Source organism: Callithrix jacchus, chromosome 10 (assembly GCF_049354715.1).
Source record: "Callithrix jacchus isolate 240 chromosome 10, calJac240_pri, whole genome shotgun sequence".
Classification (NCBI taxonomy): Eukaryota; Metazoa; Chordata; class Mammalia; order Primates; family Cebidae; genus Callithrix; species Callithrix jacchus.
The window spans coordinates 92856041-93385899 of NC_133511.1; the positions used below are offsets into that span (position 1 = coordinate 92856041).

The 529859-nt window shown below is 39.8% G+C and overlaps 2 protein-coding genes, 1 long non-coding RNA gene and 3 pseudogenes across 16 annotated transcripts; 4 read left to right on the forward strand and 2 right to left on the reverse strand.

The window, feature by feature from the left end:
* The first annotated feature begins 1042 nt into the window (after positions 1-1042).
* On the forward strand, positions 1043-1319 carry LOC108591034 (large ribosomal subunit protein eL43 pseudogene; annotated as a pseudogene).
* A 10368-nt stretch (positions 1320-11687) lies between these two features.
* On the reverse strand, positions 11688-23683 carry LIN7C (lin-7 cell polarity scaffold C). The gene is made up of 5 exons (XM_002746678.6): positions 23632-23683; positions 18494-18612; positions 18179-18250; positions 16480-16689; positions 11688-15982 (listed from the first exon to the last, which is right to left on the reverse strand). Exons 1-5 carry the CDS (start codon positions 23666-23668, stop codon positions 15827-15829), a joined length of 594 nt encoding a protein of 197 aa, XP_002746724.1. The 5' UTR covers positions 23669-23683; the 3' UTR covers positions 11688-15826.
* Positions 23684-23728: 45 nt separating this feature from the next.
* LOC103796261 (uncharacterized) lies at positions 23729-199641 on the forward strand. 6 transcript variants are annotated; one of them, XR_013523364.1, is made up of 6 exons: positions 23729-23814; positions 54213-54294; positions 80482-80566; positions 128808-128909; positions 168746-168896; positions 169915-171695. It is a non-coding gene; the product is annotated as an uncharacterized LOC103796261 (long non-coding RNA). The 6 variants fall into 6 exon arrangements; XR_004730584.3 differs by lacking the exon at positions 128808-128909; XR_013523362.1 differs by lacking the exons at positions 80482-80566; positions 128808-128909.
* BDNF (brain derived neurotrophic factor) lies at positions 191242-257463 on the reverse strand. Of its 9 annotated transcripts, none has more exons than XM_035262277.2 (2): positions 256838-257463; positions 191242-194957 (listed from the first exon to the last, which is right to left on the reverse strand). In XM_035262277.2, exons 1-2 carry the CDS (start codon positions 256838-256840, stop codon positions 194190-194192), a joined length of 771 nt encoding a protein of 256 aa, XP_035118168.1. In that variant the 5' UTR covers positions 256841-257463; the 3' UTR covers positions 191242-194189. The 9 variants fall into 9 exon arrangements, with proteins under 9 accessions (XP_035118168.1, XP_035118171.1, XP_035118170.1 ...); XM_035262280.2 differs by lacking the exon at positions 256838-257463 and adding an exon at positions 256046-256159; XM_035262279.3 differs by lacking the exon at positions 256838-257463 and adding an exon at positions 255833-255972.
* A 90343-nt stretch (positions 257464-347806) lies between these two features.
* Positions 347807-348557, forward strand: LOC100409772 (chromobox protein homolog 3 pseudogene; annotated as a pseudogene).
* Positions 348558-380705: 32148 nt separating this feature from the next.
* On the forward strand, positions 380706-382748 carry LOC103796274 (large ribosomal subunit protein uL23 pseudogene; annotated as a pseudogene).
* The last annotated feature ends 147111 nt before the right edge of the window (positions 382749-529859 follow it).

Consider the following 529859-nt stretch of genomic DNA (forward strand, 5'->3'; position numbering starts at 1 on the left):
CTGCATGTAAATCACATCGGGAAGATTTGCAATACAGAAATTCCAAGAGTCCATCTCCATTGATTCTATTACAGTAGGTCTCTGTGGGTCCCTGACTTCCCAGTGTTTAAAAAGTTCCTCATTCTGACATAGGCATTAACCCTCAACCAAAATGTATGACTTTTCACCACAAGATAATGCATGTGTGGGTCCTTTGAGAAGCAGACATCAATATGGGATTGCTCATGCAAGAGATGTATTAGGGGAAATGATTGTGAGGGAAAATGGAGAAGGAGCTAAGGGCGTCTCAAGAACCATCAGACTGAGATGTAGGTCTGGCACCAGGTGAGGAGGTGAAGGAAGGAAGAGTCTTAGATTGCAGTGCAGTTCTATAACATTTCAGCAAGGCCACAAAAAGTATCTGTCAGAGTCCACATCTCCCAGGAACAGGCCTGCCTTAGTATCTCAGCCATGCTCAGTCATTGGCTGAGACCCAGCCCATAGGAAGTGTGTCTTGGGACAAACAGGGTGAAGGATTTACCTTAGGACTGTTAGTCAGTTAGTCTCCCCGCAATCAGAGCTCTGAAAGGTGCCTTTCACAGCAGCCCCAGCATATAAGGTATGACATGGAGCTCTCCTCCAAGCAGTTTGCAATTCAACTTTCAGAATTTAGAAATGCAGGGTTAGAAAAGACTAACACTAGTTTGGTTACCTTCCTAAGGTTTAAGAAGGCTGAATAGCATCCCTGCTATTCTTGGACACCTCAGAGTTGGCATATTCATACCTCCACGGGGAGTAGTCCATCTTTGGGCAGTTCTGGCTGTTAGACAGTTCTATTATGTTGTGACAAACTGTTTCTTCTTAATGCTTTAAACATTAGAAATAAGGCTGGGCATGGTGGCTCACGCCTGTAATCCCAGCACTTTGGGAAGCTGAGGCAGGAGGATTGCTTGGGCTCAGGAATTCAAGACCAGCTGGGCAACAGCGATACCTCCTCTCTACTTAAAACAAAAACAAAAACAGAAAACATAGCTCTCTGGGCTGGGACCTAGTTCGCAGTGACATGGCCAAACGCACCAAGAAAGTCAGAATCATCGGTAAATATGGTACCTGCTATGGGGCCTTCCTCTGAAAGATGGTGAAGAAAATTGAAATCAGCCAGCACACCAAGTACATTTGCTCTTTCTGTGGCAAAACCAAGATGAAGAGATGAGCTGTGAGTTTCTGGCACTGTGGTTCCTTCAGGAAAACAGTGGCTGGTGATGCCTGGATCTACATACCATTTCCGCTGTCACGGTAAGGTCGTCATCAGAAGACTGAAGGAACTGAAAGCCCAGTAGGCACTCCTCTACTCTTTGAGACATCACTGGCCTATAATAATGGGTTAATTTGTGCCCATTTATTATAGGCCTTGGCTTGTTAACTTTATTAGACATTCTGATGCTTGCATTGTGTTAATACTATTGTATTGGAAAAGCATGCTGAGATGGATTATTTTAATTCAGTTTCTTTTTTTAGTAGTCAAATGATAAAATATGGCATAAGAATATGAGCCTTCCAGGTTAGGTATATCTACTAGCTTTATATAAATCTGTACCTGCCAGTTTGACTTTGAGATACATTGGAGCGAACTGCAAACTTTAGTTTTAAAATTTCAGTTAATATTTTTTAAAAAAATGTTTTTAGTCTGGGCACGGTGACTCAGGCCTGTAATCCCAGCACTCTCAGGGGCTGAGGCAGGTGGATTACTTGAGGCCAGGAGTTCAAGACCAGGCCAGGCGGTCAACATAGCAAAATCTTGTTGCTACTAAAAACACAAAAAATAGCCAGGTGTGGTGATACATGCCTGTAATCCCAGCTCAGGGGAGGTTCAGGCCCCAGGATCTCTTGAACCCAGGAGGCAGAGGTTGCAGTGAGCCGAGATCATGCCACTGCATTCCAGCCTGGGTGACCGAGGGAGACTCATATTTCCAAAAAAATGTTTCTAAAGGTATAGGATATACTAAAGAATATATGTATGCTGACTCTTCCATTATACTCCTGGTGTTTTGTTTGACCCACACTGTATCAGCATTTTCAGGAAACAATTATAATTTCCCATTAAATGTCTCTCTCTCTCTCTCTCTCTCTCTCTCTCTCTCTCTCTCTCTATATATATATATATATATATATATATATATATATATATATATATAAAATGATAATTAGCCAGGTGTGGTGGCCTGCACCTATAGTCCCTGTTACTCGGGAGGCTGAGGTGGCAGGATCATTTAAGCTCAGGAGGCTGAGGTTGCAGTGAGCCATGATCACACCATTGCACTCCAGTCTGTGTGACAAAAAAAGACACTGTTTCAAAATAAATCCTCAAAAATAGAAGAAAGTTTGGGGATATGTGCTAAATCCCCTCATTTAATAGTGTGAAATCAGACCCACAGAGGATAACTAAATTACCCAAGGCAACAAAGTACCTAGTTACAGACAGAACTGGAGCTAATATCTAGGTCAATTGCTCTTTCTATTCTGTACTTGGCTTTTTATTCTAAATTTTCATGGAAAAGAACATTTTTGACAAGTTTATTGTCACACAAAACAAGTTAATCACAATGATTTACATGGTCTCCAGTTTATTTAAAAGAAGTTGTTATATCTCCTCTGTAATTACTGTTCTCAAACATCCTACTAAGTGTGAAGACACCTAAGAGACACAAAGATAATTTTCATTTCATCTAAAGTTGTTCATATTTAGTAGAAAGACCAAAAAAGCAGTATTAAAAACACCACCACACCGCCTCCCCAAACCTTTACACTAAATGGTTGATGACTATTCATGTAGTTTGGTATTTTACATAAGTTTGTTTTCTTTAGGGTTTATTTGGGAAGAGTTGTTTCTCCACATTTAAAAAGCTTTGAATTTTATAAAATACATTTCAATTTTAATTTTGAATGAAAAAGAAAAGATGGGGTACATTTTATTTTATTTTATTATTTATTTTTTTTATTTTTATTTTTTGGAGTACATTTTAAAGCTTAGGTCTGATTTTCAGTTAGCAAGAACTGCTTGAAAAATTCTAAAATAGAAACAACAGCACTTTGGCGCCACCTTGTGGTCAAATGTGAAAAGGTGGGAGGAAAAAGGTTATGTATATAAGTGTAACCAATCTGTGAGGAGTTACATGTATTTACAGAAGGCAGTGGGGGGAAACTGTGTGTGTGTGTGTGTGTGTGTGTGTGTGTGTGTGTGTGTGTGTGTGTGTGTGTGTGTGTATTAAGTCCTTCCCTCCTTAGCTTTATTTGCGACTGTCTTACTCTGTTGCCTAGGCTGGAGTGCAATGGCACGATCTCGGCTCACTGCAACCTCCACCACCCGGGTTCAAGCGATTCTCTTGCCTCAGCATCCCGAGTAGCTGGAATTACAGGCATGCTTCACCACGCCCAGCTATTTTTTTTGTATTTTCAGTAGTGATGCATTTTCGCCATCTTGGGCAGGCTGGTCTTGAACTCCTAACCTCAGGTGATCCACTCGCCTTAGCCTCCCAATGTGCTGGAATTACAGATCTTAGCTACCATCCCCGGCCCCTCCTTAGCTTTAAAAGAAAACTATTCTGGCCGGGTGCGGTGGCTCATGCCTGTAATCCCAGCACTTTGGGATTAATAACTTTAATACCCAGAAAGCATGGTATTCCTGCAGCCAGGCAAACACATGAACATATCAATAATTATGTGAGTAGAATGGTTGGGAACAAACTTAAAATACATATTTTTAAATCACCTTTAGGAGTGAGTGAGCACTCCTAACTTGGTAACAATCACTTTTGGTAACAATCACTTTCACCCTTGGTACATCACTCCATGGGAATGGAGTGGCATCTGACTGGTAATCGGGGAGGCAGCAACAGGTCCTTATCCTGGTCACGCCTAAGGAGGGAACAAGGTCTTCCCCTGCAGAGTTAGTCCTGACCATGCCCATTCCATGCCTGAAAATTGGCCAGGCCAAGGCCCCCAGCCACAGGATTCTCTGAGAAGCTTCTCTGGCCAGTTTTCAGAATGTCCATTTTCTTCTCAGGCCTCAGATACATGCCCCTGCCCCGCCTTGAGCAGAGTGTCAGCTCTGGGAGAGCAAGAGCTTCATTTTGCTCTCTGTAGAAGTCTCAGTCCCTAACTGTGGCTAGCAAATAGTGGACATCCAACAAACATTTGTGATCAGTATAAATTAATAAATAATAAAGCTCACATTCTGGCCCTCATCTACCACTCATTTAATTCCTACTGTACCTAGAACCCAAGTAGAGAAGAGAGATACTCTTTATTGGTCCCTGTCAAAAGCCCCAATTTCCCAGATAGTCGCAAGAGTGGCTTCTTCAGTTCACACCATTCAGGTCTCTCTTTAAATGTCTTTTCAGATGTTCTTTCCTGTCCTAAAAATAACAGCACTGTCTTCTTTCGAATTGTTTCTTCTGTGAATAAATATCGTTTAGTAAGTGGTAGGTGCTGTTCTTAGCTCTAAATATGTAACAGAAAACTAAACAGGGTCCTGCCTGCCCTCAAGTTTATAATCTTGAGGAGAGAGTACATAAAATTGACCAATACATAGCAGCAGAGGGCAAAGGAGGTTCTAGGGAGACAGAACCGCAAGTATGAAGCCCTGCTGGAGACACCTGGAGACAGAGAGGGGAAAAGCGTATGAGTGAAGGCTGGGGAGGGAAGCGGAAGCTGAATAGTGCAGGGCTTGGTGGGTCATGGTGAGAGGCTTGGGTTTCTATTCTTTTTATTTTTTTTGAGACAGAGTCTCACTCTTTTGCCAGGCGCCAGGCTGGAGTGCAGTGGTGTGATCTCAGCTCATAGCAACCTCCGCCTCCCGGCTTCAAGCCATTCTCCGGCCTCAGCCTCCCAATTAGCTGGGACTACAGGCACGTACCACCACACCCAGCTAATTTTTGTATTTTAGTAGAGACAGGGTTTCACTATTTTGGCCAGGATGGTTTTAATCTCTTGACCTCGTGATCCGCCCCCCAGGCCTCCCAAAATGCTGGGATTACAGGTGTGAGCCACCACACCCAGCCTTGGGTTTTTATTCTAACCAGGCTGGGCAGCCAATGGATGTGTTAAGGATAACTGGTAGAAAGGGCCCATCAGCACACAGCAGGTGCTTTCAAGATAATATGAGTATTCGTCGGGTGCAGTAGCTCAGCCTGTAATCCCAGCACTTTGGGAGGCTGAGGCAGACATATCACCTGAGGTCAGGAGTTCAAGATCAGCTTGGCCAGCATGGCGAAACTCTGTCTCTACTAAAAATACAAAAATTAGCTGGTCTTGGTGGGGAGTGCCTATAATCCCAGCAACTTGTGAGACTGAGGCAGGGAGAATTGCTTGAACCTGGGAGGTGGAGATTGCACTGAGCCAAGATTGCACCATTGTACCCCAGCCTGGGTAACAGAGCAAAGCTTTGTCTCAGAATTAAAAAGGAAAGAGAGAGAGAATATGAGTGTTTAGTAATTGCAAGCATGATGGGAAGTGCAGTTGGTGCTGTATGTAGGTTCTGACAAAAGCCACAAGCTGCTTAAACATGCTGAGCCCACTCCAGACATAGCCCAGTATGAGGAGAAGGGACTGTGAGATTTAGCTGGGACCTTGACAAGTGACTGAATGTCCATGAGTCTTATGCTTTTTATTGCTCTCTAGCCTTCCTAGCCTGCTGGACTTCATAATACTTGTCACTACCTAAAATTGCATTATTTGTTATCTTGTTCTTCTGTTTCTCCCACTAGAACATGTGCTCCTTATTAGCAGGATTTTGTCTTATAGACTGCTATATAAGTACACTGTCTAGCACACGATAGATGCTCAATAAATAAATGTTGAGTGAATGAACAAATGAATTAATGTTATGGTATATACCCAGTAAAACAAGACTCAAAATCAAGCTCATTTTATTGAAATGAATAAAACCATAGCTGATCACTTTCTTCTTCCAATGTTTCCCATTGTCATTTGTTCAGTTACTTCCTTCCACCATCATTAAACAGTTAATTAAATGCTATTTCATTAGTTTTAAATAAAACATTTATGTAGTAATGGGGTCTGTGTTGCCCAGGCTGGTCTCTAAATCCTGGCCTCAAGCAAGCCTCCCTCCTCAGCCTCTGGAACCACTGGGATTACAGGCGTGAGCCACTACACCCAGCCTTTTTTTTGCTATGAAAATAATTCACTTAAATTGCTATTTTCTGTAGCATTCATCTCTTAAAAATTTTTAATTGCTACAACCTTATTTATAATTTTGTGATACAAAGTAATAATAAGTAGAAAATAATAGGTGGTATTTTCAATGTGTGAATGCTATTTAATAAAATAATACCTATATTCTGAGGAAGAGATGCCAACTTAAAAATGTCCACCTAAATATTAACATACTAGTTAGAGTTATACTACTTTGTTGTTGTTGTTTATACAGGGCTCTAGCTAAAAAACAAAACAGAACAAACAAAAACCGCAACAAATCAAACAAGGAACCTAAAAAAATAAAATGAACGCGAGACAAAATCTAACTAAAAATGCGATGTGGTATTGGGGGGGAAATTATGGTTTTTGGCAACAAACTTGGGATTAGAATCTGGTCCATGAGTTACTATGAGTGTGTGATTATGAATAAACTATTTGGTGTTCCTGATTCTGTGAAGCAGAATTAACACTCATCTTATTGAGCAGTTATAAGGATTAGATGCAGTGCTTAGTAGATGCTTTATGAAACGCAGCCATGCATGATTATCAGTATTTCTGATATTTCAACAGATACCCCCTTTGTGCATAAACTAGTTTATATGTCATCACATAATACAAAATAATTCACATCAAACCAATTGCACTAGGTCCCTAGACCTTTTTGGCACTAGGGACTGGTTTTGTGGAAGATAATTTTTTCCCCAGGGCGGTGGGAAGAGGTGATGGTTTACAGGGAGATGGGGATGGTTTCAGGATGAAACTGTTCCACCTCAGATCATCAGGCATTAGATTCTCATAAGGAGCAGGCAACCTAGATCTCTCACATACACAGTTGACAATAAAGTTCATGCTCGTATGGGAATCGAACGCTGTCAGCGCTGATGTGACGGAGGCAGAGTCAGGCGGTAATGCTTGCTCTCCCGCCACTCACCTTCTGCTGTGTAGTCTGGTCCCTAACAGATTTACCAGATCCTATCAGGTCTGCAGCATGGAGTTGGGGTCTCCTGCTCTAGGACAAAGGTTTTCAGACTGTGCTCAGACGAACTCCTGGTTGCAGCGTGGTAAGTCGGGTGAAGGGGACAGGGTTCTTGAACCAGCGTAGTTATATATATTAGGCTTTGGTTGAAATGAGGACTTTTCTAAGGAATAAAGAAATGAAACCAGATCGGAAACTACCAACATCCCTTATTATACAATCAAGAAAATTAGGACTTAAGGATCATATGTTAAGTGGAAGGATTAGAATGGAAGTTCAGTGTTTCTTCCATTACACTATGTCATTGCTGTTGTTTTTTGAGACAGGGTCATGTTCTGTCACCCAGGCTGGAGTGCAGCAGCACCATCAGGGCTGACTGCAGCCTTGAACTCCCAGGCTCAACTGATTCTTCTCCTCGGCCTCCCCAGTAGCTGGGACTACAGGTGAGCACCACCATGGCTGGCTCCATTTTGTAGAAACAGGGTTTCACCATGTTGCCCAGGCTGCTCTTGAACTTCTGGGCTCAAACAGTCTGCCTGCCTTGGCCTCCCAAAGGGTGGGATTACAGGTGTGAGTCACTGCATCCAGCCCTGTTATTTATTTAAAATTACACAACAGACATTTTAAAAATAAGGTCTTGGTTAGAAGTGCACAATTCTTCATTTAATTCTGGTGATTGCAACAACGGAAGAAAGAAAATCTTTGTTCTATTTTTAAAAATCAGGTGTTACTGTACAAATTTTAGCTACTGTTAATATTAGTTGAAACAGTTTTACATGAAAGATGAAAGTAACCTTCATCGTTGTCCTCCACAAATGATACTTGGCATTTTGATGGAGTGAGGTCATAAAAGATTGACAAGGGTATTGCCCCTTTAGTATTTTGATCCTTTACAGGACATCTAACACCAAGATCAGCTGATAAATTCTGTGCCTACCTTCTACATACATTGTTTTCATATAGTTTCTATATAAGTTTTTGATTTACCTGTGGAATTATGGAAAACCAGTCAACCCAACAAGCTATAACAAGTCATCATTCCATGTTTTAGGCAGTGTGTTAAGTAATTGGGGTATAGTTGTGTCCTTCTTCCTGTCATGTAACTTAAATTCTAATGGAAAAGACACAATTAAGCATGTTAATATAAACAAGGTGTTGGCTGGGCGTGGTGGCTCACACCTGTAATTTCAGCACTTTGGGAGGCCAAGGTGGGTTTATCACCTGAGGTCGGGAATATGAGACCAGCTTGGCCAACATGGTGAAACCCCGTCTCTACTGAAAATACAAAATTAGCTGAGCATGGTGGCACATGCCTGTAATCTCAGCTACTTGAGAGGATGAGGCAGGAAAATCGCTTGAACCGAGGAGGTGGAGGTTGCAGTGAGCTGTGATTATGCCATTGCACTCCAGCCTGGGCAACAAGGGCAAAACTCCATCTCAAAAAACAAGCAAATAAAAACAAAAACAAGGTGTTGCTATATTAGAGGAGGAGGAATCAACCTTTAGACGGTGATCTTAACAAGCAAGGCAACTTCAGCTGACACCTGAATGAGGGGCAGCCAGTTAGCGGAAGAACCAGAGGGAAGCCTTTCCAGTAAGGGAATAGGCTGTGGAGCAGAACAAGTAGGGCAGCAGACTGAAATGACGCCTGAGAGGAAGTAGGGCATGGATTACGCAGAACCTTTGAGGTCATGGCAAGGTATTTAGATTTTACCCTAAGTACAACGCAGAGTTTTAAAAAAGGGAGCAACACGATCAGTTCTGGTTGAATTAGTGCTTGGTACCAGGCCCTTGGATCATAAGGAGCCTGTACAAACCTTTAAAGGCTGAAATGCCCCAGGTCAAAGACAAATCCTCATCTCACCCCAGCTGCAGTAGGGACTGCTGCAGAAACTTCTCTCAGTGCTGAAGGAGACAATGCCCGACAATGCCAACTCCCAGCAAGTCCTGCAGTTGCGAAAGACGCAGCCATGCGATAACTGACAACCGAAAGTGAAGAAACAGCTAGGTGCTTAGGTACTTATGAGTCCAGGGGGCCATCATGGAGGCACAAGCTCAGTTACACACAGTGGCACAGGTGTCCAAGGATGAATTACAACCACAGAAGACAAAGAAACCAGCATTCTCCTCATCCCCAAGGGCTAGGAATGGCATCTTTTCTTAGTCACAGCCACTCCTAATGGAACATTTTTATCACACATTGGACAATCCACATTTCATTTTGCTTCTGTACCCATTTTTGGTAGTGATGCCACCGAAAGATGGATTCTCTTATGTATTAGGTTTCTAGGGCTGGCGTAACAAAGTACCACAAACTGGGGGGCTAAAGTGAAAATTATTGCTTCACAGTTCTGGAGGCTGTTAAGTCTGATATCAAGGTGTCAGGAGACTTGGTTCCTTCTGCGTGTGAGGGAGAATTTGATTCATGCCTTTCTTTTTGCTTCTGGTAGTTTGTTGGCAATCTTCAATATTTGATTTGTAGAAGCATCACCCCAGTCTTTGCCTTCTACTACCCATGGTGTTCTCCGTGTGTGTGTGTGTGTGTGTGTGTGTGTGTGTGTGTGTGTGTGTGTTCAAATCTCTCCCAGCTTTTTAAAAACTATGGACACCAGACATACTGAATTAGGGCCCACCCTATGACCTCATTTTAATTGGATTACCTCTGTAAAGATCTTATCTCCAAATGAGGTCACATTCTGAGGTACTGGGGGTTAGGACTCCAACCTATCTTTTTTAGGGGAACACAGTTCAACCCATAACACTGTAAAACATAAAGGTTAGATAGCATTTAAAGTCTGGGCTCAAAATTACATCAAATAAGAGATACCAGTAATAACTTTCCTACTTCATGGTTTGATTGCATTTCTTTGCCAAATAAAAAACACAATATTAGTTTTGGGTTTGTAATATCCTCTGTTAAAATGAATTACTTTCAGTAACTGTCATATACAAGAAACTTACCTGATGCAATGGCTAAAATTTGTATACCTATTGGTTAAAATGAGAACTTGTCCACACTTCCTCACTCAGAGACAACTTTAAAAACACCAATTTTTTTTTTTTTTTGAGAGAGGGTCTCATTCTATTGTCCAGGCTGGAGTGCAGTTGTGCAACCTCCGCTCAGTGCAACCTCTACCTCCTGGGCTCAAGCAATTCTCATGCCTCAGCTTCCCAAGTAGCTGGGACTACAGGAACACCCCACTAAACCCCGATAATTTTTGTATTATTATTTACTGACTGATCCAGAGTCTCACTGTCACCCAGGCTGGAGTGCAGTGGTGCAATCTTGGCTCACTGCAACCTCTGGCTCCCGGGTTCAAGTGCCTCAGCCTCCTGAGTAGCTGGGATTACACACACAGGCCATTATGCATGGCTAATTTTTTCTATTTTTAGTAGAGATGAGGTTTCACCATGTTGGCCAGGCTGGTCTGGAACTTCTGATTTCAAGTGATCCACCCACCTCGGCCTCCCAAAGTGCTGGGATTACAGGTGTGAGCCACTGCACCTGGTTTAAAAACACCAAATTTGGATGTTTGGCGATTTTAAATATACATATTTTGGTATCCAAAATATACCTCTGTAATTGATGAGAATTAAGAGAGGTCTAAGATATACCTTGCTGTTGATGTGAATAATTTGTGCCTTTAAAATTTAAAATCCAAAAAATAACATTGAAAAATGGGTTCTGTATAAATTTACCTTTGCTATGTAAAGTACATCTTAAAGTTTTCATCAGGGACATTATCCGCCACTAGTAAACAATTGTACAAAATATGAATCACCAATTCATTATGTTAAAATCAAAATAATTAACAATAGTGAATATAACAAAGCCCAAATCTAAAAATTTAGAGAATGGATACTCTGGTCTAGTCAAGTTTTGAAATAACTGAGTCCCAACACTAAATGCTTTTGCTGTTCCTTGGCTGCTTGGCACATTGTCATGCTTGTTTGAAGTTAATGATGGTGATGCCTTGTGCTTTCCAGCATTCCACTGTCTCCAGACCTAGATCATCTTCTCTCAGTGTTTGTAATTTAACAGATCCTTATTTGGACTTATTTTCCAATGATTTTCATTTGAATGTGGCTTCAACCCTCAAAGCTCCAATTTAAAAATTCTGAGACTCTTTAATCAAAATAGAAATTTGATAATTTCTTATGAATCCTATTCTTCTAAAGTTTTCAAACATAAAGCTTATGTTTTCTAAACATCTAAAGTAAAAACTTGCTAACTTTAATTATTTGACCGGAATTATTTCCTGTAGCTCATAAGGTCCGGAAGCTATTTTACCATGCCAGGCACCTTTTTAAGGGCCTTACAGAAAATGGTATGACACTTACAGAATTCTTATTACCAATGACAGATGAGGGAACTAAGGCACAAAGAAATTAAGCAACTTGCATAAGGTAACACACAGTAATGGTGGAACCAGGATTCAAACCAGAGTCGTTGGGCTTCAGAATCTGTGCTCTCAATCACGTCATACTGCCACTCTCGAAATAACACAAGAAAATGTTTTCTTTAGTTAAATTTTATGAAAGACAAAGCAAGATATAGAAATTCAAAGTTTCATTTCAGCAGCCACCATGAATTACGCTTTTACCTTATGTAAAAGTTATTTTATACATAGCTTTCACAAACATTATCTATTGTGTAGTTACATCAACTTTTTTCAAATCCAAAGAATAAGGACATAACTCATACAAATTTATTTTAAATAAGACTTAAAATCAGAATTAAATTGATAAATGAAGTCATCTATTGAAAAAGTGTTATTTTACATCCATTCTGGGTATTACCACAAAATTTAAAAGTAGAAGCATAGCATTTGCCAGTATTTTTAAAAACCAAGTCAATACAAATTAGTCTGAAAGTTCTTGAAAATTAGTAATTGATTTTCCCCACTACTTAACCATAACTGGAATAACCTTTGAAGAAACACTACTAGCAAACTTTAGACAACAATTATAAAACCAGATTGTTGGCAGAAGACACAACAAAATGTTAGAAAATTCATAAACATACATTTATTCAGGAAATACAATTACTAGAATCCTTGATATTTCAAAGATCATTCTACATTATAAAATATTCACAAACATGTAGTCTTTTAAGTCTACACCAAGTCATGCTGATATTCTTTTCTGATAAGCCATAACCATTTCTTCTATTAAATGCTATAATATCCATTTTAATTGTAAACAAAGTACTTGAGCCAAACTACTTAAGTACTTGAGCAAAAGAACTTAAAAAAATCTTAGGAGGATAATGATATTTTTGAAAAACATATTTGAGGCTGGGTGTGGTGGCTTATGCCTGTTATCCCAGCTCCTTGGGAAGCTGAAGTGGATGGATCACAAGATCAGGAGATTGAGACCATCCTGGCTAACACGATGAAACCCCGTTCTCTACTAAAAATACAAAAAATTAGCCAGCTGTGGTGGCACATGCCTGTAGTCCCAGCTATTCAGTAGGCTGAGACAGGAGAATCGCTTGAACCAGGGAAGCGGAGGTTGCAGTGAGCTGAAGTCGCACCACCACAGTCCAGCCTGGGTGACAGAGCGAGACTCCATCTCAAAAAATAAAATAAAACAAAACAAAATAAAATGAAATCATCAAATCCTAAAGAACTAGGCTGCTATAATCTAATATTATACTAACAAATGAAGTGTCCACATTAAGACAGCACATAATTATTAACGACAATATTTCTCATCTGCAATTTTTAAACATGCTTTCTCAAGTAACAATCACGTATTCTTGTAACTTTTAAAGGCAAAGGGGGCAGAATGATGACAGACATTAAAAGCTCACTTTTAAACTACTGGTAGACTTTTAAAAAAAGAAAAGAAAAAGATAAGACTAATTACTTCCCAAAGAAAGAAATTACTCTGCCAGGTGCAGTGGCTCACGCCTATAATCCTAGTGCTTTGAGAACCGAGGAGTTTCAGGCTTCAGTGAGCGATGATCATGCCACTGTGTTCTAGCCTGGGAGACAAGGCAAGACCCTGTCTCTTAAAAAAACAAACAAACAAATAAAAACAACTAAGAAATATAATCATTCAGTAGCTGCAAATTGAACTGTTCTATTCTGATACGTCCAAAACAGTGTCCAGTGTAATCAGATCATTGTATAATGAGTTCTCAACCCTAGGTGCCCTTTAAAACCACTTGGAAAGCTTAAAAAAAGGTGATTTTCATTTAGTTGTTATGGGATAGGACCCAGGTATCAATTTTTTAAAGCTCTACCAGGCTTTCTAATATGTAGGTAAGATTGAGAATCACTAAGCCAACACATTTTGACATATCAAGAAAATAAATGGAAATAGGGGTGATAATTTATATTTGTAATTTACAAATCAAACATCTATATCATACACTTACTGTGTACCTAGTTTTATTCATGAATCATCCACTTCTAAGATAAAAATTCCTTTCATTTCCTCACTGCACTTAACCTCCACTGTTTATCTTTGCCAATGAATGCCAGTATTTTTCTATGGTCAAGATTTAAAATTCTGGGATACATTATGAAAACTGCATTAATGAAAACAAACTACCGCTACTCATACTCAACAGTGGCAAGCTAAACGACTGTATTTGGTTCCTCTGAGCTACCCTTATTTTAAGAATTATAAATAGGTGTCAACCCACACAAAGAACAGATTGTGGATTACCGTAGGAAAAAAATAGCTTACTCAACTTACTAAAAGTTTCAACACCAAAAAAGATTTAACTTGGCTGAAAGTTCTGAAACAGCTGAGACACCAAACCAGGAAGCTATAATTTATAATGAAATGTTGACACATCCTTAAAAGCTACTGCAGCTGTAGCTATACTAAAATAAGATTTCTTCAGGATTTACTTACCCTGAAATGCAAGAATACAAGCATAACAATAATATTACTGTTTTTATATGCACCAATACCTCTCTTAATATATAAAGCTCTACAACAAATACCTCTAATAATTTTACAATTAAATTAAGTCCATACTTCTATACTACTTTGGTCTCAACATTTTAAAAACATCAATTAATTTTGAAAATATACAATTCAACAACATGATCCTATCAATAACAAGCACATTTTGTAGTGGATTAAAGACACATTCAACCATGCAATCCAGTGTTCAATACCTAAATGATGAATAACAATGCTGACTGACTTTTATTTTGAAAAATCATTGAAAACTGGAATAATTATCTGAGACTCACAGTGATCACAAACATGCAGATAAAAGCATACATTTCTATTCTTCCTGAAGGAATGTTACAAAATGCCCACTTTTTTAATACAGGGTTAATAACGATACTAAATTACTTATATTTTTCTATCCATTATCTTTTAACATTTGTCACTTAAGTTTTTTTTAAAGTACAAATATTCCTGTAAGTTGTGACAGAAAATGAACCTCAACTTTCAGTCTTTAAGACCTCAGCTACAGTCACACACTAATAGCTGCCTCTTAGTAAAATGGTGACATCCAGTGGACCAATGAAATAAGATCTCTCTCAAATTTCCATATTTGAATAACAAAAGTCGCATCTAAATCCAACAATTTTAGGATGAGTTCCTATTTTGATGGAATCTACAGATTCTCATGAATACATCACATCATAATTTCTATGTATCTTAAATATATTCTCTCTCCTTCCTATTTAAAATCAATTATTTAAACTGAGCTAGTAAGAATGTATACTCTTGAAGCTAGTGAGGTTAAAGGTATTACTTTTTTTTCTTCAGCTACTTCCCATCACAAAATAATTGGTTTGTCTCTAGGAATGGAAGAACCAAAATATAGGGGAAATACTGTGTATTAAAATAAAAATGAAAGGCATTTAAAAAAAAATTGCAAGAGATGAAATCTGAACCTGTTTTGCATTTATAATTTGATATATTGTTGACTATAAATAGGGATGTAATCAGTAATGCTATTAATTACATCCTTTTGTCCCAATGCTCAAATATTAAGAATATATATTTTAGCAATGATTGTTTCAATGTTTAAAAACTTACTTTTAAAAATCAGTACAAATGAATATCCATTATATATTATGTTTAAGTAAATGTAAAAAACTTGCACTGTGCTGACTCATGATTTACCATTGGTTATATATATTGTGTGTGTTCAAAGTACAAAATGCAGCAATGATGTTAACACTGACAGTGTAATGAACTGCTGTAGGTGAGACTGTTAGGTTTAATTTCCTGGAAAACTGTAAAGAAATGTTACAGGTTGCAAAAAAAGAATTGGAGAACTTTACTTTTAAATCAGCAGCCAAATGAAGAAAACTTTTCTTTTCTAAAAAAAGATTAAGAATGTAAAAGTACATTTTAATATTAAAAAAGCATTTTAAAAAATCTATAACAACTTTATGACAAAATCTGCATTTGAAAAAGGCCTGTAAAAACAGTAGGACAGAATTGCCCTCATCACCTTTTACTTTTTCTTGTCAGAAAAAAGAGTATGCATCTCTGGAACCATAAATGATGTTAAAATAGGCATTTAGAAAATGGCAAGGAGAATTTCATGATAAATTTGTTTTTTTTTTTTTTTTTTTTTTACAATCATTGGCATTGCAGCCATCAGTAAGTCACAAGGAAAACATCTCTAGCTAAAATGCAAAATGAAATATCAAGTTTTGAAATGTATTAGGTCTGCTGCCTGCGTTTTGCTGATCTCATTTTTTCAAAGCGCGACTCCATTTCTTCTAAGACTTTGGGTGTATATCGCACCACTAATTTAACTTTCCCTTGCGCAGCTTTCAGCAGTTCTACAGCTTTTTCATGATGCTCTCCTTCAACACTCTACGGAAAAAAAAAATACACTAATATCTAGGTTTTGAAATTAAAATGCAAAAATGTTTAAAATATATATAAGAAAGTTTTAATGTTATATTATTCCAACACTATAAAACTAAGAAATAATCCTGCTTTACCATTTTAAAATATACGAAATCCTCTCTTACATCATATTCTGGCTTTAAGTTCCAAATAATTAGTATATCAACCTATATGCCTTATTATTTTAGTAGATCAAGCAATTGCTATTTTATAAAAGTAAAATGAGAGTAGGCTTCTAATTTAATGTTGCCTTTAATGAAGAGCTTATGTCATTAAAAATTACACTAAGCACTGCTAATTCACACTGCAAAATACACTTACAGTGCTTTGAAAAAAAAAAAAAAGATCACATTCCTCAAGGCATTCCTAAACCACAAGTTTCTTAGGTTTCTCCTATAACTCAAATACGCCCCCAGGTGGTCATAAAAGATCACTACAAATAGAAATAAATTCATCCTTACCACTCCATTAACAGAGAGGAGTTGATCTCCTCGTTTGAGGCCCCCATGTCTATCAGCAATTCCACCTGGAATTATTCGAGATATATAGATTGGAGAGTTTTGTTCTTTGCCTCCCATAATATTGAATCCAAGGCCCTCTTCTGTTTTTGGTAGCTCTACAACTCGAGGATGAGAATGTCCTTCACTAGCAGCAAATGCAGCAACAGTAGCCTGAAAGGAAGTTTTGCATATTAAAAATATGACTTTTATTTACTTTGGTCCTTTTACTTTTGAGCACATATTTTTTATGTTTGAACGCTCACAAATTCACTGGTGATTCTGAGAATGTAAGCTAAACAGAAGGCACTTTAGAGATGACAAATAAGTAATTAATTCTGAGTTACACAGGAAATATTGCGATTTTTCAGGTCACTCCTAGCCATGCAGTGCCTAGTCTTTTGCGGAGTCCCATATGCACAGGGCTTGGCAGCAGGCTTGCTGGGCAGATGGACATTATACATGGTAAGGAGGAAAACCCCTCCCCCGACATGCCAGCAACCCTGAGTTTTGGTCTGGATCGCCCAACTCCTTCGGGAGCCTTTGTGCAGGACACAACCTACCCATATAATCAACATGGAGTTGTCCTTATATGTAATCATTTTGGCTTCTATATTATTTGTACTACATACTAAACTAAGATGTCAAGAAATAACTCAATATTGTGAAAAAGAGGGGTACATATAGCCAATCTGAATGTTTTGTTGCTTTTGTTAACTAGTCACAACTAAAAATCCCCACAGAGCCATATCTTCTTTAAGGCTCAAATTTAGACTAATCCAAATTAATTATAAAGTTGAGATGAAGGGTAATTATCTCATTTTTTGGTGATGGATCACAAAAATAGAGAAAAGGAAAGAAACCAAGATTTACTGAATACATGTTATCTTCAAAGCCCTGAAAAAGGTCTCATTTTTCAGATAATGGAACTAAGGCTCAGAAATTCAGCAGGCTGTGAAAGTCATACAACTCAGTGATTAAAACCATGTTTCTCTGGTCTTTCCTACACTGACAAACTACATCCAAAAGTTTTAAGTATTTGTATTCAACCAAGGATCCAGTATTTCCTTTTGTGAGCCAGTAACTATCCATAAAGAATTACCTGCTAATGATTAAGTTACCAACTGCTGATATTACCCTGTTCAAACCAACTGTCATGAATACTGAGGTCAATATCTGAATTATTTGAGGAAAACAATGACACACAAATGCACATAATGTAAAGAAGAAAGCAAAAATCAACCCGGGGAAGTACCCCAGCTCTATCATATGCTTTTTGTGTGGTTTGGGGCAAATAACCTAATCTTCATGCTTCCTCATCAATAAGATGAGGACAGTAATTCATGTCTTAGAATTTTGATTAGATTCTGATAATTAATATTATATAGTATTGTATATAATATATACATACAACACAATTATGTATTACATGATACATATTGTGTGCAAGTATATTTCTAATGCATTATCTAAACTACATAAAATAGTTTATGTAATACCAATAAAAACAAATGTCTTATTTCTTAGTACTTAAGAAATCTGGTGTAGCTTTAAAGATACATGTTACTCTTCAAAATAAGTTTATTATGAATTTAATAATTGCATATTTTAAACTTCTAATTTATGAAGAATTCTTACTTTTGGTAAAAAAAAAATAATTTACCTTTGCGGTAGCATTTGCTCTCACTTCGGGACTGCTACTGATGTCCACAGTCTCATAGACATGTTCATATACCTGTAAAACCCAAAGTTATCATATCTCAGAATACACCACGCTTAAGTTCTCTGTCAAGTTAATGAATGAGTTAAAATTTTAGGCAAAATTATTCATCTTTATGTTTTTTCTATCAGAAAGTCAAAAAATGAGAGACTGGTTTTATGTTTTCTAAAGTTTTTAAGAAATTTTGAACCCAAATTTAGAGTATGATCTCACCTAATTAACTCAAATTTTTAGTAAATTTTAATGATGTTTGCTCACCTCTCTCACAGCATTGCAGAACTCACTTTGAAGGACTCTTTGTAAAGCCTGAAGTTTCTGTGGTGGTACTTCTCCACTCCTTTGTAGTTTTTCCAATAATTCAATTGCTCTACAAATATCTAGATTTAAACACACGCACAGATAATTTCCTCTAAGGGTTTTCTCAATGCTTATGTAACAGTGTAGCAGTTAGGATTCATTCCTCAAGGGTGAATAATATATAATAGTGGGGAAAAAAAGCATTGAATTTGCACGTGTTTGGTGGGGAGGAGATTATGTGTGTGTACGCACATGGAGGATGAGAATGTAAAATGTAAGAACACTAAATTTTACAGGAGACAAGAAAAACTACTGAAGTTCCAGAAGCATAAAATTTAGAAAATACGACCTTGGGGAAACAAAGGCAAATTGAATACAAAATATCAAATGTCATCGGAAAGGACGTGACTCAAATGTGACAGATAGATGAACACTGTACTGCTTCCGAAAAGCTGGCAATATTGTCAGAAACTAGTCAATAGAAATTTACCTAATTATCATTATTAGTAACCAAAGCAATGTACAGTACAAGGCACTATAAGCTAGCAAAATCACTCTTCGTTCCTCAAAGGAAACATGATACATAGGTAGATAACCGTTCAAGAGCAGATGCAGTTAGTGGCAGGGACACATTGAAAACAACCATAAAAATGCATAAAACTAGCAGTACAAATGAAATAAATTTGTTTTCAACTTTAAATTAACATTGTTAATTCAAACAAGCTAAAAAACTATGTTTACGAAAAAGAAAAATAAAAACAATGAGCTTTGTCAATCTGGTGTCAACACTACCTGTGTGACCTTGGGGAAGTTATATGACCTCCTTATGTCTCAGTTTCTTTCACTGTAAAATGGAAATAACAGTACCTTCCATATAAGGGTAATGAGAAAGAGTTATGAGCTCAGTTAACAACTGAACCACATAGCAAGCAAAAATATTATGTTACACTGGTACCAATTAATCTTAAGAAATACTGGTCAGGCATGTTGGCTCATGCCTATAATACCAGCACTTTGGGAGGCCAAGGTGAGCAGATCATCTGAGATCAGTTCAAGACTAGGCTGGCCAACATGGTGAAACCCCATCTCTACTTAAAAAAAAAAAATAAATTAGCCGGACGTGGTGGCGGGCAGCTGTATTGGCAGCTACTTGGGAGGCCAAGGCAGGAGAATTGCTTGACCCGGGAGGCAAAGGTTGCAGTGAGCTGAGATTGTGCTACTGTACTACAGTCTGGTTGACAAGAGTGAAACTCTGTATCTCAAAAAAACAAACAAAAAACTAAGATTGCATACATTTATACAAATATAAGAAGCATGTAAGGGAATTCTCATTAAGAAGCGAGGATAAGTGTTTTATTAATTGAGACATTTTAGAAGATTCAGTAGGTCAGCTATAACACTGTTAACTATCCCTACTTTGATTTTTTCCCCCCCAAAAACTGTTTTTGTAACCCAGGTGCTACAGTACCCAGTATTCTATTATTGCTTTGCTTCCTTTTGACTTAAATGGAAGAAGTTCCTGATTTCATGTTATATTCAAGAATAGGAATTTTTTTTTCTTTTTTTAAAAAGAGCGAGTTTCGCTATGTTGCCCAGGCTGAAGTGCAGTGGGTATTCACAGATGTGATCCCACTACTGATCAGCATGGGAGTTTTGACCTGCTCTGTTTCCAACCTGGGCCGGTTTACCACTCCTTAGGAATCTTGGTGGTCACCTGCTCCAGGGAGTTCACCATATTGATGCCAAACTTAGTTCACTACAGCCCAGAACTCCTGGACTCAAGCAATCCTCCAGCCTCAGTCTCCTAGGTAGCTGGGGATACGAGCATGCGCCACTGCGCCTGGCTGAGAAGTTTTCTTTATATAGTATGACCTTCTTTGTGTTTGCAGACAAAAAAACTATGAATAAATGTAGTAAAGATACTTATTTATTTGAGACGAGGTCTTCATCTGTTGCCGAAGGTGGGGTGCAGTGGTACAATCTTGGCTTACTGCAACCTCCACCTCCAGGGTTCAAATGATTCTCGTGCCTCAGTCTCCTGAGTAGCTGAGATTACAGGCACCCGCCACCACGCCCGGTTACTTTTTGTATTTTTAGTAGAGACAGGGTTTCACCATGTTGGTCAGGCTAGTCTTGAACTCCTGACCTCAAGTGATCTGCTCACCTCAGGCTCCCCAAGTGCAGATTGTAGGTGTGAACCACTATGACTGGCCAGAAAACAGATTTTTAAATTTGAGATAAAGAAAGCTTAAACTTAAAAAATTAATCGAATGCAATGGAAACAAATAGACCTTCACCATTCTGATTTCCCATCACCAGAATGACTGATAAATAAAGACTGTTGGTTCATCAATCATTTTTATTTATAAAGTTATAATATGTTAAGCCATATAAAAATTTCCAATTAACAAAAAAACGGAAAAACGTAAAATGCTTTTGACTAAATCTAAACTGTACCTAATACGTGCTCAAATTTGTGTTTCATTAAAATAATATTTTGATGATTTAGAAGGGATTCTAAATCATCATATGTGATCAGGTACTGAACTGTAACTGTACTATAGGATTTTCTACTGTAGAACTGTTGGGAGTGTTTGCTAATAGAGTCTGTTAGAATTCTAAGAAAGAATCAGAGCTGATGTAATCTTTTTCCCCTGCTAAATGGCAACTACTAGTACAGCTGTCTCGATAACCGTGGAGGGTTTGTTAGGACCTTCTTCGGATATCACAGATATCAAAGTCTGCAGATGCTCAAGTCTCTGATATAAAATGTAGTATTTGCATATAACCTATGCATATTCCTGCTCCATACTTTAAATCATCTCTAGATTACTTACAATATCTGATGCTATGTTAATAGTTATATCACATTATTTTTGTCGTTGTTGTCATTTTGAGATGGAGTCTTGCTTTGTTGCCCAGGCTGGAGTGCAGTGGCAAGATATTTACTTACTGCAACCTCAGCCTCCCAAGAAGCTGAGACTACAGGTGACTGCTACCATACCTGGCTAGTTTTTGTATTTTTAGTTGATAAGGGGTTTCACCATCTTGACCAGGCTGGTCTTGAACACCTGACCTCGTGATCCATTGACCTCATGATCCACCTACCTCAGCCTCCCAAAGAGCTGGGATTATAGGTGTGAGCCACCGCTCCAGGCCATACCATATTACCACATTGTTTAGGTAATAAGGACAAGATAAAAATGTACACATTCTATAGACAGGATTTTTTTCTCTAAGTATTTTCAAACTGTAGTTGGTTGAATTCATGTACGTGGAACCCATGGATATGGAGGGTTGACTGTTATTCATCCCTCTAAGGGGCTGAGACTTTACTGAAGAATGGAAAAGGAAAACAAGCCTGTAACAGCACAAAGCAAAGCCATGACTATCAAAACTAATTGCCACAGGAGTTACACATTTTGTGCTGCATTTAACAACACAGAAAACCGGCTGGGTGCGGTGGCTCATGCCTGTAGTCCTAGCACTTTGGGAGGCCAAGGCAGGTGGATAGCCTGAGCTCAGGAGTTCGAGACCAGCCTGGGCAACATGGTGAAACCCCGTCTCTACTAAAATACAAAAAATAGCCAAGCGTGGCAGAGTGTGCCTGTAGTCCCAGCTACTCGGGAGGCTGAGGCCGAATTGCTTGAACCCGGGAGGTGAAGGCAGTAGCGAGTGAGATTGCGCCACTGCATTCCAGTCTCTTCGACAGGGCGACACTCTGCCTCTGGGAGTAAGACCACCAATATGTTAGAATCTTACAACTAGCTTTTCAAAGAAAAACTCCTACTTCTGTTAACACCAAACAGATTTGCTCCCATCTAGGAAACACAATGCCATTGTGCTCAAGAGAAAGATGTCAGTCTTAGGCCTAACTCGGCAAGTGTTCCCAGAGTAGCTAGTCCTGTCTAAAATGACGTTTTAATAGGCTTAAGGGAAAGAATCTCATTTACTAGGAGGCTTCCAAATGGTGAACACTATAAAGAACAAATCAGCGATACTAAGTGCACCTTTGTTTGTGGGGAGGCATTAGGAAAGAGGTTTTTCTAAGTACAGTAATTCTAAAAATGTGTTTTCTTAGGGAACAATAGTAATACTCAGACTGTAACTGCAAATGTTAATATGTGCAATATAATTTTAGTCTCTATTCTACACTTTCTTTTTTTTACCACCAGAACTCAAAATATTTACTCATGCTTCTTAACTCCTATCAATGACTTCTAATGATGGTGTATGAAAAGCATGCTTAAAATTGTTTGAAATAAAGGATTTAGGGACAGAGTGGAAGGCTGGAAATCCGTAACAGGACTGGAAACGCTGGAATGCTGGAAATCTGGTAGGCGCATAGCCAGCTATTTTCAGTCTTCTCTATCTCTAATTACTCAGCAGAGGAGGTTTTATTTTCCTTGACAGTCTGCTCTAGGGAAGAATCAACCAACCAGTTTTGCAACTGTGGGTTTGTAAGAAATTGAAAACCTTACACCTGCAAGTGTTTTAGCATCTACCACTATTCTGCTTACTTATGTAACCTTTTTCCCAAGACCAAGTCAGTAGGATTGTTTTTAAAGCAACCTCTCCATTTCTGGGAGGGGCACAAAAGCTAGCAAATACCCCAACCCAAATACAAGTGGGGTTGTGGGAAAAGTAATGAAGAAGTTTGCGTGTAAACAAGGGGGAAGGGAGGTTCTGTTGAATTGGACCGTGTGTCCGTCTTCGTGTTGTACAGGCAATGAACGTAGTCTGTACGAACTGGGTGTGTGACGTTTGCTTTTCGGGTAAACGGGTCTCCGAATGCTGCTTATGCTGTACCCACCAAGGGAGCGCGTGTGCGGCGTGTGTCTGCGAAGCTAGCAGGTTATATTTAGTTGTGCTGTGCCCCGGGACAGCCCGTGTTAACAGAAGAGGGCTTTGAGTATCAGCTGAAAGACCGTAAGCGTCCTTCCTACAGCCAGGCACAGAGACATCGGCGGCCTCTAGCGCCAGCGCAAGGGACAGCCTGGCTCCGGATCTCAAAGCCTGGGTCACCCCTCCACCCCTCCAGCGACCTAGGACTCCTTCAACCCTTCCGCCCACCTCCGCCGAGCTTCGGCTGCACTCACCCCTCTCCAGCCGCACGGGTTCCCCTAGCGCCGCCATCTTCTCCCTTAGCCTACAGACCCACAGGAAATGACGACAGAAAGGCTGCGGTGGAGAGGCGGGGCCCGCCGGAAGCCGGAGAAGTGAGCGCCTGTCAGTATCGCGAGATCGGGAGGTTGGCCGGTGGTTTCGTAGCCGCCATCAGGGTAAGGGTACTTGGACTTGGCGGCTTTTGAGTTTGGCTTGGCTCTGCACCTTCCGCGGCCTCCTAGGGTTGGAAAGAGCTGCTTTCCTGACTCTGTTCTCTCCCTTGGGTTTCCCTTATCCTAACCGCTTCGGATCCTTGGCTCCACGCAGAGGAGTCAAGTAGTCGATTCTAGTCCCACCTTGATCATTAGCTCTTTGACCCGGGACTGTTCATTTACCCTCTCTCGGCCTCAGTTTTCGCATCTGTACAACGAGAGGTCCTATCACTTAGGTGCTTTCAATTTTTAAACTCTGAGATTCGGTGGCAATTAAGTGTGTAATGACATGTTGTCAGTTCTCAATTTGTGACAGCGTTGCTTTAAATTTAAAAACCCACCTCTTGAATCTTCCCTCCAAATCTGTTTAAGGGTGAAAAGTACAAAGAGCATGAAACATATCTGGGTGAGGGAGAAAACAAGGTGCTTTGGGTGTACCACAAAGTAACAATTTTATAAGCAGGTGATTCTTATAAAATCTTAAGTAAATGAAATATTTTGAAGCAAATAGTAAATTCTCAGTGCATTACAGATTCTTTGAGCCAATTCTGAAAATTTCATGAACCAAGAAAAGTTTTTGTATTTGCATTTGACTAACATTTACCCAAGCCCTTAGTCTGTGCTGATACTGTGGTAGATGTGTTTACATCCAACATTTCAACACTTCATGATAGGACTGTTTTAATAACTAGTTGCCCCTGGTCCACCCTTTCCATTCACCTTTAGTATTTTTCTTTTCCAAATCCATCATGAATGCCACTACTATGCTCCTTTTTCTCCCCTGGAATTCTGATTTCATCATCACAAGTTCGTTCAGAAACTTTCAATAGTTTCTCTCCTGTTACCTATTTCTAAAGCCTTGCATACTCTGACCCTAACTCATCCAACTAACCTTTCTCATTACCTCTAGGTGCAACCACCACTTCAGTCCAGGTGGTATATTTTCAGTCATGTTTGTTCCTCGTTCTAAGTCTTTATGTTTGTTTTAGAGACATTGTTTCTCTCCGTTGCCCAGACTGGAGTGCAGTGTTGCGATCATTGCTCACTAAACTTGGGCTCAAGACAGCCTCCTATCTCAGCCTTGCCCCTAGTGGGGACTACAGGCAAGCACCACCATGCCTGGCTAATTTTAAAATTTTTAGTAGAGATGGGGGTCTTGATGTGTTGCCCAGGCTGGTCTTGAACTCCTGAGCTCAAGCAGTCCTCCTGCTTAGGCCTCCCAAAGTGCTGGGATTACAGGTGTGGGCCACTGCACCGGGCCCCAAATCTTCATTTATGTTGTTCTTGTGTGGAATGCCCTTATTCATCCCCTCTTATTCTCCAACCTTTGTGCTCACTCAGTTGAACCCATTTCATGGGTCCCTGCTGAAAACATGCCACTTCTACCAAGCCTTCTCTTCATATTGTTCCTCTTTTTTGTCCTCAGATGGCCTAAATACCCTGCAGTAACAGTCAGGTGCTTATTTCTTACTCATTGTCATATCTTCTGTTGTAAATGTGTTTAAGAAATGTTTATTAAACATCTAATATCTACCAGGTGCCTTGATAGGAATACCAGGTGGAGCAAGACAAATGCAAACATTGCCCTTATGTCTTCGAATATTTTTTCTTTCCATTCTCTTGCTCAGCTCCTTTGGTGACTGCTGGAGTCATGTGGATGGACATAGTATACATGTATATTGAGTTATCTGGCATTGTCTCACAGCTCAGTCATGATCTGTTCATTTGTTTTTTTTTTCCTCAAGATTTTCTTTGTGTTTCCTTTTGGATAATTGCTATGTTTTCATGTTCATTAATATTTTTTCAATATCTAATATTGAAATCCTGTCTAGTTTATTCTTCATATAAGACATTGTAGTTGTTGCCTCTGCCAGTTGGATTTAGGTGTGCATGTGGGTTTTACATCTTTTTTTTTTGAGACAGAGTCACTCTGTCACCCAGGCTGGAGTGCAGTGGCATGATCTCAGCTCACTGCAACCTCTACCTCCTGAGTTTAAGCAATTCCCTGCCTCAGCCTCCCAAGTAGCTGGGATTACAGGCATCTGCCACCACACCCAGATAATTTTTCTATTTTTAGTAGAGATGAGGTTTCACCATCTTGGCCAGGCTGATCTTGAACTCCTGACCTCGTGATCCACCCACCTTGGTCTCCTGAAGTGCTGAGATTACTGGCATGAACCACCGTGTCAGGCTGGGTTTTACATATTTTATGTCTTAACATGCTCAATCTTTTCTGTAGCTTCTTAAATATATAGAATACAGTTATAATGTTAGTATCGATTGATTTTTCTCTTCATTATGGCTCATAATTTCCTGTTTCTTGCATGCCTGGATTTTTTTTTTTTAAAACAAAATACTAGACATTGTAAAATTTACTTACTTGAAAAACAATTTTATTCTTTTGGGGTTTGATTTTTTTTTTTTAGGTGGAACCAATTCAGTCTTTTATGTAGGGCTAATTGAATCCCCACTACTAAGGCAATACCCTTCAAAGTTCCTTACCCCATGTGAATTCTGTGGTTTTTCTACTTTGGTGGGAACAAGAACTATTCTTATGAACTCAGATTGTGATTTTTTTTTCTTTGCTCTTTTCCTTTCCCTGTCTGGTAGTTTATTTCTTCTTTTTCTTTTCTTTCTTTCTTTCTTTTTTTTTTGAGATGGAATCTCGCTCTGTCACTGAGGCTGGAATGCAGTGACGCAGTCTCAGCTTGCTGCAGCCTCTGCCTCCTGGGTTCAAGTGGTTCTTGTGCCTCAGCCAGCCAAGTATCTGGGATTACAGCGTCTGTCACCACACCCTGCTAATTTTTGTATTTTTAGTAGAAACGGGGGTTCACCATGTTGGCCAGACTGGCCTCAAACTCCTAACCTCAAGTGATTTGCCCACCTTGGTTTCCCAAAGTGTTGGGATTACAGGTATGAGCCACTGCACCCAGCCTGGTAATTTCTTAACACGTGTAATCATCATAAAATTTCAGAATCCCAGGAATAAATAGAAGACCCTGGATGTTTCCAGAGAGGATAAAAAGTCAAATTCTAAGGATTGGAAATCAGATCAAGATTGTACTTCTCCTCAGCAGCACTGGAAGCTAAGACACAGAGAGCAATTAAATTTATAGAAAAAATTATTTGCAAACTATAAGTCTATACCCACCTGTATTAGGTTTCTAGGGCTGCCATAACAAGCTACAACAAACTGGGTGACTTAAAGCAATATTTACTGTCTCACACTTCTGGAGGCTAGAAGTCAGAAATCAACATGTCACATACTCTCTGAAAGTGTAGAGGATTCCTTCCTTCTCTCTTCCTAGCTTTCTGGTAGTGTGCTGGCAGTCCTTGGTGTTCCTTGGGCTGCAGCTGCATTACTTCAATCTCTCTTGTCGTTATCACATGGCGTCTTCCCCTGTGTATCTGTCGTCAGCTGGTTGTCATCTTATAAGAGCTCCCTACTCCAATATGTCCTTATCCTAAATAAATGATATCATCAATGATCCCATTTTCACTTAAGGTCACATTTTCAGTTTCTGGGAGTTAGAACTTTTATTTATTTTATTGAGGGGAAGAGATACAGTTTACCCTGTAACACCAACCAGAGTATCAATCAGGTATGAAGGAATAATAAAAAATATTTTACACATGTAAGTTCTAAAAAATGTTAATCTTCTATACATACTTTCTCAAGAGCTACTAGAAAATGTGCTCCATCAATAGTAGGAAGTTAGCCAAGCCGAGTACAGTAGCTCACACCTGTAGTTCCAACTACTCAGGAGGCTGAGGTGGGAGAATCACTTAAGCCCAGGAGTTTGAGGCTGCAGTGAGCTATGATTGTGCCACTGCACTCCAGTGTGGGTGACAGAATGAGACCCCATCTTAAAAAAAAAGTTAGCTGGCCAGGCACAGTGGCTAATGCCTGTAATCCCAGCACTTTGGGAGGCTGAGGCAGGTGGATCACTTGAGGTCAGGAGTGTGAAACCAGTCTGGCCAACATCATGAAACCCCATCTCTACTAAAAATACAAAAATTAACCAACAGTGGTGGTGGGTGCCTGTAGTCCTAGCCCCTTGGGAGGCTGAGGCAGGAGAATCACTCAAACCCGGGAAGTGCATCGAGCTGAAATTGTGCCACTGCACTCCAGCCTGGGCGACAGAGCAAAATCTGTCTCAAAGAAAAAAAAAAAGTTAGCCAAAAAAGGTATATGTAATCCAAGAAAAAGAGGATCCAATATAGAAGAGATTAAGGTGATTTCAGAATGATTGGTATACTAGGATTCCTCACAGAAACGGAACCAATAGAGTAGATATGTAGAAAGGATTTTTTATGAGGAATTGGCTCAGGAGACTACAGAGGCCAAGAAGTACCATAATTTGCTGTCTTCAAGTGGGGGACCCAGGAAAGATGGCGTTAGTTCCAGTCCAAGCCTGAAAAACCAAGTCCTGAGAACCAGAGGAGCCTCTGGTTTAAGTAGTAGTCTGAGTCCAAAGACCTGAGAACCGGGATCACTGGAGTCCAGGAGCAGGAGAAGGATGTCCGAGCTCAAGTAGAAAGGGCAAATATGCCCCTTCTCTGTCTTTTTGTTCTATTCAGGCCCTCAGTGGATTGGATAGTGTCTGTTCACATTAGTGAGAGTAATCTTTACTCAGTTTACTGATTAGAATGCTAATCCATTCTAGAAACTTCCTGACACACTCAGAAATAATGTTTTACCAGCTATCTGAGCATACCTTAGCCCAGTCAAATTGACACATAAAATTAATACACCACAACTGTGACGGGAAGCCTAGGGTAGCAGACGTGCAGCTGTCAAAGAGAGCAATCCATTCACATTGGAGCAGGACAGAAGTGGAGGTGAGGTGTTGCCAAGAAAAAAAAGAAATGTGCAATTCAGCAATGTGGGTGAGCATATTCATATCACATTTATGCATTTTAATGGATAGTTTGGGAATACATTGTTAACAGGCTCATGGAAAACTAAGCAAATGGGGGGAAATAAAGCAATTATTAACTAAAAAACCTTAAACAGCTATGTAGTAAAGGAAATACGATGAGTATAAGGTGGATCAGCCACATACAATATATTTAGCAACTTTTAATTTTTTGAGTATAAACCTGTAATGCTGTTTGCATTTTTAAAAACAATTAATAAAAATGAAAATTAATAAATAGCAATTATGTTTTCAATTTGAAACTTTGCTTTTGGGAAGGGGAATAAGAAAACTTAATTATAAGCACAATTTGAATGCTTAAAAAGCACAGACTTGTTAGGTTTAAAGATTAGACAATTTTCATGTAATGGATTTGTAAATCTGCTGTATTTGATATTTGAATTTCATGGAGCTGTAGTCTAGGATTTTCTATTTTTGATCAGATACTCACCCCTGGTTCAATCAGCTCTATCTGGTAGAGTGGAAATAATGGTTTACCCAGGTCTCTGATAGGTCCGGGGGCAGAATATCTTTCCTCAGAAAGGGATAGAGTAGAGCAGGCAATGCATTTGGCCTGTCTAATATAGTACATTACAAATACATTTGGGAAAAATGTTTCAAATTCATTAGGAGCAGCAGCCTGACGTTATGGGAAGAGCACAGGACTAAGTGTCAGAAGCTCTGGTTACTAATCATAGCTGAGACACATTGTGATAGTATGATCTTGAGAATATCACATTCTCACTCTAGATGTGTTTCCTTATCTGGCATGACCACTGAATAAGGTCTGTTTGAGCTAGGTGCAGTGACATCCACCTGTAGTCCCAGTTCTCAGGAGGCTGAGGCAGGAGGATGGAGGCCAGGAGTTTGAGGCTGTATGCTTGTGCCTGTAAATAGCCACTGTACTCTAGCCTGAGCAACATAGCAACACCCCAAACTCTTTAAAAAAAACTGTCAGCACATAAAAATTACCTGACTATGTAAATAAACTAATTAATATTAATATGTATTTATTTAAATCCAGATTCCCTTGAATTTCATGGACTTAACAAATGAGAATCCTTAGGAGAAGGCTCTGGGAATCTATATTTTAAAAAGTCCCTAGTGATTCTGACACTGCTAGCCTGACACAGAGACCTGTGTTCAGGATTTAAAAGATTATTTCTAGGGCCTTTTTTTTTTTGGCTAAAATTCGGTTTCTTTATAAAACTGCAGAGACAAATTACTGAGAAAATGATTTTCACTATAAAAGAACATAGAGCTCTTGCATAAATGGTAGCATTTCTAGCTTATTTTAAAATTTATTTTATATTAATTATTTTAGGCATAGGTAAGGAAGAAAAAAGTTTTGGAAGCTACTTCTAAGAGGGAAAAATATGGCTCAACTAACAACCCATTTGTACTTAACATTCAAAATAAAATAATCAACTGTTCTGTAAGGAGGGAACCCCAAAATGTTCCTCCTTAATTGAAAATTGAAGAGTATTAGAGTTTCAAAAGATCTAGAGAGTCCAACTCCTTCATTTTAAAGAAGAGAAGATGGATTGCTGTCCTGCATCTCAAAGGAGGCCATTTAGAGTATGGACCAAGGGAAGCTGGTTTTCCTTTTATGCCTCTGCCGGGTTATTAAATCACCAGGCCTCCTAATCAAGAATTGCTCTTCAATGGCGGAAGAACTCCTCTTCACCTGTTGCTTCCTCATATTACTTCCTGCCTCAGAGATGTAGAGGAACTTTAAAATTAGAATAGGATGTTTGGGTCTAGACAAATCCCAGTGAAAGCTAACTTATGCAAACTTAGTCTGTATAACAAATGAAAATCCTAAGTTGGCTGCCAAGGTATGAAAGCTTTCTTAACCCAAGACATTGCAAGTACAACGCACTAAGTGAAAAAAAAGAGTGGGTGGGGAATAGTGGGGGTAGAAGGCTGTCTAAAGGGAAGCTAGGAAAATGGAAAGTAATATGGAGAAGCAATATGCTCCAAGTGGAGTGTTTTACTATTTCATAGCCTGTTGAACTATACGCAAATAGGCCCTACTACATAAAACAGCTATTTGAAACAGTTATGTCTTGCAGGGTAGAACATTACTCTCAAGTAAAGGCTTCTAACAGTACAATTAAAGTCTCAGTCTTCTTTTTTCTTTTTTATAAACAATTTCTCTGATGTACTCTTCAGCAAAGTAAAATTTTGAATAAATAGATTCTTTTATTTGAGGTGATACTGTCAAATGTTAAAGAGCCTGCATTTTAAAATGATTTAAACAATATGTGAAAACATTTGGCCTAATTAACTAAACATAACAGTATGGGAAAATCTCTTCAGGAGCACCTTTGAAGGGAAATTTTATCACAGATTTCAGATCAGAACATAGAAACCCATCTGGGAGTTCCAGAGATCTAACATAAACCCTACTTTTCCTTGTAGGATGAGTTGCAGATTCTATTAAAGTGTAAGGATTGACTTTTTTAATGTCACTTGTTTCATCATCACTTTATAGTACATGTAAAGGCACAGATTGATGTATTTTTCTGGCATCTTCCTGACGCACCCTTGCCCTATATAAATCGGTTTGCCAGGATCTTGTCGCTTAAATTAGACATTGCAAACTCTTGGTCCTGCCAACACAGGCGATTGTGCCAATGTTCTCAGCATCTATTGGCACATGAGCTGTTGCCTTTTCTTTTGCTTTCTGCGTGTACCTGGAGCCATCATCCTTCCTTCACAAGGCAACAGTCTGGCTTAGTTGTCCCTGAGAAAGACTTCAGGATTGGTTGGACTCATTCTGGCTCTCTCCAGGGCGTGCATCCTGCACAATGTATTTTCAGCCACACAATGTATTGTTCAGGATTTGTCGTGCACATACTTGCAGATTGGCAGAACCAACTGCCAGAGATGAGAACCTTTTAAGTTGTTGTCAAACGTCATAAAATGTGTTCCATGATTAATTTTGTGGGCACAGATTGGTTTTTGCACAGAGTCCAAAATTTAGGATATGTCACAGTGACTAAATGGCACCGGCATGCTGAATGAATTTGGAATTTGTTTTGTCAAGTGTGGGAGCAGGCACACAGATGGGCTTTGATCCAGTGGTGCTGCTTGGAATTCTCATTATAGCAATGATGTCACTTGTCACGTGGAGTAAGTGATAATGCTGCCAAATTGTGGAAAAAGCAAGGCAAATAGGAAAGTACACAGGCCAAAAGAAAGGACTTAGGTAGCACAGTAAGCTTTCACTATCGGATGACTTCTCCCTAATAGACATAAACATTGTTTTAGGACTGCCAAAAATATGCATAGTAAAAATACAGGCAGAAAGGAAAACTTCCAATTCAAAGGGCCCTTTTTTAAGGGCCTGTAATCCAGGAAGTCTTCACTTTTTAGAGAAAATCAAGTAAAAAAAAATCAAGATTTTTATATTAGGCTATGAAAGATTTTTGAACTGTAAACAGGTATCTTTCTGCAATATCTAACCAAACCAAAGCCAAAGCATTTTGCTTTATAATAAAAGCTTTGTCTACTAAGAAAATCAGCAATCATGCTGGGAAATGGAAAAATAAAAATAAAAACCTTATAGTGGCAAAGAAGTACAGTATATTCTCACCAAGTGTGCACATCAGAATTCTCTGTAGGGCTTTCAAATATATTCATGATGCAGCTAAAGCAGTGCTTAGAGGGAAATTTATAGCTATAAGTGCTTTTATTAAAAAAAGAAAAATATCAAATTGACAGACAACCTAAACTTCTATCTTAAGACACTCAACAAAGAACAAACTAAACTCAAACTAAGTAGCAGAAAGGAAACAACAAAAGTTAGGGCAGAACTAGGATAAAATAAAAACAATACAGAATAGGAAAAAAAATGGAATATAATTAAAAACAAAATTTGGTTCCTTGAAAGGATCAACAAAATTGACAATGCTTTCGCTAGTCTGCCCAGGAAAAAAAGAGGAATTACTAAATCAGGAATGAAACGGGGGACATTACTACCAACCTTACAAGAATAAGATAGAATATAAGGAAATACTATGAAAATCTCTCTCTCTTGCCACACATGCAGTATATAGTATATATAACTGTATATGTATATCATCTAACATCTAATTTGTTGAAAAATATAATTTACATTTTTCATATAATTCATGCCAGAGGGCCACCATGTAAATTTTGACTAAAAAACTCTCGAGTATGGCACGAACATTTGTATTTTCTGAAAATATAAAAGTTTTTGTGATATTGACAAATGTATTTTTTGTTGAGAACCATTGATCTACCACATAGTAAGCATAGAAATTGTTGAATTACAATTAAATATGCATCAATTAAAATTAGGTATAGCTGCATATAAACACAAAAATCCAGGCTGGGCATGTTGGCTCTTGCCTATAATCCCAGTACTTTGGCGTGATCTCAGCTCACTGCAACCTCTGCCTCCTGGGTTCAAGCAATTGTTCTGCCTCAGCCTCCTCAGTAGCTGGCATTACAGGCACCTGTCACGTCGCCCAGCTATTTTTTTGTATTTTTAGTACAAACTGGGTTTCACCATGTTGGCCAGGCTGGTCTCAAACTCCTGATCTCAAGTGATCCACCCACCTTGGCCTCCCAGAGTGCTGAGATTACAAGTGTGAGCCACTGTACCCAGCTATTTCCAGCACTTTGGGAGGCTGAGGCAGGAGTATCACTTGAGGCCAGGAGCTGGAGACCAGCCTGGGTGACATAGCAAGACCCTGTCTCTATAAAAGTAAAAGGTTAAAAAAGTAGCTAGTCATAAAAGTGTATGCTTGTAATCCTAGCTACTTGGGAGGAAGATCGCTTAGGCCCAGAAGTTCAAGGTTGTAGTGAGCTATACTTGTAACACTACACTCCAGCATGGGTGACAGAGCAAGACCCTGTTTTGGGGTGGGGGGGGGTGGGGAGGAAGACTCTGTTTTGAAAAAAAAAAAAAAAAAAAAACAACAAAAAGCAAAACCTCACAAAAGTCCAAAATAACAGTGCATTTAAAGTGAGTAAAAGAAATCCAAAGATAGGTAACTTAGTACAAGTATGACAGTCCCATAGGATCCCAGCTTTTTTCATTTTGCATCACCTTCCTAGGACATGGCTTCCATAGTCAAGTTCACCCATAATCTGAGATGGCTGCAGGAGTTTCAGTCGTTACATGTGAGTTGCATGCCAGAAAAAAGAATAAGAAATTGGAGAAGGATAAAAATCACCCTTCCCAATTGAATAAGCATCTTTAATGCACCCTTTTCAGATGTCCAACATAGTATTTTGACCGATATCTTCTTAGCCAGGCTCAGTTATATGTCTTCATCTTACTGCAAAAGAACTAGGAAATAAAATCTTTTGTTTTGAATGACAAAGAGCCCAGCTACAAAATCTCAACTCTGTCCCCAAGGAAGAAAGTCAAATAAATATGGGGATAAGCCTCCAGCAAACTTTGCCATACTACACTGCAACTTCTGGAAATTAACTCTAAACTTAGTTCCTGAAGCATTCCAGGTCAATAGATTTATTTCCCTTCATTGGAAAGTTTTCAACTTGTTAACTCAAAAATATTTACTAGCAGGTGCTACAGGAGAGAGGAGAGATGTCATATGTGTTCATATCCTTGAGAAACTTTTAGGCAATTTCAGCAAATGGAACCTACACCAATGAGACAATTGGAATGTTATCTACCTGTATGTACTGAAATGCTGTGTTTTATGGTTTGGGCCGCTACTTTATATTTTAAACCTAAAAACCCATTGTCTGCAAACTGACTCAAACTAAATGGAAATGAGCCACATTACTGTTTTAACCTAAACTGAATCTGAAAGCTAATATTTACTCAACTACAAACCATTCAGTAGTGTGAAGATTAACAAACAAGCGGACAACCCTCTCCAGATCTGTGTTTCTCTTTTTCTCTTTATTTTCTTTTCTTTTTTCGGAGTCTCTGTTGCCCAGGCTGGAGTACAGTGGTGCGATCTCGGCTTACTGCAAACTCCGCCTCCCAGGTTCAAGTGATTCTCCTGCCTCGGCCTCCCCAGTAGCTAGGATTATAGGCACCTGCCACCATACTCGGCTTTTTTTTTTTTTTTTTTTTTTTTTTGGTATTTTTAGTAGAGATGGGGTTTCACTGTGTTGGCCACGCTGGTCTCAAACTCCTAACCTAAAGTGATCTGCCTGCCTCGGCCCCGCAAAGTGCTGGGATTACAGGCATGAACAGGCATGAACCACCATGCCCTGTTCTTAGTGCTTCTTATAACTTCCCAGATATGAACAAAACTTTGCAAAAGAGCACTTCAATAATTTTTAGCTTCTCGATCTGGCCATCAAATGGCTAGTCAGAAGACAAACACATCAAGATAACAGGTTTGTCAACTCAAATTATGACCTACTATATCACTGTGCTGAGGCCTAGAGGTACCAGGACTTCACCCTCCTCTCAAACAGCTCATGAACCCAGTGGAAGGGGTCAGACATATATAAGCAACCAACAGAAACAAAAGAGATGGCATTAAATATTATTCTGCTCTTGTCGTTGCTTTAGTTTACTGCTTATTGCTGCTCTTGTTGTTGCTTTAGTTGTAGGGGTTTTAACAGAGTTGCAAAGTGTTGTGGAGTAATGAGTGGGGAGAAATGATTTTTCACTGGAAGTAATCAGAAAACACATTAGAGAGCAGTGGTTCTCAACCGGGGGCATTTTTCAAGCCCGTAGGACATTTGGTAATATTTGGAGATATTTTTAATGGTTACGATGATGGGTAGTGGGGTGAGGGTAAGGGGTTGGTACTGGTATCTAGTGAATAGAGGTCAGAGATGCTGCTAAGCATTTTTCTTTTTTTTTTTTTCCTCTTTCGAATTTATTTTATTTTATTTTTTTTTTTAATTTTTTATTGGATTATAGGTTTTGGGGTACATGAGCAGAGCATGCAAGACAGTTGCGTAGGTACACACATGACAGTGTGCTTTGCTTTTCTTCTCCCCTTCACCCACATTTGGAATTTCTCCCCAGGCTATCCCTCCCCACCTCCCCCTCCCACTGGCCCTCCCCCTTTCCCCCCCAATAGACCCCAGTGTTTAGTACTCCCCTTTCTGTGACCATGTGTTCTCATTTTTCATCACCCACCTATGAGTGAGAATATGCGGTGTTTCATTTTCTGTTCTTGTGTCAGTTTGCTGAGGATGATGTTTTCCAGATTCATCCATGTCCCTACAAACGACACGAACTCATCATTTCTGATTGCTGCATAATATTCCATGGTGTATATGTGCCACATTTTTCCAATCCAGTCTATTATCAATGGGCATTTGGGTTGATTCCAGGTCTTTGCTATTGTAAACAGTGCTGCAATGAACATTCGTGTACATGTGTCCTTATAGTAGAACGATTTATAGTCTTTTGGATATATACCCAGTAATGGGATTGCTGGGTCAAATGGAATTTCTATTTCTAAGGCCTTGAGGAATCGCCACACTGTCTTCCACAATGGTTGAACTAATTTACACTCCCACCAACAGTGTAAAAGTGTTCCTTTTTCTCCACATCCTCTCCAGCATCTGTTGTCTCCAGATTTTTTAATGATCGCCATTCTAACTGGCGTGAGATGGTATCTCAATGTGGTTTTGATTTGCATCTCTCTGATGACCAGTGACGATGAGCATTTTTTCATATGATTGTTGGCCTCATATATGTCTTCTTTCGTAAAGTATCTGTTCATATCCTTTGCCCACTTTTGAATGGGCTTGTTTGTTTTTTTCCTGTAAATCTGCTTGAGTTGTTTGTAAATTCTGAATATCAGCCCTTTGTCAGATGGGTAGACTGTGAAAATTTTTTCCCATTCTGTTGGTTGCTGATCCACTCTAGTGACTGTATCTTTTGCCTTGCAGAAGCTGTGGAGTTTCATTAGGTCCCATTTGTCTATTTTGGCTTTTGTTGCCAATGCTCTTGGTGTTTTGTTCATGAAGTCCTTGCCTACTCCTATGTCCTGGATAGTTTTGCCTAGATTTCCTTCTAGGGTTTTTATGGTGCCAGGTCTTATGTTTAAGTCTTTAATCCATCTGGAGTTAATTTTAGTGTAAGGTGTCAGGAAGGGGTCCAGTTTCTGCTTTCTGCACATGGCTAGCCAGTTTTCCCAACACCATTTGTTAAACATGGAATCCTTGCCCCATTGCTTGTTTTTGTCAGGTTTATCAAAGATTGTATAGTTGTATGTATGTTGTGTTGCCTCCGGTGCCTCTGTTTTGTTCCATTGGTCTATATGTCTGTTTTGGTACCAGTACCATGCTGTTTTGATTACTGTAGCCTTGTAGTATAGTTTGAAATCCGGTAGTGTGATGCCCCCCGCTGTGTTCTTTTTGCTTAGAATTGACTTGGCTATGCGGGCTCTCTTTTGGTTCCATATGAAGTTCATGGTGGTTTTTTCCAGTTCTGTGAAGAAAGTCAATGGTAGCTTGATGGGGATAGCGTTGATTCTGTAAATTACTTTGGGCAGTATAGCCATTTTCACGATATTAATTCTTCCTAACCATGAACATGGAATGTTTCTCCATCTGTTTGTGTCCTCTCTGATTTCGTTGAGCAGTGGTTTGTAGTTCTCCTTGAAGAGGTCCCTTACGTTCCTTGTGAGTTGTATTCCAAGGTATTTTATTCTTTTTGTAGCAATTGCGAATGGCAGTTCGCTCTTGATTTGGCTTTCTTTAAGTCTGTTATTGGTGTAGACGAATGCTTGTGATTTTTGCACATTGATTTTATATCCTGAGACTTTGCTGAAGTTGTTTATCAGTTTCAGGAGTTTTTGGGCTGAGGCGATGGGGTCTTCTAGGTATACTATCATGTCGTCTGCAAATAGAGACAATTTGGCTTCCACCTTTCCTATTTGAATACCCTTTATTTCTTTTTCTTGCCTGATTGCTCTGGCTAGAACTTCCAGTACTATATTGAATAGGAGTGGTGAGAGAGGGCATCCTTGTCTAGTACCAGATTTCAAAGGGAATGCTTCCAGTTTTTGCCCATTCAGTATGATATTGGCTGTTGGTTTGTCATAAATAGCTTTTATTACTTTGAGATAAGTTCCATCGATACCGAGTTTATTGAGGGTTTTTAGCATAAAGGGCTGTTGAATTTTGTCAAATGCCTTCTCTGCGTCAATTGAGATAATCATGTGGTTTTTGTTTTTGGTTCTGTTTATGTGGTGAATTACGTTGATAGACTTGCGTATGTTGAATCAGCCTTGCATCCCTGGGATGAATCCTACTTGATCATGATGGATAAGTTTTTTGATTTGCTGTTGCAATCGGCTTGCCAATATTTTATTGAAGATTTTTGCATCTATGTTCATCATGGATATTGGCCTGAAGTTTTCTTTTCTCGTTGGGTCTCTGCCAGGTTTTGGTATCAGGATGATGTTGGTCTCATAAAATGATTTGGGAAGGATTCCCTCTTTTTGGATTGTTTGAAATAGTTTTAGAAGGAATGGTACCAGCTCCTCCTTGTGTGTCTGGTAGAATTCGGCTGTGAACCCATCTGGACCTGGGCTTTTTTTGTGAGGTAGGCTCTTAATTGCTGCCTCAACTTCAGACCTTGTTATTGGTCTATTCATAGTTTCAGCTTCCTCCTGGTTTAGGCTTGGGAGGACACAGGAGTCCAGGAATTTATCCATTTCTTCCAGGTTTACTAGTTTATGTGCATAGAGTTGTTTGTAGTATTCTCTGATGATGGTTTGAATTTCTGTGGAATCTGTGGTGATTTCCCCTTTATCATTTTTTATTGCATCTATTTGGTTGTTCTCTCTTTTCTTTTTAATCAATCTGGCTAGTGGTCTGTCTATTTTGTTGATCTTTTCAAAAAACCAGCTCTTGGATTTATTGATTTTTTGAAGGGTTTTTCGTGTCTCAATCTCCTTCAGCTCAGCTCTGATCTTAGTAATTTCTTGTCTTCTGCTGGGTTTTGAGTTTTTTTGATCTTGCTCCTCTAGCTCTTTCAATTTTGACGATAGGGTGTCAATTTTGGATCTCTCCATTCTCTTCATATGGGCACTTATTGCTATATACTTTCCTCTAGAGACTGCTTTAAATGTGTCCCAGAGGTTCTGGCACGTTGTGTCTTCATTCTCATTGGTTTCGAAGAACTTCTTTATTTCTGCCTTCATTTCGTTGTTTACCCAGTCAACATTCAAGAGCCAGTTGTTCAGTTTCCATGAAGCTGTGCGGTTCTGGGTCGGTTTCTGAATTCTGAGTTCTAACTTGATTGCACTATGGTCTGAGAGGCTGTTTGTTATGATTTCAGTTGTTTTGCATTTGTTGAGCAGTGCTTTACTTCCAATTATGTGGTCAATTTTAGAGTAGGTGTGATGTGGTGCTGAGAAGAATGTGTATTCTGTGGATTTGGGGTGGAGAGTTCTGTAAATGTCCACCAGGTTTGCTTGCTCCAGGTCTGATTTCAAGCCCTGGGTATCCTTGTTGATTTTCTGTCTGGTTGATCTGTCTAGTATTGACAGTGGAGTGTTAAAGTCTCCCACTATTATTGTGTGGGAGTCTAAGTCCTTCTGTAAGTCATTAAGAACTTGCCTTATGTATCTGGGTGCTCCTGTGTTGGGTCCATATATGTTTAGGATCGTTAGCTCTTCTTGTTGTATCGATCCTTTTACCATTATGTAATGGCCTTCTTTGTCTCTTTTGATCTTTGTTGCTTTAAAGTCTATTTTATCAGAGATGAGAATTGCAACTCCTGCTTTTTTTTGCTTTCCATTAGCTTGGTAAATCTTCCTCCATCCCTTTATTTTGAGCCTTTGTGTATCCTTGCATGTGAGATGGGTTTCCTGGATACAGCACACTGATGGGTTTTGGCTTTTTATCCAATTTGCCAGTCTGTGTCTTTTGATTGGTGCATTTAGTCCATTTACATTTAGGGTTAATATTGTTATGTGTGAATTTGATACTGCCATTTTGATTCTAAGTGGCTGTTTTGCCTGTTAGTTGTTGTAAATTCTTCATTATGTTGAAGCTCTTTAGCATTCAGTGTGATTTTGGAATGGCTGGTACTGATTGATCCTTTCTATGTGTAGTGCCTCTTTTAGGAGCTCTTGTAAAGCAGGCCTGGTGGTGACAAAATCTCTGAGTACTTGCTTGTTCGCAAAGGATTTTATTCTTCCTTCACTTCTGAAGCTCAGTTTGGCTGGATATGAAATTCTGGGTTGAAAGTTCTTTTCTTTAAGAATGTTGAATATTGGCCCCCACTCTCTTCTGGCTTGTAGTGTTTCTGCCGAGAGATCTGCTGTGAGTCTGATGGGCTTCCCTTTGTGGGTGACCCGACCTTTCTCTCTGGCTGCCCTTAGTATTCTCTCCTTTATTTCAACCCTGTTGAATCTGACGATTATGTGCCTTGGGGTTGCTCTTCTTGCGGAATATCTTTGTGGTGTTCTCTGTATTTCCTGCAATTGAGTGTTGGCTTGTCTTGCTAGGTGGGGGAAATTTTCCTGGATGATGTCCTGAAGAGTACTTTCCAGCTGGGATTCATTCTCTTCGTCCCCTTCTGGTACACCTATCAAACGTAGGTTAGGTCTTTTCACATAGTCCCACATTTCTTGGAGACTTTGTTCATTCCTTTTTGCGCTTTTTTCTCTGATCTTGGTTTCTCGTTTTATTTCATTGAGTTGGTCTTCGACTTCAGATATTCTTTCTTCTGCTTGGTCAATTCGGCTATTGAAACTTGCGTTTGCTTCGCGAAGTTGTCGTATTGTGTTTTTCAGCTCCTTTAATTCATTCATATTCCTCACTAAGGTATCCATTCTTGTTATCATTTCCTCGAATCTTTTTTCAAATCTTTTTTCAAGGTTCTTAGTTTCTTTGCATTGATTTAATACATGATCTTTTAGCTCACAAAAGTTTCTCATTATCCATCTTCTGAAGTCTAATTCCGTCATTTCGTCACAGTCATTCTCCGTCCAGCTTTGTTCCCTTGCTGGTGAGGAGTTTTGGTCCTTTCTAGGAGGCGATGTGTTCTGGTTTCGGGTGTTTTCCTCCTTTTTGCGCTGGTTTCTTCCCATCTTTGTGGATTTGTCCGCTGGTCGTCTGCGTAGTTGCTGACTTTTCGTTTGGGTCTCTGAGTGGACACCCAGAATGTTGATGATGAAGTATTTCTGTTGCTTGGTTTTCCTTCTACCAGTCTAGCCCCTTCGCTGTACGACTGTTGAGGTCCGCTCCAGACCCTGCTTGTCTGGGGTGCACCTCTAGTAGCCGTGGCACAGCGAGGGATGCTACCAGTTTCTTTTTCTGCTCTCTTTGTCCCAGGATGATGCCTGCCTAATGACAGTCTTTTGGATATAGAGGGGTCAGGGAGCTGCTTGAGGAGACAGTTTGTACTTTATAGGGGTTTAATTGCTGAGCTGTGCACTCTGTTGTTCATTCAGGGCTGTTAGGCTGCTATGTTTGATTCTGCTGCAACACAGCTCATTAAACAACCCTTTTTTTTTTCTCAAATGCTCTGTGTTGAGGGGTTTGGGCTTTATTTTTGGATGTCCGATCAGGTGTCCTGCCCAGCTCAAAGGCAGACTAGCCACTGTTTGGCTGCCGAGGCTCCGCCCTGCTGTTGTGTGATTCGCGCTGTTCCTGCCGGCTCTGCTGTGGTCTCCGCGACGCCCTGCGGCGGAGTCTCTTCGTTGTAGCGTGTTGCCTCAGCAACGGCAGGCTGCGTCAGCAGTGGGCGTGTATCTCAGTAGGGACGGGTTGCCTCGGCACCGGCTGGCTGCCTCAGCAGTGGGCGTGTATATCAGTTGGGGCAGGTTGCCTCCGTAGTGGTGGACGCCCCTCCCCCACAGAGCGTCTCGGACCGTCTGCCCGGGATAGTTTGAAATCGCGGTTTTGTTCGTCCCACTGGGGATCCCAAGCGATCTGTCCCTGCAATCCCCTGGGCTGGGTTACTGTGCAAGTCTCGTTCAGTCTCAAGTCCAGCCCTCTCAAGTCTCAGGTTGCCGGTTCAACAAGGCACCCGGACAAGCGCGCCCTGTGGGGATTGCTGGGTAGGGCCGGCCGCCACCGCCCCGGCTGCTGGCTTCGCCAGGCAGACCTACTGCCTGGCGTCCCGTGTCTTTTTATACTTGGGAGTTTCCCCGTTCTGTGGGCAACAAAGATCAGTCTGGAAATGCAGCACTGACTCACCGTTTGCGAATTCAACGCGGGCTCCAATCCTGGGTTGTTCTCACAGCGCCATCTTGAGTCCCCTCTCGCATTTTTCAATGCATAAGACAACTCCCTACAACAAAGAATTACCCAGCATAAAATATAGTACCTAGGTTGAGAAACCCTGCTTGAATAAGACGGATACATTGCACAAGGAGGATTAGAATTTTCATAAGTGGATAAATGGGGACAAGAATCACAGAGACATTACTATATGAGCAACGCCCTATGGGGAAAAATATAGGTGTTGTTCAGGAAATAGGAGGGAGGACTTCAGTGGGGTATAAGGTACACAACTGAGGCTGGGGAAGCTGTAAAAGGAAAGGGGCGTTAGCATTTAGGTTGATGCAGAGAGTACAAGCTGCTCGAGTTTGGATTTTATTCTTTTGGCCAGAGAGAGCCACAGAAGGATTTTAAAAATGGAAGCAATAGGATTAAAAGTGTGTTTTAGAAATAAAATCAGAGGGAAAAGCTTTGATTCTCATAGCAGATTGTAAGAAAATTCCTTTGAGGGAGTCACCTTTATTTTGGGTGTTGTCTGTTGATTATTAGCCTCTAGTTGTTGGAAAATAGCAAAACTACAGAAAAGGGAGAAATTCTGTGTATTTGGGCCTGCTTGGGATGGGCAGTGAGGAGGTGAGGAGGGGGCACGGGAATGAGAGAGTGGTGCAATGCTGATGTTTATGCTGTGAGATACTTCCTCATGGCTTCCAGAACTTTGATAATCTTTACAAAAATCACAACATGCTTGTTGTGCTTAGATTTCTTGGGCAAAATGACTATATTTGGGTTCATTATGAAGATTGGGATAGGAGGTTGGTGACAATGGTGCAATGGTGGTATAGAAGTAATAATTGGGATGCTTCTGTAATGGGCAGTTTCTTCTCCTTCTTCCTTTTAGATCCTGTAGTCCTGCCCCACAGAACTGCTCACTCTTCTCCAATATGCCAGTCTGTGTCATGCTTACATGTTCTTCTCTCTGCTTGGCACATTGTCCTTCTCTGTCTAGTAAACTTCTGCTCATCCTTGAAGACTGACTTCAAATGTTCCATTCTTTGCTCTGCGCTGTATACGAAATATCAATATTGTGTTGTGTTTGCTAAAGTGTTTATTTTCCCCAACCAGAGAGTGAGCCCCTTCAGGGATAAGATTGACGTAGTAATCATCTCTGACTCTCCAGCAGGTAGCAAAGCGTGTTACCCAAGTGATTATTCGCTGAATGAACCGTGGGTAATAAGGTCAGTGAGTGGCAGAAAGATTGTGGCTCTGGGCCCACATAGCCTTTGCTTGGCTGCTGTTAGAACTATATATTTTTTTCTCCTTATTAATTTTATATTTTAAACTTCATCCCCTAGCTTTAACATTTCCTTCTGATAGATGATATTCTATCAGGAAGAGGAAAAAAAAAAAAAGGGCAAAGTACAACTTTAAGCCTTGAGTAAATGGGCTAAAATCATGTTTCAATGTGCTTTTTAGAATACTTCCATGTAATTAATTTAACATTGACCTGCTTATTAAGAATCCATTATTAAGAAAACAATTGTAAAAATTATTAAGAGCATTTCCACAGATCTTAGCTACTGACTGACTCATCTTGCTAGTTCTTAATAAACTTGACCTGAAAATCTCTCACTCACAGTATCAGGTAAAATTTTATTTTTTTAACCATTAGCAAACATTTACCCTTGGGTTGATTTTTATGTGTTTTTATTGTTGTTGTTAATGTGAAGAAAGTCCTGTACAGGAACAGCTGCACATATGGGACAATGCCCAGGCATGGTTTAAAGACCCCTTTTCAAAACATCTTCCCCACACTGGTATTATGCAATGCCTCTGCCTCAACAATTAATAAGTATTTCCTTTTGAGTTAAACCATGACGTATATAGCCACACTAGCTTATTTTGAGATAGGGCAAGACTCTTCTGGCATCAGAAATACATATTTGGAACGTGGATATTTTGTCTTTTCTGTTTGTTATTTCATCTTATATTTTCCTTCAGAATTTAGTAAAATCCTTTATGAAAGTATAAGCTGGCTCAGGTTAGGGGTTTTCAACTCTGCTAGGGGGCAGGGTTTAATGGGGGAGACACATCCACCCTAGGTCTGAGGAAGTGATGAAGACGATGCCACATTTTCAAAGGGCCCCAGAGCCCTGGCATGACCCTCATCTCTCCTCCCACAGCACTCACAGCCTCTCAACCTCAATCTGCTAAGAGACAATCCAGGGCAATCTCACCACTTCCTTTATCCCATATTCCACACTATAAATTTATTCCTAATAGTCTAGATCTAATCCTATCTGTTTATTTGTTATTCTGGCCCACTGCCCATTTCCTACTTCCACCCCTTTTTCTGTGCCCTGTGGTCCATCATTGGCAAAAGCCCTCGTGTTCTCAGCCTCTTCTCTTAGTGTCTCCTATACATTATTGTTTTCAAAGAAACCTGGACCTCTGAGTCCAGCTTTCTTGTAGCCTGTTTGAGTGGTGCTTGTTTTCTGTTCCATACCCCTTTGAGCTAATAGGATAGAGTATGACTCTGGTGAGATCAAAATCATGTAGCCTGTATTTGGAATGTGAATTTGAATAGAATTCTGGACTTAGAGGTGGAGAGATGTCTCTCTGGTTTTTATTGCTCCTATCTGACCAAGTTCTCTTCTCCCTTGGGGTGGAAGTTAGACATTATCACCAGCTACCCTTTCTTATTTCAGTCATCTGCTGACTGGGTTACTGTCTCACGTTCCCTGAAGACGTAAGCTCCCAGCTCATCCTCACTTGTTTGTGACAACAATGTCGGTCACAATTTCTAGTGATTTAATCTCCGTGTAGATGACCATTTCTATGCTTTCTGGCATCTGAGTTCCCTGACCTCTTCTCCTATAATGATTTCATTCTCTTCCAACCTCAGCCACTCACTCCCATGGAATGGGCCATTCATACATAGCCTTCCCTCAACTTTGTCCTTATCAGTAACTGTTCCTCTTCCATAATCTCAGTCTCCCATCCAAGAACTAACCAGATCCAACCCTGCATGGCTTCTGAGATCAGACAAGGTTGGGTATGTTCAGGGTGGTATAGCCATAGATAAAATATCAATCTCAAGTATTCTACCCTAGGCCCACCACCTCCTATCTTTCCAGCTCACTGTCTCTCACATCTTGACTTAAAAATCCTTTAACCTAACAGTGAATTTGTCCTACCATCTTTTCCCTGTCTTTTACATCTCATGTATCCTTAGCTCCTTATCCATCCTAGATCTTATAGTCTGTCATAATCATCACTCACTTCATGCACCCTGAACTCCCAGGAGCCTCTTTCATGTCTTTTCCCTTTGGAAAACCACCAGTCCTAGTTATTTGCCGCACTTTTCCTACTCTGCACCTGTTTTCTGGTTGCTGAACTTGGCTGGAGGAAAGTACCCAATCTACTGCATTGTCTCACTTTAAACTCATGAGCCCTAAATTCAAGTGGGCCCAGCAATTCTAATTCATTCAAAGACTTTGTGAACTCTTGCTTCACAAGCATGATCTCACACCCTCTGCTCTCTCCTCAAACTTTTGGCACTTCCTTCTTCATTCTCAGCTGATGACCTTGATTCCCTTTACAAAGGCGAAAATGGAAACAATCAGAAGAGAACTTCCACATGTGGTTCCCATCACTTCTTCCCAGCCTGCTTGCATCTTTGCCTGTGTCCCCTCATCTATTCTGCCATCCTGAGGAACTGTCCATGAGTCTATCCACGGCATAACACTCCTTTTATATACTAGGTCCCAGGACCACATATCTACTTAAGGAGATCACCCTAGCAATTTTACTGAAGCCATTTTGGAGAGGATTTCTTTCTTTTCTTTTCTTTTCTTTTTTTTTTTGAGACAGAGTCTCATTCTGTTACCGAGGCTGGAGTGCAGTGGCACAATCTCAGCTCACTCCAACCTTCACCTCCTGGGTTCAAGAGATTCTCCTGCCTCAGCCTCCCAAGTAGCTGGGATTACAGGCGTGCACCACTATGCCTAGCTAACTTTTGTATTTTTAGTAGAGACGGGGTTTCATCATGTTGGCCAGCCTGGTCTTGAACCTCTGACCTCAAATGAAATAGATTGGGCCTGGCTCAGCCTCCCAAAGTGCTAGGATTACAGGCATAAGCCATGGTGCCCAGCCAAGGCTCTCTCTTTCTTCTTCCTGATCAATTTACATCCATCAGTGTATAAACATGCTTATGATTATTTCTGTATTAAAATACTTTTCCTGATCTCAGGCTTCCCTGCAACTACCATTGCATTTTTCTAATCTTCTTTAAAACAAAACTTTTTCAAAGTATTGTCCATACTTGTAGTATCCATTTCTGCTCTCTTACTCTCTTCAATCACTCTAAGTAGACTTTTATCTACACCATTTCACCAATACAGCCCTTGTCAATGCCTCCAGTGACTTCCAGGTTGTCAAAGCGAATTGTCAGTTCTCAGTCCTTATCTCACTTGAAACAATTGATCACTGCCTCTTTGATACATTTTCTTCATTTGATTTCTGGGATATCATCCTCTCAAGTCTGAGCACTTAACATGTGGCCAGCTCAAATAGAGATGTCTGAGTCTTCTCTCAAAATCTGCACTGATCTTATTGGATACTTTCTCAATCTTTTTAATGGTTTCTCTTACTTGGCTCCTTAATTTTGAAGGACCCTCAGAATTTTATCCTTAAACCTGTTCTTTGTCTACACTCACTAGATGACTTCATTTTGTCTAATAACTATATACTATCCAATAACTACATGCTATCAGTGCTGTCCCATAGAAATATAATGTAAGCCACATTATAGATAGGTGAGTCATAGATATAATTTTGAATTTTCTCATAGCCACATTAAAAAATGAAAAGGGAACAGGTTAGATTAGTTTAATAACATATTTTATTCAGCCTGATGTCTTAGAAAATTAACATTTTAACATATGATCAATGTGAAATGAATAATGTTTTTCATTCCTTTTAAAATATTATTTGAATTTCAGTGTGCATTTAGCACTTACAGCACATCTCAATTTGAACTAGCAACGTTTTAAGTGCTCAGTAGCTGCATGTGGCTAGTGGCTGTATTGGACAGCACAGATCTCTATACTGGGCACTGGCTTTTACTGAGTAATGTAGCCAATGGAAAGGTTTTTTTATATATAAAGTTTTAAATTAAAAAACATATGTACAGATGGGGTCTCACTATGTTGACCAGGCTGGCCTCAAATTCCTGGCCTCAATTGATCCTCCCATCTCAGCCTCCCAAAGTGCTGGAATTACAGGAATGAGCCACTGCACCCAACCCAAATGGAAAGTGTTGAGGAGGGAAATGACATGACTACTCATTTTTTAAAAAACTGAAATGGAGTTTCACTCTTGTTGCCCAGGCTACAGTGCAGTGGCGTGATCTCGGTTCACTGCAACCTCTGCTTCCTGGGTTCAAGCGATTCTCCTGCCTCAACCTCCCAAGTAGCTGGGATTACAGGCATGTGCCACCAAGACAGGCTAATTTTTTTTTTAATTAAATACGGGATTTCACCATGTTGGTCAGGCTGGTTTCGAACTCCTGATCTCAAGTGAGTCGCCTGCCTCGGCCTCCCAAAGTGCTGGGATTACAGGTGTGAGCTATCACGTCCAGCCAGACTACCCATTTTTGAAAGGCCGCCCTGACCACTCTGTTGAAAATAAACAATGTGGGAGTATGGGGACAGCAAAGAGACTAGCTAGAAGGTTAGTACGGTCAAAGATGAAGGAGACAGCGGGGTAGACGGGGAGAAGCAGTGGTATGTTGAAGGTAGATCATGTTGAATAATAGGATTTCCAAATGGATTGTACAAAGAGAAAGGAGTCCAGGGTGGCTCCTGGATTTTTTATCTGAACCACTAGAGGAATGGAAAGAATACAGCTGACTCTAGGTGAGATGGGGAGGACTGAGATGGAGAAGTTCTGGAGAAGGCAGAGATTGGTAGTTCAAATTTTGGATTTGTTAAGTTTGAGTTTTCTATTAAACAGACAGAAAAAAACCACAAACAGAAAAAAAATGATGATCACTTCAGATAGCAACATGTCATAAAGAAAAGAAAATAGCCCTAGAGTGACTGAGGAGGAGTTTCTTAGACAAGCTTGTTAGTGAAAGCATCTCTGAAGAAGGGGCATTTGAACTGAGTCCTGAATGATGAAATGAGGCCAGCCAAACAAAAATCTGGAAGAAAATCATTTTAGTCACAGGGTGCTACAAAGATAAAACTTGGTGGCAGGAATGTCTGAGAGACAGAAAAGCGGCCAGTGTTTCTGAAGTGGGTAAGATGGAGAGGCAGGCAGGGGCCAGTCATACAGTGCCTTGTCAGTCATGGTGAAGGATTGGATGCTATTTTATGCACCAAAGGAAGCCTTTGGGAGGTTTTAAGCTAGATGTAGCATGATCTGATTTATGTTTTATTAAGAAAACTCTGGCTCCTCGATGGCGCATGGATTTATATTATATTAATTATTATTGCTATTATTATTACAGGAGACAAAAGTAGAAGCAGGGAGAGCAATTAGAAGCTTTTACACTAACTGTCAAATACATTATGGTTCTTTCCACTACACAGCTCTTCATTTCCTGCCTCTAAGTCTTTTCTTGATTTCAAGGGATTTCTGGAGGGAGAGAATGTGTATTATATTTATTATATTTCTTTTATTTTTATTTTTTTAGAGATGGGGTTTCACTATGTTGGCCAGGATGATCTCAATCTCCTGACCTCATGATCTGCCCGCCTCAGCCTCCCAAAGTGCTGGGATTACAGGCGTGAGCCACTCCACCCAGCCTGAGAGTGTGTGTTCTTAATATCTGTGCCCTCTGACATGCCCAGCACTATGTCCCACCCACAGCAGGAGGCTCAGTACTTATTTTTGAGTGAATTATAAAGCTCCTCTCAACAAGGCTGAGGAGAACGGTTTTTTAAAATATATATGTGTATTTCTTGTATATAGCATATTGTCTGTCTCATAGTTAAGACTCAGTGAATGTCTGTTGGAATGGGGCAAGACCTCACTTAAGATAACCAGTTTACTGAGAGAGATCCATGGATAGGCAGAGGCAGCAAAGACGGTTTGGGCTTTGCTAGCGTGGAGGGTAGGAAAAGGCAGGGAAGGTGGAGCATGTTGAGAGAAGAGAGGTGGGTAAAGTCACCCACTGTGAGCAGGCCAAGGGTAGGTTTGGCCTACATTTTAATTTAAGGCGGCCTGGTTTCATTGATGGTGATATGATCCCTATGTGTGGAAATAGCTGAAATGGTTTGATCACCATGGGACCATAATCTGTTACCCAAAGCCTTCATTAAGTAGATAATTCTGTTCAGCCTCACACATAGCCAGGCCTACAGGAGTTTGCCATCCAGCACTGATACCGCTGCTGCAAGTCCCAGCAAACACAGGATGGCAGGCCGAATTCAAGCTTTCTGGCACTCGTTCTCTTCTGGCTGGGACAGATGTCCTCAGGCCCAATCTTGCGCTGGCAGAGAGTTAAGTGCTGGGCTGGGTCTGTGCTTTGCGGTGTGTGCTAGGCTTGCATTTGATTCTGTCCAAAAGAGGTCTGTGGGCCAGAGGGATGACACTTGGCACCAAGAAAGTAACCCAGGTGTCTGGCCCTTATTCAGTCCCAAAGCCTTATTCTTTTCCCTCAAGTCTCTGCAATCATTTGGAATCCATGACTCATCATCCAGAGGGTTCAGTGCCTTTAGATTAGGGATCTACACCCATAGCTGATGATCCACTGGACTACCACACTTGGCGTCTAAACAGAGCCAACAGGGCTGGTTACAAATTCTCTGTTAATTACTGTGTGTAATTACACTAGACCCAAGGTTGGCGGGAGACACCCTACTCTGTTGTTATTTTATATATGAATTGTGTAAAATTTTTTAAAAGCACATCATTTTAACTTTCTAATTAGGATATGGGGACTTGGGGGTGGCAACTGTTGTTATTTAATCATGCTTTTCTGGGGAGGGAAGGAGAGGAAAAAATTTTCCTTTTTCTATCAACAATTGCTCTCATTTCTGCATTAAGAGGGTGGAAACTTGGTTCCTCCCTCATCCCCTTTGGCTCAGATTCATAAAGGTTGTTGATTTTGACTTTGGGTTTTCCTGCTCTGTTTTTCCCCTCCTTTCATGCTACCTAACACAATACATAAGTCTTCCTAGCCAGCACTCCCTAAGGGTGGGGTAAGAAACACAGCCCATTAAAAAAATTTTTTTTAAGCTTTGGGTAATCTTCTTTTTATATTCACCCAAATAAACCAGGTTGGTGGCATATTCTCCTTTGTTTTTGCATCTGAGATAAAGTTTAAATGGTGCCAGAATGAATCACATTGCTTGTGTTCTTGTACCCAGCTGCAAAACATGCCAGGCTCAAGCCCAGGAACACAAGTAAGATTGCATGCAGGCAGAAAGCGCCATCACTGTCTTATCTCCTCCTGCTCTGCTAAAAACACTGCATTTATTTATTTATTTTGTTTTATTTTTTCGAGATGGAGTGCTCCGTTGCCCAGGCTGGAGTGCAGTGGCATGATCTCAGCTCACTCCAACCTCTGCCTCTCGCGTTCAAGCAATTCTCCTTCCTCAGCCTCCTGAGTAGCTGGGGCTATAGGCGCTCACCACCACAGGTGCCCATCTTTAGTAGAGATGGGGTTTCACTGTATTGGCCAGGCTGGTCTTGAACTCCTGACCTCAAGTGATCCACCTGCCTTGGCCTCCCAAAGTGCTGGGATTACAGGTGTGAGCCACCACTCCTGGCCGAAAAATTGCATTTATTATATACTGCCCATTCTCGTGGAGAGCTCTTCACATTCCAATATCATTGTTGCCCATCCTTTCCTTCCCTTTGAGAGAGACTCAGCATTTCCCCTTTCCCATCCTATTCTCATTCCTACTTCCTAGCTTTACTATCTACTGTGTAACTTGCTGAGCTTGAGTTTCCTCTTGAGTAAAGTGGAGATAATAAGAAACACCTGCTTTGCCAATGTCACACAGCTATTGAGGATCAAATGAGTTAATGGGTAGGAACATGCTTTATTTCTACAAATGTAGGCTATCATCAGTATTATTTACCTACTGTTCTTCGTTAGCTAGCTACGTAGTCTAGCTTACCTCACCGCGTTTCGAATGTAGAAGGCTAGCTGTTTCTGGTAAGTTTCAAAGCCCCAAGAAAATGATTGGAAATGAATCAATATAAGAACATTTTCTTGTTGGGTAGTTCATCCAATTATTATGTATGTTGTTTGTCTTCTTTTCATTTGGATATAGGTTTCCTTCAGCTGCCAGTACTGTGAAATAAAAGACAATATTATAAATCCTTTGGAGATTAAGCATTTCCATCCTAATAGCTGCTGCTCAAAATTTGATTTCCCCTTGATTTTCAATAAAAGGAGGATAATAGAATGTTATTAATTCTAATTATAAAGCAACAGGAATTCTAGGCATTACTTTCAAATAGCTGCTTTCATGTCAGAATAATAAGTGTTGAGAGGAAGAGCTCTGAGTCCTTTACTTATATTCTTTAATTATTTTTATACCTCTAAGGAAGATGGACAAATTGAGGCACAGAGACTCCACGGAATTGTTGTCTGAGTTGTGACAGCGTCTCATCTTCTTTTTCATTTACACATTTGGCATATTTTTTGCAGGCTTTGTAAAAAAAAAAACTTAGTCTATGTTTACAATTTTTGCACTGTTTTCATTTTATTTTTGGTTGGTGTTCACCCTGTGTTTCTGAGGGTTTGAAGCTGTCTACAAAAAGCTGCTGTCTTTGTCTCCAAAGAATATATAAACCACTTTTGTAGAATCAGAATGTGTTAGGCGAAGCCCATGTTTACATAGGAAAAAAGCAAAATGAATTCAATATTAATTAATTTCATGCTGGGTCTCATGCTAGGCTCTTTACACGTCTCATTTTACATAATCCTCATGGCAACTATATATTATATAATATTTACAAAATTTTTCACAAACTGAAGTGAGCAAGTTGCATTATTGGAGTTTAAACATACCTGTGCTATATCCCTATGAAAAATCTAATTTACTATATGTTCTGGTCTATGGCATTTACATTTTTGAAACATTCTATCTTAGCAAAATTGTAGTTACTTCCCCTTACCTTGACAGATTCCACTGTTTTAGATTTAAAAAAGAAAGTATCCCCTTCACATGCAAGTATATTAAGATTTAGTTGTATTTAAAAAGTTACACATAAATCTGCAAAAATGCTAAAATATAATTTATTCATAATTCTTATTCAAATGGAAAGATAAAATATTAGTGCTACTGTGTACATGATTTTATGCTGATTTAACAACTGCCTTAATTACAATTTACATTAAATACCTCAAATTGCATTCTGTGGGGTTTTTGCTGTTGTTTGCTTTTTTTTTTTTTTTTTTGAACAGTGAAAGTGAAACTTTTAATGACAGTTTTGCAAGACTGGTGTTTGGCATGCAGGCACACCCAGTACAGTTTTAACAAGCAATTTATCCCCCTTTTAAATTCTCTTGAGCTGGAGTCTTGCTCTGTAGCCCAGGCTGGAGTGCAGTGGTATGATCTCAGCTCTCTGCAATCTCTGCCTCCTGGGTTCAAGTGATTCTCTTGCCTCAGCCTCCTGAGTAACTGGGACTGCAGGTGTGGGCCACCATGCCCGGCAAAAAAAAATTTTTTAAAGTAGATACGGGGTTTCACCATATTGGCCAGGTTGGTCTTGAACACATGACCTCAATTGACTCCCAGAGTGTTGGGATTACAGGCATGAGCCACCAAGCCCGGCCAGCATTCTGTGGTTTTAAAAGACAATACAAATAGTACTTACACTTGTCCTGTATTTTTAAAGGATTCTTGGGGGGGAAAAAGAGTTTCTGGTGGCTGGGGAACTACAACCATGTACAATGAGAAAAGTGTACTGAGTAAACATAGAGACCACCTTCTGGTCTGCAGCTTTAATCACCAAAGCTCTGTCAGTGCACATAAATACCTCTTTGCTGCTGGGAAGGTTGTATTGCCTTTGCCCAAGGAGAGCCCCAGATGGGATTTGAAGCCTTCTATACTTAGGGTTACCCTTTTCAGCCAAATCTAAACCACTTAAAAATAAAATGCCACTTTGAGCACAGTGTGATCACCCCCTTAAGGGAACTTGCAAATAATATCAACCCTAAGAAACTAAAGGCAGAAAAGCAAATGAAACCTTTTCACTTGTCTTTTCAAAGGGGGAGAAAACTATCAGTCTTTGGACAAATTCTTTACAAATGACATTATATATTTTATATTCCATAAAAACTCTACAAGGAAGGTATAATTTCCCCAATCGTGTAGATGAGAAGTAGCTATGTATTGTGTTTAAAGTCATGTGGGAGCCCAGATTCAAACCTAAATTGGTCTGGCTTTTTCCATTACATCAATAATTCCTCCTTGGAGGAATAATTACCTGGATTTTCTTCATTGAAAAGTTATCAAATACAATAGAACAAGTATTTTTTTTTAAAAAATATGAAAACAAAACATTTCTAGTCAGTTGTTGGATTTCTTTAAAGAAGTTCTGGGTTAATACCAGGTAGGCCTTTTACTAATGTATTTTATTTCCTTCTGTCTGCCACCAGCTGGAGCTACTGTATAAAAGCCAGTCATTTTGAGTTCAAAGTGAACTGTAGAATAGAAAGGTAGAATACATTTGCCCCTAAACAATTTGAGAATAAATTGTGAGGAATCGAAGACTGAGAAATGTCATGTCATAGATGATTAAGTAATAGCTATTTATCACTTATTAGTTATGTGATTTGGTCAAGTTATTTTGACTGTGACTCCAAGTTTAGTTAGTTATGAAATGGTTATAACTACCAATCTTGTGGGGATCACTGTATGGAAAGTTAAATGTTAAGAAATTAATATGTAGCCTAACACATAGTATTAATAACACATGTGGCCATTAATATCATTGGCAGTTATTCATTTTGCCATCAGTATCACAGCCCCAGGGATGCTCAATTTATTGGTAACTACAATTTATATTATTATTCATTATTGTGTGCCTGGCATATGGCAAGTGCCACTTGACTTCCCATTTCTCAGTATGTGATTTTTGGGTGGATGTCCTAGCCCATGAGGAGATGGCTTCAGTGTGGTGGACCATGGGATGGCACCCACACCTGGAGGCATTCTGCTTGGATGTCACAGGAAAGGAACCTGTGAGAGGCATTTTTGAGGTTGATCAGGTCATTTTGGGTAAGAGCAGTGTTTCTCAATATGTGTTCTGCAGGATTCTTGTCTCACATGGACCAAAGAAGAAAGAGAAATATACCACATATATCCCTTTTCCACTTTAGGGAGCCACAATGCATGTAAGTATATTTAAGGCTCTGAAAAATACTGTGAGAATCAACCCTTCTTCTGTTTATGCCTAATCATAAGTGATTCCTCCATTTTCCCCATGAAATTAAAGAAAGATAATATTTAATATATAAATTTAGATGAACATGGGTATTCATGATTTCATATTATAGAAAATCATGTTCAGAAATATTGCTTTTAACTCAAATTTTATGAGAAAGACATCAGTGTTTTCCTCCTTATTAGCAGCACCTTTGGAGTCACATAATTTTCTGGAGCGCTAATTGGCTCACTTAATTTGAGACACAGCAGTTTTTAAATGTGTATGATTTGCCACAGTAGATTTTATTTCTAGTTCTAAGTATCCATTTGTATAATACCTGAATTAAAAATTATCCTAGTATATTTTTATAATTATATTTAATGATCTTTAAAAGGTGTTTTAAAAAAAGCAAGTAAAATTGTGAGAAATAATTGTGAATTTTGGTTAAATTTACTTGCCTTCTATTTACTGCTTTTTGTCAGGTAACCTCTACTAATTTGACACCAAAACTAGCATTTATTTGGTTAATATGTTCACCCTAAATAATACATTGTCGATAAAGCAACTATAAGAGAGCCCAGTAATACAAGAGCTTGTATAAGAACTGGAATATATGACAATTCTTTCTTTTTGAGGGATCACTTGAGGAAGAACTTTGTCTCATACCTATATTTACGTAACTTAGTGTTGTTGGTATGTAAATGTGTATGTATGTGTTGAAATACCTGTTTACATGCTAGAAACACCCTCTTGGCAATGGAGGCAATAGTGAGTAACTGTTTCCATCAGGATTTTTCTTGAGAGTGGTCTGCTAGCAAGTGCTGTGTGGGACAGAAACTTTAGCCAAAAATCTGTATTTATAATCGTATCAATTTCTTATATTTTCTTGGTCATTTTTACTTGCTTTTCCCTCAGAATTTAGTCAAGTCTTTAAAAAAATTATAGCAGAGTCACTCCCATCCCTGAGACAGTTGGCCAGGAGCTTTACCGAAGGATAGATACTCCATTGAGGCTAGAATGGAGGTAGATTGGCGATTAGACTGCAGAAGAACCCTCAGGGGAAGGTAAGGGCCTGGGGATAAAAACATGGCTCTTCTTATTCTGTCATCCTTCTCTCCTTCTAATCTCAGCACTGATGAACCATTAGAATCTCCATGGAAGGTTTTAAAAAACACATGATGTCACCTGAGAACATTTAAGTCAGAATGTCTGGGGGTGACCCCAAGGATTAGTGTCTCTCAAAGTCTTCTTCAGACTTGAAAGGGTTAAACCTCCTAGCTGATCATCAGTTCTTTGTGTCTTCCTCCTAAAAATTTGAACAGTAGTGACCTATTAGAAATCAGGAGTTAGATCTAAACTGAGAAAGCATCTGTGCAATGTGCTCTATTTCTTTGCGTAGCTTCTCCCCACTCCCAAGTCACTCCTAATATTTCCATTATAGATTTAGACACAGAAAACCCGGGTGAAGAAGCTGCATGCTCCCGATGGGATGGGATGATATTGGTAATGGGAAGTCTCATTTCTGAATTGAATTTGAGTGCTGGGAAAGCATATTGGCTAATGTTTCAGTCCTTTGGTTGAATTTGTGTCTTTGACAACAAATGCCTGTGGTTGAGTTTATACAATTCTCATCTCTTTCCATTTCCCCTCACTTGGGCAAGCTTCCTCTGTGTATTTTTTCCTCTGATGAGAAACAGCCTCTGCAGCTATTTTTCTTCTCGGCCAGTAGACTACCTTCTTGTGAGTTATAAAGAGGATAAAATGTGAATCACAAGCCAAGACTAGAACCCTTCTCAAATGGGCATTGTCTATTGAGGAGGCAGTCAATTTTAGAGATAAAAATCAGGAACACCAGTCCAATAATAATAATACCTTACAAGTGTATACCTCACACGTTGAAATACCTTTTAAAACACTCACATTGTCCCTTTTCTCTTGAACATTCCAAAGAGATTGACAGGACAAATATCAATAGTCTCATTTTAAGATTAGGAAACACAGATGTTGTGAAGATAAATCGGTTCCCCATGATAACATGGGCAGGGACAGAGGTCAGACTAATAACTGGTTCTTCAGTAATTACCCACCTTGAGCAGCTCTTAAGGTTATAGAGTAGACCAGTGGTTCCCAAACTTGGCTGCCTACTAGAATGGCATGGGAGGATTATAAAATAACACAATTATGCCAACTTGCCTCTGGGGCAGTAATTCAATAAACTTGGGATGAAGCTCAGGGAATCTGTAATTTAAAATAATTTCTCCATAGTTGTTCTCAATTCTGATTGAACATTAGAATTACCTGGCAGGGAGGGGCTTTAGAAAATCCCAATGGAGAATCACTTGAGCCCAAGAGGCTGAGGCTGCAGTGAACTGTGATTGTGCTGCAGCACTTCAGCCTGGGTGACAGAGTGAGAGTCTGTCTCAAAAACACAAACAAAAAGCCATTTCCCAGACTGTATTCTAGAGAAGTTAAATTAGAATCTCTAGTGCTGGGATCAAGGCATCAGGGGGTTTGTAAGTATCTCCATGTGATTCCACTGTGCAACTAAGGTTGAGAAACATTGCTATCGACTAGAATTTTACAAACTGTTTTTCAGAATTTCAGCACAGCAAGTAGGAAAAGACAGGTGTAGAATGGTTACTTGTCTGGAGTAAGAAGACCAGGATTAAAGTCCCGGCTCTGCCACTTGGGAATGTCACTTCATCTTTCTGAGCCTCAGTTTTTTATTTCATGAAATGAGGAAAATGAGCAGTGTGTACCTCTCAGGGAGGCCATGAGGGTTAGATGGGAAAATGCAGGTGATATAACCAAGCACCATACAGCCACCAGCTCTTCCTGCTGTTTCTCAAAGAACTGTGTTAAAGATCGCGTGCACGTGTGTTTGTGTGTGTGTGTGTGTGTGTGTGTATGTTTCCCCCAGATGTTCCCTTTTTGTTCAAAGTTTCTAACCTCAACCTTATACAGAGTTAAACTTCTGGGACATGAAACAGAGCTCCAAAAGTTTCCACTAATGAAATAAGGTTTGGAAATTAAAGGAATGTCCTCAAGGCTTCTTTTTGCTGTTGCTATTGGCATGTTCAGCCCTCTGAACCTCGGAGTTATGAATCTGCCAGTTTGCTAAATGTATACTCAGAAGGGCAATTTTGTTTTCAGAATAGAAGAACACTTTAGCCATTACTATTCACCCTCCCCAACGCTCCTTTCTAGCTCTTTGAGCTCCCCTGAATGTGCCCCCAAGCACCTTTTGCTTATTCCCATTCAGCAAATTAAGGAAGGTTCTAGTATGTGTCTCTTATTCAGCACATGCTGAGTTCAGTGGAACTCAGGCCTGCTGGAGAACAAATAAACCCATACTATAAACACCCACTCTCTTGCCTGACAATTTGTACTGGTTAGAACAGAATCTTCTAATATTAGGAATGGTGGTGTGAGGATCATTTCATAACCACAAACACTGCAAAAGCGATCATGAAATTGTGGATGACTCATTGTCAAAGGAACACTTGAATCATTTTAAGCAACCCCCCCAGGTTGATCAAATGAGGAAACTTTCTGCACCAAACTCACACCATGCCATTAGTCTTCTCTGTAATTGATTGTTATTGCCAGATTTGTCTTGACCACATCAGACCTATTTTTAAACCTCTCACAATTAATTGCCTTCTCACTAAGTAAAATATTGTTTTTGTGAGCACCTTTCTTTTATTTCTTATGCATCTACTTGTTTCTTTCTTAAACTAGACAGTGCATTGAGGGCAGAGATTACTTCTTGTTTATCCTAAATAAAGTAGTACCTGATACACAGTAAGCTCTAGTACATACACATTAAATGTACCATAAATTGTACATTCTTTCCCAATGAAAGGGGTTGTTTCTAACAAGCTAAGGAAACTAAGATTTACTTTGTATACCACTTTTTCTAGGGTTCCATGAACAAATAAATTTTGCCATGATATGTATACATATATATTTTACAGAAGAAAAAGAGAGGGAAGGGCAAGAGTGGGGATGAGGGGAAGGGAGGAGAGGAACAAAAGGCAGGATGAGAGAGAGAGAGAGATAATACTAAGTGCTTGATACTATTTTAGGTTGTTGGGATACAAAAATGAACAAAACTATCCAAAATACTTGCTCTCAGAATTTCCACTTGTGTGTGCGTGTGTGGGTGTGCACCCATGGAATGAGGAAACAGACAACAAAAATGTAAATAAGTACAATATAACGGTGTTATAAGGTGATCAGTGCTATAGAGAAAAGTCACTTAGGGTAAGGGAATAGAGAGTGATAGTTGGAATGGGCCATTGATTTTAAAATGGAGTGGAGAGGGAAGGCCTTGCTGTGAAGATGAAACATCAGCAAAGACTTAAGGAGGTGAGATTGAGAGTCTTGAAGCAATTTGGGTGAATATTCCAGGTGAGAAGAATAGTAAGTGTAAAGTTTCTAGGTAAGAGAGAAGTTCAGGGGTTCCCAGGATGGCATGCAGGCAGTGGGCCTGGAGTGGAGCAGTGTGGATTAGAGTGTAGGAGGAGAGATTGGAGTGGCTGGGCAGCTGAGTGGCAATGTTGGGATAGCTTTGGAGGGACCTGTGAAGTCATTGTAAAGATCAGCTTTTATTCTGACTGAGATGGGAAGCCATTGAAGAATTTGATTTAAGGTTGAAAGGGTCATTTAAAAATGGTGGGTGGGAAGGTAAAGAGGGAAACAAGAAAACCAGTTAGAAAATTATGGTAATAAGACAGGTGTCTCAGACCACAGTGATAGAAGAGGAAGTAATAGATGTAAAAGAATCTGAATAGATGTTGAAGATAGAACTAATGGAATTAACTCTCAGATTGATCACGAGTCATGGGAAAGAGTGAAAAATTAAGCCAAGTTGTTTAATCTGAATAGCTCAGTGGATGGATGGAGTTGCTAGTAATTGAGAAAGAGATTCCTAAAGAAGAGGTTTTGAAGTAAAGGGGAAGGTGATCTATCTGTCCATCTCCTTCTCTTTCTCTAGCTATTATCTGTCTATGTAATCTATCTTATCTATCTGCATACCTACCTGTGTATCCATCTATATATCTAATCAGCTGTTTATATATGAGGTATTAAAACTTAAGATTTTAGATATCTGGCTGAAGATCTCATGGCTTACATGGGTGATATTGGGTTTGAGGTGAAATATTACCATATAGACTTCAAAATCCCTATTTTCCCTATCATACTAGACCTTTTTCACATGTTGTTGCTTTTAATCTTTACAACAGATTTTATACATATTTTAAAATTAAAAAACCTAAAGTTTAGAGAATTTATGTAACTGGCTTAAGTCATGCAGCTAATAAGTGAGAGAGCAGAGATTCAAACTTGGTTTCTGACTTCAAAACTCATATTCTTGTTTTTTTCACTTTTAGGGTCAGGGATACATGTGCAGGTTTGTTATATAGGTAAATTTCATGTCACCAGGGGTTTAGTATGCAGATTATTTTGTCATCAAGCATAGCACCAAACAGGTAGTTTTTTATTCTTACCTTCTTCCCACTTTGTATCCTCAGGTAGGCCCCAGTGTCTGCCGTTCCTGTTTTTGTGTCTATATGTACTCAGTGTTTAGCTCTCACTTATAAGTGAGAACATGCTGTATTGGTTTTCTGTTCTGTGTTCATTTGCTTAGGATAAAGGCCTCCAGCTCCATCCGTATTACTATAAAAGACACGATACTGTTCTTTTTATGGATGAATAATATTCCATGGTATATATGTACCATATTTTCTTTATCCATTCTACTATTGCTGGGCATTTAGGTTGATTCTATGTTCTTGTTATTGTGAATAGGGCTGCAATGAACATAGGCATGCATGTGTCTTTATGGTAGAACATTTACATTCCTTTAGGTATAGAATTAATAATGGGATTTGCTGGGTCAAGTGGTGATTTTGTTCGAAGTTCTTTGAGAAATTGCCAAACTGCTTTCCATATGGCTTAACAAATTTACATTCTGCCAGCAGTGTTTAAACATTCCCTTTTCTTTACAACCTCTCCAGCATCTGTTATTTTTTGACTTTTTAATCATAGGCATTGTGACTAGGTAAGGTGGTATCTCACTGTGGTTTTGAATTCAATTTCTCTAATGATTAGCGATGTTGAGCATTTTTTCACATGCTTGTTGACTGCACTTATGTCTTCTTTTGAAAAGTGTCTATTCATGTACTTTGCCCACTCTGTGGGCCTTTTGTTTGTGGGGTTACTTGTTTTTTGCTTGTAAATTTGTTTTAGTCCCTTATAGATTCTGGATTTTAGACTGTTTTCAGATGCATAGTTTGCAAATATTTTTTCCCATTCTGCAGGTTGTCTGTTCACTCTGTTGATAGTTTCTTTTGCTGTGCAGAAGCTTTTTAGTTTAATTCGGTTCCATTTGTCAATTTTTGCTTTCATTGATATTGCTTTTGCATATTCATCATGAAATCTTTGCCTGCTCCTAGTCCAGAATGGTATTGCCTAGGTTGTCTTCCAGGGTTTTTATAGTTTTGGGTTTTACATTTTAGTCTTTGATTCATCTTGAGTTGATTTTTGTGTATGGTGTAAGGAAGGGGTCTAATTTCAGTCTTCTGCATGTGGTTAGCCAGTTATCACAGCACCACTTAGTGAATAGGGAGTCCTTTCCTCATTACTTGTTTTTGTTGATTTTGTCAAAGATCAGATAGTTGTAGGTGTGGGGCATAATTTATGGGCTCTCTATTCCATCCATTTGTCTGTATGTTTGTTTTTGTTCCAATACCATGCTATTTTGGTTACTGCAGGCTTGTAATATAATTTGAACTTAGGTAGTATGATGCCTCTGGTTTCGTTCTATTTGCTTAGGATTGCTTTGGTTATTTGGGCTCCTTGTTTGGTTCCATGTGAATTTTAGAATAGTTTTTTCTTATTCTATGAAGAATGTCATTGATAGTTTATAGGAATAGCATTGAATCTGTAAATTGCTTTGGGCAGTATGACCACTTTAATGATGTTGATTCTTCTTATCCGTAAGCATGGAATGTTTTTCCATTTGTTTGTGTAATCTCTCATTTCTTTCTTTTTTTATTATACTTTAAGTTCTAATGGTGCATGTGCAGAATGTGCAGGTTTGTTACATAGGTATACACATGCCATGGTGGTTTGCAGCACCCATCAACCCGTCATCTAGATAGGTATTTCTCCTAATGTTATCCCTCCCCTAACAACCGCTCACTAAGAGATCCCAGTGTGTGATGTTCCCCTCCCTGTGTCCATGTATTCTCACTGTTCAATTCCCACTTATGAGTGAGAACATATGGTGTTTGGTTTTCTGTTCTTGTGTTAGTTTGCTGAGGATGATGGTTTCCAGCTTCATCCATGTCCCTGCAAAAGACACAAACTCATCCTTTCTTAGGGCTACATGGTATTCTATGGTGTATATGTGCCACCTTTTCTTTATCCAGTCTATCATTGAGGGGCATTTGGGTTGGTTCCAAGTCTTTGCTATTGTGAACAGTGCTGTAATAAACATATGTTTGCTTGTTTCTTTATAGTAGAATGATTTATAATCCTTTGGGTATGTACCCAGTAATGGGATTGCTGGGACACATGGTATTTCTAGTTTTAGATACTTGAGGAATAGCTGCACTGTCTTCCACAATGGTTGAACTAATTTACATTCCTTCCAACAGTGTAAAAGCATTCCTGTTTGTCCACATCCTTTCCAGCATCTGTTGTTTCCTGACTTTTTAATAATAGCTGTTCTAACTGGGGTGATATAGTATCTCATTGTGGTTTTGATTTGCATTTCTCTAATGACCAGTGATGATGAGCTTTTTTTCATGTGTTTGTTGGCTACATAACTGTCATCTTTTCAGAAGTGTCTGTTCATATCCTTTACCCACTTATGGTGGGGTTGTTTTCTTCTTGTAAATTTGTTTCAGTTCTTTTTAGATTCTAGATATTAGCCCTTTGTCAGATGGATAGATTGCAAACAATTTCTCCCATTCTTTAGGTTCCCTGTTCACTCTGATGATGTTTCTTTTGCTGTGCAGAAGCCCTTTTAATTAGATCCCATTTGTCTTCTTTGTCTTTTGTTGCCATTGCTTTTGGCATTTTAGTCACAAAGTCTTCTCCCATGACTATGTCCTGAATGGTATTGCCTAGGTTTTTTCTAGAGTTTTTATGGCTTTAGGTCTTACGTTTAAGACTTTAATCCATCTTGAGTTACTTTTTGTATAAGGTGTAAGGAAGGGATCCAGTTTCAGCTTTCTGCATATCGCTAGGCAGTTTTCCCAATGCCATTTATTGAATAGGGAATCCTTTCCTCATTGCTTGTTTTTGTCAGATTTGTTAAAGATCAGATGGTTGTGGATGTGTGGTGTTATTTCTGAGGCTTCTGTTCTGTTCCATTGGCTATATATCTGTTTTGGTACCAGTACCATGCTGTTTTGGTTACTGTAGCATTGTAGTATAGTTTGAAGTCAGGTAGTGTGATACCTCCAGCTTTGTTCTGTTTGCTTATGATTGTCTTGGCTATGTGGGCTCTTTCTTGGTTTCATATGAAATTTAAAGTGATTTTTTTCCACTTCTGTGAAGAAAGTCAGTGGTAGCTTGATGTGGATTGCATTGAATCTATACATTCTTTGGGCATTATGGCCATTTTCATGATATCGATTCTTCCTATCTGTGAGCATGGAATGTTTTTCCATCTGTTTGTGTCCTCTCTTATTTCCTTGAGTAGTGGTTTGCAGTTCTCCTTGAAGAGGTCCTTCACATCCCTTGTGTATTCCTAGGCATTTTATTCTCTTTGTAGCAATTGTGAATGGGAATTCATTCATGATTTGGCTCTCTGTTAGTCTGTTATTGGTGTATAGGAATGCTTATGACTTTTTCACATTGATTTTGTATCCTTAGATTTTGCTTAAGTTGCTTATCAGCTTAAGGAGATTCTGGGTTGACATGATGGGGTTTTCTAAATATAGAGTCATGTCATTTGCAAACAGAGACAATTTGACTTCCTCTTTTCCTAACTGAATACCCTTTATTTCTTTGTTTTGCCTGATTGCCCTGGCCAGAACTTCCAATACTATGTTGAATAAGAGTGGGGAATCTCTCATTTCTTTGAGCAGTGTTTTGTAGTTCTCCTTGTATAGATCTTTCACCTTCCTGGCTATCTGTATTCCTAGGTGTTTATTCTTTTTGTGCCTGTTGTGAATAGGACTGCGTTCTTCATTTGGCTCTCAGTTTAGATGTGTTTGATGTAGCTGAATGCTACTGATTTTTTTACATTTATTTTGTATCCTGAAACCTTGCCAAAGTTGTTTATCAGATTTTGGAGCTTTTGGGCAGAGACTAAGGTTTTCTAGGTAAGGAATCATATTGTCTGCAAATAGGAATAGTTTGATTTCCTCTTTTTCTATTTGGATACCATTTATTCATTTATATATTTAAAGATGGAGTTTTACTCTTGTTGCCCAGGCTGGAGTTCAATGGCGTGATCTCGGCTCACTGCAACCCCCGCCTCCCAGTGTCAAGCGATTCTCTTGCCTCAGCCTACCAAGTAGCTGAGATTACAAGCATAAACCACCAGGCCCCGTTTATTTTGTATTTTTACTATAGATCGGGTTTCACAATGTTGATCAGGCTGGTCTCGAGCTCCTGACCTCAGATGATCCATCCACCTCGGCTTTTCGAAGTGTTGGGATTACAGGTGTGAGCCACCACGCCTTACCTGGATGCCTTTTATTTCTTTCTGTTGCCTGATTGTTCTGATTAGGACTTTTGGCACTATGTTGAATAGGAGTGGTGAGAGAGGGCATCTTTCTCTTGTTCAAATTTTCATGGGGTATGCTTCCAGCTTTTGCCTGTTCAGTATGATGTTGGCTTTCATAGATAACTCTTCTTATTTTGAAGTATGTTTCTCCAATGCCTAATTTGTTGAGGCATTTTAACATGAAGAGATGCTGAATTTTATTGAAAGCCTTTTCTATATTTATTGAGATGATCATGTGGTTTCTGTTTTTAGTTCGATTTATATGGTGGATTGCAGTTACCAATTTGCGTTATGTTGAACCAATCTTGATTGTGGTGGATTAGCCTTTTGGTGTGTTGCTGGGCTTGCTTTGCCAGTATTTTGTTGATGAATTTTGCATCTATGTGTATTAAGGATATTGGCCTGAAGTTTTCTTTTTCAGTTGTGTCTCTGCCAGGTTTTGGTATTGGGATGATACTGACCTCACTTAGAGAACCCCTCTTCCTCATTTTTTGGGAATAGTTTCACTAGGAATGGTACCAGCTCTTCTTTATACATCTAGTAGAATTTGGCTGTAAATCTATCTTGTCCTGGGCTTTTTCTGGTTGGTAAGATTTCTTTCTATGAAACCGTCCTCCATATTATTTATACCTTGCAAGAAGATGGTAAATATTAAATGTATGTAACATACCCAGCATATACAACATCTGGTGTATAGTATATTTAAATTAAATGATAGCTATTACAGATAGATGTGGATCTCATTTGTGTGTATTGTGCTTCTACCTCAGGGAACTATAAATTCATTAAAATATGGGGCTTAATTATTTTGTAGCCTCAAGTACATCAGAAATATTTATTATTTATTGAGCATATTCAACAACTATATTTCCATAATGACTAAAAATAATTAAAAAAAATAAAGATGATAGCAACCACAGAAAACATTTATTAAGTGAGTCACACTGGGTACAAATGGGTTTATTGTAAAAAGTGTACCATCAACACACCTACAATGTTTATCAGTATTTCATAGTAGAAGAGACATAAAAGTAGGAGTAGGTAGGACTAAAGAATGCTAGTATACACAGGGCCATCAGATGCCTTTTCATAGAAGAGGTCTAGAGCCTTGCAGAAAAGCTTCCCACCCTGTGTAGAGGATGTGTTGCCTGTTCATTGCTTTCTGAAAACTCTTGCCTATTATCACTCTGTGATTAATTTTGCCACTATGCTGTCAAGAGCTTTCACATTTGGGATCATTTTGTTTCCCTCTCTCAAATAAGTTGATGGACTCATTATGTCACAAATATCTTATCTTGCATGTAAATGTAAATCTGATACACCCTTAACTCCCAGGTCTAAGTATTTTTTCTACCACACAAAGTTTTTTGCAAAAATTAAAAAGAAATTGATAGCATTAAATATTTACCTGAGAAAAGAAGAAAGTCCTCAAATCAATAGCCTAATCCTTCACTTTCAACAGCTGGGAAAATAAAGCTAAAATAAACCCAAACAAGCAGAAGGAAAAATATAACAAAGACAAGAGCAGAGAGCAATGAAATTTAAAAAAAAAAAAGAAAAATAGAAATAAAAACAAAAGCTGATTTTTTGACATTAATTACATTGATAAGCCTTTAGCAAAACTGGTCAAAAAGAGATAAGCCATGAATTACCAATATCAATAATGAAAGAGGGGTATCACTACAGATTCCATAAACAATAAATAGATAATGAAAGAATACTGAGAACAACTCTATAGACATAGATTTGAAAACCTAGATGAAATCAAATTAAAATTAAATTAAAGAAACTGAAATTGCAGTTAAAAATTTCCAAGAAAGCAACCTTCTAGCACTGATGGTTGCACTGGCAAATTCTACCAATTATTTGAGGAAAACTAATACCAATTACCTATAATCTCTTCCAGAAATAAGAAGAGATGAGAACACTCTCAACTCAATTTATAAAGCCAGCATGACCCTGATACAAAAGACAGCATGATAAAAATTTTTTTAATACAACCAAATATATCTCATGAACATAAATGCAAACATCTTCAGTAAAATATTAACAAATGGAATCCTTAAACATATAAAAACAATAATACACCATGACCAAGTAGAGGTTATAGTGGGAATGTAAGACTGGTTCAAGACTGGAAAATTTGTCATTATAGTTCACCATATTAACAGTCTAAAGAAGAAAAATCACATGATCAATTGTTGCCAAAAAGGTATTTGACAAAATTCAACGTTCATTCATTATAGAGACTCTGTGCAAACTAGAAATAGAAACTTTCTCAACCTGATAAAAGGCACATACAAAAGCTAATGTTATACTTAATATTGAGAGATCGTATGCTTTTCCTCTCAATTTAGGAACAAGGCAAGGATATGGATATAATTTGGCTCTGGGTCTCCACCTAAATCTCACTTTGAATTGTAGTTTCCATAATACCCATGTGTCATGGGAGGGATCCAGTAGGAAGTAATTTAATCATGGAGGTGGTCACCTTCATGCTGTTCTTGTGATAGTGAGTGAGTTCTCATGAGATGTGATGGTTTTATAAGGGTATTTTCCCCCTTTTGCTCAGCACTTCTCCTTCCTGCCATCATGTGAAGAAGGATGTATTTGCTTACCTTTCTGCCATGACTGTAAGTTTCCTGAGGCCTCTGCAGCCCTGTGGACTGTGAGTCAATTAAACCTCTTTCCTTTATAAATTATCCAGTCTTGGGTATGTCTTTATTAGCAGCATGAGAATGGACTAACACAGATATCTACTCCTATCATTCATCATTTTACTGGGTGCTCTATCCAGTTAATAAGATTAGGAAATGAGATAAAAGACATGTAGATTTTCAGATGACATGAATGTTTATGCCAAAAATTTCAAGGAATTCATAAATAAATTCCAAGTACTAAAAAGTGAGTTTAATGAGATTACAGGGTACAAGGTTCAACACATAAGACTCAAATGTATTTCTCTATACTAACAATGAATAATTGGCAACTAAGCATTTTTAAAAAATTTACATTAGCTCCAAAAAATGAAGCACATAAGTGTAACAAAGCATGAACAGGGTCAGTATGCTGAAAATTACAAAAACTTAGTGAAATAAAGCAAAGAAGATCTAAATAAATAGAGAGATACACTATTTTATGGATTGAAAGAATTAACATAGGAAAGATGTAACTGGCCAGGCGCAGTGGCTCATGCCTGTAATCCCAACACTTTGGGAGGCAAAGGCGGGTGGATCACCTGAGGTGGGGAGTTTGAGACCAGCCTGAGCAACATGGAGAAAATCCCATCTCTACCAAAAATACAAAATTAGCTGGGCCTGGTGGCACATACCTGTAATCCCAGCTACTCAGGAAGCCGAGGCAGGAGAATCACTTGAACCCCAGGGGGTGACGGTTGCAGTGAGCTGAGATGGTGCCATTGCACTCCAGCCTGGGCAACAAGAGCATAACTCTGTCAAAAAAAAAAAAAGAAAGAAAGAAAAAAGATGCAAATCTATCCAAATTGATCTATAGATTTAATGCAATTCCAAGCAAACCTCAAGAGTATTTTTACAGATTGAGATAAACTGATTCTAAAATGTATATGGAAAGTCAAGGGAACTATAATAACCAAAACAATGTTGAAACAGAGTAGTAAATTTGGAGAAATCACAGTATCAGATTTTAAGATTTAATATAAAGCTGCAGCAATCAATTCAATGTGATACAGACAAAAGGATAGATGCATAGATCAATGGAACAGGGTAGAGAAGCCAGAAATAGACCCACACAAATATATTCTAGTGATTTTTCACAAAGTTGCAAAATCAATTTCATAAAGAATGATAGCCATTCAACAAATGGTATTGGAGCAGCCGGACAAACATATGCAAAAAATAAAAAAAGGAACCTTCATCTTAATTTGAAATCTTACATGAGAATTAACTAAAAGATTTACATGTAAGGTACAAAATTATAATCATTTAAAGGAAAATATCTAGGAGAAAAACTGTGGCCTGAAGTGAGAAAAAGAGTAATTAGACATAATACCAAGAGCACAATCATGAAAGGAAAGATTTATGAATTGGATTTCAACAAAATTAAAAACTTTTGCTCTATCATAGATACTGTATAAGCATGAAAACACATGCTACAGACTGGGATAAAATATTTGCAAATCACATATCCAATAAAGAACTTGTATCTGAAACTCAAAAAACTCTCATAACTCAACCATAAGAAAAGAAACTAGCCACATTAAAGAAAATACTGTGTTCATCAACTAGAAGTCTCAACATAGTAAAGATTCAGTTTTCCACAAATTGATTCATAGATTCAACTCAGTTCAAATCAAAATCCCAACAGGACTTTTTGTAGGTATATAATAGCTGATTCTAGAATTTATATGAAAAGACTGCATAGCATAGGGACAATGGTTAAAAATACTGTATTGTATACTTGCAATCTGCTAAGAAGATAGATCTTAAATCTCCTCACTACACACACACACATACACACAAACACACACACAAATAGTACATATACAGGTAATAAATGTGTTAATTATGGTGAATGTGGTAATTATTTCACAGTGTATACATGTATCAAAACATGAAGTTGTATACCTTAAATATATGCTATTTTTAATGTCAATATTTAAATAAAACTGCTAAGTAGAAAATAAAAATACTTTGTGAAAGACAAAGGAACTAAAAATATCAAAATTTTGGCAAAAGGAATGCAAATAAACAAATTAAGAAATGTTCATTTGCTATTCAGAAATGCAAGTTAAAACCACCATGAGATACCATGGCACATCTATTAGAGTAGCTTAAAAAAATACTGACAAGCGGTGGTAGGGATGTGGAGCAACTGGAACTCGCATACATTGCTGGTAGCAAAATGAAAAAACAGCCACTCTGGATATCAGTTTGGCAGTCTCTTGTAAAATTAAACAGACACTTTCCATATGACACAGCAATCCCATTTCTAGGTATTTGCCTTAAATAACTGAAAAAGATGTTCACACAAAAATGTGTACATGAATGTTTATAGCAGCTCTGTTAATAATCACCCTAAATGGAAATACCTAAATGTTCTTCAACAAGTAAATATATAAACAAACTCAGTTGCATTTATTCAATGGAATACTACTTAGCAATAAAAGGAACAAACTATTGGTGCGCAAAACAACTTGGATAAATCTGAAAGGCATTGTAGTAGTTGAAAGAAGCCAGTTGCATACTGTATAATTAATTCCACTCATATGCCATTCTCTAAAAGACAGAATCTGTAGTGACAGAGAAAAGATCAGTCATTTCCAGGGATTAAGAATAGAAAGAGGACATGACTATAAAAGGGATAACAAGAGAATTGTCTTTGGTGATATTGAACTCTCTGTATCATTATTGTGGAGGTAGTTACAGAAACCTATATATGTGTTAAACTCAAAAATTGGACACACAAAAAGTCAGTTACATTGCATGGTAATCTAACAATAAAATCAAATGTTTACTTGAATAATTTTTGGTGCTAAAGAACTTGAGTTGTATCTTAAAATCAGACTTTCAAAAATTTGGTTGCATTTGTTCCCTTGGTTTTCTGTATTCATCTATCACCTGCAGAGACAGAGAGAAAGAGGGAGAAAGAATGTTAATTAGTTTATATACTTATATACACTAATGAAGTTGGAAAAACTTTTGGGTGAAATATAATGATATTGTGGGATGATGTATGCATTAAGGTATATGTGGAATATTTTTGGTAGAGATATTTGTTACAGATGTATCTAAAATTCAGGACAGAGGTAAGGATGGGGAATTCTATTTAGAAAATGTAGATGAAAGAGAATACATAGGGTGAGACAAAAACTGAGAATGAACTCAAGGGTACTAATATTTGAGGGAAAATGAGAAAAGGAACTCATAAAGGAAACTGAAATGAGTGTAGGAGGAGAAACAGGGCATTGAAGAAAGGAAAAAGGCCATGGAGGCTATATTCATTCTCAAGCTGCTATAAAGAACTGCCCGAGACTGGGTAAATTATAAAGGAAAAAGGTTTAATTGACTCACAGTTACACAGAGCTGGGGAAGCCTTAGGAAATTTACAGTCATGGTGGAAGGAAAGCAACACATTCTTTGTCACATGGCGGAATGAGAGCCAAGCAAAGAGGGAATCCCCTTATAAAACCATCAGCTCTCCTGAGAACTTGCTTTCAGAAGAATACCATGGGGAAACTGTCCTCATGATTCAAGAACCTCCCACTGGGCCCCTCCCACCACATGTAGGGATTATAGGAACTGTAATTCAAGATCAGATTTGGATGGGAACATAGCCAAACCATATCAGAGGCCAAGAAAGTTGAGAAAGAATAGTTAACACCCTCCGATGGCATGGAGAAGTTGAATAAGATAAGGTTTGAAAAGTCCTCTGTGTGTTTGTCCAATAGAACAGCAGTCCTAACCTTTTTGGCACCATGAACCAGTTTTGTGGAAGATAATTTTTCCATGGAGGTGAAGGTGAGGGGATGGGATGGTTTTGGGATGAAACTGTTCCACCTCAGATCATCAGGCATTATTTATATTCTCAGGGGGAGTAGATAACCTAGATCTCTCATATGCGCAGTTCACAGTAGAGTTCACACTCCTATGAGAATTTAATGCCCGGCTGGTTTGACAGGAGGCAGAGCTCAAGCAGTAATGCTCGCTGGCCCACTGCTCACCTCATACTGTGCATCTCAATTATTAACAAGCCACGGACCAGTACCTGTCAGTAGCCCAGAGGCTGAGGAACCTCTGCTCTAGAAGGTCATTGGTAATGTTGCAAATGCACTTTTAGGGTTGATGTGGGGGCAAAAACCATAGGGACATAGCTTTAGGAATACATGAGAGGTAAGGAAGTACCCTCATAAAGCTTTGGCTTATCTGTATTTGGATTCTTGAAAGAAGGCTTTGATGGGAAGATTACTCTTATGTCAAATCATTAGGCTAAGCTAAGTAAGAATTTTAGTGAAATTTTGCATTTCTGGCAAAACTTAAAGTCAAGGAGTAGCAGCCTGTACTTAAGCTGTAGACATCATCTTTCTTTTTGGTAGTATTAGTGAGTCAGTTCAACACTGGCTGAGCACCTACAGTGTTGCAGATGATGAAAGGCATACAAACATGTACAAGAACTAATAACTGAATTTATTTAATCTAACCACCTCATTTTTTATTTGAGATGGAGTCTCGCACTATCACCCAGGCTGTAGTGCAGTAGTGTGATCTCAGCTCACTGCAATCCTGCCTCAGCCTCCCGAGTAGCTGGGACTACAGGTGTGCACCACCGCGCCCAGCTAATTTTTTTTTATATATTTAGTAGAGACAGGGTTTCACCATGTTGGCCAGCATGGTCTCGATCTCCTGACCTTGTGATCTGTCCACCTCGGCCTCCCAAAGTGCTGGGATTACAGGTATGAGCCACTGTGCCTGCCCCTCCTTCTTTTAAAGATGAAGAAACTGAGACTCAGGAAGGAAATAACTTAGCCAAGGGCATGCTTAATTTGTGTCCCTCCTCTCTCATTGCCATATTTTGCTAGTTTCCCAATTTTTCCCTTTACATAAGCTACTCTCCACCATAAATATAGTACACATACAGAAGATACTCATAACTTCATGGCTAGTCCTTTTCTAAATGTATTCATGTAGTTTGTTGAATCAGATTTTTTTTTTTTTTTTTTGAGACAGAGTCTCGCTCTGTTACCCAGGCTGAGTGCAGTGGTGAGATCTCACCTCACTGACACCTCCACTTCCTGGGTTCAAGTGATTCTCGTGCCTCAGCCTCCTGAGTAGCTGGGATTACAGCTGCATACCACCACACTCCGCTAGTTTTTGTATCTTTAGTAGAGATGGCATTTTATCATTTGGCCAGGCTGGTCTTGAAACCCTGACCTCAAGTGATCCACCCACCTCAGCCTCCCAAAGTGTTGGGATTATGGGCATGAGCCACCTTGCCTGGCCTTGAATCAGATATTTATTAGAAAGTGAAAATAGCTACCTAGGCAGTAGCCAGCAACAAATTTAGTGCATGGAGGGTATGATTCCAAATGGTTGCATAAACCTAGTATAAACAGGACGAAGAGGTATTAGGAAACAGATTGCCTTTTGAAAACAGAACAAGACCTCTGGCAGGAAAATATTGGGAGCAGATATGTGCATATGAACAAGTATTTGACTCTCCCCTTATCTGGGGATTATTCTTTTAGAATTCTCTGCTAAAACTCTAAAGGATTCTTGGTTTGCTCTAACGAGATAGGCTGTTGCTTTACCATAATTCCAGTTGATGTTTTGAGAGAACATGGAGTAGGACAATATGGCTGGAGTTTGCCTCCAAGATAAATTGGAGAGGAAGAGTAAATGGCCTTCAAAGCAAGACTAAGTTTGGAAGCACAGAGAATAAGCATATGCATGCTTAGGTTCAGTGGGTAGACATCTGCTTGAGTTCATTCAGTTACTTGTGGGGTATGTAACCTTATAAAAAGTATCTTGACCTCTTTAAGACTCAGTTTCCCCCTCAGTAAAATGGGTTCCCTGTGAGTACTAAAGATATATGATGTACCTAGTGCAGTGCCAGACTTATGAAACAAAATACTTAATATTAGATTATTTTACTTTTATGATTAATTAGAAGTGTGGTTCTATTCTGTAGGAAATGGCAAAGACACTGCAAGCCAACATTTTCAGACAGAAATAGTTCCTGTCTTTTGTAAATTGATCTTTATGCGGCTTCAGCTGGCATGACTAGGCCCCTCGATGGGAATTGCAGAGATATTTAAAGTTGAATGCAAAGGCCTGAGCTCAAATGGGATAAAGATGAGGCACTATTGAAGATATAAATGGATAGGCACACTACACCAGGGGGTTTGGGGGATGGGAGTGGAGGCATTATTTGTCAATGTACACACCTGGCTGTGTCTGTGTGAGGAGAGGAGATGGCAGTTACTGCTGCAAAAGGGACCTGAAAACAGAGAGCATGAGCAAACTGCTGATCAGGTTTCTTTAGGAGGATGAGGGGATTATCATGTTCTGAGAGATTACTGAAGCTTAGAAAGAGGAAGTAGTAGAATCACATCTTCCTGCCCCTAAGAATTTATGCTGTTAGATACCATGTTTCCAGTGCTTCTTATTTTATCCATTCCTTTAAACATTTATTTTAAAACAAAGACGAAAACATAGGTGAAAAAATGTATGATTTGTTTGTTTGTTGTAGATTTACTCTTGGATTCCAAAGTAAAGAGGCAATGGCATAGGGAGTTCTGTTTATGTTCCTTTCATCAATCACTGCTGTAACTTAGATATTTAGTATACTTGTGCCTATACACAGATACATATGGGCAAAAGATACTCTATAAAATCCATTTATGAGGACTCACAGTTGTACCTCTCAGAAAAATTTCTGCTCCAGTCATTAAAAAACGTTTTTTACAGGATTGTAATTCAGTTACCTCTTTCCTGGAAGTAAAATTCTGGGATAGACCAGGAAACTCACTAATAAGCCCCAGGGGTCTTCAACCTCGGCAGCATGCAAAATCAGATGTAAACTTAAAAAAAAAAAGTCTGTGCCTGGCTTGTGTCCCACTCCAGAGCATTTAAGTTAAACTCTCTAGAAGTAATTATCTTCAATTACTTTATAAAAATTTAAGATTAAAAAAAAAACAGTCTGGGTGTGGTGGTTCACTCCTGTAATCCCAGCACTTTGGGAGGCCAAGGTGGACAGATCACGTGAGGTCAGGAGTTTGAGACCAGCCTGGTCAACATGGTGAAACACCATCTCTACTAAAAAATCAGCTAGGTGTGGTGGTGCGTGCCTGTAATCCCAGCTACTTTGGAGACTGAGGCATGAGAATCACTTGAACCTGGACAGAGGTTGCAGTGAGCTAAGATCGCACCATTGCACTCCAGCCTGGGTGGCAGAGTGAGACTCCATCTCAAAAAAAAAAAAAAAAAAGAAAAAAAAATATATATGTGAAAAACCAAGTTGGCACAACATTTTTAGCTCTTATAACGAAATTCTTGATTTAATGAATATACTGTGAATAACTTTGGGAGTATTAAAACTTTGTAAACTCTGACTCAGCATATCTATCCTGAGAAATAGAGCAGAAGGAAATGGTATGGATGCATGCAAAAATGTATCAATCTTGAGTCTTTACAACAATTCTTTTAACAATAAAAATCAGAAGCATTATAAATGTGCAATAAGAGGAGATTTTTCTTTCAACTATGGTATCATTTAGTGGACTACTTTCCAGCCATTAAAAGTAATGTAAGAACAGATTTAATGCATATAACATGCATGTAATTCATAAAGAGAAAAGAAGGATATTATTCAATTATGGTGAGATATACTTCTTTGAAAAAAAATCCATTTGGATACAAAAGAAACCAAAGGAATATATTCCAAAATAGTAATGTTTATTATAAAGAAATAGCATGATAAATGTGATGATTTTTATACTCTTCCTTTGGCCTCATATTATTTTTCAGATTATCTACACTAAGCATGAATTATTTTTATAAAGAGAACAATGCTATTAAATTAAAAGCAGTTATAGAACTGTAAAGATTTATATTAAAATATTACTTTCTGGAGTTGCCCACCTCATATGTTTAAAGTAACTGACACCATTTTGTATATGCTACCTGTGTAAATACATTCCATAAGTTAAAAAGCCTTATAAAAACACTCTTCATTTTTGTATGAAAGTAACAATAGGTAAGTCCTTGTTCAATGTATGACTTTGATTTAGGAAGTGGAGTCTGGAACAACTGGCTTAATTTGACAAAGATAGAGGAAGATGGAATTTTATGCTCTGTGATTGGTTTTTGCAGTTGCTCTCAACTAATAGGCCGCTTTCTTCCTTAATGTTTTATAATGAGGAACAGCTGCTATGAGCTGCACAGGAGGTTTTTTTTCTCCTCTCAACCCTCCATCTCCTGAAGTTAAATCAATTGCTGTAATTAAAGAACTGGTGAAATAGACAAGGGGGTGGGCTGGCAAATTTGTATGTTTCTTCTGCTTTAAAATGTTTAAGTATCATGTGGAGGAAATGGATTGTTGTGACATGGTGGAATAACATTTATGTTTTCCTAAAAAAAAAGGCTTCCAACATTTGTCATTAGACCCAGAGAAAACAATAATGATAATTAATTAGGCATTCAATGTAAACCATAAAAATGAGCAGACTCTCTTCTCCTTCAAGTTGATTGGAGTTCAGATCAGCCGAGAAGCTACAGATGAGTTCAAGACTACACTGAAGATGTTAAAGAGTGGATGAGGTGTGGTTGATCCTCGTAACTTCATGGACTAAAAGGAGGAAAAAAAAAAAAAAAGAGAAAATAGTCTCATTCCTTGAGTATATTTCCTAGTTGTTTTGTGTATGTCTTGATGGGTTTGTTCCTGAACGGAACAGAACCAGAATGGCCCCCATGACACCTTTCTCCAAGGGAAAGTTGCACCTAGAAGGAGCTGGGCCTCTGGTGACAGCTGGAGGAGTCACTCTGAAGCCTCTCCTCCCACATTCACTGTCATCTCTAATAATGGAAATTAGCTGAAGTATGGAAAGGGAAAAATTGATGGCTGAAGATGAGCGTTGGTGATTGTATTAGTCAGGGCTCTCCAGAGAATCAGAACCAGTTGGTCCACATGATTATGGAAGCCCAGGAGATCCATGATGGTCTCTTTGCAAACTGAAGAACCAGAAAAGCCAGTGGTACAATTTGGTCCATGTCGAAAGGTCTGAGAACCAGGGTCAGGTGGCTGATGCTAGTCCTGGAGTCTGAAGACCTGAGAACCAGGAGCTCTGATGTCAAAGGGCAGGAGAAAATGGATAGCCCAGCTAAAGAAGAGGGCAAATTCATCCTTTCTCCACCTTTTAGTTCTTTTTGGGCCCTCAACAGATTGGGGACCCTAATGAGGGTGATTATTCTTACCCTGTGAGGTAAGAATTAGTGAAGGTGATTATTCCTACCCTATCATTTCAAATGCTAATCTCTTCTAGAAACACCCTCACAGACACACCCGGAAATAATGTTTTACCAACTATCTTGGCATCCTTTAATCCCGTCAAGTTGACACATAAAATTAATCATCACAAGTTCACTCACCCCTTATCAACCTGGCACTTATGTATATCTCTTTAAACCATACTTAATCTCCAAATAAATACAATATCAAGGTCAAAATCCCACGTAACATCATACATGGGACCAAAAACGCACTGATCCCTTAACCCAAAGAGGAGATAAGATCCTTGAGTAATGTTTACTCTTCTCCTGGAATCCTTAACTTAAATACTATGATGTAAAATAGGGCCAGGTGTGGTGCCTCACATCTGTAATCCCAGCACTTTGGGAGACTGAGGTGGGCAGATCACAAGGTCAGGAGTTCGAGCCCATCCTGGCCAACATGGTGAAACTGAGTCTCTACTAAAAATATAAAAATTAGCTGGGTGTGGGGCACGTACCTGTAATCCCACCTACTTGGGAGGCTGAGACAAGAGAATCGCTTGAATCAGGGAGGCGGAGGTTGCAGTGAGCCTAGATCATGCCACTGTACTCCAGTCTGATGAAAGAGTGAGACTCTGTCTAAAAAAAAAAATACTATGATGTAAAATTAATAATGCTTAAATATGGATGTAAAGTCAATACAGCTTATGTTACTATGATAAGGGAATGGGAAAGAATGCAAAGATACTTGCTTTACACACACAAATGTATTTATAACAGAAGGAGAATATATGCCGGACAATCACAATTCTCATTTCTGTAACTGGTAACATAGTTGTAGCTGGTATTTATAAGGACCTTCTTCTACTACCCATTCTGTATTCCCATTGCTTTCAGCAAGCACCTCAGCTGGTTGTGGTTCTTTACCACAGGATAAAGGTGACCCAGACCTTTATTTTTGAAGGGTCTGGGACATTCATAGTTTTGCCTGGACTTGGTTGTTGTAGTTTCCTATTGACCTTAATCAGAGGACACAACAATACTAAGAAACTCCCTAAGAAATTTATATTCCGCACATAATCTTCTTTACCTCAATTGTGTAGTAGTAGTTCAGTTTCCCCTTAGTAGATTGGAACAACCACCCAGCTAACACTTTAACTCCCTTCTTTGCTTGTTGACATAGAGGCATTAGGAGCCCAACATGGTGGGTGGCAAGTCTTAACTTCCAGTTTAATGGAATCATTGCTGTATCTCCTGGTGGAAGCATTCCTCCCTCTAGGTTTATGACCTCTAGGCCAATAGAGCATAAAATCATGGAAACAAGCAAAAAATTTGTCAGTGTGTCTCTAGGGGTAATAGTAAATGTTGCCACAACCGTTTTTCACCCCTTGATTCCTGGACCTATGATCCTGGCTATGGGAGAAACAGCACCATATATTGGTTGCTGATTCAAAGTATATATAACCTCATGGAGAACCTTGCCCAATCGCTGCACCTAGCTGGAGCTATAACTGAGTCTCAAAAGGCCATTCCACCATTCTATCAAGATAGCTGCTTCAGGATGGTAGGGAATAAGGTAAGACCAGTGAATTCCATGAGTATGGGCCCATTGCTGCAATTTTTTGCTGTGATTAGAAGTAATGCCATGCACAATACCATGATGGTGGATAAAGCATTTTGTAAGTACATGGACAGTAGTTTTGTGTTCAGGGAAGGAAAATACATGTGCAGAGTTTGCATGCAGGGAAGGAAAGTCCATGTACACTGTTGTCTATTCCAGTAAGGACAAAATGCTGCTCCTTCCATGACAGAAGTAATTTAGTGTAATGAATCTGCCACGCGGTAGCTGTCTAATCACCCTGGAGAATGGTGCCATGCTGGAGGCTCTGTGTTGGTCCCTGCTGCTGACACATGAGTCACTCAGCACTGGCTATAACAAGGGTGAGCCTAGGTGAGTGGAAGTCCATGTTGCTAAGTTCATTCATGACCTCCATCCCTGGCACCATGGCCACGTTGTTCATGAGCCCACTGTGTGATGACAGGGTTGGCTAGCGAAAGAGGCTGATTAGTATCCACAGAACAGGTCATCCTAGTCACTTGACTATTAAAATACTTTTTGGCCAAAGTCACCTTTTGGTGAGCATTCTTGTGGGATACAAATATCTGCATATGTTTTGCTCAAAGGGATCTATCCACATATCTCTTCCCTAAATTTCTTGTCGCCTATTTTCTAAGTATGTTCTTCCAAGTTCCTGAACGTCCAGCCAAACCGTTGGCTATAGTTCTTGAATCAGTATATAATCACATGTCTGGACACTTTTTGTTTTAAGGAAAGTGCACAACCAGGTGCAATGCCTGAAGTTCTGCCCACTAGGAGAATATTCCTTCAACACTGCCTTTCAGAGATGTCCCAGAGAGATGTTCTAGTGCTACAGCAGTCCACTCTTGGGTAGTGCCTGTATGTCACACAGAACCATCTGTAAACCAGAGCCAAGTCTTCACTTCCTCTGTCAACTGACTGTAGGGAAATCTTCATGGAGCCATGGGTGCAGCTGGAAGAGAGAAGACAATAGCAGGGATGAGAACCATGGATCACTTTATATAACTTCCTTGTGCCTTCAGGGTTTGCTTGGGCTCAGTTATATATATACCACTTCCATTTGATGATAGACTATTGCTGTGCATACCCAGTGTTATGATTTGATGGGTCAGCTAAAACTCAGTTCATGATGGACAGTTCAGATTGTATAGTAACTTGGTGATCCGTGGTTAAGCATTTAGTTTCTACTAAGGCCCAGTAGCAGGCCGAGAGCTGTCTCTCAAAAGAAGAATCATTACCTGCAGATGATGGCATAGCTTTGCTCTAAAATTCTGAAGCCTTAAACTGCAATTCATCTGTGGGAGCTTACAAAAAGATATAAACAGCATCCCTATCTGCCGTTGACACCTCAAGTACCATAGAATCTACTGGATCATATGGCCTAAGGGGAAGAGCAGCTTACATAGCCTCCTGGATCTGTTGTAGAACATTTTCCTGTTCTGGGACCCACTCAAAGCTAGTAACTTTTTGGTCAGAGGTAAATGGGCCAGAATAACATGCTTAAATAAGAAATTCATTGCCTCCAAAATCCACATAGGCCTCTAGCCTTTTTTTTCCCTTTGGTTAGAGGCCAGGTGCAACAATGTAGCCTCCTCCTTAGAAGAGCTATCTCAACATGCCCACACCATAGACCCCAAGAAATTTAACTGAGATACATAGATTGCACCTGAATTTTAGTTGGATTTATTTCCCAACCTCTAACACATAAATGATTACCAATCATATCTAGAGTAGTTGCTACTTTTTGCTCACTAGGTCCAATTAGCATAATGTCATCAATGTAATGAACCCGTATGATGTCTTGTGGAAGGGGAAGGTGATCAAGATCCCTGTGTACTTGACATTGTCTAAATTGTGACATAGAACTGGAGAGTTAATATAACCCTGAGGTAGGAAAATGAAGGTGTATTGCTGGCCTTGCCAGCTGAAAGAAAACTGTTTCTGGTGGGCCTTGTTGACAGAAATGGAGAAGAGGGCATCTGCCAGATAAGCTATTTACCAGGTACCAGGGGATGTGTTTCTTTGCTCAAGCAATGAAATTAAATCTGGCACAGCAGCTGGAACTATAGTCACCACTTGGTTAAGCTTACAATAATCCACTATCATTCTTCCAGCTCCATCTGTCTTCTGCATAGACCAAATAGGAGTGTTGAATGGGGATGTGATGAGAGTCACTACCTCTGCATCTTTCAAGTCCTTAATGGTAGCACTAATCTCTGCATTCCCTCCATGAATGTAGTAATGCTTTTTATTTACTATTTTTTGAGATGGAGGCAATTCTAGAACTGCTTCCCCTTGGTCTTCTTCATCATAATAGACCCAAGTCCACAAGTTAAGGAACCAATGTGAGGATTCTATCAGTGGCTAAGTATGTCATTCCAATTATGTTTTCTGGAACTGGGAAATAACTACAGGATGAGTTCTGAGACCTATTATGAGATGAACGAGCTGAAACTTCCATTGACTACCTGACCTCTATAAGCTCCTACTCTGAATGAGGGGCTACAGTGACGTTTTGGGTTTCCTGGAATCAGTGTCAGTTCAGATCCAGTGTTCAGTAGTCACCCAAAAGTCTGATTATATCTTTTCCACTGGTGCGTGGTTACCCTGCTAAAAGTCTATAGGTCCTTTTAGAGAAGGCTGGGAGAAAGATTCACAGTATAAATTTTCATTTGAGGGCTTCTGGGTCTATAAACTGGCTCAAGTCTGAAAACTGATTGAGGGGCTCTGACTCTCTGATTTTATGATTAAAGTTAAACTTTGTTTCATGTGACCTGGAAATTTTCTGTTTATACAGATCAAGTAAAAATTTAATAGGCTTCCTATCTATTTCACTTCTAGGAACACCGTGATTAACTAGCCCACGCCACAGATCTGTGTGAGTCAGAATATTCTAATTGCTGCTTTGACTCTGCCACCCAACACGGTAACTACGCCCACCTTGCCTTTGGCAGTGGAATGCTGCCACTTGGCCTCGCCACTCTGGATCCAATTACTCCCATTGCATTTAGGTTTTCCAATTAAGTGGCTATGGTTCCTACTCTAAGATCTAGCCTACAAAGAGTAATCACAGAGTTTAAGAATACTGGGGCTTCCTTTAGTAATTTATTTCTTAAAGTATTCTAAAAGTGTGTCTTCTAGATCTCAGTGTTTGGGAATAGGTCATAAATTATAAATCCACTGTTTCTAATCTCCCTAAGCCTGTGAATCCCTTTCTCTACATTAAACGTAGGGAGAGCTGTCATTTCCAGTTTGCTCACAATGGGCCATCTTTTGATTGTGTTTTAGACAATCAACCAAATAAACTGTTAGAGCCTTAACTCCCAAGCTGTAAAATTAAATGCAGAATCTCTGCTTAGTGGGCCCATATCAATTAATTCAACCTGATCCAACTTTATGTTCCTTCCTTCATTATCCCACACCCTTAATATCAATTCCCACACATATTCCCTAGATTTCTGCTTCTATAAATTAGAAAGGTTAGGTAGTTCTTTTGGAATATAGCATGCCTCCTCATGGGCCACACTGTACTTCCCCTTTAAGGGCCTGCTGGGACTTGAGTCTAGTTATTTGTCTAGAAGGAAAGAGGGGTGTTGGAGGCAGGTCTTGTGGAGAATCAGCAGCATCTTGCATGGCAACTGCCTCAGAGAAGGCAATTCCTCAGGTGATGCAGGGCTAATCCCCAGATGGAGGTAAAAGACTCAGACCACTGTGAATAAGGAGATGACTCCCACTTGAGGTGGGGCTGCTGTTGACATTGGGAGTAGGGGGTCATTTCTGCTGGTATTGGGGATGCCACTTTTGCTGGGGTTAGGGAGACCAATTTCTCTTGGGGGTGGGAGCTAAGCTCTACTGAGGGCGGGGAGACTTCTTTCACTGGCAAATAAGATACTCACAATTAAGGGATTCAGTGTACCCAGCTTCCTTAAGAGTCTTCCCACATACCCCTATCCCAACTCGAAAGATCCCATTCTTTCACAGTGTCCTCACTTTACCAGTATATACCTTGTGAGGCTGAGAGTTTAACTTGTGCTGTAATTCAGCCAATTACAGGATGAGATCCTACATTTGATTTTCAGCAATTTCAGCCCTGCACTAGAGATAATGCTGTCTCTCAAAGCACACCTATAAATTTATGTAGCACTTAAGGTGGGAATTTGAATCCCTTAGGTCATTTTTTTTGTAAACTATTTTTTCCAGTGATTCAGTGTCATATTCCTTAGTTTTCCAAAAGTGTTCAAAACTAACATGTACAGCGTTACTAAGCTCCTTGCAACTTATAAGTGGTTGATGAGGAATATCCAATGCAGATATTTTGTGTATATCTACAAACAGTTTGTGCCACAGACTATTTTGTGTCTCTTTACTACTGGAAAGGGAGTCATTATCATCTTTAAATTGTGTCAGATTAGAAAGCCAATTTCAGAAACCCTAGAATAAATTAAAAAAAAAAACCCCTCACTTGAAAACCTGTTTCTCTAGAACCAATCTCAGTACCAAAATCTGTATTAGCCAGTGTTCTCCAGAGAAACAGAACCAATATATAATACGTGTGTGTGTGTGTGTGTGTGTGTGTGTGTGCAGTCATCCCTTTGCTATCTGTGAGGTTTCAGGATGCCCTAGTGAATACAAAAATCTGAGGATGCTCAAGTCCTTTATATGAAATTATGTAGAATTTGCATATAACCCACACAATCCTCCCATATACTTTAAATCATCTCTAGATTACTGAGAATACCTAATACAATGCAAATGTTATGTAAATCACTGTTATACTCTATTGCTTATGGAATAATGATGTGACAAAAGTCTGTATATGTTCAGTACAGATGCAACCATCCATATTTTCCTGAATATTTTTGGTTTGCAATTGGTTGAATCTACAGATTTGGAACCCACAGATACAGAGGGCTACCTGGAGAACCAATAAAAACCAGTGGTATAATTCAGTTTAAGTCCAGGGCCTTGAGAACAAAAGAACTGATGCTGTAACTCCCAGTCTAAGTCCAAAAGCTTGAGAACTAGGATGGGTGGTGGGGATGGTGGCTCATGTTAGTCAGTCCTAGAGTCTGAAGGCCTGAGAACAGGGAGCTTCAATATCTGTCCAAGGGCAGGAGAAGATGGGTAGCCCAACTAAAGAGGAGATAATTTTTCTTGATTCTTTTTGTTTTATATGGTCTCTCAATGGAATGGAAATGCCCACCCACATAGATGAGAGTGGTCTTCTTTACATAGTCTACCAATTCTGATGCTAATCTCTTCCGGAAATACCCTCAGAGATACACCCATAAATAATGTGTTGCCAGCTATCTGGGCATCTCTTACCCCAGTTAAGTTGACACATAAAGTTAAGAGGCCATCTACTGTTCCCATGCCATTTTTCAGATGATGAAGCTTGCCACAGTTTATCCAAGAATACACAGAGCGGGAAAGGTAGGATTTAAAGTTTGCCCAACTAATGTTCTCCCAGTGATTTCCCTCTGGGTGCTATCTCTTGTAATGGAACCGGGGAGAACTATAGGGAGGAAGACAATTTCTGCCTTCCCAGACTCACAGGCTGATGGAAGAAGATCCCATAAAGCATTTACTGTAAAAAGGAGGAATTGGCAGAGGAAAGTGCTGGAGAAAAGAAGACAGAAGAACAGAGAGATTGCTAAGCTCAGGTGTAAGGTGACCAGGTCTGCCTGGGATAGTGGTAGCTTGGATGGAGAGGAAAGAAAAAATGTGAGGAAAACATATAGGGAGATTTGACCACGTTTGTATAGAGACTACCTTCCTTGGCTCATCCTTAAATGAGATGAAAATCCTGTAGCACCATTTCTAGCATTTGTCAAGTACTCAAGAAACATGAGCTTTAGTGACCATAGACTGGACATATAGGCTACTAATGAGAAAATTCCTGTACTTGAAGAAGCCTTACTTGCTAGGCCAATTTTATATTTTTGCTGGACTGCCATAGGGTTAGAATTAAAGGCACATTAAAATATATGTTAAAAGGCCAGGAGTGGTGGCTTATGCCTGTAGTCCCAGCACTTTAGGAGGCTGAGACAGGTGGAACACTTGAGGAGTTTGAGACCAGCCTGGGCAAGATGGAAAAACCCTGACTCTACAAAAAAATACAAAAATTAGCCTCTCATAGTGGTGCATGCCTATAGTCCCAGCTTCTTGGAGGTGAGACAGTTGCTCGAGCCTGGAAGTCGAGGCTGCAGTGAGCTATGATCACGCCACAGCACTCCAGCCTGGGCAACAAAGTGAGACCCTGTCTCAGAAAAATGTATTAAAGATATATTATAATGTGAATGTGTCCTTAGTATACATTAAGTCTTTATGTTTGTAAAGACATGCCATGTTCTTTCCCTTTCTCTCTCAGCATATGCACACACACTTAACTCTCAGTGTGTGCGTATGTGTGTATACATAGGTATACACATGGTGCATTAGCTTTATCTAGAAATAGATATATATACATTAAGCTACTGTAAAGTTTATGCACACTTAAAGGCACATTCATTCTACATAGGTATATTTCTCTATAATGTACTGTATATCTATTTGTATATTAATACATTATTCTGTCATCCATCATAAATTTCTAGCCTCCTATAGGAGTTGAACTTTGTATTTTGTGACCAATGCAAGGACAGAGATTTTGCATCCTTAAATTATATTCAGCATATACTCTGTGAATAAAAATGCCATAACTTAAAATATTGCCATTGGTATTTGCATAATGCCTTTCATTACTGTTGAACAAAAACTAATCTATGTATTCATTCTGTGGAGAAAAGTTGTAGAAATGTAATACATGAGATATTTTCTTCCTTAGTCCTTAAAATGATAGTGTAAAAAAAAATGGAATTCTTTTGCCTGGAGATGAGACTACCCAAAGGTATAATATTTCCAGAATGGATATTAAGAAGCTGTAGGAAGTTGCTGTATCTCTTTTTCAGCGAGGCCACAAGAGAAAATGATTGTAGCAGGAAGTTGTGGTTTAGGCTTTAAAATGCCTTTGCTGTGAGGTAACATAGAAGGAATGGGCCATTAAAGAAGTTTGTATATCCTTTCTTTTTTTGATGTTTCAACAAAATAACCAGTTCTTTGAGGTTAAGTCAGTCTATTCTACAGCCTATTTTAAGAAGAAATGGTGCCTTCCTACCCCCAGTGGTGTGAATCTAGGGAACTAGTTTAATATCACCACAACCCTGATACACATTTCTTTCCCCCACAACATGTGCTAATTGGACCAGGGATGGGAATTGTAATGAAGGGAAACAATTAGAAAACTGGTCAGAGATACCATGAAGCCTGGCATTAAAGAATAAACTGGACCTATCCTACTTACTTTTTCAATAAATTACTCTAAAGGAAATGCATTTTAACGATGGGAGCTGAAGTTGAAAGGAAGCTATGAAATACAGGGGAGTTGTCTCCAGCCATTTGCTTAAAAAAGTAGCGTGCAAACACACGCACACACACAAAATAGAATGACATAAGACCTATTTGATAACAGGGTGACTGTAGTTAATTGTACATTTATAAATAAGAATATAACTGTATAATGTAACTGTTTATAAATAACTAAAAGAGCATACTGATTTGTTTGTAAAACAAAGGATAAATAGTTGAGGGGATGGTTACTCCATTTTCCATGATGTAATTATGCATCACATGCCTGTATCGAAGATATCTCATATGTCCCATAAATACATACATTATATACCCCGTAAACCGAATATGGACCCACAAAGATTAAAAATAAAAAATGAGAAAAAGTAGCAGGTAATATGATCAAGCAGAGGAAATTATGACTAGAAAGTGGAGACTGGATAGATGCAGGAGAGAGAAAATCAACAAGAGTGCTCGTGTGACCAATGAGAGAGCTGCTTTAATTCACGTCTTCCCAGACCTCATACCATGCACCCCACACCCCTTTTCCTTAAAGAACTTGAGGGCCGGGCGCGGTGGCTCAAGCCTGTAATCCCAGCACCTTGGGAGGCCGAGGTGGGTGAATCACGAGGTCAACAGATCGAGACCATCCTGGTCAACATGGTGAAACCCCGTCTCTACTAAAAATACAAAAAATTAGCTGGGCACGGTGGCGCATGTCTGTAATCCCAGCTACTCAGGAGGCTGAGGCAGGAGAATTGCCTGAACCCAGGAGGCGGAGGTTGCGGTGAGCCAAGATTGCGCCATTGCACTGCAGCTTGGGTAACAAGAGTGAAACTCCGTCTCAAAAAAAAAAAAAGAACTGAGACTCGGTATCACTTAGATGATTTAGGCTGCAAGGAATTAAAAACCTCATCTGAAAGCGGTGTAAACTAGGCACATTTATTATCTCACATAACATGAAGCGTGGAGCCCAGCACGGTTTTAGGCTGTCTTAGTGATGTCATCAGGGATACAGTTCTGTTCTATCTTTCCTATGTGCTGTACTCAACATTTTGGCTGTCTTTGGTACACTCTTGTGAAATTGAGTTGCCTCTCAGTTTTCTCCACGGATGGCTTACATTTAGCTCATACAACTTTCTTGGGTGTGCAAGTCAGTTGCTGCTTGTCTGTATGCTTCCTACTGTGTAAAATTTTGTTGGTCTTCTCTCCCCTCTTATTTTCCTCATTTTTACAAATTCATGCCTTAAAGGAAATAAATTATTTTAGTGGGGTTTTGAGAGGAACCAGTGGTAAATACACATATTTAATCATTGAATCTGCTAACTTTATTGTGAAGTCCCTTGGGTTTCTCTTTTAGGTTGAAAGACATTTATTCCAGAAGTTTTCTCACTAGACTTACCCTCCCATATCATTGGCCAAGATGAGCTATATGCTATATGCAAAAGACAGAGCTATAACCCTTTTACTGGCAAGGGGAATAAAGTCGCTTTGACTGGCCTGGACAAATTGCCGTTCACTCTTGGCAATGAGAAAGAGGAACTTCCCTTGAGCACACAGCTGTATGGAGGATGAACAACTGGAGAGTGATATTCAAAATATTGAACAATGGATAGAGCATGAACACCAACCAGCCAAAATGGGCATGCTACACAAACAGCAAGGAAAACCCTGTAAATACCGAAATGCAGTCTGATTCTACCAACAAGGAAGAAGATGGAAAAAGATTTGTACAAGCCACCAATGGTGGCTGCAAAAGTCGTGGTTTCTAGCACCTAAATAGCAACTGCAGAAAACAAAGTACACAAATGTTTCAGAGGAAGGACCAAATCACCTCTTAAGGACCATTCCAGACTGTAAATTTTTACTCAGAACAGAATTGTTCCATTTAATGAATATTTTCTGAATATCACTGCGGGGAGCCAGAGTACATATAAATTACAGGGTTGTGGGCACTTTCCAATTCTGGCAAAAGCTTTATATAAAAGGTTCCTCTAATCCCTTAAGAGTGAACTTTAGGAGAAAGGTTCTACCTCAATGGTGTTTGCATAATTGGCTTTATCTTACTTGCCAGCTGTTGATTGATGAAGCTGGCTGGAGGGCTGGATTGAACGGAACTCTGTGGAATCAGCTGGAAAGAGCACTGTATTCATTTAGCTGTGTGTGTGTGTGTGTGTGTGTTGGAACAGGGAATGGCAGCACTTGGGCCATGTATGGGCTGAGGCTCCATGGAGTCAACTAAACTGGAGGCTTTCAAATTACAAACTGTACCTAAGACAAGGAGATAACCTTTCTTGGTGGGTGACATTCTTAGTCTAGGAAGAGGAGCATTGTTGTGGAAGAGTTCTCAGGGATTTGGATAACATCAGAGTCAGAAGGGAAAGGAAGTTTTGTTGAGTTTCATATTTGAGAAGAAAGCTAGAAGGCAGAAGTCCAAGGGTGTGTCAGTTATTTTGTAAAATAAAACATGAAGAAGAGAACTATAAACTATTTTCAAAGCTCAAACTGGGATTAATGACACCAAGTGTGCTAGTTTTGTTTCCTGGTGGTAATTAGCAGTCAGATAACGTGTGCTTTGGGTCATCAAATATGATCGTGGCAGGGATAGCAGCTAGTCTTGAGCAACATGATTTTAAGGGATTGAGTGAGTGATGACAATTACTGCAAGATAGGAAAGCAAGGTCAATTTCTGATGCCTACAGTGAAGAGGAAAACAGAATGTGAAGAAGAGGCTGAGAGGAAGCTCTAGGCTGAGCAACAGAAAGGCCTTTGTGGAGATTTCCAAATATAGTGCCTTATACTAAAAGCCCTTCCCATTATCTTGTATACTTCTCTTACTTCTCTTTGGATTGGGTACCGTTGATATTTTTAGCTCTGTTTTTCTGACAAGTTAATTTTCAGAGAAGGTAAACTAACTCAAAGGTACACAGCTAGATGGAAGCTGATCTAGGACTAGAAAAAAGTTCTTTTAACTTACAGATCAGGGCTTTTCCTACTATCCCACAAGGCCACTGAGATCAAAAACAAAACTGATGTGCAGGATATCTAGAAGTATATTAGGCACAGGTGGGGGTGTATGGGTGGGGAAGATAGTATTCCAAGTAGAGGAAGTAGCACTTGCAAGACCCTGAGGAATGAGAGAATGGTGGTTCCTAAGAACCCAAAGCAGACCAGTAGGGCAAAAGCAGGAAAAGCAACATGGACATTGGTGGGAGATGAGGCTAAACATGTAGCAGGGGCCAGATTCTGAAGGCTTTGAGGGCTAGCATTTTGCTTCTCTAGCTAGAGCTTTTCACACTCACCAGCATCTTCCTTCCTAAATAGGATCTACATGCATTTCTTTGGACCTTTACTGACACAAAATGGTACCAGCCTTTGAGCCCCTCAGGTGAGGTGGGGAGAGGAGGACATAAAATTACCATAAGTACATAAACCTGGTTGCATACCAGTCTTGGTATGAATAAATAACATGTTCTGCATTTTCATCTGCTACTATTTTCCAAATGAATATCAATGTTATGATGACTAAAACTCAAATGCATTTCAATGTACTCTTGAATTCCTTGGAGCTTTTAGCCATTATGCATGTAATCCCTCTGCCTCTTGCCTCATCAGTCTGTGACAACAAATAACATTGCAGCTCATTTTGCCCTATAAGTTGTGGCTTGAAAGTTGCCCCACTCAAAGTATCATCCCGCTATTTCCGGGTATTTCTATGGGAATGGAATAGATCCCTTGAGCTCTTCCTACCTGAGTTTATCCTCCTCTTTTCCTCTTTTCTGAGTTCCATACCATTGTCCATGATCTGTTCTTGTGTTTCACTGATCTTCTGTGCCCATCTTTGTTCATTCCCACCTCCATGAACCATCACTACGTTTCTTCATTCCCCCCACTTCTGCACCCTTTGTTACCTTTGTACATTTCCATTGGTCATGTCAGCACTGTTACTGTTGGGCCCGAAGGCTGAGAGAGGTTGCTTTCTACATGGAGCGGATCTCTGATACAACCTCCTGAAGTTTGAGGGTGACTCTGTCACTTTCCTGAGATTGGCCTCTTCTCCAGCCATTATCTCTGTGCTTCTACATCCACAGCTGCAGCTGATATAAGAGAACCAGCACATATGCTTGTGGAAAGCAAAGACTGCTCTTAACTACACTCTTGTAGCCTCCCCAGTTGCACAAGGGCTGCTTACTCCCAACAGTGGAACTTCTCTGAGGGCCTTGCTACCTAGGATTTCAGTACAAATGGCCCAACAGAAATAGAGGAAATCCTTTGTTCCTCTAGTCCTAGAGTCACCAAACTAACTCAGGGGCCAAATCCACTTGTTTTTATAAATAAAATTTCACTGAAACCCAGGTACACCTATTTATATATTGTTTATGACTGCTTTTATACTACACTGGCAGCGTTGAGGTTATGACAGAGATGGTATGGCCTGCAAGGTAAGAAATATTTACTATCTGGACTTTTACAAAAAAGATTGTCAGTTCTTTATCTAGTCCATAAAGATCACTCAAGGAATTGTTTTAAAAAGAAAGATGGATGATATCATCAGATTTATACTTCTCAAAGGTCACTCCAGCTGCAGTGACAAGAGTGAACTCAGGGTGTGAAAATAAAACTGGAGACAGACCAGATAAGAGGCTGTTCTAGCGATTCAGCAAAGAGGGGATGGTGGCCTGAACCAAAGGAAGAACAGTGAAAACGAAGAGAGCTGACGGATTTGGGAACTATTGAGGAGGTAGAAGTGATAAAACACAATAGTGGATCAGGTGCTTCATGCCCCTTCTCTGACACTCAGCCCCTGAGTTCTAGGTACTACGGTTCTGATCATGGATTTGCTTTTTTATTTCTGGGTTCTTGCTATTCCTGTCTGGGTCTTCTAACCCCACCAGAGCACTAGAGTTCTATTTTCTTACTTTTGCCTGATTGCTAGGGCTCTGCTGCTGCCTGACTGTCCTCTGTGAGGCAATTAGAGGACTTCAGTATTCAGAGCCATGTCCCTTGTCTTTGTCCACCAATAGAAGATGCTGCTAACTTGGACTTGCATTGCCTTCTGATATTATAGGCAGGAACCTCTATGAGACTCTATGATTTCTCTGTCAGGCTGAACTTTCTGCTAGTAGTTGCGTATTTCAGGAAATGAATATAGCTCTAAATCCAACTTCTCAGTTTGCTTGGTTCTTTTACAGTACTTGAGATGTGCTGGGCCGGTTCCAAGGTACTACAAAGGTAAAGAAGTGAGTGGGTATACTGAGGCTTCATTATATTAACATGCTCATTCTTTTATTTTTTTCACTTAACTGATAATTTTTGATGGAATGAGAAAGGATAACTCCTTTTTAGTCTTTCCTCTAGGATTCTGTCTCTGTTTATTCTATATCCTTATATGCTGATAACATCCTAATTTACAGTTTCTGTCCTAGAATCTAGCATATATCCAACTTCCCACTGAATTCTTCTACCTGGATGTTACTAAAACACTTAAAGTTAAATCTGTCTAAAACCTGAAACCTTTATCTTACTGCCCCCTTTCCTTTTCTTCCTCCCGTATCCTTTGTGCTAATAAATGGCCTCACCAATCAATCCTGTCATACAAGCAAAAGATATGGAAGTCATCCTGGAGTTAAAATTCTTCTTATTTCCTTACTCTACAGTCTATCAGGATTCTGCCTCTTAAATACATTTTAAAAATCCTTATATCTTCTACATTCTTTCTGCCTTAGTCTTTTTATGTCTCATAATGACTAGTCATTTCCTGGCTTGTCTCTCTGCCTCTCGTCTTGTTCTGATCTAATCCTTCAAGGACAGAAACCAAATGACCATCATTTTAGTATCCTCAGAACAGAGGATGAGATGGGAACACAGAAGGTCCTTGTTGAATATGCACCAATTTAAATGGGAAAATCAGTATCACACGTGTCTTTTCCTTTTGATACTTCTTCTGATCTAAGATCTCTTGTCAGTATCTTCCTTCTGGTTCCTAGAAAATTCCTCCTATGCTATGGAAGCCCTCAAATGAGGTTTCTACCAAGACTTTGAGGAGATTTGAAGCTTTTTTTAAAATAAAAAGTTTAGCTTTTTCACAGGCACTGTTATGGCTCACTGGGGAGGTGGGAAGTCCTTCTGCTGGGGTGAGAATACAAGTCAGGCTCCTAAATTTTCATAACGGAATGTCAGCCTTGCCACCTGACAGTCTAAAACATATGCCCAAAGCATATGGATCTCTTTTCAATCAACACAATGTCTTCACTTCCTCTAAAGAGCTCAATCTTGGACTGACTGATATTCAGCCCTATCCAAGAAGCTCAGCTAAAAAGAGTGATATTTGAGAGATATTTGGAGCTAATCATTCAGTCTCTAAGTTTGGACTACAAGTTAAAAATTTGTTTGGACTACAGCTCTAATTCCATTAGAAATGTCATCACTGAATAACATTTAAGTAATGTGCTTTCTGATTTTGTACAAGATTGATAAGGAGATGCTTACTTCTGAAGAACCACCCCCAAAGTATTATCTTACTCAATGTGTCTTTGAGAAAATAAAAATGTTTCTAAAGAAGTAGCATACTTCTTGTATTGAGTAATGAGAACTATTATAGTGCTGTTTAAGACAAACTTTCAACATCTGAGCTACCCCCTTCTTCTCTGGGTAATAGTAACTATAGATAAAATAACAAAAGAGAAAATTTAAAAGACATTAACAGTTTAAGGAACAAAATAAATATAACTTTGACCGGAAAAGAACAGAAACACAAAGCAGTAGAGCTGGAGATGAGTGTCTGCTGGGCTGTAGCACTGTAGACGCAGGCAGAGGTGATTAGGAGTTCAGCACTCACAGGGTGACAGGATCTAAAGGTGCCACACAGGTGGGAACCAGACATTGGATCATTGTTTGAAATCAGGGTTGGAGGTGGAGTATTACTCCATAAAAGGAAGCTTAAAAAAACACACAAAAAATGCTGTCTAATACTACCAGAATATCAAGAAAGGAAGTAAAGATGAAGCTACAGTTTTGTAGCCAGAGCTTCTGTGAAGCTGCCTTCTGGCTCAGTAACGAGTGATAATGTCACAATTATCCCAATGAGACAGGAACATCGATATAACAATATAAGATTTATTTCTAATTTGAGATCTTAACAGGGTTGGCTGAAGACCATTGAAAACCTACCAGAAAGGGAGGAAAGAGATGGAGGAAGAAAAGCCTAAATAATTAACAAAGCTTCCTCCTACCCAAGACAAACCTGAAAATCTAAATTCCATAATTGATGAAGAAAAAATGCTAAAAATAGCCACAAAGATAAATTATTGACATCACTTCTTTCTCAGATGAAAATAATTATACAATCTGAAAAATTCTTTATAATAAGACATTTATAATCTTTCACCAATAAGATAAAAAAGAAAAACGTTCATAATGAAGACTAAGAGAATATAGAACAAAACCATGCAAAAGGGATGATGACAGGAAGATATAAAAATAGATTATTAAAAATTTGAGAAATAACAAGGCATAAACTTGCAAAAAGGCAAAAGCAAAGAGAGAATTTAAATCAAAAAGAAGACCTGAGACATTGTGGAAAAGCAGTTCAGGAAAGGGAAGGAGGATAGAGGAGGTGAAAGTTAGGTATAGCAGAAGCTCCAGAAGAAGAGAGAAGAGTGTGAAGTAGCAACAGTTGAACAGACATTGGCTATGCATTTTTCAGTGTTGAAGACACAAGTCCTCAGATGAAAAATGTAATCCAGGTTCTAAGAAGGATCGATGAATACAAATGCACACTTAGATGCATCTTAATAGACTTGAAGATAAGAACATGTTATCAAGTTTTAGTTATGCAAGAAGAATAAGTTCTAGAGATCAGCTGTACAACACTGTGCCTATAGTTAACAGTACTGTAGTTTGCACCTAAACATTTGTTGGGAGACTAGATCTCATGCTATGTTCTTACTGCAATAAAACAAAACAAAACAAACAAAAAACTATTTGAAGGAAAAATCAGATTCTTAAAGGAATGATCACAAGGCAGACAGTTGCCTTCCAATCAGCAACTATCCAATGGAGCAATACCTACACTGGGAAAAGCCACTGTCAACCTAGAATCCAATGCTTGGCAAAACCACCTATGAGTAAAAGGTTACATCAGGACAGGTACCTAAGCATAACAAGGCTTTCCTGGGAAGGAGACATCAGTTCTCACAACATTATTTCCTTGGATGCTTACAGAGTTAAGATAAATATGGAAGGTAGGACACAGTGGCTTATTCCTGTAATCCCAGCAGTTGGGGTGGCCGATGCGGGTGGATCACCTGAGGTCAGGACTTTCAGTCCAGCCTGGCCAACATGACAAAACGCTGTATCTACTAAAAATATAAAAAATAGCTGGATGTGGTGGTGGGCACCTGTAATCCCAGCTACTCAGTAGGCCGAGTCAGGAGAATCCCTTGAATCTGGGAGGCAGAGGTTGCAGTGAGCCAGCATTGCACCATTGTACTTCAGCCAGGGCAACAAGAGTGAAACTCCACCTCAGAAAAAAAAAAAAAAAAGATAAATATGGAGTACTGCATGCTAAGAGCTAACTGTCTGTCTTTTTTACTGTGAAATTCCTAACTAGAGAGAGTATATCTGGACGGAGATTATTCTACGTGGGCATATAAAATTTTGGGCCTATATGACAGGAACAATATATAAGAGAGGTGGGAAACTAAAGCAGTGGCTTCTCTGTGCTAAGTAAAATTATATATATGTCGAAGTCATCCCCATTCTCTGTATACATCCAGTGTAGGTAAGGGGAGATACAAGAACCTGTGAACACATACAGCTTTCGGACTTCCAAGTAGTAATAAGGCTATTTTGCTTGACTTCTATGCTTCTATAAATCTGAATAATTTAATGATAGATTGAGTCTATTGTGTTATATGAGTTTGATTGCCAATCTTAACTTGGGATCACTGCTAGTAAAATAAAACATTTTTTACATACAAAACTTAGGGGATTTTCCCACTCACAAACTATATGAATATATAGTTTGAATGAACTATAAAGGATGTACTTTAGCAAGAAGAAAATTGAACTCAAGTAGGAAGACTGAGATACAAGAAACAAAACCAAGTAGAGAAACTTAAAAATTAAGTGGATAACTACCGGGTATCTATCCAAAGGAAAAGAAGTCATTGTATGAAAAAGATACTTGCACACATTTCATAGCAGCACAATTTGCATCGCAAAAATGTAAAATCAACCCAAATGCCCATTGTTTTACATATATATGATGGAATATATATATATGATAGAATATATATATGATGGAATATATATATATGATAGAATATATATATGATGGAATCTGTATATGATGGAATACATATATATATGATAGGATACTACTCAGCTATAAAAAGGAATGAATTAATGGCATTTGAAGCAACCTGGATGGGATTGGAGGCTTATTCTTTTTTTTTTTTTAATGTATTGGTTATACTTAAACCAATACATGTGCAGAACATGTGCAGGTTTGTTATATAGGTATACACGTGCCATGGTAGTTTGCTGCATCCATCACCCCATCATTTACATTAGGTATTTCTCCAAATGCTATCCCTCCCCAATTCCCCCACCCTCTGCTATCCCTCCCCTAGTGCCCCACTCCCTGACAGGCCCTGGTGTGTGATGTTCCCCTCCCTATGTCCATGTGCTCTTATTGTTCAACACCAATGTGAGAACATGTGGTGTTCTTGTGTCAGTTTGCTGAGAATGATGGTTTCCAGCTTCATCCATGTTCCTGCAAAGGACATGAACTCATCCTTTTTTATGGCTGTGTAGTATTCCATGGTGTATATGTGCCACATTTTCTTTTTTTAGTCTATCTTTGATGGGCATTTGGGTTGGTTCCAAGTCTTTGCTATTGTAAACAGTGCCACAGTAAACATATGTGTGCATGTGCCTTTGTAACAGAATGATTTATAATCCTTTGGCTAGATACCCAGTAATGGGATTGCTGGTTCAAATGATATTTCTATTTCTAGACCCTTGGAGAATCACCACTCTGTCTTCCACAGTGGATGAACTAATTTACACTCCCACCAACAGTGTAAAAGTGTTCCTATTTCTCCATATCCTCTCCAGCATCAGTTGTCTTCAGATTTTTTAATGATTGCCATTCTAACTGGTGTGAGATGGTATCTCAATGTGGTTTTAATTTGCATTTCTCTAATGACCAGTGATGATGACCTTTTTTTCATGTTTGCTGGGTGCATAAATGTCTTCTTTTGAAAAGTGTCCAAATCCCTCATCCACTTTTTGAAGGGGTTCTTTTTTTTTTCTTTTGTAAATTTGTTTAAGTTCTTTGTAGATTCTGGTTATTAGCCCTTTGTCACATGGGTAGATTACAAACATTTTTTCGCATTCTGTTGGTTGCCAGTTCACTCTAATGATAGTTTCTTTTGCTGTTCAGAAGCTCTTTAGATTAATTCGATCCCATTTGTCTATTTTGGCTTTTGTTGCCATTGCTTTTGGTGTTGTACTGATGAAGCCCTTGCCTAGCCTATGTCCTGTATGATATTGCCTAGGTTTTGTTCTAGGGTTTTTATGGTGTTAGGTCTTATGCTTAAATCTTTAATCCATCTGGGGTTAATTTTTGTATAAGGAAGGGATCCAGTTTTAGCTTTCTGCATATGGCTAGGCAGTTTTCCCAGTACCATTTATTAAATAGGGAATCCTGGGCTGGGCGCGGTGGCTCAAGCCTGTAATCCCAGCACTTTGGGAGGCCGAGGCGGGTGGATCACGAGGTCAAGAGATCGAGACCATCCTGGTCAACATGGTGAAACCCCGTCTCTACTAAAAATTACAAAAAATTAGCTGGGCATGGTGGCGCGTGCCTGTAATCCCAGCTACTCAGGAGGCTGAGGCAGGAGAATTGCCTGAACCCAGGGGGCGGAGGTTGCGGTGAGCCGAGATTGCGCCATTGCACTCCAGCCTGGGTAACAAGAGCGAAACTCCGTCTCAAAAAAAAAATAAATAAATAAAATAAAATAAATAGGGAATCCTTTCCCCATTGCTTGTTTTTGTCAGGTTTGTCAAAGATCAGATGGTTGTAGGTGTGTGGCGTTACTTCTGAGGCCTCTTTTCTGTTCTATTGGTCTATATTTCTGTTTTGGTACCAGTACGATGCTGTTTTGATTATTGTAGACTTGTAGTGTACTTTGAAGTCAGGTAGCGTGATGCCTCCAGATTTGTTCTTTTTGCTTAGGATTGTCTTGGTTATGCGGGCTCTTTTCTGGTTCCATATGAAATTTAAGGCGTTTTTTTTCTAATTCTGTGAAGAAAGTCAATGGTAGCTTGATGGGGATTGCACTGCATCTATAAATTTCTTTTGGCAGTATGGCTATTTTCACAATATTGGTTCTTCCTAACCATGAGCATGGAATGTTTTTCCATCTGTTTGTATCCTCTCTTATTTCCTTGAGCAGTGGTTTGTAGTTCTCCCCGAAGAGGTCCTTCATCTTTCTTGTTGGTTGTATTCCTAGGTATTTTATTCTCTTTGTAGCAGTTGTGAACGGGAATTCATTCATGATTTGGCTCTCTGTTAGTCTGTTATTGGTGTATAGGAATGCTAGTGATTTTTGCACATTGATTTTGTATCCTGAGATTTTGCTTAAGTTGCTTATTGGCTTAAGGAGATTTTGGGCTGAGATGATGGGGTCTTCTAAATATACAATCATGTCATCTGCATATAGAGAATATTTGACTTCCTCTTTTTCTAATTGAATACTCTGTTTCTTTTTCTTGCCCAGTTGCCCTGGCCAGAATTTCCAATACTATGTTGAAAAGGAGTGGCAAGAGAGGGTATCCTTGTTTTGTGCCAGTTTTCTAAGGGAATAAGGGAATGCTTCCAGTTTTAACTGATTTCAGCATGATATTGGCTATAGGTTTGTCATAAATAGCTCTTATTATTTTGAGATACATTCAATCAATACCTAATTTATTGAGAGTTTTTAGCATAAAGGGATGTTGAATTTTGTTGAAGGCCTTCTCTGCTTCTGTTGAGATAATCATGTGGTTTTTGTTTTTGGTTCAGTTTATGTGATGGATTATATTTATGGATTTGTGTATGTTGAATTAGCCTTGCCTCCCAGGGATGAAGCCAACTTGATCCTGATGGATAAACTTCTTGATGGGCTGTTGGATTCAGTTTGTAGGATTTTCGCATCTATGTTTATTACAGATATTGGCCTGAAATTTTCTTTTTTAGTTGTGTCTCTTCCAGGTTTTGGTATCAGGATGATGTTAGTCTCATAAAATGAGTTGGGGGAATTCCCTTTTTTTGTATTGTTTGGAATAGTTTCAGGAGGAATAGTACTAACTCCTCTTTGTACTTCTGGTAGAATTTGGCTGTGAACCCATCTGGTCCTGGACTTTATTTGGTTGGTAGGCTATTAATTGCTGCCTCAATTTCAGACTTTGTTATTGGTCTACTCAGGGATTTAACTTCTTCCTGGTTTAGTCTTGGGAGGGTGTAAATGTCCAGGAATTTATCAATTTCTTCTATATTTACTAGTTTATTTGCATAGAGGAGTTTGTAGTGATCTCTGATTGTAGTTTGTATTTCTGTGGGATCAGTGGTGATGTCCCCTTCATTTTTTTATTACATCTATTTGATTCTTCTCTCTTTTCTTTTTTATTAGTCTGGCTAGAGTGGTCCATTTTGTTGATCATTTCAAAAAACCAGCTCCTGGATTTATTCATTTTCTTTTTGAAGGCCTTTTTCTTTCTGTCTCCTTCAGTTCTGCTCTGATCTTAGTTATTTCTTGTCTTTTGCTAGCTTTTGAATTTGTTTGATCTTGCTCCTGTAGTTCTTTTAATCGTGGCATTAGGGTGTCAATTTTAGATCTTTCCTCACTTCTCTTGTAGGCATTTATTGCTATAAATTTCCATCTAGACACTGCTTTAAAAGTGTTCCAGAGGTTCTGGTACGTTATGTCTTCATTCTCATTGGTTTAAAGGAACATCTTTATTTCTGCTTTCATTTCATTATTTATCTAGTAGTCGTTCAGGAGCAGGTTGTTCAGTTTCCATGTAATTGTGGTTTTGAGTGAGTTTCTTAATCCTGAGATCTAATTTGATTGCACTGTGGTCTGAGAGACTGTTTGCTATGATTTTTTTTTTTTTTTTTGCATTTGCTGAGGAGTGTTTTACTTCCAATTATGTGGTAAATTTTAGAGTAAGTGTGATGTGGTGCTGAGAGGAATGTATATTCTGTGGATTGGGAGTGGAGAGTTGTGTAGATGTCTACTAGGTCCACTTGGTCCAGATCTGAGTTCACATCCTGGATATCCTTATTAATTTTCTGTCTTGCTGATCTGTCTAGTATTGACAGTGGGGTGTTAAAGTCTCCCACATTATTGTGTGTGAATCTAAGTCTCTTTGTAGGTCATTAAGAACTTGCTTTATGTATCTGGGTGCTCCTGTATTGGGTGCATATATATTTAGGATAGTTAGCTCTTCTTGTTGCATTGATCCCTTTACCATTATGTAGTGCCCTTCTTTGTCTCTTTTGATCTTTGTTGGTTTGAAGTCTGTTTTTATCAGAGACTAGGATTGCAATCGCTGCTTTTTTTTTCTTCTCTTGCTTTTCTTGGTAAATCGTCCTCCATCCCTTTATTTTGAATCTTTGTGTGTCTTTCCCTGTGAGATGGGTCTCCTGAATACAGCACACCGATGCGTCTTAGGAATGGGAAAGCAGCATTGTATGTTCTCACTCATAAGTGGGAGCTAAGTTTATGAGGATGCAAAGGCATAAGATTGATACAGTAAAATTTGGAGACTCGGGGGAAGGGTGTGACAGGCGTGAGATATAAAAGACTACAAATTGGGCTCAGTATATATTGCTGGGGTGATGGGTGCACCAAAATCTCACAAATTACCACTAAATTAGTTACTCATGTAACCAAACACCACATGTTCCCCAATAACCTATGGAAATAAAAAAGTTTTTAAAAGTTGAATGGTAACTAAAAAAAATGTGGATAATATTTTTTCAATTAAAAATGTGAAACAAATTGCTAAACCACAATAATAGAAGGTAAGGTGAGTCTTCACTGGATACTTAAGGTGTTAATATCTTTGTTCTGTTTGAGAGGAAAATAGAAATACTGATGCTGAATGACTTTATAAACGGCTCCTTAAAAAAAAAGGATATAGTCTTAAAATTATAAAGTATATATTTTAAAACTTATTTTAATACATATTTTATAATTTTAAAACTTAAGAATAACTATTAAAATGAGAGTAATATTTTTCATAGCTTCTGAATTCATAGGGCAAAAAGAAGTACAGGAAATTTTATCAGTACACTAGGAGGTAGAAATGGAGGAAAAAAAGAAGAACAAGAAGGGAGGAGAGTGAAATAACCAATGAGTTTTCCTTTTTCCCATGGCTGGCAGGAAGACCAGATAAGAATTATTTTCCATGTATTTCACCCTGTATTCCTAATATGGTTATTTTCACTTTTTATAAGATAATTTCTCATTTCTTTTGACTTCATTTTAGATATCTATGTATTCAAATAAATTTTGTTCTTGTATTAGACTCATACAATTGTAGACCTGGAAAAGTCCTTAGAGATCCCCTAGTACAGAAATAAAATCAAAGCAGGTATGCTACCATAATCTTATCTTATGCTCAAGGCAGACATTGCTAATTAAACACAATGTTCCTTCTCACTAAGCCTAATCATGGTCATACAGTATTTCTCAATAAAGCTTTCCTACTTTATTTTGTTGGCCCAAGAGATGAAACCTGTTTACTAATCCAGATCTAGTCCAATTATATTTGACAAATGAAGAGACTGAGACATGGGACAACAAGGTAATTTGCCCAAGGTCACACAAAAACTGAAGCAAGAACTCACTCTATCAAATCCAGGATACCCTCCTCTATATCACATTGGGTCAATATATCCTATGGCCTCTCCCAATCAAAGTAACTTCTAGAAACCCTAAGAATGTTGCTTTTAGATTTCAGTTGTTTTCTTTTAACCAGTTGTAGGTTCCAATTCTGTACAAGATGAAGTCAAGACATATCATTTTACTGCTCCCACTAATCACACACACACACAGACACAAACCCCTGGACAAAATGTGTAAAGATGAAAAATAGAGAACAGAATGTAGATGGCTAGGGGGCTTGGGACTTGAGGAATTGCCTGGAGGTAAGTTCTCTGGACTTTTCTCTTGCCTCTTATTTGTCCTGTCACTGGAGAAGCCTACAACTTGAAAACAGGCACAGCAAAAAAAAAAAAGAAAAAAAAAGAAAATCCCGGGCTCTTTATCCAAAGAACTGTGCAAAGTATAACCCAGTAAGTCAGATCCTTTAACCTTACCTGCTTTCTCTCAAGATGAGTACCACAAGCAAGACATGCCCTCTCCTCCCCCTCAGTAGGCACTGTAGGGAATACAGTCTGTGGGCAGAACCCTCTCTTCAGTCTGCTTGCAATAAGGAGGGGGAGCTCTTCCGCTTTGAAGGCTATGGGTGGAATTCTGACTTTCAATCTGCATTGATTGCACTGCTCTGGTTGCCGTAACAAAAGACTGCAGAGTGAGTGGCTTAACAGAAATGTATTTTCTCACAGTTCTGGAGGCTGGAAGTCCAAGATCAAAGTACTGGCAGGGTTGGTTTCTGGTGCTGCCTTCCTTTTCAGCTTCCAGTCAGCTGCCTTCACTCTGTCTTTCCTCTGTTCATGTGAGAGGGCAGAGGAAAGAGAGACGTCTGATATCCCTTGCTCTTCTTATAAGGACACCAGTGTTACCGAATTAGGGTCCCACCCTTATGACCTCATTTAACCTTAATTACCTACCCAAGACCTTATCTTCAGATTGAATCACATTGGAGGTTAGGACTTCAAGATATGAATTTTGGGGGATACAATTCAGTCCATAACAACCCCTGAACCTCTGTATTGCAGTAATGCCCTGCCCTCCCTGGTGGAACCTGTGTGTGAAACCCTGACTTCTGTCTCTGCCCTGCATTAATAAGGAAACAAAACTGGTAAATTAAACTTCATCAAAATTACAGTATACTGCTCTGCAAATACCTGCTACAAAGATGAAAAAACAAGCTGCAGACTGAGAGAAAATACTTGCAAATTACATATCTAATAAAGGACTTATATGCAGAATATATAAAGAACTCTCTGAATTCAGTAGTAAGAAAACAAACAATTGGATTAGAGTATGGTCAAAAAACTTGAACATAGCCTTGTCTAAAGATGATATACCCGTGGCAAATCAGTATACCAAAAAATAGTCAATATCACTATCCTCTAGGACAATACAAATTAAAGCTATATATGCTATAATTACACACCTATTAGAATAACCAAAATAAAAAATACTGATAGTACCAAGTGCTGAGGAGGAATGTTAAATGGCATAGCCAATTTGGAAAATAGTTTGGCAGTTTCCTATAAATATAAAACACACCATAGGACCCAGCAATCTCTTTCATCGGTGTTCATTTTGGAGAAATGAAAAGTCACGTTCATCTTGGAGAAATGAAAAGTTATGTTCACACAGAAACCTGTACAAAATGTTTATAGCAGCTTTATACTGTTTTGGTCTAATCTGGAAACAACCCAAATATCATACAACAGATGAATAGAAAAACGAACTTTGGCCATCTATACTATAGAATTCTGCTCAACAATAAAATGAAATTAACTACTGGTACATGTAACAATTTGGATGGATCTTAAAAGAATTATGCAGAGTGAAAGAGGCCAGTCTCAAAAGGTTACATATTATATGATTCCATTTATATAATATTGATGTGGCAAAATCATAATGCTGCATAGATCTATGATTGCTAGAAGTTATGATTGGGAATAGGATATGATCATTAAGGTATAACTCAAGGAAGTTTCTTGGTGGTGATAAAACAGTTCTGTATCTTGAATGGTGATGGTTACACCAATCATAGAATTATGTATATACACACATACCCCCAAAAGAAGTCCACACACAATCTGGTGAAATCCAAATAACATATTGTGCTATTGCATTACAATTATTATTATTGTATGTACCAATGTTAGTTTCTTTTGACAGCATTCTATAGTTATGCAAGATATTATCATTAGGAAAAACTGGGTAAGGGGTACATGAAAATTCTCTGTACTATCTATGGAATTTCTCGTGAGTTTAAAACTATTTCAAAATTAGAGATCAGTTGTAACATTTTTTAAAATGTTCTAGTTTCAAGCCTGTCTGACTTCAAAGCAGTGTGATTAACCACTATACCACATGGTAAGGATCCATTAGAAAAATGCCTATATTAGCAGGCACAAGTAAAGGACACTGCCAGCTAGTCAAAATTACTTTTTGTCTCCTAAACCCGAAAACAAAAAAGCACAAAACAAGAAATTGCTAACTGAGATAACTGTAACATTTGAGGTGGGATGGTTTTAACAGAGTTTTTTTTTTTTTTTTTTTACCATTTTAACTCTTTTAGGTTAAATCCCACTTTGTTGTCCAGTAATCTCAAAATGCGTTATGAATTCTCTTTACTAGATTTTCACATCAGTATTTCAAATCACCTTATTCTACATGTTTTTCCCTTGGGTGTTCTTTTTGTTAATATTTTTACTTCAAAAAGCTCTTTTCTACACTTTAGTCAGTTAATTGAAAGTAAAGCTTAAAGGAAACCAACATGTTTAAAATAAACTTTTTAGAGTTGGAGACTACATGCTTTTTGTTATTTTTCTTGCTCTGATCTCTCATTAGTGTTATCACATTCCTGAAATAGCTAAAATGGTTAAAAGCGTGAAAAGCACAAGTATTGAAAGACCTTAGGAGACTGCATTTTGAAGCTCTCAAAAATGTGAACCAGAAAATACATAAAACAACTCTATTTGTTGAGGTTAGGGTCATGGGAAATATATCTGTTTGCATTTGTGAAGTATACTGTCATAGAAAACTACGGCACATGAAGCAATGGAGCAAAAAGCACAGCAGCAATATGTGGTTACATCATCTGCTAAGCATGTATATCACAAATTACTTGAAAGCAGTCATCATGATATTCTGGGTCCCACCAAAATGTTATGATTAAACATCCACAACAAAGTCTGTGCCCAGAAGCCTTTGTTCTGAGCAGGGTTTATTTGAAGAAAATGGAATGTGATTGTAATAAGAAGCCTGGGCTGGCTCTGTCTCTCCAACTCATTAGGCTGCCGTAATGTGCAAGAGGCGGTAGGGTGAAGGGAGATGGGCTGGGGAGAAGCTCATAGTTCCACACAACACCCTGGGGCTTGACAAGGGAAGAGGAATGACAGGTGCAGAGGAGATATATGAAGTTCTCCATTGGATAGCTCCTGCAGAGTTGGAGTATTAGCCTTCAGGGCAGAACTCTCAGGAGGTGCATTCTATCATAGTCAAAAATTCCAGTGATACATTGTTCATGAGAAAAATCAGACAGGGCAATTACAGGAAAGAGCAGGAAGCCACCTCCATCTTCCAATCAGATTTTCAATATTTAACCATCACTTCCTAAGTACAGTTGGGCTCTCTGAATTATGCAGCATCCACAAGGCTGTCGGAGAAGATTTGTTCCTAATAATGGATTTTTGCATCACAAATGGATAGAGCTCTTCATCTTTATATTCATGTCTCTTCTCTGTGGTTACTTCTGCCTAATTTGCATTTTGACTTTGCCTATATTATAAGAAATGTGAAAAATATGAAGAATCCTCTTTTATTATCATGGCCTATGAGTGCCCAAACTGCTTGACCCTATATGAATTAAATATACATTTTTGGGATATTTTGTTCTCCCCTGTATGCAGGGCTTCAAATGGGTACAAATAATATACAGCTAAATCTAAATGTGCTCTTTCCACCAGAAGAATAAAAACAGGCACTAGCCTGCTAGAAGCTGAAGATGAGAAAGTGAAAATAGGTGTAGCTGAGATAAATTAAATTAAAAATGGGAGCCTTGGGCGTTTTTCATAACAGCCCTGGAGTTAGTGGTTGGCTGGGAATGGGGACCGTCCTATGGGTGGCTTTGAAGTTATATGGAAGTCATTCAAATTTAGCACATTATTCTCAGGCTGTGGGGGTAAGGGTGATGCTCATTTCTCGTAGAAAGAGAATGTTCACTTACTGAAAGTCTGGCTGGACTTTGTCCTTTTCCAGGCACCATTTAACGATTAGGATTTCTAGATCATACTTGGCATTAAGGATGTCATAACAAACTCCACTTTCTAAGGTTTCTGATCCTTAAATATAATCAAGGGAAGTAATGGTTTATTTTCATCTGCATGTATTCTTATGGCTTTATTGAGACTACGCCAGGGAAATGCAAGAGCATTCATTTAATGGGAAGTGTCATATCTTCCTCCAACCCACCTTCCCTTCCATCCTTTCTTAATTCCTTCCCTCAGCAGAGGTTTTCAAGTGCTTGCCATGTGCCAGATAGGCATTGTGCTAGGCTCTGGGGAAATCACAGCTAACAACATGTAGCCTGTGTTCCAGGAATTATTTTACATTCCAGTATGGAATACGGAAAAGCAAACAGGCAATTGCAACCCGGTGTAATAAGTAGAATACATCTTCTGATGATAATGATAATAATAATAGGAGTATAGGTCTTAGGTCGTTCTTTCATCTATCCCTTGAGCCAGGTACTAATTTTATTCATGTTTTACTGGAAAAGGCTTGGTCAGTTTTGCAAGTTCATAAACTTAGCAAGTGTAAAGCTGAAATTTGAATCCTGGCCTGTGGAATCTGAATCCTGTTTGTGCAGTCCTAGAACTCGAGCACTTAACTTTGACACTAATTGGTTGCTATGGGAAAACATGGTGGTGGGAATGTACATCTAGCATAGTTTTGGAAGCCCCAGAGGGTGATTACAGAAGTCTTCTTAGAGGAAGCTATAACTAATCCGAGAATTGAAGACAGAATAATAGTGGAAGGAATAAGGTATAAAGAATAAGAAATATTTAGATTGGAAACCTGGCCATTCCTACTTCTTAGCTTGGGTAAAATGTTTAACTTCTCAGCCTCAATTGCTTTATCTATTAAGAAAACATGAGGTGAATACTATACCTATTCCAGAGTTGTTAGAATGAAATGAGATAGTATAGCATATGTGAAAGTTCTAGCATAACGCTTGCATTAGGAAGACACCCAGTAAATGTTTATTTTCTACACTTTTCCAAGCAATAATAGCATTCTGCATTTTACTATGCGTGCCATGGAATGTGTGATCTGCCTTAACCCAAAAGCCATGGGATAATTCAGATAGTTTAAAATGAGAGTTTAGATTATTTATTCTAATTTATATTTGTACTAACCCTAATATTGGCTTGGTTATTTTGGGTATTTCATTTATCTACTTGCCAAACAACTCATTCAACTATGACTGGGTACATTTTAAAATAAACATTCCTGGAGGAAAATGATGTTTGGCTATTTCTCAGAAATAACAGAGCTTGAAAGGAGCATTTATCGAAACAACTAAGAAAAATCTCTGGTTGCTGGATTAAAGGAAGAAGACGTGAATCTAAAACAGTCTATTGCTAATTGTTTCTCAAGTTTATGGCCATTTGTAGCATTTAAAAATAATTATGTACATTATAATAGAATCGCTTTCAGATGTAAGAAACCCCTCTTCTCCACACCATTTAATTAAACATTAGGTACTGTTGAAACAAAAGGATGCAATTGGTTTAGGCTAAATTGTTGTGCCACTGTTACTGCAAGTTGAATACTCACAAGCAAGATTCATAATCTTTCTCATTAAACCTCTTTTCCTCTTATGTGTCATATCTCAGTTAATATTATCACCATCCTCTAAATTACTCAGGCTAAAAACTTTCACTTATTTTTGTCTTCTCTTTGTATCAAACCAGCTGTTAAATGTGGTAGGCAGAATTCTAAGATGGTCTCCAAGATTCATGCAACCTGGTATAGCGTATTCTATGTAATTCCTTCCCTTTAAGTGTAGGTGAGACCTATGGATGTCACTCTAGTGCCTTTATATGGCAAAAGCAAAGGGATTTCACAGATGTAATTAAGGTCCCTAGTCACCTGATTTTGACTTAATCAAAGTGGATTATCCTGGGTGGCCTGACCTAGTCAGACAAGCCCTTTAAAAGAGAGCTTTAGCCTTTCCTGAGCCCAGATATTTGGAGTGGCAGATGTTCTCTTGCTGGTTCTGAAGAAATAAACTGTAATGCTATCAGAAGAAAGAGCATTGAGCAAAAGTATGAGAGTGACCTTTAGGAGCTAAGAGGTGTTTCTGGCCAGGAAGTACCAATAAAAATGGGGAGGACACACACACACACACAGAGAATTTTGCAACCACCCCATTAAGCTTGGAAGCAGATTCTTCCCTAGTCAAAGCTTCAGATAGGAGTGTAACCCAACTGACACCTTTATTGCAGCCTTGTGAGACCTGAGCAGAGACCTAGCTAAGCCACACCTGGACTCCACCCACCGACTGTGGCATAGCAAATGTATGTTGATCCAAGTGACTACACTTGCATTAATTTGTTATGCAGCAGAGAAAACCAACACATTAAGTTCTCTTCATTCTTCCCTGCCAGTGTCTTTAGCCACTTTCTCTATTACTATGGCCCTCATTCATGTCTTCATGTCTGTCACCTGAACTAATAACTTTCTAACTAGTCTTGTCATTTAAAATTTTTTACTTCTCCAGGAAATCAGCTGCCTGTGTCCACTATAGTCTGTCTTATAGAAATGTTGTTTTGATTATATCTCCCACTTTAAAAACTCTCATTGCTCCCAACTTTATCCACAGTGGAGTATAACTTTGTCATTTTGGCTGTGAAGGTTTTTGATTTAGAGAGCTATGGATTTGAACTTAAATTCTAACACTTAACTAGCTTTTTGAAAATGGGCAGTGAATAAACATCTTTAGGCCTCAGTTCGTTAAGCAGAGATTATAATTTTCTCTTCCTCATAGGGATATTGTGAGAATTAAATGAGAGAATGCATGTAAAGTTTGTCACATAGAATGTGCCCAATAAATCATAGCTATTATAGTGGGTATAATATAATTAAATTCAAACTCTAATTCTGGTACTCAAAGTTACAAATGATCCTCAAAAGCTTTTTCAGCCACATCTCCTACATCTTCATGCAAATCTTATGGATCAGCCATGGCAGTCTATCCATAAACTTGAAGTCGTTGGTTATATATTATGCAATACTTTTTTTGTCTGTTTATTTTCTTCCCTCAAATTACAGTCTCTCCCAACCTGCCACTATACACTTATGAAAATTTTGTTAATCTTTTGAGGCTTCCCCTCTAACTAGGGCTAGCTTTCGGCTAGCACCTGTAACTGTTCCTTTACTGAGTACATAGAACCCAAGTCTGTTCTGCTTTATTGGAGGCCCATTCTGATTTGTGGTGCCATATAACTTGTTTTGTTTTTGTATCATCCCTGCCTACAACCATTCCTTTTCTTTGATCTTTTAGCTCAAATTTATCCTTGTGCTCCTGCAACAGTTTTCTTGCACCTATGTTTAGTATGTCACACTGTGTTTTGAACTCCAACCTGCTCACATAGTTGTGTACCTCCCCATATAAAAAAGGATCATTTTTATATTCCAAGTTCACTTGGCATATAATAAGTACTCAAATCCTTGTTGGATGATTAAGAATTAGTTTCGCTGACCTCCTTGTCAATCCTAAGAATGATGGAGCAAATTTTTGTAATGGACGATGACTACTAATGGTTGACTGACTTGAGAAACATCTTATTTGGCTTAAATAATTAAATATTCTACGTAAGAATGCATCAAAGTAAACTATGTGTGCTTTATAAAGCGCAATAAAATCCATGAAGAATCTAGATGGCCAATTTATTTAAATAAACATATCTGTATCTTTATATATGCTTCTTTGTCAGAATAATTTCAGATCTTCATTGTTCCAACACATCTTTTTATTCCCAACAATTGCATTTATGATCTGCAAAAAGTCATGAGGTATGACCTAGTCTAGAGATCTGGAGACTTGAATCCATGTAAAGTAGTAACTGTGTCTTCCCTTTCTCTCTTTTAACATACTCATGTTGATACATACACTCTGCCAGGTTTCTTCTTCCATGTCCAGTTGAGGACCATTCTTGCTAGAAAATGTAGACCTCAAATAGAAATTGTGCAGCCTCACCTTCTTTTTATCTGGTAATTTTGCATAGAAGTTGCCAAGAAGTGCTTGAATGCTGAGGAAATCATTTTGTCTTGAGAAATATAACCTTCTTTTTCCTTTTCTTTCCAAGCCCTCTCCCTCCTTCCTTCTCTCTCTTTCCCTTTCTTCCTTCCATCCTTTTTCTTTCTTTCTCTCTCCTTTCTTTCTTCTCTCTTTTTTCTCTCCCTTTGTCTCTCTCTCTTTCTCTTTTTCCTTCTTTCCTTGTGAGACAGGGTCTCACTCTGTCACCCAGGCTGGGGTGCAGTGGTGTGATCTCAGCTCACTGCAGCCTTGACCTCCTGGGCTCAAGCAATCTTTCCACCTTAGCCTCCCTAGTCGCTGGGACTACAGACGCGCACCACCAAGTCCAGCTAATGTTTATGTTATTTATAGAGACAGAGTTTTGCCATGTTACCTAGGCTCGTCTTGAACTCCTGGACACCAGCAATACACCTGCCTCAGCCTCCCAAAGTGCTGGGATTACAGGTGTAAGCCATTTTGCCTGGCCAACCTCATTTCTTTCTGAGCACTAGCTTTTAAAAACTCTATTCTTAAAAGATAATAGCAATGATAGCCTTGGGTGTTATTAGTTGTATCCTCCTTTATTTCACCTTCTATTTATTTTAAATCTGAGCTATCCAGACAAGTTTCTTTCATGAATTTCTTCTTTCGAGAATGTTAGAGTCCATAAAATATGTGTGTATATGTCTTTAAAAATGCTTACTTTTTGTTAAACTTGGTGCTAGGTATTTTATGTGCATTTTCTTAGTTAATTCTCCCCAAAAACTATGTGGTATATACTATTACTTTCCTCATTTTTCCAAGCGAAAGCAATAAGCTTCGTGAGGTTAAGTGATTTTCCCAAGCAGTTAGGGCTTTTTTTTTTTTTTTTTTTTTTGCTGTTCTTGCTTTACAAAGGAGAACTCTGAGATTTAAAGAGGTTAAATATCTTGCTCAATGTCACACAACTAGTAAGGCTTGCACCTAGGATTCTAACCTATATGTTTCTTGAGCCTGTACTCGAGCTTTTACCCTCTGTGCTATAACTCCTTCCTTTCCTTTGAAGCTCTTGACATCTGCTTTCTTAACATCTTCAGTACATGCCAGCCTCTGCCCTATATTTTCTTTCTTATTACAAATTCCAAGGTGACATGGTAACCATTCAGTTCTTCCTTGTAAGACAGAAGTTGGTCCAAAAATAGCAGTCTCTTTGCTGTATCTGCTATCATTTCAGGGATGATATTGTCAGTAAGGTAAGTAAAACAGTTTTTAACTACTTTACTTTGAGCTGCAAAGGCTTCTGGTAAATGTTGTGAGAGTTTCCCATAAACATATAGCTTACCTCTACGCCAGTTTTGTCATGGAAGCAGTCTATTATATTTAGTACATTAAAGTTCCCAAGACTCTGCAGGAAATCAGATCCACACATATTGAATAGTAGACTTAGACATTGTACTGGAGGGCTCTGTTTCCAGAAGAATTAAGAATCTTTAATTATACCACAACTTTTAGAGAAGACAAAAGGTGGTGGGACACAGTGGTTCACACCTGTAATCCAAGCACTTTGGGAGGCTGAAATGGGAGGATTGCTTAAGCCCAGGAGTTTGAGACCAGCCTGCACAACATAGTAAGACCCTATCTCTACAAAAATTAAAGCAACTGGGAATGGAGGTGCATTCTTGTAGTCTCAGCTACTCGGGAGGCTGAGGGGAGGATCGCTTGAGCCTGGGAGGTTGAGGATGCAGCAAGCTGTGATTGTACCACTGTACTCCATCCTAGATGACAGAGTGAAGGAAAAGATAAAAGTTGATGAAGTTCTACTTTTTAATACTTTTAAAAAATATTAGTTTGTTCCTTTATAACTAAGCATCAGTTTGGCACCTTGACTCCCATTGATGGCAAAGGCTCTGCTATTTTTGTTTGTTTTCTGACAGGATTTCACTCTGTCTTCTATGTTGGAGTACGGTGGTATGATCACAGCTCACTGCAGGCTTGACCTCCTGGGTTCAAGTGGTCCTCCCACCTCAGCTTCCAGAGTAACTGGGACTACCGTCATGTGCCACCACCACAGGCTAACTTTTTATTTTTTGGAGAAATAGGGTCTCACTATGTTGTCCAGGCTGGGATGTGCTATTTTTGACACTACTAATTACCTCAATCTTGGTTTTAATTGTAACACATTTAGAAAAATATATTCTTTATTAGTAATATTAATATGTTCACCCTTTTATTTCTTACTCATATTTTAGAAAATCACCACAGAGATATAATAGATACTAATAATTGCATAAACACTGTATTAAGGGCAACGGTGGCTACATTGTTAAAATTGCTCTGTTTTGGCCAACCAACAGCCAATTTCACCCAATGATAGCCTGGAACATTTTTCAAAAGTTCATGAATGGCTTAATACCGAGGAGGTGGGTTCATAGGTGCAGCAAACCACCATGGCACAAGTTTACCTATGTAACAAACCTACACATCCTGCACAGGTATCCCAGTACTTAAATTAAATTTTTTAAAAACTTCATGGATGAATGTCCAAATTCAAGTGTTCAAGTAAATTTAGGAGTATAAATATGACATTATGAAAACTCAGGGATGCCAGTAGGTTTTAGAAAGGATTGATTATCTAGAATTTTTATTTGATTGAATAGGCTGTAGCATTCCTCTGTAATGATTAACTTGTTTCTCTCTCACTTTGTCTTAACCCAAATAGTCTTCATAATGCTCCTAGTGCCAAGTTTAAGAATTCCCACTAACATCATATCTTATGTATCACTGCACTTTCCCCCTTCCTTTTATATTTAATTCATTCCTTTCCAGAAGAAATTCTCTTTAGTTGTCATATTCATCACAGGAATTAAGTCAAATATTAATAATAAATTATTGTTATTTTCTTTTTTTTCTGTTTCTTTCTTTTTTTTTTTTTTTTTCTTTGAGACAGAGTCTTGCTCTGTCACCAGGCTGGAGTGCAGTGGCGCAATCTTGGCTCGCTGCAACTTCCGCCTCCTGGGTTCAAGTGATTCTTCCGCCTCAGCCTCCCGAGTAGCTGGGACCACAGGCACGTGCCATTACGCCTGGCTAATTTTTGTGTTTTTAGTAGACGAGGTTTCACCATGGCCAGGATGGTCTCAATCTTTTGACCCGCCCACCTCGGCCTCCCAAAATGCTGGGATTACAGGCGTGAGCCACCACGCCCAGCCTTATTGTTACTTTCTTATATTAAAATATCAATTTCACTTTTGTTATCTGTGTTAGTTAAGGGTCTTTATTTGCAACAAACATAAATCCACTGTAATTAACTTAAGTAAATGAATAATTTATTGGAAGGGAATAGGGATAGCTCATTAAATCCTAGGATAAGAAATGAAGCTGAGACTTTCGAGGATCTGAACCCAGCACATGGAAAGCCGAGAACTTGACGTGTTGCTCTCTGCCTTTGAGGGGTCATTGATTACTTAGTGATTAAGTCCATGCCTTCTTTAGGAGCCATAACTAATGAACCATTCTCAGAATGAATAGATCAAGAATGCCATGAGGTGTTTTTCCATTACCATTACCATTACCATTATCATTATTTATTGCTGTCGTAGTTCATTTTTCACGTTTTTCACAAACGCCCATAATTTGCCAGGTAAGCATGCTGCCATGTACATAATAGATGCTGAGCAAACATTTGTTGAAAGAATAAGTATTATAACTCACTTTTAGAGTGCTGTCACATTCCTTCTTGGATATGAAGACCTGACAGTGACATCTGTCCCTCCATTGACTGATTATGCACATCAGTATTGCCCTGGGCAGGATTGATGTGACTGATCTGACACTTTATCTTTGTATTCCCTGCAGACTTTAATTTTCCACCTAACATATGAAAATCTTGAAAGATCAAATAACACTAGTCCAGGATAATTATCTTCAAAAACCATTTGATTAGTTTTCTTTGAAAGTCAGTCTTACTGGCCGGGCGCGGTGGCTCAAGCCTGTAATCCCAGCACTTAGGGAGACCGAGGCGGGTGGATCACGAGGTCAACAGATCAAGACCATCCTGGTCAACATGGTGAAACCCCGTCTCTACTAAAAATACAAAAAATTAGCTGGGCATGGTGGCGTGTGCCTGTAATCCCAGCTACTCAGGAGGCTGAGGCAGGAGAATTGCTTGAACCCAGGAGGCGGGGGTTGCGGTGAGCCGAGATCGCACCATTGCACTCCAGCCTGCATAACAAGAGCGAAACTCCATGTCAAAAAAGAAAGGCTTACTGACTTGAAAAATCGTTGTTTTTTTTTTTTAAAAAAATAATTGAACAGTTTGAATTAATTAAAAGTCTGAATTAAGAAAATCTTTGCCAGAATAGACTTCATTTAAATTTTTTTTGTAGAAATTACAAAAGTGCCAGGAATGTAACGCTTTAAGAGACATCCTTATGGTGAGATTAGGTCAATAAAAAGCTAGAGAAAACAGCCAGAAGTTTCTTGGCACAATTGTTCTATACCAGACCCTCTCTGGCTCCTGTCTGGGCTTTTCCCTCTCTTTGTTGTTCACATTGGTCGCTGGGACCCTGGTCTTTGGATCCGCTTTCCTCCCACTTCTTAGCAAGCCCTTTCTGATTCCCACCCAAACTCTTCTGGTCCCATTACCAGCAATTCCAACTGGCTTTCTAGTATCTGTCTTTAAATATCTCTTGACATCCCTTTGTGAAAACTTAATTGTTCACTCTACTACATGATTTAGCTCCACCTCCCACACTACAGACTGAGACTGTTTACCAATTAGGAACTGCTGGTAAAGATTCCATTCCCTCTTGTGAGGATACGTAGTTTTTGTTGTTGTTGTGTTCGAGATGGAGTCTCACTCTTTTGCCGAGGCTGGAGTACAATGGCACAGTCTCTGCTCACTGCAACCTCTGCATCCCGGGTTCAAGTGATTCTCCTGCCTCAGCTTCCCAAGTAGCTGGAACTGCAGGCACATACCACAACACCTGGCTAATTTTTCTATTTTTAGTAGAGGTGGGGTTTTGCCATGTTGGCTGAGCTGGTCTTGAACTCTCAATCTCAGGTGATCCGCTCGACTCTGCCTCCCAAAATGCAGGGATTACAGATGTGAGCCACTACGCCCGGCCTCATTGTTAATCGTTAAGGTATTTCCAAGCATGGGTCTTTGTATCTGCTCAATTGAAGAAATACAACCCGTTTATTACTGTTAGCATCAACAATAGAGTTCCCATATAATTTCTTACCTACATCAGAAAATGTGTGAGAGTGAAAGGAAACACTATTAATAATTACTCTGGAGTAAAAGGTGCACGTCAGGGATTGCCCTGGGCAAACTGGGACTATTGTCACCCTAATCATCACTGATTTTCTGGTTTCTCAGGAAAATATTTTGTTTCTGTATTGAGATTCATTTGTTTTTTCTTCATGTGTTGAAATCTTTTTGAGTTTGCTAATTTCTGGAAATAAGCAATTCGGAAAGTAGATTAGAGATCAGTCTTATTGAAATGCTCTTTAAAAGCAAACAAACATTATGCCAAGGATTTTAGACTTTCAAAACTAAGGAACATTTGACATTTTACAAATACTTGACATGACACTTCTCTTTTAAAAGTAAGGAATTGATTACCTTGTCAAAAGGAGTTACCTACTTTTTTCTTTATTCACAAATAATTACTAGTTTGTATATATGAGGATGACATTAAGTCTTAAGGTTTTTTTTTTTTAGAAGCCCCTGTGACATAGACCAGTATGGACCATAAAGTTCTGTAATAGAAATATGCATCCAAAATTGACTAAGTAGTTTTGCCTCTTTTATGTAGCAATGTCTAAATTTTTAAGTTTTGGATAATTCTTTTTATATACATTATATACATATATATTTATAGAATATCTGAATTGATAATTACCTCACAAACTATCTAATTCAGTGATTTTCCCCCTTGGCTGCATATCTGAATATTTGGAGAGCTTTAAAAAAATACTGCCTTTCCTATCTCCAGAAATTCTAATTTAACTGGTCTGGGATGGAATCCAGGAATAGACATTTAAAAAAAAATGCCTCAGGTGATTCTCATGAGCAGCCAGGACTGAGGAGTCTCTGATTTAATTCAACCCTAGTGTTTCACATCTGAGAAAACTGAGGCCCCTCTTGCTTAGCTGTCGCTGTGGGTTAACAGTCTAAATATCCCTGTGAATCTCTAGATGTTTTTAAAAGGGCTCTGCAAATGTGACATCACCTTCTTTATTTAGAACTGATCATAATTTTTATGGCTTCCAACAGATGTCTTGGTTTCTCGAATTATCCTTTCACGTCATGGGGCTTCTAAGGCACTTGCTGCCAAAGGAGCCGGAAGGTATGCCTCTTTTTCTGTTCTCCAGGTAGTACAGCATATTTTAGCTTTTTATTTCTTGCCAGTATTCTGCTTCAGTATATCTTTTGTCCACTAAAGTTTATCTTCTAACACTTTAGATTATGTGGATTACATGCCTGAAGATGTCACACTTCAAAAATATTTCTCTTTTTACTTTATACTTGAATGATAGTTTAGCTCAGGGGTCAGCAAATTATGTCCCAAAGGCCAAATCCAGAAAGCTGCCTGTTTTTATAAAGTTTTATTAGAATACAACCATGCCCATTGATTTATATGTTGTCCACAGCTGCTTTCAGGCACAACAGCAGAACTGAATAGCTGTGACAGAGATTGTACAAGCCACAAAGCTGAAAATATTTACCATCTGGTCCTTTACTTTAAAAGTTTTCTGACTGGTTAGCTAGTTAAACTCCCTGGACTACAACTTGTAGGCATCGCACTTCTATCTTCCAAAGTTAAATAAAGCTGTGGAGATGTCAGAAGTCAACTCGATTCCCACCTACACTTCCATTACTCACATTAACGACTTGGCCTTTTTGCATGATTATAGGGATTTTTTTTTCCTTCCTCTCTGAAATCTCATAACTTTTAGGCTATCTCTTAGTGCCAGTTATTCTTCGTCAATTTTTCTTATCACACTGTACATTTGATTCTTTTTTTGTTATTTTTGAATGTTTTGAACACCTGTAATGCAAGGATGCCAGTTATCCACATTTTCATTTAACTTTGATGGGCTTGTATAGTGCTACATTTTTTCATATGTGTATCTATTGCTTACTTTTTTAGCCCTGTATTCTGTATATCTTATAGTATTTTCAGTAATGTCTATTCATTCTTTCCCTGGCTCTTGTATCTTTTCTTTAAGATTGTTAAAAATTCTTAAAATATATGACAATATGCTTGATCACAATTTTGTCTGCCTGGTGACAACATTTAAAAAAAACAAAAACAAATGTTGCTTCTTTATCTGCCATTTGTTTTTTTCTGTTTCCTTCCTCCTTTTTTCTTGTGATATCTATACATAGTCTGTATACTGCTTTCTTTTTAATCACGACATCTTTGAATGAGATGAGTTCTTTCTGTCTATTTGCAGGAGATAGGACAGGGTTATGTTCTGAACTATAAAGAATTTTCTATGGTTTATGGTTGTGGCATAAACAACTAATTGCATCCTCCAGCACTCATTTCTCCCTTCTTCTAAAATAACAGAAAACAGGTTCTATTCATTGTCAGTGTGCCCAGCTCTAGCCCTAAAATGTCTCAATTTTTCTTGCAGGGGGTTATAGCCATATGACTAATCTTTGTCCAAGAATATATAAAGCAAAATTGTTGAGTTGGCTTTTGGGTAACCACCTTAAATGTGGGAGGGGAATGGAGCTTTCTTCCTCATCTCTGCAGCCTAGAATATGGATTTAATGACCAGACTACCAGAAGCCATTTAAAGTCATAAGGTGTGCTTGAAGATGAAAGCCATGTACAGAGAGCAGCAGAGCACTTCCTGATGATACCATGAAGCCACTATGCAAATCTTATTCCTGAAATTGTTAAAACAAAAAGTAGTATTTTGAGATATAACTTTTATATACAGTTCACCCCTTGAAAGTGTACAATCCAATGGTTTTTAGTTTGTTCACAGAGTTGTGCAACCATAATCACAATCAATTTTAGAACATTTGAAATTCTTTTAAATGAGAGAAAAATAATGATGTTAAAGTTTTTTTTTTGTTACATAGCTGAACTTCATCTTAACTGATATGGTAATAAAGCTTTTTATAACACAGAGTTGTGTGAGTGTGAGTATGTGGGTGTGCAAGAGAATCGCTTTGCCTTTATTTTTTCACTGCTTACCTAAAGTGCCAGCTTGGAGTTCAGGATCTTCCTCTATCTGCCTCATCTCCCCAATAACTTGCTTCCTGTTGAAATGTCATGTCTGTGTGATTCTGGTTTCAGTCCCAGTTTCCCTATTTCTCTAAGGTGCCAAACAAGCCCCAAAGAAGTTTCTCCTCTAAGCCTGCATATTCCAACACCATTGTTCAGACAAGAATTGGTGGTTGCTGTCCCACTTCTTTTTTTTATTGCATTTTAGGTTTTGGGGTACATGTGAAGAACATGCAAGATTGTTGCATAGGTACACACATGGCAGTGTGATTTGCTGCCTTCCTCCCCATCACCTACATCTGGCATTTCTCCCCATGCTATCTCTCCACAACTCCCCACCCCCTGCTGTCCCTTCCCTATTTCCCCCCTACAGAGCCTAGTGTGTGATGCTTCCCTCCCTGTGTCCGTATGTTCTCATTGTTCAACCCCCACCTATGAGTGAGAACATGCAGTGTTTGATTTTCTGTTCTTGTGTCAGTTTGTTGAGAATGATGGTTTCCAGGTTCATCCATGTCCCTACAAAGGACATGAACTCATCTTTTTTGATGGTTGCATAATATTCCATGGTGTATATGTGCCACATTTTCCCAGTCCAGTCTATCATCGATGGGCATTTGGGTTGGTTCCAGGTCTTTGCTATTGTAAACTGTGCTGCAATGAACATTTGTGTGCATGTTTACTTATAGTAGAATGATTTATAATCCTTTGGATATATACCCAGTAATGAGATTGCTGGGTCAAATGGAATTCTATTTCTAGGTCCTTGAGGAATTGCCACACTGTCTTCCACAATGGTTGAACTAATTTACACTCCCACCAGCAGTGTAAAAGTGTTCCTATTTCTCCACATCCTCTCCAGCATCTGTTGTCTCCAGATTTTTTAGTGATGGCCATTCTAACTGGCATGAGATGGTATCTAAATGTAGTTTTGATTTGCATTTTTCTAATGACCAGTGATGATGAGCATTTTTTCATATGTTTGTTGGCCTCATGTATGTCTTCTTTTGTAAAGTGTGTTCATATCCTTTGCCCACTTTTGAATGGGCTTGTTTGTTTTTTTTCTTGTAAATCTGTTTTGTTCTTTGTAGATTCTGGATAACAGCCCTTTGTCAGATGGGTAAACTGCAAAAATTTTTTCCCATTCTACTGGTTGCCGATTCACTCTAATGACTGTTTCTTTTGCCATGCAGAAGCTGTGGAGTTCCATTAGGTCCCATTTGTCTATTTTGGCTTTTGTTGCCAATGCTTTTCGTGTTTTGATCATGAAGTCCTTGCCTACGCCTATGTCCTGAACGGTTTTGCCTAGATTTTCCTCTAGGGGTTTTATAGTGTTAGGTCTTATGTTTAAATCTTTAATCCATCCGGAGTTAATTTTAGTGTAAGGTATCAGGAAGAGGTCCAGTTTCTGCTTTCTGCACATGGCTAGCCAATTTTCCTAACACTATTTATTAAACAGGGAATCCTTTCCCCATTGCTTGTTTTTGTCAGGTTTGTCAAAGATCGGAAGGTTGTAGATTTGTTGTGTTGCCTCTGAGGCCTCTGTTCTGTTCCATTGGTCTATATCTCTGTTTTGGTACCAGTACCATGCTGTTTTGATTACTGTAGCCTTGGAGTATAGTTTGAAGTCCAGAAGTGTGATGCCTCCTGCTTTGTTCTTTTTGCTTAGAATTGACTTGGCTATGTGGGCTCTCTTTTGGTTCCCTATGAAGTTTAAGGTGGTTTTCTCCAGTTCTATGAAGAAGGTCATTGGTAGCTTGATGGGGATAGTGTTGAATCTATAAATTACTTTGGGCAGTATGGCCATTTTCACAATATTGATTCTTCCTAACCATGAGCATGGACTGTTTCTCCATCTGTTTGTGTCCTCTCTTATTTTGCTGAGCAGTGGTTTGTAGTTCTCCTTGAAGAGGTCCTTTATGTTCTTTGTCAGTTGTATTCCTAGGTATTTTATTCTCTTTGTAGCAATTGTGAATGGCAGTTCATTCTTGATTTGGCTCTCTTTAAGTCTGTTATTGGTGTATAGGAATACTTGTGATTTTTGCACATTGATTTTGTATCCTCAGATTTTGCTTAAGTTGCTTATCAGTTTCAGGAGATTTTGGGCTGAGATGATGGGGTCTTCTAGATATACAGTCATGTCATTTGCAAATAGAGAAAATGTGACTTCCTCCTTTCCTGTCTGAATACCCTTCATTTCTTTTTCTTGCCTGATTGCTCTGGCTAGAACTTCCAGTACTATATTGAATAGGTGTGGTGAGAGAGGGGATCCTGGTCTAGTGCCAGATTTCAAAGGGAATGCTTCCAGTTTTTGCCCATTCAGTTTGATATTGGCTGTTGGTTTGTCATAAATAGCTTTTATTATTTTGAGATACGTTCTGTCAATTGAGGGTTTTTAGCATAAAGGGCTGTCGAATTTTGTCAAAGGCCTTTTCTGCATCAATTGAGATAATCATGTGGTTTTTGTTTTTGGTTCTGTTTATGTGGTGAATTACGTTTATAGACTTGCGTATGTTGAACCAGCCTTACATCCCTAGGATGAATCCTACTTGATCATGGTGGATAAGCTTTTTGATATGCTGTTGCAATTGGCTTGCCAATATTTTATTGAATATTTTTGCATCTATTTTTATCATGGATATTGGCCTGAAGTTTTCTTTTCTTGCTGAGTCTCTGCCGGGTTTAGGTATCAGGATGATGTTGGTCTCATAAAATGATTTGGGACGGATTCCCTCTTTTTGGATTGTTTGTAATAGTTTCAGAAGGAATGGTCCCAGCTCCTCTTTGTATGTCTGGTAGAATTCGGCTGTGAACCCATCTGGACCTGGGCTTTTTTTGTGTGGTAGGCTCTTAATTGCTGCCTCAACTTCAGACCTTGTTATTGGTGTTTTCAGGGTTTCAATTTCCTGATTTAGGCTTGGGAGGAAGCAAGTGTCTAGGAATTTATCCATTTCTTCCAGGTTTACTAGTTTATGTGCATAGAGTTATTTGTAATATTCTCTGATGATGGTTTGAATTTCTGTGGAATCTGTGGTGATATCCCCTTTATTATTTTTTATTGCATCTATTTGATTATCCTCTCTTTCTTTTTTATTAATCTGGCTAGTGATCTGTGTATTTTGTTGATCTTTTTGAAAAACCAGATCCTGGATTTATTGATTTTTTGAAGGTTTTTTTGTGTCTTTATCTCCTTTAGTTCAGTTCTGATCTTATTCTTGTCTTCTGCTAGGTTTTGAGTTTTTTTGATCTTGCTCCTCTAGATCTTTCAATTTTGATGATAGGGTGTTGATTTTAGATCTCTCCTTGCTTCTTATGTGGGCATTTATTGCTATATATTTTCCTCTAGAGACTGCTTTAAATGTGTCCCAGAGATTCTGGTATGTTGTGTCTTCATTCTCGTAGGTTTCAAAGAACATCTTTATTTCTGCCTTCATTTCATTGTTTATCCAGTTGACATTCAAGAGCCAGTTGTTCAGTTTCCATGAAGCTGTGCGGTTCTGAGTTAGTTTCTGAATTCTCAGTTCTAACTTGATTGCTAACTTTTGTTCTGTTTTCCTTCTGGTTGCTGCAGAGCGACTTTGGAGAAGAGAGAAGAGACAGATGTTTTTACTCCACCATTTTAAAACCAGAAGATTCCCTGCTTAATTTAAAAATAACGTTTTTTTTAATTTAGCAAAGGATGTATGTCCACCAATCAGTGGTAACTACTATTAACATTTTGGAGAAAATTTTTTCAAATTTTCTCTCCCTCAATGTCTTTCTCTATATTAACCTATTTAATTTCTGGGAAACATAATATGGAATATCATTAAATAGTTTACAACATTATTTTTAATTGATCTTTGGCATTTCGGTGTCCAAATATACCATAAGTTATTACCAACTCCCTTCTCCCCCACCCCCAGTATGGAATACAGGCAACGGGGTTGAAGAGCATTACTTCAACTCTAGTGGTGAGGTTAAAATAATTCCTGAGCTTGGCCAGGCATGGTGGCTCACGCCTGTAATCCCAGCGGATCATGAAGTCAAGAAATTGAGACCATCCTGGCCAACATAGTGAAACCCCATCCCTACTAAAATATAAAAATTAGCTGGGTGTGGTGGCGTACATCTGTAGTCCCAGCTACTTGGGAGTCTGAGGCAGGAGAATTGCTTGAACTTGGGTAGGCGGAGGTTGCAGTGAGCCGAGATCGTGCCATTGTACTCCAGCCTGGGTAACGAGAGGGAAACTCCATCTCAAAAAAAAAAAAAAAGTAAAATAAAATAATAATAACAACACTAATAATAATAATATTTCCTGAGCTCTAGGGCTCTTATATGAATGGCCCAATAGGCCACAGACTTTCAAGGACTGGAATATCTGCTCTTCTGTGGCTTCCCAATATCATAAGACCCAAAGGCCCTGTCTACTTCCCATTGAAGTCTTTTAAAAATACTTTTAGAATTTTAAACCAACTTTAGACTTATGAAATAGTTGCAAAAGTAGTACAGAATTCCTTATAGTCCTTACCTCATGTTCCTTAAAGTTAACATCTTACATAAGTATAATAAAATGATCAGGAACAGGATATTAACATTGGTAAAATATTGGCAGCTAAACAACATACCTTATTTGAATTTTATCAGTGTTTCCATTAATGCCTGTTTTTTTTCGTAGTAGGATGCTAACAATGATCCCAGATTGCATTTATTTGTTTTTTTCTCCTTAGTTTCTTTCAGTCTATAATAGTTCCTCAGTGTTTCCTTGTTGTTGTTGTTTTTGTGATATTCACACTTTTAATAAGTACCGGTCAGTTAATTTGTAGAATGTCATTTAATTTTGAATGTTTTCTCATGATTAGATTGAGGCCGTGTGTTTTTGGCAAGAGCACTACAAAAATTCTCCTGTATCTTTCTCATGGTGTCATTATCCAGCAGTAATGATATTAATATGTCTTAATGCTGGTGATGTTTATCTTGATTAGTTGATTAAGTTGGTGTTTGATCAGTTAGGAAAAAAAATGTTTTTTAGCCACATGGTAGCCTATTAAGACACTATCTTCCATACTTACTTAGGTTAATTCTTTTTCTTACCCATCCATTTCAGTGTGGTAATGTTATTCATTTGTAGTACAATTAGGTTCATTTGTTAGTGTTTCTACTCATTTCTGGGTTCTCCTTTCCTTGCATCCTGGTTGATTTTAAGTTTTTGTCTATTTTGAGGATATGTGAAGGGTTTATGAAATGTTACTGTACTTCTAAGAGTCAGAGCTATACAAAAATATGTACTTGGGGAAGTGTGACTCCCTCCTCATCCCTGAAACTCTTTCCATTCTCACCTCTTTTCTCCTCTTTTTCACTTGCTTCCTTAGGTAACCACACTATTTAGCTTCTATTTATCCTTCTTTTTTGATCTTTTGAACAAAAGAGTAGACACCTTTGTATTTCCTATCTTCTTATGTCCTACAGATATTCCTTCGAGCCTTGCTTTTTTCACTTAACAGTGTGTCCTGGAAATCATGTCATGCCTGTTCACAGAGATCTTCCTCATTCTTTTTTGCCACTACATAGTATTCCAAGGTATGATGTACCATAGTGTATTTAACCACTTTACCATATATGGGCATTTGGGTCACTTCCAGTATTATACAACTACAAACAAAGCTGCAATGAATAACTTTGTATATATGTATTGATATGTTGCTGAAAGTATACCTTCGAGGTAGATTCCTGGAAAATGATAACAGAGAATGGTGGCATGTCCCTGTAGTTTCATGTCCCTAAAAGTGGGATTGCTGGGTTGAAAGGTAAAAATGTATGTAGCTTTGTTAGATATTGCCAAAATTATTTCCAGAAGGGTTGTACCATTTATATAATTGGTACATATAACCCACAAAAATGACTTTTTCCTCACACCATCACCAACAGAATATGTTGTCAAGTTTTTAAACTTTTGCTAGTCTGGTGAGAAATGATATTTGTGTTGTTTTAATTTGTATTTCTCTAATTATGAAAGAATTTGAGCATTTTCCCATATATCCAAAGGCCATTTTTAATGTCCAGGTTTTGTGATTTGCCCATTCATGTCTTTTCCCATTTACATATATATTTTTTTTTAATTTTAATTTTTATTTTTTGAGACGGAGTTTCTCTATTGCCCAGGCTGGAACGTACTGGTGTGATCATGGCTCATGGCAGCCTCCAACTCCTGGGTTCAAGTGATCCTTTTGCCTTAGCTTCTTGAGTGGCTGAAACTACAGGGACATGCCACCATTCTCTATTATCATTTTTTTTTGGTAGAGATGGGGGGGGTCCCACTATTTTGCCCAGTCTGGTCTTGAATTCCTGGGCTCAAGCAATCCTCCTTCCTTGGCCTCCCAAAGTGCTGGGATTACAGGCATGACCCACTACACCTGGCTTCCTACTTTTTTTAATTGAGTTTTCTGTCTTTTGTACCTCAGTTATTAAGAGTTGTTCATGTGTTAAAACTATTAGTCCTTTGTCTATGGTATATGTTGTAAAACTTTTCTCTCAGTTTTATCAGTTGCTTTTTGACCCTCTTTGTGGTGCTTTTGTTATGTAAAATATTTTTTATTTTCAAGTAGCAAAATTTATCAATTTTGTTTTTTATTGCCTCTGATTTTTTAAAAATTTTTTATTGCTTTTTATTGTCTTGGGATTTTGAGTCATCCTTAGAAATCTTATCCCTACCCTGAGATTAGAAATGAGTTTACACATAGTTTCTTGTGGAACTCTTACAGTTTTATTTTTAAATATTTAGATCCTTAATTTATTTGAAGTTTATTAATATGGATGATGTGAGAGATGGATCGAATTTTATCTTTCTTCAAATGGCTACCCAGGATCATTTGTTTAAGTGTCCATCTTTACCCTAGTGATTTGAGATGTCTTCTTTTTTGTATACAAAGTTCTCATATTTTTGAATTTAGCTCAGGACTTTCTATTAGATTTCACTACTTTATTTTTCTATTCATGTACCAATACCAAGACATTTTAATTATGAAAGCTTTATACTCATTTTAATACCTAGTAAGGCTAGTTCTTGTAGTTTTTTATTTTTCAGTGTTTCTTAGATATTTTTACATTTATTTCTCCATATAAATTTTGATATACTTGTCGAACTTTACAACGTAATTCATTGGTATTTATATGAGGATTATACTAAATTTATAAATTTAACATAGAAAACTGACATCTAAAAATTAATATCAACTTTTATTTTAGATTCAGGAGTACATGTGCAGCTTGGTACATGAGTATATTACATGATGTGGAGGTTTAAGATTGGAATGATCCCATTACTCAGATAGTGAGCAGGGTACCTAACAGTTAGCTTTTCATTCCTTGTCCCACTCGTTCCCCAGCCCCTCTAGTAGTCTCCAGTGTCTATGCTTGTTATCTTTATGTCTATGCATATCCAGTATTTCGCTTCCACTTATAAGTGAGAATGTGGTATTTTGTTTTCTGTTCCTGCATTAATTGTCTTGAAATAATGGCCTCTAGTGTATCCATGTGGCTGCAAAGGACAAGATTTCATTCCTTTTATGACTGTGTAGTATTCCATGGTATATATGTACTATATTTTTTTATCTAATTCAGTGTGGATGGGCACCTAGATTGATTCCATGTCTTTGCTATTGCGAATAGTGTTGCAATGAACACACAAGTTCATGTGTCTTTTTGGTAGAACGATTTATTTTCTTTCAGATACATACCTAGTAATGACATTGCTGAGTTGATGGGTGGTTCCGTTTTACGTTTTTTGAAAAATCTCAGCTAGGCAGAGTGTCTGACATCTATAATTTCAGCACTTTGGGAGGCTGAAGTGGGCGGATTACTTGAGGTCAGGAGTTCCAGACCAGCCTGGCCAACATGGCAAAACCCCCTCTCTACTAAAAATACACAAAATACCTGGGTGTGGTGGCACATGCCTGTAATCCCAGCTACTCAGGAGGCTGAGGCAGGAGAATCACTTGAACCTGGGAGGTTGTAATGAGCCAAGACCACGCTACTGCACTCCACGCTGAGGGAAAGAGTAAGATTCCATATTAAAATCTCCAAACTGCTTTCCACAGTGGCTGAACTAATTTACATTCTCATCAACAGTGTGTAAGCATTCCCTTTTCTCCATAGCCCTGCCAGTGTCTTTTGTTTTTTACTTTTTAATGATAGCCATTTTGACTGGTATGACATGGTATCCCATTGTGGTTTTTATTTGCATAAATGTGATGATTACTGATGTAGAGAATTTTCCTGTGTATTTGTTGGCCACTTGTATGTCTTTTTTTTTTTTTTTTTTTGAGAAGTATCCATGTCTTTGGCCAACTTTTTAATGATTTTTTTTTTTTTTTTTTTTGCTTATTGAGTTTTTAGTTTCCTTATAGATTCTGAATATTAGACATTTGTTGGATACATAGTTTGTGGATATTTTCTCCCATTATATAGGTTGTCCGTTTACTCTGTTGATAGTTTCTTTTGCTGTGCCGAAGCTCTTTAGTTTAATTAGGTCACACATTAATTTTTGTTTTTGTTACAATTGCTTTTGAAGACTAGGTTATAAATTCTTTGCACAGTGCTGATGTCCAGAATGGTGTTTTCTAGGTTTTCTTCTAGGATTCTTAGAGTTTGAGGTCTTACATTTAAATCTTTAATTCATCTTGAGTTAATTTTTATAAATGGTAAAAGGTAGCAGTCTGGTTTCATTCTTCTGCATATGGCTACCTAGCTATAGCAGCACATTTTATTGAATAGGAAGTCCTTTCTCTATTGCTTATTTTTGTTGATTTTGTTGAAGATCAGATGGCTGTAGGTGTGCAGCTTTATTTCTGGGTTCTCTATTCTGTTCCATCGGTCTATGTGTCTGTTTTTGTACCAGTGCAATGCTGCTTTATAGTATTATAGTGTATTTATCAGCCTTATAGTATAGTTTCAAGTCAGGATATATGATGCCTCTGGCTTTGTTCTTTTTTGCTCAGGATTGCTTTGATTATTTGGGCTCTTTCATAATTCTACATGAATTTAGAATAGTTTTTTTCTAATTCTATGAAAAATTACATTGGTAGTGTGATAGGAATAAGTGTTGAATCTGAAGATTGCTTTGAGCTGTATGGCCATTTTATCAATATTCTTCCAATCCATGAAGTTAGAATGTTTTTCCATTTGTTTGTGTAATCTGTGATTTCTTTCAGCAGTGAGGAAACTGGCAACTTTATACTGTCAGCTTACCTAAACCAAGAATAGAATATTTCTCTTTTTTCCTTTCTTTTAGTTTTTTTTTTTTCTAGTTTATCTGGAGTAATTTAAAATTTTTTGTGTGGAATCTTTTGGTTCATCTAGAACTAGGAAAAGACTGTCCTAGACCATAAGTGGTCAAGAAAGAAAATACACTAGAAAATGAATCAAGGATCTGGTAAATCTACTTACATTGTCTCACAGATCTTCACAACCACTCTGCAAAGTAGGCATTTTACAAACAGGTATAATGAGCCTTAAGTATTAAATAAATAGAAAGTGGTCAATAGTGAAAGGAGAATATAAATTCATTTGTCTGGGTGTCTCCGCTCCACATATTATTTGCAAGAGCATGCCAGGTAATGGAACATCTAGGGAAGGAAGCTTTGATAATAAAATTTAAAATCTTCAGAATGAGGCTACAATGATGGTTAGCTTAGATCCAGTATTAGAACTCAGTGCTTGAGCCTGGTATTTAGTTCCACTTTTAGAGGGACATGGCTAAACTTGAATAGCAAAAAGATCTCACCCTCTTATTAACACTAACTGATTGACCAGAGCTAGAGAGCTGTGCTGAAATTGATTAAAAGACTTCATCTGGGCATAGTAGCCAAAGTACATAGGGATCAATAGGCAATATTTTCCATGAGTATCAAATCAATATGCAATGTTTGGTTTCCATTTCCCTTGGACTATACAACAAGTCCAAAGGTAAGTGACAAAGATAGGATGGGAACTTATAAGCATACCATGGAATGGAAGCTTTGAAATCCAGGGTTGGGATGGGGGAAAGTTCTGCTAATTGTTTTTTAACATTTGAAAATAAAGTTATGTCAACTTTTTGTGTGTGATTCCTGTGGTTAGAACAATGATGTCGTGTAGAATGCCAACTCAAATTCCATAGAAGAACTTTTTAGTAATCAAAGTTGTACTGCATGTTCTCACTTATAGGTGGGAGTTGAACAATGAGAGCACATGGACACAGGGAGAGGAACATCACACGCCAGGACCTTTGAGGGGTGGGGGTGGAGGGAGAGAGAACATTAGGAGAAATACCTTATGTAGATGACGGGTTGATGGGTGCAGCAAACCACCATGGCAAATGTATACCTGTGTAACAAACCTGTATGTTCTGCACATGTACTCCAGAACTTAAAGTCTAATAAAAATAATCAGAGTTGTCTAAGTATGAAAGAAAATGGCCTGGAGGCAATCATACACTTGCTGACTTTTCAGTGGGACATACACATTGAGAGTTCAAGCTTTGGGATTGTAAGATCATGGGTTACTTGTGTTGAATTTATTACAAAGGTCAAATCACTCCATTATATATACTCTGAACCCTCTAGAGCATGATGTAGGAATTATTTTACATTTATTTGTATGATCCTATGCTTAAAATACATCTTTCCCAGCACATGAGTATTCCAATGATGGCAGTTACTGCTTTGCTCATAGTACCTCACACAAGAAATGCTCAATAAGTGTTTGCTGAATAAATGAATGAATGAATGTAGGTTTGTCACTGTCAGTTGTTCCCTCCTGGGAGCTACTATCAATCTTCTGCTTGAGTCACCAATACCACTTGCTCTGAGGTACCGAATTACGTTAACCAATAGGGGCCCCAAGTGACACAGACATCACAGAATGGTGACACTCATGCTTTGTGTCCCTGATGCCAGTTTCACTCACGAATCCAGAAAGGGGTGAGGTGGGGAGGGGGGATGTTTAGAAGATAAGGGAGGGAGGGGTGGTAACCTCTTGACAGTTGTTCTTTCAGACTTTGCCCTTCCCTTTTATAAACCTCATCATACTTCTTCTTAGTTGTTGAATATTGTCTTTTCTACTAGATCCTCCTTATTCAATTTCTAGTTTTCCTGTTATGCAGTATGCCCATGAAGTTAGGGGCTTTGTTTTCCTTAATTATTTCTGTAACCCGAGCAACTGGAACAGTACCTGGTATATAGTAAGTACTCAATAAATGTTTGCGAGATGAATAAATAAATGAAGTGTGGCCTATAATCTGTGTGCCCAATACAGTAGTGTATGAGATATTAGAACATGCAATACACAGTCTCTGTGTTCAAGTAGCCTGTAGCCTAGGTAGATACTTAGGAATATGCAAACAAAACTCCAGTACATAAAGAAAAAGGCACTGACACAGAAATTAAGTTTAAATATTTGTCCCCTGTGATTTGGCAGTGAATAGGATTTCAGCGGCCGGTAAAAATTACCCTGCTCCTTTATGGTGAGTTGTCATAAACTATATGTGCTCCTACCTTTTCTTGTATCATCTAGTAGCAAAAAAACACAAGGCTGAAACTTACAAGTCCAGCATGTACTCTCTTTAGTTTCCCTCAACTGTGACAGGTGAGTGGGGAGCAATAATTCAGAAGGATCTTTCTAGAGATAATCTTGTAAAATTCTTAGAAAATCTAAATTGCAAAGTGAATTTACAAGGCGGTAGTTGTGCAAGCGTCTTCTGCCCAAGATGCTTCAAAAGTACTGAGTCATTATCAAGGCCAGAAAAATAGACCTTATCTCATGTAACCACACATTGAACTACACATGAACTTAAAATAAGTGAAGGGAAATTAAAATGTTTATTTTTTGGATATTACATAAAACAAGTCCCTGAGAAGCCAGAGAATGATATCTCGGTTAAAGGAATATTTGATGTTAGTTGAACTGTAAATTTTTAGGAATTTAATGTTGATTATAGTTATGTACAAAGAGGACATGAGGAATGTCATGGGCTGCCATCAGCCAGGAGAGACTGTTGTACTTGGAACCATAAGAAATATGTGTAAGTGGTCAGGGTGCTGAAGGAATAGGACTGAAATGGGCTGTCAAGAATGCATGAATGATTAATATGTAAGTGCAGTGATATGGATTGGAATACATTGCAAATTTGATTGAGTGGGAAAAGCGGGAGGAGAGACTTAGTGCCTCTAAATGTATGTGGGATTGTTTTAATATCATGCATTAATAGACACTAGCCAGATCCATTAAGAGGTTGTCACCAAGACTAATCAATTTTACTTACCTTATATTTTTTGTATTCACTCTTCCTTTTCATTTCCTCTGCCTTTCCTCTAGTTTGGATCACACATTTCATGTCTTGACTATTTCAATAGTTTTCTAATTAATCACCATGACTAGTATTCCCCAAATCAAGTTGACAGCATCTAAAACCACCAGGTCAGTATTTCTAAACATTACTATCTTAATCCTTTATTGTCATTCTCCCAACCCCTGCCCCCACCCAGTATTACTCAAAATAGTGGGTTTCAAACTATGTCCTAGGACCATATATAGTATGGTCCAGAAATAGAGATTATGTTTGTTTTTACTCAACTTAGCATGCTGTGGAGGCAGAAGAAGTGTTCAATGACTATATGTTGAATGAATGAATGAGATTGCTCATTGATTGCTGGGAAATGGAATTAGATAAAGATAAGAAATTGGATTCTGAGGCTCTCACTTCCTCTCAAATCAGCAGCTTCATTATTGTATGCTTATTATGTAGGTCTGCTTATTATGTATTTGAGTAAGTTTTGTCTGAAAAAGAATCTTGTTCCAATATTTGTTTGAAAACCAATTAACTAAAAATATTTTAACTCATACACCTGTCATACAAAATCCTAAATTAATCTTTCAAAGGAACCTGCCAGTACTTCCCAAAATACAGAGACTGTGTGTGTTTCTGTGTGTGTGTGTGTGTGTGTCTGTTTGGCCCAGCAGTCCTCTCCAAAACCCCATGGGTGTGTGCGGCTGCCATATTTGTTACTGTATGATCCCATTCCTGAGAAACAGGTTTTGAACCAAACCTGGCAAATTGTAATGTCTTGACATCCAGGTTTGAGTTTGTTTTTGGGTAGGTACCTGACCCCAGCTGGGCTCTTTATTATCCTTTCCTGGGATTTAAAACAGTTTTTTATCAGAAAGCAAACAATAACAATCTGATATTTCTGTGGCTAACATTTTTTCCCCTGTGGCTAATAGTACGAGAAACTCTTCATGATCAGACTTCCCAATGTTTGGAGAAGCAATCTGGAGTGGAAGAATCAGAGCAAAGATCCAGAAATAATGAGATATGACAGACAGAGAGAGCATCCTGCTCTCATTTGAATTCATTTCTTAGGCTGTCAAAGGTTGGGTTCTACTGAAACAGTCCCTGAGATAGAATTCAGGGTGTAGGATATTTATTAGGGGACAACACTTATGGAAAGGAGGAGGAGAAAGCAAGATTGAGTAGAGGCAGAAACTAAATTCAATGCAAGTCTGACAAGGCCAACTCAACAGAGAATTCTTGAGGATAAATGGCCCATTGAAATTGTTCTGCATGGGCTGAGATGTCCTGGCCTTTATTCTTCCACAGTGATTAGTAATTGGATATGGGCTACCCAGGAAAGGGCAAGTTCTTGGACGAGGCAACTCTCGGCAGCTGAGGAAAACTGAAGTAGATGACAGCTGAAGGCTGTCAGCTGACCACATGGCCAGCATCTGGGAAAACACATTGTTCTGTGAAAGGGGATCTGAGCAGCACATCTCCATGTCCACCATGTTGGCCCACGTTTACCCTGCCTTCAACATATTTGATCTTCAACTTATTCTTTTAATGATGTGAGATACTCCAATATGCTTCCAATACATTTCTGGGTTTTTTGTTTGTTTTTGGCTTTCTGCTTTTAAAAGTTATTATACTTAAGTTCTGGGATACATGTGCAGAACATATAGGTTTGTTAACATAGGTATACACGTGCCATGATGGTTTGCTGCATCCATCAACCAATCAACTACATTAGGTATTTCTTCTAATGCTATTCCTCCCCAGCACCCCCATCCCCTGACAGGCCTCAGTGTGTGATGTTCCCCTCCCTGTGTCCATGTGCTCTCATCGTTCAATTCCCACTTATGAGTGAGAATATGAGATGTTTGATTTTCTGTTCTTGTGTCAGTTTGCTGAGAATGATGTTTTCCAGCTTCATCCATGTCCCTGCAAAGGACATAAACTCATCCTTTTTTATGGCTACATAGTATTCCATGGTGTAGATGTGCCACATTTTCTTTATCCAGTCTATCATCGATGGGCATTTGGGTTGGTTCCAAGTCTTTGCTATTGTGAATGGTGCTGCAATAAACATACATGTGCATGTGTCTTTATAGTAGAATGATTTATAATCCTTTGGGTATATACCCAGTAATGGGATTGCTGGGACAAATGGTATTTCTGGTTATAGATCCTTGAGGAATCACCACACTGTCTTCCACAATGGTTGAACTAATTTACACTCCCATCAACAGTGTAAAAGCATTCCTATTTCTCTGCATCCTCTCCAGCATCCGTTGTTTCTCCTGACTTTTTAATGATCACCATTCTAACTGGAGTGAGATGGTATCTCAAGGTAGTTTTGATTTGCATTTCTCTAATGACCAATGATGATGAAGTTTTTTCATGTTTGTTGGCTGCATAGATATCTTCATTTGAGAAGTGTCTGTTCATATTCTTTGCCCACTTTTTTGATGGGATTTTTTTTCTTGTAAATTTGTTTAAGTTCTTTGTAGATTCTGGATATTAGCCCTTTGTCAGATGGATAGAATGCAAAATTTTTTCCCATTCTGTAGGTTGCCTATTCACTCTGATGATAGTTTCATTTGCTATGCAGAAGCTCTTAAGTTTAGATTCCATTTGTTAATTTTGGCTTTTATTGCCATTGCTTTTGGTGTTTTAGTCATGAAGTCTTTGCCCATCCCTATGTCCTGAATGGTATACATTTCCATTTAAAAAAAAAAGTTAGGTTTTTGTCACTTGCTATTAACATCCTGACTAATATCCTTCAGCCAGATTGCCCTCCAAAATACTCTTTTATCCTTTAGGCCTTGAAATATCTGTGTGTTTTTTCTCTACTGCTAAGGTCTGCTTGTTGGTGTCTTCTTCAAATTCATATGTTAGAACTGGAAAACAAATGTGATAGTAATAAGAGGCGGAGCCTTTGGAAAGTTAATAAATCATGCAGGTTCCACCCTCATGGATGAGATTAGTACCCTTATAAAACAGCCTTTAATGGACTCCCTTGTTCCTTCTGCCACATGAGGACACAGGTAGAAGGCATAGTGCTGACACAGACACTGAATCTGCTGCACCATGATCTTGGACTTCCCAGGCTCCAGAACTGTAAGAAATAAATTTCTGTTGTTTATACATTGCCCAGTCTAAGGTGTTTTGTTATAGGATCCTGAATGGACTGACATCTACACAGTCATTCATGCAACAAATACTTCCAGTGTACCCATCATGGATCAGACAAGAATCTAAACCCTCCCTTTCCTAAAGCTTCAGCCCACTGCCTTTCTTTGCAGATGGCCACTCATGACATCTGCCTACCTTTGAATGACAGTAGCACTCACATTCCTCATCATCTCTACCATTCGTCCAGCACTACTTTGTCTCCCACTGGACCACTGGCCTCTGCCAGAACTGTTTTTTTGTGACATTGTTCTATGAAGTAATGGGCCTCAAATGAGGGATGGGGTGAGAAAAAATTCCATGGGACTTTGTCCCAACATCTAAGGATGTTGTTGACTTCATTGCAGTGTTCTTTCTATAAGACCCTCAGGAGATATTTCTTTTTTATCTCAATATCAATAGCACCCTCTTAGCAAATGTATAACATATTATGTCAGATGCCAGTAACTGTTGCCTCTAGGTCATTGAGACTGAGGCTATGTTTGTTTAAGTGGGATGATATGGTTTGACTGTGTCTCCACCCAAATCTCACCTTGAATTGTAATAATCCCCATGTGTCAAGGGTGGAGCCAGGTGGGGATAGTTAAATCATGGGGGTGCTTCCCCCCATACTGTTCTCAGCATAGTGAATAAGTCTCAGGAGGTCTGATGGTTTTATAGAGGGTCATTCCCTTGCACAAGCTCTTTTGCCTGCTGCCATGTAAGATGTCCCTTTGCTCTTTGACTTTGTCTTCCACCATGATTGTCAGGCCTCCCCAGCCATGTGGGACTGTAAGTCCATGAAGCCTCTTTCCTTTGTATGTCTTTACTAGCAGCATGAGAACAGACTAATACATGGGATTTCTTAAAACTTTAATCTGAATGCATTAGGATTGGGCATAGAGTCTTAGTTGCCTCAAACATACCCTGTTGTAAACACTACTTCTCAGTTCACATATGTATGCACACGCTGGCCCCCTTGAAGTTATTTGCTTTTATTATTCTTCCCCTATGATTTGCATCAAAAATTTAAGAATAATATGTTTAATTTAACCCACCACATTCAAATATTATTGTTTCAACTTGCAATTAATGCAGAAAAAAGTATTAATTAGATATTTTTTATTTCTTTGTACTAAACCTTTGGAGTCCAGTGTGTGTTTTATTGTTGTAAAATATACATAACATATAATGGACCTTTTAACCATTTTTAGGTATACAGTTTAGTGACTTTAAGTACAGTCACATTGTTGTGCAACCATCACCACTATCTACCTGCAGAACTTTTTTATATGTCCAAGAGAAAACTCCAAACCATTAAACAGTAACTCCTCATACTCCTCTCTCCCAAGCCCATGGCAGCCACCATTCCAGTTTCTGTCTATTAATTTAACTATGCTAAATACCTCTTTTAAGATAAATTGTACATTATTTTCCCTTTTGTGTCTAGCTTATTTTACTCAGGATAATGTCCTCAATACTTATGTAGCATGTGTCAGAACCTTCTTCACCTAGTGTTCACCTAGCCAAGAATTGGCACCGAGGGACCTGCATACTGGATTGGGTGCCTTTCATGACATAGAAGTCCTTTCATGACATAGGAGTATGTATTTCTGTTTTCATACTGCTATAAAGATACTACTCAATGATGGGTAATTTATAAGGAAAGTTTTAATTGACTCACAGCTCTGCATGGCTGGGGAGCCCTCAGGAACCTACAATCATGCTGGGAGGGGAAGCAGGCACCTCCTTCACAAGGTGGCAGGAGAGAAAAGAACAAAGGAGGGACTTTCAAACACTTGTAAAACCATCAGATCTCATGAGAACTCACTCACTATCATGATGACAGCATGGAGGAAAACACTTCCATGATCCAATCACCTCCCTCCCTCAACTCGTGGGGATTACAGTCCCATTACAATTCATGATGAGATTTGGGAGGGGACATAGCCAAACCATATAAAAGTGGTTTATGTTAGTTCCAAATGAAACTCTTGATGGGGGCTGGGTGAGGAGTGGAGGAGGGCAGCAGCTCTGGCAAAGACATTTGGGCAGCCAAAAACCAAAACCACCAAGAGGGCTTTGAATGACACCTAAAGACAGGAAGACAGGCCAAAGAAGAACCAAATGTGCCAAGACATTGTTGACTTGCATTCACTCCTACCTTCCCTGGGATCTCTCCCACCCTGGAGACTTGGACATCAGAATTCACTGAGTTCTGGGCTAGCAGTTAGGAAAACTTGTATCTGAGGTTAGCAACCTTTTTTTTTTTTTTTTTTTTTTACTGGTTTTGTCACCTCGAGAAGATCATTGAAATTCTTAGAACCTCAGTCTTCTCATCTGTAAAATTGGATTAATAATGCCACACTCAGTCTTCCCAGTTCATAGGGTTGTGTCAAGGATCAAATAGGATAATGCATATGAAGTCTAGAAAGGAGAAAGGGCTTTAAAGCACAGATACCAAGTAACATAACCTCTCTGTGTTTCTACTTTATTTTCCTATTTTCTTTGCAGTCGTTCAGAAATTATTTGTAATTGTTTATGTACTGCTAAATTGTTTGCATATTTTAAGGTGCCTCGTCTCTTTGAAATATGTGTGGAATAAATAAAAAAATACACACAATTAACATTTACTTGATATACTTTTGTCTTAGGGAAACATGTTGGGGGAATTATGTATAGAATATATTATCAAGAGAATATGTTATAGAGAGAATGTGTTATAGAGAAACTATATGATATTGGTCTAGGCCTTGGCACAGGCATTTTAAAGGTGCTACTTTCTCTACTAAATGAGAAACTCCTTTACCTTGAAACGTGTATTTCAAACCCAGTTCCATGAAAAGGACAACTCACCAGGAGGCGCTGCAGAGTTCCTGTTAACAGGATGCACGTTCTTTCCAATTCAGCACTAGGAAAGTCATTCACTTTGCCAGCGAGGCGAGGCCTGTGAGATAGGGTAAAGCCCAGTATGTGGTTTCCTTTAATTTTCTTAATTTAAAATTGCCATTTGTAGAGTCTTCCACAAGCCACCATTTGTATCCTGTTCTTGACAACAACAATGAAAGGTAGGGTAGGCCTGCTCTGGTTATGCACATGGTGAGATGGCATGCTGGGAGACAGTGTTGTACAGTGAGAAATGCAAGCTGAAGCCAAACAGACCTGGGTTGAATGCAAGGTCCGCTAGGCATCTGGGTCCACACTCCCTCTCTGGCCTTGGCCTAAGTCACTTAAACTCTCTGAGCCCAGTTTCCTCATCTATTAAGTGGGGAAAATAATAGCAGCTACAGAACAGGGTTGTAATAATAATGAATGTATAAAGTTGTATAGCCCTAAGCTTAAAACTTGGCTCGTGTTATTGTTGTTAATAAACTATTCTCTACCCACTCCCTTTCATTTGAGTAAATCTGCAGTCCAACCTTTACTCAAAAGAAAATATTTTGCAGTTTGGGAAAAGGGGGATTTTAAAATATCCTTTCTCTATGATACCTAGAGTCTGTTTTATGGACCTAGAAACTAAATATTCTTACCAACTTGGCAGGTAAATGAAACCACAATTATGTCACAGCAAACTGAAAAGGTGAATGCAACTTCTTGCATCTGACTTTAAAAAGCTGTCAGGTCTAAGCCACCTAGTTTTTATTCTAATCAAGATTCAGGCCCAGCTTGCGAATCATGAGTCATGTGCAGGCTCTGAACCCAACAGTTGGTAAGCTGAGCTTCAACAAAGAACTTAATTAAGGAGAACCACCCTCTTCCTGCCCCCGACTTATTACCACCCTCAACCCCCACCCACAAACCACAAAGGTATATGCACCTTGCACTAGGTTTTTGACATTATGCACAGTGTAACATTTATCACTTCACTTAACACTGCTGGATGAAAGCAGTCTTCTTTCAATTTACAAAACCCACTTTACAGGAAATGTACGAGAAAGGCCAGAGTACAGTTTAATGAATGCTATCAAATACATCTACCCAAAATGTCACCAATTTTGCTGTGCCACAGTTCCTGGAATTGCATCAGAGATTTAAAGTTTTGGATGCACCAGTATTGTATCCCAAAAGAATTTGAAAAAAGTGCAAATATTAGATACTGTTCACAATGTATCGTCATGCTTATTTGCATGTGTGTCTGGTTTGCTTTATTCCAAGGCCCTCCATGAACTTTGCCCCATCTGCCTCTCCCATCTCTTTCCACCCCTCTCCATCCCTGTCTGCTTCAGCCAACCTGGCCTTCCTGTTCACTGAACCAGCAAAGCTAATCTTGCCTCAGGATATTTGCACTTACTGTTACTTCTGCTTAGAACATACTTTGCTTGGCTTGCCCCTTCTACCATACAGGTCTCAGCCAAAATACCATCTCCTTAGAGAAGCATTTTCTTATCACTCCTCTGAAGCAGCAGCTCTCAGCTTTTCTCTGTAACACACTCTCCCCTGCCCCGGCTTTTTTTTTTTTGCCTTCACTGTACAGTCTCTCCTTGGTATCTGTAAGAGATTTGTCCCAGGATCCCTGGAGGATACTAAAACCCCAGGATGCTCAAGTTCCTTATGTCAAATAGCATAGTATTTGCATATAACATACACACATCTTCTGTATACTTTACATCATCTCTAGATTACTTGTGATACCTAATACAATGCCTACACATGATGTCATTTGCTTGAATTCAACGTAGTACTTGGCATGTGGCAAATTCAAGTTTTGCTTTTTGGCACTTTGTGGAACTTTTTTGTCCCGAATATTTTTGATCCACAGGCGGTTGAATCCATGAATGTGAAATGCATGGATGTGGAGGGACAACTGTATTTACAACTGTGTCTCAGTAATTTTAGTTAACAGAGGTGACAACATGGAGAGGTCAATGCCATTGGAAGAAGACTTATTACTTTACATTTCCTAAGAGAAGGGGATATACCATGCTACACAGGGCTACAGAGAAAACACCAGGTTTTGGTAGGAGGCAGAAGCATGAAAGGGGAGAGTCTAGGCTACCGTCTTTATCAGGGATTCCATGGGAAAGTTAAGACAGGGCAGAAGAAACACTTTAGGATTGGCTAGTTTTAATAATTTCAGTGGGCTTTGGGCTATAGAGATGGTCTCTAATCGCCTCGTACGTGGTTCTTGGATAATTTAGGGCAGGGAAAATATTAGCTTGGTGTGTGAAAGTTAGATAAAGGGGGTAGTTGGTGATATAGACTCTAGATTGGTTGGTTGGCATATGAAAGGTACAATCCTGAGCTCTTAACTGTCTCTAAGAATTGGCTAGTGTTGCAGGGAAAGTCTCTTTCCAGACAACAAGATTTTTCAGATGTCAAAATGTCATAATATATAGAAAATAATCTCATTTACTTTTTGTCTATCTACTCTATCAGAAGGTAAGCCCATGAAGGTAGCGACCGTGTCCTTAATATACACAACCATATTGCCAGCACAGAGTAGGTGTTCAACAATATTCGTTGCATGAAGCTCATAAGGAAATATGAGCTTCTAGAGTCTGGGACTGTGTGGTCTGCACAGTTGTATCTCCTTGTTGCAACCCCATCTTTATACTTTCCTTAGCACGCTGCAGAATACATAGTAACTATCATTTAAAAAGGGTTGTTGAATTGATTTGAACTGAGAAGGGTAATATACCATTTTAATTTGTGTAGTTTAAAATAGTTTTAGCAAATTTATTCATTTGTCACAGATAAAGTGGATGGCACAAAAAAATCATACATTTTGGTAAGAAGAAATAAGATCAAACAGATTCAAAACATATGCTCCTTTTAATTAGGGATTAGCAATCGCATATTCAAACATCAAGGACAACACAGCATGGGTTATGATGACCCGATCTCTGCATAAAAGTGATATTTAAATTCACCTCTCAAAACAGGAGCACAGCCGGACAGGGTGGTATATGCCTGTAGTCCAAGCTTCTTGAGATGCTGAAGTGAGAGGATTGCTTGAGCCCAGGAGTTTGAGTCTTGCCTGGGCAACACAGCAAGACTCTGCCTCTAAAATGATAAAAATAAATAAGTAAATAGGAACATAATACACCAAGATGTTAAAAGCATTAATCTGTAGACAGCAAGATAAGTATCTTTGTAGTTTTCCACATTTTCCTTATTTTTTACAATGAATGTGCATGTCTTTTAAAATAGAAAAAAAAATCATTCAAAAGAAATTAGCATTTTGGTTACATTTTTTTGGCTTCCACATTAGAGTATGCCAGCAGATTAATAGAACTAACAAAGGAGCCTAAATTCTGCAGCATTTTTTCTAGCTCCTTTTTTATTTATTTATGCCTCAGAAGCAATGTGAATTCTTAAATTATCCTTCATTAAATCTAATCAGTTTTGACTGACTCCAACAAACAAGAGCATAGCACGTTAGCTACCATGTCATGCCAGAACAGAAAATAACCTGGTAGATTCTCTGTGTCCCTTTACCAATGTCAGCCCTGCCAATGTTCCTTACTGACGTTCCCAAAACTGACATTCCCCTTTCATTGATGTCACTGAATCAGGAAGCTGAGAAGCTGTTGCAAAATGACTGTTTCTATTGCAAAGGTTTAAAACTTTAGAGATTGAAAGGTTAAAGTTAAAAATATGTATTTTAATTTGAACAACAGATGGCCTTGGAGTGACTACAAGGCTGAATTAACTCTCGAGTCTCTATGGCTGTTTGTGGAAAGAAAAAATAAAAAAGACAACCAAAACCCTTAAAAAGCCCACACTGGAACACACAGCTCAAGTGCTGGTGACATCAGCAGAATCTCTCTGTTGAATTAGAGTCCCGAATTTGGCTTCAGAGCCATCTGTTAGCCTCCAGATGAATAATCTTCTATGAAATTATACTGCATAGTTTCACTAATGAACATTTCCAATTGTCAGGGCCTCGGCCTCATAGCTGTCCCACCTCTTGGAGCCTCCATGGCTCCCTGAGCCCCTGTCACACACAGAGGGATCCTACTTGCTAAGTTCACAATGGATCTGTCCTTTGAAAAGATATGTCCTAGCTTAGATCGAGTTCTGTGGAAACAGACTTTGAGTTGGAGAGCTGCCTGCAGAAGGTTTATTAGAAAGTGCTCTTGGGAAATACAGCTATAAGGAAATGGGGAAGGCTGCATTGTGCTGTCATTGGAAAAAGGCTTCTTCCTGAGAAAACACTTACTAAATGATTGTTGTATTATTATTATTGTTATGCACTGAATGTTTGTGTTGCCTCAAAATTAATATGTTGAAACCTAACCCCGTAGGTGATGGTGTTAGGAGGTGGAGCTGTGGGGAACTGGTTAGGTCATGAGCATAGAGGCTTCATGATGAATTAGTGCTCTTATAAGGTGCTAATAACTCTGGTCACCCCTTTGCCATGGGAGAACACAGCAAGGTGGCACCATTGATGAGCCAGAAGACAGGCCCTCACCAGGTACCAACAAATCTGCCTTGATCTTGGACCACCCATCCTCCAGAGCTGTGTGAAATGAATTTCTGTTGCTTATAAGCTACCCAGCTTATGATACTTTGTTATGAGAACCAAATGGACTAAGACATTATTAATCCCAAAGTGAATGGATCCTTTTGCTCAACACTAGGCACCAGTCAGGGAGCTTTGGGGCCATTTGTATGGGTGATGAGGAAGGATAAAGGGCTGAGTAGAACACAAGTCAGATGTGCAGTGCTGGAATTAACAGAAAGGCAATGCCATCCTGGCATGCCTATGCACGTGTATGGAATAGCAAAATGTAGGGAAAAGCCAGCTACCCTACCCAGCAGAGATGAAGTCCCAGAGTCTACTGGCTTGGGCATCTTGCTGCTCTAACCGGAAAGCTCCCCGCCTGGGCTGCTGCCAGAGTGGGTATAAGCAGTCGCTTTCAGGCAGAACATTATCTAGATTGGATTACATGCCTGTAAACTGATCAGTGCATCTTCATATGCTGTCAAGCATCTGAGTTCAAACAATTGGACTATTTTAATAAGATTAGCAACTTGGCCCCTTCCTACAGTTTTCTCTCTGCAGGATTCCATTCAGAATCCTCTGGAGAAGTGTGTCTTAGGGAAGTAGGAGGATTTCAGGATGCCCTGCATCTGCCTTCTGAGGCAATACAGCTAAAAAAAGGCCTCCATGTCCACTAGAACCACCTGTACACCCCAAAATGTGCCAGAGAAATGTGCCCAAAGTCAAGGGAGTAGTGTTGTGGACAGGAGGTTTAATAGGATGAATATATATTCTTGGGTGGTAAACCTTGCAATGGGTGTGCTTATAATTCACCCATGGATTGAGAGCCAATCTCTGCCTGCATAGGCTAAAGTATAAAAATGTCCAGATGGCCAATAATGAGGCAGAGTTTCATAATTGTATAATGATTAAGGGTTTGAAATAAAGGTTATAGAATTATACAGATCTGCTTTTCAAATTTCAATTCCTCCACTTACTAATTTTGAAAACTTGATGAAATGATTTAACATCTCTAAATCTTACCTCCTTTTTAAAATTGGATAATAATCCTACTTGTGGCAAATGGACCTAAGTCAATTTGCTCATTCACAAATACTAGATCCTTCAGGGATTATGATTGGGTTCTTTTTGGTAGCTGGCAGGTAGATGGTAGATGCTGTAATCATTGCAGGTAGAAGGTTATCAGTTTCCTCCTCAAAATTTCTCTACCAAATGCTACTTTGCCATGAAAGCAAGACTCAGGCCAGATTGTCAAATTCTGCCATATAGGTAGACCCCAAAACAGTCTTTTAACCCATCCTGTAAATATGACAAAATCCCAGCTCTCTTCAATTCTCTATTGTTTAATAGGACAATGTTTAGAGGTAGAATTCAGCTTAAATTTCTAGTAGGTTCTAGGTAACACCATCCTGTCTTCAGAATCCTAAATCTAGGGGTTCTTTTTAGAAGTAATTGTGCTATTTCAATAAAGGGGGGGTGTCTGTATGATATTTATAGACAGTGCAGTGCCTGGAACACTGTTTATTTCACCACCAAAAAATTATTTCTAACATTTTTATGCTAATGAATAAACCTTTGGTATGGACCAGAAATCATGATAGCTAAAGAACGAAAGTAGTTCTGTAGGAACTGTTTCTGAAATACTGTATTCTAATAGGGTCTAGCAAAAGCTAGTCATTTTTGGAGACTGCTTTCCTAATTAGAGTTCTTTGATTATTAATTGACCACCCTTCAGGTCGTTTTAATTAAGGCAATTAACTAAGGTAATTAACTACTCTAAGATGTAGATTAAAATACATACACACTCTCACACATGAACTACTGTCTATGCTGACATATTTTAAAGTTAAAGAGCACATAGACTGTCTCATAGAATTAAATGAGATCGATATAATGCTACACAGAAATTTAAATATGCTGTATGTATAGCAACTCTAATGACAGTATTTTAGATAAGATGGCCTGAACATAATAGCATTATAACCGAATGAATGTCCCTACCTGAAGAATACAGGTAAAGAGACTCATACTGACCTGAAGAAAGGGCTCTATGGTAGTCGTTGGAAGGCTCCCTTCTAAGCTCATCATAGTCTCCATGTAGAGCTTGCCATTTCTTTATGTATTTTTTTTAAGAACAGCTCTTAATTTTAATTATCAAATCTATCAACCTTTCTTTTTTTGGTTTGCACATTTTATACCTTGTTTAAGAAAGTCTCTTCTAGATCAAGGTTAAAAAGATATACTTCCTTTTTATTTTTTGCTAAAGTTTTGAAAAGTTTGTTTTTCTCAGAGGTCATCAAACCATCAGGAATTGATATTTTGCATATGGTATAAGGTAGGAAAATACAATTTTATTTTTCCTCATATGATTAGTCATTATTTAAATATAATTTTATTTAGTCCAATAACTACATTTTATCATTTCCATCTAAATCTTGACTAGAGGCCTTTTTTGGGAAGTGGGAAGGGCAGATTGTACAAGTCATGTTAATTTTATTCTCCCAACTATTGTGAATGGGAGCCTAAGGTTAGGGATTTGGTGAGAGGAGAGATCCTTCCTCCCATACTCCATCTTTTCCAGCTCCAGCTGTCTCAAGTCTGAGCCAGGCCATGACTTTCTTCTCATTGCAAGTTCATTAATTATCTTGTGAGGATGTCAACCTTTGGGTTGTGGGAAACTTTTTTCTAGAATTTCTGCTTTACCTTCTCATTCTGCTTCATTTCCTCACATCTCATGTCTGCCCCAATGAAACCAAGGCTTTTGCTGCCAGGAGTGAGGAATTTAATACTAGATTATTTCTCCTTATTGTTGATTCTGGCCTCAAGGGCTTTGAAAATTCTCTTTAATCTCCTTAAAGCTCATTCATGCATTAAACAAAATTTTTTTTTTTTTTTTTGAGACGGAGTTTTGCTCTTGTTACCTAGGCTGGAGTGCAATGGCGCGATCTCGGCTCACTGCAACCTCCGCCTCCTGGGTTCAGGCAATTCTCCTGCCTCAGCCTCCTGAGTAGCTGGGATTGCAGGCACGCGCCACTGTGCCCAGCTAATTGTTTTTTGTATTTTTAGTAGAGACGGGGTTTCACCATGTCGACCTCATGATCCACCTGCCTTGGCATCCCAAAGTGCTGGGATTACAGGCGTGAGCCACCGCGCCTGGCCATTAAACAAATTTTTACATTTTAATTCAAACTTGTAGATGTTCTAAACCATGAGGAAGTCTCCAAAAACCTAGGCTTTCATGTTGCTGAAGTAGAAGTGTATGGTTTGTTTTGTTGTTGTTATTGGGGGGCTTGGTTTATTTTTTTGGTCAGTGCCTTTGGAAACAAATGTTTTTTACATTCACATCTTTGATCCATACAGACTTAATTTTGACATAGTAAGATGTATGGTAGGGATCCTGCTTTAGTTTTTCATGGTCATCCAGTAAACACAAAACAACACTATTTATTGAATAATTTACAGAATGGAAGTTATGGATTGTAAGTACTCAATATGTGATTAGAAAAAAGAACACTAATACAAAGTATAAAATCTTCGAAAGCAAGCCCGACCCCTGTTATTACTGTCTCACCAGTCTTCACTGGATGTGGTCAGCTTCTTGAATCACCAGGACTATCCATGCTAGCTATACTGCCATCTCTCTTTAGCTCAAAATATTTACAGAAATACATATACTGTTGGGAATATAATAGAGGATATATTATGAACTTTTTCATGTTCACTGTTTGTTACTATACATAGTAGATGAGTTTCAGAAAAGTTGTATTAAATTAAAATTATGTTTTTAGTTCCCCTGGCAAGTTTTCTCCTTAAAGGGATTTTACTCTGAATTATTTTTGAAAATCATCTTAAAGGGTAAATACTGACTCCCTAATTTTTCTATGATGCAAATAAGAGTTTTTATTTACTAAGTTTCTCAATGTAAGACATACTTGCATAATGCAGTTTCTTTTCTAATACAGGAGAAAAAAATTAGTAGGCTAAATTTTAAAAGCAAATCAATGTGTATTTTAAAAAATGCAATTGTTGGAATACAGACTTAAAGACATTTCCTAAGGATCATTTACATGAATCCAATTTGCTTGCCTCTATATGAGAGGCAACATTTTGGGTGATTTTTTTCCAAAATCTAATTTTTAGCTTTGTAGGGTAGGTGCCAAATGGTATTTTAAAAACACACATTTAAAAAAGGAAGAACGTGCAGTTTTGCCTGGAGTACAGATGGAGCCTGTGTCAATTGAAGGCATTTTGCCTAAGGACACAGAGAAAATCACTTTTTCATAAAGACCATAAACTCCACTCATGTTTCTGTTCATTTTAATTTGTGGAAAGTGGAAAGAAATCAAATAGGGGACATACAGGTTCATTTGTTAAAATAATCTCATCACTCAAATTTTATATTAATTGTGCTATAAAAATTATTTGACCCCCAAATTAGTAACATAATTTTTATATGAAAAAATATGGTCATTTATGGTTATTTCTTGTTACTTCTCTTATTGTTTTTTTCTATCATGTACCGTGTATTGTGTAGATAGGGCCCAATTCTATTGTATCTCCATACCTCATGCATATCTTCTATGTCTCCTCACTTTGGTCCCCATGCAGCATATCTTATATTAATAATTTTTAAAATGATGATGGCCACTCTCATTCCCTGTGCCAGGAATTGGCTCAGGACTGTATAGGTAATTTTTCATTTAAGCTGCAAAACAGAAATGAGGAACCACAGAGTATTTGAGTGGTTCAGAATGCACTTTGGCTTTTAAAACCCCTTCCCTTTACCACTCTGCAGATATTCTTTATAAAGACATAAATGTGAAACTGCTAGTAAGAAGATAAGTCTTCATTGATTGGCATGAAAATATGTCTGTTGTAAATTATTATGTAAAAAACTCAGATTTTAATACAGGGTAAGCATCAGAATCCCATTCTTTTAAAAATAAATGTGCATATGTACAAAAATGGCTGGAAGGATAGATTCCTAAATGTTAACAGCAATTCCCAGTGGTGAAAATATTCTTCTTTAAATTTCTGGATTTCATTTTTCAGGGAACGTTTTTCAGTCATGGTTCTTCATTGCAAGCAACAACTCTGGTGGGTTGGAGGAGGGCGAGGGGAAAACAGCAGCACATGGCTAGACATGAGATCTTTGGTTTTAATACCATGTGCTGCTATATCACTTATAGATGATAATCTTTTTCATTTTATTTCTTCCTTCTACTTTTGATTATAAAGCCAATTTTCATATTATCAAATAGATGGGACAAAGTTAATCCTGCCTGGCAAGAATTTCTCATCAGTTTTCTATTTTTAAAGACTAACTCATTTTCATCTGTTCTCTCTGTGTCATTAATATTGTAGTGGTGTCAAGCTACAGAAAACTCTGCCCAAAGTGACCTGTATAAAAAAAGGAAATGTATTGAGTTATCACTGGAGTGCAGAGGTTGAGTCAGAGGCTCTCGGTGTCATCAGAGTACTAAAACAATCTCTCTGTGATTCCTTTCGCTCGACTCTACCCCTTTTGATAGGCTCATTTGCATTCTGCTTCCTCATCCTTGTATAAAAAGGCTGCAGCTATTGCAGGCTCCACATCCTTAACCTTCCTCTCTTCAGAGGGAGAAAGACCATCGCCCCTGATAACTGCTGGGAAAATACAAGGAAATTTCTTTCCCAGAGAAACCTCAGCAAATATCTCTTTCTTATTTTCCCAAGTGGGGTCACCTGAAGCAATTTCTAAATATCTAATTAACTATTAAATACCAAATTCATTACTCAGTGCTAATTATCATGAAGCTGAAGTGGGTGGGTAGGTCTCCAAAGGGAAATTTAGCTGCTGTTAGTAGGGGAAGAGGAAAATGAAGGCTGGGAAGCCACTCATTCTCACTGGCTTTTATATTCACCCCCCAGTACCCCTTCCCTCCCAACAGTCACTCTTAACTTTGCTTTACTTCATTGTTGCAACAGTTTTATTCCACCTACCTACTGAATTATTTTCCTCATAAAGGTTTTATGATCACTTTAAGAATCAAACGTAACTTGCTATTGGCCACAGCATCAAACCCAAACTCTCATATCCATTTAAATATTTCTCTCCCCGACCATTCACCACCATGTGATATATTATCCTAAATACAGTTCTCAGTTTGCCGCTTCTCTACTGAAAGTTGTCTGAGTCCTGGCTGCATAACAGGTGAAGTCCATTCACCCTATCCTGTCATTTAAAAATTTCAACAATCTGGCCTCATCCACAATTTAACTTTTTCTCTTGTACTTCCCCTTACTATTTCTAGAAAACACCATATTCTTTCTTACCTCCACAACTTTGAAAACACTGTCTCTTTCCATCTGGAAATCTTTCTTTTCATAGATCTGGATAACTAAGTAACATTCTATACCATATACTTCTGCATACTTATGTCTTTTTCTGTGAACTATAACTGTTCATAAAAACACAAACTAGCAATATTTATATCAAGGCATGTTTCATTCATTAGTTTATTCACTGATCATGGTCGATAAGGTTCTGCATGAGCAGATGTCCACCTGCCTCCCAGTCTTGTGTCACCTTCCCATTTTTCTTGCTTGCTATGCCCTACAACACAACAAATGCTTAATGCTGTTTCCTGTTTTAGAAATTCCATACACATATCCTCCACCTGAAATGCTCTTTCTCCACCTCTTCACCTAGATAAACACTACTGCTTTTTTAGATATCTCCTTGAATGTGTTTTCTTTAGAAAAACCTCTGACTCTCAAAGCTTTGGTCCTCCTGTTATGTGCTTTTATGGGGCCCTTTACATTTCCTTTATAATATTTATTTCAGTTGTAATTAATTATCCATCCTGTTATCTCTTGAATGCTTATTTCTCCTAACATACTCTAAGTGCTTAGCACAATGATTAGTACTGGTGGATGCTCCATTCTTTTTGAATAAATAATGGTGGATAATTTTTCTCCCCAGCAGTGCTTTTTTTCATTGATCTTTACTGGCTAACAGGTGCTGCATAATCTAACATTAGTTTTGTTTTTGGGCAAAGCATTAAATTCAAATCATTAGATTTAGAAGTCTTCCTGGAAATAGATGTGAACTATCAACTCTAGAGCTTTGGAACTTGACTTTACTTCCAGCCCTTCTGCTGTCTTCTCCTCCCGTCCTTGATCTCACTTGCCTAACAAGTGAGTCATTCACATAACATTTAAGAAGAAACTCTCGTTTGCTTCTGTGTCCTGTTCAATGTCTTCTTTTCCTTAAGGACAAAACACAGTATAAAAGATAATAAATATTACATGAACATGTCTTCAGCATGCCTGGCCTTTTCCAATCAGTATTCCAAACATATACTGCACATAATGCATTCTGTTCCTTTCAAATGAGATCTAATTAAATGCTATTTTATACCAGATATTAACAATCCAATTAGCTATTCAAGTAGACTCTAAAATACTTTCTGTTTGGCCATTCTTTTTGAATATTTCAAGATTTTTTGAGTCAAAATTTTATACTATTTAAACTGAGGCTTCAGAGTTTCAGAATGAGTTTTAGAGAAACTAATTCCAGTTATATTCTTATTGATCCTATGATATCTTTTTATGAGAGATGTAGGACAAATACTGCTCTTCTGACTTCAAAAAATGAAGAAATGGGAACTATTTCAACAGTCCACTTTTCTTTGGAGCAATGAAAATGTTCTAAATCTTGCTGTTCAATATGGTAATACTAGCCAAATGTGACTATTGAGCACTTGACATATGATTAGTACACTGAGAACCTGAATTTTAAATTAAATTTAATTAATTTAAGGTTACATAGTCACATGTGGCTAATGATTAGTGTATATCATAGCACCCCTTTATATGTGCAAAGTGATAAATAAATGGGCTTCTGGACATGTAAAAGAAGACAGAGTCAAGAAGTGACTGTTAGCCAGGCACAGCGGCTCATGCCTGTAATCCCAGCACATTGGGAGGCTGCTTGAGTCCAGGAATTTGAGACCAGCCTGGACAACATAGTGAGACTCCATCACTATAAGAAAAAAAAAGAGTGTTGGTTAATTCTGATCATCTCCTCACTTCGCAGTTAGGTGAGGGGACAACTCACAAGCAGACACTTGTTTCTAAAAGGATGTACTAACTATGTGAGGCATTCTATGCCCTTAAGACTGCACATCACCTCATTGGAAAAACTGAAAGACTTCTACAAAAATAATTTGCTAAGCTTGTTTAAACAGATATGCTGGGTTTCTTCTCTCTCATGAGACTGAGATGTAGAAATATTTAAAGGGTTCCAAATCATACCATTAATATGAGCACGTCTTATGGCTGAGTGTTTGTGGAAATATTGCATATCCACCCAATTCATCACCTGTGAAGTCACATCTTTGTTTAATTTTCAAAGATGAAATGATTCATAGTCATTTCATTCATGGGAATTGGTGCCAGTTTATTTCTGGGAGTTCAATTGCCAGCTTCTGGAATTGAGACACAAATATCTTAATATAAACAGGCTATATGCAGGAGCTTTCAATCTTGTTTCCTCTTGGAAAAGTACTAGTAATTTCATATTTGGTTTAATAAATCTGTTTCCGGAAGAATGTTTGCTGACGTCAGTTTTTATCCCTCATGGATTTGATATGGAAAAATAGCCTGGCCATGTTCAAAGTAATAGATTAGTACTGGTAGTGTCTTTCGGCCTGTGGGAGCCCTCATTCCTCTGCAGTCACGGTTTAGGAGTGGTTCTGTAACCTAGTACAAGAGAAATGCTTTTGTGAAAGGCAGATTTGGAGGTATGTTGGGCAGAGAAGCTGGAAACTGATCTCCTTGAAACATTGGTTTCATCATGTCTGTGTTTAAGTTGTGGCTGCAGTTTGCTATTTTTGGAGACAAGGCCAATGTCAGCCTGTGTTCAAAGCTCTCCATAGTAAAGCAAGTTACACTTACTAGGTGAACCACACTGCAAAGGCCCTTCTCCCTCACATTTAAAGTTTTATCTATGTGAATTTTGATCAAGATTAACATTAAAGGCAGCCTTGAAGGCAAAGAGAGGAGGAGAAGATTCCACCAAAAAAAAAAAAGCAACATGCAGCATAAACATACTTAAAAAGAAGAGAGGTTTTCTGTCTGGAGCCCACACTGCTGTGATTATGTTTTGGAGAATGGGGTGATTTTCACTCATCCTGTAGCTGTTTTCCATGCTCCGATTCTAGTAACTCATAATGCACCCATTAAGCACCTACTATGTGCAAAGAACTGGGCTCAGTGGTATAAGAGATTCTGTTTTCAGCCTCATTGGGTTTTTTTTGAAGCCATGCATTTTAAATGAATCTTTATTTAAAGCAGTTTCAAACACAGGAAGATGGAGAGACGAATACAGTGATCATCTATATAGTCATCACCCAGTTTTAACAATTAGCAAGCATTTGCCATGTTTGCATCACTTATTCTTTTCTATTGTAGTTATTGTTGCTAAATATTTTTAAGTAAATCCCAGATTTGATGTCCTTTCCCAACACATTCATACATGTCTGCAAAAAATATTAGCATTTTCTCCCATAACTACAGTGCCATGATCATACCTAAATAAACTGAGAATATTTCCTTGGTATCCTCCAATAATCAGTCCATAAGCAAATTTTCCTATTTATTAAAAAAAGATCTTTTTAAAAATTAGTTTGTTCAATTCAGGAACTAAACAAGGCCCAACATTACCTTACCTTACCATAACCATAAACTTTACATTAATACAATCCAAACAAATTTTCAGTTATATACAATATACTTTTATATAAAAATATAAAAATATTTTTATTTATGGAATAAACACGCAGAAACACACATATATTTGACATGTTGAAGAAATTACGTCAGTTGTCCTGCAGTCCCTACACTCCAAAATTCTAAATTTTTCTATTTACTTCTTTGTGGCATCATTTATCAACGGAGTTTCACTCTTGTAGCCCAGTCTAGAGTGCAATGGCGCTTTCTCAGCTCACTGCAACCTCTGCCTTCTGGGTTCGAGCAGTTCTCCTGTCTCAGCCTCCTGAGTAGCTGGGATAGCAGGCATGCACCACCAAGTCCAGCTAACTTTTGTATTTTTAGTAGAGACAGGGTGTCACCATGTTGGCCAGGATGATCTCGATCCTTGACCTTGTGATCTACCTGCCTTGGCCTCCCAAAGTGCTGGAATTACAGCTGTAAGCCACTGCACCTGGCCTATTTTTTTTTCTTTTTTGAGACAGATTTTTGTTCTGTCACCCAGGCTGGAGTGCAATGGTGTGATCTCAGCTTACTGCAGCCTCCACCTCTCCAGCTCAAGCAATTCTTGTGTCTCAGCCTCCGGAGTAGCTGAGATAACAGGCATGAGCCACCCATGCCCAGCTAATTTTTGTGTTTTTAGTAGAGATGGGATTTCACCATGTTGGCTAGGCTGTTCTTGAACTCCTGGTCTCAAGTGATCTGCCTGCCTTGGCTTCCCAAAGTGCTGAGATTATAGACGTGAGTTGCCACTCCCGTCCCCTCCATTTTCAATAAGCTTAAAAGTTTATGTTCAATTTTTCTTTTGGCAAGCATACTGTACTTCAAAAGTAGTGCCATGTGCTATACATTGTATCACATCAGAAGGAACATAATGTTGATCATACCACTCTCTAAGCATCCTCCGTCTTCCCCTATGAAGTTAAAGAGAAGCTTGGGGAAATCATTTAACCTTGCAGAGTGTCAGTTTTCTCATAGAGACATTGAGGATAATAGTAGTATACTCTTGCAAAGCTTGGTGTAAAGATTACACTGTGTAATCTTTGTAAAGACCATAACATGGTGCCTGGTACACTGAAAAATATAAGATGTTAACTTATTATGAATAAGGCATGTGAAGTACTTAGTACAGTACAGTGATCTAGGAGACTCTTAATAATGTTAGCTATTATTGCCTTTATAAATTATTTTGGCTGAACAGGCCAGGTAAATTTCATTGAGTAGACAGTATTTGAAGGATGAAATTAAAAGGCATAGACCCCAACACATTAAGGCTCAGAGAAACCTCTCTGATAAGTTTCTTTTTAGGACTAGATTATAAACTTCAAGATGGCAGGAATTTATTAGTTCTTTATCCATAGTATGTAGTTCAGTGCATGGCCCTCAATAATAGATGAGTAAAAAATCCTACACAAACTCAACTTTAGACCGGCTGGTCTCTTATTGTGAAGTCCCCTGCACTCACTCCTATGATACCCACATAACATTCCTTTATTCCCCATTCTGTATACTTACCCCTGCCATCTCTGCTGCTTAGAAGACCTAGGCCTGGCCAGTTGCAGTGGCTCATGCCTGTAATCCCAGCACTTTGGAAGGCCGAGGCAGGTGGATCACCTGAGGCCAGGAGTTCAATACTAGCCTGGCCAACATGTTGAAACCCATCTCTACTAAAAATACAAAAATTAGCCAGGCATGGTGGTGGGTGACTATAATCCCAGCTACTTGGGAGGCTGAGGCAGGAGAATCTCTTGAGCCCAGGAGGTGGAGGTTGCAGTGAGCAGAGATTGTGCCATTGCACTCCAGCCTGGGAAACAAGAGTGAAACTCTGTCTCAAAAAAAAAAAAAACCAAAAACCAAAAACCTAGATCCTCTGCTTCTACCAATGTAAGTTCTACAATATACATCCTTCCATATATTTTTCTCTTATCTGTATCCTTTGGGAGGACTTTTCCAAGACTGTTCCACCCTATATCACACTTTTCCTTTTGTCAATACCCACATCATATTCTTTGTCTGCAAAATTTGATGCTTATATTTTAAAGATTTGTAGGCTGTCTTGCTTTCTAATAATTCCCTACACTTACATCTTATTTCCTCTAAGTAAATTGTAAACTCTTTAATGGCTGATATGTTAGTCAGTTTTTGCTTTGCTGCAAAGAAATATTTGCAGCTGTGTACTTTATAAAGGAAAGAAGTTTAATTGGCTCTTGGTTCTGCAGGCTGTATGTGAAGCGCTGTGCTGGTTTTTGCTTCTGGCAAGGACTTCGGGAAGCTTACAGTCATGGTAGAGGGGAAGAGAAGCCAACATGTTATACAAACATGGTGAGAGGGACTAAGAGAGAGAAGAGAGAGGTACCACACCCTTTTAAGTAACCAGATCTTATATAAACTAATAGAGCAAGAACTCACTCATCACCAAGGGGATGGCGTTAAGCCATTCATGAGGGATCCACTCTCCTCATCCTTTCATTAGGGATTACATTTCAACATGAGATTTGGAGGTGACAAACATCCTAACCATATCAGCTGAGTTGGTGTTTCTGCCTTTCTAGCTTCTATTCTCCTCTTACCTAATACCCATTCCCAACCCAAACACCGTAGAACTTCAAATAAGTATTTGCTAATTTATCATCTCCTTATTACACCTTTTTCAACATACTTGGGAACTCGAGGACATGACCATCAATACACTGCCAAGATGAGAGTGGCGTATCCCTACTGTCACAGCATTATGGTATGTCTGCTTATGTGCTTGTGTCCCTATCATACTGATAGAATCCTGGAAACTGAGATTATGGATTTTCACCTCTGAGCCCTAGGAACTAGTACAGGAGTTGGCACATAACAGATAATCAATCAATGATGAATTTAGGAAACGGTGGGTCAACCAATTTGATGAAATCCACTTTTGCCTTAAAAAAACTTTGACTATCTGGACTAGTTCAGTCAACAAATTAAGATGTTTGAACCATTTACACATATGGGCCAAGTCCTTATGAAAATATAAAACATGTTTTTAGGAGTCAGATGAAATTAGATCTAAAATTGAAATGGAGAAAAAAAATTAAGAAAATAATTGACTACTAATGGCTTTATTGTTCGACTAAGGAGCATGATGGAGCTTTCAAGGTTTTAAACCTAAAGAAAAACTCTTGACAGTAGAATTTCAAGCAGGAGAGAGAGCTATTTTGAGGCCTCTTGGTACTGCTAAATTCACACTCAAGAGATAACTCTCTTCTCCCTTCTGGAAGCTATACTATAGTTCCTCCTTCCCCACCCAGCAACCAAAAAACAAAGCAGCTTCAAGTCCTAGAAAGTATGGAAGAAAAATCTTCTCTGCTTATGTTGCAGGTGTGTTCCTTCCACTATTTGGGGTGGAATTTGTCAACCAGGTTGGGGCATGTTCAGGCTGTGTTCCACACATCTTCTCCGGAATCTTCAGTCCAGGCAGAAATCAGTCACCTACATATTGGCCTTTAAGAAAAGAGCTGGCATTTCAGTGTTTTAAACACTGGCATCTTCTGGTTCAGTGCCCCAGCCAGAAGTAAGGAAAGTGTGTTACCCAATTTTTTTTATTTTTTATTTTTTGAACCAAAAAGACGTTCTTCCCTATCTTTTACTCCACCTGACCATTGCCTGGCTTGAAGGAAAAAAGAGAACACTTTCAAGAGCTGAGAAAATTGGCATTGATGATTTAACATAATTTAGTTAAAAGTTAATTCTCCCTTTCTGTGAGCCACAGCTGATTATTTGAAGAAGTATTACCATTCATTGTTCATTGAGTTTTATCTTTCTAAATCTTCACTGATTAGCATTATGTGTTACTAGGAAAAATATTATGATTTTAATTGCATTTTGGCATCTTAAAAGAATGTTTCACACTGCTTAACATCTGCAGTCAACAGATGTTTAAACACAACTCCCTCAATGACTAAAATTTGGCAAAATTTCTAATAGTTGGAACAGCTTAAAATTCTAAATATACTTCTAGGAACATGATACAGGCAGATGAAGTACTACTTGTGTGTGTTTTATATTAAATATTAAAATATTATATATACCATCCCTCTCAGAGATGACAGGTTTCAGGGAAAAAACAACAACAGCCAAGAGATGTTTCAACCCTACCATTCCAGAGATATTCTATCTATGAGCAGGGCTGTGTCTTATGGTCACTGTCAGCTGCAGTGGGGACCCTTTTTAAAGTGCTATTTATTGTGGTTAACTCTAGAGGCTGGTAGAGGCAAAGCTGTGAGACAGACATGTTTGTCCCTTTTGCTTCCTCTTTTGTCATCCTTCTTTTCTGTGACTCAGATCCTCAGGAGCTTCCATGAAGGTAGATTCTAAGATTAATACCTTAGACCTGAGTTTAAGTTAATTGGTCAGCCTTCAGTTAATTGGGGCAAAGATTCATTCATATCAGAGTGTGTGTGTGTGTGTGTGCACGTGTGCGCATGTGTTTATGGTGTCTGCTATCTGTTTCTCAAGGCAGGGGTGCAGAGAGAAGAGATGATGACCCAGTGAGCATTTAGTCAACTATTTGACCAACCATTGGTCAAATTAGCATTGGACCAACCATTTAAGCCATTATGTTTAGCATGGCTTAAATAAATCCAGAGAAGATCATGAATTTCATTTCAGTCACAACTTGTAACAATCCACTCCTATGGGCACTTTATGACAGTTGGTAACTCAGGGCTTAGGAGAGAGGGCTGCTTCCTGTCCCCTTGTTGAACTCACCTGCAGTAAAAATGCCATTTCTACTCAAGCATCCTAGAGGCTGTAGCAGAAAGAATGAGAAATCCACATTTTCTATCCCTGGATGGTTAGGTTCACAGTCACAGGAACTGTGCAGTATATAAATAGTTTCAATTGATACATCTCTGCCTGAGCTCATCATGTCATTCTTTTCTCTGTTACTGATTTAAGTAAGTAAATTTTGAATATAGATGATTACTTTATATATTATGGGTGGGCCTAGTCCAATCAATTGAAGGACTTTGGAGCAAAGACTAAGGTTCCCTGAAGAAGAAAGGAAATTGGCCTCAAAACTGCAACATAGAAACCCTATGGAATTTCCAGCTTGGCCTGATCTGCAGATTATGGACTCAGTGCTGACTGGAACATCAACTCATCTGAATTTTTGGACCGCCAGCTTGCCCTACAGATTTTGGACTGGCTGGTCCCCACAATTGAATAAGCCAATTCCCTCAAATCTCTCTCTTTCTCTCTCTCTCTCTCCTCTTCCTCTTGACTATGTGTATATATAACATCTGGATTCAAAGAAGGTGACTATAGCCAGGAGGAAGTAGAATCATGGAGAGATAGATAGGATTAGGCTATGAGGAGTGCAATGCAGGTGGTCCATCAGGAAGAGGAAGCAGCTTCTAGAAAGCAGGAGATGGGACCTGTGCCTTTGATGGGGGCAATGGAGAGAGAGAGCCTGAGAGTCAGGAGATTGTGTGTTAGAGAGCAATGGGTACTAAGACTGGATAAATTGGTAGGACCCAAGAACTGATGTGTAGAAAAGAGCCTCTTCTTTTAATTTTTCCAAGCAGGGGGCTTAGAATTATTGCATTGTTAAAACACCGAGTCATCTTTTCTGTAGTACTCTACAGCAGAGTCCACTTCAGACTGTGCAGCTGTCCCCAGCCATCACCATAAACTCTGTCTTTTGTATCCATCCCAAAAGGGATTTGCTCTTCCTAAAAGAGATGCCCTCCAAAGAAATTTTAAAATAATCTCATCAAGGAGCCCTGGAGAATAAAGGAATGTGAGGGTCAAGTCACAACTTTGAGGGGAAATAGAAAGAGGGCTCCTTTCTGAGAAAGGAGAATTTCAAAAGACTCCCAGAGAACCAGAAATTCAGGACCCAGGAGGGTAAGCATTCCTGTTTATACAAGAGTCACAGACCATTTAAGTGAGTGGATTTTTTCAGGTGATATTTAAATGAATAAACAATATCCCTGTCTCAGGGTCAGAAATGGTATTTTGCAGCTGATTCTGTCCCTCTTGAGAGGCTGTCGCCAGACTGAGAGGGTGGGACGACTTAATGAACATTAAAAACAATGTGATTAGGCTGGGTATGGTGGCACATGCCTGTAACTCTAGCACTTTGGGAGACTGAGGTGGGTAGGTCCAGGAGCTCTAGACCAGTCTGGGTAACATGGTGAGACCCTGCCTCTAATTAAAATACAAACATTTAGCCAGGCATGGTGGCACATGCCTGGAGTTCCAGCTACTCAGGAGGCTGAGGTGGGAAGATCACCTGAGTTCAGGAAGCCAAGGCTACAGTGAGCAGAGATTGCATTACTGCACTCTACCCTCCATGGACAGGAGTGAGACCCTGTTTGAAACACAAAAAATGATCAAACACAATGCCACATGTTATTTTAAAAAATACAGAGGGGAGAGGAGGTGGGAAAAAATGGAAAACCTGAAACTATGCATAATCCTCCCATCAGAAAATTACATTCATGTGATAAGTGACATTCTTCCCTCTGAATCCCAATTCCATTACTTGTAGTAAATATGAATCTTATTCCACAAACTCAGATGTGCAAAAAAATTGCACTTTTCACATAAAATTAATTCTGAGCCTATAGCAGCTCTCCTTATCCTATTAAGTAATTAGGAATTCAGTCTCAGATATTATTGTCACCCTCACGGATAGGCAAAGGTCTCAGGGTTTTACATAGCACCAAACCCTAATGAGATCTCTTCAGCCACTGAACTTAGTCTACAATGTTAACTGCTGAGGTGTCTGTGGTCTCTGACTACATGGTCTCTTCTGGTTCTGGCTCTTCTGCTGCTGCTTTTAAAATCAGGAGAATCTTTGGTGAGGCTCTGGAATTCCCATCTCCCTAGCCCAGCCTCCCTACGGTCTTCCTCCTCTTCAGAGTGCTCGAGAACTAAGACTAGGATTCCATGTACATTCCAAACACCTTCCCTTCTCTCTCCAGTTCCTCCAGAACACCAAGCCTATTCTCCTCAATGGGTTTAGACTTTATAAAATTCAAGACCAGAATCAGAAGTGTCTTGCAGACAACTTTGGCTTCTGGCCCTATGACAAACATCTCCCTTGTGGCAAGAGGCCACAAAAAGGCCTGACCATCTGCTTACAGGAGAGGAGGGGAAGAAACACTGGGAGGACAAACACAAGTTAATATTCCAAAAATTATACCACAAATTGTTGACAGTTTGGTGAGTCTCTTTCCAGAATGTTCTTATGCTCATAAAGCAAAAATCTCTCTACACATAAGCTTTTTTTAAAAAAAAAAAAATATATATATATATTTTTATTGCACTTTAGGTTCTGGGGTACATGTGTAGAACATGCAGAATTGTTGCATAGGTACATACATGGCAATGTGATTTGCTGCCTCCAGCCCTCAAACTTTTCTTTTTTAAGCAAAAAGGGGATTGTACTATATATATGCAGTTACAGCTTGCTTTTTTTTCCACATAGGATAGTGTGGGTACCTTCCTAGGGTGTCCTTATTTTATCTGTGACATTGGGTACTGTGCCACTGATGGGGACTAAGGTGGTTTCTATTTTACTCTTTTACACAGTGTATTGTGCACATACATGTATGTCTCTGTGTTATTTTTCTATCATCACTTTCTAGAAGTGAACTGACTAGGTTGACCAAGTGGCTAGTAAATCAATACTCAGGTTTATTTGCAAACCATAGCATAGTTCTCTGTTTCTCCGCACTGCAGGCCCCTGTCAACTCTGGTGGGTTGGTTAGCACATGCTGGTTTTAGAGAAAGAGACTGAAAATGCCTTTCTCAACATCTTAGTCTTAGTGAATTTGATAAAATTGGTGGAGTTGGTACAAAGATTATTCTAAACATCTCTCTAGTTTGCCTCAGTGAATAGTAATCTCACTATTAGTGTATAGGGAACCACTAATTTGGGCTTTACAACCAACCAGCTAAGAGACCCTGTACACATCATGTCCCACTCGAGGTCTCAGGTAGATCATTTGTAAAGTGGAGATGGGACAGACAGATGATCTGCTAAAGACTTCCTGAAGTGATATACATGTGTCATATGTCCTCTGTGTTCATAAACATACACTGTCCTTGACAGGTAACACGTGTCTGTCTGTGGATTGATGGCAGACTTTGGGCTTTACTGACTTTGCTATGCCTCTTCAGTTTCCTACTTTATATTTTAGCCACCATACAGTACATTTGTATTAGCTCGTGTTCCTCCAAAAGCTGACACAGTGACAAGGGTTCAAATTTAAGATGTTTATATTTGGAAAGTGCAGGAAAGACCAGTAAAGGAGGTGGCTTATATAAGGTATGTTATCAAGCCAGCTGTCAATGGGCTTAATCTTGAAGGGCAATGTTGAGAAACAGTGTAAAACCCATGCTTCAGAATTTGCCTTTAGACCAAGGGAGCTGGGGTGTTTATACATCAAATCCAATCAGCACACCCTAACGTGCTAATGTGCTAATTACCAGCACATTTAGCCTGCCATGCAAAGGCTGAGCAGCCTGCCTTAGTTTAGAGAAAAGCCTTCAGGTCAAGAGTGCAAGAAGAATTTTCTGGAACCAGCTAAGTGATGTGGGCATGGCCGTAGTGTCTACTGTATAACTCTCACAGTTCCACTCACCAGTGTTGCTTTACTCTTCTGTGTCTTTGCTTATGTTGTCTTTACTCCTTTCCCTTTCTGATCAATTTCAAATCCTCAGACTTCCTAGGTTTGTGTCCTGCCTCTGCTACTTCCTAGCTAGAGGACTTTGGGCATGTTACTTAAGCTTTCTGTGCCTCAGTTTCCTCATCTGGAAATAGGCATAGTGATAATTCTCATCTCATTAAACAGTTGTTAGGATCAAATGGTAGTGGTGGAAAGCACTTATGGCAGTACCTACCACTTAATAAGTCTTCAGTAAATGTCATCATATTTGTTATCCTTCGATAGCTACTTCAAGTGGTGGTGCCTTGAAGAAAGCATCCCTGAGACTCCAGGCTGGGTGAAGGGCTCAGGCCCCTTCTTAACACATTATGGTGATATTTTCCATGTGCAAGTTTATCTTCTACTATGGACAGTGAGTTCTCCAGGAAGCCATCTCTGTGGCTTACTCAGGTCCTTGTCCTCTACAATTCTTGCAGGACCTAACCTGCCATTCCGTTAATGAATGATAACAGAGACTTTGCTTTCATTCACTCAGAAATAAACTCTTTGCTTTAAGATTCACCCTGAGTAAAATGTAAACTTCATCAAACTGTAGTAATAATACACTTTCTTTATCCTAACACATACATTGCCAACACTCTTCCTTTAAAACAAACATACGTACACACACATACACACACACACACACACACACACACACAGAGAGAGAGAGAGAGAGAGAGAGAACCACTTCTTAATATTTCTGAAACCAGGTTGTCTGTCTTAATAAGATTTTTTTTCACTTTATCTGCCTTTCTTTCACAAAGTAAGCCATTATTAATTAAATGCTAGACTCTAGCATTAAAATTGACAAACGTATGGTTTAGACCTCAAAGTGAAGGATAACTTGGAAATAGTTTTCAGTTGCTCTTCAAGAAGAAAGCAGGTTCCTGGGGTGCCCTGCCATGTGGTCGATTTCATACTCCTGTCATTCTGCTAACACAATTCCAGAAGCTAATTCTGTTGCATCTTACAGAGTATCAGTCTCATTCTGATCAAGGATGAGCAGGTCAGACTGATGGGTCCTAGGAGTGGGGAAAAAAAGAAGAAATAGTTTGATGCCATGTCAGAATTTCAAGACAGAGACACTAAATCAGAAGCCAGGATGGAGGAGCCAAAAAAGTGGGCAATAGGTGACACAGTTGAGGAATGGAGTAGCCAGAGAGTGGGAAGTAGGAACCCAGCACAGAGATGCAAACCCAGCCAAGAAGTTATCTTGCATTGGATGCCTGGAATGGATACCCCAAAGCCAAGATCCATTGCAGAGAGGACACTGGTGGTACAGGGTCTGGCCCTGGGCATCAGCTGGGTGAAGCTGTTAGGGATGGTGGAGAAGAAGGCATTGACAATGAACCACAAGGCTTGGGAGGGTTTGGACAAGTATTAAACATTGCCTTATTTAATTTTGCTTGAAAAGAAAAATAACTCTGGTTAGAATATTTTAGAACACAGGCTTGCTAGTATCACTAAACTAGAAAAAAAATTGTCAAAAATTAAAACAAAAAACAAAGAGCAAATCCGGATTTGAATCTAGCCTCCTTGAGTTAATAGCTAGAAGAATTTGGGCAAGCAAGTTCTCTGAATTTAACTTTTCATCATGAAATACATATAATACCCCTGGGTTGTTGTGAGGAATTATTAAGCTAAGAAGATAATGACAGCAATGGTCTACTGAATACTTAATATTTCCAGGCATGGTACCAAGGGTTTTCCCATACTTGGTCTTATTTTCTAAAATTAGCCTACAAGGTAAGTACTATAGGTTCTTATTTTTACAGATGCAAATTGAGTTTCAGTATGATTAAGTAACTTGTGCCATGTCTCATAGCTAAATAATATATATAAATCATCACACATGGAATACAGTAGGTGTTTAACTCACGTGAGTTTTCTCCTTTCACTTTGCTTGCAATGCTAGCCATAGAAGATTTAAAAACTGTCTGATTTTTCAGAAGAAGAAATCCTTGGAAGAGCACTCCCTCTCTGCTGGACTAGAGTTTAACTATCATCATGTTCTTTGGGAATTTGATAGCCTTTTAATCCACCAAGGCCATGACCTTCTTGTGATGTGTTAACTTCCTCTGCCGCCAGTGTTTCTCCCGAGGGACCTCCATCTGCATTTGTTTGTGGCTCTCTTTCCCAGTGATATTTCCTCCTTTACCTGATTCTCAAGATAATTTGTTTCTCATATGAGCTTCAGCAGCCTGAGAGATGATGTCAAAATCAATCAGTCCTCCAACAAGCTTTGTAAATACAATCCCTTGGCTTTGCATAAAGGGTATTAAAGGGTATCTCTATTGCCCAATTCTTCCTGGAGCAGTGGAGCCACTCAAAGGAGAATCGGGAGGTTAGAACACATCCTAGAACATGAAATCTCATGTATGGGGGGATGTCAGCCTCATAGCACCTGAGCCCTAGTGTGGGAAGATGAGAGCTAGGGAGGTGTTATCCCCTGGGACTTCTGAGAGCTGCAGGTGGGACATGGTAGCCCTTGATCCAATGTGGATAATGAGGAGCCCTCTTAGAGAGCCACAGAAACCATCCCTGAGTCATGTCTTCCCTTCTCTTTCAGTATGACGTTCTCTGTTGGGGAGGAGGCAGCAATGCCTTGGAAAGTTTGAGCTGGTTTGTGAGGTGAGGTTGAGGCTGGAATCTCATGTTTATCTCCTTCCTCAAAACAGAGCCAGAAGATGCAAGCCAGCTGCCATGGCCTGACTGAAGCCTGTTATGGATTTGTCTTTTAATGTGTTTGTTAAAAATTTGAATCAGATGCAGCATTTAAAATAAGACTTCACATGAAACTCCAGATTTCTGGCTTCTCTTGAAAAATCACACCTGATAATCCTGGGCTAGCATTTCTATGGGCAAGAGTAGGCAGGATCTAAGTACACCTCTTCAGGTGGGGCAGGTGTGGTCCTGTGTGCCCCAGTCCCACCTGGCCCCATGCTTCCTTAGGTTTCCTGTCTTGTTCCCTGGGCATTTGAATTTGGAAGGAAAGAACGGGAAGGAAAGTAACAATAGAATTAAAAGACTTACAACCTAACCCAGTTAATAACGGGAAAAGTAAAAGTTGCTTCAGGTAACTATTTCCCTTACGTATCATACAGTTTTGCAGACAGAGCAATTGGAGATCAGAGAAGTGAATTAAGCTGCTCAAAGTCATGTGGTGTTGGTAAATGGTACAACCAAAATTTGAGGTTTGGTCTCTTTGATTCCAAGTTATGTGACCACAAAATCCCACTTTGCCACAGTGGCCTCTCCGAGAATTTGCTTCCCTTTAATGAAAAGGATACCCTCACACTTCTGCATACCTGGGGTACCTGATGCCCTGCTAGATATCAAAGAGTTAATGCTATACTGGTCACCATTCTTGATACCAAGAAAATTCGAGAGGAATCTTGTTTTTCTCCAATGCTGGCTGGCATCTTCTCTGCTCCCTGAGTCACTAATGAGAATGTGTACAGCGATATTCAAATAGGATAGGAGAAACTTCTTTGTATCATTGAGGTTACCATTTGCGTTAAGGGAAAAGAGGTTCGATGACTCTCAGTTCGGCAATACAGCAGCCATCTGTACTTCACATCATTGGCCTGAGTTTTCAGCCTCATTAAATTCTTTCAGGTCATCTGGTCTCAATCTTTGTGGTTGCCCAAGTGCATATTTATGTACCATGAGTTATTGCCATTTCTAACTTGTGCTTAACTACTCCCACCTCCCACCACCCTTAATTGATCTTGCAGTACTTCTGGTATTATTTTTAAAGTCTTCCATTTCCCAGTTATTTCCAAGAGCCCACAGGAGTTACTGCATGTGTAACAGACGCTGTGTCGTCTGGGTTTCTACATAGCTTTTACCTTATTCTGTCAAAGCTCCCCGATGAGCTATTTTTGCTAGGTACTGTAGTCTCCCACTAGACACCACTGCCAAGAGGTGTTAAGGTCATATGGGGTGCATGCAGTGGCGGGTAGAACGAACGTTTCTTTCTGATGATCTGTGTTTCACATGGCTACCAAACTGCTGGTATTGCCATGTCTTAGAGAGTCTTAGTTTGACTGTTTTTTTTCACAACATCCCTCTGCCTCCATACATACCTTTGTATTGTTCCACAGGATTCAGAGGAGATGCTATGGGGAACTGGGCTGGGAGATACAATACTGAGCTAGAGTTTGCTCCTTCCCTTTGATGAATAAGGCTTTATTTTTGCGCCAAGACTATCTGCCTAATACTCTCTTCCCTTAGGCTGAGTTTTCTCCCAGGTGTCTCTTTACTCCCCTGTGCAACCCTTGCTATCTTGCCTGCATTGGGCATGACTGGCTCTAAGTGATGGATATGGCTCGGTGGCTCGGAGTCAAATTGGAATCCCTGAAATCTGTTGTTTTGTTTTGTTTTTGTTTGTTTGTTTGTTTAAGACAAGGTCTTACTCTCTCACCCATGCCAGAGTAAAGTGGCACAGTCTTGGCTCACTGCAGCCTCAATCTCCTGGGATTAAGTGATCTTCCCACCTCAGCCTCATGAGTATCTGGGACTATAGTCACATGCCACCATGTGCGGCTCACTTTTTGTATATTTTGTAGAGGCAGGGATTTGCCATGTTGCCTAGGCTGGTCTTGAACTCCTGGGCTCAAGCTATCTGCCTGCCTTGGCTTCCCAATGTCCTGAGGTTACAGACAGGAGCCACTATGCCTGGCTGGAACCCTTGAAATATTAGGTGGCAGTATTTTATATAATTTTGTCTCCTTAGAGCCCAAATCATCTGAAATAGGTTTATCATACAGCCTCAATCCAGTCACAGGTTGGCTTAAGTCTTCCTCTGGGTGCTTGGGTATGCAGCTTCATTGTCTTCTTTCCTGAACAAGCAAGCCTGTGACTCAAAGAGATTTTGAAATTTGGACTCTTGCATGATGAGAGCTGAGTAACAAGGTTATAGGGCCACAGACACCACTGCAATAGTTGGGACTCCAGGAGCCGGCTAAAGCAGCAAGGAGGAAATAGAAGTGAAACCCAAGGAAAGGATTATGGCTAGGTCTTGGGAAGAAGGGATTGAGGCAGTGAACTTTCTCTTGTTCCTGCCTTCCTCTGTCGACTGGTTTCATCTTCTCTCTCTCTCTCTCTCTCTCTCTCTCTCTCTCTATGCAGACTGTCTACCTTTGCCTCCCAGTTCACAAGGTGGCACATGACCATCCGATTGTTTTCAGGTTTACATATAATAGTTCCAGAAATATGCAAGACTTTTCTAGTCCCAAATTTAAATTCCCAGGAGGAAGAACCTGATTGTTTCTGTTTAGATCAATGTTCACCTCTGATTCAATCAACTGGGTTCCAACCACCAAGTCTGTGTCTAAGGATCAAAGATAAACCAGAGGGGTTAGAGTGAGCTAGACAGTCACATACACATTCATTCTACCTGAACATTTTTTACCCCCCATCTTCTGACATTTACTTGTTTTTTCTGGAAAGGCATTGAGGAGTAGAGGAGCGATACTCAAAAGAAACAGTGCAGTCTAACAATAATGTTCTCTTTTTTTTTTTGAGACAGTGTCTCACTCTGTCACACAGGCTGGAGTGCAGTGGTGTGAGCTCAGCTCACTGCAACCTCCGCCTCATGGGTTCAAGTGATTCTCATGCCTCAGCCTCCATATTATCTGGGATTACAGGTGCACGCTACCACTCCAACTAATTTTTGTATTTTTAGTAGAGACAGGGTTTCGCCAGGTTGGCCAGGCCGGTCTCAAACTCTTGGCCTCAAGTGATCTCCCCTCATCAGCCTCCCAAAGTGCTAGGATTACAGATGTGAGCCACTGCACCCAAACCTAACAAATAATCTTAGTAACTAATATTTACTAAGAATTTCCTATGTAGCAGATACTGTATTGAGTAAATCACAGGAATTATCTCACCTATTACATACAAGAAGATCTTACCATTGGTTATTATTATTAGCTTCATTTCACACAAAGACACCAGGGTTAGTGGCTGGCTGGACCGAGATCTATGTGGAGAGCAGAGCTCACACCAAAATGCATGCTTTCTATCACTCTGTTTAGAGACAGACACACCTGATTTCAAACCTTGAGACGAAAATAGCTTTCTAATTAAAAATGGTTTAAAACTAGGCAACTTAGGCAAATTATTCTTTTCTTTCATGTATCTGGGCTTTCCTGCCTTGTCTAAGCACATTTATTCTTTCTAATGCTCCCTGACTGTAACCAAAACCTCCAGAGCCCTTCACCCCATCCTCTGATTGCCATGAAAGGCCAATCTCAGATAAATAGTTTAAAAAGTGACAAGAAAGCAGGATTTGAAGTCAGAAGACTCGTATTTGAATCTTACATCAGGTTTGTATTAATTGTCTGACCTAAGGCAAATCTTTTTATCGTTCTGAATCATAGTTTCCCTATCTAAAAAATAAGATGTAGAGTTGTTATTATTGGTGGTGGTCTGTCCTAAGCATTAAATTAAGAAATGCATGTGACATGTTCTGAAAACTGGAAGATACCATACACTTGGAAAGGAGTCTGTTACCGTCTCACCAGTGCACCACAATGTAGCTGTCTCTCCATGTGAGGTTATCACCTGAGACCAAGAGAATTAAGGAGTGTGGATACGAAGGGTGAGGTTGGAGTAAAAGTTTAATAAGTGAAAGAAGAAAGCTCTCTGCTGCAGAGAGGGGACACAGAAGAGGGTTACTGTTTTTCACAGTTGAATATAAAGGCTTTTACAGGAAACTGATGAGGACTGGGCATGTCATTTGCATAAGTCATGTATTTCTGGTAGCTCCACCCCCATCCCCCTAATGTGCATGTAGGCCCTTAGCTTGAGTTACCCTATTGCTTTGTTCCCCTTATTACACATGTGTCAGGATGAAATTTTCCACCGTAGGCATGTCTGTACAAGTCACCCGTGTAGCCTTTCTTATCTGTGCAGCTGTGGGCATGTCTTGGGCAAGCCCCCCTGTGCAAGTTCCCTTATCTGTTCTTGCAGGCTGTTCTTTTGTTTGAAAGAATTCAATCCACTACCATCCTAACTGCCTGCCTGATTGATTTCTTTCTTTCTCCTCTCTCAATTCTTATTAAGGCAGAAAAATTCTAGAATGACTTTTTGTCCTATAGCCTGGTTCCCAGAATGTTTTGGGAATGTAACCACCCAATGGGTTCACCTTGCCCACTGCCTAGACAGAGCCAATTTATCAAGACAGGGGAATTGCAACAGAGAAAGAGTACCTAATGCGGAGTCGAAGAGAAAAAAGATAAGGTCTTTTAAATATTTATAGCTTGGATATTCATGTTTAATTACATAGAGCTATTTTGTTTAAATACATGTTTAATTACATGTATTTAATTACATAGAGCTATTTTGTTTATAAATACATGTTAAATTACATGTTTAATTACATAGAGCTATTTTGTTTAAAAAAAATCTCTTTTACATCTCTTATTACCAGACTGTAGTCAAGACAGCCAATATTTCTGGCCTTGAATTCTACCCCAGGAAACCACCCTTATGAAATTAGTAAGTTTTAATTAAGGTTATAACTTAGCCATGGATACATAAGATATTTTAAAGAAATGGTAAAAAGCTGTTTTTTTTTAACAAGATTTAGAATATCCCCAAAGGTAGTTCAGTGATAGGAAAGTTCAAGACAGGAAATCAGAAGGTATCCATGGGTTGAAAACAAAAACCTCAATAAATGGCAAAGTTACACAAATAACAAACCAGAAGGGAATCATTCTGGAAGCCAAGAAGTGAGCCCAGGCCCCCACTGTCAAAAGATAAAGCCTTAGCTAATGAGCTACACAGCATTGAGCAGTTTCTATAGCTCTTCCCAGAAGTCTAGAGCTGCTGATTTCAAGTTTGTAAAGACTTTTAACTGCTCAAGAGAATTGTTAGGGCTTTGACATAAACCCCAAAATTTCTGTCCTCTGGATGGTAGAGACCAAGATAAAGTTTTTTTTACATGGTCACAAGGTTAGGCTCTTAAGGACACAAAACAAGACAGAAATTTCATCTGGTATTGGTTTCAGGGACCCACAGCAAATTTTATAACTGACCAGCCTGCTGGGTTGGCTTGAAAAACAGGCTTATAGGGGTCCTAAATTCATATTGTATCTGGACACCCCTCTCTCCATTACAGAAAGACAAATTCTTAGCACAAAGTGTACCAGATTTTCTATAGCCAAAGACTAGTCTCACAAATCCTTTTTTTACTATTAAACTCTTGCAGATGAGACACACAGTAACATTTATCATATCGCTTACCACTGCCCTCCCCCCACCTTACACGGCAGAGAGAGAGAGAAAGAGAGAGAGAGAGAGAAAAGACACTTTTCTGGCAAGAATACTTACCATTTTTGCCATCATATCAGGTTTCTGGGTCCCCTTTCTCTGCAGCTTCCAAAAGAGTGGAGCAGCTTTTGATGGCCCTGTTCACTGTGCCATAGCTGTGGGGGATTAAGCCCCATTACAAAAGAAAATCATCCTTTTCTGTTTCATGGAACCATAGGTAAAAGCTTCTCAATTTTGCAAGATGCTGCCTGACAGGCTGCATGGGGAACTAAATTAACATTTTCCATCCCAGTGGAAGCAAAATACACATAATGCAACAGACACTGGTCACCTGGTTTGGTACCCAACATCAACCTGGCAAGGTTCAAACTTTTTCCTGTTGGTTCTTCTTGTCTTTGATCTATGCAAAGTGGGGAATGCTGACCTCCATTCAGGAGTTCAATGAGTGGTCTCTGGGCAAGATGAAGAGCAGTCACTCCAATCCAGGGCTGTTAAACTTCTTTCAGCACTCACAGAATGTGACCAGATAGATAAGGAGAGTTCTTTGAGTTAGGCCTGCTGGACTTCAATCAGCAATTCCTTCAGAGATCCTTTCTACATATACAAATACATACAGACAAGACAGACAAAAGGCCTTCCACATCAAGATTCCTAACCAAGAATTCCAGAGTATTTCTTTCTTCCAGACTATCCTCCTATTTTCTGTTTGAGAAATCTCCCTGAAATCTTCTTGATTGAGGAGAAGTCTCTCGAACCAAGACTCTTTCTATTAGTTAGGGAGAGCCAACTGAGACCCCCCCAGGAGCCAAAGCAAGACAGACACCCCATGGTGTAGCTACAGACACCCCACCATGGGACTACAGAACTAGTTGGGAGAAGGAAGGAGACACTGGCAACACGTAGGATACTCACCAACCAAGACACCCCACAATGGGGCTATAGACAGACACCGTGTGATAGGGCTACAGTTAGGGTACGTCTCCCCAGGACTATTTCTATATTGCAATTAAATACGTGCACATTAGGTCAACAGTACCCTATCAGTACAGAGAATACCAGAGTCAGCACCCCTGCCGTGTCTAAGTGAGGTAGGCAGCTGCTTGGGCTGGCCTCTGAAACCATTGCTAGAGGGGGCTAGTGAACCACAGGCAGGGGTAGCCACAAGGGCAATCCTGGCTAAGCCTCCAAATTTATAACCACCCAATGGGTTCACCTTGCCCACTGCCTAGACAGAGCTGATTTATCAAGACAGGGGAATTGTAATAGAGAAAGAATAATTCACCCAGAGCCAACTGGGCAGGAGACCAGAATTTAATTATTACTCAAGTCTCCCCAAACACTCAGGGATCAGAGTTTTTAAGGATAATTTGGTGGGTAGGGGTCCAGTGAATCAGGAGTGCTGATTGGTTGGCTCAGGGATTAAATCATATGGAGTCAAAGCTGTTCCCTTATGCTGAGTCACTTCCTGGGTAGGGGCCACAGAACTGGTTGGCAGATCCAGCTGGGGCCATCTAGTTGGCAGAAATCCAAAAACCTGAAAAGACATCTCAAAAGGCCCATCTTAGGTTCACAACAGTGATGGTACCTTTAAGAGTAATTGGGGAAGTTGCAAATCTTATGACTTCTGGAATAATGGCTGGTAATATCTAGAATTCCAGCCCCTCTTGTTCTAACTTGGTGGCTGGTAGCCTTCCATTCATTTTACAAGAATGTTTAGTTCTTGGGAAGGACTATTATATAAACTACAAATTGCTTCCCAAGTAGTTCAGCCTACACCCAGGAATGGAGAAGAACAGTTTAGAGATTAGAAACAAGATGGCTTTGGTTAAGTCTGATATTTGTCACTGCCATAATTTTCTTAGTGATAGTTTTGCAAAGGCAGTTTCAGGAACATCATTGTTTGCACAGTACTTCCATACTCTTAATTTGTAGTTGCATATGTTTGCCTGTTTTACCTTTTAAGTGGCAGGAGTTTTGAGTCTAGTTTTGAAAGAAACTTGTGTGTCTTTCAAGTTTCTTATAGAACTTAGAAATAATGTATGTTTAATAAATGCTAGAGGTACAGATAACATTCAGGCTTTCCATGCATCTGTCTTTCATTTTTCGTTGGGATGTTTTTCAACAGTCTGGGGACCTCTTAACAATGTGGGTGAAAGGCTTTGAAAAATCTCTAAAAGCCCTATATAATGCAAAAGTATTTTAAACTTACAGGAGGTGTTATTACTACTAATACTGTGCAAATTAATGCATAGTTGTGGAAATAATAACTCCATAAGCAAAAATGCTTTTATTTGTGTTTTGTTCTTTGCATTGTGCAAATACAGCCTATATAAGTCAAATTTCTACATTTCTGTATCCTGTGTTCCTTAAGGCATATCTTGAGATATCAAAAGAATAAAGAAACATAACAACATGAAATCACATAAGATTGGAGCTTAAAGATCATTATGTTCAGCCTTGCCATTGTGCAGACGAGGAGACTAAGAGACACAAAATAACTTGCCTAACGTCACACAGCAAAATAGTAATCTTTTTTCTGTCATTATTCATCCTCTGAAATATTTGGATGTATTTAGCATTATTGATATTTCCTTGAAAAAAGAACAATTTTTAAAATGAAATCTTTTGTTTCCAGGGTAGAGCAATGCATTGCTCCTTAGGCTCACCTAAGGAGGTTGTAGAGATGAGCCCAAGGAAGGAAACCAGAAGAGTCCCTGGGTTCACCAGTTATTTGTTGGCTCCCTACAAACTTGTCATTCAAGTGGCTAATCTTACACCAGTACCAGGTGAGTTTCTCTAAATTAAATATTGAGTCACTTCAAATAATTTTTTCTTGAGCATCTAATTCATGCCAATGGTGTGCTAGGTTCTATGAGAAAATAAATGTGAATTACAGATGAAAATAAATAACCATCAGGCCAGGTACAGTGCCTCATGCTTGTAATCCCAGCACTTTGGGAGGCCAAGGGGGGTGGATTACTGGAGATTAGGCATTTGAGACCAGCTTGGCCAACATGGTGAAACCCTATCTCTACTGAAAATGCAAAAATTAAGTGGGCATGGTGGTGCATGCCTGCAATCCCAGCTACTCAGGAAGCAGAGGCATGAGAATTACTTGACTCTGGAAGGCAGAGGTTGCAATGAATCAAGCTCTCACCACTGCACTCCAGCCTGGGAGACAGAGTGAGACTCCGTGTGTTGTGTGTGTGTGTGTGTGTGTGTAAAATCAGAGAATAGAATGAGTATAGCCCAGTGGACAACACCATGGACTATGGAGCCAGACCACCTACTTACCAGCTGGATGATTAATCTCGAGCAAGACCCTTAAGCTCTTTGGGAGTCAGGTTCTTCATGTATAAAGTGTGGCTTACTTAATGTTAATAGTTTCTGTGAGGTTATGAATTTAACAAATATCAAGCTCTGTGCCAAAGCTAACTACTTTGCTAATCACTGATTTTGCAAAGTGTGTTGTGGAGATGTGGCTGGACAGGTTTGCCATCAGAGTGGATATACTGTTGTGTTAAAAACAAGCTGCCAAGTTCTTTAGCCAGTGGTTGGTTGGTCTGAAATCCTTGCAAGATGCTGATGCTCAAGCTGTTGACACATGCATTACCTACTTTAACAACTATCAGAGAAACATGATATGGGGTAAGCAGGTGCTTTTTAAAAATTGTTCATGGACTTCTGTAAAATGCAAGATAAATAAGTTATTATAACAGTGGAAAAAAAATAGCAGGTGCTTACAGGGTCCGACATATAGTAAGTGCTGTAGTAACAGTTATTTTACATGTGTTATCTCACCAGGTCTCACTCTAAGCCTATGAAGTAGAAACCATACACCTTTTATGCAGGAGTAAAATGAAGAGGTCAAGTAGCCTGCTTACAGTCACCCTGCAATCAGCAACAGAGCCAAGAGTCAAGCCCGACAGCCAGGCCTGGTCTCGTAAACACTGTTCCAGCTGCTGTCCTCAGATACAAATCTTGCTCTCAAGAAGGTCGTATTCTAGAAGCCTTATTGCAGGACTGAAAACACTAAGTACCACTAGAGAAATAGAAATAATGTGGATGGGGATTTCACAACAGGGCCTCTGGGAAATTGTTTCCAGCTTAGAAAATCAGAGGAAGCTTTAAGAAAGAAGTGGAATTTGAGGCTTGAAGGATTTATTTGTGCAGAAGCAGGAACGAGAAAGGACAAACAAAAAGCCAGGGATGAGAGGGGTAAGGTATAGCTGAAAGACAGGAGGTAGTTGGTTCAATCCAAGTGGACCCTGGGGTATGTGCAGGACAGCAGGGAAGGCTGAGGCCTGAAACCTTCCCTAGGTGAAACCAGATCACAAGGGGCTTCAAGTACCAAGCTAAAGAGTGTCTGTCTAAAATTGAAGGTCCTTAAATGGCTTTTCAGAGGACCAAAAAAAAAAAAAAAAAAAAAAACCAAATGGGAAAAGAACTAAAGGAAAAAATAAGACCTAAGACTCTGAGGCATGATGTCAGTAAGAATTGGCGGAACATGGGCTTATTGACCTAGTTAGTTCTCTTCTGAAAAAGCCACATAGGTTTACAGAAAAAAAAAGGAGTTGATTTTATAAACATACTTGTTCATTAGAAGGGTTGAAGCATTCTTTCTAAAATGTGATATAATTTTTATATTTAAGTTAAAATGCAATTATAAGTATTTTTCCTTGATTGGATAAAATAGATCTAGAATTTAAATTTTATTCGTGAATTGTTTCCCTCCCTCTCTCCCCCCCTCTTCCTTCCTACTTGCATTTGTGTTTGGTTCACTCCTCTCTCTTAGACAATAGGTATTTTCTCGTTTTTTAAGTTCCAATTTCTCGTCATGTTTTGAATGCTGTTTTATGTTTAAATTTCATATTTATTGTAACATGAACCCTCAGCCACTAGGACATCCAATATCCCTAGAATGGCAGAGTTGAAAGGAACAGTACAGATGATCTATTCTAACATTCATCTTACAGCTGAGACAACAAAGGCTCAGAGAAGGAACATGACTTTTTCAAAAACATAAGAGCTAGTTCAAGGCAGAAATGGGACTTGGACTTGTTTTCTGGCTCCTTTTTAGTGCTCGTTTCAGTTCATCATCTGAGTACGTGTCAGGGCTCTGGGGACTCTACCTTCTTGAGAATGGTTTAGGGAATCTCGGTAGACTTCTCATGTACTACTGCAGGACTTAGAATCTATGAAGTATTTAGAGCTGGAGGGAACCTAAAGATCCTTAAATCCAGCATCTTCCTTGATATAGTCTAAATGGTCCCTCAAAAATTCATGTGTTGAAAAGAATCCCCAGTGCAACAGTGTTGGGAGTTGGGGCTTTTTGGGAGATATTTGGGTGAACAGGTTAATACCACTGTAAAAGGGCTTGATGGAAAAAGTTTGGCCCCTTTTCCTTCTCCTATCCCTTCTGCTATATGAGAACACAGTGTCCTCCCATCTGAAAAAATGTAGCATCAAGGTGCCATCTTGTAAACAGAGAGCAGTCCTCACCAGAGAGCTGAACCTGCTGGTACCTTGATCTTGGACCTCCCAGCCTCCAGAACAGTCAGAAATAAATTTCCATTCTTTATAAATTCCCCAGTCTCAGCGATTCTGTTAAAACAGTACAAATGGGTGAAGAAACTTATTTTGCAGAGGAGAAGACCAAAGCTGAAAGAAGTAAGGGGGGACCTGCTTAACTCACATAGCTGGAGACGTGCAGAACAAGGTCAGGGATTCCAATCTGCTGACTCCCAGGCCCATGCTTTCATTCTGTATATGCTCATCCTTAGTTTCAAAGTCTCCAGTTCAAAAATTCATCTCTTTATAGTCACATATACTGAAAGGAAGTCTGCTTCACAATGCCTAGAGGAGCTTCAAGTGGAATGTGTCCAAACCAGGAGGAAATAATTCCTTTGATTTTCTTCTGGATGTCAGTGCAGGTTGGTGTGTGGTGAAGGTAGGGGTGTGGAAAGCTGGCCAATTCTGCTTTACGAGTTCTTTATTCTTTCACACCCAGAAAGTACCACAGCCATTGAATTCTTGGTGAAATCAGAACATAAAATAGTGAAAGTGGGGTTGGGAACCTGGTAAAGCAATACTCAACATAGCCAAAACCAAGATTGCATACTTACATAGTATTTCTGTAGCCATTTAGTTCTTCACACTCACAAAGTGAACACACAGCTCAAGGCTCAGTGGCCAGACTATGTAGTGGAGGTGGGATGTGCCAAGGTGTACATGCATGCGAAAGAACAATGTAAACTATGAAACATGTACAACAGGAAAAAGCAGAAAGAAATCCATATCTCTCCCTCTGATTATCTTGTTATCTCTCCTCTGTCATGGATTAGACCCAGAGAAGAATATTAGCCTAAATCTCCAGCAACTGTTCATCGTTTTCAACCTCTCCTGCTTGGTAAAATCACCTGGGAGCTTTGAAAATAATATTGATGCCTGAGCTTCACCCCCAGAAATTCTGATTTACCTGATGCAGGATGGAGTTTACAGATCACGATTTTTTTTAAGACTAGATACCTAATGTGCAACTAGGATGGAAAATGACTCAATTAGACTATCAAGTATCTTTCCCTGACTGCTGGGATCCATTCCTTGTGCTGCTGTGAACAATTTTGTAGCCACTTAGGGCTAAATACACTTATAATGTGGTCTTACACTGCATTCATTCAATTTAATAGATATTTGGTGAGTGGTTTCTGGTACATGGCTAGGTGAACTTCAGTGGGTACATAGGTAAATGAAAATGTCCACTGCTCTAGAAGAGTTTATACAAGTAACTGTGGCCTAGTAAGGGAGCAATGATCTTTCCCAAGGAAATGCAAAAGGCTTCATGCATTTGACCTTGAAGATTCTAAACATATAGAAACCCTTTTTATATTCATAGAAGATCCATTTGTAAAGAGAAACCTGCCTAATTGAAAATTTGCTTTGATAAGTCTACCATGAAAACAAGCCTTGGACTGGTGCCTGGGTTTGAAAAGTGAAAGCTTCTCTGCATAATAGAGAGTGAGAGCAGGTGATCAGCACTAAATGCAATGTAAGGAAATAGTCAAAAGCACACTTAGTGACTTTTAGAGATGGGGTCTCAATCTGTCACCCAGACTGGAGTATAATGGCATGATCATAGCTCACTGTAGCCTCAAACTCTTGGGCTCAAGTGACCCTCTCACTTCAGCCCCCTGAGTAACTGGGACTACAGGTACGTGCCACCACACCGAGCTATTAAAAAAAATTTTTTTTTGTAGAGACAGGGTCTTGCTATGTTGCCCAGGATGTTCTCAAACTTCAGGTCTCAAGCAATCCTCTTGCCTCAGCCTGCCAAAGTATTGAGATTACAGGCCTGAGCCTGTAATTGTGCCCAGCTGTAAGGCCATTTTTAAAAAGAACTGTTAAAAATGTCAATTATGGAATGTAAATCTCATTTTCACATTTATTAAGAATTATTCCATAAAATACACATTGCTCATTATTTAGTAAGAGTGAATTCTGTATGAAAAATTCAAAGAAGTGCTGAATCCCACCTTGAGATTGTCAAAAGAAAACCAGAGGGTGCACATGGGGCAGCTGCCTTATGTGTGGGTTTGCTAGACTTTACCATTAAAATTGCAGGACACCCAGTGAAATGTAAATTTAAATGAATACAATTTTTTTTTTTTTTACTATAAATACATTCAATGGAGTATTTGTGCATACTTATATATTTTTTTCTAGGAATTTTTCATTTTACTTAAGTTTTAAAAATTTTTATCACAAAGGTTTTTAGTATTCTCTTTTTATTTTTTATTTTTTTTAAATTTTACTTTAGGTCCATACTATATCTGGCATTTCTCCCCGTGTTATCCCTCCCCACCCTCCCCAGCCCCCCACTGTCTCTCCCCTACCCACCCCAACTGCCTCCAGTGTGTGATGCTCCTCTCCCTGAGTCCAGCTGCTCTCGTTGTTCAACACTTACCTATGGGTGGGTGAGAAGATGCAGTGTTTGGCTTTCTGTTCTTGTGTCACTTTGCTGAGAATGATGGTTTCCAGATTCATCCTAGTCCCTACAAAGGACATGAACTCATCATTTTTTATGACTGCATAGTATCCCATGGTGTATCTGTACCACATTTTCTTTGTCCAGTCTATCATTGATGGGCATTTGGGTTGGTTCCAGGTCTTTGCTATTGTACACAGGGCTGCAATGAACATACGTGTGCATGTGTCTTTATAGTAGAACAATTTATAGTTCTTTGGGTATATACCCAGTAATGGGATTGCTGAGTCAAATGGAATTTCTATTTCTAGATCCTTGAGAAATCACCACACTGTCTTCCACAATGGTTGAACTAACTTACACTCCCACCAACTGTGTAAGAGTGTTCCTATTTCTCCACGTCCTCTCCAGCATCTGTTGTCTCCAGATTTTTTAACGATCACCCTTCTAACTGGCGTGAGATGGTATCTCAATGTAGTTTTGATTTGCATTTCTCTAATTACCGGTGATGATGAGCATTTTTTCATATGTTTGTTGGCCTCATATATGTCTTCTTTGGAAAAGTGTCTGTTCATATCCTTTGCCCACTTTTGAATGGGGTTGTTTGTTTTTTTTCTTGTATATCTGTTTTAGTTCTTTGTAGATTCTGGATATGAGCCCTTTGTCAGATGGATAGATTGCAAAAATTTTTTCCCATTCTGTTGGTTGCTGGTTTGCTCTAATGATGATTTCTTTTGCTGTACAGAAGCTCTGAATTTTAATTAGATCCCATTTGTCTATCTTGGCTTTTGTTGTCATTGCTTTTAGTGTTTTAGTCATGAAGTCCTTGCCTATGCCTATGTCCTGGATGGTTGTGCCTATGTTTTCTCCTAGTGGTTTTATGTTTAAATCTTTAATCCATCTGGAGTTAATTTTAGTGTAAGGTGACAGGTAGGAGTCCAGTTTCTGCTTTCTGCACATTGCTAGCCAGTTTTCCCAATGCCATTTATTAAACAGGGAATCCTTTCCCCATTGCTTGTTTTTGACAGGTTTGTCAAAGATCAGATGGTTGTAGATGTGTGGTGTTGCTTCTGGGGCCTCTGTTCTGTTCCATAGGTCTATGTCTCTATTTTGATACAAGTACCATGCTGTTTTGATTACTGTAGCCTTGTAGTATAGTTTGAAGTCCAGCAGTGTGATGCCTCCAGCTTTGTTCTTTTTGCTTAGGATTGTCTTGGCTAGCGCATACTTATATTAAACACTTTTTCATTTGGTTTGATGTTTTTTCTGGCAGCCCTATTATGGGTTACGGTTGGATAGGGATTTTATAATCAGAGAGGGAGATAGGAAATGGGCAAAGGTACAGAGGAGGTAGAGTATAAGGTACATTTAGGGAATAGGGAGAAGTAGGGTGAGAGTGCAGTGTCAAGTGTGTTGGGAGTCGTCTGGGCATTAAAGCAGGAAAATAAAGCTACATCCTATAAGACCATAATGCCAATATTGCTGATTTGTGCTCCGTCAGCAATGGAGAGCCCTTTTACATGTTAAAGGGAGGGAAATCATATGCTCTATTCATTCATCCATCCATCTATCCATCCACATTAAGTGTATCAGTATGGCACTCTTGAAAAGCATATGTTCTTTGGGAGGGGATTCAAGATGGCGCTGTGAGAACAACCCAGGATTGGAGCCCGCGTTGAATTCGCAAACGGTGAGTCAGTGCTGCATTTCCAGACTGATCTTTGTTGCCCACAGAACGGGGAAACTCCCAAGTATAAAAAGACACGGGAGGCCAGGCAGTAGGTCTGCCTGGCGAAGCCGGCAGCCGGGGCGGCGGCGGCCGGCCCTACCCAGCAATCCCCACAGGGCGCGCTTGTCCAGGTGCCTTGTTGAACCGGCAACCTGAGACTTGAGAGGGCTGGACTTGAGACTGAACGAGACTTGCACAGTAGCCCAGCCCAGGGGATTGCAGGGACAGATTGCTTGGGATACCCAGTGGGACGAACAAAACCGCGATTTCAAACTATCCCGGGCAGACGGTCCGAGACGCTCTGTGGGGGAGGGGCGTCCACCACTACGGAGGCAACCTGCCCCAACTGATATACACGCCCACTGCTGAGGCAGCCAGCCGTTGCCGAGGCAACCCGCCCCAACTGAGATACACGCCCACTGCTGACGCAGCCAGCCGTTGCCGAGGCAACCCGTCCCTACTGAGATACACGCCCACTGCTGACAGCAGCCTGCCGTTGCTGAGGCAACACGCTACAATGAAGAGACTCCGCTGCAGGGCGTGGCGGAGACCACAGCAGAGCCGGCAGGAACAGCGCGAATCACACAACAGCAGGGCGGAGCCTCGGCAGCCAAACAGTGGCTAGTCTGCCTTTGAGCTGGGCAGGACACCTGATCGGACATCCAAAAATAAAGCCCAAACCCCTCAACACAGAGCATTTGAGAAAAAAAAAAGGGTTGCTTAATGAGCTGTGTTGCAGCAGAATCAAACATAGCAGCCTAACAGCCCTGAATGAACAACAGAGTGCACAGCTCAGCAATTAAACCCCTATAAAGTACAAACTGTCTCCTCAAGCAGCTCCCTGACCCCTCTATATCCAAAAGACTGTCATTAGGCAGGCATCATCCTGGGACAAAGAGAGCAGAAAAAGAAACTGGTAGCATCCCTCGCTGTGCCACGGCTACTAGAGGTGCACCCCAGACAAGCAGGGTCTGGAGCGGACCTCAACAGTCGGACAGCGAAGGGGCTAGACTGGTAGAAGGAAAACCAAGCAACAGAAATACTTCATCATCAACATTCTGGGTGTCCACTCAGAGACCCAAACGAAAAGTCAGCAACTACGCAGACGACCAGCGGACAAATCCACAAAGATGGGAAGAAACCAGCGCAAAAAGGAGGAAAACACCCGAAACCAGAACACATCGCCTCCTAGAAAGGACCAAAACTCCTCACCAGCAAGGGAACAAAGCTGGACGGAGAATGACTGTGACGAAATGATGGAATTAGACTTCAGAAGATGGATAATGAGAAACTTTTGTGAGCTAAAAGATCATGTATTAAATCAGTGCAAAGAAACTAAGAACCTTGAAAAAAGATTTGAAAAAAGATTCGAGGAAATGATAACTAGAATGGATACCTTAGAGAGGAATATGAATGAATTAAAGGAGCTGAAAAACACAATACGAGAACTTCACGAAGCAAACGCAAGTTTCAATAGCCGAATTGACCAAGCAGAAGAAAGAATATCTGAAGTTGAAGACCAACTCAATGAAATAAAACGAGAAACCAAGATCAGAGAAAAAAGCGCAAAAAGGAATGAACAAAGTCTCCAAGAAATGTGGGACTATGTGAAAAGACCTAACCTACGTTTGATAGGTGTACCAGAAGGGGACGAAGAGAATGAATCCCAGCTGGAAAATACTCTTCAGGACATCATCCAGGAAAATTTCCCCCACCTAGCAAGACAAGCCAACACTCAATTGCAGGAAATACAGAGAACACCACAAAGATATTCCGCAAGAAGAGCAACCCCAAGGCACATAATCGTCAGATTCAACAGGGTTGAAATAAAGGAGAGAATACTAAGGGCAGCCAGAGAGAAAGGTCGGGTCACCCACAAAGGGAAGCCCATCAGACTCACAGCAGATCTCTCGGCAGAAACACTACAAGCCAGAAGAGAGTGGGGGCCAATATTCAACATTCTTAAAGAAAAGAACTTTCAACCCAGAATTTCATATCCAGCCAAACTGAGCTTCAGAAGTGAAGGAAGAATAAAATCCTTTGCAAACAAGCAAGTACTCAGAGATTTTGTCACCACCAGGCCTGCTTTACAAGAGCTCCTAAAAGAGGCACTACACATAGAAAGGATCAATCAGTACCAGCCATTCCAAAATCACACTGAATGCTAAAGAGCTTCAACATAATGAAGAATCTACAACAACTAACAGGCAAAACAGCCACTTAGCATCAAAATGGCAGTATCAAATTCACACATAACAATATTAACCCTAAATGTAAACGGACTAAATGCACCAATCAAAAGACACAGACTGGCAAATTGGATAAAAATCCAAAACCCATCAGTGTGCTGTATCCAGGAAACCCATCTCACATGCAAGGATACACAAAGGCTCAAAATAAAGGGATGGAGGAAGATTTACCAAGCAAATGGAAAGCAAAAAAAAGCAGGAGTTGCAATTCTCATCTCTGATAAATTAGACTTTAAAGCAACAAAGATCAAAAGAGACAAAGAAGGCCATTACATAATGGTAAAAGGATCGATACAACAAGAAGAGCTAACGATCCTAAACATATATGGACCCAACACAGGAGCACCCAGATACATAAGGCAAGTTCTTAATGACTTACAGAAGGACTTAGACTCCCACACAATAATAGTGGGAGACTTTAACACTCCACTGTCAATACTAGACAGATCAACCAGACAGAAAATCAACAAGGATACCCAGGGCTTGAACTCAGACCTGGAGCAAGCAAACCTGGTGGACATTTACAGAACTCTCCACCCCAAATCCACAGAATACACATTCTTCTCAGCACCACATCACACCTACTCTAAAATTGACCACATAATTGGAAGTAAAGCACTGCTCAACAAATGCAAAACAACTGAAATCATAACAAACAGCCTCTCAGACCATAGTGCAATCAAGTTAGAACTCAGAATTCAGAAACCGACCCAGAACCGCACAGCTTCATGGAAACTGAACAACTGGCTCTTGAATGTTGACTGGGTAAACAACGAAATGAAGGCAGAAATAAAGAAGTTCTTCGAAACCAATGAGAATGAAGACACAACGTGCCAGAACCTCTGGGACACATTTAAAGCAGTCTCTAGAGGAAAGTATATAGCAATAAGTGCCCATATGAGGAGAATGGAGAGATCCAAAATTGACACCCTATCGTCAAAATTGAAAGAGCTAGAGGAGCAAGATCAAAAAAACTCAAAACCCAGCAGAAGACAAGAAATTACTAAGATCAGAGCTGAGCTGAAGGAGATTGAGACACGAAAAACCCTTCAAAAAATCAATAAATCCAAGAGCTGGTTTTTTGAAAAGATCAACAAAATAGACAGACCACTAGCCAGATTGATTAAAAAGAAAAGAGAGAACAACCAAATAGATGCAATAAAAAATGATAAAGGGGAAATCACCACAGATTCCACAGAAATTCAAACCATCATCAGAGAATATTACAAACAACTCTATGCACATAAACTAGTAAACCTGGAAGAAATGGATAAATTCCTGGACTCCTGTGTCCTCCCAAGCCTAAACCAGGAGGAAGCTGAAACTATGAATAGACCAATAACAAGGTCTGAAGTTGAGGCAGCAATTAAGAGCCTACCTCACAAAAAAAGCCCAGGTCCAGATGGGTTCACAGCCGAATTCTAGCAGACACACAAGGAGGAGCTGGTACCATTCCTTCTAAAACTATTTCAAACAATCCAAAAAGAGGGAATCCTTCCCAAATCATTTTATGAGACCAACATCATCCTGATACCAAAACCCGGCAGAGACCCAATGAGAAAAGAAAACTTCAGGCCAATATCCATGATGAACATAGATGCAAAAATCTTCAATAAAATATTGGCAAGCCGATTGCAACAGCAAATCAAAAAACTTATTCATCATGATCAAGTAGGATTCATCCCAGGGATGCAAGGCTGGTTCAACATACGCAAGTCTATCAACGTAATTCACCACATAAACAGAACCAAAAACAAAAACCACATGATTATCTCAATTGACGCAGAGAAGGCATTTGACAAAATTCAACAGCCCTTTATGCTAAAAACCCTCAATAAACTCGGTATCGATGGAACTTATCTCAAAGTAATAAAAGCTATTTATGACAAACCAACAGCCAATATCATACTGAATGGGCAAAAACTGGAAGCATTCCCTTTGAAATCTGGTACTAGACAAGGATGCCCTCTCTCACCACTCCTATTCAATATAGTACTGGAAGTTCTAGCCAGAGCAATCAGGCAAGAAAAAGAAATAAAGGGTATTCAAATAGGAAAGGTGGAAGCCAAATTGTCTCTATTTGCAGACGACATGATAGTATACCTAGAAGACCCCATCGCCTCAGCCCAAAAACTCCTGAAACTGATAAACAACTTCAGCAAAGTCTCAGGATATAAAATCAATGTGCAAAAATCACAAGCATTCGTCTACACCAATAACAGACTTAAAGAAAGCCAAATCAAGAGCGAACTGCCATTCGCAATTGCTACAAAAAGAATAAAATACCTTGGAATACAACTCACAAGGAACGTAAGGGACCTCTTCAAGGAGAACTACAAACCACTGCTCAACGAAATCAGAGAGGACACAAACAGATGGAGAAACATTCCATGTTCATGGTTAGGAAGAATTAATATCGTGAAAATGGCTATACTGCCCAAAGTAATTTACAGAATCAACGCTATCCCCATCAAGCTACCATTGACTTTCTTCATAGAACTGGAAAAAACCACCATGAACTTCATATGGAACCAAAAGAGAGCCCGCATAGCCAAGTCAATTCTAAGCAAAAAGAACACAGCGGGGGGCATCACACTACCGGATTTCAAACTATACTACAAGGCTACAGTAATCAAAACAGCATGGTACTGGTACCAAAACAGACATATAGACCAATGGAACAAAACAGAGGCACCGGAGGCAACACAACATACATACAACTATACAATCTTTGATAAACCTGACAAAAACAAGCAATGGGGCAAGGATTCCATGTTTAACAAATGGTGTTGGGAAAACTGGCTAGCCATGTGCAGAAAGCAGAAACTGGACCCCTTCCTGACACCTTACACTAAAATTAACTCCAGATGGATTAAAGACTTAAACATAAGACCTGGCACCATAAAAACCCTAGAAGGAAATCTAGGCAAAACTATCCAGGACATAGGAGTAGGCAAGGACTTCATGAACAAAACACCAAGAGCATTGGCAACAAAAGCCAAAATAGACAAATGGGACCTAATGAAACTCCACAGCTTCTGCACGCCAAAAGAAACAGTCACTAGAGTGGATCGGCAACCAACAGAATGGGAAAAAATTTTCGCAGTCTACCCATCTGACAAAGGGCTGATATCCAGAATTTACAAACAACTCAAGCAGATTTACAGGAAAAAAACAAACAAGCCCATTCAAAAGTGGGCAAAGGATATGAACAGATACTTTACGAAAGAAGACATATATGAGGCCAACAATCATATGAAAAAATGCTCATCGTCACTGGTCATCAGAGAGATGCAAATCAAAACCACATTGAGATACCATCTCACGCCAGTTAGAATGGCGATCATTAAAAAATCTGGAGACAACAGATGCTGGAGAGGATGTGGAGAAAAAGGAACACTTTTACACTGTTGGTGGGAGTGTAAATTAGTTCAACCATTGTGGAAGACAGTGTGGCGATTCCTCAAGGCCTTAGAAATAGAAATTCCATTTGACCCAGCAATCCCATTACTGGGTATATATCCAAAAGACTATAAATCGTTCTACTATAAGGACACATGTACACGAATGTTCATTGCAGCACTGTTTACAATAGCAAAGACCTGGAATCAACCCAAATGCCCATTGATAATAGACTGGATTGGAAAAATGTGGCACATATACACCATGGAATATTATGCAGCAATCAGAAATGATGAGTTCGTGTCGTTTGTAGGGACATGGATGAATCTGGAAAACATCATCCTCAGCAAACTGACACAAGAACAGAAAATGAAACACCGCATATTCTCACTCATAGGTGGGTGATGAAAAATGAGAACACATGGACACAGGGAGGGGAGTACTAAACACTGGGGTCTATTGGGGGGAAAAGGGGAGGGCCAGTGGGAGGGGGAGGTGGGGAGGGATAGCCTGGGGAGAAATGCCAAATGTGGGTGAAGGGGAGAAGAAAAGCAAAGCACACTGCCATGTGTGTACCTACGCAACTGTCTTGCATGCTCTGCTCATGTACCCCAAAACCTATAATCCAATAAAAAATTAAAAAAAATAAATAAATAAATAAAAAAATAAAATAAAAAAAGAAAAGCATATGTTCTTTGAATTTCTCACTGAGTGATCTTCTGCAAATTACAGCCTTTCTCAGTTCCCTGAAAAATGGGCATAGTTAGATCTACATCTTACGTCTGTTATGAGGTTTATCACAGTGACATACAATTACCAAGCAGACAAGGCCACCTTGAAAGCCTTTTTGAGGACTCGTTTGAGGGTTCCAATACTGTGTGCCAGCTTAGATCATTACTTCCTAAAAACATTCCTCTCAGTCTGTCTATTTCATTCCCTTGCAACACACTGGCCTTTACACCTGCATAATCAACAGTGAGTAAAGACTGCATTTCTGTCTCTCCTGCCACATTGGTCCATTTGTTATAGGTGGGTGTTGCTATTTGTGGAATGGATTACGAAGTGTTTTCACATTCCTTATTTTCATTGAACCTTCAGAGAGATCATTCTGCTATCATGGGAGGATAGATTGGAAGTGGGTGGGGGTAACAAATTGGAGGTAGAGAGATGGTTTGAAGGTTGCTGTGATAGCTCAGGCGAAATGCAATGAAGACCTGAACCAGAGTAGTGGGAAGGTGAGCTGAAAGTGAAAGGAATGGATGAAAACAAACGGCACAGAAATAAAAACAAAGGAAGTTCTGACACCCACGTTTTGGTCTCCTTGACATTGCTTCCATTTCCTCTAGGGACATGTCCTGGATAAGGGTGAAACCGGATGCTCCTTGGCAGTTTCAGATGACACCACCCCTAACTTTCCATTGGATAAAAGAAGGCCTAAAATAGCCTCTGGTCCCATAGGCTAGTGATTACTGGGACTCAGATTCCTGTCCTGAAAACATGGGGAAGAAGCCAGGCATTTGCCTACTTACCCTCTCACCAGCTGACCCGGGGCATTAGCACCCTGGTGCCTGCTGACGCAGAGCATCTGCCAAATTCGATTAGCCCCGTGGCCTGGCTAAGCTGGGCATGTCCTGTATGGCTTCTAAAACAAGCCCTCCAGGAAGGGGCTGTGAGTCTCAGAGATGCTTTTTTTCCTACTGTCAATCAGGACTCAGTGCTTGGCAGTTTGAGGTAGGGATGGGGAGAAGATAAAAATATTAGAAGATGCAGATGATAAAGCCAAACATGAATCTAACAGTCACTTCTCAAAACAGAGAAAGCACTCCAAACAGTCAACATAGATTGTTTTTCTTCTCTTTGCTTCAACTTAATAAAGCCGTTTGGAGTCCAGCAGAATGAGCAAGCAGTGTGCAATGTGTGGAAACATGTTGCTGGCTCAGAGCAGGTTGCTTGGAGGTGGGATAGGTGATGACCTGCCTGTGAGAAGCCCATAGAGCTCTGTTTTCCTCACCACCTGGTCAGTTGATCCTCATCTGTAGACTCAGCCCTCCTGAAGCCCTTAGTGCCTTTCCTGTTTTTGATCACAGAGAATCTAAAGAAATTTAAGGAGCTTCGTTCAGGAACTCAGTGTTAGATTGAGCTTTCTGTTGAGTCCATTCTGACTCTGAATGTTGATTTTACAATCTAAAATCATTTTTCTTGTTTCTACAGCTAGGATCCTACTTATTTTCAATTTCCTATAGAACTAGGGTCCTGTCTGGTTAATTCCCAGTCATTAGAATCCCACACCCAAGTTTGAGACTAGGTTAGAGCTCTGAGTCCCATGGGCAGAAATCTCTGATACCTCTAACTCCTGTTCACCTGGAGGAAGAAGAATCTGGTGCAGCATTTCTACCCTGGTTAGTCAACAAAACCACTAGAAATATCTTTAAGAAATACAGATACCTGGCCCCAACTCCAAGAGATTCTGATTTAACTTGTCTGGGCATAAATATATATTTAAAATTCCCTATGTGATTCAAATGTACACATCAGGATTGAGAGCCACCGGTCTGGTGGTTAAAATTTTAGGCCTTTGGATTATATAGATGTGGCTTCAAATCTGACTATATCATTTATTGTGACCTTGGGCAAGTTATTTAGGCTACTGTGTTGTCAGTTTCTTTGGCTCTCAAATTACACCTGTCTTATGATTGATGAGTATTTTAGATAGCATGCAAAGCATTTAGCATGGCATCTGGTACAAAATAGGGACGTAATAGTATTGCCTATTGCCACACACTTATCCTTGTGTTCTACCAATTCCTAGGGTAATCTTACCCTTTACTGGTCTTCTTTGCATGTGGATAGTCTGTCTGAAGCCCATGGATAGAACTCTCTGCACTCATTTTAGAACATTCACATTATCCTTTCGCATCTAGCTTCTGCTCAACCCGAGGGCACCTCCAGTCCTCAGCACCTTGACTTTACTACCTGATCTACCCCATCACCAATGGGACCTGTTCTTAAGAAACTCAGGAAGCTCAGATAGCAAACTGAGTTCATCTTTTGGTTCAAGTCAATTCAGTTGGCAGTGGAGCATGACCTCGCGATGACTTCTGAGGCTGAGGCACAGCAAGGACTTAGGAGTGATGTCTGCCATACATGGAGGAAATGGGGAAGAGAAGGCTGGTGCTGGTGGCCAGGTCTCTTGCAGACCCAGCAGTCCTGAGTCATTGTCCCTTCTCTTCTCCACCAGTCCCAAACACAAAATAACTATAAAGTATTGACCTAGGGAGGATTGAGCATTCCTGAATTTTGCAAGTGGTTCCACAACACTCTGCCTATCTACCCAATCCCAGCAATTTACAGGAAGCTCTTCAAATTGGTCATGAGGTTAAAGGGGTGACAACTACCTCATATCGAAGAATTGGAAACAGCTGTCATGAAGCTCTAGAAACCTTATCTTCAAGTTTTTCAGAGCAGGGTTGTATCCACTTTTGAAAAGTCCTCCATGCAATGAGAGCTTATTTGCATGTTAACCCTTAAAAGAAGAATCCAGTGCTCTCTTGAAAGCTAAAAATTCTAAGCACCACTAGTGGTCTCCCTTTTTGATGGAAGCCAAATCTCTGGGACATGTAACTAGCTATTTTCCCCACCCACCCCCTTGCCTTTTTTTTTTCCTTCTGTATTTTCTCAATTCCTTTTGCACTTTTCAATTTTGCAGTGGTTAGGAGTGGCTCCAGATCCAGGCTGCCCTGCTACACGTGACTATTGTAGCCTTTGCCAACTTAATTGAATTCTCTGTGCCTTACTTTCTTCATCTCTAAAATGGGAATGCTGAAATATGGATTGTTGTACAGTGAGAAAATCTGCATAAGATGCCTTGAACACTGCCTGCTTATAGTAAGTTCTAGTCACTATAATTGTGCAATGGGTTAAATGTATGTCAAGGACATGGGGCAGAGGTTGAGGTAGGATTTTCCTGATGGACCCTTGTTTCTTTCAGACTACATGAGTTCATCCATTTTACCCTGGCTTCAGTCACTGCCATTCAGCTGAAAAGACACTTAAAGATAATGGGCTTTGTTTGGAATGTATAGTCTAGAAAAACACCCTGTATTGTAGTATATCTCTTCCATTTGCCTGAGTGTATGCAGTGGCCACAGCTTAACTGCCAAGCAGTATTGCTAGTGAGTAAACAAGAGTTGTCTCTCTGAGTCTTCCAGAAAAGACAAAGTGACCCTGGTTGCTAATGGCACAGATGAGATGGGATCTCTTCCAGGAGTCTGAATATGAGAAAAGAGTCTCTGAAGTATGTACTAGATGAGCCCAGCTTATCCCCAGTCAGCAGAGTGACTACCAAGAGTTTGTAAACACTTTCTGAGGCTTTCCCATGGGTCCATAACTTTCCTAAGTGCTTTGTATGTATTACATCATTTAATTCTCACAAAATCCCATGAGGAAAGTGGAAGTATTTTTACCTGTCCTTTGCAGGTGAGGAAACTGAGGCACAGAGAAGTTAAGTGACTTGACTACAGTCACAACTCTTGTAACAGAGTTGGGATTCAGTCTCTACTCTTTACTATATTATGTGCCCTCTGAGAGGTGAGACATTGGATCCCAGAGGCAGAGCTCTGAGGTCATCAGGAAGGGAGGCATAGTATGAAGTGGGAGCAGAGGTGAATTGAACAAGAACAGATTTCTCAGAGATTCAAGCACAAAGGACTCTGGGCCAGGAATAAACCAAAGTTGGATTGCTGAAATGAGGAATTTCATACCCTGGCATGCCAGTGAGGTTTGTCTCCTAAGCTGGTCAAAACGCCACTCAGAATGACCTCTCTACGTTTCTGAAGTATCTGCTGTTGCTCTGAAGAAATCCACTACTGAATGTGGTGTTGCTGTGATTTGTTATGAGACGCTCTTGTCCTCAAGGCCATCCTCTCAAGAAGATGAGCTATTCAGAGTGTTCAGGGGTGGTGGTGAAGCAGATTGGGAGCTGAACATCCTCGGTGAATTTATAAAGCCCAAAAGAACAGAGATGCAAACCCATTTCATTCAGAGAGTTCTATAAACAGTGACTCTACAGGATGCTAATCCAGCAGTTTCATGCAGTTTCCTTACTCTGCAACTCAGCAAAGCACATGGAATCTCTCCTTGCCAGGCACCATGTAATACAGTATGAATGAGTGATATAAAACAAAGGTAAATACATTGCCTGGCTTTGAAAGTAAGGTTAGAACCTGGTAGAAAGTTTGCACCTTGAACAATATTTGGGAATTTTCCCCAAGGTATTTTCTGCCTGCTTGTCAAATAGGTGGTGGTATTTTTATACTTGCATATGAAGTAGAAACCTTCCTTGGGTCACATCCTCCCAACCCCCATGCTAACCCAAGGTGCCTCCTGCTTTTAATCTTGTGGCAAGTGCCAAGAAATAAGGACACCAACTATGGAGGGAGGCAGGAGATGCACAGTGAATTATCTCAGGCTGCTTCCCAGCCTTTAAGTGCTTCAGAGACCTCTTTAATCTCTTTTTATAGCAAACAAAGAAGTAGAAAGAATGAACTTGTAGTCTTAAAACTGAAATTTACCTCCAAGAGTATCCTGTTGGGAGATCACCCAAGTTCAGCTTCTTCCTCTGACAGATGAGGGCATGTGGAGGCTCAGATACTGGAAAGGGTTGGCCAAGCTAGTGATTGAACTACCAGGATACCTGGCTCTCGAGGTAGCTTGTTAGAATTAAGGCTTGTGTATTGCCTAATGGATGGGTAATACATTTGGACACCCTCTCCTCCATCCCAGGAACAGAAAAATCTTCTAATGCAGTTTGCAGTGTAAAATATGCAAGAGTGTGCACACACACATACACATACACACAGAGATGGGTTAGGGATGGGAATAGCTATGTCCAGGTCCTCATTTCCAGAAACCAGCTCTTACAATGTGGAAAAGCTTTGCCACAAGTCTGGGGAAGCCCTTTGTATTTATAGTCTGGTCATTCTGGAGGTGTGAACCTAGAATTCTTCAGCTGGGTGCTAATAGTTGATTAATTCAGGATGCTGATTTAATTTGCGACCAATAAAATGCTATTTCACAGAGAATGGGCTGTGTTGGCATGTGCAGAGCTCAGCTCCCCAGATGGAATAATCTTTTCCTTATTAATTTGCTGTATGTTGCTTCTCATTTCTCACCACCGTTCCAAATGTGTTACAAACGACTACATGCTCTGGGTCCTGAATCCACTACTGCTGTTACTTTGAAAGGAAAGAAAAAAAAATTATTGACTATGAACAGCACTGAGCTTTCCTGGCTCACATTTGCATGCCCGCTTTCAAACCATCAGTGTACTCTTCTCTTACAACACTAAGCATTGCTCCACCTGCAAGCACCCATTACTCTTGTGTTGCTTAGGACATGCAAACATGGATGTATTGATGTTTTCAGGGCCAAGGAAAGAGGTAGTGGCATGACTAGGATCAGATCTTACAGTTCCAAATTCTTGGATTGTGCTATCTTCCTATTATCTAAAACATGTGAAAGGCTGTTTAATCCTCTTAGTCCAATATTCCTCAAATTTGTATGGGCACAGAATCACCTAGAGGGGTTTTTAAAACTCAGTGCTGTGCTCTACCCCCAGAGCTGCTTACTTAGTAAGTCTAGGATGGGAACTGAGAGTGTGCATTTGTAACAAGTTCCCAGAGATGCAGATGCTGGTCACAGAGCACACTTTGAGACCATTGCATTAGTCTAACTGGAGGAGAGTATGGGTACTGTTATCTCCAAGTAAACACTGCTTGGTATCTGCTGGAGAAGGTCTCTGCTGGATAAGGTTTCTATTTTATGTCTTTTCCCTCTTTCCTTCCTGATATGCACCAAATTCCAGGTTAGCAACTATTTTTTTTAATGTTAGGGCTCAATGGAGAATGCAGCTTGACTAAATAAATTTAAATGTGTACTTCAGTACTAGATATGGAGTTTTTCAAATTGTGAGCACTTAAGCTAGACAAAAACATTTCCCCTGGGTCCAGCCATTCTATGCAGCCAGCCCCTGGTTTCTAAGGAACAATTTGAAATAGAACACAGTACCAAAGTGCAGAGCTGCAGAAGCATCTTTATGTCCTTTCTAAATGTAGAACATACACCTCAAGCGGATTTCAACTAATACTTTTCGGTCATTTACAGGTTTAAGACAAGTCCTGTCATTAACTACAACATTGTGTGTGAGGTTTTTTTACAGGACAGATAGGCTTATTTTTCTAAAGGAAAGGACTTTTGCTTTGCCAGATATAAATTAGCAGCTCATACTTAAATATATAATGAATGGAAAGGTCTTGTTTATTGTTTGTGTGATGAGGTTTAATTGGAAGGCCAGCTTTTTACAATTCCCTGCTACTGATGTTACCAAACACACATTATTGTTGTTAGAAAAGCAAATGCCAGGGTGGGGAGCTCCTAATCTGGTGGTCTATGCCTTGTCAATACTTAGGAGGCGGGAGTGAGGTAAAGGCCTACAGAAATCCTACAGAGTGCCACAGAAATGGGTCTTCTCCTTGATTATGATGTGTAAGATCACAGTATTTTTTCTGTTACTATTTAAACATAGTCTTCAAGTAATTTACTGCATCTATTTACATATTAAAAAGCAAGAAGTGTGTTTTTTTCCCCCTAAAAATAAATGGTGGCCAGAATTGAGAGAATAGATGATGATACTTAAAGACTGGGGATAGACATGCAGGCAGGGTGTTTATTAGAAGGAATGTCTATAAACATGGGCTGATTTGGAGTGGCTTCACCCACTCTAGTTGCTAACTTTAGCTCTTAGGTGGGGAGTTCACCAACTACCAGTTAGTTCAATGTAACCAGCAAAAGTCAGATTCCCAACCATTACTCCCACTTGTCCCCAAACCAAGCAAGTAACCAACCAACCTTTAAAGTAAGTTAAATAACCCACAGCTAAAAGGATGGCCCATGTTCCATCAAACACTAATTTTGCTGGCCAACATTCTGAGGTTGGATCAAATCCGCAATGGCTTTGATGTGTGTTTGCAGCAGTTTCTAAACACCTCATCTTCCTAAATTTATGTACACGTATATTGTTTCTTATCCTAGTCTTTACTTAACAATGGCTTATCAAAATTTGCAGCCATTTCCACTTTAACTTATAGACCAGGCTTGATTTTAGAACATGATGGAGACATGTATGTTTTACATTAAGCTTAAAGCCATTTGTTGCAGTTCAAAAAGTGTTTGACATTTTATCCAGATCTAGAAACCACTTAAATGAATGAAGAACAATTTAACCTGATCCATTCTAAGACTTATTTCAGATTCTCATTCAGAACTGTCTTATTATTCATAGAATTAGTACAGCTCATAAGGACTTCATAGACACAGCTAATGACCACAGAGGCTTATCAGTATGGGGAAAAAACAACAGATCAAAGCAATGATCTGAGTTATTTCCAGGCATCTTAATAATTAAACAAGTTTAACTGTTTACTCGATGAATACATTACACACTGGTTACTCCTACTGATTCCAAGTTGGATAATTTAGTAGATAGGTCTCTATTTTATTTTTTTTCAACCTCATCATCTAATGAAAACTTTCAGTCATGTTTACCAAACTGCTTTAAGTTCAAGTAATTTGGATGTCATGTGTAATTTTTACTTTTTTTACTCAACCATTTAAAAAATATTTTAGTCCTCTGACTATAAAAATTGGCCAAGCCTGAAGTTTATCGAAGTTCTAATTCCATGGCTGGGCTGTCATGACTGGCAGGCAAGGGTTTCTCTTAGAGTTTAGAGTACTTTTCAAGTTCACTGGACAGATTAGGATACAGTAATTCATCTCATTCAATCTGTTTTTCCATATACACAGCACAAGTCAATGTTTGTTATGACTTTCCTGATCCTTATTTATAAGACAATACAAGAGGAAACCATGTGTGTATGTTTAGAAATAGAAATGATACATTGCACAGATATAGTTCACCACATTATGGGATGGATTGTCAGTGTTCAAATGGGGAGGCTTAAGAGTAGGAACAGATGCTTTTTTTCCTTAATGGCCCTTTCTCTGATTTAAAATCCTTCCATTTATTTCCCTAAGATTTAGTGATAACTTTAAACACTTTAACTAAATTACCCAGCGGCTTGGCAGCCATCACAGAGGCAAATCCTTTTAGAAATCTTAGCAATCTGTTAGATTGTGGGTACTATGATATAAAATCTGTGTGCTCCACATACAAAAATTAAATCAGTGCTATGGATACAAATACATACTGCAAATGGCACCATTTCCAAACACAGGGTATGTGACCTGTCTCCAAATATTGAATTTCCTTTTTTTTTTCAGTAGTTGACTTTCTAAATTTGGGCCAATTTATTCCATTATCCCTAGGTAAACCCACTTTGATTTTTTTGACAGTTATTTTATAATCAAATGGAGCCAGCCAGCCGTGATTCGTGGATCCCGATGTTGCTAGGTTACGTGGTTTGGTATAAGATGAAAGTATATCACTTCAGAGGGGTAAAACTTCCAAGTGTCCGAGAAAACGACACTCCTGTCTTCCACCATGGAAGACAGACCGAATCCTCTAACTCCTCAGAAGCTCACAGACTGCAGGATTGGCCTCCCAGGCTTTCAAATAAGTATCCTCTCTGGAGGGCTGTTTAGTTGCTAAAACTAGTCAGATTAGTCTTAAAGCAAGGAACACACGTATTTATAATAAAACACGTTTTCATGTTTGTTTTACAGTAAAGAGAAAAAAACCCAGAACCCCCAGATTTTATGTACTTTGAAAATATATTTAAAAACATTAAAAATTCTATATTTAAAACATATATTATATGTTAATTAGTACACTTAAATAGAACTTGTATTTACAATAGGCTTCTGATGCGATTAAGTTTTAATGCCAATTTTTTCAATAACATAATTATATAAATATACTAAAATACAATAAATATTTTTTTGTTTTACATGGTGAATAATATCTTTATCATAGAGAGAACAAGGCCACAGACATTTACTTACATTTTCAATGGGAATCACCATAAAAAAGCAACAGGCCTGCTGCCATGCATGAAACACTTCTGCCACAAAGAGACCACAGCAAGACTTTAAAACAAAACAAAACAAGAACAAACAGCAACAGAGAGAGATTTTAACAGAATACATCTTAGGTCAACATCATAAACCACCAAGCATGTGACTGTGATGTATCTTATTGGGTAAGAGAGCCACTGACCACACAATTGCTGGATGTGTCTCCCATGAACCACTTAACAGATCTGGCCCTTGCATCCTTTAAGACTGTGATGGGGACTTTTTGTTCGTTTTAAATTTGTCCCTCAAAAGGAAGCTGCATAAAGTTAACATACAGCAGATATTCCAAGCATTCCTTACATATGAAAAATAATTACAAAGATAATATTTTCAAACAACACAAAACAAACCTAAGCTACATAGTCTTTCTTCTTTCAAAGACAGGTATTCAGATGGTACTGTGAAAGACAGGCTAGCTCTAAATGAAAGACTGAACAAATTGAAATTCTTTGCTGATAGTATCTTCATTCCTGGGTCGTAGTGAACATCCTCTTTTGCTTATCCCTCACCCTACTAAGATGCAGCAATTGCCTGGGCTTTCTGATACTCAAGGACGCTGGTCCGAGTGGTGATCACTAACATTTTCAGGTGTGAAATGGGTCGAATGGGCTTAGAGCACTAGTTTTCACTGGGGTCCATTTTTCCAAGAACCACTATTCCAGTCTCCCAACTTGACTTCTAACCCAACATGGCAGAGGTGAGAAAGGGACCCCCTCCATGAACAGACAGGATGGGCAGAAGGTTGCTGTGGCCTTCACTGGGGAGCAAAATTTTGTCAGCTCTGTCCTGCCCTCTTCCATTGAGCAAGGCACCTTCAGGTCTTGGTGTTCTGAATGTCCAATACCTTCCTGAAGTCTTGTCTCAGGTCAAGATTTCCTATGGGCCCCCTTGATCATTCAGCCTGAGTTTGGGGTTTCTTTTCCTGTTCTCTTTCCCCTTACCAAAAGTCCTAAAAGATAAACCCTGGTTTCCTCAACTGTAATTTCAAAGCAGTAAGTGTTCATGTAGCAAACATCTTCTATCTCATTGTATCAATCATGATCACAAATGCCACATTTGGCTCTGAACCTGTTCCAGGCTAATCCAATTTTATGCAAAATTATCCAGAGGTGGGATGGAGGGCATAAGTCAGCTTGAGTGTGGTTCTCCAGTGGAGAACCTCTTGAGCACAGTTAGATAATGTAGGCACTTAAAGCACGAGGTCCAAGCAGCTTGACACATGTCATTCCAGAGCCACCTCTGAAGGGTCCTTCAGAGGCCTTCCTTTTGGAATGTCTCAAATACCATGCCCCACCTCCACCTAGGCCTTGGGATGGCCACTCAGAAATTCCTCCTGCACTGCCGGTAAATGCTATGTCAGCTCCACATAGCCTCCATATGGCTGTTCAGTCTCATGTCACTGGCAATGTGGATTCCTGTTCTGATCTAGGTGTTTCTGGGTTCATACAGGGCTCTCCCTTTTGCTTGCAAGGTATTGCAAGACATTGTTAAGCCTTAACCATGAGTTTTTTAAGCTTTACCGTGATTTACCCAAATGTTTTCCCCTTATAAAAAATAATCTTCGTTTTGGGGTTATTTTTTGTTTTCTTTTCTAAAAAAAAATCACTATTCTCCATGCTTATATGAGTGTCATGATGTGACACAATGTGTTCACTTGTTAACAGCAGTGGTAAAATATTTCAGAGCGTGCAACTGATTTTTCTTCTTTAAAACAAAACAAAGAGGAGACCAGAGGGGGAGGGAGGGAAAGAATGTGCTCTGAGCAAACATAGGTCCTTCCATCAAAAGCAGCTTACTCTGACCAACGCCCAAAGAATGAGCGGGGGCCTGGGAGGTGCATCACGGGATGTGGAGTGTGAGCATTTTTTTTTTGTTCGGTTTCCTTAATTTTTATTCACTTTCCAGTCATCTGATTGATATTGCAAACATCTTCACAACATACAAATATATATTTTATCAACGAGAATACATATTGAAGGAATTCTTTCCCCGTCCCTACTCCCTGTGGGAACTTAAACAAAACAAAACAAAACAAAACAAAAACACAAAACAAACAAAAATATACCCCTCCCATCCCCTATCCCTTAAGCCAGTAAAGCAATGACAACAGCACCTTGACACTGTTTTAATTCCAACGCCATCAGAAGTTAAAAGCAGTAAAACAGATGATATAGTACTAACAAGAACGAAGATACTTACTGTCTAAAATGTAAACGGACTGTTTTGGTTCAAATTTTTGGTGTGTGTGTGTGTGTGTGTGTGTGTGTGTGTATGTTTTGTCTGTTTTCTGAAAGAGGACAGTTTATTATCAATTCACAATTAAAGCAGCATGCAATTTATTATTTTTTTAAACTTTTTATGTTTTCAATTCTTGGCAACGGCAACAAACCACAACATTATCAAGGAATGTAATGCAGACTTTTTTAAAGTTGTGCGCAAATGACTGTTTCCCTTCTGGTCATGGACATGTCCAATAAATAGATTGTAGAACCACTGTACTGTATAAACTTCATTTATACATGCAGTTCATAAAATTATTTTTTTCTTAACTGAATAATTTACCCTGTTATGTATATATACAAATAGATAATTTTTGTCTCAATATAATCTATACAACATAAATCCACTATCTTCCCCTTTTAATGGTCAATGTACATACACAAGAAGTGTCTATCCTTATGAATCGCCAACCAATTCTCTTTTTGCTATCCATGGTAAGGGCCCGCACGTACGACTGGGTAGTTCGGCACTGGGAGTTCCAATGCCTTTTGTCTATGCCCCTGCAGCCTTCTTTTGTGTAACCCATGGGATTGCACTTGGTCTCGTAGAAGTATTGCTTCAGTTGGCCTTTCGATACAGGGACCTTTTCAAGGACTGTGACCGTCCCGCCCGACATGTCCACTGCAGTCTTTTTGTCTGCCGCCGTTACCCACTCACTAATACTGTCACACACGCTCAGCTCCCCTCGGCGGGCAGGGTCAGAGTGGCGCCGGACCCTCATGGACATGTTTGCAGCATCCAGGTAATTTTTGTATTCCTCCAGCAGAAAGAGAAGAGGAGGCTCCAAAGGCACTTGACTACTGAGCATCACCCTGGACGTGTACAAGTCTGCGTCCTTATTGTTTTCTTCATGGGGTCGAACTTTCTGGTCCTCATCCAACAGCTCTTCTATCACATGTTCGAAAGTGTCAGCCAATGACGATGTCAGGCTTCTTGAACCTGCCTTGGGCCCATTCACACTCTCCAGAGTCCCATGGGTCCGCACACCTGGGTAGGCCAAGCCACCTTGTCCTCGGATGTTTGCTTCTTTCATGGGGGCAGCCTTCATGCAACCGAAGTATGAAATAACCATAGTAAGGAAAAGGATGGTCATCACTCTTCTCACCTGGTGGAACTATAGGGAGAAAGCAGAAACAAGACAGAAAACTGGTCAGGGCTTTCTTTCAATGGGATGCCATGTGGCCCATCTGATTGTAATTCCAGGCTATTCTGCAGGGTCAAGGTTTTTTTTATGTCTTGGTGATAAACTCCAGCTGCACCAGACACAAATCAATGTCAGTAGTGTGCTGTATGTGCTATAATATAAACCAGAGATGTGCAGTGTTTCCCTCAAGATCTAGCATATAAACCTGAGATTAGATGGCTTCTAAGCAAGTGTAAAAATTGTGGCTTCAAGTTCTCCTTCCTCCCACTTCAGCAGCTTTGTAAGCTTAATTTTTAATGATGTCTACTCATGCTGTCACAAGAAACACAAAATCAGAAACGTTACTAAGCAACAATTGCAAGTGTAATAGTAATTTTTTTCAAGTTAGCAACATGGTCCTTTGCAGGAATGTGTGACAGGAACAGCAGTGGCCTGAGGGGTCTGATGGGCATTTCTAGCTATGTGATGTCTAGGCATGAATAGCACAATAAAACAGCAGTTGGGAGCTATAAGGAGCCTTTAAACTGACTTTTTTCCCCTCTTCCCACAGAGATACTCTATTATAGTAAAGAACAAAGATAATTTCATTGAGCCATCCTGTTTTACAGATAAGGAAACCAAAGGCCATGGAAGACTTGCCTCATGTTATGAAGAAAGGTTATGTTAGAACTCATGGCTCCCAATTCCACTGTTCTTTCTTCTACACCTGGGTGGTCACAACTGAAAATGTTTTGCTTATTTCTAAACAGAAATCATTTTCAACATGTTCATTTTAATGATGTGTCTATGCCTGGGGCTGATATCATGAAAACAATGTGTCTGCTAAAGAGAAAACTGAAAAAGTCAACATTGAGAAGGCATTTAAGTCAATTTCAAATGCTTCCCATATGTAGACTCCACTTTATCTCCTCCTCAAATTCTTTAAAACCCTTCACTCCTTGGCTTTTTCTGGCTAATGCACACATCTAGTTGAGAAAGCTCCTTTTCCTTTTACTGGAGATGTGGTCCTCTGTGTGTGCGTGTGTGTGTGCGCACACGTGCATGTGCACACTCCAAGTTTATCCTACTTTTAAAAAACTGAGTAGTATTTTACACATTTTGGAATAGGCAGCTAGTGTTCTTTTTCTGCTTTTGAAGTTTCCTGGGAAGTCCCTTAAAAGCATACCACAAAATTAATCTTTTCCTGTTTGCCAGAGGGTTGCTCTACTCTAAATTTGGCTCTACATCTACAAGCATGCTCTAGGAAGCCAATTAAAATGGATGAACAAGCAAAATGAAAACGTACCTACAGACCAACCCAAGGTTACCGTCAGGTGGTGAAGGACTTCAGAATCACTTACCTGAAGTATTGTGTTCCTCAGCAGCAAAGAGTAGCATCCCCAGCCCTGACACTAATTTTATTCCTACTTCTCAGTTCTGAGACATGGACTTACACAAAGACACATACATGCAATGGCCATCATGTTATTCAAGTAAGTAAGAAAAGGAACTATGTTTCTGCCCATAAAGTTTTACTGAATGCAAAGACAACCGACCTCCAGTCAATAAGTCAGAATGTGGAAACGGCTGAAAACGCTGATATTGAAAAGCAAATGTTCTCCACTTTCGTAAGAAATAACATTGTCAACCACTAAGAGATTTTATTACCATCCCTTGTTTAATTTCTTTTAGATTTACTCTCACTTTGTGCGAATAGCAAACATGCTTAGGACTGCTTAGATTGCACAACGGTCTCAGATTAGGAAGTGCAAATTGGTTTGAATAAAATACAGATGTCTATTCTGCTAATAACTAAATCTTTGTGAATGTTCTGAGTCCTGCACCATCAAAGAAATAGATCCTCCATGGGGTTTCTATTTCTGGCAGATGGTACTCACACCAATGAATGAAAAAGCTTTCTCCTAATATTCCCAGTCCAAATAAAAACATCCCAAGGGATACTTCTTATATAGGTTAATGAAAGATTGCAAATTTGGAATACTTTAGCCAACTATGTCACACTGGTAGAGACTTTCTGTGATCAGCAATCTTTTAATACCATATTTAATCAAATCTAAGATACCACCATTGTGAAACATAACATTTCGTATATCACTAAGAAGGCAAAAATGCAGCCTGGGTGACAAGAGTGAAATTCTGTCTCAAAAAAAAAAAAGATTAATGAACTATAGTTAATTTAATACCTATTTACTAAGTGCCCCCACTAACTATTCAAAAATGGCCCAAAGTACTGAGGCATCTTAACTGCTGGAAAATTGTTATCACCACTACAGTAATGAGTCCTTGAATGATACCTTTTTCTATACTTGACTTCTACTTGACTCTGCCTTTCATTGGTCTTATCTTTCTATTAATAATTGTTTTATCAGAAAAATAATTAATACTTTATATGTTCTTTTCTCAGTTCCACAAGCAGATATTTTAGAGGAAATACTGGCATGTGAGGAAATTTACTTGGCTTTCATTCTGAAGCCCAAACATGGGCATTCCTCAAGCTGAGCATCTGCATAGAATTGGGAACAAAATGGTGACAAAGTCCAACCCCACATTGCAAGCCCTGCTCTCTGACTGGCACTTCGGAAATTCTAACTGCCTACTCACTCACAAGGCCTTAAAGTCCAGTGGATGTAACACTAAACTCAATACTTTTTGTCAGAACAGTGATATCTTCGACCTTTTCTGTTTCTAACAATGGTTTCCTGATATTATGGACAATCCAGGCATAGGACAGAAACCCTGGAATCAAGTTTGACAATCTATTTCCTGTATAGCCTTCCAATCTAGTCAATGAAGATGTCCTGTTAATTTTCCCTTTAAAATATTTCTCCTGGCCATCCCTTTTTATCTATCCCACTGCCACCATCTTGGCTCAGACCCTCACCACCTCATTTTGTGACCACAATGTCCCTATGCTGTATCAGACATTCTTTCTGCTCCATTCAACTCTGATGGCCTCTTCCTGAATAACCACTCTCATAGTATTATTCTCTGACACAAAAACTTGCAATGGTTTTTTGTTCTATCTTCTCAAATCTAATGTCTTCTATATGATATTCAACACTCCAAAAAATCTGCACTCACCCTTCTTAGCTAACTTTCTCATATTACTCGATGCTTTGTCACTTCTGCTCTCATCAGGGTGGAGTCCTTGGAGCTCCATACACATGACTGCCTCCTGACTTGTTCCATTCCTCTGGCAAACTTCTTTTTCCCTCTCGCTCGCTGCTTAAATCTTGCTTATCCTTCATGATCCGGTTGAAGCATCAAATTACGCATGTCCCCTTCTCTAATTACTCCAGCATACACTGACTTCCTTCCCTAAAATTCCACATTACATCTTATGTAGTACTTGATTCTCTTCTCACTTGTTTTGTATTGCCAAGATGGAGTCTTGCTGTGTCACCCAGTTTGGAGTGCAGTGGCACAATCTTGGCTAACTGCAACCTCCGCCTCCCAGGTTCAAGCAATTCTCCTGCCTCAATCACCCAAGTAGCTAGGATTACAGGTGCCTGCCACCATGTCCAGATAATTTTTGTATTTTTAGTAGAGATGGGTTTTCACCATGTTGGCCAGGCTGGCCTATTCACTTGTTAATTGTTAACCATATTTGCTCATTCTGGTTAGCCTTCATCTGGAAGGTAAGTTCTTTGAGGAAACGGATCAGGTCTCAGCCCCCATAATGCTTAACACAGAAAAATGTAATAGCAGTACTCAGTAAAAACTTACTGATGCGTAAACTAAGAGAAAAGAGAGTTTGGATATAATTTTCATAAGAAGCCTTTCATTTGGAATGATCGGTGAACTCACTGAAATTCTTAGGTAAATACAGGCTGTGCTAGCCCCAAATTATAAATTCTAAGGCAGCGGTCCCAACCTTTTTGGTACCAGGAACTAGTTTTGTGGAAGACAATTTTTCCACGGTCTGTGAGTAGCAGGAGGGATGGTTTTGGTATAAAACTGTTCCACCATAGATCATCGGTTACATTCTCATAAGGATTTGGACTCTCACAAGGAGCACACAACCTAGATCCCTTGCATGTGCAGTTCACAATAGGGCTCATGCTCCTATGAGAATCTAACACCGCTGCTGATCTGAAAGGAGACAGAGCTCAGATGGCAATGCTTGCTCACCCGCCACTCACTTCCTACTGTGCAGCCTGGTTCTTAACAGGCCATGGACTAGTAACAGCCCATGGTCTGGGGGTTAGGGACCCCTGCTCTAAGGAATTTGACAGATGGCAGTTATCAGCCACAAGCAACTTCTTGAGTTCCTCTAATGGGGTAAAACTTGACTTGAATAATTAAAAACCAAATAACACTATCGCATACTAACTGTCCTACTATTTCCTTTGTAGCTCTGTTTCTAACAGATCAGTAAGAGATTTGGGAAGGAGTCAGTAATAATAATAACAATAATAGCAAAATTTATAGTTTTCAGCCTTTTAACTTCCTGTTTCTTATTCTGCTAAGGTTTCAATAAGTAACCTTATATACTGTATTGGGAAATCATAAAAGAGTAAATAAGAGCTTCAAGGACAATTCTTCATTTTCAGCCTTCAGATGAGTCTTTATCACACATAAGATAAAGAGGCTGTGCAATATTGCTAAGTAGATTATGTATTTATTTACACTTAATAAATTCATTGATGTTGTCTAATTCTGCTTTAAGGCTTACAACCATTAATTCAACCACATCTATAAAATGCTAGGAAGGCTTTCTTAGCCCCACTCTCAGGAAATTCAATATAGTACATAGAACTAAAAAGAAAATGAATGAAGTAGATATCAAGTTTATCTTAAGCATGACTCACAAGTCTTAGACATTCCACTGAAAGAATGTCCACGACAACATGCTGTTTTACTCTTGCTGTAGTCATAACTTGGATTTGTCTAAGAGACTACAGAACATTCACAGGCATCATCTAATTTGATTTTTATAAGGAAACAGGATGGGTATTATTATCCCCATTACGTAGATGTGGCAATTATGCTTCAGAGACGTTAGGTAAACTGTTAAATGCCATAAAGCTAATAGGTTACCTGTCTCCTCAACCAAGCTTTTACCATCAGGACGTGCTGCCAGTTTTAGAATATCAACCAAAGAGAAGAGAGTGGCTATGACAATGGAGGAGCTTACAAAATGTGGACACAGTTTCTGCAGCTATGTGTGTCCTGGAGCCCAACTAATTCTAAAGGGAGCGCCATTAAGATACTACTTCGTAGGATTGGATTAATCATGACCAACATGCTTCAGCTTTAAGGCTTGATTATTTCAGTGGATGAAATTTCAGACAATGTGGTCTTTTTCTAAGAGAAAGCATTGCAAAAATTTTAGCATGTTAAAACTAAATTTCTATGGCCAAAGCTGGGAAAACAAACAACAGTACAGATAATTCAGGCATATGTAATAATAATTTAAAAAAGAAAAGTCTTGTTTGTCCCCTTTTGGTTTTACCTATGAGTGTGTAATCACAGAGAATACAGTTTAAACATATGGCTGCTCATTTTAGACAGTCTATAGAGATAATGGTAATGCTGAAGAAGTTATTAATATTTGGTTCCTAACATATATGATGCAAACCTATTAAGAGTTGGCCTTAATGAAATTTTGCAAATCAATATTTAAAAATATTTAATTTGCATCCAGTTCACTACATCCATATGTTAGACTTCCTTTTGTTCATTCATTAATCATACATGAAGTCTACTTTCCAGTCTTATAGTCTAGGAGGGAGGTAGGACATATATAACACATAACTGGAATATAAAGGTACAAATGACCCAGAAAAGGTACAGATAAAATTCTTTAAAGAGAAAGAAGTCACTTCCAGTTAGGGAATAAGGGAATGCATTGTCAAGAAGGTTGCAAAGGGCCAGGTGCAGTAGCTCGCACTTGTAATTTCAATACTTTGGGAGGCCGAGGCAGGAGGATCACTTGAGTCCAGGAATTCAAGATCAGCCTGGGCAATGTAGTGAGACCAGGTCTCTACAAAAACTTAAAAATTAAAAAAATTACTCAGATGTGGTGGTGCACACATGAGGTCCCAGCTACTTGAGAGGTTGAGGTGGGAGGATCACGGGAAGTTGAGGCTACAGTGAGCCATGATCATGTGACTGCACTCCAGCCTTGGGTGACAGAGAGACTCTGTCTCAAAAAAAAAAAAAAAAAAAAGATTGCAAAGAGTTTGAATGTACCCTACAGTTGGTGCATGGCAACTTGATGAATGGCAGGAAGGTGGGAAGGCATAAAGTAAACGTCTAGGGAGAAGAGTATAGAATGGGAACAGTGAAAAACAGGATTGAATGATTGCCGGATTTTGAGAGCCTCTGGGGGAATGCCAAGGAGTTCAGATGTTGCCTAAAGGCACCAAAGAGCCAATGAGAGTTTCTGAGCCTGGGAATGCTGCAGGAAGATCAGTTTACCGTCATGTGAAGGAAGACCTGAAAAACACGATAGACTAGAAGAAAGAAAGAAACTGACTGACTCTTAGTGACTATGGAGTTTTAAAAATAAATATTAAGTAGTTACTTAAATGTGGGGTTAAAGCCTGACTATATTTAATTAATTAATCCATTTACTTATTTAGTATAAGCTGAAGTGAGTTGCAAAAAGAAAAGTGGTGGAGAGAGCGTTCAGAGCTGAGTAGTCGTCTGGGTTGGCAGAAAGAACAAGATAGAGAAAAACAGAGGAGAGGCGGAACTACAAACTGATTCCAATTATAATTACAAAGAACTTTGATTACACTGCTAAGTACTTTTAATTCAAATATATCCAAACACTTTTCAAATATTAATTAATTAAGACTCAGAGGACCCTAGAGGTACAGGTAACTGTAATTATCCCCATTTGGTACAGGAGGAGAGAGGACCAGAGTTTTTAGTCAACTCATTTACTCACTGCGGTTCCCCTGACAGAACAGGTTCAGAACCCCAGATTCCAAAGGAAAGTAGGCCTTAAACAACAAGGACTGGTTTGTTCCATTCCTCTATATAACTTCCACATTATTTTCCCATCATATAATGTATTGCTTAGCCAAGAAGACTAAGCAAACAAACAAGAAAACACCACCTCAATAAAATCCATGCAGACAGAACTCAAAGAAAATAACCACTGAAACCCATAAATAAAATGGAAAAAAAGTAATGGTCATTACAGATACTCACCTACTTATCCAGATGGCCATTCAAGCGAAATTAACAAATATTTTAGTAAATGATATCTGAAAATGCTTTGAAGGTACCTTTAAAAATAATAGTTTTTAGCCATAATGTAGCTTATGTCCAAGAACATCCAAATATGTGTCCTACAAAACACAGTCCTTCATACCACGGTACGCTCTGAGCCCCTCGTATGTCCGTGGTGTTGATTGATACTTGCAGACATCACTTAAACTCACTAAGTGTCAGATAAATTGCTGACTCTTAGTTCATACCTGAAGTGATATCTACGCATAACTACCATAAGAAAAAACAAGTATGATTTCCAGAATCATTAATTTGACAGATAAGTTTACATGCATCTTTGTTGGAAAGCATCAAAACGCTAATCCTCTGTTACTTCCCACTACACCCCTGCTCCCCATATCTGAAAAACAAGGATTTTTTTTTTTTATTGGCAGGTGTTCTACCTTTCTTCAAGAGTAAATTTTAATGCCTATGTTACAAAGACATTTGCTTTTGCTTGATAAGGAGCAAAGGATAAGGACTGACATTGGGCATTCTCCTCTGAATTACCACCTAGAACAATTTGCACAGTACCATGCACAAACTAGGTACTCAACTCTGTTTGTGTTAGAAATATTTGTGCAGTATTTAGGGAGGTACAATTAAATGAAGAGCAGTAAGTCTAAAGGTAAATTGAAATTAAGTCATGAATTTTGGAATGAAGGATAAAAAATGCCTGGCACAAAGGCCAGAACTGGGCAGAGAGCATCATATCTGGCCTCCTGACCCCAGGCACTTAGTGCTTCTATCGAGAGAAAGGAGTTACTTCCAGTTAGGGAATAAAAGAATGCATTGCCAAGAAGGTTATAAAGGGCCAGATGCAGTGGCTCACACTTGTAATCCCAACACTTTGGGAGGCTGAGGTAGGAGGATCACTAGAGCCCAAGAATTACAGACCAGCCTGTGCAGCAAAGTGAGACCATGTCCCTACAAAAACTTAAAAATTAAAAAAGTAGGCATGGTGGTGCACACCTATAGTACCAGCTATTTGGGAGGCTGAGGTGGGAGGATTACTTGAGACTAAGAAGTTGAGGCTACAGTGACTGATCATGCCACTGAACTCCAGTGGGTGACAGAGACACTATTGCCCTAAGAAAACAACTGTTTTGCTGTAACCAGTGAAGGCTCCCTGAAAGCCAGAGCCACCCAGAACTCACAGTCACATCGAACCTTGCCCTCATCTTCTGCTTTCTTGTCACAGAGCAATACTGCCTTCATAGCACGTCTCCAATCTATAACAAGGAATTCTTGGCATCAAGCACACTCAAGTCACTTGCATAGAAAATGAGGTCATCTGAAATTTTTTTTTTTTTTTTGAGACGGAGTTTTGGTCTTGTTACCCAGGCTGGAGTGCAATGGCGCGATCTCGGCTCGCCACAACCTCCACCTCCTGGGTTCAGGCAATTCTCCTGCCTCAGCCTCCTGAGTAGCTGGGATTACAGGCACGTGCCACCATGCCCAGCTAATTTTTTGTATTTTTAGTAGAGATGGGGTTTCACCATGTTGACCAGGATGGTCTCCATCTCTTGACCTCGGCCTCCCAAAGTGCTGGGATTACAGGCATGAGCTACCGCGCCCGGCCCAATACTTTTAAAGATTATTTTTTAAAACAACAGATTTTCATTTATGGGACCCAAATGGCAGTTGACACTCCATGTAAAAGTTTAACTTCTTCAGGAGCCGGTGGGATCGGACCAAAAGCCCCACCAACGGACCGAGGGTTCAAGGGGAGGGACACAGACCAGGAACCTGAGCTAGGTTAAAGACGCCCAGGCCTGGAGCCCTGTCGCAGGTGCCCCCGGCCAGAGATGTGGTAGGAGGGGCGCGTGCGAGAAGCCCCTTCCTCTGCGCTGCCAACCCGCCACCCAGCCCATGGCGAACCCCGGCCTAGGGCTACTTTTGGTTCTGGGACTGCCGCTCCTGCTGGCCCGCTGGGGCTGAGCATGGAGCCAAACATCGACCCCTTCTGCAAATGAGAGTAGCACTATTTTGCTTATACACACCAGCCCCAGCTCCAGCTCCCATGGCGCCCTGTCTCAGGGGGCCATCACTGCTATCATCGTGGTCTTCTCCTTGCTCCTGGCAGTGGGGCTGGCACTGTTGGTGTGGAAGCTTTGAGATACCGGCCCAACAGCAAGGAGCAGGTGGGTGCCTGTGTGCCACCGACCCCCAACTCATGTTGCTGCCGGAGGAGTGGCTCATCTGAACGCTGGGGCCTGCTGCAGCCACTAACACTGCCGAGGAATGCTGGGTGCTCGCATGTACACCGCAGCTGCCACCAAGACATCAGCCTCTAATGGCTCAGCAGGACTTTGGGGGAAAGGCTGGGGGCACCCACCTGGCGGGCTCTCTGTAGCATGCTGCCTCTGCTTGGCTGTGCCGCAGCTCAGGGTGCTGGGGCTTGGGACCCATTTCCCTGCTTGCGGAACCAACTTTTCTCTGCGTGTCCTACAGGCCCCACAACCCTCTCTCCTTTCTTTCAGTTCTCTCATGCTGCTAAGGCCCGGGCCCCTCAGGACTCCAAGGAGATGGTGCAGGGCTGCCTGCCCATCTAGGTCCCCTCTCCTGTATCTGTCTCCCTTCATTGCTGTGTGACCTTGGGGAAAAGGCAGTGCCCTCTCTGGGCAGTCAGATGCACCCAGTACTTAAGAATAGCAGGGAAAAAAGTGCTTCAAAGACTCCGCCCCTGAGGTCAAAGAAGGATGAGGGTATTCACTAATATCCATGATCAACATAAATGCAAAAATCTTCAATAAAATACTGGCAAACTGATTGCAACAGCACATCAAAAACCTTATCCATCACGATCAAGTAGGCTTCACCCCAGGGATGGAAGGCTGGTTCAACATTCGCAACTCTATCAACGTAATTCACCACATAAACAGAACCAAAGACAAAAACCACATGATTATCTCAATAGATGTAGAGAAGGCCTTCAACAAAATTCAGCAGCCCTTTATGCTAAAAACTCTCAATAAACTCGGTACTCATGGAACGTATCTCAAAATAATAAAAGCTATTTACGACAAACCAGCAGCCAATAAATATCATACTGAATGGGCAAAAACTGGAAGCATTCGCTTTGAAATGTGGCACTAGACAGGGATGCCCTCTTTCACCACTCCTATTCAATACAGTATTGGAAGATCTAGCCAGAGCAATCAGGCAAGAAAAAGAAATAAAAGGTATTCAATTAGAAAAGGAGGAAGTCAAATTGTCTATTTGCAGATGACATGACTGTATATCTAGAAGACCCCATCACCTTAGCCCAAAATCTCCTGAAACTGATAAGCAACTTCAGCAAAATCTGAGGATACAAATCAATGTGCAAAAATCACAAGCATTCCTATACACCAATAACAGACTTAAAGAGAGCCAAATCAAGAATTAACTGCCATTCACAATTGCTACAAAGAGAATAAAATACCTAGGAATACAACTAACAAAGAATGTAAAGGACCTCTCCAAGGAGAACTATAAACCACTGCTCAACAAAATAAGAGAGGACACAAACAGATAGAGAAACACTCCATGCTCATGGGTAGAAAGAATGAATATCATGAAAATGGCCATACTGCCCAAAGTAATTTATAGATTCAACACTATCACCATCAAGCTATCAATGACCTTCTTCACAGAACTGGAAAAAACCACCTTAAATTTCATATGGAAACAAAAGAGAGCCTGCATAGCCAAGTCAATTCTAAGCAAAAAGAACAAAGCTGGAGGCATCACACTGCCGGACTTCAAACTATACTACAAGGCTACAGTAATCAAAACAGCATGGTACTGGTACCAAAACAGAGACATAGACCAATGAAACAGAACCCAGGCCTCGGAGGCAACGTCACCCATCTACAACCATCTGATCTTTGACCAACCTGACAAAAACAAGCAATGGGGAAAGGATTCTCTGTTTAATAAATGGTGTTGGAAAAACTGGCTAGCAGTGTGCAGAAAGCAGAAACTGGACCCCCTTTCTGACACCTTACACTAAAGTTAACTCCAGATGGATTAAAGACTTAAACATAAAACTTAACACCATGAAAACAGTAGAACAAAACCTAGGCAAAACCATTCAGGACATAGACATAGGCAAGGACTTCATGACTAAAACACCAAAAGCATTGGTAACAAAAGCCTAAATAGACAAATGGGATCTAATTAAACTCCAGAGCTTCTGCACAGCAAAAAAAAAAAAAAAAACAGAAACAAAAACAAAAAACAATCATTGGAGCGAACCAGCAACCAACAGAATGGGAAAAAAATTTTGCAATCTACGCATCTGACAAAGGGCTAATATCCAGAATCTACAAAGAACTAAAACAGATTTACAAGAAAAAAACAAACCCATTCAAAAGTGAAGGATATGAACACTTTTCAAAAGAAGACATATATGAGGCCAACAAACATGAAAAATGCTCATTATCACCAGTCATTAGAGAAATGCAAATCAAAACTACATTGAGATACCACCTCTCGTCAGTTAGAATGGCGATCATTAAAAAAATCTGGAGACAACAGATGCTGGAGAGGATGTGGAGAAATAGGAACACTTTTACAGTGTTGGTGGGAGTGTAAATTAGTTCAAACATTGTGAAGACACTGTGGCCATTCCTCAAGGACCTAGAAAGTCCATTTGACCCCGCAATCTCATTACTGGGTATATATCCAAAGGATTATAAATCGATCTATTATAAAGAAACATGTAAACAAATGTTCATTGCAGTACTGTTTAGCAAAGACTTGGAACCAACCCAAATGCCCATCAATGATAGACTGGACAGGGAAAATGTGGCATATATACACCATGGAATACTAAGCAACCATAAAAAATAATGAGTTTGTGTCCTTTGTAGGGACATGGATGAACCTGGAAACCATCACTCTCAGCAAACTGACACAAGAACAGAAAATCAAACACCACATGTTCTCACTCATAGGCGGGTGTTGAACAATAAGAACACATGGACACAGGGAGGGGAGGATCATACATGGAGGTCTGTGGTGGGGGAACTAGGGGAGGGACAGTGGAGGGTTGGGAGTTGGGGAGGGATAACATGGGGAGAAATGCCAGATATAGGTGGTGGGGAGGAAGGCAGCAAACCACATTGCCATGTATGTACCTATGCAATAATCCTTCATGTTCTGCACATGTACCCCAAAACCTAAAATGCAATAAAATATATATTTTAAAAAAGACATTATAGATGATAATTAACCAAAAAAAGAGATTATAGATGATAATAGGATTCTATTTTCTTTAGAATTTCAGGTGGGATCTGTTACAATTCACTAAAGTTAAGTTTAGATTTAACAACATTCTATCTACTATGTAATTGAAACCCATATAATATTTACCAAATTCCCATACATGGTAGACAGTAACATTAATTAAGAAGATAATTTCCAATTTGTTCCATGACGTTTCAGTGACCCACTCCGTAATAAAGAACCTGGAGACATTACCAAGTAAGCATCATATTTAATGAATTTACCATGAAATCATGTGAGAAAAATTTTCCTGATTAGGGATGATGACTCTGGAAATGGTGCATACAGAGCTAGAAAAACAAAGGTCATTGTAACTCAGGCATTTAAATTGTACTTAAATGTATCGACTTTTGAATTTAGAGAACATTTTCAAGTATGAAATTGATTTTATTCAACCTAAAGTCTCAAACTTCAAGTGATTTTTCAGTGTTACGCTTATAAATTGTATATTAATGCAATTCAAATTTATTCCTAAAAATATTTCAACTAAAGGAGAAACTCATGGGGCCTGAGATTAGAGTTTTAGGAAATGTACATATGAGATAAACTTCCACAGGCTGAAATTAAGTGAAACCTTACTTCTCAGTGTTGAGATGGGTTAGCCATTTTCACATAATGTAGAAGCTTCTAAGAAATGCAAAATCTCAACTTCCCCTCCCTCATTCCACCTACCCCACTCAATCAGATCCTGCATTTCAATAAGATTTATTTAGTACAATAACTTCTTTACTTATCAAAGTTTAGAAGCACTAGACTAAATGATAAAGAGAAAAGAAGCTGCTTAGGATAAGGAAATAAAAGGTTAAAGTCAACTTAAGTATTAGGATACTTTCTTAGCATGTCATGGGGTTACCTGTCATCTTTCCTCTTTGGTTCCATTTATTTTATGGGGACATTTATGTGGAAAAATGCCTTTGCTTTTGTAATGGTATTAAATAAAGTCTGCACTCTTTTTATGTCAACTAATTTTTCCACTATTGTTATTATGTTACAAAGTACAAGCTACTTATAAACATGATTGGTTCAATGAGAACTTTTAGAGTATTGATAACCTAAATGTGGACATCTACATAATCATTAATTTTTACCACAATGCTATAAGGCAATATAAGCACAATTAGCCTCTGTGATCCCTGAACATAGCCTAATATCATTCACTCAATCAGCATCATACTGGAAATGATATGACCAATTATGGCAGGTAGTAGATGTCCAGTCACACTGGTATTACTTTTAGCCAGATGTCTCTTGTCCTTGTGAGTTCTTTTGGTCCTAAATGGTGAAATAGCAACAGAGCGAACCAACTCACCCACTCAAGGCAGATTTCTTATTTCTAGACTCGTCCTGAAACCAACAGATCCAGATCTCTCCTACCAAATACCATGAAATTTAAAGAAACAAAACTTACGGAATAAAGCAGCAGCAGCAACAACAATGAAATCTTAAAACAGTAAATATAAGTATCAAGCATCGAAACCCCCTCTCCAAACAATATCTCTCTTCTTCAATAAGGTTCCCAGAAGGTAATTCAATTTTTTAGCTGGTGTCCAATATTTGGGATCATTTCATTCAAGACTGAAGTACTTAAAATGGTTTTTTTTAAAAGGAAAAAAGTTAGATTTCCAGAGAAAAGTAAAAATTTTTAAGTTGAACATTATGAGGGATTTGATGGGGGCAGCTTTGCCAAGTAGAACTGGAGACTGGTCCACTGTTTAGGCTTTTTACAAAAGACTGCAAAGATTGTTTGTTTCCATACACGAAGTCACCAAGTTCACGGGCCCAAAGGCAAATGACTTGCACTAGGAACCCGAATAGTGCTGCTGTTAAATCATTTGCAAATGGGTGGGGCTGAGATGACACAGAACCCTGTTTTCCCAGGTAGCATCTCAAGTATAGTTGATTGCACCTTCAGCCCCACAATGAAAAGTATAGTGTAAACACAGCTAAGGGACTGCCTCCTTCAAATTACATACAAGGCACACCTACTAACAGGAGATGTTGTGAAAGCCAGGTGGGGCTTTGTCTTTCAAGTCCCTACATCCAAAAATAAGCATGTTCTGTACCAAAAAAAAATAGAAAAGAAAAAAAAAAGAAAAGCAAGCAAGGGTGATGCAACTGCATTCATTGTCCCTAAGGGGAGAACAGGCAATAACTGTCAGACCCAAGGATAAACAGAATCCCCCTTTAAGAAAAGATGTTGGCATTATGTTAGGATTGGGCACATGCCAGGATGATCACACTTTTTTACAAAAGAGAGAAAGAGAAAGAAAGTTAAGACCCATTTGTCTTATTTCAATCACTTTCTTCAGAATTAACAACTTTAATCAACAGGTTGCTTTCAGAGTATTGCTGGACATCTTGACTCTCTGCCATGAAATGCTATGGGAATTCTGACAGTTGAGAGCCAACGCCCCACTAGACACCAGTGCTGCATAACCACACTTTTAATAGACCCCAGAGCTGTGGTGACAGCATGCCCTTCCCAGTTTTTCCACAGACGGTGCTCCTGAAATTTTCCATAGTCAGTGTATTCTTGTGGTTAATTAGTTATCTGAGCAATTTCCATTATAGAAAGAGTATCTGTACATAATTAAACCCATCTTAGGATCAAACTGCCAGGCTTCAATGCCATTAATTCAGAGGGCCAAAATGAAAATGAGATAATTATCACCTGATGAAGGGACCTCACTAGGTTAGATCCTATCTTCTGAAATACATAGAACATTAAATTTAAAAAAGCAAGAGAGTTGAAAACAGGTGAGGGAAGAAACTGGAAAGGTAAGTTGCCTCTAGAGACCAAGGAATAACACTCCTTTTCAAATTATTATCAAGAAATCTTGGGGGAAAGATAAAATTAGCAAGAGAAGGCTATTAGCTGTTACTCACCTTTATGAAACCATTTTCAGGGATCGGTTTGTTAAATTCCACTGAAACGCGGAGGCACACAGCACAGCCCTTCTTCTGGGATGCACAGTCATGCCATACAGAAGTGTGTGGGTAGACGCCAAAACATGTGTGGACCTGCAACCCTTCCTGTAGAAACTCAGCATTCTGAGCAGTAACAAGGATTAACCTTGTGTGCTCATGGAGAAAACTGGTGGCTCCACACATCCAGTTGTCCTTCGGGTTATTTTTGCATCCAACTTTATAATTTCTTTTAATTACTTACTGTAAAGCACAGGAAAGTGCTCATTACTTGTAGCTTAATGCAAGTGGAAAAATAATTGAATATGTTCTCCTAGCCACTGCTCTACCCCAGCTCCCAGCTCTTCTGAAGTGTCACTGTTCATCTCAACAGCATGCGTAAGGCAGTTTCCAGGCCCTGTGCATAATGAGCCATGTGGACCCTATTCAAGAAACTGGCGGTCCTCCAGAACTACTATAAAATATAAGGAAAATATTAACATCTTAGATGACAAAAGATCCATATGGCTGGCCAGAAAATATCCGCATCATTTAAGCCATTAGAATGCACCTATATGGAAACATTCGATTTGGCGGTACTGTGAATAACAGGACTGTGAGAACATCTGTTTGTCTCCACCCATTTTCACTAAACACTTATTCCTATAGAAGACATGCAAACTCAAATGCCAACATATTTCATCTAAGCATAGGACAGGGACTCCATTTATACAAAGTTGCTATAATAAATACAATATAGTATTTGTTGGTGATAGGATTTTGGAAAATGCTCTGGGCAGCTGGAAAAATAAAATGTTTCTCTTTGTATTAAACTTGATTTAAAAATAGCTAACATTTATTAATGGTGAGGTAGATCATTTGATTATTCACTATTTATAGCTGAGGAAACTGAGAGTTTCAGAGCATTGTGGTGGATTCCCTAAGATCACAAACCCACTATGTGGTGGACGGAATATGAACCAGTGCTGGCTTGCTATGCCTCTTTCCATATGGGGTCAGACATGGATGTGGTATCTTATAATGTGAGGGTGGTCTGCTTGGCAGAGATATCCCACAGACCCTGTGTGTCAGTTTCTTATTTATTTAAACAAAGCCCCATATGATCATTTCTGATAAGCAGTTTGTTTACACACCAATTCCACAGAGGTTAAATATAACCCTAATGTTTCTTTGTTGCTACTCTGTTCCCCGTATTGAATTATTACCACAAGGTACCGACCATACACACATACTTAATAGGGCATCGTGTCAAAACTATGCATGAAGGTCATTTGTTTGAGATGTCAGAACTTTTTCCCCTGAGAAGATCTCTTTGAGTATTGAAACAGAGCCACATGCTTTTCAGACCAGCAACCACAACTACCAAATACTCCTCTGTCAACTCTACTTGAGTAAGAATGCTTTCAATTAAGGCCTAAGTGTCAACAGGCCATTAAAAAAAATCATGGTGACATAAAATCTTTCTTTTTGGCACCCAAACAGAATCCCTTCAAAACCTGGTGGTCTGACACACTATGCTACGTGACTTGTGACCCATCCGTTTGTCATGTTCTTCGGGAATGTGGCTGAGGGGCTGAGATGTGACTTGAAAAGAAAGGTAGAGCAAGGTAATCTCAGATTATCAAAGAGTAGTTCAGACAACTAGTTCAGACCACAGAGACAGCAAAGCAGGTGGTCTGGCATGGATAGAGCATCAGACATTCACCGACTATGCCAACAAGAGCCATCGAGTCAAAACAGCCAAAAGAAGGAGGGTCATGGAATGGGTTCTCTCACACGGAACTGATGCCCAGAGGCTCTTGGCATGAATAACAAAGGCAAACAGACCCACAAGCCATACTGAGTTGATACAAAACTGATACCTGAGCTGACATCCCAAATGATGGCACAAAAGACAGAACACCTTGCTTCTGGTCATTGTCAGCTCTGGGAAGAGAGGAGACTTTTAGAGGAGCAGCTGCAAGGAGCCTGAAAACAAAACTGGAAATGTCTGTTGTGAAAGGCTTCACAGGTATTATTAACAAAAGAAATGTGTATTTGTCAATGGTGTGTTGGCTAGGTTTTGTCAGTCCATTCTTATGCCCAGGTATGGCCTCTTGTGTAGACCGGATACAGTCATCAATGCAACTGTTCAGGTGCGACTGTTCTATAAAGGGGAAGAGGAGTGGCTTTCCCCTGTAAAGTGACCCTGTCAAAATTCTATTAAAAAAAATGTCCATTTAAATTGAATGACCACTGTGCCCAGCTCCATTTACCACACTTTTCTATGCAGTGGAAATGAAGGGGATTTTTTTTTCCTGTCCTTAGAGAAAAATAAGACTGAGAATCAACCTTTTTAATGAGAATGGTAATATGTGAGGATGACCTGGAATATGTGCTTCTCAAAATGTGAAGACATTATCTAGGCCGTAAATCATGGTGTTTTTATATGATTCCCTATTTGCCTAATGCAGGAAACTACTTGGCAACCTTAAGGAAGAAGTCTAGCAATATTGCATCATAGTTCAATGTTTATATTGTACTTTGGAAGTTTAAATTTATCTTATCAAGTACCAATTATTTAATTACAAATGTTGGGGGAAATGCAAAATCATTCCTCAAAAAGCATCCTTTGAGTATGAAAGTTCCAAGCTTAGCAAGACAACCCTGTGATTTGGGATACATCTCTTGAACTCAGTTTCTGAAATTACGTTAATAGCTGAGAAAAGAGCATTGAAAGCCTGATAGACAGTGTGTTGTGGTGAAACAATTTGTTTATTTATCTTTTGGTTCTAAAAAACACTGTTGTGTTCTTCAGATCCAGCATTGCTAGTTAGGTGAATAATGAATGCATGTTCAGCTTTCTGCTATAGGAAATTCTGCAAGTAGCAACAGGAGTCCATTCCATGTATGTCACTGGAGCTGGTGCAAGCCCATGGTCATGGTGAGGCACTGTTTCCACTGGAACTAATCTGATACCTGCACCAGCTCTTGAACTGTGGAGTGTTCCCACTGCAAACTACAGATGAGGTAAAAGACTGTTCACCTCTTATGTCTTATCTCATCTCACACACTCTGTTTCATGAGGATATGGAGAAATAGGTATTCTCATACACTAGTGGTGGGAGTACAAACAATTCAAGCCCTTTGCAGAACAATTAGGCAATACCTATCAAAATTATCCATGATTTTTCCTGCTGACCCATCAATTCCACTTCGGGGAATAAATGACAGATATAGGTGCATATGTACAAAATGATATACATAAAAGGCTATTAATTGCAACAAGGTGTAAAATGCAAAACATACTAGAAATAGCTCCAATTTCCAACTATAGAAAAGTAGATAAACTATAACATGTACTTAGAATCCTTGCAACTGTAAAGTTATTTCCCCATATACTAAAGTGGAAAGCTCTCAGGAATATATTAGTAAGTGATAAAAACAAGGTATAGAATAGTGTATATATGGCTACTACCTTTTGTTTTAAAGATGGGGAAAAATAATAGCACATATTCATATTTACCTGTATCTATATAAAACACACTATCAAGGATGCACAAGAAACTAATACAAATGATCACCCTATAGATGGTATGTATTGGGGGATAGTGGGGTGAGCAAGGTGCAAGTATGGCAAGACTTCTCAATCTAAACTTCTGTTAAATTTTAATTTGATTTTTGAATAATGTAAAGTAACTATCAAATAATTAAGAATAATCCATAAAAAACATTTAATCTAGTGGCTTTACTTTTAGCACGAAACAATCTCCACCAAATCACCAAATCTCCACCAATCACTAAAACCAGATATTTACACCAGTTCCTTTGCTTGTTTTCCTGGCAGTGCCTACAATTAGGAAGTCCGGTGGGTGCCATCTCAATTCTGGAGATATTTCCCTAGAAGAAACTGATTCAAAGTGGGATAATTGGGTATGAAGAACAGTCCCTGGGACTTGGGGGCTGAAGATCTTGAGTTCTGGTCCTGCCTAACTCCCACTTTACATTAAGCTGACCCTATGAAACAGCTGATACATAACCATTTTTTTTTTTTACCAAGAAATTAGACAAATTCATGGGTGAACAAATTCAAAAACCATGCTGCCTCACCACTGTGACACGAGGACGACACATATACCCACCTTGCCTAACTCACAGTATCACACCAGGGATTGTCAACATACGGAAAAGAGCTTTATAAACTGTAAAGGTCAATTCCACACAGCAGCTGTGAGATACAACACAACCCTGAGGGGTGACCAAACAGGAGGGGAATAGGACCAAGTCCCAAAAGCATCTGAGATACTGAGATAGTGCCGAGGAATGAAATCTTCGAAAAGATGGAATCTAAACAAAAACAGAAAACAAGAGCAGGCTGTGTTGCAGTGGAGGATGGGTTAAATGACTCTACATATGGTCGTCTGCCACTGAATACACTGCAAATTCTGTATAACCTACTAAGGGAAACTAGGAAGATATATCTGGGAGCAAAGTGTAAAGATACTGATATGAACACAAATGTAAGATCAGTGTTGAATGATGGACACACAGAAGGATGGTTCTCAGTCCTTTCGAATGTGTAGTTGTTGGAAACATGTGTCTGTCATATACAGACAGGCCTCCAACTCACCTCCAAAATCAGATACAAACTTCAAATACTTTGAAAAGGCTCCCTAGAGGATCTTTTACCCCGAATGTAGAGACAAAATGAAGAACCACCCTTTAAGGGGAAAAAAACACACTCAAAAAACTTCTCATTTCCACATGTTAGTCATCTGGAAAACAGATCCTCCATTAAATGGATGGTCAAATCTGCACAACATTAAACTAAGTACACAAATTCAAGAGTTCCCTTCCTCACCCTCCTGAAATGAAACATTCCAATAGGATAGAAATAACCTCATGAGGAAGTTCAGTGAAGGTACTCCCGTTTGGCACTGCTATCCAGACACTGGGTTAGGAAACTAGTTATCTGAAACTCAGAAAAGGAAAGAACTATTTTGATTAGCTAAGGCCCCTGTGCAAAGCACCTAGTTTCATCTGGGTCTCAGTACTCTGACAGGTGTCATGCACTCCTGCACTACCTGTTAATGAAACGAGGGACTTTGACTTCAGGCCCCATGCTCAGCAGCCCTGAAGCCTCTTTGGGTCAGATATAATGTCCTCTCACTTCCAGCTTCATAGCCGACCATGTTTCCATACAGAAATTTCTCTAGCAGGCTTACTATCCTATGTTATCTTAAGTTGGGGCCTACTCTTACACAAGAGGCTTAAATTGCCTCTGAGTAAGAATTAAAGATATGTTATATTTTTGTGAATTTATTCATTCAGCAAAGTTTCTTAAGAAGGTACTGAGTTTGGATGTACTTTGCTTTAGGAAAATCATTTTCAAGGTTACTTCATGCAAAGTGGGAATAACTAACTTGGTAACTCAATAGATTATTTAAGTGATTACCCCAAGTTTAAACTGTCATTGAGTTTCAAGTATGACAAGAAAACCAGAGGCCCATGGAGGTGGCACATTCCCACCTGTCAATAGCCCTCAAGGGAAAAGCTTCAATATTACCCCAAATGGCCAACTTTGCATGGTTAATCATTTAGTTAGAGGATCACAAGATCAAAAACAATTCTTAAGAAAATATTTATGTGAACACAGGGACAATGAGCTGACACCTCCAAGGTGCATGTCAGGGGCAGAAATACAAGTTCCTGTTTCACCAGCAGAGCTCCAGTCACTCAGTTGAAGCTGAAAGTCAGAACCAGCTGTTTTTCTGTCATTCCCTCATTTGAAAAGAACCCAGCTATAGACCTTGTTTACTACATGAGAAAAAATTCTTAACAACCCACAAATAATTTTTACATTTCATTTTTGCCTCTGCTTCCTCCAGAGCTACAAAGGTCACCCAAATTTCTGTGGCGAGGTTATTTAGGAGAGCCTTTCTTTTGGATGTCAACTTGTCAAACTTGCAGTTTAGATGAGTGTGATCTAGTCTTCTCCTATAATTTAATTTTACACTATTTGTTCATCTAATAGGCATTCTCTGAGAACAGGCACTGAGGATGCCAAAATGAATGACACTGAATTTTTGCCCTTGGGGACTGTGGCATTAAAGGTGGGTTAGACCCATAAACCAACAATACAGTGCAATGTGGTACACGCTGTAACTGGCATGCATGAAGAGCATTCACAAAAATGAGAATGAAAAGGAAGGAAGGTGGCAGAGGAGAAAAGGCTTTAGCCCAAGTTTTTCTTCAATGAAGATCATATTCTGTAGACCAAAAGATTATATAATCTGCCAACCCCTTAGCATGTATAGCTCATGAAACAAGACAAAGTACTCATGAAGAGTTCCACACTGGTGAGCCTCTGGGGCAAATAAGTTAGAAATCATAACCCATTTATGGATACCTACCTAGAATTGATTTCCTAGTCAGCGTGCCTTCCTAGCTGATAAGAACAATACCGGGATTCTGAATTGGGAACAGAATATAAACAAGTTGCCAAATAAGAATCAAAATACAGGATCAGCCTCAATTTCAGTGCAAGTGGTCCATTGCTTTGGTTCACAGGCTACACAGTCCAGAAGATGACAGATCTAAGAGTTTCATCAATCAGATTAACCTCTCCTCTTTTCACAGAAAGAACAAGTAATGGGGATAAGAGAAGGGCCTAGAATAGTCCCGTGAAAGTGTTACATATTAGGAAGCAAGTTCCCATGTGGAAACACAACGATGGGGGAAAGGGATTTCCCTCAACATTGTTCTATCTACGCACAGAGAATTCAAGTACCTTGCCCAGTATCACAGAGCCAGTAAGTGGTGAGCCTTAAATCAAACTTGATCATCAGGTCCAGGAATGCAGTTAACAAACTGGGGCCGCCTCATGAAGTTTCTATTCAGGAGATATGCCTTTAAAGTCAACAGACTGTACTGGGTAGGCCATTCTAGAACATTTTTCTGGACAAAAACATCATATCCACAGCTTTCAGCCTAGAAGCTGATACAGCGAAGACACACAATAATGATTTGTTACATAATTGCTTATATAATTAATTACCAAAATATGAGGTACAGATCACCTAGGAACTCAGATAGGGCAGGTTTATTATTATGGGCAAGAATCTTTCTAGAGGCAGTAGAATTGCAGCTGGGTCTTGAAGAATGAGTAGAATTAAGATGAATAAAGAGCAGAAAAAAAATCATGAATAAACAAATGAGACTCAGAGAATTACAACAAAAGAGTTTTAGTCTTATAAACTTTGCTATCAAGTGAAGCATATTTAGGTATGAAGCATGCTGATTAAACTTTTTATTGTCTTGACATAAGTCATAAGAAAGTATCTTTTTTGGGAGCTGGAAAGTGCTAATAATGAAAACAGTGGCTGAAATTCATTAAGCATTTACTATGCCTAGCACCACTCTAAGCACTTCATACGTACTAACACATTTAATCCCTACCAATACCCTGTTGAGAGGTTAAGATACAGAGAATTTAAATTACTCGCCCAAGGTCATAGACCTAGTAAGTGTTAGGCCTGGAGTCAAACTCGATCCTCCTCAGGCTTAGTAATATTGTTCCATGTCTTTGCTCTCACCCGGAAATTTCTAATTAGAAAATTTCTTTCAAGTCAGAATAAAATCTTCAGCAGTTCTCCCATCTCAAAATGTCTGAATTTCTGATTATTTACAAGGCTGCAAACCCCTTCTAGCCATGCTCTAATGCAAGTACTTGGGTAGTGAAATAAATTATAAATCTCTCTAAATCACAGGATATTCAGTTTATTTGACTTTTAATTCAGCAATTCTTAAACTTTCCTATACATCCAAACCACCTGTAGAAGCTTCTAAACTTAACACAGGCCCAGGGACCCAATCCCAAACCTACAAATATTAGAGACTAAGATATCATATGTATATGTATTTTAAATATTCAAGGGTAATTCTAATGCTCAATGTGTTTGAGAATCACTGCTCTATGCTGTGTTCTATTTTATTAGTATTTCTTTTTTTCATTATTATTATACTTTAAGTTCTGGGATACATATGCAGAACATGCAGGTTTGTTACACAGGTATACATGTACCATGGTGGTTTGCTGCACACATCAACCTGTAATCTACATTAAGTATTTCTCCTAATGCTATCCCTTCCCTAGCCCCTCACCACGCAACAGGCCCTGGTATGTGATGTTCCCCTTCCTGTGTCCCTGTGTTCTCATTGTTCAATTCCCACTTATGAGTGAGAACATGTGGTGTTTGTTTTCCTGTTCCTGTGTTAGTTTGCTGAGAATGATGGTTCCCAGCTTTATCCATGTCCCTGCTAAAGGCATAAACTCATCCTTTTTTATGGCTACATAGTATTCCATGGTGTATATGTGCCATGTTTTCTTTATCCAGTCTATCACTGATGAGCATTTGGATTGGTTCCAAGTCTTTGCTATTGTGAATAGTGCTGCAATAAACATATGTGTGCATGTGTCTTTATAGTAGAATGATTTATATTCCTTTAGATACATGTCCAGTAATGGGATTGCTGGGTCAAATGGCATTTCTGGTTCCTTGAGGAACTGCCAGTCTTCCACAATGGTTGAATTTATACTCCCACCAACAGTGTAAAAGCAGTCCTATTTCTCCACCTCCTCTCCAGCATCTGTTGTTTCCTGACTTTTTAATGATGGCCATTCTAACTGGGGTGAGATGGTATCTCATTGTGGTTTTGATTTACATTTCTCTAATGACCATTGATGATGAGCTTTTTTTCATATGTTAGTTTGGCCACATAAATGTCTCCTTTTAGAAGTGTCTGTTAATATTCTTTGCCCACTTTTTGATGGGGTTAATAAATTTGTTTAAGTTCCTTGTAGATTCTAGATATTAGCCCTTTGTCAGGTGGATAGATGACAAAAATATTTTCCCATTCTGTAGGTTGCCTGTTCACTCTGATGATAGTTTCTTTGCTGTGCAGAAACTCTCTAGTTTAATTAGATCCCATTTGTCAATTTTGGCTTTTGTTGCCATTGCTTTTGGTGTTTTAGTCATGAAGTCCTTGCCCATGCCTATGTCCTGAATGGTATTGCCTAGATTTTCATCTAGGGTTTCTATAGTTTTAGGTCTTATGTTTAAGTCTTTAATCCATCTGGAGTTAATTTTTGTATAAAGTGTAAGGAAGGGGTCCATTTTCAGTTTTCTGCATATGGCTAGCCAGTTTTCCCAACATCACTTATTAAATAGGGAATCCTTTCCCCATTGCTTGTTTTTGTCAGATTTGTCAAAGATCAGATGGTTGCAGGTGTGTGGCATTATTTCTGAGGCCTCTGTTCTGTTCCATTGTCTATCTATTTTGATACCAGTACCATGCTGTTTCGGTTACTATAACCTTCTAGTATAGTTTGAAGTCAGGTAGCATTATGCCTCCAGCTTTGTTCTTTTTGCTTAGGATTGTCTTGGACATACAGGCTCATTTTTGTTTCCATATTATTAAATTTAAAGTAGTCTTTTCTAATTCAATGAAGAAAGTCAATGGAAGCTTGATGGGGATGGCACTGGATCTATAAATTACTTTTGGCAGTATGGCCATTTTCACAATATTGATTATTCCTAACTATTAGAATGAAATGTTTTTCCATTTGTTGTGTCCTCTCATTTCCTTGAGCAGTGGTTTGTAGTTCTCCCTGAAAAGGTCTTTCACCTCCCTTACAAGTTGTATTCAGAGGTATTTTATTTTCTTTGTAGCAATTGTGAATGGGAATCACTCATGATTGGGCTCTCTTTTTGTCTATTATTGGTATATAGGAATGCTTGTGATTTTTGCACATTGATTTTGTATCCTGAGACTTTGCTGAAATTGCTTATTAGCTGAAGGAGATTGTGTGCTGAGATGATTGGGTTTTCTAAATATACAATATATCATCTGCAAACAGAGACAATTTGACTTCTCTCTTCCTATTTGAATACTATTTCTTTCTGTTGTCTGATTGCCCTTGCCAGAACTTCCAATACTATGTTGAATAGGAATGGTGAGAGAGGGCATCCTTGTCTTGTGCCAGTTTTCAAAGGGAATGCTTCCAGCTTTTCCCCATTCAGTATGATACTGACTGTGGGTTTTTCATGAATAGCTCTTATTTTGAGATATGTTCCATCAATACCTAGTATATTGAGAGTTTTTTTTTAGCATGGAGGGGTGTTGAATTTTATTGAAGGCCTTTTCTGCATCTATTGAAATAGATGGTTCTGTTTATGTGATGGGTTACATTGATTGATTTGTGTATGTTGAACCAGCCTTGCATCCCAGGGATGAAGCTGACTTGATCATGGTGAATACGCTTTTTGATGTGCTGCTGGATGCAGTTCACCAATATTTTATTGTGGGTTTTCACATCGATGTTCATCAGGGATACTTGCCTCAAATTTTCTTTTTTTGTTGTGTCTTTGCCAGGTTTTGGTGTCAGAATGATTCTGGCCTCATAAAATGAGTTAGGGAGGAGTCCCTCTTTTTCAATTGTTTGAAATAATTTCAGAAGGAATGGTACCAGTTCCTCTTTGTACCTCTTGTAGAATTCAGCTTTGAATCCATCTGGCCCTGGGCTCTTTTTTAGTTGTTAATTACTGCCTCAACTTCAGAACCTGTTATTGGTCTATTCAGGAATTTGACTTCTTCCTGGTTTAGTCTTGGGAGGGTGTACATGTCCAGGAATTTATCCATTTCTTCTAGATTTTCTAGTTTTTTTGCATAGAGGTTTTTATAGTATTCTCCGATGATAATTTGTATTTTTGTGAGATTGGTGGTGATATCCCCTTTATCACTTTTTATTGTGTCTATTTGATTTTCCTCTCTTTTCTTCTTTATTAGTCTGGCTAGCAGTATATCTGTTTGTTAATCCTTTCAAAAATCAGCTCCTGGATTCATTGATTTTTTGAAGGGTTTTTCATGTCTCTATTTCCTTCAGTTCTGCTCTGTTCTTAGCTATTTCTTGTCTTCTGCTAGCTTTTGAATTTGCTTGCTCTTGCTTCTCTAGTTCTTTTAATTATGATGTAACGAGTGTTGAGTTTAGATATTTCCTGATTTATCCTGTGGGCATTTAGTGCTATAAATTTTCCTCTAAACACTGCTTTAGCAAATTTGATCCTGCCATTTTGATGGCAATGAAAGCCAAAATAGACAAATGGGATCTAATTAAACTGAAGAGGTTCTGCACAGCCAAAGAAACTATCATCATTAGAATGAACCAGCAACCAACAGAATGACAAAATAGTTTTGCAATCTACCCATCAGACAAAGGGCATATATCCAGAATTTACAAAGAACTTAAACAAATTTACAAGAAAAAAACAACCCCATCAAAAAGTGGGCAAAGGATATGAACAGACATTTAGAAGACATTTATGCAGCCAACAATCATGAAAAAAAGCTTATCATCAGTGGTCATTAGAGAAATGCAATTCAAAACCACAATGAGATACCATCTCACCACAGTTAGAATGGCGATCATTTAAAAATCAGGAGACAACAGATGCTGGAGAGGATATGGAGAAATAGGAACACTTTTACACGTTGGTAGGAGTGTAAATTAATTAGTTCAACCATTGTGGAAAACAGTGTGGTGATTCCTCAAGGATCTAGAACCAGAAAGCAATCCCATTACTGGGATATACCCAAAGTATTATAAATCATTCTATTATAAAGACACTTGCACATATATGTTTATTGTGGCACTGTCCACAATAGCAAAGACTTGAGACCAATCCAAATACCCATCAGTGATAGACTAGATAGAGAAAATGTGGCACCTATACACCATGGAATATTATGCAGCCATAAAAAGGATGAGTTTATGTCCTTTGCAGGGACATGGATAAAGCTGGCAACCATCATTCTCAGCAAACTAACACAAGAATAGAAAACCAAACACAGCATGTTCTCACTCATAATTGTTGGACAATGAGAACACATGGACACAGGGAGGGGAGCATCACATACCAGGGCCTGTCGGGATGGGAGCTAGGGTAGGGATAGCAAATGGTTGGGGGATAGGGGAGCATTAGGAGAAATACCTAATGTAGATGATGGGGCGATGGATGCAACAAACCACCATGGCATGTGTATACCTATGTAACAAACCTGCACATTCTACACACGCACCTCAGAACAAAAAGTATAATAAAAATAAATAAAATAAACACTTTTAGCTGTGTCCCAGAGATTCTGGTATGTGGTGTCTTTGTTCTCGGTGGTTTCAAAGAACTTACTTATTTCTGCCTTAATTTCGTTATTTACCCAGTAGTCATTCACGAGCAGGTTGTTCAGTTTCCATGTAGTTGTGTGGTTCTGAATGAGTTTCTTAATGCTGAGTTCCAATTTGATTGCACTGTTGTCTCAGAGACTGTTTGTTATGATTTCCATTCTTTTGCATTTTCTGGGGAGTGTTTTACTTACAATTATGTGGTCAATTTTAGAATGCATGATGTGGTGCTGAGAAGAATGTATATTCTGTGGATTTGGGGTGGAGAGTTCTGTACATGTCTATTAGGTCTGCTTGGTCCAGAGCTGAGTTCAAGTCCTGAATATCTTTATAAATTTTTTGTCTTGTTGATTGGTCTAATATTGATGGTGGGGTGTTAAGATCTCCCACTTTTATTGTGTGGGAGTCTAAGTCTCTTTATAGGTCTCTAAGAACTTGCTTCATGAATCTGGGTGTCTCCTGTATTGGGTGCATATATATTTAGGATAGTTAGGTCTTCTTGTTGCATTGATCCCTTTACCATTATGTAGTGCCCTTCTTTGTCTTTTTTGATCTTTGTTGGTTTAAAGTCTATTTTAGCAGAGACTAGGACTGCAACCCCTGCTTTTTTTTTCCTGTCCATTTTCTTGGCAAATATTCCTCCATCCCTTTATTTTGAACCTATGTGTGTCTTTTCACATGAAATGGGTCTCCTGAATACAGTATACCAATGGGTCTTGACTCTATCCAATTTGCCAGTCTGTGTCTTTTAATTGGGGCATTTAGCCCATTTACACTTAAGGTTAATATTGTTATGTGTGAATTTGATTCTGTCTTATGATGCTAGCTGGTTATTTTGCTTGTTAGTTGATGCAGCTTCTTTGTATTGTCAATGGTCTTTAGAATTTGGTATGTTTCTGCAGTGGCTGGTGCCAGTTTCTCCTTTCCATCTTTAGTGCTTCCTTCAGGAGCTCTTGTAAGGCAGGCCTGGTGGTGACAAAATCTCTCAGCATTTGCTTGTCTGTAAAGGATTTTATTTCTCCTGCATTTATGAAGTTTAGTTTGGCTGGATATGAAATTCTGGGTTGAAAATTCTTTTATTTAAGAATGTTTAATATTGGCCCCCACTCTCTTCTGGGTTGTAGGGTTTCTAAAGAGATATGCTGTGACTCTGATGGGCTTCCCTTTGTGGGTAACCCGACCTTTCTCTCTGGCTGCCCTTAATATTTTTTCCTTCCTTTCAACCTTGGTGAATCTGAAGATTACGTGTCTTGGGGTTGCTCTTCTCAAGGAATATTTTTGTGGTGTTCTCTGAATTTCCTGAATTTGAATGCTGGCCTGTCTTGCTAGGTTGGGGAAGTTCTCCTGGATAATGTCCTGAAGAGTGTTTTCCAACTTGGTCCCATTCTCACCATCACTTTCAGGTACCCCAGTCAAACATAGATTTGGTCTTTTCACGTAGACTCACATTTCTTTGAAGCTTTGGTCTTTCCTTTTCATTGTTTTTTCTCTAATCTTGTCTTCATGCTTTATTTCATTAAGTTGATCTTCAATCTCTGATATCCTTTCTTCCACTTAATTGATTTGGCTATTGATACTTGTGTATGCTTCATAAAGTTCTTGGGCTGTTTTTCAGCTCCATCAGGTAATTTATGTTCTTCCATAAACTGGTTATTCCAGTTAGCAATTCGTCTAACCTTTTTTCAAGGTGCTTGGCTTCCTTGCATTGAGTTAGAGCATGCTCCTTTAGTGTGGATGAGTTTGTTATTATCCACCTCCTGAAGCCTACTTCTGTCAATTCACCAAAGTCATTCTCTCCATCCAGTTTTGCTCCCTTGCTGGCAAAGAGTTGTGATCCTTTGGAGAAGAAGAGGTGTTTTGATTTTTGGAATTTTCAGCCTCTTTGTGCTGGGTTTTCCTCACCTTCATGGATTTATCTATCTTTGCTCTTTGATGTTGGTGACTTTTGGATGGGGTTTTTGTGTGTATGTCCTTTTTGTTGATGTTGATGCTATTCCTGTTTGTTAGTTTTCCTTCTGGTAGTTGGGCCCCTCTGCTGCATGTCTGCTGGAGCTTGCTGAAGATCCACTCCAGAACTTGTTTGCTTGAGTATCACCAACAAAGGCTACAGAACAGCAAAGATTGCTCCCTGTTCCTTCCTCGGGAAGCTTCATCCCAGAGGGGCACCCGCCAGATGCCAGCTGGAGCTCTCCTGTATGAGGTGACTGTTGAACCCTGCTGGGAGCTGTCTCCCAGTCAGGAGGAGGCATGGGTGTCAGGGACTCACTTGAGGAGGCAGTCTGTCCCTTAGCAGAGCTTAAATGCTGTGCTGGGAGATCCACTGCTCTCTTCAGAGCTAGCTAGCAGGAATGTTTACGTCTGCTGAAGCTGTGCCCACAGCTGCCCCTTCCCCCAGGTGCTCTGTCCCTGGGAGACAGGAGTTTTATCTATAAGCCCCTGACTGGGGCTACTGCCTTTCTTTCAGAGATGCCTTTCCCATAGAAGGGGAATCTACAGAGGCAGTCTGGCTACAGTGGCTTTGGAGAGCTATGATGGGCTCCGCCCAGTTCAAACTTCACAGCGGCTTTGTTTACACGGTGAGGGGAAAACTGCCTACTCAAGCCTCAGTAATGGTGGAGCGTCCCTCCCTCACCAAACTCAAGCATCCTAGGTTGACTTCAGACTGATGTGCTGGCAGTGAGAATTTCACGCCAGTGGATCTTACATTGCTGGGCTCCATGGGGGTGGGATCTGCTGAGCTAGACCACCTGGCTCCCCTGGCTTCAACCCCCTTTCTAGGGGAGTGAACGGTTTTGTCTCGCTGGTGTTCCAGGCACCACTGGGGTATGAAAAAAAACTCCTGCAGCTAAATCGGTGTTTGCCCAAACGATCGCCCAGTTTTGTGCTTGAAACCCAGGGTCCTGGTGGTCTAGGCACCCAAGGGAATCTCCTGGTCTATGGGTTGTGAAAACTGGGAAATGCGTAGTATCTGGGCCAGAATGCACAGTCCCTCAAGGCACAGTCCTTTATGGCTTCCCCTGGCTAAGGGATGGATTTCCCTAATCCCATGTGCTTCCCAGGTGAGGTGTCACCCCACCCCACTTCGGCTCGCCCTCCATGGGCTGCACCTGCTGTCTAACCAATCCCAGTGAGATGAGCCAAGTACTTCAGCTGGAAATGCAGAAATCACCTGCCTTCTGAATTGATCTTGCTGGGAGCTGCAGACTGGAGCTGTTCCTATTCGGCCATCTTATCAGACACTTAGTATTTCTAATAATTCACTTAGCAAGATTCTCAGGTTTAAGTAAAATTGTAACTAAGTTGCTCAAGAAACAATGTATCAAAAGTCATATGTTCATTTGTCCCTCTAAGAGTTTTTTCTTTTTAAAAAAATTTAAATTAAAAAACTCATCAGAATAAACGTTTTTAATCTTCCCATTGCCACTTTATTCCTTGGCACACAGAAGGGTGCCAGTCTCTGCTGGAGATAAAAGTGGATACTAGGCCAGGGTGATAATTTCAGCCTGCCCCTGTTCCAGGTTTCACATGAATACATCAAGGGCAAGGTATGGTTTCTTAGTTGAATTACTGCAGGTTACAGTTATAGACAGAGTGGTGGTAAGTGGACTGGGTTAGGTAAAGTCACTGGGCTATCATCCTTGCTCTGGTTCTATAGTTGTGCATTTTGGATTGCTGTTTAGCTTCTCAAAACTCCAATTTCCTCCTTGGTTATAAAGAAATATATAATGTCTGCCCAATCTTTTTTATAGGGTTATTTGTAGGATCAAATGGAATGAGATATGTGAATGCATTTTTTAATGTATGGAATACCACACATTTGGACAAGATGATTACTGAGGTGTGCAATCTTGCCTACGTGACAAAGTGAAATCACATAGGAATTTTAGTAGGAACAAACCAATTGAATTTTGGTCTCAGTATAAATGCCTTCTGGGGTGCTGCACTAGATCAAGTTTTCCTAACTCCTCATGGAACAGTGACAGTGAGGGTTCACCTAAGTTTTTATATGCGACTGCCTGAAGAACAATTAGAGGCACTGGAATGACAGATGCTACCAAGTTTATTTTATTTTATTTTACTTTAAGTTCTGGGATACATGTGCAGAAGATGCAAGTTTGTTACATAGGTAAATGTGTGCTACAGTGGTTTCCTGCACCTATTGACCTGTCACCTAGATATTAAGGCCTGCATGAATTAGCTATTTATCTCTTTGTCCTAATGCACTCTCTCCTTCTCCCATTCCCCGCCAGGCCCTGGTGTGTGTGGTTCCCCTCCCTGTGTCCATGAGTTCCCACTGTTGGGCTCCCACTTATGAGTGAGAACATGTGGTGTTTGGTTTTCTGTTCCAGCTGCCAAATTTAAGAAAGTCATTTTCAGGGATGTGAAAACCAGAAAAATAATCTGGTATTTTAGGAAAAGCACTTTAAAATTATATTAATGATACCACATTTTAGTGATTAATGAAATATTTAGGATAAGGCTGTCCTGTGTTAACATTCAACCATTTATACATGATTATTTCTAAACATTATACAATGCAAAAAAAATCACATTTTTAAAGAAGTATCTATCAGGTTACACAAATGGTATTCAACCAGCAGGTGAATACAACTCTCAGTGTAAGTGAGTATGCACAGAAATGGGCAGCAGTATGGTCATTTGCCTGTCTGTCCTGCTTGGAAATAAAAGAGAAGGCTAGGAACATGGCTGTAGGTTTGGTCTTAGAAGGAAAATGGGACCTATTCCCACTTCCTTATCCTGGGATTTTTTTTTTTTTTGAGATTCACACACAAAATATGCACAAGTTTGCTTCCATGTTGTATAGCAAGAGTTTAAATAATTCTGAGTTAATGATGCCACATTGTGCTCCAATTATATCGGCATATTTAACATGATCTTGAACACCACATACAGATTCCTATACCACACATTTGAGCAAAATCACCTCCTGACTTCGCAATGAAAGGAAACCTACTGGATTAAAAAGTGGTTTCTAGTAAACCCCAAAGAGATACCATTAGTAAATTACTATATTTAAAGGCAAAATAGTATTTACTAAACTGATTTTTTCTGCCTTCTTTTCCTTATTTGGCATAAGCATTAACCAACTTCTAGTAAATGGAAGAATTCTCACAATTTAAGTTCCTTTTTTTTTTAGGGGAAACACACAATTCGTAAATACTGTCAAGTGAAGAACACATTCCTGAATACTAAAAGACCCATGCATATCCTTGTATGTAAGAAAAAAATCCATCATAAAATCAAAGAATCAAATACCATCTTTAATTCAGAAGTTTCCTTCTACTGTGGCTTCTGCTATAGAGTCATTGTTAAAAATAGTTCTTCATGACATATTCTCAGACAGCAAAATGCTTTAAGACAACGTCTAACAAGCATTTTGATTGTCTCAATTTAAACACAAAATGACACCTAAAAATCAAAGAGGAAAGAAGTTCAATCTTTAAAAAAGAGAGGTAAGTTCTTCCAAAAGGCTACTGGGCAATAATTAAAAATACAGTTTGGGGGCAAGAAGTTCTGAAATAACTCTGAGAATTTGCTCAAGATTTTACTTTTGGACCAGTCCTCTCTGGGAGGGAGTATGTAAATAGGTAATAAAAGCCTTTTATGGGAGAATCAATGGAGAGCCTTATCAAGTAGGACTTGAAGATATATGAATCAATACAGGGAAAAGAAATCCAACTAGACCAGTGCCTGGCACTCAATTAATGCATGGTGAATTAACAAATGAATTAATGAAAGAAGCATTCCCTGCAGGTAACATTGTTACTTTAAGAAAAAAACTATGAAACAGAAGAAAACATACATGCAAGAACACATACAAACTATAAAAATGTAATATCCTAAAGGAGATATAAATATTAAACTGTTTGCTGACAGGCACTATTAATACGTAAAAGCAGTATGAGAGATCGCAAAGAATAAATACTCATTAATACTTGGCGTGCACTGCTCATCTTATGGTCTAACTTGCCTTTTATGACATGTCCACTTTGCTTACTCTCTAACTGTTCTAAAGAAGGGCAAAATAAGTTACAAAAAAGTTATTAAAAGAAAAAAAAGTAACTCTATCCATGGTGAGGTCTGAGGGAGTTGGGAGAGGATTTCATTTATTTTAGTTTACATTTAAAAAGAGAAACTCTTTGGAAAACTGGAATATCTGAAGATTTTCTGGTGTCCAAAAGGTGAAGGTGAATGATGAGACATTTTCTCAGTTCAGCTACTGAACTCTAATGTCAAAAGTTCACTTCTTAAGCAATTTGGGCATCTGAATTTGCCAAGAACTCTATTTTTCCAGACATTCTGTCCTGTCTAACCCAAAGGAAAAAAAAAAACACTTTTAAGAATCGATATAAATAAGGACAAGTAATATACAGAGTTTTGCAAAGAAATGGGAGGGATTTCTGATACTCGATTGATGATGCTAAACGCATCAAGTAGAGGATTCAAAGGCAGAAATAGACAACTGTTCTTATTAGGATTGTTTATGAACTATAAATAAGGAGTATACTTATGGCCAATGCATTAGAAAAAACAAATACAAAGGTACTTCACAGAATACCTAACTCCAACCTCCCATTTTAGTGTCATTTCTAAAAGAGTTTCAGCCTGCCTACCTTTCTTCCTTCCTTTCCTTCCTTCCCTCCAATGGGGACTCACTCTGTCACCCAGGCTGAGGAGCAGTGGCATAATCACCTCCTGGGCTCAAACGTTCCTCTGCCTCAGCCTCCCAAGCAGCTGGGACTACAGGTGCCTGTCACCAGGCTCGGCTAAATTTTTTTGTCTTTTGCAGAGATGGGATCTTGCTATGATGCCCAGACTGGTAATGATCTCCTGGGCTCAAGGGATCCTCCCACCGCAGCCTCCCAGAGTGCTGGAATTACAGGCATGAGTTACCACACCAGACCTCTTTTTTCTTTATTACATATTCCTCTAATAAAGTGCTCTGTATGCAGTGGGCATTCAATATTTGCTTAATTAAACTGAAAAGAAAGTTCTTCTAGCTACCATGTAGAGTATCTAAATTTATGTCATTGGTCCTAGAACTGTTCTCCGAGGCAACACAAATTATACCTATGACAGTTCTTCAAATTTGTGAAGCACATACTCAAAATAAGGATGTCAAAAACCCATCACACATGCTGACACTCTAATGTCCCAGACACAGTAGGCATTAGCAATCTGAACATATTTCTTACTAAGCCTGCACAGTTTTAGAATTCTTCTCAACCCAACATTCAAAAACCATTTGCCATTCCAGCCTAAGTTTTTGTGTCCCTAATTCATTCATTCCAAGTCCCCTCAGCCATTGCTCATATGCAGATTCCCTGTGCATCCTGGTCACAGTGATCTGAATGGACGCTAATTTATCAATGATGTACCTAAAGCAACTTATTTCATTTCCTTGAACTGAATATTCTAGATAAAGTCTGTTTAAAAAGTGAAGAATTATTAGCTTTTCCATTTCAGTATTATATTTCTAGCAGTGCTGCCCAAAATGAGTAGCTTTGATAACAGCCTCTTGTTACACCACTGGCGTATACTGAACTTGCAGTCAATTTAAAATATTCAGGTTTCCTTTCCATAACTGCTGGTAAGTCATCCCCTAAAACTGTGATCCCCAACCCTCTATTCTCTCCTAAATTGATTTTTTGAACTTAATCATAGTACTGTACATTTAAGTAAATGTAAATGATCCAGATTCTATCATTCAACAGAATGTCTGCAGTATCTGCTGGCTTTATGTTTCACATGATAAGCATATTGTCTGTGCCTTCAGACACACTATCAGCCAACATGTCGGTGCTGAATGTATTTTCCCAATGTTGCGTAAGAGAGAATACCTTCGAGAGTTTGGCCTAGGAACGTGGCCTGGGACTCCGCCAAGCATCTCTCTCCAGCAAAATGACTGCAGATTTCTCGACCTTCAGATTCTACATCATGTACAAGAAATTTGTCTGTGTTTAAAAACACATTCAAGAAATAAGTGAACATGTGAAAAGATAGAAAAACTTGTTTGAATTTGGGCATAGTTTCAGCTTTCAAAGGCACATGAAGGCAGAAAGAAAGAATCAGAAAATGGAACTACTGATGATAGCAACTCCAAAACCAAGGCTAATTAGACTAAATCCCATGGCAAAAATTGTATTTAGTAAGCTTCCTTCTCTCTCTCAATATAAGCACGCACGCACGCGCACACACACACACACCTACCTTTTGGTAATTTTTTTAAGTTTTCTGCACCTGATTGCTTCCATGAATGACACAAAGTACAGACAATATGAGTTTCTTTGGTTATCATGCAATTTTTCTCTGCTAACCAGAAATTGGCACAAATTTCAGATATACTATATTCTACTCCCTGAAGCACAGTAGCTGGCATCTCCACTGGCATTTAAAAATTTGAAGACATTTAAAAGAAAATCCACAAGTTTATAGTTGCTGTCTAAATCAACTTTAACATTTCATATATTCACAATTTCCTGAGTGAATCAAATTACACATAAGAAATTGTAGAACTAAGCCAACTAAATGACTTTTATAATAGGTAGTGGGCAAAAATAGTATTCAACCTTTTTCCTCCAATTTCTGCCTTCCAGCAAAACAAATAAACCATTTTCTATGAAGTTTCTGTCTGCATCACTAGTGATAATCTGAAGCAGGTATTAATCAATCTATCAGTGCGTTCAGTAGCATTTATCAAAGTACCTCCCCTGCCACCAGAACTGTTTTGGATGCTGTTGTGGTTGCATGCAAAAATGAACTAAATATAGATGTATTTCATCCAAGAATTTTAAGTCAATTTGTGATTATTGGTTCCTGGTTCCATTACTTTTTTTCTTTTTGGTGCTGGCTCAGATGTATATCTTTATCTCTTCTAAGGTTGAGGCAATCCTTATAATTTTCTTCCCTTTTCTTGTTCTCTTTTTTTGTGTTAAAAATCTTGCTATATATATGACTTTATTTATTCTTACATCTTCTGAAATCATTAAAGTTAAAGGTGGATCATAGATCAAAAACATTCTTAAAGGTCTCTACTCAAATTATTTGGTGTCATTGTATCCCAGAAACTGTAATGAATTGCCTGTGGCAAATGAATAAAATCAGAACCTTTGTACTCAATGCTTTGGTACATATCCTTGAAAATAATAAACGTTAAAAAAAAAAAAAAAAAAAAAAAAAGGCCAGCCCTTGATTCCTGACATGCTATTCTACATTTGGCTACTACAACATTAAAAGGATTTAGAACATCAAACTGTGGATCTGCTTGTTTTAAAATTTCATCTGTAATTCCACATGTGTCCCCACCCCCATACACACTCACCAGATCTGAATATGGTAACAAGGAAATCCTAGTAACTGTAGCATTGGAAAAATGGTTCATATGGAAATAAGCCATTTGACTGGTAAAGCTGGTGATTTTGTTCTCTAGGTGGCACTATTACTTCAATTTTTGGTGAGTTGCTTAAATTACTTGAAACTGCCCGTTTATTTTCTTTGAATTTCCGTTATATAAGATTTAATTTTATACAAGCTAGTTGTAATTAAATGATAGGTTGCCTTCTAGATTTTATTTCAATAAGCCAGTTTGAAGTTCAGTGATGTTATCATATAATTTTATGTTTCCTTACTATACTGTCTTAGATTTAAGAAATCCTCCCTTGCCTGACCTCCTCTCTCCAAAAATGCAGAGGCATGTCAAAAACACAGAAGGTCGTCATAAAGTTTCCGTCAGACCAAAGGAACCAAGATGAAAGCATGTTTAAGAGCTACTAGGTTCTGGGAGATTTCAAAATCAGGACATTACTACCATGACAACCAATGAAAAGTTCTTTCAAGTGAACCTTTAGGGAAAACTATATAACATTCGTTACTCTCTAGGCTCTCTGGAAATAAACTTTTACTCTATTATGGCTGTCACTAAAGCTTGTAAATTTACTTTTTTTCCCTCCAATCGTTCTCCTGTCCCACACCCAGCCCCCTAACTCACCTAATGCAATACATCTTCAAACATCAATCTATAAATGAGACATCAGGGCAAGGAACCACTTCTTAGCATCTAGTTTATTTGATAAGATTTGTTTCACCAAGAACACATGTGCCCCAGAACTTGTACTTGAACTTAAATACTTAAATGAAAGCTTCCACACTTATCTGACCAGATACTCATATTTTTCTACAGAAAAGAGAATACCTTCCTGTCCCACTTAGAGAACACACCCATTTACCACTCCTGATTTCCGCCCCTGCAAACGGTTTTCAATGTCAGTACATTAGTGAACTCCATTGTTTTGCATCTGCCATCAATAATGATTCCATATACTCAATAATTAGGTCCATGACCTTTCTAAGTCTTTTTAGTGTACATACTCTGGAAATCCAGTGATGCATTTAAGTATAAAATTATTTAGGGTTAAATAATTCTATGCCTTAAGAAGAAGTTTAAGAGGACTTTTAGGACACACATGACTAAGCCTACACATGCCAAAGGCACTCTATGTTTCCTAGGTTTAAATCCCACATGCAAATCACATATGGATTTCATTTGCCAACATCATTTATTGCTTAACGTTACTCCATACTAAATAGAGTAAATGGATGCAGAGTGTAACCAATAAGTTTGCTCATTCACTTTTGAAGCCCATCTGTGCATGTTATTCATCCTAATAAAGAAAATTTATCACAACACCATTTGATGTGATTCTTGTTTAAATGATTTCTTCTTCCATTGAACAACAGCCAGCACTTAAAACCTAGAATTCCACAGAATTCTCTCCATGATTCTACTTTAAAATGCAATTCACAGCTTGAGATCATAGAGCCTGCCAGTGGCTGAATGGCTGTACTAGATGGCTGAGAGTCCTTCAATTAAGCAGCAATTTTGCAATTAGTGGAAACTGAGTGCTCTATAACAATTGTTTGAAAACAAGTTGTGACAAGTTAGCAATTACCTTCTAAAACGGACATATTCACTTTTGTTGCATAGGTGAGCCCCTTACACAAATTCAACTCTTGCACACAAAGAGATGCAAGTTGAAAATTAATGTTTTAACCACTAAAATCAAATCCACATTATGGGCACCTGAAATGGGAGTTCCTTTCTTTTCAAAAGATATTCAGAGTTTAGCTATCATCCACTCTCTATGCTGTTTTTATTCGAGAAGTCTGAAATTTGTCTTCTCTACTCTGATATTAATTTCCTACATCTCAAAATGTTAACAAACTACTTGAACACAACCTTTCCAGTCTGTAAATCTTCAATTTTCTTAAGATTAAATCTACGATTGAGACCCAAAGCTGCTGGCTGTTATATCTCACAGTTCACAGTTTCTCTCTCTCTCTCTCTCTCTCTCTCTCTCTTTCTCTCTCTCTCTCTCTCTCACACACACACACAGAGCGCACTAGCTACAGGTTTTAGAAGATGAATATAAAAAGAATGCAGACAAGTTATTTGCTATACTATCAGGTGGGCGTGCCCAGCTCACTCTGTGCTGAACTACAAACCACGAGAAAGAAACGAGATTATCAATCATCTACATTTTGTCTATTGAAAAGCTGTTACTCTTAAAGATTTCACAAAGAAGGGAACAGCTTAATTCTCATGGTGCCCCTATTAAAAAGGAAACCCAAGGACTTTGAGCCAGGATTTTAGAAATTTGCTTTTTGTACAGGATTTCCCCCTCCTGGTGAGTTAAAATGAACAAGAAATACCGCAGGACCTTCATTCCCTCTTTCACCATTTACGAGATTAAGGCAATTAACTCACATAGTGTAAATGAATCATTTGAGGTGATGACTGCATTTTAGGCAAACGATGACTTTCTTGGTTCCTTTGGTTTGCAAGTAAAAGTTACACACATTGAGAATACATTCTGAAACAGATTTCCTAAATGCTTTATTTTCTGGATACACCAGTGTTGACCTACTATACATCTTAAATGGCTTTAAAATATCACCTTAAAATAAACAAAACTTCCAGCTACTACTTAGCTCTGAATGGGCTATGAAAGGCTTCAAAGGTATGTGAAAAATTATTGTTATTTTGCTTTAAAAAATGTAATATCTAAGCGGGTCTGCAATGTTCTAAAGCTTCAAAACACGTACGTAAGCCTTGTTTATCTGGTAATCATTTCTGCTTATGTCATTTATAAATAGAAAATGTTCTGTAATAACTTAAAATAAGTTCCACATACATAATGCTTTTTGTGTCAGAATACTTACTGGTCTATATTTACCAACATTTATCACATTTTACAAAATGAAGTAGAAGGAAAAAAAAGACAACGACTTTATGGACCTGGAATTCCAGTAATGGTGACCAACGTGTTTGAAATTCCAGTAAAGGTTATGGTCACATTTCGACAAGTGTCTCTTTCCTTTCTCTTACCTCTCTTGCTAGCCCAGAGGTAAATTTACCAAAAAGGAAGAAAGGTGGGGGGGGGGGGGGGGGCGGAGTCTTAAGCAAGGCATCTACAAAACCAGAAAACAGGACCAGGAGTTTAGTGATTGTTTTAAAAAGGTGCCGTTTCCAAGGTCAAAACTTTGTAGTGTAATTTCAACATGCTATGCTACCTATTATGTGTAATGCCTTGAAGTGCTACATGTCATAACATCAGAAATTTCCAACCTAAAAATTATGCTGCATGAGGTAAGCACTGAAGGCACACACGGTCATATTAAATCTGTAATTATGCCTCAATAAATTAAAATGTAAAGAAGACATATCAAATTGTAAGACCAAAATGGCTTTTGACCTTACAACAAACTCATATAAAAATAGGTTTTTCGATAATAATGAAGAGGGGAGAGAGTTTTTGCCGGAAGTTGAGTCAGTGGGGATGGGTATCATTTAATAGAATATCGCCTTTTATATGCAGTTAGAAAATCAACGTTCCAAATTACATATTACTTTGGTTTAAAAGATAACTGTACTAGGAGGATTAATAAACACTCAGAAATATGCTTTTCTTCGCTTCTGGCCAAGAACATTCCTGCATGCTTGTCGGAAAATGTTCTTTGGTTGCTACTGACATTGAGAAGTAAGTGCAAGATACTTAGAAGACCTTAAAATAAGACTCAAGAAACCCTAACACACCCTAACACACCACCAGTCGAGGCTTATCAAAGCTGCTCCAGCGCGAGGAAAACTTTTGCAAATGAGCCAAACGGGAACCAAGAGTCAAAATTCACCGACGACGAGTCGCACCCCTCACCGAGCTGGAGTCAGCAGCCCCATTCAACAAGTCCCTCCTACCAGCTCTCTAAGGGATCCCGCAAACCTTCTCTTACCACTTCCCCACCCCCAGCCTCCCGCCCCCAGCAGCTGCTCTTGGCAGCATGGCCAGCAGAGGGCACCCTCTACCTTCCCTAGCTTCGCTCTCTCGGTCCCCTCCTCCTCCTCGCCTCCCCTCCGCCTAGGTCCCTCATCCCCGCTCCACCCCCAACACACAAACACTACATACTCCAGTTCACCCCGCAGCCCCGAGACTTCTTCCTTGGGGATGCCCCTAGTCTGTAATCTCCCCTTCTTGCCCGTCAGGCACGGAGCCCCTAATCCTCAGCTATTTCTTTCCAGGCGCAACTCACTCACCCATTCCTCTTCCCTGCTCTGCATCCCCAGAGACTAACCCGAGTCGGGAATCCCCCACGTACATCCACCCACTCCCCGAAAGTCAAAACTCTGACTTCCCTGGAGGGCGCTTCAGAAGAGGGGTGCAAGATGGGGAGAGGCGTGGGTTCGGCCAGCCCCGGAGTCCTCGCAGACCCTTCCAGGTCTCAGCGGTAGGAATTCCGCCTCCCAAGTTTTCCGAGCTACGTAGGCTTCGAATTTGTGAGTCCACTTCAGTCTCAACTCCTGGGGAGCAGGTAACCTTGAGCAGCCCCGGACGGGGTGCGGGTTGAGGGCGCAAGCTTCCCTCCCCACTACCCCCACAAATCGGCGCGGGGACCACACTACCCCTGCAATGATTCCTAGCCCAGCCCCAGCACCCTCCTCAGTCAGGGACCCCGACAGCCCGGGGTCCCCAAGTCTCTCTCGACCCCTCCTGGGCTGGGGGAGGGCTGAGGGGGACACCCGGGGCGCCGTCTTTGCTCCCACCAGGCAGCTCTGGGTCTCCTCCTGGCTCTGTGTCCTCTACCTCGTGGCTTCCCCGGGTCCCTTTTTCCCAGGTGGTGCCGGTTGACCCTCTGGGTCGTGGGATTTGGGAGAAAGCTCCCCAGGAGCAACTCCAAATCCTCCCTTCTCCCGGAGGGGAGGAAAGAAGGAGCCTGGCCTCGTCCCACAACTTTAGGGGGTTACCAGTCAACTTTCTCCCGCGGACGGGCGTCTCCCGCGCCAAGCCCCACGCCCGGCGCTCGCCTACCTCGGGGTCCACACAAAGCTCACGGGTCCCCGGCGGCGGAGTCACATCGTGGTTCCGATTCTGGCTCCAGCGCCCAGCCCCGGTCCCCGTCGCGGTGCTGCTCCCCTCCGGCCCCACAGCAGCGGTGGCAGCTGCATTCAACAATCTCATCAAAGCCCCCCAAGCAGGAGGTGGGGAGCGCACCAGGCTGGCTCCTCGGTCTGGCCCGGGAGCCCGAGGCACGACGGGGTGCGCGGGACAGCGAGCCGGCGGGTGCGCCCCGGCGCTGCGGCGGCGGCGGCGGCGGCGGCGGCGGGGACCCGGAGCTCCAGGCTGCGCCTTGCGCCCGGGTCAGACATTATTTAGCTCTTCGGTTGAGCTTCGATTGGTCAAACGGCGCCGCCCCCCCGCCCCCCCTTCCCCGTCTCGCCCGCGCTACCGATACCCGTTCGGGGCGGACGCTTAAAGGGAACGCCGCGCCTTTTCCTCGCCCAGGCTCAGCCCCCGGGGGACCGAGGGGCGCCCGGGACTCCCTGTTTCCCCGGGCCCTGACCTCCCATTCTTCCCTGGGGTCCCGCGACATCATCCCGCGAGCCCTGTGCCCTCCCGGGGCGCCTTGGGCGGGACGCCCGAGGCTTCGAGGGGTGTTCCAGCCCCAGCCCCAGAGAACCCCGCGTCCCGCGCCCCCTGGGGAAACCCCGGCTGTGTGCTCTGGGGTGGGAGGGAGCGAGTGAGAATCGGACGCCCGGAGGTCTCACTCCCCTCGCCTTCAACTCTCCCCTTCCTCCGCATCCCAGCACCCAAGTTCTCTGGGAGAGGGCGTGCGTTTCCCGGGCCACAGACACACCTTCCCGCACCTTCCCGCACCACGGAGCCTGCGATCGCGAGCACACAATGAAATCGCACAGAGCATGGGGGCTATTGGTTTACTCCGCTGCCTTAAACACGTCGGCTTAAAGAGTTCGCGCACTGACCTCTCTGGAGTTTGCCTAATAGGAATTCAATCAAGATAATAACGGCATTTTTTATTGATGAACGCCCCCAGATAACGTTACACCAAGTTACTTGTTCCAGCCAGGAAGCCCAGGCAATGACATCCCTCGCTAAAGCCACACGCTTTCTAGCAGACCAAACAGAAAAACGGAAAGAGAAAGAAAACAAACCCACCTTTTCAGTCACTACTTGTCAAAGTAACCATCAAGGCAGCTGCTCTGGGAAAGACTTCGGCCCCCAAACTCCCAGACTCTATTATTTTTTCACGTTCTCTTCGCTTAATTAAAGGGGGGAGGGGGCGCGAGTCTTTGGTGCCCGGTATGTACTCCTTCTGTTCTGCAGCAAAGAAGTTAAATTATTGATAGTGGAAATTGCATGGCGGAGGTAATACTCGCACCCCATCAGCGAGGAGCTCCATTTGATCTCGGCAGAGGCAGGGAGATTTCATGCTAGCTCGCCGGGGGGAGCGGCAGCGCGAGCAGCCCTCTCCGCGGTGAATGGGAAAGTGGGTGGGAGTCCACGAGAGGGCTCCACGGTGCCTTGACGTGCGCTGTCATATGATACCTCCGCTGCCTCGAAATAGACACTCTAGTGCACGAATTACCAGAATCAAAATTCAGCGCATTTAAAATGATACATCTTTTATTAGAAGAGTTCCGTTCCAGGGCATTGCATGCTTTTGCAGATGTTTTCACTTCCAGCCCCAGCAAACACACACACATAAATAAGCTAACCCTTTTAATAACTAACCAGGGCAGCAAAGATAAAGTCTTCTGCTTTAATCAGAGTGGGGGTAGGGGATTCGAGTGTGGGGGCAGAACTGGCTCCGTTAATCCTCCCCTCCTCCCCCTTCCCCCCCCCCCCCACTGCCAGCAGCAAAAGAGCAAATAGGTTTTCGGGTTCTCATTGGCCTGTAATCAAGACCCTTCGAGAGAACTTATATGGCTGGGGTCCAGAGGACATTTTCAATTAGCCATTTGATGAACCGTCTACCTGTGTTCCTGCTTTAAAGCTGAATTTTCTTCTCATTAGTTCAACCAATTTGTGCAGACCTTAAAATTTAGAATAAAGAACAAGACAGCAGCACCATACTTAACTCATAAAAATCACCTGAGTGAGTGTTAAAATGAAGATTCCTCCTCCTGAAATTGTGATTTAGTAGGGGTGGGGCAGGGTCCAGGAATTAGAATTTTAATAAATACCACCAGCAATTCAGATGCAGACAATCTGAAGTCACACTCTGAGAAACACTCTCTTGTGGGTACAACACTGGCTATCAGAGGAATCTCCCACCAAGCCCACACCCAAATTCTGCAGGCAGCTTTCTGTGTATGTGCATTTTTCTGTAATCTCAAAGGGGATTGACCTAATAATTGTGAAGACTCACTGCTGTAGGAATTTCCCTAAAGACTCCAACATTAATTTTGCTAAAGGGAAAGATTTATAAACAGTTTCCTTTCCTGGACCCTCTTGTGGTTACCAAGAATGTACTGTTGAACTGAATATATAATATTATTACATACTCAGTTCAATTTACCTAGAGGTTTACAGTTAACAAAGTGAATTCACTAACATTAGCTATTTTAGAACTTCTAGAGACTAAAGAAATTATTTACCCATTTTATAAAAGAAGAATCCAATACTCTGCCAGGAAATAATTTACCCACGTTCACACAGTGAAGTACCAGGGACAAGACTTCAGTGAACTCAAGAATTCCTGCTAGAAATAACCCTGCTTCCATCTCCCCACCTCCTAAGTGAAGCTATTGGTTCTTTGGAAGTGTTATCAGAATGTGTGATCATTCAGAGCGCCTTTGCAAATTGTTGGACTAAATAGTCAAATTATTCAAATATATGCATATTCTTCGAGTGTCACACATTTAGCTTTGCACCTCTGTCAACTTGACAGAGCACATGACCAATACAAACTACCCTACAGCACAGATGGTGGAGTTCATTGTGGAATATTTAATGTATGTGAAATACGCAGGCTAACCAGAAAGCAATAAAGGACAGAGGGTATGAGGCTAGGTACTGTTACCCCAGAAACCCTCCGCGTTGGTTCCCAGATTGTGAGCTGAATGCATACACAGTTACTTTTAGTAGCATAATACAATCTAAATGGCTAGTTTTATAAATTAAAAAACATACTTGTACTACATTATAAAGGACTGGAGGAACCCTACTCCAAACTTTTTGTTTTAAAACTTTATGTTAACTTTAAACTGATGCTTTACATTTGGTTAAAAATGAGTTCTACCCTCAGGTTTTTAAGCTCAATTGTAATTTATTTTCTTTCTGAAAAATACCTGGCAAGTTAATACCAGGAATCTAAGCTAGCATTCTGAATGCTGCTCACTTAGAAGTTATGGCAAATCTTTTTCCTGCTAAATTCACATTGGCACGTCAGCATTTCTGCTGAAGGAAAAAGTGTTCTCATTTCCCAGACTCTGATTGGGTGGGTCTATGGCCAATCTTCTTATTCCTACTCTCCCTTGACATTATATAAATAAATGTGTGTATCTTCGCTTTCCAGTGTGTGGTGCAGTTTTACTGAGGGAAAGACAGAGGAGACAGAAATGTCAGGGGTATTTAGAAAGAAAAGAAGATCAAATGCCAATTCAGATAACCATGATGAATCACACCTCTTAACACTTCTGAGCATTTCCAAGCTTTCTGATTTGTGATTATAGCATTACCAAACTGTATGTGACCAGACTTAAAACACATGCTTATTTGCCTTAAATTACATCTTACATTCAAAAACAATGACACCAAGGTAACAAAAGTTGTACCAGTGCCTTATGTGGAATTCTAAATGTTATTTTTTTATTTGCTTAATTCAAGTAGCATATAGAGATAATTCTGGAGGTCTATAATCGAAGTTTTACAAAATTATTTCCCTGTTGTGGGCAAGGGTAATGCTGAGAACATAGAGCATACATTTCTTGTTCTTCTTAAAGATTGGTCTCTGACATAATTGATATGTTAGGAACAAAGTTTCCAAGTTTATAATCTGAACATTTTCTTTATTACCAAAATGAGGGAAAGTTGCACAGCTTGAAAAGATGATGCTACTTATTTCAGTTTTGTGGGGCTTAAAACTTAATTGTGAATTCATCTGAATATTTCTTTTTGGTTATATTCTAATATGATCTTAACCCGATGTTTCAGCGGGGACAAAGATCAGGAAGAAATGTAAATTCCCATCTATTCTTGTCAGGAAATATAAACTAATCCTCATTACCCAAGTGGGAACAGAGGTAGTAGGCTCAGATTTGACATTGACATGTTTTTTCTATTAATAATTTTAATTGGCTGAGGTCAATTGTATCACTATAAGCATTTTACATTTAATTGTGTTTATTTTAGCTTCCTAGTTACTCCTACCTTCAGTCTTTCTTGCAAATAAAAAATGTTGTCTAGTCTAGTATCAAATGAGTTGACCTAAAAAACTGCTGAAAATTTCACTAATTGGCATTGGGAAATACTCAGTAAAGAGAAAACTGCTGCTGAGCAGAGTTGCAGAGGTGTTTTCAACTTCATGCTGAATAATTTCAAAGGCCCAGCCCAATGTTCAACTGTGTCAATCGCAATTCTTGAAATTCTTGTATAAGGCCTGTCCTGAGAAAAACCTTAAGGGAGAAGTAATTTCCCTATTCATCAGATGATATATTCTCTCTAAGATTTTTATGAACCATAAGAATAGCTCTATACCATACTCAAATGTGTTTAAATTGGTCAACACCTGTTACAGGGGTTATGTAACCAGACAGCCATTAGTGGCAGACAAAAGAAAGGAACCACAGCAAGAAACTTTTAGAAGTGCCAAGACTAGGAGAGTAGAACAAGAGGGTAAAAAACTGATCCCACCTGGGAATAATATTTAGTTGAATCAAGAAAAACAGCATCGAAACCATTATGAAGCTGTTGAGATTAAACCCCCAAATATATGAGAATCAACAACTTGTAGCCTCCAAGTTACCAGATTTTTGCTGAGAACATTTAAAGATTAATAATGAAGAATAAATTTGGTTTACTTATAATATTTCTGTAAGCATGGTCAAAAGGGATGTGAGAGTGTGGATATAAGTTACAGCTGACAGTATTAATGGCTATGGTATTAGCTGGTTTTGCTATGAGAAAAGCCATGAGAAGAATTAATAAATTTAAACCAAATGGTTTCAGGACACTGAATCAGATGTAAGATGAAGATTAGCTTATTTTTGAGACTCACCTATTTAGGCTGTGTGATCATTGAAGTGAAAGATTTCCTACAATCAAATTTTATATTCTTCATGAAAAAATGGAGAAAGAAAAGTATGCAAAAAGATAATTTAGAAAAAAAAATCACCGAACTTCCTGAAGTCTTGTTTTAAAAACATGTGATTCTGATACATGAATTTACACAGCACCTGTCTTTATTGGTCTTTTTGGCCAAAGACTTGGGCAGGATGTCCAACTGGCTCTCTTTCTACCTCCAGATAGTGCAGGCATGGTGAGAATGAAATCCTCAATAGCACATGTATGAAGAATTGGTTAGGCTTTAGATTTGTCTGGGATACAGAATCATTTGGAAACATCCGAAACCCCTGACTTTTCTCCACTTATTTTCCCTTCACTTCATAGTTACAGTCATTTAGTTGATTAAAAATTGCTGAGTACCTACTATATGTCAGAGCCTATTCTATGGGCTGATATACGCAGATGCATAGAATACATTTCAGCCCTTTCCATGCTCATATTCTAGGACGTAAGAGTTGTATTTTAATCCACTTGTGAATTTGTTAAGCATAGGAAGTTTTATTTTGTTTTGTTTTCACTTGCCGTAGGTTTGGTGTGTAGAAAGATGATGGTAAACATGCCCCTAGTGGCCAGGGGGTGGTAGTGATGGACAAGAAACTTGCTCCCAAAGCTGGAGAGGGAACCCCCACAGTTGATCAGTCCCCAGTTATTTTGGTTAGCAGTGTTTTACAAAAGGTAGATAAAGATAAGGAGTGGATAGGGTGGGAAGGAGGAAATGAAACAATTTTTGCTTGAGGCAAATAAATTTTCTAAATAGGATAGATAGACCTATAAAAGGTCCAGAAGGGATCTTAAAAGATTATCTCATCTTCCTCACTATTTATAGGCCTATCACTGCAGACCAGTGAAGTAGACTATACATCCTTCTTCTGGGGAGCTATCTAGAATCCAGCAATGCTAGTGCTTGGAAGTTCCCATTTGTAATGCATTTTTGTTCCTGTTGCAATTTATATCTTATTTCATTTCATTCAACCTTCGTGAAGATGGAGAACAGCTGCTTACCAACCTCCTTATGTTATTAAGTCACCACTCAGACTTTTCTCATAGCAAAAGATCAGATCTCACAACCTTTCTTCATAAACTCCAACTTTCAACCCATTAATCATTTCCCTTGGTCTACCCTGGACCTCCTCCAAGGTCTCTATATTCTTCTGAAAATGTGGATCCCCAAACCAGACATGTGTGTGAAATTATCCAGGGCTCAGGAAACACAGGAGTCGTGAATTATCTGAACACAGCTGTTGGGAAAAACTAAAGGAAAGATTCAATCAGATTGACAAATCCTCCCCTTGCAACTTGGAGACAGAAGTGGTTGTTTAACAAAAAGATGAGCCTTCATAACAAAGCTAGATCTCCTGTCCTTAGCTTTTAAATGAAGCATTATTTTCAAAAGAAACAGTTATTGAATAGAACACTTAGCTTTCACTGTTTTCCCCCTCAACAAAATTGTTTAAGAACCAGGGACTTTTCTGTACTCCATTTAATATCCCAAGTTGTAGACCTTTAACATTTAAACTGGGACTGTGCTTTCATATTCTCAGGTGCTTATTATATGCTGATATAATTTCTCTCAAAGGTAAGATCTATGAAATACTGCACTACTTTTGGAGCTTTAACTTTCACCTAAATTGAGCCATTTCTTTTCATTTTGTCTGCACTCAAAATCTAGTTAGCCTAAAATGAATGCAACTAAGTTGAATTCAGTAAAAGAAAACTAAGCTAACCTACACGATACCTAGAATCAAGTCTTCATAAACTCATCAAGTATATCTCCACTATGGCCTTACAACCCAATGTGACCAAATCATGGGGTCAGCAGAAATATGGTTCCCATGACCCATGGTTGTCTGTTTAGGGTTTTTTTTTTTTTTTTTTTTTTTAGATAGAGTTTTGCTCTTGTTACCCAGGCTGGAGTGCAATGGTGCAATCTCGGCTCACTGCAACCTCCGCATCCTGGGTTCAGGCAATTCTCCTGCATCAGCCTCCTGAGTAGCAGGGATTATAGGCACGCACCACCATGCCCAGCTAATTTTTTTTTTTTTTTGTATTTTTAGTAGAGACGGGGTTTCACCATGTTGACCAGGATGGTCTCGATTTCTTGACCTCGTGATCCACCCACCTCGGCCTCCCAAAGTGCTGGGATTACAGGCGTGAACCACCACTCCTGGCCTTTAGGAGACACTCTATGGTGACTGTAAAATCAATCCAATTGGCCTAAGAAGACATTGAGCCAGATGAGATATAGAATAAAGGCAGCACTCTAAAAAGAAATGGGGTAGCAGAGGAGAACATTTACTTCTTCTTCATAATATTACCTTGAGAAATTTTTTGGGGACTTTGTAACCAAAAAGAGATGACTACAGTGTTTGCTGTAAGCAGGTACTTCTGAAACCTTAGCCAGTGAAAGGCACCAAGAAGTGGTAAGCCCAGTAGGATCTAGGAAAGGGTGATGCTGACACAGGACAAACATAATGTTTCATGAAAGTTGAAGACAGCGAGATGGGGTGGAATGGGGAATGAATTGGTGAAAGTACAGCCATGAATTTAAATTCCAGCCCCCATAATTGTTTGTTTGTTTGGTAGCCACTGCTGTGTATGTACTCTCGGAAATTATTTTTGCTGCTTGGACAGCAGCCATGACCTGGGAATGGGGGGTGGTATACGTGGGAGGTAAGGGATTATATGGCTAGAAATCTAATTTTGGAAACTTTGCTAGTGTCTCAATAGTCATGAAGTAACTATAGGATATTTAAGAAGTTTAAAGTATAATTAGTTTTGTCCTACCATTTTTAAATTAATAATATCTTATTAGAATGATATTAAAGTGGTGTTATGCTTATGTTTTAGTAATCTGTTTTTCATTTTATGTTGAACATTAAGGTAATTAAAATCTTGCACAGACTGTTGATTGTTTCCTTTTGATCGGACTGTTAGAAAATAGAAGAAATATCTTTGTCCTATGATTAAGATTTTAAGGCCCAGATAGTAGTCAAAAGAACTTGGGTGCTAATTCAAGCTATATAAGTGTCTGCCCATTTGACCTGGGCAAGGGACTTCACTAGCCCAAGATTGTTCAGATAGATACCGTAAAAAAATATACCATATAATTGTTTATTGAATAAATTGAAAGATCAACCACTGTGCACCTCAGTTGCCTAATCAATAAAATGAGGTCAGTGGACTACAAAATGAGTTTGCTAAACCTGGCAACACATTCAGACCTTAACTCAGAGAGAAGAAATGATTTAGGTAATTTCAATGCATGAGGGGAATCAGTGAATTAGATCATTTGTAAGGTACTTTTTCTATCTAAATTTGAACTCCTTTCAGGAACTGTTATCACTTTGTAAACTAAACTTGGAAATCATGCAATTATTTCCCCTAAAATTAGAACTTTGAGCCAAGGTAAGGATTTATAGCCTTCCAGCCATCATAGTCTTTAGTTATCTCTGACAAAGCTTTAGGTGGACTTTTTCATACATCAAAATGTCCTTTAGGATCATCCCTTTTTGCTAGGCTGCTTTTGGAACTCTGGGACATATCAAATCCATTATGTGTTCATGGTGTCCTTCCGTGAATAAATCAGAGTAGAAGTGGAATGAAGTCTCTCCATGGATTTCCACATCTTTGATTACTTGTATGCCTTTGGCAACTCTGCAAAGACCACCGACTTGTGCTATCGAAGACATACCAGTATGCATCCAATCCCTCATTTAAAACCACATCCTTCTAGGAGGAAGAAGGATGAAATAAAAATAGCAGGAAGAAGCCCAAGTAGATATACGACTCCTTTATCCAGACTGCATCCCAGCTTAGTCTCTAGAGCTAGTATCTGGAGTTTTGAGTTGGTGCAAAGACACAAAGGACCCACACACCAATTCCTGGCATGCTCCCAAATGAGATGCTATTTTCAGGAAAGTTCCAAGTTTGGAGTGGATCCTTTAAAGGAAGAACATTGAATTGCACAAGGAAAGCCAATAAACATTTTAGTCCCCAACAGGGACTATAAGCCTTGTAATTATGTTTCAGACTGTGCTTGTCCATCCTCTTCTTCTCCATATCTGTAAACAACATGTTAGCTTTGGAGGTTTGTCATCCACTGTGTGTCTTTAGAGAGGGTGTTCCTCATCACAGCATCTGCAGTAATATAGCCAGTAACAGTTCGAAAAAGCAAACTTATGAAATAGCTTCTAAACATACCAAATCCTAATCCAAACAATTTATAACGTTTCTTACTCAATAACTCTCAGAAGTCAACTAACTTGGAACTGCCCTAAACAAGTTAAGAAAGGAGTCAGACATCATCCATTGGGTTAATAAACTAAAGTGGAAGGAAGAACATGCAGGTGAAAAGTTTCAGATTCTAATGTCTTCAGTGCCTATATACTTATGTCTAGATAATTTTGTATTTTGATAGTCTTTTAAGTGTGATGATAATTATAATAATAACAGCTAAGATTGAATGGTGATTTTCAGATTAGTTTGGTGATTTAAAAAAAGGGCTTTGGCATTAGACAGACCTACATTTGAACCCAGCTTTGTCACTTATTGGCTCTGCTAATTAAAGATAGTTAACTAATTACAGATACCTCAGTTTTCTTATCTTTAAAATAAAAATAATAATCTTTGCCTAGAAAGATAGTTGTGAGGATTCAATGAAGTATGGAAATGCAGAATGCTCACCATAGTGAGCTCAACAAAGTTAGATTTTATTATTCATGTATTTGATCCTCACAAAACACTTTAACGCTTTTTCTGTTTTATGATTATGAAAACTGGGCTTCAAAAAGGATAGGTGACAATTAGCTATTTGAAAGTCTCTCATCAGTTAGCAAAGATCAAAATACTGCTAAAGTAGCACTCCTGACAATGAATTTTGAGACTCATGGCTGTCTCAAAGAGTTGCGGTCAAGATCTCATAAGAAAACCTGTATGTAAACCATCTGATAATGGGAGATCCAGATTAAATCTGGGTGGTAGCTAGGAGAAAGGGAGGTACCACTTTATAATGGACTTTGGAACCAGAAAACTTTAGGTTTGGAGTTTAGTTTCTCCATTTCAGATTTTCTGTGTTAGTTTAGTCAAGTTACTTAAATTCTTTAAGCTCTAGTTTTCTTAACCTGAGAGTTACTTTGAAGGTTAAGCAACATGTTCCAAATACAAAACAAATAACAGCACTGGATGAATGCAAAATAAATGTCATCCCACATCATTACAATTTGCACATCCTTTCCCATGGTGCAGTAATGACAAACAGGAAGAGTTTCAGTTGGGTTAGTGAGGTCAGAACAGGTATCTTAAGCTATGCCACGTTAATCACCAGAATCTGAACTTTGTATCTTTTTCAATGGAGTGATGGATTGTAGGGTAATGGGGTTGTGCTGGTGATAATAAGGATAAACACTGGAGTGTTGGCAAGCTCAGTCAATAGAAACATGCTTACTACACCCTCGCCTTCTCAGCCTTTGGTCCTTTCCCCACTTGGCAGCTTGTCTAATGGCAAATATGAATTTTAAAAGTTTTCTCCCAATGCCAGTTTCATTTTGCCAGGAAGGAAACCCCAGTGGCTAATGTTAGCATTAACTAAATTAACATTTCTGAATCTATACTGTGTTAATAGTGCTTCTCAAGCACTATGTTCTGTTGTCACATACATGTGGAAATGTGACACAGTAGTATTTGCAGGCTTTCTCATCAGTATACATGATATACACCTTCATATCACATGTCAGTTTTATAGATATTTCAAAATACCGATACTTATCATTACTTCAAAATTATAATATTTACCTTGTGGTTAGATCATTTTTAATGCATTAGAAAGCATATGTTTAAAAAAACATATGTGTTACTATATCACACAATATGTTATTTTAAATGTTTTTATAACTGTATGTCAATGTCATTGGCTTCCTTTGTAATTTTACACTTTTATTTCATTCACTTAGATTTGTTTTTCTTTCTTTCTTTTTTTTTTAGACAAAGTCTTACTGTATCACTGAGACTGGAGTGCAGTGGCTGATCTTGGCTTACTACAACCTCCACCACCCAGGTTCAAGTGATTCTCATGTCTCAGCCTTCCAAGTAGCTGAGATTACAGGCACCTGCCACCATGCCTGGCTTTTTTTTTTTTTTTTTTGTACTTTTAGTAGAAATGGGTTTCACTATGTTTGCCGGGCTGCTCTTGAACTCTTGCCTTCAAGTGATCCACTTGCCTTGGCCTCCCAAAGTGCTGGGATTACAGGTGTTAGCCACTGCGCTGGGCATCAGAGCAATTCTTAAATACTGCTTATGGAAGTTATTGGCAAGGAAGAAGTCCTTAGCAGAGATGTAAAGTGAAAGCAGAAGAAATCATTGTTTCCTACTAAAGTAGCCAGAATAACGAAGAGCAGTAGAGAACAGTCAATTCAAGAGTCCCTGTATAATTAGAACTCCATCTTCCTTTCCCTTTTTATTTCTCAATTTTCTCCATATTCCTTTTCTTTTTCTCTATTCACTCACCCTGCAATGTCCTATCCCAAAGGCTTTGGATGTTTGTGGCACCTTTCTGCGATCAACTAATTTGTGTGTGTGTGTGTGTGTGTTTTTTTCTCACAGTAGTCTTATTACTTAGAGACAGGAGGTGGTTGACTATTTCCTTGAAGCTGGAGATAAATCAATTCTAACTCCTTTTGGTATTGATGAGCAAGGTGCTCCAAAGAAATTTCTAGATAGCATAACATTATAGCATGCACTCTGGGAACAAAGCTCTCAGAGCATTTTCTGCTGCTGTTTAGGAAAACTGTTGGATCACCTTTCCCAGGGTGTGAAGATTTTGGAGTGCATTTCACATTCACTCAGAGGTTAAAAACTTTGACAAGTATATGTTACTTCTGGTAGTGGTCCAGAAAATGCCCACACTGGGTCAAAATGTCTCATACAAGCTACAGCTTTCTCCCAGCTTAGGCTGAATTGTTAAATCCAGAGGTCACATGTTACTACGCTGCTGGTTTTTAGAAACAAGACTTAAAAAAGATTTTTTATTTTAAAATTAATACTTTGGAATATATTTTGCCATTTGTCTAAAATAGAATTCAAGAATGATGTCTGTTATCCCTAGTGCATCAGAAGTTATTTTAAATATGGCATCTTTATAAAAGTCAATAGCTGCCTCATCAAAGGGCAGTCATGTCTAGTGTGGGTGGCTGTGCCAATTGTTTTTGAACTACTGCAGCAATCTAGCCAATCCCAGGGAATGGCTTGCAGTCTTTCTACACCCACAATTTTTTTCTTAATTATCTCCACCAGGCTGAGTTAACTAAGGACAGATCTATAGCATTTCCTGGATGTCAAAATGCCCACACACCTTCTTCAATCCTTGGGCACCTGCTCCCTTTCATGTTTATTTTGGTTGGTCCATCTAATTATCTATTATCATGTGTATATAATGCATTATTCATAGACTCATGCAATTTCAGGATGTAATATCTTTGATTTTAAAAGAAAATGACCTGAAAATTTAGAACTTCTGCTTGCACAAAGAAAATAAACAGCAAATTTGATAGCTGGTCTTCCATTGCACCACCTGCTTTTTAAAATAATCTGCAGAAATTTGAGATCATTCTCTAAATTAAAACTTTCCTGGCCATCATTCCATAAACCAACAGGTTCAACACCCAGATTCCTGCTATTCTGGGTTCAAATATCTTGCTTTGATTTTTTTCATGATATACTTAACAGGTTAAAAAATTGTAAATCATCAAAGGTTAGGGTAACTTAGGCTTTACTTTCCCCCACAACGTAAGGCCTAAGTTACCCTAACTTTTGATGCAAGAAATAGTTTCACTCAAACTTGGAACAGAAATGGAATTTAGAGTTTATTCTTAGAACATCTCCTTTGTGTTATGTGTGAGGAAGCAGAGATCAAGAATGACTGATTGACTTTTTTAGCTGACAAGCCGTTGGTAGTAAAGCCTGAACTCAGGATTTTAATCTTATTCACTGTATTCTCTTGAAAAAAGAAATCTTATGAGGTCTGTCCCTTTCTAAGGATTGGAGCAAATAAAGATACCAGTCTTTGTCTCTAGGCTACAAGATCCACCAAGATAGGGACCATTTGGTCTTGCTTATTCTTGAATCTCCAGATTATAACACAGTTCCTGGCATATAATGGCAAGTAATGTATTGCCAATTAATACTTACAAAATAAAATTATGAATGCTAGATTCTCTATAGAGAGTAGATCTTTTGGGCAAAATGGGAAATGGCCAGACAAGCTCATGATCCACATAAGCATCAGACTATCTACCAAGATAAGCAAGTACCCAGGTGTCCAAGACTGGGATGAAATTCCAGAGGGTCAAAAGAAAACAAGCCAGCATGAATTCATCCATCAAATATGGGCTGGGCTAAGTGACCTCTGAGAATGTTCCCAGACCACAGAAGAGGAATATGACTCACAAGTAAAAGTAATGTACATCTTGGCTTTGGCTCTTCCTATTCTCTGTGTTTGTTTTATGGGGAATTAGCAACTATGACCTAGATGGTGTGTCAACTGCAGGAAGATTCCTGCTTTCTTTGATTCTAACTGAGGGAGAGGGAAAGACTGTCTGTCTTAGGAAGCCTAGTTAAAACTTTCCATTAGGCCTGAACATTTTGAAAACTATTTGTAGACCATGCTTTTAATTTAATTAAATAAATCAAAATAGGAGAAAATAATGTCTACAGCTCCCTCTGGTACCTTAGTGGGGTTTAAGGCAGCATGGTCTAGAAAGGAACAAATGCAGATTTTCTTAAAATTTGAAGGACGATTCTGAGTTAGTCTTTACATCTTACTGGCAGTGTAGTGTTAGATAATTCTGCACCTTACTTTCCTCATCTGTAAAAAGCGATTGGTGATTACTACCTTATATGACTGATAAGGAAATCAAATGAAACCTGTAAAGAACAGTCAAAGTACTATATGAATCTAAAGTGTTATTACTAGGAAATACAAATGAAGTCTGTACCACAGCAGAACAATTTCTTGTAGGACCCTTTTATAATGTTGGAAAGAAAAAAGAAAAAACTGTCCACCTGTTTTTAAAAACTCAGAATGAACACTCCAAAAATTGCCAAATGAGAGTAGAGGCAGGGAACAAGAATTCGTAGTTCCATCTCTGCACCATAGTGTTTTAAGGGTATTAATTCTTATGAAACACATGTGTATTTTCCTCAAAAGACACTTGTTAAAGTAGCAGCTCTACATTCCAAAGTAAAAGAAGAAAGATGTCATATTTTTGAAATTATAATCACCTTCAAGCCAAAAAGGGGAGACTTTTTTTATTGTTAAAAAATTTAATCTTTCTCCCCTTAAGACCCATATTTCCATAGCACTCAATGGTGGTAAGCTTTCACTAGATGCTAATGTTTATTTTTATTGTTAAGTACTCTGCGATGTTCTTGACATAGATTACGGCATGTAAATTTAAGAGACTCACTGCTTGTTAAATTCCCACTAGAAAACACACACAGAGACACACACGCCCATACACACACACACACACGCGCGCACACACACACACACACACACACAGCAGTAGCAGATCAGCAGAGAAAGACACCAGCCAAAGAAAGATAATTTGAGATACTTCTGAGGTAGCAGTTGTAAAATTAAAATAAGCAACTCATTAAATTATCCATAGAGTGAAAAGAAAGCTGCAAAAATAGATATTTTTCTGGCAAGTCAGTGCTTTTCAGAACAAATTTAGTTTTCAGCAGAGCCTTTAAATCTGATGATATCAGTTCATATTCATTAGAGTTACTTAAGTGGTTAGACTAGTTTGTCCTAATTAAAATCAAAGAGTAGCTTTACTGGCCTTTGATAGAAATATATTTAATAAAAAATATGTTCAGTTAGACCTCATTTTAACTGACAGATTGTAAGCAATATGATTGAGTGAATGTTATTTGAGCAAGTTTAAGCCTGGTCCCAAAATCACAGAATTAAAAAATAAAAATCCTTTGTAAGTCATACTTTCATGCTGGTTTTCCCTGATTTCTGTTTGTTGGCGTTGGTGGCTGATGATCTATTTTGTGGTTGTCCAGTCCCTTGCCTTCTCTCTCTCTCAGTGCCTGATTTTGGAATGTTGTTTCTTACTAAAGCTTCCCCTAGAGGACAGGCCAGGAAAAGGAAAGAAACTAAATTTACCAGCTTCACTTCTTATTAAGAAATTAGATCAGAGATTTGATGGGGAAAGAGTCTGGCAAATGAAAGGGGAAGCTCATATATGTTGATTTCAGATCTTTAAAAAGCCTTCTTTCCAATGTACATTAATAGACAATTGAAAAATAGTATTTTATAAGCCAACTAATCACTTGCTTTTAAAATCCCCACTTACTACCTTGGGCACATAAATTAGATTATGCTTTAAAATAACTAATACTCTGGTTCAGTCAAATGAAAATGCTATATGCAAATGTCATAATGATACCTCCCATTTATGGAGCGCCTGCTTCCTAGTATGCAAAGCCCTTAAAGACATTTTCTTCTATCCTCGAAAAATTGCTGTGTTGTAGGTCTTACTATCAATGACATTGAAAAAGCTACTGGCAGGACACACATATTCTCATCTGAATCAATACTGGTATACTCCATTGGGGAAGATAGACCAAGCTAAAATCTCACATACAGAAATATTAATATATTATTATTTATATATATAAATCCAAGGGTATAAAAGTAGGCTAGGTTACTGTTAATTTAGTAGCAGCTAGGTTAAAATTCTCTTTCTTTCCTCTTTCTTCCCTTTCTCTCTGTCACCTTCCAGTCTTCTGACCCATTCCAAACAGGACAATTGAAATGTCTTGCCTTCAAGCTGAAGAGCTCTTTGTAAATACACATAAACAGTGACTATCAGGTGTACCATTCTTAAAGTGACATTCATTCCCACAGCAGTTTAGGTGAAACCATGTCACCTTATAAGTCGAGTGTGTATGTATGTGTGTATGTGTGAGTGTAGAGGATGACGTGACACTTTTGAGATTTATTTAAGTTATTAAATAACTCAAGGTTACAAGACTTAGACTGTTAAGCATTCTTCCTCCCAGAGACACAAAATCTACAATTTTCTCGGTTCAACTGTCAGATAAATTGGCATGTAAACTAAAAGGATAATATTCCCTTAACGATGCATTCATTTGAAGCCCTAGCAACTGTATTAGGCAGCAGCGAGTATTCGCTAGCAAGGGATGGATGGCGCGGGAAGAGGGAACTCTGCAATTTAGAGTGACAGATGATTTTTTTCCCATCCATCAAGCTGCCTCAATATGTCACAATATTTACACCTCTTTCTTGGTGAATTAGAATCCAGAGACAAGCAGACAGAAAGAAAAAAATAATAATTCCGACCGGTTGCCGCTTGATTGGAAAAAGCAAGCATTGCACCTTTAAATTCTGCTCCTCCATTCCCCGTCCCCCCCCCCCCCACCTTCCCGGGATTTTGCAATAAATCTCCCAGTTCTGCGTTCGGCCCTGCAGATCCGTATTTAAAACAGCACCATCTGGGAAGGGTGGGTGGCGATGGTGATGCGGGCGCCTTGGAGTTCCTTTGCAGCACGCTTGGAATTGCATCAGACTGATCAGAAATCCCCCCGCCCCCAAGCCCAGCCCCTCCCGCCACGCTCCCCTGCGCGCCCCTCCCCTCCCCTCCCTGCGCGTAGATCTGACTGAGAAAACGACTGGATCTCGGAACAATCTGTGCCCCATTCGCTGCAGGCTTGCTCCGTAAACCCTGCCCTACGCTCCCTTTGTGTGTCGAGCAACCAATCGCAGTCATCTGATCCTAGCGCCTGTTTTTTATTTTTTCCTTCTAAATTTCCACAATATCCTCGCGTCGCCTATGAATCCACCTGCGCAGAGTTGGGATTCTTTCTTTCGTTCGTTAAAACAGTCGAGTCTTGAGTTTCGGAAATAGGTTCTTCCCTACGTTCCCCTCACCCCTACACCAAGCTCTTGCCTTTTAATCAAGAAGAGCTGATCCGGGGAGGAGTCCAGAACGACCAAGCCCTGGGGCGAAAACTGCCGCCGGGCACCGTTCTGTGGCCGGAACAAAGGGCCTGAGAAGCGGGTGGGGGTGAGGGTTATAGGAGTGTGGAGAAGCTGTTGGCCCCCGCCCAGGGGCGCGTAAGTCCCTGAGCTCCCCGAAGAATGGCAAGAGGACAACACAGCCGCGCGCTCAAGCAGTTCGCGGTCCCCCGGGGGTGCAGGCGGGGGGCGGGAGAGGTAGAACACACGACTGGGCGGCTCCGCGCCGCTTCTGTCTCACCCGCAAGCCCCCGACATCCACCCTTCTCCAGTTCCCCGGCCCACCCGGGTGGCGGCGGCGGCTCAGCGACTAGCCGGCCGCTCTCCACCGGTGCCTCCGGACGCAACCTCGCCGGGGCAGGGCTGTCTGCGCGCCCAGCTGATTGGTGGCTCTGTCCAGCCGCCGCACGGAGCTACGAGTTTTCTTCTCCACCGCCTCCAGCCGCCCAGACCCCCTTGCCCGGCCCGCTCCCTGGCTCTTCGGTCCCGAAAGGACCTTCTACTCCCAGGCGGAGGCCCCCGTTTCCCTGAGTTACCCCGACTGACTCGGACCTGGGCTCAGTGAGGCATCTGGCCCGGCTGAGGAGCAGAGCGCGGTCTCGGCAGCTCCCCTTCCCTTGAGAAAGCGGGAGCCCTCTAAGCCAGCGCCCGAAACTCGCGGGGAGGGAGGACAGAAGGGGGGTGGGGGAAGACAGAAAGAAACATCCAGCGAGGAGCGAGGGCGACGGAGAGGAAGAGATAGAATGAGGGAGGGATGGAGGCTGGAGGAGGGGGCGGGGTGGAAGATGGGGGGCGGGAAGGAGGGAGGGAGGGGAAAAGAGGGAGGGAGGGATACAGAGAGAATGAATCCTTCTCACTAGAAGAGCTGAAATTACCTTGATTCATTTTGTGGAGGTTTAGCTTTACCTCCTTCCCTCTTCCCAACCTCCACCTCCTTTTTCCCCACCGCACACCACCTCCACCGCCTGATTCTAAATGCTACAAAGTCCAATTTTAGGAAATCGAATGTTGTGCAAAAGCTTCATAATTAGTAATGAATCTACTGTACACACACACACACACACACACAGCAGCAGCAGCAGCAGCAAAGAGAACGGAAAAGAGGGAGGTGAAGGGGAGAAAAAGAGAGATAAATCTTACATTTGAATCAGACATTTGCAGGTCCAAGTTAACTAAACTCATTATATCCGCAGGAAGACTGAGTTTCTCTCTCTCTCTCTCTTTCTCTCTCTCTCTCTTCCTTCTCGCTTTGCCCCAGGGTTCTCACCTAGGGCAATTCAAACTGGGCAAATACCAAGAAACAACCCCCTCTCTTGCTCCCTCTCTACCTCCTCCCCTCCACCACGCGTCCTCTCCGGAAGACAGAGTATCAAAATAGCTCAAGAATTGGGGATGCTGGGGGTCCCCGCCCCGGTGCTTACCTTCTTTGCGGCTTACACCACCCCGATGGCTAGATCCTGGAGATAAACACTTGCATTTCCCAAAGTTAACCCAGTATACCAACCCGCAGCTTGCCAAGAGTCTATTCCAGCCTACACCGCTAGGAAGCCAACTTCAGCGAGCTCAATGAGGGGACCAAACTGGGGCTCGCTTTCCCAACGCTCCGCTCCAAAATCTGACTCTCTCCAGCCCCGATCTCAGTGTGAGCCGAACCTCCGAAAAGACGCTTTTTAAGGGCGACACGGGGTTGGCTTTACAGCGGGGCCAAGAAGACTACCTGGGGTACCGCCACCTCGGACAAATCCGTTGGCTCTGTCCAAGGTGCTGAATGGCCTCCGATCGTCCCGATTACACACCCGGCACAGCAGGAGGAAAAGGCTTAAAAATCTCTAATTAAGTGATACTTGATATTGCTCTAGACGGTTTCTTCCACTTCCTTACGTTTTGTCACGTGCGGATGGCTTTGCCAAAGCCATCCTGTTAATAGTTGATCACATGTTGATGAGAACCTTTTCGTCTACGAGAGGATTACCCATTTCATTACCGGTGGTATGCACTTCTGACTTATTTCTCTCCCCCAACTCACCCCCCACATCTACACCTAAACTCCCAGTCTCTACCCCACCCTTAACCCCACTCCACCGCCTAACCCCAACCTCTTAACAGCATTATTGTTTTTAGATGGAAATTAACCTCCTTGCAAATGTCAATTACATACCCACATACAAATCATAGAATATGATCATACACCATACACATAAAGAAAAAGAATGGAATGCAAGACGGCTGAAACATAAGCATCAGCGTTGAACAGCCAATATAACACACACACACACACACACACACACATACACACCCCAGCTCCAAGTTTGTTCCACGCAGTTCCACATAGCTGTGTTAAATCTCAAATGATTCCAATTAAAGTTGCACGGTGTAAAAACCCGATTCCCCTGGCCTGAGTAGCTGCTGTTCTTTGGCGTGTGAAGTGCTAGGAAGAACCGTGATATGCCCGTTGTTAAGCAACATGTCAAGATTTTTCAATTATAATGCAGGGTTTATTGCTACTCACCATTGTGCCTTTGCTGTCCTGGAGACTCAAGTGTCTTAAAATCTCGTCTCCCCAACAGATGCTGGAAGGTAATGTGTCTTGTTTGAAGTCATCATGTGAGAAGTTCGGCTTTGCTCAGTGGATCGCCCACCACTTGGTGTGACTTATGAATCTAATAACCCTTTGCAATATCCGCAAGCTTAAACTCTCAACCACCTTGGCGACTACAGAAGACAAAGCAACTGGCATCGATGTCGAAAAACCTATAGATTTACGCAAACGCCCTCACTCCGAAAAACACGCTTCCTTTTGAGTTCTTACGTGATTCTAATGAATGAGCGAGGTTACCAATGATTGCCCAACTGCCCCGCTTTGTAGCGGGTGTTTCCTAGGGCTGCCTTCTAACCGCCCGTCACTAGGTCCTGGCACAGAAAGTTCCCAGAGAAAGTGAGGAGTTTCAGGGTACCCCCGTAAAAAACAAAAACAAAATCCCAGCCTGCACACCGCTCCCTTGCCCACTGCCCAGGTCACACCTGGGGCTCCGGCGAAGCTGAATTCGGCTCGGGAGATTTCCCTGTCGCCAGGTAAGAAAACCTTCGCCTGGTCAGGCTAGGGCGGGAAGACCGCTGGGGAACTTGTTGCTTATCAGCGACAGCAGGCTACCGCTTTAATAATAATACCAGGAAAGCGCAGCAGGGAGGGGGTGGGGGGCGGCAACGGCGACGACTAACTGCACTGTTTACGTGACCGACTCACTGTGACTCCCTGGGTAAAAAAAAAAAAAAAAAAAAAGAAACTTCTTAGAAAAGTTCGTGCCCCTCCCCCCTCATCATGACTAAGGGTCTCCAGCCGATGAGGTCGTGAGTGATGATCAAATGGGGGCTGGGGGGTAGGGGGGCGAGTAAGTGACTTGTCCTTGGGAACAACTGCATGCGTAGAAGCGCGCATCAGCCCAACAACTTTCCCTTTTCCTCTTAGGGACTGATGACTAGGCGAGAGACACCAAGGCGAGCCACTAGTTGCCCACAGGAACCTGTGTAAGCCGAGCTCTCAAGCGGCTGAGTTGAATGAAGTTATGACTGCGTTTGCTCTAATGGGTTATGGCTTCCCGAATGTGAGTTAACAGCCCCGGTGCGCAGCTAGGTCGGAAGGCGAGACGCTGAGAACGGAGCCGCGGGCCAAGGCGGGGAGGGGAGGGGAGGCGGCAGGTAGGGCGCTCCGCGGCCGCTTGCTGCTGCTTCCCCGGAATCGCTTCCGCATTCTGCGGGGGCTGCCCCGCCGCCGGGGTGCCAGGGTGAGCGCGGCGGGAGCCGGGGCTGGGGTGGCGAGCCTCGGAGGGGCTCTCCCAGGAAGCCCCGCGGTTAGCGCGCCCGCACTTCCCCACCAGTGGCTGCGCAGGCTGGGAAGCGGAGAGGTCACGTGTTGGCGGAAAGTAACTTGGAGGCGAAAGGATGAACTTTGAGAAGAGGGAAAAAAGCACAATAAAACAAACCACCCCCCTGGAGTGTCAAATAGAGGGGGAGGCGGGAGCGGGTGGGGGAGGGGCGCCGCTCTCCGTGGGAGACGTGGGGACGACTCCGGAAATCTCGGGAAATAGGCAATAACTCGAGCTTTGGCAACGTTCCCCCCCCAGCCTAGGGAGGCGCTAACGCAAGGTATCTTTCCAGTGAAGCTGCCCTTTGCCTACCCCCAGCCCTCGCTAGCACAGCCGAGCAGAGGAACTGAGGATGAATGTAGACCAGTTGTTATGGAGATACCCGTCGCTCTGAGGAGCGCTAGTGCCCTGGGAAGTCCCCAGACGCATTTCAGGTTTCGTCGTTTTGGCACTGACACCATGATTTTACGCCCTCTGAGTTCCCACCAAGGGGAGTCCACCAACGGCGTCACAGGCCCTGGCCGTGGCGCTATTGACTGCAGGGATGAGGCACAGCGATGCTGCAGAAGATGGTGGATAGCTCTTAAGTTTCAGACCACCCAGCCCTTTCCAATTTCCAGTTTCTTTATTACAATCAAAAGTGCTTTATTTGAATATCATTCTTGCTTGAGATGTATAAAAATCTCACTTACACGATAGGATGATTAGAAGCAACAGAAACAACACTAGCATTCAATGGCTGCTTCAAGTTCCTCCCCCTCCCATCCCAGAAATGCCTTCCTTATGGAAAATAAGCTTTACTTCTCAATTATGTGCATGGACCTCTCTTCTTTGGAGCCCCCATTGGTACTGGGTTACTATTATTAGCTGTAAGTCCAGTGTTGAGTTCATGCCTCTCTAGAGATGTTTCCAGTCAAACCTGCTTATTTCAGGCTCCAAATAAGGTATCTGTATACAAATGCTTCTTGGTTCTCATTAGGAATAGTTCTAGACTTGTCAGGCTCCTGGAGACCTGAGATAGGTCATCATTAAAGGATTTCAGACACCCTTACAGTCATCAACACAACAGTTCTCGCCAACCAAAAGGACTGCTCATATTGCCCACAAACTGCCACTTTTTGTCCATCCATGAATTAGCCAGCAGATGCTGCCCTAAGACTGGGACAGTTGGTACATACCACTCTCAGAGGTTTTGGGGTACAGGTTTTGTGGGCAAAACTGGTTTTTTAAGAATGTAATCCATAATGCTATTAATAACTTTCCTTGCCTATTGACAAATTCAGTGACTAGCACAGATCTGGAATTTTGAAAGGACATAAGGAGATGACCACTGTATATGAACATATTGTTCCCCATTGCCATCAATGTGATATATTTTTCTGACTCTTTTGTCAACAGTTTGTGGTCTGTATAGAGACTATCAGCTACTCCTCTGATGGATCTTTATTCTGGAAATTATATCTTACAGTGAGATATCCTGAATTGTTGGTGTAGGTGCCTGAGGACTCAGAACATGAATGACTGGTTCATTTGAAATTATTTAAACACATGATTGTATTGAAGATATTTCCAAAGAAATATATTTGACCATTGCCCTTATTTTTTGTAGCCATTACTAAAATCTCCAACTCAGGGATCAGAATGATGGACAAGAGTTGCTAAATAATGAGGGTTGATATAGGGAGCTAGGGAGAGTGGTGAAGATAACAGTGTTTGCCATATATCTATATATACCTAGTAGTGCTCTGGATTTCTCAGTGATCTGTTAGACAATTCTCTTCTCTTGGTGCACTATCAACTCTCAACTCTCCATCCACTCACCTACGTATTTTCTTTTTTTCCATCTGCAGAAATCCAGTGTCTAATATAAGTAAAGGTTGCAATCATTTCATTTGTTAAGATAGATGCCAAGCACTGTAACTGCCACAATTTTAATCTCAGTAGCATTTATTCCTGAGGTTATCTTATTTTTTTCATTCAACCCCAATCAGTTATGATATGAATATCACACTTCTCTAGGTTCATTTGACCCCATTCATATTTAGTAACGGTAAGAACATTTCAGACTGAATAGCGAACAGATCTTGTTCCTTAAAGATCACCACCTAACAACATAACCAAACTTAAAGTAAAATGTATAAGTACAACCCAGAAGGATTTTTGCTTTCAAAATATGGGTGTTGTGCTCCTTATGGATGAGCTGTTTAATATTCAGTTTACTCCCTATACCATAGTTATAAACCTTGTTCTTTGCCCACATCTTTATGAAGATAGGTTCAATAATTAATACAAGGCTCATCAATATTAGGAGGCACAAGAACATCGCTAAGTAAATGTGTCAAGTCTTGGAATTGATGGGAGATGGGTAACAAAGCCAGAAATGAAAAAGAACTCCTTTTTCTTAGACAACTAAGAAATAATTGGAGTACCTCTTAAGACAGAGTCTACTGTCTTTGTTTCTAAAAGGAAATTCAGTAACTCACTTTTATAGGATGGTTTGTGTATTCCTTACTACATATCAAGAAAAACAAAGATGAGATAGTACTTCCATTCTCTTCTCCCAACTATTCTTTCCAAATCTATTTGGTTGTAGTTAATTTCCAGGCTCTGCATCTCACCTGGTGTTGGATAGATTATTTCCATCCTTCCTTTCTCCTCCTACTTTTCTTCTCTTCAGTACTTATTCTGTGCCAGGCATTCTGATGGGACTAGTGATCCACATTTCAACAATTCCCTACCTAAAGCTCTCAGATTCTCAGAGGTGAAGAATGCTTGCTTAATAATAGCTGAGAGGTCAACAGTGCCATCCCCTTCATTACCTCAGGATCACTTGTTATAATCAACAAAGAAGAGTAGTCACAGAGAAGCTCCCAACGGTGACATAATTTCTATCTTTGAGCCTAAGAAAACAAAAAACAGGTAGCAAAAGAGTTCTGTTTGTGATATAAGAAGTGATTCTGACCAGGTAGGAAGAAAGATTGGCTCTCTTAGTCACTTCCTGATCTCTAATGGTTCTCCACAGGTAATAGGAGAAGAAAAGAATCACGACGCACAACTTGGAAAGCCTTCTGAAAACAAGAATGGGCAATGATTGCCAAGAACCTGATGTTTAGCTCATATTTAAAAAGAACTCAAAGAATCTTCAATCTACCAAACCTAGTTTAGTTATAAACAATCAGAACTTCAAAAAGAAGCAAGCAGGAGAAAGCTTTGGGAAAGTCATGATTTAGTTTGCAATAACCTCTGTGCGTTCCTGATCCTGACAAGCAAGCATGAGGCAGAAGATCTGGACATGACTTAACTCAATTTCAGAAAACCAGACAACCTTATAATGAGGCTGAAGCAAGACCACACGGAATACTGAGGAAGAACTGAATGACTCTTTCTACACCATCTTACAGACAAGAGATGAATAAGAGGAAGTATGGGTAGCAAGTAAGAGAGAAGTGACGTTGTTAATATGAAAGCTTGACAGGAGATTAAGATGGGTCAAGAGCATGTCAGGTCAGGACTTGCAAGATGTACTTAAGTAAATGTAAGTTCATATTAGGAATTGGAAAAAATGAGAAATAAAAACACCAAGGACTCACAAAACTTAGGATCATGAAAAGGCAATTGAAAACTAGTAAAAGGAGCCGAGTTTACATCATGATGGTGCCTACCAAGGTATGCTTGACATCTAATCTCTTTAGAACAGTTGGAGGGAAATTTTCACAGATGTTAAACTGTGCTTCTTATAATTTAATGTGCACATGAATCTCCTGGGCAACTCTTTTGATTCTAAGTCTGGGGTCAGCATCAACATTTGGCATTTTCAACAAATTCCCAGGTGATATGAGGTTGTGCCACATTTTTTTTTCACAGCAAAATACTAAAATTTGCTGCCCCAGCCTATGGTTTCATCTGCATTATGGCTTCAATGAAAATAAGCTAATCTCTTTAGTAACGGAAGTGAATGCTATGTAAAAAAAAATAATTCAAGGAAAAGACCTGTTCTTTTAACTGTAGTGTTACACAAACCACAAACTCTAATTTGCTCCTGAACCCATTAATTCTAGAAAGTTCTTAAGCACAGTGGACATCAACCTCTTATTATCAGTAACACTGGCTATAGTTTGAACATTTATCATTTTGTACCTATTGGAGTAAAAAAAGAGAGAATCTGTTTGGAATAAGTTGAGCACATTGCAAAATGGAAAAGTCAGGGAAAATTATTCTAGTCATGTAAAGAGGATTGGTTAGGTCATATTCTGAGTCCTAAGCTCATTCTGGGTTTCTTTCTAAAAATAGGATATTTTGGAACTAGAGAAAGCATAGCAGAAGGCAACCAGAATGACAGAGGGATTTGGGGAATTTGCTGCTGCTGAAAGGTTAAAGAAACTAGGTCTGTTTTCTTTTGTAAGGAGAGAAAAGATGGTACCTCACTGAGGTGATATCATTCTAAAAGTAGTGGAAGTAATAGGATGAGACAAGAGTGCCTTATGGAAACGAGAGTAGAAGGATTCTGGCAAGAAATGAAGGCCAGAAGAATGGCTCTAGCTTTTCTAAAGGCCCTTAGTTAGTGGTGTTCCTACTGGCAGAACTCCACTGCTTGCAAAAGGAGGAGTAAACACTAGATTGGGATCAGGAAATAAGTGAGAGATAGAAAATGAGGAGGCAGGGGGATCTTATCTCTTAGTTCACTGAGAACATTGTCAAACAGGCATTTATTAATCCTATAGAAGCCCCGCACTCAAGGCATATGGTAAACTTTACCGACATTCCCCAAGCTCAAGGGCTTTGCTTCTGTAACACATCACATTTCTGCTTCCTCTTCATCCCCAAATGGCATTTTGTCCATCAATTCGGCAAAGAAATGTAAATAGTTATAATATGCAGGGTTTTCTCTCTAAATTACTTTTTCCCTCTTCATCAATCCTGGAAAACATTCTCTTTTTATTTTTATTTATTTATTTCTAGAGACAGGGTCTTGCTCTGTCACCCAGGCTGAAATTCAGTTGTTCCATCTTGGCTCACTGCAACTTCTGCCTCCTGAGCGCCAGTGATTTTCCCACCTCAGCCTCCTGAGTAGCTGGGAACACAGTTGCATGCCACCACACCTGGATCATTTTTGTATTTTTTGTAGAGACAGGGTTCTGCCATGTTGCCCAGGCTGGTCTCGAACTCTGGGACTCAAATTATCTGCCTGCCTTGAGTTCACAAAATGCTGGGATTACAGTCATGAGCCACTGCGCCTGGCCTGATTCTCTTTTCAGTTGGTAGAAAAGCATTGTCCATGACTTCGCATCTGAGACCCCAACATCTTCATTTGATCCCTGAAACACAGAGATGAAAGGACTTGCAGACCATTCTGGACCACTCCATAATTTTATAGCAGGGGAATATAAAGTTCATAGAGTTGATAATCATGTGGATTTTATCTGTATGGTACTAGAGTATTTATGCTTTCTGAAAATTCCCTGTGAGCTATCTGGAAAATACCAGTTATTCCATGAGTTAGCTTAGTACTGTGGTCCTCTGTTAAAATTGGTTTTCAGCTCTGTGTCTTTTTACTTAGACAACCTTTGAGGGGAATTGCTCTGGGTCCACTGCTTTAGGTGATTGACTCAAACTTCCCCAAAATGTAGGAAAGTTGGTTAACTAACTTTAGGTGGTTAAGCAACTTTGCTATAGTCACACAGCTTGTAAGTAGTAGAGGAGGAATTAAAATTCAGGCTGTTCAGATCTAAAGTTTATGCTTTTAAGCACTGGACTACATTTACCCCCTCTTGCCTTTTTCCTTTCTGAATACATACATGTTTGCTTTTGTTGCAGTTTGTGTGTGTTAGAGTATTGCGGCAAGCCAGTCTCACCTAACTATACTGCTTCCCCCTCTCCCGACACCTTGACTGCTATATAATAGAAACTTACTATAATTTTCCTATATGAGTTAGAATTAAACTGCTCCTTTTTTATCTCTGGGAAGACTTGTTTTCTAACTTTATCCAGTATAGCAGCATAGATTGCTATGCAAGGAGAGACTGAAGAATGGTGATCACCAATTGCCCTATGTTCTAGGGAGGCTTAAACGACTTCTGGAGCCTCCTCTTCCCCCACCTCCATCTTAGAAGATAGCAGACGTATCCTTGAAGAGGCCTTGACAGAACATAGGCCAATTCACTTCTAAGATGCAGGTTATTCTTGAAATCTAAGAGCTGCAAATCAAAGATGGGGTATACACTCAAATTAGGGGGCACTAATGCGATGACTCAGAGTCCCAGAATGGGTCTGAGTATGCAAATCACTGTGGAGATGTTCCCAAAGTCTTGACAGATCTATGTTAAGGCAGAAACAAGGACATCATATTCTCCAATATTGCTGTGATACAGAATCTAAATAGTGACCTGAACCCTGGAAATGTCAGCCAATAAATGGAGAAAGGAAGAGACCGGCCAGAGATCTGGGGCTGTTGAGAAGCCTGTGAACCCAATGACTTGGAATAAAGACAACTGGGAGAAGCCTGAAATTTCAAGAGAAAAAGAGAAATCTCTGGCCCTAATGCTGAGCCTTTCTTGGTGTCCCCTGTCTCTGTACTCTGTTTCCTACCTCCTGTAAGACAGGACATCTCTTGGAATCATCCGATGTGTTGGAAGGGAACTGTGAGAGAAAGAGCATTCATGCTGTGTTGTGAGTTCTATTGTGTCACCTTGGCAAGCCATTTTCTTTCTCTGGGCCTCAGTTTTTCCACTGATATAATGGCCTTAGATTTGACATTTGTTATGAGTTGAATTTTGTCCTCTCTAAATTCATATGTTGAAGTCTCAACCTTCAGTGCCCCAGAAAGTAACCCTGTTTGGAGCTGGGTCTTTAAAGAGATGATTAATTTAACATGAGGCATTAGGGTGGAGCTCCAATTCAATGTGCTTAATTTTTTATAAGAAGAGGGAGACACCAGGGTTGCATATGCACAGAGGAAAGACCTTGTGAGGACACAGCAAGAGGACATCCATCTGCAAGCTGAGGAGAGAGAGGCCTCAGAATAAACCAACCTGTTTGGCACCTTAATCTTAGACTTCCAGCCTCCAGAACTATGAGAAAATGGGTTTCTGTTATTGAAGACATCCAGTGTGTGGCCTTTTGTTTTGGCAGCTATAGCAAACAAATACAGGTTTCAAATGGCCCAATTAGCTGCCTTCCTATTTCTGTGAAACTTCCTTCAACAGGCTTAGTATTGGAAGGGACTGAAGTTGACTGCAAAGTCTTTGATAGTTCTTTCATAAAGAGGTGGGGTCTATGTGCCCCTCCACTGCTTTCGGGTGGCTCAGTGACAGCTTTGATCAATAGAATAAGGGAAAAGTTATACTTCTAGTTTCCTGGTTCTAAGCCTTAGGATACTCTTCACCTCCTCTTCCTCTGTCATGGAACACCTGTTCTTAGACCTCTGGACCACCATGTAAAAAGACCAACTACCCTGTTGGAGATGCCATGTGAAGTGGTCATGAGACTACATGGAGAGAGTAAAAGGCCCAACTGAGCCCAGCCTTCCAGTTTGCCCTGCTGAGATGCTGGGCATGTGAGTGCAACTCACTTGGACACTCCAGACCAGACCAGCCCAGCCACCAGCTGAAGGTCACTAAGTGACCCCAGTCAATGCCATGTGAAATGAAGTGCCTAGCCAAGACCTGCCAGAATTCTTAATCATCAGATATAATATTGTTGAGTAAGCCACTAAGTTTTGTTACAATGCTTGTTAGCTTGTTACAATGATATAATAAACATTTCGGAACTGATTTACTAGACATTTATGATTACATTAATTCTATACAAGCTCATTCTTACCAGGTCTTATTTTGTGCCCATGGAGAAAGTAAGGTGCCATTATGAAGGGGTTGGGGGTTTAGACTGAGATTTGGATTCAGGTCATCTCTGCCATTAATAAGTCACTTGTTTTCTTCAGACTAGTCATTTGACATCTCTGAGTCTCACTTGCCTTATCTGTAAAATAGGGATAATCACACCTGCTATGTAGAGTTTTGTGAGGACTTAATGTGTTAATTAGATATTTTATTGCTAGGCAGATAGCATCTGGTAAATGGTAACTGCTCTTACTGCAATAGTAATACTACTGCTGCTGCCGATAATCATGATGAAACCAGGTCATCTTGCCTATAACTACCAGTGGGGTTGGATGGAATGGCCCTTCCAAACAAGCCACTCTCCTTGGTCTGCCATAGGGCCAAAATCTCACCACTGGCTTTTTCAAGTTAACGGCATTTCAGTTTAAGGACTCAATATCCTTTAAATTTCCAGGCATACCTGGCAAGGTTAACAACAGGGAAAAACATTACAAACTGGCATAGCAAAGTGAAAAAAGGATATGATTCAATACATTTTAGAACTTGTTTTGGCTACAAGTGGTTCCAGATCTAAAATAACAGTGGATTAAATGTGGTAGAAATTTGACTTCCATGTAAATTACAAGTAGGTCTGGAGCCATATGAAGTTCTATAGTGTCAGGGACCCAGGCTCTATCTGTCTTTTATCTGTCTTCTGCTGTTATCTAGTTCTATTCTTCATGTCATCTCATGGGATAACATGGCTGCTGCTTCTTCACCATCAGGAAAGAAGACTGGTTGGGAAGGATGCACCCTATTACTTTAAGGACACTTCTTACAAGTTGGATAAATTGCTCTTGTTATACACTGTTGTCCAAAACTTAGTCACAAGGCCAAATCTAACTCCTACACAGGGTGAGAAATGTGAACTTGACATCCTAGTCAAGGCACATTTTATAATGTGCCTAGTACATTTTATAAATTCTATTATCAAGGAAGAAGAGATACTTACTGGGAAAAAGAAGTAATCTTTGTGACACTTAACAATTTCTTGAGCACTATTTCAAGTCAGGAGTGGTAGTAAGCAGTTCAGGTACTTTGCAGCCCTATGAGCTTATTTATTTATTTACTTATTTTGAGACGGAGTTTCACTCTTGTTGCCCAGGCTGGAGTGAAATGGCATGATCTCGGCTCACTGCAGCCTCTGCCTCCCAGGTTCAAGTGATTCTGCTGCCTCAGCCTCCCAAGTAGCTGGGATTACAGGCATCTGGCACCACACTGGCTAATTTTTGTATTTTTAGTAGAGACAGGGCTTTGCCATGTTGGCCAGGCTGGGCTTGAACTCCTAACCTCACGTGATCCACCCATAGTGGCCTCCCAAAGTGCTGGGATTACAGGTGTGAGCCACTGTGCCCATCCGATGAGGTTATTATTATCATCCCTTTATAAGAGAGAAAGAAAGTGAAACTGAGAAGTCACTTTCAAAGTCACACAGCTAGTTAGTGCCTGGGCCAGGACTGGACCTAGCTCTATGTGATCCAAAATTCATACTCATTTCTCTCAAGCAACCCTAGTTCCAGTCCTCTCTTGACCACTTTACTGACTATGTGACCTTGAGCCAGTCATCTGCCCAAAGAAAGGCAGATTTACTGTGAAGCTAATAAAATATCTCACTTGCACAAACACCTGGAGAGAGGAGTTTCCAGAGTGTTGGGGATGGGGTGGAGGAGCTGCAGAGTGTTGGGGATGGGGTGGAGGGATGAAAGCCAGGTAGCAATCAGGAACGATTTCTGTGTAAGCATTTCTTGCGGATTGACAGAGACTTAAGAAGAAAGAGACGTAACTTCTAAGGTCACAACAATTTTTTTGTGATTTCTTTTCTTTTTTATTTTATAATTTTTGAGACTGGGTCTAGCTTTGTCACCCAGGTTGGAGTGCAGTGACATGATCACGGCTCACTACAGCTTCAACCTCCCAGGCTCAAGTGCTCCTCCCACCTCAGCCTCCCAAGTATCTGGGACTATTGGCACATGCCACCACCACCTGGCTAATTTTGTTTTACAAAAACAATTTTTTGTAGAGATGGGGTCTCACCATGTTGCCCAGGCTAATCTCAAACTTTTAGGTTCAGTGATACTTCCACCTAGGCCTCCCAAAGTGTTGGGATTACAGGTGTAAGCCACTACATTTGGCCTCATTTCTTATTCTAAATAAATATTTGCAAGATTTGTGTTTGGACCTAAGGTTGTATCTGTAACAGTGTATTCTTTTCTTAAACGGGGTCCCCCAAATTGTATATACTTAAGCTCTCACAAAATCTGGATCCATCCCTACTGCCAAGCCAAAATTCAGCAAATTTCAAAAGAATGAATTTGAGACCTGTCTTAAATTTTGAATAAGATTTAGGTCTCAGAAATGGCAGAGCAGAGACCCTGACCAAGAGGACAAACCTAGAAGGAAGCTGTGGTGGGGTTTTGGAAACACAGAAAGACAGACCTCCCCCAGAGATCTCGCCCACATTCCTCCAGAGAGGGACTCTTTCCCTCTGGCATATTCCCATGGCCCTGTAAATGCTCTTTAGCTCACTGCACATTCTGCCTTCTGAAAAATTACTTGTGTCCATATCAATCCCTCCAACCAGAGTTGCAACTGTCAGAAAGCAGAAACCAGGTATCCTTCATCTCTCTACAAGATTCCAGCAAGGGCCTGTTGCAATCCAGGAACCAATAAGTAGTTGTTGAATTGAGAAATGTGGGGACTTAGGAACATAAAAGGGTGCACAAAAGCAAAGTTACTAACTCGTTTCTTTATTGCATGATATTTTCCAGATCTCAGTTTCCTTCTATGAAATGAAGGCATTAGATTTATTAATCTCTAGGAGGGAAATTGTGAACCTGACAGTAGTGAACTAATTAACATCTCTGCACTCTATATTCTCAGAGTGCAGGCTTTATACTTTGAATTGAGATGAAATCCAATCTGGAGGCCTCATGTTCATTAAAAAGGCCTTTGGCATTCCTTGGAAGTGTCAGATGTTGGCCTGACCAAATTTCAGCAGGGATAATTGCATTTTGACAACTTCGAGTTCCCCTGAACTAAGGTAAGCTTCACTTCCCATCCCAAATTATTTTGCACTGCCGTCCTTGGCCTTTAAACAGAGATGTCACCTCATTTGTAAGCTGTTTCGTTCTTTCTTGTAAAGGATTATGTACTTTTGCTGAGGTTCAATAATTTTTAACAGTTAAGGCATTGAATAATTACAGGTAATTCCCTTGGATGAAAGGCTGTTCCTGCATACTAGCTCCAAACTAGTTTAGGACCTTATAATTTGTCTTCCAGTGCTAAAGACAGTTACGTTGAATGGTATGAAAACTCCATTACAGTGATTGATCCTAGTATTAATAGGAGAGGAATGAAATGAGATGAAAATTCAAATACTCTTTCTCATAGCTACACCATCTTGGCTCTAAAAATTTTCAAGGGCCACACATGTTATGTAGTCAGTAGAATATAGATCCCAGTGGGCTGCACGCTGGAGACTCAAACATCCCCAACCTGACTGGATATAACTTTCAATCTAATAAAGGAATGAGAACATGTGTGAATGGTTTTAGAAAGTGAGGCAGCTCCATAAATACTGGTGGGATCACAATGACATTTATTTGTTTATTTTCTGTCTTTGTCATGGAATGCAGTAACAGAAGCCCTAATGTGCCATGACTTGCCCTCACACTCAGTTACAGCAAGAAAGCTCTATAAAATCATTTGTTTAATATTAGGGAGGTAATTTAACCCATTTTACTGGGCTTTATTTTATTAGAAGCTGCTATAATAGGCTTGCATCTGATGATTTTACTTTGGTTAAAATAACATCCTTTTCCTCATAATGATGAAATTTTTTCTACTCCTTTGATGTCTGTGCTAATTGCTATCTATTGTAATATTTAAATTCAGAATTAAAATGAGTTCCTTCCTTCATCTGTAGCTCTTAAAAAAGCCAGGTTGTGAACACAATGACAGCAAATCAAACCCAAACCTGAGGTTTGTTTAACAGCTGAATGGTCCTGTTGTTTTTAATAGATAGTTCATTCCTTCCATCACCAAATGTTTACTGAGTATTTCCCTTGGCCAAGTACAGGTGTTAAAAAAAAAACTTGCTATATCAATGTGACCTTCTTACTTTGCTCTTCTTGACATGGATACTATATATCTTGGAAAAAACTAACAATTTCATAAATTATATCTGGAGTTAAAATAAGTAAAAATGGGGCAAGGAGGAAAGGAAAAGCAAGGAGGAAGGATATGGTCATGAATTAGTAAGTAAAGTTCCTGTAGAGGGGCTTCTTAACTATTTTTGGACTTCTGAAATCTCTTTTCTAAAAAACATATGCACTTTCCAAATTTTGCTTAGAATTTTGGCATATGTACAGACTCGCGGAAGCCCCTCCAAGCAACCCAGCTCCATAACAGTATATTTGGTTGAAGTTGAGAAAGCACTCAAGTGGGCACACAAAGCATGCAATGTGCCCCTTGAAAGATTTCCCATGTGATTATTGACCTTGTGCCAGAGTTTTATGCATTGCTCAGCCATGTCACTCAAGACAGGGAGCTTCCCATTATGACCTTAAGTGCATTATTATTATTATAGTTAGTGAAAATTCTCCTAATCTTGTGATCATTTTATTAACGGTTAGAAAGCCTTTGGATTATACACTTCTTCAGTGATTATAGTGTAGTTTATTAGTTAAAGAACTGTGAATACTTTTCCCTTACTTTAGGAGACTGAAGGCAGAGCTATCATATGGTATTTATACAGCTTCTAGGCCAGACCTGTTCACTGATCTTTCATTTTCCTACTGTTAAGACTCTAACAAAGTGGGACAAGCAGAAATACTCATGGATGATCATGAACTTAGGGTAGATAACTGTAGTGAGAATCCTAGAGGCACCTAGATCTTACAGGCAAACCAAGGCAAAACTGAAATCTCCTGTTATCAAGGATGTATGAGTGAGGTGTGTGTGTGTATGTGTATGTACACTTTGATCCTTTTAAGGAGAGAGGGAGGGTATCTGACAATGCATTTATAGAAGGACTTCTGACTGGTAGATGCTAAAGAAGTGTGTTGACTGGGCGACAAAAGTATCAAATATGTATAAGGAAGCCATTTGCCTTACTGAAATAGTCTTGAAAGTCATCATCCTTTTATTTAATTGACCTCAATGAATATACACTGTGTTCACACATGCCGTACATTGTCCTATGCTCTGAGTGACTCAAAGATACCATTCCCTGAAGATATTTGCTGCTAGTACAGTTGGAAAGCAAACGTGCAGGCATGCTCCCTTCTTGCTCCCACATCAGACATTTCCAATTGATCATGGTACTCTTTTTGTCTGAACCTAGATTCCGTCTCAACATCTTTTTAAACTCAATGCTCTGATCAGCTGTTTCTAATCAATCTGAATAGGAACAAACAATAAAATCCATTTCTATCCTGACTCTAGGGGAGGGACAGATACATACATAAATATGGTATCAAGAAAATTATGATCATCCACAAAAATAGATATTCCTTAAGTATTTACTATATGCTGAGTCAAGTTCTCAACAATTTATTGTAGCACCAATGCCCAGCAGATAAAAATTATTTAAAGAAATCCTATTGATCGTGGGGACTCAAGATGGCGCTGTGAGAACAACCCAGGATTGGAGCTCTCGTTGTGTCCGCGGAGAGGTGAGTCTGAGCTGCATTTCCAGACTGATCTTTGTTGCCCACGGAACGGAGAAATTCCCAAGTGAAGAGGAGACACGGGACGCCAGGCAGAACGTCCGCCTGGCGAAGTCGGCAGCCGGGGTGGCGGCGGCCGGCTCTGCCCAGCGCTCCCCACAGGGCGCGCTTGTCCGGGTGCCCTGTTGAACCGGCAACCAGAGACGTGAGAGGGCTGGACTTGAGACTGAGCTAGACTTGGACAGTAGGCCAGCCCAGGGGATTGCAGGGACAGAGCGTTAGGGGTGGCCTAGTGGGACGAACAAAACTGCGATTTCAAACAAGCCCTGTGCAGACGGCCCGAGACGCTCTGTGGGGGAGGGGCGTCCACCATTACCGAGGCAACCCACCCCAACTGAGATACACGCCCATTGCTGACGCAGCCAGCCGTTGCCGAGGCAACCCGTCCCTACTGAGATACATGCCCGCTGCTGACGCAGCCTGCCGTTGCCGAGGCAACCCGCTACAACAGAGAGACTCCGCTGCAGGGCGTGGCGGAGAACACAGCAGAACAGCAGAGCCAGGGTGAGCCTCAGGACAGCAGGGCGGAGCCTCGGCAGGCAAACAGTGGCTAGTCTGCGTCCTAGCTGGGCAGGACCTCAACGGACATCCAAAAATAAAGCCCAAACCCCTCAACACAGAGCATTTGAGAAAAAAAAAAGGGTTTTTTAAATGAGCTCTGTCGCAGCAGAATCAAACATAGCAGCCTAACAGCCCTGAATGAACAACAGAGCTCACAGCTCAGCAATTAAGCCCCTATAAAGTACAAACTGTCTCCTCAAGCAGCTCCCTGACCCCTCTATATCCAAAAGACTGACATTAGGCAGGCATCATCCTGGGACAAAGATAGCAGAAAAAGAAACTGGTAGCATCCCTCGCTGTGCCACAGCAGCTAGAGGTGCACCCCAGACAAGCAGGGCCTGGAGCGAACCTCAGCAGTCGTACAGCGAAGGGGCTAGACTGGTAGCAGGAAAACCAAGCAACAGAAATACTTCATCATCAACATTCTGGGTGTCCACTCAGAGACCCAATCGAAAAGTCAGCAACTACACAGACGACCAGCAGACAAATCCACAAAGATGGGAAGAAACCAGCGCAAAAAGGAGGAAAACACCCGAAACCAGAACACCTCGCCTCCTAGAAAGGACCAAAACTCCTCCCCAACAAGGGAACAAAGCTGGACGGAGAATGACTGTGATGAAATGACGGAATTAGACTTCAGAAGATGGATAATGAGAAACTTTTGCGAGCTAAAAGATCATGTATTAAATCAGTGCAAAGAAACTAAGAACCTTGAAAAAAGATTTGAAAAAAGATTCGAGGAAATGATAACAAGAATGGATAACTTAGAGAGGAATATGAACGAATTAAAGGAGCTGAAAAACACAATACAAGAACTTCGCGAAGCATGCACAAGTTTCAATAGCCAAATTGACCAAGCAGAAGAAAGAATATCTGAAGTCGAAGACCAACTCAATGAAATAAAACGAGAAACCAAGATCAGAGAAAAAAGCGCAAAAAGGAATGAACAAAGTCTCCAAGAAATGTGAGACTATGTGAAAAGACCTAACCTACGTTTGATAGGTGTACCAGAAGGGGACGAAGAGAATGAATCCAAGCTGGAAAATACTCTTCAGGACATCATCCAGGAAAACTTCCCCCACCTAGCAAGACAGGCCAACACTCAATTGCAGGAAATACAGAGAACACCACAAAGATATTCCGCAAGAAGAGCAACCCCAAGGCACATAATCGTCAGATTCAACAGGGTTGAAATAAAGGAGAGAATACTAAGGGCAGCCAGAGAGAAAGGTTGGGTCACCCACAAAGGGAAGCCCATCAGACTCACAGCAGATCTCTCGGCAGAAACACTACAAGCCAGAAGAGAGTGGGGGCCAATATTCAACATTCTTAAAGAAAAGAACTTTCAACCCAGAATTTCATATCCAGCCAAACTGAGCTTCAGAAGTGAAGGAAAAATAAAATCCTTTGCGAACAAGCAAGTACTCAGAGATTTTGTCACCACCAGGCCTGCTTTACAAGAGCTCCTAAAAGAGGCACTACATATAGAAAGGATCAACCAGTACCAGCCATTCCAAAATCACACTGAGTGCTAAAGAGCTTCAACATAATGAAGAATCTACAACAACTAACAGGCAAAACAGCCGCTTAGCATCAAAATGGCAGTATCAAATTCACACATAACAATATTAACCCTAAATGTAAATGGACTAAATGCACCAATCAAAAGACACAGACTAGCAAATTGGATAAAAATCCAAAACCCATCAGTGTGCTGTATCCAGGAAACCCATCTCACATGCAAGGATACACAAAGCCTCAAAATAAAGGGATGGAGGAAGATTTACCAAGCAAACGGAAAGCAAAAAAAAGCAGGAGTTGCAATTCTCATCTCTGATAAAATAGACTTTAAAGCAACAAAGATCAAAAGAGACAAAGAAGGCCATTACATAATGGTAAAAGGATCGATACAACAAGAAGAACTAACGATCCTAAACATATATGGACCCAATGCAGGAGCATCCAGATACATAAGGCAAGTTCTTAACGACTTACAGAAGGACTTAGACTCCCACACAACAATAGTGGGAGACTTTAACACTCCACTGTCAATACTAGACAGATCAACCAGACAGAAAATCAACAAGGATACCCAGGGCTTGAACTCAGACCTGGAGCAAGCAAACCTGGTGGACATTTACAGAACTCTCCACCCCAAATCCACAGAATACACATTCTTCTCAGCACCACATCACACCTACTCTAAAATTGACCACATAATTGGAAGTAAAGCACTGCTCAACAAATGCAAAACAACTGAAATCATAACAAACAGCCTCTCAGACCATAGTGCAATCAAGTTAGAACTCAGAATTCAGAAACCAACCCAGAACCGCACAGCTTCATGGAAACTGAACAACTGGTTCTTGAATGTTGACTGGGTAAACAATGAAATGAAGGCAGAAATAAAGAAGTTCTTCGAAACCAATGAGAACGAAGACACAACGTGCCAGAACCTCTGGGACACATTTAAAGCAGTCTCTAGAGGAAAGTATATAGCAATAAGTGCCCATGTGAGGAGAATGGAGAGATCCAAAATTGACACCCTATCATCAAAATTGAAAGAGCTAGAGGAGCAAGATCAAAAAAACTCAAAACCCAGCAGAAGACAAGAAATAACTAAGATCAGAGCTGAGCTGAAGGAGATTGAGACACAAAAAACCCTTCAAAAAATCAATAAATCCAAGAGCTTGTTTTTTGAAAAGATCAACAAAATAGACAGACCACTAGCCAGATTGATTAAAAATAAAAGAGAGAACAACCAAATTGATGCAATAAACAATGATAAAGGGGAAATCACCACAGATTCCACAGAAGTTCAGACCATCATCAGAGAATATTACAAACAACTCTATGCGCATAAACTAGTAAACCTGGAAGAAATGGATAAATTCCTGGACTCCTGTGTCCTCCCAAGCCTAAACCAGGAGGAAGCTGAAACTATGAATAGACCAATAACAAGGTCTGAAGTTGAGGCAGCAATTAAGAGCCTACCTCACAAAAAAAGCCCAGGTCCAGACGGGTTCACAGCCGAATTCTACCAGGCACACAAGGAGGAGCTGGTACCATTCCTTCTAAAACTATTTCAAACAATCCAAAAAGAGGGAATCCTTCCCAAATCATTTTATGAGACCAACATCATTCTGATACCAAAACCAGGCAGAGACCAAACGAGAAAAGAAAACTTCAGGCCAATATCCATGATGAACATAGATGCAAAAATCTTCAATAAAATATTGGCAAGCCGATTGCAACAGCAAATCAAAAAACTTATTCATCATGATCAAGTAGGATTCATCCCGGGGATGCAAGGCTGGTTCAACATACCCAAGTCTATCAACGCAATTCACCACATAAACAGAACCAAAAACAAAAACCACATGATTATCTCAATTGACGCAGAGAAGGCATTTGACAAAATTCAACAGCCCTTTATGCTAAAAACTCTCAATAAACTCGGTATCGATGGAACGTATCTCAAAGTAATAAAAGCTATTTATGACAAACCAACAGCCAATATCATACTGAATGGGCAAAAACTGAAAGCATACCCTTTGAAATCTGGCACTAGACAAGGATGCCCTCTCTCACCACTCCTATTCAATATAGTACTGGAAGTTCTAGCCAGAGCAATCAGGCAAGAAAAAGAAATAAAGGGTATTCAAATAGGAAAGGTGGAAGCCAAATTGTCTCTATTTGCAGATGACATGATAGTATACCTAGAAGACCCCATCGCCTCAGCCCAAAAACTCCTGAAACTGATAAGCAACTTCAGCAAAGTCTCAGGATATAAAATCAATGTGCAAAAATCACAAGCATTCGTCTACACCAATAACAGACTTAAAGAAAGCCAAATCAAGAATGAACTGCCATTCGCAATTGCTGCAAAAAGAATAAAATACCTTGGAATACAACTCACAAGGAATGTAAGAGACCTCTTCAAGGAGAACTACAAACCACTGCTCAATGAAATCAGAGAGGACACAAACAGATGGAGAAACATTCCATGTTCATGGTTAGGAAGAATTAATATCGTGAAAATGGCTATACTGCCCAAAGTAATTTACAGAATCAACGCCATCCCCATCAAGCTACCATTGACTTTCTTCACAGAACTGGAAAAAACCACCATGAACTTCATATGGAACCAAAAGAGAGCCCAAATAGCCAAGTCAATTCTAAGCAAAAAGAACACAGCGGGGGGCATCACACTACCGGATTTCAAACTATACTACAAGGCTACAGTAATCAAAACAGCATGGTACTGGTACCAAAACAGACATATAGACCAATGGAACAAAACAGAGGCACCGGAGGCAACACAACATACATACAACTATACAATCTTTGATAAACCTGACAAAAACAAGCAATGGGGAAAGGATTCCCTGTTTAACAAAGGTGTTGGGAAAACTGGCTAGCCATGTGTAGAAAGCAGAAACTGGACCCCTTCCTGACACCTTACACTAAAATTAACTCCAGATGGATTAAAGACTTAAACATAAGACCTGGCACGATAAAAACCCTAGAAGGAAATCTAGGCAAAACTATCCAGGACATAGGAGTAGGCAAGGACTTCATGAACAAAACACCAAAAGCATTGGCAACAAAAGGCAAAATAGACAAATGGGACCTAATCAAACTCCACAGCTTCTGCACGGCAAAAGAAACAGTCACTAGAGTGGATCGGCAACCAACAGAATGGGAAAAAATTTTCGCAGTCTACCCAGCTGACAAAGGGCTGATATCCAGAATTTACAAAGAACTCAAACAGATTTACAGGAAAAAAACAAACAAGCCCATTCAAAAGTGGGCAAAGGATATGAACAGATACTTTACGAAAGAAGACATATATGAGGCCAACAATCATATGAAAAAATGCTCATCGTCACTGGTCATCAGAGAGATGCAAATCAAAACCACATTGAGATACCATCTCACGCCAGTTAGAATGGCGATCATTAAAAAATCTGGAGACAACAGATGCTGGAGAGGATGTGGAGAAAAAGGAACACTTTTACACTGTTGGTGGGAGTGTAAATTAGTTCAACCATTGTGGAAGACAGTGTGGCGATTCCTCAAGGCCTTAGAAATAGAAATTCCATTTGACCCAGCAATCCCATTACTGGGTATATATCCAAAAGACTATAAATCGTTCTACGATAAGGACACATGTACACCAATGTTCATTGCAGCACTGTTTACAATAGCAAAGACCTGGAATCAACCCAAATGCCCATTGATAATAGACTGGATTGGAAAAATGTGACACATATACACCATGGAATATTATGCAGCAATCAGAAATGATGAGTTTGTGTCGTTTGTAGGGACATGGATGAATCTGGAGAACATCATCCTCAGCAAACTGACACAAGAACAGAAAATGAAACACCGCATATTCTCACTCATAGGTGGGTGATGAAAAATGAGAACACATGGACACAGAAAGGGGAGTACTAAACACTGGGGTCTATTGGGGGGAAAAGGGGAGGGCCAGTGGGAGGGGGAGGTGGGGAGGGATAGCCTGGGGAGAAATGCCAAATGTGGGTGAAGGGGAGAAGCAAAGCAAAGCACACTGCCATGTGTGTACCTACGCAACTGTCTTGCATGCTCTGCTCATGTACCCCAAAACCTAAAATCCAATAAAAAATTTAAAAAAAAGAAAAAAAATAAAGTGATAGAAATATGTAAAAAAAAAAAAAAAAGAAAAAGAAAAAGAAATCCTATTAAGACCTCCTTTTGACAAGCAAAAAACTATTTTGAAAGCGAGTCATCATCCTCTGATTGGTCTGTTTGCTGAGATCAACTGTGCATTGAATTTTCTTTGTGTACCACACACCTAAGAAGGGAAATGGAGTTCAATATCATTTGTGTTTACTGGAGTATGAGATGAAGCCAGGACAAGTAAAAAGGAGTGGTTTTTCAAAGAAAAACAATTCAAAGTAAAAAAACTAAATGAAGCATCCACTGTGAATGAATGGAAAGAATATGGAAACTAAAATTACTATATGAATCTCATCTCCCCTCCACTTGACATGGGAAAAAGTAATATTCATTTTCCTCTTCTACTTTAATGGAAAGAAATCTGATTATCTTTTAGATCAGCTTTTTAAAGAACATCTCATCCTTAATAGGCAAACAAATCATAGAAGAATATGTTTTAAAGTGAGGCATTTCAATTTAACAAAGACTTTCCTTAGAACCCCTAAAAGTTTTTTTAAAGGCAGTGGGTATCCAAACAATGCAAAGAGAAATGCTGTATCAGCAAAAGGGTCTTAGGTGTGGTGTTTGTCAAAAAATAAAATAGGCATATGAACTACTAAGCAGATAATTTTGAGCCTCATTGTTTTCCAGCTCAATTTTTCTTTTGAGGGAATTTTGTGCTTAGTTTTTTTTTTTCTTGATCAGTTGTTGACCACCAAGTGACTTGGTGTCATTTTGGTTCCTTCCTTCCTCTCATACCCCATTTCCAGTCCATCAACAAATCCTGTCAGCCCTTTATCTTTGAAATGTTACCAGAACCCAACAACTTTCTACCACTCTCCCATACTCTCTTGGTCCACACTCTCATTACCTTTCTTTCTTTTTCTCTTTTCTTTTTCTTTTTGAGACAGGGTCTCACTCTATCACCCAGGCTGGAGTACAGTGGCATGATCTCAGCTCACTGCAACCTCTGCTTCCCAAGTTCAAGCAATCCTTGTGCCTCAGCCTCCCCCATAGCTGGGGTTACAGGCATGTGTCATCATGCCTGGATAATTTTTTATTTTTAGTAGAGATGGGTCCCACCATCTTGCCCAGGCTGGTCTCTAATTCCTGCCCTCAAGTGGTCCACCCACCTCAGCCTTTCAGTGCTAGGATCGCAAGTGGGAGCCACTGCACTGGCTATTACCTTTTGTCTGAATTATTATGTCAGCTTTCCGTCAGCCTCCTTGCTCCCACCCTGGCCCATTTTCAGTAGTGTGTCCACAGTATCTCGAAGCACAGCACTCAGAGAAGTCATTTCTGAACAGAAGTCAGGTCAAGTGGCTCCTCTGTTCAAACTCTCCATGGGCTTCTAACCTCATTTGGCACAAAGTTGGCATTCTTACAGTAATTACAGCTTGGTTCTTATAGGATCTGTGAGGCTCTGCATTATTTTCCTCCTCCTCAAGGGTCCCACTACTTCTCTGACTATATCTCTTTCCATTCCCACTACTGCTCGCTTTGTTTCAACCACACTGACTGTCTTACAATTCTTTAATCATGTCCCTCTTCAGCACCTATGAGTTCCTTTCTTTGTCTGCTGGAGACTTGCTTCTGACAACTACATTGTCTCCAGCAGGCAAAGAAAGGAACTCATTTTCTTACTCTCTCAGATTTTTGGTTAAAGGTCACTTTGTCAGAAAAGTCTTCTTTGTCTACCTCAAATGCACCTTATCCCCACTGTCTGTCCTCTCCTCTTGCCCCTCACCCCTTGGCACTTCCTAGAATAGTATTCTGCTTTATTTTCTTCTAAAGTATTTATCAATGATTGACATTTTATATCTTTGCTTATTGCTTGAATCACTCTATCAGACTGCAAGCCCTGTGAAGACAGGGACTTCATCTCTTTTGTTCCTGTTGTGTATCAATCTCTTGAAACAGTAACTTGTGTCTAGTTTGGACTCCATAAATACTTGCAGAGTGACTGATGAATGGATAAATGAATGAATGAATGAGTGAATAAATGGATAGAGACTGACTATGAACCAGGCACTGGGTTTGGTGCTGTGGATAGAGCAGTAAACAAGAGAGCTCTGGCTACTGGCTTTATGATGCTCACACTCTATTGGTTATTGGCATTCTTATTTTATCTAAAATGTAGCTGGAATTCTTTTTACAATCAGTTGAAAACAGAGTGAAGAAAAAGTGGGAAAAGATGCAGTGATACAGTATGATACTGGTTAAGGAAAGAGGAGGGTCAAGATTTTAATGTACAATGTGTTACAGAGTTTCAACATTTTCTGTACTATATTAGTGTCATAAATACTGGAGTTCATTTAGGAAGACTTCAGATACATCCTGTTCCAAAATTTGCCCTGTGGACTCTCTTTATAATGCCCATCGAGGGAAGGAGGATAGAAGTCAAGCCAAACTGCTTGATAATTTTTTATCTCACAGGCATTCTTCACAACTGCTTTCTTTACCCAACATTATTCTTAGAGCACATTCTGCATGGAAAACTCACACCTTATTATTTGCTTTGTTTCACTGAATATCTACTTGCTCTTTCTGACTTGTTCACATGTCCAGTGTTCCATGTGTAGCAAAACCAGGAGCATCAGATGCTACCTGAATTCTCAGGGGCAAGTTGGAAATTTTGAAAATTATTTTACATGTCTCCGCAGAAAATTCTTGAGCCTTACTTGACCCTCTTCTTCTGCCTAATTCTTTTTGTTTTTTTCAGACAAGGTCTGGCTCTGTTTCCCAGGCTGGAGTGAAGTGGCACAGTCTTAGCTCACTTCAAGCTCCGCCTCCTGGGTTCAAGTAATTCTCATGCCTCAGCCTCCCAAGTAATTGGGATTACAGGCATGTGCCACCATGTCCAGCTAATTTTTTTTTATTTTTAGTAGAGATGGGGTTTCGTCATGTTGGCCAGGCTAGTCTCAAACTCCTGATCTCAGGTGATCTGCCCATCTCAGCCTCCTGCTGAGATTACAGGCAGGAGCCACTGTACTTGGCTCTGCGTAACTTTTTAAAGTTTAGTGATAATGGATTTTCCTATTCTTTGAGAGAGAGAGAGAGGTTCTCATTCTGTCATCCAGGCTGCAGTGCAGTGGCATGATCTCAGCTCACTGCAACCTCTGCCTTTTTGGGGTCAAGCGATTCTCATTCCTCAGCCTCCCAAGTAGCTGGGACTATAGGCATGTGCCACCACACCCAGTTAATTTTTGTATTTTTAGTAGAGATGGGATTTCACCACATTGCCCAGGCTAGTTTTGAACTCCTGACCTCAGGCCTCCTAAAGTGCTGGGATTACAGTTGTGGGCCACTGTGCCCAGCTGGATTTCCCTTTCTTAATCTATGGACAGTTCTCCAGCCATTTTGAATGGTGAAGAAGCCATTGTAGGAGGCTTGCTAAGTAGAGGGGCAAAGGTAAGCTTCAGGATCCTTTAAAGACTCATTGACATTTTAGGTATGACTTAGGACAGTAATTGGTTATTTTGCTGCTGTGGAAATGAGCCTTTTTCTTTCCAACTGTATGGCTCAAGGTGTCAGAAGGTAGACCACATATTTATTTATTTATTAGCTAGTGAGTTTTCCTACAATCATAGAATACTGAGTAGATATATTTTGCTTCTTGAGATTAAATTGCTAATAGAGGATGGTCAGAATTTGTCTGGGGATTCTATGGGTATAAATTAAAATGACAATAGTTGTTATAACATAGGAAGTGCAGGAGTGTCACATTGTCCTTGTTCAATGGTGGTTTTCCATCTGGTTCCATCAAATAACATCTTGGCTAGATATGAAGGACTTCTATTTGAACCACTATCAACCATCTAAGTTTCCTGGGCCAATGAGTTTTCTGGTCACTGAGGGGAATTGCAGAATGGGTTGGATAGTTCTGAACAAAGTCTTGAGGGAATAAATGTAGATCACTTTCAGACAATCATTGGGTGATCCTTGGATGACTTGTTGGCTGCTGTCATTGGGTGAACCTCACTAGTTGATGAGAAGAAGGCTACTATAGCTGTTCAAGTCAGGTGATGCACAGGGGTCCCAGGAATGAAAAGGGAACCATATGTGGGGACTGAGACAGTTCTCTGCTGGTGGCTACTTTGGGCTGACAACAAATGGTACTTTGGCCAACATCAACCATCGCTCCCTATTCTGTTCGAATCCTGTCTGTCTCAATAATCCTTCTCTCTTCTCAGTCCTGGAATCTTTACTTGGTCTGGAGAAAGAAAATAAAACTTAATAATTTATTCCTACAAATCTTTTTTTTTTTTTTTTTTTTTTTTGAGAAACACTTAGATCACATTTCTTGAAACTCAAGAGCCAAACAGTCACTTTCTTCCTTGGTTCCATGCTCACAAACTTCTTTAAGGCAAAGGGGAATTTATTGCACCTGCCAGGGCTGAGAAAAGGGTCACAGAGTCTACATGAAGAAATGAAATGGGGAGTTGAGGTGGAAGTGGTGGAGGCAGAGTTGGGAAGACAGTAAATCACAGTTCAAAATGTTCTCTTTCCCTACTACCATTTCATTCCTGGTTAGGATGCTCTATGCCAAGCCCTATATCAGACACCATATTTAACTTTTATAACAACCCCATGGAAAAGATATTATTTTCTGATTTAATAGATGAGGCAAGGAAACCCAGAGAGGCTAAGCAATGTGTACACAATCATACCACCAGTAAGCAGCAGACCTGGTGTTCAAAGTCAGGGCTTTCTAATTCCCAGATCTGTTTGCATGACCACTCATTCACTATTCATATTGTGAGTCCAGAGAGATGCATTTTGAGCCAAAAAATGCCATGTCCTCTTCCTTACTTTATTTCTATATTTCTAACCCCAAGTTAAATGGAGGTCACATACAAATTGGTGCTGTGGGGTAACCATTCTTTCCAACTTAGACCTGGACTCTGTGGAAAGGATGCACACATTGCTGCAATGTAAAGAGGCCAACTTATTTTTGCTGTCTGAGCCAGTACAGAGGTGTCAGCTTTTCTTTTATCTTCTGGGGGTGTCTCCTATGGAAATCCTAAGGACCTGCAGGTACTCAGCCTGGATCTAGCACTGTCCTTCCTTAGAAGATTGGTGGAAAACAGCAAGCAATTGTTTTCTTTGCTTTCACTCACAAGTCTCTTTGCTTTCACCTGGGCCTCCTTCTAGCAAACTCTATTCTTCCATTTGCCTCTGGATGGCTACTCTGGCCCATTGCCAGCTCTGCAGGAAAACAAGATGCCTTCCTTTCTGGAATAAGAGATTTCTCATTCCCCACTGCAGCTCCCTCAGTAGATAAAGATTTTTGGCATGTTTTCAAGGATGTCGCAACTGAATTATCCACCTCTGTGCTTTCTTCCATTTGCTTTTATGACATTTCTTCCATTCTCTATTGTTTCTTGTAACTTTTCTTGATGACAAAAGATACCCTCCATTTACATTTGAAAAAGGGTAGTGACTGCTGTTACAAAGTCAGAACAATACCCACTGAAGCTGAGCTTACTCAATGGAATAGTCGTTTAATATTTTAATAAAAATAAAGACCTCTTTTAGTACCTGCTGCTGTGTCTGTGAAGTTTATGATGCATCTTTTACATTCATTTCCACTTTTAAACTCTAATTTTTTTCTCTCACCCTAGCGCAGCTTAATACACTGCAGGGAACACTTTCCCTTGATGATGAAAACAATATTTTTAAGATAAGCGGGGCTTACAGTTTAAGTATAACCAAGGGACTCATTAAGGAATGTGTTCAATGTCCCAGTACCTGGATTCTCACTTCTAAACTACTACTATTTGTGCTTGAGTTTAAAATATTATTGTTTGATAATTTCTGGGGGGAAATAAAGCATTTGTGTAAGGTTAATAAAAAATCAGTTAGTAACGTCTGCTAGCTAACCCCTACAAAACTTCAAATGATGACTTTACCTTGGTGAAGTTAGATGATGCAAAATTTGAGCTTCAAGACTTATAGCCTCTGAAATCTGATTTGTCATTACACAGAGAGAAGTATTATTCTCTCAAAGTCAGATTTATATTAACTGGACATATCAAGATTGTTATATAAATTGCCAATATCAGTTGATCAATTTAAATAAAGAAATGTAATTATCATTTTATGCCCTGGAATAATTGTGTAGCAGGAATCAGCACATTCTTTCCCTATATGAAGACCTTTAGGTGAAACCAAATTATAAGCAGAAGATTGTAGCATGATTATAGAATCTGTACAAAGAGATTAAATTTATTCCAATATCAGGCACAGTGGTGGTTCTCTGCTCTGGCAATGTCTCCAGGACTACTGGTGTTTATGAAATTTTCAGAAGCTTGGGATCCATTTCAGACCTAAGATTAGGGCAAGGCGTTTGTATTTATTTCCTCTTAAAAACCATTATGTGTTTCTGTTGGTCATCAGGGTTGAGATCATCGGTCTGAAGCATTTGTTTCCACTATAGGAATGATTTTGCAATGGTGCCATATTATTCAAAGTCCACTGGGCAAGACCCTCCCTCCTGGATAGTATGTAGAATCACAACACCAACATTTGCCTTGGTTATTTCCCTTTGTCTGTGGTCACAGGGACAATCAGTTCTCTTTTTAGATAGGTTTTTGCATCTAGACAAATGCATCCTCCGGCCACACTCCTTTTAATTTTAGCAAACTTTCTCCATCTCTGCTCTCATCCAGCTTGCATGGATCATGCAGTTAAATCTTCCAAGCACAAATAATCATGTTTCTTTCTTTGCAAGCTTTGAGGGGCCCCTGTTATTTTAATCCCAAGTTCTACTTTTTCAACCAAGAAAAATCAGTGGGCAAAAGATTTTTTTCCAGCTATGTAAGTTTATGCAGAGGTAAGATATTCCATGGAAATATGTATTTGTTGTCATAAGGACCACATTCAGAGGCTTTCAGCCCTTTCTCAGACTGTAGCCAGAATCATCCTTCTTTTAAACATAGGGTCTTTTTTTTTTTTTTTTTAAAGTCTAAACTCTTGAAAACTACTTCCAAAGCAGCAGGAAGTACCATCTGTGCACTGCTTACTTCTCTTGTTGCACCCTCTCCCTCAGCTCCTCAGTCATGCTTCAGCCATTTCTGAACTTTGTTCAGTTCCTTGAATGTATATCTCTTATATTTTCTCTGCCTTGGACAATATCATCCTATTCTTCGTCCATTAGCTCTTCTCTTCCTTTGGTTCCCAACCTCAATGTTAATTGCTCTGTGTGGCCTTCCCTGATCTCCTCAATTGGTTTAGAAATGTTAACCATGTACTCTCAGGGTACCCTTGATCTCCATGGTCAAAACTCATACTGTGCTTCTTAAAATTGCTCAGTGACTTGCCGTTGCTTTTAGGATAAAGTCCAAATTTAGCCTAGTATTTAATAAATGAGGCCACCTCTTGGGGTCTTATTCCTCTGTCTTCTGGACCATTCTTTCTCAGAGATGCTTTATTTTAGCCATTTGCGGTTACTTCTTAGCCATCTATTAATGCTTTATTATCAGGTCAATACATTGGAAAGATATATTGGATTTTTATGGTGGATCCATATTGCAATTAGAATTAAACATATGTTCTATACAAATCATTATAGACAAGAGTAGAGAGGTGTGATATTTTCAAGGAGGATTTAGTTCAAAAATTTTATGATATTAACTTTCTTTACTGCTTCTGAGTTTAATTTCTGGAGACAACCACTCTTGTTGTTGATCACCACACCTGCGTGCTACCCATGTCTATGTTTTTACTGAATTGAATAAGGGGGAAAGAATCTTTTCGTAAGCATAGAGTCCCAGTCAATCACATTTCCCAGGCTTAATTGAGAGGAAACTAGCATATCGATGTGTTTGCTCCAGGCAGATCCCAGATTTTCCGGTACAGTTAGAATTTCATGTAATTTTATATTTTTCTATGTCGGCATTGTGTTAATGCTTCCCTAAATGGAAATTCATTTTTAGAACTTTTAAAGGTATAAGTAAATTCACAAACTTTTCAAAAATGCTTTGTCAAGCTATATAACTATATATAACTGTATGTTTCTGGTTTGGCAAATCCTGTTACTGTATATATAGAAGCTTCATCCTTCTCCAATAGTCATGTAAAGGGAACACTGTTTCCCCAGCCTCTTTACAATCTTTCCTCCCATCCTGGTTGTCCATACTCTCTTCATATATATCCCACTTTTCAGAAAGACCTGCATTCAATTTTGGCTTACTTTCTTACTAGCTCTGCTATTTGAATTTTCACTTTTCTGCTCTATAGGCTAATAATATGAAATGGGGAAAATTAACTGAGATAATGTATGCCAAATGTTTGACATGGTTCCTGAAGCAGATTAAGACATAAAAGATGCTGGGCATCATGGCTCATGCCTGTAATCCCAGCACTTTGGTAGGCAGAGATGGGATGATTTCTTGAGGCCAGGAGTTTGAGATCAGCCTGGGCAACAAGACAAGGCTCCATTTCTATAAAATATTAAAAAATTAGCCAGCCAAGGTGGCATGTGCCTGTAGTCCTAGCTAGTGGGGAGGCTGAGCCAGGAGGATAGCTTAAGCTCAGAAGGTAGAGGCTGCAGTGAACCATAATCATGCCACTGCACTCCAGCCTGGGTGATGGAGCCAGACCCTATCTCAAAGATAAATAAATAAATAAGAGGTTTGCTTGATTTCCCCTTCAGTGACACTGAATACTCAATTTCCAGAACTTATCTTCAAGCCCCAATGTTATTCCATATACTTTTTATTCTACCATGAAACCTTCCCAAACTCTGCCAGAGTTAATCCCTTCTTTCTCCAGGTATCCTCAGCCTCTTTGTTCTTATCATTCTAGTGAGGCTTCTCTCCCTGTTTTGGAGATCAGTAACTTTCCCCAAATGCTGTCAGCCCCTCCAGAGATAGGCATTGCCTTATTCATTACTGTGTCCCTAAGGATTGAAATAGTATCTCCCCAGAGGTTGTGAGGATTAAGTGAGTTAATACCTGCAGAGTGCTTACAAAAGTACCTAGCACATAGGAAATGCTCCATGAAAATTAGCTATGTTATTAGTTTTTTGATTATCATTAGTGCCCAGCATAGGGACTTGTATAGAGCAAGAACTTTTAATATGGGCTGAATGAATGAGTAAAGGGAAGAGGGAAGATACATGTATCTTTCTTCTCATTATGGTAGCTTAGCATCTTAGAAACAAATAGTGCAATTGACCACTTATTTTCATCTCCTTTTTTTCTGAGACTCTCCCTCTGTTGTTCAGGCTGTTTCCAAGCTATAGTGCAGTGGCAGATTCACAACCTCCCACTGCAGCCTCTTTGAACTCCTGGACTAAAGGAATACCCCAATTTCCAAAAGTTTGGTATTGGAAAGTGGTCTCAATCACTTTCCAGTGAAAGAGGCTTGATATTGTATTGCATTTCACAGAAAAATAATATAACCTTAAGAAACTGGGGATGTCCTTTGGCCAATAGTAATCTCTCTCTCTCTCTTTCTCTCTCTCTGTGTGTGTGTGTGTGTGTGTGTGTGTGTTTGTTTTTTGTTTTCGACTAGAAAATGTCCCCCTACCCCCTGTAATCCAAAAATAAGGAAGGGGCTTGTAATAAGTGAAAAAATTCAGGTCCAGAGAATGCTAGAGTGTGTTGCAGTGTGAACCACATGCAGGAAAGAGACCCTTCTGTATCCTAGCAAAGGGATTCATGAATTCTGTCCTTATGGGAGTGCTGGGGGCTGTTCCAAACCATTGGGATGTTTGGCTATGATTTCAATTCAACAGGACAAATATTCTAGGTTAAAGGGCAGAGTTCTTTTGCCTTTCTAATCTGTCAAGACAAGACTTTATAGCCTGAAAAAGTATATGGAATAACATTAGGGCTTGAAGATAAGTTCTGGAAATTGAGAATTCAGTGTCACTGAAGGGGAAATCAAGCAAACCTCTTATTTATTTATTTATTTATTTTTGAGATAGGGTCTGGCTTCATCACCCAGTAGCTAGGACTACAGGTGCATGCCACTAAACCTGGCTAATTTTTTAATTTTTAGTTTGTAGAGACAGGGTCTCACTTTCCCAGGCTGGTCTTGAACTCATGGGCTCAAGCAATCCTCCCACCTTGGCCTCCCAAGATGCTGTAATTACAGGTGTGAGCCACTACTCCCAGCTCATCTCCCTTTCTATAGGGATAAAACTGTTTTTTGTTTTTTGTTTTTTTTTTTTTGCTTGTGTTTTTGGAAAGCCATCTCTCTTTTTGCACATGGTTCAAAGGATACTAAACTCATTTCCTCAGCTCAAGGTCAAGTGCGAATCCAGATGTGGTCACTTAGCATGTCTATTCCCTGTCCATTGTGACATTGTGCTTGGAGGATATGGACATGACTCAAGCTGGTCCAATGAGACTCAGACTTAGGGCTTGGGTTGGCACTCCTAGAAAAGAGGTGGTATTTACCACAGGTTTACTAATTTACTCATACGTAAGCTGGGCTGTGAATGGCCACATTTGCTGCTGATGGGAGAGAATCAGCCTTGGAACAAAGCCAACTCAGAGCAAAGCAAAGCCAAAAGATATAGACGGATGCTTGATCATATCTCCTAAGCCCTTGGATTGTTATGCCTGAACCCAGATCTGTCTCTGAACATTTCACACTAGCATGTAACTAAAGGGTGTTTTCTGAGAAACCCTGGGGATCCCTGAGAGTCTCTTCAGTGTCTAAAAGGTTAAAATTATTTTCACAATAATAAGATGTTATTTGTATTTTTCACTGTCATCCCCTCACGAGTGTACAGTGGAACTTTACGGGCTAAGTTGTATGTGACAGAGCAGTTGATGGAATGTAAAAGCAGGTGGAAGAATGTAGATGTCTTCTATTAAGCTAGACATTAAAGAGATTTATAAAAAAGTAAAATGATAGCATTCTTCTGATGATATATTTTTATTTTGGAATATATAGCTACTATAAAAATAAGATATGCTATTCTTGAAGCATATAGTTGTTATTTTTAAATGATAAGTATTTAGAAATTATTATCAGTATGAATTTCTAATATGGTAAATATTGATCAATATAACCCATACAGACAAAAAGTCTTTCGGGGATCATCAGTAATTTTTAAGGGTGTAAAGGGATTTTGGAACCAAAATATTTGCACCTCTGAATTATATAAGTCAATAAATTCTTTTTTTTTTTTTTTTTTTTTTTTTTGCTGAGGTCATTTTTAGTTGGGTCTCAATCACTTTCCAATGAAAGAGGCTTGATATTGTATTGCATGTCACAGAAAAATAATATATCCTTAAGAAATTGGGGATGTCCTTTGGCCAATAGTAATCTCTCTCTCTCTTTCTCTCTTTCTCTCTCTCTCTCTGTGTGTGTGTGTGTGTGTGTGTGTGTGTGTGTTTGTTTGTTTTGTTTTTCGACTAGAAAATGTCCCCCTACCCCCTGTAATCCAAAAATAAGGAAGGGGCTTGTAATAAGTGAAAAAATTCAGGTCCAGAGAATGCTAGAGTGTGTTGCAGTGTGAACCACATGCAGGAAAGAGACCCTTCTGTATCCTAGCAAAGGGATTCATGAATTCTGTCCTTATGGGAGTGCTGGGGGCTGTTCCAAACCATTGGGATGTTTGGCTATGATTTCAATTCAACAGGACAAATATTCTAGGTTAAAGGGCAGAGTTCTTTTGCCTTTCTAATCTGTCAAGACAAGACTTTATAGCCTGAAGTCTTAAAATCACTTTCCTCTAATGGGATTTGTTACTTGATTTTTGATTTTCACCAAAATTGCTCTCAGTTTCACACTTTGTATGTCAAGAAGCTGCTTTGAAGGTGTCTGAAGATTCAGCTGAATTCTGATTTCAGTACTTGGGCAGAACTGATCTATCTGCAGATAAGCCAACTTTGGGAAAAGGCCTATAACAGACAACTGTATTTTTTTTCTCTTAAATTGCAAACATGAGCAAGAATGTATGGACCTCTTTATCCAAGAAACACTTAAGCAGAAAGTCATAATGACATATCATAGTGACATATGGTCAGAGAAGGCCTCTCAGAAGATGTGATGTTTGAGCTAAACCCTGTCATGGGAAGATGAGGAAAAAGGAAGTTACTGGCACAGCAAAGAACAAATGCGAGAGGCCCTACAGGGCAAAAGATAAAAGGAAGATGAGAAGGAAGTCAGTGGGGCTGGAGTAGAGTGAGTAAACAAATTCCATGAAGAAAGAGAAGCAGACAGGAAACACATCATGCAAGCACTGTTCCATCAAAAGTCACTGAAGGATGTCAAAGGGTGAGGGGAGACAAGATGTATAGGGGTAGAGAAGGTGAGGATGTCCTCTCCTTGGTTTAGCACTCCTGAGAAATAAGACCATTGATTGTTCCTACGTGCCCAAGAAAGAGTCCCTTCTGTATCCTAGCAAAGGGATTCATGTTTTGGCTGCTATGTCTACTCATGCTGTTATTTGTTTGTTTGTTTCTTGAAATGAAGTCTCCCTCTGTCACCCAGGCTGGAGTGCAGTGGCATAATCTTGGCTTACTGAAACCTCCTTCTCCTGGGTTCAAGCAATTCTCATGCCTTAGCCTCCCAAGTAGCTGGGATTACAGGAGCATGCCACCATGCCTGAATAATTTTTCTATTTTTAATAGAAATGGGGTTTCATCATGTTGGCTAGGTTGGTCTCGAACTCCTAACCTCAGGTGATCCGCTGGCCTTGGCCTCCCAGAGTGCTGAGATTACAAGCGTGAGACACAGTGCCCTGCCTACTCATGCTGTTATTTTTATTCAGAGACAGTCCCTCTATCTCCACCTGTTGGAATCCTACCCAACCTTCAGAGAACCCCTCAGCTCCATGATGAAGCTATGAAGTTTGGCTGTTTGGTGCTATCGAAAGCCCATGGGCATTGACATCCAGGAAACCTGGTTTTATATCCTGGCTCAGTCGGTGGTAAAGTCATTGTGCATCTCATGTAAGATTCTTAACTTTTCCAAGACTGTTGTTTCCATATATGTGGTAATAATATCCATCTTGAAGAGGTACTGTGAGGATCAAGTGAGATGGTATTTGTAAAGGGCATGGCATATGATAGATGCTTCATAAATGTTAGTTCGCTCCTGTCTTGCAAGGCAGCACAGTAGTGTTTAAGAGCATGGGTTTGGCCAGGCGCAGTGGCTCATGCCTGTAATCCCAGCACTTTTGGAGGCTGAGGTGGGTGAATCATGAGGTCAGGAGTTCGAGACCAGCCTAGTCAATATGGTGAAACCCTGTATCTACTAAAGATACAAAAAATTAGCCAGGTGTGGTAGTATGTGCCTGTAGTCCTACCTACCTAGGAGGCTGAGGCAGAAGAATTGCTTTAACCTGGGAGGCGAAGGTTGCAGTGAACCAAGATAATGACACTGCACTTCAGCCTGGGTGACAGAGTGAGACTCTGTCTCAAAAAAAAGAAAAAAATAGAGCATGGGCTGTGAATCAGAAAGGTTTGGGTTTGCATCCCATCCTGCTATCAGCTTTCTGGGTATTCTTAGGCTTTATTTCACCTTTTCCCAGGTTCCTCATTTATACATGGAGATAATAACAGTACTAAAACTATAGGATTACCATGAGGATTAAATGAAATAATTTACTGAAAGCAGTTGGCACATTGCCTGACAAATAATAAGGACTCAATAAATACTGGTTTTTATAGACTAGAGCGGTACCCAGTGCAGGTGCCATGTGAAACACTATATGTATTATAATGATCTATAACACTTTCTGAATGAATAACTGCTGACGGGGTTGCTAAATTCAGATCTGGAGCATGGGCAACTGGGTAATATCAGGGGGCAGAGGAATGGGGAACTGATGCAGATGCCCACGTGGGTATCCAAGAGTAAATTCAATAAGCAGGCACAGAGAGCAACGTGGGCTAAGCTGGTGGTGACAAACTTGCTTTCTTTATAATTTTGATGCATGAAAAATACAAACTGGATCTCCTAAGCTATAATCAACAAGAATAAACTTCTTAAAAAATACAACTGAATTTCCATGAGTCATATTTCTTTCTTGATGATATTTGGAGAGATCTAGGATCCAGACGTGATTGCTCCCACAGAATGCATGCATCTCTATCTCTGCTGTTGCAGTGTCAAACCTGCCAGCTCCACTCAAGAGGGGGTGGGCATCCAGGCTGGTGGTACTTGACTAGGTTACATATCACAAGCATTCTAATGCTACCCCCATAATCAAGGGGGTGCAACTGGCCCAACATTCTCGGGCAAGGAATCTTGAGGAAATGCCAGGAAAGAAGACTTAAACATTAATATTGATCACTGATGACATGATGACTGTCTTTCTTGGTATAAGCTCATACTCCAAATGTAAGTCTTTGAGTTCTAAAATACTCCCAAATTACTGACATACGCTCAGCCTTTGGCACAGTGGCTTTCATGATAAATGTTCGACTCCGTTTTTTAGAGTGATATTTGGCTGAAGAAAGATGAAAAGAAATCTAAGGATAAAATTGATACAGAGTCAGAGAGTTGTGAAAGTCACACCTTTCCCAAGAGAACGTCTTTACATAACTCCATTCATATTACAGTCTATATAATAGTGCCCCCTGGAGTCGTGCAGGGCACAGGTTGTGTGACCATTTGGAGCATGATTAGAATTTCTAGGCCGGGCGCGGTGGCTCAAGCCTGTAATCCCAGCACTTTGGGAGGCCGAGGCAGGTGAATCACAAGGTCAAGAGATCGAGACCATCCTGGTCAACATGGTGAAACCCCGTCTCTACTAAAAATACAAAAAAAATCAGCTGGGCATGGTGGCGCGTGCCTGTAATCCCAGCTACTCAGGAGGCTGAGGCAGGAGAATTGCCTGGACCCAGGAGGCGGAGGTTGCCGTGAGCTGAGATCGTGCCATTGCACTCCAGCCTGGGTAACAAGCGCGAAACTCCGTCTCAAAAAAAGAAAAAGAATTTCTAAACTGAAAATTTTCAAATTCCAAAATACATAGATGAGTACTGAACCCTTATTATGTACCAAATACTTTCTTAGATATTATCTTAATTTACTAAGTCAGGCTTAAAATCCCAGGACCCATTCTTGATCTTCTTCTTTCCCTCTCCTTACCTCCAACCCAACAGCAAGTCCTGTTAGCTTGACTTTTAAAGTACATTGTGAATCTGATCACTGCTCAGCACCTTCTCTGCCACTACCTGAGGTCACACCTTCATTATCCATCACCTCCAAGATCTCAGCAGTCACCTAACTTACCACCTGCTTCCATTCCTGTTCTACTGTGTAGCTGGAATGTTCTTCAAACAATGCAAGTCAAATTACGTGTTTTTTCCCCCTAGGGATCTTTGCACTTGTTGTTCTTTCCTCTTGGAGTGCTCTTCCCCAAAATCAAATGTCTTCTCTTTTTATCATTTTGATCAGATATGACCTCCTCAGAGATGCCTTCCCTAACTACTGCCGAATCCAAAATAATCTTTCTCAGTGAGACTGTCACTCACTGTTCCCTTAACCTTTTTTGTTTTCTTCAAAGAACTTAGCATAATCTGAAATGTTATTGTTTATTTACAGATTTACTTATTGTCTATTGCCACCACTAGAATGTAAGCTTCAGGAAGTCAGGGGATTTGTCTTGTTCACTGCTTTTTCTTTCATACTTAAAACAGTTCCTAGTACATAGTAGGCACTCGATAAATGTGTGTTAAATATGCTCAATGAATTTAATCCTTAGAGTACAGGTTCTCAAAGTGTGGCCCTAGACCATCAGCATCAGAAACAACTGTGAAATTGTTAGAAGTACAAATTCTCAGTTTCTAACTTGGACCTATTAATACTTAATCAAAAACACTAGGACTGGGACCCAGCAATTGATGTTTTAAGAAGCTCTCCAGGAAATTCTGATGCATGCTCAAGGTTGAGAACCACTGCAATAAAATAAACATGTAAAATATAATTAGGCTTGCACAGATAAGAATGTTACATTTTTGAAAGGTAACTTAGTTCAGAAAAGAAGGACTAGCATGTATTACCAAATGTCACATTATAAGCACCCAATAAATAGTATTAATAATAGTATTTGTAATTGTATTGTTACCTACTGTGCCAAATGCTGATTTAATCATCACAGTAATTCTGTTCAGTATCAATGTTTCTGTTGTTTATATACATTTATTGAGGCTCAGACAGTTAAGTCAGTTACCCAAGATCATCTAGCAAGAAAGAGACAGAAAGATCTGCTTGCTTGCTTGCGTCTTTCCTTTTTTCAAAGAGATCTAACTAAGGACAGATCACTGATGTGCCAGCAGACATGCAAGGAAAACACATTTGGCATTTTCTGAAACAAATGCCAAGTTTCCACATTTGGAAATGATGAATGGTGGGTCTTGACATCAAGGGCATCCTCAAAAGGGGAAGTAGATGCTCTTTCACTCTGGTGGCTTCAACTCAGAGATACTAGCTCTAGCTGACCTTGATGAGCCTCATCTTTTTCTACCTCGGAAACAGCAGCTTTGTGGACTTTGGATGTGGGCTGTCAAAAGCCTGGCTTGGACATCAGGAAGGATGAATAATTGTGGGCTCAGCAAATCACATGGGCCCCACTGCCTTCATGGAAGAGAACTGACATTTGATGGTGATGGAGAAGTCGATGATGGAAACATATAAATATATATACTTATGAAGTCGAGTCACAGCTGTTCTTGGAAGTGCATATCCTGAACACATATAGACTAAACCCCAAACAGCAAACTCTTAAAATTATGCTATAGCAGTCTGGTCAATTTAACCATGAATATTGATGGGGAAATTACGTCAACTGGCCTTTCCAATTCTTCCTTATTCCTTTCTCTGTTTTGGTTTTTATAACAACATCAATCCATTTCTCATGTTTTAGTGCCTTTATAGTAGGGAGGCAAGCATTCATGAGACAAATATGCCTTTAGTCTCTAATGTAGACAAAATCAGAGTTGTATTAATTCTGCTTAAAGTTAATAGCTTTACAGATATGTATTTATGCATGGAGGATTTCCCAAGAATCCAAGGTATTAATATTACTATCAAAGTTTTGCTTTGAGGTGGCTATTGGCCGTGGGACAAATGGACTTATAGAAAGCAAAGACAATGTGCTTTGAGTGATCAGAAAAGGGGATACTGTCTGAATCATGTGTGTCTCCAGCCCTAATGTGCAATACCTACCACACAGTAGACACCTAATAAATTTCTATGGAGTAAATATTTAGAAGTTGAACATATAATAGGAACTCAACAAATAGTTTTTGATTGGACAAAAGAAGGAAGCAGGGAAAGAGTCTCACTATATCTGCCATATGATAAGCATTCAACAAACATTTCTTGGTTAAGAAATTACTCCTGAAAGCCTCAGTGAATATTGAGTGAGGTTTGAACAAATGCTTGGCACATGGTAGGTAGCTGAAGAATAACACCAGAATGAACAATCAGTCATATTTTCAGCCACAAAAATGCTGTCCTCAGAGTATAATGGAAAGACGCTGGGCTACTTCCCGAGAGCAGAATCCTTATGCTTGGAACATGTATTTCTAAGTAAGTCTCTGTGTATTGCATAGCATTAACAGAAACTTGGGCTGTTCATTTGTGCAGTAACAGCTTTGTTTCTTTTCTCACCACTTCTGGGAGGCACGCAGACACTCATTTATCCAAGCTCATACATTAAGACAAGGGTATGGTCCAGGCTTCTGACATGTCCACACTCATTAGAACCACCAGAAAAATCATTTCCCCCCAAAAGCTTAAAGAGTGGCTCTGTTCATGCACATAGATCCTTTGTGTCAGTCCACATGGCAGAGTTCTGACACATTTGATGTCATGAGCATGTGACTTCATGAATTTTTCTAGACATCTCCCTTTGCTACCCAGACACCAAGGCCGTGTAACCAACTCTGCTTAGCTCTCACAAAGGACTATTACAGAGAAGCTTTTCTGAAAAACAATATTTCACCTGTAACTGACATTGCCTTCAAAATCAAGATGCTATTCTCTGCTTGATTTTAGTTCTCTTTGGGTTAGGAGACTAGGTATCACTGAGGATCTGAAATCTCATGTCATTCTGGAAGGAGGCACTCATTGTGAGAAGTTGTCATTCTTGGGTGTGTTAATCAAGCTCTTTGTGCCTCAGTTTCTTCTGTAAAAAAGGGTTAATAATCATACCTATTGCATAGGGTTGTTGTGAGGATAGGGAGTTATGGTACGGAAAGCACACAGAAAGGTTCATTGGAAGTGCCCAGGAAATCTATCTTTCCTTAGCAAAGAAGCCAAGTCAGGCACAGAGATCATGGTGTACCACAACTTACAAAGTGGCCTTGGTAGGAGAGATGGAAAGGCAACATGGCTTTGGTCCCATTGGAAGAGCTCTGTTTTCCTGTGCTGTTTGCATCAGTGCAGCGTCCTTACTCACCTAATGGTTTGGGGCTCCATGTCAGATTCCAGGTAGCAACACCTTTCAGCTGCTGCCTAAGAACAACAACAACAAAAGAAAACCAAGGATTAGTATAATCTTCCATTTTGCAAATGAGAAGACTGAGGACTCAAGGTCTCCTCATACTCATACCCAGTGACTGTTCCATTTTCCAGCTGTGGTCCTGACTTAACCCTCAAAATTGATTGCTCTCACCCTATGGCTATAACCCAGACCCCATTAGACAGACATAAGAGAGACAAAAGTCAAATCTCATTTTCCAGTTGAAATGAAGCTTGTATCTTATCAATAACTTGTCCAAGGCTAGGCAGTTAGAAAGCTGCTTGAACTGTAATGTGGGTTTCTTTTATTCATCATTCATCACTATTTATAGAACATCTACATTTCAGTCACTTTTAGCACTATTTCTACTTACGCTCTAGAACCCGCTGCTTAGAATAGGGCTACCACCATAGGTATGAAAATTCTCATAATGCTAAGAGATTACTTTCCAAGGTCGCATTCTCTTTCATTCCGCTTAAGGAGCCAAAAGGTGCTTAAGAAATTTTCAAACCTTCCAGAAAAAAAAAAAACCTAATAACCTGAGTTGTGAGGAGGCCAGAATCAATCCTCAACTGGTACCTTTGCTTTCTTGGTGTGACTTTTCTCATTTATAAAATGGAGATGAAAATGCCCTTCTCACAATGCTGTTGGAAGAGTTGAATGAGATAATGCTCAGCCCAGGCCTTGCAGGAGAAATTCAGTGAATTAGACATACCCTCTCCTTTCCCAGGGAGTATGTGCCCCTCTATTTTTCTCAGATTCCTTTTAGGGATCCACCCAGTTTGAGTGTACTAAATTCTTGTTTCTGGCCTTTTCCCCTCTGACTCACATGGATTTTTTTGTTTAATCCTAGCCAAAGTCCAGTTCCTTGGATGGCACAACAGCTGTATTTGGGAGTGATTATATTCTTTAAAAAAAATCGTCACATTAGCTCCTTGATGTAAGCAGAACAGGTGATGTTACTCCCATTCCTCAGACAGTAACGCTGACTTTCAGGAAAGTCAAGTGACTTGCCCAAGGTCATGCAGATCATGGCCTCTGAGCTGGAATGCAAATAGAAGTTTATCTGACTCCCTTGGCTGCCTCGTGTTAAAACCTTTGTCTATCCTCCCCCAGCACAAGGAGCTATATTTTTATATAAGACAATTTTAGTCTTTTCTCAATAGGTGGTAAAAATACTGGTGAGGGAGGTCACTCCACCTTGATGGCTGCTTCGAAGGCTTGGAAGTGTGGGAGGCAGAGGGATAGGGTTGGCATGACATTTGGTCCCCCACACCGTGAGAGTTGAGGAGGTGGGAGACATTGGGACAAGTCAAGCGTAAAGGAAGAGCGAGGCCTTCCAAGCACTGCCCTATATAAACACAGCCGTGGCAGAGGGAAGGTTGCCTACAAGGACACACTTGATGTTTCCTTGCGTTTTTGAGGGGAAGGGCTGAGTCACCACAGAAACACCATCACTTTCCCTCCCCCAGGGTGTAGATAACTGAGGTGTGACTCTAATATAATGCAACTGATGTTTTGCATTCCTGAACTGCTCACATAGCTAAAGAATTGTCCGCCTTCACCCACTAATTTGCCCCCACCCTCTTCTCCCTGTTTTTTGAGGTTCCAAGTTACTGTTCTAACTCCTGTCCCCACCCGCACCCTTGCTCAGTATTCTTCTAACCCAGATACATTGACCATTAACTTATAGGCAATGTATCCCCTACCTGCTTGGAAACTCATGTGTAAAATTTTGCCTGCAATTAATAGAAGAATCAACTTAAAGTGGCTTAAATGTTTTATACATATATAATATTAAATAAGAAGAAATAGAGAGGAAAGTGGTTTCAGGGTTGATTAACTCTGAGGCTTAAAGTCAGTGGCTTCCCTTCACCTTTTTCTACTCTCATCCTTAGTGAGTTAGTTTCATCTTTAGAGTCATATGATTATGGTCCCAAGAAGGCTACTGCAGCTGCAGGCTTCACATTCTTAAACAGATGCACCCAAAGGCAGAAAGAGGGGTCATTCTTTTTGTGAAGTTTTTGTTTTTTTAAATCAGGGAATAAAGCCTTTCCACAAGTCCTATGGCTGACATTTAAGTGGAAGGGGGATAATTTCTTTTTTGGTCAAATCTCAACCTGCCCTTAGCTCAAACAATCTATGCCAGCAGGACTGGAATTACTACTGCAGATTTTCATGATTAAAGACATCTCCTGGAACTGAGGAGGTTCTCTTCTACCAGGACAGGGCAGGTCTGTCCAGGGGGAATAGCCAAAACTGAATCAGGGCTTGGTGGCAAGGGAGGAGGAGAAAAACAAGCTGTTGGGGAGGCAACCAGTGTCTTCTGGAATATTATCGAAGACTACTGTGAAGATTAAATGAGATGTGTGTAAGATGCCGTGCCTGGCAGATCATAACTTTCAAGTAAATGTTCAATGTTATCTTTTCTACTCTAATTTTTATCGCATCTTGCACTTGCTATACCTCCAATTGGCTCACAGCCTTAACCCATATTCTCTCTGCTTAGCATGCTCATTTCCTAATGCAATGCTACCAGTACCCAAAAGCTCACCTCAAATGTCAAATCTATAATGACGTTTTCCTTGATTTCTCAATCCTCTAAGGTGTTCATTTGTTTCTTATTTATGGTTTTAATCATGCTTTGTCTTATGTTTGTGTACTTTCTGAGATTTCTCTAGAGTGTGAGCTTCTTGAGAATTACACAGGTCTCACTGACTCCACACTTCTTTGAATAACCTCTAGTGGGCCTAACCACAATAGACACTAAATGAACAGCCTTGGAATTGAATTGAATGAATTTTGTTCAACACTATTATCCTGAAGTTCCAGTATTGGCCAAAGTGTGTGGTACATTTTTTTTTATTGTGGTAATAGACACAACATCAGATTTACCATTTTAAGGCATATTGTTCAGTAGCATTAAGTACATTCCCATTGTTGTACAACCATTACCACAAACTACCTCCAGAACTTAAAAAATTTCCCAAACATTTACCCCTCTCCATAGCCCCTGGCAACCACCATTCTATGTTCTTTCTCTATGAATTTGACTACTCTAGATACCTCATGTAAGTGGAATAATACAATATTTGTCCTTTAGTTTATTTTGCTTGGCAGTTGGTCCTCAAGATTCATCCATATTGTGGCATGTGTTAGAATCTTTCTTTTTCTTATATTCCATTGTAGGTAAGTACCACATTGTGCTTTTCCATTCATCCATTGATGGACATTTGAGTTGTTTTCATCTTTTGATTATTGTGAATAATTCTGCTTAAATGCCACGATACAAATCTCTGTTCAAGTCTCTGTTTTCAACTCTTTTGTATATATAACCAAAAGGCAAACTGACAATTCTATGTTTAATTTTTGAGGGGCTACCATACTGTTTCCTACAGTGGCTACACCATTGGCACATTATTTTGACTTGTACCAGTGGTGACAAGTCTCAGAACTTGGAGCATGGTTATGACTTTTATTTTTATTATAATTTAGGTTCTGGGAAACATTTGCAGAACACGCAGGTTTGTTACATAGGTGTACATGAGTCATAGTGGTTTGCTGCACCCATCAACCTGTCATCTAGGTTTTAAGCCCCACATACATTAAGTATTTGTCCTAATGCTCTCCCTCCCATTGTCCCCTCAACGCCTGACAGGCCCTGGTGTATGATGTTTCCCTCCCTGTGTCCATGTGTTCTCATTGTTCAACTCCCACTTATGAGTCAGAACAGAGCATGGGTATGATTTTTTAACATCACATGCATCCTCTAAGGTGTCATGTTGGTTCATATCTATTATAATCAATTAAGCCTATAATGACAACTTTCAGTAAAAAAGATGTAAGGCAGATCAGCATAGAGATTTATAGTGCATGGCCTAAGCCACACAGACCTAGATTCTGAATGCGGTTGCTATTGCTTACTGTATGGCCTTGGCAAATTGCTCTACATCACTGAGTCTCAGTTTTGTCACCTGTAAGATGGGGATAATAATAGAACCTACCTCTCTGGTGACTGTGGAAATTAATAAGATAGTGCAGGTAAAGTTCTTACTGCAGGGCATGACAGAGTAAATATCCAATAACTTTAGTAATAAAGTTATTACTAAATATTACAATAAATCATACAATAATAATTAATAATGGGATAGGCCCAGATACTGATTTTGAAAGCCATTCTCAGACAGAAGTTTCAAAGTTTCAAATTGGCTTTATGAAGAGCAACATCGAGTGTTTAGTCCCTGAAGGTATCTACCTTGATGTACAGAATTTATTCAGATGTCACAGTTTTGTCACATTTTGCCTTAGCCAATATTCTTTTGGTTTCTAGTAAGAGAAGCCTGCTTAAACAGGTGTAAGCAAAATGGGGACTGTATCTTAGGGATACATGGCAGGGGAGGGAGCTCTTAAAGAACTCTGGACTAAGGTATAGCCAGGCAGAGTGTCTATTTATGTCTGGGGCCCTGTGGTATCTTCCTGTGATATCTCATCTCTCTGGACATCTGCTCTGTTCTCATCCTTTCTGAAGACTGGCTTACTTTGCCAGTTGCTGTACATGATGTGCCTACAGCTCTTGGGTTTTGTACTTGTTCACTCTAGCCTCAAAAACTAACTTGCTGAATCTGAGTTCCCATGACAAATTCCTAGGAAAATCTGATTGTCCCTGGTGGGTCAGGTACCCATCCTCTATAATACTTGGCCGGGAGGCTGTGAGACAGTCAGAGGGAACATACATGGCAGCCCAAAGTAGATATGGTGGCATTCAGAGAAAGGGGGTTCTTGTGTTTTTTGTAGATTCACCAAAAGGTGTTCACAACAAAAGATTTTAACATGCAATATGGCTCCTTGTTGTCATATTTTAAATCCATTTAAGTAATTTCTTTAAACATTTAAATAGCTTCTTGGCTGTCCAAAGAAGAGGGAGGCTCTCATTCTTTAATCAGAAGTTTTGCCAAGAAATTGGGTTAACAAAAACCTCAGATCAAGTGTTCCCCCTCATATTTCTTCTCAGTCAAAATATCTCATATGTCTCAGATGCCATTCTCTTTTGAGAAGGGCCCAGAGTCCATTCTGGACAGAAAGACTGGTCCTTGGCAATGTTACAGCCTGATGATGGATGACTCATTATTACAACTCTATACATGTGTTTTGCCAGCACAAAAGGGGAGAAAAATACCACAAAATGAGAAGACGAAGGATAGGTCTTTAATATTTTGGCCATCCAAAGTCTTGTCATCCATCAGGTTCTGGAACTCTGCCACCCACCCACTTGGCCAGTGCTAGACTAGAAATGATGAACGTAAGTCACTGTGGTTTTTTTGGTTTTTCAAAAATAGAAGAAAGGAGATGTGGCTAGAATATGGCATGTCTGGATTTTCAGATATATCTGTTTATACAGGGAGATGAAGCCCCCAGTGCATACTATTGTACATGTCATTACAGCGGTCCTCCTAATTTCAATACTATCAGTCCCCATAGATCAGAGGAAGACACTTTTACTTGGCTTTATCTTTTTTATGATTATAAATGTAGGAGTTTCTCGCTCTTAAAAAAGAAACTTTACAAAAACAAATGACTTCTCCATAATCTTATTCCACAGATACAACCACTGGAAGTCATTTAGTTTATATGCTTTCAATATTTTTTCTATGCGTGTTTGCTAATATAAGTAAAAACATGCTTTTTCTACATATAATTATTTTTACTGAAGTGGACTAATACAATAGTGTGGCTCTGAAATCCTTTTTTCATAACAATGGATCTTACCCATTCTTTCCCTGTCAGTACCTAGAACTCTCATTCTTTACAGACTGCACAATTTTCCATTGTATGGGTGTACTTTATTTATTCAGCTCCAATAACAGCTATTCAGAAAGTGAGAAAAATGCTTAATATTTATATTTCCCATCATTTTCTCTCTTCTTTTTTTGCTTCTCACATCTATACTATTTTATCGGGCAAAGGTGATTTTTGGATCGAAACTCAGAAGTGGCTTCTGTTTACTCTGGTGGCCACATGGCTGCTTTAAAATGAGCGTCTCTCTTAGTTATTCACTGTGAGCCTCAATTATTTGGTTAATTATTCTCAACTCAAATAAATCACCCTTCATCTGTCAATCAAATGTCTAGAATGCTTTCAGACCTACAGAAATCTAAGGGCTGGGAGAGATCTAGATCTGGGAAGAATCAGGAAACTGAGTCAGAGAGCTCTTCTGCAGTTTCTGCACTGCCTTTTGATTTTTCCCCCTTCTTTGGTTGCCATGGGAATTTGCGGAGTGCATGGTGTGTGTGTGTGTGTGTGTGTGTGTGTGTGAATGTGTGTGTGTGTTAGTATGCACGTGGGTGTGTCTGGGGAATAAAAAAGGCCAGGCAAGGATGACTCCCCAGAGCAAATGCTGATCTGTGCAAAGCCCAAAAAGCAGCCAGGTGGAATTTTGGGGTCACTAGGCAGTAGGAGAAGTGACCTTAGTAAATTAGGACAAAGCTCAGGGTCAAGGTTGGATGCTATTTCTGTAGATTTCCTGAATTTGGAAAATTGATTTCTTTGCCAGTGTGATGATGCTTTGGGCATCTCTGATTAATTAAACCCCTCTGGGCCCCTTTTGTGACTAACGTTGTGGACTTCTGTGTAACATACCATTGAATAAACTAGAAGATCTTGAAAAAAATCTATGATGGTCCTTATTATTTATAGCTTATTTGGGCCACAAATGTTGGAAAAGAGCTTCCGTTTAAGATGGATGCTGGCTACCAGGGGTGTGAGGTTGGGAGGTGTGATTGGAGAAGAGTGGATAAGGTTTTAGGATGAATTCAAGGCATCCAGCAACTGCTTTCAAAATACTGTTGTCTGTAGTGATAGAAATGTTAGTGTGTGTTGCTTAGAAGGGCAGCCTATTTCAGAGAAGCTTTTATTCTTCAAATGCTAATTTAAGCACAGCGTGGTTTCCCAAGTATAAATACAGATTTAGTGTGTACTCTACCCTACTTAATATACAATCATATATCTGCAAAAGCCACCTTGTTCTCAGTCTCATATTGCTGGGTACAGGCAAGAACCATCAGCCTTACAGTTCTGATTTCTCTTGGGATAAGGATTGTTTTTCTAGGGACCAAAGAGACCATTACAGCTCTTATGGTAATAAGTAAAATTATTTTACATTAAAGTGTTCTTTTAATGTATAAAGCCCCTTCGATCCATGGTTTCATATGCTCCTCTCTATAAATCCTGGAAGGTAGGCATGTATTATTATCCTTTTTTTTTTTCAGATGGGGAAAATGAGCACAGAAATAGCAAGTGGGAGCCAGGTGCCATGGTGATTAGTAACATGGTCTCCAGGGTTTGGCAGAACTGGGTTCAAATGGGAGCTTCACCCTCTATTACTGATGTGACCTTCTCCAAGTTAACAGATTTCTCTGCTCTTCGGTTCCATTTTCTGTACAGTGATGATAGTAATTTCTACTCTATCTGGATTAAGTAAAATAAGCCAGGTTAAGCATTCGGTACAGTGTTTGGCACATAGGAAGTCCTCAGCAAATGTAGAAACACTGAATAATATGTTCAAGGACAAAAAGATGGTAAGTTACAAAACAGGACTAGAGTTTGAGTCTGACTCTGAGCCCAGTATGTTTTTTACTACACCATACAGCCTATCTCAAGACTCTCTGGGGGTAAGTGAATTTGTTGGAACAATCTAGAATCTCTTCTTTGTGGTAGCTGCATATTTGAAATGTACTGATTCTGCAAACTTGGGGCATCTTTAGGACAGAAAGAACGCAGAAGGGGCTAACACATTCTGAGTGTCCATCCATACTGTGTTCAGGTAGCCTTAAAATATTGTCTCATTTTATCATGACACTCTCACTTATCATAAAGACAAGCAACAGGAGGCTCAAGTAGGTAGCTTGTCCCAGATCAGGCAGAGCTGCCGACACAAAAGACGTCTTTCTGCTGCTCCAACTAAGGGCCACAAAAAAAGGCCCAAGAGACAAATCGGGCTGAGAAGGTGTGGGCTGTATTTGGTTTGCCTGCCTGCTCAAGACTCCTTCCTCAGTCTGACTCCCTGGACTATTTCAAGGCTGCCATGTCATTTCAGTCCCCCACAAAGAGCCATGAAGAATGTGCAGAGGAAAAAAAGAAACCCAAGGAAATCTATTATTGGCACTCGCCCTTGATTTGCTATTATGACGTCCATCCTGCAAAGAAGTGTTTATACCCTTATAAGGTTCCTAGCATCAAGTTAACTGTGTTATCTCCCAGTAGATGGTACAAAATGCAATCTCAGTAGCATACGGCAGAGAGAGGTGGGAGAGTTTCTTGGCTGGGGAATGAGAGAGAAATTAAAAAGGGCCTACTATGCTGAGTCACTAAGGCAAAGCAGCTTACTATGGACCACATTCAGACCTGAGCCAAGACACAGCAGCGAGTCAGTTACTGGTTAGGGCCGCTGAGATGGTTCCTCATTGGGAACGCATCTTCTGAGAAGCTGCAGCCAAAAAAAGGGGGAAAAATGCCAACATCCTGAACATTTTAAGTTCATCGGTTATATTTTTATACAGTTAAATCAAGTACAAAAACAGAAAAAAAGAAAGTCATGTTTCCACCAGCTTTCCTTGAGCCTCCCCCAACACACGCTCACCAGCCGGATGCGTTAGCTCTCCTCTCTTTGTCCTCATAATAATACACTTAAAATTACTGGGTATTGTTCATGGGCCAGACACCAGGCCCAGAGCATCCAATGCTTTATCTCATTTAATTGTTGCAAAAATCTTATGGGGTAGGTGCATTCCCAGTTTTGAAATGAGGAAACAAATGCTTAGAGATGTTGAGTAGTTTCAGAGCCAGAAAGTTACACAGCAGAATCAGAATCAGATACTTTCTGACCCCAGAGATGGAATCCTTAACTGCTGGTCACTACTATTTAACCACTACCTAAAGCTCAGAAGCCCAAGAAATCTTTCAGTTTGGGAGTCCCAAACCTGGCTTATCAGAATAATTTGGTGAGCTAAAAGCAAAACTAAAAAATAAAACAAAGCAAAAAAATCCTTGTTTAGAAGGTTTATCATGGAACCTGGAAATTTAAATTTATTGAGTCCCCAACCTCAGGTGATTCTAATCAAACCTAAGTTGGAAAGCACGAGTCTAATCTATCCTGTTTCTTAAAACATGGCAGCTTAAAATAATGGTAATTTGCCCATGGAAGTACATCAAGCTGACGGTATACCAGAACTTGATCCTTGGTCATCTCTCTATATTACCATGTCCATCAATTGATTAATGAACCAGCAACCTAGGTGGCCAAGTCATTAGCTCTGTGAACTAGATGATGTGCCTTGCCTTGTTTTGAGAAAGGGGGAACTGGGATATTAGTGAGGACTAGATCCATTAGGGAAGGTTCTTGGAAGGGGACAGACCTACATTCAACAATATTCCATTAACATTCCAGGCTCTTCATTCTCAATAAATAGGATTTGGAGAGTTGCAGAATTGTGAATCTAATACGGAATGTTTTCAGAAAGAGAAGAACTGCCTAAAGCATAGACATGAGAATGGGATTTCCATGTCAGGACATGAATATTCCAATCTGAGGAGCCCACCAGATAGAGATAAGGAAATGCTAAAAGAATTCTATTGAAAAAGAAAAGATTATAAAGAACATACAATTTAATAAGATCACCTGCCATAAGGACTTACCATTTTGTTCCCTGCCCAGAATCTGAAGCACCTTTCCATATTTGGTGAATTTGCTCTGTGTAAGTCTATGGAAGAGGAAGAGGCTCCAAAGATACTTGTTTTGTTTGCCTCTGGAAGCTGGTATGTAGACATGGTGGACAATTAGATATTCCCAACCTGATTGTACATCTAATCAACTGATATTTGGAATTCAATTGGGTGATCGAGGTCAGGCATCCAAGGGCCAGCAGTGGGCAGAGGCTGTGTCCAGTGTCTGGACATGACTACTTAGCTTCCCTCAGCTCCTGCCCCTTGCTCAAACCACGCTCTCCAGCCTCTCCACCGAGTCTGGAAACCACTCAATGCCCAGCCCAACATCTTCTTCACTGCTTCACTTAGCCAGAATCAGTTTATATCTCTTGCAACCAAGAAACTTGACCCATGTGCTTTCTACACATGGCTCCCTACTGGCTCCCTGCTAAAATTTCTCAACAATTTTCTGTTTTAGTTATTCCAACATTTTCCCTAACAACAATCTACTGAAGAGGTCACTTTAAAGTGCTTCATTATAGTATGTCTTTATTTGTGAGGCGTCTATCACCATAACTTCAGTTTTCCAGGATGAGGAAACTGGAGCTATTAGGAATAAGTAAGAACACCTGTGTGCTCAGATCCTTGTTCTGACACTTAACTCTGGGATTTGGGGAGAATCTTATTACTTCTCTCAGTCTTCAATTGCTTGTCTTTGAAATGAAGACAGTGACCAGCTATTTCCCAGGGTTGCTGGAAGGATGAAATATGTGGCAAAATAATCTAAATGTTATAAAACATATCTTAAATAAAAATTATCATTATCACTGTGACTTTATTACCCAGATAACATTTGTATTTTAATTCACTTTAAATTCACTGTATTACAAAGGGATGAAAATTATAGCCTGAACACCCTCCCATCCTAAAGGACATTCAAGCCAACATATAAATATTAATTTTCAACAAAATTGGTTTTTAAATGCATGTTGATTCTGGTTCTGTTGATGGATCATTTTGGGGTCCCTGATAGAGTATTTTATCAGAGTTACGGCTGTTTTACAGGAACACTGGGCTGAAGGCATCTCTTCTGAGAAAGTTGAGCCAGTACTGACTCCAATGGACTGGGCATTTTCCCTAAAACATGTTTGGGAATGGGAAGAAAAATGATCTCTTTTAATTGAAAGGCTCATGAGGCCTGACCTACCAGAAACAATGAAGCTATCACTTAGAACACTTGTCAATGGTGACGGCTCCAGAAGCTCCCCACTAGATGCAATGCCAATGGTTTAATGGGCAGCAGAAGAGTGTGGGCTCTTCCCTTGATACTGAATGGGAGGAAATGCGTTTCTGGGCAAAGAGTCCTCCTCTGGAGAAACAGTTCTGCTGTATCCCTGGCTGGTGCTATAATGGCCATTTTTCATTCAGAATCTAAGGGACTGATGTTAAGCCCTCCTGAGAAAGATAGGGAAGTTTGACCTTATCCTTATTCCCTCCATGTCCAGATCAGGGAATAACTGGATTTTCTGTTTATGGAAAGCTCTTTTGAGCTAGGTACTTTCCCCATGCCTTTCATTGAGTATCTTCCATAAACCTAAAATACAATTTGTCTGTTTCCATGACTGTCCTTTCTCCTTTCTCCTAATTCTATGACACCTTCTCACTGTGACATCTCAGAGGTAAAGATGTCATTATTCCTATCGAGAGCTGACTATTGCCCTTCATCTGACTCTATCATTTCCTACATGTCTTATCTTCATCCCCTTTCTTTCCCACTTTTCTAACTCTGTAATATCTTCCTTTATTTTGCCTCTAACTCTATAGACTAAAAATTCACTGCAAGATTACTTTGTCTCAAAAATTACCTTTCTCTTGACCCTGTGTTCCCTTCTAGCTCCCATCACTCTAGCTTTCCTTTACAGTCAAGCAACTGAGAATTATCTCCACTCCCTGTCATACTCCCTCATTTCATTCAGCTTTTTATGACTGTTCTCCCTGGCTCCTACTCTCCTACCACCTCACTGAAACTGCACTTCTTCAGTTTACCAATCGTCGATTCAGTTGACCCTCTTTGTTCCAATCCTGAAGCATTTGAGTGTGGTGACTTTTCTCTTCTCCTTAAAACGTTCTTCTTTTTATCGTTTCCTTGACACTTCCCCCTCCTTTTCCTCCAACTTCCACGATATGCTCTCTCATTATCTTACACTGTCTATTTTCCTTCTCCTAGTCCCTTAAATATGTTGCCTAAATGTGACAAGTGACAGCTAAATTTTATTCAGCTCTTAGGAATAGAGATCTGTTGATTTTAGAGAAGGTAGATTCCTACCTCAGATCTGAGGTAACATCATGGTGGGTCTAAGAAGGAATATCAATCGCAGTTTCCTTCACTAGTGATTTGCTAGAGGTCTTCTAAGAATTATTTTTTCATATGATCAGAAAAAATCCCACAAAGCAAAAATTTATTTTCCCTGCTTAATATTCTTTCCTTGAACCTGGCTGGGTGAGGGCATGGAGTTTGGGCTGTGGCAGCCATCTTGAGATCATGAGGCAACGAGCCTGGGGGTAAAAAGTTAATATGCAGAAAATGGCGGAATAAAAAAACAAAAGGCACCTGGGTCCATGATGACATCATTGAACTCTGGACTAACCTCAGAACCAACTAACTCCATGATTCCCACTATGCAAGATCATTACATGGCTTTATTAATACATTAAGCTATTGTTAGTTGGATTTTTGGCTACTTGCAGCTGAATGCATTCTAACATCCCTGGCTTAAAGTACCCTCTGTACCCTGATGACTTCCAAAGGTGTAACTCCAGTCAATTTCTGCATGAAGTAAGGTATTAAGCAATAATGATGTATCAGGCACTATTCTAGGCACTTTACATGTTTTAATTCATCTTTGCCACAATCCTATGTTGAATGTCTTATTATTATCATCATTTTACAGGTGAGGAAACTGAGCCAAAGAGATTTAACTTGCCTGAAATCATAGAGCTATTACAGGTCAAAGTCACCATTTGAACCCAGTGGTCTGACTCCAGAGCCTGAGTTCTTAAGCATTATAATCTGCTTCCCACTGCCAGAGAGTTCCAATGTTAAAAAGTGTTTCTTTTTACAGATGTTTAATCTTTCCCCTTATTTATTTCGCCTTGGTTGGTGATCTGCTTATTCAGAATGTTTCTTCTGTCTTCCTCCTGTTAGCTCCTCAAATATTGGAAGAATCTCTTTTGTTTTTCTTCTCTTCTCCAAGCTAAAGAACACCTCAGAGAAAATTACTAGAATCATTCCTCAGATATTGTGGTTTTCAGACCACTTACTATATTACCCTTTAGTCTAGACAAACTCTAGTTTGTTTCTGTCTTTTTTTTTTAAAGAGATGCTTCTCACTGGACATAACACTACACACACATGTGGTCTGACCAGTGCAGAGCCAGTGGGATGATCACATCTCACAAATTCCAAATAGAGACACTTACTAATTATTGAACATTTACTATGTACTAAACCCCATGTGAGGTGTTGGATGCCCACCAAAGCTTCTCAAATTTTCTGCTGACATACCCTGAAGACAGAGAAAGTGAATGTGTATTTCTAAGAAACGAAGGGCATAGACCTTCATTTATGCAGAAGCTGCCTGCTGTCTTGAACATTCTATACCATTTGAGCTTTAAAAATGGCATCAGATTTTCCTTTCTACTCAGTAATAGCTCCCTGTTTGGCTTAATGTAAAACTAGGTTGTAAATGATTTGCCATTGAGTAAAATAGAAACACTGGGAACATGCCTTGTATTTATGCCATGGCCTCCCATACTCCCAACCACACTGCCAAATACTCCTAGGAATTTGCCAACCTAATCCGAGAAGTGTGGCCATACATTATCTTTATTACTTACAACAACCAGGCAAGGGAAGCATATTTGGGGCCAGCTCAAGAACAGAGGCTCAGAAGTAGTTTGTCCAAGTTCTCCAAGGTAGCAAGTTGGGCTTGGCTTTGAATCTAGATCTGTCCAACTCCTTTCCACTACACTCTGGGCTGCCTTTGTAGATAATATGTATGAGTACATATCTGAGAATCTAACTTTAGTCTTCTGTACAGCAGAGGATTCTACTCTTAAACACTTTTGTGCCAGCCTGATTCACAAACACAAACATTCTTCCATTAGCTCAGCCCAAGCTGGTGTGTGGAACTGCTGGCTGTTGTCCACCTTGGAGCCTGTTTCCTGGGATCTGCTGCAAGGGTTCTGTATGGTGAGAAATTTAACTTTTGGATCTAAACGCTGGACTTCATATTTATCTCTGCTACCTTTCCTTCCTGCCATCTGTTTGAGCTTGTCTAGGAAGTTTTGAATCCTAATTTGGTGAATAAACCTGCTTCCTTAACCTCATCATAGGAATTGCATCTCCACTGCTCCAGGAAGTTTTCTAGAGCCATATTAGGCTACAGAACTATTAGGCAAAATTCCTACTGAAGCACCATTAAAGACAAATGTGTGTGTGTCTGTGTGGTTTTCAGAATTCAAAACTACCTGTCTCTAGCAAAGCAGGCCTTGACATTTCTTCCTCATTCTTCTTAGTGCTGTCAATGAAGTGTTCTTGGTTGTTCTGAGAATATAAGATGTCAGGGAATGGATGGGGCTAATAATCCAAGTACCCAAGCCCTGTTTGCACCTTCCCTGAAATTTAGCAAAGAGAAAACATTTTATGACAAAATCTGCCCTTCTGTGTTCTCCATGGTCTTCTGTGACCCCTCTCCTCTTTGGCATCTTTCCTGAGGGTTGCTCCCTGACCATTTCACCCTTCTCCACTAGTCCTTTCCTTACACCAGCACAATGTCTGGGTTGCTGCCTCCATGACGGCGCCTACTCTACTATCAAAACCCAGAGCCTGAGGAAGGCAACCTATGATAGCCAGGCATGTCTACAGTAAATGCAGCTTCATTAGAGCCCACACTTACCTGTTAACAAATGGGAAAGGTAAGAGTGTGTATTAGGGTTCTCTAGATGGGTTATTAGAGAGACACAACTAATAGGGGATTATATATATATGGGATTTTATTAAGGAGTATTAACTCACACAATCACAAGGTCCCACAATAGGGTCTGCAAGCTCAGGAGCAAGAAAGCCAGTCTGAGTCGCAAAGTTGAAGAACTTAAGATCATGTTGAGAGCAGGAAGCATCCAGCACGGGAGAAACCTGTAGGGGAGGCTAAGCCAGTCTAGTCTTTTTATGTTCTTCTGCCTGCTTTTTATTCTGGCCATGAAGGCAACTGATTAGATTGTGACCAGCCAGATTAAGGTGGGTATGCCTTTCCCAACCCACTGACTCAAATGTTAATCTCCTTTGGCAACACCCTCACAGACACCCAGGATTAATACTTTGTATCCTTCAATCTAATCAAATTGACATTCAGTAACAACTATAATAAATCTAACCCTTGTCAACTTGAATCTATACACATCTCCTGAGATCGTACATAAAATCCAAATAAAGACAACGATAAGGTCACAATTATGCCTAACATAATACAACTATCCTTCATACAACTGGAAACACACCACTCCCCAATCCAAATGCTGTCACACAAAGTTAACAACAATTAAATGCTGATAGGAAGTCAAAAAATTTTATGTCTTTATTTACGTGATAAAGGAAAAAGGAAATAAAATAAATACCTTTTTCTTCATACAAGTGTATCATGCACAAACATGTTTTTAACAAAAGAAGAAGGAAATACTCATGATAATTACCGTCCTCATTTCTGCATCTGGTCATGTAGTCTTAGTGTCTATTGATGACTACCTTCTTCTACTACCCATTCTGTATTTCCTTTGCCTTCAGAAAGCACCTCAGCAGGCCATGGATTTTTCCTAGTGGAGTGATGCAAACCTTCATTCCTGAAGGGTTTGGGTCATTTTTAGTCCTGCCTGGATTGGACTGTTGTAGCTTCCCATTGACCTTAATCACAGGGCATGGTAATACTAAGACACCCCAAGGGATCTCCTGTATTCCACGCATACTCCTCCTTATCTCAATTGTGGAGTAGTAGACTGATTTCATCTTGATAGTGCAGGTCAATCACCACCGCCAACATTATAACTCCCTTCTTAGCCTATTCACCAAAAGGTAGAAGGAGCCCAAAGTGTCCAGGTGGCAATCTTAGGATTGATAGGCCATTCTACTGTTTTAACAATCCAGCTGCTTCAGGAAGATGGGGAGCAGGGCCAGAGAGAAGTGGTAGAATGGAGAGAGAAGTAAATGACAGAATGAAATTAAATTGTAGACTCCCTGATCAGTGGTTAAACCAGCAAAACTAGTCTGTTCAGTCAAGGCCAAATCAGAACTCTTCTTTTTTTTAATATTGATCCTGAAAACTTCTTTCTTTTCTAATGAAAGCAGGGGAAACAGTTCAAAGCAAGGATGAGGTCCACTGGCAGGGTGGAGAAAGGGTGAGAAGAATAAAATGTTTCTTTCCTTAGAGAGAATACCCAGATCAAAGAAAACAGGTGTCTCAGCATCCTGTGTAATGAAGTTTTTATAGCCCTGGGCACAGCCATAGCAGCTATCCTTGAAGACCAAGGAAACACTGCAACTGATTGAGCCCTGCTCTAGTAGTCAGCTGTCTGTTCTTGCAGATCAGACAATGAAACAGGTGCAGGGCAATGGCATAAGCCTGTGCTTCCCACTGTTTCCAATGCTAGCAGTACAGAACCTAGGTGAGCCTCTTACCTCCCCACATCCCTTGGCAATGCACCAGTTGCATTGACTTAGCTTGTTCACTGACCTTGACCTCCAGCCCTGTGTATTTTCCATTGTACCAATTTGGTTTCTACTAGACGTCTGAAGATCCTGAAGGTTAAGCCACTAGGAAAGGTCTTTTAGTAAGGAAGCAGGATCAGGTAGTAGTGGTTTAGCACTAGGTCCCTGAAATTAAACATTTTGGTTTTAAATCCTACTTTATCCTTACAGCCACAGAGCCCTTGGCAAGTTATCCACCCTTTCTAATCTTCCACTCTCTCAGCTATAAAATAGAGAGATAATAACTAAGCCACCTGGGTTCTAGAGATGACCAAATAAAATAACGCACCTAAAGTAATTGGCGCTATAGCAAGTGCTCAGTAAATGTTAGCTGTTGGTAACATGTAATTAACAACTCAATTTCCTTTCCCAAGTAGTGTGAGGTGAAAATGGGAAATACATTGAAGGCCTATGTGATTTTGCATATGGGATAATAGAAAAATGCTGGACTAGAAATCTACTCTGTTGTTGCCTTTCTGTCTCACCTGGGGAAAATCTTTGTCATTGCGGACTTAGTATTCCCATCTGTAAAATGAAGGCTCCCTGAGGTCCTTCTGTAACTTACATTTCATGCCCCAGTTTTCAGTGATGCAGCAAGGCATTGGGAATACTATTTGAAGAATTAGAGTTAGCTATACATGCTAATCAGCACTAACAGCTGCCTATTTTCTTGGCCTCTCTCTTGAGCAAATGCATAAGTGGTGGGGGCAAGGGAGGGCCTGTGTTTGAAGCATGGGAGACATAAGAACATCTGATTCAAGAGCAGACTTTTTTTTGTAGGGGGGATGTGTGTGCATGTATTTTAAATTAGAAGTCCAACAGAGAGATGGGAAATAGAAATGGCTTTATTCTTATGATCAGAAAGTTAAGTGTGACAGAGTTATGACTAATTCACAGGTAACGCAGGCTCCAGAGGAGAGCGCTCAGGAAATAGATTGGCATGTGTGCTATTTTTACTACCTCCCTTCCTCCCTGGCTGTCCAGAGCCTCAAGTGAGCCTTGCTCATGGGCAGGTGGGGAATTTCCTTGAGGTATTGAATGTACTGATGTCGCTTGATAGCCTAGTTATTTCATGAAAAGAGAAGTGGGGGAGCAAAGAAAAGGGTGCCTGGCAGGATGGAAGCAGAACTCAGAAAAACATAATCCTTTATTGCCAAATCCTGTCTCAGAAGGTGTAAGCTCTGTATCATCATTTGGGTCTGTGCTGGGCATCTTCTGTGTCTGGGGATTTGGCCAGCATATTTTCTTTCTCTCTCTTTTTAGATACTGCAGGCTTCTCCACATTAGGTCAAAGAGCCATCAAACACTCATGTAACCAATAAGAAGAAAAGGGATCCAAGACCTATTAAGAGCCAGTGAGGCCCCACACAATACGCTTGTTGATTTATACACTTTCTCTTCTTAATCTTCACAATATGGTGTGAGATGGGTATGGTAGTTCTCATTTCAGTTAAGGAAACTAAGGCTTGAAGAGATTAAGGAGTTTGCCAAAGTTCAGGCAGCTAAGAGGTGGCATACCTGGTATTTGAACCATGATACATCTGATTGCAAAGTCTTTGTTTTTGTTTGTTTGTTTGTTTTCAAGAAAACCACACTTTCATGTCACCATCATCTGTTCAGCCAAGAGTCAGGGGATAGAATTACATTTCAAGCAATTCCTTACAACTCTTCATTCATTACCTGTTTTCCAGCTCCATTGTCTCCCTTGGTCCATACTGGAAGATCATTATGAAAAAGACCAAATTCAATAAGAACATATTTGGTCTGTAACATGCAGACTAAACTTAAGTTTCTGAAAATCCAAAGGCAAGGAAGAATGTGAATCAATAAATATTATATAAAGCATGAAAGAAATATGCCCAAGGTGAAATATTATATTTTACAATGCAAATTCTTTGAGCAAGAATAGTAAATATGTATACCACAACTCCTACTCCGAAGCTCAAAACAGACATGATTAATTGATCACAGAACTTCTTCTCCCATAACCCGAGTGCAGCCTTAGAATTCTCAAATCCTCCTCAGGAAGCAGGCACTAATTAATTTGGAATCTCTTCATCATTCCTGTCTTACAGAGAAGCTATTCATTTTGGCTCGAAGATGCAACACGATTTTCTTGGAAGAGGCTGTATTTGAGAAAGACCTTGAGAAATGAGCAGCTTTTTGGTAGGTAGGGAATGGGCATCCTAACGGAACAGCATGAGAAAAGTTAGGAAGGCCAGGAGGGGGAAAAACTTTAGGAACCATGAGTAATCTCGTGTGAGTGTTTGTGTGTTAGGGTAGGGAATGGGAATTGTAGTCCTTGGAGAAAAAAAAGACAGAGAAGTTAAATTGGATTAAAGTGCAGAGGGCCTTGAAAAATCATGCTAAGATAGCTATTCTTTCTTTCATAAGTTATCAAGAATCATGTTGAGATGTGTTTTAGAACAGCACTTCCGGCAGTACAGTGCAGAAAAGGTGAGAGAGGGTTCCACGAGTTGTAAGAATTTTTAAAATTCTAGATAACAGACAATAAAGGTCTGAATCAAAACAGTGGCAGTAGGGAAAAATGAAGGAAGGAGGAAGGAAATAAGGAAACAAGGAAGGGATGAAGGAAGCCTTATATTTAAAAAATATCTATTATGTGCCTGGCATTATTCAAGGCTTTGGGATATAGTGGTGAACCTGACAGATAAAAATCCCTGGCCCTTTTGTACTTTCCATGGGTGCTACAAGCAATAAATAAGTAAACAACAACCAAAAGATTAGGATTAACTAAGAGAGATAAGAGCAATGAAGAAAATAAAACAGGGTGAAGTGCTAAGGAAGTGCCTGGAGGAGACAAGACAAGATTGGAATACCAGAGAAGACTGACTGTGGAGGGAATATTCGGGCTGAGATCTGAATGGCATGAAGAAACTAGGGAGTTTGGCAAAGATCTAGGGAGTCAAAGGCCTTAAGGTGTAAGACATTAAAGAGCTTTCAGAGCAGAAAGGAGCCAGTGTGGTTGAAGCCTTGGGAGAAAAGGAAGGTGATGTTGATGAGGCTGGAGAGGTAAGAGGGTTCCAGTTATTCTGAACTATCCAAGACTGTTCAGCAGAGGGATGTCTTCATGGCTTTATGTTTTGAAAAGATCACTTTGGCTGCTACTTGGAGAATAAACTAGAAATCAGTTAGGAGGCTATCTCAATATTCTAGTCTAGAGCTGATGGTGGCTTGACCTAACATGGAAACCAAGGAGATAAAGAAAAGTGTGCAAATTCAGGATATATGCTGGAAGTAGAAGTGATTGGAGTAGATTCAAAATTAAATATGGGAGTGGCAAGGAAAAGGGGGAATAAAGATTAATTTATGAGGATGGGCTGAGATACTGGATGGATGAAAAGGAAAAAAAATGGCAAAGAAGAGCATAATTACTATCAGTATGCTATGTTTTACCCTGGAAGGGTTTAACACTTAATACAGTGGGAGAAGCACCATGTCACCATCCTTGCTTCACAATGACTCTTTATGGTTTTTTCAGAGCCTAAGAGGTATTGCATGAAAGAGCACAGAAAGAAATGCTCAGAAATAAGAACGACTTTATTCCATTCTCATATATTGCTAAGGTAAGGTACGTGATTATAGTATTTCTGAAGAGCTATTTGGTAAATTATATCAAAAGCTATAAAAGTGTTTACACCTCATTGGCTAAGAAATTTCAATTCATGGAATAGATACTGAGGCAACACTCAGAGAAAAGCATAACTATTAAGAACATATGTTAATGTCAACATTACTTATGAGAGCAAATGGAAACATCCTAACTACCCAACAATAGATGATTGCCTTAAAAATTGTGATAGATTCAGGTTAAATAACTGTTACAAAAATAAAATTATAGTGGAATAATTAATGATGAGAAAAATGCAAAAGCAGAGCACAGAACCATAAAATGATCTCTATTCTGTAAATAAGCACATAGGTGACAATAGGGAAAAAAGTATCATTTTGCCAGCTAGTATGAATATTTCTCTGCGTTAAAACATTGCAGACATTTAGAAGCTGTGCTTTGATAAGTTGCTTGGATGGGTGTAAGACCCCCAAGAGTACACTCAAGTAATAAACCATAATCCCTAAACTCTTCCGCTTTCTAAAGAGGTGTGTTATACTGATTGTAGGATTTGCTGAGCAGAAGATAGAGAAAATTTTCACATCTGTGGGTACCACAGCATTGTTTTGCATAAGTGAGAGGGAAGCTAGGAAGTCTACTGTATCACACAGGAGAGAGGGAGGAAGGACATCTGGGAGATGGTGGTTGGGTAAGAGACAGCACAGTGAGAATGGGGCTTTGGCAAAATGTGTAAGTGGTGTTGTCAAGTTGTTTGCTGTAGACTTTTTGTTGTACATCCTCTCTTCCACATCCCTTAAGGTATCTTCAGTAAATTATCTGTTTTTCACTAATTAGAGTGGACATCTGTTGTTTACGCCCGTCCAGAATCTATTTCATCTTCTGCTAAAAACACCTTCGTTTTCTTCTGGGCAACTTCCCATCCTTCCCTCCAAGTCCACATGGTTTTGGTGTTACTGACCCACCTCCTCACCCCCAAATCCAGGGATGAGTACAGTGACTCAGGCCAGGCTAATGAAAACATCCTATGTCTCTACCTCAAGGTGATCAGTTCAATGGAATACCATGAAATGGAACCATGCGGTTCTTCCTGAGACTGTTGAAAGAGTGGTATTCTCTCTCTCTCTCTCTCTCTCTCTCTCTCTCTCTCTCTCTCCCCTAGATTTTTGAGGGGGAAAATATGAGTTTATCAGCCAGAATTGTGAGGATATCAACCTAAAACTTTTTGTTATCCCTCTTACCACCACAAGAAAAGAGCTTACTCATAAATGGAGTTAACCTGGAGGAAGATGGAGCTGAGAGATAAATGGAGACAGGGATACAGCCATACCAGATGCTAGCATTATCACTAAACATTTTTTGGAATGTGATGTGTGTGCAGGAGAGGGTGATGGTTCTTAAAAATATACTGTGAAATAATTCAGATTTTTAAAAATGTATAGAATTAGTATAACAAAGCTTAGATATGCCTCACGACCCAAATAAGATATAAAATATCACCAGCATGGTTAAAGCATTCTTTTCACTTCTTACTAATCACAATCATGTCCCTGCCTTTTCAAACTGGGGTTTATTTCTTCCAATCTCCCTTTTTCCTTTTTTTTTTAGATATATATGTATTCTAGAGCTACATTTGTATGTATCCTTAAATAATTTTATGTACAATGATGTTAGAGCATATGTATTATTTTACAATTTGCTGTCTTTTATTCAATGTTATATTTGTAAAATTATTTATATTACAACATATAGTTTTAATTCTCTGCTTTATAACATTTCTTTGTATGCATATACTATTGTGTATTTATTCCTTCTTCTGTGGATGGATATTTAGGTTATTATACTGAAATTTCCTGTGATCCAATAAATTTTATTTTCTGCTACACCAGTTGAAGGTGAGTTTTCTGTTACTTAGAAGAGTTATGAAAAACACGGAAAGCTTTTGAGTAGCCTATTTCAGGCTCAAAAAGAGTAAGAAGAAACAGCCAATGTCTGGGTTACAATTATGCATATGAAATAAAACTATAATAAAATACACCAAAATGCTTGATGGTGACATTGTGAATAATTTTTAAAAATATTTTTAACTTTTCTTGTTTTTCCACATTAAATATGTATTATTATTATAATCAGAAAAACCATCATAAGTAAACATTAGGAGACAGTCATTGCAACGTGACTCCTGCAGGGTAAATACGGCACAAGTTCATTAGCAGAAGTGCCAGTGAAAGAGGATTTGCAATATGTAAGCAACAGCAAACAACATGATAAATACCACTTAAATATTTCTCCAAAGAACCCTGTATTACTGCGCCACTTGACTCCGTGGGGGTAGAGGTCCTTATTTCTCAGGAAGGTCTGGAACCTTGGGGATGGGGGCCTTTTTTGCTCAGAGGGTCTTATTTTTGCCTGTTGTGTGTTTCATGGGAATCCGTAGAGGAGGCAACCAGATGTGAGTGGCAAACTAATGCTCCTTGTTTTTCTTCATCCCTCACAGTCTCAGAGCCCCTCCCCTCTTAGAAATGAATAGTTTCTGAACCCCCAGTTGGAATCCAGCCCTATGAGTCACCCCACTTAATAGTGCTAAAGCATGGAAAAAAATAACAACAACATACTATCAGTCTTTATATAGGGTGCCTTGGATGATAGTGCTGAAATGAAAGAGGCAGTGAGAAATTGTTCCCCAAATTAGGAATAAGGCAGTTCTGATTTAGAATCTGCTTGCAAGTGAAGGCCTTAACAGTGATCTAATCCACCCCCATTATTTTATAGACACAAGAAGTGATTCAAAGAAAATCTAGGTGATTTGCCCAAGGTCACCTTAGTTCACGGTAGAGCTTAGATTTGACAGTATATCTCTAGATTCTTCTGCTCCATTATCTTAGCTGAAGAACAGCAGTGAAACTATTGCTTTTGCTACCAGCTATGCTGACATTGCCAGAATTTACATCAAATGCTTCCAAGTTGCCTTTTTGTTGCAAGACAATCTTGTAGGCAGGATACATATATGAAAATCTATATTTGTAACAAGAACAACAGGTGCTAATTTGGACTGGCACTATCTTTAGATTGGGAATAATGCAGATGGTAAGAACATCCACCATAGTATTTTGAATAAGAGTTCATGGACAGATATTTATTAACTCCAATATTAACTCCTTAAACCAGGAATGCAATCATGAATATGAAAATTAAAAAGCAGACTGTAGAAATTTCAAGTTGTGGGAAGATTTTTCTCTCATAGGTGGCAAAAAATTAGGCAGACATTGGAGATTTAGTGAGAAACATTGCTAACTGATGATGGAAGGCATCTAAAGCTAGGTCCTAGGGTGAATACATACTTAGGTCATCTCCTTGGGCAAGGTGCATTGACATTCAAAATAATAACTCAGGTTTCTGGGAAATGCTCAATCATCTGAGTTTCTAAGATTCAATTGGGATAGCTGTATGCTCTTGTTAAAGTAGAAAGCAAGACTCAATATTTTATTTTTAAAAAGTTTAGGTCTGGCGCAGTGGCTCATGCCTGTAATCCCAGCACTTTGGGAGGCCGAGGCGGGTGGATCACGAGGTCAAGAGATCAAGGCCATCCTGGTCAACGTGGTGAAGCCCCATCTCTACTAAAGACACAAAAAATTAGTTGGGCATGGTGGCGCGTGCCTGTAATCCCAGCTACTCAAGAGGCTGAGGCAGGAGAATTGCCTGAACCCAGGAGGCAGAGGTTGTGGTGAGCTGAGATCGCACCATCGCACTCCAGCCTGAGTAACAAGAGCGAAACTCCATCTCAAAAAAAAAAAAAAAAAGTTTAAACATTTTTTAGAAAACAAGTTATATTTGGAATTTCTCCTAAGATAACTAGAATATCAAATTAACCAGACATTCCATTCCTTTTTCTGATCCTTTTAGTAATTTATGTCCTCCTATACATAAAACAGTAGCGGTCAAAATTATGCAAAGAGCTGAGAAAAGGGGCAGCTTCAAATGCTATTGCCACTAGATTGAGAAAAATGGATCTGTATAGATCAAAATTCTCTAGGGAGCAAATGATCTCACCATCCTACACCCTTTTCTCAGAAGCATAAATATTCATTTATCCAATTAGGCAAAATTTTAAATGAGTCACTGAGAACATAAACTAGGGGTAAGGAACGGCTAGGATTGTAGAGCAGACACAAAAACAAACATTTAAACTATAAAATAGAGCTGGGTTACTTCAGAAGTGCATTCAAAAGGAACCGGAAGACAATGCAACAGAGAACAGGTGGCTGGAATGAGTGGGCTCAGGGAAGCGATAGGTCAGTAGTGATGCTTTGATAAAGAACAAAGAATATGGAAAAACAATGGGTGAGTTAAGAAATTTTTGTGGATTTTTTCCTTCTTTTCAATTTAATTTTTTCTTTTTAGACATGGAGAGGGCGCGGGTATCACCATGTTTCCCAAGCTGGTATTGAGCTCCTGGCCTCAAGCAATTCTCCCATCTTGGCCTCCCAAGGTGCTGGGATTATAGGCATGAGCCACCACACCCAACTTGGAATTCTTGTTTCTTGAAAGTATTTTTTGTTAAGTCATTGCAAGAGGCTAATCTCTACTTTTTAAAAATGATTTTTGCTGATAGTTGTAAATAGCTCTGAACTCAGTATCTGTTCAATAAACATTTATTGAGCACCTACCAAGTTCTAGGTACTCAAAGATGGCAAATAGCTTTCATCTATACTTGAAGCCATTGCTTCTCATGGTGTCTTTTTTTCCACATGAGATCACTGTCTACCTAGATGGCCTTCTCACTTATTAAAATTTTGCCCATCCTTCATCACACATCTCCTGAGCCAGCTTCTTGGTGAAGCCTTCCCTGATCATTCCAGCCAGCTGTGTTCCCCTGCCTTGTGAGGTCTCATGGTATTGAATGATGACATCTAACAAACTTGTCATTTGAGGTATAGCTTGGTGGACATTTGTAAACATGTCTTTGGTACCTGTGTCCCAAAATTATCAGTGACGATAACTTCTTGAAAGACAGGAAACATTGCAACAAATTTGGTGTAGAAAAAGAACTTGGGACTTTGTAATTGGGAAGTCTGAACTTCCCATCTGATCAGTGTTATCCTTAATGGTGAAATTAAGGAGTCATTTAATTTCTCTGAACTTCATTTTTTCTCATCTGAAGTGCTGCTGTGAAGGTAAATGTGGTCACTATGTAACTCACTAGCCCTGCTGGCTCAGCCTGTGTTTGCCATTTCATTGATCAGTACCCCATTCAGTGGCTCACAACCAAATCCAGGAAACATTTTTGGCAACTACCTCCCCCACTTTCATATCTAATCAGTCACAAAATTCCATGGATTTTATCTCCCAAATGGATTTCAAAGCCAACTGTTTCTTTCCACCATGCTCCGGTACCAACTGATCAACCCCTCTTGCCTACTTCTGACTGATTCTCCACTCCACATTCAGAGTGATTGTTCAGCCGGGCGCGGTGGCTCAAGACTGTAATCCAAGCACTTTGGGAGGCCAAGGCGGGTGGATCACGAGGTCAAGAGATCGAGACCATCCTGGTCAACAAGGTGAAACCCCGTCTCTGCTAAAAATAAAAAAAATTAGCTGGGCATGGTGGCGTGTGCCTGTAATCCCAGCTACTCAGGAGGCTGAAGCAGGAGAATTGCCTGAACCCAGGAAGTGGAGGTTGCGGTGAGCCGAGATCGTGCCATTGCACTCCAGCCTGGGTAACAAGAGTGAAACTCGGTCTCAAAAACAACAACAACAACAACAACAAAAAACAAAAACAAAAACAAAAACAAAAAACAGAGTGATTGTTCTAAAACACAAAGCTGAACAGGTCATTTTCCAAATCTGGAACATTGTATTCCAAATCTTCCAGAGGTTTCTAGCTGTTTCAAGTTTTTAAACAACTTCAAGGCCTCTGGTTAACGTAACACATGTGCTGTTTCATCTCACATCACAATTTCCCTCACGAATTCTGTATGTTTGAGTCTCACCAGCTTTCTCTCTGCTTCTTGAATACCTCAGAGCTTTCACACATGTTGTCTTGTCAGCCTGAAAAGCTCTATCCCACCTGTGTTATTCCGGGTATCTTATATCTTTCAGGACTCAGCAGAAAGTGGTTTCTTAAAAGAAACCACCAACTTTACAAACCAAATTAGGCTCCTCTGTAATCTGTTCCCATTCCACCTGCATCTTCCTTCCTGATACCACATATGGAATCAAGTGATCTTCATTGGAACAATTATAGCCTACTGTCTATCCTCACTACTAGACTGTAAACACAATGAAGACAGACATTTGTGTTGCTCATCCTGGTACCTCCAACTATTAGTAGAGGATCTGGGATATATAAAAAAGTTTGTGTAAGGTATTTAGCCTCAACCAATAACACTCAACATGCCCTTCTTATAATAAGTATTTTGTAATATAACCTTTCCTATCCTGAAATGAAAATCTGCCTATACTCAATTTCAAAAAAATCAATTGTAATATTTTAAGTGTGAGGAAAAGACTAATTAAAAGAAAAGTAAATGATAACATGATACATATTTTACTATGGGATTGCTAGTATGTAAGCACACTAGAAGACATTATGCAAAAGTCAGAAACTTGCAGTGACACAAAGAATCTCTGGGAATGCAATACATGCAGACAGACACAGGTATCATTCTTAAATTCCATGAGTTATGTCACCTTCCATCATGTAATTTTAAAAAATGGTGAACAACTTTTAGTAGTTATTTTTTTTAATTATAAACTACTTTTGATTTACATGGAAATTGTGTTCCTGGAACATTTAGCGTATATTAAAACCTCAAAAATAAAAGAATTTTTATATATGAAAAATGGAATTTGATATTAGATAAACAGGTTTCTTTTTCACATATATGAATAATGAGTGGAACATTAGAAAATTATGTGGAACACTAACAGATTTTTACTTGGCAAGATTATATTAAACTTTTCAAATTACCTGGAATCCCTGACCTTTGTCTAATAAATGCTGATAGTTCTTTCTCAAGGCATTATAACAATTAAAAATGTCTCCACAATTTTCCAAAACATTACTGCAGGGGTGGGACTGCTTCTGTTGAAAACTATTGATATAAAGCATGATTTTTGTGTCACTTAAAGATTTAAGTTTTTACTTTGCATATAGGATGGAGTTTTTAAAAATCTCAAGGATGAATGGGATATAAAAAGAGTAAATTTTGATAAAACAGTAATTTCCAAGATGCTAGTACAATGAATTGACTTCTTTGCTAAGTCCAAGTTGAAGAGATTAGGCTAGGACAGCAAATATGAGCAGCTGCCATCTTTTACCAGGTGTAAATAGGGAAACATATTTATTTTCTCAAGTTCTGTCCACATGAATTAAGCATCAAGCATCTCCTAGCCACAAGGTCTCTGCTGAGGCTGCAGGATCCAAAGAGACATACAACAGGCTCCCCACACGGCAGTGACACCAGGAAGGGACAAAGTATTGAAAAAGCAATGGAATGTATTCAGCAGTTTGGCAGTTAGCATAGCTCATAAAAAATGACTTTCCCTTAAAACAGTTTTTACAGTGTTGTGCTTTTATTAAAAATCCTAGTTTTTCTCCTGAGAGAATCATTCTGTTGGAGCAACAAGCAGAAACAACGCAGAATGGGTGACATCCAAGAATTTAGTTCAGAGCCATAATGTACCTATGCTACACAATGAACACTGTCACTTCATGAAAACTGGCAAGAGTGGGAAAAGGAACTGACTAATACGGAAGTCACTCTAACACTTCTCAGTTCTACAGATGTAGCCTTAAACAGACAAACAAACAAAGCCCAGAACCATACTGAAATGGAAACAGGTTGCTGGATTCATCAGGAAGGTTGACAGGCAGTGAACATTTATGTTAAGGATATTCCCACCCAACTCTTTCCACCTCTGGGTTTGATACTGGCTCTCAACTAGGAGATGCTGCTAAGGGATAGAGTGCTGAGTAACAGAGTGGCTCTGTCACAGCAGCCAGCATGAATCCAATGGCTGAAATAAAGGACCATCATTTACTCATTCACCCAGTAAATATTTATAGAACACCCACTATGAACCAGGCACTGTTTAGCTGCTAGGTTATAATATTACACAAGGTACATAGAGTTCTGCTTACAAGCATTTCTGTAACATGAAATAAGTATATAAATAGGTCAATATATATGTCAATACCTATAGTGAAAGGTATTAAGAAAGGAATAAAGCAATGTAATGTGCTGATGGGTGACTGGAAGTGCAAAGAGGAAGTTATTTGTCTGGGTGAAGATATCTACTGCATTGTCAGGAATCATTTGTGTCTGAAATGGTGACTTAGGAGCTGAGATTTGAATGGCAACAATATTCACTTAACCAGTTCTGTTATCGTAAAATGTTTGGGCCCAGTAAAGTGGATCTCATAATTCTGGGTCCCTTAATTCCAAGGTAGGACATACCTGTGTTTCTTCTTTAACTCAACAAGTACATCCTAGACTCCTAGGAGACAGCATAGTATACTGCAAAAATCTCAGGGCCGGACATTTGGAAACCTGGATACTAGTTCTGATGTCCCTTGATAACAGGCTGAGTGACCCTAGGCAAATCATCCATCGTGCTGGGTGTGTTTCTGTAATATGAAGACAGACTGTACACTCCATAAGGGAAGACACTGTATCTGAATTATTCCCTGTGGTCTCTCCAGCACCCAGCACACAGTATCTGGCAATGGTGAGTGCCCAAGAGAAGCTATTACTGTTGCTTTCATTATTAGCTGAGAGGTATGATTCCTTCCCATCACAAAAATAGGTATGATTCCCTCCCATTCCAAAACTCTAGTACTTTGGCTCAATATCTTTATAACAACAATCCCCCACCAAGAAAAGAAATAACAAGATATTTATTTCTGACTTTGCCACATCTGGCTGTATTACATAGGGGCTAGTCCCTTCTTTCTGGGACTCATTTCCCCTCATCCATAAAGTGAAGACGTTTATCTCAGCAATTCATCCTGGCTCTAGAATTACATATTTTTAATTAAATTCTGAAAATAAAATTGTATTTCAAATACACTAGGGGGACCCCATGGTGAATTTTAAAATAAACATGTAGTGGAATTATTTCCCAAAGCAAAATGTATCATTTTTGATACTATTCTTCTAGTCTGGGTCTTATTGCATGAGAATGGGCTTCCATAGAGGAAGGCATCACTACTGCTTGCTTCTATTAAGCTCTCAGGGTCATTTCTGGCTCTTGCATAACACCCCAGGCTGTTAGGAAGAGAGATGTGAGCACAAGAACTTGGCACTCTCCTGGAAACTACATTCTGCATTGGAAACGGACATTTTCTTTCTCATTCTGCTTTGGAAATGGACATTTTCCTCCCTCCCACCCTCCCTCCCTCTCTCCCTTCCTTTCTTCCTTCCTTCTTCCCTCTCTCCCTCTCTCCCTCCCTCTCTCCCTCCATCCAGCCCTTCTTTTTTTTTCCTGTTGGGAATCTTGGCAACATTATCTATAAATCATTTCCAAATGGGAAAGACCCAGAAGGTATACTCTTTCCCAGGAATAGAATCAGCAGCAGAGAAAAATAATTTTTCTAAAAAAAAAAACTTTCTTTGAAAAATAGAAAAGTAAAGAAAAAAATAATAATAAAGAAGGAAGCTAATATTTATTAAGTGCATACTATGTGCAGGCACAACAATCATGTGCCAATTTCATGGACAATAAAGCTGCTATCTCAAGTTAAACCTCACGGAGATGAATCACCTTACATAGGTTTAGAGAAGAGTAAATTAGAACAAAAGGAGGGATGGAGGAAAGAACAGGAGATGGTAATTGCACGGTCAATGGTATCAATTGAAAAGAGCCTGAACTGAAAGTCAGGAGACTTGAATTGTAGTCCTAGCTTCTCTACTTACACATGTGTCCAATGGAGAGATTACATTCACTTTGAGGGCAATGTGAAGATCAAAGCAAGACCATTTCTATGAGAGAGCAGCTCAATATCCAGTGTTCAGCAGGACCTAGTTGCCTTCACGTGCCACCGTGATGTTCTTGCCTGACCGCAAGCAAACCTTTGTTTGTTTTTTGTCCTTCTTTGCCATACCACTGTCTGTACTCATGCTCTATTCCAGATCTCTTCCAATCAGAACCACAGGATCATGAGGAATGTCTCCATTTATGCTTTTAAGTCAGAGATCTTAAAATGGTGGCCCACAGACTAGGTCTGGACTATGGATATAGTTTGCCGGGTTAATAAGTTATCTGTTTAAAAGTTTGAATTAGTTACCAGCACCTAACATTGAGGATTTTCGCACAAACTATAGAGTTTTGACTTTTCTTGAAATATCAGAAGATTTGGCTACATGGGTCTTCTCCTATCCATCAATCACTGGCTGAAACTTATTGGGGATGGGAGATCTCCAATCACCCAGTTTCCATCACTCTCTATTGCATTACACTTATTTGTATTTTGGTCTCTGTAGGCATTTGAACTTGTGACTGCATTGGGTTTCTTTCTCCTGGGCTTCTTTGAAAAATGCAAATACTTCTGGGAGAGGAATCACATAAATAAGAGGTTTAGAGGATGGATTCTCTCTTAAATGCTCAAGATAAGTCAAAGATAGCATTTCGGCCGGGCACGGTGGTTTAAGCCTGTAATCCCAGCACTTTGGGAGGCCGAGGCGGGTGGATCACGAGGTCGAGAGATTGAGACCAACCTGGTCAACATGGTGAAACCCAGTCTCTACTAAAAATACAAAAAATTAGCTGGGCATGGTGGCGCGTGCCTGTAATCCCAGCTACTCAGGAGGCTGAGGCAGGAGAATTGCCTGAACCCAGGAGGCAGAGGTTGCGGTGAGCCGAGATTGCACCATTGCACTCCAGCCTGGGTAACAAGAGCGAAACTCCGTCTCAAAAAAAAAAAAAAAAAAAAAAAAGATAGCATTTCTTCTATGGGGTAGGGTGGAGAGGTCTAAAACTGGATGGATTGAGGATGGAAGGCACACACTTGGCATGTAGTAGGCACTCAAAACATTTTTGATGAATATATGAAAGAAGCGTGGTAGGTTACGATGGGACCTGAAGTCGAGCTTTTGCTACTGAGTTGCACATGCTCCTGCCACCACCAACATGTACTCTGTGTAACAGGAGAGACTTACCTGAACAGGCTCTGCATGATCTGTCTCTGGGCCCTTATCCTCAGATTTCCTAAACTAAATATGGGATCACATTTCCTAAGCTAAAAATAAGAGCACAGTCCAACCAAAAATTAATTTGTCACCTGAATTCAAGTTAGTCTAAAAATATTATTAGCTCTATTCCATGCGAGGCGCTTTGCTAAGCTTTGAGGGTGTAGGATGAATCAGAGATGTTTCTTGTCTTGAAGAAACTCATTCTTGTCAAAAATTCAGAAAAGAAATCAGCCATTACAGTGTGAGATAGGGGCTATGATGAGGCACATAGGGTAGTGTTTTAGGAACAACTGACGAGAGGGTATACTGTGTCTCCATTAGCCTATATGGTGCTTTTATGATAATTGGAAAGGAAGTCTTTTCTAATTCTTATTCTAATTATGGGAGCAATACAGCCCAACTCAGGGCACAAAGCTTGTTAAATACAGCTTGACCTGGAAATTAAAAGTCTTGATCTGGTGCCTTTGGCCACAGATGAGGGGATGCTATTAGGTAGGTGGCTAAGTCAATTAAGATATTCTCTGTTATAAGTAATAGAAAAATCAATTAGCTGTGGTTTAAACCGTAAGATATTTATCATTTACTTAACAAAAGTTCTGAAGGTACTTATAGGTAGATCCAGGGTTGATACCAGAGTTCCATGCTCTACAGTTTCATGGGTCTATGTCTTGGCTATTCTGTAGGTCTTGTCAGGGTCACAAGTTAATTGTTGCAGTTCTAAGTATCCTCACATGATCACTTTCAATGGCAGAATATGGGGCAGAATGACAAAATATATTGCTCCTTGCATGTTCTCTGCTTTGATCAGAAAGCAAAATCTTTCCATAGAATACTCCCAGGAGATTTACCTGCAAATTTTCTATATCTGAGTTAGGTCACATGATTACTCCAACTGAAAGACAAGCCAGGAAAGCAGGTATCTGGCTTTTTCATTCTTTAGAGTGAGGTGCTCTGAGAAGAAGAGAGGCTTGGAAATGCTTGTTGGGTTGGCAACTTAAAATGTCAGCCATACTAGCTCAGATTTAGAGGGTAAGGAAAAGGTTTCTTAGAGGATGTGCTTTTTGAGCTGAGTCATTAAGAATGAGTTAACCTCAAGGAAGTGGTGAGAGAGAAACCAGAAGGTTCAGATTTTAGGAGTCAATGGAAGAATAGTGTGAGAGAATATGGTGGCAAATTCCACAGGAAATGTTAAGATCTTTGAGAAACAGAAAAAGTATGATAAAAAAGGGGCAGAAGTAAGGATTTGCTTAATGATGAAGAGCAGTGTAAGCTGGATGAAGAGACAAATTGTAAATTGCAAAATGAAATAAAAGTATTAGAATATCTGACATGTTGGTAAGACCTGATATTTTTAAGTGGACATAGTCTTGCATTATTTCAAGTGTCTGGGCATTCATGGTGTCTCAATTGTAAGCTCATAGGTAGTGGATAATGAGAACCCACAGGGAAAGACTCTGAAATTGATTTGTCCTTCCTTGAACAATAAAATTCAACAGACTCTGTGATGATGATGATGATGATGATGAAGATATGATGATGACAATGGTGGTTCATATTTATTGAGTACTTATTACAGAGCACACACTGTACTAAGTGGTTTACATATATTAAATCTTTTCAGCATCTCTTGTGAGGCAAGTGCTATTTAATGTCCCATTCTGCAGCAAACTGAGCTGCAGATGGGTTAAGTACCCTCACCAAGATCAATGCAGAGTGGCTCAGCCAGGAGACAGGAAAGTAAGTTGGTATTTAATTGCTTTGCTGTCCCTCTGTCAGTGGGCCATGCTCAGCATATACTGTGTTTGACCCAGCAGACATTAACCCTAACTGTCCTGGGCTCTATGGCTAACATGTCAAGTAGTTAGCAAGGGACAAAAGTGTGATCTGGATGGTGCTCTCTCAGGATTGCTTTGCCTGGGAGAACAGCCTGAAAGCAAGAATCCTAATCAAGAGAAATCAATATGTCAATTTAGATGTTTTATTAAATCCCTAGCCTTGGTTTCTGGCCCAATAAAGTGTATTGCTTAGAGCCTAATCAGAGCTATTGCTGTTGCCACCCACATGCTGTGGCAGACAATAGACTCAAGTAAGTTTGGATAATTAATTTCAGCTTTTTAACCCATCTCCCTTTTTTTCTCCCCAAAATCTTACATTAAATGCTAGGTATATGCTGTGTCTTATATGAGGCCTTGAGGATGACTAAATAAATAACATGCAATCCTTGCCCTTGAGGAATCAGACAGTGATGCTTGCCTTCTTACTTTCTCTCTAGTCTGTTCATGATCTCTTTGTTTTCCTTAGAGGCGATGGAAGATAATACATTCTCTGATTTGGCCAGACACCACCAAAGCAGCTTTGTGTGATGGAAAGAATGTGAGACTGAAAATCAGGAAACTAAGCTTCTGATCTGGGTTCCGCCACGTACTCACAAGTCCTTTGGACTGGTGGCTTCATGGTTGGCAATCTGGGAAGAGCACTAGATTTGGAAATGTGGATTCTGTTATATTACTGATTGGTTGGTTGGTTGTCTCTGTCTCTAATCAACATGAGAAAAAGCCAAGCAATGGCTTAGTCTCAAGGAGAAGCTGTGTTCCCAGTGCCCAACCAGTCATGTTTCTCACTATTACTATCAAACACCCAGAGTTCCCAGGAGGTAGCAGAATAGACTGGAGAGATCAGGAGGTCTGGAATCATACCTGGGTTGCGATACATGCTCTGTCTCTTCCTAGCTATGGGATGTTGGGCCTGTGATTTAGGATAAAGTCCAAATAACCATTGTCTAAACAAAATAAAGATGTAATTCTCTCATGTAAAGGGATGCTATCTAGGACTAGTATATTAGCTCATACTCATCAGAGACATTAATCCCATCTATCTTGTTGCTATTCTACCATTTTCACATGTGACTTCCATTTCAAAGTGCAAATTGATTATGCTAGCTCCAGCCATCACAAGCAACACCCCAGTCAGCAGTAAGGCAGGAGAAGAAGAAAACATTATCCAAAAGTAGAACATACTTATTTTATATAAAACATTGGATAATCCAATGTTTTATATAAAATAAGTATGTTTTATATTTTATATAAAAACATTATCCAAAAGTAGAGCATACTTATTTTGTTTATATCTCATTGGTCAGAACTTGGTCATATGCATATACATATCTACAAGGGAAGGTGAGAAATGTAGTCATTATTCCAGCCAGCCATTTGTCTAGTTAAAAAGTGGGAGTTCTATTACTGAGAAGGAAAAGGAGGGCAGATATTGGGCTGCAATTAACAATCTTAGCCACAGTAAGTGGATCTTTGGCCCTTTATGTCTTAATGAATAAATGGGCTAGTATTATCTGCTTCATTAAGATTTGGGAGGGTTAAAGAATATCTGTATGTCCAAATACCTAGCATGTAATAGATGCCCAATCGATGGAAATAAGTGTAATTATGCATGTAAAATGTTTTGTGCATGGTGGGTGCCAGTTCTCCCTCTTGTTCCATTCCTCTTGATTTCATAGATGTTGGATGATATATATGAAACCTAAAAGGAATCTAGGTTTAGACCAGTGACAGACTAATGCATTAATTCTTATGGCTTCTACCCATTTTCTCTCACCTATTGCATCTGAAATAGGTTTGATGCTAAACAGTTAGGACATGAAGACAGAAAAGTGACCCCTTGGCCAATTGCCCCTCAATTAAACACATCTTGTAGCAATTTTTGGAGTAATCATTATCAGGGATCTGTATTGGGAGGAAGCAAAGGTCATAGGGGCTCCTTTAATGATTAGAAACTCTTCATTCTAGGGATGAGGTTAGGTAAATTAAATTAAGCCCTTAAAACAATCAGGTTGCCCTCATCACCTCAGAGATCCAGAGTCAAGAGCCAAGCTCATGCTGGGTCTCCCTCTATGGGCCCCAGAGTGTGGTTCCCATTGACGACATCTAGACCAGGTCCTCCTGGCTTTCTCAGGGCAGAGAAGAGAGCTGATGGGGAAGGGTGCATCCCATTAAGTAGAGTTCCACTCCAATATTACCAATATCTGTCCCACAGAGGATGGATGAAAAAACTCCAGTCAGCAACCTAATAGAGGCCACTTGAGCAAAACCATATTTAGAATTCTAGGAAGCCAGATTTTTCTCCCAAAATCCTTTCCCTAAACTACTGTGAATAGAGTCAGCTATGAGAGAGTATAGGGCATAGGGCACCAAGATCCCTCCTTCCCAGAGTCCCTTGCAGCAATATGGGGAGCCCCTTGCAGCAATATGGGGAGCCCCTTGCAGCAATATGGGGAGCCCCTCTCCACTCATTTCCAGTAAAGTGCAGAAAGCTGGGATATTTCTTTAGGGAGTGGCTCTGCTCTGGACTCCACAACAGTAGATACAGTCACCCCATCCACCCATTTAAAAGGTTTTAAAAGCGAAATAGGACCCTAATTAAAGAACATGAACTTGGAATCAGAGAAAGCAGCAGGCCATTACAAAGACTTCGGATTTTACCTCGAGTGAGATAGCTGAGGAGTGACACACTCTGGCTTATGATTTAAAAGAATTATTGTAGTTGATGTGTGGTGACAAGTTAGGAGGAAACTGCAAAAATCCAGGCAAAATCTAAGACTAATTATTTGACCTCTGTGAGGGTGCTAGCCTGAATAAAAACCCTCTGAAGATATCAGGTCCTAAACAGATGTTCTGGAACCTATAAATGTTACCTTAAGAGGAAAAATTGTCTTTGAAGATGTGGTTAAATTAAGAATCTTGAGATGGGAAGATTATTCTGCATCACCCAGGTGGACCCTAAATACAATCACTACTGTCTTTACGGGAGACAACCAGAGGATGAGAAGACACACATAGCAAAGAGAAGGTGATGTGAAGATTGAGGCAAAGATTTAAATGATGAGGTCTCTAGTCAAAAAATGGGGGCAGCCACCAGAAGCTAGAAGAGGCGAGGAACGGACTCTTCCCTAGAGCCACCAGAGTGAGAGTGTGGCCCTGTAGACATTTTAATTTTGTCCCAGTAGTAGTGTGTTTTGACTTTTGGCTTCCAGAAATATTATGGAATAAATTTCTGTTGTTTGAAGCCATCCAGTGTGTGGTATTGTGTTACAGCAGACGAGGAAACTAATATAGATTACGGCACTGGGAAGAAGGGGCTGCCTTAACAAATACCTAAACATACGGAAGTGCCTTTGGAGTTGAATAAGGTACATGCTGGAAAAAGCCTAAATTTCCTTAAACAGAGTATAAATATGGATATTAACATCACTTCTAGTGAGAACTGAGAAGGAAATGAAGCACATGGTAGAGAAAGCCTATATCATCTTAGAGGATAAATGTATTATCATTTTTTAAAAGTTTATAGAAATATGAACATTAAAGGTACTTCTGGTGTGAGCTGAGAAGAAAAACAGGAGCAGATATTGGAAGCTGGAAACAAAGGTGATTCTTGTTGTACAGTGGTAGAAAATTTCACTAAATTGTGTGCTACTGTTGTGTGAAAAGCAGAATTTGTAGGCCATAAACTTGGATATTTACCCAAGGGGATTTCTAAGCAAAGTGTTGAATGTGTGGTCTGATTTCTTCTTGGTGCTTGTAGTGTAACATGAGAAGAAAGAGATACTTGATAAAGAATTGTTAGGCAAAAATGAACCAGAATTTGTTGCTTTAAAAAATTATCAGTCTATTCAGATTACAAAAGATGCTAAAATTAGGAGATTTACTCTTAGGTAAGAGCCCTCTGGAGAGAAGGCCAAGGGTGGGACAAGACAACTTTTTGTAATGGCTAAGGAGACTGAAAATGTGATTATTCAGGGAGTATCTGTGGAGGGCCCTCTGGCCTAATAGCATAAATTCCTGTGCAATATAAGGGAAATGTACAAGCTTTGTGAGAATGTTATAGCAACAGTAATACTTCCAGTTTAGACTGAAAGGAAGAGAAGGAAGATAAAATAAATGAAGGCTATTGGATCTCCAAAAAGTCTACATGTAAGACACAAGGTTGATAAAATGACTCAGCTGAAAACATGTGCTACCCTTAGTGGACTCCAACAACCATCTCCTATACTATGAGAAATGCAAGGCTTTTTGAATAGCAAGATGTGCTTGCCAATTCTTATATCACATTCATTCACAAACAGAGATGCCTATACACAACTATCACACACTTACCCTTTGGTGTCCATGGGGGATTGGTTCCAGGACTTCCCAAGGATACCAAAGTCCGTGGATACTCAAGTCCTTTTATAAAATGATGTAGTATTTGCATATAACCTATACACATCCTTCTATATACTTTAAATAGTCTCCATATTATTTACAGCACATGAAACAATGTAAATGCTATGTCAGTCGTTGTTATACCATGTTGTTTAGGAAATAGTGACAAGGAAAAAAGTCTGTACATATTTAGTACAGATATAAACATCCATTTTTTAAAAAAAATATTTTCAATCTGTAGTTGTTTGAACACATAGGTGCAGAATCCATGCATAAGTAGGGCTGACTGTGTTAGCTTAATAGACATTTTAAACAACACTCATTTAACCAGTGACAAATTATTTCTAACACTTCTCATGCTAATTAACAAATCCTCTACTGTTACCTTTCTAGTACCATTGATTTGGTCCCTTCAAATGCAACTGACCAATTCTAGACTATGAATTCTCTTTTGGGCACTTCATTGTTTAATTGACCACTCCTAGTTGGCTAATTACCTCCATACTTGTCACCATGTTTATGCTGATGCATTTTAAAGTAAACTATACATAATATGACAAATTTGAAATGTTTTCCATGCTGGTACTTTAGTTACACCATCTATAAATGGTCAATGAGAGACTTGTCTCATTATAGTCCTTGTGTAATGGTGGAATGCCTGTCATAGGTCTGCTAGACCCTGAGATGAGAATTGTGTGCAAGTGATTTATTAACGAAGTATTCCCAGGAGAAACAATAAAAGAAAGGGAGAAGCTGAACAGGAAAGGAGAAGTAGCCTAGCAAGACTATAACTTCAGGCAAAGTTTCAAAAAAGTAGCTTCAGTCAGACAGCATATGAGATTTCTGGATTTTGCCTCATCCCAGTCTGTGCAGGGGAACTGAGTTCCAGTAATCTCAGAACAGTCATGGGTACAGGCTTTTAAAAGAAGAGCATACCCAAGTTAAGAGAAAGAACACATGAAAATGGCAAAAACAATCAGAGAAGGTTTGGTCAAAGCATTGGCTATTTGCTCAGTAGTGACAAAGTATTTTCCCTGGACCAGTGCCTGTCCAAGGATCATTACAGATCTGTAATTAGATAAATACAGAAATTGAAAGTAAGCATTTAGAAATTTGTATCACAATTTGACAGTAATTTTATGTCTGTTGAATCTAATAATTTTAAAATTGGCTTCATTTTATTTTATTTTTGTAGTAATTTGTTTTAACTGCACTTTATAAAAGAATTGGTCTATGATGTATTAGGAAAAATGCTTGGGTCTTTACCACAGAAGCATTGAGCTATGGTACACATAAAATTGTAGCTACTGTTAAAATGGAAAACCATTCTTTCATCCACACACTCATTTAAAAATGCTTATTGAATTTATGTTAAAAACCAGACATTAAGGTTGCAGATTTAGTCATGAATCCTTTTGGATTTTAGTGAAGGAGAAAGATGATAAGCCAATATACAAGTAAAAAATTTTTCAGTATAAGATGGAAGTAAATATAGAGAAAAATAAAACAAGAAGAGAGAATAGAGATGATGGAGAAGGAGGTTTTCATAGAATGGTTGTATTTGTTTGTTATCTGTAACAACAAATTAGCTGCCCAACAAACTAGCACAAACTTGATGGCTTAAAAAATATACACTTATTTTCTCACAGATTCTATGGGTAAAGATCCACATATGACTTAGATGAGTCCATTACTTAGCGTCTTGTAAGGTTGCAATCAAGGTATCAGCCCAGCTGTGTTTTCATCTGGAGGCCCATCTGAGGAATAATTCGTTTCTTTCTTTTTTCTTTTTTTTTTTTAAGATGGGGTTTCACCATGATGGCCAGGCTGGTTTTTAACTCCTGACCTCAGGTGACCACCCACCTCAGCCTCCCAAAGTGCTAGGATTACAGGCGTGAGCCACTGAGCCTGGCTGGAATAATTCATTTCTAAAGTCATTCTGATTTTTGGTAAAATTTATTTACTTACGGCTGTAGAGCTGAGACTTCTGGTTTCTTGCTGATCTAGTCAGAGGTCCCCTTCAAACTCCTAGAAGCTGCCCTTAGCTGTTTGCTACTGGACTCCCTGCCATAGATGCTTATTTCTTTAAAGCCAGCAAGGGAGTGAGACTCTGAAGCGAGTCTGATAGCAAGATGGAGTCTTATTTAATGTAATATAATCAGAAGAGTGCTGTCCCACCACCTTGCCATATTCTGTTTTCTATAGGCATGTCATAGTCCCACCCACACTCTACAGGAAGGATTAGACAAAGGCGTGGACACTAAAAGGTGGACATCGTGAGGGTCCACCAAATGTCTGTCACGGTGGCCATAGAAGGCCAGAATATGGTAATTTTAAAGCCATGACCTAAATGAAGCAAAAGAGAAAACCATATAGATATGTGGTGAAAATACATGCAAGCAAGCAGAGAAAATGGTAAATTTAAAGGCCCTGAGACCAAACTTGCTTGGTAGGTCAAGGAAAAAATTTGGCTGGAGCAGACTGAGCAGAGGAGAGAGTAATATGAGATGAGCTCAGAGGGATACTGCAGAGCTGGTCATATAGGGCTGTGTAGGACTTGATAAGAACTTTGGAATTCACTTTGAGTGAGATGGGATTATTAAAGGGTTTAAAGCAGAGGACTGTCATGGTTTGGCTGTCCTGTGGTATATAAACCATGTGAGATGGTGGCAAGGAAAAGGAGGGAGAGCAGTTAGGATTCTATTTAATGATAGAGGCAACAGTGGTGGCTTCTTAGACCAGGGTAGTAAAAGTATCAACCAGTCTGAAAAATAATCAAATTGTAGATACACTCAGAAAGGAATGCTAACCAGTGTGTTAGGCTGTTATTGCATTGCTATACAGAAATACCTGAGACTGGATAATTTATAAGGAAAAGAAGTTTAGTTGGCTCACAGTTCTGCAGGGTATACAAGGAAGCCACCAGCATCTGTAAGCTTCTGGGGAGGTCTCAGGGAACTTTTACTCATGGCAAAAGGTGAAGTGGGAGGGGGCACATCATAGACGTTCAAAGGTAAGGTTAATGCTGGAAACAAAAATTTGGTAGTTATCTGCATGTGGATGATATATAAAACCATGAGACTTGGGGTGACCTGGGGAGTCAGCATTGATAGAATGAGAAAACTGAGATCTAAATCTTGAGCTAGGAAGGGGAGGAGGATTCAGCACAAGATGTTAAAAAAGAATTACTGCAGAGGTAGGAGTAGTAGCAAGAGAGAGGGATGTTTTGAAAGCCTGGAAGTCTGGAAATGTGTCAAAAAGGAGGGAGAGGTCTACTGTGTCCAATTATGCTGATCCATAAGATGAAGAGTAAGAATTGACCATTGGCTTTAGCCACATGGGGGCCATTGGTGGCCTTGACAAAAGGGTGGTAAGCAGAAAAGACTGATTGGAATGGTTTCAGTGGAAAATGAAGGGGAGAAATTGGTATACAAAATACAGACAACTTTTTATGAGAAATTTTCCTGTAAGTGGAAAGCGAATAATAGATCATCACCAGAGGGATGTATGTCAAAAGGTCACTTTCTGAAGATGGGAGATAGTCACATTTGTGTGCTGATGGGCATAACCCATTAGAGTGAGAAAAGTTGAAAATGCAGATATGGAGAAGTAATAGCAATAGCTGGAGTAAAGACTCTTGAGTATGAAGAGGGGATGGAAATAATAATCCTCCAAAGAGTTGAGGAGAGGCTATAATGAAATGCTCTGGGTAAGACCTCAGAATGATACCTGATGCATGACAGAAAATGATATATTTTACTATTATTATATAGTATCTTGGGGCAGGTAAGAGGGTAAAAGCACTCCTCAAATTCAGAAAACTCAAAGTTGAGATTAGAAACAAGTGTAAGTGGCATGAATGGTGTTAAGAGAGTACAGGTCAGCAACTGGGATCACTGAGGCAGTTCAAGTTCGACTTCTCCAACTGGGAGAAGCAGGGAACCGACAGGCCAAAGTGTCAAGTGCAAATAGCTTTTACCTCGAAATGTGGTCTCTCTCCATCACTAACTAGCTGCACAATAATAAGGAAGTCCCTGAGTTACTTTATGCCTCCATTTTCTCTCCTATAACAGGAGTTCTCTTAGCTTGAAACATGATTTCTAAGAAGCCGGTAAGGCTAGGCAGGAGAAAGTAGTTTAAAGTAATGTTCTGAAAATGAGAGTTGTTTTCAAGAAGAGGTATTTCAAACAGCAGAGAAGTGGGGATTCCAAAGACTCCCTGGGGGGAGAAAAAAACAAATACTGTACTGTATACAATAGGTCCTTGAGTCAGAAGGGAGGGGACAGCAAGAAGGCAGAGTGGTATTCAGGGATCAGGAGTCAAACAGCAATTAAGGGAACAAAGGTCAGCTGGATGATAATTACAGGCAGTTAGGGAGGGAATTAGAGCTAGAGAGGTACTAATTACATGGGCCATTTAGACAAGGGAGGGGCTTCCCTTAAAGGAACAAAACGAGGGCTGATTACCTGCTAAAAATAAAGGCTGCCCCTTGGAGCCAGGGCTCACACATCTGGCGTAGTCCCAGGCAGCACGAGGCTGTGTGCTCTGCTTTGCAGTGCCTACTCTGCTTCGAGTGTGGGCAGAATGTGCCTCCACCCTTCTCCAAGTACTGACACAGGGTCTGGCAGCTGTCTGTGGATCACCCAGTATCTCTGTAGGAGATGGTGGAGTAGGGGAGAAGGGCTTGGGGATAAAATATCAAAATCTGGTGCACCCATCAATCAATATAATCATACTAGGGGCTGGCTGTGCCCTGGAGAAGGATGCCAGCCAGGAGGGCCAGAGGGAGTGAAACCCAGGCCATATTTTGCTCTTTGTGCCAGTGCCCTGGAGTGGGGCTGCAGCTGCATGGAGGAGGGGGACCTTTCCTTTATTTTCATTAAGTTATATGGACTATCTCAGCCCTGTGGCCAATGCAAGAAGTTTGGCTCAGCTTTCTGAGGGGCACTGTATCCTCTACTTCTTTGGATCACTTTGTGAGATCATTATTCTCCACTGGGGACTTGTGAAAGAGACAACAGAGGCAAAAAGTGCATGCCCAGAGTATATTCTTCCAGCTCAGCCAGGGTTCTCCACCTCCGATTGAAGTTGTTGTACCCACTGTGAAGCTTCCTGGGGCCCCTATATCCAACAGCTGACCTGGATGATTTCTCTTATACTGAAGATTCTCTGTTGGGTAAAATAGACTACCAAATATTAAAACCTCTGTGTGCTTCATTTCACATTCTTACCATTTGGGGGTTGGTTGTGTTTTTTTAATAGTTAACTATTGTTGCATGACAGTGGCTTAAAACAGCAATTAAAATTTATTCTATTTCACAGTTTCTGTGGGTCAAGAGTTGAGGAGCAGTTTAGGTGCATGCTTCTTCCTTTGGGTCTCTCATGAGGTGACACTCAAGATGTCAGCTGGGGCTGCAGTTGCCCTGAGATCTGATGGAGGCTGGAGGATCTACTTCTAAGGCGGCTTCCTCATGTGGCTGGAAAGCTGGTGCTGGCTGTTGGTGGGAGGTCTTAGTTTCTCATCTTCTAGGCCTCTCCACAGAGCTGAGTCTTCTCCTGACATGGTGGATGGTTTTCCCCCAGAAGAAGCAATGCAAAACCCAAGGTAGAGGTGACTATGAATTTTTTTTTTTTAAACCTAGGCTTGGCAGTCACACATCACACACTGTAACTTCTGCAACCTTCTATTAATCACGCAGTTCATCCCAGATTCACAAAAGTATGAATACAAGGAGATGGAGCTCATTGGGAGCCATATTAGAATACTGCAGTAGCCATTCTGGTAGGCATCTTGGTCATGCCCACTATGTTCTTTGAAAATTTAAAAATACTTGATGCTTACTGCATGGTTATTCATTCTCTGGCAGGATTTTGATCACAATAGCCTACTTAATCTTCAGTTTGTAAGCAGGTGGAAATAGATATGTATTTACAGTCACTCATTTATTCATTCATTTATTTATCCAAAAGTATTTGTAGGATACTTACTATATGCTAGACACTGTTTCTACTCACCTGACAGATGGAGAAATTGAAGCATAGAAGTCCAGTGACTTGCCTAAGGTTTAGTGGCAGAGGGTGATGAGAACTCAAGTGATATGGTTTGACTTGGTGTCACCACCCAAACCTCATGTTGAATTATAATCTTCAGTGTTGGAGGAGAGGCCTGGTGGGAGATGATTGGATCTTGGCGGTGGATTTCCTTCTTGCTGTTCTCACGATAGTGTGTTCTCCGTAAGATCTGGTTGATTAAAAGTGTGTAGCACAAGCTGGGCATGCTGGCTCACACCTGTAATACCAGTGCTTTGGGAGGCCAAGGCAAGTGGATCACAAGATCAGGAGATTGAGACCATCCAGGCCAACATGGTGAAACTCTGTCTCTACTAAAAATCCAAAAGTTAGCTGGCATGGTGGCGCATGCATGTAATCACAGCTATTCAGGAGGCTGAGACAGGAGAATCACGTGAACCCATGAGGTGGAGGTTGCAGTGAGCTGAGATGGTGCCACAGCACTCCAGCCTGGCAGCAGAGCAAGGCTCTGTCTAAGAGAAAAAAAAATATTTAGCATGTCCCTCTTTGCTCTCTCCTGCTCTGCCATGGTAAGACATGCCTGCTTTCTTCAGTTCCTCTGGGACAATTCCTAGTGGATCTGTGAGAAGTGGGTCACCATCCTCCAGATCCCAGAATTGTAGAACCACTGACAAATTTCACTGTGCTTTCGGAAAAGCTACCGGCACTCAACAGCAGCTCATGAGAGCAGCCACAGGCACTGTACCCTGCAGAACCACAGGGGCAGAGATGCCCAAGGCTCTGGGAACCTACTCCTTGCATCAGCATGCCCTGGATGTGAGACATGGAGTCAAAGGAGATTATTTTGGAGCTTTAAAACTTAATGACTGCCCTGCAGGGTTTTGGACTAGCATGGGGCCTATATCTATTTAGTTTTAGCCAATTTCTTCCTTTTGAAATGTTAGCATTTACCTAATGCCTGCACCCCCATTATGTCTTGGAAGTAACTAACTTGGTTTTGATTTTACAGGATCATGGGCAGAAGACACTTGCCTTGTCTCAGATGAGACTATGGACTTGGGTTAATGCTGGAATGAGTTAAGACTTTGGGGGACTGTTGGAAGGGCATGATTGTGTTTTGAAATGTAAGAATGACATGAGATTTGGGAGGTGCAGAATGATAGTTTGGCTCTGTGTCCCCACCCAAATCTTATGTTGAATTATGATCTTCCGTGTTGGAGAAGGGGCCTGGTAAGACGTAATTTCATCATGGGGATGGATTTGCTGTTCTCATGAAAGTGAGTGAGTTCTCATGAGATCTGGTTGTTTGAATGTGTGTGGCACTTCCCTCTTTGTTCTCTCTGTCTCTCCTTCTCTGCCATGGTAAGATGTGCTTGCCTCCCCTTTGCATTCCACCATGATTGTAAGTTTCCTGAGGCCTCCCAGCCATACTTCCTGTTCAGCCTGCAGAACTGTGAGTTTAGCCTGCAGAACTGTGAGTAAATTAAACCTCTTTTCTTCATAAACTACTCAGTCTCTGGTAGTTCTTTACAGCAATGTGAAAAGGGACTAATATACCAGGTGTGCAACCACTATCATTGAGCATTTGAGCATCAGTTGAGTGCCAGGTTTTGGGGTATAGAGGTGAATGGTATTCCTGCCCTTCAGGAATAATTTAGTGTCTAGTTGGGGACTCTTACTGATAAGACACATATACACAGAGCTGGTAATTGAGGTACGTACCACAATGCTATAGGAAATAGCTATGAGAGCTCCAAACATGGTCACTCCTAGCTGGGATGGTTGAGGATGGAGGCATGGGCTGAAAGACAAGTTAAAGAGAGGACTGAGAATTTGCTTAACAGGATGAAAGTCTTTGCTGAGTTTGACAAGAGCACGTCAACTAAAAATGAAGCCTCTCTGGTTGAAGTTAGATTGGGATGTGACTGGGTTCTGCTAGCGGTGGTGGGAGGGGGTACCTGAAGCCAACTGAGTACTATCTGCTGTACACACACACACACACACACACACACACACATACTCTTTTAACTCAGAGGTGGCCCCCAAGGTCCCTTTCCAGTGATGTGACTATTCCATGAATTGAGTCCTCCACAGGGCCATTTTTTTTTTTTTTGAGCCACAGTCTCACTCTGCCAGCCAGCCTGGAGTGCAGTGGCACAATCTTGGGTCACTGCAACCTCTGCCTCCCAGGTTCAAGCAATTCTCCTGCCTCAGCCTCCCGGGTAGCTGGGACTACAGGCACACGCCACCATGCCCAGCTAATTTTTTGTATTTTTAGTAGAGATGGGGTTTCACCATGTTAGCCAGGATGGTCTCGATCTCCTAACCTTGTGATCCACCCACCTTGGCCTCCCAAAGTTCTGGAATTACAGGTGTGAGCCACTGTGCCCAGCCAACAGGGCCTCTCTTGACCCAGCCACACTAGAGTTATACTGTGATATGAAAGGTGCTTCCTGAAGCCCCATATTTTTCATGTTTAGGTTTCATGTGTATGTATTCCAAAACAATCCACCCCCAAGGGTCAGAGTGATGACATGCTGCCCCCTTGTTCTCAGTGCACTCAGTGGGCTTGTTGATGAAAACAGTTAAACTTTGTAAAATATTTGAAAAGATTAATTCTGAGCCAACTATGAGTGACCCATAGTCCTCATGAGTGACCCATAGCCCATGACATAGTCCTCAAGATATCCTAAGAACATGTGTCCAAGGTGTTGAGTCACAGGTTAGTTTTATACATCTTACAGAGACATAAGACATCAATGAAATACATGTAAAATTTACATTGATTTGATCTGGAAGGGTGAGACAACTCAAAGTGTGGGGGGACTTCTAGGTCATAGGTAGACTTAAAATGTTTCTGATTGGCAATTGGTTGAAAGCATTATTTTCAATAAAAAGGGATGTATGGGTTAAGATAAGGAGTTGTGAAGACCAAGGTTTTATCATGTAGATGAAGCCTCCAAGTAGCAAGCTTCAGAGAGAAGAGATTCTAAATGTTTCTTATCAGACTTAAGGTCTGTGCTGATGTTAATGCTGGTTGGCTTTTCCTAAATTCCAAAAGGGAAGAGGGTATAATGAGGCATGTTTGATGCCCCCTTTCCCAACATGGCCTGAACAAGTTTTTCAGGTTAACTTTGGAATGCCCTTGGCTGAGAGGAGGGGTCCATTCAGATGGTTGGGGATGGGCCTTAGAATTTAGAATTTTTGGTTTACAGGCTTTGATAAACACACTTAAATTTTCCTGTTATTGACATTATCTCATTTAGAGAGGCAGTAAGATGTGTTAGTAAAGGGCATAGCCTATGGAGCCAGATTGCCTGAATTCAAAGCCCAGCTGTCCCATTTACACACTTTGGCTTTTTTTTCCTGTTTTCATTGTGTTTGAGATTCTGTCCTCCAGGTTGGAGTGTAGTGGCATGATCTTGGCTCACTGTAGCCTTGCTTCCCAGGCTCAAGTGATTCTCTTGCCTCAACCTCCTGAATAATTGGGACTACAGGCAGGTACCACCATGCCTGACTAATTTTTGTTTGTTCACTTTATTTTGTTTTTGTAGTGATGGGGTTTCATCATGTTATAAAGGCTCTACTTACACACTTTGAATTTGTGGAAGCCCCTAATTTCTCCGAATCTCACTTTCCCTATCTATAATAGACGGTTAATGATCTTACAATGGATTTTGTCTTGAGCCTTAAGTGAATTCATATATACAGTACCTTAGAACAGTTCCTGGCATCTAGAAAATATCTAAAATGTATTCATTACTAACTATCTTTAGATTATCTACATTCGGGTAGCAGATCTCATTGGCTCCTTGAGGGCAAATGCAAGTTGTTTCCAAGATGTGTCACAAATTGCAGAGATACACTGTTAATTTCAGAGTAACTTTCCAGAGAATAAAGAGGTGAGTGGCGTAAGGCTGCAGTGGAGAGAAGAAACACTGTATCAAATGTACATTGAATATAACTGTTTCTCTGGAAATACTAAAATGAGAAAATGTGGATTTATAATTGAGGAAATGTAATACATAAACATTTAAGCACCTTGTCTTCACCTTTTCCAGCTGGAGCATATCTGCAGCTGGAGGCTTGGATAGGATGTCAGAAGGACTTCCAGAGAATAGAAACATGATCCCACTATTCTGGAAGGTGAGAGAGTAGAAAAAAAATTTAGATATAATTTACATACAGTCAAATGCGCAAGTCTTAGATGTATATCACAAGTCCATGTTGAAAATAATATAAGCTCCTTTTACAGTTTTTTAAACAAGTCCAGGTCTGAATACAGCTGTATTGAAATTTGGAGTAAATATGTCTAGATGGAACATTGATTATAGAAAAAAAAACACCTCTTACTCAATATCAGAACACTTTTAGGGCTTAGGAGAAAAGAGAACTTACCTTTTATCTTACCTAATAGATAGTTTTTATGTGCCAGGCATTTTCCTTTTTTTTTTTTTTTTTTTTTTTTTTTTGAGACAAAGTCTTGCTCTGTCACCCAGGCTGGAGTGCAGTGGCACAATCCTAGCTCACTGCAACCTCTGTCCCCCCAAGTTCTAGCAATTCTCCTGCCTCAGCCTCCCAAGTAGCTGGGACTACAGGTGTGCACCACCATGCCCAGCTAATTTTTATATTTTTAGTAGAGATGAGGTTTCACCATGTTGGCCAGGATGGTCTCGAACTGCTGATTTATGATTTGACTGCCTTGGCCTCCTAACGTGCTGGGATAACAGGCATGAACCACTAGACCCGGCCCCATATTTTTTTTCTTTGAAGGCCTGCCACAATCCTGTGAGTTACTTATTAACACCTCCATTTTACAGATGAGAAATCAATTTAGATTAGCCCCAAAGGGACAGACTATTTTGTAGTTCCAAATTGAGCCTAGAACCATCCTTCTTCAACTAATATGTTTTTTCTCTAATTATAATTTACTTATATTAAACTCATTCCTTATCTAAGAGACACTCAATCTAATTTCTTACAATGTATTAAGACTAAATTGAGAACCTCCTTTCTGCCCAGAACAATACTAGTTATAGGAAGAAGACAACTGAAATAAAATTTGGGTGTCATTTTTTAATTGTTCTGTTTGGAATGAGTCCAGATGAGATTAGCCAGTAATGTAAGTCATGTTTGATTTGTCTAATCATTTTTAGACTAAGCAGGAAGTATTTATAGAATAAAATGTCATGAACAAGCATAGTAGAAACTAGTGACTGTTGATGTAGACATAGAAAGAAAGATAGAGAAAGAAAATAGAAGAGAAAGAGAAAATATTGTTTCTCAATTTCTCAATGCTGGCCCTACAAATTGGTAGACAGAGTCCATATCTGCCCCTATCCTACAAACTGGCAGAGTCTATATCTGCCCAGATGGTGTGGAAAATATATTTCTCACCCCTACCCCCACTACTACTCAGAGGAATGACAAGGAGTGATTTCCTTGCAGCTGGAAGGCTATGAGGCCTTCGTTGATCTATCTGATCAAATTTTGAATACTTCTAGGAAGGATGGATAAGTTTACTATCTTATCCAATAACTGCTCAGGTATTACTATTAATTAATAGCAAAGGCATGTCAATGCCATGCAGGAACAGGTCCCAGAAGAGGGAGGGAGGCCAGTGAGATTGAAGAGTAAGATGTTCATAGTAGGGTCAATGAAGGAAGATGGGAATGGGTGATTTCCTTAATTGCACCTTTTCGGCGCCTACGCTGCAATCCCATGGGAGTCCAGGTTATCCATCATAGAACTTTGCTCCTATCTCCTGGGACCTTCAAATTTGATTTTCTAGAAAATCCATCTCTCCTATGGCCTCTCAGTTTTGATATTATTCAGGAATACACCCCTCACCACACACGCACTCTCTCCAGGATGGTTTTCTTAATAAAATTGTTTACTTATTTTAGGAGTTTTCTAAAGGTACTTTATGTTTGACTCTTCTTTGTATCTATATGAGAATCTAGGACTTCATTAATGAGGTGACTTCTTGACTTAGCCCCACTTTAATTCTTGTTTTATGAAAGGCATATTTAAAAAAAAAAAAGAAAAATTGAGAGTTGGGTGCCTCAGTCTTATAGACAGCCAATCTCTTGGGGAATGTTCAAAACTTGAGTATCTAGAACTTCAAGTGAGAGGAAGTGTGGACTAAGCAGATAGGACCCCATGTGAAGGTGAAGTCTCAGATACATGGTCCAATGTGTTAAAGAACTTTCCTTTCTTTCACTCATTTGCTCTTGCATTTAACAAATATTTATGGATTGTCTACTCATATCAGGCCTGTGTCAGGGATACAATGGTGAGCAAGACAGCCTCTGCCTCCCCCAGACCTCCATCTTGTGAAGAATACCAGTAAATTATAGGAAAAGTATAGGGAAAGGGCATCCAATCCAGACCTGTGGTTTTATTTTTAAGTTAAATCCACCTTTTCAGCCACTCATTTCCATGCCCTCCATCTAACCCCAGTGTAGACTAAGAATGATGTTAAAAGACCTGGGTAAAATCCCATACTGGCTCTTTTTTCTACCTATCTTATCCAGGAACTACCCAGACTTCCATAATGAATCAAAAAAGTGCCTGACCCAGCAGTCAAGTGCTGTAGAAATGTAGCTTTCTGGGTATTATTTTCAAAATTATCATTACCGAAGAATAGTTACTTACTGTCTAGGAAATAAGGGAGGTAGAGTGGGTTGGATGGTGGTCCTCAACATATGTCCAAGTGCTAACACGTAGAACTTGTGATAATGATCTTAGAAACAGAATCTTGTAGGTTCTTAATTTAATACAATTAAATTAAGAATAATCATGACATCATCCTGGATTTAGGGTGGGCCCTAAATCCAATGACTGGTGTTCTTATAAGAGAAAGGAAAGGGACACTTGAAATGGAGATACACAAGGGAGAAGTCCATGTGAAGATAAAGGCAAAAAGTGAAGCCATCTGCCTTCAAGCCAAGAAATGCCAAGGATTATCTGCAGTTGTCAGAGTCTAGGAGACGCATGGAATGGATTTTCCCTCAAAGCTTTCAGAAGGAACTAACCCTGCTGACACCTTGATTTCAGACTTTTGGATTCCAGAACTATCAGAACAAAAATTCCAGTTGTTTTAAGCCACCAAATGTTGGTACTAGGACACTAATTAGATGGTTAATGAGATTTTGCTATTATTATAATTCCTGAATAGACAGGAGATTAGAAACTGGGATAAAGGGATTCTAATCCCTACAGAGAGTGATAGAGGGGATGAGCATCTGTCCCAGACCCTTAAAGGTACAAGTCTATGTGGCTGCTTTTGTACCACATGACCCTATCCCTCCTAGATTTCAGCTACTGGATAATATTTGGACCACAGACCCAAGGTGATCTAGACGACAAGTAGGTCAAGCATACACATAGCGCACTAGCAGAATCACAGACAAACAGACTCCCACAAACTTTTTGAAATATTTGATATTTCAAAATAGAATTAAAATAGTAATCATGACAAAAATCAGAAGTTTTCTTGAATTCTTTTATAATTGTCATACATGCATGAATATGAGTGCCCTAATATGAAATCATTCCCTACTCTCCTATTGAGAAAGTCAAGAAGAAAGTTTTGTTTGCCAATGTGAGTGATAAACTTTTAGGTATGTAGATGAAATAATTAACTGCCTGCATATTTTATCTAATTTAAGTCATTATATTTGCATATTATAAATTATGTACAAAATATATCAATTTAGAAGTATGCTCTTCTTTCTCATAGATCACAAAACACTCTTGCTCAAATTCTTCAAAAGTATCTTTGATATCAGCAACCCAACCCTGGGCCACCCTGCCGGGGTGGTGCCGCCCCTCCCCCGTGCCACCCCACATGCATCTCCAGACTCCCTCCCTGGATGTGTCTGGAGCTGGAGTGGCACAGGGCCTGAGACACTGCAGACCTGTGACCCAAAGCAGCTTGGAGGCAATGAATAACATCTCTTCAAGTCTGCAATAAAACATAGCCTCCAATAAAACTACACGGCAAAAAATGGGAAGCAAACAGAATGGAAACAATAAAAATGTTGAAGAGGCAGAGCCTGAATAATTTGTCGTAGAAAAAGTACTAGATCAACGCATAGTGAATGGGAAAGTGGAATATTTTCTGAAATGGAAGGGATTTACAGATGCTGACAACACTTGGGAACCTGAAGAAAGTTTATGTTGTCCAGCGTTGATTGAAGCATTTCTTAATTCTCAAAAAGCTGGCAAAGAAAAAGATGGTATAAAAAGAAAATCTTTATCTGACAGTGAATCTGATGACAGCAAATCAAAGAAGAAAAGAGATGCTGCTGCCAAACCAAGAGGATTTGGCAGAGGTCTTGATCCTGAAAGAATAATTGGTGCCACAGACGGCAGTGGGGAATTGATGTTTCTCATGAAATAAAAAGATTCAGATAAGGGAGACTTGGTGCTGGCCTCAAAAGAGGCAAATATAAAGTGTTCCCAAATTGTAATTGCCTTTTATGAAGAGAGACTAACTTGTCATTCTTGTCCAGAAGATGAAGCTCAATAATTGTTCACTATATATATGTGTGTGTGTCTGTATTTATGTGTGTGTGTGTGTATATATATATATACGTATGTATTCTCATATATAGATATATATATGTACACACACATACATAAATACATATATATTTAAAATTTGGGTCTTGGTGTTTGACTTGCTAGTGTGACAAAGTAACTACATTCTAATGAAATGATCATTTTGAAAGTAGTGTTGGAAGAATTGCTGGGTTTTTTTTTTTTCATCCGTAGCACTGGTTACTTTGAACAAATAAATAAAAGCTTTCCGTAGTTGCTTCCTTTATCAGAAAAGAACATTTGACACCATGGTGTATTCTTGCCTCTGCATCAGACAACGGCTTTCTAAATGTTGGGGGAAAATGTTCATAGTCATTACTTAATCAAAACTTGTATTCTCATAAGCCTAAGGACCATTCTAGGGTTTTTATTTTTCTTTGATTTGCTGTCATCAGATTCACTGTCAGATAAACAAATAAAAACATAAAATGCACATGTAAATTTTTTAAACATTCACCAAAACAAAAAATCACAGGTAAACCCATGTTTCTGAGATGCCATTATTCTGAGCAAAATAAGAGACAATCACTTCAAGTCACATTGAAAATTTTCCTGAACCCGTGTATTTCAAGTGAAATAAGTGATTCTAATTAATAGGACAATTTAAATTGGATCATTTTAAAACATACATATCTATAAATGTGGTGGTTTGTTTGCAAAATCCCTAAAAAGAAAAATTTTATCACTGCCATTGCAGGAGGGTTCTTCATCAAGATGAAGAAACTAGACAAATCCCAGTGCATTTTAATTAGCTAAACAAAACTAATTAAATGAACATTTAAAAAATGCTCTAGCAGGCCATTCCTTAACAAAATGTTGAAATGCCTGTTGCTACATTGACAAAAAGGTCACGATTCATGGAACATCTAAGATTTGGCTCATAGAAACCTAACCGGATGGTTAGAGATGTTGGCAGTTTAGGACCTGCTGCCATAAATGTGTGAACAACCTTTTGTAATCTAACCTATTGACCTGCGTGTTTTTTTCTTTTTTTAAAACTCAACTCATTCCTTACATGTAGGCTCACTCTTTTCAGATTTTGCTTTACTGGTTCAGCAACAACTTTGTAGTAATCAGAATGTTATCCAACAGTATATTTTTTACTTTACTGTAAATACTTGTGAACAGTGGCCAGTAGTTTTATATTCCCTTATGCAAAAAAGTATCTTTGACTTCAATACTTTTGTTTTCACTAGAACTAATTTTTGAATCCCTTATGAATTTAAAACTCAAAAAGTTCATTTTTAGAGAATATCATTTACATTTCTGCATGTTTTGTTAGTGATATAGCATTTACTGAATCCTCATATAACAGGTTGCTGGATGTTTTATGTTAAGCATACAAGGACCCGTTTTCATAATATCAGGATCTTTGAGGTTTTCATATGTGTATATCTACAATTTCCACAATGTTAGCACTTATTCTGTTACATATTAAAATGACTTTTAAAAAGTGTTCAGTATTCACCATTTAAAATTATGGGCTCATATTCATAATAATTAAGGGTTCACAGTCATAATAAGTAGTAAATCTGGGTTGAATTCCTATCTCCTTTGTTATCAATTCTGCCAGGTAACATCTGAGTTATCCCACACCAGCATTAACTCAGGCAATTATAGGCTAACATACCCTCCCTAAACAGTCATCTTTTGTTCAATGAAGTTGGGAGACTGTTCCATAATATGAGGCATTTTGAAAGAACATGAATATACAGAAACTCCATCTTTCCTAAAGCAGCAGTCCCCCACATTTTTGGCACCAGGGGCCAGTTTAAGGGAAGAAAAGTTTCCTGCAGACTATGGTTGGGTGGGGCTGGTTTTGGTATGATTCAAGTGCATTACATTTATTGTGCACTTTATTTCTATTATTATTATATCATAATACATAATGAAATGATTATACAACTCACCATAATGTAGAATTAGTGGGAGTCCTGAGCTTGCTTTCCTGCAACTAGACAGTCCCATCTAGGGGTCATGGAAGACAGTGACAGATCATCGGGCATTGGAGTCTCATAAGAAGTGTGCAACCTAGATCCCTTGCATGCATAGTTCACAGCAGAGTTTGTGCTTCTATGAGAGTCTAATGCTACCATTAATAACAGGAGGTGGAGCTCAGGGGATAATGTGAACGATGGGGAGTGGTTATAAATATGGATGAAGCTGTGGCCAGGCATAGGGGCTCACGCCTACAATCCCAACACTTTGGGAGACTGAGGCGGGTGGAACACTTGATATCAGGAGTTCAAGACCAGCCTGGCCAACATGGCAAAACCCTGTTTCTACCAAAAAATACAAAAATTAGCCAGATGTGGTGGCGCACGCCTATAATACCAGCTACTTGGGAGTCTGAGGTGGGAGAATCATTTGAACCAGGGATGTGGAGGTTGCAGTGAGCCGAGATTGCACCACTGCACTCCAGTCTGAGTAACAAAGTTAAGACCTTGTCTCAAAAAAACAAAACAAACAAAAAACAAGAAGCTATACTCGCCTGTCACTAACCTTCTGCTGTATGGCCCAGCTCCTAACAGGTCACAGATGGGTATCAGTCTGTGGCCAGGAGGTTTGGGACCCTTGTCCTAAGGGGTGTGGTGTGTGTGTGTGTGTGTGTGTGTGTCTGTCTGTCTCTGTGTGTGTGTGTAAATATTGCCACATATAATAAGGATAAACATAGTATTTTACTAAATAGTCGTGTCCTTATGTGTCTTTATTTTCAATTATTCATAGAGGTGGGCAATATAATCTTTTCAATATTTTGGGCCTCTGTATATCTTACTTTAATCTTGTTCCTATTCAAAGACTGTATTGAGCCAGCAAGTTTCTCTCCCTTGAGAGTTTGGACTAAGACGCACAGAGGTTGGTTGGATCTTAGATGGATTTGTAAGGCCATCAAATTTTTAGGGCAGGTGGAGCCTGAACAGGTTGAGCCGTGTGCAAGATGCTGAAGTGGAGGAAGTTCTGCAGAAGAATGAGACCCACTGGCAGAGAGGAGCAGTGAGGAGAAAGCGTATAATGTTGCTCCTGAGAAGAGTTTGAGTACTTGATCCTTTATTTTGTAGGCTCCATGAGGCATGGCTATACTTCAGCTCCTAAACTTGTGGGGTCCACAGAAGTGCCTGCCCTATTCTCATGACATACCTCCAAATCAGCTTGAATGTAAATCCAACACTATTAAAATTCTCTCCAACTAAGCTTTCTTCTCTTCCAAAGCCTTGCCTTCCTTATCTGATAAATGAGAACATCGGTACTTCCTAGGTCACAGGTCTGAAGAGGTAGGATATGTGAGAGTATTTTGAAAAGTATGGAATGCCTGATAACATATGCATAAGACATTTAATTTTTGTGGTATCTATCAAGTTTTTCCTCAGAGTAATGGCAGGTTCGGGGAAAGTCATGCGCAAAGCTCATGGGACAATACTGCTGCCCTCACATGCCTCGAATCACAGGACTTACTAGTCTCAGTCATGCTTTACACATCACTTTCTCTAATCAGCTAAAGACGATGCCCACCTCTATAGAAGCCTTTTGACATGAAAGAATTCTGGCCAAGATTATCTGGGCCCCCCCAGGACTAATTTGAGCCCACCCAGCATAAAGCTATTCCTTTTTGCAATGCTTCTTCATTCTTGCGCCACGTATTTGGTTCTCTTTCTTTTTGTTTGCTCACAGAATATTTTTCTGTATGTTCTTTCAGGGAAGATCTCCATTTAACAAATCTTCCCTGAAATGTTCTCTAAATTTTGATGACAAAATTTTTCTGACCTCAAAGCCCTGCTTGGTGTTGGCAATCTGAGCAATGTGACTGTACAACCCCAGATAACATGGTTGTTTTACCTTAAAAATGAACTAGCTTATTTTTTCTGATTGTAAAAGAAATTAAGAAAATATAAAGAAAAAAACCCTAAAAACATAGATAACCATTGCTAACATTTTGCTCTTTACTTCCATATTTTTACAAATATGTTTCTAAAACATAATTTACACATACTATATATATATTCATTTAATTTGACTCTTCTTATACTTTGATCACTTTTTATGCCATGAAATATTCTTAAGAAATACAATTTTAGCAATTCATTATTTTATTTTCTCATAATATGGGTCATCAACTCCCTCTTGTTTAGATAATGTTGCAATGATTATCTCTGTGTCTTTGAGCATAAGTCTTTGCATATCTGACATATATACATTTGTGTATGCATATATATATGTTTGTATTCAAACACATATGAGAGAGAATGTGTAGCAGGGAGAGAGAATAAACATTTTTAAGGTTTTTGATGCATGGGTTCATTTTGTGGTAGAATTTTGCCATTTTTTGCTGTACAGTATCTATTTTTTTTTACTTTATTTCTAGAAGTAGCATTCTGAATTTTCTTTGAGGAACAATTAGTGCTAAACTTCCAATCCATGCACGTTTGTGGTGCTAACTCTGCCCTTTGGTATACGACCTCAGGCCTAGCCCAATGGGGCATCTTATTTCCCCAATCACAATGATTAATTTAGGGATAGGCATGTGACCCAAGTCGAGACATTTATCTCCAATCAGGGCCAATTAAGCCACTTTCGCTTGAGCACAAGAGCTAAGATGTCTTCTTACTGCTGTTGCACGTGGAACTGGGAGGAAAAGAAGCCAGGTTGCTGCTAGAGTCTCCCAAGGGGGTAGGCTGAGAGGAAGTTAACAGAGAGCAGCCAAAGGAAGACATGTAGAAAGAAAAACTGGTTCCTGAAAACATTGTTAGGTCCTTTAAATCAACTCTGTTTGAAGCCAGCACTATCTCCCAGTCTTTTCAGTGATATGAATCAATGTATTTCCATTTTGTCTCAAGGCAGCGTGATTGGGTTTTCAATCACTTGAAAGTAAAAGAGTGCTATATGATGAATGCATTTTCAGGGATCTTTGGGTAGGATGATACCATAATCCAAGGGAATGATTCCAAAAGTGTAAATCTTTGAATCCCTGGAAAAGAGGATAGATAGTGAAGTACCCTCAAATTAGTCAGACACATTGTTGCTTTTTCATTCATTTGAAGGACAAGACCCGACCTAGTGAGAAACATGAGGCCCTCTCCTTGCTTTAAGAAAGGCCCCTAATAGGAAGTTGGCAGCTCTCCCAGATTGAGCAGATAAAGAAGGGGCTAGTGCAGCCCTGCGGAGGTGGATGGACAGATGGCATCTACTTATACTTATTAAGGTTACGACTCATGGTTAGAAAGCTCCAGCTAGCTTAGGGATGATTACAATTTCCCTGGTGAGTTTGTATTTGTCAACATCCCTGAAAAAGTCATGGCCCTGATTATAGAGAACATGAGCAATCAAGAATGTGGCCAAAGTGGTATAGAAAAGGCCATATGTATCTTGGGACCTAAGAAAGGATGCTCTGGGTCCATTGCTAGCTCCTATCAGTATATTGTCCCACATCTACTCTGTATATTGATCAAAGGCTTGACATGCTATGGGGACTGCAACATGTTACAAATCCATCCAAATAATCACCAAGATCTCTAAATCCGTTTTAAATGTCACAAGTCACTGTTCAAATTCCATGTGTGTGGGTGGAAAATGATGACTCTTACATGACACTGAAAAGACCCCGATTGATAGAGGGACAGACAGTGGGTTGTGCTTCAAATTTTATTTAAAAATAGTTGTATCTTCCTGTTATCTGGAGTTGGGATCTCACTTATTGGAAAAACAATACCTGAATACCTACTATATGCCATACACTTTTTGTATTGAAAACTGAGAAATGAAAAATATAGACAGACAGGGGTCCTGCCCTCATTGACTAGATGGTAGGTGAGGGCAGCACACTGGAGGGCATATAATCTATCCTTTGCGGTGACGACCAAGGAAGACTTCCTGGAAGAAATGAGCTACAGAAAAAAGAAGAGATAGTGAGGTAAAAAGGGACAGCAGAGGGAACATAAAAACCCAGAAAGAACAGAGATAGAGAAGATAAGTTTGAGGAGCTGCAAGTATTTCACCTAGGCTAAACCAGAACCTTTAAGAGGTGAAAGGAGATGTTTTAATCAAGTTAGGAAAGCTTTTGTGAGGTGTTAGAGACTTGAACATATTTAATCAACATTGTTGATTGGAAGGTGAATCTCTCCTACATTAGGATATTTATTTAATACCAGGAAAGAAACCAGATGTCTTAAGATTTGCAGGCCTTTCTTTCTTTCATTACATGAATTAGGCATCATTTATAGCAGAGAGAAGGTTAAAGCAAAGAACCAGACTACGAAGCAGTAGACGTGGAGTGGTATCCCTGCTGATCCGTATCATGGGCTTCCCATTCTCTCCATGGTGCTGCCTGTTGCAAAAGTGAGCATGGTCCTTTCTTTCAGATCACTGAGTCAGCGTTGAGAATCTCCAGTAGGCACTGGGATCTTGAAAAATACAATGCTAACACCAGAAACGGGTTTTGAAAGCTTTCCAGAGGTATTAAATTGAGCTCAGTGTAAAGAATCTTCAACCTCTGATTTTCAGAGGACCAAATCTGAAAGTACCTCTAGGGAGAGCCCATTAGCAGGTCTTACTCTTTTTACCTTAACTCTCATATGGAAGAATCTACGAAGTACTTTTATTATCTCATTTAATCTGTTAGTTGAGGGGAAGACGTGTATTTAATAAGAACAGCAAAGGGGGGTTGTTATAAAACCCCATATTTTGTGCTTTCCCAGGATCTCTTCCACTGAGAAATGATCCATTACTTTTATAAAGGAGCGCATGGTTTCCTGAAGTCCTGGTCTCACAAATTTCCCTCTACATCCACTAAGCCCCAAATGACCAGGCGGTCCACAGCTGGTCCATCTGTGGCCTCTGCTTTAATGATTTGACCACGGCCATATGATCTAAGATATGCCACTTAGTTCATGCCCAGAGGTTTTTGCATAAGTCACTGGGGAGACAATTGCATTCTTTCCTTAGAAATCTTGGTCTCTAAAGAGGAATAAGACTAGAAGAGACAACAATCATTTTTGCCATCTTATGGGAAAAAAAATCTGCTTAAAAATAAATGATGGCAACATAGAATGGGCAGAATTTAGGAGATGAAAAGAGAGAGTCCTGGATTTGCAAGCTAACCTCCAGATCTAGACATGGCTTTCAGGTTAGGTAGGACAACAGATTTCTTTCTATGGACCAAGTTAATTTGTATTGGATTTCTTTCCTGACTGATACATAAATAATTATAAATCATGAGAAGTACAGGGAGGGAAATGAACAAAAGACTATGAAAGAGAATAATAGTGAGAACATGGTTCATTTGAGGTTGTTAGAAAAGTGACATTAAAGTTAGAACATAAAAGTGGAATAGACTTTTGAGAAGCCAAAAGTGGTGACAAAGCCTCCTTGATAGAACGAGAAAGCTGTGGGAAGGCCCAGTGGAGGAAAGGAGCAGTTGCAAGTATTTGAGGAGCAGATAACAGAATGGAATGCAACTTATTTGGCTACATCAGATGGTGGGTGCCAATGGGTAGAAGCTGTAGTAGGTTTGGTATTGATTAAACAAAAAGAACTTTCTAGCAGCAAGGAAACTATGATTTCCCTGTTTCTGGAGGATTCCAGAAACAGCTGCATAGCTACAAATTAAGAATGTTTTGTGGAGAAATTTAGTTTCTAGATAAGTGGTGGCTGGCATTCACATATTTATTTACTAAGTCAATAATTTTTCAGCTCCTGAAATAGGCCAGGTATAATACCTGTGCATAATAGTAAACAATATGCAGTCCCAGATCTCAAAGAACTGACAGCGTAGTGGGGGATACTGCTAACTAACATGTCAATTCTATCCTAGCAAGGTGAGCGGCAGAGCAGGTGTGAAGTACAAGGTGCTCTGTGAGAACATCAGAGGGCACCTAACTCAGACAGGAATGACCTCTAATGTCAGCTGCAATCTTATAAAATTATGATTCTAAACATGGAGTGAGAAAACATTTCTTGTGAAGCAGAATCAGCTCCCAGGACAACGGGCTTTCCACAGGAACTAGGTCTAAACCCTGCTTTGAGGCCGAGTTTATCTATCACAGATGGTGCTCACTTATGCTTAAAATGTAATATGTAATTTTAACATGACACTCTAACAAATATTAACAGTAACAATAATTGCCAACAATTACTGAACATTTATTATGTGTCAGGCAACGTGCTTAATGTGTCCCATGCTTTAGTTATTAATACTCGCTACTCAGCAACTAGTTCCAGGCCTTTACTACGTCCTTGAAGAAGAAAGACCTTCTTTAACACAACCCTCTTTGCTCATGAAACAGAAAAAAAGCAAACAGGGATTGGTGACATCTGGAACTGAGAGGAAGGGACCAGTGTTTCCCTCTGCATTCCTGAAGGCCCGGCTTCCATCTCTTTCTCCCTGCATTCTTCATCGCTATCTCCTCAGTCATGGATTGCTGTTGCCCCTCTGAACACTGTGACCTGGGCTCATGGTTCTGATGTGGTTCCAGAGTAAAACCCCACATAGCTGGGGCCCAAGAGGATGTTTGAGAGATGCGTAAGAAGTCTCCAACAGGCTATTTTTCTGCACAATCTGGAAGTTTTGAGTCCTGCCAAGATTTAGAGATGGATAAAATCTCCATTCCACTAGAGCAGAACAGAAAAGGGCTAACAGGGTACTGACACAGAAAGAATTCATTCAAAGAAACCCCAACAGTGACAGGACCAGAGGAAAGTGAGCCTTATTAACAATCAACACCCCATACTTTATGGAGCTGATACTTTGAACTATGGCACCCAAGAAACTAAGAATGCCCTGTATTTCTGTTAAAAGCACTGAGGAAGAAGGGGAAGGTCTAGTGTAGTAGATGCAAGCCAGAGGATCTAGAATAAGATCCCATCTCTACCACTTTCTAGCAAACCATATTGGGCAAGTTACTCCATCATTCTGTGCCTCAGTTTCTTCATATTTAAAATCAAGAAAATAGTAGCACTTATTTCACAAGGTTTAATAAATGCAAAGAGCTAACAACAATGCTTGGTACATAGAAAGCATTTGGTAAATATTCTTATTATTAGTAGAAATATTAGTGTCATGTTATTGGTCTGTGACATGGAGAATACAATATGGTACTGAGTAAGAAAGGCAATAAAGAAATAGTAGTTGAACACCTTCTTGTGCTAGGCAGCCTATACTAGATGCTAGACATACATTACTGACTAAAACATAGAAGTCCTGGCCCTCAAAGAGCTTATATTTTAGTAGAAACCAGAAAACACAAACAAAAGAAAAAAGTCACATAATATCTTTAAGTGATTCCTAGGAAGGAGCTAATTCCAGAGCCATATTGTAGTACTTTCAGTTTTCCCTGTGTAATATTATGCTTGTTTACCTGCTCTGTAAATTGCATTCACATCTCCTTCATTAAATGTATAACATCACTTCCAGATGTTGAAATAAAATATTTGTGAGTTGAGTAGACCTAGCTGACCATCCTCCATAACCCACTAATAGCAAAAACTCAATTCTGTCTCTAAAACTTACCCCAAATCTGTCTTCCTATCCTCATCTCATTTTCAACCTGGTCAAAACCACAATCATCTCTTGCCTGGACAATAGTAATTGCCTCCTACCTGGTTCTTTGCTTCCACCCTTGGTCCATCCATCTAATGTAAATTCTTCAACCTGTAGTCAAAGTAATATTTTAAATAGATAAATTAGGCCAGGCATGATGGCTCACACCCACAATCCCAGCACTTTGGGAAGCTGAGGAGGGTGGATCACCTGAGTTCAAGAGTTTGAGACCAGCTTGGTCAATATAGTGAAACCCCATCTCTACTAAAAATACAAAAATTAGTGGATGTGGTGGCATATGCCTGTAATCCCAGTTACTCAGGAGGCAGAGGCAGGAGAATTGCTTGAACCCGGGAGGTGGAGGTTGCAGCAAGCAGAGACCATGCCACCACACTCCAGCCTGAACAGCAGAGCAAGACTCCATCTCAAAAACAAACAAACAAACAAAAATACTAAATACATAAATAAGTTAGATCATTTCATTCCTTTGCTTAAAGTTCTTCAAAGCCTTCCTATTACACTTGGCCTATAACACCAGTGGGACCAGCCCTCTGTCTTCCTTTCTGGCTTCAGGTTTTACCATTTTCCCCTTTACTCACTGTGGCTCTTTCCTCTCTGTTTCTCCCTGAAAACATTTGCACTTGCTCCTCCCTTTCCGTGATCTGCAGTCTCTCTGGACTTGTACATGTTTGGCTTTTCTGAGTCATTAAGGGTTCAGCTCACATGTTACCTTTTCACAGAAGACTTACCTGATCACCACATCTAGGGAGTCTCAACTAAAAATTTTCAAACACATTTCTCGTCTTCATTTTCTTCATGATACTTAATACCACTTAGTGTTTTCAAAATTAAGAATTAGTTTACTTCTTTTCTGTCTTCCCTCAATCGAGTGTTAGCTTCATGAGGAGAGCAATCTTTTTTTTTTTCTTGTTAAATGCTGATTCTTCTTACTCAGTCCATGAGTAAATAGCCCCAAAAATATTTGTTAAAGCAATGAATTTTAGGGCTTAGTAGGAGAATTAGCAAGCTACCTGCCTTGTAGAAGGGCACCTTAACAAATGTAATAAAATGAAAATATTACTACCTAAATAGTAAACATAGAATTCATCTTAGGGAGGGACCTGTCTCTGAGAATATATTTCAAAAACTTCAACAGGAAATGTTAGGTACTGAGAGCATAGGAGGCAACAGGCTTTGTAATAAAATAATACGGCATAGTTAAGGTTTATTTTCAAGATGAAATAATATAAATTATGTCATATTTTGGTTCTGTTTCTCAAAGGTTGAGAGACAGCAGGGAGATGAAAGCCTCAGATAGAAGAAAGGAGTCAGAAAAGTGGATTGTTGACATCTCTTGAATTAAACAGTTAGCCAAGTCATGAATGCAAAGAAAAAGTCCTTGAAGTTAATTAAAAGTGCTACTCCAGTGAACACATGAATCATAGGAAACTAAAACAGCCTTACTGCTGATATGGAGAAAGTTTTAATGGTCTGGATATAAGAACATTCTCTTAAGCGAAAGCCCAATTCAGTACAAGGCCCTAACTCCCTTCATTTCTACAAAGGATGAAAAAGGTGAGGAAGCTACAGAAGAAAAGTTTGAAGTTAACAGAGCTTCGTTCATGAAGTTTAAGGAAAGAAGCTATCTTAACAACATAAAAGTACAAAGTGCTGCAGCAAGTGCTGATGGAGAAGGTCCAAGAAGTTATCCAGATCTAGCTAAGATCGTTGGTGAAAGTGACTACACTAAACGACAGGTTTTCAATGTTGACAAAATAACCTTTTATTGGAGAAAGATGCCATCTGGCATTTTCATAGTTAGAGAGGAGAAGTCAATGGTTGATTTTAAAGCTTCAAAGTAGGGTCTGTTCTCTTGTTAGGGATTAATAAAGCTGGTGACTTTAAGTTGGAGCCAATGCTCATTTACCGTCTTAAAACCCTGAGGCCCTTAAGAATTGTGCTAAATCTAGGCTGGGTGGGGTGGCTCAAGCCTGTAATCCCAGCACTTTGGGAGGCCAAGGTGGTGGATCACGAGGTCAAGAGATCGAGACCATCCTGGTCAACATGGTGAAACCCCGTCTCTACTAAAAATACAAAAAATTAGCTGGGCATGGTGGCGCGTGCCTGTAATCCCAGCTACTCAGGAGGCTGAGACAGGAGAATTGCCTGAACCCAGGAGGTGGAGGTTGTGGTGAGCCGAGATCGCGCCATTGCACTCCAGCCTGAGTAACAAGAGCGAAACTCTGTCTAAAAAAAAAAAGAATCATGCTAAATCTACTCTGCCTGTGCTCTAATAATAGAACAACAAAGCCTGAATTTCAGCATGGTTTACTGAATATTTTAAACTCTTAGAACCGTTGCTTTGGGGGAAAAAAGATGCATTTCAAAAAATTACTGCTCGTTGACGATGCACTGGTCACCCAAGGGCTCTGACAGAGATGTACAGGGAGATTAATCATGTTTTCATGCCTGCTAACACAACATCCATTTTGCATTCTGGATCAAGGAGTAACTTGCACTTTCAAGTCTTATTATTTAAGAAATACATTTTGTAAGGCTATCGCTGCCATACATAGTGATTCCTCTGATGGATTTAAGCAAAGTAAAATAAAAATTGTCTGTAAAGGATTCACCATTCTAGATGCCATTATAAACATTTGTGATTTGTAGGAGGTGGTTACAGTTTCAACATTAACAAGAGTTTGGAAAAAGTTGATTTCAACCCTCATGGGTGGCTTTGGGGGATTCAAGATTTTAGTGGAGGAAGTAAATTCAGAGGTGGTATAAATAGTAAGAGCACAGAATGAGAAGTGGAGCCTGAAGATGCCACTGAATTGCTGCAATCACATGATTACACTTGAACAAATGAAGAGGTGCCTCTTATGGATGAGCAAAGAAAGTGATTTCTTCAGATGGAACCTACTCCTGGTGATGCTATTATAATTGTTGAAATGACAACAAACAATTTAGAATATTACATAAATATAATTGATGAACCAGTGGCAGGGGTTGAGAGGATTGCCTCCCATTTTGAAATAAATTCTACTGTGGGTAAAATGCTGTCAAACAGTATGGCACACTACAGATAAATCTTTTTTAAAGAAAAGTCAATTAATGTGGCAAATCAGCAGCCATCAACCCTGAGGCAAGTGGCTCCAACAGCAAAAGATTACAACTTGCCGAAGGTTCAGATAATACCTTTTTTTTTTTTTAAAAAAAAATAAAGTATGTTTACATTAAGGTGTGTACATTGCCTTCTTAGACATGATGCTATTACAGGCTTGATGAACTATGATATAGTATAAACATAACTTTTATATGCACTGGGAAGCCAACAACACATTCATGTGACTCACATTGTTGCAATATTTGCTTTATTTAAGTGAGTTGAAACTAGACCCACAATATTTCTGAGGTATGCCTGTGTGTTGTCTCAGTGTAAAATTCTAGGAAGATATCTGAATTTGTCACTGAGTCCATGTTTTAAAATATAGACATCTCACATAGATACAGGAGCCCAGAGGTGACAATGATGATGTAAGTCCTCCATGTATCTGCAGAAATCCAGGGCAGCTCTGGGAATTCTATGTGGCCATGGAATGGGGAGTTTGGGACTAATCTTACCTGTATCTCAAGGAACAAGAAGAACCCCCAACCATGACCTCTGGGTTATACTTGTCTTATTCTAGACTGGGTGTGCTACATGCTTGACAGCATGAATTACGTTAGAGCGTAACTGTGGGTATCAACATAGTCTCCCTCTCAGCTATCTACCCCAAGTGTGAGATCTTTGAAAACAAGTTCTCAGTTCCTCCAGGGCCTAGTACCTGACATATATGGAGCCAGATAAATGCTTTTCTGGGGCCTGCGCCATTCCCATCTAGGCAAGGAAGACATGAATCAGCCTCAAGCCACTAACAAGTTACAAGCTCCTAGACAAAGAGCTGCATGGATTCTGGGAATTGTGATAATGAGGCTGCTGAGGGCCTCTGGGCTGAGCCAGCTGCTACGGACACACACCCTGCCCAGCGCCTACATGGCGTGGGCTCTGACTGGAAGCAGGGACATATAAGCTCATTAGGGAGGAATAGTTGTTAAAAATAGCATCATCATCTCTAATCAGGCAGTGGGCTAGGGTTTAGACCCCTCTTAGCAGGAATGTAGGCTGGGAGGGCAGAGCTGGGGCTGCTGTGGTGGGGATCCTGGGGGCAGCTGCAGCCAGCTGCCATGAGCAGTTCTGGACACCCTCACCCACCTCCATGGCCACTGTGCTTAAAGGCCCTAATTAGGCCCCCAACAGTGCCATGGGTTCCTTAGGAAACACTGCCAACCAGAATGCCACTGGCCTTACAGGAAAGAGGAGACGTGCTCAGGCCTGGGCTTTGGTAGGAAAAGGCGAGACTGGCAGGGAGTAAGTAGCAGAGAACACCATCTACCCACACAAGCCTGGCCCTGCCAACAGCTCTGGGCTTGTGCTTCCGGGACTTCTGATGGGAATGCTGAGAATGGATGAGGGGAAGGCCCAGACTTCCTCCCCACACAGACACTGCTTATTGGAAGGATGCTGGCGCAAACCACACTGCTGGCTGTCCCACGCTTCCCCTCAGCTCAATTAAGGCAGTAATCGGTATTTCTTAATTGCTGCTCCTGCTGTCTCCTGCCCCTCCTCCTGTCTTTGTCCACTGCAGTGTAGTACCAGTAGTACCGGGAGACTGGTCTGTCCTTTGGGGCTGGCCGGGGAAGAAAAGGGAATTGTCTTAAGGAAGCTTAAAGGTCTCCATGCCTGGTAAAGAAAAGGCTTCCAGAAATAGTTCTGTAGCCAGAACACTACCTAAGACCCAAATCTAAGGCTCCCCTCCAGTCCCCAGGTGACACACTTTCTAGCTCACATGTTGATGTCTACCTGGCATACCTTTTCTATTTCTAGTTTCCCAAAGTCTGATTCTTATTTGATAGGTATGCTGTTTTATTATAGGTATTATTGTGGTAAATCTTCTCAGGTCTTTGTGGAATGAGATTAGGCACAAATATGAAAAACAAAATTGTAATTCTTTGAGTTGAAATAAAAACCAAAGCTTAATGCTGTGATGGTGAGAAGCTGGTGTGAGTGTGTATGTGTGTGTGTGTGTGTGTGTGTATGTAGCACAATTTAAAAGATTTATTTGATGTTTACAAATCCAACATGGATGACCTCCTTTGAGGAAATACTAAGGAGATTGCTTGGTATAAGAGCAACTCCAGAAATTTAATGGTTAATTTTAATTGAGAAGCTCAGGGAGCCTGAAGTAGCCTGGGGACTATCTGGAGCTCTCAGACTAATATTTTCTAACATAATGTGTTTCTTGGTTCTTCTTTCCTTACTCTTTATTTCCCCCTCTCCCTCCTTCCCTCTCTCCTTTCCTTCCATTCCTACCTTCCTCTTTTTCTCACTTACTTCCTTATACATTTATGGAAAATTCAAGTTTAAGGTTCTGTATTATTAGTTGATAACACAAAGATGAATCAGATTTGAGAATGAGTCTTCATTGGAAATTTTCTCAGTGCTGTGTTCTACATATCACTTATACTCACACATACAAATATAGAGGGCAGACAGTGATACGTGTCTTTAAGCAGACACAGTCAAAGTCCTAGAGGAATTCTTTCTTCCTTCCTCTGCCCTCATCTTGGTATTCCCACATCACCCACTCTGTCCAGTGACCTGGACTATATTCAGGTACTTAGTACACCTTGAAGCCTGATCCTCTTAGATGAGTTAACATTAATGGACCCAGAAACTCTTTGTTTTAAAGCAAATACCTATCTGAAGCCCCTGAGGCCAAGGATCTGCTTAACTCACCTCTGCAACAGCCCTTTGAAAAGATCCAGTTGACACAGGTACTCTTAATTCATGATTAAATTGGCAGTGCTGGCCTGTCTGTGAGGTGCTGATAAAGGGTGGAGCTGTTCTGATAACAAGTCCAGACCAAAACAGTGGACTCTAGACCAAATCATGCTTTCTACCAACTTGACTTTAAAATCTGTCTCTATCATTAATAGCTTGTTCATCTTCTTAGGAAAATTCATTAACTCTTTCTAAACCAAACTGAGCATTTAAGTGGCAGGAAAGATCATGCTGGCCACATCCTGGAAATTCACTCAGGCCTGCTTGACCGTCAAAGGACTACTTGAGCAGCCTAGAAAGCAGTCAGTGGCTCTATGCAGCTGTTGGACAATGAGCTAAGAGGTGGTAACAAGGCTAGAAAGTGGAACAATTCAAAACCCCATTCGACCATTTGGACAATGCTTTCCAATATAAAAATGTAATGTGACCCACAAACGCAAGCCACTATATGATTTAAAATTATTTAGAAGTGTACTTATTTTTAAAAGTGAAAGGAAACAGGTAAAACTAATTTTGATATTTTAACTCACTGTAACCAAATATTATCATTTGAACATGTAATCAGTGTAAAAGAATTGGGGTGTGTGTGTGTTTGCGTGTGTGTGTGTGTGTGTGTGTGTGCTTTAAACTAGGTCTTCAAAATTTGGCATATATATTAGGTTTACAAACTAGCCACATTTCAAGCACTTACTAGCCACACATGCACACATGGTTGGCGGTCACCACATAAGAGAGAACAGATTTGGAGAGTTGGAAGAAACTTGTTACCTGCAGAGTCTATTGGCAAGAAATATCATCATTAATTTTTATCCTCAGCTCATACATATACACATCATTTTGCTTTACAAAATATGGTTTATCTATGTAACAAATCAGGAAGTATGTACTTTATCGCAGTTTTACAGGTGAGAGAACTGAGGGTAGGAGAAATGAAATATTTTGACTTACAAACTACTATAGCAGGTAGTAAGTCATGGAGCTGAGACTACTTTTCCAGTTGTGTTTGGCTCCAAATCCATATTCTTCCCTACTATTTCTCAAGGCCCTATAAGCTCCACAATAGAAATGTTTGGGGTCAAGGATGTTTGAGGCAAGTTTGAGGCAACTTGGATGGAGTCCAATCTTGAAGATTCATAGCATGAATTAGCATGTCAAAGGCCCGAGAAGTCCTGTAGTTAAACCTGCAACATAGGCCTGTTTTTCATGCGACATCTGTTAACATCTCAAGAAACAAGTGTTTCATGTAACTGGCATTGGGAAATGCCGTGTGCCAATGGAATTCTGTTTTTTGAAAAAAGGCTTCCAGCCACATAAGAGGTCACGTCACAAGTAATGAGAAGATTTTTGAATGTCAGCCTCAGGCATTCAAAGGAGGGACTGTCTGGTGACTTCAGTTTAGCAATAATATTGTTCTTATTTGGCTCTTTCAGCTTCAGATTAAAATCACCGAGTGTGACCCAAAAGGTTCATCTCAGGCAGCCAGAATCCATACAATATAAGAGCTCAAAAAACCAGCTCTTTCTCCATCTCACACAATGAAGATTTATGTTCATAATGTTAATTGGGCATCTCTAAGACCTTAGGATAGCTTAGGAACCAAAACAGAAAGATTCAGACTCATACAGTGTAGTTTTAGTCTAAAGTAAATGTGATTACATTTCTGTTTTTTGAAAATCACTTATTTGTATATGAGAAAATTGGTGCTTATATTCATTGAGTATTTATAGGTATAAACATGGTTCAAAAACCACAACTTCTTAGTGAAGCCAGGGGCTATTACCATTGCCATCAGCATTTTAAGATGAGGAAACTGAGGCACAATGAGATTAAGCAATGTATCAGGAGTCCCTCTGCTGGAATGCAGCAAAACTGCTTTGAACCAGAGAGACCAGCACCAAGCCCACATGTTTAACCATCACCACTAATCCTGAATGGATGAATCCTCTAGAATAGTCCATTTACAAATTTTTAAAATTTCAATAGCTTTTGGGCTACAAGCAGTTTCTTGTTAAATGGATGAATTATATAGTGGTGAATTCTTGAGATTTTAGTGCACCTGTCACCTGAGTAGTCTACATTGTCCTTAGTGTGTGTGTGTGGTTTATTTCTAGCCCTGCCCCTTCTGAGTCTCTAAAGTCCATTATATCACTCTGCATGCATTTGCATACTCATAGCTTAGCTCCCACTTATAAGTGAGAACATACTGTTTTGGTTTTCCACTTCTGTGTTACTTCACATAGAATAATGGCCTCCAGCTCCATGCAAGTTGCTGTAAAAAACATTATTTTGTTACTTTGAATGGCTGAGTAATATTCCATCATGTACATATATCACGTTTTCTTTATCCACTTATTAGTCAATGGGCACTTAGGTTCCATTGACAAGCAATGTGCAATGCTTCCACATCTTTGCAACTATCAATTGTGCCACTATAAATCTATGTGTGCAAGTATCTTTTTCATATAATGACTTCTTTTCCTTTGGGTAGATGCCCAGTAGTGGAATTGCTGGATCAAATGGTAGACCTACTTTTAGCTCTTTAAAAAAATCCATACTGTTTTTCATAGAGGTGGTACTAATTTACATTTCCACCAGCAGTGTGCAAGTGTTCACTTTTCCCCATATCCATGCCAGCATTTACTGGTTTTTTTACTTTTTAGTGATGGTCATTCTTGCAGGAGTAAGGGGGTATCTCTTTGTGGTTTTAATTTGCATTTCTCTGATGATTAGTGATGTTGAGCATTTATCACATTTTTTTTGCCTTTTGTACGTGTTCTTTTGAGAATTGTCTAGTCATGTTCTCTGCCCACTTTTTAATAGGATTATTTGTTTTTTCCTTACTGATCTTTTTTTTGAGTTCCTTACAGATTCTCGATATTAGTCCTTTGTCAGATGGATAGTTTGCAAATAATTTCACCCATTCTGTGGGTTGTCTGTTTACTCCGTTGTTATTTCTTTTGCTGTGCAGAAGCTTTTAGTTTAATTAGGCCTCATTTATTTATTTTTGTTTTTGTTGTATTTGTTTTTGGGGTCTTAGTAATGAATTCTTTGCCTAGGCTGATGTCTAGAGTTTTTTCAACATTGCCTTCTAGAATTTTTATAGTTTCAGGTCTTATATTTAAATCTTTGATCCATCTTGAGTTGATTTTTACATAAAGCGAGAGACAGGAATCCAATTTCATTCTTCTACATGTGGTTTGCCAGTTTTCTCAGTACCATTTATTAAATAGGGTGCCAGTTCCCCAATTTATGTTTCTGTATGCTTTGTCAAAGATCAGTTGGCTTGGCTGGGCGCAGTAGCTCACACCTGTAATCCTAGCACTTCGGGAGGCCAAGGTGGGTAGATTGCCTGAGGTCAGGAGTTCAAGACCAGCCTGGCCATCATGCTGAAACCCCATCTTAAAAAAAAAAAAAAGATCAGTTGGCTCTATGTAGTTGGCTTTATTTCTGGGTTCTCAATTCTCAGAACAGCCCATTTTACAACCTAACTGGAAAAATGGGATGAGTGAGTGTGTGTATGTGCAGAGAGACAGAGAAAGAGATGTAATAGAGAACAGACAGATTAGAATATATTAGAGATGGGAAGGTGGTAGTGATGGTATTTTGCATTCATATAGTACTTTATACGGAGATTTCTTATACATTAATCTCATTTGATCCTCATAATAATTTATTCAAGTTAGGTACCATTACTGCTAACCAAGTGGCCTAGTGGGAGGGGAACGCTAGGCATCTCATGTCATCTTACAACCCTTTCTACTACTGGATTGCTGCTTTAGGAAATCAGCCACACACTCCCTCAAGTCTCCTCTCCTGCCTTAAATCTTCTAGAAACTCTTTAATAAAAATTACTACTTTAGGTCCTGTGTACCTGTATCGTATGGCCCCTCATTCAAGCTCAGGGACCAGTTACTACCCAGGGTTCATGCCACACATTTCTAAGGCTGCAATAAGAAGGATCAACACTTCATGGCAAGGAGCCAGTGTTCTTACTTCCCAAGGCTGGATGGCTGGGAGGCCTCCTCCAGGTGTCTCGGCTCATCTCCCAGCACACAGCTGCTGTGACAGAGTCTACACACACGTTTCAGCATTAGACCAAGAAACTGTGTGAGGGAGAATTTGGTGAATGGAAACACTCTCCTTGTGTCAGCATCAGGAGAGAGCGAAGCAAACCGAAGCCCACAGGGAAGCCTGGATGAAAACCTTTCTGGAGGGTGTCCTGGAGAGCCCCTAACCCAGGTAATACAAGGAAACTCCAAACCTCTCCTAGTTCTCAGCTGCCTTCAGAGATCCTGAAGGACTGGCTGGGAATTAGTGCATGGAATGGCATTGGGGGTGAGGTTAGGGACCCTCAACCCAACCTAATCCCTCTGGGGGAGGGTCACATGGAGCTGTTCTTTGTGGGAACCTAGTATCATCCTGGCAAACCTTGGGCCTCCTCTTTGTTCTCTGCTTGTTCCCTCCAGATATAACTAGAAGGGGCCTATTTTATATTTCTGCTAAACAAATTACTTACACCTTTTGAGTTTCCTCATACAGGCCAGCACATTAAAACATGCCTAAGGGCTCTGGAGAATGTCCCAGTGGTCCCAGGCCCTCTGGAAAAACATATCTGGGACAGCTGCAGGAGGTGAGACCAAGGATTTGCCTCTGAAGTCCCTCGATTGGAAGAGGATACTTGCCAACATGGCTCCCCAGAAGGGGTGGGGGAGAGTCCACAGTGAACCCACTTTTGGATTCATTAAAAGCTGATCATCATGGTGATGATGTTAATAGTTACCATTTATTGAGTATATTATTTGACAAGCACTTAATAATTCATTCAGTAAAGATCACTTCACATTATCTTATTTAACTCTCACAACAAGGCTTTATGATTTAAATATTATTTTGTCCAGGTGATAAAACTGATGGGAGAGCACCTATAAAACTCACCCAGTTTCCCATAGCTGGTTTTTGTAGTGTAGTTGGGACTTGGTACACAGATTTTTTTCTAATTCTAAAGCTCATACTCTTGACCATTTAATAATTCATTCATTCAACAAATATTTATTGCTGTGTGACAGGCACTCTTCTAGGTACGAGGAGCATAAAATTGAACAGGACAGAACTTATGTTCTAACAGAGAGACAGACAAAACCCCGTGAAGTTGTGAAACTATAATATGCTAGATGTTGGTAAATGCAGGATAAAAATTTAAGCAAGGTAGGAGTATAGGAACTATTGCGATGGAGAGAGGATACGTTGTCATTTTATATTGGGTTGTAAGGAAGGTTATCCCCTCAGAGCAGATCTAAGGAGAGCCCTAAATTAAGAGAGTAAGCCATTTAGGTGAGGAGAGTTGCCGTGAGGGAGAATTAGGGGAAAATCCCTGAAATAGGAATATGCTTGGCACTGGAGGAATAGCAAAGAAAACAATGTGGCGTGAAAATAGAAGAAAACAGGGTCAGAGAAGAAGACGGGCCAAGATCAGGTAGGGATGGTCTTGTATGCCGTTGTACAGGATGAGTGAGAAGTCAAAGGTGGATTCTGATCAGAGGAATGACCTGAGCTGACTTACATTCTAAAAGCTGCTGTGTGGGTTAGTGTACATACATCTGATTCCTAGTTCTCTCCACTGATAGGGCTTAGATACAATCACACCCTCTTACTAACAAGCATATTAGCACCATCTTGGCTTGGATGATTTGGACTGCAGGACCATATTTCAATGGAAGAAACAAGGGCTTTTTAGAGAAGTTGTTTCCAGGACTGGGGCAGGAAAAATATAAGACTATCATATAATATCTTGTCATGTCAGAAATAAGGAAAGTGTGCCCTAAATGTCCCCTAAAAAGATGGGGACATGTTGCAAAAAGATAAAAGTCAACTGAAGATCAACTCTAGGAAAGTTTAAGGTGCAAAATAAATAAATCTGATTAAATCCATAGAATAAAATAAGCATAGTGATACAAATACGTAATTGAGTAAATAAATAGGGGAGAAAGGATAGTTCTTCCTTACAGAAGAATCCAAATTAGTAATATAGAATGAAGAAAAAATACAAAATTACAGTTGGAACACCACAGTAATAATTGCTGTGGTGTTCCAACTGTAAGATCCACCAATGAATACTAAATAAAATTGGAAGGTAAAAACTTGAACAGAATAGAGTATTACCTCAGTTTCAAAGAAGCCCTTCCAAAATGTGAACCAGTTACAAAGGGAGAAAAACTGTAATGTTATAGTGAGGAAACCTGGTAAGTGCCACTTTAAATCAAGTGATCAAGGCCAACATCACGAATAAGACATCACATATCCTGCAGATAAGGCACCAAAATAAGTACTACCTCTGTGCTTGGTAAAAATGCATAACCTCAATTTCATCATGGGGGAACAGACAAACCCAAATTGATGGGTGTTTTACAAAATAACCAGTAATCATCAAAAGAGTATTCAAGGCAAGAAAAAACAGAAATTTTCACAGACTGGTGGACTAAAGAGTGACAATTTAATGTAACATAGGATCCCAGATTGCATCTAGGACCAGAAACAAACACACACCATGGGGGAAATAGTGAACTTTGAATAAGAACTCCAGTTAATAGTATTGTATCCATGTTTGTTAGTGTGCTGGTTTTGATCATTGCAGTGTAGTATGTAATTTGTAGGAAAGCTGGGTGAAGGGTCTATGTGAGCTCTCTGTAGTATTTTTGGAATTTTTCTAAAAGTCAGTGTTCCAAAATAAAAAGTTAAAAATTTAAATGATAAAAAAACTAAAAACAACTTCAATTAAAGGTTGCTGTACTGGAAATACACTGTATAGAGGCAAGGACAGAAACCAGAAAACCAGTTAGGAGGCTATAATGGAAATAATCCAGGTGAGAATGATGGTGGTTTGGACTAGGGCATAGCAGGGGAGGAGACGAGAAATGATTGGATTCTAGAAATTTGTTTATGGTACAGCTGGCAATATTTGCTGGCAGAATAATTTTTGGAGGGAAAAAAATGGAATTAAGAGTGACTTCAAGGTGCTTGACCTAAGCAACTATAATTCCAACAGAATACATTTTCTAAAGTGCTTCCTTTATATTACTTGAAGAATTCTCACAACAATATTATAAGGCATGTACTATAATCACCTCATTTCAATAATAATAAAAACAACTAATATTTTCTGAGTATTTATACCAGGCACTTTACATGTACTATCTCATTTCATCTTCACCTGTGTGGTAGGTATTGTCATTATTCCTATTTAATTTTCATACATGAAATAAATGGAGATACAAGTTAAATTGTTTTCCCACGGTCACCCAGCTGGTAAGTAATGGAGCTAGGACTGGGAAATACAGTCTGATTCTGGCGCCCAGATGCTTAGCTGACACACTTTACTGTCTAATTTTATAGTTGACAATATTGAAATTTAGGAGGTTGAATACCCTGCCATGATTCACATAGCTCTAATTTGGCAAAGCCAGAATTGGACCCCAACTCTGATTCCAAAGCCCAAGCTCCTCATCCTAATGTTGTGCTGTTGGATCATATATGTGTGAATATCAATGGTGTCAGATACGTACTCCCTTGACATGGCCTGCAAAGGACTGGCTGGGGGACAGAAACCACGAAGGGCAAATCTGCTGACCACAGGCACCACTTCTAGACCAGGGATTTGGGCCGCTTCCTTGCGCCTGTTCTCATGCTGGCCAGGTCTGTTCCCTGCCCCTGAGTAATGAGGAGGAGACGTCACTCCCAGGCTCAGGGCAGCACTGCATCTCCATATGCTGGAGCCACATGTGCCCAGGCATCCTGCTATGCTCATCAGCCTTGCTGATTGAAAGCCAGTTGGAAAGGACAGATAAATTCATGTCCTCATGTTCACAGGCCAAAAGGTTGCTGCTTTACCTTTCTGCTCTATAAAAGATACTCCTTACTCACCCTTGACCCCAAAGGACAGAGAAATGTTCTCAGTCTCTGAAAAACAGAAAACAAGTCTTCTTATAAGAAGAGAGTATGCCAAAATAATTAACCCTGAGGGTACTGGGTAATAATTAACCCTAGATTTTAAGAGGATGGGTGTCTTTCTTTCTGTTTATTCTTTTTCTGTCTTTTCCAGTTTTCATAAAGATCATGTAAATTTGATGACTACTTATATTACTGTTAATAATTATTGATAATTGGACAATCATTTAAAGTCTAAGTGTAGACTCTGAATTGAGACTCCTTACATTTGAATACTATGTCCACAAGTTACTAAGTTACTAGCTATGTGATTGTGAGCAAACTATTTAAATCATAATTTCCTTATCTGTCAAAAGGAGTTAATATGAGATCCAACTTTGTCAAGTTTTTACAAAAATTAAATGAGATATTACATGCAAATAATTCAGCAGTAATTTTGGGCTATTTTATTATGGTGATGATTCTTAACTTTACAAGTATACTGGATTTTTTTACTCCTTACTGTCCCCAGTTTTTTTTATTCCATACCATCTGGTGTAAATTCATCTTGTTGGCAATAAAGGTTTGGTGGGGAAATGGGGTTCCCCTTTAATAGATGGGTCTAAGTGTTGATGAGAGGGCAATTTCTCCAGAAAAATAAGTCATTTCATCATTATGGTTCTTAGCAAAGCAGTCAAACAAAAGCTGATGTTTTTCATTATTTCCATTCTCCAGGGAACACATCCTCAGTGTCTCCAGTAAATTGGACTTTCAAAGGTAAATGTAAATTCTAGTGTTAATTTATTTAAAGTAAATTATTCAGAGAGTCATATGTCAGCAAACCTCATTTTGTGGCACTATATTAATGTCTTCCTTAAATACGGCTCGCCTTTTCTAAAAGCTGTTTTATGGGTCCAGGAAATCTGTCTATTGCAAAGAAGTGCTTATTGTAAAGGATGTTTTAGTCCTTCCTCAGGTTCAATTAGGGAGAGAGCCAGGGTCAATGGGAGCCTTATGTGTGAACAGCATTAATAGCTGAGATGTAGTAGGAAAGTGGGAAGCCCACTAAAGCACATGCATTTTTATCTGGCAGGAAGGAACATGAAGAAAGATAAATGAAGGGCCTTATTCAAATTTCACTAGCCTTCAGGGAACCTGGTGACAGCAGCTGACCAATCCACTGTAGCAGAAAGAAGACAGGTTCTCAGGGGAAGCTCCTGGGTCCTAGCGTCTTCCCTGAAAAAGTCAAAGTTTGATTTTCTCCTCTCTATCTACACTAAGGAGAAGGATGTCTTCCCTACTTTTCCTTCTCTCTATCTACATTGGGGGGAAGGATGTCTTCTTTACTTTCACCATCAAATAAAATAGTTATAAAATGCTTTGAAAGATTAAAAAAGAACCATACAAATATAAAGCAATAAATTATCGCACTTATGATTAACAACTTTTTTATTATTTTCAGGCCTCAGGTACACAGGATTTAATTTCTTTTACTTCTCAATTCTTGACATGTTATCATCACTGTACTATGCAAGGTTCTTTCTCTTATTTAATTTACTTCTTTATTTTTTTTGGTTCGCTTTCTTTACTCCTATCCCCTGCCAACACTCCCTGCTTCCATTAATTACTCTAATGTGTTTAACATAGTCTTTAAAAAATATATACACATACTCAACACACACAAGTGTTTTATACACATGGAAATCTAACTTACATATGAATGGTATTGTTTCTTTTAGCATACATCTCTATGTTTTTAAGAATCATCTATGCACTACCCATACATCTAGTTCATCTCTTAGAACTGCTGCACAGTACCTCAGGATATGAATCACCACCGTTACCACTTAACTCTCTGAGGGAAGGATTTTTATGCTGTGTCCATCTCCTTGCCACTACAAATGACAGCAATGACTCTTGGGCACTACTCTTTATGTTCATGTTTGAGAATCTATTTGGAATGTATACCTAGGAGCAGAATTGGGCAAAGGACATGAACAGACAATTTCTGGGAGAGAAAACCCAAAATATCAGTATTTGAAGGTTTGCTCACATATATTAATAATTATAAAAAGTGAATTGAAACAAATGAATTGTCGCTTCATCCATTTTGTACTGGTGGTGATTAGAAAGCTGGATAGTGCCAAGTACAGGTGAAGATGAGGAATGTAGGGTGATCCACTGCTGGTGGGGAGTGCTGGTAGCACAGTGGTTCAAGAGAGCTATCTGACAGTATTCAGCCAAATTTGGACATGCATAGTTTTTGATAGATATTATTTTTTATTAATGCTTTTTTGAATTAAAAATAATTCTTAAATATCTTTTTTTACCAAGAAATAATTTTTCGGCCAGGTGTGGTGGCTCATGCATGTAATCCCAGCACTTTGGGAGGCCAAGGTGGGTGGATCATGAGGTTACGAGTTGAAGACTAACCTGGCCAAGATGGTAAAACCCTGTCTCTACTAAAAATACAAAATTTAGCCAGGCATGGTGGCATGCACCTGTAATCCTAGTTACTTGGGAGACTAAGGCAGGAGAATTGCTTTAACCTGGGAGGTTGCAGTGAGCCAAGATAGTGCTAATACACTCCAGCCTGGGCAACAGAGCAAGACTCCATCTCAAAAAAGAAATTCAAACAATGTATTGTACATTTCAAAGTAGCTAGAAGATAGAACTTGAAATGCTCTCAATACATAGAATGGATAAATATTCAGGGTGATGAACACCCCAGATATCCTGACTGGATCATTAAACATTCTATAGATATAACAAAATATCCCATAAATATGTAAAATATTATATATCAACAAACAAAAGAGAAATAACACCTACTAACCTTCTTCTGCTTAGCTATACAGGATGTTAGAGTTACAACAATGAACCATATAGAAATGATCCTTGCTGTAACAGAATTTAAGATACAGCTGCAAATACTTGATCATCTCTGTACCTCCAGCACCTAGCAGTATGCCTGGCTCCCTCTAGGAGTTCAGTAAATGTCTGCTGAATAAACGAATGAGGTGTAGCAGATATTAATTACACTATTGCTTTCCACTCTTACCATAAGGGAATCAACTCAGCCTTTAAGAGAGTCACTCAGACAAAGCTAGGATTTTGAATCTTAGCCTCCAGGGCAAGCCTTAGCTCTCCTATAAAAGTTAGGTGTAATTAACATTAATTATATTCTATGGCTAAGTTCCTATATGTTAATATGCACTCAGTAAAATAGGTAGTAATATTATGCTCATTTTACCGATGGAGGAAACTGAAGCTCAGAACAATGATGGAACTTGCCTAAGATCAGACAGCTTTTGAAATGCAGGCTAGAGTTCACCACAGATCGTTTTTGCTCCATAGCCCATGTCCTCTTCACCACATTACTATGTTTGTGTGGTGAGTGGGTGGGTTGCATTTACCTTTGTAGAGGCACCCAGCACCTTAATATATGCACATTATGTTCTTAGCAAATACCTGCTGAAAAAGTGGGCATTTTTGTAGCTGTGAAGACATTTGTTTCCACCCCATAGTCTATAGAAAATAGAAAATCACTGACACCATCTCCCTGCTGCCTTTCTCCAACAGCACAGTTTTCAGTAGCAGAAAGTGCTCATTAGAATGGAGCCCCAAACTTTGCCTTAGCCCCTCCCAGAGCCTCAGCCAGTCCTGTTCTGCTGTGTTCAGTGTAGAAAAGATTTATTGCATCCTTTAGCAGCTGATGTTTCCCTATTGATCCTGCTTCCGGAGCGTTGCTCAGGGGACAGGGAGTGACCAAAATACTAACTTTTTACCAGGCTCACTGCAAAATCAGCCAGACAGCCCAGGCCTCCTTTGGGACCCAGAACTAAAGGTGGAGAGCCACTGAGTCACACACTTCCTCCTGATCCACATTGGGCAAATTCTCCCCCTCCCTTTAGTCAGTGCCTTAAGAGTCTGTTTCCAAGTTTAATCCAAGGTCTTAGCCTGAAGGTTTTCCTCTTCCCTCCCTCCTAAGACACTCACTCTACCGCAGCCACGCTAGACCATTCACAGACCACCACTATAGCCCATCTCACACTACTGACCTGGATTCATCTAAAATATGTTTTCACTATTAGTCTTTAAACTTTTTGAGGACAGGGACTGTATAGCTCTAGCACCCAGAACAGTGTCTGATGTTGAGAATGTTTGATAAAAGAAGGACATACACACTGGTCAATTTTCATGGCACGAACTAAGAATATGAGAAGACACTGTTACCATGGACAAGTTATAAATGCCAAACTTCAGTTCTAAGATTCTGCAGGGCAGCAACATCATTTGTTTTATGTCTAGATATAAAAACCCTTATTTATGGACAAAAACTGTGTCAGGTTGGCAAAGTAGGTATACATAGATCACCCCTTCCTATCATCGCATCTATGACAGACATCATTAATTGCTCAAAGTATTCTATTTCAATGAGTATCCAGGCAGCCATTACTAATCACAAGAGATCAAACCTGTGTGCCTTCCTTCACCTAGGAGCAATGCATCTTGGTTTCTCATAGTCTAATTGAAAAGAAAATGATTTAATACTTAAAAACTGAAATAACAGCAAAATCCCTCATCATAGTTTATTCACGTAACAATTTTTTTTAATGGTGTCTCACTCTGTGACCCAGGCTGAGGGCAGTGACGTGAACTTGGCTCACTTTAGCCTCCACCTCCCAGTTCAAGTGATTCTCTGCCTCAGCCTCCTGAGTAGTTGGGATTATAGGTGTGTGTCATGAAACCTGGCTAATTTTTGTATTTTTAGTAGAGACAGGGTTTTGTCATGTTGGCGAGGCTGGTCTCAAACTCCCGGTCTCAAGTGATCTGCCCTTTTTGGCCTCCAAAAGTGCTGGGATTATAGGTATGAGCCACAGTGCCTGGCCTCATGTAACAAAAATGTATTGAGCATTTGTTATTTGCAAAGAACTATGTGAAATAAACGCTGGGGATATATAAAGATAAATGAGGTGCAGTCTCTGCCTTCAAGGAGTTTCTGGTCTAACAGAGAATGCAGAAACATGCAGCTAATATACAATGTGGTAAGTTGTAGAGTGGGGAAAATATAAAATGCTGTGGGAACCAATCAGAATACCTTGGGAATTAGAGGACAAACCCAGAGAAAGGGTTTAGTGTCCTAACGCTTCTGTAGCAAATGACCACAAACTGGAGTCTTTAAACAACAGAAAATTATTCTCTCACAGTTCTAGAGGCCAGAAGTCCAAATCCATATTATTGGATTTAAAACCAAGGTGACAGCCAGGGCCACACTCTCTCCTGAGGCTCTAAGGCAGAATCTATACCTTGCCTCTTCTGGTTTCTGAGGGCTTCCAGAAATCCTTGGCTTGTGGCTATGTCACTCTCCAGGCTTCAAGGCTGGAGAACCAGGAACTTCAGTTGTCTCTCTGCTCTGTCTTCTCCTTTCCTTCTCCTCCATGTGTGTCAAATCTCTCCCTCTATCTCTCTCTGATAAAGATACATATCATTGCATTTAAGGCCCACCTAGAGAAACTAAGATAATCTCTCCATCTCAGCATCCTTAACTTAACTACATCTCTAGTCTTCTTTTTGCCAGGTAAGGTAACATTTATAGATTCCAGGGGTTAGCACATGGATATATTTGGGGGAGCCATTTTTCAGCCTCCCACGGTACCCAGCACTTGAATCAGTGCCTGGCACATTATTATTGCCACTCAGTAAATGTTACTGGAATGAGTGAAGTCACATCTAATCTGAGAACACATGGGTGAGTATGTAGAGAGTTGCATACTACTTGTGTGGAGAGTATGTGGGATAGGAATTGGGGTGGGAGCTGGGGAAGGGAGCAGGAAGATCAAGAGTTGGGGAAATTGATTTAATTGGACATCAAAGTAGAGCAAGCAGGAGGTAGGAGGCAAGGCTAGGGACAATGGTGGGCAGCAGCAAGGACAATGAAGAGGAAAGAAATCGGGGCCTGTTGGATTAATCTTTGTCAAATAGAAAGCTCCCCAGCAGTCCATTCCACCAAAGGTTTTGACCCATTTTTTGGGCTAGGACAACAAGAAGGAGGCTAGTATGATGCTGAGGATGTCACTGAGCTCACATTTCCCCTCTGTTTCCTGTGCTGGCAAGATCCTCCCCACCCTGCCTTCCTTGCCAACTTCCACTCGCCTTCCTAGGCTCATCCTAATTGTCTCTTCCTGACACTCACCCTCATATCACCCTGTCCTCCCATAGAGCTGAGAGCAACCAGTGAGAGAAGAAGTGCAGCAGTAACGAGTAAAAATGAGGATGCTGGAATGCAGCTCTACCAGCACAAGAAGCTCCATGGGCAGGGATTTTTGTGTTTTGTTCATTGCTGTGTGCCTACAACCCAGAACAGTGCATGGCACATAGTAGATACTCATTAAATATTAGTTAAAAGAATGAATAAATGGAGTCAGACTTTTGCATTTGAATCCTTGTTATACCAGTTACCAGCTGTGAGTTAGTAAATTAATTCGCCTCTCTGTGCCTCGGTGTCCTTATTTATAAAGTCAGGGTACTAGTATGTGCTTAATGGGGTTGTTCTGGAGAGTAGAAGAATTGATATGGGCAAAACATTTAGAACTATGTCTGGCTTAGAGGTGTTTTTCAAATCTGTACTACAGAGGTTCCCCAAAATTTGACATATATATATTTAATTTTAAATACACTCTAAACTATATTAAAAACTGCAATTTACAAAAGAATACACATTCAAAACTGTCCCATATCAACATTAACACACAGCAAAACACCAGTGCCTCGACTTGCCTTCCTCTTGTTGACTTTAAAAGTGGTAAATGATCTGATCTAAATTTTTTATATAAGGCTATACTGGCAAAATATCTCATCGCTTTGTTGGGGCTCTAAGGAGAGATTTCACTTGAAAATAGAATATATTTTCTGGAGAAGATGACTGAAACCATGGTTATCTAATCTGATTGGTACATGATAGGATTTGACACCATACATTTCCAAACATATTCAAAGAAGACAGCAAAGTTTGACTTATTTGAAGGAATAGCCCTATTCCAGCTGGAAGGAAGGGAGGGCAGTCGTGATTTGTTAAAATCACTAGTGTCTTTGACCTAGTGTTCTACTGCAGGTACAAAACGGGAGGCGTCAAGATAGTGTCAGTCTTCCTCTCTGCTCACTCAGTGGAAAGGAACTTGTTCCAGAAATGGCAAATTGATAGAACGCTCTTTCACAAGGAATTTCTTGGCTGGTCCCCTCGAGCTGTTTTTATTTATTTATTTATTCCAGAACTGAGAAGTAACAGCCTACCACACTACAGGTATCATGCTGGGTGCTGAGGTTGTAGTGGTGAGGAGAACAAGGCAGACAAGTTCCCACTGACATTCAGCATAGGGGTCTCAGGAAAGAAAGGTGTTAAACAATAAGAGGAAGTATGAAAAGTCCTATGACAAAGGAAGTAAGCACTCTACCATGAGAGCTGGAGTAACTCAGGTCTAAAGGGGACTTTCCTGAACTGTCCAGAGAAAGAAAGACTTAAGCTGACATCTCAACAGTAAGTTGGAGGAGTTGGTTCAGTGAAAAGAAAATGCAGAGAGGTCAGGAACAGAACAGTATTCCAGCTGGGAGAAGGGCATGCATGAAGGCATAGAGAGCATACCACGTTTGCAGAAGTAAAATAAACTGAGTATGGCTGGACCCTAGAGCTGGGTCTGTCACTATAACAGCCTTTATTTTTCAACATGCTTACTGGTCTATCACTCAATGTATTTCTTGGCCTTTAATTCATTCTCTCCCTCCCTTCCTCCTTCCCTTTCTCCCTTCCTTCCTTCCTTCCTTCTTCTTTCTCTGTCTTTATTCTCTTTTCTGTCTTTTCTTGTATTTCATTATTATTTTTTTAATTTCAGCTCTCCTTTGATTGCTGCCTGCCCCATTACAATATCCACTTTTCCAGATGGTCGCTACTCTTTGCCATATGTCCAACGCACCTTCAACTTTTTGATCTTCTCCAGCGTCTCTGATGCTGCTTTCCAAGCTTGGTATAAATGACACCTTCTTGTCTGGTGGCTGCCCCAAAGCTTTTCTCATCTGTCTTTCATGGGACTCAGGTTTCATACCCACAGATAGCAATCTTCAAAGAGAGATTGACCCAGCGTAATAAACTCTCCAGCCTGGCCTTGGCAAAATGAAATAGTCTTTGATCCCTCTCTGGTTGCCCCTTGGAATGAAATGAACTCTTTGAAGTGAAGTTCGGCACACCAAGAAATGACAAAACAGAACCAGGAGAGTTACAAGGTTAAGACAAAGATGATGCTGCATGTGGGTTATTTTGTTAAAGGATGGATTTGGAGAGATTATCCAAGAACCGAGTTTAGGTGTAGGCTGTCAAAATTAGCATCAGAAACTAGTTAATAATTCAAGCTGAAAGATCTTCCCTGCTATCCTGGCTGTGTGCACCAGGGTGGCAATTCCAAATCATTACACATTATCCCCGTAAGAACTTTCCAGAATGTATTCCAGATGCCACACAAACCAATATTCAGATTCATTTTGTACAGTCCACAAAGACACACTATCTGCCATCTAGAATTACACCTAGGAACACACTGATCTTGCCAGAGAAGTTTATGCAACACGTATACAAACAACAGGACCATCTGAGCACCAGCTCTCAACAACGCTGAAGCCATATGATTCACATCAACAAGGTAGGGAATCCCAAAATGCCAAGTTCACTTTGTAATCAAGTTTACCAGGCAGGGATGGTTAGAGTTGCTCCAGGGCCTGGAAAGCAGCCTCCAAATAACTCAATCCACAGTTTTCTCACTAAATCAGCTACATGTGCTAAAGACCAGTTAAAGCATGTGTTAATTAGTTATCCCCCAGATGAGGACCGCAACCACCCTCCACCAGGAAGTGTAATTACCCAGTGCTCAATTCTATCACTTCCAGTTGCCAGTAGGTGGCAGAAATTCAAAAAAATTTCTAAATTCAGCTTCCTTTTTAAGTAGGTCCAAATGTGTCAAACCCGATCTTTGATAGTCTTGCCACATCTGTGTGAGATTAGAAGCGGTGAGATAAATGTTTGTGAAGGGGATGGATATAACCAACTTCGATTTACCATGTTTTTAAGTAATTTGGGCAATTTCCCTGGAGGGTGTGAAAAAACCTTGTGGTACAAAGCATTTGATCCATTGTATTATTTTTACAACTTGCCGTAAGGAATTGCTCTGTTGTGTAGATTTTATTCTCTTGCCAACTCTTGGGTACTGGGTCTTTTTATTGTCTGTCCACACTCAACACTTTTGAGTTTTGAAATATTATAGTTCCAACTTTTCCAAAGTCGAGGAAGTTGGAAGCTTCTGATAAATGGTCACTCTCTTAGTCTACCAAGATAGATGTCTAATGGTTGTCAAGATTTTTTAACTTTTAAAAAGAAGCTTTTGTAAAATGTATTTTTAGTATGCATTCAGTATGCAGAATTATGTGGAAATGAGAATTGGGAATGTGAAGAAATCAAATTTCAATTCATGGAAGAAAATCTGAAATAAATATTTACATTAGGATCTGCAAAATATGCTTTGTAGGCTTTCAAGCTGGTTCATTTGAAAGTAACAGGAAACACACAATGTAAGACACATGGTAAAAATTTTTCTGTCTTATGGAACTGAGGAGAAAAACCTAGTATCTGTATCGTGTGTTGTTTAAAAAAAAAAATTGGAAAGACAAATCAAGCAACACCCAGAAATCCCTTAGAGGTTTTGAAAGATTAATGGATTCTGTCAGTAACCTTCAAATTCTTCAGAAAGACTACCATAAAAACAAAAAGAATTTTGGTTATTAAGAGTTTGTTTCTGGTGATACCAAAGAATCAATTCACATGTACATATATGTATATGTATAGATGTATAGATATGTATTTTTCATGTATACTTTCTATGCACAGTTTTTCCAGGTTACTAGGTTTTTGCTCCTTCTTGATATACAGAGAAGCAAGACTCAGACTGATTTCATTTCAAACAGATATTAAATTTCTTCCCATCAGCGATGGTGAGATTTTCCCCAACCCAGCTTCCGCACTTGGTGGTTCCATTCCTGGGTGATCTGCCAATAACCACACTAGTTTATCACTGTGGCTGTTTAGGTTTGGAAGCAAAGAACTGGGAGGGTGGGGACCAGTCGCATATTGCTCTATGCTGTTGATTACTCCTACTCTAGCACAGTGGATTTCAAAACATGGTTCCTTGAGCAGTAGCAGCAGTTTTACTTAAGGACTTGTTAGAAATGCAAATTTTAATTTAAAAAAATTTCTCAGACCCTTTTCACAAGATGGCCCAAAATCAGAGAAGGAAGCTCCTGCACCTCCTAAAGCCGAAGCCAAAGTGAAGGCTTTAAAGGCCAGGAAGGCAGTGTTGAAAGATGTCCACAGTCACACAAAAAAAGAAGATCTGCCCATCATCCACCTTCTGGTGGCCCAAGACACTGCAACTACGGAGGCAACCCAAATATCCTTGGAAGAGCGCCCCCAGGAGAAACAAACTTGACCACTATGCTATCATCAAGTTTCCGCTGACCACTGAGTCTGCCATGAAGAAGATAGAAGACAACAACACACTTGTGTTCATTGTGGATGTTAAAGCCAACAAGCACCAGATCAAACAAGCTGTGAAGAAGCTCTGTGACATTGATGTGGCCAACGTCAGCACCCTGATTTGGCCTGATGGAGAGAAGAAAACATATGTTCAACTGGCTCCTGATTACAATGCTTTGGATGTTGCCAAGAAAATTGCGATTATCTAAACTGAGTCCAGCTGGCTAATTCTAAATATATGTATATCTTTTCACCATAAAATAATTTCTCTACTATATATTGACAAATGATAATTGTATATAGGTGTAAGGTACAAAGTGCTGTTATATGTATACAATATGAAATGACTGAATTAAGCTAATAAACATATCCATCACTTGAAATGCTTATTTTTTGTTTCTCCTATCTAACTGAAACTTTGAACCCTTTGACCCACATCTCCCCTTTCTCACCATGTGCCCAGACTCTGGGTACCACCATTCTACTCTGCTACTGTGAGTTTGATTGTTTTAGATTTCCTGTATAAGTGAGAACATGCATTATTTGACTCTGTGCCTGGCTTAGCATAATGTTCTTCAGCTCCATCCCTGTTGTTGCAGATGATAGAATTTCCTTTTTTTTTTTTTAAGGCTGAGAAGTATTCCTTTGTGTATATATGCCATATTTTCTTTATCCATTCATTTGTTGATAGACAATTAGGTTGATTCTACAACTTGGTTATTGTGAATAATGTCTAAATGTACACAGGAATGCAGATATTTCTTCAATGCACTGATTTTAAATCCTTTGAATATATATCCAGAAGTGGAATTGCTAAATCTCATGGTAATCCTATTTTCAGTTTGTTAAGGAACCTCCATGCAATAAGTATGGCTGAAAAAAGGAAAAAGTACAGTGATGACTCTGGAAAGCCACCACACTCTCAGCTTCTTCTAGGCAGCTGAGAACATTTGAAAGAAAATTAAAATCTTCACCTTTGTAGAAAACAAAGCACACCTTAGGGTTTCCTTTCTCTTCCTACCAATCCATAGTTTCCTTGCCTTGATCTATTTAGTTTCCTTCTCCCATTCCTTCATATTCCTTGGTAATTCCAAACTCAAGGAGATTCCCAGATTATGACTGGGGAACAAATAATCACCCCAAATGGTAGAAGGAAGTTTATGAATGGAATCATTAGACTAAACTGAAACCAGATACTTCAACTATATCTTAAGAACTTAGACTTCTTGCCTCTGCTTTTCTCAAGATAGGTTTTTATTCTCAGGCAGTTTTCATATTCTGGCCCCCAGATTCCCAGGCTTGGGTCCAGCCACATCCAGTGATGTTTTTAAGACCAGCAGAAAGACAGCGTCTTATTCTCAATGTTTCCAGTAAAGTCTCTGGTCATGGCAACCATGTCTGAATCAATTCTTGTAGCCAGAAGGTTAGAAAGTTTTGACTGGAAAAGCCTAGGTTATGCACCACCCTCCTTAATGGAAGAAGAATGTGTCTCTAACTGGAAGAGGGATTATTCTAGGGTGTTATTACTAGGAGAAAGGGGTAGGAATTCCAGGAGGAGGAAAACAATAAATGTCCTTATAGAGACCGTGCCTAGTCTTTGCAGCTCCTTGGTTATTCTGCAAAACCAACTAACAAGTAGTCATTGAAGCCAAGACATGTAGCTAGAAATGGAATGGAGAGGTCATATATGGTAGGATTAGACAGGTTGTTTTCCCCACTCTTAAGGGAGGCTCATTTGCATAGCAGAAAGAGACCTTGTCCTGTGTCTCACATGAAAAGTAAAAGGTGGGGACCATCTGACGCTCTCAGCTCTGTGACCCACTGCAAGCTTTCTGAGCTCTAATTTTCCCCTCTGCCAGTGGAAACTAGTACCCATCTCAGACGTTCTTTTAGGGATGATTTGAAATAATCCTTGTAATCCAAGGTGATTAGCACAGTACCTGGCACTTAGTAAGCACTTAATAAATGTTAACTAATATTGTTGTTCATATTATTAATTATTCACTTTTCTGAACCTCAGATTCTTCCTCTGTAAAATGCTGACAATATTTTCTACCTCACAGGATTGCTAATAGCATTAAATGAGCTACCATCATAAAATGGCCAACATACAGTTGTGTGATAAACGTGAGTTTCTACCTCCTTCATTGTCAGCTCACCCTTTTCTCTTCTTTTTCGTGAGTCACATCCTCAAGAAGCTCACTGAAAATGCAAAGAAGATCCATCATTGCATCTTGTCTGAACTAAGGACAACTGTAGTAGTTGTATTCCCAACCAACTGATAATTCTACTCATGGCTTGGGATTTCCCAGCTGTGATAATAAAGATCTAAACTCTGAAAGGAAATGCCAGAAACAAAGGTGAAGTATAAGGTAGGTAAAACGTCATCCCCAGTCTCTCTGCTTCTTCATTTCCAGGTTTTACTTATGCATTGTCTACATGCAAAGCATAGCAGTCCTCTGCCCTACCACTCATTGCCCCCATTTCCACTTTTCAGAGGCAAGTCTTAAAGCTATTTCTACATATCCCCAAATAATATGTTCTTTACTTTATTTCCTAATTCTATTTTTTTAGTTTAGGTATTACCTGTTGACTTGCTACTATGAAAGGGAAAGATTTTTACTTTTGTTCACCAGCCTGCCCCCACCATTTTGGATCCCTCATCTTCATTCTCCACATGTAGCTACACCCCAAGTTTTGGTTACATAGATATTCAGTGGTTACCTAAATGTTGATCAAAGGTGAGCCATGTGGTCTGTTATGGATTATGTTTCTTTTCTTGCATAACAAATGCCAAAAAATTATGAAAAACTTTCAAATGGACAAAACAAGAATTAGCAGCTCACCCATTCAGGCTGTCTTTTCGTTTTTTTTTTTTTTTTCTCTTTGACCTATTTAACAATTCTGTAAGTTATAGAAAACCAATATGAATGCACATTATTATTATCCATTGAAATATGAATTGATTGTGTATTCTGGAATGCTGGGGTAGGCAGAATTCTAAGATGACCTCCCAGTGACCCACATCTTAGGATAATCTCTTCCCCTTGAGTGTGGGCAGAACTGGTAAAGATATCATTCCTGTGATTATGTTATATTATAGGGCAAAAGGGAGATTATCCCAGTGGGCCTAATCTAATCACATAAGCCCTAATCACATGAGCCCTTTAAAGTACAGGGTTTTCTCCAGCTGGTGGCAGAAGAGGAAATCAGAGAGATTCAAGCACCAGAAGTATTTGACAGGCAGTTGTTGGCTTTGAAGATGAAGGGGGTGTGTGCAAGGGCCAGAGAGGGGTTTCTAGGAGTTGACAGCCATCTCAGTGAGCAACAAGCAAGGAAAATCAGTGTCCCTAGTCCTATACTCACATGGAACTGAATTCAACCAGCAACCTGGATGCACCTGGAAGCTGATTCTTCCCCAGAGCCTCCAGATAGAGTCCAACAAGATTGACACCTTGATCTTGACCTCAAGAGATGCTAAACAGAGAACTCAACTGAGCCCACCTAGACTTCTGACCTACAGAACTGTGAGATTATAAATGTGTGTTGTTTTAAGCTGTGAAATTTGTGGAAATTTGTTACACAGCAATAGAAAACTAATAGGAATTCAATTGATTATTGTTTTCTGAATAGACCATTTTGCTTCTATTTGTAAATTGATCTCAGAAGTCCTTATTCCCTATCTGTGCTTCTGCTCTTTGAACTCACCCCTTGTACTGCTTGTACAATTTTTATTAGTTCCTTTCTAAAGTGATGAATTAACAAAATCTTTGGTACATCTTTATTTTATACTTACACGACAGTAGGCTTTATCTTTTTTTTAAAGTTACCCTTTAACACTGGAAGGAACATATTTTTTCCATTTGTGTTATTCTCTGTGTGCCTGTTATTCATTCAGTCTCAAATTTTCTTTCTTTCTAAAACTCAACTTAATATGTAAGTCATATTAAATAGTTTGCAACTATATTTTCCCCATGAGACGTTTCTCCTGGAGCCCTCAATTCTACTACTGCAGTTGGGAATGAATGTCCTCTAACGCTGCTACAGAGATGTCATTCTGGAACTTCTCTTATCACTACTCTGAATTTCCTTCACTTCCTTTTTTTTTGTATCCCATTTTTTTGATTCTTTGATTATACCCTCATTCTGCAGAACAGCATCCTTTAGTAGCTTCCTGAAAAAGGACATATGGGAAATCTTTGAAATCTTGCACGTCTAAATAGATTTTTCTTCCAATTTTACTTGACTATAATTGTATGTTATAAATAATTTTCTCTTGGAATTTTGAAGACATAGTATTCTTGCATTTTAGCTTTTATTACTCTAGAGAAGTCTTATGCTATTCTGAACTCTTTGTATGCAGCTTGTTCCCATTATCTCACTCTCACCACTTCTGAAGATTGTAGAATCTTATTCAGTCTGCAAAATAATGGAATTTTATAAGGCGGTGCCTTGGTATGGGTCATTTTAAATTCAGAATATTGACCAATGGATGGGTTCTTGACATACATAAATTGAAGCTTCACACTTGACCCTTCAGTGGCAAGCAATGTAACTGGCCACTCTGTTCCTGAAACCCTGCTGCATTTGACTTAGCCAATGTTTCACTCTTCTAGTTTTCCTCCTAGCTCTCTACCTACTCCACCCTCCTTTGATACTAGTATTCTAAATGATGGCTCTGGGCTATCTGTTTTCTTTTATCTTAGAAGTATTCTCCTAGGCTTTAAATACCATCAGTATCCTTTATTTAAATGGCTTTAAATATCACCAATATGGTCTTTCCTCTCGATACCACCTATATGCCAACTATACTCAAACACATCTCTAGCAAACTTCTCAGTGCCAGATAATATATGCGATAACCTACCTGACACCTTACTTTTCAAACTTAACATGTCTCAAAGTAAATCTTGATCTTTCATTTGAGCTCAGTGACCCCCTTTTTTAGCACCCAGTTGTAGAATCCAAAGTTAAGAATCATGTTTAGCTCCTCTCTTCCCCTTATTATTGTATGTGAGCCCGTCTAATTCCTGTCACTTCTATCTGTAGCACATCTCTTGAATCCACATTTTTCTCTCTATTTCCATGCTCACTTACCATTACTGCTTTCCTGGTATCTACAATATCCTCCCAACAAATCTCTTCACATCTTTTTCTCCAAGTCATCTATTCTCAAAACAGTAGTTTGAGTGATCAAGTTTTAAGATGCAAGTCTAATCACTTTAGTTTTCTGGTTAAAACTCCTCAGTAGTTTCAGAATGCATCTAGAATAAAATCCGATATTCTTAAAGCACATAGAAAGCCCAAATGACCTGCCCCTGCCTCCCTCTCCTTTTCCCTGCACTGCTCTCCCTGTTCTCCTTTTGCTCAGTCACACTGGTTTGGGTCAGTGTGTTCAATGCGCCAACGTTTTTCCATCTCAGGTCCTTTCCCTGGAATGTTTCCATCTCTCTTTTCATATGGCTTTTACCACTTAGGATCCAGCATAAGGTCACCTTCCAGAAAGAACTTTTCTGATCAGCACAGTATAAACAAGGGCCTTCGTTCACTCCTTCACTCTTTTTCCTTTGTAATACCTACCAAAATTTTGTAGCATTTGTGTAACATATTTGTTTCCTGTTTTCTCTTCCACTAGATTGTAGCTTCAACAAAGACAAGAACTGTGTCTGTTTGGTTTACCACTATCCCCAGCAAGTAGCATGAGACCCATCTACTGAAGGAATGATTATTCACTTGGAATTTTAATAACCTGATTCCAGGCCTGGCTCCTCCACTTTAGTAATTGTACAAATTTGAGCAAGTTAGTTACCTTTCATAGCCTTAGTTTGCCTGACTGTCAAATGAGGATAATGACATGTATTTATATGGCTATTGTGAGAAATTAAAGGAGAATTTCATGAGAGGAAGTTTGCATAGTACCTGGCACATATTAAATGCTCAATTATTTTAAATAATAATAACAGTGGTTATGAAAGCCTGTAATTTGAGATCCAAGAGTGAGAGAAGTAGGATAAAAAGTCAAATAAAGAACCTTCATAATTTCAATATCAAGTAACATAAACCTCTGTTTATGTTTGTAATGACAATCTTATATACTTGGCTATCTCACCATCTGTGTTCTACAAGTGGGTGAATATAGAAAATATCGTTGTCTACTCAAAAATCAATTTTTTCTCTTTTTTGTTACTGATAGAACATCTCCTCCCTCTTCCCCCACCCGGAGATCCATTCTCTCCTCCACAAGCTCTATGCCTCAATGGCAGTTGCCCCCACTCCCAGCTCAACTGGATTCAGACTAGTCAAACTAGTGATGGGGGTCCCACTTCCCCCAGAGGCGATGGATTTTGTAGTGGGCACATAACTAAGTTCTTGTCAAAGAGATGAGGAGGGAGCTCTGCTGGGGGTTGGGAGGGGCTTGAGAAAATATTTTTCTTTTTAAGAAGCATGAGAAGAAACCATTCCTCTCCTACCTCTGGATCCTGGCTGTGGCACCTGAAACTACACAAACATTTTGTGACTAAAGGGGAATCAGCCCTAGAAAGAAGCTGCTGCAGAGCAGAGAGCTGGGAGGAAGAAGGGTCTTTGATGACATCGTGGAATGGCCGTTGAACCAAGCCTAAGACTCATCTCCTGCTCCTGGCTGTAGGAGGCAATTTCCTCTAGCATTTAGTTCTAAGTCAGGGTATAATGTTACATGTAGCCCAAAGTATCACAGTGAGGACCTGGGGAAGGGCTTAGCTCTTTATCAAACACTGTATAGTCTGAGGGCCACAGGATCTCTGACTGCCCTTCTAACTTTGAGATCACATAATGACATTTAGTCATGTATTAGACAGAAGTTACTCAAAGGGACGAGGAGGAGGGAGTTTGAAAACACTTGCCAGTAAACAGAACTCCACATTTCAGTTTTTGTAAGTGGCTGGGGTGATGTAAACTCACCACTCCCAGCTCCAGGACTATGCCACAATGGCTTCAGTGAATAGGCTCTTGTTTCCACAACATTATTCTTCCACAGCCTTGCCAGATGGAAAACATCATGTGTTTTTCCTCTGGAGATAGGGGATCAATTCATTTTCCAAGTGTATCAAAAGAACATTCATTGCTTTGGTCCTCTTTGACCCTGTTTTAGACGATTTATTCTATTTACCCCAGAATTCAGAGATACTAAAAGAGAAATAGTAAGTTTCTCAGGCCCACCTGAATGAGAAACAGGCAAAGGTCTGATTGACCCATCAGGCCAGAGGGCACTGGCATTAGGAGAGCTCTGAAGATTTTGTGTTCCAACCAGCATGGTACTCATCATGCAGTTTCTTGTTGTGTTAGGACTTGGGAATATTGGCGAAAAGTTAGGGGCATTGCATTTTATTACAAGCTGGATTCCAAAGTTAACACCTAAGGCAAAATTGCATGTGGTCAAAAGTGTTCTCAAAAAAATCCTTAAATAATTGATGTAAAACAATGCACATAGTTTGCTGTGAACAACCCTGCATATGCGTGTATATGTCTTTCTAAATGTATAATGTATTTGGCAATGTGCAGTAGCAAATAATAAAGACAACCGTGTATGAAAAATATATGGCTTGATTAGAACAAAACTCAGCAAGGCAAGGTGCCCACACCATGAAAGGCCAGAGGGAACTGAGACTACAAAGGGAACAGTTTCATGTCTCCCATCTGGGGCTCAAAGGGCTATTCCTTTCTTAAATAAAGCCCATATAGTTAACTTTATGTGCAATTTCTTCGTTGGAGGGTTATGGTTTAAAGTAAGAGAGAGACCAGAGGAGCTGGGATGGATTTGCATATCCAACACCAGGAGGCTGTGTGTGTTTGTGCTAGAGATCTACTACCTGCCCAGGTGTCCCAGTGCAAGGAAGTTGGTGATTGTATCATAGAAAAATCAATAGGAGAATTGTAGATGACTAATTGAATAATCTGCTGCCAAATCAGATCAGAAATGTACTGGCAAATACCAAAGGCTTAAAAAAGTCATTCCTTCAATGCCTTCTTTCTTTCCTCTTTCTCTGCCCACTTCAGAGGGTTATTATAAAAATTTGATCTTGGCAAATGTTTGTTGTGAATTTCACAGTATAGTGAGTTTGTATTGTTTTAAGAGGCAGGGAGAACTTGTTCTTAGGTCACGGAATCATCAACATAGGCGGTAAAGAGTTGTGAGTATAGGCTTTGCACATACTGCACATACCTGAAAGAGCCTGGAGATTGCCTGGGTCTGTGGTGAAGGTGGCTAAAAATCTGTTGCAGTCAGGAGCCCCAGATTCTCATGGATCAGGGTCATGAATGTTGGCACTCTTTTCTTTTCAAGGGCATTATAGGTGGAGGAGGGACTAAATTTGATGGAGAGCCCAGCCTTGTTACGGAATTTACCTTGGATGGGCCCAATTAAAGTGAAGAAAGGGGGCCCAGCTGTCCAATGCCTCTAATTTCTGGGCTCTAATTAATGATCAAGAAAATGTATTAAGAAGTTCTAGACTAGACTCCTTCCTCTCCTTACCCCACTGAAATTCTGATAGGATTAGGAGGGAGAAGAAACTTAGAGTCTGTTGTCTTTCACGCATTTTTGACATTCAAACAGAGCAATAGATCATATGTCATTTAGCACCATTTTTCAGTTTTGGGACTTGTGTTTCTTTTCTGTCTCCATTGTTCAAGAACTGGAGGGCAAAGTTTATCGAATAGACTTCTCTGGGGCTTCCTCCACCTTTTTGCCCCACCTGGCACTGTATGAGCGACTGCAAGAGCCTCTAATGCATGTCCCCACACATCTGCTCTTGCTTCCTGCTGTCTGTTCACCATCTGCCAGAGTGCGCTTTACAAAACATGTACTACGGCACTGCCCAGCAGAACCATAACGTGAGCCACATGTGTAAGTTTAAGTGTTCTGACAGTTACATTAGTAAAAGTAAAAAGAAACATGTGAAATTCATTTTAATAATATCTTTTCTACAACCCATTAATATATCCGCAATATTATCATTGCAATATGTAATCAATATAAAAATTAATCAGATATTTCACATTCTGTTTTTTATACTGTCTTCAAAATCCAGTATGTATCTACACTTGCAACACATCTCAGTGAGGTCTAGGCACATTTCAAGTATTTCATTGCCACATGTGTCCAGTGGCTACCATAATGGACAGTACTGATGTGACACATTCCTTGCTAAAACCCCTTGTTTTCCATTGCAGGATCTTCCTCATCTAGTGTGTATTTTTTATGCACATAAGTTCCATGAAGGCAGGGCTTTAGGGTGTGTCTCCAGCATCTAAAATAGTGCTTCGCATATATTAGTGACACAACAGATATTTGCTGAAAGAATTAATTATTGAATGGGTATGCATTTTATCTAGGAATGAAATAACATAGAAAATGATCTGGAAAGATATACACCAACATAACAACTGTGGTTACTTGAGGGAAGAATGGGTAGGAGGGAGTGATCACAAGAAACTTCATTTGTATGTGTTATATTTTCACTTTTCACATATGTTTTCATTTTTATGTGTATTTTGGTATTATATAATGAAAAATAAAAATGTTTTAAGTATAAGAAAGAAGACAGTGATGATTTATAAACAGAAAAACTGATGGCAAAGATCAAAAAGAATTAAAAAGAAAAGAACCAGGCTATGATATTAGTTTCTGATTGCTGCTGTAACAAATTACTACAAACTTAGTGGCTTACAAAAACAAAATCTATCTTACAGTTCTGAAGACTGGAAATCTGAAATTGGTCTTACAGGCCTAAAATCTGGATGGCAGCAGAGCCATGGTCTTTCTGGAGGCTCTGGGTGAAAATTCATTTTATTTAATTTTTGCCTTTTCTGGCTTCTAGAGACTGCCCACCTGCCTGCCAGTCTTCCTTTTTTTCCCTCCCTTCCTTCCTTCCTCCCTCTCTCCCTCCCTCCCTTCCTCCCTTCCTCCGTTCCTTCCTTCCTGTAGCCTGGTAAGATCCGACTAGATTATCTGGCCTGAAAAAGGCCAGATAATGAATATTTCAGGCTTTGCAGAACACATATGATCTCAGTCTCATATTCTTTTTTTTCCCCCACTCCCCCTCCTCGATCTCATATTCTTTAATATTGTTTGCCAACCCAAGGAACCCAGGAATTCTGGTTCAGAAGCAGTTTCATCAAGTCTGTCTCCTTCAGTGACTCTTCTGCTCAGACCCTTCCATGGCTTCCCAGATCTTTAGGAATAAAGGGGAAAGTGCTGATACGGTCTGCAAAGTCCTGCACATTTACAATGCACATCCTCCTACCACACAGCTGCTCACCCACCTCTAGCCTCCCTGGCCTTCCTCATGGTCCTCATATTGGTAGTCCACACCTGCCTCAAGGTATTTATTTAAGATTTTTTTTTTTTTTTTTTAAAGACAGGGTATTGCTCTGTTATCAAGGCTGGAGTGCAGTGTCACAATCATGGTTTACTGCAGCCTCAACCTCCCAGACTCAAGCAATTCTCAAGCCTCAGCCTCCCAAGAAGCTGGGACTAGAGGCATGCACCACCACACTCAGCTAACGGTTTCTAATCTTTATATAGACAGGATCTTTTTGCATTGCCTAGGCTGACCTCAAATTCCTGGGCTCAAGCAATTCTCCTGCCTCAGCCTCCCAAAGTGCTGAGATTACACATGTGAGCCACTGTATTTGGCCAAGATATTTACGCCTGATGTTCCCTTTGCCTGCAATGATTTTCTTCACCTCCTGTCTTTCCTGACCATCCTGTTTAAAATTGCATTCTCACTTACCAAAAACTTCATATTGTTTCTTCTTTGTCTTTCCCCATCTTACACATTACATATATTTATGCTGTTTACTATCTATCTCCCACTATTATATTTTACACTTCATGAGGCAGGATATTTTTGTTGATCTGTTTTTCTCACTGCTGTAGGCCCAGTACTTATAAAAGTACATAGAACTTAGCAGATAATAAATGTTTGTTGAGTGAATGATATTTTGAAAAGAGCACTGGTGTGAGTTGGAGGAGTCCTAGCTTCTTATTTGACTATATCAAGACAACCTATGTGGCTTTAAGCAAGCATAAAGCATTAACGAGAAATTATAATAAATAGATGCTATAATTGAGCACTAATTTCACGTCAAGTACTGTGCTAAGTAGTTCAGAAGCATACCTCACTTAATCCTCACAGCAGTTACTATTACTAGCTTTCTTTTATAGATGAGGTTTATTGAGGCTGAACTTCATCATCTGCAAAATGAAAAGGCTGTGGCCAAATAATCCAACACTTTCTTTCCCCCTCAGAAGTTCTAAGATAATGATGTCTTTCTATTTGAAAAGACTCATTTGTTTACCCATAACTCAAAGGAAGAAAGTCTTAAAGTTCCATCATATATTTGAACCTCAATTCTACTTTGAGATAAACTACATTTGACCTCTTTTCATTCTCATCTCAGCGGGCTGGATCTTGCGCAGGGGTCTATGGAAAAGAACGATCCTAAGCATACATCTTCCACTTGAAAATAACTTCAAACACTAATACACAAAGTGTGTGGTTAAATTATTGCATTTTAAAGGTAAATCCATGATCAAATATTTTTATGGTACCTGAAAATGTTCAATGTTCATTACCGGTTTTCTATTAGTAATGGAATTCAGAGCTGTTGTCACGGAATGTTCTTTTCCCATAGCCAGATAGTCTTTCTATAACAACTTGTCTCAGGAAAATTGGATTATGGAAAAGCTTTATGAAACTCTGTACTTACACCTCAAATCACACACTTGAGGGCTAGAAAGGATCAGAACGATAACCTGAGGTGACCCTGTGATTCTATAGAACAGCGGAAGAAGGCTCAGAGAAGGTAAGCCATTTACAGAAGCACACACAGCTAATAAGTGGCAGAGTTGGAAAACTGAACATCAATTTTTTAAATGCCAAAACTCATGCTTTTTCCACTCTATCACAATTCTTCACTGTGACCTTGAAAGGCAGGTTCCTTTTTAAGATTTTATTTGAAGCAGTTTTTTATTTCCTCTCCCCTACCATAACAAATGTGGCGGAAGACATTCATATACACAGTACATTCTCACTGTGCACCTAGAGTTTGATGAAAAACAATACTTTGCATGAAAGTAAACAAATAGCATAGGGCATTTGCATTACCATAATGGGCAACTGGCACAATTATGCAAAAGAATATAAGCAACAGATTAAGTGAGTTATAAGCACTTCTCCGAGTTTGAGACATAATAATGAAAATGAGCCTGAGAATAATAGCTTTGACTAAATACTTATCATGTGGCAGGTGTTATGCTACATGTCTTAAGCTAAGATCCAGATGCAGCAAAGTACATAGAGTCGTTTCCTGGATTGAAATCCTGTTTGCGATTTGCTAGGTGTTGAACTTGGACAAATTATTTAAACCGTTGTTCTCCATTTGGACTCAACTATAAAATAAGCATAACTACAGCACTTACTTCACTAGATTATTTTAAAGATTAAGCATGCACAACACTCATTGAGGTTTTACATGAGCTCTGTGCTGAGCCCTCAGCAAGCATTAGCTCTCATTATCCCATTTAATTTTCTCTGAAATCTATCAGGAGACAGCTCTATGAATCCAGAGATGTTTGTTTTGTTCATTGCAACAGGCAGTGGTATAAGCAGCAGTGCCTGGCACATAGTAGAAGTTTAATAAATATTTATTCAATAAATTAATTTCATGAGTTGTATACCCCTTTAATCTTCATTTGGCAAATGAGGAAACCAAGCCTTCATCCTTTTCCTAGGCTCACATGGCTAGGATATGTGATATGATGGCACATTAAAATGTGTGATGGATATGTTTATTACCTTGATTGCGGCAATGGTATTAGAGGTGTATCTATATCTCCAAACTCACCAAATTGTATACAGTAAGTACACACAGATTTTTGGTTTAAAAAAAGTGTGATAAGGAATAAAATCAAAATGCAATTATATAAGTATGAGGCAATAGGAATGACCCTAACTTTGTCCTAATTAATTTAAATGATGTAATTATTTAGAACATGGCTACTCTTACTATTTTAAGCATAAATTACTAGAGACATATCTGATACCTGATTGGGATTGGAATACATCAGTGTACTGAGATAAACCTGGAGGCAACGTGGAGTTACCAAAGCATTAGGTGAGGGGTGATGCCGGCAGACATTTAAGGAAGACGAATGTGACATGGAAGATTAAAGGGCCAGAGGCTGGGTTCAGGGTGGGCTATACAGCAATGGAATAGGATAGAAAAGCACAAAAACTACCTTAGAGTGGCCCCAAACCATTAGGTAATTCTGTGAGCCCCACCTCCCACCACTGGATGTCACTCAACAGGACACAATGAGCAGGCGGTAACCTAATCAGGGCTGGTAAGTTCCAAGTGGCCTTCAAGTACCCCCTAGCCTAGGTAAGAAAGGCTAGATGGAGAATCTGCCTGACCCTGGGGATACTGATAGGGTCCTTTTCAGGGGAAGAGAAAAATTCGATCTGGAATTTACCTGTGACTGTTAGAAGGGATGGTGTGCACTCATGAATAATCCAGAGGGAATTCAGAACCTCAGAGTGTCCGCTGCCCTGCAGTAGGCTGGCTTGCCTGACAGTGGAGCCAGGCTGGTGGTATGACTTGTGGGGTCAGTTCACCTCAAGGCACCTTTTCCTACTTTTCTTTCTCTGTGGTTCAGCCTCACCACAGCAAACACATTGGGAAAGACTGGAGTGGGGGTGCAGGGTGAATAAGAGGGAGTAGTTTGGAGAGAGAAGAAGAGTGAAGAGGAAACCCACTGGACACAGATATTGCTTGGCCTGAGGACCAGCTGCAGGCTGGTGAGCAAGTCAGGACCAATCAAATACCAGCCTCAGTCTCCACTGGGGATAACAAAATCGGTGTGGCCTCAATGCATGCCGAGTGCTTCCGCCAGTGAGAACCAAGTGTAAGTCTGGAAGAAAGGGGTCTGAGGAAAGATACACTGTGAGTGAGAAGGATAAGGCTGGCACAGAGGGCAGGCCTCCTTGACTATTATTGGCCACTATGTTTGTAATCGTACACGAGAGGCTATGACTGCATCTACAGACGTACTGAGGGAATAAATGAAAAAAGGAAAAGATTCCTGAATTGGTGGTGGTGTTGGGTATGCTCTAGCCTAGAGAAGGCAATATTGTATAACAAAAAGAGCTGACCCATGGAGACCTGGGTTCAAATCCCATCTCAGCCAGTTTCTAGTTGTGCCCTCTATTTGGGCCTTAATTGCATAATCTGTCAAATAATGATGCTAATAAAATATGATGGCTAATGTTTTGGCATACTGATATATGCCAGAAACATAATATATTAGCTAGTATGATGGATAAAAGTTGTATGCAGATTGTCTATGTGGATTTGAGTCCTACCTCTGTGACTAAATCGTTAAGCAAACCTGGAAAAACTAACTCCTCTGAACTCTAGTTTTCTTGTCTGTCAAATGGAGACAGTAATAGTACCTGACTTGGATAGTAAAGGCCCAATAAATATTTGTTGAATGAATGAGGGCGGTTGAAAGAATTCCAGATGATAATACATGTAAAAAGCTAAGCCTAATGCTTGGCACATAATAGTCATTCAAAAATATTAGCTATTATTATCAGCTAACAGGAGTGGGTGAATGGAATAACATGTAAATTAATGGTGCCTTAGCTTTGCTTACTCAGTGTTAGATTTCCCCCAACTTCCTTCCTTTTCCAGCTCTGGGAATGACTCTTCAAAACCATCTTACCTAGATTTGACCTCCATCCAGAAATCTCCACAGCTTAAAATTAGTCAAGACTCTAAGTCAACATAAAATCAGTCTGTCCAATAGATCTGGGAAAAAGGGCACTGAGATTGGCACAGTGCCCTGGGTAGTAGTGGATTCTTTCCTGAATCTGCATGGCTTCCTTCCTGCAGTGCCGCACTGCTCAGAGCACCTGGACATCAAATATACCAGCTGTTATGGGAAATCTAACCTTGTGTGCAGGGATCCCAGCCTCCTACGAGAAGATGAAGAGCAGGTACCTAGGTAAACTGCTGAAGTGATTCTGTGAAGAGATGGCACACTCTATTCAAAGCCCGTATTTTTTTATTTTTTATTTTTTTTTCTGTTGATGCCCATGGTTACATCCATTTGGTCAATTTATCAGAAGTTCTTCTCTCTCCTTTCTGAGTACTCAGCTCCTGTCCACTCAAAGACTTAATAAGATCTTATATACCAATTTACTCACAGTTCAGGTGCAGCAAGTTACTCAGCAGAACACAGGAACACTCTTAAGCCTGGGACACAGCAGTTCAGGTTAAATCAGTAAATTGCAGTGCACAAAACACTCTTACCTACTTAGAATTCCACTCTATCTCTGTCTCCTGGAAGAGGGTCTGGCATGTCATGGGCACTCCACACACTTGCTTAGTGAATGACTGTGTCACGTGATTCCCACTGCTGCTCTGAGACTTTGGTAGGGCAGGTGTTATTTTGGTCATCCACATCTACAACGAGAGGTAAAGGAGGCTCAGAGGCATAAATATCTCGAGTCAGGGAGCTGAAAGGCAGCAAAACTAAGAAGCAGACCATAATCTTAGTCTCTAAATCCATCATCTTTCTAAACAACCCTGCTTAACTCTATGTTTCTAAAACACCCTGCTTAACTCCCACCTATGTTTGAAGCCCCTCAGTGGCAGTCTGTCTGAGAAGTCCCTTGTGTAGAGACAGATGCTTTCTCCAAGTGGAGCTCACACTCAGATGCTCTTCATAGTGGTTTCTTGACTCAAGTTACGGGTTTTGCTTATTTCAGGCTCCATCCCTGCTTCAGCTTCAGATAGCAACTTGGTCTTCAATTTGCCAATATGGAAGTCTGCTGAACTCTACTCCTGCCTCCCAGTGACAGCACATTCTCTTACCCATGCCTGACTATGCTAGGATTACCAATCCTTCAGTCAGCCCCAGACCCAGTGTGATGTCATTTCTTCATAAAGTCTGCTACAGTCAGCCCTTTGGACAATATGTATTTATACATATAAATAAAGTGCATATGATTTGACAGTGGTTGTCCAAAGTTGGGGTAAGAGAGAATTCTAGTTTCTACTTTATGTGTTTTTAATTTAAAACATTTTGGGACAAAGGTTGTTACTTTTTTAATTGGCAAAAACAAAGATAATTTCATTGAAATTTTTACAGAAAGATTTTTGTCATCAGCTCAGTGAGGTATACTGAAAATACCTCAGCAGACAACCAGAATTCACAAATTGTCTTGAATTGTTTCATCCCATTCACTTGTCCACTTCTTTCTTTGCTCACTGAGTGGTTCCTTCAAGTTACCAAACTCTAATTTTGATCTCTCAGCTTGTTTATTTTCATTCTTCTCCATTTGCTCATATCTCCCCAAGGTCCTAGAACTCTCTATCTGGTCAATGAGCCGATGATCTTTGAAGGTGAACTTAATCAAGTGGGGAAGATCCAGGCATTTAGGCCCCAAAGGAAAGATGTCTATAAAGCTCCCTGCTCCGACTCCATAGAAATTCATATTCTTGCCACACAATTAGGCATTAGGTTAAATACGCAACAGTTCTCTCATTGGTTCTTGGTATTTGCTTTATTTTTCTAACTGTATTTTAAATTCCTCAAAGGCAGCTATCTTAAGTAATAGTTTTCTTTATCCCACCTAGAAGAAGCTAAATATGTTTCCTATGCCCTAAACTCAGATTCTCTCCCTGGTAAAGGGCATTTCCCAACAGTATTTTGCAAGAGACATTTCCCAGAACTCTCACTTGCTGAGAATCTCTATCACAGGTTTATAAGATAAATTATTAGGCTCAAACTATTTATTATGGTTTACAAAGTCTTTCATAATTGAGTAACAAACTGTGTCACCAGGTTCATTTTCTATGCTGTTTGCTTGTCCCACATACACAGCCCAGGTTCCAGTCATAGTTAATTTCTTCACCATTCCACAAATGCATCACCATCATTATTAATCATCATTATTCATTATGCCTTTATACGTTGATGACTTTGCCTGTTGTATATAGAATGCCTTTCCTTCCCCTATCCAATCCGATAAGTTCTTCTGCTGCTTCCAAGACCCATTTCAGATGACTTTTCTTCCAGAAAAACCTTCCCCAGTTCTTGAGACAGAGCTAGTCTGTCCCTCCTATGTGCTCCCACAAAGCTCAGTTTAACACTAATCACGTCAACTATATGATACTCTCTCTCTGACTACCTCAAGGTAAGATTTGGGTTTTATTCCTTTTGAGGCATCCCTAGCAGCACCTTTTATAATATCTGACACACAGTTGGCATTCAATAAATATGTGTTGAACGAATGCAAGGGAGAAAGGAGTGTTCTCCAAGTAGTTACCATGATGGATTTGAATGCACAGTGATGGTGAACAATGAAAGAAAGGGGGTGGGGTCATTTTACTGGAAGTCAAAGGGATTAGCTCTTGCATCATGCAGTGCAGCTGACCGCTCCCAGAAGGGAGATGTCCAAATGTAAGATGCAGTGCAGAACATTAAATATTGAAAGCAAAAGTTAAATATTAAATTTTAATATGAAACATTAATGCCAATAAACAAAACCAGCCAGAATGGGACAAAATTAGGACCAGGCCATGGCCAAAAAGAAAGAGTCATGGCTCAGGCTGAAAGCTGACCATGGCCTGGACTTTCCCAGCAGGGCTCATCGGTAATGGTCACACCCATCAAATTTCCCAGGAGAAGCAATCGAGTAAGGGGGAAAATAAAGCCTTTTATAACCCACAGCCATAAAACACAAGCCTTTCCTACAAAACAAAGCACAGTAAAGTGTTTTAGGACCGCCAAGGCTGCAGAACTCCTGGTACAGTGGAACAAAAATAGAGGCAGCAGAGAGGAAAATATGAGGTTGCTGAACCCTTGGGGCAGGAATCCTATCTTTGCTTGCACTGTGTGGGACTGGGATTGTGTGCAGCCAAGTTGGGCAGAAAGGAACAACAACAAGAGTCATAAAAGGAACAAAAATAATGGGATTGCTCCTGTTGATGCCAATGGATGTTTTGCCTGAATGGAAAACAACCCTGAGAACAGAAAATTGAAACGAGTGCTCAAAATCTACACTCATTAGGGCCCAAAGCTCACTCTACCTGGGGATTCAGGAGCACTGTGTCTACTGTGACTATTTAGGGTCAAGGGCCTTGTAGGACTCAAGCTAAGCCTGAAAGTTCATAAACTGTGTGTTTTTCATTAAAAAGCTAGTCACTTTGACTGGTAAAACAGTTGATATGGTTTGGCTGTGTCCCCACCCAAATCTCATCTTATTATGGGAGGGATCGGTAGGAGGTAATTGAATCAGGGGGGTGGGTGTTTCCTGTGCTGTTCTTGTGATAGTGAGTAAGTCACAAGATCTGATGGTTTTTTAAAGGGGAGTTTTCCCTGCACAAGTTTTCTCTTGTCTGTTGCCATGTTAGATGTTCCTTTTGCCTTCCACCATGATTCTGAGGCCTTCCCCAGCCATGTGAACTATGAGTACATTAAACCTCTTTTCTTTAAAAATTTTTCAGTCTCAAGTAAGTCTTCTTCAGCAATGTGAAAACTGACTAATACAAGTCATTAGGCAAGGCATTGGGTTAGACATCAGAAAGGTCTGGGTAACTTATTCCTGTACCTATATTGGAATCTTGCTTGATAATCTTTATGACAAGAGTTTATGACAAGCTCTTATTCTAAAAATGAAAGCTAGACTGCAGCACCAGATCAGATTCTTTCGGGACAACTGCAGTGAGGTATTAGGAATCAAAATCCGTGACCATGGAAAGGAAATAATTTCAGGGCATTGGCCTTCAGGGTCAGGATGACACAGAAGACTATTTGTCTTGCTTTAAGCTTCAGAAATGAGGGGAGAAGTGAAGAATTCTGAGAGTAAGACCCTCATGATAGCAAAGGTCTCACATAACCAGTTACTAGGTTATAGGAAATTTAAGAGGTCACTGAATGCAAAGCCCCTACCCCAGGCCATGCTGTCACCTAATCTGGGAAAGACACAAAAGTGTGCAGGACATCAAGACAGAGGAAGTGCTCCAACAAACAAGCCTCCCATTCCCTGAGAACCCTTACAATCTCCAGGGAAATATGGATGTGATGATAAAGGAATGAGGGTAATTTAGCTGGAAGGATAATCTTCACAAGGAATTAGCAAGCATAAGGGGGAAAATGAGCATGGATTGGTGGTTTAATTTTAACCATATGGAAGGATTGACTGATCGGTGCTATCAAGTAACCATATCAAGTGAAAGTCAATCAGGAGACAGCTTGGAGGAAAATTAGGTTTTCTTAAAGGAAACAAGGTATGAAAGTGGATGCTGGAGCCAAGAATCACAGAGGCCATATTATGTGATGTTTTCTTTCTTCATGGTCTTTTTGTTTTTTGTGATATATTTTGGTTAATTTTCCTTCTTTCAAATCTATTTGAGCATTTTTATCTGGCCTGCAGCCTCTTTCTCCCCACTTTAGTCTATCTCAGCATTGTCACATGATGCTGATGAAGGTTGGCCTTAAAAGTTAGGGTAGCCTGCTGAGTTTCAGAAGAGAAAGAGGAATTTTTATACAGGTAAACTTTGCTATTCTTGGTGTATACAACCTCACCTGTGTCTACACCTGGGGTGAATATAATTGGCTCCTCTGGTAGAACATTGCCTCTCATACAAATAATATTGAGTGCATTTTACGGGAAAAAAATAGAAGTTATAGTTTGCTATTAGCAATACCAAATTATTATTAATGCCTCACAAAATACAGAGAAAAGATTAATGAGCCAGACGGTCAGGAATAGAGCCCAGCTTTCGCACTGACTCACTGGATGACTGAGCTGAGTTACTCAACATTACTGAGCTTAGTTTCCATGCCTGGAATATTATGGGATGAGACCAGATAAGTTGTTCTCAGACTATTAGCCAAGGATCCCTGATGGTTCAGGAGAGGTGAGGCAGAGTCCACCACAAAAGCAAAGGCAAATTTGAACATTAGCTGCTTCAGCCAGAGTAGCTCCATTTCAATAACGTTATTTATATATTGGACTTTTGCATAACAGTTTGTTTAAAAATGAATACATGCTTTAAAGACATTGGAAGCTCATTGGACTATAACAGATGATCACTGATACTTAACAATGCTGCCCTTTTCTGGCTCCTTTTACATAATTAGAGAATCTGCCCTTGTGAATATGAAGGAATCCTAGGGATCATGTAAGTAATTTCATTTCCTTGACATGTGAGGAAACTGAGCACCAGAAGCAGAAGAGACCTGCCCAGGACCTCATGCCAAGTCGGTGACTGAGCAAATTTAGTCTTTTGACTATTACTGGTCAATTTCTTCCTCTACCAAATCACTAATGGTGAAACAGTATATTCGTTTTTTAGAGCTGCCACAACTGATACCATAGATTGTGTGGCTTAAACAAAAGTTTGTGTCCTTACAGTTCTGGAGGCTAGAGGTACAAGATCAAGGTGTTGGCAGGGTTGGTTTCATTCTGAGATTTCTCTCCTTTGTTTGTCATCTTCTCCCCACCACCTTTTTCCCCCTATGGTCTTTACTCTGTGAGTGTCTGTACCCAAATTGCCTCTTCTTCTAAAGACACGATTATATCAGATTAGGGCCCCTCCATAAAAGCCATTTTAACCTTAATTACCTCTTAGGGGCCCTATCTCCAAATACAGCCTCATTCTGAGGTAACTGTGGGTTAGGACTTTAACACACAAATTTTGGGGGCTGAGGGGAACCCACAATTCAGCCCTTAATACCTGGTGATTGTAGAGAGTTCTTTTTTCTTTGTTTTAATACTTTTGAAATAGTAACATATGCACTTGTTTAAAAAAAATGCAAGCAGTTCAGAATGGTATACAGTGAATAATCACACTAGTCTTCCAGTTTCTTTTACCTGGAACAGCAGCTGTTACAATTTCTTGTGCATCGTTCCAGAAATAGTTTAAGTATATTTAAACCTATAGTATATGAGTGTCTCCTTAGTATATACTGAAGAGATTTAAAACAAAAACTTTCCTCTGGCTTAATTCCAGATTAATTAAATTAGAATCTTGGAGGAGGGCCCAAGTGTCTGCAATGATAGGGTAGATTTTGAAAACTGCTCTGGACCCTGGCTCCTCAGAGAGTGTGGTCTGAGACCCAGCAGACTCTGTAGCACCTAGGAGGTTGTTAGAAATGCAGAATCTCAGGCTCTACCCCAGAAGTACTGATTGGAATCTGTACTTTAATAAGATCTTCTCTTAGGTTATTTGAATGTAGGCAAAGTTTGAGAAGCTAGGGAACTTACCTTTTTACTGGAATTTCTGCTGAGCCTTCTAATCAGTGGGGGATTACAGCCAGAGGCAGGGAGAATGCGCTGATGCCTCCATGGGCAGAAGACAGGCTCACATGGTAGCTTGTCTCTTGGGCCAACAAATCCTCTGGTTTCATGTCCCCCACAAAAAAGGGGACAGGACAGCCTCACGAACGGCCTTGCCATAACTCTCTTTTGCAAATTCTCAAGCACCAGTTTGTGACTGGCAGTTCCTGAAAAGCCTACTTCAGATGATCCCAGTTCTGCAATTAGACAACCTTTTGATGGGGAACAAATGTGTCTACTGCGAGCTGGAGAATGGCTCCAGTAAACCAAAGCAAACACACTGCAGAATTGGCAGCCTAGCATTCCTCTGGCCTGGTGAAATAAATCGCTGAGGCCATCATCCGTAGCAAATAACCCAGCTAGGCTGCCTGGCAGGCCGGGAGGGAGGAAACAAGGGAGGGAGGTGTCATCCAGTCAATTAGCCACAGAAACAGCATTTCTTCCTGGAGGGTGGATTTTCCTCTTTTCAGCACCACTAACTCAAATGTCAAACAAGTTGTAACTGCCATGGAGAACAGGCCCTAGCTACAGTATTTGCTTTCTGTGAGAGAAAACAACCTGCCCCTTTCAGCTTTACCTTTTGGAGTTCCTGGATTTGGAATGTAGCCAGGTGAACTGCTTGTTAGCAACTTTTCTACTCCCTCCCAGCTCCTACAAACAGTACTACTAAAGCAAACCACTCCTGAGTCCTCTAGAGCTGATTGCAAAGCCAAAGCTAGAGGAGGGGGAGAAAACACCCGTCTGGGATGGCTGTGGCTAGATGTCAGGCCTGGTTAAATTAGAGGATGTTTCCAGCATCTGCAAATTCACCTAAAAAAGAGTTAATGAGGCCTTGGATTCCACCCAACCCCGGAATGAACCAAGATGCCCTTCATAATCCTGTTATGCCAGGTGTTCGCCTCAAAGAGGCATTTATGGGAGACACCAGTTTTGGCAATTCCCTTTCGCAACAGCAGCCAAGCTATGAGAACTGACCACCTGGGGGAATGTTAGGTGCCAAGAGCTTCTGTGGCTTGTCCAAGACCACTTGGCATGAAGACTGCTAGGATCACAAATCCCCGAACCTGAGCCCCAGAAGGCAGGCACTGCAGTTTGTGGACTGTCTTCCTGGGGTGTCTGGCTGGCTCTTTGGAGTGGAAGCCATGTAGGAAAGTTCAATGCGAGGCAACGGGGATGATGTCTGGGAGTGGATTCCACCAAACTCTGGAGCTACTAGGGCACATCTGGCTCAACCTAGAGTTTTAAGGCAAGTGGACATCTCCATCAGGGAGCAGGCAGCTTTCCAAAGTGATTCTCATTTTATTTCATTACTTGATATGGGGGTGAGGAAGGTGGTAGTGAACATTTGATTTCCACTTAGGGGGACTGTGTAGACAGACGCACTTTGATGCTCAGGGACTAAGAGGGCATGCTAACCAGTGAAGCCAGGAATAGGAGGAAATGTTGAGTGAGCAAAAGCTGATTCCTTTGGGTGGGTCTGAATGGTAGAGGCTGCATTCTAAGAGGAGAGAGCAGGGCTGGAAACAAAAGAAAGCAAACAATAAAAAATCAGGTGGAAGCTGGGCACAGTGGCTCATGCCTGTAATTTCAGCACTTTGGGAGGCCAAGGTGGGCAGATTACTTGAGATCAAGAGTTGGAGACCATCCTGGCCAACATGGCGAAACCCATCTCTACTAAAAATATAAAAATTAGCCTGGCATGGTGGCGTATGCTTGTAACCCCAGCTACTTGGGAGGCTGAGGCAGGAGAATTGCTTGAGCCAGGGAGGTGGAGGTTGTAGTGATCATGCCTCTGCATTCCAGCATGGGTGACAAAGCAAGACTCCATCTCAAAAAAAAAAAAAAAAAAAATCATTTCTGGAATAGGAACAGAATGTGGAGTGAGACTAAGAGCAAAAACTGAGCCTTGGAGTTCCTAACTGGTTTTCCTGGCTTCCTATTATAGCATGACACCATTAACACATGATTAGCTTGATTTAAAGAAATGAAATAGGGGATAAACATAGGCACAATATGCACAAAATGCAAATACCTCATTCCCTAAACTGTGCACATAAAGCTGTGGTTATGCAGGTCTCTCTCTGGTCATGATGCACCAATAATATTTTAGTTTCATGCTCAGGCATGTGGGCAACAGCTTGTCAAACCCTAGTCTCAAACACTCCCTTGATTTCTTGGAGATCAGCAGAGTATTCATAAACGGTGACCTCCACTGATGATTTGTCTCCTGTTTTTCTCACCTGGGCAATCAATTAAATTAATAGCTAACACTAATATGTGCTTACTGTGTTTTGGGTGCTGTTCTAAGTGCCATAGAGGCATTGACTCATTTAATCATCACAACAATACTATGAGGTAGGTGCTAATATTATGCTATTTTACGGATGAGGTAACTGAGATACAGAGAGTTGAAGAAACTTTCTCAAGGTCATATGATTAGTGAGTGGCAGAGAATGGATAAAAATGCCAATGATCTGTCTCCAGAACGGCGTGTTTAACCTCTACACTGAATTGTGTCTTGAGCTCATTGTTCTACTGTTGCAGCTTAATCCATGTTATTTTCCTCAAGATTGGCCTGAAAGATTGTCAAAAACTCCTACACAGTAGATGCTGTATAAAAACCCTTCATATATTTGGAGGAAGTGCTTGAGCTCAGCCTAGGCCATCTCTGCCAGGGTGTCTGTGGAGCTCATGGACAGGCTTTCAGAAGTACTTTGTCCAGGAAGCTTCAAAGCAGAGCTCTCCAGTAGATCCACAACCAAACGAAGGAAACAAGGCAAATGCTTCAAGGAATTTTCACTGCTTTCAAAAAACATTAAATGGGATGCATTTCATAAATCACACAGACTTTTAAAAGTTTTTTTTTGTCTATCTTCCTTAATTTATCCATACCCCCAAACTGCGGTAGTGCTTCTCTCGTTCCCTGTTCATAGTCTCCTCAACACTCATGCCATCCTCCTCCCGGAAGTGGCATCTGGAGATAAACCTCCTATGGCTATTAAGGGATTAGGCAGCTTTGGGTTCTCTGTTCCTTGCACAAATCCCACAGAAGACACAGAACCTCCAGGAAGTTTAGTTCTTTTCTTGCTTTGACAATTTATGAGTGATTCTCCTGGAAAATTTCTAGAAAACAAAATTCTTACTTGTTACATTAATAAATATCACATGTGAGGGTCTCCAACATGTCAGTCTCAGTACTAAGACCTTCAAGTTTGCTATAGTCCTGTGCCACATAATAAGGTTTCAGTCAACAATGGGCTGCATAAAAGGCAGTGGCTCCATATGTTTACAATACTGTATTGTTTTCTATGCTTAGATATGTTTAGATGCACAGATACTGTTGTGTTACAGTGGCTTACAGTATTCAATACAGGAAAAGGTGTACAGGTTTGTAGTCTATGAACAATAGGCTATGCCATATAGCCTGGGTGTGTAGCAGGCTGTACAATCTAGGATTATGTGAGTATATTCTATGATGTTCACACAGAGACAAAATTACCTAAAGATAAATGTCTCAGAACATATCCCCTTTGTTAAGTGACACATGACAGTATTTAATTGTATCTTTACAACAGCCTTCCTAACAATGTATTACTGATAGACTAATTTTACAGATGAGAAATTTTAGGCTCAGAGAGATTAAATCTCAGAAAGAGGCTGGGCACGGTGGCTCACGCCTATAATCCCAGCACTTTGGGAGGCCGAGGTGGGTGGATCACGAGGTCAAGAGATCGAGACCATCCTGGTCAGCAAGGTGAAACCCCGTCTCTACTAAAAATACAAAAATTAGCTGGGCATGGTGGCACATGCGTGTAGTCCCAGCTACTCTGGAGGCTGAGGCAGGAGAATTGCTTGAACCCAGGAGGCAGAGGTTGCAGTGAGCTGAGATCGTGCCATTGCACTCCAGCCTGGGTAACAAGAGTGAAACTCCGTCTCGAAAAAAAAAAAAAAAAAAAAAAATCTCAGAAAGATTATGCCTAAGATGATATGGCTAATAAGTACCAAAGTCAGATCCAGGTTTCAAATGCTTGTGTTTCTTCAGGAGTGATCTGCAGAGTTCAGTGATCAGAATTAATAGGGGGTGCCTGATACAATGCAAATTCAAGGTCCAACCTAGACAAGTTATTATGAGGAGTGGTGCTGAGCAATCTTCATAAGCATTAAAATGCAAAAACCTCTGTTTGTACAAGCAAACATTTTTCCTCTGTACTTACACACTCAATTCTGCGACAGCACAGTTCTGTGACCAAATGTGTAGGTATTTTTTTTTACTCACATCAGCAGTTCTCCAATTCTCTGTGGACACCAAAAATGTCCTGCAACTGAATTCTGACACTATGTATCTGAAGATACCATCAGATTCCACAAGTTAAGGAGTCTGTCCTACAAGATTGTCCTTGCTTCAGATGCCAGTTGCAAGTCCACATTGTCACCTGTATTCCTGACTGATGGACTATAAATTAGAGGTTGTCATGACCTCCTTCTCAGTCTTGATCATTTGCTAGAATGGTTCTTAGAACTCAGATAAACACTTTTCTTGCGTTACTTATTTGTTGAAAAAGAACCAGCTTGGGAACAACCAGATGGAAGAGAGGCACAGGTAAAGGTACGGGAGAAGGGACGCATAGCTTCCACATGCCACTTCCCAGAACCCGCACCTTCTACTAACCCAGAAGGTCTCTGAAACCTGTCCTTTTGGGTTTTAGAAAGTTGTGTTTTTAGGCATGACTGGTTAAATCATTGGCCATTGATGATTAACTCAACTCCTCTTTTCTTCCTGGAGGATGAGAGGTGGGGCTGAGTTCCAGCTTCTAATCATGGCTTGGGTTTTCTGGTGACCAGCCCTCCTCCAGGAGCCTTCCTGGCATCGCCTCATTAGAGCAAAAGCTCTTCCTATCACCCAGGAAATTCCAAGGGATTTAGGAGCTATGGGTCAGAAGCTCCTATCACTCAGGAAATTCCAAAGGATTTAGGAGCTTTGGGTCAAGAACCAAGGTCAAAGACCAAATATTAGAATAAAAAATACTCCTAGCACCCCTATTTACAAGGGTTTTTTTGAGCTTTGTGCCAGAATCTGTGGATGAAGACCAATATATATATGTATTATTACATCAAATATCACAACCTCTTGTCATACTTTCTTACCTTATTGCTACAGCATTTCCCTCTCCAACACCTCCCCTCCCCAGTCAGATTTCTGCCAGCTACAGGACGTGCCAAGCCTCAAAAAAGCCTCTTTCCTGCAGGTGTGGTCCCAGGACTTTTCTCTTCTCTTCTTCCCCACAGAATAAGGACTAGCAGCAAGCACTTGCCTCCTGCTGGGCCTGGATTGGTATTTTCCATTTGCAAAACACTTTCTCTCCTCCCTAAACCCTCTGAGGTCTCTGAATAGGGTTTCTGTCTATTCTATTCAAAATCAGAAAACAAACAAGGCTCCCAGCTAGAAGGATCCAGGGAGGGAGGGACTCCAGCTGTCTATGGCTGCTGGAGGGAGATATTCAGGCCTTGACCCAGCTCTCTGGAGCAAATGACACCTGGAAAGAAGACCATTTGGCATCAGAGAAAGAGTTCTGGCTGGGAGTGATCTAGGTTCTACTCCTTGCTCTGCTGCTGATTTCCAGCAAGTCCCTGGCCTCTATGTGGTACATCTGCATCACAAGTGGTTCACCAACAGTATGAAGCCTTCTGCCCCTCTCTAAGAGCCCATGATCCTAGAAATGTTGGAAGTCAGACCATCTGGGAGGCATCCCAGACAAGCTATGTTTGGGGCAGAAGGGCGCATTTTGTCTCACACTCTAGGTCAGCCTAGACAGTTTTTTTCTTTCTCTCTCTCTCTTTTTTTTTTTTCCGAGACAGAGTCTTACTCTGTCGCCCAGGCTGGAGTGCAGTGGTACGATCTCGGCTCACTGCAACCTCTGCCTCCTGGGTTCAAGCGATTCTCCTGCCTCAGCCTCCCAAGTGGCTGGGACTACAGGCACACGCCACCACACCTGGCTAATTTTTTGTATTTTTAGTAGAGACAAGGTTTCACTGTATTCGACAGGATGGTCTTGATCTCCTGACCTTGTGATTCCCCCTCCTCAGCCTCCCAAAGTGCTGGGATTATGGGAATGAGCCACTGTGCCTGGCCAGCCTGGACAGTTTTCTTCTCTTCGCTGACATTAAACTACAGCACAATGAGCACCTCTACTTAAACAAGCTGTGGTTGGCTGTGGTCAATGGTAAAAAGTTCACTTAGTTATTTGTTAAATGAAATTTCCTAAATGTCTCCTATTTACCAGGTACTGTGCTAGGTACCTAGCAAAGATGACATGTGTGAAATATTTATCACATGCCTAGTGAGTGCTCCACATGCATCACCTCATTTAATCCTTACAACAATCCTACAAAGTAGGTATAATTATTACAACCATATCACAAGTAAAGAAGTGAATGCTCGGAAAAGGCGGACTAGGGTTGCATCCAGACTGCAGAGCGCCTGCTCTTCGGCAGTACACTGCATCATCTGCGCTTGTCCAAGGCATGTGCTGCCAGCAGCACCTTCTTTTCCAAGATCTGGCTGGGCTTTTGGTATCCCTGCCTCACTTGCCCATATAGATTTCTACCTCTACCTGCTGCCCCATTGCTGCCTTCTCCACCCTACGTCTTGGCTGAATCCTTTTCCTGGCCTCCAGACCACAGTAGAGACCCTGGTCTTCTCTCTCTGGATGAGGGCCACAGCCTGCTTGCTGGCTTTCTGGGACCCAGCCTGCTATGTCCAGTGCACACTGCCTGATTCATTTCCAAGAGGTCCATGACAAGCAGGTCAACCCAGCTCAGGACCAGAGCCAGGGCCACCTCTTTGGCTCCCGCAACTCATGTTACACCAGGTGCAAGCTTGGCCTTCCAGACCCACCGCAGGCTGGACCCTGAGTGCCCACCTCAGCTTGGCCCTCCCCTCTTAGTACACTCCTGAAGGGAGAGCAAGTCTGTGGGGCCTGACACACCTTACACAATCTGTGTCTCACAATAATCCCGCTTTTGTTCTCATTTTATAGACTTCAAAATGGAGGTTAGACTTTCCCCCAATCAGGCAGCTGGTGAACAGTTGGAATTTGAACACAAATGATGCGGCTTGCATTCCATGCCCTGACCAGGCACTTTCCTAACTTTGGTTATCTCATTGCTATTTTTACTATTTCTTTTTTTGCTATGTTCTCATATGTTAGCCTTATAATTTAATATTTTTCTTTCAAACAACCCATTTTTAATATTTTTTACTTTAATATACCTTGCCTCATCCTGAATTATAAAGTATAAGATAACCACAGGTGTGATATGCCAGTTGATTTTTCTAATATATGTTCAAATCAATTTTTCATACATTTATCCAGGCGCTAGTGCTGCCCTCAGCTTTTCTCGTTCTTCACAGATATGATTCTAATGACAAGGATGATGACAGACAGCCTGGGGTATTGGAAAGACCGGAAACTGGAGGAAAGAAATGCTGGCTTCTTAGCCTGTGTAGCTACAAAACTACCTGTCTTTGGGAGAAGAGGCTCCCAGGCACCACTGCAAAATGAGATCCCTGGACAAGAGTGGTCTCCAGAGGCTCTTTCAATTCTGCCACCCTGGGTCCTCCTCCTCTCCAGAGCGTGTGGTCAGCAACCAGCAGCTGCAAAGTTCCCCCACTTTCCAGGGCTGCTGTTGGGGCTTGGCATATCATATAGCTAAAGTACCTGGCACAATGCCTGGCACAGCATAGGTGCTAGGGAGATACCAGCCATCTTTTCCCAGCAGAGCTGCTGCTACTCAGACATCCCTCCCTGAGGGAGCCCAGGCTGGAGTGGTTAGGGGTTAATAGGAAAAAGATAGTAATTTCTTTCCCCTTTCCTACCCCTCTGTGCTAACCCCCCTCCCCACCTGCCAGGAACAGGGAGGGAAAGGAAACCAGAGAGGAGATGCTGGTGCAGCTGGAGCCGGGGAGGGCTGTAAAATAATCGGAGGGCAGCCGGCAGGTATCGCTTTGCAATGATTGCTCTGGGAGGTTGTGTGGAAGTGAGAGACTGAGTCGCAATCATGAAACATTAGCACATTGACACGCGTGGCCCCAGCAGAGCAGGGCTCTCTGGTTACAAGAGAGCTTGACCTCTGCCCTGGCCCCTCAAAGCTGGGCAACTGAGGACCTTTCAGTCACCAGGTCTGAGACCAGCCTATGTGGGGAGGTCTCGTTGCCTTAGAGGAACTCTAAACCCCTTACTCACCTATGACCCATTATGCTGGAGAGATTTCTGGGTGGACCTCCCTGCTGGGGAGACACCAGTGCTCCTGTCAGATGCTGAGTGGGTGGTCTGCTGACGCTGAGGCAGCCGAAAGCCTGTTTTAGACAAAATCCCTTTTGCCTGTGGCTTGCAACCAAGCTGCCTGAAGTTCTACCTCTGAAAGGCTGTGTGACTTTGTAAAGTCACTTACTCTCTCTGAGTTTCAGTTTCTTTGTTCATAAATGGGGATACAGATATCAAGCTGTCAAGGTTAACATAAAGGTAAAATCAAGTATTGTGCATAATGGATCCAGGGCAAAATCTGTAGATAAGATCAGGCATGAGCAAAAGACTGCCAAAGTAATAGGAGAAATAGAGGCTGTATTTGGTTTCTCTCTCTGCTAAGGAGAGCTGGGGCAGTATCTCAGGTCCAGTGTTGATGCCTATGAGAGGGTATGCAATGAATTTCTCACTCACCCCAGCAATGTCTGTGTTTGCAGATGAAAGGCCCTGTCCTCTTGGATGTGTATGTAAATCAGAAGGCTGATAAACACAGTTTAGTGATCTCCTAAGCAGACTAGTGAAAGATGAGAATTTTCAGAGCTCAGAAAACAGCATGGGTAGTTTGCCCCAGTCTCATCTTGTTGGTGCCTTTAGTGCACTGATATCTGCATGTCCTCTATCCAAGGCTTGGCCTTCACAAAACGTCCCACAATGGCCCCCAGTGATCCTCACCTCCTGGTATTCATACTTCTGTGCAGTCTTTTCCCACACTGAATCGGGGATAATATGTGTGAGCAATAGATTATTACAGGGGAAGAGGGTCTGACTTTTAAGATTCGACCATAAAAGGCATCATCACTTTCATCTTCATCTCTGGGATGATTTGGTATGGGGGAAGTCAGTGGCCATATTGTAAGAATACTCAAGCGCGCTATAGAGAGGCCTTTGTGGAGAGAAGCTAAGGATTTCTGCCAAAAGCCAGCACCAACTTGCCAGCTATGTGAGTGAGCCACAGTGAAAGCAAATTCTCTAGCCCTGGTCAAGCCTTTAGATGCCTGCAGTCCACATCTTCATTGCAACTTCATAACAGTCCTTGAGCCAGAACTGCCCACCCAAGCCACTCTCAATTTCCTAACCCATAGAAACTATGAGAGATAATAAGTGTTTATTGTAGTTTCAAACCACTAAGCTTTGGGATCATTTGTTACACAGCAACAGACAACTAATATAGAATATCTCTAGAATACTCCCACATATATATTCCTATGTTAGTGGGAAGCACTTGGTATCGAAGGGGCTACATCTAAAGAATCAGAAAGGCAGCCAAAAAGAAGCTTTAGAAACATTTAGTACTGTGTTCCCAACCCTGGCACACAGATATTTATTTGGGAACTTGTGAAATACATATTCCTGGGTCCTACCCAGAGAAATTTGGATTCATGAGGTCTGGAACCAAATAATCTACATGTTTTAAGTTCTCTTGGTAGTTTTTGATGAATAGACAGTTTCGAATCTAGAAAAACATTTTCATTTTACAGATCAGGCAATGCTGAGATGGGAAGTGGCCCTTTAAGGTCACAAAGCAAGGTGGGGACAAAGGAACGACAACTCAAGAGTCCTGGCACTGAGTTTTTAAGGCTTTTGTCCCAAGGGCCCAGATTTATTAGCGGAGTTCAGATGTCAAAACAGGAGGGCAGCCGGGGAATGATTTACCTCAGGTGTGGAGACACTGTGCTGCCCATTTCCTCTAAGGATGTGTTGGGTGGGCTGCAGCAGGCAGGCAGACAGGCTCCACTGCCTCTGTGGATGGGCTAATCACACCATCTCTGTACAAATGCAGGTAATAGCATCATAATGAGCCTGCTGTGCTTTTAAGGTTGCACTGAACATGGTGTTTGAGTGAAGATGGCTGTTGGGATTTGGACGGACTTCCATCTGCCACACGGACCAAATGCCTCAACAGCAACTGGGATTGCTGTGACTGTTCACTGATGTGTGTGCATGTGAGGGTGTGCATCTGAAATAATGAATACATGGGTTCAAGTGTCTACCTGTGGCCCCAAATGCATGGGTGTGTGCCTATGAAATATGTGAACACACACATCGTTTATGTGTGTGTTCATTGCTACCATCACATCCTGTACTACAGAAAACACACATGATTTGCAGAGGCAGGAAGCATCTTTGATGTTGTGCAAGCTTCTTGTCCATTCTTGGTGTTACGCATGGTGATTTATAAAGCCAACATCTCATATTTGATCTGAGCAAGACCTGACATGGAGCCATCAACCTGGCGACTTGGTAAATATTTTGTGTTCCAGTCACAATGAGCATTGAGAGCTCTGTGGAGATCAAAGCCTTCCTGTCTGCCATGGTATTTGTAAGAGGAAAGGATGCAGCCAAGTAGGTGTGAGGGTATTTGTAGAAACAATATCAGAGAAGGGTGTGGGGGACAGAGAATTACCTGCCAAGACTAGCTGCCTTCCCATAACTCTCATCCCTCCAGCTTTGGGCTTTGAGTCTCTCTCTGTGGGACTATTTCCAGCTGAAGTAGGGAGGGGTGATTTTAAAAAGCTCCACGCAGTGTTTGGCGACTTGGCTACTCATCAGTCTGACTTTAATGTCCTAGTCTAACAACTAATTGCTGGTGATTCCAGCTTCTCCTCTCTCCCGTTCTTCCCGAGGCTTTTGATATATATATATATGTTTCAATCAGAGTTGTTTTTCATGTTGTATTACAGAATTTGTTAATGTGCCTGACTCTCCTGCCTCTTAGTCCTGGAGCTGTCTGAGGGCAGTAACTCTACCTTGTTTACTGCTGTGTTCTCAGTTCCTATCCCATATCTTGTGGAATACAAGTGATGGCCAGTCAGAAGTGGTCAAATAGGTTCTGAATTAGGGCCTTGCTCCTATAACCAAAACTTTCCTGGAAGCCTAGAGCTTTAATACCCAGATTCCTAAAGTCTGGCGTCACCCCACCCACCTTGCTGGAGTCCCTGCTTAGTGACCTATCTGAGACTCCAGGTTTTTCTGCTGGGTGCCAGACAGTACCCTGTCTGACTCCTGCCAATTTCAGCAGAGGGTGAGGTCCTGCCTTTACTTCCCAGCCTAAGCCAGAAAGCAAACACAGAGAGCACATGTTGAGTGCCACCTAGGGTCTGCACAGTGTGAGGGGCAAGGACACTGCACCTGCTGCCTGGTCTGAGGCCCCAGCCCTACAGATGCCTACACTAAGTCTCAATAGTCATATAATGTTGCTACCCACTAGTGATCAGGTGCCTATGGAGCTGCAAGCTCCTGTTCTGATAAAGGATGATAATAACAGCTGTTTGAATTGTAAAGCTATTGTGTATCTAGTGCCAAGGATTTTACATACAGTGTTTTATTTTCACAGAGAAGTTTCCTCCATTCCCCATTTTACAGATGAAGAAACTGATGCTCAGAGGGGTTAAATAAATTGTTCAAGGTCACATAGTTTCTGAAGTCAAGATCAATGGAGGTAGCACAATGGGGTGAAAAGGACATAGACTACAGGCTCAGGAGCACCTAGATTACAGCCTGGTCACTAATTTGCTGATGATTTAAACTGGACAATGAATGTACTCTTGGAGCCTTGTCTGTGGAATAAGGAAAACAATAGCTACCTCTCTCATGATGACAACCCAGTGAGCTGTGTCTTTAAAATGTCTAGCACAGGGTTTGACACTTAGTAGGCAGTCAATAAGTATTTGCTGTTGTATGTCCTCTTCTGGGTCCCTTCTAGTTCTATCTTGAGTTCAGGAACTCTGACAAAGAGGAAACACGCTGATGTAATTTCTTATCAGAATTGTCAGAGCTGCTTTCCTCTTGTCACCTCTTTATTTCATTGTCTCTAATGGAATATAATGAGAAAGCTGGTATTCACCACTCTTCTAAAAATTTTTCTCATGACAGTAAATAGTGTATGCCCCCCACCCCCACTTAATATTAGATCACTGTGAACATGACAAGAGAGAGCCTTATAGAGAAGCAATTATCTGAAGCAAATGAATCCCACACAGATTCAAAGGGAAAGATTACAATGGGAACAGAGATGTGCATTATTAGGAAATTAAAGTGGAAATCAAATAAGGATTAGGAACCCCAAGTCTCAAATATTTAATTGTCATAATTGCCTAATTAAAAATGGTTTTTAAAGCACTCCTCCCCCTCGACCACGAGTGCTAGAAAGGCTCCATTGCCAGGAAGACAATTGCAGCACTTACACTTATCATAACATGAAGGTTGACCCCTGGCAAACCTTTTCACTGAAAGAAAAGTTATGTTGCCTCTTCATTCATGCCTTCATTTAGCAAATACAAAAATGAGTGTCTGCTGCTGTACACTATTTCCTAGGCAGCCTTGGGGGATACACCCTGAAGGTAAATGAGTGGGGGTGGTCTCCAGAGCCAAGTTGAACTGATTTGCATTACCCCAAAGATGGTTTATAATTTACAAACCAACAGTGAGCCAGAGCCAGGAGCCTGCATGTGATGCTGGGTTGTGGGCAGGAGGTAGGTCAGATTGGAAGGACTAGGAGGGGCACAAACTGAGATGAGTCATGTAGCAGAGAAAGCTGTAAGAACAAAACAGGTAATGGGAGAGGAGGGGGGAGGCAATTAGATATAAATGCATAGATGCAGATGTCCCTCAGGGCATGTGATATTTGTTCAGAATAATCTGTCTTTTCAGTCTAGACCAAGAGCCTTTGGAGAGCAATAATTGTGTCCATCTGATTTTCTCTTTCCCCAAAGCCTAGCACATAGTAAGAGCTTTTTAAAAATATATTGTTTAGCTAAATTATATGGATGGCATTCCTTTGAGGTACATTTTGATGTACTTTAGAAGGACAAGAGTATTCAAAGATTTGGGACAAGAGGAATGCCTACGATGACCTGCACATAGTAGATGCTCATTAAAAATGCATTGAGTGAATGAATGCATGAATGAATGAATGTTGAGCACTGTTCTACACATTGGAATAGAAAGATGATTAATGCATGGCTCTTGCCCTTGAATAGCTCCTAGATAAATGAGGGACACAGATTTGTGACCAGTTAATGAGACTCCAACCTAATCTGAGATGAGTCATATCATTTATCAAGCATGGGAGCTGGCATCTCATTTTCATTAATCTAGAGACTGCTGCCAGGATCATTTTTATGGGTTCAGAGACTTATTTCCTCAATTTGGATGTAAGTTTTTTGAGAACAGAGACCTGTATAGTAGCAGGCTCTCACTTTGCATTTGCTGGATGAAGACATGAAGGAAAAGCAATGTAATGTTCCTGTGGAAGTGTTTTCCTGGGGTTGCTTTCATATTATGGTAAGTACTGTGATTGTCTTCCCAAATAAATCCCATACATTGCATCCAAGTTTGCCCCTTGCTTAATAAGTAGTTTTTCCCCTGACATTCCAGACAACTCTAAAAATTCAGTTGAAATGCTCTCAATAAATCTACTGCAAATACTATGCCAGACATGAAGAAGAGAAGCAAGGAAGCGTATGACTTACTGTCTGCCCTCAACAATTTATACTCTAGTTGCGGGAATAAGGCCTAGACCCACCAAAAAGATCTCACGCAGGAAGAGAAAATGAAATGCCAGGTCTCATGTTTTATAAAATCGGAATCTGTCTCCCTGCAAGAGCTTCTGACTGCTTTGCCATTTCCATTCTTAAGTACTGTTGCCCTGCTACAGTTGGTTAGGCTAAAATTTAGTTGGTTAGGCTAAAAATACTGATTTATTGGGATGGACCTATATCCCCATCACCCTGGATTAAAAATAAAAAGTGTTGGGTTCGAAGCCTGTCTCAAAGAACCCCAGGAGAGTAAGAATGAATGATAAGCCATACGAGATGCGTGTGTGACTGACGGCATCTATAAGGTATCACAAGTGGGTCCAGGAATGACTCATTTGGAAGGTGGTATTTGAACTGTATCTTGAAAAATAGACAAAATTCTATATGGAGAAAGTGTGAGCCATAGGGAAAAGTGAGGAACTGTGCTGGGATTTGACATGTTTACCTTATTTTTAGTTCAACCTCATAACAATCTAATAAGTACTCCTATATTCCCTTTTTGCATTTGAGAAAACTGAGGTTGAGTGAAGTTGAATCCTTTGTCCACAGACAGCCTGTTCCAAAGTGGACAAGCCAGGTTAAGAAGCCCTTTGCATGACTTTGAGGTTGACTCTCTCCCCACCTGGTTCCATGCAGAGGAGCTGAGGGTGATAAAATTGGAAAGGAAGCTTGAATTCACTGAAATCAATGAGCTAGAGAAATCACAAAAATAGGATTGGAACTCTTTTCTAATTTACTAGCCTCTGCATTTGCTTTCATTTGACTGAGTTGTATAATTATTTTTGCCTTCACTTTGAAAGTAAAATCTCTGCAGGTTTTGGAGGCAGTCAAATGACTGACAACTCCAGTTGCATTCAAACTCCAGGTCAACTATTTCCAATTTCTAGTTTCTGCAAGAAAACAACAAACAAATACGTTTCTTTGGGGCAAAATTAAGAAAAAGTGGTAGAAATCAGGTGAACTTGGAAAAAGGAGACAGGAGCCAGAGAAAAATAAATATGATAAACATTACTTTGATTTTTAACATCCATAAAAATCAGTCACAGAGAATTTCTGTCTACTAGAGTTTTGCAAAAACTGGGAGTGGGTGGTCTCTGACATTTTCTTAAGAGGTAGTCTAGTGATGCATATTACAAAGAATTATTCCAAGTGCCCCAAAAGAAGGACTCAGAGTGGAAATAGAAATAAGGCTCAAAAGAAGCAGCCCTGACATTTTCCAGAGTAGATACAGAGATGCTTAATAATTTACTTCATCGCAGGATCCGACGTAACACTTGAAAGCTTCAATAAATAAGCATAATGGGCTCCCTTTAAAAATGTATTGGTTGGCAATTTATTTACTCATGTATGTGCACCTTATAGTATGTGACATGCTGCCCTTCCTCTCTTCAAGGAAAAGTGCTCCATAGGAGGCTTTAATTAGTGCTGGCAGCTAAAACCAGAAACTCTTTCCTCTCCATGCTTCATTTATCTGGTCCTGCATGGTCTTCTATGTCTATATATTCTTCTCTCCTCTTTCTTTACTCTCTGTCTCTATTTCTTTCTCTTCTTGTTTCCTTATTTCCTTCCTTCTCCTTCCTTCTTTCCATTCTCCCTTTTCATTCATGCTTCAACAAATATCAACAAATCTGGCCCCATGAGCTCCCAATTTACAACTGTAAACACAGATATGAAAAGTATGACATCGTGTTGGTGGTATTAGGGTTAGGTAAAATTTAAGGCATACAACTGATATATAAGTGAAAATTAGTACAAACTTTCTGGAAAGCAATTTGAAAATATAACTAAAGCTTTAACAGTACACCCATTAACCCAGTGATTCTACTTTGGGAAATCTGTCCTAAATGATGGGGGGTGGGTGGGGGTAGTGAATCAATTCCTGAATGTGGAGAAAGCTTTATGCAAAAATATTTTATCATGACATTATTTATTACAAAACCACCCCCATCCCCAAATTGGAAAACAATAGTGGTGCCTCCACTCAATCCGGTCAATTCTATCTAAGGTAGGAGTTGGAAGAAGCCTCCAGAAATACTTTCTGGAAAAGTTGCCGAGTAACAGAAGTCTTGGGTCAATAAACAAATGGTTATTCCAGAAACAGAGTTGACAAGTAGTTTTGATCAACTGCTGAGTGACACACAATATACTAAGTGTTTTGACATACTTGTATTTTTATTTCCTTTAGGGAACACCTACTATGTGGCAACTGGCTAGATTTTTTATTTGTGCTTTCACATATATAATCTTACTTAAGCCTCCTCCAAATTCCAAAATGTTAGTAAGATTATTACTGGTATCTTAATTTTAAATGTCATGAAAATAAAGCTCAGACAAGAGAAGTGATTTGCCTAAGGTCAAAGAAATAAGTCAGTACTAGGATCTAAGCACAGGTCTCTGTGTTCAGTGTTTAGTGCTTGTTTCATGATACCTTGGCTGGCTTGTGGGGAATTTATGTATTGACACATAAATAAAGTAGAAAAACTCATAGCCACTGACACATATGGAAATGAAGAAGGTGCTTGTTCATAGGCCACTGTGTGTTTATTTCTTATTCCAGAAAAGGCTTCACATCATCAGTGAGCAGTGATCTTCTTTGCAAAACCCAAATTAAGATAGTAGTTACTTAAAGTCATGAAATCATGACAATGATTGCTTACTGTGGCTAGTCTAAAAGGCTGGTCAGGACCATAATGCACCTATAATCTTAATTGAATTAGATGTGTTGGCTGTTTACACCACAGGTAGGCTCAGTGCTGCTTGGAGGAGGGTCACATTTAGTACAACATTCCTACCTCTGGATGCCACTTGGCCTAATCAGATGCTTTTATCCAAGAGAAATGAGTACAGTAGTATATCACATGGTAGTTTCCAAAGCATGTCTACATACCTATTGATTCTTACAATAACTGTGTAAAGAAGATCAAGCTGGCTTTATTAGCCTCAACCTGGCTTTATTAGCCTCACTTGACAGAGGAGGAAATAAACATCTGGTGAATGGGAATGTGATGGAAGTACCATAAATGGGTACATCCACGTTGGAAGGTGCTATGATTTTAATGTGTCCCCCAAAAGTTCATGTGTTGGAAACTTAATCTCCAATGCAACAGTGTTGGGAAATGGGACCTTTAGGAAGGCTCTTCCCTAATAAATGGGTTAATGCATTTATTGAGGAAGTGGGTCCCTGATAAAAGGATAAATTCGGCCTCCTCTTTATTTTTCTTCTTTCTTTCTTTCTTTTCTCTTGCTTTCTTTTTCTTTCTTTCTTATTTTTCTTTTCTTTCTTTCTCTCATGCGCATATACACATGCTGTTTTTTATACATTACTCAGACTGATGCATTCTGTTATAGCAGCACACAATGAATAAAGACAGGAAGTAATCTGAGCACTTATACATAGCAACTTAAAATATGCATACTTTTGCCCCAGTAATTCCACTTTGGAGACATTGTACTAAGGAGGGAATCAAAAAATGTACAAATGCCTATGTGCCCACAGATATTTATAGCAATATTATTTCAAATAACAATAACTGGAAACTACAACATGTCCAGGACAAGGGCAAAGATTAAGGAAATTCCTGTACACTCCATAGCCTGTTACAGGGCAAATAAAATGGTCTCTTAGCACAAGGTTTTTAATAAAATGGGTATGCAATCACATAAAATGTCAATTAAAAATAAATTATGTATACATCAGTAGTGTGGTCACAACCACATGAAATGACTGAAAAGAAAGGGTCCAAAGTGTTAATAGTGATCACGTCAGGGCATATGATACTGACTTATTATTAGTAATAATCATGATAATTTTGAAAGTAGCATCTGAAATAATTATAAAATGTCAGGTACTGTTCTAAGCAGTTTGCATGTATTCATTCATCTAACATAACACCCCCATAAGACAGGGACTGCTGCTGCAGAAGATGCTAAAACACGGAGAGGTTAAGTAATTGCCCACAGTCACGCAGTTAGTAAATGCCAGCCAGAGCTGGGCTGCAAACCCAGGCTTTCTGGCCTCTGAGGCTACATTCGCCCACAATACCCTGCTGCCTCTCTGTCACAGCTAACAAGCACAGAGTGCTTATTAGGTGTTACGAAGACATATTTGTGCCCACTCCACTCCTAAGCAGCCCCATCAAAATTCATATGCTGAAATCCTAACCCTGTATGTGATGGGATTAGGAGGTAGGGCCTTTGAGAGGTCATTAGCTCTCATAATAGGATGAATACCCTACTAGAAGAGATAAAAGAGAGTTTGCTTCCTCTCTCTCTCTCTTTGACATATGAGATTACAACCAGAAGATGACTGTCTACAAACCAGGAGGTGAGTCCTCATGAGACACCAGATCTGCCTGTCTCCAGAACTGTGAAAAATAAATATTTCTTGTTTAAGCTACCAATCTATGGTATCTTCTTATAGCAGCTGAATTGACTAAGAGACTAGGTTTCCAGTTCTTACCTGCATAATTTCATTTTATTCTCCCATTAACTATATGAAGAATATACTATAATTATTCCTACTGTACAGATAAAGAAGCTGGTATTTACTTGCTCAAGTTCCCACAACCCTAATGCAGGCAGGCTGCCGCCAGAGTCCTTGTATTTGATGGCTACGATAAACTGCCTATTTCTTCTTACTATTTATTTCTGTTTTTTCCTAAACTTTCTGCAATGAAGATGCTTTTCACTATGATTTAAATGAGGTGTCACCTAACTATGGCCTGCCAGTTAAGTCCAGCCTGCCACACGCTTTTGCAAATAAAGTTTAATTAGAACACATCAAATGCCTACTTGTTTACATATTATGTAGCTGCTCTAGCTACAAGGGTAGAGTTGAGTAGTTGAGACAAAAGTCATACGGACCTTGAACTCAAAAAAATTTACTCTCTGGCACTTTATAGAAAAAGTTTGCTGACTCCTGGCTTAACTGATCACTGAACTTGTTAGGGTAATGAGGGAACTAGAATCCTGGTCTTCCTACTGTCAATTGCCTGGAGGGAGTAGCTGGGAAGGGAAATGAAGAAACATGATTCTAAGTACATTTGTATGTTTGACACAGTTATACTACAAATCTGCAGCTAGCCTTCTCTCTGTCCAGGTTAGAGTAGCAAAATCAGGAAAATATTGTATGACTAGCACATTGTTTTCACCTCTAAACTTTTTATCAAAGCCTGGACAATCATTAAAGTGGCAACAAATGAATCTAGGATCCCTTGTAAATTGCCAACTTTAAAAACACTTTGAAAGATTTGGGTGTGGCCAAGGGATAAAAATTTGAGCAAACAAGTAAGAATTAAGAATGTTTATAAGGAGCATTCCAATCATTTCAGAAGTTTCTCATCTAAACAGAAATGCAGTAAATTGACAGACACACCCTTTAGAACTAGAAAAGTCTTTCTGCCAAAGTTCATCCTTGGGGCCATTCCAGTTTTGGAGAGAGGAAGGGTAATATTTAACATGCCCTGAAATTGACGCAAGGTGTTCTAAGGTCTGACGAGCAGACTAAACAACCTCGGGATAGTACTGAAAAACTGGAGCCAAGTCAGCCCTTTGTGCTAGATCAGTATCTCAGGCTGGAGATGTTCTTATAACCATAGAAAGAAGTTTAAGAAGATCTAGAGGAGACACACACACACACACACACACACACACACACACACACATCTTTTGAACACTACTGTTTATTTGGCTTATTATGCTATATTGTTCTCATGCATTATCTCCTCACAACATATATTGGTGCTATCTCTAATTTACAGGTGAGAAAATGGAGGTTTACAGAGACCAAAGGACTTGCTCAAGGTTACACCCCTAATAATAACAATAAGAAAGACTTACTGAGTGCTGCACAGTGTTGTGGTTTAGAATCAACTTGAACCAAGACCTCAGGGTTTGTATCTCAACTCTGTCATTTACCTTTAGTAAGTCACTTAACATTTCCATGATTCATTTTATTCACCTGGAAAGTAGAGGTAACAATTGCAACTGCATCATAGACACAAGAAGTAAGTGAGTTAATCTGTACAATGCTTACAACACTGTCTGGCACATAGTGAGTATAATATCAGTGTCTAAGTTAAAATTATGTGCTAGCCGGGTGTGGTGGCTCCCTCCTGTAATCCCAGCACTTTGGGAGGCCGAGGTGGGCAGATCACAAGGTCAAGAGTTCGAGACCAGCCTGACCAACATGGTGAAACCTGGTCTCTACTAAGAATACAAAAACCAGCCAAGTTTGGTGGTAGGCACCTGTAATCCCAGCTATTCAGTAGGCTGAGGAAGGAGAATTGCTTGAACCCAGAAGGGGGAGGTTGCAGTGAGAAGAGCTTGAGCCACTGCACTCCAGCCTGGGGGACAGAGCAAGACTCTGTCTCAAAACAGCAACAACAACATCAAAAAAGAAAACAAAAACAAAAAGCAAAAAAAACCCCTATGTGCGAACAGTGGCCTATATGAGCATTATTCACTTAATCCTAACAATAACCCTGTAAGATAAGTATTTCCTCTATTTTACAAATGAAAACCTTTCATTTTGTAAATGAAGGCCCCAAACAAACAAGCAATGACATTACGTGTTAGTGCCAAGGGGCAGATGCAAATAGCTTAACTCCAAAGCCAACACTCTTAACCGTGTCACGGTAATGCTTCTATACCTAATGAGTAACAGAAGTCTGCCTGTTTCTAATGTTCATGCTCTATATGTTTTATGAGATTTATTTGTCCATTCTCAAGCTGTTAATAAAGACATAACCAAGACTGGGTAATTTATAAAGGAAAGAGGTTTAATTGACTCACAGTTCAGCCTGGCTGGGGCCACCTCAGGAAACTTACACTCATGATGGAAGGGGAAGCAAACACATGGTGGCAGGAAGGAGAATGAGAACCGAGTGAAGGAGGAAGCCCATATAAAACCATCAGATTTCATGAGAACTCACTATCATGAGAACAGTATGGGGGAAACCACCCGCAGGATTCAATTGTCTCCACCTGGTCCTGCCCTTGACACATGGGGATTATTACAATTCAAGGTGAGATCTGAGTGTGAACACAGAGCCAAACAATACTCTGAACAATAAAGTTCTGAGTATTTTCATTATGTGATACTTAAACCCCTGTCAATTACCACTCAAAAAAGCTTCCTGGCGGCTCAGAGGCTAGGAGTTGGCCTGATTGGGAGTGCAGGGGAGTAGAGGGCTGTAAAGGAAGGACTATGGGATGAGGGCGAAACCAGCTAAGGCCTGGAGCTGTCTTTATTCTGGGCTTGACTATTTCATGTGTTCATTTCAGATTTGGACATGGGTCTCTGAGGGAGATGGGCTTGTTGTGTTTTGGAGACATGGAACTATGCCTTGAAATAAATACTTGCAGTATGACTCCTTCCTACTCCTATGCTATATTTAAATGATGCGACTGGGTTTGTTGCAAATAAACTTTTGTTGTTGTTGTTGTTGAGAAAAATATCAGAGATGGTACCCTCCCTCCTTGGTGCTATAGCTCTGCCTGAGCACATGTTCCATGGGAAGACTTGAAATGGTCCCCAAGCCTCAGATCCAGCTCACTCTCCTTTGTCCCATCTGGACTTCTCCTATGTCTGGATGCCTGGACCTGAATCAAAGGGCTCCATCTTTGTCATTACTCTGAGGATTTCATTTCTATAACAGTGAGAGACCTCACTCATGATAGTTTGCAGCTGAGCCTTTGTAATGTCTTCAACATGCCCTGAGATGAGGCTAGTCTAGGAAGAAAACATGGGCAGAAAATTCCAACTGCCATGTCTTCTCCCCTTTACTTGGAAGCTAAGGATGAGTTTTAATACTTGTGTATTAGTCTTCTAGGGTGCCATAACAGGGTACTATAGACTGGATGGCTTAAACAGCAGACATTGACTTTGTTATAGTTCTTGAGACTAGAAATCCAAGATCAAGATCGAGATATTGGCAGGGTTGGTCTCTTCTGAGGACTCTTTCCTTGGCTTTTAGCTGAGTGGCTTTTCCCTCTGCCTTCATGCGATCTTCTGTCTGTGCATGTCTACATCTAAATTTATTCTTGCTATAAGAACACCAGTCATATTGGATTAGGGCCCACCACTAATGACCTAATTTTATTTTAATTACTTAAAGTCCCTGTATCCAAATACAACCACATTCTCTAAGGTTCTGAGGTTAGGACTTCAACATGAATTACGGCGAGGGATGGGGGCACAATTTAGCTCCTAACAACCTGGCCCCATCACTTTGTAACTGTATGACTTTAGACAAGACAAATAACAGCTCCAGTATTTATTTTTCCTCGATCTGTAAAATTGAACAAGAGTAAGACCTACCTCAGAGGATTATTGTCAAAGGAAAGGAGACTAAACTGCTACACCACATTTGAACTGCAAATTTATCTTGCCTCCCGAGACTACAATAGAAACAGGGATGATGACATCCCTGGGAATCCTTGTCTCATTTTGGACATCATATTTTAATGTTAGAACATTGACAAATTGGATTAACCAATTTTGGGGGAAATAGAATGATGAAGGGTCTGGAGTAGAGATCATTAAAAGAACAGTAAATATCTTGAGTAAGCCAAGATACTTACCTTGAGGAAGAAAAGATGGGAAGGAAACATTGAAAAAACTGTTTTAAAAATTTGTTTACTATTATAATGAGATTGGGATGGAATTAGTCTGTTTGGTTTCGGAGAGAAGATCCAATGACACAAATTTATAGGACAGGATGTTTAGGCCCAATAACAAGCAGTTTCTAACAGTCAAAGCATCCAAATTAGAGTTATCATTTTTTCCTATCTCAGAAAGTATAAGTCCTAGGGGCTTTTTCGAGCATCTACTTTGCTAAACACAGTGATAAGCAATTTCACCTTGAGTCAAGTGGAGAGGACAGATCCTGCCTTAAGTGGGAGGTTGGAATAGCTGGCCTCTAAAATTTCTTCTGCTTTGAGAAGGTCACTCTCCTATAAACTATATTGTCTATGAGAGAAGGTTGAAATTCACACAAGCATATTTAACTAATGGAGGCATCCTATAAGAAAATAAAGATTCTTGTAAAACTTACTGCAAAAAGTGTAAGTGTCACACAAAGGACAGGGACTGGAGACCAAAGGGTTTTCAAGGATAGAAGTAATTTCTCTTTCTAATTATGTACAGCTTTCAAATGGCTCCCTTAGACTCAGAATACAATTCACCTTCTAAATCCAGCACACTCAACTAATCATTCAGAACTTCTGATTTTCAACTCCAAAGAGACTCGCTTCAGTTTGGTACACACAAAGCTAGTACAATAAGCTATGGCAAGGGCAGGCTGGGATGCAGGGGTTAAGTGGCTCAGAGAGCGGTAGCAACTCACCCTTCTAGGACTGAGCCAAAGCTTTTAGAGCATGAATGTGGGTTGGGTAGCTGCACTAAGCATATTTGGCATAGTATTTCTCAGACACCTAGATAGAGATTATTACTATTATTTTTGCCTCTTCAGAGATTCTGATTTAGTAGGTATTGGGTAGAGTTGGGAACCTATATCTTTGAACTGTTCTCATGGATGAACCTAACATGAATCACTGTACTATATTGCGATTCTGTGCTTCATGTTTCTAATTCCCCCATTTCTTAGTCACAATGTACCTTCTATCTCATAGGAATGTGCCTGTACCTGTCATATGACATGTGGAAAATTATTCTTACTAGAATTTGTCTTATATTTCCAACTTAGTTATGTCATCCTGGAGGGCACAGATTATTTTTTTGTCATATTGCCAAGTACTATAGCATTTAACACAGTGCCAGCACAGCATTGACTTCTCATAGAATCAATAGGGTTCTAAGAACCTACAGAAAGCTACATTAATAGGATGTTTTCCATTTTCCCAACCTAGGTAGGGAAACCCACTCAGAAAATGCCAAATTGTTCTGTGATTCGACATAGCCCAGTAGTCAGGCTAGGATGAGGGTGATTAATTATAAGCGGCACGCTGTGCTGCCCCAGAGGCTGGTAGCCTATGTTACACAGTCAATTAGCTACCAGACACAATCATCTAAGTTGTTATTTATTACTGGGTATGTCTGAGCCGTGAATCCTGTGAGGCAGAGAACAAGTGAGGGGATCTGTCACTGTGGGCCTCCAGGCAGAAAAAGCAGAGATGATGGAGGAGGACCAAGAGCTCCTGAGCCAAGCAGCTGGAGAGGTTCCAGGTCCTCCCACCTACAGTTCAATACACAAGATGAGATGGAGCTAAACAGTTTTAGTTTGACCAGAATGTGCAAGGCACCAGAGAAACCCCAGGGATAGAGAATATAGAAATGAAAAGTCTACAAGCTGATGGGTGAAAAAGAGGCATGCATTAGAGAAAAGGTATACACAGTCAAAGCTTCAAATAGATGTACCTGGCTATAGTAGATGGGCTGTAGATGAGGAATCAAAAAGTGGGTCATAAGTGGTGTAGATCATCATTGTTGGAAGAGCAAAAGACATTACTTCAGACAAGGGTGACCTGGAAGGGGGTGGAATTTTGGCCACACCTTGAGGGTAAAGGGAAGAGAATTGCAGGAAAGAAGGAAAAAGTAAGCTTGAACAGCACAGGCACCTCCTCTCAGACATTGTGAAAGACTGCTACATAGTGGAAACAGTATAGACATTCAACCTGACTTTGAAAATCCTGATTTTGCCACTTACCTTGGGCTAATTTCCTAGCCCATCTGGGGCTGTTTCCTAATCTGTGAAAAGGAGGAAAAGATATTCATCTCCATGTGTGGTTTTGAGGATGAATTGAGATAACCGTGCATGTGGAACACCTGGCAAACAGTCAGTAAGTGGAATCACCTGTCAGTATTTTTGCTGTCCAAAACAGACACACAAAACTGTCTCATCCATTCTGTAGATGAAAAAAACTGAGGCTTAAAGAAATAATGTCATTTATCCAAAATGACAAGCTGGTAGGAAGCACCATCAGAATTTAAACTCATGTCTGTTTGACTCCAAAGTGCATGCTTTTACCATCTTGAAAAGAATGGGGCAACACAGCAAAAATACTGACACTTTGAGGTGTATATATATATGAAGTGTACGAGTCCCATATCGAATTTTTGCAGCTTTGCCAAATGGTAGGTGAAGAACGTTTTCTTCAGTGTAGCCATAATTTGCATTTTTTCTTATTACAAGTGAGATTGAACATTCTTTCATATATTTAAAGTCATTTGTATATCTTTTTTCTTTGAACTCTGTATGAGCTTTGTCCTTCTTCCATTGAGTTCTTGTTTTTTTTTTATTGATTTGTAAGAACTCTTTATGTGTTAGAGAAATTAGACCTTAGTTACATGTGTTGAAAAATATTTTTCCCAATTTGTTCTTTGCCTTTTATCTTTGATTATGGTATTTTTGCCATATATAATTTTAAATGTAATCAAACTTAATTATTTTAGGCTTTCAAATTTTAAAAATTATAGTTACAAGTCTTTTTCCAATTTGAAGTTATAAAATAATTCTCCCACCATTTTTTTCGTACTTTTGTTTACATTTTTAAGTAGTTGATTACTTTGAAATTTATACTAGAACAAGGTGTGGTTTATACATCCTTCCACCCCACCATGATCACACTGTTGTGCTAGCAACAATTGTTAAGAGACAAGATGAGTTCATCTTGTCTCCGATGATTTGAGATATCACCAATTTAATCATTTATTTTGTTCCTATTCATGTTTATATCTATTTTAAAACTTAATTATTATGTGGATAATTTTCCATTCATCAGTAGCATATTGTTTTAATTGTTAAAGCTTTATAGTATGCTTTAGTATCTAATAGGCCTTGTCCCCTTGTCATTCTTCTTTTTCTGACTTTTCCTGGATGTACATTTTTGTTTATTTTTCCAAATGAATTTTAAAAGTAGCTTATCTATTTCCAAAAAATATAGTTGGTATATTCATGGGATTATTTTTTTCTTATATATTGCCTACTGAGAATCAACATCTTTTTGAGGTTTTGGCTTCTTTCCCACAATAAAAGACACTTTTTCAATTTATTCAAAATTTTTTGACTCCCTCAAGAGTTTTAAACTTTTTGTCTTATAGATCTCACACATTTCTTATTAAATTTATTTCTAGATATTTCATCTTTTGTTGCTATTATAAATGGGATATTTTCTGCTATAATATAAATGTTTTTTGAAGGAAGTCTTTTGGGACTACTGCTCTATGGGATCACTTTGGGAAATTCTACTTGACTTGGTGCATCCCCTGTACTCTAAATAATATGTGTCCTAGGAGGGGAAATGACATTTCCACAGAGCAGTCAGAGACCTTTTAAGAAAGGGAGAAGGAAGGCTCCCCTTTTGCCTTTGGAAGAATTGGGTCACTTTGATCCCATTCTGCATTATATAGAAGCACTTGTAGAATATCTAAACTGGAAGATTGTTAAAAGATCAAACCATTAAATCATCTGATGTGGAGAACGAGAAAACAGATGACCAAAGAGAGAAAATGATCTACTGAGGTTGGGCAGAGTCTAGGTTCTGGCCCATATGATGGATGTCCAGGGTTTCCTGCAGCAGAGCTTCCTAGCTGGCAGCAGTAGGAAACACCCTCCTATTCTGTTCCAAATTTCCATCTTGTCCTGTGCCAGACACTGTCATCTACAGCACATACACTGGTCTTTTTGACACTACATATTCCCATCCCCTAACACTTCATGATCTTGGCTAACCTGCCTTCCTATATCAGCAGAACCTGTATTTCTTTTTTAGACCCTGACAAATGTTAGGTCAATTTGTCAGTGCACTTGTTTTCAAAATTTGGTTTTCTAGGTGTGTGTGAACCCTGGTGAAGGTGCAATAGGAACCTGAAATGAGCTCATTTCCCTAACGGGCTTCAGAAAATTTGGAGTTGCTGCTCTAGTTGAATAGGAACAGGATATAGATTTCTACCTTATTCTGCCTCATCTTTAATTCACTAGCCCTTCCCATCTCACATAATAGACGTTTACAGTGGAATTTCTTTAAGTCTGACTTAGAGCTACTGATAATTCTTCAATTCTTCTCAGATTTTTCGTGATAATCTCCTTCCCTTTCTACTCCCCATATCTTAGTTAATCAGTAGTTTACCACAGTTTACCATAAAGGTCACTAAGTGATAATAGTTACACCAGTAAGCTTTTTCCACATGACCTGGTAGAAGAGGCATTGATTTGGGGAGTCAAGAGGCCTTGAATGAAGTTTTGCTCTGATGTTTACTAGTTGCATAACCCGAAGACAGTCAGTCACCTAAACTCTTAGGGCTGATTCCTCCTCTGTAAAATGGGGATATAATATTAGGTTAGAAAATATGAAAATCCTATTTTTACAGGTCAAAGATAATCTAATATCAGCAATTTCTATGGTTCACACTAATGGTGCCTGCCCTATTCACTGCAAATAGAATTGTGAGGAGTAAGGAAACAGTGAGCATGAAGGATGTTTTTGAGATGCTTCCAATATTTTACATATGTAATGGATTATCATTTCTCTTTTTTCCAGGGTACTAGTCATTTAAAAGTAGGCACTTAACAAGTCAAAGAAAATGATTCTTAATGGTAGAATTTCAAATAGACTTAAATATTCATATACCTTGTGTAGTAAACTGAATAATGGCCTCTAAAATGTGTCTATATCCTGATCCACAAAGCCTGTGAATGTTATTTTATATGGCAAAAAAGGCTTGTCCATATTAGGGATAATCTTGGACTAGTTGGGTTGGCTTGATATAATCACAACAGACCTTATAAGAGAGATGCAAGGGAGTCAGAGTGACAGGAGATGATGATGTGATGATGGAAGCAGGAATTGGACTGATGCACTTTGAAGATCAAGGAAGGGACCACAAGCCAAGGAACACAGGCAGCCTCTAGACACCGAAAAAGGCAAAGAAACAGATACTCCTCTAGAATCAACAGAATGAACCAGCCCTGTCAACACACTGATTTTAGCCCTGTAAAACTAATTTCTGACTTCTGACCTCCAGAATTATAAAGGAATAAATTTTTGTTACCTTAAGCCACTTTGTTTGTGGTTGTTACAGCAGCCATAGGAAACTAATATGCCCTATGACCTAGCAATACCTAAGATAAACTTTTTCAGATCCATGCCAGGACACATAGTGTAACATTGACAGACGCACTGGCCACAATAGAAAAAAAATGAAAAAACTCAAAATCCATCAGTGGGTGAATGAGTGAACTCTAATAAAATTACTTGGCAGTTGAAATATATTAACTACAGGAATTTTAAAAAATGTGGATGAATCTTAGCAATATACTTTTTATGTTTATTTTTGTTTTACTTTGAAACCATCTCAAACTTACAGAAATCTTACAAGTACAGTTCAAACGCCTTTTTTCTCTTAACCATTTGAGAATAAGTTGCCAATCTGCTGTTCCATCAGCCATGTATACTTTAGGATATATTTTCTACATAGAAGGGCATTCTCTTACATAACCACAATACAACCATCAAAATCAGGAAATTGCTTTAATATTCAACCACTACGTAATTCCCAAACTTCATTTAAGTTTTTTCAGTTGTTCCAAGGTTCAGAATTCACCTTGCATTTGCTTGTCATGCCCTTTTAGTCTCCTACATTTGGAGAAGTTCTTCAATTTTTCTTTGGCTTTCATGACCTTTACATTTTTTGAAGATTACACAAAAGTGATTTCATAGACTGTCGCTCAATGTGGGACACTGCTCTGATGAGTCTCATGATTAGCTTCAGGTTATGTGTTTTTGGCAAAGATATCCCAGAAGTGATGCTGTGTTCTTTTCATTGCATCCTATCAAGCACATGATTTTGATTTGTCCTATTACTGATGAGGTTCACTTTGATCCCTTTATTAAAATGGTATCTGCCAGGCTTCTCCACTGTAAAGTTACCCTTTTCCCCTTTAGCAATATGATTTTAAGTAAAAATAGTAAGTCCAGAGATTATAACCCTTTTATAAAGTTAAAAATAACTAAATTTTAAAAATGCTTATTAGGAAAAAATATAGATGAGATAAAACCACATCAAAAAGCAAAGGAATGACAAACACAGATTTCAGGTTGGTAACTATGTCACCTGGAAGTAGGTGGGCAGAAGGAAGAAGGAATGTATGAGTATATGCAAGTTTTTGCAAAGTTCCTGGTGTCAGTGTTGGGTGGTGAATTCATATATTGTTAAAAAATTGATTTCTTGAGGTAAGAAATAAAAGAAGGCCACTCTTGGACCAATGACAAGAGTGACTTGAGAACCGTGGATTATGATTAATTTAATTCTATGTACTTAAGGTCTAATTTCAAAAAACTGAACAGATTGTGTGATAGATTGGTAGTACAGAGATACTGAAGAGTGAAAGAGAATAACTTCTAAAATCACTCCAATAACCACTGTCTCCAGCCCCAACCACAGTGATAGAATTTATGCTTCTATGAAGGCCACGAGTATTCCATACTTTTCTACTTTCTGGGTCAAGGCCGACTGGTTTGAGCCCAGAGAGCAACTGTACAGAGTCAACAAAGACACTAAAGCTTAGAACATTTTCATAATAAAATATAGGAAAATTTATCTCCTTCCTGGAACAATTTTGTATCCCCAAAACATTTGCATTTTTCCAACTTCATTTCCCTCTTGCAAGAACATATGTGAACTTCCCAGGCCTCTACCTCTTCCAGTCCTTGGCTCTTGCATGCATGGGCTTTGCACAGTTGACACAGATAGATCTTTATTAGATTCTATAATTGCTGAGTGACCCAAGGCAAATTATTTTCCTTCCATGGGCCTAAATTTATTCACCTGGGATTATACACCCTCTTCTTTGCCCCACAAATTCTGGCTTAGTAGATCCAGGTACAGCCTAAACAGGTGTACTTTGAAAAAGTTACTCAAGCAAGAATCATTGCGCTTGTTGACCTCTATATCTCATTCTCACACCAAGGTTCTTACTCTAATGCTTTAATGCTTTTGTTTTCTGGGAGTTTCACTCTGTGGTGGATATTCACTGGGTTGGGTCTTTTTCTGGGAAATGACCATACTCCACAGATATAGGAAGCCAAATTTTTGCCAGGCAATCTCACCCTTAGTTGTAGCCAATTTGTCTGGGAGTTGTCACCTGATTCAAACTAGGTCAATTATAGCCACTTTCCTGGAAATTTGGAAGTGGGATAAAGAAATTCCAGTCTCACTCTAGTCATTCCCATGAGTCCCAAGGGATATTTCTGTATTGTAAGACTGAGTAACAGAGACAAGTTTCAGAAAAACATTGATGTACTGAAAGAAGAGGGGATGGAAGATGAGAAGTGCACGCTGAGTTCTCAACTGTTTTTGATTTCTTGGTTCCATTCCCTATAGAGGTCTGACTTTCTTCCTACCTTTGGATACATGAGATGATGAGATAATAAAGTCTTCTTTATTTTACTTAAGTTGCCTCCTTAGAGATAATTTTCATAGTGCATGGTCTCTCCTGTCCACGACCCAGCTTAGCTTTTATCCTGGACTGGAAGAATTTCAGTTAGCCTAATGAACTATAAAGACTTAATAGCAATAGGTAGAAAACAAACAGCTGACCTGGGGGATGAGGGCAGGGAAATCAGAGGGATGTAAAAGTAAACTAAAATCCTTAGCTTGTCAGGGGGACGTAGAAATGTATTTGTTTCACACATTAGAAATGTATATTTGAATTGGTATGGTAAAATGTTTAAGATAACCACCAGAAAGATGGACATAAAATGTATATCCTTCACATAAGTATAGTAAAACAAAATGAAAAGATAGAGTTTTAGGTCTTTTGATAGTATATATCTCTCCATTAGAGAAATGAAAACCAAAATAGGAAGTCTCCTTCAATGAAAAGAGCAGTGATATTAAATCAATAACAAGAATGACACGTTTGCCCTACCAAAGTTACAAGCAAAAACCAAACAAACCCAAATGTTAATGCCTAATGTTGCCTAGAGTATGGAGAAATGAACCCCTGGTATGTATATATATTGTTACAGTATTTCTTGAAGGGAAATTTGACATTTACCAAAAGCCATGATTTATATAATGTAGTTTAACTTTTAACCTTAAAATTCCACTTTTAGGAATGTATCCTAAGGAAATAATTAAGAATATAATATAAAGTATTCATTCTAGCATGAATAATATTAAAATAATCTAAATGTTCCAAATTATAATATTGTTACAATAAATCATGCTACTTTCATACTTCAGAATTATATGTAGTCATTATTCATTATAACGTAAGTTAGTATTTTACTAGCATCAAGTACAAAGACATTCACAATAGAGTAAGTAAGAAATAGCAAAATGCAAAGCAAGTGTACTGAGTTGTTATAAATTAATATATATATCTATAGACATAGAAAAAATGTTGAGAAGGGTTCATATCATAGTATTATGTTTTTCTTTCAGTAATAAGCTTTGCATTAATCCGTTCTCACACTGCTGTGAAGAAATATCTGACACTAGGTAATTTATAAAGAAAAGAGATTTAACTGACTCACAGTTCCACATGGCTGGGAAGGCCTCAGGAAAATTATAATCATAGAAGAAGGCACCTCTTCACATGGTGGCAGGAGAGAGGATGAGTGCCAAGTGAAGGGGGAAGCCCCTTATAAAACCATCGATCTCATGAGAACTCACTCATTACAATGAGCACAACGTGGGGGAAACAGTCTCCATGATTTAATTATCTCCACCTGGTCCTGCCCTTGCCATATGTGGGGATTATTATAATTCAAGGTGAGATTTGGGTGGGAACACAGAGCCAAACCATATCAAGCTTGATGTTTATTTTCTCCTTTTTGATTTTGTTCCACAGTGGCACCTTTTATGATAATAATATCTTTTTCAGTAGTGACTTAGAGTTGACCCAGAGCTTTCATACTCACGATGCCATTTGAGGTTAACACCCCAGGGAGTTCAACAGGGAAAATGCTATCACCATCTACTCTCATGAGAAAATGGACAGAGTTAGTAAGGAGCAAAACTGACATCAATCCCCAGATCTTCTTCCTCTAGGGCCAGTACTCTTCCCACTGCCCCCTGAGAGAATAACTAAACACTCAACAGGTTAAGCAAATTGAAACATCAGTAAGATGTAGTATGACACATTTAAATACATATGAGTCTGTGGGCATAATGGGAAATAATGCTAACTAAGAACAAAAGAAAACCACAAGGCATATGCATAGGAATTGTAGCTATATATAAAAAGTATGGATACACACACATATATATGTTGGGGAGGTCATAATCATCTTGTAAATATATTTATAGAAATACTAAGAGAGTTTGACATTGTCTGTGTAAAATTTTGGAAATACATTACTTTCAAAGTGGGCAGTGTAGGTACAACTAAGTTTTGCCAAACACATGGGCAAGTCAGAGGGTAAGAAATCAGATACAATTAAATACAAGGAAGGGTAAGGGATTGAAATGAAGTAGGGTGACCAATTCTTCTAGTTTGCCCTGAGGAGAGTGGTTTTCTGCAACCAGGGATTTCAATGCTAAAACTGAGCAAAATGGGACAATTTGGTCCCCCTACTATGCAGGAGAAGTGGGAAGAGGTTGAGGTAGGGTTCAAAAATTCAGAAAGCCAGCAAAAACAGAGTGAGCAGAACTGAAACCTGGAGAGAGCCTGTGCTCTTCTTTTAACCTTATTTGAGGAGGCCAAGATTTGCTGGCTGCTGCAAAAGGGAGAGAGCACTATTTCATAACTGGACTCCAGACTTCATTTCCAGTAGAGCGCAGCAGTTGAAAGCTGTTGAATTAGGCATCTGATGCCCTGGGTTTAAAACTTGGCTCTACCTGCTGTCTGGCTAACTGACCTGGGGCAAGTTCCCTGACCTCTCTTTACTTAAATGTCCTCATCTTTAAAATGGAAATAATCATAATCCCACTGTACAAAGTTATAATGAGCACTGAATGAGATAATGCTTGTATGTATAATGCCTGACACAGATCAGCTCCCCAAATGTTAACTGTTATTATTAATACAATCACTCCTAACCTGGAAGCAACAGTAGGCTCAATGGAGTCTGTGGTCATTTGTATTTACTATGTAGGCACTAAAGTCATTTAATATTGGAAATGGTCTACTAATTTATGCAGCCAACAAACGTGAAAAAAAGCTCAACATCACTGATCACTAGAGAAACGCAAATCAAAACCACAATAATGAGATAACATCTCAAATCAGTTAGAATGGTGATTATTAAAACAACAAGAAACACCAGATGCTGGCGAGGCTGCGGAGAAATCGGAACACTTTTACACTGTTGGTGGGAATGTAAATTAGTTCAACCACTGTGGAAGACAGTGTGGTGATTCCTTCAAGACCTAGAATCAGAAATACCATTTGACCCAGCAATCCCATTACCAGGTATATACCCAAAGGAATATAAATTATTCTATTATAAAGATAAATGCATATGTATGTTAATTGCAGCACTATTTGCAATGACAAAGATATGGAATCAACCCAAATGCTCATCAATGACAGACTGGAAAAAGAAAATGTGGTACATATATACCATGGAATAGTATATAACCATAAAACGAATGAGATCATGTCCTTTGCAGGGACATGGGTGGAGCTGGAAGCCATTATTCTCAGCAAACTAACGAAGGAACAGAAAACCAAACACTGTAATCCCAGCACTTTGGGAGGCTGAGGCGGGTAGATCACGAGGTCAACAGATCGAGACCATCCTGGTCAACATGGTGAAACCCCGTCTCTACTAAAAATACAAAAAATTAGCTGGGCACGGTGGTGCGTGCCTGTAATCCCAGCTACTCAGGAGCCTGAGGCAGGAGAATTGCCTGAACCCAGGAGGCAGAGGTTGCGGTGAGCTGAGATTGCGCCATTGCACTCCAGCCTGAGTAACAAGAGTGAAACTATGTCTCAAAAAAAAAAAAGGAAAACCAAACACCACATATTCTCACTTATAAGTCGGAACTGAACAATGTGAGCACATGGACACAGGGAGGGGAACAATGCACATTAGGGCCTGTCAGTAGGGTAGGGGAGGAAGTGGGGAGGGAGAGCATCAGGAAAAATAGCTAATGTATGCTGGGCTTAATACCTAGGTGATGGGTTGATAGGTGCAGCAAATCACCACGGCACACATTTACCTATGTCACAAATCTACACATCCTGCACATGTACCCTGGAATGTAAAAGAATGAAAAAAAAAAAAAAAAGCTAAAGAAACTTGTAAAAAAATGTGAATTTAAAAAAGAAAAGAAAATTGTCTTCTAATTCCCAGTTCTCATACCAACTACTTCTGATCCTGCTCACAATTTACACCCACCTGTCTATCCTGCCACCTCCTCCATGCCAGTATCTTTCTCCACACTTCATCCCTTAAAACAGTTTGCAAATTTCATTCCTTTTGAAGATACTATTCCTTGTCTTTCCCTTGAAAGAATCCACCATCTCCAGGGAATACATTTCTGTATTATTAGCAAGAATCTTCTAGAAACAGAATATTTCAAATGAGAGGCACCATGGGGTTTGCAAATTATGCTTTCTAGGCCCTTCCACTCATAATCCAGTCCTTTCCACTATTACCCTGAAATGACTAGGAAGAAGCCTGGTCATGCTTACTCTGCCTGAGACTTAGTCTTCAGGGGGCCTGAGAGATGGAACAGAACCATAATTAGGTAACCAACTTGACAAGTGCTTGGCAAGTATAACTAGGAGTGGAGGGTCGGGCCTAGAAGTAGGAAAAGGGACCTAATTTCTGAGCTGGTCTTTGGAAGCCTCACTCCATAGCAGGTTTTTGATTTTTGGAAATGTTCCAATCTCAGCTGTCAATGTTATATTACCCATGGAAACAAATAAGCACATACTAAATAGCCCTGTGCATTTTGTTGTAGAAGGCAGATTGCCTTTGGGGTTACATGGGGGCATTTCCAGAGAATTTCCCGTGAACATAGCTCAGGCAAATACTGACAATTGGGAAATGCTAAAGCTGGATAATGCAAGTAGAAAACAAGACAAAATCCTCCTGGTCTTACATGGTGTTGAAACAAATTCCACCAAGCATGATTACAAAGTGAACTTACCCTGCTAAGTCTCAGTCTTCACCCTTAGAGTTGAACAGCAATATCTAAATTTCCAAAGGGTTTTTATTCGATCATTTGTTCATTCATCAGACATTCATTAAGGTGTTGGGTTGGCACTGGGTTATTTAGGGATCAATGAGACACTGTCCTTTCCCTGGAGGAGCTCAAAGTCTAATACGGGAGAGAGATAAGTAAGCAGATCATTATTATTAAAACTATACACTAAAGGTCTGAGAACACTGAAGAAGGGGTGGCTGTGATAGGCCTGGGGAATGGATTGAGGTTTTAAAGAAAGTTTTCTAGAGGGGAGATTGTTGAACCAAACTCCAAATTGGAGTCTGTTAGTGAAAAGTAGGGGATGCTATAAGAGGAGATGTCTTTAATAAAGACCCAGAACATTGTCAACAAACCATGCATAAATTATACATGGGGGAGATAAGGGTAGAGAGATTGGGGTGGAACATGCAGAGTTCTATAAGGCAAGCAAAGGACTGTGTACTTTATTCTTTAGATTCTAGATAGCCATTGAAGAGTTTTGTGCAGAAAATATTTATCTTGAGAGCTTGCTCTGACAACACTGTGGAGGTAAAACTGGAGTTAAAATCAGTTAGGAGTTAGTTAAAATCAGTTAAAATCTTGCAATGGTTAAAAATACCGAAAGCCCAAGCTACGGCAATGTCAGGAGACGTGAAAGAGCAGTGTCATTTGAAAACATATAATAATAATGTTAATAATAATCATGATAGCAAGCAATTTCATAGTACTCACTATAAGCTAGGCACTGTTCTAATGTTCACAACAAACCTTTGAGGGAGGTGCTATTATTCTCATTTTACAGGTAATGAAATGAAAACCAATGAGGTTAAGAAACTTGTGCAAGGTCATTTGCTTTTGAGGTGGATTATCTCAGGTGACCTAGGGCCAGGAGGTGGGAATATGATTGTATCTGCAATTAAAGCTTCATTATCTTGGCATGAATTAACCATGGTAAGGCCCAATACAGTTCTTTGAATAAGACGATCAGTTAAGGTATGTAAGACAGGGTTCACTCAAGGAAACACAGCTACTATAAGTAATACAGAAATTAGAGATTCATTATAGAAATTGGTTTCTATACAAATGTGAAAGGGGTTGGGGAAGTGGTCTGGAGAAAGGTAGTTGGAGGCTCAAAGAAACAGTCATTAAACAGACTACCTAAAGACCTGGTGCAGGTGGCCACTTGGAACTTACAGGAAAATACTAGAAGCAGGTCTGGCTGCTTAAGTGGGACCACAGAGTGGGAGCTCACAGGGAGTTCTGTGGAAACTGCTGCTTCTGGGGTAGCTGTTGGCTCTGCAGAGCTGCTCTCTCTGTGGGTCTGCTGGTGGACCTGGGGCAGTTGTTGGTCAGCAGGGCTAGCAGTTATGAAGATGAGCTAGATCCAAAGTGGAGGCAAGCAAGATCAAGCTGGCACCCACTTAGATGCCTGCATCTGTTCTTTTGTCATCATGTCTAACTGTGATGACCTGAAAACAATGTCTTCTGCTTCACCTTTGCCCTCCAAATTTCACACCAGTTCCTCTACTGGCAATCAATGACCCAGCCATACAGGGAAGAGTGTCCTGAGGACCATGGCTTCCAGCCTTAGCCAAATTGACAAAACAGTCCATCATGGACAGGGAACGAAAGTTGAGCTTTGCTCTAACAGAGGCCCTTTGAGGATGCTGCAGTGTGCAACACTGCAGCATTGTGGCAGCGACTAAAGGAGGCATAAAGGGGTGCTACATGAGACATGTGTGGAAGGATTAGCCTATGACAGGAGGATGGATTCTGAATTCTTAGAAGGGGAGGTGTCAAGGATGCACGTGACCATCGACACCTGCATAGGTGGAAGGGAGGGGGGAAATTCTACAGCCCCTTGTAGAAGGGAAAAGGAGTAAATGAAGACCAATATGGGGAATGGAGTAACCAGTAAGTAAAGTGAAGTCCTTGAAATTATCTGTGAGGCCAGAAAAGAGAATGGTATGGCTGTAAGAGGGAACCTGTAACTCAACAGCATGTGACTACAGACTGAGTAATTGAATAAAGACTGAGAGTTTGGTTGCTAAGAGCAACATGGACAAGGAAAAGCACAGTTTTTACTGATCTGGGAAAAGAGCTTTGCAACACAGGGTGTGATTCAGTGCATGGAAGGAATTGAGTTTTTATCACTCTGTGTCCAGCACAGTGTTCTATGTATTTGATGAATGGAAGTGAAAAAGTGGCAACAAGGAACTCTGAGAAAGCGGACCAGTGTGGAGATCATCTGATGGACAGCTCACTTGAGTTTATAACAACAATTAGATCAATAGTTAGAGCACAGTCTCTCAACCTCAGGGTGACTGACATTTTAGACTGGATAGTTCTCAGTTGCGGGAAGCTGTTTGGAACACTGTAGAATGTTTAGCAGCATCTCTAGTCTTTACTCATTAGAAGATAGTAGCAGTCCCCTAGTTTTTACAGCCAAAAATGTCTGCAGTCATTGCTAAATGTCCCCTGGAGAGCAGAATTACCCCTCGTTGAGAATTAGTGATTTTGAGAGAAGTAGCCAACATATTTCCATTTTGTTAAAGTAAATTTCCATGGTGCTAGGAGGGGCTTGGGGTGAAGATTAAAGGGGTTTTTCTGAAAATAGAAAACAACCTAAATATTCAATAGAATGTTGATCGATCAATCATGGCACATCTAAATAATAAAATATTCTGTAGCCATGAAAAATTATTCTGTAAAACTATATTAACATGAAAATATGCTCCAGAATAACTGAAAAAAACAGGTATGTGTATTTATGTGTATATATTTGGACTTGGCAAAAAAGCATGAGAGGATGTACACCAAATGTTTGCAGTAAAAATCTTGGAGGTGAGGGGAGTGTGGGAAGAATGACAGACTTTTCTTTTAGCCATCTTTCGTTTCTGTATTTTCTACAAGGATACATAATTTTTTTAAAAGGTGGATTTGTGGGGAAAGGGATTTGCTAATTCTAGTCAAATGGATGGGGTTGGTTTAATTTATGCTTGTTTTTTTTTTTTTTTGTTGTTGTTCTAAAGTTATAGGCCTAAGAGGTGCCATAATTTGACCTGCTGCAGCTCCTTGAGAAACTTAGTGTGTGGGTTTTTTTTCTGGCAAAATTAAATAAAGCTTGTTTAAAGGTAGGAGAATGAGTAATTGGTCTGTGCTTGTAAATATCTTCTTCCATCAAGGAGGAGTTCAGATAAGGGACCCATCCAGAAGAAGAAACTGGGAAAAAAGGTGCTCAGGACATGCTTAGAAGACCCCTTACCACTGATGACCCAATAAAGGGAAATACAGCCTCAGGCTTCTCTTTGGGAACTTTCGCTCTTTGGCATAAATTGCCTGGAAGCCTTTTCTGAGTAACAGCCTCTTATTGGGCTGCATGCATATCTTAAATTACCCACTGGCTGCTGCAAGCAGCTCTTTCCCGTCCCCACAGGCCATAACCCTGAAGTGGCAAAGCCTTCAGGTTTCAGTGTGAGTCAGCCCCAATAGGGCCAGAGAAGAACAAAATGAGGGGAGGGCATCTCCTCTGGGGGATGCTGGGCACCCAAAGCCAGTCAGACCATTGGCGGCTTAGGGAGTGTGCACGTCTTCTGCAGGACCTTTTGTTTGAGGGGCTCAGGGTGGAGGCCAGAAGGAAGGCAGAGGAAATGAAGAGCCCTCTCAAAAACAACAGAAGTGATTTCTTCTTGTGTATTTATAAAGACAAGTTTTTTTAAAGTGAGATTTGTTTGACAGTGAGTCATCCCCAACATTTGATGGATATGATTCAGATGACCTTCCCTGACAGCATATTCTGAAAATACGGGCTAAAGTTTCCTGATTGTTCAGAAACCCTCAAAGAGTTCTAAAAGGCAGCATCATCAACTTGATTTTTTAATCATCCATGTTTTTGGTCTTGCTGTTAAAAGTTCAAAGCAAACAATAACAACCCCTGGCTCTTCTGGGAGCAATGGATGCTTACCTAGGACCGGCAATAATTAAGTTGCCATCAGGCACAGAGCCTAGAAATAAAGTGAAACTCAAGAACCCTGAGTTCTCAAACCCATCCCTCAATAATGAACAGAAGGCCTGACCTTGAGCAAGGCACTTTACCAACCTGGGTTTTTGTTTGCTCAGATGTAGCATGAGGATAGAATTAGACTAGACAGTATGGAGGTCCCAACCTGCCTTCCTTGACAGCCCAATACTCAACAAGGTTAGTATCCATCCTCTGTGCAACCTTAGCATTTTGTATTTATCCCTTTAATAAAACTTATCACAGAATCTCATCATTGCCTCACCGGTTTATAAGCCCTTCAAAGACTATGGGCAGAATCACTGCCTTATTCACCACTGTATTCCTAGAACCTGGAATGTTGTCTGCACATACCATGTAGTCAGTAGACATTTGTTGAAAGAAAGAATGAGTTATCTTAGAGTATTCCCATTCCAGTTTTCAGTCTCATTTCTCTACTTAGTATTATTTCCTCTGCTTTCTCCTTTGGGCTAGAATAAAAATTCCTACCTGAGCGTTGAGTAACCTTCAAGTCATTTTGGGGAACCAGCTACTCAGACACCTTTTGGTCTCTGAATGAGACCAAAATAAGGCTGTTGTGGCTATGGGAATGTGCCCCTCAAATGTTCATCTATGAGAGTATAATCAACTGAGGGCCTAAACTGCTGAGCTCTGAAGTTCATTGCCATGTTTGCTCCAAGGCACTCCTCCCAATGGCTAATTCCAGGCAATGACTGAGTCTACCAGGGGTACTAAGGTAGACCTGTTCCTAGGAGACATGGATCCTCTGATGACCAACCTTGGCTTAAGGATTCTCTAATGGCCTTGCTGAATTCTCATTGGACCTTAGAGCTAGTCTAAGATGCTTCCAACTTTCCTCCCTCTCTTCCTCCCTTCCTCCCGTTTTTCCTTCCTTCCTTTCTTCCTTCCTCTTACCCTCCCTCCTTCCTTAACTTAGGGTCAGATTTGCAGCTAATGTAATCCACTGGCTCCCTTTAACATTCTATTTCATAGGCATTTCTGTGAACATATTTTGTCTAGTTTTATCTTGTCTTCACATTTGCTTCTTGGAGGACATGGGCTGACACAACCACTTTCTATGAGAGTATCCTCTACACCCACTGTATGGGCCCTCAAGTGCCTTGTTTGTCCTTCACTCTACTCCTAACAACTTGGAGGAAGGTAGTTTAATCACATTTTCTTTCCAAGGAATTTGAAACTAGGAATCATAGGTAATAAGTTAGTCTGTGGGCATGACTCTACCTGAGGAAAACAAATGGTAGCCATAGGCAGCCATCCTCTGACCATGATGTATTTGGAGATGCAGAGAAAGCAGTCTGGAAAGAAAGAAAGAAAATTACACAAACCGCAGAGACCTAAAGATAGCACCCCTTGAACATCTGATAACATTACAGTTTTCTGTTCTAGGTCCCCAGATGTCTGGCTGTCCCTAGCTTCTGCAAGATACTTTAGAACCTATCCAGTACATTCTATTTTGGACTTAAGTTATTTGAAATTGAATTCTGTTGCTTACAATCAGAAGAATCTAGACTGAGAGTCAGCTCTCAGACCTAATGAAGCTTTAGCCACAAAATCAGCCAAATGTTAACATGTAAAGATGAAAGATAGCTAGTAACTTTCTCCTTAAGAAGAAGCCATATGTCCTGTCATGATGGTGATTATATAATAAATTATAATATATAAATTATATAAAATTATATATGATCTAACTTATAGATTATCTAAATTGCAACACTATTGAGAGTAAAGGGGGGTGCTATTCACAATTGTGCTAAAACTAGTGGCTTGTTCCAAGACTGTGCTAGATAATCCAAGGCCTTTTATGGTCATGCTACCTCCATAAGAAGAGTCAGTCAGCAGAAGAATTAAGGAGGCTGGACACGTTGTGGTGAAACCCCTTACAGTGTCTTATTGAAATTGCCATTTTCTCTTAAAAAAAAATTGGAAGTGTTTTTTTAAATGTCTTCAATGTGCAGAAGATAAAACTGAGGTCTAGAAAGCAACAACAAGCCCAAGACCATTCCTCTGATAAGTAGAAGAGCTGGGCTCAAACCCAAGTCTCTGGTCTCCTACTCTAGTGCTCTTTCTTGCATGAAGTAGCACTCAGAAGTAAGGATTCTCTTTCAGTGTGATCTTAAGGTTCCCCTGCCTGTCTGAAACACCAGGGCCACTCAGAGCAAATATTCTTAATGAGAGTACAGCAGTACCACCTTGTCCATGAGGGATTCTTCCAAGAATTCCAGTGAATGCTCGAAATCGTACTACCAAACCCTATATACTACATTTTCTTCCTATACATTCCATCTATGATGAAGTTTAATTTATAAATTAGGGATACTAAAAGCTTGACAACAATTACTATTAACATACTATAATAAAAGTTATATGAATGTGATCTCTCTTTTTAAAAATATTTTATTGCATGTAATATTTTAGAAATGTGGTTGACTGCAAGTAACTGAAACCATGTAAAGCAAAACCACAGATAAGTGGGGACTACTGTATATCTGAAAACATTTGTTGGGAGTGTCCTTCTTGTGCCATGTAGATTTTATTTTTCCAAAGATGGTTGCAATTGTACCTTCTATTCTACATACTGCTCTAAAATGCATTCTTATCACTCTTCCATTAAGAGGTAGAGTCTATTTTCATTGAAAAACCAAGGTAATTGAAAATCCAAGGATACTAGGCATGCCATCCGTAACTTGGCCCCCTACTTAACCTGCCTCATCCCCTAAGCTTTCTGCTGCAGTGTGGCAAAACCTCATAGCTTCTGTGCCTCACTGACAGGTAGCCTGTTTTAGTGCCCCATGCTATGGTCATGCTGTGGTCTCACACTGAATCCCATTCCTATCTCAATTCACCATTCAATGTTACTCATCCTTGGTATAGTTTGAAACTCAATGTTCTCCTCTTAATCAGGTCTCCCTAAATGCTTTACATTTGTCTATCTAAGCAGATAGCACATTTTATGGAAGTTTCCTGTTATTGGATCCAACTTCTCAAGGAGGATTTAAGCCTCTGGGTGATAGGACAGGCTTATCTATCTACCATCTGGCTATTCATTAATTTATTTATCGTCTTATTTATTTTGGAATTCTCAGCATTAGGCTAGACACTGATCAAGAAATGTTTGAAAAAGTAAAACCAAGGAGAGTCGATGAAAATAAATGGAAGATTTTCAATCAGTTTCTTCCCTTTTAACCAGCCCCTCTTGCCAACAACTACTCATCTACCAACAGCAATCAAAATGACAGGAACAAAACTGAACCTTCCTTCTAAATGTTATAAATGCATAAAGCATACAATCTTCAGCCTTATGAGGTGGATACTATTATCTTGATTTTACAGAGGAGGAAACTGAGTTAAAGCAAGATGAAATAATTTATTAAAGCACCCATGGTTTGTAAGGAGCAGAGGTAGGATCTGGACCTACACATTCTGGTTCTGAAAGCTGGGCTCTGAGCTACCCTTCAGCACTGCCTTCCTGGAATTCATTGCCATAGCTTGAAATCCCTGGCAGGACTTGGGGTTAACCTCTCCTGGCTTTGCTCCACCATGCTCTGTCTGGGGCAACTTGCTAGTAACTGCTGCATTCCCATAGGGAGACAGGGTTAATGAAAGAGGAAGAAAGGCAGATAAATAATTTACCACCTGAGCACTGAAAGGAGATTTCTTGGATTAAGAGTCAGGAAACTCAAAAGACATGATTTAGACAATAAGGTAATAAATGATACAATTATCATCCAATTGGCTACAGGCTCATTCCAGCTCAGGAGTCTTCAGTTCACCTGATGTGGCTCCTGCTTCTGTCCTTCCAACATAATCTCTCGGCATACAGAGGCATATTTCCTCCCCCACCCCTACCTCTATCAAAATGAGTTTGCTTGTAAAGTCTGAATTCTATTTTTTCTTAAGTGAATATCCCAAGTTATTAAAGGCATATGTTGATATGCCTTTGTGGGATTGGGAAGGGAGTGGGGAAAAGAGAGAAATGAAAAGAGATGGTAGGCAGGGCCCTCACCTCAATGAGATTCCTGGAGAAATGTAGTTAAGCCAGCAAAAGGTTTGTTGAGGACATCAGATAACTGGTTACTCAAATTCCAAAACAAAACAGAAGCCCCATTTTTCTTACTCTCTGGAATAGGAATTATGATTTTTCTCTTTGCATGGTCTGCTCCCCAGCAGATGACACATGATCTTGAATGCAGAGTGGGAGTGTGGGCTCTGGATTCAGATTGTCTGGCTTGGAATTCTGGCTGTACTGCTCCTTGGCTGTGGGAGCTAGGATAGGTTTCTTAATCTCTCTGTACTTCAGTTTCCTCATCTCTAAGATTGGCAGGGCTGGGCGGGGGGCGGTAATAATGGCACCTACTTCAGGTTTTTGTGATGAATATGCATGTAAAACACTTAGAACAGTGCGTGGCATTTTGGGAGTACTTGGTAGATACTAACTGTAAAACATGAGTCTCAGCAAAATGTATGAGATCCAGAGCTCCTCCAGAGCTCTCTGATGAGAACTGTGGAGCCAAGATTCTGCAGGTTATTTTTTTTTTTCCTGCTATCAGAGGTTACATGGCAGGGGGAAGGGTCTCACTTGATGGGTTAGAAGTCAGGGGGAAAGAACTGTTAAGCCTAAAGAGTCTTCATTTTCATCATTTGGAAATATATCTAGTCATTCCATCCATGTATGTAATAGTTCGTTTACTGAACACAGGTAGTTATTACATTCTTCCTAGAGATCCTGTGCTAGCAGCTAAGGGTACGGAAATGAGTAAGAAGGGTCCATATTGAAATCATTACATTTTAGAAAGGAAGACAGACCTGTAGAATTAACATGAATATAATGAATTCTCAAGAATACCTGGGTTCCAATCCCGGCTCCAACTACTGAGGAGCTGAGTAATCTTAGGTTTATAACTTCTCTACACCTCAGATTTTTTTCTCTAAAATGTAAATAATACCTGGGTGCAGTGGTTTACACCTGTAATCCCAGCACTTTAGGAGGCTGGGGTGAGCAGATTGCTTAAGCCCAGGAGTTCAATACCAGCCTGGGCAATATGACAAAACCCTGTTGCTGCAAAAAAAATACAAAAAAAAAAAATTACACAGGCATTGTGGCACAATCCCAGCTACTCAGGAGGCTGAGGTAGCAGCATTGTTTAGGCGTGGGTGGCAGAGGTTGCAGTGAGTCAAGATCGCATCACTGCACTCCAGCCTCAGTAAGAGAGTGACACTCTGTCTCAAAAAAAAATGCAAATAATAAGAACAACAGCTACTAGATAAGGTTTTGATAAAGCATAAATGAGAAAATTTATATAAGATGCTTAATACAGAGCTTGATGCATAATATACACTCAATTATAGCTTTAAAAGAAAAGTTCTATAATAGATAAAAGAATATGATATAAAGTAAAATGATAGAAAACATGACAGCTTTAATAGAAACAATGGTATGAATAAAGAGCTACGGGGAGTAAAAGGAGGGAGAAGGTATCCCACCATGAAGTGGGGGAAAATAAGCTGAGTAGCAAAGGCCACAGAGAGGAAGGAATATTGGAACTGGTTTTAAAAATGATTAGGAGTTGACCAGAAGAGAAAGGAGGAGCATTCCAGTGAGAGAAAATAGCAGACACAAAGGCACAGAGGAAAGAAAGGAGATGGCAAGTTCAAATAAGGGTAATTAGTGAGGCAGCAAGGGAGAGAGGGAAGGGCACATCAGGCCAGGCCATAAGGGAGACATTGCTTGACAAAATATGAGGTTAGACTTGATCCTGCAGGACAACTTTTCCCATGACCTGTTCTGTAAAGCACTCACAGTGGAAGATGTGAGGAGCCACTACATGAACAAAGCCAGCACATCAGTAAATTTGAGAAGTGCTGGGTTGAGCTAAGCTGAGCGCTTTACTCTCAGACTCCTTCACACCTTTAACATACTTAGGGGTCTCTCCCCATGAGAAGGAGAAGAGTATACAATATTTCCTGGAAAAGTTCATCTTATAACCTTAATGGTGAGTTCTGAGAAATCCTGTCAAGCAAATGCTACTACAGGTAAGAAAGGGGAGGTTGCATGTTCAGAGCCCCACTTCAGAGATTTATTAAACACTGTGAAGAATGGCAGTTTGAAGGATGGATTGGGGGTGTTGAGACTGAAGGTAGGGGACCGGAATAGAGGCCAGTGCAGTGGTGCCTATTACAGATGCTGAGTGTCCAGGAAACTGCCAGAAGGAAGAGGGGAAGTGGCTTAGAGTAGCAGTTAACATCAGGGACTCTGCAGCCATACCTTCTGGGCTTGAACCCAAACCCCAGCTTTGCTCCCTACTGGTTAATGACCTTGGACAAATGGCTTCACCTCTCGATGTCTCAGTCTCCTCCTCTGTACAATGAGAGTAATGTGCTCATGGGAGACATTATTTATAAAGCGCTTAGAATCGTGCCTGATACATATTAACACTGCCAGAGCATTTGGTTAATTAAATGGAGAGGACAGGGTAGAATTCCCAGAGGGATTTTGTTGGAGCAAGTCAGAAAGGAGACTGTGTACTGTACAAAGCCTGTCTCTGCTCTCTTGTGTCATGCTGGTTTCTTTGATCTTTTGTATGATTCCCTTTCCCCCTACTCCTTCCTTGTTGACAGACTAGAGCAGTCATATTGCTTGACAAAGAAGCAAACTGGGGCTTTATATGAGCATGTAACTTGTAGGAATGCAAACAAAACAAAATAAAATAATTTTAAAAATAATAAGTACCTGTTATATTAAAATTATATATTAATATATAATACATATCATAAAATGACATACACATAAAAATGCAAGTGGTGTGGGCCATTAATTGTGCTCACCATTGCACTCAGGGAGCTATAACGTTGATGTTGGGGGAGGGTGGGGATGGCGGTCTCCCTTTCTGTATGCTGTGGAGAGAGGCAGCACCTTGACAAGCTGCAAAGCTTAAAAGTAAATATTTTTCTTATGACCTGTTGGTCTGGTGCTCGATTGGAGAAATGGAGATCTGTTTCCGGGAGACACACTGGCTGTGTTAGTGGAGGCACCTTTATAAAGACTTTCAAAGGTGATTCTGATTATGTGTTATTTTTATCTACTGAACTTAAGAACATCACTGCCATATAAGCTACAACTCTCTTTAGAAGGCAGGACTGAGATTATGACCTGGGTCTTCCTGACTCCAAAGTCCTTGCTTTTTCTGCCACATAGACCCTTGTAGATAAGTGCTTGTGATTCATCGGCGCATTACTTTAACACCTCTTTATTTGAAGTCTGTAATACGCCATGAACATTGCAAGACACTGGGTATAAAGTAGAGAACAAGCCAGGCACAGTTCCTGTTATCATGGGGCTTCCTGCCGCTGAAGAAGGTGTTGCACAGAGATGAACTGATGCAGGCAGGATGGGGAGATAGACTCATTCACTCATGTGGCACTTACCGCATTCTCTCATCCACTCAGTAAACCAGGACCTAACTTAAGGTCCTGGGTATCATAGTCAAATCAAATCAAAACCTGGGCTAACTTTTGGAATGTGGCATCTCAGCAGTTTAGCCCAGTTACCCTCTACCCTGGCTGCCCATTAGTGTCATCTGGGAGTGTATATACTTGTTCCTGATAATTATAATTTTAAAATCTCTGTTTAAGCTAAAGACTAAGAGGCTTAGCGCTGATTCAAAGACTGAGAAGATGCTCTACCTCCACACACATCTGCCCAGAAACTAGACCAAAAAAAAAAAAGGCCCTAGATTTTAGAGCTGGTGATGTGTATGGAATGGGACTTCAGCACACTAGCAATGGAAGTGAACTGTCAGAGCTGGAATTCTAGCTCTGCTACTTGCTAGCTATGTGGACTTGGACATGTCATTTAACCTCCTAAGTCCTCAGTTTTCCATTAGGATGAAATACGTGAATAGATTTAAACCTCTTAAAAGAGAAAATAATATGTAACAAGTACTTAATACATGTTAGCCCTTATTGTTTTTCTCATGATGAGAACATCCCTCAGAACAGCACAAAGCTTTGAGGAGTGGTCCTTAAACGCTTCTTTCTCTGGGCTCATGGTGTGTCCATTCTTCTGTGTTTCAGGTCTTCTGCTATTGTTTGGATCTCCTGTTGTTCTTGGTTTCTAAATTACCACATTCTGTATGCCAATGTCTCTTTTAATTCATGCTTTACTTGTTATTTGGCTTTGGGTATTAATGTAAATGCAAAATGGCTTCAAATTCTTTTCCACTCATCCTCTTGAGAGGTAGAATCTATTTTGTTCTTTTGATTCTGGGTTAAGCTTATCCTCTTGCTTGAGCAAAAGAATATAGTAGTGTCTTACTTACCACCTTTGCTTATCATCTTGCTTGAGCAAAAAAAATATTGTAGAAATAACGTCCTAAAATGGAGATGTGAGCTGATAAGAAGCTTTGGAGTTTTGGCCTGGGCATCGAGGACTCCCTCTGGGGAAGCCAAGTTCCTTGTAAGAAGTCTAACAACCCTGAGGCCATGATGCTAGACAGTGCACGTGGAGGGATGACATGGCAAGGTCCTGAGACTACACGAGGTGAGATTAGCCTGGCAGCTCCCAAACACTTCCACTCTCAGTCATTCTCTCAAAATGATACTCCAGGCATCAGGTAGAGCAAGATGAATCATCCCTGCCGAGCCTGGCCTCCACTGCAGATTCATGAGCAAGAGAAATTAGTAAGGTTGAGGATAGTTTGTTTTGTTTTGTAGCAATAGATAATGGAACAAGAATGCATAAACCCAGTCCAGGAATAGCTTATTGGTAGAGTACAGCCATATATCAAACAACACAAGTATGTCATCATGAAAAAATGGAATGTATTCCATGAAGCTGGGTAAAGCTGGCCTCAGCAATTCAGCTGTCTGCCTGTATGTAGCTGATCTAACTAGAGTTGAACCTCAATATTTCTCCCATTTCTGTAAAGATGCTTTTGTGTTTGCTAAAGCTAAAAACATATTCCGCAAGAGGGATGCTGAGTCTAACTGGGAGGCAGAGTTGATTCACAAAGCTGAGGCTAAAAAAAAAATGTGAAATTCCATTCAACAAAACTTTATTGAGCATCTTTGATGTACAGCCTAGGTACTGGAGATGCACAGGTGAAATCCCCATGGGTGCATGGGTGAAAGGGTGGGACCAATAATTCCCTTCCGTTCTGTTGAGAGCTATCCCAGAGGTCAAGTCTAGAGTTCAGTGGAGTGCAAGAGAGCATACATTCAACTCTACATCAAGAGCCCAGGAAAGAATTCATGGAGGAGGTGGTGCTAACATTAAGTATTGAAGAATGAATAGAAGTTTACCAGGAAGCCATAGGAGAGGAAGCTGACACAGTGATTAAATACATGCAATCTTGGAGTACCCAATTTCCGGCTCTATCACCATTGACTTCATAGACTAGACAAGTTATTTAAACTCTTTGAGCCTCAGTTTCAATTTTCATAATAATATTAGCAATTGTAACTTAGAGTTGTTCTGAGGGTCAAAACATTAAAATATGTAAAACAATAAAAATAGAGTTCAGTACATTGCAAACATGCAGTTAATGTTGGCTCTTATAGAGAAAATAACATGTGCAAAGGTATAAGGTCAAGAAACAGCATGGTGAATGAACGAATTGCTAGCAGTTCACAGTGACTAGCACAAGGAGTTGATGAGGACACAAGGGGTGGAGTAAGCTGGCAAGGAGTGAGAGAGCTCAACAGGGACCCGATTGTGAAAAACCTTATATGCAATGTGTGAATTCTACCTTCCAGTAGTTTTACTTCACCATGATACATGCCTACAAGGAAATAATAGAGTCACTGTTTGGGCAATGTATTAGTCTGTTCTCACACAGCTATAAAGAACTTCCTGAGACTGGGCAATTTATGAAGAAAAGGGGTTTGATTTCCAGTTCTGCAGGCTATACAGAAAGCATGACTGGGACGCCTCAGGAAACTTACAATCATGGTGGAAAGACAAAGGGGAAGCAAGCACTTTCACATAGCAGAGCAGGAGAGAGCAAAGGGGGAGGTGCTACACACTTTCTTTTTCTTTTCTTTCTTTCTTTTTTGTTTGAGATGGAGTCTTGCTCTTGTCACCCAGGCTGGAGTGCAATGGTGCAATATCGGCTTACTGCAACCTCCAACTCCTGAGTTCAACGATTCTCGCCTCAGCATCCCAAGTAGCTGAGACTATTGGCACCTGCCACCATATCTGGCTAATTTGTTTGTATTTTTAGTAGAGATGAGGTTTCACCATGTTGACCAAGCTGGTCTCAAACTCCTCACCCTACGTGATCTGCCTGCCTCAGCTTTCCAAATTGCTTGTATTACTGTGCCCAGCCAGGTGCTACATACTTTCAAACAACCAGATCTCATGAGAATTCTATCATGAGACAGCACTAGGGGTATGGTGCTAAACCCTTAGAAACCATCCCCATGATCAAATCACCTCCCACCAGACCCCACTCCAACACTCGGGATCATGATTCAACATGAGATTTCTGTGGGGACACAGAGCCAAACCAGATCAGGCAGTATATTTTTTCAAAGTATTTTTGATATCACAAATTCCTACTGTTTTGCTAATGCGTATGAGCAAACATAAAGATAAGCAAACTCTTCTTGACACACAAGGTTCTCTGTTTTCAGGGCATTGGTGATCTGCCATTTCAGAGAAAGGAGAGAGGAGACCTCACTATGAAGCATACTCAAACATTGGCAGGATTGAGATTTTAAAAAGTAGGGCATATGAGGAGCTGGGTGTTACACTAAAAGACTGAGAACACTGTATTGGAAAATAGGAAGTCACTGAAAAGTTGCAATCAGATGAGAAAAAGGATTAGCCTTACATTTCAGAAGCATGACTTTTGTGGCAGTTTGAAGTGAGCATAGAAACAGCAGAAGATGCTTGTCAGTACTGGAAACAGATAGATGAATAGATGCTACAATGGCCTAGGCTAGGGATTATTTGGGCCTTAGTTAAAAAAGTGGTAATGGAAATAGAAAGGAGGGGACACAGCCTTTATGACAGAATAGGTGGATAAAGTAGATAATAAAAGTTTCAAAGTAGCTAAATACTCTTGGATTCTTCAGCCCCTGGCAGGGCCCTTTATTCCTCACTGCAAATGTCTCACTGTCTTGTCTCTCAGACCAGACTGAACAGATCCATTCTTTGACCTCGGATTTCTTGAGTGAGTACCTACAATGTGACAGGCCTTGTGTGAGGCCATTAAAGTGAAGATTGTGATTATTCTTTCCAAGAATCATCTTATTGAATACAGTCAAAAGACCACAAATAATCTTGACCCATGAATTTGTGTCTTTTTCAGCTGAAAGCCAGAACCACAGGAAGATCATTTCTTAAAACCCATAATCAGGCTGATTTCCCCTAGCTGGTTTTGCAACCAGGTGCACACCTCATTTCTGAATCCTGCCTGACTTGAGAACACTGCTTTTGCTGTAAAGCAGAGACATGAGTTGGGAGGAGGGCGGCCAACACCATTCTCTCTTCATACCCAAATCCCTGGGGATTAGACCCATCATCATATTATGACTTGGAGGCTTCTGACAGGAAAAGCCAAGACATAAATCTCCTCCATTGTAAAACCATAAGAGAATTAAGTCAGCCTATGTTTGAAAGCCTCATTCACAAAATCTCTCTGATCTCCACGAGCTTCACTCAGCATCTTGATGCCTGTTGTTCTCCACCTATAAAACTATGGGTACAGCCTGCTGGCTTTGGCTCTTCTTCCCAGGGGAGGAGAAAGATGCCTCCACCATCTCCAGTGCTGAGCTCATTAGGAGAGAGTGCTTCTTGGATATATGTCTTCTGGTGAAATACTTGTTTCAAAATTCTTACTTTTACAAAGATGAAGATGATGATATAATTAAACATCATGTCTTTTGTCTAAATAGACCACAGGTAAAAAGGAGGTTGGAAAGAAAGTACACAAGGAAAACACAGCAATGATGTTGAGTGTCTCTTCATGAAAAGGGGAGGCTCGGGGTCTGAGTTCCTGGCAGGGTCTGGGAATCTCAGCTAGGCAAGGATTCGGGATAAGAGAGATGGATCCAGGGGAAACATCATTTGCTTGTTGCCTCTTCTACTTCATTGAACTGAATGGCCAGCTAAGGAGAGATGTCTTGGGGACAAACCAAAATCAGTGATATCGGACTGTCCTAACCGTGGGTCATTTGGGTAGGAATATACCGAGTGGGAGCCTCTACATGCTGATCCTGGGATGCAGACTAGGAGACTGGTTAAGAGTAAGAGGATTTGAAGAGAGAATGGGAAGCTCAGATATATTTTCTGACCTATATTTTCTGATCATGGTGACAAAGCCGTGGATCGTGTCTAGTAAAGCAGATACAGAAGTACTGACTTGATTTGCAAAGATACCAGGATTTAATTCTAGATGCTCCTCCTGGCTGGGTAATCAAGGAACTGGAGATCAAGATTTATCTTCCCATTTTACAGATCAGAAAACTGAGGCTCAAGAAGCTGAAACAAATCACCCAAGTTCATAAGACTAGTGAATAACAGAGCCAGAATTAAATTGAGGACGTCATGATTCTTTGTATCATGTCCTTTCCATTATATCAAATGTTTTACAAATGTCTGAAGAGAAAGGAGAATGGTGAGCTTCCAGATAAAAAGACAAATGTGAACCAACTGAAGAAACCAGAGTGACAGTAAATGGGAATGGGCTAGAGCCAGGCATACAGTAAAGATGTAGAGGAGAATTACAGAAAGGCATACAGATGTAGGAGGTTGGGTAAGGAGCTGGATTCAGAGGCAGGGTCCACCTCAGAGAGAAGTCACAGGACCACCAGGTGGGCTTACCTGTCAGCCAGGGAATTCAGGTTGTTCTCTGAAAGGTACTTATCACCTTGGCTTCTGAAGGGAAATATGCAAGAATGGCTGTGTAATTTGAGGATCCCAGTGCAAAATGAAAATATAGGTCCCTTGTCCAAGAAGGAGGAAAAAAAGCATTGTTAAATGTATTAAACCGGCTGGGTACGGTGGCTCACACTTGTAATCCCAGCACTTTCAGAGGCCAAGGCAGGCTAATTTCTTGAGCCCAGGAGTATGAGACCAGCCTGGGCAACAAGGCAAACCCCATCTCTACAAAAAAATACAAAAATTATCCGGGTGTGGTGGCATGTGCCTGTAATCCCAGATACTCGGGAGGCTGAGGCAGGAGGATCACTGAAGCCTGGGAGGCAGAGGTTGCAGCGAGCTGAGATCCAACCACTGTACTTCAGCCCGGGTGAAAGAGAGAAACTCTTCAAAAAAAAAAAAAAAAAATCACGCAATATACTAAACTATGACTCTTTTTTCTGTCTTTTGTCCCCCCTCTCAATCTGTCATGGGATTTTTTATTTGCTATTTAATGTTGTGTTCCTCCAAGCATGGAAATTCCCACCAGGTGAGTACCGATACTCACAGGCACCTCGCTATCCATGTACCCTATGTTTTTTCTCTGTCAGGAAGCCTAGCAGGTTATTATTATGCTTCCTAGTGAGCTGTATTGGGACTTCAGGATTTATGGTGGGAGTGGGTGTGAAGGTGTCTCCTGTAACCTTGCTGTGTCTCGGAATGGACTGAGTTTTCTCTACTTTCCAATGCTATTGAGAAGCATTGAATATCCCCACATACACATGCATGTTTACTAATGCTCTTTCAAGGTATTAGAGGATTAATGTCACTGACTGAGAAATCTTAATTGGTCTTAAATAGCATATTTCAGAGTTCGGAGGGGATTTTGTTAATGATTTCATTCTAAAGTTAGAGTTCACTATTGCTTAACCTCTGCTGTAAAGGTAATTGCTCAGCCCAAATGATTCTTCTAAGAGGGTGAATTTATCTATACCGTTTCCGAAGAGACTATCAATAAAGGAGAGATTTTCTTTATACTGCTATGCCCCATTTTTTTTTTTCTCAGATGCAATCCTTCTTCCCTCCATGGGAATGCCGTCGCAGGAAATCAACTCACTGGGTTTCTCATTTGACATCTGAAATGATTTTTTATCTTTATATTATTTCTCTTGAACAAGAAACACCTTTTTGAAAAGTTCTATTTATGCCACGAAATATAAGTGTAACCTTTTTAGTTCCTTTTGGGAAAAAAAAAATAGTTCAAGCAGGTGTAACTTGAGCAGTGTCAGCCTTAAACACTCAAGAAAGCTGCAGTTCAGAAAGGTGTGTTCTCCAAATCTTCCCTTGCAATAGGGTAATAATAAAAAGACTACTCTTAAACTCTCAAAATCTAAATAATATGGTACTCAAATTCTTGACACAAATAAACAAGTAAAGATTTTTTTATCACTTGATAACTTCATTTGAAAGTTTGCCCTTCAAGCAAACTTCTCGCCCATCTCTCCCCCAAACCCAGCCTCCCCACTCTCTCTTTTCAATTTTTTAAATTTAAGCTAAAATCCGCAGCATGGAAGCAAGGTTTGTTTTTGCTTGTTTGTTTGAGAGAGGATCTCCTTCTGTCTGGGCTGGACTGGAGTGGCATAATCATGGTCACTGCAGCCTCAATCTCTTGGGATCAAGTGAGCCTCCCACGTCAGCCTCCCAAGTTGCTAGGACTATAGGTGCATGCCACCATACATGGATAATTTTTTAAAATTTTTTGTAGAGAAGGAGTCTCACTATGTTTCCGAGGCTGATCTCAAATTCCTGAACTCAAGTGATCTTCACACCTTGGCTTCCCAAATTGCTGGGATTATAGGTGCAAGCCACCATGACTGTTCTGAAATAGCTTTTTAACCAATAATTATTTGAGACTCCTGTGACATCCCAGTCAGGGATATAGTCTCTATAAATTTATTATATACAAATACATGTTGGGTGGCATAAATGTTATGAACTGAATTGTGTCTCCTCAAAATTCATATGTTGAATTCCTTACCCTAGTACCTCAAAAGGTGACTGTATTTGGAGATAAGGCCTTTATAGATATAATTAGGATAAAATAAAGTCATTAGGGTGGGCCTTAATCCCGTATGCCTATTGTCCTTATAAGAAGAAGTGATTAGGACACAGATACACACACAGGGAAGAATATAAAACAATTCTTGCAATCCAAAAAGTTCTTTCATGTCCCTTTGCAGTCAACCCATACTCCCTGTTTATAGGCAAAAACTTACCTGTTTTTTTGTAACAAGAGATTAATTTTGCCAGTTCTAAAGTTGCATATGAGTAGCATCATACAATATACACTCCTTTGCGCCAAATTTCTCTTGCTCAACATAATTTTTAAATTTTTTGTCTTTTGTAGAGATGGGGTTTCACCATGTTGCCCAGGCTGGTCTTGAACTCCTGGGTTGCCCAGGCTGGTCTTGAACACCTGGGCTCAAGTGATCCACCTGCCTTTGCTTCCCAAAGTGCTAGGATTACAGGTGTGACCCACTGTGCCCGGCCAGCATAATGTTTTCTGAGAGTAATCCATGTTATGCATATATGGTTTGTTCCTTTTTTATTACTGAATTGCATTCCATTATTTAAATAATCACAATTTGTTTATTCATTTACCTGTTGATGGACATTTAGTTTATTTCCAGTTTTTATCTATAAGTAAAGCTGCTATGATCATTAGTGTAAAAGTCTTTGTATGGATATTTGTTTTTACTTCTCTTGGGTATCTAGGAGTAGAATTGCTCCTAGGTTATATGGTAAGTGTATTCTTAATTTGTTAAAAAAGAAAAAACCTACCAAACTTTTTTCAAAGTATTTTACTTATCCACGAATTGTTATGTTCTTAAATCATGAACTTACCATTTTACTTTCCCACCAATAATGAATGATAGTTCAAGTTGTTCTACATCCTTGCTAACCCTTATATTATGGGTTTTTAAACATTTTACCCATTCAGATGGTTATATAGTAGTCTCTCACTGTGATTTAAATATCAGTGTTCCCTGATGACTAATGATGTTGAACATCTCTTCATGTGCTTACTAACTATCTGTGAATATTCTTTGGAGAAATGTCTGGTCAAATATTTTGCTCACTTTTAATTGGGTTACTTATCATTGAGTTATCAATATTCTTTATACATTCTGAATATAAGTCTCTTGTCTGATATATGTATTAACTTTTTTTTCTCAGCTATGTCTTCCCTTTTCCTCTTGTTGATTTTGGATTTTTGGTTGAGCAGAAGGTTTTACTTTTAATTATATCCATATTTATTAATTTTTCCATTCAAAATTATGGATTTTTGCATTCTAAGAAATTTCAAAGTTGAAAACATTTTCTCCTAAAAGTTTCATAGTTTCAGTTTTTACATTTAGGTCTATGATGATTTTGAAGTTATTTTTGTGTTTGGTGTGAGGTAAGGGCTCTCACACCATTGGATTCTCTTTGCATATGCATGTGGCTATTCAATTGTTTCAGCATCATTAGTCATAAAGACTTTTCCCACTGAAAAGTCCCTTGGCACCTTTGTCAACAATGTATTGACCATATTTGTGTCGTTTTATTTCTGAATTCTATTGTTCCATTGTTCTATATGTCTATCCTTAGGTCAATACCACACTGTCTTGAGTACTGTTGCTTTACAGTAATCAAGTAAGACATCAGATTCAATTTTGTTCTTTTGTTTTAAAATTGCTTTTGCTATCCTAGGTCCTTTACATTTTCATATACATTTTAATATCAGCTTATGCATTTTCCAAAAACTTGCTAGGATTTTGATTAGAAATATGTTAAATCTATGGTTTAATTTGGGGAGAATGAGCATTTTAATAATAATGAGTTATTCAAATGCATAAACACATGCTTTTTCTCCAATTATTTAAGTCTTTAATTTCTCAGCAATGTGTTTTAGTTTTTACTGTACACATCTTCTATATATTTTGTTAAATGTATCCAGAAGCATTTAATATTTATTGATACTATTGTACATATCATCTAAAATCTGTATTGCCTAATATTTTTTTGTTAGTATATAGAATTACAGTTGAATTTTATATATAGACATTATTTCCTAAGACCTTGTTAAAATCCTCATTATTTTAAGTAGTTCTGTTGTAGATTTTTAGGATTTTCTATACACACAATCATGTTGTCTGTGAATAAAGGCAGTTTTGTTTCACTACTTTTTTCCCCAATCTGTGTCCTTTTTATTTATTTTTCTTTTCTTATTTCACAGGCTAAGGCTTCCAGTACAGTGTTGAACAGTAATGGTGAGAACATCCTTGCTTCATCCCTGCTCTGAATGTGAAATAATTTACTATTTCAATATTAATTTTGATGTTAGCCTAATATGTTTTATTTATTCAAATAGGTGTTGTTATTCAAATAGGTGATATCGTTGAATGCTCTTTTTTTACATCTATTGAGATAATCAAATGGTTTCTTTCCTTTAGTTTGCTAACGTGATGAATAAATTTGATTGATTTTCAAATGTTAAACCAAATGTTAATTTTTTAGATAAACCCAGCTTCTATCGGTAATTTCAGACTAGCCTTGTGCTGCCCCAACAGAGGTACCAACAACAGCTAAGTGGAGTCTCTTCCTCAGAAGTCTGAGGACCAGCTCAGCAGGGCCTTTCCTCTGAGACCCTGTTGTCTGCAGCTCAGAAGGTCTGAGGATCAATTACTCATTGTCAATTTTCTGAGCAACCAGTTTCAGCTAATTTCACTTCTTTGTTTTCTCTTTCCAGCCCTAGGGCCCATCATGCTTTTATAAAATCATGGCTTCTCATAGATGGAGATACTTTAGAAATTATTTAGGGTAACTTTCCTGCCAATGCATAAATCCTTGCTATAATATCTCTGTTAAATTGTCATCCATCCTTAGCTTGAGACCACTTGAAACAAGAAACCCAGTACATTCTGCTTTCTCAAATAAAAAGAAGTTAAGAAAGTGAATCAGATTAAGAGGAGCTGTTGTTACAGTTAGAGATTTAGTTTTCCTGAGCAGTGCTAAAGGTCATTATTTATAGGTCAATTTGTTTCAGTGGTTTTCTTTCTTTTTACTTTTTCTTTTTTTTTTTTTTTACACTGGGTTCTGCAAACTCCTATGGATATGTTCTCAGAAATCCATGAGTTCTATGTGGAAATTAGAAACAATGTTTATTTCCATAGCATTCTTAAGTAACAGCAATATGACATATTCTAGATGATTTCTCTGATCATGGAGTACTTTCAACAGAATACTACCACATATTTTTAAGTACATATTTTAAATGTTCATGTTCACTTTGTGTTTATGATACAGTCTATTTGAGAGAATATTATATGCTAAGAAAAAGAATATAGAATTCAGGTCACCTGGTTTGGAATTCCAAGTCAGCAATTTACCATATGTGTGACTTTGGACAAATTACTTTGTCTTTCTGTGCCTCCATTTCCTCATCTGTAAAATAAAGAAATTAAAGTATCTTATTTATAGAACTGTTGCAAGAATAAAATAAATTAATACACTGAAGCAATTATTGGCTCATAATAAGTACTATACAAATGTTTGGTAGTGTTATTAAATAGAACTAATTTAATTATGGCCAGCTAGTAACAAAGGTACACAAACTTAATATGTACTTTAATCATTATGTACCATGTGAAGGCTAAACACTACCATAGCACATCATACAAAGGATTAATAGTACTTGTAATAGAAAAAAAGTGGTGAGAGAATGCACTAATTACATGGCACATAGTACTGTAAGCATACACCACAAGATAAATGGTGGCTATTTAGTTTCAGCAAAATAATTTAATTTGTCATATTAATGTTAGTGTTGATTTACATTTTACTACTTTTATAGTTTGCTTATATTTAAACAAATTGGTTTTCTATTTATACATCATTGAGAAATAGAAGCATATGGAGTTTATGTTTAGTTTCATGTTGTACATATTTAAGTAACATGCTACCAAAAGCAATTTGTCAACACTGGAAGTTCATGAGATAATTTTTTTTTTAAAGTAGGTCCATACATTATTCAAATTTGAGCTACATGATATAGTGAGACCATTTCTTTTCCTAATAAAGCACGATCTCTAGTGGTAATTCTAAATGAGCAAGACACAAAACAGGCCACTTATACCAAAGGCCAGTATATTAGTCTGCTCTCGCACTGCCATAAAGAAATACCTGAGACTGGGTAATTTATAAAGAAAAAAGGTTTAATTGGCTCACAGTTCCACTGGCTATACAGGAAGTGTGATGCTGGCATCTGCTTGGCTTCTGGGGAGGTCTCAGGAAACTTACAATCATGGTGGAAGGCAAAGGGAAGACAGCACTTCACATGGCTGAAATAAGAGGAAGAGAGAGAGGGAGGAGTTGCCATGCACTTTTAAATAACCAGATCTCACTCATTATTGCAATGACAGCACTAAGGGGCAATGGTGTTAAACCATGAGAAACCACCTGCTGATCCAGTCACCCCCACCAGGGCCCATCTCCAGCTTGGGAATTACATTTCAACCTGAGATTTGGGTGGAGACATAAATCCAAACCATCAGGGAGGCTCAGCCACCATTTTTAAAATCCAAAGTATGAAACTGGGTGAAGGTACATTTTGAAGAGTCTAAGTATCTACGATAAAAGGAAAGTGAGGAGGGAGATGTAGATGAGGCAATGCAGAACCAACAAATGTTGGAATGCTTTTAAGTGCCAGGCACCACCTTCATAAGAATTCTGCAACTTTCAGATGAGCAAAATATGGTTCAGGGAAGTTAATAACTTGCTTAAGTTTCTACAGCTAGAAATTAGCAGAGCCGAGGCTCCCACCATGCTGCCTGGCTCCAAAGCTAATCATTTTGTATACAGCTTTATTTCTGAAAGCCACAGGTGACCTCTGAGATGAAGATCTATGATTGGAACTCCTGCCCAGAAATTCCAGAATGGAAATCTTTTTGGACTAAGAAGACCAGAAAGGTTCTTCTGAGCATTCCTCAGCTTCCAATGCAAAGAGGGAAGAAGCCTGCCAGCTGGATTACTATTATGGTCAATTTGATATCAACTCAGCTGGGCCATCGGTTCCCCAGAGAGCTGGTTAAACATTATTCGTGGGTGTGTCTGTGAGGGTGTTTCCAGAAGAGATTAACATTTGAAGAGGTGAACTGGGTAAATCAGATTACCCTCCCCAATGTGAGTGGCCATCCGTCATCCAATCCACTGAGGGACTGAATAGGATAAAAAGATGGAGGAAGGTTGAATTAACTTTGACTGCTTGAGTAAGGACATCCATCTTCTCCTGCCCTCTATACTCCTGGTTCTCAGGCCTTCATATTCAGTCTGGAATCTACACCATTGGTTCTGTGGCTCTCAGGCCTTTGAACTACATCACTGGCTGCCCTGGCTTTCCAGCTTGCACACAACAGATCATAAAACTTCTGTCTCTATTATCACATGAGCCAATACCTTATAATAAATAAATATACAAATCTCTCTCTCTAGATAGATAGATATTTATATATCTATATCTATATATATTTCAATATATATGCATATGTAAAATTGTTACTGTGTCTCTGGAGAACCCTGACTAATATAGTTACCTTCTGGCAAAAGCAGGCAGAGAGGGCTGGCTCTCAGTATCTTGACAGCTCCAGATGCAGTTTTAAGCTGGAAGAGCAGTTCTACCAGAAGCTTCCTTCTTTTCTCAACCCAGTTATGTTAAGGAAGAACCACTGGCCATTTATTTTCACAAGTGGGTTCATGACCTCAAATAATTATAGATCTAAATATGTCTGGGAAACAGTCTTTCCCTTCCTCGGTTTACATATCATTTTCTACTAAAGAAGTAGAGATGCCCATGTCTTACTGCTGGGAGAATCCTTTTCTCCCAGAATACAGAGGATGTTAGAAAGAAAGCACAGAGCCTCCTTCTCCCTCCACCCAAGGTGTCACATTTTTCTTGTTCTTCTCTACCAGAAAGCTACACGGTAAACTTTTCATCTTCAAATGTTCACATAGTAAGTTAGAGGCAAGACACTCCCAGGCCCTCTCTTTTCAAAAAGTCCAGTTCCCAAATACAGAGTCCACTTTTGCAAAATGCTTTCTAGTCTCTTCTCCTTTGCTGCTGCAGCATTCCCTAGGGCCTCTCAGAGACACTTGAGAGCCTGGTTCCTCCAAGTCTGGGCTCTTCCAGCCTTCCTCTACTATGCAGGGTAAGGGGCACTAACATTTCTACCAGTGGCTTCACTCCATTGTTAAGGTTAGATGTGGTTTTTCTGGAGCACAGTTAATATAAATATTTCAAAAATATTGATAGTTTAGGCAAGTTTCCCTCAGTTTTGCAATTCATTTTAGTTATCATCACATAAATTTTTAGAATTGTCAAATTTACATAAAACTTTATCAAGTTGTTAAATTTGGAAGGTTTTTCCATGGACCAGCTCCTGGCTCTACAGATTCTAAATCGTGTTTCTCCACCACTCCCCACATACTGCTGATGCTGAGTGCTACAGGAAACACTTATGTCACGATATGGCCTCAGGCCCTATGCCTTCATTCTACCACACGAGATGAGTCAGCACAGAAGGCAATAGGATTATTCCTGGAAGCTCTCTCTAGACCAGGATAGTTAACTGTAACTCATTCGTACAGGGAAGTGACTGCAAACCACATGAAGATCCACTATCAATCTTAAGTTCATTGTGCCCCCAGTTCAATGGACCTTGCTCTTAAGGTCCCTGGAATGCCTATAGCTTTATCAGTTGCCAGTAATACCTGACATTCAGCAAAGTGTGGGAACAGGAACTTTGGAGGGGGACAGAGTGGTCTTGACAGAGTGCAGTTGAGTGTAAAATATTGCAAATTAACAAGACATATGACCACATAAACACATTCCTAGAGCTCTCCCCAGAGACTTGGAAGGGACTAAAGCAAAGGAGCCTGAAGCTTAAGCTCCATTAATTTCACTCATCTGTCTCTGCCTTGCATTTAGGGTATATAAACTTCTTAGCCTACATGGTCCATTTTTTAAGTAAGTGTTCATTGTGTCTTTAAAGTTGCCAAAATATTTATTTTATTTTATTTTTTACCAGTTGGCCTTCCTAGATTTCTGGAATAGATCATTAGGCATTTAACTTTCATTAAAGTGATTAATCCCTGCTATTTACTCTCAGGCTTATTATAGAGAATTGCCTGTGGGAGAAGCAGCCATTTGAAGGGTCTTGTATTTCTGACTTTCAATCTGAGACTTAAATTTGAGACTAAAGTTTGTTAACTCCGACCATGGCATCTTAATATCCATGGTACATCATTTATAGTCAGTTAATAATTTAGGTTCATGCACCTCTGTTTTAACTCCTTAGGAGGATAACTGCCCATTTCTTTGAAGTTCTCCTTATGACCCTCTGAAGTAAATTCCATGTAAAACCAGTACAGTGCTTCTATTTGAGGTCTAGTGATCACAAATGGAGTCTCCAAATTTAGTGAAAATCTCATCAGCTGTTTTCATGTCATGTAATTACAAATAGACCAAAAATGCACTTTTATTTGTACAATTTTATGCATTATATCATTCCCTAAAGGATTTGAGGCAGTTTATGATTATACACATTTTTTTGTTTTTCTTTTACAAATAAAAAAATAGAATAGACAATGAAAAGTACAACTCAGAGAAAAACAAAAGTTGATGTAGAATGGCTGAAAGAGAAAGATAATACATTAAAAAATGCAAAAATGCAGGCATGATTGTAACCAGAAAGGGATTGTGATCCGGACCCCAAGAGAGGGTTCCTAGATCTCACGTAAGAAAGAATTTGAGGTGAATTATAAAGTGAAGGCAAGTTTATTAGGGAAGTAAAAAAAATAAAAGAATGGCTATTCCATAGGCAGAGCAGCCCTCTGGGCTGCTGATTGCCTATTTTTATGGTTATTTATTGACTGTATGCTAAACAAGGGGTGGATTGTTCATGTCTCTTCTTTTTACATCATAGAGGGTAACTTCCTGATGTTGCCATGGCAATTGTAAACTGTTATGGCACTGGTGGGTGTGTAGCAGTGAGGATGACCAGAGGTCACTCTCAATGCCATTTTGCTTTTGGTGGGTTTTAGCCAGCTTCTTTACTGCACCCTGTTTTAACAGCAAGGTCTTAATAAACTGTCTCTTGTGCCAAACTCCTATCTCATCCTGTGACTTAGAAGGCCTAACCATTGGGCGACGAGGGATCCAAGATGGCCAAATAGGAAGAGCTCTGGAGTGCAATCCCCAGAGAGAACAACGCAGAGGGCGCGTGATCACTGCATTTCCAAATCAGTTATTACTGCCCATAGTCCAGAAAATTCCTGGGCTGAAAAGTGTCATGAGTTTCCAGCAGGGCTGTTTCAGCTGGTGCAGCAGGTCTCCATGCAAAAACTCACACAAATCTGGATGGCTGTTTCATCTGGTGCCTGGAACGCCTGGGCAACAGAGCCACCCACTCAACTGAAAAAAAGGGAGCTAAAATAGGGAGCTAGGTGATCTGGCTTGGTGGGTCCCACCCCCACAAAGACCAGCAATCTGAAACACTCTGGATTGAGAGTTTCACAGCAAGCTCAGCTGGACCCAGGATGGTCCAGCTCAGTGTGGGGAAGGGTGTCCACCATTACCAAGGCAGTCCACCATTACTGAGGCAGATCATCATTACCGAGACAGTTCTAACTATACCTCTATAAACAAAACTGCAAGGAAGTTCACACAGCTGGGCAGAGCCCACGGCAGCTCAGCAATGCCTCTGCTGGTAGACTGTGACTAAGCTACCTCCTTGCTGGGCAGGGCATCTCTGAAAAAAGGCAGCAACGCATCAGGAACTTATAAATAAAGCCCAACCTTCCCAGGACAGAGCACCTGGGAAAAAAAGGTAGTTATGAGTTCTGCTGCAGCAGACTTAAATATACCTGCCCAGCAGCTCTGAATGGAACAATGGAGCTCCCAGCTCAGCCCTTCAGTTCCTGTAAGGGACAGACTGTCTCCTCAAGCAGCTCGCTGACCCCCATATGTCCAAAGAAACACCTCATAAAGGAGAGTTCAGTCTGATATCTGGCAGGTGTCCTTCTGGGACAAAGATAACAGAAGAAGAAACTGGCAGAAACCCTTACAGTTCTGCAGCTACCGCAGGTGATTACGAGGCAAGCAGGGTCTGGAGTGGACCCCCAGCAGTCCTGGAGCAGAGGGGCCTGACTGTTAAAAGGAAAACTAAGAAACAGAAAGAAATAACTTCATCATCAACAAAAAGGACATCCACCCAGAGACCCCGTCCAAAAGTCACCAACTACAAAGACCACAGGTAGATAAATCCACAAAGATGGGAAGAAACCAGAGCAAACAGGATGAAAACAACAAAACCGGAATGCCTCTCCTCTTCCAAGGGATCACAACTCCTTAACAGCAAGGGAACAAGGCTGGATGGAGAATGAGTCTAATGAATTGACAGAAACAGGCTTCAGAAGATGGGTAATAAGAAACTTCTCTGAGCTAAAAGAACACATTCTAACCCAATGCAAAGAAACTAGAACCTTGTAAAAAGGTTTGATGAAATGCTAACAAGAATAAACAGCTTAGAGAAGAATATAAATGACCTAAAGGAGCTGAAAAACCCAACACAAGAACTTTGCAAAGCATACACAAGTTTCAATAGCCGAATCAAACAAGCAGAAGAAAGGATATCAGAGATTGAAGATCAACTCAATGAAATAAAACAAGAAGGCAAGATTAGAGAAAAAGGAGTGAAAAGAAATGAACAAAGCCTCCAAGAAATATGGGATTATGTGAAAAGACCTAATCTATGTTTGATAGGTGTACCTGAATGTGATGGAGGGAATAAATCCAAGCTGGAAAACAGTCTTCAGGACATTATCCAGGAGAATCTTCCCAACCTAAAAAGGCAGGCCAGTATTCAAGTCCAGGAAATACAGAGAACACCACAAAGATATTCCTCAAGAAGAGTAACCCCAAGGCACATAATCGTCAAATTCACCAGGGTTGTAATGAAGGAAAAAATGCTTAGGGCAACCAGAGAGAAAGGTTGGGTTACCCACAAAGGGAAGCCCATCAGACTCACAGTGGATCTCTCTCCAGAAACCCTACAAGTCAGAAGAGAGTGGGGACCAATATTCACATCCTTAAAGAAAGAACTTTCAACTTAGAATTTCATATCCAACCAAACTATGCTTCATAAGTGAAGGAGAAATAAAATCCTTTATGAACAAGCAATTACTGAGAGATTTCATCAGCACCAGGCCTGCCTTACAAGAGCTCCTGAAAGAAGCACTAAACACAGAAAGGAACAACCAGTACCAACCACTCCAAAAATGTACCAAATGTTAAAGAGCATCAACACAATGAAGTTACTGTGTCAACAAATGTGCAAAACATCCAGCTAGCATCAAAATGGCAGGATCAAATTCACACATAACAATATTAACCTTAAATATAAATGGACTAAATTCCCCAATCAAAAGACACAGACTGGTAAATTGGGTAAAAAGTAAAAACCCATCTGTGTACTGTAACAGGAAACCCATCTCACATGCAAGGACACACATAGGCTCAAAATAAAGAGATGGAGGAAGATTTACACCATGGAATACTATGCAGCCATAACAAACAATGAATTTGTGTCCTTTGTAGGGACATGGATGAATCTGGAAACCATCATTTTCAGTAAACTGACATAAGAACAGAAAATCAAACACTGCATGTTCTCACTCATAGGTGGATGTTGAACAATGAGAACGCATGGACACAGGGAGGGGAGCATTACACACTGGGGTCTGTGGGGGGGGGAATAGGGAAGGGACAATGGGGTGTAGGGAGGTTGTGGAGGGATAATATGGGGACAAATGCCAGATATAGGTGACGGGGGGATGTAGGCAGCAAACCACATTGCCATGTATGTATCTATGCAAGAGTCCTGCATGTTCTGCACATGTACCCCAGATCCTAAAGTGCAACTATACATATATAAAAGAATGCCTAACCATTTGGGAATGCAGCCCAGTAGATCTTAGCCTTATTTTACTCAGCTGTTACTCAAGATGGAGATGCTCTGGTTTAAACACCTCTGATATCTCCCCTCTTCCTTTTATAGGAGAACCCTTAATCCTAAGGGTTTTAGATTGACAAAATTATGTCTTCTGTAACTTCTTCATGCTGAATAAGGGCAATGATATCTCTGCCTAACGATTAGAGTCTCTTGTATTCAGGGTAGAGAGCATCTCAGTCAGAAAACATCAGTATGGTGAGGGCCATTCATAACTCTTAAGTTCTAATAAAAGGTAATATCTGGAAGAGTAATAAGTATTTAACTTAAGAAAACATTTAGTAAGCATTTTCTGCATTCCTACACAAAATGTATAACCACAATATATTGCACAATAGTAAAGCAAAATAAGTAAAACTATCCCAAGTAAACAAAATTAGAAGGCCTTCCCTGAACTGGGAAACTGTTGGAACTGAGTTGATATGGGGTCACTAGCTTATTCCAATATGAACCCAGAATTAGAATATTGGTTTAGATTTGTACATTACCCAACCCTCTTGTTACTTCTGAGGAGCAACCAGAGATTACTAGTTATTTCACAAAAATAAGCAGGGTTAGTCTGAATTGCAGACAAAAACTACAAAACCACTGAGACTAGAATCTAATAACAGGTGTACCATAGTTTTTGGAACATAATTTTTCTCTCTTTAGTCTTCCATTTTTATTAAAGACAAATCATGGTAAGACCAATTTGTTTTATTATACTGGACTTGATTATTTGTATAAAGCACAGTAAGAATAATTATTTGCCACATAGGCTTATTTTAATTGGTTTTGATTGAACTTTGTTCCATAAAGAATCTCAGATAAGACATTTTTTAAAGCGAAGCCCAGCCATGGGTTTGTACCCTCAAACACCTATACAAGTTGGGTAAATTCCTCTCCTCTTGGGTAAATTAAAGATAACTTGTGGCTCTTGGGCCTGTTAGAAAGTGACCTTCTTTACTTACCAGACCAGGAACCCTGCACAGGGATTGTGTAGACAAGTTATGAGTTCTGTCTTCCCAAGGGGCTTTTATTGGCTCTACAAGTTTGATTCCTTAAAGGGAAGCACTCCATTCCAGTCAAAACCTTGGAACAATAATCACTTTCTCCAATTGTGTCCTGTTACAAATGAAAACAGATTCTTATTGTACTTATGTGAATAACTATATTGCCATAAGTTAAGAATACTCACAACTAGTTTCCAAATTCTGGAGAAATCTGGTAGAGGGAAATACAAATGCTCCAAATTTTGTTTATAGGAGTAGACTTGATTCAATTGCTACAAGCTGTAAATAACTAAAAATAAAAGTTATTTTGACTCTGAAAAACAAAGGATCAGCAACATTTTAAGCAAAAAGTTAAAAAGATTTTACATAACAATTGTAACTATTAATAGTATATGCTAAATCAAATTAGAATTACAGGAGTTTCTTATAATTTTGGAACACATACCAATAACACATTTATACAAATAAAGCCTAGCCAAATACCATTTTCTATTTGATAGTGCTTCCTGTATGACTTTTACACCATTTGGCTTATTTGCCAAATGTTATTTTTACATTAGTATACTATTAATGTTAAACCCTAGGCTTAATAAAACATTATAGATATATCTACCCAATTTTAATGTTCTTCTTAATAAGCCTTTTATAATTTGTTACAAGTTTTTGTTTAAGAGATCAGTGCTAATAAAAACCTGTTGTACTTTTATTCCAATTTTCAATTAATGGAAAAACAATAATACCCCTTTAACTTTAGCTAATATGTCCAGACAGAATTTCTTTTACAATTAATTTTTCACAAACCTTCTACAACTTGCTTAAACCTTCAGCTTTATCTTTTTAAATTTAAAGCAATCCTGTAACCCTTTAAACTAGGCCAAAAAAAAATTCCATATTCCCATGATTTACTCTTTTTCCAAAAACACATTTTACTATCCTTACACTCCTTGAATATAAAACTTTTTCTTTCCCAAAGATTATTTAAGTCACATGAACTAAAAAGCATAACAGTTTCTGACAAAATATGCTATTTAAGCACTTATTATTTTTAAGCCAATCAAAGCTCTTTCATATATAAACAATTCAAAGACAGAAGGGGATCTAGTACTTATAAGATTTTTCATTTGCCAGTTTCTTAATTGAATTACTGGCTTCAGGATGGAGCCCTAGGAGGAACACAGCCAGGAAAGCATGCAGTTTCTACAACCCAATAAGGAGGCACAGCTGAAAGGCAAAACAGATTCCCCCAGTTAAGAGTTCCATTTTTACATCAGATCTTGGATCTCAGAAAGAGGGAATCAGCCCATCTTCATGAGAGTCATATCTCTCAGTGAGGGGTGGGGACCTCTCCATATTCCTCAGTAGCCAAGAACATGCTTCTCTGATCCAATCGTGTGAAAAGTTGAGAATCTCCCATAACTGCTGTTAGCTGTCCCCAAAAGTATGTTTCCTACCTAGTTATTACACACCAAATCTCTCTCATAATGCAAAGCAATTTCTGACACCTGCAAAAGTAAAAAAAAATCAGATAACACAATGCAAAATAGAAGAAAGCCTTGGATTTCTGAGGCTTCATGAGGAAAACAGAGGTTTTTTTCCCAAAACGGGGTCTGTAGCACCTCCTGTTTTTTCCATGGAGTCTCAGACTGTTAGAGCTTGAATATATACTTTTAATTAATCTGACTTTTAACCATAGAACTTTTTTAAAAAGTCCTTTTAAGTTTCTTATTATCCAACTTTTGCCAGGCCAAATAGCCAATATTTCTGTGCTCAGAGAAAGAAAAATTCAAGATGGTTCTTGGAAGGGAAGAGAATCATCAAATGGTAAAAGTCAAACAGATATCAAATCAGAAAGGACTCATTCTGTAAGCCAGGAATTGAACCCAGGCTGCCACTGTAAAATGGTGAAGTCTTACCCACTGAGCTACAGCTTGGAAAGTTTCCATTACCCTTCCCAGAAGGAGCCTATGGCAGCTAATTTTGATCTTTCAAAGGCTTTTAACTGCTCAAGATAATTTTTAGGGCTACTGACATGAACCTTCAAGTTCCTGTTTTCCATGTTACACAGCAATACCTCCTTAAATATAGTGAGCATGTTTGGCTTTTGTATGAATTACAAGAGGAGCCCCATCTCCCAGAAGGATCTTCTCCCTGGAGGATCTTCTACCTAAACTTATAATTGTGGTGTAACCACAAGGTCTGTGGTTGAGGCCTTAGAATGGTCCCTGAATTTTGTGCCCTTCAATAGTGGTCGAAATGCCTTTATAAAACTTTACATCAGAAGACCATGATGGCAAGCCTTAGAACCCAGAAGCTGTCTTGGAAAATACTCTCTGTCTCAAATTAAGCAGTGAGAGCCTTAATTGAGGCCATTTTAGAAAACAGGATCTCCTCAGGCCCATTTATAGCTCTGAGCCATTCTGCTTCCTAGTTAGGGAACTTCTAGGGACAAGGCCACCCCTGTCAGCCAAATACTCATGGTCTTTGGCTCCCCAGGAATGTTTCCTTCTCCTCTTATTTGGCTCTGCTTTAGCATACAAATACTGCTCCAGCATCTCTGTTATCTGTGGCGCCAGGAGGACTGAGTCCCGTGACAGCAGGGGTTGGTAGGATGAGCACTGCAGGCTGCCCGACGACAGCCAGGGCCCATTAACTTCCTATTCCAGCTCATTGTTTTACAAGTGGTCATCGCCACTTCGCTGCCCAGCCAGAAGCAAGTAGCAGCTTTATAGCCTACTTAAAGAAAATGGCTCAGCACTTAGGCATTTTCTGGTGCCCCAGGGTTCAAAGTGAAATTAATTTCCATTACCTCCTATAATAAATCACCTCACCCAACACATGTATGAAATTCCATTCCATAGACTCAAGTCATTCTGGGGCCACACAGAAGAGCATGCACATTTCAGCTTACGGGTAATTTCTCTGCTTGGATAGAGCTGATGGGGCCCTGCAAACAATTAGGTTCCAAGAGAGCCTATGGGATGGGATGGGATCTCTCTCTCTCTCTCTCTTCTCTGGGGCCTTTCTTATCACAGTCATAGTTACACAGAAGCTTGCGATAGGGACAGTAGAAGCCCCTCTGAGGTCAGAATCTGGATCCAGTTGGAAACTCTCTCAGGTCTTTTGGGGGGAATGTGTGTGGCTAGTCATTCTGTGTCTCAATCATTTCATAAAAGAAACTGCTGAATGATTATAAGTGCCTAATACAGCTGGAGAATGAGGAAAGTAAATAGCAAGATACGACGTCACTGAGAGAAATCCACAGAAGTCGGAAGGATGGTGAACATGACTCACATTCAGCAAATCACACCTGAGGAATTTAAGCCACAGAGGCCCAGAATCTTCTAGCTGGAAGAGATCTTACAGTGTGTTGAGTCCAATCCCCATGAGCTAGAGATGGGAAATGAGAAACACAGAGACATGAGATTATAATACTAATCACTACTGTTTATTAGGCCCCCACTCTGTGCCTTCAAGGTACTAATTTTTAGCATTTGTATTGATTAAGCCCCATGGAAATTCTAGGAAATTGTCTTTTTTATGTTTATAAACAGTTTTATATTTACAGAGAAATTTAGAAGATAGTGCAGAAACTTTCCATATACTCCATAACCAGTTTCTCTTATTATTAAAGTTTACATTGGTGTGGTACATTTGTTATAATATATGAACCACTATTGTTACATTAACTAAAGTTCATGCTTCCTTCGGATGATTTCCTTAGCTTTTACCTAATGTCCTTTTTCTAACTCAGGATCCCATCCAGGTTGCCACTACATTTAGTTGTCAGGTTTCCCTAAGTTCTTCTGTGACAATTCCTCAGACTTTCCTTGTTTTTGATAACCTTGACAGTTTTGAAGAGCTCCAATTAGTATTTTTTTAGGATGCCACTTTATTGGAATTTGTCTGATCTTCTCTATGATTGGACTGGGGTTATAAGTTTTTGGAAGGTGAGGTAGGTATTTTTATCCTCCTTTGCAAATGAGAAAACAAACACCAAGTGAAATAAGGGAAATTAAGTCACATCACCAATATAAGTAATGAAGTCAGGTCGGGAACCCAAGTCTATCTGAATCTAGAGAGCAAGTTCTTAATCATCACATTGCTGTCCTGTAACCCTATTAGTTGAGAACCCAACTAGGACTTAAATCTGAACCCAAACTGGTATTCTTTCACAGAGGTGGATGGATGAAGCAATAGGTAAGTAGGTAGATAGGTAAGTAGACAGATGGATGGATAGATGATAGACTCTATAAATGTCTTATAATGACATGTGTAACATAGTCTCACCATAAACACTCAAGCACCATAGACATATATAAAATGATAGTGCCGGGCCGGGCGCGGTGGCTCACGCCTGTAATCCCAGCACTTTGGGAGGCCGAGGCGGGTGGATCACAAGGTCAAGAGATCAAGACCATCCTGGTCAACAGGTCTCTACTAAAAATACAAAAAAAATTAGCCGGGCATGGTGGTGCATGCCTGTAATCCCAGCTACTCAGGAGGCTGAGGCAGGAGAATTGCCTGAACCCAGGAGGTGAGCCGCAATTGCACCATTGCACTCCAGCCTGGGTAACAAGAGCGAAAACTCCGTCTCAAAAAAAAAAAAATGATAGTGCTTTGTAAGCACTCTGCATAATTGCTACTCCTAGGTGTAGAGCCCTCCAATTTTTTTCTATGCCTATGCCACACATAATTTTTGTTGCTGTGCATAATTATGCCAACATAACTTTTAGTGGCAGTGTATTATACGTACTGTTCTGCAAGTTTATTTTTTCTTAATAATGTATCACACAATTTTATGAACTATACATTTGTGTTTGACTTCAAACTTTTTGTGTACTCTTAATTAACTGGTTCCTTATAAATAGACATCAGGTTTCTCAATTTATTGCTGGTGCTCTTTTCCTTAACATGGTGGGCCTAAAAATTCAGCAATCACAAGTATCACTTGGGGAGCACATTACAATACTGGCCAGATGCAGTGGATCATGTCTGTAATCCCATCACTTTGGGAGGCCAAGCCAGGGAGGATCACCCGAGGTCAGGAGTTAGAAACAAGCCTGGCCAACATGGTGAAACCCCATCTCTACTAAAAATACGAAAAAAAAGAAAAATATCCAGGTGTGGTGGCGGGCACCTATAATCCCAGCTACTTGGGAGGCTGAGGCAGGAGAATCGCTTGAACCTGGGAGGCGGAGTTTGCAGTAAGCCGAGATCAACCACTACACTCCAGCCTGGATGACACAGCAAGACTCCATCTCAAAAGCAAGCAAGCAAAACAACAACAACAACAAAAACCCAAAACATAATCTTAGGTACCAAGGATTTTGGAATTTGACTGATCTACAGATTCTTATTGAAAAGGTTTGTCAGAATTTAGGTTTTATTTTTATGAACACATTTTTTTTTTCTCTAGAGGAGTATAGATGGAAGTGATTTTGAGACCATACTAGTCTGAAAACAGTTTAGTCTTCTTCTTTGTATATTGGCAGTGTAAGTCGTTCCTTAGCATCGATAGAAGTAATTCATTCTGACATACAAATTCAGTAACTCCAGCAGACTGGCTCCAACGAAACAAATCTGCATATGTGACTTTGACAAATAAATGCTCCAAACGGACTTGCTTTACTGGCAAAACAGATATTACAGTATATTCTGGGGCCAAATTAGGATGGGTCTTATTTGTACCCTCCAATAATCTGAGAGATAAGCAGACCAGATATCTTGTACCATTTTAAGAATAAAGTGCTTCACTCTTAGAGGGGCTTGTGAAGGTCACACTAGCTTGAGTGACCAACTCACAGCAACCAGGCCAGTGCTGCCAAGACTTTCACTTATTGCAGAATGCATTTTCCCCATAGTGGGAAGTCGATTCACTGGTAGTTTCAACCTTCCATCCTGAAGTATTGTGGCTTAGGTGGAGGGATTTTCTTCTACTCAATTTTAGTATGAATAACATCCCAGAGAATGATGGCCCACATTGGATATATCCCCAAATCTAGACCTACCTCTATAGCCAAAGGGGTGGGAACTGCAACTGGTCAGACTAGGGTCATGTGCCTACCACAAAGTCCCATCAGAATCGCAGGTAGAAGAGAGGAAGATGCAACTCCCTAAAGCAAAGACATGGGGACTGGACACCGTTACTAGAAGAAAAGGAAAGAGTGCTGGACAGTCAAAAATAGCTCATGTTCACCACAGGTTCTCTTTATATAACACTTTGCATTTGTAGAACTCTATCATTATGAAGACACTGTTACACATAATTTCCTCAAGATAAAGATCCATTGGTCATTAGCAATACCTGTTAGCTTTAAAACAAAGATGTGTTAAAGTCCTTTAGGAAGTTTGCTTTTTAAAGAATATGCCAGGCCGGGCATGGTGGCTCATGCCTGTAATCCCAGCACTTTGGGTGGCCAAGGCAGGTGTATCACCTGATGTCAGGAGTTTGAGACCAGCCTGATCAACATGGAGAAACCCTGTCTCTACTAAAAAATGCAAAATTAGGGGGACATGGTGGTACATGCCTGTAATCCCAGCTACTCAGGAGGCTGAGGCAGGAGAATTTGCTTGAACCTAGGAGGTAGAGGTTGCAGTGAGCTGAGATCACACCATTGCACTCTACTCTGGGCAACAAGAGTGAAATTTTGTCGCAAAACAAAAACAAAAACAAAAAAATGAATATACCATAATTATAAATATTCCTTGGTCGAATGAAACTACTATGCTGATTGTCCACTTGTAGAAATATACTGCAGATCAGTATATTCATATTAAAGGCTCTGAGAAGTCCTGAAGCAAAGAACCCTGTTTAGCTCATTTTTTCCAACCATTTCCCAAAGTAATTTTACTATGGAATTGTCTTGTATTCTCCTTGGCTATAACTATCCATTCATTTGGAACTAGAGTTCTAAAAATCTCATTGAAGGAAATACTATACCATTCATTTCATCAGAAAATTCTTTTTTCTTAGAAATTAGTAGTAAACTTCAGCCAAGTTGAAGGATTTCAATTTTTAATAGGCACAGTTTTAATTTGTAGTGTTTTGCTACAGAAAATAGGAGTCCACAACTAGCTTCACTACATCACAGCATTCCAAGCATATCAGAGTGATTCCTTTCTATAAACAATATTTGATAACATTTCCTTTACATCCTAAAATGAAAGTCATAGATAATGTAGGCTACCTACCCATAAAATTTCAAAAAATATTTATATATACCTTAACTGTAACAGAAATAAAAATAAAATAATTTAAAATAAATTCATATCTATCTCAATATGTAAACGTTTAGCTCCCACTACACTAGAATATCTATTGAAGACCAGTAAGAAGGTGTGGTACTGATAACTCAAATACCCTGAAAGGTGTTACTATCAATGACATAACTTTTCTTAAAGGGTGAACTACTCTTGGTAAAGTTCTACACCAAATGAAGAAGTCTTTTTTATTTACATAGTAGTTGCCTTGCTGGAAAATTCAGTGTACACCCTGTTAATGTGTAAAATTCAGGTCAATTTTAAACTCAAATAACTCTAAGTAGATTGTTTGATTGATTTACCTATAGGATGGCTTAATGGGATGTTCAGAAGTCCTACAGGACAGGCCACATTCTTCATACGTGGCCCACATATTAAAATTCACTTAGAATCCCTGGTCCCAGCCCACATTAAATACCAGTAGTGCCTTCTCCAGTAATCTGACAATCAAAACATCCCCACAAATTTCCAAAATGCCCTGATGGTACAGAATTGCCTCCCTTGACAACCACTGTGATATATGTTATGTTTTGTCTTGCAGTCAAATTTTGTATTGTAATGAAAGTCCTTAGGTCTGACAAGAAAACTGGAAATATAAAATTGATTGTCCCAACAATATGTTTTCAAATATTTCCTGAGAAGGCGGTAAATGAAGGAGAATTTGGGTCATTTTATTTTCTACTTGAAAAACAAGTTGGTATATGGTTGAATCTTGTGCCCCGTGGAAAAGGTTAGTTCTTTGTTTTTCCGTACAAAATCCTGGTCCCAACAGTGAGAGAAACATGCAAAGAGCAGGGCAGGAGTCACTAGATATTGCTTGCTTCCAGCTCACCAGGCCGTATGTGAAGTACATCACGCTTCTTGCCTCTACAAAAGAACTTTGTGAGGAAGGCACAATTTCCTCTTTTATGGTGAGGGTAAAGAGGTTACTAGATCTGATAAGTCTTACTGATGCCAATCCCTGTGCTATTTTTCTTTCTTAAAGTGTGGTCGGGGGAGATGGGAGGGCAATTGAAAGCCGCATAACATGAAGGTTATGCCCAGAGTTCAAATCATGATTCTGTTGGCAATGTGCGACACTGAACAAGTTACTTAATCGCCCTGTGCCTCAGTTTACTTACCTGTAAAATGAAGGTAATAGTATCCGTTCTCAGAGTATTATTATGGGCATTATATAGGTTAAAATGCTTAAAAGTGTGCCTAGTATATAGTAAGGCCGCGTGATTATTAGCTGTAATAATTAGCATTTCTTTTCAGTTGCCTTAGGAAGATTTGAAATTTCTTCACCTGAGTCCAAGTTTATCTGTCAAGGTTCACATTTGCTTTCTTTGGGATACTGCCCATTACCACACCCCATAACATCACCAGGGCATTTCACAGTCTTGATGCAGGCTCCATCTCACTCATCTCACTCATCCCCGAACCCTACACCAGCTCTTCATTTTTAAAATGGGCGCTGGGCATAGTGGCTCATGCCTATAATCCCAGCACTTTGGGAGGCCAAGTTGGGACGATCACTTGAGGTCAGGAGTTCAAGACCAGCCTGGCCAACATAGTAAAACTCTGTCTCTACTAAAAATAAAAAAATTAGCTAGGCATGGTGACAGGTGCCTGTAATCCCAGCTACTCAGGAAGCTGAGGCATGAGAATCGCTTGAACCTGGGAGGCAGAGGTTGAGCTGAGATCATGCCACTGCCCTCTAGCCTGGGAGGCAGAGCAAAACTCCATCTCCAAAAAATTAAAAAATAATAACAATAAAATGGGTGCTGGTTCTAGGGGAGAACACAGTGCAGACAAAAAAGTTCCTGGCTCTACCTCTAACTTGCTTGTGACCTTGGACAAGTCACCTCAATTCTCCAGGCCTCTGCTAGTGCATTTATAATGCCCAGCGACTTCTAAGATCCCTCAGGCATCATTCTTTCCTCTAACCCATCCCCACCCACACCAAGGAGAATTCTGGAACTAAAGGAAGGAAACTTGCCTTGTTTCCTTTCTGGGTGCTCCTTCATGCAGCCTTGAGTATTACGGCCTCAGCTACTCTCAGAAGTCAGTGTTTGTCATCCTATTAATTTGCCCTCCAGCCAGGAAAATGAATGCTGCAAATACAGAAATGTACCTGCTCAGAGTGAAAACAGTCAAGCTGAACTGTTTGAAGCATTCAATAAATTTCTTTTTATTTGCATCATACTCTGCCTTTTACATTCATATATGTAACCTGTCAATCATTACAGCCATCTTATGAAGAAAAAATATTGGAGATCATCATATTGATTTTGCAGATGGGAAAACTGAGGCACAGGGAAATTATGTGGCTTTCATGTAATTCCCAAGTGAGGCTCTGTTGAGACCCAGATCTGCCAGATGTTCTTTGTACCAGTGATAACAAGCACATGGAAAGTACCACATGCAAATATATTTCATTCATACGATAGCACTCAATCTTCCCAATGGCCTTAGGAAGTAGGCATTATCACCCCATTTTATAAACGAACTCAGAGCCCTAGTAGACTTAAATCCCCCCAGGATAGGGACCCATCACATTTGCCAGTGAACTCTCCCAAAGTTCCTAGATTAAAAGTGGCAGAGTTGTGTTCCAGAGCCAGATCATTTCTCTGTTCAACACATACTTACAGATACCCCTGAGCTGAGACTTGAAGGTTCTATTTGTGTGTGCAAAGCAGCTATCTGTGCAGTGGGCTCTGAGAAGAGGACAACCTGCAGAAGAAGAAGAGGAAGAACTGGCTTCACTGATCCCCTCCTATGTTCTGGGCATTACTTCCATTATTGCATAAACTCTGTCAGAATTGTTCCCCCTGGAGCTACTTAGTAATGGATTCGTTTAGTTTTCATCCTTTAATGTATGCATTAAGTGAGAGGACTCATACTCTTCTTTCTTGTCAAGATGTGGGGTTAGTAAAATAAATAAGGAACTTTTAGGAAAACCAACATTAACGTCTCACAGCTGAATTTCAAGGCCTAGGCTGCACTGAAGTAAGTTCTAAACATGCTCCTCAGTTCACGCTAAATGCCACTAAATTCAACAAACCTTTATGCAATGCCATCTCTTGGTCAGGTACTGCATTAAACACTGACAGCACAAAAATGAGTTAAGATCATGCTCACCCTCAGTCTAATCGGGAAATTGGACATGAAGAAATGCAAATGCTACAGGCTCTGGAGTCAAACAGCCTCAGTGGAATCCCTGCTCTGACCTTTACTGTGTGACCTTGAGCAAATGTCTTAACCTCTCTGTGCCTTAGTTGCTTAGTCTATAAAATGGAAGAGATATATTAGTTTTGACCTTATGTGTTATTGTTGTAAGAATTAAATAACTTAATAAATACAAATTATTTCAAACAATCTCTAACACATGGTAAATGCTACCATGAAACCATTACATGGCAGGGTGAGAAGTACAGTAACAGACAAATCCAAGGCATGGAGGAGGAAATGATGAATTCTGTCAGGGCAATGAAGGCCAGAGAAGTCCTCTTAAGTTTAGGAGCATGACTAGGATTTTTCCCTGGGAGGTATCAGAATGAGGGCAGTTGGTACTATTTTTATAGCTACCAAAAAATAGTACCATCTATTGGCCACCTACTGTTTGCAGGCCCTCTGCTTGTGCTTAATGTGGACTATCTCATGATTTATTTATACTTTTGTAGAGATGGGGTCTCGCTATGTTTCCCAGGCTGATCTCAAGCTCCTGGGCTCATGTGATCCTTAGGCATCAGCCTCCCAAACTCCTGAGATTGCAGGTATAAGCCAGCTCACCCAGACTGTGGACTGTCTCATTTAATTCTCTCAATAGTAATTCCATTAAGTTGGTACTATTACTATCAGTCCCATCGGACATATAAGAAACAGAAACCCAGAGAAGTTAAATAACTCACCTGAAGCCACACAGCCGAAGAAGCCTACAGAAGTAGGACTTGAATGGATGATGTTGCATGGCAGATAAACATTTTAAATCATCAAGCTATATGTGACTGGTTCTCTGACCCACCCACAAGTACTGAAGGTACCTTTTCTCACTTCAGAGTTTGGCCCTCTTGAACCTGACACCTCGCCATGTATAGAACCTGTCCATCAGTCTGACTCTACTTGTTCAGCTTGTCTCATTGGCTGACAACTACTGTGCTGGGCAGCATTGGGACTAGCAGGGACATCTATTGAAAGGGGAGGTTTCCGGGGACAAGAAAGGAAAACTGAAAAAGAGAAAGAGGGCTGACAGGGGAGCCTTCCAACTTCTCTCCCATCCCTGCTGCAGGCACCACCCTCCCTCCATCTTTTCTCTGATCGACCCTGTGACGCCTGATGAAATTAAACCTGCCGCAACAGGAGCAAACTATGGATGTCTGGTTCCCTGGCACTTTTAGTCTAATTGCTGCCCAATGAATATAATAGCTCCCTGACTATCTTTTCAGCAACATGGGCTTCTGAAGCCATTCAGAAAGGGCTGAACTCCAATAACACTCACCCTACTGTCTGCGGGCTGAAATCTAATATCGGCCGGATGGTCCTAGTTTACAACTTGGTTTTCATCTCCACAGGGTCCCTTAGTCTCAGGTTTACTGACCAGTTGCTAGACAGGAGCAATCTGTGACATCCCCCTTAACCCTCTTCTGTTTCTCACATCCCACTCAGGATAGCATCACAGGATTACTTTTCAGGCTGAAAGCAGAAGCCGCAAACTTCAGCCGAAACCCATTTTGTTGAGGCACCACCTACTGAACGTGGAGAGGCAACTAGCTCAATTTGTTCTGTGTTCAAGTTTGCAGACCAAGTGGAGGCTTTGGCTACTTAATCAGGCCTGCTAAATCAGTTGGCCAGCGTGGATCCAACATGGAACATGGCCCCATAAAGCACCCTGCCTTAACTGTAGGTCAGGCAAGGAGTCAAGAGATAACCACTTCCTGATAATTAAATCGTAGGTACCTCAGTATTTTGCTTACCTATTGCAGGGAACAAAAACAGACCACCCCAAAACTTAACAGTTTAAAACAGCGACTATTTTATTATCTCTCACACCTATATGTCTACTGGGTCAAGAAAGGCAGTTCATCTGCTGTCTTGTTTGAGGCTGCTCATGCTGTTGAAATCAAAAGGTAACTGGGACTGAAATCATCCGGAATATCCAAGATAACTCATTTCCATGCCAGCTACTTTGGCAGGAACAGCTGGAAGACTGAGCTTAGCTGGGACTCTAAATCAGGTAGGCCTATCCTTTCCCACATGGAGTCTCTATTTGATCTCTTCAGTAGGGTAGCTGGACCTCTTCTTCTTCTTCTTTTTTTTTTTTTTTTGAGACGGAGTTTCGTTGTTGTTACCCAGACTGGAGTGCAATGGCACGGATCTCGGCTCACCGCAACCTCTGCCTTCTGGGTTCAAGCGATTCTCCTGCCTCAGCCTCCTGAGTAGCTGGGACTACAGGCGCGCACCACCATGCCCAGCTAATTTTTGTATTTTTGGTAGAGACGGGGTTTCACCTCATTGACCAGGATGGCCTCGATCTCTTGACCTCGTGATCCACCTGCCCCAGCCTCCCAAAGTGTTGGGATTATAAGCGTGAGCCACTGCACCCGGCTGGTAGCTGGACTTCTTATGTGGTGGTCCAGGGGTCCCAAAAGTAGAAACTATCAGTTCTTAGGGTGTTGGTTTAGAATTGGCACAATGTCACTTCTGCATTCTACTGATTAAAGTCATAAGGCTAACCCATATTCAGGGCGAGGACTATACAGAATGTGAATCCTATACAAGGGTGTGGATTGGGTTATGCATCCCCACTATAAACAATCAAATGACCACATTCCCTTATGTAAGTATACTTTCATCTTACATAGCTACCATTTGTTGAGTGCTTGCCACAGGCAAGGCACTATACTAAGTGGGTTATATCATTGTCTCTTTTCTCCCTACAAAAACTGAGAGAGCTGGGCATTAATAACTCCATGTTACAAATGAACAAACTAAGACTCAGAGAATCTGAGTAAATTTTCCTATTGAGCAAGTAAGTAGTGGAGCTAGGATTAAATCCAAGATCAGTGTTCTTGCAAAAATTTCTTTGCCTTTTATATACACAGACATAAATCACAGCATCATCCCTTCTTGCCATTCTAGTACAGCAAAAAGCCAGCCACAGTTGGCCCAGCTGAGGCTGTTGGTGTTTTGCCTAAGAATCCAGAGGTGTTGAGAGTAAATGTGGCTGCATGCTCAGTTCTTTGCTCCAGGCTTATCAGGCATCACACTCCAGGGGGCCTGCCAGCTTCAGCTTGTGTGCTTTAGATGAACTCAGGCCCTATAAAGAAGGCTTTTGGTTCTAGCCAGCTCATTCTGGCTACTGGGTACCTGGACCTATGAACTCAGCTTTCTGGCGAGGTCTGGACCATTCATTGCTTAGCATTCTATCTCAGATTTTTACCTCTCTCATCTTTGCCTGGACCCCTAGTCCCTACTATTGGCCCTCCTGGAATCTGGGAACCTTTGCCATGCCTGGGCTATAGTCTGCCCTTCTGCTTTACCTGACCTTTGTTAACTAGATCCATGTCCATCTAACCACACTCCTGTTTCTGGTCTAGTTTGAGGTTATCATTCATTCATTTCTTTAATCAGTCACAGTACCTGTTTACTGAGGACTTTTTAGCTCTCAGGGTCTATTTCAGGCACCAGAGCTGTGAGAGTGACTAAAATTGGAATGTTGTTTCCTGCCCTCAGGACCTTAAGCTCAAGACTGGGAAACAACTAATAAATAAACAAATGAGTAAAATTTAGATTGTTTATGATAAAGAAATGAACAGCGATGTGCAAGGAGAAGATAACAGGCAGAGAGAACACCAAGTGAAAAGGAAAAGAGTTTGACATATGAACATCCCGGTCAGTGGGGCTGTATAGGTGTGAAGATCACGATGAAAATGCTTTCCTACATAGAACACTCAGGGAAAGCCAAGACCCATTAGGCAGAACTAGGGACCCTTCCTATGTGGCTTCATTTTGGGTAGTTTCCACTTAATTGCTCTTATCAAACCTGATGTGATGCTTCCTGTTTGTCTCCCTTATTAAATTGTGGATTATTTCCTCTCTGTATACCAAGTGTCCATCACAGTATCTGTTTAGTACATATTTGTCCACTTAATGAAGAAAGGAAGGAAAGAGAAGAAAGGAAAGGACACATTTTGGGTAATTAATCTGTCCCAATCCTTCCATTTGTCATCTCTGGTTTTATAAACCAAGCTTCATCAAATGAGCCATCTCATTTGTGCATCTCCTCGAGGTTATTAACGATGCTGTCCCTCAGATGAGCTGGCAGCTAATTTCTCCACTTTGTTTTTGCTTCTTTTGTTTCTTGAGAAGATGCTGAGATTTTACTGAATGATATAGGCCAAGTGTAATATTTATTCTTCCTAAGTCTTCAAATGAGGAGGACTTTCCTGCAAAGTTCATGCTCTGCCTATTACTTCTGGAGCCTGTCTATGGTCATTCACCTCTTTCTAAGCAGTACTAGTAGATATCAATCTTTCCCTCTAGGTCTTTCCTTCAATACTGGGACTGCCATTTTTCCCCCAAAGCTAGAGGTGGCTTGGAGAGAAGAAGAACAAATTCCGGTCAATTTGGTTTTGGTTAATAGGATGCATGAAGAATGGGTTCAAGTGAGGGATCAAAGTGAAGTTTTGAATTATCTATGAATTTCAAAGTATTGCTACTTCTTTATAAGCTCAAACCGTCAGAGTTGTTTAGGAAAAACTATAAAAGACAACTCAATGAATACTTATTGAGCATATTTTGTTCCAACTACTGAGAATATAATGGTGAATATGACAAACATAATGCATGTCTGGTTACTAAATAGGTTGTAAATATAAAGAATTGGAAAAGTCCACAATGCTGTGAAGGGACATAGGATGAGCACATAGCCCTGTGACTCAGTCAGAATAGGCCAGACTATGCTATGGGAAAAACCATACCCAAACATCAGTGGCTTAAAACAACGTAGGCTTGTTTCTTCCCATGCTACAGGTCCACTGCAGTTTGTCAAGGAACCCACACTAATGGAGTAACCAGCAATGAGAGAGGTAATATAGCTTAGGGGTTTCTTAAATTACCAATGAAATGCCATAGCCTGGAGGTGACACATGTCGCTTCTGGTCACAGCTCATTGGCTAAGTTGGTACCAACTCCACCTTACCAGGAGGGGAACAGGATGGTTCGTCTTCCTAAGGACCCAGGAAATGATGTCTAGGCTGAGACTTCATATAGGAGGCCTCAGCTCCTATGAACACAAGTGAGGTAGAAAGGAAAGTATGAGTGTCAGGTAGGTTAAGGATAAGAAACATAAGCTGGGGGGTAAAAGAGAATATTCTTTTGGAGGATGAATAGTTGAGTGGGGAAGAAAAAGAGGATCTTTTGTCACCACTGAGGGATTTAAAACATCATAGATATTCCTCATTTGAAACAAACAGTCATTCAATAAACCATTTGATGGTAAGTTGTGCATTGATTCGTTCACTCGTTCGTGTCATATGTGTGCCCCTTCTAGTTACATTTTAACCTAAGGACTTTTAGTTACCTTTCCAAAATTCCTTCAGTCATTTCATCATTCTCACTGTATGGATAGATGGATACGAATGTACATTATTAGCAATTTCTTCAATTTTAACTTGGCAACTTCATTAAGAGGTTCAGGAAGTAGTTTACACAGAAGAATTTTAGTGTTTCCAATCATTCTCTTTTTTCTTGAAATCTTTACTGAGCACTCACTGCATACCAGAGCTAGTGAACAAAACAAAGTTCTTGCCTGCACGGAGCTGACAATCTAATGAAGGAGACAGATTCATTGCATCAAGTGGTGTTAAGTGCCAGGGATAAAAATAAAGTAGGGTAAGTAGCATAGGGACTGTAAGAATGGCTAGATAAGGGCTCTATCATAATAAGTCTTTTTAATAATAAAGAAATATATTTGGAATAAGGAAGGCCAAAGGAAAAAGCAAGAGCAAAAAGCCTTGAGGCAGAATCATCCTTGGAATGTTCACAGAACTGTCCGGAGGGAAATGTGGCAAGAGAGGTATCATTAAGAAAGAAGAAGGAGATGTCTAATGCCCATTTATGCCTAGTGTCCCATTATTGGACCATGAAGCATGTGGGAGTTATTTATAGCCTACTTCTCAAGGTCATTATCAAAGTCTCATTGCAAAAATTCAAAAAAACTGCAACCTCAGGCATGAATGAGCTAAGAGATGAGAGAAGGAGACAGATAATATCTTCTTTCCTTCTAAGGATTTTCCTTTAAATCAGAGGGAAGTGGAGAAAGCTGGTAGAGGATTTTGAGCAGAGTGGCATGATCTGATTTAGGTTTTAGAAGGATGACCCTGGTCACTCTGTTGAGAATAGAGTCAGGGGTGCTCAAGAATGAAAGCAAAGAGATTCATTTGGAGGTTATCCTGGGTGAGAAGTAATCACATTTGGCCTAGTGTAGTAGCAGCAGTAGTGATGAGTGGGCAGATTCTGGATATATCCTGAAGCAAAAGCTAGGAGAATTTGCTATGGAATTGAATATGGGTGTGAAGGAAAGAATAGAGTCAAACATGACCCCAAGGTTTCCAACATCAACAAATGGAAGAGCAGAGTTTTTATTTATTGAAATGGGAAAAGCAAAGAGTCCAATTATTGACATGTTGAGTTCAAACTACCTGTTACATATTCAAGTCAAAATATTAGGTCGGTTGTTGGATATATGAGTATAGATTTCAGGGAAGGGAATAGGCTGGAAATTTGTATGTAGATAAAGGGAATTATCTAACCCACAAGGTAAACTAGCATCACACTTAGGTGTTTATAATAATCTTCACCAAATACTATGAAAAGAGTTTACAGGAAAGAAAGAGAATGCTGTATGGAAAGAATATGCTTTAGTAGACCCTCATGAAATATGCTTCTAATGCTGTTTATCTGGAAGCAACTAGTTAGAAAATACATTTTCTCTGGAATGCTAACCCCCTGAAGAAATGAGATAGTGCCTATTTAAACATCTTAAGGGTATCAGATGCTAAGGTGTAGTAACTTGCAATCAATACCTGTAATTTGATGAGTAAGTAACCAAATCCATCTACCTGAATCCAATCACTGTTTTCATCATAGATTAGACTAAAAACAATAATAAGTTTTAAACTTACCAATAAATTCAGATGAAACACAGAATTTCATCTTTGGTAACCCTTTAAACAAAACAACATAAAAGAGAGAGTTTGAGAGCCCAGAAAGAAGAATGGCCCAACCATAAAGCTAGACACATCCCTAGGGCTGGAGCCAACAGAGACACTGGCATTCTTACACATTGAACAGTGCTCAGCTCTCCTCCCCTGTGGATCCATGGCTCCGAGATGTAAGGCCTAAGTCTCTGCCTCCCGGTTGGTACATCCACAAACATCTCTTATAGTGAGGAAGAACCCCATTCCCCAGAAAACCCTGGAAGGCCTTCTACCGAAGGCCTTACAATCATGTTGTAACAATGAGGTCTGTGGAATGGCTTCACTGGAGGCCTTAGAATGATTCCTGAATGTTGTGCTCTTCAGTGATAAGAGTCAAGGTCAAAGTTTTGGAGACAATTTCAGAAAAACCCAATATCTTTGAACACTATTCTCTAGTTCCTTAAACGCCCAGAAAGTGAAAAAAAAATTAACCTGTATTTTTGGAAAATTGCTGTGGTTCACAGAGATGTCTTGATTTCTCAACGTATTTTTTAAAGTTTTTATTCATTCAGTACAAAGCAATCTATACGTAGTCTCAATTTTGAGCTAGAAGCTGGAGATGTGGTAGAACACAAGACAAAGTCCGTGCCCTTGGGAAGCTTACATCCTTTTGGGGAAAATACAGATTCACTCTATTTTTCTTTCTGCTCTCGGCTAGAAAAAAATCCATAGTAAATACTCTATTCGTTCTAAAGAATGATAATAAAACAATATAGAATGAGCCTAAATGGATCTCCAGATTCTAGAACCTGGAAAGACTTTTTACCCTAGAAATATCAGTCAATTACACCAGCCCATTCTGTCTATGGTAGAAGTCATTCAAATACTAAAATCTTAGGCTCCTTCTGAAAAACTAATCTTGTCTGAACTCAAGGAACTTTTGGATCTAATATTTTTCTCACTCTGGTGTTTGATCCAGGCACTGTGCTGAATTATTTCCAGTGTACTATTTGGTTTAGTTCTTACAACAATCCTGTTGGGTAGATATTTGTATCCTATTATGCAGAAGACAAGCAGAAGGGCCAATGACTTCTTCAAGTTGGGAAAATCATAATTGGAGAATAAAAATTCTAACCCATCTAAGAGATGGGTTCTACCTAAAAATTTCTTAGATGAGAAAAATTTCCATGGCTAATAGATAATGAATGTTAAAACTGAGAAATGCATGCTGCCTAATTCAAAACCCAAGATTGTAAATTACCTCCTCAGCACATCTGGTATCAACAACTTATGGATCCTCTACACTGGGTATTCCACATTTGTCCCTCCAGAGACACACTCTACCCTTCTCCACCCTGCTGTGGTCACAGATGCCGATGTTCATGAACTGTATCATCAGGGTGCCCTGTACACTGGCTTCCAGTTGGATCTGGCCAATAGAGATATCCATAGGAGACGAGGTGAGGTAGGATGGAAGATAGAAGAGAGAGGTCAGAGTAATCATTTCTCCAGTTCATATCTTATCAGATCATGGCTTAGGAGTGGTCATGTTTCTTTACCAAAGCCATGGATGGCTCTTATCAGATGACTGTCTCTTGGAGTTACAGTTTTTTCTGGGTTCCAGTAACTACCCCATTTCTGTTCCTTTGGACATATGGATGGTAACGACCCTGAATCCTTAGGCTGTTAATAGAACCAAGGTGTTTCACTGTTTCTTGTTGGTTTTCCTTATTCTTGCCCACACCTTTGTAATAATCCTTTCACTAAGTCCTCCTGAAATACCCTCATTTAAGTGACCATCTGTTTTATATTGGGACACTGATTGCTACAGCTTGGGAAATGGAATCTAAGAACTTGGTAGGCAAAGTTATTTCCTTCTTTTGTTAATTTAAAACAAAATTAACTTACTTGGTACAGACCAATCCTAAATGGATTCCTTCATATGCTCAGTGCAAACTATCTCTTTAACTGTGTTCTTTTTTTATCTCTCTATGAAGATTAAATATATTCCCCATTCTTTTCCAGCATTGTCAGGAGGGCAAAGTTATTTTATTCATTGAAAGTACTTTCACTTAAGTTTGATACTTCTTTATCTAAAACTTCATCTAAAAGTTTGAAAGGTTCAAAAAAGCCTGAGACCAGATGTTAATATCTTAATATTAAACTTTAATATAATCTCTTTTGATATTACTAATATCTGATTGCTCTAAGTTTTAGAATAAAATAAACATCATTTTGACTTTATTTTAGAATGAGAGAACACATTGAAGTCACATACCATTATTTTTAAGACTCCTTATTTGCATAGCATGTTACAGATTATAAAATACTTTTACAGCATTGTCTCACTTGATCACCAATAAACCTGTGAGGTAGTTAATGCAGGGAGAGGGGCCTTAACTTATAGACCACAGGGTCAAACAGAGAAACGATTCTCCCAAGGTCACTGATATGGTTAGGTTTTGTGTCTCCACCAAAACCTCATCTTGAATTATAACCCCATAATCTCCAAGGGTAAAGGGAGAGACCAGGTGGAGGTAATTGGATAATGGGGGTGGTTCCCCCATGCTGTTTTCACAATAGCAAGTGAGTTCTCATGAGATCTATTGGTTTTATAAGGGGCTGTTCCCACTTTGCTCAGCACTTCTCCTTCCTGCCACATTGTGAAGAAGATGCCTTGCTTCCTCTTCACCTTCTGCCATAATTCTAAGTTTCCTGAGGCCTCCCAGTCGTGCTGAGCTGTGAGTCAATTAAACCTCTTTCCTTTATAAATTACCCAGTCTCAGGAAGTTTTTTTATAGCACTATGAAAACGGACTAATACAGTCACTAAACAAAAAACGAGGCACCAGGAATGGAACACCTGTCTCCCAAGCCAGTGCTCTTTCTATAAAACACCACTGACTATCACCTACATATTGCATTTTCTTCCTGGTGGGAAAGAGGAATTGGATCTTCAAAACAATTTGACTTTCTGCAGAGACTCCAAACGAACCTCACACACACCTTGCTCTTTGGCCCTACCTTAGCTACCCAGGACTCAACCTCTGATCTGATTGGCCAGATCAACTAAGTTTCAAAACTGAGGTTACATGGAGGCAGGCCAGCAGTCAACTCTGACCTCAGATATGGAATTTTGTTTTTGGGTTTTGTCCTACACTGCATTAAAAAAAATAATTATACACACACACACACACACACACACACACACGTATGTAGATATATATATTTTTTTTAATTTTTAATTTTTAAGAATTAGCTGTCTAGCTTCTCTTGAAAAAAAAAATTCGTGTCAATGCTGCTACAATTTCCGGATCTGACGATGAGATGAGACACTCTTCATTGTCTTCTTTCATGTTCCTGCTGTTTTGTAGGCTTCTGAGTTTCCAGCCTAGGTGTCACCACTGAAGACTTCCCATTGTCTGTGATATGGTTAAGAGAGCTTGCAGGAGCACTGTCCATAAACTTGCCTCTTCCCTGATTATCTTTTTAAAGTTTAGCTCAAGGCTTTCCCATCCTGGTGTGAATCCTTTCCCTCAAGCATTGAAGAGCATCCTCTACAAAGACCAAGTCTTTCCTCCTTGATGTAGAAATAATGATATTGGGCATCATTTACTCCTGCTGGTGTCCCTTTATGAAACCTCATTTTATCTGTGCCATAAGTACTCCAAGCAAAAGGGCATTTGTGAGTGGGAAAGAATTGCTCATTACAAGGGCCAAGAACTTGCTTTTGTCTACTAGGCTTCTGCTGTTCCCTGGTTTTCAACTGACACTGATGAGACATTAGTATAATGCAAATTACACTAATATTGCAGATTAATTCCTCTGGGTAGTTTTTCATCTTTAACATGAGGGTGGTAGACCCTTTGTTCTCTAACAGCCTTTCCTGATCTAACATTCTCTGGTACTATGGGGGAACCATCTTTAAATGCAAGTTTTGGCATAACGATATTTTACTTCCCAAGTTATATTTTAAAATGTGTCCTAATTTCCAGGTAGGAGAACAATCCAATGCACTTTCACAGTGTTTTGGCCGCCCACAAAGCCAGGGTACTTTCTGAGTATATATGAGGCCCTGTGGATTGGTAAAAGTAGCCCTAGCCAGGAGACCTGGCTGTGCCAGTTATCTGCTGTATAATCCTGGCCAGGTCCCTTTTTCTCTCTGGGCCTTAGTTTCTTTATTATAAATTAAAGACAATGGCTCAAAGTCAATAAAACTGTAATTATGGATGCATTTGTTAAGCTTATGTATCCGCTGTAATGGAAAAAATACTGGACAGAAAGTTGGGAAACCCAGGTGTCATTAACAGTTCTGCTACTCACTAGTTTTGTGACTTTGGGGAGTCACGAACACATTCTTTGCAACATTGTCCCTATTAGCATTTGTCACTTCTGTGCTGTTTGTTTTCGTGTTTGTTTTTAATCTGCTTTTAATCTGGATAAATGCAGTACCCACCCCACAAGGTTGGTGTAAAATAGAGGATTCTTACAGATGGCCAGGTGCGGTGGCTCACATCTGTAATTCCAACACGTTGGAAGCCTGAGGCAGGAGGATCACTTGAGGCCAGGAGTTTGGGACCAGCCTGGGCAACATAGCAAGACTCTTATCTCTACAAAAAATTTTAATATCAAAATTATTCATTTTCATAAGCACTAGGATTCTGTAGGCATTTGGGTGTATTATCAATCACCCAAGATTTTCATTTATTCAACCTATATCTTCTGAGCATCTGTTGGGGGGGTGGTACCAGGACTTTTCTAAGAGTTGGTATGGACAGAGAAGAGTGCTGGCTCAAAAAGATGACTTTCTGCTGAAGTCTGTGGCTCTGTCTAGCACGTATAACACTAAGTCTGGGTGCTGACACACCTGATTTTCTTCATCCTTCATTACCTTCTCCTTTAACACTGTCATCCTTTCCTCTGGCTTTTCCCCAGTGTCCCCAGCACCCTTATGTCCTTTTAGCTGTGCCCTATGTCCCAACTCACACCAGTCCTTACTTAATTTCCACCCCAACCCTGCAGGCAGCCAATGAAAGTAAACACGATAGTGAATTTCTTTTTTTCTTTGGAGACAGAGTCTTGCTCTGTCCCCCAGGCTGGAGTTCAGTGGTGCTGTCTCTGCTCATTGAAACTTCCGCCTCCTGGGTTCAAGTGATTATCATGCCTCAGCTTCCCGCAAGTAGCTGGGATTACAGGCACCTGCCACCATGCCTGGCTAATCTTTGTATTTTTCATAGAGACGGGGTTTTGCCATATTGGCTAGGGTAGTCACAAACTCATGACCTCAGGTGATCTACCTGCTTCAGCCTCCCAAAGTGTTGGGATTACAGGCGTGAGTTGCTGTGCCCAGCCGATAGTAAATATTAAAATAAATATGCACTAATGGATAATCCTTCAACCCAAAGGAATTGTGTGAACAAGGGCTCTGGGCTCAAGAGATGTGGGTTCAAATTGCTGTGGAGCTACTCATTGGCTGTAGGACTTTGGTTTACCTGCTCAACCTTTGAAGCCTCAGCTTTCTCATCTATAAAATGGGGATAAATGCAGTACTCACCCCACAAGGGTGGTGTAAGATAGAAGGTTCTTGCCAGGCATGTGGCTTACATCTGTAATTCTAATACGTTGGAAACCTGAGGCAGGTGGATCACTTGAGGCCAGGAGTTTGAGACCAGCCTGGGCAACATAGCAAGACTCTGTCTCTACAAAAAAATTTAATATTAAAAAGTAAATTTTAAAGAAGATAGAGGGTTCAATGAGCTAATTCATGTCAATGGTCAGCACAGTGCCTGGACTGGCCAATTTTAAATGCTCGACATGTGTTTGCTATTATGACCAGTATGAAGCCGAGAATATGGCATTTGCAGTCAGGCTGAGACCAGAGATGATCTGGGAGAGATCCAAATCCAAATCCCATATCCAAATCCATGCTAATGAGCTTATATAAATACCAGCATATACAAGGTCTGGGTTCAAAGCCACCCTCAATAGGACTGCTCTGGGTGAGAGAAGCTGCTGCAAGATTGCAATTTCACCCTGATGTTGCTCAGTGTAAGAAAGAAAACCTTTGCCAATTCCAGCAACAACACAGCATTCCCCCTGCACATTTTGACTTTCAGTGCTAAAACACCAGACTTTTTACAAATCCCTTGTTTTTCTGCAAACATGTTTCTCAGGAGCCTTGTTTTCTAGATAATGGATTTACAAAGAGGTCTGTTCTTTTTTTCTGGCACCTTGAAAAGAGAAAAATTCCTGAATGGGAAGAAGGATCAAGTGGCTGCTTTGCAAGTATGGTGTCTCTTTGCCTACATACTGTGCCACAGTGTTGGAGGCTAGGTTTCATAATTACACAGTGCTGACACACAATTACCCACAATTAGGTTAATTATATAAATACACTATGATTATCTGACCGATAATGTTAAATAACACACAAACAGGATGGGATGGTCCTGAGGTAAACCTGAGGGAGTGGAGGAGGGGAATGGAAGGGAGATCAAGGCAATTTTGCGGGATTACAGCACCACCCGAAAAGGAAAAGCACCATCTTTGCCCCCTGGCCTCCCCTCCTTCCTGCATTGGAGCAAGTCCTCTTCACAGCCTCAGTGGGTCTGTCTTTCTTCAGGTGGCCCCCAACTGTTCCCTTTTCATCTCTGCCTGTTAACACAACAAATTATAAAGGGCAATTGGGTTGGATCCACGTCAGGCCAACACTGCAGCCACACCACTGACATTTAAGGCAAGCTGCATTCTGTATTTCCCCACATTACTGATGGGCTTGTCATTCTGAGATGGTCAGGCCAAAGCAAGTAAGCAAAGGTTTACACTGGCATAAAAATTATGGCTGACTGGCTCCAGAACTTCTGGCCTGCTCTGAATATTGGCTGCCAACCTCACACTTTGATAAACACATGTTGAGCTCTGGAGGAAAAGTGGCAACTTCACAAATATACACAAATAACATTTGGGGATAGTGTTCTTGGTATATGGTTCCTGGACTTTCCTGAACCAGGATTCTCAAAAACAACAACAACAACAACAACAACAAAAAACTATCAACAGTACTTTCCTTCAGAAAGTGGTTTGGGGAAAGGGGTAGGGGCTATGGGCAAACAAGTAGGGACAAGTTGCTTTTTATTCTGTAGTTTTTGATCTTCTTTAAACTTCAACCACAAGCATTATTATCTTTGTAATTTGAAAAGAAATGCATATTTTAAAAAGATGTCACTTTAAAAATCCAAAGAAGATAAAATGGGGAGAAGAAATAACAAACATTCATTAAACCCTTATTATATTCTAGGCAGTGTATTACATCACTTTACAAACATTATCTCATTTAATTCTTACAAAACCCCTAAGAGGTAGGTCATACTGCCCTTGTCTTAAAGATGAGAAAACTGGGCTCAGAAAGCTGTGATAACCTGCCCAAAGCCAAACAGCTAGTACAGTTGGAAGGGAACATTTGAATTCAAGCCTGTCAACCTCAACATGATTATTCTTTCTTTATATTATATTGTCACCTGCTGCCACCGATAAATAAACACTCAGGGTCTCACTTCCCTCATCTGCAAAAAGAGAGGTTTAGTCTGCATCATTTCTAATGTTCTTGATAACCTAGGATTCCGTGAGTGAAAATTCATACCATGCAATAGAGATTCTTTACTTTCAGAGGAATACAATCAGATTTCCTTTAAGTATAGTGCTCCCCTAGCTCACATAAGTGCTTATTATTTCCAGATCATTAACTGTTTGACATAGAGATTTGGCTGAGAAACCTGAAGCTCAAGTGTTGGAGGCCTCTGCCAATTGAAAATCAGTCAAATGTGGATAATGGCTTCTGTTACTATAATGCAAGTCTACAGGAAAATGTAATTTAATTTATAAAAATTCTATCAAATGCAGCTTTTCAGGAATTCATCTGTTGAGTACAACAAGGTACATCTGTGCTGTATTATCCAAATAAGTTCCACCTGGCAGGTAGATGGCTGTAAGGCTTTAAAAGGGAAAAAAAAAATGACAGGAGTTTTTACAAAGTCCTACCATCTCTGCTCACTCTATTTTAATTTTATTTAATCTGTTACATCCTCACTTGTGGGTAAAGCAGAGTCATTAAATTTGCCCAAGCAATGGATAATGCACTTTCATTAAAAGACAGAAGTAGTCATGAGAAAAGCCTTTCAAATGTTATTCTACAGTATGGAAAATTGGCAAAAGGCGGGGATGGGAGTGAATAGGAAAAAAGCAAGCACCCAACTGGCTTTCCTTATAAAGAAATGCATAAAATGGTCATGGAAGCTGTGTAATATGAAGCCCCAGAGGCTTGCTCTAGCTTCTACAAAAATCGAGGGTTCTAAGAATGCCAAAAGAAAACGAGCTGCTGAGAAAACTTGCAATTACTTTGGGGCATTAACAAGATCAAGGCAGGTTATTTGGATGTCTGGGAAAGTTGGACTTAAAGAGTAAGTTTTCTAGGTCGATATGATTTTAACACACAGGATTCTTATTATAGTCAGTATTCTGCCTTAGGTGACAACATTTTAACTTTCAACAGGAGATCTCCTTCCCCTCTCCAGATACCCAGCTCATTTTTCCTCTTCGTCTCTGTGGCTTTACCCAAGACAATGTTATCCATTCTTATTTGGGCCTTTGTAAACCAAAATACCTCCAGACTAAGAAGTTAACTTCAAGAGCCAGACATCTATTTCATTATGAATATCTGTCTAGACATTAAAGGGGTCACTCAACACTGCCTCCTGTGATCCTGTGAGTTCCATGACAATAGTAGACCAAAACAAGACAGAGAGAACACATATATCCCATACAACTCACCCTGCCCTGACTAATCTTAACAGATTTTATTTCCAAAGGAAGCAAACTAGGAAACAGGGAAGCTTCTCTGTTGGTAGAAGAAATAATGCTGCAGGTAAAGACTGATTTTATTTGCTGAGTTTGTGGCTTTCTCCTCTAAAATCAAGGGTGCTTTCCTGCTTTTCAGGGAAGTCCAGCATGTTCAGCTTAATTAATAGTTGGATTCATTATCGAACCAAAAGGATCAAGAGAAAGATGTCCGTTGATTGATTATTTTTGTCCACCACTGGAAATCTTGTGTAGAACTGGTATCTATAATCAACAGGTGAAGTGCGAAAATACAACTTTCTAGGAATCATGTTAACTCATAATTGCTCCCCTTAGACACTCCTTCCGCCAAATGGTGATATTGAATGTAGATTTTTAGTATTGATAAGCCCAAAATGAATTGGGGGAGGGGATCAAATACTTTACCTCAAGACAGAGGCATTTCCAAGAAAATTCTCCATCTACATTGTCATCTGAAATCCCCAGAACAACCTCTTAATTTATACGTTGTCAGAAACAGTCTCCTTACAGCACATGCTTCCCATTTTTTACCCCTGGGAAAACTGAGGTCCCAACACTAGCACTCAAACTAGATTTTGCATGTGGTACTAATAAAATAAGAATTGGAAAAATATATAAAATATTCAAATTAACATTGTTTCCTTCAAAATTAGATTGGGAAGCACGTGCTATTTCTATTGAGGTTTCCTTTGCTCCTAGCCTTCTTCTATCTTCTCAGGAAAAGCTTTCATAGTCACTGGAATCACACAGAAAAATTATTCCAAACACCTCAGAATTTTTTCTCTTTTTTTTAACCCCCCCAAAAAAAGATATTTCCTTAGGTTGTACTCTTCAGATAAGATTTGGTATTTTTAAATAATTTCTTGGTATTTTAAATAATTTTTTAAATTTACAAATGTCAAATCCATTACTGAAGGATTATTATTTGCAGCTATTAGGGCATTCCAAAGAATATAACATAGACGTTGAGGTAATTCCAAAGTTTCAAACAAGGTGATATTTTGGATTAAGTATGCTGTCTACAGAGGTGACTACTTTGAGGAAGACTCTGCTCATTTATATGCATACATTCAGATCTCATTGCTCAACTACAACATCTGGGGTCTCATTGTATTCTATGTAAGTAGCTCCTTCTGGAATTTTCTAAAGCTGAGCCTCTTTGTATAGCCTACTCTATTTGGGACAAAGTAGTACTGCCACTGAAGAGTTACTCTCCAAGTCTTTTTATCAAGCATTGTTTTCACTAGTGCAAGTCAGAATATCAGACCCTTTAGGCTTACTATTTTTTTTCTTTAAGTATATTTTCTTCCTGTGGAATCACTGACTGATGGCCTTATTTTATTGCTAATTATTGTTTGTCACACTTACGAGTCTTTCAAAGAAATAAGAACTACCTTTTGGAGATAGTTAGGTTTTGTATATTTTCATATCATATTGGAATTTTTTGTAAGACAAAAAAGGCAAGGTTAGAAACATTTTTATCTGGAAGTTAGTAAAATGGTCTAGGTTAATGTTAGTCAAAAGGCTTGGAATTTAATCCTCAGATGGAGCTGAGAACTTTACTAAATTTTCCTTTAATCTGTTCATGGACTGAAAAAGACACATGAAGACAGATTCTGGAAAAAATGAAATTTCTTTAAAATCCAGGAATAGAAATTGGTCATTGGCTCCTCTTAAGTGGTTAAGTTTACAGGTCACATTAATCAATATTTGGTTTCATAGCAGATGTGGAGGAAGTGAAAAGTCTGGATTCCAGAAGAACCCAAGAATATGAAAAAGTATCACATTTCACCAGCATGAACAAAAACTGGAGAAGGAAAAAAGGTTTAGGTGTATCTTAAAGCAATAATGATGAAAAAAACACAATGCAAGTCATCAAATTACTGTTCAGAAACCAGATTTGAATAATGCTTTGAGTTTTCTTAATTAAGGTTCAACATGACAAAGCTATGAGTAATGAGTACACATCGTAGTGTGTAAGTGTGACCTAGCATCCCATTTGGTTGGGGAGCACCTTTAAAATCACATATGCAAGTGCATATCTGTACATGTCTGTGCACAAAGGCATGCCTTTCATCTCTCCCCTCCATGTCTCTGTCTTTGTTTTTCTCATACAACATATAAAGCTTAGACTCTTATATCTTTTGCAGAAAACCTTTTGTACCTTTTGTTCATTCAACAAATATTTACTGAACTCTCTCTGAGGGCTGGCCTCTCCACTAGGTACAGTGAGAAATATAAATAAGAGTTTGGCAATGGGAGTAAAAAAACCCCAAATGAGGAAAACTACTAAAAATATAAGAATGGTCTTGAAAAAATAATTTAGGGAGGGAAAACACTTGCTCCTCTGTCATCTGTTCAACCCAAGTATACTTATTAACTCCTACTGTGGACCAGATGTGGGCCAGGCATTCTGGGGGACAGACCAGAGCAAGACAGAGCCTTCTGTTTTACCAAACTCGAATAGGTCTCTTTTATGATAATGGAGACAGAAAGTCACAGGTAGATCTGAGAGGCATTTGGAAGAAAGCAGCAAGTCACAACCCCCATGATGGCTCAATAGCATCACAGCTATTTAAAAAAAAGGTAATGGCCTTACTTTTTGAGGTTAAACTGTTCTGGGTAAGCACTAACATTGATCAATTTAACAGAATTAACCTCTCTTGGTGCTGTGTGTTATCTGAAGAGAGGAGAGTGACAGGACAAAGAGAAGAAGAAGTCTCTTTTTCCGGCATCAGTTTCCAAAAGGCTAAATCCTTTTAAAAGAAATCGTGATGTAATTCATATACCCTAAAATTAACTTTTAAAAAAAGTATACAATTCAGTAGTTTTTAGTGTATTTACAAGGTTGTGCAACCAACATCATTTATTTGTTTATTTTTTTGAGGAGAAGAAGAAAAGAGAAAAAAAAGTTTTGATTGAATGCATCTTTTAAGGTTTTATGACAACCTCTTTCCAAGCCCTCCTAAACCATTCTTCACTTGCATTCACAAAATTGCCCAGCTGCATACTTGGAGCCATGTCTGCCTATTTCCAATGGGGTTGACTGTGTAACACAATTACAGATACCCTACTAATAATTTGAATCAGTTGTTTACCACTGCAGTTATTTTAAGGCTGGCTTGTGACTGCTGCTGGCAGATTGGTGAGCAGAGGAAAACAGGAAATGAACTAAATCATTTATTAACATTGAAAATAACATATTGAAAGGTGTTGGGTCCTGGGGTAAATAGCACTTGGCTCCTGCAAATGAGGGAATGGGGATTTTCAAAATAAAAGGCTTACCTGAAAGAATTTTCCAAATCTTGATGTCATGGAAAAACACTAATTTTGAACTAATTTTAACAATTGTTGAGCGTGTCCTCTGGAAGACATGTACTTACTAAGAACTATAACTAAGAACTGAACACCTTCAGTCAAAATTACTGCAGTACTCATGCCTTGAGTATATCCTGAAAATAAAAGAGAAAGAGAATAAAAAATATTTATTCTCTTTTTTGCACTCACCATATGCCTCCATATTGTGCATCTACCATTTGCCAACCCCAGTAATAGATATTTTTACAATCACCATGTTATTGACTTGTCACAACAAATCTGAGTTAGAATCACCACTACACAAATAGGAAAAAACAGAGGCTTGTAGAAGCCAAGTAACTTGACTGAGGTCTCAGAGCTTATAGATAGTGGAGCTTGTGCCTGACACCAGGGTCTATGTCTTTCTATCAAACTGCAAGCCTGCCCTCACTCGAAGTACTCATTCCAGTAAGGGGGTTTATGTTAGCAAGTAGAGCATTTGATGATTAAAAGTTTTTTTCTAATTAAATAACAAATCCTATTCTAATTCAGTCTGATAAGTTATGTATTAATCAATCACATTTTTCTTGGACTATATATTGGTGTAGAGCATTGTTGAAGACAGAAAAATATATTGCTTGGGCATGACTTGCTGCCCTGCCATTTCCTTTATCCTGGGACTGTACCTTGCTGGGGGAATAAGCACTGAGTGACTCAGGAAGTCAGTTGGTAGAAAGCAAGGTGAGTCTGGGAAGTTGTGATTAGAAGGGCCAGAGGTTTTATTATACAGAAATAATCACACAGTGACGAAGAAATTATGAGTAAGAATGTCCAGGGAAGTATAATTTATAGTGACAAAAATTTGGCAATATTTAAATGTCCAATGCTGGTGATTGGATAAATAAAGCTTGTTTCTACAATGCCAACAGTTTCAGTGCTTAGAAACAGTGGTGAGTTGAAGGGCGAGGGATACCTGTGGGTTCATTGTGGTATCCTGTTTTGCGTTTGTATCTTGTATTTGGAATTTCCCTTAATAAATGATGTTTTAATTGATGATATATGTACATTGATGATCTTAGAAAAATTTTTTGTGATATCTTATGTGGAAAAAAGCAGATTATTAAATGTTGTAGGATTTTCTATTGTTTGTCAGCATCCTGTTTTCCTCCCCCTCTCAAGTACTTGGGAGGATTATACTTCCCTGCCACCTTGAAGTTGGGCAGGGCCATGTGACCTCTTCTGGTTGATGGGTGTAGACAGAAGTGAAGTGTGTCATTTTCACTGGAGCATTTAATTGCCAGTATGAGACTCCCCAGCCCTCTCTATCCTCTACCTCTGTAACCTATGACATTCCAAGCAGTAGAACTTTTGTACCTGGGTGAGGACAACATCAAACAAAGCTCCCTGATGAAGTAGAATGGACACATAATTTGAACAAGAAATAAACCTTTGACATTTAAAGCCATAAGATGTTTGTTGCCATAGCACAGCTTAGCCCATCTTGACTGGCAAACAAAATATGTAATTTTCCAGGAACTCTCAGCTTGCCTCTTCTTTGTCAGGTCATCATGCAAATTTCGCTTTATAAGTAAAAGCTTCTCTGATGGTTCCTGTTTGAAATTGCAAACCTTCAGCACTCTCTGTTCTCCTTCCCTAGTTTATTCTCTATAGCACCTGCCTCCATTTCTTACACTATACACATTTAGGAAATAAATTCTACATAATAAATATGAATAAATATAAAACATATAAATATATAACATAGATGTTGATATAAATATGGGTATTCTGTTTATTGTTTGGCTCCTTCATTAGACTAGAAGCAGCAAGAGGGAACTACCAATGCAAAGGCCCAAGAGAGAGTGTGCTAAATGTACAAGGAAAAGCAAGGAGTTAATTATTCAGCAGCTGGAGTGCATCAGTGAGATGAAAGTAGTAGATGAAGTCAGAGGTAATGAGACCAGACCACGTAGGACTTTGTAGGACTCTGTTGGAACTCTCATCTCTGAGTGAGGTGGGAAGCCTTGGGAGAATTTAAAAAGGGGTGGGAAGGGGCATGAATTTATTTGACTTAGGGTTTTAAAAGAATCACTCTGGCTCCTCTATTGAAAAAAAACAAGGCTGATAGGGATGCAGACGTGAAAGCAGTGAGGTTATAAAAAGCTATTGTAGTAATCCAGGCAAAAGGTAATAGTGGCTGGGACCAATAGAGGTGGTGAGAAGTAGGTAGGTTTTGGATTGATTTCTGGGTAGAGTCAATGGGATTTGCTGGATCGGACACCTTTCTTCAGGAGAATAAAGAACCAAGGGTAAACTCTAAGGTTTTTAAGGCTAAGCAACTGGAAAAATAAGATTGCCGAGACACCAAGATAGAAAAGACTGAAAGTGGAATGGATGATTCCATCAAAACCTAGGAAGTTGCCCTCATCCTCATGGTCAAATATAATTTGCCACACCTTCTAATTCTGTGTTCCTGCATGTGGGAAGAGCAGGGAGGGAAGGAAGTGAAGGGCATTCCTCTGTGTTTTAAGGGCACACTTCCAATGTTGCTCATGTCTTCCATTCACATTTTCTTCAATACCTGGTTTAAAGAGTGGCTAAGCAATGTAGTCTTCAGCTGGATAGTCATGAACCCAGCTAAAATGTGAGTGTTCTATTATTACCAAGAGAGAAAGGGAGAACACATACTAGGGGACCACCTACACTCTCTGCCCCATCCACGGGGTACATTGCTTCCCCAGCCAGCATCTAAGCACGAGTCTTCTGAATCTTACTCCAGTGTTCTTTCTCTCACAAAGACCTTCTTCCAAATGGCTCCAATTGTTTAATCAGTGAAGCATTTATCACAAATCCTATCTCACCAATGCCAGATGGAAAGCTAGCTCAAGTAAGAGACACAAGTCAGCTCCCCATTCCCTTATCCAATAGATATTACCTGAATGCCTACCATGATCAAGACCATATAATAAGAACTGTGGGGAAAACAAAAATTACCAAGATATAATCCATGTCATCAGAGCTCTCATAAAATAAAGCTGCGGAAGAGGAGGGAACAGGCATTTATACAATGAACTCTAATCAAAGGCATAATTAAGTTAGAGCAATAATAGGATGTAAGTAGTGTAAGGGTCAGATGTACTAGGTAGACTGTAGACATCAGGGGAGTTATTACAATGAGCCAAAGAATGAGAAAGATTTCAGTAGACCCATAAAGGCAAGAAGGGCATTGCGGTCAAAAACACAGATGTAGGGGGAAAATGCATGTTTAATTTAAGGAATGATGAGATGTCCAGTGGACTGAGACATCACCCAGCCTACACGGAGGGATGTAACATGATATGAGGTTGAAATGATGGGTTGGAGTCAGATGATGACAGCCTGAAATCCCTTATGAAGGTGTTTATACTTCATTTTGCAGGTGTTGAGAGGCCATTTAGGGTTTGTGAATTAGAGAATGACTAGATCTGAGTTTGTTTTTTTGAAAAAAAAAAAAAAAACCTACTGTATGGTGGATTAGGTGAGGAGAGATTGCTTAGAGAAAAATTATTCCCCTACACTCCTTTGGGAATGTCTGCCCCTGAGCCTGTCAACTCTTCTTTTCAAATAAATGGGTCCTCTCCTGAGCTTCCCATAATGTCCAGGACTTCCTGGAATTTGATGACCTTCACTGTACCAATATGAATCATTCTCCACATTTATACTGAGCTGAGAAGCTGGAGATAGCAAAAGCATCCCATATGATACCTGGGGAATTATGGGATCTAAAGGTATGTGTCAAAATGCGTGGGCAAAGTTGTAGTCCTGGGCAGCTTCTCCACTTAAACTCATTTAAAAAGTCAGAGCCTGTGGGATTTGACAGATCATCCAGTCCAGTTATAAACACTAGGTCCCACAAAAGTGAAGTTATTGCCCATGACACAAAAATTCAGGGCCAGTGCCTAATATCATGGACTTCATCATCCAGTGCTTATTCACTAACCCAAATCACAGAAGATCCTCCTCACTCAGTACAGTTTCATATCCACACTAGTGTGGGCCCAGCTCTTGGACTAGAGTGGGCCAAGAAAAAATGAACAAGTATTATTTTTAATAGCTAACCCCAAATTCAATCAAAGCTTGCATTTTTCAGGCCTAATGACATTTGATACTCATTAGCAGCACAATTCCTGTCAAATTACAGAATCATAGTCTCAGTAAAGACTTTAAAGGTCACCTAGTCCAATTATACAGTCTTCGGAATTCTATAACTTGACTTTGTGAAAGGTATAGCATTTGAGTCGATTGTTGTCTTGAGCCAAAGAATAATACAACGTATTAGTTGCATAATTTATTCACTCAACACAGGTGGAGGGGGAGGTATCAAAATAGATCCAATCCTCAAGATGCTTGCAGTCCAGTAAAATATCTGTATATTTCCTTAATTCTTTCTTCTATTGCCCTCAGCATCCTTGTTATTGATTTAGCCTGCTTGTCAATTTTAGCACTTTGTCCTGAATTTGTTCAACAGCCTGAATTTGACTGTTGGAGGAAGTAAAAAGAATGCTATATGTGGTACAGAAATACCTCTCACCTGCTTTTTCTGCACCCCACAGCATGCAGCCCACCTAGTACAAGCATCTGCTGAAGCCTGAATTGTCACTCTGCTGCTGGCTATGTTTGCTGGAAAGACTTCCCCCAGCCAGGACTGGTAATCATTGACAGGCAATATGGAGACCCTTGACAGGGGCCGGAAATAAATTGCCTTGGTGAAAAACACACCAAACCTTAGCCATAAATTACCCTGACAATAGCAAGTAGAGAAAACCTGGTTCACATAAAGATCTGCTTAACCCGTGTTAGAGTGTCCCACCTTCCTGGAGCTAAAATCCTGGAGTGCGTCACCCACTCTTATCATAGGCAGACTTTCTGCTCTTTGAGTGCCTTTTCACTCTTCAAATACATACTGGCTGGGACAGTCAAAGATAGAGCTCTAAAGACAGAGCCAGCAGTTAATTAATAGTAATAAGCTTGGGGAAAACACTTCTCTGTTTACAAAGTTCTTTCTCATTTATACATGTTCTCAGTGTGGAGAGTAGAAGATAACTTGCAGTGGAAAACAGGATGTGATCAAGGTGTCTCTGCTTCTCATCTATCATGTGATACCAAATTCCAGTTTCACAAAGTTTTAAATCATTAGTCACTTGCTGCACAAAACAGTTGTGCAAAGCTGGTCAACTTAGAGAAACACAAGCATCTTGGGATCTGTAGCTCTCAGGCCGTGCTATCCACTGCAATAGCCACTAGCCATCTGTGCCTGCTGAGCACTTGAAATGGGGCCAGGGTTAACTGAGAGGTGCTTGGAGGTAAAAAATACATACCAGATTTTGAAGACATAGCCTGAAAAAAATTTAGATAATATATTCTTAATAGTTTTATATTGATAGTTTTTCATATTGAAAAATAGTTTAGACCTATTAAATTGAATAAAATATATTATTAAAATTAACCAAGTGTGGTGGTTCATGCCTGTAATCCCAATGCTTTGGGAGACTGAGGCGGGAGGATTGCTTGAGACCAGGTGGACAATACCAGTCTGGGCAACATAGTTAGACCCTGTCTCTACAAACAGTTAAAAAATTAGCTGGGTGTGATGGTGTGCACCTGTGGTCCTAGCTACTAAGGAGGCTGAGGCAGGAGGATAGCTTGAGCCCAGGCGTTCAAGGCTGCATGATCTATGATCGCACCAATGCATTCTAGCCTGGGTGACAGAGTGAGACCCTGTTCCAAAATAAATAAATAAAGCGAATTGTCCTGTTTCTTTTTACATTTTGAAATGTGACTACCAGACAACTTAAAGTTACATATATGGCTTGCATATTGCTATTGGGCAGCACTTCTCTAAAGACCTGTCTGGAGGTGAGCTAGTTCCAACCTCCTTAACTCTTAAATTGTTAAAAAGACGTGCTTCTCCCCAGCATGATCGTGTTATAATCACTTTTTAAAAATCTAGGAAACAGACAGGCCTTGTCCAAATAAAGGCTTGACTGTTCTCATTTGCTAGACTGGGAATCAACTCCAAGGCTCCAAAGGACAAAGGAATAGAGCCTTTTCCAGGGATGGAGTCCTCTGTGAATGTCTCTGCCCTGGAAAAAAAAAAAAAAAAAGCCATACATGAGATTTTAAAGGCTCTTCATACCTTCAAAGAAAAAGAAAATATGGCAGCCACATATGACCACAGGACTAAAATCTGAGTGAGCGAGGAAGTCAGCCAGCTCCATGATCACCAGGACACTCAGGAATTGACCTCTAGTCCAACTTACCAGCCTAAGAAACATGCAACTGGGACAACTAGGAAAGAGCCTTTCTCTGGGCAGCTTGATGTTGTGACAAGTTTCTTGGGCCAGCTCAGTGAGGTCATTCATAAGCAGTCCTTGGCACTTGACCTTGTTTCATTCCATGGCTCTGTGGGTCTTCTTTCATAAACTGCTCTTCCTACATCCTCCCATCACCCCGTCAGAAACCTTCAACACCTAAGAATTCAGGGCAGTGGGAGGTTCTCGACAAATGCATTTATTTTTAATAAATGAAGGAAGTTCTATCATGTCTATCATCATTTTTAGTCTTGTCATTCTTTTCCCAGGCAAACATCTATCACAGGGTGCTAGGAACACCCCAGTAAGCCAGATCAAATCTTCTATTCAGACCCTTCCTGTGACTACCTGTTAGCCTCAGAGTAAAGGCCAAAGCTCCTATGGCCTTTACTAGGAGACCACTCCTGTGGACTGGCCCACAGACCCCCATTGTCTGTGTCCCTGATATTGTCTCCTACCCCTCTCCTGCAGCTCTCAACTCCTGGCTGCACCTCAGCCCTAGCTTTTCCCTCTGATGAGAACCTTTTCTTACATATCTACATGACTGACTGCCTCATTTCCTTTAAACATTGTTTAAATTTCACTTTCTTAGCAAGGCTTCCCTGAACACCTATTTAAAATTGCAACCTGTTCCCACTGCACTTTCAATCTCCTTTACCTTCCTCTATTTTTTTTTTCGTTTTCCACAGCACTTATCATCTCCAAGTGATACACTACAAAACTTACTTATTCATCATTGTTTGCTACTTCCATTCACTGTAAGTATCACAGGGCAGTCTGTCTTTACACATTTTGTTTATTGACGTATCCTAAGAATTCAGGGCAGTGGGAGGTTCTCAACAAATGCATTTATTTTTAATAAATGAAGGAAGTTCTATAATATCTATGATCATTTTTAGTCCTGTCATTATTTTCCCAGGCAAACATATATCACCTGGTGCTAGGAACACCCCAGTAACATCACACATCATTTCTATGCCATGCACACCTTTCTCAGTCCCATTCAACCAAGCCTCTTTCCATACATTCTTTAACATATCCTCTAGATACTTGTTGCTATGGTTTGAATGTTTCTGTCCCTCCAAAATTCATGTTGAAACTTAGTTTCCAGTGCAATGGGAATAAGAGGTGGGGCCTTTAGGAGATGATTAAGTCATGCAAGGTCTGCCCTCATGAATGGGATTAGTGCCTTACAAAAGGCACGAAAGTGGCGTTTTTGGCCATTTCTGCCATGTGAGGACACAACATTCATCCCTCTCTTCAGAATGTAGAAACAAGACACTATCTTGGAAGCAGAGAGCAAGCCCTTACCAGACACCAAATCTAGCAGTGCCTTGATCTTGGACTTCTCAGCCTCCAGAACTCAGTGATACAAATTTGATCACTCAGTTGATGACCCAGTCTAAGATATTTTGTTATAGTAGCAGAAATTGATGAAGGTGCTTGCCAATAACATTAGTAATATGTAAACCTATGACACACGCTACAAATAGTTCATGAAGGAACACTCTACAAGTCTCAGAGGTACAAATTTTCTACTATGGAATATTTAGTTACAAACCTGCAGGTAATGGAGAATCATCGTAAGCTCTTTAGTAAGACAGAGGTGTGATAAAAGTGATGCTTTAACTATTTATTCTTTTCAATTCTTCAAGGCAATTTTCTCAGAATCAATTTAGGTAGTCATAAAACCAGTTGGTTTACATTATCTCAGATGTTGCAAGAATGACTTCAATGAATTACAATTTGACTGTAAACATGAAGCACTTTTGCAAAGACCTTTGCAAGGGTCATCTATCTGAACAGGTTCTTCATATCTTTCACAACGTTGAAAATTTCCTTGTCTGGTCACTAATGAACTAAAAAAATGGCCTACATGATTTTTCCCACCGAAATAGTAAAGAATTTTTTTTTGCTTCTGCAAAAGAACGACTTAGCACTTTTTTTTTTTTGATCAGGAAATGGCAACAATACAATCTACTTCTTTTATGCTTTAAGTGTCAGAAAAGCTTAATTCAGTGCCCTATTATGGTGCTGAACTTACTACCTATATCTTGTAACATTCATTCTACTGTTTCATTTGTGGGTTCTGTCCCCTTTTTGTTATTAATTTAGTGACCTCAAATACTTTTAAAATTGCATGGGGTTTAGATAATATTTTTTGGCAAAAGTTTCAATCTTAACCACAGGATGTTTTGCAGTCCGCCCCTAGAGCATCTTTTAGGATTTAGGTTGGCTAAATCCTTATCCGTACTTGGTTCCTAGGCTGCTTTTAAACCAAGTAAATGTACTCATTCTTGAAACTTGTCTCACACTTTTCAGCCTCTGTGGCTTTATGTATGCTATTCCCCCAACTGGAAACATTCGCTAACTCCTCTGCACTCATTCATATTTCAAGCATCTTTTTTTTAAAAAAAAAAAAAAAAAAGAGAGAGTGCTAAGCTTCTTATTGTAAAATAATTTTTTACTTATAGAACATTTACAAAGATTATTCTCATGTATACTGTATTCAGCTTCCTTCTAATATTAACATCTTACATTAATCAAAACTAAGAACATAGAATTGAGACCCCCAAACTAGATCCCTAGGTATAGGAAAATTTGTTATGCCCTATGTCAGTAATTCTAAGAAGCACCTTTGTTTTATCTTTGAAATACAAATCTATCTGTAACAAAAAACTGAGAAAATAGCCATAGATCAATACTATCAACTAAACTACTTTATTAACATTTCTCCAGTTTTTCTACTAATGTCCTGTTCCAGAATATCATATTGTATTGATCACCATGTCTCCTCAGTCTCCCCAGTCTGGACAGTGTCTTGGTCTTTTCTTGTCTCTCATAATTTTGACCCTTTTGAAAAGTAGTGGTCAGGTATTTTGTTCAATGTACTTTAATCTAGAAGTGCCATGACTGCTGTTCTCATGTTTAGGATGAAGTTATGGATTGAGGGAGAGGAATGCCACTAGGCAAATGCCTTTCTCATAGCATCATTGAGCTTAATATCAATTCGACTCCTTGCTGGTGATGTTAACCTTGATCGCTTGGTTAAGATAGTGTCGGTTAGTTGGTTACTATGTTTTCCCTCCCTCCCTCCCTTCCTCCCTTCCTTCCTTCCTGAGACGGAGTTTCGCTCTTGTTACCCACGCTGGAGTGCAATGGTGATCTTGGCTCACCACAACCTCCGCCTCCTGCGTTCAGGCAATTCTCCTGCCTCAGTAGCTGGGATTACAGGCACGCACCACTATGCCCAGCTAATTTTTCGTATTTTTAGTAGAGACGGGGTTTCACCATATTGACCAGGATAATCTCAATCTCTTGACCTCGTGATCCACCTGCCTCGGACTCCCAAAGTGCTGGGATTACAGGCTTGAGCCACCGCGCCCGGCCTGTTACTATGTTTTCTTCTGCATGCTCTGTTCGGAAAAGCATGGCACTAAGTCTAGGTCTCAAGGGAAAGAATATTAACTTCTACCACCTGGAGGGAGGAGTATCAAAGATTTTGTGGACATATGTTAAAACAACACAAAATACGAAAATACTACTAAATCTACTAAAAATACAAAAAATTAGCTGGGCATGGTGGCGCGTGCCTGTAATCCCAGCTACTCAGGAGGCTGAGGCAGAAGAATTGCCTGAACCCAGGAGGCGGAGGTTGTGGTGAGCCGAGATCACGCCATTGCACTCCAGCCTGGGTAACAAGAGTGAAACTTCGTCTCAAAAAAAAAATAAAAATAAAAATAAAAAACAAAAAAAACCACCACGCAGTAATTAATTAATATTTGGGAGGTGATCCTTGAAAGCTACCAAGCATTATTTTAACTCTAAATCAAGTCCTTCTTCCTCCAGGCAGATATTCTAACAATAAATATTTCCATCCTCTGCCCATGGATGACCATTCTCACCCACAGTTCGTGTAATATATCTGCAAATATCTATCTTGATTCATTCATCATGATCTACCAGGCAATCCATTCCCTTTTATGTCATACTTGAGTGACTACACCCAGAATTTCTATGTAAATGCTTCCCCTCACTAATCAAGAGACATCAAACCTGACTGTTAACCTCTCATTTCACAATTAATTATGTATATCCTGTGTGTGCATGTGTGCGTGCACATGCTTGTGTGTGTGTATAGTTATTCAAATCTTGCATTCTATTTAGGTGTAAGAGTTGTCATGAATGTTGGAGTCAGACTTGCACCTGAAACTCAGTCCTGCTAAATATAGCTATGAGATATATTGAACAAGTCATTTTTGTATTTTCAAACCTAGATTCATATACATACAGATTGAGACTGTTGTGAAGACTAAGTTAACTGATAGAGGCAAAGCTCCAGAACGAGCACCCAGCATGTAGACGGGCTGTATTAACTGTGGTTTCTTTACCATGACCAACCAAACTTATTTTCACAAACCTTGACTGTCAATGCTTTCATTTATCTCCTGTAGCTATTGGTTTTCACTCTATAGTGTGTGGGGATCTTATGTGGTACTTGAGGAAATGGATGAATGAGTCCCCAGGCCCATCTATCTCTGCATCTTCTATAATAGTCTGCTTTGATCTATTCAATGTATTATTTTTAGCATAAGATTTTAGTTTGAAAAATGAGTTCTAAAACTTATGTTCACAAACCTTGAGAATATTTAAGAAATATTTAAGAATTTTTAAGAAATCTACACTATACATTTCTTCAGGTGAGAGATATATTTCTTATACTTTTTTGCCATTTCCCAGTCCAGACCATAAGATTGTATATGAAATTGATGTCCAATAAATGTTCAACCAGTGATGGAACTAAAAGCTCCTGTGGCTCTTAGTCTTACAGCAGAATCTGAGGCATTTTTTCACCTATTGTGGTTATTCCAAATGACACATGACATGTCCCCAAATGGCCATCTACTCTTCTTATAAAAACATAAATGCTATAAACTTCTTTCTCATAGACCCAATAAATATGGGGCTCTTGGAATGGATTAAAACATTTTATTGACTTTCTGAGTATATTCTAATGGCAGAGAAGTTGCCCTTGAAATCTTTTGGAAGTTTATTAAAGTTAGCAACAATTCTTGTACTTCTCTGCAAAGTTGGAGATTATATTTACACAGGCACTCATGCAAGGGCAGTGAGAAACTTTCAAAAGTTTATATACCAAACTTTTAGTAGCATTTATTAGTAGAATTATGCATGTTTCTTATTTTTCCTTTTTGTATATCTGCATTTCATAAGTTTGTTTGTTATAAAATCTAATAAAATGTATTTTACTGAGAAACCATATACAAAAAAAGGAGAGAGAGAGAAACAAGGTGGGGAAAGAAAAAGAGCAAAGAGCAAAATAGAGAGTGAGAGAGAGAGGAGAAGGAAGAATGAAAAGGAGTGAACATTGAAATCTGCATTTGAATTTCTTTATATATATATATATATGCATTTTAGGTTCTGAGCATGTAAAAAACATGCAGGATTGTTGAATAGGTACATAAATGGCAATATGTTTTGCTGCCTCCATCCCCATCACCTGTATCTGGCATTTCTCCCCATGTTATCCTTCCCCAACTCCCTACCCCCCACTGTCCCTCCCCTAGTCTCCCCCAACAGACCTCAGTGTGTGATGCTCCCCTCCCTGTGTCCATGTGTTCTCATTGTTCAACACCCACCTATGAGCGAGAACATTTGGTGCTTGATTCTCTGTTCCTGTGTCAGTTTGCTGAGAATGATGGTTTCCAGGTTTATCCATGTCCCTACAAAGGACACAAACTCATCGTTTTTAATGGCTGTATAGTATTCCATGGTATATATGTGCCACATTTTCCCTGTCCAGTCTATCGTCGATGGGCATTTGGGTTGGTTCCAAGTCTTTGCTATTGTAAGCAGTGCTGCATTGAACATACGTGTACATGTGTCCTTATACTTTGAATATATACCCAGTAATGGGATTGCTGGGTCAAATGGAATTTCTATTTCTAGGTCCTTGAGGAAGCGCCACACTGTCTTTCACAATGGTTGACCTAATTTACACTCCTACCAACAGTGTAAAAGTGTTCCCATTTCTCCACATCCTCTCCAGCATCTGTTGTCTCCAGATTTTTTAATGATTGCCATTCTAACTGGCATGAGATGGTATCTCAATGTAGTTTTGATTTGCATTTCTCTAATGACCAGTGATGATGAGTGTTTTTTCATATGTTTGTTGGTCTCATGTATGTCTTCTTTTGAAAACTGTCTGTTCATATCCTTTACCCACTTTTGGATGGGTTTGTATGTTTTTTTTTTCTTGTAAATATGTTTCAGTTCTTTATAGATTTTGGATATAAGTCCTTTTTCAGATGGGTAGATTGCAAAAATTTTTTCCCTTTCTATTGATTGTTGGTTCACTCTAATGATTGTTTCTTTTGCTGTGCAGAAGCTCTGGAGTTTAATTAGATCCCATTTGTCTATTTTGGCTTTTGTTGCCAATGCTTTTGGCATTTTAGTCATGAAGTCCTTGCCTATGCCTATGTGCTGAATGGTTTTGCCTAGGTTTTCTTCTAGGGTTTTTATGGTGTTACATCTTATGTTTATAAGTCTTTACTCCATCTGAAGTTAATTTTAGTGTAAGGTGTCAGGAAGGGGTCCAGTTTCTGCTTTCTGCACATGGCTAGCCAGTTTTCTCAACACCATTTATTAAACAGGGAATCCTTTCCACATTGCTTGCTTTTGTCAGGTTTGTCAAAGATCAGATGGCTGTATATGTGTGGTGTTGGCTCCGAAGCCTCTGTTCTGTTCCATTGGTCTATATCTCTGTTTTTGTACCAGTATCATGCTGCTTTGATTACTGAAGCCTTGTAGTATAGTTTGAAGTCAGGTAGTGTGATGCCTCCAGCTTTGTTCTTTTTGCTTAGAATTGATTTGGCTATGCAGGCTATCTTTTGACTCCATATGAAGTTTAAGGTGGTTTTTTCCAGTTCTGTGAAGAAGGTCATTGGTAGCTTGATGAGGATAGCATTGAATCTATAAATTACTTTTGGCAGTATGACGATTTTGATGATATTGATTCTTCCTAACCATGACCATGAAATGTTTCTCCATCTGTTTGTGTCCTCTCTTATTTCATTGAGCAGTGGTTTGTAGTTCTCCTTGAAGAGGTCTTTACATACTTGGTTAGTTGTTTTCCTAGGTATTTTATTCTCTTTGTAGCAATTGTGAATGGCAGTTCGTTCTTTTTTTTTTTTTAATTTATTATTGCATTTTAGGTTTTGTGGTACATGTGCAGAACATGCAAGACAGTTGCATAGGTACACACATGGCAGTGTGTTTTGCTTCCTTTCTCCCTTTCACCCACATTTGGCATTTCTCCCCAGGCTATCCCTCCCCAGCTCCCCCTCCCGCTGGCCCTCCCCTTTTCCCCCCAGTAGACCCCAGTGTTTAGTACTCCCCTCACTGTGTCCATGTGTTCTCATTTTTCATCACCTGCCTATGAGTGAGAATATGTGGTATTTCATTTTCTGTTCTTGTGTCAGTTTGTTGAGAATAATGTTCTCCAGATTCATCCATGCCCCTACAAACGACACAAACTCATCATTTCTGATTGCTGCATAATATTCCATGGTGTATATGTGCCACATTTTCCCAATCCAGTCTATCATCAATGGGCATTTGGGTTGATTCCAGGTCTTTGCTATTGTAAACAGTGCTGCAATGAACATTCATGTGCACGTGTCCTTATAGTAGAACGATTTATAGTCCTTTGGATATATACCCAGTAATGGGATTGCTGGGTCAAATGGAATTTCTATTTCTAAGGCCTTGAGGAATCTCCACACTGTCTTCCACAATGGTTGAACTAATTTACACTCCCACCAACAGTGTAAAAGTGTTCCTTTTCCTCCACATCCTCTCCAGTATCTGCTGTCTCCGGATTTTTTAATGATCACCATTCTAACTGGTGTGAGATGGTATCTCAATGTGGTTTTGATTTGCATCTCTCTAATGACCAGTGATGATGAGCATTTTTTCATATGATTGTTGGCCTCATATATGTCTTCTTTCGTAAAGTGTCTGTTCATATCCTTTGCCCAATTTTGAATGGGTTTGTTTGTTTTCTTCCTGTAAATCTGTTTGAGTTCTTTGTAAATTCTGGATATCAGCCCTTTGTCAGATGGGTAAACTGCAAAAATTTTTTCCCATTCTGTTGGTTGCCGATCCACTCTAGTGACTGTTTCTTTTGCCGTGCAGAAGCAGTGGAGTTTCATTAGGTCCCATTTCTCTATTTTGGCTTTTGTTGCCAATGCTTTTGGTGTTTTGTTCATGAAGTCCTTGCCTATGCCTATGTCCTGGATGGTTTTGCCTAGATTTCCTTATAGGGTTTTTATGGTGCCAGGTCTTATGTTTAAGTCTTTAATCCATCTGGAGTTAATTTTAGTGTAAGGTGTCAGGAAGGGGTCCAGTTTCTGCTTTCTGCACATGGCTAGCCAGTTTTCCCAACACCATTTGTTGAACAGGGAATCCTTTTCCTATTGCTTGTTTTTGTCAGGTTTATCAAAGATTGTATGGTTGTAGTTATGTTGTGTTGCCTCCGATGCCTCTGTTCTGTTCCATTGGTCTATATGTCTGTTTTGGTACCAGTACCATGCTGTTTTGATTACTGTAGCCTTGTAGTATAGTTTGAAATCCGGTAGTGTGATGCCCCCCGCTGTGTTCTTTTTGCTTAGAATTGACTTGGCTATGTGGGCTCTCTTTTGGTTCCATATGAAGTTCATGGTGGTTTTTTCCAGTTCTATGAAGAAAGTCAATGGTAGCTTGATGAGGATAGCGTTGATTCTGTAAATTACTTTGGGCAGTATAGCCATTTTGACGATATTGATTCTTCCTAAACATGAACATGGAATGTTTCTCCATCTGTTTGTGTCCTCTCTGATTTCATTGAGCAGTGGTTTGTAGTTTTCCTTGAAGAGGTCCCTTACATTCCTTGTGAGTTGTATTCCAAGGTATTTTATTCTTTTTGTAGCAATTGTGAATGGCAGTTCGTTCTTGATTTGGCTTTCTTTAAGTCTGTTATTGGTGTAGAGGAATGCTTGTGATTTTTGCACATTGATTTTATATCCTGAGACTTTGCTGAAGTTGCTTATCCATTTCAGGAGTTTTTGGGCTGAGGCGATGGGGTCTTCTAGGTATGCTATCATGTCGTCTGCAAATAGAGACAATTTGGCTTCCTCCTTTCCTATTTGAATACCCTCTATTTCTTTTTCTTTGTTATGATTTCAGTTGTTTTGCATTTTCTGAGGAGTGCTTTACTTCCAATTATGTGGTCAATTTTAGAGTAGGTGTGATGTGGTACTGAGAAGAATGTATATTCTGTGGATTTGGGGTGGAGAGTTCTGTAAATGTCTATCAGGTTTGCTTGTTCCAGGTCTGAGTTCAAGCCCTGGATATCCTTGTTGATTTTCTGTCTGGTTGATCTGTCTAATATTGACAGTGGAGTGTTAAGGTCTCCCACTATTATTGTGTGGGAGTCTAAGTCTCTTTGTAAGTCATTAAGAACTTGCCTTATGTATCTGGGTGCTCCTGTATTGGGTCCATATATATTTAGGATCATTAGCTCTTCTTGTTGTATCAATCCTTTTACCATTATGTAATGGCCTTCTTTGTCTCTTTTGATCTTTGTTGCTTTGAAGTCTATTTTATCAGAGATGAGAATTGCAACTCCTGCTGTTTTTGCTCTCCATTTGCTTGGTAAATCTTCCTCCATCCCTTTATTTTGAGCCTTTGTGTATCCTTGCATGTGAGATGGGTTTCCTGGATACAGCACACTGATGGTTTTTGGATTTTTATCCACTTTGCCAGTCTGTGTCTTTTGGTTGGTGCATTTAGTCCATTTACATTTAGGGTTAATATTGTTATGTGTGAATTTGATACTGCCGTTTTAATGCTAGCTGGCTGTTTTGCCTGTTAGTTCTTGTAGATTCTTCATTATGTTGATGCTCTTTAGCATTTAGTGTGATTTTGGAATGGCTGGTACTGGTTGTTCCTTTCTATGTGTAGTGCCTGTTTCAGGAGCTCTTGTAAAGCAGGCCTGGTGGTGACAAAATCTCTGAGTACTTTCTTGTTTGCAAAGGATTTTATTTTTCCTTCACTTCTGAAGCTCAGTTTGGCTGGATATGAAATTCTGGGTTGAAAGTTCTTTTCTTTAAGGATGTTGAATATTGGCCCCCACTCTCTTCTGGCTTGTAGTGTTTCTGTCGAGAGATCTGCTGTGAGTCTGATGGGCTTCCCTTTGTGGGTCACCTGACCTTTCTCTCTGGCTGCCCTTAGTATTTTCTCCTTTATTTCAACCTTGTTGAATCTGATGATTATGTGCCTTGGGGTTGCTCTTCTTGCAGAATATCTTTGTGGTGTTCTCTGTATTTCCTGCATTTGAGTGTTGGCCTGTCTTGCTAGGTGGGGGAAATTTTCATGGATAATGTCCTGAAGAGTATTTTCCAGCTTGGATTCATTCTCTTCATCACATTCTGGTACACCTATGAAACGTAGGTTAGGTCTCTTCACATAGTCCCACATTTCTTGGAGACTTTGTTCATTCCTTTTTGCACTTTTTTCTCTGATCTTGGTTTCTCGTTTTATTTCATTGAGTTGATCCTCGACTTCTGATATTCTTTCTTCTGCTTGGTCCATTCGGCTGTTGTAACTTGTGCATGCTTCGTGAAGTTCTTGTATTGTGTTTTTCAGCTCCTTTATTTCATTCATATTCCTCTCTAAGTTATCCATTCTTGCTATCATTTCCTTGAATCTTTTTTCAAATCTTTTTTCAAGGTTCTTAGTTTCTTTGCATTGATTTAGAACATGTTCTTTTAGCTCACAAAAGTTTCTCATTATCCACCTTATGAAGTCTAATTCCGTCATTTTTTCACAGTCATTCTCCATCCAGCTTTGTTCCCTTGCTGGTGAGGAGTTTTGGTCCTTTCTAGGAGGCGAGGTGTTCTGGTTTTGGGTGTTTTCCTCCTTTTTGTGCTGGTTTCATCCCATCTTTGTGGATTTATTCACCTGTGGTCTGTGTAGTTGCTGACTTTTCGATTGGGTCTTTGAGTGGACACCCAGATTGTTGATGATGAAGTCTTTCTGTTACTTGGTTTTCCTTCTACCAGTCTAGCCCCTCCACTGTATGACTGCTGAGGTCCACTCCAGGCCCTGCTTGTCTGGGGTGCACCTATAGCAGCTGTGGAACAGTGAGGGATGCTACCAGTTTCTTTTTCTGCTATCTTTGTCCCAGAATGATGCCTGCCAAATGTCAGTCTTTTGGATATAGAGGGGTCAGGGAGCTGCTTGAGGAGACAGTCTGTACTTTATAGGAGCTCAATTGCTGAGCTGTGAGCTCTGTTGTTCATTCAGGGCTGTTAGGCTGCTACGTTTAATTCTGCTGCAATAGAACTCATAAAAGAACCATTTTTTTCTTAGATGCTCTGTCTCAGGGGGGTTGGGGCTTTATTTGTGAGTGTCTGTTGTGCTGTCCTGCCCAGCTAGGAGGCAGTCTAGTCACTATTTTCCTGCCAAGGCTCTGCCCTGCTGGTGTGAGGTTCGCCCTGTTGCTGCAGGCTCTGCCCTTCTGCTGCGGTCTCCGCCCTGCAGCCACGGGCTACGCCCTGCGGCGGAATCTCTCTGTTGTAGCGGGTTGCCTCGGCAACAGCAGGCTGCGTCAGCAATGGGCGTGTACCTCAGTAGGGGCAGATTGCCTCGGTAGTGGTGGATGCCCCTCCCCCACGGAGCTGCACCATCGTGGGTTCAGCTGTGCCCACACCCCAAGTGTTTAGAATCGCCGTTTTGTTTGTCCCACTGCGCTACCCCAAACGCTGTTTCCCTGCAATCTCCTGGGCTGGCTCACTGTCCAAGTCCCGTTCAGTCTCAAGTTCAGCCCTCTCAAGTCTCAAATTGTCAGTTCCACAGGGCACCCGGACCAGTGCGCTTTGTGCGGAGCGCTGTGCAGTGCCACTGCACTACAGCGCCGGCCACCGCTGCACCGGCTTCCGGCTGCACCAGCCAAAACCTCTGCCTGGCGTCCCGCGTCTCTTTTATACCTGGGAATTTCCCCGTTCTGTGGGCAACAAAGATCTGTCTGGAAATGCAGCCCCGACTCACCCTCTCCGCGCATTCACCGAGAGCTTCAATCCTGGGTTGTTCTCACCACGCCATCTTGAGTCCTCCCCACTGGTAGTTCGTTCTTGATTTGGCTCTCTTTAAATCTGTTATTCATCTATAGGAATGCTTGTGATTTCCGCACATTGATTTTGTATCCTGAGACTTTGCTGAAGTTGCTTATCAGTTTAAGGAGATTTTTAGCTGAGACGCTAGGGTCTTCTAAATATACAATCATGTCATCTGCAAATAGAGACAATTTAACTTCCTCTTTTCCTAATTGAATACCCTCTATTTCTTTTTCTTGCCTGATTGCTCTGGCTAGAACTTCCAATACTATATTGAATAAAAGTGGTGAGAGAGGGCATCCTTGTCTAGTGCTAGATTTCAAAGGGAATGCGTCCAGTTTTTGCCCATTCAGTATGATATTGGCTGTGGGTTTGTCATAAATAGCTTTTATTATTTTGACATACATTTCATCGATACCTAGTTTATTGAGAGTTTTTAGCATAAAGGGCTGTTGAATTCTGTCAAAGGCATTCTCTGCATCTGTTGAGATGATCCTGTGGTTTTTGTCTTTGGTTCTGTTTATGTGGTGAATTCTGTTCACAGACTTGCATATGTTACATGAGCTTTGCATCACCGAGATGAAGCCTACTTGATTTGAATTTCTTAATAGATTTTTCTCTGCATTTGTCCTTTAATTGCTATTATCTGAAGTGCTTGTGCTTCCATTTTCTGGTGACGAAGCTATCTGTGGCTTCTCTGTATCTCTAGTAGACAGGCATGGTAAGTCAATGTCCATAGTGTGCCTCAAGGAATACAAAAGCCATCATCTAAAGACAGTTATGTCCTTAATGAACATGCCCCTGAAAAGGAGCAACGTGAAGCCTGAGACTATTGCATATTCTTATTTTTTAGACATTGTCATTGTAAGACAATGGAGTCATAGAACTCCAGCACAGAGATTCAGAAAAGAACATATCTGTTCTACTCTTCACCTCAAGACACCTGAAGTTCAGAGAGGGGATGTGATTTACCCAAAATGATCCTCCTTTTCCTGTGATCTCCTTCTCCACCTTTTCTTGGCTTCCTTGCTCAATAACAACAGCTCTGTATTCTCAGTTTTCTCGTTAGTCAGTTTTTAGAAGCTGCATTTGTAGAACATTATCCAGATAAATAGGACCAAAAGCAAAACACCTTGGAAACAAAGCTGCATCTCATTTCTATTGCCATAGCTACTTTGCTTAATGACTTAACTACACCATCACTTTGGTCAGGGTATTGATTATTCGAGGAAGAGAGTGTTATTGAAAAGAAGTGAGTCAGAGAATCCAGGCAGGGAAACATTGCTCTCAATGCACTACCAGCGGAGATATCAGGGGATAAGGGAGAAAGAGAGTAGTAGCAAGTTGGATAGCAAGTTAGGGAAAATCAAGAGACTTTTCATATTTAAGACACAGAAGGAAAAATTTGCAGTCCCCAATCGGCTCAGTTCACTCAGGTTATAAGCAGGTCAAAGCCAAAGGGTCACCCACTGGGCTTTGTCCTTTTGAAATAAATCCCAGCAGCACTGTTTTAATAGTCCAGGCCTGGGCTGCCAGACTTACACTGATTTTTATTAACTGAAGGTTGTTTGTTTCCTACAGCTGTTAAAACAAATTACCATGAACTGGATGGCTTAAGACAATGGAAATTTATTCTCTCATAGTTTTAATTAGGAGTCCAAAATCAAGGTTTGGGGAGGGTTGATTTCTTCTGATGGCACTGAGAAAGAACCTGTTCCATGTCCCTGTCCCAGCGTCTGGCTGTTGCCAGTAATCCTTGGTATTCTTTGGCTTGTAGATAGATCATGCCAACCTCTGCCTCTGTCATCACATGGTTCTCCTTGTATCTGTCTGTGTCTCTCTTCTTTTTATAATAAGGACACCATTCATATTGGATTAAGGGCCCACCCTACCCCAGTACCATGTCATATTAATACTTATATTTTCAATTACCTTATTTCCCAACAAGGTCACCTTGTGAGGGTCAGAAGGTTAGGACTTCAGCATATTTGGGGGGGGTGGACAAAATTTAGCCCATAACAGGGAGCTGTATTTGCTTCCTTAATTGAGAAGAGGGCTGTGTCCAGTTGGAATGATCAAATGTGGCAGTTTTGACATTGATTTGTGAGTCAGTGCTCCACGAGAAATAAGGAAAGGGCAGTAAAGGGAATGCTCAGGGCATTTGAGAAAAGGTGAGGATAAATTCATAGTGGCTGAGCTGTGGGTTTGGGCAAAGCTAATGGTGGGAGCAGGTAAGCCACCTCCAGCAGTAGTTCCTGAGGCTCAGACACACCTCAAGAGGAAAGTTGATTGCTAGAAGACCAAGAAGGCCCATGGAATGGAGGAACTCAAGTTTATCTGTGGAAATATTTAAATAGCTGGGATCAACTGCCCTCAAGATTGATAACTCTAGCCTACTCCTGCCTGTTTGCCATTCTCTTTTGAGAATTCTTGCAAATATATATGAAAGCAATCATGCTACCCTTCTTCCATGACTCATTGGAGAAAGTACTGCAGATGAAAAGACTTACAGGAGCCAAGAAATAAGAGAAATGAGTGAAGTGGGCCGAGTATAGAATTCTGAAAGTCCATAGATTTTTAGTAATTTAATTGGTAGTGGGTCTCAGTGCTAGGGAGGATTAAGGGAATGTTAGGGATTGTATCAAACTAAAGAGTGTATGCTCCATCTGCAGAAAGAGCCACTTGGCTAGAAATGCCATGGGCAACTGTGCATGAGGGCACTGGCTATGGAGTCAAAAAAGCAAGTGAAATTCAGCTTGCTCTCTTCTCACCAAGCTGTGACCCCACTGGCCTCCTTCAGCCCAGTGGGTCAACTTTTTTATAATTTATGCAAAAGTGCAGTGTAGGCAGAGAGTAGCACTGGTTCCGGTTCATTGTTGGCAGTTGAGAATGTAAGCTCTGCATTTTTAGATGCTCAGATTTTTGAAAAGGAACTGGAAAAATGCATCTTCATATGTAATCTCCTAATTTTAAAATATTGGCACAAATGTCGAAACCCCTGCACAGGCCAGCGAATTCATGCCATCAGGCTCTGTAATGCCACTATGTGAGTCTCTTTTGTTAGGAAAAGGGGATGTGGCATAACACCAATATACAAGCTTGTTGTTAGAGAGCCACAGGTGAGGGTATTGATAACCCTTGCCTCCTAGAGAATTTCAGGATTAGTTACAGGAGCCAGAACACCGTCAGCCCTAGTGTGACCTATCAAAGCAGTCCTTTTTGGACATCTTTTGAGTGTGAATTTCTAGGGTGAATGTCTGTGAATTACTAGATATGTCACCTTGGGCAAATCCTTTGGCTTTTCTAAATAGTTGTTTTGTTTCAGCACCAAAGAAAACTCTTTTGGAAGCTTCTTACCATGATTAAATCAGATAAATCTATAAAGTGCCTTGCATGGTTCTTATCCAATACAGCATTTGCTATTATTTTCAAGCCTTGGCTTTGAGTGCACACTGGTACCCTTTTCACAAGGATGGACTACAACTGCATTCTTATTCTTTTCCCAATCGGATTATCCCCCTGAGAAACAAAGCCTAACAATCCTACCAATAATCATTGCAGCATTCAACTGCAGGGAACAGTAACCTCCATCATCACCAACTATTTACAAGCATGACATAAATAGTTATATTAAATCACATGAAGGAAACTTGAAGATAATCTGCATCACTTTCCTCATTTGCCAGATGAGAAAACAGCTTCACAGAGAAAAAAATACTCATCTATGGCCACACAGTTAATATTAACAGAACATGAAATATAGTTTGTATTTGTGTTTTTGTTTTAATTTTGAGCTTGAAAGAAGTTTATGCTTTTAATTGAAACTTTGAACATTATAGATATTATTTCAAGCAGTGCTGAGTAATAAATGTGTTCTTAATTGATTTGACAATGAAATAAAAATTTTCCAATCTGAAATAAAACATAAAATAAAAATATGTGGTCTAAACCCCACCCCTCATTCTCTACCTCATATTTGAAGTAAATAGACTGTATTAGAAACATCTTGCACTGGGTTGTAATAAAAGTTTATATTTAGCTTTTTTAAATGGAGGGTTTGCTTTGATCTCTTTTGGGGGGAACCTGGGAACAATGTGCTTGTATCTTCCATATGGACATGTTGTGAGGATAAAATGATTGGTGCCTGGTACCTCATTAGTCCTCATTCCATAGTAGTTTTGATTCTCTTTTGCATTCCTGCACACTGTGCCCTCAGCCCCATTTCCTGGCCAGAAAGCTATATGGATGCTATACTTACACACTATGCTATGAGCATTTTGGGGCCAAATCAGTGTCTTTTATTTTGTTTAGATATGGAAACTAGTATAATACATCACTATGAACACACATACTAAGTAAAAGTTTGTTGAATTTAATTGATTTGTTATGTTGCATTCCATTGTAAGAATTCAGATTGTGCTCTGAGCTTGAATTAATATGCATATTTGTTTGTATGTTTATAGCCCCACCACATGCTACAAAGGATTTAAGACTACTCAAACCAATAATATAAATATAATTCTCAAGAAATTCAAGTTGTTGTTGTTTAAATAAAAGGCCGAATAAAACACTAGCATGTAATTTATGAAATAACTGCCTCTTTGCACTCTGATGACTAGTATACTTATTGAGCTTCTCTTGGATGACAGCTCACACACTATATGATTGCTTAAAAGGGCTCGTGGACTAGAGCCCTTTTAATCAGGGGACCATCAGGTCTACTTTGTCTCCAGGTCTACTTTGACACAACCAGGGTGATTCTTCTCTAAGGTGCTTGGAGGAGCAGATATTTCAGTGGTGCCTTGTTTTAAATGTTGCCCCGGTTCTCTTCTAGATAAAATAAATCTCGGGATAAAATAAATCACCAAGGTGGCCAAATAGGAACACCTCTGGAGTGCAGTTCCCAGCAAAAAAATGCAGAGGGTGAGTGCCCACCACATTACCAAACAAATTTTCACTGCCTACAGACCAGGAGATTCCCAGGCTGAAAAGTGCCACAAGTTTTCAGCATGGCAGTTTCAGCTGGCACTGGCTTGGCACACAGAAACTCACAAAAATCTGGGCAGCCATTTCAACTGGCGCCTGGAATGCCTGGGAGACAGAGCCACCCATTCAACTGAAAGGGAGGGGGCAGAGACAGGGCAGGTACCACCCCTACCAAACAAGCAATCTGAAACGCTCTGGATTGAGAGTTTCCCAGCAAGCACAGCTGGACCCAGGATGGTCCAGCTCAGTAGGGTAAGGGTGACCACCACTACCCAGGCAGTCTGCCACTATGGAGGCAATTCACACAGCAGCTGGGCAGAGCCTGTGGCAGCTCAGTAACGCCTCTGCTGGCAGACTATGACTAGACTATTCCATGCGGGGCAGGGCATCTATGAAAAAAGGCAGCAGCATGACAGGAACTTATAAATAAAGCCAACCTTCCTAGGACAGCGCACCTGGGAAAAGAGGCGGTATGAGTTCCACTGCAGCAGACTTAAAAGTACCAGCCCAGCATCTCTGCATGGAACAATGGAGCTCCCAGCACAGCACTTGAGCTCCTATAAGGGACAGACTGCTCAAGCAGCTACCCAACCCCCGTATACCCAAAGAGACACCTCATAAAGGAGAGCACAGGCCAACATCAGGCAGGTACCCTTCTGGGACGAAGATAACAGAAGAAAAAACTGGCAGCAATCTTTATTGTCCTGCAGCCTCCACAGGAAATCCCTAGGCCAGCAGAGTTTGGACTGGACCTCCAGCAGTCCTGCAGCGGAGGGGCCTGACTGTTAGAAGGAAAACTAAGAAACAGAAAGAAATAACTTCATCATAAACAAAAAGGATGTCCACTCAGAGACCCCATCCGAAAGTCACCAACTACAAAGACCACAGGTAGATAAAGCCACTAAGATGGGAAGAAGCCAGTGCAAAAAGGATGAAAACACCAAAAACCAGAATGCCTCTCCTCCTCCTAAGGATCACAGCTCCTCACCAGCTAGGGATCAAAGATGGATGGAGAATGAATCTGAAGAACTGACAGAAACAGGCTTCAGAAGGTAGATAATAACAAACTTCTCTGAGCTAAAAGAACATTTTCTGACCCAATGCAAAGAAACTAAGAACCTAGAAAAAAAGGTTAGATGAGATGCTGACTAGAATAAACAGCTTAGAGAAGACTATAAACGACTTGATGGAGCTGAAAAACACAGGATGAGAACTTTGCAAAGCATACACCAGTTTCAATAGCCAAATGGACCAAGCAGAAGAAAGGATATCAGAGACTGAAGATCAACTTAATGAAATAAAATGAGAAGGCAAGAATAGAGAAAAAAATGAAAAGAAATGAACAAAGCCTACAAGAAATATGGTATTATTGAAAAGACCTAATTTACATTTGATAAGTATACCTGTATGTGACAGAGAGAATGAAACCAAGCTGGAAAACATTCTTCAGGATATTATCCAGGAGAACTTCCACAACCTAGCAAGCCAGGCCACCATTCAAGTCCAGGAAATACAGAGACCATCACAAAGATATTCAAGAAGAGCAACCCCAAGGCACACAATCGTCAGATTCACCAGGGTTGAAATGAAGGAAAAAATGCTAAGGGCAGCAAGAGAGAAAGGTTGGTTTACCCACAGAGGGAAGCCCATCAGACTCACAGCAGATCTCTCTGCAGAAACCCTACAAGCCAGAAGAGAGTAGAGGCCAATATTCAACATCCTTAAAGAAAAGAATTTTCAACTTAGAATTTCATATTCAGCCAAACTAAACTTTATAAGCAAAGGATAAATAAAAGCCTTTATGGACAAGCAATTTATGAGAGATTTCGTCACCACCAGGCCTGCCTTACAAGGGCTCCTGAAAGAAGCACTAAACAAGGAAAGAACAACCAGTACCAGATACTCCAAAAGTGCACCAAATAGTATAGGCCATCGACACAATGAAAAAAAAGCCTGAACTAAAAGGTAAAACATCCAGCTAGCATCACAATGGAAGGATCAAATTCACATATAAAAATATTAATCTTAAATGTAAATGGGCCAAATGCCCCAATCAAAAGACACAGACTGGCAAATTGGATAAAAAGTCAAGACCCATTAGTGTGCTGTATCCAGGAAACCCATCTCACATGCAAGGACAGACACAGGCTCAAAATAAAGGGATGGAGGAAGATTTATCAAGCAAATGGAGAGAAAAAAAAAAAAACAAAAAAAAAAAAAAAGCAGGAGTTGGAATCCTAGTCTCTGATAAAATGGACTTTAAACCAACAATGATCAAAAGAGACAAAGAAGGGCATCACATAATGGTAAAAAATCAATGCATCAAGAAGAGCTAATGATCCTAAATATATAAGCGCCCAATAAAGGAGCACCCAGGTACATAAACAAGTTCTTAATGACCTACAAAGAGACTTAGACTCCCACACAATAATAGTGGGAGACTTTTAACACTCCACTGTCAATATTAGAAAGATCAATGAGACAGAAAATCAACAAGGATATCCAGGGCTTGAACTCAGATCTGGACCAAGAGGACCTAATAGACATCTACAGAAATATTCACCCCAAAACCATAGAGTATACATTCTTGTCAGCACCACATTTCACCTACTCTAAAATTGACCACATTATTGGAAGTAAATCACTCCTCAGCAAATGCAAAAGAACAGAAATCATAACAAACAGTCTCTCAGACCACAGGGCAATCAAATTAGAATGCAGAATTAATAAACTAACTCAGAACCACACAGCTTCATGGAAACTGAACAACTAGCTCCTGAATGTTGACTGGATAAACAATGAAATTAAAGCAGAAATAAAGATGTTCTTTGAAACTAATGAGAAGGAAGACACAATGTACCAGAATCTCTGGGACACATTTAAAGCAGTGTCTAGAGGGAAATTTATAGCAATAAATGCTCACATGAGAAGCATGGAAGGATCTAAAATCGACACCCTATCATCAAAATTGAAAGAGGTAGAAAAGCAAGATCAAAAAAACTCAAAAACTAGCATAAGACAACAAATAACTAAGATCAGAGCAGAATTGAAGGAGGCGCAAACACAAAAAGCCCTTCAAAAAATCAATAAATCCAGGAGCTGATTTTTGAAAAGATTGACAAAATAGCCAGATTAATAAAAAAGAAAAGGGATAAGAATCAAACAGATGCAGTATCACCACAGATTATACAGCAATACAAACTACTATCAGAGATTACTACAAACAACTCTATGTACATAAACCAGTAAACCTGGAAGAAATAGATAAATTCCTGGACACTTGCACCCTCCCAAGCCTAAATTAGGAAGAAGCTGAAACCTTTAATAGACCAAAAACAAGGGCTGAAGTAGAGGCAGCAATTAATAGCCTGCCAACCAAAAATGTCCTGGTCCAGACGGGTTCATAGCTGAATTCTATCAGATGTACAAAGAGGAGCTGGTATCATTCCTTCTGAAACTATTCCAAACAATACAAAAAGAGGGAATCCTTCCCAAATCATTTTATGAGATAAACATCATCCTGATACCAAAACCCGGCAGAGACTCAACAAAAAAAGAAAACTTCAGGCCAGTATCCATGATGAACATAGATGCAAAAATCTTCAATAAAATACTGGTGAACGGATTGCAACAGCACATCAAAAAGCTTATTTATGACGATCAAGTAGGCTTCATTCCAGGGATGCAAGGCTGGTTCAACATACACAAGTCTGTAAATGTAATCCACCACATAAATAGAACCAAAGACAAAACCCGCATGATTATCTCATTAGATGCAGAGAAGTCCTTCAACAAAATTCAACAGCCCTTTATGCTAAAAACTCTCAATAATATAAATATCAAAGGATATCTCAAAACAATAAAAGCTATTTACAACAAACCTACAGCAATATCATACTGAATGAGCAAAAACTGGAAGCATTCCCTTTGAAATCTGGCACTAGACAAGGATGACCTCTCTCACCACTTCTATTCAATATATTATTGGAAGTTCTACCCAGAGCGATTAGGCAAGAAAAAGAAATAAAGCGTATTCAATTAGGAAAAGAGGAAGTCAAATTGTCTCTATTTGCTGACGACATGATTGTATATTTAGAAGACCCTAGCGTCTCAGCCCAAAATCTCCTGAAACTGATAAGCAACTTCAGCAAAGTCTCAGGATACAAAATCAATGTGCAGAAATCACAAGCATTTCTATACACCAATAACAGACTAATGGAGAGCCAAATAATGAGCAAACTCCCATTCGCAATTGCTACAAAGAGAATAAAATGCCTAGGAATACAACTAACAAATGATGTAAATGACCTCTTCAAAAAGAACCACAAACCACTGCTCAACAAAATAAGAGAGGACACAAACAGATGGAGAAACATTCCATGCTCATGGCTAGGAAGAATCAATATCGTGAAAATGGCCAAAGTAATTTATAGATTCAACACTATCGCCATCAAGCTACCAATGACCTTCTTCACAGAACTGGAAAAAACCACTTTAAACTTCATATGGAACCAAAAGAGAGCCCGCATAGCCAGACAATCCTAAGCAAAAGGAACAAAGCCGGTGACATCACGCTACCTGACTTCAAACTCTACTACAAGACTACAGTAATCAAAACAGCATGGTACTGGTACAAAAACAGAGATATAGAACAGAACAGAGGCCCTGGAGGCAATACCACATATCTACAACCATCTGATCTTTGATAAAACTCACAAAAACAAGAAATGGGGAAAGAATTCCCTGTTTAATAAATGGTGTTGGGAAAACTGGCTAGCAGTGTGCAGAAAGTAGAAACTGGACCCCTTCCTGACACCTTATACTAAAATTAACTCCAGATGGATTAAAGACTTAAACATAAGATCTAACGCCATAAAAACCCTAGAAGAAAACCTAGGCAAAACCATTCAGGACATAGGCATAGGCAAGGACTTCATGAATAAAACACCAAAAGCATTGGCAACAAAAGCCAAAATAGACAAATGGGACCTAATTAAACTCCACAGCTTCTTTACAGCAAAAGAAACAATCATTAGAATGAGCTGGCAACTAACAGAATGGGAAAAAATGTTTGCAATCTACCCATCTCACGAAGGACTAATATCCAGAATCTACAAAGAACTAAAACAGATTTACAAGAAAAAGACAAACCCCTCCAGAAGCGGTTGAAGAATATGAACATACACTTTTCAAAAGAAGACATTTATGAGGCTAATAAACATATGAAACAATGCTTATCATCACTGATTATTAGAGAAATGCAAATCAAAACCACATTGAGATATCACCTCATGCCAGTTAGAATGGCAATCATTAAAACATCTGGAGACAACAGATGCTGGAGAGAATATGGAGATATAGGAACACTTTTACACTATTGGTGGGAGTGTAAGCTAGTTTAACCATTGTGGAAGACAGTATGGCACTTCCTCAAAGACCTAGAAATAGAAATTCCATTTGACTCAGCAATCCTGTTACTTGGTATATACCTAAATGATTATAAATCGTTCTATTATAAAGACACATGCACACATATATTCATTGCAGCACTGTTTACAGTAGCAAAGACCTGGAACCAACCCAAATGCCCATCGATGATAGACTGGACAGGGAAAACGTGGCACATATACACCATGGAATACTATGCAGCCATAAAAAACAATGAGTTCATGTCCTTTGTAGGGACATGGATGAATCTGGAAACCATCATTCTCAGCAAACTGACACAGGAAGAGAGAATCAAGCACCACATGTTCTCTCTCATAGGCAGGTGTTGAACAATGAGAATAAAGGGACACAGGGAGGGGAGTATCACACACTCAGATCTGTTGGGAGGGCCAAAGGAGGGACAGCAGGGGTGTGGGGAGGTTGGGGAGGGATAACATGGGGAGAAATGCCAGATGTAGGTGATGGGGGGATGGTGGCAGCAAACCACATTGCTATGTTTGTACCTATGCAATATCCTGCATGATCTGCACATGTACCCCAGAACCTAAAGTACAATTTTTAAAATTAAATAAATAAATAAATAAGTCTCATGACCAACCTGTATTGGACCAGCCAGTGGAGAATGCTACCACACAGGCTCCATTATCAAGAGCAATGAGGGTGCTTATTAGCAGGGCTTTTCCTGTAAAGGTATTTCTGCAGTAAAGTCAGGAGGAGGCAAGAAGATGGGTGGCACATGGCTTTGTGGGTGCTATAAGGGACAGGTGACGGCTGAGGACCAAGAATCACCTCTGATGCTAACACCCCATAAGCACCTTCAGGAACACAGACACAACCACTGAACTGGCTGATTTACCTTAAATTGATCAAAATTAAGTTTCAGGTCACAAAAGGGAATGAAGAGCCCTACATACCCAGTAAGTTTAGCTGTAGGGAAGGTGAGCTTTTGTGCTCCTGAGCCTGTGGACTGAAATTTATACAAAGTGCATACATTTAGGTAGGTTTAAATCTGACTTTTTTTCTGATTTGAATAGAGACATATGCTCATTATAAAAACTTTGCCTGTCTTAATTGTAACACCTGTTTCCTGAAAAAAAATATTTACATTTATATAGAACTGTATCATTTAAAAGGGGTGTGTGTTTTTGTGTTTACTGTCTCGTTTAGTCCTAATGATAACAGTATGATAGGAATCTAGCCTTATATTACAGATGAGAAAACTAATGCTTATACAGTATATAAAAATTATCCAGGATCACCAGCTACAAATGGATGGAGCCAGAATTAGAACTCCTGTCTTCCAATTCTTGTGCTGCTGCCTTTTCTTTTTCTTTCCTCCAGCTGAGTTACCGTCCTTATTATAGCTCTTTGTAAAATCACCTCTTCTCTATTTCACAGGGCAGATTATTTCTGTCTTAGTACAAAT

Excerpts from the sequence above, each read along its gene's own strand:
- LIN7C (XM_002746678.6), bottom strand. The coding sequence starts at position 23,668 with ATGGCGGCGCTAGGGGAACCCGTGCGGCTGGAGAGGG. Across the intron at positions 16,690-18,178 it reads GAGCAAATGCTACCGCAAAG|GCTACTGTTGCTGCATTTGC; the intron begins GTAAATTATTTT and ends ACTTCCTTTCAG. Across the intron at positions 15,983-16,479 it reads TCCTCTCTGTTAATGGAGTG|AGTGTTGAAGGAGAGCATCA; the intron begins GTAAGGATGAAT and ends TTTTTTCCGTAG.
- BDNF (XM_009007854.5), bottom strand. The coding sequence starts at position 210,596 with ATGTGTGGAGCCACCAGTTTTCTCCATGAGCACACAAGGTTAATCCTT. Across the intron at positions 194,958-210,371 it reads CTGAAAATGGTTTCATAAAG|TTCCACCAGGTGAGAAGAGT; the intron begins GTGAGTAACAGC and ends TTCTCCCTATAG.